The 576,716-nt window shown below is 45.0% G+C and overlaps 1 protein-coding gene and 1 pseudogene across 7 annotated transcripts; both read left to right on the top strand.

Annotated features, from left to right (window-relative positions):
* The first annotated feature begins 180,523 nt into the window (after positions 1–180,523).
* Positions 180,524–183,284, top strand: LOC116879905 (annotated as a pseudogene).
* Positions 183,285–214,630: 31,346 nt separating this feature from the next.
* On the top strand, positions 214,631–502,436 carry FOXN3 (forkhead box N3). Of its 7 annotated transcripts, XM_032878602.1 has the most exons (8): positions 214,631–214,645; positions 226,488–226,602; positions 287,233–287,789; positions 336,628–336,764; positions 392,782–392,846; positions 478,115–478,180; positions 487,066–487,171; positions 501,795–502,436. In XM_032878602.1, the coding sequence occupies exons 3-8, from the start codon at positions 287,247–287,249 to the stop codon at positions 502,333–502,335; spliced, it is 1,458 nt and encodes a 485-aa protein (XP_032734493.1). In that variant the 5' UTR covers positions 214,631–214,645; positions 226,488–226,602; positions 287,233–287,246; the 3' UTR covers positions 502,336–502,436. The 7 variants fall into 7 exon arrangements, with proteins under 7 accessions (XP_032734493.1, XP_032734499.1, XP_032734500.1 ...); XM_032878608.1 differs by lacking the exon at positions 214,631–214,645 and having other exon boundaries at positions 478,115–478,177; XM_032878605.1 differs by lacking the exons at positions 214,631–214,645; positions 226,488–226,602 and adding an exon at positions 268,753–268,934.
* The last annotated feature ends 74,280 nt before the right edge of the window (positions 502,437–576,716 follow it).

Below are 576,716 nucleotides of genomic sequence, written 5' to 3'. Positions count from 1 at the left end.
TGCACGAACAAAGTCCTCGGACGCCCAGATGAAAGCACCTTCTATTTCCCGCCCAAATTTACCACCAGACTTGAAAAGGACAACAAATGTCAGCTCGGATGGGTGATTCTCTTTGTTGTGATTCCTAAATGGTCCATTTGGGCGGGGGGGGCCTTCCCAGATCCCACAAACTGACTTATTTTCCTTGGAATAGAAATTTTCCAGGAAATCTCTTCTTCTTTGCCCAACCGTCAAGCGATTCAGTGATAATCTGCAGAAGGTAACGGCTTTTCTGAAGAGTGCTCTGTATCTGTTTTGAGATCATTCGGGAGGAAAAGAAATCTTGCCCCCACCATTTTATTTAAAAAAATCTCCATTTCAGAGGTGCCACGTGGCTCGGGACACTGTTGTTCCTCATTTTTATTGACTTTCTCTCTTGGTGCGTATTGAGCCTCACAGCTTTAATTATCACTTATATACAGATGATATTCAAATTTACACTTCATTTCCAGCCCTTTCAGATGATGTCACCCTTCGCCTCGCCCCAGACTTGGCTCACATCTTGTCTTGGATGAGCCACAATTTTCTCTGATTGAATATGGATGAGACAGAGTCTTTGCAGTTTAGTTGTAAATAAACTCTACATGCATTGAAGTTAATTTACCTCATTGATACCCCGGTCTTCATGTTAAGAGCAAGGGTATTCAGTGCCTGACTCTGATTATCCGCCTGCACTGATCGGAGAACTGGCCGGCCAAGGGATAATCTCCACCAGATATCCCAAAGACTTGTGACAATTTCCATCGCTCCTCAGTTTGGCCAGAATTCTGGTTATCTCAGAGCTGAAATCCTGCCATGATCTTTGGAAAGGCCTCCAATAAACCTCCTGTTTATGGTCTACTTGGAATATGGGTGCCCTTTGGCCTTGCTCTGTGTACACAATCCCAGGATACATTTTCCTTCAGGCAGCTGCTCTGGTTTCTTGTGCACTGAATAAAATGTAGTTTGTCAAGATCTTGGCCAGATTGTCTGCCTTCACATAAACTAGCTTTTGAAATGTCTTAAAATTACGGGCCCGTTTTCTCAAGAGTTGCTTGCTGTTGTGTTTCATCGTGTGGTTGGAGGTATACTGTGCATCACTCCTCAACATTCTATAGAGCATGTGTCTTGAACAAAAATGTGTATTTGAAAACACCAGGAGTGAGCACTAGCCTGTGGGAGCCCGACACATAATAAGCGATAAGCACTCAGTTCATACTTGGTAGAATAAAGCCTGGGTAGATGAATTTGTAATCCCTTGCCCCATTTATGGTATTTGGTGCCATAGTTATTTATAATATACTTTTATCTACCTCTTAGATTATTATGTAACTGCGACTGTGTAATTATTATTTCAACTAGAATGTATTAGAAATCTCCATTAACGTAACTGAAGGGTATAAAATAGAATGTTTGGAGTTGTCAATTAGCTGATTTGTCTTGTGTTGCTTTTCTTCGTTTTTTCAGTGCAGCTAATGGTTCGTTCAGCACATTTTAATTAAAAACAAGCATATGTGGGTCTGCTAAGAACTTGAGGGTCTAGTAGTGCAGTTAGACAGGGATGGCAAATATTTCTAGCAGTGACCATATGATACCTTCCATTCATCTCGGCAGTAATCCTCCAAATCTAATTATTGGGAGGATGGCAGCTGTACTCGGTTAGGCTTTTCTTTATTTTTACAGAGATGTGTTTTTTTCAGCCCGTTGTGTTGTAGAAAATCAGCTGCTGCGTGAGTCCCTTCCAAGGCTGAAATCCCCACATCCACGAGACTTTCTTCCAGTTCCTTCCATTGAGATGCTACCCATTTGTTCCTGTCCATGTGCCTCTGGCCTGAAGGTGTTCCAAGGAAGCTTACAGCCTTCTGACAAGATCGGTTTCTCCATTTGTACAAATACATTGGGTGTGTTGTTGTGACCTGCAGGTATAACTGTGGAGCATGTGTCCCCGGGGGAGCCTCAGTAACAGACGGGGCATCACCCACATGAAGGTGCCATGTTCCATGGTCCGGTCTTGAGCTTTGCAGACTCAAGCAGGGTTCTATTGCCTTTGTCTCTTACAGAGGATGCAGAGGAGAATGTGCTCATTTAAAAGGAGAATTAAAACAATCTAAAAAATACACACTCATACGGAGCGTCCCTCTGGTGTCATCGCTGAGAATGGGGACTCCGGAGTCTGACTGCGTGGGGTCCAGTCCTTTCGGTGCTGCTCACTAGCTGTGTGACCGGGAGCACGTTGCTTACGTCCAGTGCATGTGGCAGACAGACTGTAGGGTGGCCCCCGCGATCTCTGCTCCTCGGAGTCACAGCCCTGTGTCACTCCCCACACCACACGTTTGGGTAGGACCTATGATAGCCTTCTAACCAGTGGAAGCTGGCAAAGGTAATGGGATGTACATGATTCTGAATGCACGATTATGTAAGAGCACAGCACCCATCCTGCTAGAGTTTCTCTCTCTCTCTCTCTCTCTCTCTCTCTGTCCTTGGCCTTGGGCTATTAGAGTGCTGAGCTGCCTTGTAAAGAGTCCAGCTACACTGAATCCATCGTACTGTAATGACCATATAGAGAGACCAAACAGAAATAGAGAGATGCCCAGGAGCTCTCTGTCTTCCAGCCCTAGCTTCCAGCTGTTTGGGTGTTTCTAGGCCCTAAATGAGTATGTGAAGAGGACTTCTGTTAGTTCAGAGGAGAAAGACCAAGAACTTGAGATCTCTTGTAGGATAAACTCCAAAGTCCTTGGCCTGGACTTCGAGGCCTTCCATAATCTCACTCCAAACTTATCTCCAAACTTCTCTCTTAATATCCACCATATAAAATAGCCCGTCCAGTCAACTTGGTGGATTCATTAAGAAATACACCTGCCTCTGATTTACACCCTCCTAATTTAAAGCATTTGAAATAAAATGAAAGAGAAATGAGCAGCACACACATACACATAAAATAATTTCAGAATAGCACGACTTATGTTGCTTGTCAGTTTTTTTTTTTTTTAAAAACAGAAAACTCCTTAGCAATAGTGAGTGAGAAACCACTCATGCATGACCTACCATGCCCCATCCCCTTCTGGCTGGCTGGCTGGAGCCGAGGCAGCCCCAAGGTCACCTTGGAAGCTACACGTTGAAGATGGCAGAGTCCCTAGCAGCTGGGTCCTGAATGAGTGTGTGGAGGAAGGTCACCTAGCACCCAGCAAGGCCCCTGTCAACTCACACTAAGTAACAAGTGCGTCTGTTGTGGTTGGCCTTCAAAATGTTGGGTTTGTTTGTTACAGCAGCTAGCTTCTTGGTCAGTTTGCATCATCTTTACTAATACAGTCAGGTAATACGAAGAAGTGGGAAAAAGCTATCACTACTAGCAACAAAATAGAGGTTATCCACCGTGCTGATAAAGGCTCACAGGACAGTTCCCATCAAGAGGGTGGATTCTGGCACTAGACTGCAGGACGGAAAGCTATTTCTACCATTTACTGGGTATATAACCTTAGGCAAGTGCATTAGGTGGGGACATGGGGTTCTCCAGAGAAACACAACCAATAGGATGTGATAGAGAGAGAGAATGAGATTTATTCTAAGCAATTGGCTTATGTGATTGTGGAGGTTTGGTAAGTCCAAAATCTAATGGGGGAGGCTGGCAGGCTGCAGACACAGGCAAGAATTGCAGTTCAAGTTCAAAGGGAGTGTGGTTAGTGAATTAGGACGAGCTGATGCTGCAGATGGAGTCCAAAGGCAGGCCTGCTGGCAGAATTTTTTCTTGCTCATGGACAGGTCAGCCTTTGTTCTCTTCAGCCTTTCAACTGATTGGATGAGGCCTCCCCAACATTATGGAGGCAGTCTGCTTTACTCAAAGTCCACTGATCTAAATATGAATCTCATCCAGAAGCACCCTCACAGAAACATCCAGAATAATGTTTGACCGAATATCTGGGCCCTGTGGCCCAGGCAAGGTGACACACCAAGGTAACCATCATAGGAAGCTACTCTGTCTCTCAGTGCCTCAGTTAACCTCATCTGTGAAATGGATATAATGAAAGAACCTATCGTATTGAGGAATCTGAAGACTGAAAGAATAAGTGCATGTGTTTAGAATAGCGCCTGCCCATAGAACTCTTGACTACTACTACTACGAATAATGATGATGATGATTAATTACTATTTTCACGGGCTTCAGCTGTATGCTTCACTCTGATGAAAGAGCTAAAAAAAAAATGGTCCATTAGTAAGGGGCTATCTTTTTTTCTTGTTGTTATTCCATGAATAAATTTTAATATATTCAATTTTCCCTGTAAACTGTTTATTTACTATTCATATTAATGCAATCTGGTGAAAATATTTACATGACTAGAATCTTTTGCAATCTACTGGAGCATCTTTCCTGCTTTGCTTTTCCTTCCTTTCTGGTGAGAAACTTCATTTTTGCTTTCCATGTTTTTGAATTAACTCTCACTTCTCAGGAATGCGGCATCAGCATAAATCACAAGGCTGATACAGAGTAGAATGATTAAGAATCTGACTCGAGGTTAGCCAGAATTGGGTGTAAAGAAGCCCCAGCTTCTTCACAGAGAATTATTGGGGGGAGCAAATGGGGAGTCCCAACACTGTGCCTGGCACATGATACACTCCGCGAATGGGAACTTGGAGGATTCCTTCCATTAGTAATTCTTTACATTGTTACTGTGTTCCTCCTTGTGCTGGGAGACCTAGCATCCTGGGGCCCTGCATGACTGTGGAAGAAGTCACCTAGCAACCAGGATTAGCTCTATCAATCTATTACATATGCAAAGTAAACTCCTGTTTTCGTGAATCTTTAAATGTGGGGTTTCCTTATCATTGCACCTAGCTTGTTAGGTGCTCAGCATCAACCTAACCACTAGGCTCAGTTAATATTGCTAGAAGGCTACCAACCATTCATGATGTTCTCTTCACCTCTGCAGGCTGCAGAGGCCTTGAACTTCTGTAGAAAATGTCTGCTCTATAACACTTTATTTACTCCCCGTAGCTACCACCCAGGGACGATACCTCTCTTTTCATGGAAATGTCCTGTTCCCCAGTTGGACAATATCGTAGATATTGATTTCAAGGTGCAAGAAATGTGACTTTTAAAATTTAATATTGGAGCACCTGGATGGTTCAGTTGGTTAAGTGTCTGGCTCTTGATTTCAGCTCAGGTCATGGTCTCAGGTTCAGGGAATTGAGCCCCAAGTCAGGCTCCCTGCTGGGCGTGGAACCTGCTTGAGATTTCCTCTCTGTCTGTCTCTGTCCTTCCCCCAGTTCATGCTCTCTCTCTCTCTGTCAAGTAAATAAATATATCTTTAAAAAAGCAAGATAAAATAAAATTTCTTTCTTTCTACTGGCACAGCCCAATCTAGTTAATTTGAGGTTTTCCTGATTTCTTTTGGAAATGCATCTAAGTTCTGGGCTGTGGAGCTGGGCCTCTGGTCTTCAATGTCATCATCTGGTATAGCCATCCTCCTTTCTGCTGGGTATTTCATTGTCAGTGTGTAGTTTTCTCTCATTCTTGACTGTAAGGCTGCCCACCATTAGTCCTAGTCTCAGCATTTTTATGTTGCTTATACGTATGTGAGAGTAAAGAGGCTTATGTGAGTGTCCAAGGCATATAGAAGTCTCTCTGTGGGACAGTAGGCAGAAGAAGGGACTATGGACCAAAAGAAATCAGTTAATATTTTAAAAATGTATTTATTTATTTGAGAGAAATAGAGAGAGAGTGTGTGTGTGCACAGAGGGGGAGTGGCAGAGGGAATAGGTGAGAGAGAATCTCAAGCAGACTCCCCCTTGAGCACAGAGCCCATCAAAGGGCTAGATCTCATGACCCTGAGATCATGACCTGAGCCAAAACTACAAGTCAGATGTTTAACTGACTCAGCCCCCCAGGCGTCCCAGTTAATATTTTAATATCAAGAATATAATTCCACCACAAAAAGAAAAGACCTTGAGGTTAGGAACTGTATCTTGACCATATCCTGGTACACTATCCAGTAAATCAAATTTACCTCATTACATTTTTTGCTGCTGCCATTCTGTGATAAAGAATAGCCAATGGCCCATAAAAACAGAGGGAGAAAAAATTCCCAACCTTTTTTGAAACAGTAACTTCAGCAGGGAAAAGCACTGTTATGAGCTGAATTCTGTGTCCCTATCCACTCCCCATGTCTAGTCATGGTGGAATAACCAACACTACTTGTTTTCTTCCTGCCATAAACAACTAGACAACCTCATGAAATATCTGATACAATTATTTCAGACATTGGACAGCAGGACTATAATCCCTGAGAGAAGGGGAACAAAGCAAGGTAAAAGAACTACTAGGGACTATAAACTGAAAGTTTCTCAGCATCCACAGTTCTCTGGGAGACAACTGAGTTCCAGCTAGTCAATGTGGAAAAATCCCACTGACCACTGTATTTGTTTTCTATGGCTACTGTAACAAATTGTTATAGATTTAGGGACTTAAAACAATGTGTTTATTAATCTTACAATTCTATGAGTCAGAAGTCTGATATAGATCTCACTGGCATAAAATCAATGTGTTGGTATGGTGTATTCCTCTCTGGAAGACCTAGGAAAGAACTCGCATCTTTATGTCTTTCACCTTCATGAGACCACCCACTTTCCTTGATTTATGGCCCCTTTTTTCCATCTCCAAAGTCAGCAACACTGAGCTGAATCCTCATACTCTATCTCTCTTGTTTCTTCTTCTAACAGTTTTTTAAAAACTGGTGGAAATGCCAATATAATCTTCCTATGTTAAAGGCAGCTATTAGTAAATTTAATTCAACTGCTACTTTCATTTCCCTTTATCATGTATCCTAACATATTCCCAGGTTCCAGGGATTAAGATCTAGGCATTTCAGGAGACCTTTATTCTGCATACTACAACCACTGAGGCATTTATTAGAAACCTCAGAAGTTGTGTCATAGTAGATAAACTAGCTCTACGGTAATAGATACTCTAGATCCAATTGAACAAAGGTATAAAATAAGCTCAAAAGAATCCACAAGTCCATTAATACTTGCCAAAACAAATTTCAAAACTCTTTAAAGAAAGACAACACAATTCAGACACAAAACAATGTGATGTTTACAATTGCAACCAAAAGTTACTAGACATTCACCTCTGCAGGCTGCAGAGGCCTTGAACTTCTGTAGAAGAAGAAAAATTAATCAATAGGAACAGACCCAGAAATGACAGCAATAATAGAATTACTAAACAAGGACTTTTTAAAAATAGTTCTTATAAATAAATAAATAAATATGCTCAAGAAGAAATGACATGAGGCAAGAAATGCAAACTATAGAAAAGAAATGAATAGAATTTCAATGGAACCAAATGAAATGTAAGAGTAAATGGATAGGTGTAACAACAGATTGGACACTGCTGAAGAAAAGATCAGTGAACTTGAAGAAATTACAAAAGAAACACACAGAGAGAAAGCAGTTAAAAAAAAAAAAATGAAAAGAACTTTAGTGACATGCAGGACAAGACCAAGGAGTCAAATAGATTTGAAAGAGGAGTCCTAGAAAAGGGGGAATAGAAGATCTATTAGAAGAAATAATGGCCAAAATGTTCCCAAATTTAATAACTAAAAACATAGGTCCAAGACGCTCAATGAATATCAAGCAGAAAAACTACAAATAAAAGCACATCACAGGGTGCCTGGGTGGCTCAGTGGGTTAAGCCTCTGCCTTCAACTCAGTCATGATCTCAGGGTCCTGGGATCAAGCCCCATGTGGGGCTCTTTGCTCAGCAAGGAGTCTGCTTCTCCCTCTCTCTCTGCTGCTCTGCCTACTTGTGATCTCTCTCTGTCTGTCAAATAAATAAATAAAATCTTAAAAAAAAAAAAGCACATCACAATACATATAATCAAAATTGCTGAAAACCAGTGATGAAAAGTCCTTAGGAGAAGCCAGAGAAAGAAAGACACATTATAAACAGGGGACACAGACAAGGATATTCACAGATTTCTTCTCAGAGACAATGCAAGCCAGAAGACAAGGCGAATGCATTGTCACAGTGCTGGAAGGAAAAAAAAAATGTCAACGTAGAATTCTATATCTAGAAAAAATATCCTTCGAAAATGAAAGCAAAGTAAGGCTTTTCATCTAGGAGACCCATACCATAAGAAATGTCTAAGTAAGCTTTTTAGGTGGAGGCAAATGATACCAGTTGGAAATCTGGATCTACATAAAGGGAAGAAGAACACTGATGTGGTGAACGTGTGTGTAAAGATAAAATATATGTTTCCCTAGCTTAAAATTTTCTTTTAAAGAAAATGAAATGCTTAAGGCAAAAATAATAACAATGTATTATAGGGTTTATTATGCATGTAGAAGTAAGATGTATGGCAGCAAGTGCATTAAGGACCCAAAGGGAGAAGTGGATGCATACTATTGTAAGATTCTTAGGTTATACATTACAAGGTATATCATAATTTGAAAGTAGACTGTGATATTAGAGATGCATATTATGAACTCTATACCCAACTCAGCCCAAAAATAAAGCAGGTAGCTATGGATAATAAGCAATAATAAGCCAATAGAGAGAAAATAGAATGAAAAAAAAAATACTCAATCCAAAAGAAAGCCATGGGGGGGCAGGTAACCAAGTAAAAAACAAAATAGTTAAGATAGTAGACTTAAATCCAACCATATCAGTAACTACATTAAATAAAAACATTTTAATTAAAAGTCAGAGATTGTCAGACAGGATAAGAAAGCAAGACCCAGTTAACCATTGCCTCCAAGAGATCTAATTTAAATATAAAAAAGGAAAAAATAAAAGAATGGACAAAGATATACTATGTAAATATTAATAATAAGAATTCTGAAGGGCAGGGCTCAGTGGTTAAAGCCTCTGCCTTCGGCTCAGGTCATGATCTCATGGTCCTGGGATCGAGTCCCGCATCGGGCTCTCTGCTCAGCAGGGAGCCTGCCTCCTCCTCCTGTCTCTCTGCCTGCCTCTCTGCCTACTTGTGATTTGTCTGTCAAATAAATTTAAAAAAAAAAAATCTTAAAAAAAAAAAAGAATTCTGAAGGGCTATATTAATATCAGACAAGGGGAACTTCAGGATAAAGAATATAACCAAAGAAAAAGTGGGACAGTTCACAGCAATACAAAGATCAATTCATTAAGACAACATAACAGTTGGGTATTCAACTAAATGCGTATTCACAGAGCTTCAAAATACACAGTGTTTGCTGAGAACTGAGAAAGATTTCGAAGTCTACAGTTATGTGTGATTTTGAAACTAAACATGGTGGGTTTTTTTTTTTTTTCAACAAGTGGTGATGGAAAAACTGGATAATCACATGCAAAAGAATGGAGTTGGACCTGACATGACATACAGAAATTAACTCAGAATGGATCAAAGACCTAAATATGAGTTAAAGCTATAGAGTTTTGAAGGACAGAGAAAAAACTTCATGACACTGAATTTTCATTGGTTTTATGGCTATGACATAAAGTGCATCAGGTGACCAAAGAAAATTAGATAAAGTGGTCTACATCAAAATTTTAAATTTCTCTGCTTGAAAGGATACTCTCAACAGAGCAAGAGGCAACCTATAAAATGGGAGAAAATACTTGTACATTATATTTCTGATTAGGGACTGATACCAGAATATGTAAAGAAGTCTTACAACTCAACAGTAAAAAAACCAGATTAAAAATGAGCCAAGAACTTAAATAAACATTCCTCCAAAGAACATATACAAATGGTCAATAATCCAGGAAAAGGTGCTTAACATCACTAATGATCAGGGAAACCCAAGTCAAAACCACGAGGAGATACCACTTCACACCCGTTAACATGGCCACTTACGCAACAATAACAACAACGAAACCCAGAGAATAACAAATATTGGTGAAGATGTGAAGAAACTGAAATCCCTCTGCACTGTTGGAGGGAACATAAAATGGTATATCTGGTGTGGAAAACATATGATGGCTCCTCCAGTAATTAAACACAGAATTACCCTGTGATCCAGCAATTCCACCAGATAATGGAAAGCAGGGACTTGCACAGATATTTATACAGCCGTGTTCATACAAGCGTTATTCATGAAAGCCGAAAGGTGGAAGCAACCTCAGCGTCCATCGCTTGATAGGAGTAAACAAAATGTGGTCCATGTGGTACATACAGCAGAACAGTACAGACTCTTTTTTTAAAAAGGGAAATTCTAACATAGGCTCCAATGTAAACAAACCTTGAAAATATGCTGAGCGACATAAGCCAGTGAGAAAGAAACATATCCTCTGATTCCTCTAATGGGAGGTCCCTAGACTAACCATGTTCATGGAAACAGGAAGTGGAATGGTGGTTTTCAGAGGAGACAGGGAGGAACGGCAGGGTGTGGGGAGTTAGTGTTTCATGGGGGCGGAGTTTCAGCTGCGGAAGATGAAAAAGTTCTGGAGACGGACGGTGCTGCTGGTTGCACAACTGCGTGACTCTACAGTGCCCCCTAATGGGTATATGGGTATGCTCTCAAATGTTTAAGATGGGAAATTCTATGGTATGTGTGTGTGTGTGTGTGTGTGTGTGTTACTGCAATAAACAGAAAAGGGGGAGGAGAAGGGGAGAGCATTTGAGAAGAAAGCCTCCATATGTTTTTGACTGAGATGATTAAATTTCTTCCCCCCCCCCCCCTGTTTTTCCACATCAGAGGGAAATTCTTATATCGCAGTCTGGCCCAGTTCCCCCGCTCTGCTCTAGGAGAACTCCTGTGTGCTAGAAAGCTCTGGCCAAGTGGGCCTGTGGGTCTGTATGCTGGCATGGGAACGCGTTTTTTCTTACTTCCCAGTTTAATTTAGGGGATGGCACTTCACAAAGTGCTTAAACAGGAAGGAGAAATTACCGACACTGTTATTTTCTTTTACAACAGCTTCAAGATTCAAGCTAAAGGTCCCATTATCCTTTTCCCTCTGTTCCTCTAAAAATACTAATTTCCCTATTGGATTCCACAGAAAAGGGAACTTGGGCTGGTCCTGCAGGTGCAGAGGGAGCCGGACCTCCTCGTCCTCATGGGCTTGTGAAGTGATAAGTCACCCTGTCCTCCAGGGACCTCTTGTTGAGCCATGGGTGCTCCTAGTGGATTCAAGTGTTAGGCAAACCCCAGACATGAATATGGTCCCTTTCTGAATGATAGGATAAAGGGTTATTTTATTCAGTAGTCAATAGACCCTGTGGATAGTTAACTCAGCTTGGTAACAGTTCAAATCTGATGTCAAAGGGGTGTGTTTACATAGAGCAACAGAACATGGGCACTGGGATATTAATTTTTAAAATGAAAATAACATGGAGCACCTGGGTGGCTCAGTCGGTTAAGTGTCTGACTTCAGCTCAGCTCATGATCTCAGAGTCCTGGGATCCAGCCCCCTGTGGGGCTCCCTCAACAGGGAGTCTGCTTCTCCCTCTCCCTTTACCCCTCCCCCACATGCACATATGCTCTCTCTCAAATAAATAAAATCTTTTTAAAAAATAGGAATAACATTTAAATATAAATAAAAATTAAAAAATTTAACAATGGGAATAATACTAATAACAATATTGGCTAACATTTGGGGTACTTTTCATACACTGATTTACTTAATCCTCAAAATAAGGCAGGTTTTATGACTTGTCCTCATTTCACAGATGAGGAAATTCAGCCAGCGAGCAGCGAGGTAACTTTCCCCATCCCCAAATTTGAATTCCTATCTCTTGATGTCTCACTGAAAGGCAGACTTGTTTAAACCTTGCTCTGTGTTGCTTATTATTCAAGTTATTTTGCTAGCAAGCCATGGGAAACCAGCTCAAATTTGCTGGAGTAAGTATGAGAATTTGTTGGTGACATAACCAAGACCATTGGATAGATCCAGTTTCAGGCACAGCTGTATCCAAGTGACTGAATGGTGGTTATCTGTCTGTCTCTCACACACACACATGCACACACATACTTTTTCTATCTCTAGAGTCTGCTTACCCCTCTACTAACAAAATTAAAATGACTAGCATCAAGCCTACACCCAAAAGTTTAAATCCTAGTAGAAAGACAGAGCTTTTTCCCCCCTCAGGAGTCCCAGCATGAATTCTGGGATTGCATCTTAGATACCTGTCTGGAGTCACCTAATATCCCTAAACCAATCACTCTGAACAAGTGGAAGGAAACCTTGCGCTGGCCTGACCTGATCCAACTGCCCATCTTCATGTCTAGGGGTTAGAGAGGGGTTTGGCTCCGCCTAAACTGTGTGAACCAAGACAAGAAAGGCCAGTTGAGATACTATTATCCAAAGAAAGAGGGTGTGCACGCAGGCAGCCAAAAGGAACATTCATGATTGCCGCCAGGAGGGCAGTCAACAGTAGACCCTGGCTCATATCTGATTTCAGGCTGGAGTGTAGGGAGTCCCATTTCATTGGTTTAGATGTCCAGTAGCCTTTTTTTTCCCTACAAAGCTTGCCGACCCAAGTTCTTTTAAAGATCCTAACGGGGCGCCTGGGTGGCTCAGTGGGTTAAAGCCTCTGTCTTTGGCTCAGGTCATGATCCCAGGGTCCTGGGATAGAGCTCCTCATCAGGCTCTCTGCTCAGCCCCCCTCTATCTCTGCCTGCCTCTATGCCTACTTGTGATCTCTCTCTCTGTCAAGTAAATAAGTAAAATCTAAAAAAAAAAAAAAAAAAAAAAAAATCCTAACAGCTTTGAATGCATGACTCATGGATCACTTAAGAAATGGAGCCACTGCTGTATTTCTGCTTCCATTTTCACATTCATTCAACAGATATTGATGTAGCCATCAAAAAAAAAAAAAAGTGAAATCTTGCCATTTGCAACGAAGTGGATGGAACTAGAGGGTATTATGCTAAGCGCCATAAGTCAATCAGAGAAAAACAATTATCATATGATCTCACTGATAAGAGGAATTTGAGAAACAAAACAGAGGATCGTAGGGGTAGGGAAGGAAAAGTGAAACAAGACGAAACCAGAGAGGAAGATAAACTATATAAGAGACCCTTAATCTCGAAACAAACTGAGGGCTGCTGGAGGAGAGGGGGTTCGGAGGGATGGGGCGGCTGGGTGATGGACACTGGGAAGGGTGTGTGCTATGGTGAGTGCTGTGAATCGTGTAAGACTGATGAATCACAGACCTGTACCCCTGAAACAAATCATACATTATATGTTAATTTTTTTAAAAAGTTATTGATGAGCTCTAGCTGTATATAAGGATCAGGGCCCTCCCTTCCATCCCAGCCAGAGCTTATGTCCATGGCCATTTGCTGTGGGTTTGCTTGACTTTGTAAATCACATGAAGCTTTTTGCATTTACTGTTGGGTTTTCCTATAACACCATGGATAGAATTTCAAGTAGGAGCAGGTAGTCAATACATGTTTACTGATTGATTATATGACAGTGAAGATCCATCCTTCTGTATTTATTTTTTCTCTATTGTTTATCTGCTCTTAGACCGATCGGATCACTAGTGTTGGAAACCTCCCGCCATTTTTTCCAAGAACAGCGATGTAATGCCATTCCGTACAGGTGGTAGAAATGGAAATTATTTGCAGTGGGAACCCCATGTTTATTAATCATTTGCTGGTGATCAGAGTGTTTGGGAATGGGAAGTCTTACAACTGCGTTTCTTCCCTTTCTGTATTTTTGCTAACGTTGATCTGGAATTTTAATCTTATAGGGTTAAGTTATTTCTGGTGAGGTGTTCAGAGGCTTTCGGGTATCTCTGTGTTTTTGAGTATTAACTTCTTTCTGGTGTGTTTTTTCCTAATTATTCCACATATAGGACAATGACCATGAGAGCAGAAAAAAAAAAAACAAAACATTTTCTGTTCTTGAATTTGATTGAATATTCACAGCTGCCACTTAGTACCTCTCTAGTTATTAGGTTCATTTCAATGTCATTTTCAAGGTGCCTGCCAAAATTATAGTCATTTCAGTCCAAGTTAATATACATTTAGGGAACAAATTCGTTCATTTGATTTAAACACAGGACTTCAATATCTATGTTTACACATGGCTCAAAGCTCCTAGTATAGTTATCGTAGAGCTAGGCTACTGCATATTATTTAACATATTTATTAATTCATTCATCAAATATTTGCTGAACACCTACCCTATGTGAAGGTGGTCAAAGGCACAGACCTCCAGGTATAAAAGAAACAAGTCCTGGGGATGTAATGTACTACATGATGACTATAACTAATAATGTGTACCATCTATTTGAAAGTTTCTAAGACAGTAGGTCTTCAAGGTTCTCGCCACAAGGAAAAAAAATTGTTATGATGTGTGGTATGGATGTTTTTTGTTTTTTTTTAAGATTTTATTTATTTATTTGACAGACAGGAATCACAAGCAGGCAGAGGCAGGCAGAGAGAGGAGGAAGCAGGCTCCCCGCCGAGCAGAGAGCCCGATGCGGGGCTCGATCCCAGGACCCTGGGATCATGACTTGAGCCGAAGGCAGAGGCCTTAACCCACTGAGCCACCCAGGTGCCCCGTGTGGTACAGATGTTAACTAGACTTCTCATGGTGCTTATTTCACAATACACACACATATCAAATCATTATGTTGTACACCTGAAACTAGCATCACGTTAGATGGCAATTATATCTCAATTTTAAAATAGATACAAATAAATAGGTTCATACTTCACATGCCAGGAAGAGATACAAAGTAGGCTGTGGGGGAGAGCCAGGGGAGGGCTTTAGATGGGGGTATGTATTAGTCAGGTTGGGCCGCCATAGCAAAATATCACCGCCTGGGAGACATCGACCTCAGAAATGTGCTTTCTCATAGCTCTGGAGGCTAGAAGTCCAAGATCAAGGTGTGGGCAGGTTTGGTTCCTCTTGAAGTCTCTCTTTAGCTGACGGGTGGCCATCTTCTCACTGTGCACATGCATGCCTGGTGTCTTTCTCTGTGCTCAGTCTCCTGTTCTTATAAAGACATCAGTCCCATTGGATGAGTGTTACCCTTACAAACCCACGTTAACTTAAGCACATTTTTAAAGGCCTTGTCATCAGATGAAGTCACGATCTGAGATATAGGGCTTCCACATATGAATTGAGGAGGACACCACTCAGCCCATAGCAGGGGGGGTTCAGGAAGACTTCTCCAAGAAGATGAGACATCTGAACAGAGACCTGAAGAAGGAGGAAGTCATGGCTGTAGGGGGATTCAACCAGAAGTGGGGCGCCTTGGGCAAGGGGAGACAATGAGTGCACAGGTTCAAGTCTGGAACATCAAGGGGGGACAGTGACCAGAGCCAGTGAGGGAGGCCAAGTTCGTCACAGGTTCAGGGGGAGACCGGCTCATGAGGAACCTTGGAGGCAGGGTGGGGACTTAATGTTTTTTCTTCTGAATGTCATCGGAAGTCATAGGATTGTTTTGAGCAAGTCAGAGACATAATCTCACATATGTTTTTAAAGGATTATTTTAAAATTTACAACAGATTTTCTGCAGGCTCCCAAGAATTCAGTGGGAAAGATCATACTGATCATGAAGCTTGGAAGAGTTTCTTAGAATAGTTAAGACGCAGACCCCAGGAGTTACTCTCCACAGATTTTTTAGCAATGTCTTCCCTCAAGGATTAAGGTATCAGCTATGATGTATTTGGAATACTGGACTCCTGCCAAAGCTTCTCCTACCACATTCACTGACGCTGAGTTTATAACAAGGGAGATATCTGGCTCCATGTGTATGTATCCTTTTCTTGAAGGAAACCTTGGGTTACAGTGATCTGGTCTGCATAATTTATAAGGAGCGATGTTAAATGGGCATCACTTGGAACAACTCAAGTCAGGACAAGCTCTGAGGTGTCTTTTCCCTCCTTGACAGATGTCATCTCTAGACATACATGGAGGAACAAGAGAGTGAATAACAGTTACTTTGGAAGTTTTGAGGAACTTGTTGCCAAAAAAGAAGGGATCTCCACAAATCATTCCCACACATCACACCTAGATCCTATCCTGAGTTAACCAGATTGGGCACACGGAAGCCCCATATACAGGAAGCCTGACACTGGGTTACGTATACCACAAACCATCAAGGTATTACTTAAGGTGCTTTAAATGGCCATAACCATTTTTATAGCATGTTTATGTCGTACTCCACAAGCACAACACTCAATAGAAAATATATTCATTGAATACATTAGGAGTCATTTTCATGGGAACTTATAAACACCAACCATCAATTTTCCCTCTTATGCCTCCATTAAACTTTGTTACTGAGGGCTGACTTCTAGGATCTGTAGAAAGTTTCTTCACATAAGAGTATAAAGATATTAGACACACACACACACACACACACACACACACAGAAACTTCCTACCAAACAATCCCGATTAGAGTTAGTAAAATTTTAGCTGAGATCAGTTTCATGTCAAAAATAACACTTTCCTTCTTCTTCTTTTTTTTTTAAGGATTTTTCTTCATTTATTCGACAGACAGAGATCACAAGTAGGCAGAGAGGCAGGCAGAGAGAGAGGGGGAAGTAGGCTCCCTGCTGTGCAGAGAGACTGATGCAGGGCTCGATCCCAGGACCCTGAGACCATGACCTGAGCCGAAGGCAGATGCTTTAACCCACTGAGCCACCCAGGCACACCCCTTCTTCTTTTTAAGATTTACTTGTTTATTTTGAGAGAAAGAGAGGCAGGGGCAGAGGGAGAAAGAATCCTAAGTGACGCTACACTAGGCCCGATGCGAGGCTTGATCTCATGACCCTGAGAACATGACCTGAACCAAAACCAAGAGTCCGACACTCAACTGTGCCACCTCCTCTTTCTTCTTTTTGAAACACAGTGTCTGTTTTATGAAGGAGGACATGGTGAGTAGAAACCAATTTAACCTGCCTATGCCCTGAAAATCATTCAGACCTCATTGGAAACAACGTTAATATGACTATGAAAGCTTCCCTCACCCCCACGGAGAGGGAAGATGGACTAACCTGTTCTGGCCAAATAATTAGAATTATATATGTGTGAATAAAGTCCTTAGTAAAACAAATCATCTGTTTTGGAGTTTGGATTTCCCTATCAAAAGCGTGTTTGAACATTCCCCTAAGGACTGTCTTTGGACACTCGAAGAAACCTCAGGCACAACTCAAACCAGAGCTCAACAGCACATTTTCCAGTCTTGGTACCTAAGGATACGAAGCAGAGCAGAAACCAGCACTCCCCAACCAGGTTCTCAGTAAAGTATCAGGAGGCGCTCCTCGACAGCTGAATTAAAAGACCAGTGCAGCAATAAAGTAATATTGTTTCATTGGCTTTAATAAGCCAAGTTAGAGATAGTTAGAGGTTATTTATGATAACCCCACCATCAGCGGCATGCGCTCTGCGCATTCCGAAAACAGGAAGCTTCTCTTGGAGTCTTACTATTAAGTCCTGGCTGTGCAGGGGTGGCAAGTGTTATTAAGTTGTTAGATTAGCAAGGTTCTACTGCATTTTCGCTTTAAGCCCGAGTGCTTTCACAGCTGAGCTGTAATGCTCTGAAAATGCCTGCATAACAAGATCCAGACGTGGAGCTGAATCCCAAACGGTAAGCGGCTAACGGCACTTATACACTATTACCTTGCTGCAGCCATAAAAATTGAGCACATCTGAAAAGACACTATGCCTAAATCCAAAAACACAGAGGAAGCCAACACAGAAAATGGGCGGCTCTGTCCATAATAACATGCCTTTACAGGGTGGGAAGGTAGTTCCGTTTTCTTAGAGAATACCAGCGTGAACTCCAATCCCTTCTTAAGAAGGCAAGTAGAAAGAATGAACCTAAATTACCCTTTCGATGACTAAATGTTACAGTTAGCCCCCGGGAGTCCACGGAACAGAATTTCAAGGAATCACATTTAGCCTCCTGGCCAAGTGGGGCTTGTCGCATACTTGAGTAAACACAAGGTTTCCTAATAAACTGCCTTTCTCAGAAATCTGAAGTACCGAATGCCTAAGTTCACGCAAACCTGAATTGCTCAGGCAGGAAAAGGAATCAAATTGCAGAACGGCAGAGCTGGAAAGAAAACTCAGGTGCATCTGACGGCAGATAGCCAACAGGGGTTGAGAAATCACATTTCAGAAAAGTACATTTCAGTTGCCAGTTGAGGCATTAGCTGGCTGAGGTTCCTGGATCCACGAATCGGTTGAATCTTGTACAAACTCGAATTGCCTTGGCTTGATTCAAAGTAGCCTGTGACTTTTGTTCCTCGAGGGAGCGATGCGGTTGACAGATATGCCCCTGGCCCCACACTGGGGAACAAAGAACAAGACTTGGCTTTCTGCTTGGGAGGTTGGACGTGAACACACACACACCAGCAGCAAAGCTGGGAAATGGTGGTGGGATTTTAGGGTTGTGTTTAAATAAAGTTAGGAAGAGTTCAGTGACTTGTGACCTGGGACAAAAAGGTAATTTGTTTCTTTGCTTCATTGCTTGAGGCATCTTCTCAGAAGAGTTTAAGGCACGGCCAGCGAGGCAGAAGCATTCCTGAGTCAGGATATCAAGAGGGTAGGATCCTGGGGCGCCTGGGTGGCTCAGTGGGTTAAGCCTCTGCCTTCAGCTCAGGTCACGATTCTGGGATCGAGCCCCACATTGGGCTCTCTGCTCAGCAGGGAGCCTGCTTCCCCCTCTCTCTGCCTGCCTCTCTGCCTACTTGTGATTTCTGTCAAATAAATAAATAAAATCTTAAAAAAAAAAAAAAGAAGAAGAAGAATGTAGGATCCAAAAAGATGCGTGGAATCTATCAGTGACTACCTTGGTGGCATCCAAAGTTATTTGGGGGAGAGCTACTACTGTTTCCTAGGAGGAAGAATGATGACATTTCACTGGCTAGCTTTGCAAACTTTGGGATTTTAAAATGAAATGAAACCTTTGCGCATGACCCGAAGTCACAGTCATTGTTTTAATAATACAGACAAGCTCCGAGAATCCTTTTTGGTGCTAATGGTTCCACTATCTCACAAACCAACATTTTAGTACATTGATGTCCTTAAATGTATTACATAAAAATTTTTTTAAATGAGGAAATTCTGGAAAAATAAGATAAATGTTATCTTCTAAAGGGAATAAGTAAATATAAGTTTCTGACTGTGTATCTGTTATCCCATTACCAGGGACTGACTGGGTAGATTTTCACTATATTAGAGGACATGTGTGGAATGATCTGACTTGAAATATGGGTTCCCCTGACTTGTACAAAATTTACTTGGAGTTAGGTCCTGGAGGGCTACCTCAAAAAGCATGTAAGTGTCACTTTTAAAAAAGTGGAAACTGGAAAAGTGTGTGGTTGGAGTGGGGCGGGGGAGGTGACTGCCAATGACCAATGAAGAGATGCGCCGTATGTATTATCTTAGGTTCTCCCAGAAATGAACTTGGAAATGAATATTCATGGACAAAGATTTTCTAAGGAACTATTCCCCAGGGCAAATCAGTGGGAGAGGGGAGGGGAAGACAGGCAGGACAGAGAACCAACAGAAGCCAACCCAGGAGCCATTTTGGGCCAAGTCCCAGCCTTGACCTGCCCCTGGGAGAGCTGTGGGATAGCAGTTATGCCTCAAACTCTGCCCCAACTCTGAGCAAAGAACTGGGCTTTCATACTGGGCACCAGCCAGTCATCAATCAAGGGCCCCCCAAGAAGCACAGAAATTTCTAGGTACTTCTGATTTGAATCTTCTAAAGAAGACTTCTGAAGAAGTCTGAAGACGACCACTGTTGGAAGCAAACCTACAAACCTACAAGCTGACTATCTAAGAATGGAAAAAGGATTTTGAGGGGTTTAGGTAGAGCCCCAACCGTGATCACTGCATGTATTAAAACCTGTGGACAGGACAAGAAATAGATATTTCAGATATGAGCCCAAGATTTCAAAGACCCAAGACACCAAGTTGGAGAAGCTGTTTGCAACTGAGCTGCTTCTCACACCGGCAACTCTGTGGAGCTTGTCCCTCTTCTCATGCTGCCTTTGGGTGGCCCAGGGTGTGGCAGTGCTCGGAAGGCCAAGACTCACAGCTGACCCAAAGCAGCTAACAAGCCTCTTTCTTACTCCACCTGTATCTGGCTGAATCTCTTTTCTCTCTGATGACCGGACATGCTGAGACAATGCTCATCAAGAAGACCACATCATCACGGGGGAGACCCAGATGCAAACAGAGTAAGGGTGACATGAAAATGGCAGTTAATTAGGACCAGAGGAGCCATGGAAGGCTTTAGGTTTAGGGGTTGAGGGTGGAGATCAACTTTCCTTTTGGCCTGGAAAGTCAGATAGGCAGAAGAGAGCAGGAAGGACATCCAGGAGGAGGGAGACAAATTGGGCAAAGGCGCAGAGGTGAGACCCAGCGTGCACTGTGATGGCACAAGGGGAAGACAGGCTGAGCTGCAGGGAGGACTCACAGCCCAGAAGGCTGCCCGTCCACCGCCCTGGGTCTGAAAATTGGGTCATGGTCTTAAGCCGTCTCCCTGACTCCCGCTCACTTCAGCTTCTTTCTGATTCTCTGCCCAATTCCCCACTCAGACTGGCTTTCCATCAAGCTGTGTCGTGCACTAGACCATCCTCCTAATTAATACGTGCCAGGTTCCAGGAGCTGACAAGCTTCCAATACAAAGAAACAAATGATACAAGCTAGGACAAAAAGCAGAACAAAATAAAGACAGCAGGGGGGTATATTGGGTGAGCGGCATCACAGAACAGGCAAATTTCAGAGACTTTTTGGAACAGGGGAAACCTGATGTGTTAATTAGGAGTCTGTTTCAGTCATAAGACCGCTCAGAGGAAGGGCGATGAAAGAACTAGAAAGGGGCAGCAGAAGGAACCGCTCAGGCAGAATGGGGCCACCGTGTACGAGGGGGGATGTTGATTCTTCTCTGTTGTCTTCTGTACGTCTGTGGTCTGTGGGCTCCTAAGACGGAGGACTTAGCCTTTCGTGTTTTGTAAAGCGCCAGGAATAAAGAGCTTCGGATATAAATAACAATGCGGTTTCTGCCCCCAGGACCCAATTCAACAGGAAGTATTGCAGCCCAACCGGCTCCAGCTGGTGGTAGATTTGGGCTTTTCAGAGCAGTGTCTACTCAGGGGAACTGTTTGCCGCTGGGATGGGCCAGTATAAGGGTTCAGAACAACAGGAAGTGCAGCAAAGGAGGGAGGCGCCAAGACAGCCACGATGGGGAGAGGGGGCTTGCAGAGCTCAAAGTCTTCATCCAGTTTGGGGGGGGGAGGCGGTGAGGGGGCGCGGCAGGATTGGAGCCCCAGCCGGAGAGTCAGCCTGGAGCGGCTATGCCCTGCCACCTCTATGGTCCAATCTTCCAGAAGAGGCAGTCTATCTTCAGTGCTGCCGGATTGACTTTCCAAAAGCACAGCTTTGAACATACCTTTCCACTCCTCAGAACTGGCGGTCGCTCCCAACTGCTAGCAGATTCCGTACCCTGGAGGTTTTCTGGACTGAGTGAGTGAAACTTCTGATGCCTCACCCTCTTCTTCGGGGAAGAAAGCATGATAATAGTCACTGGATTGTTGGGCTGCTGTAAAAATGAGAGATAATTCACAAACAGCACTAGGGACATAATAAGTGCTCAGTTAACATTAATTTTCGTTGGCACTCAAGGGATTGCCTGAGTGCACAGCCCAGTTCTCCAATCCCTAGATAGAAGATCTGGAGCCAGTTTTCTAATTTCTCTATGCCTCTGTTCTTTTTTTTTTTTTTTTTTTTTTTTATTTTTTTTTTTTTTTTTATTTATTTGAGAGAGAGAGAGAAAGAGAGAGAAAGAGAACACCAGTGAGCAGGGGGGAGGAGCAGAGGGAGAGGGACAAGCAGACCCAGGGCTGAGCCCTGAGTGTGAGGCAGGACTCAGTCTCAGGACCCTGAGATCATGACCCCAACTGAAATCAAGAGTCAGACACTCAACCTGTAAGGGCCTGGTTGGCCAGAGGGAGCCATTCCGTGTGGGCTTGGGTGACCCTGCCCCTCCTGGAGGAACTTGCTTGCAGGCCCTGGATATAGGGGTGGGCCAGGTGGGATGGAGACATCCAATCAGTGGGGCATGCATATATTTGCTGTGGTGAGTTGGAATTCAATTGGCCACCCGTATTGTTGACCGAGCATGACTGTGCAAAAAGTTTTCCCTGTGTGTTGCAATTTCATTGGCCACCTGTGTGTGGGCCGGGCTCAACCACCTCTATAAAGGTTAGTCTGTGAGGCAGGGGAATAGTAGTGATGGTAGCGTCGTGGGAATGTCATGAGCGTTGCTGGGGAATGGCCCTGCCGGGAGCATTGTCATTGGGAAGCAGCCTCGCGGGGGAGTAGTGCCGCCCTTGGGTAGGGGAGTCAACGGGTAAGGGGAAGTCGTCAGGGTCGGTGTCCTAGTCATCGTTGCCTCTTTGTAAGAGACGGCCCCGACTGGTCGGTTTGATTTTTGATGCTTGGCGAGAAATAAAGCTTTGCTTGACTTTCACTTTGTGTCGGTCTCGTTCCTTTGATCACGGACCCTAACAAACCCACTGAGCCACCCAGACGCCCCTTTGTGGCTCAGTTCTAATCTTAAGAAGTTTGGACGAATTCATGCATCTGAAGCATCTTGACTAATACTTTGTGCTCAATAAATTTTAGTTTTATATTATTAAGATATGACTATCACAATAGCATCATCATCCATCATCATTAAGACCTGGGAGGGAAAAAAAGTACATTGGGAATATGTTTATTGAAAAGAATCCCCAGAGTTGCTCTGGGGGTCAAAGTGGGGAAAGGGGGACTGGGCTCTCTCCACCCTTCTCTCCACAGAGACTTTTGACAAACCCCTGGGTGCCTGGGACATTTATGACCAGGGAAGGAGAGAGAGAGAGATTGATTTTAAGGCATTGGCTCACACGAATACAAAGGCTGGAGAGTCCAAAATCTGCAGAGTAGGCCAACAGGCTGGAGACCCAGAGAAGAGTTGCTGTTCAAGCCCAAAGACCAGATCTACTACTGGCCTCATTCCCTCCTCCTCTGGAGAGGTCAGTCTTTTTTTCTATTAAGGCCTTTAACTGAATGGGTGAGGCCCACTCACAACGTTGAGGGTAATTGCCTTTCTTCAAAGTCTACCCATGTGTTAATCTTATCTTTAAAATGTCTTCAAATATGTTTGACAGAGTACCTGGGTACTAAGACCTAGGCAAATTGACACATAAAATTGAAGATCACACTTCCTGAAAAAATGGTTTTAGACCATCGACTCCCCAAGTGGGCCTGAGGGGGAACATGAGCAGAGCTGCTGCTGAGTGACTGTGAGACCCCACCCAGCAAAAACCACACTCTCAGGTCCTGTTGCATTGAAATTTCCTAAAATAACCAGCATGAGGACATGGAAATCTCAGGATAGCAGCTGGGAACTGCCATCATGGAGAGTTGGGCCTTTATAGTAAAATGACCCCATCTGCAGGCCTGGGTAGGCCTGGGGACATTTAGATTACAGTTTCTTCTTAACTGAGTAAATCCTAAAGACCTGTCCATCCATTTCTGTTCCCAGTGGCCAGTATATGCTAGGACAGGGTGCCAGTATTCAGTAATTGTTCAATGAATAAGTCTTCACAAATGCCGATTAGAGGCATAGATAAGTGGCTTATTTATTCATTAGAAGTTGAACTGAAAATAGACAGTATGACTCATGTTAGTCCAGTGGTCCATCCACAAGACCTTGACAGCAGCTGGAGCCCCATGTGGTCTCAGCTCCACCTCTGACCGTGGGACCTTGGGAGAACCTGCCACCCTCTCTGGGCTCTCTTTCATCATTTGTAAAATTAGGATGTTAGACCAGATGGTCTTTAAGGTTTTTCCAGCTCTCACATCTACAGTTCAGTAAGATCATACACATGGGGACCAAACACCAGGATATTGTATGTGGAATTCGTAGTAATAAAAAGAGAATTGGGGAAAGATACCAATGGACTCTGTTCCACCAGCTCTACTCAATTTCAGAACAATGGTGTCTTGGAAAAACCAGGGCAGGTGGATGATTCTTTGCCATCCTGAGATCTCATTATCTTTTAATAAACCATTAGTTCTAATGTATAAAGAGGTATTTTTAAAATTCCGTAAGTTTTTAAAATGTAAATACACACAAAGAAGAAATTTAAGGTCCCATAATCCCTGAGCCCTCACATAACCTCCTCTGCTATGGTATACATCCTTTCAGAAGTTTTCTATGAACATATATGCAATTTGCTTCATGCAAAAAAATAAAAAGTGGGACCATGTTATATGTTGGTTGTTCTCTATTTTGATCTTTTAGGATTTTTAGGACCAGCCTTCCTTCCTGGTTTGTTTCTTGGTGATTTTTCTCTTTATCCGGGTCTAAAATCTCTTCACCACAGTCTCTCAGATTCTGGTCTTAACTGTAAACAGTATGAATAAGAAGCAGAGGTTTGCCTCAGTGGCTGGAGGAGGAAGTCCAGAGGTTAAATACGGAGAGCTCTTGGGAGGGTCAAAGCAGGAAGGAGTTTTCACAGGTGAAATCTCCCTCAGTTCTGGGTTAAATCATGTCCCCCCCTCAAAATATCTCAAGCCCAAGTTTTGAATGGACTCGATGGAGGATGGAGGATGGAGCCTGAGGTCCATGGAACGTGACTTTATTTGGAAGTAGGGACCTTGAAGATAGAACTGTGTTAAGGATCTAAAGGTCACCTGGATAAGACATTTGCATGTTGGCAGAAAGATGGACCTTAACTCCAATGACTGATATTCTTCTAAGAGAAAGGAGAGGGAGTCTGAGACCTAGACGTAGGAGCACACACAGGGAAAGGCCACGTCTTCAGATGGCACAAAGATTGCAGTGATGGGTCTGTACACGAAAAAGCACCAAGGATTGCTGACCACCAGCAGAAGCAAGGAAACAGGTATGGAACGATTCTCCCTCAGAAACATGGGAAGGAACCAATCCTGCTGACACCTTGATGTAGAACTTCTGGCCTCCAGAATGTTGAGAGAATAGGTTTCTGTTGTTGGAAGCCACCAAGCCCATGGTAATGTTGATGACAGCCATCGGAAGCCAATACGCCCTCGGTATCTCATACCCTTCCCTCGCGTTTTGTTCTTGTTTCCCTTCTTGCCTGGTAAGCCATTGAATGCCTTTCCAGCAGACCTATGTAGTCAGTCCTGGTAAGAGGGGTCAGGCTGACGTCAATTTCCTGAACAAGAATATCACTGGAGTTTGCCCCACAATAAGAACTACTTGATAGGGCGCCTGGGTGGCTCAGTTGGTTAAGCGACTGCTTCGGCTCAGGTCATGATCCTGGAGTCCCGGGATGGAGTCCCGCTTCAGGCTCCCTGCTCAGTAGGGAGTCTGCTTCTCCCTCTGTCCTTCCCTTCTCATGCTTTCTCTCTCTCTCTTTCTATCTATCTCTCTCTTATTCCCTCCCTCTCAAATAAGTAAAAATCTTAAAAAACAAACAAACAAAAAAAAACTACGTGATAGACCAATTGGGCCCTGGCTCTAAACATTGACACAGATAAAAGACATTGTAAGACGGTAAGCAAAACTCCAATAGTGATTTAAAGTTTACAAAGTATTTAGATCAAAGCCCATCAAAATCCTCAAAATAAAAACAAAGTCGCAACTTCATCAACTCGCAGTGCCAATTTTAAATTCACCTCCATCCAGGAGAGCATTGGGGGCTGATTAGGAACACACCGAAATGATTAAACCTCATCTTTTTGGTCAGACTGTTATTATTGCTGATAACAGCTGAGGAGGGACACTGTGCCATGTGCACTGCAGAGAGAGAATTCTGTGCTGAATAAAAATCATTTGGCTCATAAATACTGTACATTAGGAGAGTTCTCTAGATCTTCTTAGCTATTTGTCTGTCCTGTACTAGCACGACAAGAAGCCAGTCTCAATCTATTTATCCTGCCTTTTATTATTACACCAGCAGAAAAAAAATGCACATCACACTTTCCAAGCAAAGTTGCAAGAGAGAGTGAGAGACAACATCGTTGGGTAGGTCATTCCCATATAATGACAAGGGTCTGTAAGAACTGAAAATCAATTGACTTGGAATGAGTACTAACAGTCTAAAATCTGAGAAACTGGTTTTCAGATTTTTGCTTTGAATCATGAGGTTCATGTGGTATCCATTTCAAAAGTTAATTTATTTTGAGGAAATTTTCTTTTGTGCCAACAGCTTTTATTTTACTTAAACTGTCATTCATCTTGAATGAAATTTACAAACTGTACTAATTGCAATTTAGATCCACCCAAAGTGGAGAAATGGTTAATAGGAGAGTAATGAGCACATTCACTCAATGGATTTTTTTATTTTATGTGTTTCTCATTTGTTCTGTGAACCAGGCCCCTGTGCTGGGTGCTGAGATGCCAGATAGGACCTGGGGAGGCCCCGCCCTCTCGGAGCTGAGCGTCCAGCAGGCGTGGCCAATGTTCCTCCAGTGGGACCACCTTAAGGTGTGCACGGGGAGCAGAGCAGCCCCAAGTAGGGCACCAACCTTAGCTCAGAGAATGCTTGAGATGCAGCCAACAACTTCTTAGTGGTTCAGGCTTGAAGAGCTGGGTCAGGGCTTGGAGGTGGGAAAGGAAGGCAAACAATATAATTGAAACGACATGTGCAAAAGCCAATGGCTTTGGGGATCAGAGAAAATTTGAGAAAGAGAAAAGTGCAGGAGAGTAGGAATATGGAGGCTGGGGGCTGGGAGCAGGTAGGGAAAACCACAGAGTTGAAGTCGTTCAGAGGAGTAGAAACTGGATGAGAGAGGCTATCCTGGCTATCAGGGGAAGAAGTGTGTCCTTTTTCTTGACGGGCCTGAAAAAAACAATGAAAAGTTGTAAGCAGGTCTGAAGCAACCAGATTTATGTGGCGCAGCAGGGATCACAGCAAAACAGAGGGGAAAGGCTCCGGAAATACAGCTCAGTCATACCAGTCTTTTCAGGAAATGAAACACACCATCTAAAATGGCGGAGTCCACTTTTCTGGAGTAAAGGATGGCCATGTAGTTAATGGAACTCCCCCACCCGCATTTTGTCTGTAGTATAAGAAACCAAAGGAACTTAATCATAGAAATTGTTATTAAACTATTACTCTGACTCTCGTACCTGAAAACAATGAAAAAACGAGACAAGACTTTAGCTGTTTTCCCTACTCTGAAGTCACTGTGTCACTAAGGAACTTGGCGTTGAAAGAAGCCATCTTTCATTTCCCATGCTTATAGCAGGCAGGCCCAACGACGATGTCTGAACATTTCAAACCAAATTCCCTCAGTTGAGGGTGTTATGCAACTTGTTATTTTAAGCAGTTTAGCCATATTTGCATATACAAGTAAGCAGAGTCTTCAGACCAACCCATTCTATAGCCTCACTTATCCCTACAGGTAATAAACTGCTACAGGTGTGGAATGAGATATAACCCAAAGTTCTCTGTGCACGCATGAGTAGTCAGACCAGTAAGAAACAGTCGCACTTATTAGGGACAATAGCTGCCTCCCTCTCCACTTACGTCTTGGGAATTATTTCTTCTCTCAATTCCAAGGCAAGAAAAACACATATTTCCTAACTCGTGCTAGCAAATAAGCACCAGAAGAGCTAATATTGACAGCAACTGTACAGAAATGTGTTGGTGGGAGACACGTAAGTCTGCCGGTATGATATCTAGAAATAGAGCATTCTATATCTTTTCCTTTTTTTTTTTTTTTTTTTGGTCTCCACATGCTATTCAAAGGCAGCTCATCCATTCATTCATTCACTTACTCATTCAACCAAAATTTTTAAGGCCCCTATTGTAGTTATGTGTTAAGGGTGGGATTTCATGTCAAATGAGATACATGCCTGCCCTCCACCAGTTGACAAGTGGCTGAGGAGGTAGACTGCTTTATGGTACTTCAGAAAAGGGCCATGTTTGCGGGACACCGAGCTCCATCTCTTCTTGGTTCTAAGAGGCAGCGTGGGCTCTGGAGCTGGACCATCCAGGGCATAAATCCCAACTCTGCCACTCACACGTGTCACTGCCTTGGCAAATTATTTGTCCTGTATGAGGACAGGACATTTTTCTCATCTGCAATGGAAATCCTATTAGAACCTAACCGATATGATTGTTGTGAGGATTAAATAAATTAAGGTTTGTAAAATACCTCGAACAAGGCCTGGCACACACTAAGAACCCAGTCAGTTTTTGTTATTATCATAAATGCCTGGAGCTCCTGCCTAAGAATCATTGACTGTGAGCCTACTATGTGCAGGGCAAAGCTTAGCTGCTGGAGGTGGCCCCAAAAGTGGGCCTCACACTCCAGCAGGTAGATAAAACCTGTACACAGATAACCATCCTCAGGGCAGATGTGCTACAGCCTACAGGCCAGCTGCAAAGTGTTAACATCACTCACCTATTGCTGTGTAACAAATTGCCACAAACTTAGTGGCATAAACCAACATACATTTATCTCACAGCTCCCATGGGTCAAGGATCTATATGTGGCTGAGCTGGGTCCTCTCTCTAGGCTTTCATCCCAGCTGCACTCAAGGTATCAGCCAGGGCTGTGTTCTCATGTGAAGGCTCAAGTGGGAAACAATCCTCTTCCAAATGCATGCTGGCAAAATTCAGTTCCTTGAGGGTTATTGGACTAAGGACCACAGTTCCTTGCTGGCTGTTGGCTGGAGACTCCCTCAGTTCTTTGCCATGAAAGCATGCAGTCCAAAGACACGATAGAGAGTCTGCTGGCAAGATGGAAGTCACAATCTTTTTTTTTTTTTTTTTTAAGATTTTATTTATTTATTTGACAGGGATCACAAGTAGGCCGAGAGGTAGGCAGAGAGAGAGAGGAGGAAGCAGGCTCCCTGTGGAGCAGAGAGCCTGATGTGGGGCTCGTTTCCAAGACCCTGGGATCATGACCTGAGCCGAAGGCAGAGGCCTTAACCCACTGAACCACCCAGGCGCCCCCGGAAGTCACCATCTTAACCTGATCACAGACATACACAGACACAATCACAAACATAACTTGATTACGGAGGTAATGGTCTGCTCAGGGCAGTGAGGGAATTAAAACTCTCCACAGCACCCATCTCTCTGATGCTCTGAGTCATGCACTAAGCCCTCCATCAATACGCAAATGGAAATCTAACCTCTCTATATCTCTCCAGTGGCTTCTTCAGAGTTTGTGTCTGGGAGGAGGCAGAAAGAAGCTTGGTTCACTTTCTCATCTTGTGAGCAACCAGAAGCCTTAAGTCAGTCGTTGATATATTAATCTTGTTTCTTTAGCAGTTTTGGGACTCTGTCTAGTTCTTCTCAAATCCTCCCTGTTGGTTCAGTGTTGCCATTCCCCAGTTTCTACAAGCCTTGCTCCAAAATTTCCTATCCGTAACTTTCCTTGGAGAGCTAAGCTATGGTCCCTTGGAACCACTTCACTCAGATGCCCCTAGAACCAAAAGTACCTGGGAAGTTAAAATACCCATGGTGGCCTGACTGACTGGTACAGAAGCATAAAAACCTGGATCCCTTACTTTTAGGTAGGATGAACTCCACTGGGTAATTTATTCTTAAAAGCTCCTCAAGGGTTCAGACTGAATCTGGAACTTTACTTGAAATCACAACCTTGCCTAGCTAATTTTTATTCCCTGTTCTGGTTTTCCTACTCCCTTACTATTTCTCTGGGGGTAAATTGCTTAATCACTTGCACACAAATTCTCTCCTCAGGGTCTGCATCTGGGGGACCTGCTAAAGACAACTATTACCTCAAGTAGTCCCAGGAAGCTGACTTTAAGAATAAGATTCTGGATGCAGCTCATTCACCAGCAAGATGAAAATGGGGATTACCATCCCTCATGGGAGGAGGCATTCTGTACTTTTAAAAATTCATTAGGGGGCGCCTGGGTGGCTCAGTAGGTTAAGCCTCTGTCTTCAGCTCGGGTCATGATCTCAGGGTCTTGGGATCGAGCCCCGCATAGGGCTCTCTGCTCAGCGGGGAGCCTGCTTCCCATTCTCTCTGCCTGCCTCTCTGCCTACTTGTGATCTTTCTCTCTGTCAAGTAAATAAATAATATCTTTTTAAAAATTCATTAGAAACGCAATATATTTTTATTTTATATTAGATTGCGTACAGTATCTCATTTTGCTGAATTAAGGACATATATACAAACAAAAATTTGATTAGTACTAGATGATAAACCATCAAGAAAGCAAAAAAACAAAACCAAACCAAACCTCTTTTCATACCTAATATTAATTGTGGCCTCCTGTATCTTTGTGCTGTTGGAGTTATTAAGACTTTCACTCTTGGTGAATTGTAATGGGAGACAGATGGAAGAGGATGCACTGGCTAGCTTTTGAGAAGGACATAGGAAATAATTATAAGGACTATGAAATTGGGTGGGACTGGGCTTGGACAGGTCCGGAACATATGAGTAAACCACACAAAATGGAGACCTACACCTCCATGTTAGTTACTGACGAATGTGTCTCTATTGGCTCACACCTCTGGGTATCCCCCACGGCCAGCTGCTAGAAGAAGGATCCCCAGTTTGGTTCACAGATAATCTGACTCAGTACATTGGCACAAACTGCAGCTGGACAGTTGCTGATCTATCCCTCCAACCGGAGAGGGGGTTCTGAAGAGACCAATGAAGACAAACTGTAACAGGCAGAGCTTAGGGCATCACACCTGGTGATCCAATGTGTATGATGGGAGAGGTAGCCCCAGATAAGGAGATACACAGAATGAAAATGGTGTGGCGACTGAGTGTCCCCCCCACCCCCAGAGAGCTTTCCTTGCAGAAGAGGCTTTAAGAAACCAGGTGGGCAGGATGACTCGTCCTGTAAATGTCAGCCAGCAATTGTCTGTCATTCCTGTGGTTCCTGTGCAACAGGCACAGGCCCATGAATGTGCTAGCTTCGTACAGAGATGGAGGCTGTGCATGAGCCTGAAAGCACACGTTCCTTCTCACCAAAACCGATCAAGTGCTGCTACTGCAAATGTCTGACCTGTGAGCAACAGAGACTGAATTTATGTCTCCAGGACGGTGCCCTTCCTTCAGAACACCAATCAGAGACTTGGTGGCAAGTTAATTATATAGGATGCCTCTCACCCTGGAAGTGAAGCATTTTGTTCTGACTGGCATTGATTAGTGTATGAATTAGTGTATGAATTAGTGTATGAATTCATCTTTCTAGCCTGCAGTGCCTTCCTCTACCTGAAGACTCAGAATGTCTGATATTACTGATACAGGATCCCACAAAACATTTTCTTCCATTTTTTGGCAAAGGATGTATGAAAACAGGCATATGACTATGAAATCTACTGATCACACTAAATGTCATTCAGAAGCTTCTAGCATGATATGTCGTAACCACATTCTGAAGGCAGAGGTGGGTACTAACTTAGAAATGCTACTCTGTGAGGTTGGGTACCAGCCTTCGGAATGCAGTATGTGCCTTAAACCGATAGTCATTACTTTGCATTGCGTCTCCAGTGAGTTGAATACGTGGGTCTGGAAACCCAGGGTGGAAGGAGTAGTCTGGTTCACTGTCGCTGTCAGTGACTTTTTGGGTCATGCCTCCTTCCTATCCTCATAACTCTAAGACATTGGGTCTAGGGGTTCTAGCTCCTGGAGGAAAATACCTCAGCTGATCCACTGGCGTCTCTCCGGCAGCTCCCGTGCCCAGTGTTGACTGAAAGCAGGCAACTGCAACAGCTACTACCTGATAAAGACAGAGCTGTAAGGAGCTCAGACCCCCTCGAGGATGAAGATGTGGGTCACCCTACCAAGTAAGCCCCCTAGTCTGGCAAAGGGATTGTTGAGGATGAGGAGAATCTAGAATGGACAGTAGAGAAATGGGATGATGGATATTGATTATAATCTTGGCACCAACTACAGGGGCACAGTCTGTGATTTATCCTATTAGATACATGATCAGTTAGAATCTTGAATAAGCTGTGACAAAATGAACTGGAATTAATGTGACAAGCACAAGGATCTGAGTGGTGCAAAGGGTGAACTTCGGTGAATGCCTTTGATATACTGCCCAGGTCCCCTTCACTGGGTCACTGGATCTATGCCCAGTGATTCTTCTTTGGGATGTATAGGCAAAAAAGCCTTTAGGTACTTCTCTCCTGATGGCTCACACCTCCACCGTCCTTCAGAAAACTACCTTCCCTTAATTTACAGAAACCATTTCACCCAGAGTCATTCAGAACAGGAAGCCCTGGGTGTCAGGTCCCCCATCCCTCCAGGAAGGCCTGTAGCCAGGGACTGACTGGTGTGTGGATTTAAAAAAAACCCAGTTCCCTTCCAGAGGAGCTTGATCAAGCTGAGGCTGGTTCTTGACTTGACTGCTCCCTTGCTTGCCTTCTTCTCCTGCCCTATTCTGCTTCCCTTTCTCCCTTACTAGTTTCTCCTGGAAACACTTCCCTAATAGCCTTGCCCACAATCCTTGGCAACCCAAGACACTTCCGTAACAGAATATACACTCTTTGTGGACAGACACGGTCTAGGGGGGGAAAAAATCTTCTAATCTCCCTCATACCTAGCCCAGCATGGGATACCTGCTGGGAGTCAATACTCATTTTGGCAAATCTCCCTCTTCAACCTTCCCCCTTGAAGAAGGATCTGAATTCCTAAGTGGTGATCGCGGTTGTAGGTTACAGACCAGGACACCTGCAAATTATCAATGATATATGAAGGCATACCGTATGTCCCAGATTTGGGGGGCAATCTTGATTTTATTCTTTCAATCCTCTTGTCAGACCACTTCCGGACACTGGTCCCGGTCGGTGTGGTGTGTGTGGGGCTAGCAAAGGGGGTGACGTGCTAGCCAAGAAGCAGCCGAGGGAGGACACTTGAGCGTTGTCACAACCCAGAGAACTTGAAGCAAGACTGGGCTTCAAATCCTGGCTGTACCCCCAACCAGCCGTATGACCTTGGCCACATTTTCTTCATTTCGTTGAAAGGAGGTTACTGGCCCCTACTTCACAGGATTGAAAATGAGTCCGTGTAGGTAAGGAGCTCGGCACTGCTCCTCGACACAGCAAAGCTCCAGAAATGGTTCCTTTTGGAGCGGGGAGAAGAGCGGGTCAACAGGCCTCAGGGCGGCCTGGGAACGTTACTGTCTCACAGAGCCAGTGCGGGGAGAGGCCATGCCCAAGTGTTTTCGCTCATTTTTCCTCCCAGGGCGCAGGACACAGTACTTGTAAGCCAACGGGAAAGGGGACGTCATGGCGGCTGGACGGGCCTGCGGCGGGATAGAGAGGCCCTCGTCCCCCCGCCAGCACGTGGCGCCCATCCCGCCGCCCCCCGGCCCTCCCCCTCCTCCACCTCCTCGGCGCTGGAGTCCGTGAAGGATGGAAGCCTGGCGAGCGCGCCGCGGAGGCGGACTTCCACAGCCCGTTTCCTAGCAACGCCCGCCCCGCCCCATCTCGCCCAGCGCGGCGCGCCGGCGCCCGGAAGCCGGGACGGGCCGCCGTTGCCATGGCAGCGCGGCCGCCGCGCCCGATTCCGGCGGACCCTGCGGGAAGCGCGGGCTCCGGGCCCCGCGTGGGCGGCGGGGAGGCGTCCCCGCTTTGCTCGCCTTCCTTCCCGGCGCGAATGTCGGGCTCGCCGGGAGCCGCGGGGGCCCCGAGCCGCCTCCGAGAGTGGCGGGGCCGCAAGGTCGGTTGGCTCTGTCTCGCGTCCGGGCCGATTGGGCCGTTTGGGCCCAGAGACTTTCCAGCTTGTCTCCTGGGGACGGAGTTGGTCACCCCGGTCGGGTCTAGGCTGAGTGAACTGTTTTGGGTTTGGAATCTTCTACCTTATTTCTTACCTACGCAAGAGAAGCGCGCGCGCACACACACACACACACACACACACACCCTAAAGTCCCCATCTTTCTTGTACTTTCACACACACACCCCCACCAAAGTCCCAACCTTTTCCCTCTAGTCTTTCACCTGAAGGATCTTTAATCTTGGAAACAAGATGCACAAAAAGGAGCAGCCTCGAAAATCAGCCTTTGAAAACACTGGAAAGAAGTATCCTAGTTCTCAAGGGCCATTTTAAACTCTAAACGTCCATGCATGGAAGGGTATTCTGGATTCTGGACTTGAATTTGCATTCTTCTAAATCCCTCTCTGCTATGAGCTGCGTTTGGACAGTTCAGTTGTGGGGTATTGAATTTAAACATACATACCCCTCTAGCTAGTGTTACGATTGCTCAGCTAAAGGACCCACTCACAAAGACAAAGCCACACGCCTCTCAGTCATTCTCCGGCTTGAGAGTATTTTTAACAGAGGCGGAGTCAGTCACGTGTCCGTGTTAATCAAATTGACAAGGGCTCTGAGCGAGAAACGCTTCCTATCTAATGGGAAGACAGCATTAGGAACATGGAGATGCATTCATTCTCTTTGGACTTAACTTGAATCAGAGCTTTTCAAATGGAATCTTCCCATGCATATATTTTTCTGGATCTGCTGCAACTGGAAAATTTAAATCAAAATCCTGTTTCTTATCTTCATTTCAATGGTAAATGTGTCTAGGTTGAGATTATGCATTTTCTTGATCAACAAGGAAATGCGCAGCAATCACTATGAATTGAGCACCTTGCTGATTGAGCAACACTTGAACCTGGAGGCAAGAACGACCATAATCTTAAAATGAGAATCCTCCACAGTATATTTCACAAGCATTTTCACAGCTAACCTTTTTCCACTCCAAAGGATCATTCACTTGGAACTTATTCTTTGTCAGAGTACTAAATCTCTTAGAAAATCACTTTCACATACTTTTAAGTTTGAAAATGTGATTGTGGTTAAGCAAAGTGCTCCTATAATTTATCTTTCTCTCTAGTCTCTTATCCGTAGATCATTTTTTTCCCAGTGTCAAAACAGAACCTTTAATTTGCATGTTGGAGAGTAGAGGATAAATTCTGAAAGATAAATGAAGGATCTGTAAAATAATAGTTTCATGGTTAGCACTCTTGGGGGAAAAGAAAGAACCCATAAAGCTGTGTGTATCTAATGACTTTCTTGTGCATCAGGCAAATCACTAAGATTATCTGCTTCCGATTTGATAGTTTCGATGTTACAATAGCAGAAATAATAACCATGAATTTTATAAGGAAACCGTAGCATTTGCAAAACTTGGTGGTTTTCATAGCATCTGATTATTCATTCATTATCCTAAAGTTTTTTACACAGAAGTTATTCATCTCTATGAGCCCAACCCAGCTTGATTACAAGAGACTGGTAAGGGTCCACATCAGTGTGGCAAATGGAACTGACCAGATTAGCCATTTAACTGGCTGGTTGTTCTCTAGATCGAGATTTAGTTATACACGAGTTGGCCCAGCCTTCAGTCTTTAGACTTCATGAACCACTTTGGAGGGTTAAATAGACAGCAGAGGAACCCGTGGGATTTATTGCTACCCTACTCTGTTAATAACATTGGAATTTAAGAACCTCACTAAATTTTTCCCATTATTTGTTAATGTGGAAATGATCGCCATACAACCATTCCAGTTAGTTTCCAGTTCCCCTAGTTTCCCTTCTCTTTTATGGTTATTATTTCCTCAACAACCAAATACAGGTTTCCCCCAAGTAGGGTTTTTGTATGAAATGTTTTGTAAGCTGAAATGGCATACCCAAGAAGCAATTAGTGCCTATTTATATGGAGAAATTTTTGAGTGTTCCCAGACCCCAAAAATAACCTCTCATAGGCTTTTCTGATGCCTTAGGACACATCTTGCTAGTGGATGCATAAAATAAATGGAGATAAAGCACAAATGCTCAGACACAGGTCCAGACTATGAGGGCTCGATGCCCGGATGCTGAATGTGATCTCCGGGGAAAGAGCTTGCTTGCCGGGGCCCCTCTCACTGGCGGGGGTGCCCACTACCCGTGTAACAGTTTGCAGCAAAACACTGAAAGGTATTTTCATTTTTTTTCCTGCCTTTGGTAAAAGTGAAAATCCTCTTCTGATTTCTTTCGGTTAGCAAAAACAGGTACTAATGTAGATCTTTTGCAAAAAAGAAATGGCATGATGCAAACTTTTGAAAAGCAGGGGTACCCATATTTATCAAACACCAGCTCCATTCTGCATGTCCACCTTTTCCTCTTTTCCAAACAATCAGTGACCTTATGCGTTGCACATCTCATCGTTATTACCGACTACCAGCCTCTTATCTAACCCTGCGTTAAACTCGATTTACTGTTTTATCTATACTACCTTAATCTTTTAGAAGGTTATCATAATATGGACTCCTTAATGAAATATTTTATCATACGAATAAACTAACCTTACTCCATTTTCCAGATTCCTCTACTTTTGCTCATTTACCTATATACCTTTATCCTTCTTTAAATATTCATGTTTTCCAGTTTCATTTCTTATGCAATGAAATAAACCAAAATGCTTATCTTGTTACTACAGAAATGACTGTGTTACCACAAAATGTGGAATGTTCTTATTTAGTGCCTAATGTCTTATGTTTAGCTCTCCTGATCTCAGTAAAATATTCATGTTTCTGTTGCTAGAAGATTCCTCCATCCTGACATCTTAAAATATTTCCTCCCATCTGGGGCGCCTGGGTGGCTCAGTGGTTAAAGCCTCTGCCTTCGGCTCAGGTCATGATCTCAGGGTCCTGGGATCGAGTCCTGCATCGGGCTCTCTGCTCAGCAGGGAGCCTCCTTCCTCCTCTCTCTCTGCCTGCCTCTCTGCCTACTTGTGATCTGTCAAATAAATTTAAAAAAAAATCTTTAAAAAAAAAAAAAGAAAAAAGAAAAAATATTTCCTCCCATCAAGCTGCAAGGCCACCTAATATTTTCAAAGTGTTCCTTTGGATTTAAACAGACCATACAGCGTAGGAGTTAGTAGACAATACCCGGAACTCAGGCCGGAACTAATGTTCAGAAGCTGTGTGACTTTAATCAAGTGGTTTTTTTTTTAACCTCTCTGGGCTCAGTTTCCTCATCTGTAAAATTGAGATAACAGCAGTTAGCTCCTTAAGTTTGGGAATTTTGAAGGATTAAAGGCATAATTCTCGTAACATCCTTGGCATGTAGTCAATGCTCATGCATGTCTGCAGTGGGCACCGCCATCATTCTTATTATCGATATTAAAATATTAAAATATTGTTTGAAATATTTATTCATATTTTATATTGTTTAATATCAAATATTATTTTATATTATAAATATAATATATACTATAATATAAATTATTTAATATTTAATATTATAAATACAATGCAAATATTGTATTTAATATTAAAATATTATTTCCACTGTTGTCAATTAACGTAGCCTAAATTTGTTTATTAAACTATCCATAGATAGTATTCTGACAGGACATAAAACAGACATTTCGATGAAGGAGGGGAAAGGTACAGGAGAAGGGAAAAGTCCAGAGCATGAGCTAGTGGCTGGTGGGGGGCACACATCAGTAGCTGGAAAGCTAAGGCACAGCATTGGCTCACTGGGCTCCTAAGGTGATAAAGGAGAATGAAAAATAGAGCTGGGCAGCTGGATGGCTCAGTTGTTGTCTGCCTTTGGCTCAGGTTATGATCTCAGAGTCCTGGGATCAAGCCCTACATCAGGCTCCCTGCTCAGCGGGAAACCTGCTTCTCCCTCTCCTACTCCCTGTGCTTGTGTTCCCTCTCTTGCTGTCTCTCTCTCTCTCAGTCATATAAATAAATAAAATCTTAAAAAAAAAAAAAAGAATAATAGAGCTAACAGTAGAATGATATTCATAAAATTAGTCATAACAAAGACAACACCATGAGAGAGGTGATTTTTAAATACCTGTAAGATTGTGAGACCTACCCTATTGAAAAAATATGAAAAAGTGGGGAATTTTAACACATGCTAAAGACTTAAGACCTAGATGGGAAGGTGTTTTTTTTGTTGTTATTTGTTTTTAAATCACTCATGTTTCCCTGGCAGACATCGGAATCCACTCTAGAGAGTCTAGGCAGAAACAAATTTATTCTAGGGTGATAAGTGGCTTTCAGACTTGGTTTTAGGGTTGAGGAAAACACTTGAGGCTGAGTTTCAGGAACGAATCTGCCCACAGAACTGGGCCACGGCAGAAGTTGCTGTCTTTTGTGCCACAGGAAACCCCTGCCCAGTTGGGAAACTGCCCCTGTGGCCACCAGTTTGGGAGACACCTGCCTTGGCCACCATCAGGAAACCTGCCTTCCTGATGTCTTCCTGATGAGACTCCTAGGAAGTCTCAGTGGCCGCTGCCAGCCCTAGAGCCATGGTGCCCTCATGGAACGTGCACCAGCAAGACAGGTGCCCTCCTTTGACACCTACAAGGCTAGTGACCACCCACTGACACCTGTGTAATCCTGGGAAAGAAGCCCTCAATGGCTCCTGGGCCATGCTTGCCAGTAGGAATAGCAGAACCCAGAGGCGAACCTGGAATCATGAAAGCGCATTGTGAGAAGCTAAGTGAAATCCTGAATTTTGCTTCAAGGAAGTCTGAAAAATGAGTCTGTGGCATTCCCACATCCACAGTAGAGGAAGGCATACAAAAAGTAGGATGGAATGGCTACGGAGCTCTAATCCATCTTGTCCACAATGGGCCACCCGCTTGGGGGTTACATGTCTGTATGGTCTTTTCTTCCCAAATGTAAGTTACCAAATGAGAGCAGTAACACCAGGCCTTCCCTAACATTAAGATGCACTTGCCCTCTCCCCAAAGGGAGAGCTGTACTTCTCCGCATCCATCTCTGGGCAACGTTCATTTTCCCTTCAGCTCAGTCACCATCTGGTCTTGATGTTCCACTACCTATGAGACGACTTGTAAAATTAATCATGGCCCACAAAACCCTTCATTAAACATGGAAGGCAATGGGGAGGGAATACAAAGGAAAGTGGTTAATACATATAAATGATACATAAACAGCAAGGGGAAAAATCACAAGCTACTACAGTCCTCACTTTGGCTATTGTCACAAGTCCATAGTTGGTATTTATTTATTTATTTATTTATTTATTTATTTTTAATTTTATTTTTTATAAACATATATTTTTGTCCCCAGGGGTACAGGTCTGTGAATCGCCAGGTTTACACACTTCACAGCACTCACCATAGTACATACCCTCCCCAATGTCCATAACCCCACCCCCCCTCCCAACCCCCCTCCCCGCATCAACCCTCAGTTTGTTTTGTGAGATTAAGAGTCACTTATGGTTTGTCTCCCTCCCAATCCCATCTTGTTTCCTTTACTCTTCTCCTACCCCCTTAACCTCCCATGTTGCATCTCCTCTCCCTCATATCAGGGAGATCATATGATAGTTGTCTTTCTCCGATTGACTGACTTTGCTAAGCATGATACCCTCTAGTTCCATCCACGTCGTCGCAAATGGCAAGATTTCATTTCTTTTGATGGCTGCATAGTATTCCATTGTGTATATATACCACATCTTCTTTATCCATTCGTCTGTTGATGGACATTTAGGTTCTTTCTATAGTTGGTATTTATAACGTCTTCCTCAACAACTCATTTAAGGCAGTTGTTGCTCCCAGCAAGTTTCCTAATTGGCCCAACTTCTTTGCATGGTGACAGGACCTAAACCTTCATGCTTGAGCCATCTGAGGGTCTAGATTTGCTGAAGTCATCTCTAACTTTTGCCAACGGTTATGGCGGTACTAGGAGGTACCCCAGAGAATCTCCAGGTCCTCACGAAGCAGCAGTAACCTGAATTTTCTGATTGTCAGAAATCCAGTGATCATGAAGAACCCAGGGACCAAGAGAAAGTCTTGACTTATAGTCCAGTGGAACTGTATGTTCCCCACGTGGAAGAGTCCATAAATCTCTAAACAACAGCTCAAAGACATAGAGATGCAAATAAAAATATTTACATTATGATCAGGCTTAATAAAGAGAGCTCCCTTTTCCATTTCTATCGCCTGGTTTCCAGATCTATAAGATCAGCTGAGGGGAGAAGCAAGACCATACAAGCAGCTGGCTTGGAGCATACACCCCACCCTGAAGGAAAGTGCCTTGCAAGATGTAGCTTGGCTGTCTTCAGCAGGCCATTTCTCTCAATGGCAGCCTTCTGAGAGATGGGTGCAGAGTAAGATCACTGAGTCTCCTGGAAGTCAGCCACCTGCTTTTTTAAAAATCTGGCTATGAAATTAGTTTCTTGGCCAGAAATAACATTGTGCAGGACGTTGTGAGAATGAAGAACACGTTTGGTGGATTCATTCATGGTATTGCTGGTCAACACATGGCAGGCAGAGAAGGTAAACCCAGATCCAAATACGACAGTGAGGACAAATGGTTGTCCCTCCTATGATGGAAGAGTTCAGTTACACGAAGCCTGTTCGTGGATGCGTGATGTGTCGCCAGCGGCTCAGTGTTAGTGCGCCATTAGTAAGATGGCGCTCGGCAACACAAAGTACCTGAGCTATCTAACCATGGCTGCTTTAGCACAGTGTGGGATGATCGAGAAAAACCTCCGGCTCACATCCATTGAACAAAGTGTCTTGTCCCCCTTGTTATTTTGATTCCCCAGTGCAGTGCTTCTCTTCTGTGAGCAAACCTACGGGATGCATTACACCCCGGGCCACTGCAGGAGGTCTAGACACACAACCGTTCCTCAGGCCACGGTGAAACCGATCACCTGTTCCTTTTTCCAAGTCCCTAGGTGTCTGGATAGACCCTTACTTTTTGATCTCTCTCTTTTTCTGTACAAACTGAACAACCGGAGGAACCGTTTCAAGTTCTAACCGTTGGGAGAATTGCTGTTCCCCGACCTCTTAGTGAATCTGTAATGCTGGGGAAACTCACTATTGATGGAGCTTGCGTATCCTGCAGAACCATCCATGAACCAGGCTCAATTGCTTTTTTTAGTCTCTTTACCTTTAAAAAAAAAAAAAAAAAAAAACCAACCCTGAGGGTATACGTGTGTTTGAAGGAGACTCACGGGACTAGGTGCTTTGGGAGTGTGAATCACCTACTCATGCATCTTGGGCTGTCACAATCTGCTCAGGCTCAATTAGCTATATGGTCTACTACTTCCGCTTAGGCCAGCTTGGTGGATGAGTGGATCCATACAACACCCAGTTCCTGATGGGAAGACTGGTCACAGGGTCACTTGGTTTTCCATTACAAAAAAAAAAAAAAAAAGCCAAAGGATGTGACTTTATCTCAAAATATTAAAATCCTCTGCTATGAATTTCCTACCACAGGCTCCGTAAGTGCCCTTACCCAAGTCACAAATGCTTTGCATGCCGTTAGATATTCTGGATCATAAGGGCCAAATTGCAGAACTGCTTGCATTGGGTCAGCTCAGGAGCTTTCTCTTGCTTTCGTTTCCACTCAAACCTGATAACCCTACAGCTTACTTGGTAAATGGATCAGACACCCAAACACAGTGCAGGTTGCTTCCTTCAGAACCATCTGCTACGACCAGAGTCTGGAAGGCTACACAGTCAGAGAGCTACCACGTCAAGAATCCTCCACTGGAACCACCAGCCCCAAACCATAGCAGTCCTCTGAAAATCCTCATAGAAAAATGAAATCACCATGACCCTGCTTACCAGAAAAACAGCAAAAGGGCCTCCAATTCATTTTTACCTTCCAAATTCTACCTGAATGCTGGACCTACATTATATACATCATCCCAACTTCAAGAGAGTTCAAGAAAGATAGTCTTAAACTTTCCAGTCTCTGCTATGGGTTGAACTGGGTCCCCCACCCCCAGTTCATATGTTGAAGTCCTAACCCCTCGTACCTCAGAATATGACCTTACTTGGAAATAGGGTCATTGCCGATGCAATTAGTTAACTTTAGATGAAGCCATTAGAATGGCCACTAATCCAATATGACCATTATCCTTATAAAAAGGGTAAATTTGGACCCAGACATGTGAGACAATTCATTTCTGGAATTTGAGTTTTCCAGCTTGTGGAATTTTGGTATGGCAGCCCTAGGAAGTAATATAGACTGTGTGGCCACCCCCCCTGTAATTTATGGTGTCCTTCCCGTGGCTTCTAAATGGGGCTCAGCAAGTCTCATCACTGCTCTCGAGAAAAGTCCAGTCAGTGTTTGCAGTGTGATTATGGATCATTCTGCAGCATCCATCACTGGGGAGTGAGCCCCCAGAAATATTTGGGGTGCTGTAAGTATTTCATGAATATTGTATTTTTTTTTTAAGATTTTTAGTTTTATTTATTTGACAGACAGAGATCACAAGTAGGCAGAGAGGCAGGCAGAGAGAGAGGGGGAAGCAGGCTCCCCGCTGAGCAGAGAGCCCGATGTGGGGCTCGATCCTAGCACCCTGGGATCATGTCCTGAGCCGAACATAGATGCTTAATCGACTGAGCCACCCAAGTGCCCCACGAGTAGCCATATTTTAAATCTGAGATGATTTAGCATACGTTTAAGAGAATTCAGCCTGCAACATTTCTATTTTATGTCAAGAAGGAATCTGTTCCAGTTTGTTCATTTTTGTTTAAGAGAATTTAGCCTTGTGGTTAAACAAGTCAGTCTTGTTACCCTAAATAAAAATTCTAATTGCTTTAAGTTTCAGATTTCTAATTGAAATCTTTCTACATGTATACGATGTTTTAGGACATTTAACAGTGTTAAGACTCAACATAGTTATAAGGTTATAGTAATAGTTGCAAGTTATCAAAATATAACTAGAGTTATAAGGTTCTACATAGTTTATTAGGTTTCCAAGAATTGTACAAACACTTGGGAAGTTTTTTGTTTGTTAAGATAAACACCTGAGTGACATTAAAAGGAAATCTAATACAAATACATACATGCAGTTAAAAATGCTTATAGTTGTTTTAACTGAATTCATTAAAGCCTCCTGAAGAGTGTTAAATATAGAATAATAAGATTTGTAAGTTAGATCCAAAAGGGGGATTGTCAAACTTTCTGTAAAGGGTCAGGGGTAAATATCTCAGGCTTTGTGGGCCCTGTGGTCTCCGCTGCAGATCTGTGACTCTGCCAAGCGTCCTAGCATGGAAACAACCAAAGACAATATGTAAATGAATAGATATGGCCGTGTTCCCATAAAACTTGACTTACCAAAACAGGCAGTCAGCCAGACTTGGCTCACAGGCTGCAGTTTGCCAGCCTCTGATTTAAAAGATTAAGGATTTTTAAATTTATAAGTTTTTAAATTTATGACTTCAGTAAGTCAAAGATTAATTATAAAAACAATATAAACACTGACTAATCTTCACTGTGCATAAAAGCCACCTTCAAATTATTGTAAAAAGTCACATTGAAATGAGCTAGGTGGCATTGGGAACTGTCATGTAGCAGAAAAAAGATGAATTTTGGAGTTTGATACGTAGTTTCCAATCCTAGCTGTTACTTCAGTAGCTACACTATTTGGAGAAAATCGTTTAGCATCGTCGGATCTTTGTAAAGAGAGTAAAATCATCATTGGACCTATACTCATTAAGTTGTGATACTCAAAAAAAACCTTACATCAAAGTATACATTGAAACTAGAAAGTGTCTTTCAAAAATAGAGTATCATCACAACCAAAGGATAAATGCATCGTACACATTGTTTGTCCACAAAGTATTATCAAGAATTTTGAGTAATTTCTTACCCACATTTACTACTTGAAAAATTTTCATCTCAGTTGTAACTAATCTATGCTGTTCTGCTCATCAGAATTTGAATTAATATAATACTCAGAAATTTGTTTCTTTAACATGAAAAATATTAACATAGGCATTTTATAATTTCAACAGATTCACCAGGGCTTCTTTCTAAGGCCAACTTCTTTCCCAGGAAAAGCCCAGTTTTTAAATTTAGTTCATGCTTATGTGCATAGTTTGGTGTGTAATTTTAGAGCTAGCAGGAATCTTCGAAATCATTCCATTCAATCCTACAACTGTTTACAGATGAGGATACTGCAAATTTGATGGGCTTGCCAAAAAGCACACTGAGAACATTTATAACTTAATTATGTTGTAAATGAAAGCTCTGAACCAGTCATGATGGACCCTTTGTATTTGTAGGACTTGTTTGGTGCGTATGTTCCAAACCTTACACAAATAATGGATGACTAGAAGGGATGGCCTAAGTGATTTACAGCTAAGGGTGCATAGTAACAGTCCTTTCAACATCTATTAAAGTGATCTATTTGGAATCAGTTGAGCAGGAAAAATGATCACTCATTCCTCTGGGTTCTTTTTTTTTTTTTTCTCATTTATACTGTAATTCCTCAGTAGGTTTCTTCGGATGTATTGATAGAAGAAACTAGTAAACAAATCAACTCTAACCTTCCTTTTCAGTGTTTGTCCACAGATTAGTTTACTACTTTATTTTATTTAGTCTAATAGCTCCCTGTAAGAAATACCACTGAGGAAGATTGTCTAAGGTAGATGTTTTCATGCTGGCACTGAAAAGCATTAATAGAAGTTAAATGTAGAAATCCCAGCACGCTGAGATAAGTTTACAACTATAAAGTATAATTTCCTTCCAAGTCTTTTCAGATCTGGAAGGTTGAGGATGGTTCGTTAAACTCAAATATTTATGTAGTTTTGATAGTCTCAGAAAAAGGAACTTACTTTCATCTTTCTTTTATCATAATCTTGTTACAGAGTTTACAACACAATCTGCTAAACGAGGTTGTCCTCAATGCAGGGAACAGAGGTCTCACACAGACATGTGCTAGCAGGATAAGCCTGGATGTATGGTGGGAGTGAATTCTTTCCCACCAAGGCTCCATCCAGTATTTTCTATTTGTATAGATACATATATGTAACCCTGGTTTGTGGTAAAATTGGCATTATGGTTATATATTGTTGTGTAATCTGTTTTTGTCACTTAATATGGATGTTTTCTCTGATGATTAAGTGTTCTTTTTCAGCATGATATTTAATGGCCACATGGTATTCCATCAACCAGATGAACCATCATTAATTTACCCACTCTTGTTGGACATTTGTGTTTCCAATTTTTCACTGTTATAAATAACGTGGTGATGAATATCCATGTACATAAATCTTTGTGCCCCGTTCTGATAATTTTTGTAAGGTAAATTCTTTGACATGAAATTGCTGGTCCAAGGAAAATGAATATTTGTAAAACTCTTTGTACATAGAGATTTTGGTATGGCAAATACCATTTATTAGACTTTCTATATGCCGGGCACTGTGCTGTAATGAGCATAATCTCATTTAATCCTCACAGTAAATTTATGAGATAAGTAGTATTAATATCCACATTTTTCTCAGGGAGACTGAGGCTCGTGCCCAGAAAATGGTTAATACCTGACAGCAGTTGGCAGACCCAACATCTGAGTCCAGGTCTGTCTGTCCAACTTCATAGCTCATGGTCTTAATCCCTGTGTTATATTGCCACTTCCTTATTGCCAAGACATCTTCCAAAAAAGATGATTACAATTTAGATCTCTACCAGCAATACATGAGTGTTCCTATTTCCCTGTGCTACTGAGGAGTCTTCGATTATGAGGGAAGCTGAACAAATTTCTTCATGTTTGTTGGCCATTTGTGGATTGTCTGTTCACATCCTTTGCATAGACTCTATGTCTGAAATCTTTCCTTTTGAGAGTCAGATGATCTGAATTCTAATCACAGCTCTACCCCTAATTAGCTATGCCATGTCAGGAAAAAATCGCTGCAGAGTTCTGAGTCTCCATTTCCTCTTGTGAAAATGAGGTGGTTAAATTAAATAATCTCATGGGCCATCTCTCAAGTTTTGTGATTCCATCTGTTGGTCCCCCCATCACCTGTCCTTGTCACTGGGCCATGTGGGAGGAGATGGGTGATCACCTATAACAGATGTCTTCATTTATGTATTTAAGGAAACCTCTACTCCAAGACATCTCTCCCAGCCCTCGGGATTATGTGCCTGAAATCCCACCCTTCATTCCCTGGGGTTCCCGCGGTCTTCATTCGGCCGAGTCTCTCCTTCCTGGTTCAAGCTGTCATATTCTTTGGCTTCACTGGCATTCCTCTCTGATGGCTTGTTTTTGCTCAGATTCCTTCTCAGGTCCTAGAACATGCCATGACTCTCTTGCATCCAAACCTCTGAACATGTTATTCTCTCCCCCCTCTCTTTCTTCCTTTCTTTACAAAACTGAGTCCAAGTGCTGGAAAGCAGCCTAGCTAAAACTTGATACATGCGGGGCGCCTGGGTGGCTCAGTGGGTTAAAGCCTCTGCCTTCAGCTCAGGTCATGATCGTCCTGGGATCGAGCCCCACGTCGGGCTCTCTGCTCAGCGGGGAGCCTGCTTCCTCCTCTCTCTCTCTACCTGCCTCTCTGACTACTTGTGACCTCGGTCTGTCAAATAAATAAATAAAAATATTAAAAAAAAAAACAACAATTTGATACGTGGGCTTGGAGTCAGTCATGGCCAGGTTCTACCATGTATTGACCACGTGACCTTGGATAATTTATGTATTCTTCTTAACCTTCATTTCCTCATCTGTATAATGGGGGGAATGATAGCATCTCCCACTTAGGCTGCTGTGAGAAGGACTTGAGAGAACACACGCCAAACTTGGCCCATGATGCTAGATATTTTGAGCTCTCAGGCACTTAATGTGTATGTCTATCATAGCATTTAACATACTGCATTCTGAATATTCATTGTTTTATCTCCATTCGTTAGCACCGTGTCTAGCACACTGTAGGCACTTAGCAGCTGTTTGTTGGGGGAATAAGTGAAACACATTGCAAATACCTTTAGGAAACTGATTTAGTGGTGGTTGTTTCATTTCCTATTGTTTTGCTGGTTTATTTATTTGTTTGTTGTACTAACACCATATCATAAATTGCTTTCCAACCTGACATGTAAGGAAACAAGATTAATGCCCTGAAATAATTAGAAGGTTAGGAACAAGGATGCCCAACCTAGACAGAGAGAAGGGCTCCAGATAGGGAGGTAAGAACATGTTGAAGACAAACTTTACATCTTTTGAGCTTTTGCTGTCGTTACTCTGTGAAGATCCCCCCTGCTTTTCTCCCTCACTCTGGCAAAACCTTCAGTCATGTGAGTTTTTCATGGACAGGTTCAAATCCATCCATACCTAGAGATATTTCGTGTTACCTGCTTACCCCTGAATGTCTCAACCCAGCTTCACAGAGGAAATGAGCAATAAAATATCTCAAACCAGAGACTGTCATTAAAATAAAAAAAGCAATAAAAAAAAGAAAAAGAAAACATGTTTGGGAAATGTACTGGCTGGGAAGGTGGCCAGGGGCTAGCGATAGCAGAGAAACCAAGGAGAAGTATATATGAGAAGAGAGAGGTCTACAGGCTTATTGAAAATTGAGACGTCTTTGGGGGAAGAAAAATCGATATGGGCTATGAATCTTTTAGCATGGACTTGTGGTGAAAAAGCATTGCAGCAGTGTGTGTGTGTGTGTGTGTGTGTGTGTGTGTGTGTTTAAGGATTTAAAAATAATTATCTATGCACATTAGCTGGTGTTTCTTTAAAGGGGGGGGGGTGGAAAAACCCTCACAAGTACAGCATTTCAAGAAGATTTGAAAATAGCAAAATTGCCTTCCATGTGTAAATGGATGCCTGATCCTTCCCTAAAGTGCCCCACAGGTTTATCATCAGTTCTGAGAGCCTCAGACATGGGGTCCTCATTAATCAGTTCTGGGACTCACGCTAAATGCCTAGTCAGTTTTAGGAAAACAGCATCTACCTTCCCTCACACCCCTCCAATTCCCCAAACCCAACCAATCTTTCTAATGCCTTTGGAGAGTGGTGTGTATTTTGTTGAGTTCTGCCCTAGAAACATAATGCCCTTTACTTATCTGTTGCCTCCCCATCTCCCTTGTGGTTTTCATTAGGTCTTCACTGTCCATGACCTTTCAATACTGCACATTACCAATACCTCGAGTGCAAACTCGAGGCATTCAGGCAAGATGAAGAACAAAGAGAGTATGCTGGTGGAGGCAGGTCATCTACTGAACACACCGGACTAGATTTCTGACTTGAGAAATCAAACCTCATGGCCAGTCAAAGAATTACTCACGATATGGAAAGATACAGCCCAGGCTTCTGGATGTTTCCATTCTTTCTGAGTGTACATGGAGTGACATATTCTTTTGACATTTGATACAAACATTTTCAAAAATATTTTTCTTTTACTAGTTTCTAGTGTTTCCCCCTCCATCTTGATCCACTTTGGATGATCACTCTTTAAAATGTTAAAGAAAATAGATGTCAGGATAAGAGTTTGAAAGGGACTAGAGGAAACACACCCCTTTGACTCTGTCTAGAATTCCCTCTTCTTCTTGATGTCACTAGCATCTACTCATCTTGAAGACCCAGCTCAAGTACCAGTTCCTGGGAGAATTGCTCCCTGACTCTGAAGTCTCTGTTAGACATGGCTCTTCTGAGCTGCTAGAACCTTCTCCAGCCTCTCTGGTATCATCTTCCCTTGTAGACCTCACAGTTCTAGATGGCAAGTACCGGACTTTTCCTATCTTCATCCCCAGTGCAGTACCTCACCCGCTATTTATTAAATGAACAATTAAAGGAGTGAATGGATGGGCGGGTGGATGACTATTCAGAAAAGGAAAGATTAAAAAAAAAAAGTGACAGGTGGTAAGCAGGTTTCAGAAAGTGAGAAATAAGAGAGCCAACACTCATTCAAACAATTTATACACGACGTCCTGAAGTGAAATCCATTTTTCAGACTCCACTGAGAGATCTGTTATACAGATTTTTGCCCAAAGTATATGTCAGTTCTGAGTAAACCACAGTCCCAGTTAAAACTGTGAAAGGAGGAAGAGCTGTGAGCTACATCCAAGCATATAGTTATAGCAGCTTGCTTTAAATACAGTGATAGCTGCGTTTTTTCAGAAATTTATCCTGGAAAAAAAGTCTAAGAAAAAATCTATTTCTGTTATTTTTAAGTGTAAATATTCAAATGCGTGCATTATCCTACAGCGAAGCAGAAGCATCTGAAGATCTGTGGCCGTGAAAAAAGCTTGCGTGGCAGGAGCAAAGACTGACTTGCTTGATGGTGGTTTGAGCACCAAATGTTGCCCCCCCCACAACAGTTTCCTCTACTTTCCCTTCTCCTAGAACTTGTAAATTCCCTTCAAAAGAACGCCATTGTTATTACGTTCCTCGCAACTATTCAATTTCAGTTGAAGATCAATTAAATGAACTTTAATTAGCTACTGAGGAACAGGGCACTAAAAGACCCACTATCACACATATCCCCTTTGTACTGGTCCAAGGGGAACAGGTAAGTGTTGACAAGACGGTGCTTGAAAGGCCTTGTGCACGCCTTGCCTCACTGTTGGGATAGTCCTCCTCCAACACAGAGCTGGTTATCTCCCTCCCTACCCCTTCAAATGCTTCCCATGACTCTGTCTCCTACAGAATAAATACCACATTCCATAATGTAAAAATCTAGCTTACCCAAACAAGAATGCCCACTGCCCCACCCCCACCTCCTCACCCCCATCACCCCCACTCAGGGAGTAAATTCTCTCAAGCATTTTTACCAGGGTGAGAGCATAGAGACCATACTGGTCGATTAGAGATAGCTCTTCTTTAAAAATCTGAAAGAGTTTATAAAATCAGAGTGACAGTCAGAAGGGATTATTGCACCATTTCCCAAGAAACTATGGCTGATCTCTATACACAATTACCGAACAACATGTTAACAAGCTCCACTGAAACAAAGCATGTAACTGACACAATCCACAGTGTTCTGTAGCGCAACCGTGGTGTTGACCGTTCTATCCTCAGTCAGCATCCTCTGTTTCTGTGGTCATTGTTCTTGGCTCCCACCACTGCTGTTCACTTCTGGAAATCTAAGCATGTCCACCTGATACCTGTCACCGTCTTGTGTTGTCAAACTATCTCACCTGTAGTGCCTCAGACCTTAAAGCTCAGTCTTCCTGCCTCATCTCCAGAGGGTTCATCAACTACCATGAATACATCTTGATCATTCACTCCTATTTTTTATTGTTCTTGGTTCTGAACAAATCCTACAAGGCACTGAAACAGCAGGTCTAGCCTTACGGGATCTGGGGACAATGGATTTGGCCAGAGTCCGGTGTTTGGCCATTTCGTGCCTGCTGCTCCTGGGCCACGTTACCAGGCCTTCAGAACCTCTCAATACTGGATTCTTCCTGCCATTCCCTCCCATCTGCTGTTACATCCCTCTTCGTGTACCTGCCCTTGGGGCCATCAGCGTGATCATTTCTGTTGTTCCACATATATATCTGTAATGAGAGCCCCTTCCTGAGGGCTTGTTATGTGTCATGTGCTTTTAGGAAGGACACAGGGGTAGATTTAGACTGGGGGTTAAATTTGGGTTCTGTCACCCAATACCCCGGTGACCTTGGGCAAGTCTTTCAAAGCTTTTAATTCCAAAAGTAGAAATTAATAGCTACTCATGGTACTGGGATATATATGTGTATATGTGTACGTTTTAATAAAATTGTGTGTGTGTGTATATATGTGTGTATATGTGTGTGTGTGTATATATGTATAATTGCTCACCTCTTGCCTTCATGTTTAGTGTCTTTCCTTTTACTGTTTCTTCCTTACTCTGGAATGCTATTTGCCTCCATCCTCCACCAGTCAAAACCCTACTCATATTTCAAAGTGTAGTTAAAATGCCCCATTTTCTAAGAAGCTTTCTGAAACCTTGCATATTGATTTCCCATGGTTCCCACCTCTCCCTATTTATATACTTTGTAAGCTGGGTTTTCCAGGGTCCATAGACCTGGTCTAATAACAGAGCCACAACAGTTTTTCTCCAGCCACAACCAGGTTTTCTCCAGTCCCGTCCCGTCCCTGAAGCTGCAGGAACATCTCCACCCAATTTCTTTTGCCCAACTACTTCTTGCCTCAAGGAAACATTTTATAACCTCTCAGACAACCTTGACCCTAACCTCTTTGTATTTTCCCAATTCTGTACTTTTCCTTTGCAGCACTTACTCAATGAAATAATCACTTATACAAGTGTAAGTTAGCATCTGTTTGCCCCAAGCAGATCAGAAGCCATGTGGGGCAGGAGCCAGTATCTGACTAGTTGGTCTAGTTCAGTGCCTGGCACGTAGGGGATGCCCTGCCAAGATTGGGTTATAAACTGAACACAGCCTCCGTGTGTGCCTTAGGCTCATTCATCCACAGTTAGCCCTGCTCTCCAGGCTCTTTCATTTCCCTCCTATCCTGTTCTGCCAGCCATGATGCGGCCAGCTGCTGTGAGGGCAAAATTGCCGACATCCGCCAAAACCTCTCAAAGGGCCTTTGGCCTTTGCAACCTGAGGCCACCAGGATGCCACTGAGGATCACAATGGCAGACGCGCATGGTCCTCTCCTATGTCTTCTTTGATCCAACTCTGGCTGGACTGTCCAGTTGCTCGAAATTGTGGGTCTATGCTGTGTCCATAGGCGTTCCAACCACAACCCAAGTGGGAGACGAAATTGTTGCCCCAGCAAGGAAATAACTTGAACTTGAGCACTGGACATGAGACTGATGGAAAGATTGTGTCCCCTCGGGCCTCACTCCTTTTTTTTTTTTTTTTGAAAGATTTTATTTATTTGTTAGAGAGAGAGGGAGAGAGAGTGAGTGCAGGCAGACAGAAGGGCAGGCAGAAGCAGAGGGAGAAGCAGGCTCCCCGCCGAGCAAGGAGCCCGATGTGGGACTCGATCCCAGGACGCTGGGATCATGACCTGAGCCGAAGTCAGCTGCTCAACCAACTGAGCCACCCAGGCGTCCCCGGGCCTCACTCCTTAAGACTCAGGATGTGACTAAAGGCCATGTTGTGCTTAGCCTGTCTCTTCTTCTCTGACCTGGAAGCACTGAATTTGCAGCCATGTTATACATCACCCTTCCCTCTCCTCTTAGAGCGACTCCTTCCCCAAAAGCCTCTCGGTTCACTGAGCATATAGCCTTCTGCACGTGGCACTCGCAGGCACACTGAGATTGTCTGGTTTCCTACCACACATTCACAGCACTTGATATGCTCACTGTTTAATTCTAGTCTCCGTATCTATCTCCCCTAGACTTTAAATTCCTTTAAGAAAGCGAGTGGGTCTTCTTTGTCTTTGCATCTCTCTCTCTCTCTCTGTTCCTCCCCATCATCTCCTGCTCAGCATCTAGCCCAGGTTTTGCACCTACTAGTTGCTTAATAAATATCTGTTGCATGGATGACAGAATCGGCAGATGAGTAGTTATCAAGGGAGGGCTGGCTGTGCAGAGATCCGTAGAGTCTGCATGAAACCTCAGGAGGGCACACGGGGAAAGGGAAGGGCCGCAAGCAAAGGTGATGCCTCTTCTGTCTGACAGCTGAGTCTGTGTCTGAACGTTCTCCTCATTCCTCTTGTTCCCAGTGATGAAAAGGAAGGAAGGAAGCAGTAGATCTCTGCCTTACGAGGCTTCTGCAAAAATCGATAACTTCTGTTTACAAATTTTTTCCTTTCCACTTATGTAGAGGTCTTTCAAAGAGAAAAAGAAGTAGAGAGAAGAGGGAGAACCTGAAACTTACGGTGGGGGAGAGGTCAACACAGACTGCCCAGATTGGTTGGCCATATGTTTTAGACTAGCTACCGTCACTCCACTGTCCCCAAGATTAGGTCTCAAGGCTTTTTACTCCCATGATGGAGGCACACATTTTTTTCCTGAGGCTGAAGCTTTTCGAAAATACATTTGTCTAGGATGGTAGCTATTTTTTGAGTCCCGTGTTTGCATGCACAGTCGTTCCATTCTACTAGACACAGTTTACCGCCATTATGTAATAAGTCTTTCACTTCTTCAGAAACATATCGTCTATTTTTACAGTTCCCACTCTCTGTGGCGAATGTTAAAGCCCCAGAAAGAGCGTGCTTAGAAAGTAAGGATTTATGTACCAGCCACGCTAGTGTTCAGGCCTCCAGAGTGTGTCTCCTTCATGGTTTTGCGGGTGATGGTGGGAACTTATTTAACTTATACTTGACCTGAGTTTCCTAATTGGAACATGATCTTTGTCTCATTATAAGTGGGCATTCTTTATAGCTGAAGGCTTGAAGGTTTGGATTTCTATACAGCAGAAAAAATAAATGTCTTCTCCCTATCATTCCTTTTTTTTTTTTCAACATTGAAATTAAACTCTGTTTTCCACTGGCTGCCGCACTAACCCCCAGTGAGAGGCCCTGATTCAGAAGCTAAGCCTCCTTCTGAAAAATGGACACAAAAATAATATCTTCAACATCGAGTGTATTTGAATTAATGTGTTGTGTTTCTTAAACCTTTAGAGAAATGGAAGTTCTGAAATTAAAATAGTGAAATATGAGTCCTATCTGGCCTCAGCCATCCTCCTGATTTACTGGGGGTGCTTACACCTTAGTCTATGCCTTATGGTTCCCCATCTGAGAAAAGAGGTGCCAGATTTCAAGGTAGGTAACAATCTGACATAAATTCTCAAGCACAATAATGTTCTTTCTCTGTTGGGGTAAAAATAGGACATATATATGGGAAGCAGGACAGAAAATGTGACCCTAATTTCTCATAGAATTCCACAGAACCTTCTCAAACAGTGTCATAATCCTATCCACTGAAGGAAGAAGGTTTAGGGGAAGTACAAATTATCCTTGACTTTCAGATTTACTGCTCATGGTTTTGAATATTTGAGTGTGTCACTTTCTCCAACTATGCCATGTGCTTTGTGATCCCCTGACATTTCTAACGCTCTAACACTCAGTTTGGAAGAGGAGTTTGCATTACAAAATTTGCCTCATGAGGTAAGCAAAATTTAGCTGTCTGTAAATCATTGCCCTTCCCTGTTGGTTCCCTCCACTCTCTTCCTTCTCTAGGATGGATTCAGAACTTCCTGATCCAGCCTCGATGTGTCTAATAAAAATGTGTGTGCAATGCTGGGGTGAAAGGCACAGCATAGGGGACATAGTCAATGGCATTATAATAATGTCGTATGGTGACATATGGAGGCTATGGTGAGCATAGCATCGTGCTATTGTCAAATCACTGTGTCATACCCTGGAAATTCATGTGAACGCTGTGTGTCAACTATACTCACATAAAAAGGTTTTTTAAAAATTTGTGTGACACAGAGGTAATTAAAAATTTCATAGTAGCCACATTGAAAAACAGTAAAAAGAGGAGCGCCTGGGTGGCTCAGTCGGCTAAGCCTCTACCTTTGGCTCAGGTCATGATCTCAGGGTCCTGGGATCGAGCCCTGCATCTGGCTTTCCGTTCATTGGGTAGTCTGCTTCTCCCTCTCCCTCTGCCTCTCTCCCCATGTTCCTGCTCTCTCTAAAATAAATAAAATATTTAAAAAGAAAAAAACAGTAAAAAGAAAGAGGTGGAATTCATTTTAATACTATATATAATGTTTAATACTATATGCAAACAAAGATCATTTCAACATGTAATCAATATAAACATTTTAATGTGATTTATACGTTCCTCTTTTTAATACCGCGCCTCGGAAATCCAGCGTGCATTTTTTACCCTTATGATGCATCACAGCTCAGATGAGCCTCGATTTCAAACGCGGAACAGCAGCCCGTGGCTCGTGGCTGTCTTACTGGGCAGCACAGATGTGGCTCGTGACTGCAGGAAGTTCTGTTGGACAGCACGTACCAAGTCCATTCATGAAGACTTTTATTTGGAAATGTGTCTTTCTGCAGAAGGCATCACCTGTCATCTTTACTTTCCAAAGAGCCTCAGGCGGTGTCTTTCTAGTCAGCTTAACAAGAAAGCCCATTTCTGACTATTTGGACCTGTTTTTCCTCGACTCCAATTACACTGAGGGTCCCTGAAAGTGAAGAAAACCCAGTCAGATGCTCTCCCAGAAAACACCTGTGCTGCCCGCCTCTAAAAACTTCTCAGCTGGAATGAATTAGCGTCTCATTCCTTTAAGCTCCCAAGTCTTGTTCTAAAAGGGCCTGCCTTCCACCCACCGCCAAAACCGCTCCCCCAAGGTCTCTGGAGGCAGAGGCCCTGCTTGCAGCATTTGCCAGCTCGTGGGGCGTGAAGACCCCTGCTCTGGACAGCCATCGCAAGCCACCAGCGTGACCCATCTGATCATTGAGGTGGGGAGAGATGCTCGCTACCAGCAGGAAAGGATGACCCTCCCTGTCACCGGAGCGCAGTGGAGTGTTTCAGGAATTCCCCTCATTTTCAGGAATCTCTAGCATGTATCACAGAATATGCTTTCCAAGCAAAGCGAAAAATGCCCCAAGTCTTCCGTGTGTTGGGTAAAAGTGAGATCATAAGCATAGTTGAGTTTACTAAGAAGGCTCACGGCTTAACACAGTATCTAGAAGATTATCAATGTGTCATTCTTCTATGTCACATCTGTACTCATAATTAACAATACAGATCTCATCACACCTAGATCTGTTGAAATGTAGCTGAAAGTGACAAGCGAAGTAGGTCAGACCTAGAAAGGCAGGACTGTTCACCATTGTTCCCATGCACGATCTAAAACAGAGGACACGGTAGTGGTTACCGGGGGAGGGGAGTGGGGGGGCCTGGGGGGTTGGACAAGGTTCAGAGGGATGGCTTTTACGGGAACAGACTTGAAATCAGTAGTATAGAAGCCGCAGGGCTCTCAGGCACAGAATAGTAACTATAGACAATAAAGTTGTACTATAATTATGTGCTGTGATAAATATCACTGCTTGGGCAGTCATGTAACAATATATAAATGGATGGACAAACCTTGCTGTAGACCTTAAACTTCCACAATGTTACATGTCAAATGTATCCAATAATTAAAAAAAAAAAAAAAGTGCTGCAGGTGAAATCAGCTTTCATTAGCACCTTTTCCTTCTGGTCAGGCGACAAGAGGACTATCCATTGTTCCATAGAAAGAAACAATATCAAATACATAAAGAGCTTGAGGATTTATCTGAATTTCTCTTTGACCCATTCTTCCAGAAAAAAAAAAAAAATGAGTGTCCTTTGCAAGGCTGAAATAAATGGTATTAAGGCAACATAGTCCATCTTAAATGGGACTCGTAGAGTGTGGGACGCTAAGTTACAGTCTGAAGTACCTATGAGAAGCCATAGGGTCTGGGGCAAACCCTTTGAAACTAGGAAGGGCCTCATCTTCCTCAACTGTAAAACTAGGGGCTGAACTAGCTCAGTCTTTCCCAGATCTTACTCATTCTCATATACGACCATCACTATTTTCGTCATTTCTGTATGTCACCTGCACTCTTATTTTCTCTGTATTTTTCTTAAAACAGCTGACACATTTTACCTAACTACCAAGCCTTTTCCTAAGTAGTAACATCTATAAAATCATAGCCTCGATTCGCCAGTTATTTTTTCTCTAATACACATTGATACACAAACATAAGTCTCAACTTAACCATGGCGTGTGTAGCTCCTAAAATTGTCCTATGTGCCGCATGTGGTTAGCGTCCTGTGGATAACGGGATCTCTGTGGGGCCCACAGCCTTGTTGGTTTGCAAGCCAAATCATAATTTCAGTGCCACCAGCGCTCACTGTGGAAATTTCAGGATTGAATCATACTGCGGTGACACTTGTCAATCAAGATGAATGAAACTAATGGTACCGTTGTCCAGGCCTCTCAGAGATAAAAGGTGGTTTGAGACTTCTATTCTGAAATGCGTTTGCTGCTACACCAATATAACTTTCTCGTTCCATCAAACAGCAGAAAGATCTGATCAAAAATTTAAATGAATGCATTTTTGCATATAATATTTTGTCTCTCACTATTAAGCTCAGTAAATAGGTTGAAATCTGCATATAAATCACTTATATTTGCCTGCTTGTCTCTATGGGGGTTGAGGCGATGGTGTTTTAAATATCATGTGAAATCTTTAAGAGCTTGCTGGGCATGGGAGAGACTATAGAATTATTTTTATTTAAAAAATTAGTAACTAGAAAGCAGAACTTTCTTTAGAGTTGATGTGGCTTCAATAATTTCAGCCAGATGAACCGTTGTCAACAATTTGCATTTAAAATATAATTAATTATGTTAGTCTGCATGTTATTATACTAGGAAATTGAGATACCATACATGTTTATAATAGGAAATTTCTCAATTGTCTTTTTTAATCCACTATGAAGCTACACATTTATTTCCACAGGAAGAGAGAGAAACAAATCATGCGGCTAAAGTAATACCAGTCTTTTCTAGGATTATGAATCAGTGGATGCTTTGTGGGATTAGTGATTTCTCTCCTCAAATGAAAACCAGATGGGCAAAGCCAAAAACGTAAACAGTTAAGGGAAAAAATTGGCAGAAAAAGTCACATTTGATAATTACATTTGTTGTCCTACCTTCTCTTATGTAACGAGATAGTCAGGAACTTGATTTATAAGATAATGTAACTCCGGAGCTCTGATTTGACCCCATAAAAGTTCAGACTCTATTTTGTTTGGGAATGATTAGGTAACAATATGATAATTGGGTAACTGTTTTTATTAGAAACAGAAAACTCTTGTCCACAAAAAACTTTCAGGACATGCTCGTCCTGTTGTTCATTTAAATGTATAATAATAAATTTATGTTTATGGTTCTATATAAAATATAAGCAAATTTAGCATCTGCCCTATATGATGAAGTATTTGGAACATCTACATAATTACTGAACTGTACATTTTAGTAATATTCAATATTTTACCCCCAATGCAAGGATCTAATTTATATCTACTTTTGAACTAGAGAGTAGAAGTTTATGTTAATCACTCAGTGTTTTAGAGAACGTGAAACTGAAGAAATAAGACACAGTTTGCTATTAATCTAGGCAATTTGTCTGGAATCCCAGATGCATTGGCTCACCCGTTCACCTACATTCCGTGACAATTTTCATGAGTCGAGGTCTGTGCTGAGCTCTTTGCAAGCATTAGCCCATCGTCCTCCCCACTTTTCAAAGGAGGGGACTGAGGCTCTGTGGGGCTAAGGCGATTGTCTGACTGTCCGGCCAGGTTGTGCACAAGCTGGGTTTGAACAGAGACACAGCCACAGGGCTGTGTTCTTGACTTCTTCCTCCCATCCGAGCTCTGGGCTGGGTGCTGGGAACTCAGTAAGGCTGTGGATGCTGGGTTTCTGGAGATAACGCAGCCCTTCACTTAGAACTTGGGAAATCTAGAATTGGAAGATGCCATGGAAATCTTCTGTCCAAACTCCATTTTATCCCAGATAAGAAAACAGTGGTTTAGAAGGGTGTGTTACTCTCAGTGTATATGGTAGATAAGTGTATAGATATACATGTAAAGATAAAAATTATGAATCAGTTACTTAAAATGCTGGTACTGTCCTTTACTAAATACTGCAGTATCTTTGTAACTTGAATATGTATAAGCTAGTACTTTGGTCTATTCTTTGCTCAAACATATGGTAAGAATACGGGTGTCAGTGAGTATTATAACTACGGCTAAAATAGAGATTAAAAAATGAAATAACAACTCTGGTTTATTTAGTTCAACAAATATAAAGTGAGTGTCTCTGCTGACTACAGACATAAGGCTGGGTTTATAATGATGGACTCGACATACTGGGCGCTTGTCCTCATGGCCGTTACCATGCAGTAGGAGGAACAAGATAATTAATGTGGTTACTGTGCAGTGATAAGGGAAGGTTCAGGGTGTCATTGGCACATAGCAGGGACACCTACCCTGGTGAAGGGGCACCAGGGTTGGAGGGAGCGTTGGGGAGAGGGCAGGAAAGAGAAAGGCGATCCAGATGGAAGGATGTTCGTATGCCAAGATCTCTTGAGAGATATCCGGAACTGTTTTGGATAATCGTGGCAGATCCATTCCATTTGCTTCTCTACTTTCCACTTTTGCCCCTGACTCTCTAACAAGAGACTCATCTGCAGAGCCCACATTCGTGAGCACCAGTGTGCTCTCTAGCTGTTGGCTGGATTCAGCCAACGGGGAGCCCCAGGAGATCTGGGTAGAGGAAGGTGACTGTGTTCAGGTCCTTGTAGGGTGGTTTCTGGCTCACGGGTGGTGTTCTAGAACACTTCTCCACCTAACCCCCTCCTCCAGCATCCTGGAACTGCTCCCTTCTAGAGGTGATAACAGCCCTCTGGCACTGTGCTCTCCCCAAGTTTCTCTATCCCCCCACCCATCACTTTGTACAGTCCCTTTGTTAAGTCTTCCTTGAAGTTCCCAATTCTATGTACAAGGACTCCTGAAGGGAAGAAGCAAGAGTGAGGAATGGTGTTGATTGGTGAGGTAGGTGGGGGTAGAGTCATGAGTTAGTTTATAATCCAGATTAACAAAGTTGGGAATGTAGCCCAAGGGTAGCTTGGGCCCAGATCAGGGAGATCGTCATAGGCCCAAGGTAAGATTTTGGATTTTATTCTTAGAAGGCTGGCAGGGCATTGGAGAATCTTCCCTAGAAAAGTCACAAGATCAAACTGATCTTTTCCAAAGATCTCTTTGGCTGCTGAGCGAAGAACAGGCTGTTGTGGCAAAGGGTGGGGACCACAAGACCATGTGGGAGGGGAGTGTCCCCGCCCCAGTGAGATACTGGCTGATAGCTGGCAAGGACATCAGAAATGGTTAGATTCTGTGTCTGTTTCGAAGCTTCTGCTGACAAGGCATACTTTTAGTATGTGGTAATAGGTTCTGGGAATATAATGAACTAAATAAAGTAAACATGATTGGGGACGCCTTGGTAACTCAGTCAGGTAAGCATTTGACTCCCTGTCTCAGCTCAGATCTTGATCTCCAGGTTGTGAGTTCAAGCCCTGTGCGGGCTCCACTCTGGGGATGGAGCCTACATTAAAAAAAATAATAATAAAATAAAATAAGGGGCGCCTGCGTGGCTCAGTCAGTTAAGCATCAGCCTTCAGCTCATGTCATGATCCCAGGGTACTGGGATCAGGCCCCACATTGGGCTCCTAGCTTGGCAGGGAGACTGCTTCTCCCTCTCCCCTGGCCCTTCCCCACTACTTATGCTCTCTTTCATGTGCTCTCTCAAATAAATAAATAAAATCTTTTATAAATAAATAAATAAATAAAAATAACAAATAAATAAAGTTTGAAAAATAAAATAAACATGAGTGTTGCCCTTCTGGAACTTCTATTGTAGTTGAGGTGTCAGACATTAATCAAACAATCACTCAAATAAATGTAAAGTTCTAACTGTTTAAGTGCTCTGGAGAAAAACAAACCCAGGACTCTCTGTGTATATAGGGAAGCTGACTGGGTCAGGGGATGGGATGTTATCAAGGAAAACTTCCCCTTGGATCCAAAAGATCCATATGCTCTGACAAGGTGGGCATGGGATGGGCAGAGCCTCTAGAGGCAGCATGTGCAAATGTCCTGGGGATGGGAGAGACTGTCTTCAAGGATGAAATAGAGGCCCGGGGGAGGACAATTAGAGGGAATCTGTGGAGATAAGTCTGTGGGAGAGAAATAGAGGTTAAACCTCAGATAGCATGCCTAAGAAATAATTGAAATATGGAAATCAAAAGGGAAGTTGAGATAATGTATTGACATCATCTTTAATTCAGGGACCAAAAGTGGGAGATGGGTGTGCTTTTCCCATTGATAAGCCATTGGTATTATTTTATCAACTCTGTATTGATATTTCCTTCACTGAGCACACTTTTCCTCGGGTAAAAAACATTTAAAGAAAAAAAAAATGATGTAAAAATGAAGATGTTTTGAAAAGGGATTTGGTTTCTTTGTTACTTTATGGAGTCATCCCAAGTAGAGGCAGCCCAGAGGGAGGGGTCACACGGGGTTCACGTTTAGATCCATTTCCTGCCTTGGGTTTATACTGTGGACTGGCTTGATTTCTTGATCTGGGGCTGTCTCTGCCTTTGAGCTCTGTTTTTCTTTGATTAAAAAAAAACTGAAGTTTTTTTCACATAACATAAAATTAACCATTTAAAACTGGACAACTCAGCGGCACTGGTACATTCACAGTGTTGTGCAACCACCACCTTGATCTTAGGTTCCAGATCATTTCCATCACTGCAGAATAAAACCCTAGACCTGTTAACCAGCTCCTCTCCATCCCCCACCTCCTCCCAGTCCCACTAGCCATTTACCTCTTCTGGATGCTTCTTATAAATGAAATCATACAGTTTGTGACTTTTGCATCTGACTTCTTTCACATAATGTTGTTGACGTTCATCCATATCGTGGCCCATATCATGGCAGGATCAATACTTCCTTCCCTGCTGTGATTGAATACCATCATGTGAATGTTTCAACTTTGGTTTATCCATTCATCTGCTGATGGCCCCTTGGGCTGTTTCCACCTTGTGACCATTGGGAATGATGCTGCAGTGAAGTGTGAACACGGGGTACAAGTATATTTGAGTCCCACCTTCTAGTTCTTTTGGGGAGATACCCAGGAGTACCGTTCCTGGGTCCTATGGTGATTCTACATGGAACATTTTGAGGAACCTGTCTTTGGGCTTTTTTGATTATTTCTTTGTTTGGGTCAGGTTGAGGTTCTGTGGGCCTCACCCAGCAGACCACTGACCCTGCAACTGCATCTGATTGATTGGAACCCCAACCATGTTCCTGAAGGTTCACACCAGCTGTCCAACAGTTGGTTGAGCTGTTGCTGTCATCTTTGTTCCCACATGATTTATATCCAAAATTACATATTGAAAATGAAACTTCACCTCCCAAGGGTCCTACTGTATGTACATCAGAGTATGGAAGGTGGGAAGAGGCCTTGACACTAGGGAGATGTTGAAGTCCCTCCGCATGAAGAGGTCACTGAGTACAGTGTACATTGTTGGTGTCCAGTCATGTCTTCCAGGCCCATCCCCAGCTCCAGGTGCTATACTCCCTTGTCCAAAGGCTTTCTTTGGCCAACAGAGCCAACGCTTCCTCAGGAGGTAGGCTGGAAACACAGGAAGAATCCATGCTCTCCCCTCTCCTCCATGGCTCCCCTCCACGGCTCCCCTCCCTCAATGACTGGTGGCAATTTAGAGGCCTCCAGAGTTCCCCAGCTTGGCAATGCACCTTTCATTGGCTTCCTTCCCTTCCCTGTGCCTCTTCCCCACATCCTTGCACACACCTGCTCTGCCATGTAAACTGCTTGTCCCAGAATCTTTGTCTCAACTTCTGCTTTGGGGGGGTCCACACTAAGACAGTTAAGATGGTTAATTTTATGTGTCAACTTGGCTGTGTCACAATGCCCAGTTATTTGGTCAAATACTCAGTGTTTCTGTGAAGGTGTTTTTTTGGATGAGATTAACATTTAAATAGTGGACTTTGAATTAAGCTGATCACCTTGGTGATAATGTGGGGGGGTCTCATCCATTCAGATGAAGCTCTTAATAGAACAAAGACTCACCAGGCCTGAGAAGGAATTCTGCCAATAGTCTGCCTTTAAACTTGAGCGGCAACCTAAACTCTTTCCTGGGTCTTTAGCCTGCTGGCCTTATCCTGTAGATGTGGATTTACCAAGCTTCCATAATCACGTAAGCCAAGTCCTTAAGATCTCTCTCTCTCCATGTCCATCTCTCTAACTCACTCTATATATACTAGCACTATTCACAATACAGATACATATTCTGTGTCTCTGGAGAACACTGGCCAATAGAGTCAATGCATGACCTTGTTTTGCAAGCAGTGATTTGCATATGACCTTTGCTGCCCTGATCAGTGTCCGATGAGCTAGTGGCAGGGGGGTGGGTGGAGCACAGGTCCTGGAATCACTAGAGGGGCGGCTCCATTAGCAGATCCCAAATCAGGCAACCCCAGCAGGTCTTTGAGGTCCCTTTGGGGCTCAACTTCATGTTTAAAATAGGAAAAGTAATAGCTTCCTTGTCCAACTCACATGGCTGCTGTGCAAATCAAAGAAGACAGTGTATTCAAGCACCCTGAAAATGACAAGGGGCAAACACAAAGTATTAGGTATTATTTTTGATTGGCTTGTAATTCTGCCACACACATTCTTGAAAGAGCGTATTGACAGCAGTTTTGAAAGCCAGATAAACAGGGGACATCCATTCACCCATTTAGCACCTGTGCAAGCTGTCCTTTCTGTCTGGAATGGCTTTTCTCCTGCTACCTCAATTCTTTTTTTTTTTTTTTTTTTTTTTAAGATTTTATTTATTTAGTCGACAGAGAGAGAGAGCTAGAGAACACAAACAGGGGGAGTGGCAGAGGGAGAGGAAGAAGCAGGCTCCCCTCTGTGCAGGGAGCCTGATACAGGGCTGGATCCCAGGACCCTGAGATCATGACCTGAGCTGAAGGTGGAGGCTTTACCCACTGAGCCACCCAGGCATCCTAGTACCTTAATTCTTAATTTTGAGGCAGGGGAGGATGCTGGGGGCAGAGGGAGAAAGAGGGGTCAAGAATCATGCTGTGGTCTCTGACTTGAACACGTGTGTGGATAGTGTTGGCATTAAACAAAAGAACAGAGTAACTTAGCGAAATTAAGTATTGAAGATGACTTCTCCATTTCAAGGATGCTATCTGACATTAGAGTACATTACCAAAGGAAGCATATACTTAGGTGTATGTGTGTATGGGGTGGGCAAGTGGGATGGTGAGTTTTAAATGGGGCCAGTTCCGTTTGCAGTGTTTATGGGAAATCTAAATGATGATTCACAAGATCACCACTCCAAATTGAGAAATAGGCTGGACATAGAGATGCTAAGATGAGCAGCTGACAGTTTGTGTGCTACCCCATGTGTCAGACACTTTACTAGGCGTGTGATATGCATGATCTCAGTTAACCATGAAACAGTCCTGTGAGATCAGTCCTTTTATCGCAACCATTTCCAAGATTCCCTAGCTAGAATGTGGCTAATTTGGGGTTTAAAGCAAACCATGTGCCTACGTCCATAGGGAGATGTGAGTTTCTTGGGCAGAGGACAGACAGCAGAACTCTAGGGAATGGGGACATTTCCTGGTAGATCATGAGCAGAGGGTTTCCTAGAAAAGATGGAAGGGCAGAGCTTGGTGAAAAGAAGAAAGCTGTGTAGAAGCTGGCTTAATGATTTTGAGAGAAGAGCACGTTTCCAAAAATTGTTCACCTTTTGTAGGGAGACCAAGCTAAGCAGGAATGATACCCAGATGTCGGATTTAGCAACTGGGAATGGTGTTGGTGTTGGTATCAGTGTTGAGGGCACAGGGACCTTCAGTGGGTGGGTAGCTTCGGGCTCTATCATGGGCTTTCAAGCCAGGCAGGGACACCTGGACTTTCCCAGGCTGAGAGCCCCATCACTGACTTCTCTGATAAAGGAGGGCCACTGATATTGTCATATCATTGATCTCTCTGATAAGGTAGTGTTGCCACAGGCATGTTCTCCGCCCCCCTCCCTCAGCAATTTGTCATTTGCTTTATTTGGTCTTACCAGATTCCCAGCTTCTTTGTAATAGTGTGACTTAGATCTGTCTTTGCTACAAGTGTGCAGCTTTGAATGATGACTCTGTCTTTTCTTTTTCTTACCTTTAGTAAGTTTCATCTGACACTGGAGAGAAGACGAGATAAAGATAAATGGAAGCATGGAGATTGGGAAGTTAGGGCAGCTCTCGGTTTGTTTATCTTGGGAAACAGTTATGCAGAGGGGACGTTTTTCATTCAGTTCCTGGTTGCTGCATAGACCCAGACCCAGATATAAATCAAGGTCTCCTCTCTCCCCAGTATACTCCCTCGGAGAGGAAGTTGTTGCCTTAAATTAGAATCTTTACCAAGTCACTCATGTTCCGTGGTGTCCTCTGAGTTGCTTCATCTCGAATCATAAATGCCATGGGGTGAAGATGTTGGAGGTTTCATATCCCAAGAGTGGTGAAGTTATGGCATCAGTGAAAAAGAAAAGGAACGCTTTAACCCAGATCTAGTAATTACGAATAGTCAGATGACCTCCCGACTACCTGTGTTGGAAACCGTTGAGAATAAGCCTTTTAAAAACCACTTCAGGAAGTGCAGTCAGTCAGATAAGAATAAATACTATATGCCATCACTTACATGTGGAATTTTTAAAAGCCAGACTCATAAAAACAGAGGAGAATGGTGGTCACCAGGGGCTGAGAGGTGGGAGAATTGGGGAGATGTTGCCTAAGGATACAAACTTGCAACTAGGAGATAACTAAGTTCTGGAGACCTAATGCACAGCAGAGTGATTATCGTCAATAGTACTGTATTATAGGCTTCAAAATCACGAAGGGACTAGATCTTAATTGTTCTCACCATAAAAAAACAATGATAATTATGTGACATGATAGAGGTGTTAGCTAATGGCTCAGAGGTAATCATACTGGGATGTATAAATGTATCAAATTGACATGTTGTACACCTTCAACACACACAATGTTATGTGTCACTTATATCTCAGAAAAGGAAAAAAAACAAACAACTTTAAGAAGCAATTAATTAAAAGATTGCATTGTGGAGGTCCCAAGTAGTAAATGGCTACTTGTGGCTTAGGATACAATTTCCAAGGTCATTATTACACAGAGATTCCCAAACTGTTGTATCTTAAACAATTTAGATGGAAACAAAGGTGATGGGTTCTGGGAAACTCTAAAAAACTCCAAAGTGACTCCCATGAGGATGGAAATAGTTAAGTATAGGAAGATAAGACAATTTTAGAGAAGATTGTTGCGTGAGAGTTTATAATGAGATTTTAAATATACATAATGAAAGTACATATTGTAAGTAGGAAGCCATTTCATCTACATTTCCTAAAAGTTTATATTATATTTCAATTGCCAAAAGGCTTCTGTTTTATATTTTTCTCATGGAATATTGCCTTATACACACTTGCCTTATATTGGGGCATATAAATTATTCCATAAGCCATGAACTCAACTGGGCTAAGTATTTGGGGCTCGAGATTCAAAGATCAGCACCTCTAAGTACAGCAAAGAAAGAGTTGGGCTACCCGAGTAAAAGACACTGCCTCTAAAGGCCAGCCCAAGCTTTGTGACTCCAGAGAGTGTAATGGATGGTCCATAACATGCCTCCTGAATTGATTTGGTGTTGGCCCTCGTTGCTGGGCCGCATTGCCCTGATTGTACAGCAGAGGCTGAAGAGAACTGTCTCATCCAAGGTCATGCTCCTTTTCCAGGGCAGTCTGCAACCAACGGCTGGGCATCCTGATACAAAGGTCCAACCCCAGTACCCCAACTTAGAACAACTCTGAAGGGCCATCCCAGCTCCAGAGCTCCCAGATCTGACTGATACCTGGTAGTGGCTACACTGTAGCTCCGCTATGCCTCTTCCCAGCCTTCTAGCCTTTCCTTCTCCCACAGGTGTTATCTCAAGAGCACTCCCCAAGTCAGTCTCCTGCATGCCAACTTCTGCCTCAAAGGAAGAGGGGAGCCCAACTGTGGAAGGGTTGAAGAACGTAGTGAAAATTATGAATATGATTCACTTGAGCCCACTGAATATAGACTTCTTTTTTGTCAGGCTACAAGAAAAATAGACAGGGAGTAAGCATCTTGCTTTTCCACACTAAAGTATGTTGGCCATTGGGGGTGCGGGGGAAGTGCCCGTAATATTTTTAAATGAGGGATGAGATGAAATTATCTCTTTATGAATCTAATAGTGCCAGTGAAGACATTTTTATGTTAGCAAGTGACTTGCTTAACTGGTTTTCCTCCCTCATCATTTCAGGTCCCAATACCACAGTTGTTTTTGTTTTTGTTTTGTTTTTAATTGAAGTAGAGTTGACATAAATATTATATTACTTTCAGGTTTACAGCATAGTGATTCAGCAATTACCTGCTCTATGAAATGCCTACCGTGGTAAGTGTAGTTAGCATCTATCATCACACGAAGTTATTATTATTGACTGTATTCCCTATGCTGTACTTTTCATCCTTGTGACTTCCTTATTTTATAACTAGAAGTCTGTACCTCTTCATCCCCCTTCACCTTCCCACCCAGCCCTCCACCTCACTTCAGCTCCCCTCTGGCAACCACCATTTTCTCTCTATCTTTATGAGTCTGTTCCTGTTTTGTTAGTCTGTTCATTTGTCTTGCTTTCTAGATTCCACATATAAGTGACTTATCTCACTTAGCATAGTACCCTCTAGTCCATCCATGCTGTTGCAAATGGCAAGATCTCGTTCTTTTTATGGCTGAATAATATTCCATTGTATATATACATACCACATCTTCTTCTTCTTTTTTTTTTTAAGATTTTATTTATTTATTTGTCAGAGAGAGAGCACAAGCAGGCAGAGAGGCAGGCAGAGCCAGAGGGAGAAGCAGGCTCCCCGCTGGGACAAGGAGCCCAATGTGGGACTCGATCCTAGGACTCCGGGATCATGACCTGAGCCAAAGGCGGCGGCCCAACCAACTGAGCCACCCAGGTGTCCCATACCATATCTTCTTTATACATACGTCTACTGGTGGACACAGGATGCTATTGAAAATGAAGCTGCAATAAACATATGGGTGCATATATTTTTTTCAAATTAGTGTGTTCATTTTCTTCTGGTAAATACCCAGAAGTGGAATTACTAGATGGTACAGTACTTCTATTTTTCTTTTTTCTTTCTTTTTTTTTTTTTTTTTTTTTTTTGAGGAAATGCCATACTCCAACACCACTGCTCTTAAAGTGAAGGACTAGGTTTTCCTAGGAACACAAACGCAAGTCTAAAGGATTTCATCAAAGTGTTTGAAGATTCCTCAGTTTGGCAATTGATTTTTTTAAATTTTGTTGAAGAAAGAAGAAAAAGGTGTATGATTGGATGTATTTAAAAGTCTCATCTAAACGCTGAAGTAGAACATGAACAAATATTTCCTGGAGAACAAAACAAAAACTAATGCATGGGTTACAGATCTGTTCATGCTCTCTGCTAAGTTGGAAAATCCAACCTCTGGCTTTGGTTATGCCTGCTGATTAACCTAGACTCTGCCACTGTGAAGAGTGTCTAGTGAGAACGTCTCCCTATCTTCTTCCTGTTCTTCTCCTTCTTTCTTTTTTCTTTTTTTTTTTTTTTAAGTAATTTCTAGTAAACTCAGGACCCCCAGTTCAAGAGTTGCATGGTCTACCAACTGAGCCAGCCAGGCTGCCCCACCCACCCACATTCTTCTTTTTTGTTTAACCCAAATACCCAGAACTACCCGACAAAACCATAAAATACTTGGTAACTTATGAGATGAACTATAATGGTGATTTATGCTTTTCTAATTTTGTAGAAAGAAAAGAATAATAATAATAATAATAAAGGAAATTGAATGTGAACAGTAACAGGGACACTAGCATGACTTTGACTCAGGTTTTGGGTCTCAGGTTTTATGTATGTTTAAATTTAGTAGGGCGCCTGGGTAGCTCTGTTGGTTAAGTGTCTGGCTTTGGCTCAGGTCGTGATCCCAGGGTCCTGGGATGGAGCCCTGCATCAGATTCCTTGCTGGGTGGGGAATCTGCTTCTCCCTCTGCCCGTCCCCTTGCCCCTGCTCTTATTCTCTCTCTCTCAAATGAATAAATAAAAAATCTTAAAAAAAAATAAATTTAGTAAATGATGCCAAACTGTTTTCCTAAGTAGTTATACCAATTCATACCCTCTATCTGTATTTTGCTCAGAGGATCCATTGGGCTAAATCATTACCAACACTTGGTATAATCTTTTTTTTTTTTTTAATTTAAGGCGTTTTGAGGACAATTCTGCTAATAAACATATACACAAAAATACTAGTAATCTGACTCCAGGGATGTGTAAAAATGTGATACATGTAATGAATAAGATGAATTCATTTAGAAATGCAATCTGGTTCAGCGTTTGAAAACCATTTGTGTAATTTCCACATTAACAGAATAAGGATTTTTTTTTTTAAAGATTTTATTTATTCATTTGACAGACAGAGATCACAAGTAGGCAGAGAGAGGCAGGCAGAGAGAGAGAGGAGGAAGCAGGCTTCCCGCGGAGCAGAGAGCCCGATGTGGGGCTCGATCCCAGGACACTGGGATCATGACCTGAGCCAAAGGCAGAGGCTTTAACCCACTGAGCCACCCAGGCGCCCCAACACATTAACAGAACAAGGATTAAAGTCACAGAATAGTTTCAATTGATAGAGCAAAAGCATTTCACAAAATTCAGTATCCATTTATTCTGATATATAAAACCTCTCATTGAGGTTTTAGTTTATTTTTATTATTGTATAAGTATAATTAACATACAGTGTTATATTGGCTTCAGGTATACAATATAATGAGTCAACAATTCTATACATTTCTCAGTGTTCATCAGGGTTAGTGTACTCTTAATCCCCTTTATCTATCTGTGGTTTTAATTTTAATTTCTTTAACGGGTTATATAATTGATCTCATTTTTACATGCTTATTTACAACTTGAATGTCTTCTTGTGCTCTGTTACTTCAAGTCTTTACTCATTTTTATTGCTTTGCCTGACTTTTGCCTATTGATTTGGATACAAGTACTGCATCTGTTACATATATTGGAAATATCTTTGCTCATTTTATTACTTGATCATTTAGTCTTTTCCTGGTATTTCTCTCTTTCTCTCTTTCTTCTTTTGTGTCTCTAGATTGTAATTTTTTATGTGATGCAATTTATCAATGTTTTTAAATACATCTCTCCTCACCTAAGGTCATGAAGATATTTTTCTATGTTGTATTTTAGAAGCTTTGTTATTATTATAAATTATTATTATTATTATTATTTAGTTTTTATATTTAGGTCTATAAACCACCTCAAATTATTTTGATCATATGAGGTCAAGTTGTGTTCATACAAAGTCAGGTGCCTTTTTTTTTTTTTTTTAACCATCAATTTCTAATTCTTATTGTTGTTATATACAAATATAAATGATTTTTGAATATTAAACTTACATCCAGAGATTTTGCTAAAATTGCTTATTAATTATAATTAACAATGAAGAATTCTTTTGAAGTTTATACATATAAAATCATGTTTTCTGGGAATAATGACACATTCTTATCTTCCTTTCCAATCTTTATACCATTTATCTCTTTTTCCAGTATTTTTGAACTAGCTAAGCCTTTCAGTATAATGTTGACTGGAAATGGGGATAATATGCAATATCATCATGTTCCCAATCTCAAATGAAAATTTGGAGCATGCCGTTATTGAATATGTCTGCCATAGGGCTATTTATTTATTTGTTTTTAATAAATACATAAGACTGAAGGAAGTTTCTTTTTATTCCTAGTTTGCTAAATATTTCAAGAAGTGTAAATGGATATTGAATTTTGTGAAATGCATTTGCTTTATCTATTAAAACTATCCTATCAAGGGGAGGGTGCCTGGGTGGCTCCATTGGTTAAGTATCTGCCTTAGGCTCAGGTAATGAACCCAGGTCCTGGGATCGAGCCCCTCATCAGGCTCCCTGATCCTCAGTGGGGAGCTTGCTTCTCCCTCTCCCTCTGCCGCTCCCCCTGCTTGTATTCTTTCTCTTTCTGTCAAATAAATTAATTAAACAAAAATAAAATCTAAAAAAAACCACAAAACTATCCTATGGGGATGCCTGGGTGGCTCAGTTGGTTAAATGTCTGCCTCTTGATTTCAGCTCAAGTCATGCTCTCAGGGTCATGAGATGGAGCCCCATCTCACCAAGTTTGTGCTTGGTGAAGAGGCTGCTTGAGATTTTCTCTCTCCCTCTGCGCTCCCCCGCGGCTTGAACTCTGCCCCCCCGACTCCCAGCAAAAAAGAGAAAAAGAAAAGAAGCTATCCTATGACTTTAATCTTTTATTCTGTTAATGCAAAGAGTTATATTAATCGATTTTCCAATGCTATAATACTCTTGATTCCTAAATAACTTGTTCATTACATGTATCCATTTTTCCATATCACTGAGTCCGTTTATTAATATATTGCTTAGTATTTTTCTTTCAATGTTCATGAGATTTTGTTTTCTCATAATGTACTTTTTAGGTTGTGGTATTAAGGTTATATTGCCTTTTTAAAGTATTGTTAGGAAGTATTTTTTCTGTTTTCTGGAAGCTGAGTTGAGTAAGAATTGAGTAAGAGTGACATTAACACATCCTTAAATATTTGGTAGATGTCACCATGGAAACCAGCTGCATCTGGAATTTTCTTTGTGAGAAAATATAAATAACAAATTCTATTTCTATAGCAGATAAAGGACTGTTCAGATTTTCTATTTTTTCTTGTGTTAGTTTTGGTTAAGTTTTATTTTTTGACAAATCTATATATTTCATTCTAAGTTTTAAATCTATTGGTATAATCTCTTTTTATTATCTCCTTAATGTTTGTAAGGCTTGTAGAGATGTTACCTCTTCATAACTAGTATTTGCCATTTGTGCCTTCTGTTTTTGTTTCTTGCTCATTATTTCTAGGGCATTATCAAAATTTTTGGACTTTTCAAAGATCCATGTTGGTTCTTTTTTTAAACTGTGTGTGTTCTCTTATATGCTTGTTTTCTATTTCATTGATTTCTGCTTCTGTTGATGTTTTTTCCCCTCCTTCTCCTTTTTGGGGGTTTATTATGATATGGTTCCCTAACTACTACTACTACTACTACTACTACTACTACTACTACTACTACTTCTTTTTAGAGAGAAAGCAAGAGTGCGTACATGTAAAGTGGGGAAGGGCAAGTGGAAGAGAATCCTAAGCATCCGTGCCCAGTGCAGAGCCTAGCATGGAGCCCCACAGGGGGTTATAAATCTCACATTGGTCGGGCTCCATCTCATCACCCTGAGATCATAACCTGAACCAAAATCAAGAGTTGGATGCTTAACTAATAAGCACCCAGTTAGGTGATTCTCCCTAACGTCTTGAGATAATTGCTTAGTTAATTGATTTCTAGTTTTTTTATTTTTTTCAAATCTATGCATTTAAGGATGAAATTTCCCTCTAAACACTGCTTTAGACATGTCCTACAAGTTCTGATAGGTTATGTTTTCATTATTGTTAATTTCAAAATACTTTCTCTTTTGCACTGTGCTTTCTTTTTAACCTTTATAGTCAGAAGCTATGCTGTTTAATTTCTAAATATTTTAGGTGTTTCTAGTTTTTTTATTATTAACTTCTATTTAATATGAATCTATTTAATGGCAGCCTAAGAATGTGGTATGATTTTAATTATTTTAAATTTGTGATACAACATATAAACAATTTTGGTAAATTCTCTGTATGTGTTTGATAAGAATGTGTATTCTGTAATTGTTAGGTAAAATATTCTTTATATATTCTTTAGGTTTCTTAACCCATACCATTCAATTACTTTGTAGTTTTACCTTTTTTTTTTTCTATTGCTCTCTCAGTTATTGAGTGGAGTACATTAAAATTTTCCATTATCTTTATGGATTTGTCTGTTTCTCATTTTAATTCTGTCATATAGAGATCTATAACTAACTATCCCTCCTCTCCAGTAATGCTTTTTGCTTTAAAGTCTACAGAGAAGGAGGCAAACCAGAAGAGACTCTTAACTATAAGAAATAAACTGAGGATTGCTAGGGGTGCCTGGGTGGCTCAGTCATTAAGCATCTGCCTTTGGCTTAGGTCATGATCTCAGGGTCCTGTGATCGAGCCCCACATCAGGCTCCCTGCTCAGCAGGAAGCCTGCTTCTCCCTCTCCCACTGCCCGTGCTCGTGTTCCCTCTCTCGCTGTCTCTCTCTCTCTGTCAAATAAATAAAATCTTTAAACAAACAAACAAACTGAGGATTGCTGGAGGGGAGGTGGGTGGGGGGATGGGGTAGCTAGGTGGTGGGCATCAAGGAGGGCACTTGTAATGAGCACTGGGTGTTGTATGCAACTGATGAATCACTAAATTCTATTTAGTGAAAATACTGAAACTAGTAATATACTATATGTTAACTGAATTGAATTTAAATAAGATATTTTTAGGGGCACCTGGGTGGCTCAGTTGTTTAAGAGTCTGCCTTTGGCTCAGGTTATGATCCTGGAGTCCCAAAATCGAGTCCTGCATTGCGCTCTGCACTCAGCAGGGAGTCTGTTCTCTCTCTGAGCCCTCCCATGCTTTCTCTCTTACTCTCGCTATCAAATAAATAAGTAAAATCTTTTAAAAAAAGTTTAATGAAAAAAATAATAAAGTCCAGTATGACTGCTTTAATATAGTTATAGCAACTTTCTTTTCATTGTGTTTGCAGGGTGTGTATTTTTCCATCTTTTTGCTTTTTTTTTTTTTTAAGATTTTATTTATTTATTTGTCAGAGAGATAGGGAGAGTACAGGCAGGCAGAGTGACAGGCAGAGGCAGAGGGAGAAGCAGGCTCCCGTGGAGCAAGGAACCCGATGTGGTACTCAATCCCAGGATGCTGGGATCATGACCTGAGTTGAAGGCAGCTGCTTAACTGGCTGAGCCACCCAGGCATCCCTTCCATCTTTTTACTTTCAACCTTTCTATACCTTTATACTTCAGATGTGACTAGTGTAAGCCATGTGTTGTTCTAATTTAGTATGAAATTTTTTGTCTCTTAATTAGAAAATGTAATCAATTTATTTTTTTTTAAAGATTTTGTTTATTTATTTGACAGAGAGCACAAGTAGGCAGAGCAGCAGGCAGAGAGAGAGGGAGAAGCAGGTTCCCCGCTAAGCACAGAGCCTAATGAGGGGCTCAATCTTAGGACTCTGGGATTAGGACTGAAGCTAAAGGCAGAGGCTTAGCCAACTGAGCCACCCAGGCACCTCCAATCAATTTACTTTTAATGTCATTACTGACCAATGTAGATTTAAATCTATCATCTTACCACCTATTTTCTATTTATCCTACATGTTCTTTGTTTTATTTTCTCTCCTCTTTTGTCATATTTTTAATTAATTCCATTTTATTATTACATTTTTACATTTTCTTTTTTTTTTTTTTTAAGATTTTATTTATTTATTTGACAGAGATGAGAAGCAGGCAGAGAGAGAGAGAGGAGGAAGCAGGCTCCCTGCTGAGGAGAGAGCCCAGTGCAGGGCTTAGTCCCAGGACCCTGAGATCATGACTTGAGCCAAAGGTAAAGGCTTTAACCCATGGAGCCACTCAGGTGCCCCAACATTTTTACATTTTCCAGCTCTCTTTGTTTATTATTTATGCATATTTAATGTATAAATAATCACTTCTTTTTAGTGGCTGTCCTGTATTTTGCAATGTGCATTTTTAATTTATTCAAAGTACGATATAAATGACTGTTTTTACTTCTTCTCTGATAGTGCTTTAAATTTAAAACACATTAACTCCATTTATTCCTCACATTTTGAACTGTTTTTGCCAGGTATATGTATATATTTACATTGTATATATATTCATATATATATATATAGTATATAATGAATTATATATATAATGATTATAAAATATATATTATATATAATGATTATAAAATATAATATATATTATATATATATTATCTATAATGATTATAAAATATAATACATATTATATATATATTATCTATATATATATATGTATATGGGGCTCTCAAGCCGCAAAGACATTGTTATTATTACTCCATACAGTAAATATATATTTAAATTTATCCATGTGTTTATTTTTCATTCTTTCTTGCAGATACCATTTAGGGTCTTATTCCTTCTTAAAAAATTTTCCTTTCATATTTGCATTAGAGTAGATCCACTGCTAAAAAAAAATGGTATCTGTTTTTGGTTGTCTGAAATGTATTTATTTTAGTCTCATTTTTGAGGAATATTTTTGCTGGGCATAGAATTCTAGGTTGGCATTTCTTTTATTTCAGCGCTTGGAATGTATGATTCCACTGCCTTCTGGATTCCATTGCTTTGATGAAAAGTCAGCTGTAAGTCTTATAGTATTGCCTCTGAAGCTAATATATTATTTTTCTTTGGATGCTTTTAAGAATGTCTCTATGTCTTCAGTTTTTAGCATCTTTATTATATCTGTATATAGTAATATATAACTATATGTATGTTATACATATATATTTCTTGGGTGTTCGTAACACTTCTTGAATCTATGAAACTACTAATATCTCTGCTTATCTTATCATTTTTTCAGCCATACTCCACTTCAGTACCAGGTTTACCTCTCATAGGTTTTCCCTTATTCAAATTTTGATCCTAAAAATTATCTCTGCTTTTTATATTTCTATGATATCTTCACATGTTAGGGGTGTGTGTGTGTGTGTGTGTGTGTGTGTTTTAATATGCTATCTAGCTCTTCTAATTTGTCTCAGAAGCAGCATTGGTATAAGACATCTCCTTGGTCACTGTTAGAAGTTTTGATTAATGTTTTTAAGAACAACTTAACTACAATTGATTATCTATCTGTGTCCTGCATGGCCGTAAAGTTGTTTGCAGATATAAAAATTGAGAGAAACACTGAAGTAAATGGTTTCGTAGGGAGCAAAGTAAAGACAGCCAGGGACTGATTGAGAATGAACTCAAAGACTTTTTGATAAAGTTGATATCGTGCTCTAGATGATAATAAACATGACACACTCGTGAATGTGGGAATAAAAGTCACTGGAGGTGAGGTGTAAATGAAAAGTGAGGGAAAGATTCAAAAAGAGAAACCACTTGGAAATTGAGGATCCCTGAAATGACTCTGCAACCTATGACAGAGGAAGGCTGAACTGTCTTTATGAATATGGGGATCAAAGAAGAATTGGGCTGATTATTACATGAATCCTTTCTCTCTGTTATGCCTCCAAACATGGTAGCCTCTGTACCGGTAGATGACAGACATGAAGAATGGTAAGAAGCTATACAATTAGATGGCATGAGGTTCAAAAAGAAAGAGAAGTCCACGTGCAGATATAAGAATGATGATTTGGGGGCACCTGGGTGGCTCAGTGGGTTAAAGCCTCTGCCTTCGGCTCAGGTCATGATCCCAGGATCCTGGGATCGAGCCCTGCATCAGGCTCTCTGCTCTGCAGGGAGCCTGCTTCCTCCTCTCTCTCTCTCTGCCTGCCTCTCTGCTTACTTGTGATCTCTGTCTGTCAAAAAAAAAAAAAAAAAATCTTAAAAAAAAAAAAAAAAAGGAATGATGATTTGGCTGCCACAATGGGAAGCTAAAAAATTCAAGCATACCTCATTTTATTACAGTTCACTTTATTGCAGATATACTGTTCACAGATACTACATTTTTTTTTACAAACTGAAGGTTTGTGAAAATCCTGCACCAATCAATTCTGTCACCACCATTTTCCAATAGCATGTGCTTACTTCATTTCTCTGTGTTACATTTTTGGCAGTTCTTGTAATATTTTACACTTTTAAATTATTATATTTGTTATGGTGATTTGCGATTAGTGATTACCACTGAAAGCTCGGATGATGGTAAGTATTTTTTAACAAAAAAGTACTTTTAATTAAGGCATGTACATTGCTTTTTCAGACATAATGCTATTGTGCATTTAATAGACTATAGTATAGCATAAACATAACTTTTATATGCACCAGGAAGCTAAAAAATCGATTTGACTTGCTTTATTGCAATATTCGCTTTATTGCCATGGTCTGGAACCAAACCTGCAATGTCTTCGGGGTATGCCTGTACCAAGCCCTCTTGCCTTCATCTACTTCCAGCTTCCTTCTCTGTCACATTTCAGTCCTGTGAGAACGGACAAGTTCTCTTGAGGATCCTATGAAAAGCATCTGTATCCTTAAGAAAGAGCAGGTTTCAGATATAATTAGGAAGTGGAGGGAATATTTTGTGCAGTAATGGAATATGTTAGGAAATCTGCTTGACACTTAACAGGGGTTCCAGAGGATGAAATGGAGGGTTTGGAAAAGAGAAGAGTACCCATAAAAACACTTCCATTGGAACCATTGGAAGAGTGTGATGATGAAGTTAGGGTTGAGCTATTCTAGCAATCAATATTGAGACCACTAATGTTTATTCATGACAGTGTGAGAGTAAATTCAAAAATGGTTGCTTGACAACACAGCATCCTTCAGATAACTTAGAGCCAAAGAGATCTACAGATGGCTTTAACCGAATTAGGAAATGAGTAACACAATAACAGGCATAGTTTTTATAAATTATGTACATGGATAGGAATAACTTAGAGTACAATGATTTACTTATTCAACTTAAATTGCTATAAGAAAAACCCCTTAAAGACCAAGATGGCATTATAGCATCTGCTGTGCGCAACGCTATGGTGTTACGTGGCATAGATATTGACAGCAAGTAACAGACCAAGTTCAAAAGAAAGGCCACAGTATTACAATCATCCTGAATTCCATTAGACAAATAGATAACATTTCCATCTCCAGGAAGTAACAAATAGGAGAAACAAGAAAAGACAAGACAACAAAGAAACAATGGTGGCATTAGTAGAGGAAAGTTCTTGAAACACTACTGTAAGAAGAAAATGTAGCCTAGAAGCAGAGGCATGTTTGGAAAGAGTAACCGCTTCTCAGAAAGTTGTTAGTGGATGGGATCCTGTTTAAGCAGACATTCTCAAATTCGAGACCATCACTTTGCCTTTGAGATGCCAAGGGCTAAAATGGCATTTCTGGAACAAATGTGATACATGTAGAATCAGTGCAGATACAATTCAGAAAATTATAAAGTGGAAGGTATTGTTACATTTCCCCCCACCATCTTTGTATTCTGTCAAATTGGTCATTTTCATGATAATACATTCATAGTTGAGAGTGGGCACAGAGAGGTCATATAAGGGTTTTTGCAATAACATTTTACAACCAGCATATTCTTTGATTTTTTTTCCTTTTAGACAATGCTTTAACTTTTCTTCCCAGGATTTTTTTCCCCCTGTGTAAGTTATCTTCAAATAATAAAATCCTTTTTCTTGCTCGTGTGCGTCTCTTGTAATGACTTCAATGAAACATATAGGTCATTTGGAGCACAGAACTGTTTTGTGATTCACATCATTACAAAATATGTCCCATTAAGTTGATGCACAAGCTGAACCAGAGTTAATGAACCTGCCTTCTTGGAAGATAATTCAAACTTTAAGAGTGATATTAACTTAAATAAAATAAGAAAGGGAAGAAAAATCGGGTTCATTGTACACCAGAGATCATGATCTTTATCCTCTCAGTTCGTAAAAGCATATGTGTTGCTCAGTAACCCTCAGACCATTATTAGCGTGGTTGTAGAGAACATATACATATGTAATTAAGTACCCCTCTGTGGCCATAAAAGGATGGCATGTGTTTCCACTGGGAGTGCGCAAGGAACTTGATTCCTAAGCCTTTAAGAGAGTGTGGGTACCATTAGCCTTTCTGGAATGCTGCATGGAAATGCATGGTAGAGCTCCACTTCCTATTCAAAACAAGGGTGGGAATGCTATAGCTCCTGGCCCTGTTAGGCCCACTACTTGTTTTGTAAATAAAGTTTTAGTGAAACACACCCACACCTATTCATTTGCATATTGTCTGTGGAAGCTTTAGGCCTGTAAGAGCAGCATTCAGTAGTTGCAACAGAGACTGTATTGCCTAGAAAGCCAACAATATTTACTCTTTGGCTCTTTAAAGGAAAACTTTGCCAATTCTTGATCTAAAGAAAAACCTTTGTTCCATAATTGAGGACCATATCCTGTATTCATTAATGAAATATCATTTCAGAGCACAATATTTACAATATATACAGTGTCAAAGTTCTAGGATCCACTTGACCTATTTAAGAGTCGATGTCTTTTTTCTTTTTTAGGATTTTGTTTATTTTTTGACAGAGAGACAGCGAGAGAGGGAACATAAGCAGGGAGAATGGGAGACAGAGAAGCAGGCTTCCTGCTGAGCAGCAGCCCAATGTGGGGCTCGATCCCACAACCCTGGGACCATGACTTGAGCTTAAGGCAGACACTTAACGACTGAGCCACCCAGGTGCCCCAGGAATCAATGTCTTTTTAAAAAGCCAACACTCGGTATTTGAAACCCTTCCTCCGTTGTCAAGGAATTAAATAAATAAATAAATAAAAACAATAGCCACTAGTTTTGTAAACCCTCCTGAAACACAATGTCTCGTGTTCCCCTTCTGGCTCTGTGGCAGCTGTTAACCATCAAATACTATTTCTAGAACTGTGCTGACATCAGTCGACGATCATACACAAAGCTGTTTGGCAAGGCATGCACTGTGCGAGTCTGTTAAAATGAAACGGCTCTGTTAAAATTAACTCTATTCACATCACAGGGAAAATCTCTACATTGGCCAAATCAAACCCTTCCTCTATCAGTGGGAAGAGCCATTTTCCAACCTCTAAAAAAGGTAATTCAGACACAGGAGAGCGAGGGGGGGGGGAACCCTCCAAAATTAAAATGATAAAACAAAAATTTGCTTGACAGCAAAAGTACTTCCAAATGTATGAAATTGAATCCAAAACTGAGCCTGCAACAAATTTAACTGACAAGAAAGTCTGCATAATGGACTTGGTTTTATTATTAATGCTAATATGGGTACATTTTTGTCCTATTGTGCTGATGGCAAGAAGATAAATGCCCACCGAAGGCATTAAAATATCTCCACTCCGTTGAAACCCTGATTATAGTTAGAATGCAAACACTTATTCTTCACTTGTAAGGAAAAAAGAAAAAAAAAATTTAAAGGAAGTGCTACTATGCAGGCCATTGTAGAATAAGGTAGAGCTTTGAAATAGAATTGCTTAAAAATAACAAAATGCAACCCTTAAAAACAAGTCCTTTGTGAAATTTAAAATTATATAGATACCACTCTGTCGAATGATAAATACATTCCTCATAATTTTTCATTAGCACTTAAAAAATGAGGAATTAGCCTTACAGAGTCCTTATAAGTAGTGATGGAAATTTACGTTCAGGGCAAACAAGTCAAAAGGAGGTGGTGTTTTTTCTGTCCCCTCCCCCTTCTCTGCTCCCTGAGAATTGATCAATCCTCACCTCCCACCGCCCCCCTCCACATCACCCAGGGGGACAGGCAGCAGCCAGACAGAGATTGTGAGCGGTGGGGACTGTGCCCAAGAATATCTGGCCGTTTTCAGGTCTGCGAGCCAGGGATGGAAGCTCCGTGGTTGTTGCTAGTCGGTTGGGCCAGGCGTCTGGAAGCCTGGGAGCTCAGGCCAAGCCAGGCTGTGTCAAGCCAGTAAATGAGTTCATCCGAGAAGCAGCCATCGGGTTTTGCAGACCAAAACTCTCAGAACGTCAGAAATTCTGGGCGGTTAGTAACCACAGGAAAATAGAGGAGTGTCAGTGGTTAAGGTGAGTGGACTCATGTTTGCTTTTAGGGGGCATGTGTGTACTCTCCCCTAGATGCCGCAGCCGAGTAGTTACAGACGCTCCGTGTGAAACTGCTCAGGCTAAACCCTGATCCCAGCTGCTGCCAGCCGCTAATTACAAGCAGACTGTTACAGACCTCCACCATGTAGAAATTATTTAAATAGCTATTACACCTGTGCTCTAAGCCTGTGCTAATGGGTCCAAATGCTCCCCCCGCACCATTTGTCTTCTCTATTCATTTATTCAACCGTGTTCTACTTTCTAGATTGCTTCTATTGGTGGTGGACAGAAATTTAAGATGGCCCCCAAGAGACTACACCTCGGCAGTGGGCACACCCTATAGAACCTCCTCTTCTTGAGTGTGAATGGACCAGCGGGTATAATGGGCTATCACCCCTTTGATTAGTTACTCATCAATTGACTTGGATTTTCTCAAAAGGGAAAATATCCTGGGTGGGCCTGGCCCAATCAGGATACTCTTTGGAAGAAGGTGAAGGGCCAAAGAGATAAGATCTTACTGGCCTAAGGAAAAAAACAAACTGCCATGTCCTGAGAAGAGGGAACGGCATGGTAAGCACTGGGGGGAGCCTCTAGGAGCTCCAAGGACTAGGACTACCAAGCAGTCCCTGGATGGTACAGATACAACAAGATGAATTCTGCTGACAACCGGTGAATGGGAAAGAAGATCCCCAAACCTCAGGGGAGACCCCAGCCCACACCTTGATTTCAGCCTGGTGAGACCCTGAGCAGAGACCCCAGCGAAGTGCACATGGACCTCTGACCTATGGAAACTGTGAGAGAATAAATGTCTTGTTTTAAGCCCCTAAGTTTGTGGTACTTAGTTACACAGTAATAAATGAATACACTATCCGATATAACGTCCCCCCAATGGAAATGTCTTCTGTTTGTGCTGTTAATATGGTAGCCCTAGCCTATCAAGCATTTGAAAGGAGGCTAGTGCAACTGAGGAACTGCATTTTCAAAATTTTCTATTATTTTAATAAAACTCGAGTAGCCTTATGTGACGGGTGGCTGCCCTATGGGGCAGTGCGGTTCTGGAGCAATAATAATGAAGACAACGATCCTTCGATTTTAATGTTCTTGATTACAAATAGCTCTCCTCTGAATTCAATTTTCAAAAACTGAATCTCAAACAAACTCTCTAGGAAGACCATCTCATATGGTTTCTCATAAGCCCTGGCCAGGCATGACTGGCCTCTGTCTTCAGCCCATTCCCCTTGCCCAACCATAAGGCTTCCTCCACTCACCTGAGGGCAGCCAGCTTGTTCTCAGCTGAAGTCTTCAGGACCCTTTTCCCTTCATTCCACCTTTGTCTATACCTACTTAATACCTCAGCCCAAATGTCACTTCCTTGGAGAATTCCCGGATGCCCTGCATTAGTTAGCTATCACTGTGTAACAGACAATGCCAAAACCCAGTGGCTGAAAAAAATAATAATTTTTTAACTGCCTTCATGCACCTGTGGGTCCGCTGAGTCATCTGATAAAACTGGGCTCACACATGTGCCTGTGGGATGGTGGAAGGCTCTGCTTTAAACTGGAAGTGACTGGAACACATGAGCAGGGTCTGGTCCCTCTGGGTATCTCTCCTCCTGCTGTGACCAGCGGGCTAGCCTGGGCATGCTCTTCTCTGGGTAAGGGGAGAAGTACAACAGGCAAGTATAAACACTTGGGTGCTCAGGCTTAGGCTCAAGATTGACCCAACATTTGGCTCCTCTTGGTCAAATCAAGTCAGAGAGCCGAAGCCAGACGTGAAGGGTGAGAAGTAGAGTAACCCCTTTAGTGAGAGGGACAGCAACAGTCATATGACAGAGGGCTTGAAGACAGAGAGGTGTGAAGAATTGGGGCCCTGATGGAATCTTCCATATTTCCTTCATTTAAATTAGACCCCTTGTTCTTAATATCCCATAGGAGAGACTTTTCCTTCAAGACAGTAGTATGTGGTAATTCTGTATTTATTTGTGATGTTATTTGTTCATTGGCGGTCTCCCTACAACACTGGGAGCTCAGGGGGCCAGGAATCATATTTATTTTATCTACTTCTGGGTCACCAGAACCTATGACACTCTGTTATTTATGGAATAAATGAGTCTGAGGACCCTTTTGAAAGCTGAGTGCGTTCTGATGGGCAGGGTCTGGTAACAGCTAGTTAAAGGTTGAGCCGGATTTGGCAGCTGTTCCCAGAGCATGAGAAGATATTTAACAAATTAATTTATGAAAATAAAGAGAAGTAATTAAAAAAATGAGAATGTGTGTGTGTATAAAATTCGTATGTGTATGTATGAATATATACAGGCAAGAGAGTTGGAAGGAAGGAAGGACAGAGGGAAGGAAGAAAGGAAAAATGAATTGACAAGTTGTAACAATCACAGACCAGGTGTATCTGTCTGAGGAACTATAATACAGAATCCTCTAATAACCAATGAGTAATCAACCAGACTCTACTTCATGTAGGAGCCAATAATAGAATGATAGACTCTGTGTATATAATATGGTTTATGTTTGAAGAAGCGCCTTTTCAGTTGGGCAGGTGTGTCTAATAATACAATAATCCTAAGACCCAGCACACATAAAGTCCACTTCTGATTTGCAGCCGTATCAGATGTTTTCAGAGACTCTCTCTCTCTCTTTTTTTCTCATCACCTCATGGCCAGTCAGAATCTCAAAAATTTAAAAAGCTCCTCTGTCTCCTATTGCTATGCTCCCAATTGTTCTGTCATTTGAGAAATCTCTGCGATGTTTCTCAGCTTTGTTATTGGGGAATTCATAAAAAGCATATGGAAAGGATCACTGAAATACAGTTGCCCTGGCTTAGCTGCTGTGTTGCTGGGATGAATGTGGAGGTATCTTTGATGGTCACTGAACCATACAGAATTTCAGAGGCAAGCACCAGTTTTTGGTTTGGTGTTGGTCTAATTAATCTTAGATTCCAGGAAAGGCTTCACATGTTTTTTCATTTTATTTGCATGCGCGATATACATATGCGTATATATGTCCCTTTTAATCAGGGTCCCAAAGAGCTGCAGGGTGTTTACGATGTATTTCTTTCCTACAAGCAGCGTCTTGAACTCTGAGTCACTGACAACAGTCTAATCATAGCAATGTGAGCCAGCAGGGTGCAGGGTTTCTAACTGCCGGAGATATAATGTCTCCTAAAATGTGTGCATTTGCTGTATATACTGATGTAAAAGCATGCAGAAATATTTATTGAGCACCTACTACCTTCTAGGACAGTAAACACCAGTTCGTTGTCTTCACGGGGCACACCATCTCCTGGGGGAGGTGGACAAGCAAAAGCAATTGATTCCAGAGAAGTGTGATGCAGAGATATGTACACAGTCAGGGAGGACTTGAAAGATGAATTGATTAATTTTGCCCAGAGGATGCTCTGAGAGGAAGGTGGTACTTAAGCTTTGGATGAGTAGGAATTTGACAAGTGGATAAGGAGGAAGGGCAGACCAGGCAGGAGGTGAATTTGAGAGATATCAGGTTCCAGATCGTGAAGAACCTACTTTTTATTCTAGGAAGTCTGGGTCTTACTTACCCTCTAGGGCAGTGTTTCTCCAAGTGTTGTGCTCAGACCAGCACCATCACCAACACTGGGAAACTTGTCAGAAATGCAAATTGTTAGTCCCCACCTCACACTAACTGAGTCAGAAACTCTGGGAATGGAGCCCCACGATCTGTGTTTTAACAAGTTCTGCAAACGAGTCTGACAAGAACTCAAGTTTGAGAACCACTGCTCTTGGTCACGAGGAGCCATGAATATGTTTGAGTGGGGAAGTGGCTGGACCAGATCTAGATTTTGAGAAAGATGTCTCTGGCCACGATGTGGAGCATGGATTTGAATTGGGAGAGAGGATGGGTGTGAGTCGAGGCAGAGAGACCTCTGGGAAGCTGTAGAGAGTGTCAGTGGGAGCCAGGATAGCAACTAGGATCCACCGTGAGGAGCTCGTCTATGCTTGGAGTCAGATACAGAGACCTTAAAGGTGCAAGAGTTATTGAGAGGTTTCACACCTCATTCCCTAATTAGCGGCGGAGGAGTCCTGAGGCTGTTGAAGAATTACTACAAAGAGCTTATGAATCCATGTACTCGCCTAGACTCAGTAAATCATGGCACTCACACACGTGGGAACTACTGCTCCCACTGTATGCAGATGTTTATTTGGTAATAATATACATAATCATTTAAAATAACTTCCAAATTCTTAGCAACCTTTTGTCATTCTGTGTTTGTATCAGAAACTGAAATATGGCTACCATTCTCTAGGGGATCCTGGAAATTCTGGAAATATTATAGGGAGTCTTCATGCTTGAAAAAGCTCCCAATCCTAGATAGAGTGTCTGGAGTGCCACTGGGTTATAATGGAGACCCAGTGCAGCATCTGAAGTTCACAGACACGGAAACTTTGTTATGCTTTCAGTGCTCTGCTATTTCTTTCTCTTTATAGGGTTGAGTTTGTTAGTACTCAAAAGATTATTTAGTTTCTATTAGTACTTTGCATGTGATTAGGGTACTGGCCGCCATGTAAGTGACGATTCTTACATTAGCGCTTTACAGTCTAAAAACCCCAGATCTCCCGGAGGTATGATTAGCCAAAAGATTAATTTATTTTACAACCTAATTATAACTTCTTTTTACAATGAAGAGATCTCTTTATTAAAACAGATAGCAAACATTAAAAAGCAAAGAAGATACCCCCACAGGGCAAATTACAAAAGAAAATATATACCTAAGTACATTTGCTACATTTTTCACCCATCCTTGAGCCTTATCAATCATTGCTCATCTTTGTTTTAGCTTTAGCTTTTAGCTTTGTTAAAGCTTTGTAGACAATTTATTTTCGGTTGGTGGAGTCTATTTTATTTATTTATTTATTTTTTTGACAGAGATCACAAGTAGGCAGAGAGGCAGGCAGAAAAAGAGGGAGGAGGAAGCAGGCTCCCTGCTGAGCAGAGAGCCTGATTGCAGGGTTCCATCCCAGGACCCTGGGATCATGACCTGAGTCGAAAGCAGAGGCTTTAACCCACTGAGCCACCCAGGTGCCCCTGGTGGAGTCTTTATACCTCCAATCAAAGCTTCTGGCTCCCCTTGACTAGTACCAGAGCTTTCCCCAGTCTCCTGATTCTCACAGTCGCTAGTGTGGGGGTCTGTGCGTGTGTCTGGTGGGACTAATGAAAGAGATGGGCTTTCTAATGCATGGGGCTCCTCTGCTCTCAGCTATCTGCTGCAAGGTTGAGAATGGTAGGTTCATCCTTCATTTTATTAAAAATCTAAGACTTGGGGGCTCCTGGGTGGCTCAGTTGTTAAGCGTCTGACTTCGGCTCAGGTTGTGATCTCGGAATCCTGGGATCGAGCCCCACATTGGGCTCCCTGCTTGGCAGGAAGCCTGCTTATCCTTCTGCCACTCCCCCTGCTTGTGTTCCCTCTCTCACTGTGTCTCTCTCTGTCAAATAAATCAATAAATAATTCTTAAAAAAAATCTAAGACTCATCCTGAACTTTGGTCAGTGGGAGCTGGGATGCCTCTTAGCAAGAGAGCCTTACCTCTGACCACTTGCTGTTACACCTGGTTTCTCCTCAGCTTTCCATTGCCCGGTTTTCCTCTCCATGTAACAGCAACCATGAAAGGAAGCACTTATAGGCATGTAGAATGTAGTTATATCAGCATGATAGGATTTTATATCCTGTTTGTATCAGGCAGGGTTCTCCAGAGAAACAGAAGTGGTTGGATGTGTATAGACATGTGTGTGTTGACCCATAAAATGAACCATCCCATGTCCACCTCTCATGCACTTGGCACCCATACACATCCCTTAAATCATACTTCATCTCCAAATAAAAACAATGACAAGGTCATAGCCACACCTGACACGACACAACTACCTGCATACAACCGTAATCACATTAACCCTTACCCCAGAAAAGGATGCAAAGTCCTTAGGTGGTATTTACTCTTCTCTTTGATAGCCTGTCATTTAAATACTATGGTGTAAAATTAATAATATTTAAATATTGTGATATAGGGACACCTGGGTGGCTCAGTCATTAAGCTTCTGCCATCAGCTCAGGTAATGATCCCTGGGTCCTGAGATGGAGCCCCGTATCAGGCTCTCTGCTCAGTGGGAAGCCTGCTTCTCTCCCACTCCCCCTGCTTGTGTTCCTGTTCTTACTGTATCTCTCTCTGTCAAATAAATAAAATCTTAAATAAGTAAGTAAATAAATAAATACTATGATATAAAGTCAATATAGTTTATGTTACCTTATAAGGTGAGAAGGGAGAAGAAAACAAAGATATTTGATATTTATATATCTCTCTATAACTGTATACATATAAACACAACAATGACTCTTTTGTGTGTCCATAGCTGATCATGCAGTCATAGCTGGTATTTATAAATACCTTTTCCCAGGTTTTACCTACCAGGAAATACCTATTTCCGTTCTGTATTCCTTTTATCTTCAGCAAACACGGGTTGTGGTTCTTCACATGGTGGGTGACTCAAACCTTCATTCCTGAAGGGTCTGGGCCATTAATAGTTCTGCCTTAGTTGGCTTGCTGTTGTTTCCACCCACCTTTATCACAGCACATGGTAGGACTACAGAGACCTGTGGGATCTTCTATCCTCCAGACATAGACTTCTTTACCTATATTGTGGGGCAGCAGTCCAATTTCCCCTTTGTAACCAGGAGTAATTACCCCATTCAGCACAGAACTTCCTTCTTTGTGCATTGATCCAAAACTGTGAGGAGCCCCCGGCACCTGGGGGGCTGTCTTAAATTCCAGGTTAGTGGCGTCATTGTTGCAGACAGAACATTGCCCTTCCATGATGGAAGCTGGCTAATGTCATCAACCGGGTAGCTAGTAGATCACCCTGGGGAAGGATGCTGTATCAAGGATTTGGTGTTGGTCTCAGCAGCAGTGGTGGTCACCAGGCTAACCTTGACAAGTGAAAGTCCTTGTTGCTGAACCCATGCGTAACGTCCATCCCTGCCATCCTGCCCATTTTGTTCATGAACCCATTGGTCCATGACAAGACTGGCTGCAGGGGAAGAGACAGACTGGTATCCGTAGAACCACTCATCCTATCACTTATTCACTAAAATCCTTCTTTGTTGGGGTCACATTTTTTTACCAATTCAGAGTGGTCTGCCCACATAGCTCTTCTCTAGACCAATTTTCACCAAATTTCCAATTATAACCCTTCCACATCAAACCTCACATAGCCATAGACCATGAATCTGTATCTAATTGTATGTCTGGACATTTCTCCTTCCAAGCCAAATGGGCAACCAAGTGCACTGCTCCAAGGTCTGCCCCCTGAGGGTATTTCACCTCCCACTGCCCTCGACAGATGTCCCAGAAAGGGGCTGAAGTGCTGCAGCTGTCCACTTTTGGGGAGTGGCTACATATCACACAGAACTATTGTGAACAAGGCCCATGTGTTCTCTTCTTCCAAGTGATCACATGGAACTCTCCATGAGACCATTAGTTCAGGCTGGGAAGAGAAGGCCATACAGCAGGAGTGGGGACCCAGGGAAGAGTTGATGCTGCAGTTTGGTTCCAAAGGCAGTCTTCGGACAGAATTCTCTCTTCCTAGATAGTGGTTGGTCCTTTTCAATTAAGATCTTCAACTGATTTGATAAGGCCCACCCACATTGTGGCAGGTAATCTGCTTGACTTATTCACAGTCTACTGATTTAAATATTAATCCTATCTTTTAAAATGCCTTCATAGAAATATCTAGAGTAATGTTTGACCAAACATCTGAATACCAAGGCCTAATCGAGTTGACGTGAAATTAACCATCATAATGTTCTTTTCTAATAGAAAAAATCTCATTTTCCCACCCTCCACCGTTCCTCCCTCTTTTTTTCCCTTCATTCCTTCTCTCTTTCTTTTTCTCTCTATAAGCATTTCCTGAGAGCCCACTAGATTCCTGATCCTATAGGCTTACTGATGATGCTGAGCTGTCTCCTTGGTAACCATCTCTAACCCAGAATGGAATACAGACTGCCTCCTGAAGCAGACGATCTTCTTTAAAGAGATCATATATCCCTTTCCAAATTTAAACCCTAACTTACGAAAAACACAATTTTACTATTTCTTTTAAACAGAAAAATAGCCATTTTACAAAGAGATTAATGACTGATGCTGGCATGAGCACTAATTTAGATGCTGCTGATTTAAAATTTGCTGGGATTCAGTCAGAGATCAGTTCAGAAATTACTTTTGTATTACAGGGTTTGTCATGGAAATGAATGGCTTAAAAATATTTCAGAGGAAAATATTAAACCCACTTTAGAAAACAAACTGTGTTCAAACCATTTAGGTAGTAGACTATATAATTAATGGAACATGTAAGTTACACCACATTTTAAAATACATTTATTAAAGCAGGTCCAAAGATGTCCTATATGTCAAAACAAACTGGAAAAGCTTTGTAAATCTACTTTCAATGATCATATTACTCACAGACTTATTTATCATAGAGGCTGCTTTTCTAGACATGGTACTGCTACCCAGCCAGTATGGAAAGAGACTGAAGCCCAGTTCCTATGGAGCCGTGTGCCCAGCATCACACATAACCATGCTGCCAACCTCACGTCTGTTCTTTCCAAATCCCCAGAATGAGCACAAACCACCCACCATGATTTGTCTCCATCCCGGGCTGCAGCAATGTTTATGACGCCATTTGCAGCGTCAGACGTCTTCCGTCAGTCCCAATGGTCTGCTGATCTGCACTCAGTTTCCTCGACTGTTTCCATGACGGTGCCTCCAAATCTTGTCAAACTGACATTTAAAATCCCTAGTGATACTCTTCCCTTGAAATTGGGTCCAGCCTTACCACACATACACTTTGGCTAGTCATTAATGGTTCCAAGCGTTTAACCAGAACACAAAGTAAGTATGGAAAAGAGTCCATCACCTGTGAAACGGCGCATTACGAAACCCATTTAAGTGGCACAGCAGAGAGTGAGGGTTTACTTTGCTTTCTTAGAGTTACATAGTTCTTTTGAACTTTTCTGGGTATCAAAAAATGCAATGATGGTGGTCGCTAAGAAAAATCTTAGACTTTTCGGGAAGAAACTTCCACTTACTAGAGCATGACAAGATCATGAACAAGGCTATCAAAGAAGAAGATAGGATATTTCTGTCTTGAAATATCTGTATACACTTCTTTTTTTTTTTTTTTTTAAGAGAGAGGGAACACAAGCAGGGGGAGTGGGAGAGGGAGAAGCAGGCTTCCTGCTGAGCAGGGAGCCCGATGTGGGGCTCCATCCCAGGATTCTGGGATCATGACCTGAGCTGAAGGCAGACGCTTAACGACTGAGCCACCCAGGCGCCCCAGTATGTCCATATTTTATATAACATGGTCACCAAGTGATCAAGAAACACTTCAACACTTCATCCTATTCAAATGCAAGGGGCGCCTCTGCATTCAGCTCAGGTCATGATCCCAAGGTCCTGGGATGGAGCCCCCACATCAGGCTCCCTGCTCAGCAGGAAGCCTGCATCTCCCTCTCCCACTCCCCCTGCTTGTGTTCCCTCTCGCTGCATCTCTCTTTGTCAAAGAAATAAATACAATCCTAAAAAACAAAGAAAGACAAAAAATGCAGAAAGAAAGTGCTGGCTTATTCCATGAGCAAGTATTGGATAGAGGTAGTTGATCTGTCTACGTAACAGAGAGTTCAGTGCCAAAGAGAGAAGGTTAGCATGAACCAGGCCTCTCTTGGTTCCCTGTAGGTAGGACTCAGGAGCCGGGTGTTGAGTTTTGGGCAGGCATATTTCCATCATCTCTTCTTGCCCATGGCACACATCATTAATCAACCATGGGATTCCTTCCTGCCGAGCACAAGCATGAGCTCAGAAGCTTTCCAAATGTAACTGCTCTCAGGAAGGCACTCTCAAGTGATAGGAGTTGGCATACAAGATAAGACCTACTTAACATCTCTGGTATGCAAAGTGGGGTTTAGAATCCAAGAGGGTGGTTAAAAGATAAGAGGCTGCCTATAATCTAAAATGAGATATCCTTATGGTCACCTGAAGATCTTCATAAGAAATCCTGAAGGATGGAGGTAAAGGAGATCTAATTGTCACAGGTCAGGTGAAGAATGAGCGGCAGTAAGAGCACAAAAAGGCCAGTAAGTCTTTATTGAACAATAAATTACCAATAAATAATAAATAATAAATACCAACAAATCATATGTTGATACTATGTTGATAATATAATAAATAATAATTTACCAAAAATAAATAATAAATTACCAACAAATAATAAATTACGAAGAGTATAAATATCTGAGCTTTTAGGAGTTTTCTTCCCATTTTGGTGTTCTACATATTTTATCGTAAGTTTCTGTTTTCTGAATTCCTTTACTGTACTTTAAATGACAGAATTCTAAAATAATGGAACTGCCCCTGAATAAAGGAACCTCTTCTTCATCTTCTCCATTAATGAACTATTGATGTCTCGTGAATAAGTTTTACAGATCTGTTTGTACACCAATTTGTTCCCCAGCCTATGTAACCCTTCTAGGCATCCTGCTTACCATTAGTGCTTTGTTTCGTTTGGGTGTTGTTTTTTAATTACAAAGGACGTCTTAATGAATATTGGCGCTCCTGCTGAAGTTCATTTACTGCTTATTGACTTTTCAGTGTTATGAGCAAAACAACATTTATTTTCCTATCAACTTAGCTGTTCACATAATGTGACTCACTGTAGGTCTTCTTTCCTATAGTATATTGTTCCACCTTTGTTTATGGTTGGGTTTTTTCGTTCACTTATTTTTAAACAAAGAATCCATTCTACGAAGAAAATAAGATATAGTATTAGCTGCTATTCTTATCCATTTTAAAGGAGCAGTGCCTTTTTTGCAGCAATAACTCACCTGCCCAGAGGTCATTTTTTCAATCATGTCAGTCATAGAGAACACGGCTCAAAGAAAAAGGCCTCTGAGAAATTAAAATGAACACTGTAGATCTCAGTCTCTAAGCTCATGCATTTTATTTCCAACTTCCTTCTCTGTCATTCAGCAACTGTCTTTTTCCATTTTAGACATAATCTTAATAAACCTGGTTACCTATTTTCTTAGCCCACAGAAAGCAGAACCAACTAATTTGAAGGAGATCGAGAGGCTTTTGGAAATCGACATGATGGCTGGTGACAAAAGACAGAAAAAGTACCAGGCTCAAGGATGCAAAAATTGTAGCAAATAGAGGCCATTTGAAATTCGGTCAGATAGTCCTACATATAGCAGTAATCTCCATTACCCTGGAAATCGTGTTCCTAACTATGTCTCTGAATTACCGAGTTTATTTCATGTTCAATATTTTCCATTTTAGAAGAAGTGAATGTATAACATATTTTGGGAGACTCCTGGATAATGGAAATAATACAGTAAAATGAGACTAGGACAGGCTTTGGAGTAAAACAGATATTTTTGCTTCCTGCAGTTTAATTAAGGTCTATAGACTCAGATATAGACCTTAAGCGGGGACACTGGGTGGCTGCATTGGGCTCTGCATTTAATTTGGGGAAAAAGGAATATAGGAAGCATGTCACCTCATTCCCTTTTCTGGGTATTATTTAAAATTCTTTTTAAAATTTCTAAAATAGACTTTTTTAGAGCAGTTTAAGGTTTATAGCGAAATTGAGGAAAAGAGGGGCTCCTAGGTGGCTCCGTTGGTTAAGTGTCTGTTTTCAGCTGAGGTCATGATCCCAGGGTCCTGGAATCGAGTCTGGCCATCGGACTCCTTATCCAGCAGGGAGGCTGCTTCTCCCTCTGCCTGCTGCTCCCCCTGCTTGTGCTCACTCTCTGTTTCTCTCTGGCAAATAAGTAAATAAATAAATTCTTTTTTTAAAAAAAATGGAGGAAAAGGTGCAGAGATCTCCCACATACTCCCCGCCCCCACACATGCGAAGCCTCCCCCATGGTCAACATCCCCTAGTAGAACAGGCCATTTGTTACAGTTGATAAACGTCCACTGACGGACACATCGTTATCACCCAAGATCCGTATTTTACATTAGCGTTCATTCTATGGATTTGGACAAATGTATGATGACATGTGCCCATCACTATGGCATCAAACAGAGAAGCTTCGCTGCCCTAAAAATTCCTCTGTGCTCTGCCTATTCTTCCCTCCTCTGGCCTTCCACCCCTGGCAACCACTGATCCTTTGACTGTCTCCACCGTTTTGCCTTTTCCAGAATGTCGCACATCTGTAGCCTTTTCAGACTGGCTTCTTTCACTTCAGCGTTTGCACTTAAGCCTCCTCCACGTCTTTTCCTGGCTTGATATTGCATTTCTTTTTCGTGCTGAGTATCGTCTGTTGTCTGGATGCACCACAGTTTCTGTATCCATCCACCTACTGGAGGATATCTGGGTTACTCCCGAGATTTGGCAGTTACGGACAGTGGCTATAAACGTGTGTGTGCAGGGTGCTGTGTACATATAAGTTCTCAGCCCCTTTGGATAAATATCGAGGAGCACAATTGTTGGATCCTATGGTAAGAACATATTAAGTTTTGTGAGAAACTGCCAAACTGTCTTCCAAGGTGGCTGTACCATTTTGCATTCCCCGCAGCGGTGAACGAGAGAGCATTCCTGTTCTTGCACAACATCACCGGCATGTGGTGTGTCAGTGTTCCAGGTTCTGTCCATTCTATGAGGCCTGTGGTGGTTGTCCACTGCTGTCCTTACCTGCACGTCCCAGATGATGTATGATGTGGAGCCGGTTTGGGGGATTTTTGAGTGAACTATAAATGCAGTCTGGCTCTCCGCTTCAGATCACAGAAAGTTCCTCACCAGACTCTAAGGATTTCTACTCAGTCACTCATTCATTCATTCATTCATTCACTCACTCACTTACTCTCTCAGCCGTCCACAAATGTGTGTGCTTACTACATGCCAGGCACAGCGTTAGCTGTTGGGGATAAAATAATGACGTAATTGTGGTTGTTCAAAAAATAGTATCACGAATGTTTCCTGTTCAATCACCACCCAAATCCTGGAAAATATGGAAGCTCCCCACTCTAACACTTGACATGCGATTTCAGCACTTGATATCCGATTTGAGTTGACATTAAATTGGGTCAGCATTCACTGGTGACAAAGGGAATTGGGATTAATGTTTTGTTTTCTGTTTTGTCAAGATTTATTTATTTAGGGTTCCTGGGGGCCTCAGTGGGTTAAGCCTGTCTTTGGCTCAAGTTATGATCTCAGGGTCCTGGGATCAAGCCCTGCATCAGGCTGTCTGCTTAGCAGGGAGCCTGCTTCCCCCCTGCTCCGCCGCCTGCCTCTCTGCCTACTTGTGATCTCTGTCTGTCAAATAAATAAATAAATAAAATCTTTTTAAAAAAATATTTATTTATTTTAGAAAGAGGGAGAGAGAGAGTGGGTGTGTACACATGTGTGTGATTGCTCACATGCATGAATGGAGGGGAGGGACAGAGGGAGAGGAAGAGAGAGAAACAGACTCCCCAGTGAGCATGGAGCCCCATGTAGGGCTTGATCCCATGACCTTGAGACCATGAGAGCCTAAATCAAGAGCTGGATGCTCCACCAACTGAGCCACCCAGGCACTTCTCAAATTCATGTTGAGTTTAATTTCCTCCCAGATACAGAGAATTAGCTGAACTAAGGAAGATATGGGATGAGAGGCCTTGGTCTTGAGTTGGCAATCAACACACAGAAGACTTCTGTCCTACTCTACTGTCAGGCATTAGCATGACTCAGTCCCTGCAAAGACCAACAAGATTGGTTTTTGGTCAACAAGAGAGAAGGTCCTTCTTACTAAAAGGGTACAACCCCTGGCTTTGACAAGTGGTATTTTGTTTAACAACAAGAGCAGGTCTTCTACCATATCTTAATAACACCTTAATAACACCTTGAAAAAATACTCATTATTTATATTTATATTTGCATTGAAGAGTTTATCTGAGATCAGTTTTGAAAGATGGATTTGTATGTTGTAGTTACATAAAACAGTGTTTACTACTTTAAGGACTCAATAAAATACCAAAGAAAAGTTACTTTAATTTGAGGCATAGAGAAAAGGGTCAAAGTTATATGACATTCCAAAGGGCTTGTCACAGCTTTGCACAAGCATAGAAGAAGGGAAAAAAAAGTTAGTCTCACATTATCTTGGGCTTTATTTTCTTCTCTTTATTGATTTTGGCCTTGGCAAGTCTTGGAATTATGGTCTCAGAGACCCTGGGGATTCTCAAGCGATCACCTGCTTCATTTTACTGATCAGGAAATTGAAGTTCAAAAAGGTTAAGTGATGCTTATGGTTGTCTATTGTATTGGTAACAGAGAATTTACTGGACACAGACACAGGGGGAAAGGCACAGCTGTTGTTTTTTCCTTAGAAAAGGCTCTCAGGCAGCACAACATCTGGAACACGCTATTTGGAATATCTTCTATGGCTGTCGAGAGTTTCATAAACAAGTCAGAGGTACTTTCATAAAAGGAATTATTGATTAGTTGTTGCCACATTGTTTTATCTGCAGTGCCTAGGTTAGCTCTTTTCTGCTCGATTTGATAGCAGTTAACATCACTTTCAACTTTTGCCTCTTTTACTTTGCTCTAAGTGTGCCAACACAAAATGTCCAGGATTGTTCTTTTGAATTTCACAGCTTCCTTCTGTACCACTTCGCTTTAGCAGTGGGACACACACTCACTGTTTATCTAATAAAATTGCAAATGTGTGTGTGCATGCATGTGTGTGTGTAAAACCTAGCGGTCCAGGGAATTTTACTACCCAGCTTAACAACTCAGTAAATGGGATTTTACATTACAAGCTTTTTTTCCTTCTCTATGATGAAGAAACGATTGGTCTTTTAATTTAAAGTCTTCTCCTTAAAAAGAAGGTTGCATCAACTACAATAAATTCTGGATAAAAATGTTTCTGCTAATTAATTTTTCACCGAGCCAACCAGTCTGCCAACCAAGCTGCTTCTTTACTTGAATTCCAATTGATAGGGAAATATTTTAAAGCAATAGATTTGTAGTTTCTTTTCTTCTTTAACTTTTTTTTTGATTATTTAAAACCCAATACTGCAAGGCATAATTATCTTTTTCAACGAATATTTGCCATGACTTTGGAATTAAGTTGTACTATTTTAGGAGCACAAGGTAAATAGAAATGCACTCAACCAGGTATGGAAATCCTAGATTCCAATCAACTATATGGCCATGAAGAAAGCTCTTAACCTCACTGGGCCTCATTGTTCATGTTTATAAAGTAATAGAGTTAGGCTAGAGGATCTTTAATGTGTCTTCCAGTCTGAGATGTCATGTCTCTAATGTCTTTTTATACTTTACTTGTCCAAGCAGGATAGGAGACTTATCCAGTCCCAAGACTTCAAATGGCATCTAGATGTGAATGATTTCCCAACCTCTTATCTGTAGTCTAATTTGTCTCTGGAATGCTAGATGCATGTACCAACGTAGTTATTTGCTATCTCCATTTGCATGATGAGTAGGCATCTCTAATTTAACAGGGCCATAGCGGAATTCCCAATCCACCCCACTGACCTCCAGATGAGCTTTCCCTTCGTTTCCCCAAATCTGGGGGATGGCTTTACCATCCACAGGTTGCTTAGGATGGAAATCTAGGAGTTATCTTTAGTTCTCTCTCCCTCTCCACCAACGTCCAGCTATTGGCAAAGCCCACTGACTCTGCCTTCAACAGCTATCCTGAGTCTTTCCGTTCATGTTCCTCTCCACTTCCCTTACCCTCAGCCAAGCCCTCAGCATCCCTCTCGTAGACCATTGCAAACACAGCCCAGTTTTTGGTCTTCCTCTCTGTAGACTACTTTCTGCACAAAAGGTAAAGTGAGCTTTTAAAAATATAAATCAGACACTGTTCCTCTCCTGCTTAACACTGTTCTGTGGCTTCTTATCACAGCTAGGATAAACTGGAACTACTTACTCTGACTTACAAAGCTCCAAATGATATGGCTCCAGTCTCTGTCTACTGCTGCATCTTTCCTTTTCAACTTCCCCCATTTCCCTCCAGTAACTGACCTTTCCTTTCCTTTCCCATGCCTCTCTGAGTCAAGGTTCTCCAGAGAAGACCATCAGTGCATTGATATTTGTGTTTATATTTACATTTGCATTTATATTTATAAAGAGATTGGTTATAAGGAATTGGCCCATAGGATTACAGAGGCTGAGAATTCCCATGATCTGCCTGCCATCTGCAAAGTGGAGACCCGGGAGGGCCAGTGGTGGGTTCTATCCTAAATCCAAAAACCTAAGAACCAAGAATGCTGGTCTAAATCTCAGTCTGAAAGCAAGAGAAGACCAGTGGTTCACCTTGTGGTGAACTTGAAGTAGTCAAGCAGAGAGAGCAGATCTTCCTTTCTCTGCCCTTTTGTTCTCTTCAAGCCCTCAGTAGACTGATTAAATGTCCACCCAAATTGGGGAGGGCAATTTCCTTTAGTGAGTTTACCAGGTCAAATGTTAACCTTACCTAGAAACACCCTCACAGACACACCTGGAAATAATGCTTGACCAAATATCTGGGCAACCAAATGTACTGTGACCCAGTCAAGTTGACCCAGAAAATTAACCATCACACATTCCAACCCCACTCCTCTCTTAGGGTCCTTACGATAATTCTCTCATCCACCTCAAGTTCTTTTCCCATTATCTCATAGCTGGTTCCTTCTTGTTGTTCAGTTATCACCTTGAGAGTCGCTGTCTCCAAAAGAATCCTTCCCTAACCATCCAACATAAAGTAGCCACCCAAGTTACTATTTATCATGCCCTTCTGATTATCAGCAGAACATTTATGACTATTTGATAGCTTTCTTGCTATTTGTTTATTTCTTCTTTGCTCTCTTTCTCCATAAAATGTAAGTTCCATAAGGACAGATACATTATCTTGACCACCAAAATATCCCTAGCACCAGAATAGTACTGGCATCTGATAGGATCTCAAATACTTGTCGAATAAAGGAAATCTCTCAGAAGCTTAAGAAACCTAGATAGTGTTAACCAGATAATATTGTTTGTACCCTTAAATATTTGCTCACAAATGAATAATGATTATGGAAGGAAGTTTCTGCATTATGGACACATTAAAATATCTTGAGATCTCTTAAGGATTTATCTAATAGAGGTGGTTGCATAAGGTAATACAGTTGTTATAAGCCCCATATGAAGCACCATATGATTGAAAATCAAGAGGAAAAATAGTCAATAGAAATAGGCCCATAGGTAATCCAGACACTGGAAATAGCAGACAAGGCCTTTAAAATAACTATGATTACTGTGTTCAAGAAAATAGAAAAGATGACTTAGAATAAAGAATAACATGAGAATTCTAGAATTGAAAAACCTGCTGTCTAATATTAAGAACCTATTGAATGGGTTTAATAGTAGATTAGACACAGAAGAACACAAGAAAGACAAATTAATAGAAAACATTTAACTGAAGCACAGAAAAAAGAATGGAAAGAAAACAGAAGAGAAGATAAAAGAGATATGAGACATGGTGAAAAGTTCTAACATGTAGGTAATCAGAGACTTGGAAAGAAGAGAGAGAAAGTACAGGACAGAAACTATATTTGAAGTGTACTAGCTGGGCATTTTCCAAAACTGATAAACAACATCAATTTACAGATTCAAGAAGTTTAATGAATGTCAAGTAGGATAAATACAAAGAAATCACACCTTGGAGCATCGTATTAAACTGCTGAAAACTGAAAAACAAAAACAAAGGAAAAAAATATTAAAATCAGTCAGAGTTGTGAAGCTAGGTGAAGCTGTAAAGGACCTAGACAACCCAGAAACTGGGAGGTTTGTCCTTGAATAATCTAGAGCACAATGTGAATTCATTTTAGTTATAGCTATAGTTTTATTTGTAACAATCGGTTTGAAAAAAATAAATTACATATTGTCACATATTGGATTCATCATTGTTACTTACTAATCAACATAGTTTTCATTCATTGATTCACTCACTCATTCACTCATCCATTCAACCATTCTCGCAGATATTCATCCAAGCACCTTGTACGTGTCAATCCAGGGTTATCCTCTTGGGATATGGGATAGAGATACAGTTTTTGCCTTCTTGGCACTGCCCCACATACTTAAAAAAAAAAAGTCTTCCTTATTACTCCTATCCATTCTACAAAAATACACATTTTACAGATGAAGAAACTTAAATGAGGAGATATTAAGTAAATTTAGCATGGTTACAGAGCCTGTAAATAGCAAAGTGGTGATTCAAACCCAGATGTGTCAGATGTCAAAGTTCATATTCCCTCTCTTGGACCACCTTGTCTCTATGGAAAGTCATCACATTTCCCTTTTGTTTATCCCAACCCTGCAGATCCTTCCAAATGCAATGGAAATCCTTCATTCTCTCTGAGCTCTTCTTTGACCAAACCATGGTGTCTCTTCTCCTGAAGGCCTATAGCATTTCCCACCTGTACCACATGAGTTAGCACCACTCTTTATTCTGTCTTGTTGAAAGATATGCCAAGGAATTTCTGTGGTCTTCCTCAAAGCCCTGAAGGATGAGGTCTGGACATTCTTCTGCATTCTCTTGTACTTAGCACAATGCTGAGTGTCATTATATATTTGCAGCTTAATTAGAATCTAAGCATCATCCCTTTATCCTAACTTCTGGATTAAGATTGAACCAGAAGGAGCCCATAATTCCCCTGAAATGGTTGCCATATTTTATATGTCTTTAGAGATGTATGTGATTGTCTCAAATTCTCAAGGAAGTGTGAGATCCACAAAAGGTTAAGAAACATTCAAAGTCATGCTGGTGGCCAACTTATGCCCCATCTCACTTTTCTCTGCATCTTCCTTTTTTAACCTAGAAAATTAGAAATTGTATTTTATGAGGCATCACAGGTCATTTCCCCCTTGACACTCATCCTTGTGGCCTGGCACAGAAAAAGTGCCAGTTTTCACTCTGGCCATACAAAAACATACAAAAACAAAAACAACAAAGTTCAATCCTAATCATTCTGGGGTAATTATGAGAAGTAAGACACACATCACTACATTTCTGATAGACTCGCACAATCTGGTTTTACTATTCAGTTCTTACTAAAATGCTACTCCCCTGGGGCGGGGGGCGGAATCTCTGTATGAGTTTTTTAGTGCAAACAAACATCTTAAAGGAAATAGAAAGTAAAAATCACGTTGACATAATTTCAAAGATACAGTAAGGAGAAGGAATGACCAGAAACCCTCTATCGGCACTGAGAAGGAGAAGGATGGTGGAATAAGTAGATTATATAAAGCAGGGTGAGCTGAATTGGGAAGTGGGGAGGTAAGGAGGAACAATTTCCTAAATCCATGAACTGTAAGAATAAGTCACTGAAGAGAGTTGAGGCTGAGACTTTGTGGTGACATACACCCTAGTATGATGACCTAGGAATAATTTTTAGGCAATGCGAGAACACATCCACCCAAATAAACTAGCCTTTCTATTTTGACATCACCAAAAGCAAATTCCACCATGTGACCTAGCCTACACAGTCTCCTGCTAATAACAAATTTAAGCACATCATGGTGTTTCACATTCACAACTACCAAGAAGGGATGAACTTTTCATTTAAAAATTTTCCTGGCCCGCACCTGTGGATCTGCCCTTGGAAGTCCATTCTAGAAATTAAGACAACAGACTATATGGAGCCCTAGCTTACATAGTGGGAAGGACTAAATCGGTACCTCTACAGGTTCTCACTTCTGCCAAATTCCTATGAAAAGGAAACACTGCCCAAGGGAATGAGTTTACGGCTCTTGTTTGTGTTACTCACTTTGTCTCTAATCCAAGTTCCCATTTTACTTGGCAGATATTCTGAAGAGACACACATAGTGGTCCATCCCACTTTTCAGATAGCATGAACCGGGGCACACGAGGATAAGGAGGGTGCCATTTTCACAGCAAGGGAAAGCTTACATGTTTGAGACAGTGGCTGGTCTTTGAACACAGCCAAGTATTCAAAGCTTCTTGGTTTTCCCTCTCTGTGTTCTACCTTAGCCCTCTGATGGGGCATTCCTTCCCTGCTCTGAATCCTTTAAAAAGGATCGTAGACTGGGATGATCTCTGAAGCCAATCTCCAAACCTCAGCCCTTTGCATATGTCTCTCTTCCTCTGAATTTTGTTCAAATATCAAAACTAGCTTTGCTTCAAAACCATGGTATGTGCCTTGACCAGCACCCCCCTCCCGGAAATTGATAACTGGACTCTTGTGTTGCTTTCCTGTCCTGCTAAATTATCTAATAGCATAGGCTGTCTAAAGAAAGCCCCTCAATCTCAGCCTGGAAGCTAGGGAGTCTTTATTCACCAATGAAGTACCTTAAATCAGACTGTTGGTCTAATCTCTGGGTCCCTGTTGCTTTGCCAATTCCATACCTGAGTATGCAAGCGTGCCCTGTGATGGTGGCCGCAGCAGAGTTGGGTGCCAGCTGCAGTGGATATCATCACAGCTCCTGTGAATGACTTGGTGCCAGCCTAGTTCACTTCTGGGTCCAATGTTGAGTCTTGCTCTGGGTCCTGATGCCTCCCGGTCTATCCATCCTGTTATAGCCACGAGGTTGCATCCAGCTGGGTTCTGAAGTACAAAATAGGTCTTGCTCAAGAATATATCCTTAAAACTCCCCTGCCCAAGATCTGGAATTGTTCTAGTCTCTAGAATTTTCTAGACCCTAAATGGGTGTAGGGCTAAGGCTGCACAGGTAGGGCTAATGGTTTCAGTTGTAAGGGGAGGAGAGCTGGAAGCTGGGGAAGCGGGGGCTGTCAGAGAGTAGTAACTAGGCTTCTCTGGAGAACAAGAAGAGAATGGAAGGAAAAAACAATGAAGAGGATATTAATCCCAGCTTCATCTTCCTCTTTTATCTCTCTTCTGGTGGTTCCCAGGCCCACGTGGGGCTCAGACGCACAACATGAGATGAGTGATGTGGGTGGTCCAGGGACCACATCCCAAGAAACACTGTGGAGGTAACACAACCACAACCAGTGGCCCAGCGCATGTGGCTTCATGGGGGAAGTCATGTTCACATCTAGAAAAGGACCCATTTGGACCCTAGAGAGGACTCAGTCAGATCCAGTGGTCGGGACAGGTCTCCGCACAGCATCCCAGGGTGTTCTGTGGTCCTGCAGGAACGGTCCAGCACAGTGCCCTGAGGGGGGCTGCAAGCGAAGGAAGGCAGACTTCTCCAGCTGGGCCAGGGAATCGTGGACTTCTTGGCTCTCCCTCCACATTCCCATGAGAGGCCACTGAAAAACCTGTTTGAAAGAATGGTTTGTTATTTGTGCTAGAGGAGATGGGATTCAGCTCTGAAGAACAGCCTCCTCCAAGACCCAACAGCATCTTCTGGAAACATTTACTTCACACCATGCTCGTGCAGCATTGGTTGGCCCCGAGTGGCATATGCAGCAGGCGCCCTGCCTTCAGTGCCCCCACGTGAGCAGCTTGAACCTCAGGGATATGGCTGCAACCCCCATCCCCACACTACCTCATCACTAATAACCCTGAGCCCCTCAGCAGCAACGCATCCTCAGATCAATCTTCTTAAAATTTTTTTTCTTAGTTTATGAAAGCAATATATAGTTATTATGAAAATTCAAACACAAATAAAGGACTTTACTGAAATTGTTAAGGATTTATGAAAGTGCAAAGATAGGCAGTTACTCATGCTCTGCTCTTGGACTATGGAGGAATATAAAGATGTAAGGAAAGGACCCTATTTTTTTTCTTAAAGATTTTATTTATTTATTTGGAAAAATGGAGAGAGAGAGAGCCGAGTCAGGGGTGGGGGGGAAGGGCAGAGGGACAAGCAGACTCCCTGCTAGGCAGGGTGCCTGACACAGGGCTTGATCCCAAGACCCTGAGGTCATGACCTGAGCCCAAGGCAGACCTTTGACCGACTAAGCCACCCAGGTGCCCCAGGACCCTGCTTTTAAAGAGCAATCGCTTAGCGAACAACATAAGCCATACACGTAAGCATATGGATCCCAGGACAGTATCTGGTAGCTTTTGTGAATTGCAAAAACAATAAACACGTTTGCAATGTTTTCCCGAGTATGACCCGTGCTGTCATCTGTATTAGAATCACTGAGAGTTTATTAAACACGCTCATTTCCAAACCCAAACGCAGTCCTATTGAAACAGAAGCTCTGGAAGGGAGACTTTGGAAATTGTGTTACTGAAAAGCACACCAGATGAATCCTTGCACCACAAAGCTAAGAACCAGCGCCTCAGAGCTCAGAAGAAGAAGATGTTTCCTCCTTCAGGTGACCAAACGCCAATGTGACAGTGACATAGGGGCGTCCCGGAAGGATGCTCCCAGGGAATACCATTGCAGAATTCATCACATTGTGATGCGACTTCCGTTTCCTTGTCTGCCTGTCTTCCCAGTGGATTAGGAGCTCCCCGAGGGGAGAGATTTGTCTTCTTCTCTGGAATCGAGTCAGCCCACAGCCAGCTCTCAATAAATGTGGGCTGAACAAATGAGTAACTGTGTGTGATCTAAACAGGTTTGAGGAGGTCTAAGATTGGGTTCCGGGAGGAGAAGGGACACAGGCAAAATTTTAGTGATGGGAAAATCAAGGTCAATAGTCAAGTGTGTTGGAGAGAAAGGATAATTTAGGCAAGTAAGTAGGGTCCTCAAGGGCTCAGAGAGGGCTATAAACTGTATGCTGTGTATTCTGTGATTGGTGGGGAGTCACCAAAGACGGGAGGCCAGAAAGTGATGGAACCAGAATGGATTTTAGGACAACCCATTATTTGGCCATGGGCAGCTTTCCTGGGAGGAGGAAGTGAGTGGACACAGGCAACCGTGCCGAACCCTGGGAAGAGTTAGGGACTGGCTTGGTCAGTCGGGGCAGGACTTGGGGAGATTTTCCACTCAAGCATCAGAATCATCCAGAGTCCCGCCCTCCTCCGCCAAGAAAGGTTTATTCTTTTTCTGGCACCCATCTGTTTGGTCTCCCAAGTCTGATGGGCTTTTCTCCTTTGGCTGCCCAAGGAGCACATTTCATCTGATGCAAGGATAACTGGGAAGCTTTGCTCAAGATGTTAGGGACAGAAGCAGTGGTCAAGAGATGAAGGGGGCTGAACCAAGGCAGAGGCTGTGGGGACGGTCAGGAAAGGCCAGGTGTAAGAACAACTTATGAGGCAGAACCTATAGAATTTGGTGAATGAAAGTGGAGCAGAAAAAAGAGCATGTTAAGGATAGTTTTGAGGTTTCTGGATGCTAATTATAGAGCTATAGAAAAAGGGTGCTTTGGGCTGCCTGGATGGCTCAGTCAGTTAAGCGTCTGCCTTTGGCTCAGGTCATGACCCTGGGGTCCCGGTATCGATCTGCATCAGGCTCCCTGCTCAGCAGGAAGCCTGTTTCTTCCTCTCCCACTCTCCCTGCCTGTGTTCCCACTCTTGCTGTCTGTCTCTCTCTCTCTCTGTCAAATAAATAAATAAAATCTTAAAAAAAAAATAGGGTGCTTAGAGAAGAAGGACAAATAATTCAGTTTGGGGCATAATGAGTTTGAGTTTGCGGTCATAGCAAAATTTCCATCCATCCAGGTGGAGGGGTCTTGGAACTTACTGGAGACAGAGATTTGAAGTTCAGGAGGAAGGTGGGTGCTGGTTATTGAATATTTGTGATCATTCGAAGGCATGGCAATGGATGAGATCAACCAGAAAGAGCAGGTGGAAGGAAAAGAGAAAAGGGTCAATGACAAACACCAGGATTAAGAGGAGGAGGAGCCAGCAAGAGAAACCAAGAAGGACTGGCTGGAAAGTTAGATGGAAAACCAGGAGAAAGTTGAGTTCAAGAAAGGCAAGAGTTTCCAGAAATGGCAGTAACAGCGTCACACAGCTCAAGTAGGTAGAGTAAGCCATTGGGTACTCATTAATGCATTGGTGGAAGCCATCAGTGGGAGCCAGGCTGGGGAAGGGATGGGTGGAAGGCAGGTGGTTGGAAACTATGGCCCCCACTCTTTGCAGTAGTGTCCACAGATGATCACTTTCCTCGCCAAGTAACAGTCTCGGGACTACTGAACGCAAAGGAATTTAACACGATGGAGGGTGATGCCTTTCATTGAGATGTCTACTCCAATTCTCCTCAATCCACCCTGCTTTCCTTTAAGACCCTGACCATTTGTTCCTGTGATTGTCCAGGGCTGCTGATGGTAGTGTAAGTGAAAGCCTTTTTGATATCTTTGCCCTCTTGTTTTGTAAGAAATTATACCACTTCCACATCTAACTTGTTTGGAGAATATTCTGAAAAACTTGCCATCCTGGTTCATGTCGATGGAAGTTCGTATTTTCTCACTTTTTTAAGGAATCCGTTCTTAGCTCTTTGAAGTAAAATGATCCATCTCACGTTGGAAGTTTCTTATTGTCAAGTTCATTGTCATCAAGAAGAGTCAATGGATGAATTACAAGTATTTACCGCACTGTGATTTCTACAAGACAAAAAGGCTGAATAAAGAGGATGAACTGAATATTGAAACACTTTCTTCTCTATTCAAAAAAAATAAACAGCAAAAATGATGTGTTTCCTGTCACTGTGGAGGTTTTGTTTTGCTTTGTTTTATTTTATTTTTATTTTGGCCCAACCTCGAATGTATTACATTCTTTGGAGTCAAAGACTCTACCCTGACTGTGTTACCAGAAACATGTGTATAAAACCCACCCTATTTTACCCACGCAGAAAGGTATCATGTATTACCAACAGCCAAGGTAGTTAAATTCACCATAGGAGAAACTGGCTTATTTCATGGACATAGGTGGCCCCACACCCAAGTGTTAGGGCAAGAGGAATCTGGTAGTAGAGAGAGAGAGAGTGGAGGATCAGCACAATCCCAGTGCTACTGCTTGAAAAACAATGCCTAGGTTGGTACAACTGGGAACCAAGAGAGACCATGGGACAAGGCCCTGGTGTCAGTTGATAGAAGCAACTCTGGATGATCTAAGCAGAAAATGCACTCACGTATAGCATGGTGGGTGGCCCACAGGCAACTTCAGGATGGTTGGAAACTAGCTCTAAGCTGATACAGCTTGGATCAAGGCTCAAAGTCATGCTGTAGAAATGGTCTGTTGATGGCCCTGCCATAGACCCCACTGTTTAGTAGCTCCCACTTCTTCCTATCACCAGCTGCAGGGGGCACCTAGATTACGACCCTCCCCTCCACCATAAGGAAGGCTACAGAGGTGGTTTCTGGCATTTCCAGTTTCTGGTGGGGAGGCGGCTCTGCCTCCCGATGTTGGGGGTTCCCCAGACACAGGAAGGGGGTCTCATCCTGGGCAACCAGAAAGACAGATGTCATTCTTGCACTTGAGACCATGGACTATGTCTTCACCTTCATCATGGGCCTAGACCCGTGCCCTAAACGGCGTAGGTGTCAACAAAATTCTGGTTATGAATGCTCTGCCAACATCCATTCAGGAGTGAGTTACACCTCGCAGGTTACTGTTCACCTACAGTGCTGAGCAACTTGACAGTACAGACAGTCTTTGCTTTTTAAAGCTATGGCTCCATTGTTGAACCCATGGTAATGTGGCCATATTATATTTACATTTTTTTGAGGATGGGGGAAGGGGCAGAGGGAGAGGGAGAGAGAATCTTAAGCAGGCTCTATGCCCAGTATGGAGCCAGTGTGAGGCTCCATCTCACTAACCTGAGATCATGACCTGAGGCGAAATCAAGAGTCAGATGCTTAACCAACTGAGCCACCCAGGCACCCATAGATCTACATTTTTTTTTTTTGATGGGATCTATATCAAAGTCATTAACAAAACTCACCATCCACTCGATGAAAATCTCCTTCTGACCCCCATGAGTACAGTACAGTTTACATGGTATAAAAACTAAGGGAGGGGCACCTGGGTGGCTCAGTGGGTTAAGCCTCTGCCTTCAGCTCAGGTCATGATCCCGGGGTCCTGGGATTGAGCCCCGCATCGGGCTCTCTGCTCAGCGGGGAGCCTGCTTCCTCTTCTCTGTCTCTCTGCCTGCCTCTCTGCCTACTTGTGATCTCTGTCAAATAAATAAATAAAATCTTAAAAAAAAAAAAAACTAAGGGAATAAAAGTGTTTAAACCCTCTGGTCTCTGTTAAGTTAGAGAGAGAAAAGATATCCTCAGCATTTTAAGATGAACATCTCCAAACTGTATTCAGGGTGGCAAGCGATATAATCTGTAGTGTTATTTGACAAGATTGTTCTTCCTCATCACTGTCCACCGAAAGAGAAAGCATGGAGCTGATTGACTGGCAAGCCATCCATTTTCTGTGAAATAAGGAAAGCACTGGGGACTGAAATGGTAAAGTTATCAAATATCTTACATCCAAACAGCTACCTTAAAATGACTTCCACAGAGGCAACGTTTTCTTCCTGACAGTAATGTTTGCCATTTTAACGTACAATATGGTGCCTTGCAGACACTGGAAACTCAATGAGTTTCTTGCTGGTGATAACTGCTAGAGATAACATAAATTGCCTCTTATTTTGGTAACAAAAAACTTGGTGGGGTTTTTTTGGGGGGGGGGCATCCCTAAGGAGGAATTTTCATGTCATATGCCAGAATTATAAGTGAAGCATTAGACCTACTGTGTAGGCATTATTGATTTAGATGTATTTTGAAAAGATTATTATTACTGAGAGATGAGCCTTTGTTGCAGAGAAAGAAGGGTTCCCATATACCACTCACCCAACTTCCTGTAATATTAATATCACAAATAACCAGGACCTGTGTATCAAAACTAAGAAATTGACATTGATACAAGCTGTCAATCAAACTACACACTTCTTTGGAATTCCCTACCATTTCTTGTCAACTCAAAACTTTAGTACTTATTTGAACTTGAGGGTCCCACCCAGCTATGCAACTACATTAATTCAGATGGACTGGAGTTAGATACAGAAGGGGCTCAGAAAGACTATAAACTCTACCATTTTTTGTGCCAAATGTAAATGTATTTTAAATTTTGGCTCCAAATATCTTGCATGCCTGCTCTGATTTCATCCTCCCCAGAAAACCGAGAGGGTGGAAACTACCATACCCACTTTGTAGCTAAGACAGTGGGATTTGGGATTCCAAGCAATGTCTGCCAGATAGCTTAGCTGGGAAATGTCACAGTCAGGATGTGGACTAAGGCCTCTCAGATTCCAAAGCCCTTGGCCTTGACCATCACTGCTACAGTACCGATTGAAGGGTATTTGTCACAGGTGTGAGACACTACTGCTACCTTTCCATCTGCAGTCTTGCTCAGGACCCACCTCTCAAAGGTCATCTGGATCAGCTGTGGCAGGTGATCCCAATGCGGGGGGGGGGGGGGGGGTCGTCCTGTAATGAGGACATGTGACTCTAAGGGAAGGGGGCGTTGCCTGTGATGTGTGGAATCCTTCCAATCTTGCACGCGCACGCAAGACACTCTCCCCAGCAGCAGCATGGGGCTTCCCAGAGCCGCTGGGGGGAGCACAGTGCAAACATCCCCACGTGCCTTTTGCTTGTGTTTCAGGGCTCCATTAACGCGTGTAAAGTGATCTGAAACGCAGGAATAAAAAGAGCTGGGGAGCTGCAGAGTGTTGGTCATTACCTGAGGTGAGACAGCTGAAAGAGGGAGGCCCAGGGAGACAAAGGGGGTCTGGGGAGAGGCGAGGCCTTCAGCTCGGCAGCCAGCTGGTTGGCATAGAGCCAGATGGGGCTGTTTCTGGCAGTGCTCTGCCCCAAGCTCTGTCTCAAGGCCTCCATTGCAGTCCTGCTCAGAATTCCTACAGGACGGAGCCAAAGCTGGGGAAAACGGGTCGGAGGACCCAAAGTGCAGCCAGTTCTGTGACCTGTCCTACAGGATTGTCCTGCAGACAATGAGATGCCCCCGTCCTGCGTTGCCAACGCAGGACCGTCTGCAGATTCCTGGGTTTGGTCAGTGACGGAGTGAATGTGATCAGTATCGAAGCTACGAATGACGCAAAGTGAGTTTTGTTCATTCCTTTTCGATGAGCGTGGATTCATAGTAGTGATTTAGTATTGTCACTTGTGCGAAGCAATAAATCCTTACAAAGGGATAGGTAAAAATAATGAGATCTAAGTCATGTGCTACTTCACCATCACCTGAGTGGGTGTTAGTGACAGGGTGAGGCTACTGGTTTTACAGAGAATGTTCAGCCTTGTAACATCATAGGGTGAAGGCTGGTGGCATTTTATTACAATGTAAAGCATACAAAGAAGCAAGTGAAACATCTTTCTTTCACTATAACTTGGTACCACCTGTATCTACAAAGTCAGAGAGCATTACGTGGTTCTCTCCAACAGGGCGAAGAAGTCTGCATCTGTGTGTATATCAACGGTGGCTATGTATACAGCCTATTCTAAACTGTTTACGGTGATGGAGGAGGAAAAGATTTGTTTGGATAACTCAAAGTTTATATTAGGCTTTCATCATGTTTTTATGTCCTGCTTAGGCTAATAGTTGGGTTGTTCTCCATCTCTTGAGCCCACAAAGCGAGGTCGTGGCTGCTGGCAGTCCCGTACAGCTTGGCAACCAGAACAGGAGGCCTGCTGCCCCTGACTTCCGTTTGAGAATTCCAGAGGACTCCAGGAGGTCTGGCATGGGGTCAAGGGTCCACTCTAGGGCCAATCCTATGGTCACAGAGGGAGGGTCACACTCGAAGCTGCCTTCTCCCACTCAACACCAGGACCGTTGAGTGAAATGGAAAACGCCCAAAGGAGAGCCGGGTAGCCGTCCCATCTCCGTCTCTTCCAGCTGAGCAGGGAGAGGCCTGAAAATGTTGTTGTCCCCAGCCCGCAGCAGGGGACTTCTCCATGGCCAGGATTCATGATGGCCATCAAGTTTGTTCTCTTCTGGGCGTTGCATTTGTGATGGATTTCCCCGGAGTTGTGTCTGCGCAAGGCTTCATCACACGTAACATCCCGTGTTGCCCATGGATCACTGAGGGGTCATTTGAAGCCACCAATGAGGGTGTCCTTCAGGTGTGCATTGTTTCTTGCCTGATACAGCATAATAATGACCTCCTAAGTCTCTCCGTCGCCACCTTGATCCCTTCTAAATCATTCTCCCTACAGGTCCTAGAATGATTCTTACAAAACATAGTCCCTTTTAATACTGCGATGGTACATTTTATGTCAACTGGATTGGGGCATGGGGTGCCTAGAGAGTTGGTCAGATACTAGTTATGTCTGTGATGGTGTTTTGGATGAGATTAACGTTTGAGTTAGTAGACTGAATAAAGGGGATTGTGCTCCTTAGTGTGGGTGAGCCTCATCTAATCAGTTGATGGCCTGAATAGGACAAATGAGTTGATTAAGAAGAGACTCCTCCTGCCCAAATGCCTTGAGCTGGGACATGAGTTATTTTCTGCCTTTGGAGTGGAAACATCGGCTCTTCCTAGATCTCGAGCCAGCCAGCTTTCAAGCTGGAACCTCACCATTGGCCTTCTGGGGTCTCCAACGTGCTGGCTGCAGATCTCAGGACTTGGCAGCCTCCATATTCCTGTGATCCTATACCTTATAATAAATCTCTTTCTCTCTATATTATATCCTACTAGCTCTGTTCGTGTGGAGAATCCCGACCTATACAAATACCTTCCTATTTACTAACTTCATTCATCCATTCATTTAAAAAAATTTATTGAGCACCTACTATTGACTGGACACCATTTCATGTTCTTGGAAATTAGCACTGAACACAACAAGGAATCCTGGCCCATGGAATTTTTCTTCGTGTGTGGAGGGTGGAGGCACCCGTGATGGAGGGAGACAGATAATGAGTAATAGGAATAAGAGGATTAGGAATGTGTTGGAAGGTGGTCAGTGTAAGGGGCAGAAGAAAAAGCAGACAGGACATGGAGGACCAAGACGCATCAAAACGGGGACATTTGAACAAAGGCTTATGGGAAATAAAGCGACTTGTCATGTGGACATTATGATAAAGTTCATAGTGGAGGACACTGGCCCCTGCTACATCTCCAGTGGGATCTGCGGGACCTTCCTCCTTAGAAACCTTTGTTTTAGCCATACATATCCCAGGCAGCCCTCTGACCTACCTACCTTGACCTTTGCCCAGGCCTACAAAGTCTCCTTCTTCTCCCTACTCATGTACATCTTAACCCCTTCTTGTCTGGGAAGATCCGTTTCATAGCTTCTACCAAGGATACCTACCCCAGTGATTTCTTGACTCTTTCTTGGTGTCCCACAGACTTGGATTTGAGCTGCAATTGTCCCCCTAGGTATCATGCAACTTGGGGCAAGTTTGTCCATCTCTAAAATGAGAATAAAACCATTCTCTGCTTAGAAGGTTAAGAGACTAGAAATGAGGAAAAAAAGCACCTAACAGGACTCCGTGACTCTTCGCAGCTGTAATTATTGTTCCCATGTCCCTCCTCCCCCGTTCCTCTTCTCCCTGTGCTCCCAGACACCCCAGGGCCTGTCCCTCATGGCCGGTCTCATTCAAGAGCGATGTCCAACCAGCCTGCCGTCCCAGCCCCCTCCCCACCCTGGCTGGATGTCCTGGTTCTCACTCACAGCTCCCACTTTCCTCTCATCAACTTCACCCCAGACCACATTTTTGCTTAAGACTTAGGTGTTCTCCTGGCTTCCCAGAGCCTCTCATCCCTTGCTGGGTGGGGTATTTCTTGATGTTTGGACTATTCAGCTCTGTGCTTTAGCTCCCTGTAAGCAAGCCCCAGACCTGCTGGACCAGACATATGGCTCCTCTTGGGAAGGGAGGCAATGGGGTTTCTGTAGTGGGGAAACAAAGCCACTTCTGTGCTGACCACGGAAGGATGTGTGAAGACCTTATTTTTTATAATTGTTTTAAATGTGCAAATTGAGAGAACAGTATAGGGAGCTCCCACATACCTCATCCCCCGTTTACCTTGTTATTAGCATCTTACATGTTAGTGTGTTTTTAAAATTTTTATTTTATTTATTATTATTTTTTTTTTAGAGAGAGGGAGAGAGAGAGAGCATGAATGCAGGTGGGGGTTGGGGGGGTGGGGTGTGGTGTGAGGGAGAGACAGAATCCCAAGCAGGCTCCATGCTCAGAGTGGAGCCCGACACAGGGCTTGATCTCACGATTTTGAGATCATGACCTGAGCCAAAATCAAGAGGTAGATGCTTAACTGACTGAGCCACCTAGGCATCCCCTTACATGTTAATGTGCGGTACATTTGTTACATTAATGCACCAACACTGATAAATTATTGCCACCTAAAGTTCATACTTTACGCAGATTTCTTTAGTTTTTTGGCCCCAGGAGCCATCCAGCAAACGAAAATACACTTAAGATTTTGTTTTTTGGTTCCAGCGTCCTGGGATGGAGCCCTGCTTCTCGTTCTCCCTCTGCCTCTCCCCACCTTGTGCTCTTTCTTTATCTCTCCCTCATTCTCTCTCAAATAAAGAAAATCTTTAAAAAAAAAGATTTCTAGGAGAGCTTGGGTTGCTCATTCGTTGGGTTTCTGCCTTCAGCTCAGGTCATGTGGGATTGGGTCCCACATCGGGCTCCCTACTTGGTGGGGAGCCTGCCTCTCCCTCCCCCTCTGCTCCTGCTTGTGTTCCTCTCTGGCTGAGTCTCTCTCTGTCAAATAAATGAAAAAAATCTTAAAAAATTTTTTTTTTTAAATTTTCAAGTCATCTCTATACCCAGTGCGGGGCTTGAACTCATGACCCCAAGATCAAGGGTCATATGCTCTGCCGACTGAGCCCGCCAGGCGCCCCTTACCACAAAACGTTTAACTGTCATGTCTCCTTAAGCTCCTCTTTGCTGTGATATTTCTCAGTTTCTCAGCATATCCTGGTTTTGCTGACTTTGATTGCCTTGAGGAAGTGCTGCTCAGGTATTTGGTGAGATGCTTTCTCATTGGCATTTGCTGAAATGCACAGAAGGACTTTAATGCAGGGGGTTGCCCACAGGTGGTAGAGGAGGGAGACAGGGGAAGGTGGATTTACCCAAAGACTCTTTGCCGCTGAAAGCCATTAACAGTCCTAAGCTGGGGCGTTAACAGAATGTGACAGAGTCACCCAAGCCAGGAGTTGGGGTCCCCTGGCAGAAACCTTAGCCAGTTGCCACCACTGTGGCAGATGTCATCAGAGGCAAGAAGGAGGTGAAGAAACTCTTTGTCGTCTTCTTCTTCTTCTTCTTTTTTTTTTTTAAGATTTTGATTGAGAGAGAGAGTGAGCACGAGCGGGGGAGGGGAAGCAGCGGCGGGAGTGGGAGAAGCAGATTCTCCACGGCCCTGAGATCATGACCTGGGCCGAAACCAAGAATCAGATGCTTAACTGACCCAGCCACACAGGCACCCCGGTTCTTTATCTTCTTTCTTCCCACCCTCCACTCTTTTCATTGATCAAACCTCGTCTTAACTATCCAGCCCAGGGGTGTGTGGACTCAGCCTGCAAATCTTCTGCTAGCAGCGCGGAGCAGAGGGTGCCACTGAGAATTGGCTCTAAACACAAAGTGGCCGGTGATGGGGACAGTTGGCCTTTGAACCCATAGCACCCATGACACTAGCACCATGGTTGTGTACCTGTTCGCCTGAGCTTGGGCTCCGTATGAGAAGGGCTTTGAGGGTATTGTTTGGTTTGTATACTCAGAGCCTAGAACAGTACCTTGATCATTTTAGGTTTTCAATGTTTGTGGTATACACATTTGAATGAATGAATGAATGAATGAATGCATGCATGACAGTTTCTTTGGACCAGCACCTCTTCTGGTATACTCCAGCTTTGAGGACTTGCTCCCCACCAGCACGTCTTTCCAGCTTCTCATAACCTCCTATTGCTGTGAGATTACTCTGAGCCTCCCATGTGCAGCCTTTTGAGGCCATGCACTGTGTGACTACAGCCTATTACACCAGTTTTCAACAAAGGGATCCAATTCATTCATCAAGGAAGTAAGTAGGCAAGTTTTACATTCATCCTTCTGAGTTGTTGCTCAGGAAGGTCATCATATCTTCCCACGATGCTACCATGCCCAGCCTCTTCCTTGTGAGCTGCCCAAGGAAAGGAAGGAATAATTTTCAAGAATAAAATGTCTCTGTCTTTTCAGCTAAATGTCACCCAGCCCTCACCTGCTAGTATTCAAGTGGGTGGGACACATCATCAGAGAAGTTGCATTTCCTTGCAGCGGAGGGGAGGAGGCAGTGGACCGCCACAAACGGAACTGACTGTTGCTTTCCCATGGGTGCAGGAGGGCAGGGGAGTCACACCCGGCTGTCACCAGGTCTGGGCCAGGACGCCCTAGAGGTCACTAATAGGACACCTGGTCTCTGAGACACCTGAGGTTGTAGGATTTTTCGAGGACTGTCAGTGCCAAGACTGCACGTAGAAAACCAAGTTCCACTTGCGAGAGCCTCGTGTCTCCGTGTGCCCAGCAGATCTCAGTCTCTGATAAGAAACAAAGGTGCTTAGGTCGCAGGGGCATTCCTCAGCCCCAAAGTTTTCCTGTTTTATGCCTGCCCTGGACAGGGTACCCTGGACAGCCACAGGACAGAAATCTGACCAGCCAGCATTCTCATCTAGCAGAGACTACAGTATGCTCAACTTTCCTCTGGTTCCCATTCTGGTTAGTTGCTCTTCTAATGCAGGTAAGAAATGGTGGCTGCAGAAACCTCCTTGCATTTTGGTTTCCAACACTTCCTTTTCCACTTGCTTGATGGGGGAATCATTGGGAGGGCAGGTGGCGCACTTGAGAAAGCAGAGGTTGTTGTAAGTGTTGGGGACTGAGGTTGAGACCCCCCAGCTCCTCCGTATATCAGCTGTGTGTTTTCGGACAAGTCGCTTTATCCTTCCGGACTTCCACTCTCTCATTTGAAAATTGGGGATTCAAATGTCTATTTTATCACAGAGGTGTGGTAAAGATCACCTGAGATGTACGTGCGAGTACTTTGAAGATCGACAAGTGTAACGTATTACAACTAGTTTTTTTGTGTGGACGTAAGGAAGCAGAAAAGGTGTCTTTGATGTTTAATTAATACTAAAAATCTTCCATTACATTTATTTAGCTATAATCGGGAAGGAGGTGGGCACGAGTAATTTTCAAAGGGACTTTTTCCGCTCCCGAAATAGAACTCAGAAAACACACATTTGATTTTCCTTTTGGTGTCAAACCACAGCACCATTGTTATTAGCAGTTTTACAGAACTGTGACCTTCAAACTTGGTGATATCAAAGACTGAAAGCGAGCTCCCAGTCCTGAAGCCTTTCAAACAGGGCCTGCAAACGGAAGCACTTTTATTTTGAATTATGGGCTAATAGAATTGTCCTCTTAAATGAGCACTTGCAAGTTTAAATGTTGCCTTCCAGGTGGGCTGCAGTAAATGAATGTGCTGAGAGGTGGCTGAAAGCCCTTTTGGGGACAGTGAGGGGAATCTGTTGTAGGGGTTCATGTAACATCCTTCCTGCAGTTAAAAGAGAAACCTAGAACTTAGATTTTCCTAATTGTTCATAAGCTGATTTGTGTATACATCTAGGACGATAATTTACATTCAGTTTACTGAATTTGTGTATTTTCACATTTGTTTTAATTTGTAATTAAGTTTTCTCTATGAGGCACACCATATGCCACCATTAATTCATTCTCATTGATTTCTTAGGAGATACATGAGTGCATATTTTGATGCAATTTTTGAGGTCTTTTGGAAATCAAACGACTACGTGTTGAGCCATATGGGCCTTTGTTATTTAAAATAGCATGCGATAAAGTAACAGAAAGCAAAATGCAAGGGGGACCTGTTAGAACACAAAAAATTAGAAGACTGTAAAATACTGTTATAAACACGCCCATTTTCAATTTTTTTTTTTTCTTTTGCCTTATATTTTTGAAATCTGTCTCTGTGGATCCCCACACTGTCTCTTAACCATCTGTGAAGGTACCGAATCCCAAGTGCACCAGGCAAACGTGCGGAAACCAGTCATTGCCCTGGGCTGCAGATAGACACCAACATCCGCCTCCCCTCACTTGCAGCCAGCGTGTTTCTTTTAACATCTTATGCTAGGATTTGACACCGAGCGCCCGTTCATCCGCGCACACGGTGTCCGGTTTTGAAAGGGACCGACGGGTTGTTGTGTTTCGCCGGGGACTGCCGGCGCTCCCCGTGCTGCCTGCCGGACGTGCGGGCTGCAGACCGGGCCGCGGGCCGGCGTGCGCGCGGCGCGCACTAGGACCCAGCGGGGCTCCGGGCCCGGGTGGGAGCCGCGCCGCCGACCCCGGGCGGGCGCCGGGGCTGGAGCCGGGGTTCCGGCCGCGATCGGCTGCAGTTCGGCCGGGAGACGGCGCGACCCGGCGGCGGGGCCACCGGCGAGTCCAGCGCCGCCGCAGCCCCCCAATGCGGCCGCGAGAAGCAGCGGTGGGGGGGCCGGCGATCGAAGGTAACGAAAATGGGGCTCATTTCCTGCCTCCTGAGCTTCTGCTCTGGCTCAGCATTGTCACGAGAAGCCCTCACTGTTCTGGCTGCTGCATTTTGGGGCACCCTTTGATTTTTTTAAGGTGTCCGCCCCCGTATTTTCACCTGGTTTCAGATTGATTTATAGCCTGCAGCCCGAATGGGAAAGATCCAGGGATAGCAAGTTGAATATTTTCATTAGTTTTGGCTCAAAAGTAAGTTCATTTAAAAAAAAAAAAGTTTCTCAGGAATTTGTGAATAGCCGTTTAAAAAATGTTTCTTTTAAAATAGCAGACAAATGAATAATTTCAAAAATTGTCAAATAATGGATGTAATTCTGTTAATTACTTCCTAGGGCTTTACTCTTGTAGGCTCCCCAGGCATTACTTTTATTTTCAAGGAACTAACGTGTTAAATGTGGAGTTTGGCTCGGGCAGAGTTTACAGCATTGCTGTCGCAACTGTTTTGCTATCAATTATAAGCAGTGTCAGATCTGTGGGCAGTTTTCAGCCTCTTTTCCAACACTGTAGCCGGTTATCCTAATATGACATCTACAGATGAGAGAGTTTCCTTTGAGGGCAGCGAGAATATTTCTCTTTTTGGAGAAGCGTTGTTTTGAGGAGAAAAACCATGATTACTGGCTGGGAGGCTGAGGAGACTATTTTTCATGCTTTGTTTATACTCCTGGGATGACATTTGGGGAAGGGAAAGGCAGGCTTTCTGGGCAGCTTTTAATTGTGGATTATTAATTTACTTAATTTATTAGTTTCAGTCGGTGGGGCTCGGGGAGCCCTCTGTCACATGATGTGCTTAAGGTGACACATTTGGTAGCAGTTGGGACACACTGCAAATGTAAAAATGTGCGTCCTGTGGATTGGTCGGTTGGGAGTTCCCATGTGGTGCTGGTGTAGGTAGGGTGCTCCTGGCTCATTGAGGAAAAAGGAAATCATTTTCCTTAGCTAAGGAAGACGTCCTGTTATATTCCTTTTGTTTCCTGTTTTTCATTGATCGCCAGCTCTGCCTTAGAGAGGGGAGAGCAGCTCCGAGTGCAGAGCCGAGGACTGCACAGATGCCTACAAACCACTTAAACTCTCACACTGATTGGTCAGCTAGATTGAGACTTAGGAAAACAGCCACCCCAAACCTTCTTTCAAAATCCTGCTGTAATTTTCAGATTTGCCCTCTCGTGCGCAGATTCCTGCAAGACTGCCTTTTAGTTTCGGGTGCAGTTTGCTCGCGAGAATCTTTATGTTTAATTTTTCGTTGTTGTTTCTATCTGGAAAAAGTAGGCCATTTTGGTGACAAATTTCTTTGCAGACGTCAGCTACTAGCTTACATTTATAGACATATCACTTTACAATACATTCTCCATGATTTCTCCTTGGGAGCTGTACGATGCAAAGTTGTTCAACTTAGAATAATTTTTCATAGGCGTTTTTTGACCTGAATATTTAAACAGCCCCATCAGCAGACGGGCGTCTTGCTGGATCTTTACTTTGATCATTTAAGTGCCCTATGCATTAATATGTTCCACACACTGAATTTAAGTCTGCAACAGTGAAAGAGAAAGGCACTGAAGAGCCAACAATCACAATCAGCTTGCACACTGTGATAGGAAGTTGTGGCATCTGTTTGGGGAGAATGCATTTCGCATCCAAGAATAGGGCCATTCTTCACCTCTTAAGAACAGAAATTAAATATTGTGGAATTCTGTGTCTGTAAGACCAAAAAATATATAAGACCCGTGGACTTCTTCATGTGAGCCTTAAAGCACTTCAGTTAATGAAGAAGTATCTCAGAAGTTGTTAAATGTATAAACACTTTTCTGATTGGCTTAAAAATTTAGACACAGGAAGTGGATGGTATCTAATAACCGATGAGTGGAGACATGGTTGTCATGGAAACCGAGAATAGTAAACCCCCCCCCACACATACGCTACCATAACCACCACTTAAAAAAAAAAAAAAACCTGCATGTCATCACAGATGCCTGGAGAACATGTTGGCTTCTGTAAGCTTTCCCACAGCATCTGCTGAAACCCGAGACTGTGCCTGTCAAATCAAGGTCATTTTACAACAACAACCAAAAATGCAGTGTCCTGGATTTCATAACTGTATTTTATTAAAAATATGTGAGGGGGAAAAAATGTTAAAGCAAGGATGAGCACACGTGCTTACTTAGCAGTTGGCTACCTCTGAGTTGTATAAGGAAGGGCGAAGAAGGTTTTTGAGCCCTTATTTGAGCCCTTAATTGTGGAATCAAACTTAATTTGTAGGTCCTACGGTTAGGACGAAGCTCTTTTTAGGGCAGTAAAGACTGGAGTGTTGCCCATAGATGAAGGGTCATTTGGGGAAGGTATAGTGAAGAGACTCTGCAAGAGGGTTCAAAATTGAACTGTAGCAATTGAATTCAAAGACTGGCATTTTGGAGTCCTGGACTAAGGCTGCGTGAATGGGGATAAATCCACTGACTGAGGCTTTGCAAAGTACAGGGGACGGTGTTCTCAACAGCCCAGTGGGGAGAGAAAAACTCCCACTAAACAGAGCTAAACTGTTAGAAAACTGCGGTTAGTATCTGATTCACTTAGAGTAAGTTTCCTCTCTGTTTGTGGATGAGGAGTGTGCGTGTAGTTTTAAGTTTTCAAATTCAGAGTTGCGACTATTTTCAATATCTTGGTAATGGTTTCAGTGAGGAGGGGGGAAAAAGGGAGAAAAGCCTGGAGACCCTCCTCCTTTTCACTTTGCTGAGTGAAAAATAACCAAGGAGGCCTTCTCCTTGATTTTGACTTGGACGGTCAACAGGGACGCTTGGAAATATCATGGCCAATGTGTTTCTTAACGTTTCTCTAATCTGGGCAGTGGTAGTCTTTAAATTCTAAATTCTTGATATTCATTTAGTGATATCTTCCTTCCAATCATGATTCATAGCATTGTCTTGCTTTATCTTAATTGAAACTGGTCAGTTTTAAATCTTACTTAATTAACATTTTGATCTTTTTAAAAAGGAGCAAATTTTCTTTGTTTTTATGAACTGATTGCATGGGGTAAGAGAGAAAGTGGAAAGAATCCTGACTGTATTTTAATGTTTATGTAACATCCTTCCCCATGCCATAGGAGTATGGGCTTTAGAAGACATACAGCGATACAACAATCACCTGTTGGGTTGATTCAGCATATACATTTCATGATCCCATGTTGTCAGATATTTAACTGATTGGATTTGGTGAAAAAGATTGTGTTTAATGACACAACGGTTCTCTTTTAGCAAAGAATTTCCTGCAGGGAGCTTTCTTATCTGTAAGTATGGTCATCGGCAGGAAGCAAGTCAGTTGCTTGTTTTTACAAACCAAAGGAAATGAATGGGATTTGTTGGTTTCTAGAATCTGCCTGCCTTCTCCATTGTCTGTCAAATAGTTTGCTCAAAATTTCTAAAGCTACTCCAAATCTTTGGCATTTCTGTTTATTTATTTTTGACTCTGGGATTAGAAAAATTGGTCATTATTCTACTGTGTACAACTTATTTTACCGATACAAATGAACAAGATGTTCAATAATATTCTAATTCGTTTTTAGTTGTCAGATACACACATACTCCCTGAAGCTGGCATTTTTGGATAGCTATGCCAAATTTCTAATAATCCCGAATACCAACTAAATGCCAGTTTCATGGAGAGGTAAAGGGAGAGAGGTAGCTTCCTTCTTTTCTTTGTTTATCAGAAGAAAATTCAAAAAGACAATGTCAGGTCTGTGCCTCCTCTGCTAATGGCAAAAGATTGGTGTAGGGGGAGAGTCAGAAATGGATGTGTGTGTGCTAAATCCAGTGTACAATCCATGTGAGAAAAACAGATCTTAACGTTGAAGAGATTTTTTGTGCAAAACTCTGGATTACTTTTTGGATATTGTAAATAAACGCATTTGGTTGTTTTAATTTGTGCATGTTTCGAATTCTGGAAGAGAAACCAAGGGTGCTTTAAAGGAAAATAAGTACGGAAACCTACATTTGACGGAAACAGCCCTGGGAGGATGCGTACGAGTGTCGGAAGGAGGGAATGGTTCGTTGCAATGGTTTTCACACATTTTTGAAGACATCATTTTTGTTTTATATTTAGCACCGAATGGAATCTTATGCAAGACCCTAATACATGAGCTGAATAGGAACAGAGCTGCTTGGGGGGAACCAAGAGCCGGGAGCCCAGAGCCTGATGTCTTCCCCTGGGCTGTGCCTGGGGCTCACCCTAGAACCCTACTGCTTCTGTGAAACAGTTTGAAAATCACTGCTTTTAAAATGTCCAAAATATTCTCCAAAGAAGGCCCAAGGGAATGGCTTGCAGAGCCGTGGAACCTCTTAGCTGGCGAGAGAACTTTTGCCTTGACAATTTAAGAGGCGCTCGTGTTCAGAGTGAGGAGGAAAAAGGCACGTACTACAAGGTACTTCAATAAGCCAGCCTGTGTCTAGCAAATGATTCAGCTGGCCATAAATATGGCAAAGCCCTGGACCAGTCTCTGATAAGGGGAGGGAAAGGATGTCTTTAAGGGTTATTTACAAACCAGGACCCCCTTTCCCTGTAAGTTACGGCAACATCGCACAGAGGTATTTGAGAGACCTTGGCTATGATTATTCCAGAATACGTGGGTTTCTTCTTTTGTCACCTCGGGATCTATCACTGGTATTCTATTTGTCAGTGAAAATTATTTCATATTAAGTGTCGCTCATGAAATGAAGGTTTGCCAAGCTATATAATCCACTTGGCAGACTCAGTCGTGTTTTGAGTGTTGAGTAAAATGATAACACACAGATGATATTTGAATATCATCAAATATATTTGCGTTATCTCCTTTCTTGTACAATTGACTGAGATGGCAATGTTGGGTTGGGCTCAGCTCTCGCTTACATCCCAGAGCTACGCATATGAAGATTTCTAGGGGTGGTGGACAGAGAGAGCCCCCTTCAGTTCCGCTCTGGATTTTCATGACCCCTTGATACACATGCACATGGTTATGGAAGTGCGGAGAAATCAGGGCACCCTTCAGGCAGACAGTAGTGCATCCTGCTTCTTGTGGCCACAGCCATCCTCCCTGCATCGTTTCCTGGGGGATGCGCAGTGTGGGTGTTTGTAGAAGTAGAAAGGACAGACTCCTCCTCTCTACATTCTCCCATTACTGCCGCCAGGCTGTTCCTGTTACCTGCATGGGGTTGGAAACGACAATTAGAATAATGGGTGTTCTGATTAGAGAAGTTGCAGGTTTTCTAGCAACTTGGGCCAGAATTCTTTCTTTATCTTTCTTTCTTTCTTTTTTTTTTTTTAAGTAGGCTCCATAGTCATGGTGGGGTTTGAACTCACGCCCCTGAGGTCAAGCGTCCCAGGCTCTACCCACTGAACCAGCCAGGCACACCAGGAAACCTTTTTTTTTTTTTTTTTTTTTTTTTTTAAAGAAAATATTTCTGCTACAAAGATGAAACTAGTACAAGCACAAAATAGTTGGCTGTGGTAGTGGATGGAGAGAAAATGATTGTGGGTAACTTTTATTTGTTGAATTGTGTAGAAGAAAGCTTTTCATGCGTAGGCTGTTTAAAGCTATCTTATTCCTCCTCCCACTGCATTTCAAAGAAGAATGAGTGTGTACGCAGAAAACCAGTGGAACTGTCCCAAGGCATATTCATGAAAATAGACCAGTGATTTCTCTTGAGTGAGCATTTAAACTTTTATGTTCTTGGGGACTTCTGGTTTTGAGCTCAAGGATGCGGTCCAGTTACTGGGACCTGGCAGAAATGCTAACGTAGGACATCAGAGGTTACGCGGAGTGTGGGCTAGGTACCTTTCTTAGGATTCGGATCATAGCAAGTTCTCCTTGAAGAGGGGACGTTAGTATATTATAGAAGGTTAGATTTCAGACAATCTCAGGTATCTCTTCACACCCTGACACTTTCTGATTTGGCAAACTGAACATTTTCGGAGCCTTTAAAACAATTGCCGTTTAATGACGAGTTAATACAGATCTCTAAATTAAGGTAGTCATTTTGTTTCGTGGGACTCGATTTAGCATTTATAGTGGTCTCTTGCAAAAGAAATAACTTGCTCTTGGGTAAATTTGGCTATATTGGGTAATAGAAAAAATAAAACCACACTAGTAAGGAGGTGTCCTTTAAAAGGTGCCTCCCCAGGGCGCCTGGGTGGCTCAGTGGGGTGGGTGTCTGACTTCTGCACAGGTCTTCATGTCAGCGTCGTGGGATGGGCCCTGACCCTTTCCTTCTCCCTCTGCCCCTCCCCCTGCTCATGCACAGGCTATGTCCTCTCTCTCTCTCTCTCTCCCTTTCTCAAATAAATAAATAACTTTTTTTAAAAGGTGCCTCCCCTATATGACTTTAATTGATTCTTGTAATAACCTAGTATTCATATACCACTACCACTGTTACTACTAAGTAATGATAAATATGCATTAATGTCCAATTTTACAGATGAAGAAACTGAGCCCTGTGTTCCTAGGGCCACATACTCATTGGTAGCCAGCCAGTTCTCCTGACTCCCAAATTCCAGGCGTTTTTCCCACCCCAGTGGGTACCTCTGAACTGTTCACCTGTTTCTGTTCCAGGGTTGATGACTTCCTCTTCCATGCTCAAAATGGAATCTCCTCCTAGGAAATATCACAGGGCGGGGTAGGGGATATTTGATGGAACTTTGGCAAGAAATAGGGTTTTGCTTCTTGACATTCTGTGTTCCCACATCTGACCAGTAGGGATGCAAGGAACTTTTTAGTTCCCTTGTCAGAGACTATCTTTCTTAATTCCTCTTCATCTTTTGAATTTTCCTTCATCTACCTCTGAGCGCATTCACCTACTTGGTAAAAGAAAGGGATATGACTTTCCTGAATTACCCCTATATTACACTGCATCTTTCCATTGTGACCTCTGCAGAAATGGATTTCCTCTTCAGTGTTCGCTTTTGTAATTCACAGGGCTGCCCAACAGACTCAAAGGTGCAAATACAATGACATCTCCTTTATTTTTGGAATAAAAAATGGGGCTTAACTTGTCCCATCAGCGGGCTGTCTGGTATCTCCTTCTTGGGACTCCACTACCCCCAAGTCATGCAAACGCCGCATGGGTTGATACAGACCGAGTGGAGTGGAATCACTTTGACTTCCTCACCTAAGCCCAGAGCTCTGCTCCTTGCAGGCTGGCCGGATAGTCTCCAGCCACAGAAAGTTCGTGGGCACTTGCTCGTGCAGGTAGCAGCCGTGGAAGGTTGGGCTGGCGGGCACTAGGGCGTCAGGCCCAAAAGGGAAGTGGCCAGAGCATCAGCAGCTCCTGTGACCACTCTACGCTCTAGATCTTTCCACAGGGTCAGAAATGTAGACGTTTTAGGAGAAGAATCATTTTTAATAATCCTCTGAACTTGAAAATGAATGAAGACCTTGGGAGAGTGGTTTTTCGTCCAGACAAATGGGAACAAGAGAAGGCAAGCCAGTTCGGACAGAGTCTCAGCATTCAGGCAGAAATGTTCAACCAGGGCATTCGTTTTGTTGTTGTTTTTCTCTCTTGCCACCGTTATCCTGTTTCCCAGGTTGGAAAACTTGGACACCTCCTTGTTTTCCATCCATGTAGCTCATTTATCACCAGAGCTGCTTGCTGCTTTCTTGGAAATCTACCTTTTATTCATCTCCTTGTCCTGAGGGCCAGTGCCTAATGCCAGGGAGACTGTGGGTCACCTCGAAGGGCCTCTGTCCCCCTCCTGGTCCCTTTTCTTCCTCTGTAGTCCTGAAGACTTATCTCCCCGCAAAACACTCTGGAAGGGCCTCTCCCACTGAGAGCTGTGTGCGACCTTGACCTAAGACCCAGTGATATGCAAAGAAGACTCAGTAATGTGGAAATCCTGAATGGATTATTGTGAAGGTTAATCATAGAATACCCGAGAAGCGCTTGGCCCAGAGCCTGGCCCGTAGCTGCAGCTTACAATAGCGATTTGTATTGTGTTGTTATTGTGTTGTGTCCCTCCGCGCCTGAGAACCTGTGGTGACTTGCTGTGGCTCACCTTACCCAGCCTGTCTTCCTCTGTCCGGCAAGAGCTTCTATGATCTGGCCTTACCCATTAGGGCTCAGGCATTGTTCCTAGAACTGGTCTCCAGACTTGGCCTGCTCCTTCCAGCTCCACTGCCTTTGTTTACATCGTTCCTAGTCCTTATGATGCCCTGACCACAGCCGCCTTCTTCCTCTGCTCACATGTTGGGAAGACGGCAGTTTCAGCCATCCTGCAATTCCAGTGTATAGAGAAAGTGCAATTTACTCATTTTTTTCCTACAGCGAACCCTCTTCCCTGGTGCGCACCTGCTGATGAGCAGGAAAAAGAACAAGAACTTCTGATCCCATGTATTTTAAAACTTAGTGTGGTCAGATAATCCAAACAGTCCCTTACAGTAATTCTTAGTCTTCCTAGAAGAATAATGCCCATTTGCTCATGCTGTCCCCGATCCTTTGCCTGTGAGGGGGTGTGTGTGTGTGGGAAGAAGTGTCAAGCATGCTTCTTCCTTGTATTTCTTCCCGAGGATGAGCAGATTCAGGCTCCTTAGGTGGGGTGACCTCTGTTCCTGGGCACTGGGCCTCTTGCCCATTGGTGCTGCTTATTTTATACTAGCAGTTGAAGCCTGACTCTGACTACATGTAATCCAATCCAACGGTTTTCAAAGACCCACAGTAAGATATAGAGACATTGTCAGAGGGCCTGGGTGGCTCATCTGTTAAGCATCCAACTCTTGGTTTGGGCTCAGGTCATGATCTCAGGGTTGTAGGATCAAGCCCCACATCAGGCTCTACACTCAATAGGGAGTCTGCTTGAGGTTCTCTCTTTCCCTGTCTTCTGCCCGTCCCTCACCTCCCTCCCTGTCAAATAAATAAATCTTTTTTTAAAAAAAGATACAGATACATTGTCAGGAGACCCTAGTAAGCACATATGGACATTGTATACATGGATGGACCATACAAAAGATAGTATTTTTCTTGCTACACCCCAAGCACTCTGACCTCCTCCATTCTCTTTTATTTTATTCTTTAAAAAAAAAAAAAATTTATTTATTTTTAAAGATTTTATTTATTCATTTGACAGAGAGAGATCACAAATAGGCAGAGAGAGAGAGAGAGGGAAGCAGGCTCCCCACCGAGCAGAGAGCCCGACACGGGGCTTCATCCCAGGACCCCAAGATCACGACCCGAGCCGAAGGCAGTGGCTCAATCCACTGAGCCACCCAGGAGCCCCTCTTTTATTTTATTCTTTTATTTAATTTAAAAATCCTGACTGTGATACTCCCTGCTGACCCAGTCCCACCTCAGCTCCCAAGAGCAGCAAACTGAGTTTTAGCCATATCCTCCATCAGCCTACTGGTCTGATGGTCTTGGCAAGGGGTCCCTTCTGTGGCTACAGCCAGCTCAAGGCGAGTGTGTGGTTCTTAGTTCAACCTCCTCCTCCTCCCACCCCAACTCCTCACCTCCCTGCTCCCTCTGCCTGAGCACACGGTGGCACTGGGCTGATGAAGCTGTGTCCCACACTGGTGCAGGCCGTCTCTTCTCAGGGCTCCATATGATGCAGGAAGATGGGCACAAGGACATCCCTCTCCACCCAGTGGACTTTCTCCAGTCAGGAGGCCGAGTCACCCAGGAGTAGGCCACTCTGCTATCCTCTTTTCTTCTCTCCTATTTCTTTCCCATAATTATTGGGACCCAGAAAGGGGTGGATTTTTCTTGAGCTTCCCCTTCACCGCCTCGTCTCAGATTAGAGACTTCCAGGTCCCTGCTGGGTGAAAGTAGCATCTTCCACTGTCCTCCAGTAGATTCTTTGAGTTGGGTCCTCCAGATTCCTGGTAAATGGTGGAAAGTCCTGTCCCAGGACAAAGCGTGACTTTCAAGGCTGTGGAATTTCTGCCTGTGGCAGAGTCTACCAATTTCCCACCTGTGTACCCTGCTCCTGCTTGTAGCTAAGAACGGTGAAATTCTAGCTTCTGGGATGTGAGTAGGTGTGTGAGGTTTCTGTCTGGTTTGTGTCCTTGTTTTTCTTTATAGTTTTGTTACATACTTTTTTTTTTTTTTTAGCCCCAAACTACATATAGTTTCGTTTTGTCTCCTTTCATATAAATGGAAACATCATAGATGTGTGTGTGTGTGTGTGTGTGTGTGTGTGTGTTTACTATCTCATGGTTTAAAGTATGTTTCTTATAAATGGGAACCAAAAAATGGAAAGCCTCTGCATTATGGTAACTGTCTAGATAAGGAATTTCTGGTCATAGGGTATCACCATCTGAATGCAAATTGGTTTCAAAAGTGCCTGTGCCAATTTACATTCCCACTAGTAATGAATGTGTTTTTCTGTTGTTTCATGTTCTCAAGACATTTGTTATTGTTAGACTTTAAAAGCTTTGCCAGTATAATAAGTGTGAAATAATCTCATTATTATTTAAATTGTTTGGTTATGGATAAGTTTGAGTACCTTTTCATAAGTTTATCGGTCATGTATGTTTCTTTGTTTGTGAAGTTCCTATTTGCCTTTCATCTATGTTTTCCTAAAAACATTTAGTTTCTTAGGTCTTCTCTGTAGTATCTCTTTCTCTTTACTTTCTGCTTATATCTTTATTGCTTTTATACTTTTGTGTTTATTATTTTATTTTTTTAACTTCCTGAGATGGCAGCTTTTGAAGTTTTCTGTTTTTTAATTTTAAAGATTTTATTTTAAGGTAATCTCTACACCAAACGTGGGGCTCGAACTCATGACCCTGAGATCAAGAGATACAACCTCTTCCAACTGAGCCCGTCAGGTACTCCTGAAGTTTTCTTTTCTAATACAAAAATATACTATAAATGACCTTCTAAGTATTGAGTTAGTACTATCTCAGGAGTGATAGTTTGTAAAATTTTCACTGTTCAGTTCTAATTAACTTCTAAATTTATTATGACTTTTTCTTTGTTCTATGGGTTATTTAAAAGTGTTTTATATCTTTCAAGTTATTTTTTAATTATTGATTTCTAACAATTGCATTTTTGTCATAGAACACAGTCTTATGATGTCAATTATGGAACATTAAGTCAAGCTTGTTAACCTAGTTTTTAAATCTTTACTATTTTTATCAGTACTTTGCTGATCTATTTTTAATTGAGAGAAGTGTATTAATTTCTCACTGTTATCACTTTTCTTGATATATTTTCAAGTTACATTATTTGGTGTATATATTTAGACTTCTTCTGTCATCTAGGAGAATTGAATCTTTTATTATCATGAAGGAATGCACTTTAATGCTTATGCTGTTTTTTGTCTTCAAGCATATTTTGTCTGCTGTTCATGCGGCAACACTAGACAACCTTGGGACATAGCAGCTTCTTCTTTATTAATTTTTGCTACTTGGTTTTCTATCCTTTGTTTTTTCAAACTCTTTGTATCGTAGTATTTTGGATGTATCTTTCATATGTGACATATAGGTAGATATTGGTTTTAGGCAGTCTGTAAATATCTTTAAACTGAAATATGTTATGTTTATATTTATTGTAATTATGGATATATTTCAACTTATTTTTTCATGTTATTTTATCCACTCCATTCGTCCTGCCTCTTCTATGTTTCTTTCTCTTTCGTTCCTTGCTGCCTTTTGAATTGATGAGCATTCCTTTCTTATTTTATATATTTTTCTATAGTAGTTTAGAAGTTTTACATTATTATTATTCTTTTAGTGGTTCTCTGGAAGTTTTGGCATGTAAACTCATCAAGGTCTAAAACTAATTCATATCTTTTCTTTCCTCCCAAGCAGTGAAAGGATCTTAGGCAACCTATGCTCCAGTCACTGCTCCTCACTTCCCCAAATTAGGTCCCATTTTTGCTCAGTGTTTCAGGTGTGTCTTATGTTTTTTTTAACTTCACATGTTAGACATTGCTGTTATCATTTTAAAAATAGTAATTTTTGTTCAGATTTACGCACATATTTACTACTTGCTTTGCTTATAATTTCTTCCTCTGCCCCCAGTCATACCTTACTAGAGTACTTCTCTTCTTAGATTTCATTTAGTCAGAATCAATTAAGGGAAAACTATTCAGTTATTGTTTGTTGCAAAGTTGTATTTTTTTCCTGCTTTCTAAAAATATAGTTTTGCTAGGTATAAAACCTATGTTTGCTATGTGTAGAATTCTAGTTATTTTTCTGTCAACACATTAGAGATATTCTGTTGTTTTCTGGTTTCTTCCACTGAGAAGTCAATACTAAATCTAATTGTCACTTGTCATTGAAGGGTATTCTTTATTCAATAGTACTTTATGGTTGCTCTTAGATATTTTTTTGTCTTTGGTATTCTGCAATTTTATTATAAAGTATCTATATGTGCATTTCTCTTTTATGTATTTATTTTGTATGGGTTTTTGGGGGTTTTGTGAATTTATGGGTTAGATTTTTTCATCAGTTCTGGAAGATTCTCAGAATATTGTCCCTGCTCTGTACTCTTCTTTTCTACTTCTGGATTTCAGATTAAGTATATATTAGACTTTTGTTCTTTGTCTTCTCTGTGTTTTAACTTCTTTTTCACGTTTTCAGTCTCTATATTATCTTTATTTACTACAGTCTAGGTATTTTCAGTGTTCTCTAGTCAATCTTTCTGATCTTGCTTGTAGCTTATATACTTGTTTTTTTCTATTATTTAAACATTTATTTTATATTGTGTGTCTCATGATTTTAAAATTTGAAATCTTTGTGGGCTCAATTCTACTATCCCTTGTTTCTGCTAGTTGTTCATGATCTTTGTTTCCTTATGCATGTTTGTGGGTTTTGTTTATTTTGCTGTGACCTAATTATTTTTGAGACTTTATCAATGGTAATTCTTTAAGGTTTGTATTGAGGTAAATTCTCCAGCTTTTGCCAGGTGCATATTATCATAAACAATCTGCAAAGCAAGGACTTAAAATTTTCAACTTGAGTTTTGGGGTATCAATCACATAATCAGTTCATATTCAAAACTCATATGAGGGCTCTCTTGTGATTACAGATTTTCAGTAAGGACTTTCTCTCCTCTATGCAACACTAATTTTGGAGACAGAAAATTCTGGTAGCCTTTTGGAGTCCTGTCTATAGCAAAGCACCTCCTAGTATACTTTCTTTGTACCTTGGTGAGTCCTGGCTCTTATTAGTGCTACCAAATTTATTTGGTGTCCCCTGTCCTCCACTATATTGTAAAAACAGAAGCTCAAGTTCTCCCAGTTTGTTAAATGCCTCAAGATGAAAGCTGATGTAAGTGTTATGCTCTGAGTATGCCTCATTTTCTTGTTGGCTCATACATATATTTCAAACTATTTTGAGGAAGTATTTTGTGCAGAATCTCTAGTTGTTTCAAGGATTGGGCAGGTATCTTATTTGCCATAGTGCTAGAAAAGGAACTTCCATCCTTCTTTCTCTTGGTATTCCTTCTTCGGTAGTCCCTGAACATATGACTGCCTCTGGGTAATTTGGGTGAAGATCATGTGTGCATAAGGCAGTAGAAAAAAGCACAGTCATTTTCAAAATATGACCTCTTTCTACACCTATTTTAAGCTCTAACTTGTATTTGTTGAGATAATACTAGCTGCTTCAATAAAACCAATAGTGAAATGAAGCAAAAAAATAAAAGTTTATTCCTTACATATCCAAAGTGGATGTCCTGACAGGAGGCTGGCACTGATTCAGGTGGTGATTGAGGAAGCCAGAGAGTTTTCATTCTGCGGCTCTGCCATTTTCAGCCAATGGCTCCTAAGGTCATTGTGCTTATTTGGATCACACCAGCAAAAAAGGGAAAGAACGTGGAAACTCAGGAGTGACAGATTTTTTTTTTTTTCTGGCCGTCCTAGATGTGGCACATTCCACTTCCTTTCCCAGTTATTAGCTAATACTTGGTTGGGTTGCCGTATCTGCCTGCAAGGAGTGTTGCTGGGAAAGGTATTCTGGATGTGAGCCTCAGAGGAAGAAGAACAGGTGTAATAAACAGCCAGCCTGTCTCTGCCATGCATTTCCTCTCTGAAACTGTGGACCCACCTGTTTCTCACTTCTCTGAGCTCCCTTTTCACTTAGAATCCATGCCACCAACGTTTAGGATTTAATTATCCTGAATTATTTCATGTTCATCCAGTGTAAACCCCCAACTATATCATAACTTCGTTGAGGGTGTGAATTTTGTGCTGAACGTTTGAAAATGTCCCCTATCACGCAATTTTGAACACACAGTGTGCTATACAGAAATTAAACCTCTGAATGAAAGGAGAATGTTCTTGTTCTAAGGAAATGACTGTTAGCATATTTAGGGATGTGGTGTTGTGATCTGAGACTTACTCATTACGTTATTCCTTCATGTTTTCTCCTTAGACTTGAAATTTATCAAAATAAAAATTTGGAGGGAAAAAACCCCAAAGCCCCTGAAGTTTGGAGGGCACTACACACAATTGTGGCCTTGCCATGGGGTGACCATTCTAATCTATCTCAGTTGTTTCTTCTGAAATGTCTTGATATCAGCCTTCTTGGCACCTTCTGGGTTCTGATAATTCATTCCTTCATTCTGGAAATATCTTTGAGGTCTGCAGGGTGCTAGAGACTGGGGAGTAGCTGGGTATAGGGGTGTGAGATAAGACCCTGCCCCAGGGCCGGTCAGGTGAAGGGGTGTAAACTGCTTTGAGTGGAGAAAGACTTCTGCAATTGATTTTGTGATTGATACAGCGGTGGTTCTAGTTTATTTGTAGGATGGGAAGGATAAAGTCTTGGCGTAATCTCAAGTCCTTTAACATGGATTTTTCACTTCTTTTTCCTTTGCTTTTAGGTCTTGCCTAAGGAGGCCAGCCTTTTTCCAGGCAAGTAGTTAGCAAATCAACAAACAGAGTGTAGCTCTTATTCTCTAGGGTCACAGATAATCTCAACTGAACTGGACCCTGGTTTATTGGTCTCGGTGTCACTCTCTGCTTGAGTTGAACTCATTACTTTGTTGCTAGGCTCAATGTTTTCAATTCTCTATTTTTATTTTCTGTTGCTATTGGTCTTAGTAAATGAGAATGACATATGGACTTGAGTTAAACTGTTGGAATCATCGTTTGTTTTCTTTTCATTGCATAGTTTTCTTTCTCTACTGCACCGCACTGTGGATGGGAAAATACACTGACATCTTAGTAACTCTAACTAATCTATTATCCACCTGCTCAGATGCAAGCACAATGCATGTGGCAAATTACTTTATATGCCAATAAAGCCTGTGTTTTGGAAAAATGTTGAGCTGTTTATATTCAAAACATTGTTTTGAATCAAGCCATCTAAAATATGCAGATGAGGAATAGGAAATGGTATCCTGAATAGCATCCTCAAAATTCCAGGAAGGGTCAGGCTACAAAATACAAGATGTGGCGAGTCTATAATTAGGTGTCGACCATGTTTAATTTGCCTGAGCACCTCCTTGGGCTTAGCTCTGGCCCTGGGCAGAGAATAGCTCAAACCCAGAGGAGTTCACTTTAGAAGATGACCCAGCAGGTAAATGTGGTTCCACCAATAGCCAAGACAGCATGGCCTTCATGTCTTACGTTGTTTCATTTGTGGAACAGGGCACAGAATTTCTGGCAGGTAAGAGCAGAGTATAGCATTTTTAATAAAATTGATGAAGTATAGATGGGTGGGTGCACAGGGCTCTTAAAATTGTGCCCATTTTCTTCCCAATTCTAAACCTTCTCCAGTAAATGAGAATTTCAGAATTTTTTTTTTTCCTGTGTTTGGAAAGGTTTCTAAAACTCCTCTTTTGGAGATGCTGAGTCTCAGCCAAAGACATTAATGAGATATACAGCCCAGGACCTAGCAGACTGGGTAGGATAGCTAACCCCCTCTGTTGATGCAGTGAGCTACTCAGGGGTCTCTTCCCACTTCGAGCAAGGGCTCCTTTTTATCCTTAATACTAAGTATTCAGTCACAAAGGGAAAAGGCAAGACTTCTATATTTTTGATATAGCTGATGTGATTTTAAAATTAATTTACTTATATATATTTAAAGATTTATTTATCTTTAGAGAGAGAGAGCACATGAGCAGGGGAGGGAGAGAGGGAGAAGGAGAGAGGGAGAGGGAGAGAGAATCCTCAAGCAGACACCCCACTGAGCTCAGAGCTCAGTGTGGGACTCGATCTCATGACCTTGAGATGATGACCTGACCAGAAATCAAGAGTCAAATCGCTTAACTGACTGAGCCATCCAGGCACCCCATTAAATTAAATTAATTTATATATATATATATATATATATATATATATACACACACACACACACACACATATATATTTATATAGCTTTTATTTATATGTTAGACAGAGATCACAAGTAGGCAGAGAGAGAGGAAGGAAAGCAGACTCCCTGCCGAGCAGAGAGCCCGATGTGAGGCTCAATCCCAGGAGCCTTGGATCATGACCCGAGCCGAAGGCAGAGGCTTTTTTTTTTTTTTAAGATTTTATTTATTTATTTGACAGAAATCGCAAGTGGGCAGAACAGACAAGCAGAGAGAGAGAGAGAGAGAGAGAGAGAGTGGGAAGCAGGCTCCCTGCTGAGCAGAGAGCCCAATGCGGGGCTTGATCCCAGCCAGGATCCTGAGATCATGACCTGAGCCAAAGACAGAGGCTTTAACCCACTGAGCCACCCAAGTGCCCCTAAATTAATTTGTATTTTTAAAGCAGAGTACTTCATGCAGTATTATTGAGGATGACCATATATCCCGATTTGTTTGTAATAGTTTTGGTTTATGCGTACTGCCTCAGTATAATGACTCCTTTTATTTTCAAAGGCATCCTGGTTTATGCGATAAATTATAGTCACTTTACTTACAGTGATAGTGTAGGTAGCAATAGTAGGTCAGATTTGTTCGTACCAGCTTATCTGCTGAGAAAACCTGCTTAAAATTAAAAAGAAAAAAAAAGTCAGTTTGGAAGCATTGGAGAGGCATCAAGGCAATGTGGAATGATAAAATCAAGATTCAGGGAAAGGAAAGCCCTAAGAGATGAGCACAGCTTTGGATCTTTTTCTTGAGACATTTGTCACTTCCAAAATTAGTGGCCAAGAGACTAAAAATCTTGGCAGAGCTTTCAACAGACTCATGGGATTGGGGGCATTATAACTGTATTTAAGTCCTGCCAAGGAGCAGAAGCCCTAGTAAACAACCTGGGCTTTCATTTGGAACCCTGAGTCAAGATCAACCAGAAATAGAAAAACTCACACAGGGACTGAAGCCAAAAATCAAATATTTTCGGATTAGTGTCCCTAGCTTAGTTGCTTGCCAGAAACAAAAGTTAAAATCCTCTCTGGAGGAAGGTACATCTTTCAGAGCCTCATGTTGTTACTAGAGTTTTTCATATACTGTATCTGTCACCTGGTAAAAAATAACTAGACATATGAGCAGATAAGACATGATTTAGAAAATCAACAAATAAGAGCTACCTGAAGGGTATTTGTCTTTCTCTGGCTGACTTATTTCATTTAACACCATACCCTGTAGGTCCACCCACGTTGCCACAACTGGCAAGATCTTGTTCTTTTTTGTGGCCATTTAATATTCCATTTATCTATATTACCTCTTCTTTATCATTCCCATGTGGAATTTAAGAAGCAAAGCAAATGAACAAACACAAAGAGACCAAAAAACCCAGGCTTGAATACAGAGAACAAACTGGTGGTTGCCAGAGGGGAGGTTGGTGGGGAGATTGGTGAAATACATAAAGGGGATCAAGACCACATTTATATTGATGAGCACAGAGAAATGTACAGAATTGTTGAATCAGTATGTTGTACACCTGAAACTAATATAACAATGTATGTTAATTATTCTTGAATACATTTATATATATGTATTTAAAAAGAAAATACAAAGGAGATGGAAAAAATTTATAGATGTATTATTCTAGATGACTGAAGTTCTTTAAAGCAAGTAATAAAGATGAAGAAGAAGAAGAAAAAAAGATATAGCTAAAAGAAATCCAGATAGTAGATTAATCAGAGATGGTCTCTAAGACAACTGATGAAAATATTCAGAAAATTAGAAGATAAGATGTAAAAATTTGCCAGACAACTGAAAATTATAAATAAGAACCTGGTACTGAAAAGTATAGTTACTGAAGTTTAATAGATAACTTATGAATCAATGAACTTTTTGAGGCGATTTAAGTCCTCTAAGACTGCATTGTAGTGTTGGTGATGGTTGCACAACTGAATTAATATGCTGAAACCACTAAGTATACATTTACAATACGTATATTTCATGGTATGTAAATTGTACTTTAATACATGTGTTGAAAATGGATGGGTTCAATGGAGTAGATGCAGTTGAAGAGAGAGTTAGTGAACTGAAATATCAAGAAGAAGAAAATACTCAAAATAAAGCATGGAGAGACAAAATGATAGAAAGTAAATACAGGATTTTGAAAGACATATGAAATATGGGAGAAAGGTCTAATATACACGTAATTGGAGTTTCAGTAGGAGAGGAGAGAGAAAATGGTACAGAAGAAATAATTGGAAAAAATGGCAAAAAATTTTCCAAACCTAACAAATGACACAAAGCTGCAGAATTAAGAAGACCTAAGATAGCAACAGGTTCAGTACAAAAAATAAAGAAAGAAAGAAATCAAATAAAAAAAGCTGAAAAGCAGTCAAGACTGGAGGAATAGTTAACTCTCGTTTTCAAAGGAGCAACAATAATATTGTCAACCACCTGTTCAATGAAACAACACAAGTTAAAAAGAAAGGCATGAGATCTTTAAACTGCTGAAAGAAAACTATTGTTTACTGTGTATTCTATATCTACCTAAAGGATTCCTCAAAAATGAAGACAAACTAAAAGTATTTCGAAAAAATTGTCATGAGCCTATCTGTACTAAAGGAGATCCTAAAAGGCATCCCCCCTGCCTTTTTTTTTTTTTTTTTTTTTAAAGTATCCATTCCCAGAGTGGAGCCCAGTGTGGGGCTTGAACGCACAGTCCTGAGATCAGCACCTGAGTTGAGATCAAGAGTTAGATGTCCAACTAACTGAGGGCTATCTAGGTGCCCCTAAAAGGCATCCTTTGGACAGAAGGAAAATTATTTCAGATCAAAGCTCAGAGATGTAGGAAAGAATGAAGAGCAGTAGAAATAATAAGTTACTAAGTATAAATAAATATTCACTCTAAATATAATTATTATTCCTGTTGTAAATATTTGGTGAATAAAATATATGATCAAAGGAGAACTTAAGTCTGAAGAGATTAAGGAAGTTACATTATATGATCCATCTATTATGTAGGACATGATAAAACTAATTTGTATTAGCCATTAATAAGTCAAGGGTGCATGTTTTAAACTCTGGATAATCTTTAAAAGAATGGTAAAGGAATATAGAAATAATAAAAGAAGGGAGCTAGAATAATAAAATATACTCAGATAATTTAAAAAAAGGTAGAAAGTGGAGAAAAAGTCTCCTATGGTAGATAAAACTAAATGAATAAAAAATAGGTTTAAGCCCAAATATATCAGCAATTATATGAAATATAAATGGAGTATATTTTATATGTAAATATAAGTTTTTTTAAAAAAAGATTTTATTTATTTGCTTGACAGAGATCACAAGTAGGTAAAGAGGCAAGCAGAGAGAGGGGAAAGCAGACTCCCTGCTGAGCAGAGAGTCCGATGTGGGGCTCAATCCCAAGATCCTGAGATCATGACCTGAGCCAAAGGCAGAGGCTTAACCCACTGAGCCACCCATGCACCCCTAAATATAAGTTTATATATAAACTTTGTATTATATTAATACTATATTATATATTATAATAAACTATATATTATATTGACTATTTAAAAGTTAAAGATAATAAGGTTGAATTTTTAAAAACCTATATGCTACTTTAAAGAGATATGCACTTTTAAAAAAAATACAGAAAGGCCAAACACAAAGGGATGTAAAAAGATACAACATGCAAATACTAGCCAAAAGAAAGATTGCGTAGCCATGTGTGTATGTATATGTATGTGTGTGTGTGTGTGTGTGTATGTATATAAAATTTCTTTTAAGATTTATTTCTTTGAGAGAGAGAGAAAGAGAGAGACACAACACATGCATGCATAAGCAGAGGGAGGGGCAGAGAGTGAGGGAGAGAATCTCAAGCAGACTCCATGCTGAGCATGGAGCCCAAAGGGGGGCCCAATCCCACAACCCCAAGATTATGCCTTGAGCTGAAATTCAGAGTTGGGTGCTCAACTCACTGAGCCACCCAGTTGCCCTGCATAGCTATATTAATATCAGATAAAGTATACCCTTTATAAACAAGAAGGACTGTTAGAGTTGAAAAGATATTTCATAATAAAAAAAAGATTCAATTCACCAGAAAAGTATATTTCTAAGTGTATATGTACTTATTAAACACACACACACACACACACACACACACACACACACACGTGCATAATAAGACCTGCAAAGCTGAAAATAGAGCTACCCTATAACCCAGCAATTGCACTATTGGATATTTACCCCAAGATACAAATGAAGTGATCCAAAAGGGCATCTGCACCCCAATGTTTATAGCAGCAATGTCCACAATAGCCAAGCTATGGAAAGAGCCCAGATGTCCATTGACAGATGAATGGATAAAGAAGATGTGGTCTATATATACAATGGAAAATTACTTAGCCATCAAAAATGAAATCTTCCCATTTACAACAACGTGAATGGAACTAGAGGGTATTATGCTAAGTGAAATAAGTCAGTCAGAGAAAGACAGTTATCATGTTTTCACTCAATGTGGAATCCAAGAAACAAAATAGAGAATCATAGAGGAAGAGAAGAAAAAAATAAAACAAGATGAAACCAGAGGGATACAAACCATAAGAGACTCTTAATCATAGGAAACGAACTGAGGATTGCTGGAGGGGAGAAAGGTTGGGGTATTGGATAACTGGGTGATAGGTATGAAGAAAGGCATATGATGTGATGAACACTGGGTACTGTATATGACTGATGAATTACTGACCTTCACCTCTGAAATAAATGATAACATTATGTGTTAATTAATTTTATTTAAATTAAAAAATATAATTTTAACTATTTGCATTTAGCCATCCTAGTATTTTTGAAATAATAAAAAAATTCTAATGTTAAAAAAAAAAAAAAAAGACCTGCAAGGAGAAATAGAGATATTGATATAATTAGAAATTTTAATGTATCCTAGTAACTGATATACCCAGTAGCCAATAAAAATCAGGACGGGGTGCTTGGCAGACTCAGTCAGTAGAGCATGCAACTCTTGATCTCAGAGTTATAATTTTGAGCCCAACATTGGCTATAGAATTTGCTTAAAAATAAAGTCTTAAAAAATCCATTAAAATACAGACAATTTGAACAAAGTTAATTAACAAGCCTGATCTAACTATGAAACAGTGCACTCAACAGATATAGAATATACACTCCTTTCAAGTGTACATAGAGTATTTACCAGCATTGCCCATGTTCAGTCATGAAGCAGTCCAGCAAATTTTAAAGGACTGAAATCTTGTAGAGTATATTTTCAGATCCCAGTGACATTAATCTAGAATTCAGTGTCAGAAAAAGACAACTGAAAAATCCCCATCTGTTTAAATATTAAGCAATTATGATGAGTCAAAAAAGAAATAACAAAATTAGCTAGTATTTATTTACTTATTTTTAAAGATTTACTTAGTTATTTTAAAGATTTATTTATGGGGCACCTGGGTGGCTCAGTGGGTTGAAGCCTCTGCCTTTGGCTTGAGTCATGATCTCGGGGTCCTGGGATTGAGCCCTGTGTCAGGTTCTCTGCTCAGTGGGGAACCTGCTTCCCTTCCTCTCTCTCTGCCTACTTGTGATCTCTGTCTGTCAAATAAATAAATAAAATCTTAAAAAAACACAAAGATTTATTTATTTTTGATAGTGTGTACGTGAGCAGGGGGGAGGGGCGGAGAATCCTCAGGCAGACTCTCTGCTGAACATAGAGCCCGTCGTGGGGCTTAATCCCAGGATCCTGAGATCATGACCTGAGCTGAAACTGAGTCAGATGCTTAACCTACTGAGTCACCCAGTGAAAATATGACAAGCCAAATGTGGAATGCAGCTAATGCCATGCTTAAAGGGACATTTGTAGCTTCAAAAGTATGTATTAGAAAAAAAGGCTTGAAAACAAGCAACTTAAATATTAATTTTGAGACTTAAAAAAGGACAATTAATTTTTTCTAAAAATGGAAGGAGGAAGAAAATAACAAAAATAAGAGAGGAGAGTAATGACATAGAAAACAGACATCCCATAGAATCATTACTGCCAAAAGACTATAAAAATCAATAAATCCTGGTGAAAGTATTAAAGAAAAAAAAGTACAAATAACCAGTATCAGGAATGACACAAGGGATGTCACTACATTTAAATGATAATAAAGGAAGGACTCTGCGGTGGCTCAGTAGATTAAGCTGCTGTCTTCGGCTCATTCTGTGGCTCAGGTCATGATTGCAGGGTCTTGGGATTGAGCCCCACATCAGGCTCCTTTCTCAGTGGGGAGCCTGCTTCTCCCTCTGCCTGCTGCTCCCTCTGCTTGTGCTCTCTCTCTTACTATCTCTCTTTGTGTCAAATAAATAAGTAAAATCTTGTAAAAAAAATTGAAAGATAATAAAGGAATGTGTTGAATAACCCAGTGGCAATCTTACTGAGTGAAATTTTAGAAGAAATGAACAGATTTTCTAAAAATGCTACTTACCCAAACTGACATAAGAAAAATAAGAATCTGAGTAGCCCTGTATCTTCTCATATGAATATGTAATTAAAAACCTTACCACAAGGACAACTTCAGACTCAAATGATTTTTCTGTTGAATTCATTAAATATTTAACGAAGAAATAACACATATTTTCTACAAACTCTTCAAGATAATAGAAAAAGAAGGCACATTCCCAACTTGTTCTAAGAAGTCAGCAGAATTCTGATGCTAAAACCTGACGTGATAAGAAAGAAAAAATTCAGGCCAATTTTATTCATGAATATAGATTGAAAACTCCTAAACAAAACATTAACAAAGTGAATCCAGCAATAAATTACTACATCATGATCAAGTTGATTAGTTCCACATATGCCAGGTTAGGGTCATGTATTTAAAAATCAGGCAGTGTATCTCAGTATATAAAGAACGAAGAATAAAATAAAGAATAATTTCAGAATAAAGACAAAAACCGTATTATTATCTCAAAAATGCAGAAAATGTATGTCATGCAATCCAACATTTATTCATGATTTAAAAAAAAAAAGACTCACCCTAATAAACAAGAAAGAAATTTTCTTACTCTAAGAAGGTATCAACAGAGAATACTCTATTATTAAAAAGTAGGAAACACCATGCATAATGGGGGATATATTAAAACTTTCCCTTTGCTGGTAGGAAAGGACAAATAGACCAGTTATCGTCACCTCTGTTCATCATTGCATAGTGGATCCCTGCTATTGCAGGGAGCCACAAAAGAAATAAAAATATTAGGATTAAAAAGGAATAGGTAAGGCAGTAATTATTGGGAGTGTCAATTACTGTACATCTAGAAAATTCAAAATAAACTTCAGATAAATTGTTGCCACTAGAAAGTGAATTTAGCAAGTTTGCTGAGCACAGGTAAATATAAAAAATGTATTTCTATTTATCACTAATAAACAAATTGAATTAATGTTAGAATAAAATGATCAAATACCTCAGGATAAATCTAACAAAAGTGATGAAGGCCTCTATATGGAAAAGCATTTAACCTTACAGAGAAATTAAAGAAGATCTAAATAAATGGAGGCATAGAGCATGTATGTGGAATATGAAATTTTCTAAAGATGTCAATTAATGTCAAGCTAAGGTACAGCATGTACCTGTACATGTACAACTGTACATGTACAGCATGAGAATGCATAACTGTGCATTCTCAGTCAAAATCCCAAGGGGGCTTTGGTGAAATTTGATAAGCTTGTCCTAAAATTTGCATGAAAACACAGAGGACCGAAAATAGCTAAGATACTCTTGAGGAAGGTAAGAGAGGCGGCATTGCTCCACCAGATACGAAAGTTTATTATTAGGCTAGAAGAATTGACGCAGTTGGCATGGGTGCAGCAGACCAGTGGAAAGAACAGAGTCCAAAAAATAGACTGGCATATATATAGACATATTATCAGTGACAAAAATGACATTGTAGGATATTAGGGATAGAATCTTTTTTTTATTAACAAAAAATTTTTTATGACTAAGTTTTACATGGGGCTTGAACTCCTGACCCCGAGATCAAGTGTTGCGTGCTCTATCAATTGAGCCAGCCAGGTGGCCCAGAATTGTCTTTTTTAAATAAATGGCTGTGGGATGTTAATATTAAAAAGTAATAGAACTTGACCCTAAACTTACACCATATGCCAAGACCCCTTCCAAGTGAATTTGAGGTCCAATGTGAAAGACAAAATAATAAAATATGCAAAAGATAATGTAGGAGAGTGTAGTCATGATTTTGACGAGGCAAAGAATTCCTGCTAAGACCTAAAAGAACCAGTCATAAAGAAGAAGGCAGATAAAACTGGACGATATTAAAATGAAGAACTTATGTTCATCAACAGAACCTAGTCAGAGATGCAGTTAAAGAGAATGAGAGGCAAGTTAGAGATATTTGCAACATCATGAGAATATACAAAGAATTCTTACAAATCAATAAAAGAAAGACAAAATTGAAAAATGGGTAATAGGGTTAAACAGGGATTTCCCAAAAGGTGGTATCCAATGTACAAGAAACACATGAAAAGTGCTCAACTTCGTACGTCTTAAGGGAAGTATAAATGAAAAACTACCTAAAATGTGACCACATTTCCACCACAGTGCCTAGAATTAAAAATGACTTTGGATACCAAGAGGTGGAGAGTATTGGGAGAAATGGGAATTCTCCTATACTGGTGATAAGGATGCAGATTGGTCCAACCATTTGGAAGACTTTCTGGAAGCGTTAGCTGATGAAATTGAACCCAAGCATATTCCTTGAACCTGAAGTTCCACCCTGATGCACAGATTCAATGAGAAGTAAATAGGTGTATACCAAAAATCATGACCAGGAATGTTCTCACAGCAGTATTCAGAGTGGCCTCAAACTGGGAACCACTCAGCGTCCATCAAGAGTGTAATATAATGTGTGCACCTGCACATGCGCGTGCGCGCATGCACACACACACACACACATTTTATGATCTATTTATACAAACGAACAGTATACTAGTAAAAAAGGAGCTGTACAAGTTGGGTTGAGTCTCATCCACATTCGTGTGTGAAGGAAGCCACACACACACACACACACCCCTGTATTTCATTTCTATAAGTTTAACAAACAAGCATAATGAAACTATAGGCTTTAGGGATGGACGCTTAGATGCAAAACGATAAAATGGCATACGAGTTAAGGTAGGAGCCGTAGGGTAGGGCTGGGGCGCTCATTAGGAGGGAGAATGATGAGAGTCTCAGGGATGCTGGTAAAGCTGTTTTTTGTGACTTGGGTGATGATTACATGGATATCTGCTTTGGGATAAATCGTTGAGCTGTAGATTTTGTTTTGTGCACTTTTCTCTGTATATTTCACGATGTAACATTTTAAAAATCAATAAAGAATGTACCTTTATCACTGTTTTCTTGATTTTCAATCAATTTAAAGTATCACCCATTGACTTACTATTGTAATTTAGACCTCCTTCCCTTCTTTTGAATTGACACTGTTTATATTACGTAAACACCATTCATCAATGAGACCAATGATGTACTATAAGACAAATCCTTTCTTGTGCAACTTTTAGGTGTTTTTTCCTGTTGAAAAACATCACCTCTTTTTGATTCATGTATATATTTGTATATTTACAAATATACGCTTTCCTCCATCGGTCCTTCTTTCCTTCTTTCTAATTCTTAGCATGCCTTCCACCAGCATCTCTCAATCTAATTTTGTTCTTGGCCAAACATATCAGATAATGTACTACTTCCATTTTGTTTCTCCTGCTCTAATTTTGCCCTCATTGCTCTATGAGCCTGTTTCTGGAATGGGGTTTTATGTGAGGATTTCTTTTTTGCCTGACTCCTGCATTGTTTGTTTCTTGGATCCCACATTTTCTTTTCTTTTCTTGCTTTCTTTCTTTCTTTCTTTCTTTTTTTTTTTTTTTTGGTTTGCTGCTCTAGGTGGAGCACATCTGCTAACAATTTACTAAGCTAGCATAGGAGATAAATTTTCCAAGAACTTAATCTCTGAAAATATCTTTAATGTACCCTCCTCCCCTTAGTCAGTAGTTCGGCTAGGCATATAATTCTAGATTGAAAATCATCTTTCTTCCATATTTTGAAGCAATATGCGATTGACTTTAGTTCTTGTTGTTGCTGTTGAGAAGTCCTGGGCCATTTTGATGTTCCTCTTTTCTATGTGAATAGATTTTTTTTCTTCATGGATGCTTCTGGAATTTTAATTTTATCCCTGGAGTAGAATTTCATGATACTATACTTTTATTGTGTCTTTATAGATCACTTCACTGGGGGTTTAATCAGACTTCTCCATTGGAAGAATTCTCCTGTTCTGTGAAGTGGTTCTTAAAGATTTTGTGTTTGTTTATGTGTTTCCTTATTTTATTTTTAAAAAAGACTTATTTATTTTATTTTAGAGAGAGGGAGAGGGATAAAGCACAAGTGGGGGGAGGGGCAGAGGGAGAACTCTCAAGCAGACTTTCCACTGAGTATGGAGTCCTATGTGAGGCCCCATCCAATGACCCTGAGATCATGACCTGAGCAGAAACCGAGAGTCAGATGCTTAACTGACTGCGCTACCAATGTAACCCTGTGTTTGCTTGTTTTAAATCATTTTTTCTTCCCAATTTCTCTGAACACTTAGAAACTCTGGCAGTCAAACTTTGGACTGATCCTTTTCTTGTTTTTTTTTTTTTTTTTTTTTTTTTTTTTTCTCTTTCCTTGATAATCTCTTTGTCTTTTTGCCTTACCTTCTGGAAGGTTTGCCGTTATTTCCAAATCATTGGTTGAATTTTGAATTTTGACCATTGTATTTTTAACATCCAAGAACTTAAAATTTTTCCCTGAGTGTTTCTTTTCACAGCATCCTGTCCTTCTCTCATGGAATATATCAGTTATGGTTTTTGATATTTTCTTCTGTTTCCTGCATTATCTCTGTTCTCTCACACCTTCTTATTTTGCTTGATTGTTTAGGTGACTGACTTTCAGTCTAAGTGTAAGGATTGGAAGAGCTTATTGGAAGGTTTGTGCTTAAACTGGGCTCATTGAACTGGGCAGCTGAGGGGCTGCCCTGTGGAGTGGCTGGGTAGTGAGCCAGTTTCTTCAAATTTCAGTATGTGTCAGGACTTTTCCTTTAGGACTGTTCCATTTTTTCAGAGAGGGATCTTCTAGTCCCATGTGGTGTTCTGATAGCCGGACTATCAGACTCAGTCTCCCATTCACCTTCTGTGTTCGGCCTAGTCTCCACTCCTGCTCCCTTCTCTTCCATCTCCCCAGCATTAAGCCTGACTCATATTGGGAAAGGGAGAAGGGAATTGTGTGCTTAATGCCCATGAGGGGTGAGAACTTGAGGGTCTGATTTCTTACTGTAGAGTCTAACTAACTTCCACATCTCATCTCATTCCCACCTTCCGCTGTGTCTATGGCCTCCAGTTCCTGAGCCTTTCTGGGATTCTGTGAGGCCAGTCCACTCACATCGATCAATTTTCCTCTCCACTGGAATTCTAGTTTCTTTATTATGCCTAAAATCAGCTAGCACTCCTCCATATACCCATAGTATTCAAGACATTGGTTGACCACTCTCATCTGCTGTTGTCCCTTCTCTCATTCTGTTTGTCCTCATGGATTTATATTAACTCTCTGAGGGCAGAAACCATGACTTGCCCATCTTTAGTTTGCTTGCAGAGCCAAATGCAAAAGCTTAGGAAACACTCATTGATTGACTGATTGATTGATTGACTGATGCCCCCCTCATGAATCACTGAAGTACTCTGCCCTTCTTGCCTTCTTGAACCTTCCCTCCATTGCCTTCTTACTTGCAGGTGGGTAGATCCAGATGATAGCGTCTCCTTTGCTGCTACCTCCAACAGTTGGTGGGTTCCTTCTCCTTTCTGTTGCCTGGGTGCCAGTAATTCTGGACCCTGCCAGGCATCAGCCCATCACCTATGCCAAACACTTCTGCCAAGCCACCTTGTTTCCAAAGCATCTGGAAAGGAGGAGTAGGGAGGCGAAGAAGGGACAGCTCTCAGATGCCTGAAGGGCCATTTCCCTTCCCCTCCTAAGCACAAACGGGGTCTCTTAAAATAGCTTTTGGAGCTTTGTGATATGAATGTAGCCCCACAGCCCTTCTCAGGATTGGCTTATTGTTGAAAAGAAAAATCTCTGGGAACATTACACGCTCGTGGCCAATTTTGAGAAGGGATATCTTGACTGCTGTTTGCTGAGTGGTTTCACGGTAGAGAGCAGGCAGCTTCCAGGCCTGGGCTGGTGTTCACAGTGTCTCTAATTTATGCTGCCTGGCGCTGTGGCATCTGTAGGCCTCAGCTGGGTGGGCTTTTTCTCCCTCTGCCCCTCATGCATTTGAGGAAGCTGGGAATATGAACTATTTCCAAGGCTGCGTGGACCCTGGGATCCTAGAATCTTGCGGAGCGCTGAGACTATGCTCAGTGATCAGCAGGGCCCTTCTCCCTCTCTTTTCCTTCTTAGTGACTGGGAAAGTTTAAGTGTGGTTGGTTTCTTTGGCTTTCTTGAGTTTTGTTGTTGTTGTTGTTGTTGTTGTTATTTTTTAAATGAGGCTCACTTGATTTTTCACCAGTAAATTTGATTTGGTAGAAATTATTAAAGGTTCTGACAAGAGTTGTGTTTTGCTGTTCCCATAATATCTCATGCCATCAGGGTAGTCTTTATTTGCTTTCCAAAGACTAGGACCTGGAACGTTAAAAAGAAAAAAAAAGTATTGTGTTTTAAATGGCCCACACCTAGAGGTAAACTTGAAATGCTTCAGTAAGCCTGGTTTCCCGGTGATCTGGACGGAAGAGTGTCCCTTATCTAGAGATTAGAAGAACACATTGTTTTACACAAAGACAATATGGTTTTAAGTCACCTAGTCTGGAAGGGCACGTGGTAAACACTGAGCTCTACTGTTTAGTTCTTGCCAGGAAAAAAGATGGCTGCAGTTCAAATATTCTTAAACAATTAATTTTTTTTTTTTAACTTTTGGTAGGTATTTCCCAACCTTAAATTGGTTTTTATTTAATGATACCATCTAGCAGGTCACTTAATTTGTGGCATATGTTTTGCAACTAGTACATCTTTGAGGGAACTCCAAAAAGCGGCATGGTTAGAAGGCAGACACAGTACACCCTTTAAAAGATGTGTGTTTGATTATGTCTCACAAAATTTCAGGCTGGCTGTATTTCAGTCATGGAAACTTGATTGCCCATTTATCTTTATATTAAAGTGGCTTGAAATCATTTTTGCAAGGGGATTGTTGGGCTCTGCCCATGGGTATGGAGGGCCTTTTATTTAGGTTTGTGTCTTTGCCAAGTCCTTCTTGAGGAAGACGGCAGCTCTACCCCACAGGCCTGCGATGTCTTAAATCACACATCCCCATTCTTAGCTAACAACACAGGAGAGCTGCATTCCGGGTGCTGGCTAGAAGTTTCGCTCAAAAATACTGCTACTCAGCCCTGATCGGACTTTTGGTGGAACAAGGTGATGTCTATGAATGACTGCAGGTCGTCTGACCTGTTCCTGAACTTGGCTTGACCCCTAGAAAGCTCCATAAGTGACACGATACGAACCTTGAGTTTTCATTGAATTGTGCTTTGTCGTGATACTGTTGTGCAGTGTTGATGTGCAGCTAAAACAGAAAAACCCCAGGTACCCCTCCATGTGTTTGTTGCTGTATCCAAACCATGGTTCCTGGGCTTTATTTAACTTGTAGGTAATTGTTGCTTGTCCCACATAGTGGGGTCAAAGATTTTGAATTTGATCGCCTGTGGATGAGGCACATACCTTCCAGATGTCTTCAGTCCCCACCGTTCCCTATCACTTGACACTTTTATCATTTGGTTACTTTATCTGTCTGGCTCTTGTGGCCATTTGACTTTGCAAATCCTGTTTTCCACAGTGTGGTGGTTAATTTTATGTGCCAACTCAGTGAGGCCGTGGTACCCAGATATTTGGTCAAACGCCAGTTTAGATGTCTCTGTGGAAGTATTTTTAGATGAGATGAAAATTGATCGACTTCGAGTAAAGCATATTTCCCTCCATTATGTGGGTGGGCCTCATCCAATCAGTTGAAGACCTTAAGAGAAAAAGACTGAGGTTCCTTGAGGAAGAGGGAATTCTGCCTCTAGACTGACTTAGGACTTGATCTGCAGCATCAATTCTTCCCTGGGTCTCCAGACTTCTGAACTACACTGTAGACTTTGGACTCCCCAGTCCCCATACTCTACTGAGCCAATTCTTTCAACTAAATCTCTCTATGCATCTACACATTCATTGGTTTTGTTTCTTTAGAGATGCTTAATGCACAGAATGAGCTCTTTCTGGAGACCTGTAGGAGGAAACAGTAGGTTTCCTTGTATCTTATGAATACTGAGTCATGTTATTAAAAATATTTCCTTCTTTGGGTTGACTTTAAAAGCTTACAACCAAATCTGTGTCTTCTTTGTTGCAGCTTTAGCAAATACATACTGATAGATACAGACTACACAGGATGGGCAGCAGAGACTCACCAAGAGAATGATGGTAGGCACACCAGATTCAGGTTATATTGGGAGGGCATTTGGTTAGTACATTTCATTTGCATCCACCTCCTCTACCTCCTCCTGTGTTTGTTAAGTGTCTCAGTCCTTTTGGAATGCTAAAGCAAAACACCCATAGGCTGGGTGGTTTAGAAAACATCAGAAATGTATTGCTCACAATTCTGGAGGCTTGGAAATCCATGATCATGGCACGGGCAGATTTGGTGTCTGATGAAGGCCCACTTCCTGGTTCTCAGATGACTGACTTGGCTCCGTGTCCTCACATGGCAGATGGGACTAGGGACTGCTTTGGGGTCTCATTTATAAGGATGCTGATCATAGGGGGTCTTTTTCATAAGAGCCCCACCTTCAGAACCAAATCCCTTCCAAAGACCCCACCTCCTAATATTATCACATTGAGATTCAACAGATGAATCTGGAGGGGACGCACACATTGCATCTATCACAATAAACCATCTTAAATATTTTCTAGAACAAGATAGAGGCGTAAAGAACCAAAAAGATAGTGTACATTTTCATCCATTTATTTCAAGAGAGCATGCACTTTGGAGTCATGATCACAGAGAGCAGTTTCAATTTTGAGCAGTTTACTAGCTTTGTTCTCGAGGCAGGATAAAGACTTTGCTAATGCATTACAAACAAGGTAGACCAGGTCACTTTTGGACATGGGTTTTGTGAGTCCATAGTAAGTTTCCCACTGTGCAGGGCTCTTTGGTAACATTTTCTTTATTTTTGTTGTTTAGCTCAGCTCTTTGCATGCCCTTTCTCCTACTGACCTTTCTCATCTCTTCTCTCACGTCCTGCTTTTGCCTTGTTTGTCATGTTTGGGTATATTCCCAGCTGATTTGAAGCCCGGCCATTCATTTTTTTCATCTGTACACCATAAAATACTCTTAACTCCCTTCCCTATGCTGGGTGATTTGAGGGTAGAAATAAAAAACAGAATAATAAAGATTATGGAAAGATTATAGACATGAGAAACAGATAGCCTTGTGGCTACTCTCTCATTTCACTCAAGCTTTCCTACAAGGGTCCTTCTCATTGAAAGCTGCCTTGACCAGACAATTTAAAATTGCAACCGGCCCCAACCCTGCCATCCCTGGCATTCCCAATCCCTTTTGCCCTGCTCTACTTTTTTTTTATGCCAAGCACTCTTCATCTTTTAGCATAATATATAGTATATTTATTTGTTGCTTATATATTTACTTCTTGCCATTATCTGTCTCCTTCTGCTAGAATGTAAACCCTACAAACACAGTCTTTTTTTTGTTGTTTTTAATTGTTTTTGCTCATTGATGTATATACCAAGGGTCTCCAGTAGTACCTGACCCATAGTAGATGTTCAGTAAGTATTTGTTTATTGAATGAATTTCAGTACAGTAAACTTCAAAGATTTAGGGGAATAAATTTCTCTAATATATCTATCATGAGAGAAACATTACTTTAAAACACATATTTTCTTATGTAAATATAACAACAGCAACAAAATAAGTAGAATTCAAAGTAGAAAGTTAGAAATGACAAAAGAAAGAGGATTTTGTGGAAGTTCAGATGAAGAAGCCATGGCTGTCAAACTAGGCCCAAGGAAGTCTTAAGGAAGGACCAGAATACTTCATCTGGGTGAACAGGAGTTGGTGGGCAGAAATGTAGATGAAGAAGGTATTGAATCACTTAAAGCAAAGGCAACAATAGAAGCAAAAATATATGGTTGCTCAGTTGGGAGATCATGTGATTTATAGGCTCAGGCTCATGAGCTCAAACCCCACATTGAGTATAAAAATTACTTAAAAACAAAGAAACATTTAAAGGGAAGTGTGAAGTGTGAGCATAGGGGCTTATGAATTGAGATTGACTGGAGCAAATGGTACGCAAAGAATACTAGAAAAATAAGGAGAAAAATTGAGATTGGCCAATCAAAAAATGGACAGAATGTTTGAACAGACACTTCACCAAAGAAATATGTGGATGGCAGATAAGTATATGAAAATCTGATAACCATCATTAGTTATTAGGGAAATGCAAAATAAATCCACAATACAGCACCATCTATTGGAATGGATAAAATTTAAAAAACTGACCATACTAAGTGTTGACAAGAAAGCAAAGAAATGGTAACTCTCATACCTTGCTGGTGGGAATGAAAATTGTGTAACTCCTTTGAAAATAGTTTGGTAGTTTCTTAAAAAGTTAAAAATAAGCTTACCATAGGATCTGGCCATTCCAATCCCAAGTATTTACATAAGAGAAATAAAAGCATACATTCATACAAAGATCTGTATATAAATCTTCATAGCAGCTTTATTTAGAATAATCCCAAACTAGATTAGAATTACCGCAACCCAGGGGCGCCTGAGTGGCACAGTCAGTTAAGCATCTGACTCTTGGTTTCAGCTCAGGTCATGATCTCAGGGTTGTGAGTTTGAGCCCCACATCAGGGTCCCTGCTGAGCATGGAGTCTGCTTTAGATTCCCTCTCCCTTTGCTCCCCTCTTTTAAACAGAGAGTGTTCTCTGTTTAAAATAAATAAATTTTTAAAAAAAAGGGGGGCACCTGGGTGGCTCAGTGGGTTAAAGCCTCTGCCTTCAGCTCAGGTCATGATCCCAGTGTCTTGGGATCAAGCCCCGAGTCGGGCTCTCTGCTCAGTGGGGAGCCTGCTTCCTCCTCTCTCTCTCTGTGCCTGGCTCTCTGCCTACTCGTGATCTCTGTCCAAAAAAAAAAAAAAGAGAGAGAGAGAGAGAGAGAAAATACCCCAACCCAAATGTTTATCAGCAGGTGAATGGAAAACAAATTATGGTATACCCATCTAACGGAAACACTTTTGAGCACTAAAAATAAATGAACTCCTGATATGCAGAACAATGTGAATGAATCTTAACGTAATTTTGTTGAGTGAAAGAAAAAGAGTGTATATTGTCTAGTTCCATATATATACATATATATTTCTAGAAAATGCAAACTACTCTCTAAGGACAGAAAGCAGATGAGTGATTGCCTGGAGATGGAGGAAGGAGGGGTTTTGGAGGGACATGAGGAAACTTTTGGAAGCAATGAGTATGATCGTTGGCGTGACTATCATGATGGTATCACAGGTGTAGACATATGTTAAAACGCATCAAACTGTATTTTCTAAATATATCTTGTATCCCAGTAAAGCTTTTGAAAAAGGTGAAGCTGTGAGTCCATATACCTAAGGTCTTCATAGTTAAGCCAAGGTGTTAACATCCTCTCTGGGCTGTTCATTTATTCAGATGAATTTTAAAAAAGTTTATTGCATGCTGATTGTATGGCAGACACTAGATGTGGCCATTAATAGAACAAGGGAGAAGGAAGTGGGAAGTAAATGAGGAGTTTCATTTTGGAAACGCCAAGTTCAGGGTGTCTGAGGAATGGTCTAGGCGAGCTGTGAAGCAGGCAGTGAGAAACGCTGAGTCCTGCTTGGGAGGAGAGCGGGGCTGAAATAATGATTCAGATACGTTCCACAGGGAGAAGACTGCTGCAGCCTGGAGGGTTAAGGTTTATTAAAGTAGACCGTGTAGAACATGTGGCATGAAACCTGATGGACGTATTAGTGTGTATCTTATTTTCCCTGAAGCAGAAGACCTGAAAGAATTCTTTTTCTTCTGCCCTTCCCAAGAAAGCAGTGAAATGTTTGTATTCTGCGTCTAGACTCCCTTACCTCAGAGGGCTATGGCAATGTCTTTGTGTCCTGGGGCTGAATGTTGGGTTTCCAGATACTTGAAAGTAACCTGCTCTCAGACTTCGTGAGGAAACTGGATGTGAGCCACAGATGTGAGGAAGGCAGGTGCTGGCAACTGAAGATACAGTATTAAAGATGGGGGTTCTGCAGGGTTGATGGATTTCTGGGACTTTAGTAGAGGGTCAGGAGGTGAGGGGGAATGCCTGGAATGAGAGGCCCATGCCTGCTGTCCTTGAGCATACGAGAATGTGCCAAGTTCTGTGATGGGATGGCATCTGGATGCTGGAGGGACTTAACACCAAGCACCCTGACCCTGGGAGCCACAACCAAGGTCCCACTTGGTTTGAGGGAAAGAGCAGGTACTGGGAGAGGGTGGCTGATGGGCATCATGGAGGTGGTTCTGGGAACTGACTCCCACAGAGCCATTTCCCTATTCTTTGGGCCCCATGTAATCCCCTAAGATGTTTCTCTAACCCTGGGGAAGGAGTAGGGTCCCTAAAAACATTTTTGAAATAAATTCCATTGAGAGATTCTTGAGATCCAGATTTAACTGGATTTGGAAGAAGTAGAAGTAACTTCATATCCCTTCTACTCAGCATGCACTGATTATGGAGCATGGGTATGCCTATTGCAAGTAAAACCAGGTCAAGATCTTCAGGGAACACACACTGGGGGGAGAGCAGCCTCTCTTCTGGAGGGTTGATTAGGCAATCAGGTGTCGGCAGAAGGAATCCTACAGATGAGGACCGGGCAGGGGTAGGACCCTCTAGAAATCACTTCTTCCCTTTCCTTGCCTAAATCTTGCAGTAGGACAAAATCACATCATCTTTAAAAGGTTTGGGGGAAGTGGGTCCACGTCTGACAGTATTCTGTGGTTCTTTCGTGCCTGTATGATCACTTTGAGAACCCCACGCGGTGGTGTCTGGGCACAAAACAGATTTTAGTTAAAACTGCACAGCATGGCAGTCCTGACAGACAATCCTCTGAGAGTTTATAAAACTCTTTATAATCTGGAAGGAAAAGATTTCTCCATGAGAAACTCATGTTGGTCACCCATTTTACAGACAAAGTGATGGAAGAATAAATTCTGATCCTCCTACAAGTTCCCAGGTGATGTGTTTCTGGAAAGTCTTAGGAGCAGGTGTCTTCTCTTGGCTGATTTTCTAGATTCTGCTAGAAATACTAATCTGGTTTCAGGAAAGATGGGCCATGGAGCTTCTGGCTTTGCCTCCAGTTACTTGGATGGCCTTGGCCATATCCCTGGAAACCTCAATTTTCTCTTCAAAGTAGGAATAATCTATCTCATAGACATAGGAAAATATAGGGAATACCTTTACTTATTTCCGTACTTATTGAGCAAATGTTACTGGATATTTCCTCAGTGTGCCTGGAGGTTGGTGAGTTGAGTGAAAAGGGAATGAAATGACAGGACTCCATCATGTTAGGTCTTACAGGAGAGAGAAGCAATGGTTTTATAGCAGGTGTAATGGGAAACTGCTAGAGAATTTGAAAGGAGTCACAGAGTCTGCCGCATTTTCCTAAGAGAACATTCTGGCTACCGTGTGGGGGATGGAAGCAGAGAGACCAGTTTAAGAGGTATGACAGTATCTGGGAGAGGAAAGGAGCTTCAGCTGGAGTGGCAGGTGGACTGGCGAGAAGGTGGAAGCGTCAGGATGTATTTTGGAAGTACAGTTAATGGATTGGAAGTGGAGAGGGAGGGAAAAGGGGATCAACAGAGGATTATGTTAGGATTTCTTAAGTGGTGTCATTTCCTGAGATTGGAAAGACTTAGGGCAGGGAAGGGTTCTGTTTTGGACAGCCTACATCCGAGATGCCTGGTTGGGGACATCAGGAAGGCAGCTGGGTACTGACACGTAGACTCCAGGGGGAGTCGTGGGCACATGCGTGGTGTCTACAGCTCTAAGACCTGGTGAGATCACCCAGAGAGAAAAGGGCCCAAGACAGAACCTGAGGACTACAATGTTTGGACCAAGAAAAGATGAGCTAGCCAAAATCATCGAGAAGGCGCTCTCGTCAGAGTTGAAGGAGAATTGGATGTGTAGAGCCACGGAAGCCAAGAGAGAAGGATCCCTTTGGCCAGCCAGCCCTGGTCACACGGTAGACACTCCAGGAGAGTTCGTTTCCCCTTTCACAGAAATGGTATTCTTCATTTATTTTAGGTCTCTTAAAAGATAGAACATTACCTTTCATCCCAGCATAATTCAATTTGCAATGGCATTTTTTTCCTCTTTCATACGTCTTTCAAGGTTGAAATAGAGAGCCCCGAAGAGTCATGGGTTGGTCACCCCTCTTCAAAAGCATACATTTACCAGCCTGCAAATCTACCAAGTGAAGATTTCTCTTTTTCTGCCTTAAGTTCACATGATTTAATTTGCCCGAGTAACCTGCTGTCATAGGTTTTCATGGAGTCCTGATATCTAACAGAGTAATTAATGCTTTAGGCTTTTAGGAACTGTTTCAGGTTTTTATTAATCACTGTTGTGATTGCATATATGAATTATGAAGGAGTTATTTTGGTAGTTGGATTTCCCCTTCAGAAAAATTTCCATATTTGTTCATTATGAACCGATAGCCTGGAGAAGAATGAAAATGGAGACTGTTCCTTGGGTCCTCTGCAGACATTTCAAATTAGCCAGAGTAAGGATTACTTTATAGTAAACAGAAAGAGTGTGAGCTGTTTGAAGTTGGTAGTTAAACGTTTTCTTCCCTCCCCACGTAAATTAATTGGTGATTCTTTGGGACTGCCCCGAATATATGGATTTTGTTTTAAAGATGTATGAACATCGGAAGGAATTTGTGGGTTTTGTGTGCTTTGTCTACGATTCCCATGTTTGGAGGAATCACTCCTAGGACCTTGATGCTTCGTGTGCTGTTCTTGTGGGTATTTTCCAGGAGACAGAGGTGTCCAGGTAACAGGAAAGAAATAGCAACCTATCCCTCTTTTTCCTTCTAATTTAATTTAGGGGAAACATCGTGGATTTTCAAAATTCGATGATGGGATTTGAGATCAGTGTATGAAAAAGGAATGCGATGGTTGGTATCAAGTGCTTAGAATTCAGTTCTAAAGTGTAAAAAAACAAGACACAATAACGGTTTTCTTGGAGGCTCCTTCCCGTAAGGCATTCACCCCAGACATTTGCAGGCACTGTGCATAAATGCTAGTGTGCCTGTTTGGGAGTCCTGCTTGCCACTTTCCTTGGCATGGGGGAAATGTAGATTTCCCCTGTGTTTACAGGAAATTTTACTCCCTGCCTTTTACTCTGACAAGAGAAGACTAGCTGCTTTACTGGGAACAGGGCTCTTTTCAGTGATTAGAGTGATTTTCCATGATTCTACCATACTTGGAGCAGATTTTTGAGACTACAAATAAAAGACAAAGTAGTTCTATCACTCTATCGACGGAGGCAGCCACTCTGCTGGAATCCAGTGCCTTGACTATTAAGTGAAAATACCTGTTATTGCTCTAACTGCCATTTTTACTCTTCCGAAGTGGCCAGTTGGGATGAGGAGTGGGGGAAGGAGCTGGGTTGGGCAGGAGGAAATCCATTTGCAAAGTCAACAGCGGAAGTGTTCAGGCAGAGCCTGGGACATCCGATCTGAATTCTGTGTAGATATGTGGAGGGTTCTCTGCGGCACAGATGGGCCACTCTGCTAATTCTGCACTAACTCGCTGTGACAGACTATGCACTTCTAATCTGATGGTATTTTCATCTTAATTTACTCGCAACCTGCTTTTTGTAGGTAACAGCATTTCTGACAAAGGTGATAAATTTGCTAAAGCTTCACATTCAGATTCTTTCCGCATATGAATGTTATATAATTATATATACATTTGGGCTCAAAGGTCCCAGTCTGACAAATTCCCTGCACGGGAATACCATTTGAGTGCCCATTCTCTCATTAATTTTATTTGACATTTATGTCAACATTACATTCCTAGCCTAAAAGGAGAAATCACATGCATGCGCAGGGGTGTATTTTAAAGTGGAGTATTTAGTTTGGCAGTGAAAAGCAGCCAGCCAAGTCTGCTAAAGCAAAATTTTCTAAATCAGTTAATACGAAGTGGTCTAAGTGCACTAAGTTTAAATTGTTCTAACAAAGCCCCAAATGCCAGCGCATGTGGCTGTTTTGATATTTCTAACATTTTTTTCCTCCGGGCCTTCCAGCGTTGACTAAGATGGTGTTTCTGGAAAATCAACTTGGGAGACGTCAGAGGTGAAAGAAGGGGACTGAAAATAAGTCGCTCTGGTGTCAGGAGTGGAATTTGCTTGTGTGGGACCCGGCGCCAAAGTCAGAGCCCCGATGCTTCTCCTACCTACGCTAACTCGGGAGCGAGGAAGTTTCTTGGTTAAACACGTCAGTGTCTAGTTCCTGGTTCTGCTGAATGAAGAGTTTCACAAACACTGCTGCTGGGGCAGGTATTGGGAGCCCCATCTGAGCAGCGCGAGCGCCACTGTGTCTCTGACCTGTTGATCACATGGCCACGGCGTTGCTGAGCGCTAACAAAAGTAGACAAAAGTGTGAGTTGGGGTCATTAGCCCTAAACCAGGAATGACTGTTGGTTATCATGGATATCCTCCGACTTGGGGTCTAGCCTGGATTTTGAATCGGTGGCTGCCCCCAGAGAGGAAAGGAGCTTATCCCTAAGCAGCATCCAAGGGACCAAACGTGGCAGTTTCTTTTGGTTCCAAAATGCTGACTTTTACATACTTTGTGGTTTGTGTGTTCTTGAGCTGTGCTTTGTGCTTGGCCATAACCATGCATTGCAGACTGGGCTTTTGTTTTGCAGAGAATTCACCCCATTGGAGAAGACCGGGCTTTGGAGTCTGTAAGTGGGGAGTGGGCAGCTTGTCAAGCGTCCCTCCCCCACTTGTCTTCATTCCAGCATTCACCTCTACTCCCCACGGGCCCCCCAGCCCTGCCAGGGTTTACTGATGCCCCGAACACTTCTGCCCCCTCCAGGCTGTCTCCAGCATGATTCTGAAGTGTCAAGTGGTTGGTGCCCGGCAGACCTGTGAACCTGTTCAGAGGGCAAGGTCCCTCACGGTCATTACTAGAGTGATTTCAGCTGTAATCTTCTGGAGTCCTTTTCTCTTGGGGGTCCCTTTGGTGGGCTGGCCCTTTAATGTCATCTCTGAAAGGTAGGAATTTATCAGGGATGAGGAGGAGGAGGACGGTTGCAGTTGATGAAGGAGAAACTTGGGAGTCTCTATTGGCCTTCGTCCTTGTGGGCTCAGATGGCTTTGTTCTCAGCACTTTTCTTTGACTCGGAGGATTTTGTGTTCTTACCTGATCTCATCTGCTTTAGCTTGTGATTAGCCTTGGTAGGGATATTTGCGTTCAGGGGTATGCTCTGGTGGTGATGACATGGGGTTTTGTTTGAGTTCTGGTACATCCTTCCAACCCCCTTAAGGGTACTACATGCAAAACTAAGAGATTCAGAGTTTCCTGGCTGTCAGGGCAATTCTGGATCTGCTAGGACGTTGGATGGGCCCCACACATCTGGGTCACCTTTGCACGTGTAGATATAAGCCCAGAGAAGTGAGGAACCCGGTCCCCAGACACTGGCTCAATCTTCCTTTCGCCTTCTAACCATTGTCTGTAGGATGATCAGAGAAGCTTCTCACTGTGTCACCTGTGTAGTGGGAGGCAAGGTGGTTGACATCCCTCAGCCGAGGGCTGGTAACAGCTATGTTCTAACACCCTGCAATGGAAGGGCGCTTCGAGACTGTGGAGTTGAACCCCAAGGCTGTAGGCTCCGAGTTGAGGGGGCTGGGACTGGCACCCCAGATCCCTCAAGCCCTCAATTCAGTGATTCCCGTCCACGTGTTCTGGGTGAAAGATGATGAGAAGCACCCATTGGCACGTTCTCTCTCTGCTCTCTTCCTGCCAGCTACCAAGTGTATCCCTGCCAAGCCTTTATCACCCCCAAAGAAGACCTAAAATCTTATTAAGGAAGTATTTACCACAGAACTAATCTGTCCTTATTGAGGCCATGCGGCGTTTTTAACTCAGTTAAATGAACTACTGTTCCCTTAGAAAATATCCATTTCTCTGGAACTCTTGCTACTGGCACCAGCGGCCCATGGGTGTCTTCGTCTCTAACAAAATACCACAGACCCGTGCCTTGTAAATAACAAGCATTTGTTTCTCACAGCCTGGAAGTGGAAGTCTAAGATCAGGGTGCGAGCACGATTGGGGGAAGTCACAGGCTTCTTGTTGAATTCTTCCCTGGTGGAAGGGGCCTGGGGGTTCTCTGGGGTCTCTTGTGTTTATAAGAGTGCTAATGACGTAATCACCTCCCAAAAGGCCCTGCCACTCCTCACACTCTCACGTTGGGCATTAGGATTCTGACATGTGAATTTTGAGGGGACACAAACATTCAGACCACAGCCAGTGGTAACACTTTTCAGCAAGGAAGTGGTGAGGCTGCTAGAGAGCAGACGGAAGGATTGACCTTGACCTAATTCCCTCTGCCTCCAATCCCCTTAAAAATGACTCCTCTTTGCTGCTGAAGACCTTGCTCTATACAGAAGCCCCCTCCACCTTTAACCTTCGGGCCTGGGATGGAGAACTGTGTTTGAGGGGCTGCTCGCTCTTGCCCCCCAGCACTTAATGGTACCCTGCTCATTGCTTGGCCTGGTTGGGGGTGCTCGGGCAAGATCGTACTGTGTGAAGGGGAGCTCATGCCAAGCTTTCTTCTGTTGCATGATTTAGAATTTGCTAGCAAACTAGCTCTGCGGGTGGAGGGCCCAGTCCCTTCTTTAGCAAAATATCCAGAAAGCAACAAGTGCGACTGGTCTTCTCCAAGTGCAGCTTTATTGGCATCTGGCTTCTTGTAATATATTTTTAATATACTATGTATGCTGTATCTGAGTAAATCAGTAGGTATGTTTCGAAATTAAATATTTGCTAAGGGCTAGGTTCTTCTGGTGTTAAATTATTGATAACAAACTTCACAGACCCTGTATGAGACTTGATGATATATGCTTTTTGAGTGACCTGCCATTTATTAGACTTTATCTGCCCATGAAATCCATTTCCAATTCAGACCATATCTACTTTGGGATTGCTTGCCAGAAATCTATTCCCAGGTTTCTCCTTATTTCAGTGAAATATCTCTGTCTCAGCACCTTTCCCAAGGTGGCTGATCTAATCGGGGGCCAATCAGTTATGGCTTCTCATTTCCTTTGGCAGGTCTGTCAAATTGGGAAATGCATCTCTGGGGCGCTCAGAAGTGCCAAGTGACCCACCCCCTTCTCCCTTTTCCTCTACAGCAGAAGGTTGGAAGGAGTGAATGCTCCCAACCAGAGTCCCGCTCAGGGTCTATGAACAGAAACAGGACCACCTTCATGGCTGGCTGGGAAAGGGAACCGTCTCCCTGTTTTCCCCTCGGTCAGGAGCTTTTGGGAACTTCTCTGTGCTAAATGGTGCTCGCTGACTCTCAAGCAATGAGAACTCATTTGCGGGGCCCTTAAATCTTTTTCAGCTCCCCTTTCTTACCTGACTTCTCTGCAGACCAGCGTGCAGGTGCACGCTTCTGGCCACTGCAGGGTCCAGCTGGCAGGAGGACTCTTAACTTGTCATCACAGAAATAAAATTGTCACCTCTGTGTTCCCAACCTCTGTTCTTTCATGTTTAACCAGCACTTTGAATCTTTATAAACATGTCAGGGTTTCTATTTTTATTTCCTAATTAATTCAGAAAAGGAGCAGAAGATGTTGCTAATGATGGAAAAGAGAAAGGGACAGGTAGAGCCGAGGGTGGCTTTTGTTTTTCAGTTTGATAAGACAATTGAATGAATATGGGCACCCAGCAATTTGAACAATTACCTGCCAGTGCTTTGGTGATTCTTGGGCATTCCTGGAACTGGCCAAATTTATGAACAGGTCTAAACTGATGGAATACCTTGGCAAGCTTTTCTTCCAAAACTAATGGACAATGAGACTTCATTTTCCCGTGCACTAGGGAGAACAAGAATTTTCACATATATTAATCTTCAAATTATTTGAAATGTGTTCTTTTTAGTGCTACTTCTGAAAGTACATTCTCTGAGTACATTAAACCCAATTTACACTTTGTTTTGATGATTCGAAATCATCTTTCTAAATATCTAGAACTGTGTACTTTAGTAATTCCAGAATCTTAATAGTCTCAAGGGTGTAATGTTTTAATTAAATGAGCATTTCCTCTATTCCATTGTTACCAAAAAGGCTAAAATAGCAGACATGAAATAATGGAAAGAGTTCTAAACTTAGAGCCCAAACTCTGGTTCCAATTTAAGTTTAATCATTAATTGGCTGTTTGACCTTTAGCAAGTCTCTTAACCTCCCTGCGAATTGATTTCTTCATCTATAAAAATGGGGAATTGGACTACAGTATTCTCAAGGTTGTTTAGATTTCTGAGATTTTATAATTTTATGGTGAAGGACCATATTATGCTGTAATGCAGTTGTCCTAAGGGCTTTTGAGGTTAGGTTTTTTTGTTTCTTTATGCTGTGGTCCCACATTGCTAAGATTTTTTAGATATTGTGTTGGCTTTGAAGCTTTTCTCCATTCCCTGGGTTGTAAACTACGGCCTCCAGGCCAAATTCGACCCACCACCTGTTTTTGTAAATAAAATTTATTGGGAGAGAGCCACACTCATTCCCTTACATCTACAGCTTCTTTGGAGCTACAGTGGTAGAAGTGAGTGATCACAGCCAAGAAAGTACCAATGCCTAAAATATTTGTTATCTGATCTTTATAGGAAAAGCTTGCCAACCTGCTTTCTTCTTTGAAAAAATTACCCCCCCCCAAAAAAAAATCCCCCCCCTCCCGACAGTCTATTACTTTTCATTGCAATCACTGTCTCCCTCCAGGATTTAGTTTTCATTTACCGTTCAGCCTGGCTAGAGGCTAAGAAAGCAGTCGACACAACTAATCGGAATTAAGTTCAAAGAAAGAGTCATCAGGTTCTGAGCAAAACTTCAAGGGGACAGACAGGGCAGGTGCTGAGTGCTCAGGCTTAGAGGTCCTGTCCTTTCTCATTTCCATTTCTGGATCAGTCTAGCTATTCTATGTACATGAAGTCTTGCCACCACTGGCAGTTTCTCGAAATGGTTGCTTTTATTGTGCTGAGGCTTCTGGGTTTGTGAATGAAGTCAGCTGAACCCGAGACCCACTCAGCTGGGTGTCCATCCTGCTCAGCTGCTCCCTGGCTCCACAACCAACCAACCAACCGGAGGCAGCAGCCCCTCCACGGCCCCAGGCCCATTGGGTCATCTGGGAAATGGGAAGGAGACTGGAGACCACTTAGGCTGTGCTGCAGGGGATAGCGTAGGCTTGAGCTCAGCCCAACCGGTTGTAAAACTGATGCACCAAAGCATAGAAAATGAGATGAGCCCCAGGCAATCGTGGAAGGGACACTGTGCCTTAAGGTTTACCTGCAGCCAGGTGAGGCAGCCCTGCTAGAGCACCGTGTGGGCTCAGCTTGGGATGGAGGGACTCTCATTCCCGTTAGGCTCTTGTTCCTGTCCGTAGCTCCCGGCTGGTGAGGGGAGGGAGTTCGGTGAGAGGCGGGATTGCAGACATTTCTGTGTCCCTGGCCATAACAGCAGCAACCTCAGTTCCTATCAGTTTACCAATGAGCGCGCTATTTTGTGGGCATGGATATGAGACCATGTACGTAGAGACAACTGCCCCCTCTGTGGCTTGTCAATTCCTTAAATGCCAGAACTGTTTTTTTTGTTTTTTTTTTTTTAAACTTAGCTCTAGATCTGTGTTGAAGAGAACAGTGTCCAGCTTCAACAAATCCGTGTTGAGTTGATTTGTAACCACCAAGGTTTTCTGGCGGCACGTCTACGTTGATCTTGTGTCTAGATAGACCTCTGTAGTAGCCATACCTCTAACGCTGGCTCCCTGTACAGTGCTCAGTGTCAGAACACAGCCTCCTCTTGGAGGAACTAGCCCCTCCTTTGGGAGATAGCACTAGAAGGCGGGCAACAGCTGCAGGGGTGACTGAGCCGGGCTGAGGTCTGGGTCGGAAGCCTTGTCCTGGCCTGGTCACTGTAGCCTTCTGCCACTTCTATCCTGTCGGGCCACTGAGACTGACGTCCATTCCTTTCCTCCATCCCTTTGCCCCTCTGCTATCAAGGGGTGATCAGGCTGTAGGAAATGGGAAAAAAAAAAAAAAAGACTAATATATGACTTAACTTGAAGGTTATCTAAGAAAGGGCTAAAAACATGTGTTGCACATTTGAAAGTTGCTAATCGGGGTGCATGGGTGGCTAAGTCATTAGGCATCTGCCTAGGGTCATGATCCCCGCGTCCTGGGATCAAGCCCTACATCGGGTTCCCTGTTAAGCGGAAAGCCTGCTTCTCCCTCTCCCACTTCCCTTGCTTGTGTTCTCTCTCTCACTGTGTCCTCTCTCTCTTTCTCTGTCAAATAAATAAATAAATAAAATCTTTAAAAAAAAAAAGTTGCTAAGAGAGAGGTGCCTGGGTAGCTCAGTCAGTTGAGCGTAGGACCCCATTGGGCTCAGGTCATGATCTCGTGGGTCTTGAGATTGAGTCCTGCATGGGACTCTGTGCTCAGTGGGGAGTCTACTTGGGGATTCTTTCCCTCTGCTCCCACCTCCATGGATAAATAAATCTTTTTTGAAGAAAAAGTTGCTAAAAGAGTAGATCTTAAAAGTTCTCATCAGAAGAAAAAAATGTGTAACTGTGTGAGGATGGATTTTTTTTTTTTTTCAAGATTTTATTTATTTGATCGCTTCTTGGCCTTTTGGCTAAGATCAAGTGTAAAGATTTTATTTATTTGACACACAGAGAAAGAAATCACAGGTAGGCAGAGAGGCAGGCGGGGGGGGGGGGCAGGCTCTCCGCTGAGCAGAAAGCCCGATATGGGGCTTAATCCCAGGACCCTGAGATCATGACCTGAGCCGAAGGCAGAGGCTTAACCCACTGAACCACCCAGGTGCCCCATGTGTGATGATAGATGTTAACTAGACTTCTTGTGGTGATCATTTCACAATATATACAAATATCAAAAAATCATTTTGTTGTACACTGAAAGTAATATGTTAAAAACAATGTGAATTTTTACTTCAATTTGAAAAAAAAATTGGGAGCCAGCCCATCCTTGGTCTGTATGTAACTACATAGGAGTTTCTGGGGCACCTGGCAGGCTCAGTTGGTAGAGCATGTGACTCTTGAGCTTGGAGTTGTGAATTCTAGCCCCACTTTGGGTGTAGAGCTTACTTAAAAAAAGATATATTAGAGTTTTTTTCTGTTACATATACTGTATTGGGAAATGAATAGGAAATACTTGATGCATTCATTAAAAAAAAATACTGGATCTCTGATTTGTGCCAGGCTAATGCTAGTTGTTGGTGTTACAGCAGTAACAAGGACAGGAGGCCTGGCCAGAAAGGAATTCATTTGTAATTAACAAGTAAGCAAGTGAAGCGGTTGCAAATTATGATAAGAAACAATGAGGGATACAAATGTTAGAGGCCAGCTCTGAGGAGGTGACCTTTGCAAAGAGTCTTAAAAATCCAGAAGGAGCGGGCGCCTGGGTGGCTCAGTGTGTTAAGCCTCTGCCTTCGGCTCAGGTCATGATCTCAGGGTCCTGGGATCGAGGCCCATATCGGGCTCTCTGCTCAGCGGGGAGCCTGCCTCTCTGCCTACTTGTGATCTCTCTCTCTCTGTTTCAAATAAATAAAAATAAAATCTTTAAAATAAAATAAAAAAAAATCCAGAAGGAGCTTCATTATGCAGAGGAGGGAAGAAAGAGCTTCTAGGATGTGGACACAGCATATGCAAAGACCCTGAGGCTGATGGAGGGAGCCTTGGCTCCTCTGTGGGATCTGAACAGAATGTGTGGGAATGTGTGGCCTGGGTGGAGGTCCAGGAGGTGGTCAGGGGCAGGCTGCTCTCGGAGGAGGCTGGGCTTACCGTCGCTTGCCATGGTTTCACGCATTCAGGTTTCTGTTGAGAATGTCACTTTTGCTGTTGTGTGCCATGCAGTCATCGACACCAGGCAATTGATGTCCCTGGACCAGAACAAGGTAAAGCTCTGAAGTAGAGAAGATGAAGAGAACTTTCTGGTGGGTTGGAATAGAAGTCAGGAGGGACAGAGAGGTGCTGGGATGCTGACATCTAGGAGGTGGCATTTATTTAGATGAGGGGAATTGAGGGGAGTAGAAAGACAGATCTGGGGGCAAAGTCTCAAGTTCTGCTTTGCAATCAGTGGTGTTGGTGGCACAAGACACGTTGTAGAGCTGGTAAATGGAATCAGTGTAACCTTTCTTATCCCTGCCACTCGTGAGTTCTTCTATGCTCTGATGAATGACTAATCTTCTTCCTGCACATGACTCTGCCTCAGGGACCCCTCTGAACCCAGATTTATACCATATTGCACCTTATTGCGCAATTGCTTGCTTGCAGTAGATGCCCAGGAAATCGTTGATGCCCCAAGCACCCCCAGCTCTTTGAGAGAACCCATTTCCAAAGCAAGTAAAAGAAACTGGTTAAAGGGGAAGTGATGCCCGTGAAGAGGGGCTTTTGTGGTGTGTGTGACGAAATGGTTATTTTTCTAAGAAGGGACTTGAGACAAACATGATGTGGAAGAAATGAGGACCCACCCAGATGTCTGCCCTTGCAGCACCTGACTTGGCTTTTGTACCTGTAGCCTTGGGTCAGCTGTGTTGGGAGCCGGATCTCACACGCACACCTGTCTTCTCTCTCCCTTCCATTTCTCCTCCTTTCCTCCTCTTTGCTCTCCTGTTGCTCCCTTAGAGGAGGAAAAAGGCACAGTGACAAGGAGGAGGGGGAAGAAGGGGGAAGACAAAGCCACGGGCTTCACTCAGGTATCATGGGGCAGGGGATGCCATTTGGAATGCATAGCTGCTGTCTCTCTCTCTCTCTCTCTCTCACACACACACACACACACACACACACACACACACACACACGTCACGAGTAGTTTCGTCTCCCAAAACCAGTACGGTGGACATTATTTTCCCTCCATGGTTTCAGTGTTCTGGAAGACTGAAGCTAGTGATAGGGGTGCCACTTACTAACTTAAAAGTGCATTTCTGTGATAGGTCCAAAGTCCTGAACTAGTAATTTTTGACAATGCAAAATAATGAGGGCAGTGTCTTGCGATTTTAGAAGCTAAGCATTTGTTGCATTTTAAAAAAATTTAAGTTATTTCTTCCCTGTAGGAAAGTAAAGAAATCCACGATAAAATAATAATTAAATGCTGACAGTGCTAAATTTCTACCCAGCATGAGCTGGCAGCAGTTTCATACCAAAACATTAGGTCATTTGAAGAAAAAAATCTGATTAAATACCTCTGTAGGCTTCTCTGATTAGCCGTTCTTAAAAAGAGCCTGTGACAGTAATGAAAGGGTGCAATTTGGCCCCCATAATTTCCTCTTGAAAGAAAGGTAACACAGCATAGAGGGTACGCGTGAGGTTTTTACGGGAATTTCTTGTTGGTCTTTACTAGCGGGTTTGTTTTACTAATCATTAGTTTCTCGCCGTTCTGAAGAGCCCGCCAAGCAGGAATTATGTGAGATGAAAAGTATGTTGTCTTCCGGGGGTGAAGCTTGGGGGACAATTTCAATGCCAGCCTTTCTTTTCTTTCTTCTCCACGCAGTGGGTTTCGCATTTCTGGGGTGAAATGACCTTGACACGGGCAGGTTTGGGAAATGAAGTGTAGGTTGCAGAGATCCTCCGTGCGTCCCATGTATTAATTTTCTGCGTCTGGCAGCTCCCAGCGTCTCTTTGTATTAACTCGCTATGGCATGAGAGCTGGAGGCCAGATTTGATGGAAGATGGAATGATTATGTGGCATATGGTAAATGCAGCCACCACCACTAATTATTCTTTCTTTTCATTTTCTCCTTGGCTTCCACGGGTGATCAGGGGTTTCTTGAATTTGGAAGTGTTTACCTTGTGTCAGCCCCATGATACCCTCTCACTCTCAGTGGATATTGGAGTAGCTGATTTTCTGGGCAATAAATGTAATAGGATTGGCATTTCAAACCTAAGAGCAGACCAACGGCTCATCCAGCCCCAATACTGCCTTTGAAAGATGAAGGTCTTTGAAGGGGAGGTTCGCCTGGGAGGCTTTTGCAGAATGGAGCCTAGAAGTCAAGTCTCCCAAGCCCCGGATACAACTGGTTTTCCCTTGGCTGTCCTACCTCTCAAGGACTGAAGAAGAACCAGTGTTTTAGTGTCCTACAGCTGTGTGGCTCAAAGCAACAGAAATGTATTCTCTTACATGTTCAGGAGGTTAGAAATCCCAAATCCAGGTGTTAGCAGGGCCATGCAGACTGAAGGCTCTGGGGCAGATTATTATTATTTTTTAAAGATTTTATTTTATTTTATTTTTTTGGACAGAGACAGAGATCACAAGTAGGCAGAGAGGCAGGCAGAGAGAGAGGAGAAAGCAGGCTCCCCGCTGAGCAGAGAGCCCGATGCGGGCCTCGATCCCAGGACGCTGGGATCATGACCTGAGCCGAAGACAGAGGCTTTAACCTGCTGAGGCACCCAGGCGCCCCATTTGGGGCAGATTCTGTTCTGTGCTTTTCTCCTCGTTCTGGTGTGGCCAGCAGTCCTTGGCAACCCTCTGCCATGCCAGCAGAGCCCCAGTGTCTGCCTCCAACACCATGTGCTTTCCCCCATGTGTGTCCCTATCTGTGTCTCTAGGTGCGTCTCTCGTCTTCTTATAAGGACCCTAGTCATACTGGATTTAGGACCTACCTTATCCCGGGATAACCTCATCTTAACTAATTGCTTCTGCGAGATCCTTCTTTTCTGAATCAGGTCACATTGTGAGGGTCCAGGAGTTAGGACTTGGGGGGGACACAGTTCAGTGCACAATAGGCGGGGTTGAGGAAGGTTTTCCAGGGAGGGATTTTGGGGACATTTAACAGCGATGAATCATTATCACCTTCAACTGTACTTCCAGAGCTTGTTCTGTCTTTATGCCTTTCCTGTCAAGTGCAGGAACCTGAGTCCTTTCCATTTATTATTAATGATGATGATATGTAGCTTTCACTTTTTAGCAAGGAGTGAGAGCATGTGAGTCAACCCAAGGATTAGCCATAAAAAAGGGATGAAGTTAAAAACGATCCAGAGACAAGATTTGAATTGTAGATATTTTTGTAGAGATCCTCTGGGTTCTTTTTCAGTCTGCATTAAAGCCCTTCAATTTGGAGAGTCGAGTCTATTTATTTTTATATTTGTCCTATATTTATTTGTAATTTAGAATAATTATAATTTAGAATATACAATAATTTGTTCTATAATACATGCAATCACAATCATCCTGCCTTTCTCCTTAATGGTTATTTTTTTCCACTGTCCCTCACTCTAAATTTACCTTCTGGAAAGACTGACCATTTTTAATTTCTTCAGTCCTGTCATACTGAATCCATGGTGGTACTCCATTTCCTGCCGTTGTTACCAACCTGCAGTGGCCATCGTGCCAAGCAGGTCTGCGTCCTGATCTCCAAATCCTCCTTCTCCCTCCCCACTCTCCATACTCTGCTCTGGCTCCTCTTGCCCTCTGACATGGTGTTCTCCTTCCCCTGCCGCCCCTCAGAACACAGCCTGCCTACCCTCCCTGGCTTCTTGGATGCTACTCAGGCAGGAAGTGATCCCCTCCTAAGTGAAGTCAGTAAAATTCCTTGTCAGCTCCTCATTTGGGTCCCACATGACTGTCCTTTAGTGTCTTCTCTTTATAAAAGTAGCAGATTAGTAGCCACAAAAGCCACCTTCTACTCATGCTGCCATTCCCACTTTCTGTGGCTGTGGGATGCTTAAGATACTGCCTGCCTCTCTGTGGTTCTGAGAATCCAATGAGATAGACCATTAACATAATTTGAAACTCGTCTATGAGAAGTACTATTCATATATTTATCACTTAATGTGCCTCAATATACTTACCTGTAAAATGGACCAATTAATAATAGTACCTGGGGAAGATTAATTTAGTAAGGCATGTAGGATAGTAAATGGTGTATAGTAATTCACCCGTGACAGCTGTCCTCCTCCTCCTCATTGTCGGTGTCTTTGCAGATAAGATGTATGCCCCTGTAGGACAGAGGTTGTGCTTTGGAATCTCCTCCATGCATGGGATGGAACCTTACCCTGGATGATCAGTAAACACTTGCCAGCTATGTGCATTCTCTTATGTCTCCGTTTTCCTATGACATTAAAATTCTCCCGATCACTCTTAGCCTGGAAGTTTTTAAATGAATAGAAATCAGCTCTCTGACAGCAGTGTTGATTTTGGCTCTAAACCTAAATTAGTTTGATAGGTGAATCTCTGTGGTAATGCAGATGTCATCATTGAAAAGTGGTCCAAATTCATTTTCTTTTGATACCGCCTCGCCAGGATGTAACATGGGCATGTTTGAAATGGAACATCCTCTATTAGTTTAATTGAATGTGGTTTTGACAGCATCAAGGTTTGTGTAATGTCCTCGTGGTAACCCTTTGAAGGCATATGTGAGGGCAGAAGTGTTCTATAAAATGGTAAGGCAGAAAATTTCTGGGACAGCATGGTGTTCCTTGTGTGTATAGGGTAGCTGGGTAAATGATAGTGGGTCAGTGAGAAGAGACAGAAAAACCTTGCAGACGACTACTTGGAGGTAAACTTTCGTATGTTGCCTAAAAATACATGGCATGTTTTGCTTGCACCCTTACAAAATTTGCCAGTTATATACTTTTTGGTATTAGTGTACTTTCTGAATTCCCCTTGACCCTCCTCCTTTGGGGTAAATCTTACCAAAACACTTTTGCACCATGTCCAAGTCTGTCCATGCCTATTTTCTGTATGGATCCAAGAATAGACGTGCCTTTGGGGGCAAATATTAGCAAATCTGTTTTCTTTCTGTGTACCAACAGGATGCCCTGAATGGTGCTGATGCTCAAAGTTTGTTGATAACTGACTCTTTCTAGGAATATGACTTGGGTAATTTTATCAAGAATTGATGGTGTGGCAGCAAGATTAGTGATCTTTATTTAAGAGGAGTTTTCCTGAAATAGCTGATTGGGAAAATGTTCAATTCCTACTCATAGATACAGGTGAAGGAAGGCAAGTGGAGTCTCTACAGAGAGGGGTCCAGGAGACAAAAGAAATCTTGTCCTTTAGATGTGATTGTGAATGAATATCACAATCACACGGGAACCTCTACACACACTTATACACACACACACACACACACACACGCACATACACACACATTCCTCCCTTCCAAGCCTTGTGACAGGATCACATCAAACCAACCAGAGCCTTAGTAATAGTAATCACCAGCCTTTCTTGCAAATGACACTGTCCACAATCTCAGACAGCTCTCCTGCAAGTATTTTGGGACGATCCCCTCCTCTGCTGTTTGCTTCTAAATTCATGTTCTGGAAAGCCTGACTATTTTAATTTCCTCCATCTGTAACAGTATCCCATTTTCTGCCCTTGCTGCCCCTTGCACTTGCCCCTCTGAGCCTCCTGGCCACCGGATGGCTCCACTTCCTGATCTCAGAATATAACTCGTACCTGCACACCGCCATACTCTGGCCCCTCTTGCCCTCTGATGTGGTGTTGTTCTTCCCCTGCTGACCGTCTGAACACAGCTTACCCTCAGGGGTTTGCATCCACCACCCCTCCTTCCTGGATGCTCCCCCAAACAGGAAGTGATCTCCTCCAGAGGGAAGTCCGTTGGAATTCCTTGTCAGTACCTCATGTTGGTCTCACCGGACTGCCTCAGGGATACCTCATGCATCCCTGAGAGCTGTGAAAGTCACCATGACCCCTGAAGGAGCTCCAAAGCTGTCAAGGTTACTTGAAGCCTCTGGGAAGCGTCACCCCCTCATTGTGGAAGCCAGTTCTCAGTGACGCCTACCAGCCACAACATCTCACCTTCCTTCTTCTCCCAAGCCTCCACAGATCCCCACCTTCCGCTTAAACCACTCTGCATTTCCACCATCTCCGCTGGGGCCCTACATACCTCCTGTCCCGCTGGCTGGTCCACCAAGTGCTGGTTTTCGGTCAGAAAACTAGAAAACTAGACCCCTTCTCTGTCATTCACCTCCAGCATCTTCTTTGGTTGGTCTGGGCGTTGGGCATGGCGGCTGTTACAGGTTTTACGTGACCTGGAGCACCTCTTTTGGAAATTTCTGAACTGCAGCTCTGTGTGGAGGCCACAGAGCAGAGCTGGGAGGGCGAGACCTGTTTTCAGAGGGTGGCCTGTCTACTGATGGCTGTGTGATCTTGAGAAGGTTGGTGGTGTCCTCTCAGAGCCAAGCCGGTGTGTGTGAAGCATTTGTCTCAGTCACTGGCTCCCAGCACACATTTAGTGAGTGACGTAGCTAGTTTTATTTTTCTTTTGAATATCCTCAGAGATAGCAAAAAGTAAATCACTTGAAAGCAGGTAATACTTGCTGGGTAATGTAATTTTGGGTCCATAGCTATAGGTCATTCTAAAGCAATGAGACTCAGACTTGTAAACTGGCTCTGGTGTCACTTTTAAACCTAGGGACAGCCTATGCCACCATTCACAAAGCAAGTAATCCAGGGCTGGATTTCTGCTGTCCAGAAAGTCTATACCAGGATTGAGTTGTATAGGTAACTTGGGGCTCGCCTTCTTGTCTCTAGTCAAGACTGGCTATGGGAGGGGGTCCCCATCTCTTCCCCAGTGGTCCAGGGGCTGTGTGAGGCCACCACCTCCCAGCTCCAGGCCTACACTCATTATTGGTTAGTGCAAGGAGGACCAGCCTGGCAGACCTCCCTGTTTTTGGAAGACTCCCTCCTTCCCCAAAGTACATGTTTGAGCCCATACAACTTCCTCTGTGTCCCCAGCTGTTGCCGCCCCATCCCAGAGCTAAAGAGAGTAACTTTTTCCAGTCCTGGCACCCTCCCCTCGGCGTTCAGAGGGCCTTTGTGCCCAGATGCCGTGTTCGCAGACCTTCTGATACATTGCATCACAAAACACAGTCCTGTGAGCTTGTAGTTGCATTTTTCTTACTCCTTTTGGTAGCACTGTGCCTTCCAGAGAAGGCAAGAGAGAATATGAAGCATTAAATAGGGAGAAGCTCTATGTTATGAGAGGCCTCAGTCTGCTCCAGTGGGGATAGGAGGTACCAGATGCATTAAGCATCTCAGTCAGGTCATGAAATCAGGCAGCGGCCCGTCTTGCCCCCTTGACACCCCAACTTCCCATCATAAGGGTGCCACCTCTCCTGCTTCTTCCCTCACCCCTGACCTGTCTGGCTCTGCTGTAGCCCTGGGCTCCAGAGGTAACCATCCCTCCTCACTGCACCCCCTCGGGCCAGCTCATCCTTCCCCGAGGGATGGGGCTTGCTGCAGGATCTGGGATGAATCTTGACCAGAAGCAGTGTTTGAGGAGCTCGAGCCCCGAATCCTTATTGCCTTGTCTAACCTGGACCTTGACTCCTGTTTTTTTTGTTTGTGTGTGTGTGTGTGTTTAAATTGATTCTCCAAATTGGTCCCCAGATCCCTACCCTGCATCTGAGCCCAAGCCTCCTGCCTTATTTGCCTGCCTAAGAATCCAGGAACTGGGGATTGTGCTGACCCTTGACCTGTCTGCAGAGCAGAGCCCGACTGTCCCCAGCCACCCAGCAGATGGGCTCTCTTCTCCCTATTTAATCCACCTGTTGGCTTTGAGTGAGCACTGCTCCTGCCCTGCGTCCCTTGCTGGGTCAGGGTATCCTGTTTGCGGATGTCACACTACATTTTTCCTGCAAAATCACTCGTTTGCTTGTCCTGCCCTTGGTATACAGTGGAGAGACTTCGTGCAGCTTTTAACCATATGCTCCTGGCCTAGATGGGTTGTTGATAGATATTACCTGGAAAAGCAGAAGCAAGTCTTCATGTCCATCTTCACTGTCCCATCAGTAACTATGTGCTGTGAATTTTTGCATCCATGAGGTTACTCTATTTTAAAGCAGTTCTTAATTTTTAAAGCAATTTTGTCTATACTTGTGTTTTGCCTTGTTTTGGCTTTAGTGCCCGACTCCGGCACAACGTGGGGCCACATTTTGCGTGATGTCAGAGACATTCTTCTGGGGCTTGTGGTGGCGGGATCTCTGCCTTCTGCACCTGCCCCACCCCAGTGTGGGGAGCCCTGTCTCAGCGAAGCAGGCAAAGTGGGGCTGTTGCCCAGCAGAGGAGCTGGTAGAAGCCAGTAGCTGTGCCCTCCAAAGCTAGGGTAGAGTCCTTTGGAATGGGCCATCTTTCGGGTGTCTTGCTGAGTCACACCATCACTCCCTTATGTCTGGGGCAGGAGCTCCATGAGACTGCCGTGGAGTTTCCAGACCCTTCACATACGTTACTCTCTCAGGAGCTTTCAACGGGGTGAATACTAGCCCCCCAGGAGGAATAGGAATGGAGAGACGAGTTTTTTCATCTTCTTATGGAAAGGACTACTCTTGAAGGAAAGGAACAGGTTGAGGTAACGAAATTACAAGATGAAATCGATGCCTTTTGCGCCTGGTGTAAGCTCAGGTTTATGAACACCACTCATCCTCTGCTCTGGCCCTTTGGACAGTCAAAACCTTCGGTGACAGTGGCAAGGTTCTGGATCTAAGCCCCAGCCGGTGCAGGTTGGCCAACGATTGCCAGACTACAGCTTCAATGACTGAACCCTTGTCCACCGAGTCCTTTCCTGCTCTCCAGGTTCCGGTGGCTGCCTGCCAGGCCCTCAGAGGCAGCTCTAATTGGGTTGGCATCTTTCTCCTTTTGCCCCATCGCCCACAGCTCTGGATCCTCTGCCTGGTTGCTCCCCAACATAGCCCAGAATGCAGGTCTTCTGGTATTCTAGCTCCTTTCTGTCTCTTTTTCCAAATCAATGGATACTTTTCACCCCACACCCCTTTCTGGCAAACTAGAGACCGCATCCCCAGGATGGACCAGAGACCACTTGCGAATCAAAATCCTAGGTTGAACCCAGAAGCATTCCTTGTCAGTAGCTGAAAATTGACCTGCCCTTGTGGTTTGCAACTCTCTTCTTCTCTTCCTCCCCAACTCCCAGGGGGATTCCTCCCCTGCCCTGTCCTGGGAGTTGGTGCATTCATTCTACCTCTGCATGTTTCAGTAGGGAGCCCTGTGCAGGGGCGCCAGGCTTCTTGGGGAAGGGAGCCATGTCCATCCTCCTCTAACCCCCTCCACCCAAACATCCTGCCCACCCGAACATCCATGCCAGGCTCATACCGGTTGATGTCCGCAGAGAGCCAAAGCTTCTCTAGGCTTTGCCCCAAACAGCAGCGGAGAATAATACAGTTGCAGCATTCCTTATTTGCTTGTTATACAGTGAAAACCAGCCAGGTCAAGAGAAAATGAAAAATTCATCACTAAAAAAAGAGGATATTTCTAGTCTTTTCTACAATCTAAGAAGGCATTTTGATGCAGTAAACATGTGCACATGGAAATCGTTAGACTAGAATTATTAAATTAGGCAAAATTCTATAAAGAGGCTTAAGGCACTATAAAATACTAAGAGACCAGTCTGGCTATTATTTACTAGGGAGATTGCCTTTAATAAAGATAAAGAAAATGGTAGAATATCACCCAAGAGAGGAAGGTGCAGTTGACAGAAAAGGAAATGAATGGCTCTTAAACATATCGAAAGATGCTTATATCCTCAGGGCTAGTAAGAGAAATATAAACTAAAACTTTTTTTTTTAATTTTATTTTATTTATCTGACAGACAGAGATCACAGGTAAGCAGAGAGGCAGGCAGAGAGAGGAAGGGAAGCAGGCTCCCTGCTGAGGAGAAAGTCCGATGTGGGGCTCGATCCCAGGACCCTGGGATCACGACCTGAGTGAAAGGCAGAGGCTTTAACCACTGAGCCACCCGGCACCCCTAAACTAAAACTTTTAAAGATCATTTTTAACTGTTGGATTGGTGACGTTCAAAATATAGTTGGCCCTTGACAGACGTGGGTTTGAACAGTGTGGGTCGATGTACATGTGATGTATGGTGATGAATATAGTACTGAAAACGTATTTTCTCTTATGATTTGGTTCATACAATTTTCTTTTCTCTAGCTTCCTTTGTTGTAAGAGTATAGTCCAAGGTATGTAGAACATACAAAGTTTATGTTAACTGACTTACCACTAAGGCTTCTGGACAACAGTAGGAGAGTAGTAGTTAAGGTTTAGGGAGTCCGAAGTTCTGTGTGGATTTTCAGTGGTGTGGGGTGAGGCAAGTCATGTCGGCACCCCTAGCCCCCTCCTTGTTCAAGTGCCAGCTGTGGTCGGTGGTCCTCTGTTCGCCGGGGTGAGGAGAAGCAGAGCTACATTGCCAGTAGGAGTATAAATTGATACAGCCTCTAGGAAAAGCACACTGGTCATATTAATTGAAGCAGAAAATGCATATATTAGCGGACAAGCAAATCCATTTCTTAAAATTTATCCTACAGATGTACTTTCACTTGTACAGATTAAGGCAGCTCTGAATGTACTACCGATAGAGAATGTCAATAGGGAAAGGAAGTAGGTTGAGTGAAAAACGCCAAGTGGGGAGTTTACAAAAAACATTTGATTATCTCCCCCCTCCCCTGCTTTGGTAGTATTTGCTGTTTTTCATTTGTTCTGTTTTTGTTTTCATTTTGCTGCTGAGGGGTGGAATTGGGTGGCTGGTGACAGGGGTGATAAGATTATGTTTTGATGTTTTTTGAACATTTTGAATTTTATACTGTATGCAGAAATGACCCAAGTTTTTTTTTGTTTTTTTTTTTAAGGATTTTTTTAAAAAAAGATTTTATTTATTTATTTGACAGAGAGAGATCACAAGTAGGCAGAGAGGCAGGCAGAGAGAGAGGGGGAACCAGGCTCCCTGTTGAGCAGAGAGCCCGATGTGGGGCTGGATCCCAGACCCCGAGATCATGACCTGAGCCAAAGGCAGAGGCCCAACCCACTGAGCCACCCAGGCGCCCCTGACCCAAGTTTGTTGTTGTTGTTTTTTTTTTTTTAAGTCAAAATAAGGTAAAAGTAAACAAAGAAAATGAACAACAACAAAAATATGGACAAAGCCCCAGCTTTTTTTTTTTTTTTTTTAACTTTCCTCTTGCTACATTAAAATTTTAAATTAAAGGAAAGGAAGAAAGTCACTTAAGGGGAATTACTGGGATTTTTTTGGTTTGTATTTTGTTTGTCTTTATTATGCTTGACTTTCATATGCCTTTTTGTTGGTTAAAGTGAAGAGTATTTTCCTTTTACTTTTTGGGCGCTGGAAAACTGATTTGAGTTGATTCCTTACAACTGCAAAAAGTGACTTTATTTGCATGATTCTGATGAACCAAACCGTCATGTCTGTGCTTTTCCCTTGATCTGCCAATCTTTATTTCTGAGATTTGAGTAACCCTTGAAAAGTTGTAAGCAGCAAACCTAACCTAGACAGCCATTTTCCTTGACTTCCCAGTGAGTGGTGGAGCTTGCTAGAGCTTGGGGCCTGCTGCCCAGAGATTTAATCCCCTGGGCAATCAGAGAGAGCTGTTCAGGGCGGCGGATCCTAATTGGGTATTGAACATTTTGTTAAATGACTCAAGTTCGGCCTTCCTGCTTTATTAGAAATTACAAGTTGTGTATTTGGGGATTACACTTCCAGAGTTTTGATTTCTTTCTTTATTCTTTTCTCACTTGCAAATTGTTTAGGCAAAGGGCTCCTTTCATTGGGCTGGTCTTTTAACTCGATTAACCCACAAGGACTACTTCACAGTTCTTCCTTAGCAAATTGTCCCCTCTGTGTAAAATGGGGAACTGTGTGGCCTCTTTGCTGTGAGGGCCAGCCACATGGAGCCCCCCAGACCAGGCGCGGTCTTTTGGAAATTTTCAGATGAAGAGGCTGTCTGTGAATGCGTGCCAAGTGGGGTGTTTGAGAGAGCCCCTTCATGTTGACTTACGTCTGTCGCCTTCAGTTAGGAGAATTCACCACAGCCCACATCGAGACGCCCTCCAGGATCCCATAAAGAGCTTGTTTTATTGTGTACATAGACAACTTGGCATTAAAGGCTAACTTCCACCAGGACTGTGTTTACTTTCCTATTGTGAACTAAAGTCACTTGTTTGTGTGAATGGGGTTCAGCTTGTCTATCCCTTATACATACCTGTGAGTCAGACACGATCTGAGTGGTTGTGACCTATGTGTGAACTGTGTGCTTGTATTTGGTGGTAGGGACTGGAGTTTGGCTAATATTTTTCCAGAACGTTTCCAGCAGTCCTTACAGCCTACTTAAGCAAACAAATAGTGATATCCGTCACGGAACAACTAGACACACAGTTCTGAGTGCTTTTTCAGATGCTCTTTACAATGATTGGCCCAAGGCCTATCCTAACATCGTGTTCTATAGACGCAACTCTCAGTTCTTTGAAGAAGAAAGATAAATCTCAGGGCAACAGATTTCCTTCTGTTTTCCTTCAAGTGTTTGGCTCTAATTCAGTAATTAGTTATACAGAGATCATCAAATCATGAAAATGATGGCATTTAGGAGTATTACCTTTTCTTAAGTGGGGATTACGAGACTCTCTGAATCTCTAGGCTCCCGGCTTTTGGGGGTCTTGTGTAAGAACTTTTGCCATAGTATGATATTAAAACAAAAACAAATAAACCAAACAGCTCCAGCAAGAGAAGGTTTTGATGTCTGAGACTGAGTCACAGGTGAGGCCCTAAAAATAGCATATACCTCAAGACAGGCAGCTGTCTTGCAGAAAGGAAAGAAAGAATGCTGGGGGTGGCAGTAGGCAGATTCTTGTTCTATGAGCACGTCACAAGAGTTTACTATATGCTCAATGCCGTGCTGGCTGGGAACACAGTCTTTAGGGATAAAGTGGTTGACCAGATAGACTTGACCCACCATAAGGAATAAACTTGAGTCTAGGTGCACTGGAGAGCTGTGTGGGGGAAGCAGTGGATACAAGGGTCCCCCTCATGCCTCTGTGGAGGCTGATAGTACACTTTGGATTCCCACTTGAATGGGACATTGGTGACATTGGAGAGAGCTGGGGGCACCCATTTTTGTCAGGGGTGAAAAGGGTTGCAGAGACACAGTGGTGTCGGTAGGAAGGGCTGGTTGGACCCGGGATGGGTTCGAGGGAGGGAAGAAGCATCAGATCCTATTTCTGCTTCTATGACTTTAACTGGAATCCCACAAAACTGATCTGAATAGCACAGAAAACTAAAAATAGAGGGGATGAACCCCTGAAAGTTAGACTTACAGCCCGTGGAGCCCTTAGCACAATGGGGTTCCTCATGGAAAGGATGTTTTCCCCTACCTCACCATCCTGTCATTTGCTGTTTTAAAAAAATGGGCTGTTTTGCCTTGTGCTTTGGTAAAAATATTGCTTTAATTCTTGGTAAGTAAATGGAGTCTTAAAGCTTAAACCTCTGCCCTGGGCAAGGAACCAGAGGATGTCATTGTGCATAACTTCAAAGGCTGATAAGATGTTTAAGGTCGCTACTCTCTGAAAGAGTTCCTTTCTGTTAAGGCCAGCCAGAAACATCCGTGTGCTCCAGGTCCCACCGTGATTCTGATAAGAAGTAGAAGACCGTTTTCTTCACTGCGTGTCTGTTGAGATTCTCGCTTGCATTCCTCTACCCCACAGAATATATTTTCTTTCTCTGTGCCCTACAATGATCGCAGTGTGCTTGGGATGATGGATGTCCAGTAAGCATGATATTAAAAGCAGCACCTTTTCCATCTGGAGGAGTCAAAGGAGCAGTGGTCTGCGTTGTACCATTTCCATGTTTCCGTGTTGGTGTGAAGCAGTCACCCAAGGACTTGGGGGCTCTTGATGTTTGAGGGATTAGGACCGGTGTGATATATAAGCTGGTGAAAAATTAAGCAAGCCACTTTCTCACTGTCTCTAGTCATCCGCCATTTAAAGCCAGTTGCTGACAGGTTAGATGGGTTTAGCTCAGTGTCTACCGTTTGTCAAGGACATTTCCCTCTCTTTTTTCTCATTTTATCCCTGGGCCAGGCAGAATATGCTGATTTCTCTCTCTCAGCAGCAGACAGTTTGGCACAGCAGATGCCCACAACCTGTGAAAGCAGGGGTGGAAGATTTTCAGTAAATTGTCCAGGAAATAAGGAAATACTGGCTCTGCTGCTGGAAACGTTTGCCGTTCACTGGGCATTCTCTCGCGCAGAATATCTTGCAGCCATAGTACGTTTTTTTCCCCTACAGTTTGACTTTGCAAACGGAGGCCTGCACGGTCAAGTTTAGGAGGATAAGGCCTCGGAATAGAAGGGATGGAGTCCTGAAAATGATTCATTCATTTCATTTCATCATTCATTTCATCCACCCCCCCGGGGGCTGGATGGCAGAACATGGATGCCTTGATGGCCAAAGGTGGTGGCCATTCTTCTGCGTCCCTGTCGCACAGCCCTTGGAGCTTCTCGGTGCTTCTCAGTGCCTGTGGGTTGCTTCATGCAGGTGTGATTGAGGTTTCTGGTGGCTGCTTGTAGTTCCCTCGTCCTTCATATGACTTCTTGGCCCTCAGGGTAGAGACAGAATTCTCTAGTCCTGCCTGGTGTGAAGCCCTTGTGCGTTACTTGGTGGAGGGGCATCACGCTGTTGTCGCCTTCCATAGAAGGAGCCCCAGCCAGCCTGCCAGAAAAAAATGTGACGTAAACGAAGACTTGGGAACCTCACAGTTTGAAGCTCCCATTTTCGCATTCCAGACTGATGCCCTCAGGCAGACTGGAGATAGCTTAATACAAGCATATTTGTAACACTCCCGTTCCAACCAGATCAAAGGGCAGAGAGCCCTCCTGGCTTGCAGCCTCCAAGATGAAAACTGGACTCTGGAACGGAGTGTGTGTGACTTGGCCGTGCCTTGAATCCGGGAAGAAATACCAATTCTGTTATGGATATTTGAGCCATCAGATGGAGACTTTGAAGTCTCTTTGCCTATAATAAATTGGATTCGGTGGCTTCCTCGTCCTGCCCCCACCTTGGACTCGTTGAAGATTGGGGGTTTCTTCTAAAGTGGTGCTTCTAGTTGGGGCTGTTGGGGAAAAAGATGAGGTGAGCGCACATGAGCCTGGGTAGGTGCTGGAGTGCTGGTAGCCGGGGCGGGCTCCGCTCGGAGGCCAGATCTCCAGGGATGTTCCAGATGCTGCCGTGACTGGGGTGATGCGAGGAACTGAAGGTAGCGTTCGCTCCTCACACAGAATATGGAAATGTCATCAGCTTTTTTCAGACTCTTAGATTCCATGAACTAGTAACATTTCAAAAGAAAATTTCTATTTTTTTTTGTAAAGAAAGACTTTAAAAATTACCATTCTTTATCACTATAATTTCATCAAACAACTGACCTTTGAACCAACCCAAAAAAAAAAAAAAAAAAGAATCAGTGAGAATTTGATTTGGGGACAAAATCTTTCTTTAAATATTATGCATTTAGCATGATTTAAAAAAAAAATCCTAATACATTGTTAAGATTTTCTTCATTTTGCCTCTGGCCAGTGAAAACTTTCTCACTAACCACTACTGGTCTGTGAACAGATATTTGGAAACTGAGTTAGTTATTTGAAAATTGTGTCAGGTTACGTAGATTACTTAATATATAGATATATATAAATACGTACTTATGTAGATATAACCTAAAAGAAAAATCATAATTATTACGGTAATAACATGTTTACATTATTAGGCTTTGAATTATAGAGTATTTTTACATATATTATCCCATATGATCAGTTAGTTTATGCCCTTAAAACATAAGTTAGTCTTAATAGCCTGAGCTAAATAGAATTAATACTAGAAGGGAAATCTAGTGTTTAAATTGTTAGTGTCCTAGAGTCAAATATGAATAATTTTAAAAATTATCTACTGCTTTGATTTTTCTGTATCTCTTTTAGCCTGCTATGTTAGCAAGAGTAAATAAGCAGCTAATACTATGATGGTGTGAACACATCTTTATAACCGTATGTTTAGCCCACCCGGTACAGGTATGTATTTGTGATATTCGTTTGTTTGTTTGTTTTAAAGACTTTATTTATTTATTTGTCATAGAGAGAGTGAGAGAGCACAAGAGGGGCAGAGAGGCAGAAGGAAAAGGGAGAAGCAGGCTCCCTACTGAGAGGGAGCCCAACATGGGGCTTAACCCTAGGACCCTGGGATCACAACCTGAGCCAAATGCTTAACTGACTGAGCCACCTTTATGATTTCTTTTTTTCTTTTCTTTTCTTTTTTTTTTTTTTTAAAGATTCTTTTTTTTATTTATTTACTTCACAGAGAGAGACACTGTGAGAGAGGGAACACAAGCAGGGGGAGTGGGAGAGGGAGAAGCAGGCTCCCTGCCTAGCAGGGACCCCTTTGTAGGGCTCTATCCCAGGACCCTGGAATCATAACCCCAGCCGAAGGCAGATGCTTAACCACTGAGCCACCCAGGTGCCCCTATGATGTTTTCTTCTAATAAAAAATCAGAATATATATTCTGAGAAACAGAAATATACATGTGGGGAATAATAAAATTGTCAAAAATACAGTATGAGAAGATCTGAGAGCTGCATGGGGGAGGCATTAAGGGGGAAGTGAGAGGAGGAGGAGGGAGGAAGAGAAGGCAGGCGAGTGAAAGAGAGAATTTTTATTCAGAGTAGGGGTGTTTCTAGTCTCAAACGTGTGTTTATTTTTTATTTTTTAAAAAGATTTTAAGAGACAGTGTGTGCACATGGGGATGGGGTGACGCGCCCAAGCAGGACTCGATCACAGGACTCTGAGATCATGACCTGAGCTGAAACCAAGAGTCAGATGCTTAGACTGAGCCCCCCAGGTGCCCCTCAAACTTGTAGTTAATAACAAATATATATTTTGACTTCTACTCAGGTGTCTCTGTCTTGAACATCTGAATATAGGTGTTTCTGATTTTGAATGTTCTCTTTGAACAAGATAACACAGCATTTTCCCTTTGCCAGCTTCTCCTTCTTGCTCTCCTAGGATTACAGGCTCCCTCGGGTTCCCTAAAGGAGGATGCTAGCTTTAGTGTTCTGCTTTGCAGGTGTTTCTCTGAAGCAAAACCTAGTGCAAGTCCTGTAGCCTAGTTGTTAAGCCAGCAGTCTTTCTTTTGAAGACCTTCTACCAAGCTAGCACTTCAATTAGGCATTAATTAGTCAGCCAAAGGCTTCAGACAAGAGATCCTTCCACAAACATCTACTGGGCGCTTTCGCCATGTCAGCCTTGGTGTCAGGCAGGGGAGACACTAACAGAGCTCAAGATAAAATAGCATCTGCCTTTGGAGAGCTCATAGTCTACTGGGGAGAAAGACTAGGATACAACAAATAATTAGTTACAAATAGTGATTAATTCTGAATAGGAAACAAATGGGATGCTATTATTGATAAACTTGAAAGAAGCAATGTTGCAAACTAATCAGATCAAGAAAAAATTCAACAATAACTGACAATATTGTGTGTGTGTATATATGTATATACATGAAAAAGACAAAGATTTTGTGGTATATGGATATGATGTATTTATAACACAAAACATTATTTTAAGAAAGGAAACCATTAGGGGGGAAAATCATTAACTCTTAATTTTCTCATGGCGTCTATTTATTGAGTAATTCCTATGCAAAGCTGCAATTTGCTAGAGACTTACAGGGAGCAAAAGGCGCTCCAGTTGGAAGGGTAGATCCCGCTGGTCAACTTAACCAATCCCGTGGACGCTGCATGACCTAGCAGGAGTGCTTTGACCAGATATCCCAGCATATCCATAAACTAAAAAAAAAAATTTTTTAAAAATCTTTTGGGGTTATAGTTACATGTCATTTTGCTCTCAGTAAAAAACAAAGTGGGTTAAAGCTTCTGCCTTCGGCTCAGGTCGTGATCCCAGGATGCTGGGATTGAGCCCTGACTCGGGCTTTCTGCTTAGCCGGGGAGGGGAGGGGGACTACTTCCACCGCACTCTGGTTAGCAGGGGGGACTACTCCCCCCCCCACTCTGCCTGCCTCTCTGCCTACTTGTGATTGCTGTCATATAAATAAAAATCTTAAAAACAAAACAAACAAACAAAAACAAAAAAACAAACAACAAAAAACCCCCCAAATCATCTAACATTTCATGAACTTCTATTCTGAATCAGTCCCCGAGCTTGCACTCAGAGAACATACACCGATGGGAGAGTGGATAATTATACGCAAAAGTTGAATATAAAGTAGGAAGGGTTTGGTACAGGGGCAAAGCTGCAGGCAACAGAGGGAGAGCTTGGTTGGGGAGGGGGAGCCTGGCAAAAGATTTCTGGGATGGCATTTCCCACCACACCTTAGAGAGTGGGCAAGCATTAGACTTGTAGAGAGTGGCCTGCCATGCACTTGTTCAGCCACCTTTATAAGCTCTTGGGAATACCCATTAAGCCTCCTTTTCATATTAAAACTAACAACTCTTTGTTTCCGGAGGGCATATGTCTTGTTAGGGAGCAATAATAATATATCAGTTTCCATCAAGTTGCGTTTTATCATCATAATGGTTACGGAGGAGGCTGCTTTTAGCTCCTGCAGTGCATTTTAATGTGTTGCAAGAAACATGGAAACTGACTAAAGGCATAATGGATCCATAATGGATGGGGAGCTGACGAGGCCACAAATGGGACACGCCATGGCTGGAACATGAAAGTGCTTCACTTGAAGTCAGAGGCAGCTTCTGCATTAGAAGGAGCTGATGAGCGCCGTCTGGTTTCACCCAGCACTCCGAGGTGACGTGTGGGCAGACTCGCTGGTCTGCGTCTTCTGGTTGCTTTTGCCCTCAGAGTCTGTGATGGCGGCCCCGGCCTGCGAACCACCAGAGGCTGGGAACGTGGGAGAAGAGGAAGCCCTGGGTCAGTGCGCTTGCGTGCAGCTTTCTGAAGAGCCTGTTAGCAGCGGAGGTGATCGGTTATGAGTGCTGTAAAGGGTACTTTTCTAAGAAAGAAAGAAAAGTTTGGGATTAAGGGTGAGCGTATTTTGGGAGCCAGGCAGGAAGGCCTGCTTTGCACCCGACCCTGGGAGAGGACAGGCATGGCCTTTGAGCTGTCAGCCCTGACCATTTCTGGAGCCTAGTCAGCTAAGTTGGTGTATCTTGGAGGTGGTTTTCATAACTGAACACAATAAATGCCAAAGTAACCTTTTGCAGAACTTCTTTGGTGAGAAGAACCATTTTTACTTTATGTCCTCACAGTGAATGTGTTCTAAGTAAGGCCTGGCCCAATGTCTTACATTTTTTGGTCACCCCTGCAGCCCTGGGAGGTTGGGGGGGCCCTCAGAACCCTTAGTGAGTCCTTGTTGATCATGGACTAATGTGCTCAGGTATTTGCCAGAGAAAGTATTGCTAGAGAACTGCAGGCAGAAAGAGGCACTTGAATCCTCGAATCCAGAACTCCTCATTATATCAAGGCTCTGTCTTTAGAACACTAGTATTTCCCCCAAATACTGTTCAGTGCTATTTTTTTCCCATTGCATTTGGAAATGGTTGGTCTACTAGAACTGATCACCCAGTAGAATGAACTTTAGCCAATCCTGGTGTTTCTGATAAATTAGTCTTTTGTTGGGTGTTGGGATTTTTTTTTTTTTTTTTTTTTTTTTGGTCTTTCCCTGATTCTTGAGTTTGGGAGCGAGTGAGTTACAGTACATTTTGATTCGGTTTTAATCCATCAAAATCAAGTTAGTTATAAGTGATGGAAGAGCTCACTTTGTGGAGTCCAGGCTGCCTGGAGACATCAGCCACATGCCAAAAGCTTGCTTGTTGCCCGGCAACCTTGCCGGAGGAATAGATTTTCTGCCACCGGCTCCCTTTTTAGTCGAGGTGCAATCTATTAGCATTACTGTTCGAGTCCAGAGAACTGGAGCTGGAGTTTAACTGGAAAGAATGGTCAGAGTTTTTTGTTTTTGTTTTCGAATAACCAGGCATCGTGTTTCTGGCTTCTAAGCACCACTGCTAATTTCACTGACTTCTGAATAAAGACTCAGAGTTTATTAATATCACTGAATGTGGCTGAAGCTGAAGAGGTCAGCCTGCTTGGCCCATGAGGAAGCTCAGTGCTTCATTTCGGAAGAAACTGTCATGCAAGGAGTGGGTGGGCACCCTGAGCACCCAAGTGGAATGTGGACCGGATAAGACGACTGCGTGGGCCCCCAAGCTTTTTTCTCATGACGTGGTCTGGGGGTTCCCGCTTTCTGAAACTTACTGTCCGCCTGCAGAAGCTGTATTTTCTTCAGGTATTTGCCATCCTGTTCTGATTGAAAAGTGGCTGTGCATTCCTTCCTTTTATCCTTCAATCAGAGAGTGTCTTTTCTCCTTTTGTAGCTAAATACTTCACCCACAGGATTGACGGTTTCCATCTACCAGGGGAGTGTGCCTTACTGTCAGCTCTATTGTTTTGCTTACCCTCTTAATGTAATAGCTTTGGGTTGTAGCAAGGGAAGATGATGGCGAAGCCCAGCGTCTGGTGGCTGGAGTTATTTGCCTCTGCTGAAATGCAATTTTAATAATGGACTGTATCAGCTCAATGTGTTTTCTTGCCCCTTTGTAAAAGAAAGGAAGCTCTCAGAGCATTAACCCATTGGAGGCTGGAAAAATCAAAGTCGCCAGGAACCACTTAATTAAATGACACTTGCATCTCAAATGAGAAAGCTTGCAAACAGGCTGCAGAAATTCTCTGGACAGGAGAGGAGGGGGTTGTTCCTTTTTCAGGGAGTGGGCACTAGCCACCTTATCGATCCCACTCTTTTTAAGGGCCAAATGTAGGAAAGTACAGTTCGTGATTTGCCAGAGAAATGAGAGAACCTGATAAAACCATGACTGACTCAATAAAACAGTCTCGGAATGCATTGCTTTATTTGTTCCAGTCAAACTTTATTCATTATGATAACTCAGGTATTTGGGTTTATATTTTCCAAGTAATCCTAGAATATGCCTGACATAAGGGACCTTCGAACCTTCGAAAGCATAAACTGAGTGGCCAGTTTTACAAAGGGAACCAGTGAGTCTCTTTCCTGAAACTGCCTGTGAAGGTGGCAGCCATCTCTTACTCCGCATCACGACAGTCTTCAGACCTCTAGTGAAGTCCAAGATCGGTAAAAAGAGGACCACAAAGTTCATCCGGGACCAGTCAGAGTGGTATGTCAAAATTAAGCACAACTGACAGAAACCCAGAGGCACTGACAATCGGGTGCGTAGAAGATTCAAGGACCAGATCTTGACGCCCAGCGTTAGTTTCGGGAGCAACAAGGAAATAAAGCACATGCTTCCCAGTGGCTTCTGGAAGTTCCTTGACCACAGTGTCAAGGAGCTTGAGGTGTGGCTGATGTGCAACAAATCTCACCATGCAGAGATTGCTCACGGCGTCTCCTCCAAGAACCCCATAGCCGTTGTGGAGAGCGCAGCCCAGCTGGCCATTGGAGTCACCAATCCCAGTGCTGGTTTGTGCGGTGAGGAAGATGAATAGACAGCTTATGTGCAGGTTGTATGTGTTAATAAAACCTTAAAACAATGAGAAGAAAAAACCCACCCAGAACAAAACAAAGGAAACCGGCATGGTATAGAAGTTTGCTCTGGGATGCAGAGCTTTGTTGAGAATGAAGAACAGGGACCAAAACCCTGACCATTGGACTCCTAACAGCAACACCACCCAAACAATGTATTTGTAATGATATGCAGGAGAAGCACCTACTTCTCTAGTTCGCATTTCATTACTATATCCAAAAATATCAAGACACACTGACTGTGTGTGTGCATGCATTAGGCTAGGTGCTGGGGAAAGACAAGATCTTTACCTTCTCGCAGTTACACGTAGAGGTGGAGGAACCCCCTCGTTGACACTGAAATAGGTAAGGAAAGTACAGGTTGAGGTAAGTACCTAGCTGAGACCCAAGGGGAACACAGGAATGCTGGTGACAGATAACAAAGTCTCGAGTACTTGACTTTTAACTGTATCTGTTACAGTACTTAACTCTTTGGGGACCCCTGTATTCTTACCACTAACAAACTAGGTTGGATAAAACTTGAAACCTCTGGAAGTGTTCATTGTCATCATTAACATTGTATCATAATGGAGAGATCTGTCTGGCTTAGGTGGTGAGCTTCCCATGACACAGTGGGCGTACAAAATCTACACTGAGGGGCGCTTGGGTGGCTCAGTGGGTTAAAGCCTCTGCCTTTGGCTCAGGTCATGATCCCAGGGTCCTGGGATCGAGCCCCGAGTTGGGCTCTCTGCTCAGTGGGAAGCTTGCTTCCTCTCTCTCTGCCTGCCTCTCTGCCTACTTGTGATCTCTGTCTGTCAAATAAATAAAATCTTAAAAAAAAAAAAAAAAAAACTACACTGATAGCCATCTTAGAGCTCTTCCAATCGTAGATACTGTGACTCTGCCGCGTCATCCATGCATCCATCCATCCATCCATCCAGTTCCTTCATGTTGCAAATACTTGTTAGACATTTCCAAACTAACTGTTGAAAATTTATGCCCAGCAAAAATATTTTCAAGACCCAGGTGGACATACTTCTCTAGAGAACTATGCCATACAAAATTCTGTTAGCATCTGTCTTGGGACACTTTATCCTAACAAATTTGATTTTTAAAGTCCTAAAGCTCATTCTTTTTCTTTCTAACTGGTTGTATTAGTGTCCCAGGCAACTTTATGTGCAAGATTTTTGTTTGTTTGTTTTTGCATGTAGTACTATGAAAGTCCAATGTGAGGCTTTGCCTTGGGTTTGGGTATGTATTAAGCGGGTCTCTTAGAGGGCAGTGGTAAAAACTAATTGACTTGGCCAAGGGCGGCATCTGTTTTTAGGGTCTTGATCTTACCACATACCACACGGTTATTTGTTGCTGGCTTTGCCACTCTCTCTCTGTTTCCTTAGAAATATCCCAGATCCCGAAATCTGCTATAAATTTACTGTGGATGGATTTTGCATTTCCCTCCACTCCCATGCTGCACACACCACTTGGAAGAAATGAAGTGAGAACACAACTAAAAGTGTTTATCCTGCTGTTCTTTGCATTTTCTTTGTTCTCCAGATACATTGTGATATCTGGAGATCAGATTTCATAGACAAGTAGAAACAGCTGGGGGCACTTGTTTTTGTAATTTCATGTTAAATTCATTTCCTTAAAAATCTGTCTTGAGAGGAGTTTTCTTTAGACTTTCCTCCCATTTTGGTGTGTTTCTCTTTTTTTTTTTTTCCCATAGGGTTTATTTTGTTTTTAGCCTAAGAAGACACAGCCATGGTGGACTGTCCCTAATGTGCCTCTCTCTGTCACCCCTTGAGTGTCCCCTGGGATGCTTTCTGAACATGGAAGGTTTGCTCTGTGCTAACCACTCTGGGAATGATTTAACTTAGTAAATACCTCCACTCACTCCCAGGGGCAAGTAATGCCATTATTCCCATTTGGCTGGAAACAGGCTCAGAAAGTTTAATCCATTTTTTAAAAAGATTTTATTTATTCATTTGAGGGAGAGAGAGAGAGAGCAAGTGCACTTGTGAGTAGAGGGAGGGGCCGAGGGGGAAGGAGAGGGAGAGAATCTTAAGTAGACACCTGCCCACTGTGGAGCCCAACACAGGGCTTGGTCTCATGACCCTGAGATCATGACCTGAGCTGAAACCAAGAGTTGGATGCTTAACTGACTGAGCCACCTAGGCACCTCAAAAGTTTAATCAGTGTTTAAGCCAAAGTCACACAATGTAGGTGGAGAGCAAGACCGAAGTTGTATTTATATAATTCAAAAATCTTTCTCTTGCTGTTGTTCCTAGCTGTAATTCCCCCTTTATTTCTCCATTCTAGGAACCCCCCCTTTTTCTTTTAATCTGTGACAGACTTCTTAAAATAAAAAGGGGGAAGTGATTTGTGTATTATTTTCATTAGACCAAGTATTTTCTATGTACGGTTTGCAGAATACTAGCCTGCAAGATGTTTAAGAAGAGTCTTGCATCAAATTAATTTGGTTAAAACTGCACATTACATCCCCTTCTGGGAAATTCTGAATTCAGCTTTGCATATTAAGAAGTCTGAAATGTACTTCAGCAAAAAAGTATTTTTATTTTAAAATTTTAAAATTTTATTGTTATTTAATTTTCCTAAATTTCTAGTTGCACCCTCTTCTTCTTTTTTATTTTTCTCCTAATGCCTTTAAAAGCACAGTTTGGAAAAGTCTTCAGCGAAAGACAAATAATGAACTTGGTGCATTCCACTATGCAACTGAAGTTTTTGAGAAAAAGAAGGGGAAGAAAACAGAATGCTCTCAGGCCCCGTAAAGATCACAACCTTGTGCTTCACCCTGTTCCACTTTAAAACTGTTTTATTTTTACCCAGATTCCTCCAAGGCAAGAAATGTGTTTCCTGCTCTTTATCTCCTACCCTGAGACTTGGGTTTTTTTTTGGTTTTGTTTTGTTTTTTGGGGTTTTTTTTGCCTGAGACATGACTAGGGTTTTTTTTGCCATCTGTCCCCCTCTGCACCCACTAATGTGTGGTAAGCTCTTTGAGGAGAGGAGCTGGGCTGTGGCATCTTTATGGTCTGACAGTGGCTTAGTAATTACACAGAAAGTAGAGAAATGACCTGCATTTGGAATAAAGGAACAAATGCAGTCTGTAGATCTGTTTTTCTGAGTTGACTCTAGCGAAGTGAATAACCCCCTCTTTGAGTGACAGAGTGAAATTTGAGAAGCTGCAGTAACTCATTTATATCACTAGGGTTCCATTTGGAAAATGATACCTCCTGTTGTCTAATTTAATTAGTAATTGTGTTTTCAGTTCCAATTGAAAGCCTCAGAAGAAAGGATGGTAATAAACTGTTTTTGGTATTATTATTATTATCTAATTATATTTACTATTGTGACGGTTTTAGATTAAGACACTTTTCAAGAAGGTACTTGTCAGTGTTATCTAATTGGTTTTTCTCTTGTTCTTTCCCCACCTCCTGGGTGTTCTGATGTCCGGTATTAAGAATGAGCCCTCTTTCACAGATCTGTAAATTGATGCACAGTTTTGTTGTTATTGATTGTTTGCTTTTGAACACAGTGGTCTGAGGTTTTATGGCAAGTCCATTCTGAATACAGAGATTGAGCCTCAAGTCTTCTCTGAGATGTCACCTGCGCATTAACAAAGGCAATGTGGACCCGGGGATGATGGCCCAAGAGGAAGTTGGAAGATGGGGGCAGTCTGCTTTGGCTCTGCCATTACTGGTTGGATGGCTTTGGACAGTTCACTCATTTAAGCATTTTACGGACCACCTACTAGGTGTCGGTGCTCGGCTAAGTGCTGGGACAACACAGATGAGTAGGACAGTGCCTTGTTCTTAACAAACTTCCTGTTTGGCCTGCGGACTCAGACCTAGAAAGCAACGAGCTCAGGAAAATGCTGTGGTGCTTTGTGGGAAGTCTGTGCGGGGAAAGCGGGAGCCCAGAGCAGGGAGGGACAACATGGTCTTTGATGCCACTGGAAGGCTTCACGGCAGGAGTGATTTGAGGTTGAGTTTTGGGGAAAAAAAGTAATATTATCGAGGGATTACGGCATGATAAAGAGTTTGGACTTTATGCCCCTATTAATTTTCTGGTCATGGGAGCCAGTGAAGGGTTTTAAATAGGATACAACACAGTCATTTTTGCATTTTAGATAAGTGTGGAGGTCGAGTTGACTTCATCTCTGGGAGCCTCACTCTTATCTGTAAGATGGACCCACTTCTCTTGCCTCATAAGTTCGTTTGGGTCACGTTTCTGTCTTTGAAATACGTTGAGAATAGATGATATGCAGTCATGGCTTTCTGAGCCCTTACTCCTCAGAGCAGCCATGTGATGGTCAGTATTGCTATTACATGCATTTTATAGGGGGACTGACCCAGGGACACAGCTAGCACTCGTGGTGCAGTCAGAATCGGAACTCAAGTCTGACAGATTCTGGAGCTACCCCCCAGTGTTGGCGAGTCTTTCGTCCTCATCTCCTGCCCGAAACATCTTATCTGGTGGCTGTATGTTGCCTCCAGTGACCTTAGCAAAGCATTGATGTAGCGGAAAGATTAAAGATCAGCACCAAACAAATGTGCCATTATTTACAGCTGTTTAATCTTTGTCTCTGATAATGTGGTCTTTTATCATTAAATAGATCCAAATTTATGGAGTGGGGTATGTGACTTTAATTCTTCTGTACTAACTGGGTGTTATAAACAGTATATGATTCTGTGGGCACAGACATAAATCTTCCTTCCAGTGGTAACAGAAAATCAATCATAACTCCGACCCCATCCTTTTGGGGAGTTCTTTAGAAGATCCATATTATGAATAGGTAAAAATAAAATTGAAGAGGATATAATGAGACAGTTTAAAGCAAGGGAAAGACCTTGGACAGGGTAGGCTTGTCAAGAGGAGTTGCCAAAGAACGGAAGAGACAAAGGTAAGGAAGTAGGCTTGGCGAAGTCAGCACACTCTGCTTCTTGAAAAGACAGTCTGGAAAATACCCTACAAGTTCACACACAGGCAGTTGCAATCCAAGGACACGTGAACAGCACCCATTAGGTAAAAAGTTGATTCATTATATTTTCTCTGTAGTAGGTCATTGCAGGGTGGAAAAAGGCCACATTATCTGCTGACTGTGAATGAATGCCTTCAGGTGTTGCCGCTTGAAGATTCAGGAGGTTCAAGAAGAATAATTAAAATAAAACACCGTTCCATGTTTCAACCTGTGTTCAGTGTGCCAAAAAATAGCCCTGAAAAATGCCAGGGTTACACATTTCATGGTCTGGGGGGAATGTTGTGATCAGCCTTCAGCTGCTCATAAAAAATAAATACTGCTCTGTTCTTATTTGAACCATTTCTTGAAGATCTCTTAGAATAGATTTGTAGCTGAAATTTCACCTCATCTTGAAGAATAAGAATAAGAATAAGAAGAAGAAGAAGAAGAAGAAAAGGAAGGAAGGAGGAAAGGAAGGAAGGAAAGAAAGAAAGAAAAGCCTGTGCCTTACTTAAAACATGAGGCATGTCATGCCAGAGTAAAATAATGGAATCAGAAGGAGAAAATGTTCCATTGAGATAAAACAGCTGTCTTTTATACTCACCACTTAAGTATAATTCACCTGCTGTTTGTAGGTTATGCTTTAATGGGAAGGAATATTAAGGGAATGAGAAAGAATTTCTTATTAAATGAAAGCTCATTGCAAAAAATATATATACCCCCAGTCGAAGCAGCTGTTTGAGAAGAGCAGGTTCCGGAATGTGAGTGAGAGTATATCCCCCAAGATCCTGCCACCTGGCGTGTGGGAAGAATGGAGTAAATACAAGATGTGCCGAGCCATCAACGGAACAGGCCTCGGGCCTTCCGTGTGCAGTTTTGTGGGTGTCACCGCCCAGCTCATTGGTTCTCAAACGTGGATGTATCTTGGAATCACCTGGGGAGTTTGGCGCGGGGTAGGGGGGGGCGTAGGAAAAGTGGGCTGCCGGGTTCCACACCCAAAGATTCTGATTTAATTGCTCTGGGCTGTGCCCTGGGCATGGGGATTTTTAAAAGGTCCCCCAAAGTCTCATGTGAGCAAAATTTGAGGACCACTGGCCTAAATGATGACTAATTTCTTTCTCTCCTTGTGTTCTTTGCAGCTAGGGCCATTTACTATGGGAACTTGTTTAGAAGCCTCAGTCCTTCAAAGCCAGACTCATAGAGTATGTAACTAGGTCTTTAGGTTAATAAATTCTTCTCTTTAAGGGCTAAAGAGTAACATTCCAATGTTCTTTTGAAAAATGAGCCTCGTTGAAAAATGAGATTTTTTTTTTTTCCATCACAGAGAAAGTGTAAGTATCTTCTCTCTGAACTTCATAGTAGGAAAAAAGCAAAAAGAAAATGAGTGCATCCAGATGCAGGCAGAGTTCCCAGTTCTGTAGGTGGGGAGATGGGTGAGCTTTTGTTGACCAAGTTGTTTTGGGGGATTGAGTCCTGACCCTAATTTCATGCTGTTAAGAAAAGAAGAAAGGAAGGAAGAAAAAGAAAAGAAATAGAGCTACATTCTTGATTAGGTCAGGCAATCAGAACCACATATCCCAACTCAAGTGGGAGCTTTTCTTTCCATTTTGGGATTTCCAGGGAAAGCCAGACAGTATGGTACAACATAAATAAGAAATGTGGTTTTCAAAGTTAGTACTTTGCTGATGATAAGTTTGGACCTTCAATAATTCACTTAACTTTTATGCGATGGATTTTCTAAAGTATGAGTAATACTATCCCTCTGTCTTCTACTCCAAAATAAGATACACTTTGTTGAAGGACATTTAATTAACCCTAGAAGCTCTTCCCTCCCAAACCAGTACATTCTCATGGAGTGATTGAGAATGGGAGTCTTGACTTCAACACCAGCCAGAGAGGAAGTTGGCAAGTCACGGGGGTGGGGAGTGGTGTCCAGGTGGAACCGAGACAAAAAGCAGGCTTGGTGCTCCTCAGACGGATTGTGCCCACAAATCTAGAGATGCTATGAAAATAAAGATTCTGATTCAACAGGTCGAGGGAGGGGCCCGAGAGAGTCTGTGTTTCCCACAAATACCTTTCCAGGGATGCCGATGACGCTGATCCCTGGGTCACGCTTTGAGAGGCCTGGCGGTGCAGAGCAGCTCTGTGCTTGGGGGAGTGCTTTTCTTAGGGCAGCTGGAAGAGAGCACACCACGGCCCATGAAGACGGTGTTGTATTGCTATTGTATAAGCAGCGGATGAATGAAGCACAGACATGAGGATCATCTTGTGTCTTTGAGTTCATGTGGCTCCCAGCCCCTTGCTGTGACCAATGCCTATTTATGTTCTGGACTACCCTTTTTATAGATACTAATTTTTATATACTTTCCATTTTCTGTATGACCTTCAGGGGAGCCCGAGTATAAAAATTTAGTTTTTTTCCATTAAATTTTCCCCCCATTTTTATTGAGTTGGTGTGTCGGCCTCTCATCTTTCTCTGTGGTTCATCCTAACATATCTCTTGAATTTTTGTTACCGACATATATAACAAGGTCTCTTTTATCTGGTGCCTGTGACAGTGATGTTTTTAAAAAATTCAGTAGATAAGTGCTAGAATTATTCAAAATAATCATCTAGTTGACCGCATCCTCATTGGGTTATAAGTGGAAGTGGTGGGATAAAAAATCAGCCAGCCAACATTGTTATAAATAAGATGCTCTAATTATATATTTTTTTGCCCAACTGATAGACCTTTGTTTTGCTGCTGTAAATCAGTGGCTGTGTTGTGTTTCCCTGATCACTTCATAATGTTCTTACACATTATTTAGGTTTGTAAAGTTTAAGAATAGATGTAATCTCATGTGTTCTAATTTGAACATGGAGTTTGGAGAGGGAAGAGAGTTTTAAAAAAATATGACTGTGACATGTTTTTTATAAACATGTGACAATGGAACCAGTAATTATGCTGGTGGTGTGTGTATATTGTACCTTGTCAACAGAGAGCTTTTATGTTTGGGTATTTCCGTGGTATTTTCTTTCTTTAAAAAAATTAGAACTGATGACGTCTCTGGGAAGACTTTAAACACATTCTGGTTTAAAATAGACCACTATAGGGGCACCTGCATGGCTCAGTTGGTTAAGCATCTGGCTTCGGCTCAGGTCATGATCCCAGCGTCCTGGGATTGAGTCCTGCATTGGGCTCATTGCTCAGTGGGGATCCTGCTTCTCCCTCTGCCTCTCCCCCACCTCCCCCTGCCGTGTGCGCCCTTTCTCGAATAAATAGATAACATCTTAAACAGGCATAACGTAAAATAGTCTTCTATAACTAGGCTTCTTCTTGAAGTTTCTATGGTTTTCTCTCAGAACTGCAGACCTTTTGAAGTATCAGCTGATTTTCACCTGCCACAGTCCATTGCTTCTTCATTCTCTGAGCCAGTGATTCCTGAACATCAGAGTCGCCTGAAAGTCGAATGACTACAGAACGGCTGGGCTCCATTACCAGGGTTTCTGATTCAGGAGGTGTGCGGTGATGCCCGAGATCCTGGATTTCTCCTGTATGGCCAGGGAATGCTCAAACTGCTGGTCCGCCCACCCCACTTGGAGAACCCTGCAGGTGAATTGCGAAGTGTGGTCTGGAACCAGCAGTGTGTATCATTGTTCCTGGGGGTCTTGTCAGAAATTCAGGAGCTTAGGCTCCAGCCCGGACTGACTGACTGAATCAGAGTCTGTGTTCTTACCAAGGTCCTATGTGATTTGCGCGCACATTGGAGTTTGAGAAGCCCTGCACTGAGTTACAGAGTTACGCCGTAAACACTCTGATGATAGCATTAAGATTTTACGGGCACAGAGGCAACAGGAAAGAGGAAGTCCTAAAGAAATTGGAACTCCTTGGTACTTAGTAAATCTCTCTCACAGTATCTTCTCTGGCAAGCTGAGGTCAACCCGACTGTGGTTGAACTAACTGAGAGGAGTGCAATTCTATAGCATTCCGGAAAGTAATTTCTAATTATTCCTTTAATTCTAAAGAAAAATGACTCGTACCTGGGCGCCTGGGTGGCTCCTTTGGTTGAGCGACTGCCTTTGTCTGGGGTCAGGATACTGGAGTCCCGGGATCAGGTCCTGCTTCAGGCACCCTGCTCAGCGGGGGCTCTGCTTCTCCCTCTGACCTTCCCCCTCTCATGCTTGCTTGCTCTCATTCTCTCTTGCTCTCAAATAAATAAATGGAATCTTAAAATAAATAAATAAATAAAACCACTTACCTAAAAAGCATCATAGTATTTACAAATTGCTTCTCATAACAAAGCTTGCACAAATAATCAGATTCATTCATTGTGTGTTCTGCCAACAAATTTTGGAAATACTCGAGAGAGCTTAGTGGGCAGATGGGCCTAGAGATCTGGGAGTTGTTAGGGGCCAGACCACTGCAGGTTCTTATCCAACCATCTATCTCTCTTTCTTTCTTTCTTTTTTTTTTTTTTAATTTTTAAATTTTTGAGTAATTTCTACACCCAACGTGGGGCTCAAACTTATAACCCTGAGATCAAGGGTTGCATGTTGTACCAACTGAGCCAGCCAGGTGTTTCTCTTCTCCACCTTTCTCCACAGCCACCAGACTATGTAGTAAAACCTAAATGTTTGTAATTATAATCCAGAGACATTGTCTAATCTAGCAGAAAGTAAACAATAACAAGAAAAGATTTTCTGGAATAGTCTGTTACTCAGAACCAAAAGAGCTCCCTTCCTGAACAAATGAAGAGTCTAATGTATTTTTTCTTTCAATTTGATTACATCACCAACCTTTGGAACTCTGAGGTGTTACTTCCTTAAAAGAGGAAAGTAGTATCTGACATTGGCAAATATATTTTTTTTGCCCCAGGTTTCCAGGAGTTATAAGTGGAAAAAAGAGGAGTAGAGGAAGAGAGAAGCAGTATGGAAAGACAATAAAAGGATGGAGATTTTGCAAAAATTTTTTGTATTCTTTAGTTGCAAACAATGCCCCAAAGAAAGCAGGCTACATCTTCCTGAGGTTATCTATTTAACATGAAGCCTTGTGGCAGGAATTGTTATATAATCTAACTAGTAATTAATATTAAACATCATATTTATATTAAACACAGACCATTTATGAACTAGGAAGTAACAGGAGTACAAGATACAATGTAAGAGGGGCTTCTGGGTGGCTTGGTCTGTTAAGGGTCGGACTCTTGGTTTTGGCTCAGGTCATGATCTCAAGGTAGTGAGATAGAGCCCCTTGTCAGGCTCTACGCTAGGCTTGGAGCCTGCTTAAGATTCTCTCTCTCCCTCTATCTTTGCGCATTCCTGCCTCCTTCTTATAAAGGAAATTTGGTCTTGGTGACTGGCTGCTTTGGGGGTTGTATCCTTAGACCCCTGGAGTTTTATTCATTTTCTCCTATACAGACTCATGGGTGGGAAACTTTAAGAAGCATGTCTTAAGATACCAGGTCATCTTTTTAAAAAATACCTCTATTGAGCTATACTTGGTTCGTAATACGCTGCACATATTTACAGTGTGCATTGGTAAGTTTTGACGTACACCTGTGAATCCATCCTAACAATCAAGATAATGAAGAGACCTGTCACCTGCAAAAGCGTCTTCCTTCTCCTTTGTAATCTCCCCTTTCATCCCTCCCCACCCTGCATCAAGTAGGCAAGCGACCTCTAATCTGCCATCTGTCACTACAGATTACTTTGCACTGTCTGGAATTTTTATATAAGTGCAATCATACAGTATGTACTTTTGGAGGGAGCTTGTCTGGCTTCTTTCATTCAGTAAAATGATTTTAAGATTCATCCATGTATGCAAGACGTAGACGTGCATAGAGTTGTATTAACCCTTCAGTCCCCTTTATTGCTGGGTGGTATTCTATTAAAGGGATATATTGCACTTTGTTTTCCCATTCACCTTTTGATGGACATTTGGTTTTGTTTCTCTTTTTAAAGATTTACTTATTTAAGACAGAGAGTGCACACAAGCAGAGGGAGGAGCAGAGGGAGAGGAAGATTCCCCACTGAGCAAGGATCCCGATGTGGGGCTCAATCCCAGGACCCTGGGATCATGAGCTGAGCTGAAGGCAGAGGCTTAACCTATTGAGCCACCCAAGTGCCCCTTGATGGACAATTGAGTTGTTTCCAGTCTATGGCTGTCAGAAACGAAGCTGCTTTGAACATTTGTGTACAAATGTACTTATGGTCCTATGCTTTCATTTCTCTTGGGTCAGTGCCTAAGATTGTGATGTTTAATTTTTAAGAAGCTGCCAAAAATGTTTCCCAAATTATTCGTACTGTTTTACATTTTCACCAGCAACATGGGAGCTCCAGGGGCTTCACCTCTTTGCTAAAAGTTGGTATGATCTTCATAAATTTTAGCCACGCTACTAGGTGTGTACTGGCAGTATCTCTTCAGAGATTTCATTTCCCTACTGACTCACGTTTTTGAGTGTCTTCTTGTGTTCTTCTTCGCCATTAATACATCTTCTTTAGTGAAATGTCTGTTGAAGTCTTTGCCCAATTTATTGTTGGTTTGGTTATATACTCATTACTGAGTTTGGAGGGTTTCTAAAAAATATGTTTAAGATATAAGCTCATTGTCAAGTATGTGATATGCAAATATTTTATCACAGTCTCTGACTTGTATTTTCCATTTTTTGACCAGGTCTTTGGAAGACAGATATTTTTTCATTTTAGAATACGCTTTATCCATTATTCCTTTTATGGATTGCACTCTTGGTGTTATATCTAAGAGGTACTGGCCTGATAAGATTGTCTCATTGGTTTTTCTCGAAAAGCTGTAGTTTTACATTTAGAGCTGTGGTGTCTTTTGAATTAATTTTTGTATATGAGGCAAGGTATGTATAGGGGTTCATTTTTTAAATATATGGATTTCAATTTATTCCAGAACCATTTATTTATTTATTCAATTTATTCCAGAACCATTTGTTGAAACAAACTTCTTTCTCTACCAAATTACTTTTATACCTTTATTTAAAATTAGTTGACCAAATATGTGTGAGTCTGTTTCTGGACTGTGTATTTTGTTGTATTGATCTGTCTTTTTTAAAACATATTTATTTATTTAATTAATCTGTACACCAACATGGGGCTTGAACTCATGACCCTGAGATCAAGAGTTGCATGCTCTTCTGACTGAGCCAGGCAGGCGTCCCTATTTGTCTGTCTTTATGCTAATACCCTCTGTATTGATTATTGTAGTTTGAGAATAAGTCCTCGGGTCATGTAGTGAAATTCCTCCAGATTTGTTCTGCCTATTGTTTTGGGCATTCTGGGTCCTTTGTGCTTTCACAGGAATTGGTAATCAGCTTGGCAACTGCTACAGAAAAGCCTGATGTTGAATCTAGATCAGTTTAAAGAGAATTAACATCTTAATGGTACTGAGTCTTCAATCCATGAACATGTTCTATGTGTCCATTTATTTAGGTCTTGAATTTCTTTCAGCAATGTTTTGTAGTTCTTAGAATACAGGTTTTGCAATTTTTTGGTCAGATTTATCCCTCAGTATTTCAATGTGTTTATGATATTGTAAATTGTGTCTTTTAAATTTTAATTTCTGATTGTTTGCCAAGATAAAGAAATGAAACTGATTTTTATTTATTCATGTTGTATCATGCTGTCTTGCTGAATTCACTTATTCTAGAGGTGTTTTTTTATTTTTGTAGATGGGCATTTTTTATGAAGATAGTCATATTGTGCAAATACAGTTTTACTTCTTCCTTTCCAATCTGATTACATTTTACTTCTTCTTGTTTTCCTTTCTGACTAGACCTCCAATACAGTGTTAAATAGGAGTAGTGAGATGGGGCACCTGGGTGGCTCAGTTGGTTAAGTATCTGACTCTTGATTTCCGCTCAGGTCATGATCTCAGTGTTGAGATCGAGCCTCATGTTGGGATCCGTGTCGGGTATAGAGCCTGCTTAAGATTCTCTCTTGCCCCCTCCCCACCCCGTTCTTAAAAAAAAAAAAAAAAGTGGTGAGAGAACAATCTTGCCTTGTTCCTGATCTTAGAAGAAAAGCATTCAGTCTTTTAGGTATGATAGTAACTATGGAGTTAGGGTTTATTTTTTCCTCTTTTTTATAGATATTCTTTATTAAGCTGAGGCGGTTCCTTTCTATTCCTAGTTTGCTGATAGATTTTACCAAGAAGTGATACTAGATTTTGTCAAATGCTTTTTCTGTGTTTACTGAGATGATCATATGACTTTTTTTAGTTGTAACAAGTTACTATGGTAAATTATATTGATTTTGCTAATGTAAAATCAACGCTGCACTCCTAGAATAAACTCCACTTAGGCCTGTCTTATCTTTTACATTTATTATTAGATTTGATTGGTTCAACTTTTTTTTGTTAAGAATTTTTGCATGTATAGTCCTGAAAGATACTGGTCTTTAGTTTTCTTTCCTAGTATATCTTTTTCTAGTTTTGATACTGGAGTGATCCTGGTCTCATAAACTAAATTGGAAAACATTCTCCCTTCTTCAATTTCCTAGAAGTTTTGTGTATAATATTATTTTTATTTTAATTGTTTGCTAAAATTCACCACTGAAATTATCTAGGCTTGGAGTCTTTGAAGGGTAATTTTTACTTACAAGTTCAGGTTTACTAATAAATGTAAGATTATTCAGATTATTTTTTCTTTTTCATTGGTCTTTGTTAATTTGTGTCTTTCAGGGAATTTGCAACTAAATTATTGAATTTATTGGCATAAAATTATTTCTTCTGTCCATTTATTATACTTCTAATATTTATAGACTGTAGTAACATCACCTTTCTTATTCCTGATATTGGTAATATGTTTTCTTCCCTCCTTTTTTCCTGATAATGCTGATTAGAGATTTAGCAGTTCTGTTGACCTTCTGAAAGAACTAGCTTTTGGTTTAATTGAAATTTCTCTATTTTTTTTTCCTATTTAATTGATATTTTTCTCGATTATTTCCTTTCTTCTAATTGCTTTGGGTTTCATGTGCTGTTCTTTTTCTAGTTTCTTAAGGTGGAAGACACTGAAGTTATTAATTTGGGACCTTTCTTTTTGTTTAATATAAGCACTTAGTATTATAAATATTCCTCTTTCTTAGCTTTAGCAGTGCCCTACAAATTGTAATATGTTATTTTCATTTTCATTCAGTTCAAAATACCTTCTCATTTTCCTTTTGATCTCTTTGACTCATGGTTTATTTATAGGTGTTTTATTTATTTTTCAGTTATTTGGGAATTTCTCAAATATCATTCTGTTATTGATTTCTAATTTAATTCCATTATGGTCAGAGAACACATTTGTATAACTTGAATCCTTTTACATTTATTGATATGTTTTATGGCCCCGAATGCGATCTAGCTTGGTAAATGTTTCCTGTGCACTTGAATGGGTAGTGCTCTGTTGTTGGGTGTAGTGTTCTTGACATTATGTCAATTTTGTTGACAGTGTTGTTCAAGGGTCCTATCTTTACTAATTTTTTAAAGATTTTTTTTTTTTTTTATTCATTTGAGAGAGATACAGAGACAAAGACAGAGAGATCACAAGCATGGGGAGAAGCAGAGGGAGAGGGAGAAGCAGACTCCCTGCTGAGCTGGGAGCCTGATTGTGGGGCTCTATCCCAGGACCTGGAGATCACGACCTGAGGCGAAGGCAGATGCTTGACCATCTGAGCCACCCAGTCGCCCCTCTTTACTGATTTTTCTGTCTACTTATTTTATCAGTTATTGAGAGGAGGTTGCTAAGATCTCTAATTGTGGATTTGTCTATTTTTCCTTACAATTCTATCACTTTTCTTCATGTATTTTTTAAAAAAGATTTATTTATTTATTTATTTATTTGACAGAGTTGGGGGGAGAGAGAGAGAGAGAGATCACAAGTAGGCGGAGAGGCAGACAGAGGGAGACGGGGAAGCAGGCTTCCTGCTGAGCAGAAAGCCCGATGCAGGGCTCGATCCCAGGACCCTAAGATCATGACCTGAGCTGAAGACAGAGGCTTAACCCACTGAGCCACCCAGGCGCCCCTTCTTCATGTATTTTAAAGTTCTTTAGATGTCTAAATAGGGTTGTTACATTCTCTGATTAATTAACCCCTTTATATGAAATTATTCCCTTTACCTTGGTAATATTCCGTAATTTAAAATCTACTTTGTTTGCTATTAATACAACCTTTAAATGTCTTTAGATTAATGCTTATATAGTATATTCCCTTATATTTGTGATTTCATAGTTAAAGTGGTTTACTTATAAGAAACATGTGGTTTTCATCTTATGTGTTTTCACATTTAGTAACCTCTTTTAATTGGGATATTTAGACTATTTACATATAATATAATTATTGATTTGGTTGCATTTAAACCAATCACTCAACTATTTGTTTTATGTTTCTCTAACCTGTTCCTCATTATTCTTTTCCTCTTTTCTGCCTCCCTTTGAGTGATTGTTCTTTTTTGATTCTGTTAGTAGTTACTTTAGCATTTGTAGTATACATCATTGTGATGGTCAACCTTCACATTATATTATACTATTTACTGTATTGTGTAAGAATCTTTAAATGAGTACGTTGCTATTTCTTTACTCCTGGTCTTTGTGCTATTGTTTCATATGCTTTATTACTTCTATATTTGTTATAAGCCCCACCATTCATTGGCAGTGTTTTTGTTTTAAACAATCAGTTGCCTTTTGAAAAGATTTAAATAATAAGAAAAAGGTCATATATATTCATCTACAGAGTTATTGTATAACTCTGTAGTGCTTTTTATTCTTTTTATTCTTTAGTATATATCCAGAGTTTCTTCTTGTTTCACTTTCCCCCTGCCTAAATGGCTTCGTTTAACATTTCTTACAGTACTGGTCTGCTGGCAGTGAATTCTTTTAGTTTTTGTATGTCAGAAAAAGAATTTCACTTAGTTTATAAAAGTTATTTTCACTGGATATAAAATTCTAATTTGACAGGGTTTTTTTTTTTTTTTTTCCTTTTAGCACTTTGAAGGTGTGGCTCCACTGTCTTGCCACTTGCATTGTTTCTGATGAGAAATCTACTGTCATCCTTATCTTTGGTCTTCTGTCCCTAATGGGATTTCCACCCCTTCTGGGTGCATCCACAGTGTTTTGTTTCTGTTTTTTTGTTTTGTTTTGTCTTTTAATCGCTTTTCCCCCAAAAAGTTTCACTCTGATGTGCCCAGGCATGGCTTTCTTTTTATGTCCCTTGCTTGATGTTTAAAGATCTTCTTAAATATGACAATGTTTGTCTTTTTTAATTGAGTTTTTTTATTTTAACTCCAGCATTGTTAACATACAGTGTTATGTTAGTTTCATGTGTACAATATAGTGATACAACAGTTCTGTACATTACTCAGTGCTCATTGTGATGAACATGCTCTTTAATCCCCTTCACCTATTTCACCCATTCCCCCCCCCCCCAAAATTTATGTCTCTAACCAAATTTGGGAAATTGTATCTTCAGATAATCTCTGTGCCTTGTTCTTTATCTCTCCTGTTCTCTCTTCTCCTTCTTAGACTTTAATTGCTAAGCATGGATAGACAGTCTCTTTCATAGGTCTCCAAGATTCTCATTTTTTCCAGTCTTTATTTTTCTCTGTTTTATAGAATGAATAAGTCTATTTTGTCTTTGAGTTTATAGATTATCTTCTGTTCTTTTTGTTCTGCTCTTAAACCCATTCAGGAGAGGTTTACATTTCAGATTTTAATTTTTCATTTGGTTCTTGTCATTAGGAGTGTATTTTGTTTGTCATGTGTATTGATTTTTGTGCTAAGATATCATGTGCATAGTTTTAACAGGCTTTTAAAATCCTTGTTGGTTAATTCTAATGTGTGTCATCTTGGGGTCAGTCTTTTTTATTGCTTTTGAGTTTTCTCTTGAGTACTGGCTGTATTTTCTTGTTTCTCCACATGTGTAAACATTTTAGATTATTACCCAGATGTTGTGAATGATATAGTGTAGAGACTCTGGACTGTTATTCTTTTTTAAAGATTTATTTATTTATTTGAGAGAGAACCACACACACACTTGCCTGAGTTGTAGAGAAGGGGAGAGAGAGAGAGAAAGAAAATCTCAAGCAGACTCCATGCTGAGTATGGAGCCTGATGCGGGGCTCTATCATGACCCTGAGATCGTGATCTGAGCCAAAACCTAGAGTCAAGCTCTTAACTGACTGAGCCACCCAGGAGCCCCTGGATTCTGTTATTCTTGAAAAATATTGATTTGTCTTGTTGTATGTCATCAGGCAGTTTTCTTGAGTTCATTGTAATTCCAGCCCTTGTCGTTTTTGTGGTGGGCAGTAACTAAATCTCTTTACACTTTGTTTAGCCTTAGCTTATCTTGTAATCTTCCCCACACACAGTTAGTTACAGATTGAGGCAGAGTTTTTACACAAAACTTGGGGCTTCCTTCTCCCAGACTCTCTCCTCCCTGGGATGTCACCCCTCACTTTATAGCTGCTCTGTTTGCCCTGGACTCCGCCTTCTGGTTCTTCAAGCGCATAATACCTTGGGTTTCTAGTTATGTTTTTAAGAATCCCACATAGCACTGATCAGTTTTTTTTTTTAAGATTTATTTATTTATTTGTTTGACAGACAGAGATCACAAGTAGGCAGAGAGGCAGGCAGAGAGAGAGGGGGAAGCAGGCTCCCCGCTGAGCAGAGAGGCCGATGCGGGGCTCGATCCCAGGACCCTGGAATCATGACCTGAGCTGAAGTCAGAGGCTTTAACCCACTGAGCCACCCAGGCACCCCAGTTGGGTTTTTTTAAAATAAGAGAAAGTCCACCCATCATCTTCCCCTTCTTTCAAGTATAGACTCCCCTATAGTTTTTGCTTTTGACGGCCTTCAGGTAGCATTTTTGTTTGTTTCTTTGCTCATTTGTTTGGTTTATAAATGTAAGGTCAGTAGTTGTTATTTTCAAGAGGATTAGTCTGTTAGAAACTACTTTATTATTACAAAAAGCAAACCCCTCCTCTTTCCTGAATTTTTAAAGTTGTCTCCCTGGCTCTAGGTTCTTAAATCTCCCTTGGCTTCACCCCTTCAGTGAGGACATTGCTGCCTTGCTCCTACCCGGGCAGTACCAGTCTTGACTCCTGTTCTTCCTGGAGGGATTTTGTGCTCTAGCGTCTCCATTCCTATTGGTCTCATCATCTCAGGGCAGCCTTCATCCCTTTACACCTGACTTTCTGGCTCCAGGCTCTCCCCCTCCAAACCGTCTTCAGCACCTTTAGCCAAAACTTCCTAAATACTACCTTCACAGTTTCCGCCTCGCTCAGCCCACTTTAGCCGATCTTCAATGCCCAAGATGGCGGTCTCTTCCCTCATAGATGGTGATAAGTCAGTACGTCGGGAAGCTGGTTGCCCTTGCATTCTTTTCCACACCCCTTTCTCCATAGTTTTCTAGCTTTCCTGAAGGCCAGGGATGCAGAGTGAGTTACATCACCTCAGCTGCACATCTAGGACTGCACTCTCAGCATTAGCACAAACACCTCTGAACTTGAGGGAACAGAAGAATGTGGTTTTCCTTCAGGTGTATAGGCATCCTGTGGCTTGCACTTGAGCACCCGCAGGCATCCGCAGTTGGGCTCGGTCTGCCTGTCTGGCCTCGGTTACCTCCTCCCTCTTCACCATCTCCTCTAACTTGGCCCAGCTTCCCTTTGAGCAGGCCGGCCATGCTTGCTCACATCTCTGTGGATGACTGCTTGTGATGAACTCCTTCCAGTTCTTGTTTCTTTTTGCATGCAAGCTATTCCCCAATTGCCAGAGACTAAAAGTCATCTCTCCCCATGCTGAGCCTTTACGTTTATGTTTTTGAATTATTTAACAAGGTTTTATTACAAGTAACAGAGACTCCTTCGAACAAACTTAGTTTTTCTTGGATTGGGGAAACATGTATTATAAGGAGACCTGTGTGTCCACCTTGTCATTTTCCATTTTCTGAATCCAATTGTCTCATTCTGAGAAGATAATCTGATTGGCTGGGTTTGGGTCTGGTCTGTGCCCCTTCTCCAATCAGTCTGGGCCAGGGAGCAAGGGGACGTGGTTATAAACATGGCAGCCTGGTGTAGAGCCTTTGAGGCATCTGAGTGGTGATCAGGGGAAAATGTACACCCACAAGGGGGCAGTAGTGTACACAAGCTTTGTTGGGCAATACTTGGGCAGGTTTGCCAGGGGTTACATGGGGGGAATGCCCTTGAGAGCAAGAATCTCTGTCCAGAGACTTTAGCAGGGGGATTGAGGAGGGGAGGGTCATTCCAGGGAGAAGATAATCGGGGAGGGTCTCACCTGTGTCATGGTGATGTTCACCAGCTTGTTGGGGAGGGTCTAGGTCAGGAAGCTCCGAAGGGCAGTAGTGCCCTAGGGGGCTTATAACTACAAGGTTCTATCTTATCAATGGCTAGCAGACACTGGGTGTGGCTTCGTAAGGAATGTGAAACACGTAAGCTTTAAATAGCTAAAAATCTGCCTGTCTGGGCTATTAAAAAATTAATTGGATGTGCAAAAATTTGACTTTGGCACCAGCAGCCTTTCGAGCTGACAGGTCTCAGAGTTCGGTGAAGAAATACACAACCTAGGGGCCAGTGCATGGGGGTCGTCTTTGGCTCATTTGTATAACACCCAGACTTATCTCGGTTGATCCTGATATTTGAGAGGATAGAAAGGAGAAGGGAAAAAAAAAAAAAAAGAAAAGAAAGGAGAAGGAGACAGTTTCCATAGAAAGTAGAGGCTCCTACAATGGTTCCAATTGTTCTTTTGGCTGTTGTCACAGTTTTCTCTTCCTTATGGATGCTGGGGTACGTACCAGCTCCTGTAAGCTCCTTGATGTATTCCCAGATATTAGTTAAAATGCCTGCACCTTATTATACATGGTAAATGTGAAATTCTGTTTGTTGCATGAATGAATGAATGAATGATTTTCTTCTTTCTGAAATACCCCCAGTTTGGCTGAAATCTACCTGTATGAGATCATATTCCTTGTGGCGCTTTCCCTGACTGGTCTTTGTTTTTTCTTTTTTTCTCTTCTAGGCTCCTCTGTATCTATCACTCCTTTGATACATGCCATCTTACGTGGTTGTGTTTGCACTCCTGCTGAGATCATAAACGTCTCAAAGGCGTGAAACTGACATGCATGTCTTTAATCTTTCATCTTGTTACAGTAGTGCCCTGCCCAGGGAGCATGGAACACTAACCCATTTGGTTGGGGTGTGTGCTAGGTAGAGGACCTAGTTCTCATGTGAGTGGGAAGAGCAGAGTCTGGAACTATAGTCCTGTTTCAGGAAAGCCTTGGTGGTGACCAGACGTGACTCATCCTGGAGAACCAGACCAAACCAGAGGTCAAGTGATACAATCATTGCTGGGGAGAGTGTAGAGAGTCGGTCAGGGTCTGTGGATGGGTGAGCAGTTCAGGGCGGAGACTAGGAACAGGAAATGCTGGCCAGAGTGCCTTTTCTGCAGAGTGTCTGCTTTGCAGAGCTACTGGAAACCTGATACTTGGTGCCTAGCGCCGAGCTTTGCATGCATGAGACCACTAAATATTGGCTTGCATTCCAGAACCCTCAGTGGTGTTTTAATCACGGAAGTCAGAGCGTATGTCACAGCACAAAGACGAGTTATTGCACGTAGAATACTAAGCGTGTGTTCATCCTTGAAATTTCATTTCCTTATTTACTTCACCTTAGAAGAGTGGAAGCTTGCCTTTCCATCCCCCTGTAAGGATATAAAAGATGAAAGCAACAGAGAGAGCAGGGAGAGAAGAAACTGTAGCCAGATTCCATTTTCCTAAAGCTCGGAGTCCCTGAAGCATTGATCTGCACAGATAGCCATCACTGTACGCACAGTATCTGCACACAAGTAAAATGCCCTTCTGGGTGTGTAGGTGCTCCCCAGACAGTAATGCTGTGTACCCGGCTTCCCCCAAGATGCACAGTGTGTGGACAAGAGAAACTATTAATCTGTAACAAGTGGTTGCTTCATTTGGACCATTTGGATGCTGTGTGTATGTTCACACCCAGTGGCATTTTGAAAACCCTGCAGCCGTGGCCAGTGGTGTAGGCTTGTGACCGGTGCCCCGGCAGAGATGAGCACACCTGCTCCTGGGTCCTGGAGGCATGGGGAATGGCCCCTTACGTGCTCCTTGGGTACCGCGGGCTGCGGCCTGGTTTCTGGGGCGCTTGGGCACCCTTGGCATTCGTGACCGGGCCGTCTCAAAACCGAACCTTTAACCTGTCGCTACACGTGCTCTTGGAACAGTGAGGTCTGACTGGTTGGTTTCAACCTAAACGGTCTGCAGTGTATTTGAAGCACTTCGGGAAAGTAAAACCTAATTCCTCTCTAAATGACAGCGTGTGCTGCCATACGTTGACAATGGTGACCTTCTTCTTAGTGGCTGTACCTCCTGGAAGAACTCTTTTTCTGCCCCTGTCCAAAGTGGATTGTCAATCTGGAACTGGCCTTTTCAGAATAACACGGAGTAATGCTCAGCTGGGAATGTCCTGGCATCTCCGTGCTGTCGGCACAACAAACAGATGACGACTGATTCCAGTCGTGGACCTCTCTTCTTTTACGGAGAGCGCAACAGATAGATACACGGGAAGCATGGAGTAAAGGGAAGCTACTAGAATGGCAAAATGCACAGATGGAGTGGGGACTATAAAATTCCTCGAAAGCGCAAGCTGAATGTGTGATGAACTAAAATTAAATGTAGTTGTTCTAGACAGTGTGAGTAGTGGAAAGAGGGCTGTCCTGACACTCAGCGCAAACTCTGTTCCTAGCAACTTACATGACCTTGACCAACCCCTCTGGGCGCCAGTTTCGTATCCGTAAAGTCTAGTCACGGCAGATGCCGTCTGTGTCCAAGGCTTAAGGGTCTTGCTCTAAGACTGTGGTAAGGAGCATTCTTTGGCTGTTTAATTGCACTTAACTGAGGTAACACTGCTATTGTCCCAGAATGTGATTTACACAGAGGTTCGCCTCAGGAAGGAGGTGAGGACAGCCATGAGCTTATACTGGCAGATGTTAAGGTCTCCAGTCTGATTGATGCTGAGGCCAAGGGCAAATCCATTTACAATAGCCAGCTCCCTTTGAGACCTGCAGCAGAAAAGCACAGCGAGGTGCAGAATGTTACCGCATTGTTCCCCAAGCTGAGGCTCCAGCCCCGTGGGATGGGAGCACAGTGCTTGGTCACCCGGCTGGTCGGACAGCTTCTCTCCATTTGTCACTCTCTTCTTCCCTCCCTTGCTGCTTTCCTCTTTTTCACATCTTCTCCTCTGTTCTGGCTTGGCTCGTTATTATCTTGTCTCCCGTGATCAGCGTCCTCACCTGGTTTTCCTGGCTGGAGGAAACAAGGACAAAGCCATGTCCCCTCCCTTCTGGTTCATCTGGAAATGCTAGCGACTTTTCTCTAAGTGGAGGGGAGGGTGTGTGTGTGAGTGTATGTGTGTGTGTGTGTGTGTGTGTGTGTGTGAGAGAGAGAGAGAGAGAGAGAGAGAAGGAGGATGGGAGGGAGGGAGGGAGAGAGAGGAGGGAATGAAAGAGTAGGAGATTGTTTTAGTTGTGATAATAGTGGATAGGGTTTTGAGATAAAAAAATCAAACTCAAAATGCTAGTATTGGAGCCCACATTAGACAGCATGGAAGCTGCATTTGGGAAGCAGGGTTTGGGGAAGCTGTTAGTTTCTTTCTTATACTTCCCTTGTACTACTTTTGACATGTGAGGGTCTATCCTTATGCCACCCAACAGCCCTTGCTTCACAGCCCTGAAGGGGATCCCCAAACCTGCCCCTTTGGCGTGTTGATTCTTCTGAGCTGAAGGCACGTGAGAAATAGCCGAGACAGGATGGGCTCTCCCCCCGCCCCCTCGCTACCTAAAAGAAGGGCCTACATTTCCTGTGAGGAAGGTGGCCTCCCTGGACCAGGAAGAGGAGAACGCGGTACCGCTGGTGGCAGGAACTGAAGCTCAGATGAGTCTGTACCAAGAAACCTCACTGCAATAGCACTTTTCTACCCCCCGACGTTTCCTAGTCCCTTCCCACAAATCCCTCATTCCTTTGCTTTGTCACATCTCCACAATGTAGCCCTCTTGGTTAAAATGGCATATATACCCCTGGGGTTTAGACTTCTTTCTGTGAAGCCCCCTGTGATACGTAAAAATGTTAGTATCACATAAAATTTGTTTGCTTCCCCCCTTTTAATCTATCTTTTGTCAGTTTAATGTACAGGTCCCAGACACAGAACCTAAGAGGGTAGAGGAAAAGTCTTCCCTCTCCTAGAGTTCTGAGCAGCTGATCCTACTACCCTCAGTGTGGCTTTCTGGCTTGCTCTGGAGGGAGACACATAATTTTTGGTTCTACGCTGTGGGCAGATGATTCTAGGCAAACAGGGGTGTGCTATTCTGAGAAGGCAATAGACTCTCCCTTTTGCCTCTGGAGAGTCTGCACTATTGGGACAGACCTTGAGCCTCGGTTAGTTTAGGTCTAGCATCTTCAGGTGGTGACCTCTAGGCTTCTGGGCAAACCGGGCGGTGAGTGAATGTGAGTTATAATGTGAACTGTAAACCAAACGGGTCTTCTGAGAACCCCAACCCCTGGGACGATCTGAATGTGTCAAGTCAAGTGAGTCTGGACACTCAGGAATGCCCCCAGGCCCGCTCTGGCCGGGTGTGCACATCTGGAATGGAACAGGGGTGCATGTGGCCTTTGGGAAAAGACAAGTGCTGGTGAGCTTGGTCACTTGGTTCAATCTCTGACTTCAAAATCATAACCTCTGAGCTCCAACAACGTCTTGTGATTCTGAATATGACCATGAATGACCATGACCAGGGATCCTCTGGGCATTTAGGGGGAGCTGCCCACCCTAGCCCCAACACTGATTGGAGATGTGCTGGTGAGGTGCACAGCCACGAGGGTCTGGGTTACACTGGACACACAGCCCTCTCTGCGTGGTTAGAGCCCTCGGGGGATCTGCAGGATGGGTCCCGGGGAGAAGCTGACTTTCACTGGTTCTCTGGATGTCACGAGACTTCTCCAGGACCCCTGTGCTGGGTCTGGGAACTAAAGCCATTCTCAGACCAGATCCCAGATTCTGTGTATAACGAGGAGTGAAGGGCAGAGAGTATTGGGGGGTGAGGCGGCCTGAGTTCTCTCTCATCCCAGCTCCACCACTGAATGGCAGTGAGACCCTGCACAAGTCACTTACCTTCCTGAGCCTCGCCATTACCTTGTGTGCAAGGAGGAATCCCCACCCTGCTTTCTGGCTTTTCTCAAAGCCTCTGCGTGTGCGTGTCGGAGTGGGAGGCCCCTCTCGTGGGGAGGTCTGCTTGCCAATTTTGATCTGCCTCTTGTCTGTGTGGGTCCCATGAGGAAGAAGGAGGAGGAATCCGGGCTGAATGGTGAATGAGAGCTGGAAAACCTGGGGGATGCCTCTCTCCACAAAGCCCATACTTGTGTGACAAGATAAAAATATCTCCCACAGTCTAACAATGGATCTTTTTGAAATACTAAAGAAGTAGTTTTCCAGATTGGAAAAGAGCATATTAGATGTAAGCATTGGATCACTGAAGTCTGGGAGGGTGAGGGTTGGTACTTTTAACATTTTTACTAAAAAACTAAACTTTTTCTTCATTCTACAAATATTTAAGTGCCTATTAAGTGTCATGCACTGGAATAGATATGGTACTGAACAAAGCAGACAAAATCCCCGCCTTCTTGGGGCCGATTGGCTAGTGGAGAGATGGACAAGGGACAATATAAATGGGCCATGTGATCTGCACAGAGTACGACATGCAATGAGAAGGATGAAGCAGGGGTGGGGTTGGGACGCTAAGCTTGATGGCCGGAGCATGCTGCCCTCCCGGAAAGGGGTGAGGGATAAGGGCAGGTACATAGGGAGAGCACAGGACAAGTTCCTCAGGTGGAGGGCGCAGCAACTGGGACACCCTGAAGGGGGCCTGGCTTGATCTAGGAATAGTGAGGAGGCCTGGGTGGGTGGAACAGAGCAAGGGGAGGGAAGGAGACGTAGTAGAGGATCTCAGAGTCCATGTTGTTATTGGTGGGAGTGGATGTCCCATGACATAAAGACGAGTTGGAGGGTTTTCAGGGACGTGGTATGACCTAATCTTTAAAAGCGCCACTTGAGGGCCAGCTGGGAGGCTCTGTTGGTTAAGCGCCTGACTTGATTTTGGCTCAGGTCATGATCTCAAGGTCCTGGGATCGAGCCCAGTGTCAGGCTCCTAGCTCAGTGGGGAGTCTGCTTGTCTCTCTCCCTCTTCCTCTGCCCCCTGCCCCACTTGTGCGTGTGCTCTCTCTCTCTGACAAATAAATAAATCTTTAAAAAAAAATAATAAAAGGGCCAGTTGAGGGGCACCTGGATGGGTCAGTTGGTTGAGCGTCAGGCTCTTGGTTTCTCCTCAGGTCGTGATTGAGGGTTGTGGGATAGAATCACGTGTTGGGGCCTGCCCTGGGCATGCAGTCCGCTTGTCCCCCTTCCTCTGCTCCTCCCCCTGCTCTCTCCCTTCTCTCTCTCGCTCTATTTCAAATAAATACATAAATAAATAAATAAAAATCTAAAAAAAAAAAGTAAGGGCCAGTTGATAGTGATTATTTGGTTTATTATTATTATTTTTTTTTTGCCATGTGCAGAGCCTATCATGTGGAGTGGGAGAAAGACCTAGAATCATAAGGTCCCAGAGTATGTGATGTTCTAGATCCTGCTACTCAGCGTGTGGTCCATAGGCGGGCAGTACGGGCGACCCCTGAGAACCGGTTAGACACGGAGGGTCTCAGGCCCCGTCCTCCTCCACATCCCCAGATCACTGCCCGCCCTCTTCCGCAGGCTGCTCCGCAGACCCAGTTGCCATCATCTTCTCCCAGGTCTCTTCTGGGTCCAGTGGCTGCAAGTGCAGGCAGGCTGGTCACCCTAGAGGGTCCGTGAAGGTATGGCTTCTCACGGGGGGCAGCGGTTTGTCACTACTCCGGCCGGTCGGTCCTCTGTGGCCTGGGTACCACGCCTGGAGTCTCAGCCGTCTCATTTTGGCTCTGCTAGTATTAACTTCTGAGGAACTTGGGGCGCACCGCTTCCCGTGCCTGGATATCAGGCTGCTTATTGATAAAATGGGGTTCTAATCATTTCTCTTCACAGGCAGGTTATTGAGGCTTCATTATATAAACGCTTTTGAGAGCTATTCTTAAATGTGTGATTTCTGGGCTTCAGTCACTAGGTACACTAGCGTATTTTTTTTTTATTTTAATGAGTGTGAAATCCTCTCCCTACTTCTATTCATTTAATGACTGCAGCATTGACGAGCATATAGTGGCAAATGCCTATTAATATTACTCACGGATTAGTGTGGGTTAAAAAACAAACCAGACATTGACCTTTCTTGTCTGTTTCTGAATTAGTCACACACTTCCCATTATTTGTGTATGTCAGCAGAATGACCTAAATAAAGTTAGGGTTGATCTCTCTGAGAATATGTTTTGGGTTTCTCCTTACAATAAAGTTAAAGGCAAGCTGATGTATGACTCGCGATCAAATAGAAAGACCTTTTCAACATAGCGCTTGCTCAGCTGGGGAGTTATTATTGAACGTTGGTTTCTGGATGTGGTCAAATTCTCAGGTTTCTCAAGTGTTTCCTGGCCCGCTAAGGGCTGTCATAGAAAGCAGTCTACATTTGTCCCTGCCATTTTCCATTGGTGGGGCAACTCGATCGCTTCAGTGGCCCTGTGTCTTACCTTACCACCTTAGAATTCCAGATGAGCCCAGGGCTTACTGGGGTTGGGTGTTTTCAAATCTTCACCATTGTGCTGTGAGATGGCCTTCTGGGCTCGCCTCACTGATGATTTAATCAGCTGCTGTCCATGCTGCATAAAGCAGGTGGGTTCAGGGGCTCTGTTTCATGGGCTGTGTAATTTTAGGCAACCTACAGATTAAAGCAAGTGAGCGAACAACACAGCATTCACAGCAACCACCAAATTCCCTTGGTCACACTGGGTCTCTGATCAAGTTTAGGCTGCAGAGATAAAATCAGACCACCACAAATTAGCTGGCAGAACCCACAGAGGGAGCTAAGTCCTGGATCATGCCTTTTTCCAGACCTTCACTCTTCCGCCGTAGATTCTGTTTCACTGCCCAGGATGGAGATCATCCTTGCCTTCTAGGATACATGAAGGCCTATTGAAGAAGAAAGTGCTTCATGACAAGTTCATATCTGTTTGGAAGCTCCTGGGCTGAGTGGGGGGGGGATTGGATCTAAGAGCTCAGGGTGCCAGGTCTCTAAATGGGCTCATTGGGATTGTGGAAATGGTAACTATTGGTCCCATGGGCCATGATGGCTGCGTGAGGGAATTTGGGCTGGTAATATTGTAAAGTGTCATGTTACAAAAAGTTCATACCAAGAAGAGAATGTCTCTCAAGCATTATGAAGCCACTCCTCAGAGATTTCCCCCAGACCTGGGGTTTTGAATTGGGGTGGGGAGTGGGGAGCATGGGTGGAGTGGAGACATGGCAGCTGGACCAAGTTGTCATGGACACTGCCAACACTGGCCTCACACTGAACTGTGGGTCTTTGCCCTGCTCTCTAATGTCCCTGAGAAGAGCACCAGTCTTCATCAACTGGGCCAGATCGAAGGACCAGTCCCTTGTGAATTATTGCCCGGACAGATCTTGGCAATAAATGCTGTTGTTTTGTTCTCCCAACTTCTCACCAAGTTGGTGAAAGATGGCTCACTTCTGTCCCAAGTCTTGCCATTTCTTCCCATCTTCAGGTGCACAGGAATCGTAGTGTTTGGTGTTTGCACCTCTCCGTGGCATTGTAGCCACCCTGCAGACACCTGGGATCAGTTCTTGACATGTGGCTTGGGAAGTAAGGGAGCATAATGCCATAGATTTTAGTCTCCTGGGAGTTCGTGTCTCCTAAATGCACGTGAGTGGATTAGCAATAAACATGACCACTCGGCTGGTGCACTCCCTAATGGAGTGACTCAGAGGCTTAGCCCGGGCGCAGGAGGGGCAAGGCTAGTTGGGGACTGTCAGGGAAGCTTCCCAGCTGGGGCTGGGGGCTCCTGCTGTTCTAGTCAAGGGTACAAACAAGTGTCAGAGCCAGGGGGAAGGTCCCTGCTATGGCTTTAACCCCTGGGTCATTTCCTTTCTGGCCATGTAAATAAATGGAGTGGAGTAAGATGAAAATCCGATGGGCCTCGTATTAGAGCTTGTTCCCTCCATGGTGTCGCCCGTGTCTTTGGGAAGCAGCCACTCTAAGTGGTCTTCCGGGTTTTCATCCAATTGTTCACCAAACTTGAGAAGTGTCCAAACTCCGTAATGTGTTAATACACCCAGCGTGACAGGACTCATTACAGCACCCTCAGCAATGACCACGCAGACTTTCAGAGTGGTCATGACCTAGTGAAAGTCACACGCTTGTAACTAGCCAGGCTGGGACAGACGCCCAGCCCCGACTCCGTCTGTCCCACTATTGTCTCTCAGATGGTGAAGTGGCTCCATCTATAAAACGTGTGGTTGCTATGAATTACTGTTGTTGGTAAGGAGAATTGGAAACATTCTCATTTCTAGATTACCTTTCAAATATTCAAATTCATGCACCAGTAGCATATGGCCAGAACTTTTATTTTTTCACTCAGATGTCTTCCAATGTGCTTCATTGAATTCCAAATCCACATCAGGTTTGAATTTTGAAAATGCCAACTGTATACTAACTGAATGTGAGAAATGAAGAAAACTTTCATAAATGTTTTTTTTTTAAATAAATGGTGATTTATTTTTCTGCATTCAGATAAACCAGCTGTATGGATTTTTTTCCCATTTTGTTTCATTTGCATCTTGATAGTATCGAGGGGACAATATTGCTGATGTATTCTTAGCTAATTTTCTACAAGACCATTCCACAACGGCACATATCAAACATCCCAGGAAAATGGACCATGGCGTTCTTTCCCTGTCACCTCCGCTGGCCGGGAATGCGGACTTAGCTTTGGGTGGATGGAGAAGGCTTGGTTGTCCTCAGACAGCTGTGTCTGCTGTGTCTTCTGGGTCTGTCCAAAATTTGGTCCAGTAATTATCTGACTCTGTTTTCTTCCCATTTGGAGTTGAGTTTCATTCGCAGGAGCTGTTCATGTTTGTGTCACTTACCAGATAAGAGATTCTCAAGCACTTTAGAACTAATAAAGGAGGGCTTTTAGCTGCTATCTTTTCCTCAGTTGCAGAGAAAATTAGTCTGAATGTGTGTGTTTTGCATGACCTCAGTCAGAGGCCCCTCACTGGAGAGAACATTAGCGTGGAAGCCAGAAAACCGCCCGACAGAATCCAGGGATGGGGTCTTTCTTTCTTTCTTTCTTTCTTTCTTTTTTTCTTTTAAAGATTTTATTTATTTATTTGAGGAGAGAGAGGGAATGACTGGAGGGGGGCACAGGGAGAGGGAGAAGCAGGTTCCCTACTGAACAGAGAGCCCAATGAGGGGGGCTTGATCCCAGGACCCCGGGATCATGATCTGAGCTGAAGGCAGACACTTAACCGACTGAGCTACCCGGGGGCCCCAGGGATGGGGTTCTGATAGTTTCATAAGATTTGAGATGCCCACTTGTGGAAACTTCCCCCAGCCCTACCATCAAACATAGGAAGATGTACCACAAAGTGTGATTTAGGCATTGTACGTCTTCAAATCTAAGTCAACATTTACTTTAAAGGAAAACCGTATTTCGCGTACCGCTAAGAAAGAATGCTGCCTAATATAATTAGATGTGCTCATTTCAGAGAGTTCAAATGTAGAAAAATGTGCATTTTAGAATTGGTGAAATGTAATTTAATTATGAGTTGAGCTGCAGTTGGGTTGTTGAGATAATGCTAAATTTTATAATTTTGTAGATGTAGATTTATTTCTAACATACAAAAAATCTAAAACACCCATGTGTCCATTATCCAACTTTGGCAGATCTGAACATTTCATCACATTTGCTTTAAATATTAAAAAAATAAAGAAAGCATCGGGATGCCGGGGTGGCTCAGTGGATTAAGCCTCTGACTCTTGGTTTTGGCTCAGGTCACAATCTCAGGGTCATGAGATCGAGTCCTGCCTTGGGCTTTGTGACAAGGGTGGAGGAGAGTCTCTCCCCCCTGCCCCTCCTCCTGCTCATGCAAGCTCTCTTTCTCAAATAAATAAATAAAATCTTGGGGTGCTTGTGTTCTCTCTCAGATAAATAAAATCTTTTAAAAAATAAATAAAATCTCTTAAAAAATAAGCAAATAAAACATTGACAGTACTGTCGCAGGCCCCCGTGTGCCTCATGCTCCCATCTCAGGATACCTCTCTGCCTTGTGACCCATATAATCCCCATCTTGATTTGGGGCTTATCATTCCCATGCATGTTTGTAAACATGTTTGTATCCACAAATACATTTAACATTTTAAAAACACAGTTTGGGATACCTGGGTGGCCCAGTCAGTTCAGCGTCTGTCTGCCCTTGGCTCAGGTCATGATCCCAGGGTCCTGGGATCAAGCCCTGCATCAGGCTCCCTGCTCAGCGGGGAGTCTGCTTCTCCCTCTGCCCCTCCTACTGCTTGTGCTGTCTCTCTCTCTCCCTGTCTCTCAAATAAATAAATAAATCTTTTTTTTTTTAAAGTTTTAAAAACTTCATTTTTCTTAAGTAGGGAGGATTAGGATAAAGCACATTGATGTAATTCATTGCATCCTTAGATTAAAAAAGGAAAACAATGTATTTTATAGCTTCCCCAGTGACTCCCTATGTATTAGTGGCCCATCCTGGCATGGGCATAACCCTGTTGAGGGCACATGAGTTAGGCTCTGTGATTATCTTCCATACAGAGATAGAGCAAGTTCGTGCCCACTGAGGACGGCTAGCTGCTCTGTCCCCCACTGGAGAGGCCTCCCTGGTCAGTTTCTTCAGGAGCTGACCCCTGAAATTCCCCAGCACCCGCACGAGGAATACAACAGTCTGGCTGGCGTTCCCGCAGCTCCATGGCAGGGTTCCATGCTGCTTGGAATGCTTGCTTTCTGCAGAGTGGTGAAGTGGCTTAGGGGATCCACCCGGAGAAGCAATGTCTGTTTCAGAGCCACAGATAGATATTAGGGGGGCACAGGGACCATTCCTTCTCGTGCCGCTTTGCAGCCCTGCTTATGCCTGATGGGTGCACAGCCACGAGCTTGTCCCTGATCTCTCAGGTCACTGTGAATTCCAGCCTTAATTTAAGGCAAGTCTCGTCTTTGGTTTCCTCCCCAAAGGCCCTTGCAACAGAGTACTGCAAAGCAGCCGGCCTCTCCTTTTGAATGGTGGTGATCCTGTCATTGCCGGTCATACTGGATGCACCTTGACCCTGGGCCTTTTGAGCGCTTGCATTAAGAACTGGGTTGTCAGGTGAGTGATTCTCGGACACCTGCAGTCCACGTGTGGATTTGATGCAAATATCACGGGTGTCTCTTATGCCCTTGTGCCGAATGCTTCCAAACATACATCAGAGTCCCCCAGAGTGAGCGGAAAGGTGAGCCCTGCTCTTCGTGAGATTCAGGCCATAAGTTAAATTCATAGTGGTAAAAGCAAAGCTAAATGATATAAAATTCCTTCCTTCCACAAGAGGCTGGAAACTCGGCTGCGCGGAGCCCGGTGCAATAAGGAAAAAAGGCCAAGGTAGCCCGCAAAAGTCTGTTTATGCGTTCTGCCTGGTTGAACCGCACATTTCCTCGGACGGGTTTTGCATTCTAAAAAAATAAATAAAATTTAGAAGTAAAAATTCCCCTAAAACAAGTTCTCGTATCGATTTGCCTAATAATCAGTTCACCAGAAATTCAATTCCATTTTGGGTGTTTTTGTATTTATCGCTAGTATCTCAAAAAAAAATTATTGAATTTAAAAATGAAAATTAAACATAAACCAAAATTAAAAACAAGCTGGGTGTGCCCCCGAAAAGGCTCTATTTATAAACCTCATCATGCCAAAGAAGGAAAGGACATTCCCATGTCAAAGCACTCAAAAAGGTTTCAAATTATAGGCAAATTGCTCATTAGGTGACTGGCTTTAGGCTAATTGACCTGGAGTCAGTGGCATCCAAAAGTTGACACTTTTGTGCTCAGGGACACTCTCTCAGGCCTGTATTCATCTTATTTCAGACCAAATTCTAATCAGCTCTCTTATTTGGTTTCCCAGCCCCTGGCATATTAGATGTGAATCAAACAGGGAGAGAATGGCGAGAGCCAGGCCACTTCGCATGGTGAGAAGGCCGGCTGATACCCTGACAGCCAGGAGCAGTGGAGCAGAGGCCAAAGAGAATTAAAATGTAAATATAGGGATTAGCAAGTCACAGGAGTGTGGGGCCTTTTCCTGTGCGGGTGACATCCTTCTCCCCCTCCTGCCCCGGCATCTCTGGCTTCTGTGAGTACCCCTGTATCGTGTGTGACGCCCGTCACGTCATGACAGATATTCGTAACAGGCTAAACCACATGCTGTGTACTTTGCCCAATTCATTGTTTTGTTGTACAGTCCAATTTAGAAATGGTTTCATGCAGAGGAACCAAGTCGTACCCTTGAATCGGAGCATCTGCTGGAAGGTACCTGGTTTCCACCTCCCGTCCACGAGAGGACTCCCCAAAAACTGCCCATAGGATGCTTTCTGCTTCAAGGATACCCCCTCCCTCCCTTACCCCCCACCCGCCTCACCCCCAGCCAAACTAGAACAATTCAGTGGTCTGGAAGAATTTCACTTCTAAGAAGTCCTCTTTCCCCAAAATACGTAGCATAACCGAATCCAGTTAATTCTTGATCGCCGGGGTAATGTGGTTGTAATGAGGTTGTGATAGCCCAAATCCTGATGAAATCCACCTTCAGTCACCACGTGCCTCTAAGTCTGGAACAGCTTATTTCCTTAGGGTGGTGTGTTCGTCTGGAGAAAGAGAACCAGTGGTTCGTTTCTGTCTGTCTGTCCGTCTGTCCTTCTGTTTGTGAGTATTGTTACTCCAGTTACTTTAAGTCATTTCCAACCAACTGTATTCATGAGTACACCCAGAGGCAGTGTGGCATGTGGAGAAACCATTAGATCAAGTAATAGAAGATGGGATTCCGCCATTTTATGTGGGACCTTGGGCCAGTCACTGACTTTGGGAACCTCTGTGCTCTCTAATGAGAGGTGAGGTGGGTGACACTTGCCCCACTAATTCATTGTGTAATCTCGTCGTAGTCAAATGGGGTGACCTATGTGAAAATGCTTGCCCATTCCCAACAAATGTAGATACAGAAGTCCGAAGTATATGTAAGGAACACCTGTTTTCTTGCTGTGGCTCTGCTCCTTAAGTTTGTAAGCACTGCTCATGGTAAGGTCCAAAGTAATTTCTATCTACCCTGCTAATACTCAAAAGTTAGCTAGCCTTGACCCTACCATCATCTTGGGATGCTTTTTTTTTTTTTTTTTTAAGATTTTATTTATTTGACAGACAGATCGCAAGTAGGCAGAGAGCGGTGGGGGAAGCAGGCTCCCTGCTGAGCAGAGATCCCGATGTGTGGCTCGATCTCAGGACCCTGGGATCATGACCTGAACCGAAGGCAGAGGCTTTAACCCTCTGAGCCACCCAGGCGCCCCTTGAGATGCCTTTAAGAAGTGACATCGCTGTCACTACTAAGGTGTATCTGTTTTCTGTTTTGCTTTGTCCTGGGGATGAGTTGATTATTATTATCATAGTATGTAGCCAAGAATGATTCAGTTTGGAAAAATGATAGGAAAATTTTGCTTATGTTTTGTAGGGTGATTTTTCCATAATCCCCACGAATAAAATAGTGGTTTCTTTAAAACATGCCAGTTCAGAGTTACGGATCTGCCCTTTTAAAGCCTACAATTGATTGTTTAGTGCGAAAATTGTATTCAAGTGAAGCGCGTCAGCATGCAAATCTAAAGTGTGGCCATTTTCATCTAGATTGAATATTATTAACTAGCCCAAGGGATGGGATGTAATTAAGATTTTGAACAGCTTACTTTTGTCTACTGCCATGAGTAACCTCAACATTTCGAGTGGCGTCCTGGATTGAATAATGGGGAATGTGGCCCGATGTGCCAACATCTATACATTTTGCCTCTTAGGTATAATAAAAGAATATTTGACTTTTCGCCACGGGTCTAAACATTTGATGAAGGCAATGATTTCAACTTGAAGCAAAGAAGTTCAGAATGTTCAGATTCCAGGAAAATCGCATTTCTTTCTGAATGATGGCAGATTTCCATCTTGTTAGTCATTCCCTCGTTCTAATACCTTCTTCCATGGGCTTAGGAACAAAGACCAAGTGGGGACAGATGAAGCCCTTGTTGAGGGTTTATGCTTTTGCCTAATTAAAGCTGTTGGATTTACAACCTGCTAATGCAGCCTAGTTAGAAGGAAGGACAACTCTTAGCTTGGATCCACTTCAGAAACTTTGCAAGACCTCCCTCTGCACATTTCTGGTAGCATCTTTATTCTGGTGCCATTCCGCTGTAACTTCTTGGGTGAGATAAGATGTTCACCTTTTTTTTTTTTTTTTTTTTTTTTTTTTTAATTGCCCTACCCACAGCATTTGTAAAGAAAGAAACAAAGTTGTCTATTTCTCCCAGGAGAAGTTAGTGAGAGGATCCATTGCATGCCTGTGCTACCTTAAGCAGCTACCCAGCAGGCTAGGTTGGCACACAGCTCGTTTCAGCCATCCGTATTTTCAGGTGTACCATATGTATTAGTACATCATTTGATAATGCTAAAAAATATTAAAGCAGTGTGAGACGAAAGGAGAAAGAAGATGAATGTTAGCATTCCCCTGGGGTTCATGGGTGAAGGAATTAACACAGCGTGGCACTCTACCCTAGCTGTGTTTGTTTCCATGGCAACAGCTACGTACATGTTTCAGACTATCTACAGTGACACAGTTGCAGAAATAGTAGCTTGCAGGTTTCTGATATCGCATCAGTGGACAGGCAGCACGCACTATATTAAGTAAGTGTAAAAGAATTTAAAATATAGCTCTGATTCAGATGTATATTAGCTCGGCTGAGCCATGTGTCGGGGTTTTTGACATTCCCCTGCCTCACGACAACAAAATCTGGGCAAAGTTGAAAGTTGCAAGATTCCAGTCAAACAATTGTCCTTGCTTGGGTAAATATCAAATGAAACAAATGTGAGTGAGTTACAAAGGTAAGAAAATGGCCTTGGCAGATGACATATTTAAGGTTATTGTCAGTGAAGCTAATTTTTTGGAGGGGGGGTAGTGGTGGGTGAGGAATGAAAGCTTTGGTTGAAAATAGCTGAGTCTTAAAGCAGATCTGATGTGCAACAGAATCTGTAACTGATGGTGAGTTTATGGTAACTGAGGTCTTTGAATGTATCGTTGTAGAAATTGTTTTTATATAAAAATGATCAGGTGAGGAGCATAGAGGTTGATTAGGTGTGCAGTTAAAGGGAATTTGGGGCTCCATTGTCTTTGCCGTATGCTTATGTAAATATCTCTCTTCTCGCGGGGATGACCCTGGTTTGTCTTTGACATTTGCTGCTACTTTTTGGTACCATTTCCCGGTCTCTGTGTTTATATCCTGCCCTCACCTTGTAGCCTGATAAGACTCGAGTGTTGGTTAGAGAGCAACCCAGTAAAGATGATAGACTTTGTAAGTGTGTGACTTTGCAATCGGATCGTACAGTAATTTAGGAGAAGTGTTCAAATATGTATTTATTTACGTGTTAGACCTCTGCTTTTGAATACAGCCTAAGTATTAGGTTAATGGATTTCAATGTGCACGTTATGATTGCGGGAGCTTTCAAGTATGTTGTAGTTCAATTTATACTGAGTTTTTAATGTCAAAATATTTTTATTTATGCCCATTATTCAGTTTAAGCCACATTTACCTTATAGTTTTATTATTCATGTATCAGTGAAGAGACTGTAAAATGGCATGGTAATTTAAGCTAATCTATTCATTTGAGGAGGATTCATTTTCCGACCATAGGTGGACTTTTACAAAGAGTGGCATGAGATATGCAACTCTTTTGGTATGTACGAGACTGTGTTTTACGTGCACAGGAAACTACGGCGCCTACTGCATGTTGCTCTTCGCAGTAATTATTTGATTAGATGTTAAGAGAATACCTATCGGAGGGGGGAGGGGCTCGGGCACTCTGCAGCTTCCGGAACACCTGGGTGTGTGAAGGGCTGGGACAGATTCTGAATTATAAATCAGGGACTTGAACCCTGGAATATTCAGCAGCCTGGTGGATAGATACTATTTGCCTTTCTAAATAGGGTGATCCAAAATGAAACTGATGTTGAAGCCTCCCGTTTATTGCCTGTCTGTACTCTGAGCCACCCAGGGGTGGGAAGGGACGTTTGTGTTTTCTCTGGAGAATTAACGTTTTGGTGGCTCATGCCCAGGGCAGCTCCCTTCTCAGAGGATGAGCCCCTCTTCCTAATGCCACACTCGTTTCTGTTTTCCTTGTGAGACACTGGCCTGTTTTAGGGGCCGAGGGGAGAGCAGGTATGCAGACCCCCTCCCCATGCCCCGTGAATCCTGGTGGGCAGCTTCTCGGGTGACAGCTGCAGAAAGCCACCTGCGCCTGTGCCCCTCCCCCCCACCCCCAGGCGGGGAACCAGATATAGTTGGTGTGAGGGTTTACATGATTTTCTGCTCTTACACTGGAGGGGCCCTGGAAACTTTGGGTTTATTACCCTTGGGCTCTGAAACCAGAAATCAAAAAAGTGTCTATGCACTCCTCAGGACGACTAACTGAACTTTTGTCTCTTTGGGAGCACTAGAGCAAGGCCTTCCAGCAGTTGAGATGTTTGGGTTTTCTCCTTTTTTATCATCCAGAAATATTATCCAGTGTAAAGCAAAAAAAAAAAAAAAAAAAATCCCCCGCAAAACCTACACACACACACACACATACACGCACACACACATAAAACAAAAAAATTAAGGAAAAAAAAAAACCCACCAGTCTATACCATATTGTTTTAACTTTTTTTTTTTTTTTTTTAAGATTTTACTTATTTATTTGACAGACAGAGATCACAAGTAAGCAAGGAGGCAGGCCGGGGGTAGGGGAGCAGGCTCCCTGCTGAGCAGAGAGCCTGAAGCTGGGCTCAATCCCAGGACCCTGGGATCATGACCTGAGCCAAAGTAAGAGGCTTAACCCACTGAGCCACCCAGGTGCCCCTTAACTCGTTTTTAAGACTAGAAGAACACATGAACCTAGATGTAGAGCTCTAGGCGGAACCAGTCATTTGAATGTAAAATCCTGGCAGGGCTTGTAGGAAACTCAATTCCTTCCATTTGAAGGGCCAGGAAATTGAGTTGGAAAAAAGAAATGTGAGGGATTCCCAAATAGTGGCAGCCCGGAACGAATAAGAGAAAGATGAAGGTACAGACTGATCTTATTACCAATCTTCAATGTCACAGAATTGCTAGGATATACTTTCTGCAGCGTAGCCCATTTGGAGTGTCTGTGGCCCAGAACTTCTGAAGGTCCTTGGTGATCACGGGGTAAGAGCCAGTCCGTGGGCTGGTGTCCCGGGCTTTCCCCATCAGTCCCTCTTCAGCTGCCTCGCTGTCCAGATCTTCTCTTCCTGAAGCATCTTACGGTGCTACCGTAGGGTGCTAAATACCATGTGTCAGCCATGTCAGGACGTTTCTGGGCTTTTGCTCTGGCCACTGCCTCTGCCTGGATGCCTTTACTCCCATTTTTCCAGGTTTGATTCCAGTTCTTCCATAAAACCTTAAAGAACTCTCCCTCTCACCCTCAGTGGGATGACTTCTCAGTCCTTCACCTTCCCGTAACAGTTTCTTTGTCTGCAATTATAGCACTTATTCCACAATATTAAGATGAGTCGTGTCTGTCCTTAACTGAGCTGTAAGCGTTTTAACGACAAGACCGTGACTCACAGACTTTTGTTGCTTTTACACAGTACTTCAGACTGCAGCATCTTGAAAATCTCATAAAAGGTATATGTTGTTGAATTCTCTCCGGGGCTTGTGTTCTCTGCTCAGAGACAGTCTGTGGGATACTGAGGCTTCTAGGGCTGTGTCTGTCACCACACTAGGCATCTGGACCAGTGCAGTCTCTTTTGCATGCTTCCAAACTTCTGGCTGTTTGGCATCATCTAAATACAGAAACCCACTGAATGGCTGATTTCTTTTTCTTTTCTTTTCTTCTTTTTTTTTTTTTTTCTTCATGTTTAGAGAATCATAAGATTTTATAGCAGAAGGAATCTTAGGGAGATGAACTATTACAGAGGAGAGAATTGTGAATCTGAACTGTAAGGGACTTTTCCAAAGCCATATGGTTAGTTAGTGACCCAAGCATGTGGATCCAGCCGATGATCTCTCTACATGGCCCTGTCTACTGGACCTTTCTGGCTATGGCCTTGCGTTTCACTTAAGACATCACCCGGCAGCTCGTACTTTCTGCCCTGAGTTGGGATTGGCCAGCTTTCTCTATTTAAACACCATCATCGGACTACAATCCTGTTACCCAGCCTTTGCAAAAGGCTGATATCATTGGGATAGAATTAAAAACAAAAGTGGACTCGAGTTTAGCTCTGGGGCCCTGGGAACAGTGCTAACAATTCATGAGCCATTGCCTTGCTGAGGACACAACAGCTGCTGAACTCCGTCAAGTTCAGACCCTTAAAAAGAGTGGAAAAAAGAAAGCACATACTTTCCAGTGTCTGGGCACCACAGAGCCGGGCCAGCTGGGCACAGCACCGTGGCAAAAAGATCTCTTCAGTTTCAGAAATACGAGCCCCCAAGCTTGCACACGGGATGCGGGGCGGGGCGGGGGGCGGGGTTGGGAGGCGGGCAGGGAACGTGGCTGCAACTAGAGCTGATTGGCATTACACTCTGAGCTCCCTTCCACCTGCAGTCCTGTCAGACCCCACCCCTCCGGGAAGCCCAGGAGCAGCTAGAGAAAGAGCCAGCCCTCCAAGTTGACAGAAGGAGCAAGCTCTGTGTGTGTGTGTGTGTGTGTGTGTGTGTGTGTGTGTGTGTTTAAAGATCTGTGTCTGATGTTGACAGGCTTTTTCAGAGGAAACCTAGGCTTTCTATGTAAACGTGTACTTTCTCTTGTCCAGAGTTAGCCTGTTAAGGGAGTAAAGTGCAATTCAGTTTTCCAAGTTGGAAGCCTGATTAATCTCTCTGCCAGTTACATATGGAAATAAATTAGTAAATGGTCCATCTGGGATTAAAGTCCTGCAGAGATGATAAATTATCGCCATCGTATATGTCCGTGTTGCTGAAGACTGAGTTGTGCTTCCCAGGAGCTGCTGAAAGATAACAGGATGGTCTATCGTGGTCAGAGGAATAAAATTAAAAAAAAAAAAACAAACATTACGAGTGAAAAATTTACCTTGAAGTGTTTCTGGGGAGAATGGTTTGGTGGATGCCAAGTTTGCTGCTCTGGATGATTGTTATCTGCAGAGATTTAAAAGGTGAGCCTCAAGGGCATAGGAAACATTCTGCTTTTATACTTTCAAAGGCCAATACAATAAGTATTAATTAGTACCCACATGTCTCGATGGGCAGGATAATTCTGTACCTTACAGTAACATTGCGCTTTGTAATTGTCATAGCAACTTCTGGTCTTTTCTTTAAATTTCACTGAAGGTGGGGGGCAAGGCAGTGCCTCTAATTCTCCATCACGAAAGCACTGGGGTCTCGAGGGTTGAGTCTCTTCCCTGCAATGACTTCGATGGCGAAATGGCAGAGCTGGGGTGAGCAACTAGATACTGCGGATTCTGAACCCTCCTTCGTTTCTGCCAGCGTCTCATATGACGTCAGAACATTTCAGTATCTCGGCGTTCACACAGCAGCATGGGGAACTAAAGCGTTCTATTTATGCCGGTTTTCTAGAGGCAAAAGCCATACCTTCTTGATCATGAAAAGTTTTTCTTTTCCTCTAATTAGAGATGTTGAGTGATGGTTTAACTTTTTTTTAATATGCCTTAATTTGTTTAAATAAATTGAGGTGTCATTGACATGTAACATGATGCTAGTTTCAGATGTACAACAGAGTGTTTGTGTTCGGTGTTTGTGTACATTTTACAGTGATCCCCACGATATGAGTCTACTTAGTATCTGTCGCCTTCCATAGTTACAAAATTTTTTTTCTTCTGATGAGAACTTTTAAGGTCGGTTCTCTTAGCAACTTTCAAATAGGCAATAGGGTATTATAAACTATAATCACCATGCTGCGTACTACCTCCCCATGACTTGTTTATTTTATAACTGGAAGTCTGTACCTTTTGACCCTTTCTTTACCCTTTTCTTTACACCTTTCTTCTCTCTCCCCACACCTGGCTTAACTTTTTCCCTGTGTTTAGGACATATACCACTATCCACATGAATTATTTTATAAAAGTTAAACCACAAACGTCTTCAGGGGCTTCTGAGGTATGGTAACATTTTGGCCCTTTGCAGAATGGCCTAAGGCTACTGTGACATCTAGATTCTCATGCCTGCTTTAAAATTTTCTTTTGTTTCCTCCTCCTGGGCAGAACTTGAGTGGTTAATTCTTGAAGCAGCAGAGGCGCACCCCTCTAGTTAAAAAAAAAAAAAAAAAAGTGCAGTGAAGCAAACTGGCTTTAGAAATCTTTGAGTCACCTGGTTTATCAAACATCAATTTCTAAACGTAAGCGGCGGATGCTGCGGGGCAGTCTGCACATGAGCAAGAGAAGCCACAGGCCCCTACTGTCTACCTGTCTGAACTTGGAAGTCACCTTGTCTCACCCAGACCGCCTTCACGTTTCTCACGTCTCAGCCAGACCTGGTTGCTCCACGCATCTGAACGGCCCCTCATGCTTCCTCGCCTCGGGGCCTTTCCTTCCGTTTTTGGCCTGTTTCCACCTGTCAAAATCCTGTCGGGATCTCAAGGCCCATTATTGCTGTGGTGGTCTTGATGCTTTCCCTTCCCTGCTCTCGCCGCCCCAGCCAGAAACAGATGTCTCCTCAGAAACCCTCTAGCTGTTGATTAAAGGAAATCACACTGTCTGTATTTGACTTGCCTGCATATGTGTCTTGTCTCCCATAGTGGATGATACGCTTCTTTTTCTTTGTTTAAAAGGTTTGTTCGTTTATTTATTTATTTATGTTAACATCTTAATTTTATTTTTTATTCCAAGATTCATTGTTTATGCACCACCCAGTGCTCCATGCAATACATGCCCTCCATAATACCCACCACCAGGTTCACCCATCCCCCACCCCATTCCCTCCCAAACCCTCAGTTTGTTTCTCAGAGTCCACAGTCTCTTCATGCTTTGTCTCCCCCTCCGATTTCCCCCAACTTACTTTTCCTTTCCTTCTCCTAATGTCCTCCATCTTATTCCTTATGCTCCACAAGTAAGTGAAATCGTATGATAATTGCCTCTCTACTGCTTGACTTATTTCATTCAGCATAATCTCTTCCAGTCCCGTCCATGTTGCTATAAAAGTTGGGTATTCATCCTTTCTGATGGAGGCATAATACTCCATAGTGTATATGGACCACATCTTCCTTATTCATTCGTCTTTTCAAGGGCATCTTGTCTCTTTCCATAGTTTGGCGATTGTGGCCATTGCTGCTATGAACATTGGGGTACAGATGACCCTTCTTTTCACTACATCTGTATCTTTGGGGTAAATACCCAGTAGTGCAATTGCAGGGTCATAGGGAAGCTCTATTTTTGATTTCTTAAGGAATCTCCACACTGCTTTCCAAAGTGGCTACACCAATTTGCATTCCCACCAACAGTGTAAGAGGGTTCCCGTTTCTCTACATCCTCTCCAATACTCGTTGTTTACTGTCTTATTGATTTTGGCCAGTCTAACTGGTGTAAGGTGGTATCTCAATGTGGTTTTGATTTGAATCTCCCTGATGGTTAGTGATGATGAACATTTTTTCATGTGTCTATTATCCATTTGTATGTCTTCTTTAAAGGTTTATTTATTTGAGAGCGCAGGCACACGCAGGCACAAGAGCAGGGGGAGGGGCGAAGGAAGAGGGAGAAGCAGACCCTCTACTGAGAGCAGAGCCCTGTGTGGGGCTCAATTTCATGACTCTGAGATCATGACCTGAGCAAATATCAAGAGTCTTAATCTACCAGACCACCCAGGTGCCCCAAGGACAATCCATTTCTTAAAGGCATGGATTTTTGTCATCCATTGTCTCTCTCTGACTCCTTCTCCCTCCCCAGTCCTTAGTTGAATGCTTTGCCTGTATTTAAGGCTTAACACACAGTAGAATAGGGTAGTTTTATTTGACAACGACAGAATAAATGTCTTTGAGTGGGTGGATAAATTAATAATCAAAGGCATATCAGAATTACTTGGAGGGCTTGTTAAAACAAATTGCGGGGCCCCACCTCCAAACATTCAGATTCAGTAGATCTTGGGTGTAAGCCAAGAATTTGTATTTCGAACAAACTCTCAGTACATGTCTGCTGCTCTTTCAAGGACCATAGTTGGAGAATCACCGATCTAAGGAATTTATTTCCTGATGTTCTCTACACTGAAGTTCATAAGATAACATCATTCTTTTCATGAGAAAGTCTATTAATTTGGCTTCCTTGAGGCGTAGGCTAAGAAAAAAATAATCTTCTATCAGAAATTATTATGCAATCTATCTCCTGTACCAACTTTTCTATTTTGTAAGATGATTGGTTAACTGTGGGCTAGTAATCTGTAGCTTAAGCATTTAATGAGCTTGAGTTTGATGGGATCTTTCCCCTCAGGAGCAGAGCCAGAGTAATTTTATTTGGTAGGAACAGAAGAGAGCATCATTGACTTTGGAGCCCGTGAACCTCGTCAACCCAGCGGATCAAGCCTGGTCCATGTGCTGGGTCGCTGGCCTTGAATGTGGCTGGTGCTCGATGGTTTTCCTTTGTGTAGACAAGTGTCTCAGTGGCAGCTGGAGAGAACTGAAAAGATCTCACCAGTGTCACAATGACCATTGTAGTAAAGTAAGCCAATCTCATGATATCTGTGGCGTGTATTTTCAAATTTCTGGGTCCTTTTATGCCCCGTGAGGCGGTTTCAAGAACGCTCTATCTGGAAAGACCCAGTGGTTCAATAACTTCCCAAGAAATAAGAGATAACTGTTGCAATTGATTTTTTTTTTTCCCCTGAAGTGTTGCATCTTTTAGAGTCAGGCCAGAGATGACATCCATTATATTTGAGAGGGTCCTTTCTCCTCCTCTGCTCTAATCCTGACCTCCTTCTGCTCCTTTCCACCAGTCTCTAGAAAGCATCATCTCCTAAGACTGGCGTTCGTGTGGTGATGGAGTCCTGTCTGTCCTTTCTGTGACTGGAGCAATGCTGACCTCGGTTTCCTGGACCCATTCCGACTCAGGTAATCAGGCTCTGCCTTCCCCTGCTCACCTACACCTCAGGGAGATTGCACTGAATAAATGAAATACCAAAGCTATATTTAAATGCAAATGCCAAATTGATTGTTTCTTCATCAATTGGTATCCTCTCCCTCTTCCTCTCCCAATCTTCCTAATGATTAATTTATGCAGCTGATCAGACTGACAATGTGGTCAATCCAATTTAGGCATTAAGAAAATGAAAACATTCAATCACATCTTTATTTAAAATTTTGGTGTGCGTCCTAGACACACAAAGCAACAGGAACACTGCTGGGAATTTTCACCTAGAGACTGCCTTCTACCTGTAGTTCCTCTAAATCAGTTTCTTTCCCATAATATCATGTTTTACTTGAATTCTATTAATCTTTCTAATCTTTACCTTTTAGTGGAATTCGTAAGTATTACTGAGTATCTGTTATGTGTTCTTGGGGCAGATGGGAGTAAAAAGAATATAAGACGTGGCTCTGTCCTTATAGAGTCACGGCTTAGCCAAAGATCTATGACTCAAGGAAATGACAGATGGTGGTGTTCAGTGTAGGGCCAGGGCTGCGTACTAATTAATGGTAGTTCTCTGGTTCAGGGAATTGAGAGACTTTGAGGACTGGGATTGAAATAATTAGGGAAGAACTCATGGAAGCGGGGGGGGGGGGGGCCCCGGGGGGGGTTTTTTTTTTTTTTTTTTTTTAAACCTGTGGATCTTTTGGCCAGGCCAAGGGAAGAGGAGCAACATGGTGCCTGGATAGGTAGGTGGGAATGAACCCACCATGAGCCTGGACAGTCAGGGCCCTGGGTGGGTGGAGCAGACACGGGTCAGACACGGCCTCTGTTCTGGCCAGAGCCAGCTTCCCCCTCAGAGCCGGGGTCCCTGAGGGTTCCCTTGGGGAGACTCTACCTGCCCTGTTACAGAGGGCCTTGGCTAGAAGCTTCCTTCAGGGACAGTAGTCATCGTTGCCACGCCCCTGGCTTGGCTGCTACCAGACTGGCCTTTTCTGTTTCTTCGGTCCTGTCCACATCTGGCCTCTGCCTGTCCACCTGATTATTTACTCTTCTCTTACACACCTGCCCACTGCCTGCCACGCTCGCCCTGGCAGGTGTGGCTTGACAAGGCCTCAGGGATAAACCAGAGGCTGTGTGAGGTCAGTACCCTGGTGATTCACAAAGCACCATTCAGAGTCGGGAGGTTGAAGGGGAGGAAGCAGAAGCCAAAGACATGAGTCTGTGAGTCGATGCTGAGAGTTCTGAAAGCCAGATTCAGTGAGGGTCTCAAGGCTGAAATGGGCGCCACAGTTAGGGATGGGGAGCCAAGTGCCCTGCTTAATTCTGGGAGAGCCCTGCAAATCCTGCCCGCACCTAACTCTCTTCGAGTGCTGCTTTTGGATAAAGCGGTGGTGGCTTTCGCTGCCCTGGGTCTTAAAGGTGCTGCTGAGACTGGCCTGCCAAGATTCCTGCCCATCCTGTCAGGCCTGTCCTGACTCTGGTCCGCCTGCCTCAGCCTGCCCCGGTGCTAACCTTGCCGACCCAGGACCAAGGTCTCCTTGGAATCGGAGCCCTGGATGGCCAGCCACCAGGAAGCAGAGCTAGACTAAGTCTTTGTGTTCTCTTCCCCCTAAAGCGATTGCCTAAGTGATTGTGGGCATTTGTCTTCAGAGCCTAGTGCAGGGACTGATCACTGCCCATTGGCTGGGTGGGGCCTGCTGGGTGTTCATGGGCAGCAGACTGGCTGCGAAGGGTTTCTACATTGTCCAATGGTTGGGCAAGATTCAAAGAAGTGTAATATTTTGTGTCGTGTGAAAATGAAATGGAATTCAGATTTCAGTGTCCCTAAATAAAGTTGTACTGGAACACGGCCCTGTTCATTTGCGGATTGTCTAGGGAGTCTTGGCACCCTGGCAGAGGCGAATAAGTGCAGCAGAAATAAAAAAATATTTACTTCTCGACCCTCTGCAGCAAAAAAATGGTCATCCTAGCAGATTGCCTAGACAATTGTGTGGCATGAGTGTTTGCAAAATTTGAGGTGTGGAATATTTTGGCCCACAAAGAAAATGAGATTGAATGAAGGACAAGTAGGATTTGCGTAGGAGAGGAGAGAATCCTGGAGAATCCTCAGGCAGACTCTCCTTTGGGCAGAGGAGCCCAACAGAGGTCCATCTCAAGACCCATGAGATCCTGACCTGGGCTGAAACCACAGAGTTGGATGCTTTGAACTAACTGAGCTGCCCAGGCGCCCCTGAGCTATCTTATTTTAACCAAATAAATATTTTGTTTTAAATCAAGTAAGCATTGAAGACTTAGCACGAGTAAGTCATGCCATTTGACCTTGGCAGTATTTTCCCAGTCTGGTGGGACTTTATGATATTGTTGAGTGGAAACTATGGTCAGAGTTGGAGATACGGGTTCCTACTCCTACTAGCTAGCTGAGCCGGGGCAGGCTGTGGTATGCCAGCATAAAGAGGACTCCCCAAATCTCAGGGTTAGTACAACAGAAGTTTATTTCTCACTCACCCAGAATTGGATTGTCAGTGTGGCTGTCCTGCAGCCGGTTTCCAGGTTCCAAGCCTTGTCCCATCTGCGACACCTATGTCTCAACATGGGACTTCCTGGTTACCCTAAGATGTGTAAAGAAGAATTGAAAACACCCACCCTTTCCGAAGTGCCTTAGACCAGAAGTGACTCAGATCAATTTCACGTCTGTAGCCCATTGGCCAGAATTAGTCTCATGACCCTCTAGTTGCCAGGAGACTGGGAAGTAGGGAGGAGCATGAGGGATGCTTGGGGTATCCCCTGCTCTGACAACATTGGGTCATTGTGGGAAAGCCCATATTTTTTCTGTGCTGTTCTTCATTCATCATTAAAAGGTAATTAACCCAGCTATACCTTTTTTCACATCGTTTATGAAAGGTCAAATACAATGTATGGAAGAGCCTTACCTGGTAGAATGAGTTGTAAAATAGGTAAGAGATGACCGGTACCTGATTTCTTTTCTTCTTCTTTTTTTTTTTTTTAACCTGATTTCTTTATAAGCTGTTGAATGGCGATGAACTGGGGTCAGGGTAGTGGCACACGCCCCAGTATGCCTGGGACCATCCTAGCATTTGCCAGTTGACCTAACATAATTATCAGACAGTCCTCCCTTTCACACCCAGAAAACAACAAATTATGATCACCCCAGCTTGACCCCCTCGGTCATCCTTCAGGATTAATGTTAGCTACTGCTTAGGAGCCTCTTCTGAGTCACACTGTTCTAAGATTTTGCCTGCATTGTTTCATTTAATCTTCAAAGCCAGCTTGTGAAGTAGGTACACGTAATCTCATTTAAGCTAAGGTAGCAGAAGCAGAAAGGTTTGCCTTGAATCCAGGTCTATCCTGCTCTTAAGCACTCCATGGGACTGCCTCATTTATCCTTCTCGAGGATTGTCCCCTTGACTGCATGGGGCCCCACTCCCCTGATACCGGCTTGGGAATGGTGCCCAGACCACATGCTGGTAGAGGGCTAAAGCCCTGAGTGGTGAGACTCACCCTTTAGGACTTCGATGAGAAGATGAGACATGGACTCTCTCTGTGATTCTCCAGAGCCAGCAAGTAGCAGAACCCGTAAGTCCCTTCCCCCCCACTCCCCTGGCATCGACCAATGCAGCTTTTGTTAACACTGGGCGCTACATCTGACGCAGGGAGAAAGATTTTATTTTGAAATCTAGGGTGGAGGAGAACTCTAGCCAGTGAAGACTTGCCATGTGCAATGCAGTTGACTCCAGCAGGCTCCTTCCCAGCACAAATAGCTAGGAGGAACTGAGCTCTGTTTTCAGGGAGCTTATTTACAAATTTGTTTATTTAAAAAAAAAAAAAAAAAAAAAAGCTGAACCACAAGCAAGGACCAGTTTGCTTGCAGAATAATATCAAACAAAAACCCATTATTCACGAGATGGTATTAATTTCCCTGGTTTCTGGCCTTCCTAATCAGGGTTCAGAACTGAACCCGTGGAATCAAAGGGAAGAGTTTCTGAAAAATGAGCCAAATGTGCATTGCTTGCTTCAAGAAACCCCCCAGAAAATGATACATGTGGTTTCAAAACGTACAAAGAAAACTAAAGGAATTCCATTATGAAAGAAAAATTAGATGGAAATTTCTAATCCTGTCTCATAAACAATATAGGAATAACTTTAAAATATTCTGCTTTAAGCATGCATTTAATTTGTGCTCTGGGAACCAAATAATGTTGCTAAGATAAAACATTCTAATAATGATTTATGTAAATTTATTTGTACAAAGTAATGGTGTACTTGCCTATAGCAAATTGCTTGGAATATGAAATGACATTTATGAGGTCTTTCTTTCCTCTGAATGAAGACAATGGAGAAAATGAGAGACTCCAGAAAGGGAGGAAGAAAGTCGAGTTCAAAATGGAGTCTGATGCCTTGGCCTCAGAGCTGTCCAGAGACAGCTGGATGGGTTGGAGGGTGTGTGACTAGTCAGCAGACACAGTTAGTTCAACATGTTTTCCTGTGATGCTCCCATTATTTAAGCCATTTTTAAAGTCACACCAAGAGTGCGTGTGCGTTAGATTCTTAGAAGGCTAGAACCCTTTATTTTGGTGATCGTACACTCTGCAGATACCGGAGCTCTTTCAGAATACACGATGATAGATCGCTTGTTTTGATGGTGCCCTCGTAAGGCAGGGCGCTTACAACATGGGGTACAGAGAGGCCAAATGTAATTAAAAATTGGGCAATTAATCTCCACTCCCAGTTACTTTAATACCAAGGAGAGTTATGCTTATGTCATCAATGGGGCCCAAGTGTTAATAAACAAGACACAAACCCTCCCAAGGACTGATTCACAGACCTACTGGGAGTCTTCCCATTGGCTGCCCAGTTGGCAACTTTGATAATGGCTCTAGGTGTTTCCTGGAAAACTTTAATTAAATTCAAATCCCCATATATGTAACAGAGTGAGAAAGTTTCTGGAGCTATGGTTTGGCCTTCTAAGTAACCAGTATAATTTGTTGTAACCTGTACGGTTTGGAAAAGGTATGATATTAACACCTTTGGTTTTAGAAGGCATTTATTTATTTTTTTTCCCCTCAAAGTGTTTTTATGATCTCCCTTGGTTATTGCAATCATTTTGGTGAGATAGGTAATTACAGTTTGTTATCTTCCCATAGGGAAGCTTAGAGCCACAGAAGTCACAAAGCAGGCGCGCCTGGGTGGCTCAGTGGGTTAAAGCCTCTGCCTTTGGCTCAGGTTATGATCTCAGGGTCCTGGGATTGAGCCCTGTGTCGGGCTCTCTGCTCAGTGGGGAGCCTGCTTTCCCCTCTCTCTGCCTGCCTCTCTGCCTACTTGTGATCTCTCTCTGTCAAATAAATAAAAAAATTTTTAAAAATCTTAAAAAAAAAAAAAAAAGAAGAAGTCACAAAGCAAGGTCCCAAAGCAAGACACCATGGGTTGGGGGGTGAGGGCATCTTCCTCACTAACTTTGCTGGTCCCGTTGTCATCACAAACTAAAGCAATTGAAAGAGATTTGTGGAATCTGGAGAGCTTGATTGATTTAAACCCAGTTCTGAGCCTTGGTCCCTTATAGGCTGCTGTTGAATTGCACCAGCTGTCCTGAGAGAGCTGGGTTTGTCTGAATGGACAGACTGATTGTGCAATCCAGCCATTAGCTGTAGTGTGGCCCAGGCCTGGGGGCTGACGGTAGAGCTCCTGGGAGAGGAGGCATAAAGCCTACACAAGACTTTCAAACAGTAAAAATCACCTCTGGTTTCAGAAAAAAGGGGAAGGCCATGGTTTTTTAGTAGCACCAGTTCAAGTGCATGTACCAGAAAAGCGGTGGCTCATGGCAGGATTGGCATTAGTTTTGTGGCCCAAGCTTCCCAGAGCTTGCCAGTGGGTGTCAGGGTCACGGTTCCAGATTCCAGTCTATCCTCTTTCTAGCTGAAGGACTTTGAGTGTGATTTCTGAGCTGTGGATTCCTGGGAAATCATGTAAGTTACCTGAGTCTTCATTTCCCCATCCGTAAAATGGGAACACTGATCTTTACTTGGTAGAGAGGGCATGAGAATGAAATAAAATTATTCTCATAAAATACGGGGCACAGTGCTCGGCAGCTAGCAAATACTCCTTTTATGGAAGCTCTTAAAATGATGATGCGGTGCCTGTGTGGCTCAGTGGGTTAAAGCCTCTGCCTTCGGCTCAGGTCATGATCCCAGAGTCCTGGGATCAGGCCCCGCATCAGGCTCTCTGCTTGGCAGGGAGCCTGCTTCCCTTACTCTCTCTCTCTCTCTGCCTGCCTCTCTGCCTACTTGTGATCTCTGTCAAATAAATAAATAAAATCTTTAAAAAAAAAAAAGATGATAATTGTTTATGCTTGAGAATGTATGCTCCTGACTGGTCACTGGAAATGTGATTAAATTCCATTTTTGGGGGCATGTGGGTGGCACAGTCGTTAAGTGTCTGCCTTCAGCTTGGGTCATGATCCCAGAATCCTGGGATCCAGCCCTGCATCCGGCTCCCTGCTCGGCGGGAAGCCTGCTTCTCCCTCTCCCATTCCCCCTGCTTGTATTCCTTCTCTCGATGTCTCTCCCTCTCCCTCTCTCTCTCTCTGTCAAATAAATAAATAAATAAATAAATAAATAAATAAATCATTTTTTTAAAAAGCCATAGTCTTTTAAAAAATAAGTAAATAAAAAAATAAAATCCATATTTTATTTCAATGAGAACTAATCTAAAAGATTTGGGGGCACCTGGGTGGCTCAGTGGGTTAAAGCCTCTGCCTTCAGCTCAGGTCATGATCCCAGGGTCCTGGGATCGAGCCCCACATCGGGCTCTCTGCTCAGCCGGGAAGCCTGTTTCCCCCTCTTTCTCTCTGCCTGCCTCTCTGCGTACTTATGATCTCTGTCAAATAAATAAATAAAATCTTTTTAAAAATAAATAAATAAAAGATTTCTAAGTCAGTTATTTCTGGGTACGGGAAGGTAACAAGGTAAATACAGGAGTCCATTGGTTTGCTCATTCAACAAACAGCTCTCGAAGTCAAAGGCCGTTTGCAAACTGTTTTTGTGGAATGGAGAGGCCAGAGACAGAGACGGAGTTCTGGTCTTGAGGGAGAAGGGAGATTTCTTTCTCTCTTTTTTTTTTTTTTTTAAAACGTAGACACTGTGCAGGCCACGTTAGTATAGATGGTCTTTGTCTTCCAAGAATTCAGAAATTAAGCTGATCTAAGTCCTTAGCTGTTGCTCTAAGCCCTGATTCTGGTCCAGACTCTGCAAGTTGGTTCTCTTCAGAGCGGTCCTCCTGGCTGGCTGTGGAAGTAGGTTTGTGTCAAGATAAATGGATGGAAAGTCTTGGTCATCTGCTCCCCTGGCAGCTTCTGCCTTCAAAGGAAGCGATTCACATTCTTTGCACATGTGTTCTTGGCCATGGTAGGTCAGGCCCCTAGGCTGAAAGTGTGAATACACCCTTTTGTTAGAATTCATTTCCATTAGAAGCATATAGACTACTTTCTTATCGAGGGTTGAAATGGATCCAATGTAAAATGTGTTGACTTTTTTTTTTCAGATGGCTACGTAGTTCTATCACCTTAGAAAAGGTGTTTCACAGAAATTCTCTGAAGGAAGATAAGGAAATGTGAAACATTCTCAGGCGAAATGAGAAAAGAAATAATAATTCCCAGATTCTGCATCCAGTCTGGTCTGTTTCAGGGGCTCCTGGAGACTGGGGGGCCTCCCGCGTGGAAGGTGGAGGGAGTGCTGAGGTACTCTGCTGGAACGTGTAGTCTAATGGGGGCCCGGGGTGGGGGGTGTGTGTGCAGAGGGCAGACAAACATGCATAAATAAGCATTCAAAGATGAACTTTTCCCCGGTCCAAGGCAAAGAGAAAAATAAGCTCAACATAGTGAGTTCAGTATCCTTACTTGGCAAAATAAAAAGTTGGCAACCTACGCTCGTCCCCAAAACTATTTTTGAAATCTTATTGTGGTGCAAAATCACGATCTGGGAACCTCCCTGCCTTGAGCTCTCTTGCTTCTCTTGCGTTGGTGCTATTCTCACCTCCCTCTGTACCTTCCTTGCTGGCTCCCAACGCTGTTTACTGGGAGGTCCCAGCCTGTGGCTTATCCTTCTTATTAGAAAGGAGATTAGCAAGTGTTAGAGACATACCAGCAATTAAGACTTTCTTCCTGGTTTAAGGAGGAGAAAAAAAGCATTTGCAAAGATGAGTAGGCATCTGCCCATAGCTAGATTAAGAATGCGCAGTCACACATGAATCTCTTGGTGGAGGTCTGGTTGACCCCATCTCAGCAAAGGCAGAGGGAGCGGTGACTCCCCAGGGCACATGCTATATCGTGTTAGCTGTTTCCCTACACTGGTTATATGTATGTGTCCACACTTATTTACTCTCACTCTGGTATGTGCATAGGAACCCCCGAAGTGGATATTTGGGTGCTAACAGGGGATTGAGTCGTTTGGGCCCAAACTCGTAACAATGCTTAAAGCTTGGAGCTCCATCAGTGGTGCTAACCATGGAGCACAAGACGGAGAATTTAATAAGATAGAATGAGCCTCAAGGGAACAATCACAACTCAGAGCAGGGGCATCTCCCATGGAGTCAGAAGAGCTGTTTTGAAGTTGATACCTCTTGAAAGAGGATGGCATCCAAATTGGCCTTGGTAATGTAACAGCTTAAAGGAAGGAGGGGAGGACACTCTTGTAAATAGTCATTCCAGTGCAAGCAAATGGCCTCTGAGGAGGTAGACTTTTAACAGCTGACACTCTAAGCCTTGGAGAAGGCGTGCTGGTGGGTTGAACGTACCTGATGGCAGGTGGGGAAGCCTGCTGTCCAGCATGACTGCATTCCTGCTGGAAGCTGGGGAGACGGCACTGCCACTAATACCAGAGGATAGCATTCCCTCACATCTAATACATATTCTCCAGGGGAACAAAAAGAAGCAGGGGCTCAGTCGTGGTACTTATTGGAAGGTCTCCATTACTCCCGACTTAGAGTTTCATAGACTTTAGCTGTGATTACTTTGATCTGGTCAGTGGACTCCCTCTCTCCTGAATCAGCCTTCGGTGCACTGGCAGACAGCTGGGTGATGCTAAGCTGTGTTCGAGGCCTTGATGATTTCTAGAATGTTCCATCAGGGGCCACTAAGGTAAATAAGGGAATGACCTGCTCTTTAACAGGTGTGTGACTGTGTGCTAGGTCGTCACGTGCTTGATAAATGCTTCGAAATAGTGATGGACCCATTTTTATCATGGCTTTTCACTTGATGCCTCTCGTGAATATAACTGAAATGTTAGCATTACAAGAATCTATCGTTGTGCATATCGTGTATCCGTGTACTGCATATGTACATGGAAATATATGTGTCTGTGTGTGTGTGAATAAGTACATAAATTTTGTCATGGGACACTTTATAGGATTCATTGTTTTCTGAAGACGTTGGAATATCTAAATTACCACCCGTTGTAACTGGTTTCACTTCTCTATCATTCAGTCTCTACTTCTTTCTTAGCTCTTCTATCTGGGACACATAAGTAGCCTCTGGATATATGTGCGCTTAACTGAACAAAAATGTCAACAAGCTGCTATTTATTTTCTTAAACAGCTTGAGCAGAGATGTTTGGTTTGATTGCCGAAAATTGTTAGCTTATCACCGAGCTGTCCTGATGATTCTTATTATTCAATTTGCATTGCTTACAATAGTAATTATTACTACATAAGAGAGCATGATGCTTTTATTTGTATAGTTCTTTCATTAATAATTTAATTGACTATTACATCCAAGTGGTTCTGGGACACGTACATCAGTATGCTTAGAGACTAGCCCTGGGCACCTGGGGAAATCAGGATTTAAGTGTTGTAAGGCTTGGGCTGGGGAGAGAGGTGGTAGGCAGGTCCTTTGGCCCTGACATCCAATTGGTTGGCTGTAGGTTTCCCTCATATTTATTTCCAAGCATTTTACTGATTTACCAGCAGTGACTCTCATCTGATCATTTTAACAACCCAAGAAATAAGATCATGGTATAGTTATTTGGCTCTTGAAAATGACTGGATTGCTACTGATTTATGAGTGGAAAGATAATCGATGGCTAAAACACGGTATTGACCAAAATGATTGAATTGGTGGCTTCAGTTAAATACAATCTAGAAATGGTAAGATTTTATGGTCACAGCTTAGCTGGAGTTTCTAGACTGTACTGCAGCTGTGTGAGACATATGTTTCGATATATCTTGCTATAGAAAAACTTAGTTTGTGGAATTTTTTAGTGTAGGAGAGTACTATAAATTTTGTCCAAATTCATATTTTATATAAAAATAATAATTTGAAATATGCCTTTGGAGGCATGAGAACCTGACTTGGGTGGGTGTCAACCCGTAGTGATGTTCAAGGAATCGCATTTTAAAACTCTGAATTCAACAGGGAAAAGAAAGTCAACAAAGGAATTCCCATTTGGCCAGCCTAGCCTGACATCTGGGAAGATCATGGAGGAAATTTTTCATGTCAGAAACTGGAGTTTGTTAAAATGATTCTCAGGGCGCCTGGCTGGCCCAGTCGGTTGAGCATCCAGCTCTGGGTTTTGGCTCAGGTTGTGATCTCAGTGTCATGAGATCGAGCCCCACACTGGGCTCTGTGCTCAGTGGGGAGTCTGCTTGAGATACTCTCTCTGTCTTCCTCTGCTCCTACCCCTCCTCCCTGCACTCTGTCTTTCTCTAATAAATAAATAAATCTTATTAAAAATAAAATAAAATGATTGTCTTCTCCTTCACCAGCCTTGAACAACATTCTTTACGTCCTTCAGAAGAATGGACTAGTCCCCGGAAGTAGGATTGGCTTCTTTCTTCAGTATGGTCCTTTCCAGGGACTGAACCAAGGGGTGGCTTGGAGCTCTAGTCCCCCCACACTCTGTCTCACACAGATACAAGCCACTCGGACAGACCTTCACCGTGTTCATTGTAATACAGGTGCAGCACCCCAAAAAGCTCCCCAGCCATCCCCTTCCTGGCCACCCCATGCTACCTTGAAGCCTCTCCTACACAGACATTCCAGAATGGCCACAATTCCTTAGTTTTCCCTTCTTGGCTCTTCCTTGTGGGCTGTCCTGGTGTTGACACCACCCTATAGATTTCATTTTCCTCGGTGGGCCTCTGAAGGTTTCTTCTTGCAAAGACAGAGCCCAGTGGGTGGGGGCCTCCGTCTGTCTGTTCGGCTGTCTAGAGGAAAGTTGTTCCTCATTCACCTGGCCCGGGGGCTCTGTTGTCCGTGTCTCTGTGCTCTCTGCGTTTCTGTTAGTCTCCACCAGGCTGCCGCAGGGCCCTTGCTGAAAGCCTCCCAGCCTGGGACAGAGCGCTGGGGTCTGGGCTTGTGTTGTCGATGTAATGAGTTCCTTCACGGCCTTGGTGATATTGCCAAGGCCCCACAAGGAATTTACATGCACTCAAGAGAGACTCCTTTAGCCATCAGAATTCGGCTCTCTGGAATATAACCAGGAGTTGGGAAGAACGAAGAAAAGTCTCAGAGGACAAAATAGCTCTCTCCAAAGCCAAGCATTAAACTTTAAGTAGACCTTTGCTATGTTTGTGTTTTGAGTGTGACCACACTCCCAATTAACTTGTCTTTATGATTCTCTTTGCTTTTATAGATGAGAAAAACTGAAGCCCAAAGAGGCTAAATAATTTGCCTAAACTCTCCAAGCTATGAGTGGTAGTACAGGTTCTTAGGATTCTAGACTTAGGAGGGTAATCAGGTGTTCTGGATGGTGGCAGCAAGATAAGGAAAAGGGTTGAACTATCTTTAACTCTTCTATTTAGAAAGTAGTAGTAATTGCAGGATGGTTTCCTTCAGAATGGCCACTCTTATTTTTTAATTCTAGTGTGTGACAAGTATCAGTTGGCTGAGAAATCCCAGCTCGTGGAACTGTGCTTCCTGATTCTGCCAGACGAATGTGAAGTTACTAGAGTTCCCTTTGCTGAACAGCCAGTTCATAGACGCTTATAAACTATTTTTTGTATCATCAAGAGGAAGGAAGCCTCGGCTTGTTCTGGGTCATGGTGATCAGCCTGGCTCTGGTGTGCACGGGCAGGAGATGGACAGCTTCTGGAATGTCCCAGTGTCGGGATAGACCCTTCCCCCATGACTGAGGAGGCTGCTTCCTGCAAGAACGTCCCTGCACGGAAGTGAATGGCCACCAGCTCGTTGACATTCACGGGCATCCTTTGTTGGTGTCAAGCTTCACCGTTTTCAAAGTACTGTCCTGCACGTGATCTCCTTGGCTTACAACAGTCCTGTGTGTTAGGCAAAGCAGGCAGTGGTATCCTTCCCTTCGTCCGGGTGAGGACAGCCAGGCTTGGAGGGAGGTGCACGTGGCCGCGCTGCTGGGGAGAAGCAGGAGCCGAGCCCTGTCTAGATCACAGATTCAGATCCTCCCGCCACTCGGAGCACGGGTGCCGTTCGTGCCCGGCTAGGGAGGGCACCAGGCAGTAATGGAAGGAGATTCTTGCCCTCCTCCAAGGAGTTTGCTTTCCTGGTTGGAAAAGGCCAGTTTCACAGAGGAGAAAAAGGAATGCAAACGTCCCGTCACGGCATAAACCACTTTGCTCTGAGATGGAAGAAACACTTGGGATGACATAAACTAGAGAAAAAATACCCCTGAAGCTCGGGCTGTTTGTGAACAAGGCTTTCTTTATCTGCTAGCCTCAGTCAGCGATGGTGCAGCTGGAAGGGCCCCACAGCCCTGCTTCATGGGCTGTGGACCAGGCTGGGACGTCTCTGTCTGGCCGGGGAAACATATGCCTTGGGATTGCTGCTCCCTAGGAGTGCTCTGACCCTAATCCTGGCCGCAGAGAGCCCGACTGGCCTGCCCCACCTAGCTGCGCCCTGCACGGGGAAGAGGAAGGAGGGTGGCTGTAGGTCATTAGATGTTCTTCTGATGGGGGTGGGTGGTCAGGGCAGCCTCGGGTGGACCGTCCTGAGATTGGGTCCAGCTTGTCTCTGCAACTAACTCAAGTTTGACTTTAAGCCAGTTAGTGGACCACTAGGTCTCTGCTCTTCTCATCTGTAAATTAAAGAGTTCTTAACTTCACTCATTATTCAAAGAGGCTCAAATCAAAACAACAAGGAGACACCATTGGTCATTTGTCTGATGGGCAAATACTTAAACATTTCAGAATATCCAGTTCTGGAGAGGGGTCGGGAAACAGGCATGCTCCCTCAGTTTTCATGGCAGGAAACCTAGGGGGTGCATTTGGCAGCATCTGTCAAAAGTTACACGCACACACCCTGCAGGTTCGTCCTAACCTGTGGATTTCCTCGTGGAAATACCAAAAACTGGTGAATGAGGGGGGTTGTAATGTTGTTCATACTAGCAATAGCCCCAAATCAGATAAACCCTCAGTACCCATCCCCAGAGGATTGGAAGAGCTCAATTCCTTGGCATAATGGTCAGCATCCCACTTATGAAATAAGTAGGTCATGGGGTTGTAATGTACAACATGGGGAAGATAGTCAGTACTACTATAGTAACTTCATGTGGCGACAGGTGGAAACTGGACCTAACTGTGGGAATTTACTTAATAATGTAGAAATATTTCGAATCATTAGGATGTGTACCTGAACCCAGTTGGACTCTGTATATCAATTAGACTGAGATAAGAAAACAGGATGAGTTGGTGAGGACACAGAGATATAATGGGAAAAAGTAAATAGTGATACCAGTACACAGTTCTTGAGTGTCATCCACATTCTAAGAAGTTTACACATATTGACTCACCTGTTCCCCATGTTCCAGGTGGCAAAGCTAAGGCACAGTGGAGTTAAAGAAACTCAAGATTATAATCTCGTTAGAAAGTAGCATGGAGGTAAGAGCACAAGGCAAGCATCCTGGGGTCAAAACTGTGTTCATTGCCTTCTTTCTCAATGTGTTGGGCAGAACACAGTTCAACATGGTGTCCTGGCATGCTCCCATTATTGAAGCAGAAATACCAGAGCCTGGAAGGCCGATAAACAACAGAAGCTTCTTTCTCACAGTTCTGGAAGGTAGAGGTCTGGAATCAGGATCCAGCCTGGTCTGTGAAGGCTTGGACTTGGACTTTGCCCTCATAGTAGAAGGGGGCAGGGAGCTCTGTTCAGTCTCTTTTTTATTCGTGAGGATGGAGCCCTCCCCAAAGGCCCTGCCTTCTAACACTGTCACACTGGGGATTAGGATTTCAACAAAGGAATTCTGTTGGGGGCGGGGGAGTCACAAACATTCAGACCATAGCACCTTCTTAAGTGAGGAAGAGCAAGTTGCAGAAAAGCGGGGTCCTATTTATGGCAAAAAAATCAAGTCATATATATGTGTGTATATATGTGCATGTATATATATACTCATATTTTTTTTTTTTTATTTTTTAAAGATTTTATCTATCTGTTTGAGAGAGAGAGAGAGAGAGTGAGCACGGGTAGGCAGAGTAGAAGGCAGAGCCAGAGGGAGAAGCAGGCTTCCTGCTGAGCAGGGAGCCCTAGGTGGGATTCTATCCCAGGACCCTGGGATCAAGACCTGAGCCGCAGACAGATGCTTGACAGTCCTAGCCACCTAAGTTCCCCCAAAGCAGGATACACAGGAAACAAGAGGGAAATTGAGGATTCAGGTAGAAGAGAAGGCAACTTTTTATACATTCCTCTACTATTTTGTCTTAAAAAAAAAAAGTATATTTGTGATTTTTACTTTTTTTCAAATTTTAAATTTTTTAAATTAACATATAATGTATTATTAGCCCCACGGGTACAGGTCTGTGAAGCGCCAGGTTCACACTTCACAGCACTCACCATAGCACACCCCCCCCGCCCAACATCCATAACCCAACCACCCTCTCCCTCCTTCCTACCCCTGGCAACCCTCAGCCTGTTCTCTGTGTGATTTTTGCTTTTTAATGTTTACATAAGGTTAATCAGTTCTGGTGCTAGGACTAGGGGTTACTTACATTTTCTTTAAATTTTTCTATATTTAAAAATTATAAATAATTTTTTTTTAAAGAATTTATTTATTTGACAGAGGGAGAGAGAGTACAAGCAGGGGGAGCAGCTGTGGGATGGGGAGAAGCAGGATCCCCGCTGAGCAGAGAGCCTGATGTGGGCTCAATCCCAGGACCCTGGGATCACGACCCAAGTGGAAGGCAGACGCCCAACCAACTGAGCCACCAAGTGCCCCAGTACTTCTACTTTTAAATGAAAAGATTGGACATAACCTCTAAGAGTCCCTTCCAGATTAGAAATTTCCTGATTGTATTCATTGAGCATGAACCCAGCCCCGTTTCTTGTGTAGCGTGTAATGAAACCGTGTTCCCTCCCCACAGGTCCAAGCTGAATCAGTAATGGGGGACAGGGATAAACACACCTGGGACCCATAAACCACCAGGAGCCCACCATTCTCTGCTGGGGACTGGTTGGTCTTGCTGGGCCGACACTCATTTTCTTCCTCAGCAAAGAGTTGTGTCAGATTCCAGGTTGAGGAGAGCTAGTGAGAGGTAGGGACCAGTGAAAGGTAGCTGTCTGTGCTTAGGGGCTCTGGCAGGTTCCAGAAGGACTGGATCCTTCTGACTTCATGACTCTCACCACCACGGACAACAAACGCTGACACTCATTTTGTGCAGGCACTGTGATGGTCTCGTTATACGCAAGCACTAGAGTTACCATTATTCTCTCCATTCTGTCCATGAAGACACAGATGTGCCCCCTGGCCGCTGCCTTAATTTTTTGAGTAGTGGAAGGGGTGTACCTCCCCCCCACTCCACGATCTATGTGCCCCAGGGGATCAGCGCAGTGACTAGAACAAGAATGGAACTGAGAAAACTCCCAAGGGCAAGGAAGAGCTCAAAGAGGGTGGTCAGATTCTTGTGCAGTTGTCCCAAGCCCCCCATCATTTTCCATCTCATGGTAAAGAGTCTGCTTTAATTGGGAGCGGGGGACACTTTTGTCTCTTCATACCTGTTCATATCTGCCTTACAGCACTTACCATAGTGTTAGTAACTGCTGGTGTGGGTTGTGCCCCTCCCTACAATGTGGGTTCCTGGGGGACAAGGTCCTGATTCGTCTCGCTGATCCACATGCCTAGAACCGAGCCTTACTTAGGACTCCAGGAACGTTTCCAGTGGGGTTAAAGGTTGTGTGTTTGGGCAAAACAGTTGTCTGAGCTGTCAAGGGGCATAGAAACCAGGTGGCACAAAAACATATCCCCTACAGTTGCTTTCATTTGGAAGAGAGATAAGAAAGAGAAGAAATACGTGGAGTGCCCTTAGTTTGTCCAAGTTGTACTTGGTAGCAAAATGGCTGCTCCTGAGGGCGCTGAATGCATTGGTTGCTCCCATGTCCATTTGCTTTCAGCAGAGGCACTCGTATGCCTCAGTGAGCTGAGTCATGATTTAGGAGGGACAGGCACGGAAGGAAAAGAGATGAAAAGGAGGGGAAAAAAATGAATGGAAGCGATGGGAGCAGAGACACTGGTTGCTGGTGGAGGTTGGAGCACCAGGGAGTCTGCTTGGGGGATGGGCCCTGCCTTTGCTTGCTGACTTCTCCCTGCCCACACCCTTGGTGGTGCTCAACGTTGTACTCATTTGGAGGCAGCTGGTAGAAACTTTCTTGTATGTGTGTGCGTAATTTACAGAAATGAATGAAGCTAATGAGATGCAGACTACCCCGATATTCTACCTCAAGAATCAGTCTGTAAAAAACAAACCAAAAAAACCCAGTGTTCATCAAAACCTAAAAATGGGAATGAGCATTGCAAATTAATTTTTTAAAAAATTTTTATTTATTTATTTGACAGAGAGAGATCACAAGTAGGCAGAGAGGCAGGCAGAAAGAGAGGAAGGGAAGCAGGCTCCCCGCTGAGCAGAGAGCCCGATGCGGGGCTCGATTCTAGGACCCTGAGATCATGACCTGAGCCGAAGGCAGAGGCTTTAACCCACTGAGCCACCCAGGCGCCCAGCAAATTAATTTTAAGATACAATCCGGAATGATGTCCCAAGCATACCACATGTAGACAGCTCTAGAGTTGAGATTTAAATGGAGAATTCCAAGAATGTCTTCTACTTCTGTCAATGGTGCCAAAAATCTTCATCTACTGGAGAGAATGGAACATGACCTCTTGGGACCTAGAATGATAAACAGCTCAGGTTGGAAGTGTCCAATCGCTGTTTCCCTTCTTTCCAATATTTAAATCTGTGAGTTTCAGGGAGACCCTTCTGCATGCGGCCAATGGCACAAAACACACCATGTTGTGTGGCCACCTTGAAAAGTTCCTGCCGGGTATTACTGAAGAGTTAAGCAGACACGTGGATCCCACTTCGTTAGCTCAGTCAAGAAGGATTCTCAGCCAAGGTGTCTGGGAAGGGGAAATCATGCAGAAGTTTTCCAGGTGTTGCTGGAATGCTGGAATGGTGGTAGATGCCATGGCCATGGGTATGTGACACCAGGATTGCTTTGTAGTGTGCGGAAGGATGAGGGCTCTTGGCTGTGATTTGGGGGAGGGCTGTGTGCAAGAAGAGCTGGGACCCGAGCTGCCTCTAAACTCCCAATTTGGCATAGGCTCTCCCCTGCTCTGGGAAAGGGGGCAGGCCTGGGAAACAGGAGTAAGCTCAAGAGGCATCTCCCAGCTTCTCCTGTACACGATACTTCCTTGTTCTTTGGTGACCCATACCCATCAGCTGATGTGATCTAGAGAAGACAGGCGTCTGTTCCGTCTGCATTACACAAAGTGGGGGACCATGGACTGATAGACCTCCCCAGGGGCATTGGTCCACAGTCAGGCTATCGGGATCTCAGCTTCTTAGGGCCCCGGAGCTGGGCTGCCACCTAGGCCCCAGTGGCTGAGGCTGGAATGAAGGGACCCTAGCAGCCAGATGCCTTAACATCCTAGCCCAATGCCTTTGACCTTGAATGATTTATTTTCAATATCAGGGGTTTCCCTAAGGAAGAAGAGTTAGGATCTTGATTTCTGTCTCATGATTGGGAGAGCTCACCAGAGTTGCCCTTGGATTCCCGCTTCTCCCTGCTCAATTTCAAATAGCCTTCTGGCCTTTTCTCCTGCCAGCAAGAACTCAGGATACTGACATAGAGCCTCCGTGCTCCCTGCTGTACTATCAGGAAATATTCATTAATGAAAAAAAAATCAAGTGTTTCTAAATCTTATTTTATTAGACCGAAAGCTGATTACCTAGAGTGGATGATGCTCCCGGGGGTAGGGCCTGTCTCTCTTATTCACTGTCATGACCCCAGCCCTGTTCCTGGCAGGTCACCAGCTTCCAGGGAGGACAGATGTGGGCCCGGATGCCACTAAGGGTTTCTTTGCATGCTGGCCTCCAGGTTCTAAACACCCTTTTCTTCCCCTGTCCTAGCCTGACCTCTCTTTAAATCCTGTCCATCTTCCCATGTCTGTGCAGATAGTTGTCCACTGAACACCTTCTTTTTCTGATCACCCCAGTTCTACCAGCATCTGCTTCTTTCTGGCACCCGCCCCACACATCACATTGTGTGTTTCAAGGAATTTCCTGCAATCCTAGTTTAAGTGCTGTATGTGTCAAGGACTTGCTTTTTATTATTGTCTTTTTAGATTAGAAATCCTTAAAGGCTAATAACATCCCTCTCAGCTTCGGTTCCTGAGATAGACTTTCTTCATTAATTCATCAACGTATTCATTATTCATTCAAGCAAATATTCCTTACGAGTTGTGGGCCAGGATCTGCCCTGGTTCAGGGGAAACGGTGAGAAATACACGGCTGAGGCCCTTGTTCCTGGGGCGCCTACCTTCTGGGGAAGGAAGACAGACACCAAACAGACAAGAGATTGCCGATCACGGTCTGTGCTCTGAAGGAAGTCAAATGAAGTGTGAGAAGGTGCCATGGTGCTGCTGGCTTGGGAAGACTTCTCAGAAGGGAGGACTTTCCAGCCGAGGCCCAAGGAGAAGGGAGGGGGAAAGCGAGGGTGGGGAATCACTCCTGTCCTGGGAGCCGTCTGTGTGTGATCACGGAAAGCCTCTTGCTGTGCCTGCTTTCTTGGTGCCCGGAACATCCTGCCTTTTTTGGTTTGGTATGTTTTTTGCATTGTTATTTAAAAATAATCATAGACTTAGAAGTTGCATAAAAAAAAGAAAAAAGTATAGAGAGGACCCGTGTATCCTTTCTCCAGCTTCCCTCATGATAACATCTTCCAAAACTGTACTGTCTCATTAAAACCAGGAAATTGATGTTGGTACCTTACCCTTAGGTGGACCACAGACCTTATTTGGAGGACTTCACCAGTTTTTATATGTATTTGTTGCTTACAAAGGATTTGCCTCTGTGCGTGCATATGTGTGTGTGTGTGTGTGTGTGTGTGCATGTGTGTTACGTTTTAAAAGTCTACATTTTGGGGAGCGCTTGGGTGGCTCAGTCGTTAAGCATCTGCCTTCGGCTCAGGTCATGATCCCAGGGTTCTGGGATGGAGCCCTGCATCAGGCTCTCTGCTTGGTGGGAAGCCTGCTTCTCCCTCTCCTTCTCCCCCTGCTTGTGTTCGCTCTCTTGCTGTGTCTCTCCCTGTCAGAGAAATAAATACATAAGTCTTAAAAAGAAAAAGTAAAGTCCACATTTCTTCATCTCTCTTTTTTTATAGATTTATTTCTTTATTTGAGAGAGGGAGAGAGAGAGAGACCAAGCACGAGCTGGGGGAAGAGGGAACCCCAAGCAAGCTCAACACCGAGCATGGAGATGGACTCCTGACGTGAGGCTTGATCTCACGACCCTGAGGTCATGGCCCAAGCAGAAACCACGAGTTGGATGCTCAACTGACTGAGCCACCCAGGCATCCCCTCTTCATTTCTTTTAAACCTACTTTGCTAAGTTTGTTTCAGGAATGTCTGACTTTTTTATCCAATAAGCATTACTCGAACACCTACTACACGTCAGTCCTGTGTTGGGTATTGGAGATACGGGGATGATTGCTACCGTGGCAAGCAGGGGTATGGAGGCAGCAGCTCGGTGATGGTCAAGGAAAGCTGTCCAGAAAAAGGGCTGGAGTTAGCTCGGTGAGAAGGTCTGGATGTGAGAAAGGATGGCCCATCCTGGAAATGCCAGAAGCAAGAAGGGAGTGAGGTCCGCCCGGATCGAGCAGCAGGTTTAGTGTACGAGGAGCCCAGAGTGCCAGGCTGGGGGTTTGGGGGCTTGGAGCCTCTTTGAGGATTGCCCGGTGGCTCACCAGGGAGGGGCTCAGAGAATGATTGGGATTGACTGACAACCCAACATAGGTGACTTTCTCTCCACTCCATCCTTTTGAGCAATAAAGACAGTGTCTACTCTGTGCAGAACTGACCTGGGAGCCGCTCCCGGCCACATCCCCAGACAGAGCCCAGAGCAACGAGGCATCCCCTTCTCCAGCCACTCTGACCGGGCAGCATTTGCCTGGGAAGCGCACGTGTTTGCATATCATTGACATTTGTTGCACATGAAGAAACTAGGTGTTGGATGCTCTTTAGCTGTTTCCTGTAAGTTTTCTGAAGAGGGAGATGCCTGTTGACTACTGGGTCCACGCGGATTAAACAGCACCCATCCGCCGAAGAAGGGATGTTCGCATCTAATCAGGGCACTTAGTATTTGGCTCTGACCTTTCGAACATGTCCTTTCGGAGCAGCAGCCCGCACAGCTCCGCCGGAACACTCTAGAAAGGTGTAACTAGGATGTCCTTGTCGTTTAGAACAAAATGCAAGAAAAAGAAGCCCGCCCCCATCTCCCCGTCAAGAAGGAGTTTGGCTCTCTAGAGGACGGAAAGAAGGAAAGTGAACGGAGGATTCCAGATAACTGTGCTGTGGGATTCCAGGAGAATTCCAACCCTGGCTGGGCTGCTAGGGTCTCCTCCGTGTTCCTCAGCAGCTGCCTGGGGGGGTTTTTGGTACCCCTGCTTCCTGCTACAGGGCTGATGGTCCTGAGCCTGACGTCTGGCCGTGCAGATGGGCGCCTTGCTCGCTTGCTCAGCACTTTGAGCTGCTGCTCTGGTCTCAGGTACGGGACAGGGAATGTGACCGCAGTGGGGACTCCTGATACTGTCCAGGCAGTTATCCTCCTAGCAGAGATTCTGGGTTTTGTAAGGTGTGTGATGAACCTGTCCTCTAAATCTAGTGGGCTCTTGCCCAGACAGGAGAAGTAGGCAAAGCTCTGGTGGGAGAGACGGGGCGCACATCTCTCTGCCTGCAGCTGTCTCATGTAGGGGCCTTCCTTGGCCCTGCGAGGGTACAGGAGCCAGAAGTGGGTCTTACTCTGGGTAGCTGCCTGGACAGCACTGTGTGACCCACTGAGTGTGTAGCCCGTGCCAGAGGCATATGGAGGGAGAGCCCAACCAGGCAGCAGGAGTCCCCTCTCGGGGCTCCCCCAGCCCTGCGGATCCTGGAGCAAGTCTCTGCATCTCCCTGGACCTCGTTTTCCTGCCTATAAAGTAACAGGTGTAAACTCGATAATCCAAAGGTTTCTCCTGAAACCAACATATTGTCACTGTACGCTAAAGGCTAATGGTTCGGGTGCAGGCTGAAACTCACTCAGATGACAAGGGCATTTTGGGGGGGGGCGGGCAGCTCCTCAGTGAGTTGTCAGGGAATGGTATTACCTTTTAGGAATTCCTGTTCTAGGCTTTCCCAAGCTTTTACTGGTCTACGGGAGCAACAGTGTCATGGTCACCTTGTCACTGTAAAGTTATTCAAAACGGCCCTGTTGCTTTTTTGAAGGATGTGTCCTGCATGCACAACTCTTTCCTGAAACCCCTATTCAGAGGCCCAATTGATGGTTTGTGATTCAGAAACCAAGATGTTGAGATTTCCTCAAAGTCCAGCCAGATTAGCTTTGCCTTCACGGTTGGGGCGAGTGGTGGAGAATTACCCTTTCTGGCCTCTTTGGAGTGCTTGCAAATGAAATTTGTTTCCTTTTGTCCTTTTCCACTCAGCAAATACAGACTTTGAGTCTTGGCTGTGAGTGGGGCTGGAATGAGCGTGGCTAATCTCTGTTTAAGGGCTTTATCTTCTCTGGGCCAGATCAGCCAAAATTCTTTGCCGCCGTCCTTCACTGGGACCTAGAGGTGCCTTGATGGTTCTGTTCGCTGAGGCTCATAGCGAGCCGAGAGCTCCACACCCCAGACACAGTAGCTGGCAGATTGGGAGGGCAGCTGGATAACTTTTTGGTAATTATTTGTTTTCAGGCATGCCAAGGCTGCACTTGAAACTCAAATTATTCACAAGCATAATAGCCAAGCTCCCAGTTCACGTTCTATCTCCCTGCTGAGTACAGAAGGAACGGGGCAATTTTCTGAGAAGTGCCTTATAAAACACTTGTTAAAAGTGCATCAAAGAGGAAATTGGTGTCCACGGTGGACCCACATGCTGAGTTTGGGGAGAGAACAATGTGCTCATCCCAGGAGGGAAGGAAGCCCCTCACTAGAGAGAGAGCCTGAGGGGCCGCCTCCACAGAGGGATTTTGTACATCTCTAACATGGGGACAAGCAGAGCGGAGCTTTCGTGGCCCAGAGAGCCAGCCCAGAGGAAGGCAAAGAGAAGAGCTGCAGACGGCAGGAGATGGAGGAAAACAATGGATAGTTCTAGAAAGGGAAAGCCTTGAGAGCCCGAGGTGTGGAAGCAGTGGGGGCTATAGTTGTCTGATCTGGTGTTTCACAGCTCCCCACCCTTCCTCCAGATGTCCTGGTCACTCTGACTTGGAGAATATTGCCCGTGCAGGCAAGACAGATGTCCTGACTGAGCCTCCCATCCCCGTGTAAACTCACCCACATCCGTTCCTCATTTTTCCCAGATCTCCCTCGCCCCTGTTTCTCTTCATCTGCATCTCCCACCTCTGCTAAAGGCTGTTTGGAGAAGTTGCCAAGGCTATAGAACAGGGCTTAGCTCTGGCTGAGACTCTCAGTAATTGTCTGCCCCTTTTGATCATTCTTTCTGTGTCTTCTTTCGTTGGTCTGTTCAGGTCATCTTTTTGCCCCGTGTGCATTTATTGAGCAGTTACTGTCTGCTACATGCTGTAGGTCCTCCAGATCTGGCAGTGGACATGACAGATGAGGGCTAGCTCTGGGGGAGCTCACATGGACTTGTTCATTATTATGGCACAAATTCTTATGCCTGAGGGGCCATCACGGTGTGGGTGCTGGCTGGATAAACGTCTCAGACCTTCTCTGGTTCACCTGTCCACAGTTAAATGCCAATATTCTTCAGTTGGGGCATGTCCCCCTTGAAAACAAACGAAAAAAAGGTAACCATAACAAAGATTTCGGTTACTACAGATTCCAGGCTTCGGTTCCAAAAATGCCAAGATAGTCACTCACCTTAGTCTGTACGTAGTTTTTTGGGTCAAACAGGTGCAATGGACTGTCAGTCTTTCAACTTCTAAACCAGCCATTTGGTTAGTTGTTCCACATGTATTTATTGAAGACCTACTGTGTGTCACATGCTCTGCTTATGTTCTGCATCACCAGCAAATCCTTTCCTCCGTGCCTTAGCAAGAATTCAAGCTGATCGTATGAGTAATAAAAAGGAATGAATATAGGACACGTAGTCTCTGTGCGAAGGACGTTTCCTCATAGGGTTTCTGCTAATGGGCTGGTTGATTTCCATGATTTTCCACAAAGCCAATAGAAGTACAGTCTTCGGCTTCCCCTTTCCTTTCCCCAGTAATAGGTACTATTATTTGTCCCCATGTCCCCATTTCCAGATGACAACACTGAGGTTTCAAGTGGTTAAGTAACTTCCCCAAGGTCATATAGTTAAGGGCGTGGAAGCAGGATTCGAACCTCAGCCTCCGGCTCCAGGTTCCATCCTTGCACCCGCTGTGTGGTGTTAGACATGCCTCTCTGAGCAGACTCAGGTGTCAGGAGGCGAACTCAGAATTAAATGTTGACTCTCGGGGCTAGGGCTGAACCGGAATTGCCCTCAGACTTACTTGCTGGTTGTCTGGGGCTGGTCTTCCTGTTTTTCCAGGGCACATATCTTTACAGGGGTTTTGTGGGTGTCTGGAAACAGTGGGCTAGCTGATAATGTGCTGAGTAGCGTTGCTTTGAAGGAGAAAGGAGAAACATTGTGTTTAAAGAAGAAGCTATTGCTGATGTCCGTTATTAACTAGTGGCTCCGGAAAGGCCAAGATGAACTGAATTGTGTAACTTTCCTGATAATTATGATTGTAACAGATGCATGGGTCGTGGTGTGAGTTGGAGTTATTAATAATGGTGATACAATTCGTTCCCATTTTCTGAGAACATACTGGGAACCAGACATGCTGGATGTCTGCCATACATTATTCCCATCTTCCCCAAAGCCCTGGGAGGTGGTGGTTGCTATTCTGCCTCGCAGAAGAAGAACCAAAGGCTCACAAAGGTTAAGTGACTTGCCCAGGACCACACAGCTTATAAATCACTAACCCAGCCCTCACTGACTCCTAAAACTGAGGTTTTCCACTACCTCATTTATTCAATTATTCATTTAAAATTTTTTTTTTTGCTGAGCACTTACTATGTGCCAGCCACTGTTCTTGGGGCTGGGGATGCCATGGGAAATATGGTAGATGAGGTTTTGTTTCTTGGAGCTTAAACCACACAGTGGTGGCCTTCTAGAGCCTGGGACCCCGCTTAAACTAGGCAAGGGGGAGAATGGGATCCAAGTCATAATATGAAGGCCTTGAACCTACAAGGCCCAAAGCCTCTTTGTGGGTAGGATTTAATCAGGGAAAGAGAAAACTACAATTTAAAGGGAAAGTACAATTATAGTAGAAGACCCAGAATGGGCACTTTGGGGTTGGCAAACTTGTAGTTTTTAGACTCAGGCGACTTGAGAATAACCTGCAGAGGGTGGGCCATCTGTCTGCCATCTTGGTAGATGCCACCTTGGTAGTCTTGCCACCTTGCTTTCCCATCCCCGCTGCCCCCAACCCAGCCCTTAGCACTGGCCCCAGCCCTTTGGACAGATGAGGAAGCTGATGGTTACTCGTCCAGCAGGCACCCCTCAGCGTTACTCCATGGGCTGCATAGCTGGAGCTGGTTTGGAGCTGTCCTGGTTCTTGTGGCAGGTTTAGCATCTCTGGCCCATCAGTTAAATGCTGGAAGCACCTACCTTCTCCCCATTGTTTTGACAAACCATCCCTACGAATTTCCAAATATTCAGTTCTCCAGTTGAGAACTTCAAAAATGTGCTTATTTTTCCCACTACACTGAAACCCTTTTGCTTTCTTCTGTTGGTTGACTCTACTCTAACTCCAAATGGTGCCAGTAGGACTTTTCTCAATTTTTCCTTTTCCCACGGTGTCCTGATTTCAGGCTCTGGCTCTGTCCGGTATTTCAACAAATGCCCATTGAGTACTCCTTTCACGGAGGCTTTGGTCGGGGAGGGGTCAAGATCTTTATATGAGAGAATATCGGAGAGGATTCCCTTCAAACCCTTAATCTCATTGATGACAAAATTGGAACATGGGAAAAAATTTGTGCGAGTTGACACTCCCAACTCACAGTCCCACATTCAGTCCATCACACTGACCACATCTCAAGCACAAAGTAGCTTTGGAAGTTTTGTTGGAATTTTGAACTATTTATTCTGGAATTGCAGAGATGAAATACCATAGCCCATAGCCACTATTCTCTAGAACCTATAAGAAACACAGTCCTTAGTCCCACTCTAGTACAAGATGAGGGACAAAGATAGTGTCGTAGATCATTAAATAATGTGAAGATGGAGGTATTCACTGTTAAAATTCTGATTACATGTTATTGTTTAATGTTAAAAAAATAAAAACATTAAAATCCTAGCAAATTTAGACATGCTTGTCGTGGGAAGTTTAAAGTCCCTAATGATCAAAGATTTTCTTGGTGCATATATTAACATATCGAATACTATCATACAAAAAATAGGCTGGCTTTTCAGTTTGCAGTGTGCTATTCTCTCTGAGCATCTGTTCCCATAAACACCTCAGTTTACCTGTTTCTTTTACAAGCTGCAAGTGTCTGTTCTATGAATGAGCCAGGATTTACTCACTGATCCGCTTTTGATGGGCATGGAGTTCTTTCCAGTTTTCCTCTATTGCAGACGATGCTGAAATAACTCTTGCACATGCATATTTTTGCAGGATTGTGCATTTCTGGACCACACATCCTTACAAGGAGAACTGCTAAGTCAGAGCCAACGTGCATTTTAATTTTAATAAATATTGCTAAACAACCCTCCCCAAATGACAGGATTTAACTGATGTTCCCATCAACATTGAATAGGCGTGCCTCTTTCTTTACATCATCATTCATACTGGGTTTTCATGGAGTTTTTAAATTTTGGACCTAAGATTTTTAAAGAGACAGTGTTCTCGTTTGGTACACCTTAAATTCATTTTTCATGTTTGTTATTTCTTTCATCTGGGTACAAAGAGTTGAAAGGTATGGTGGTTAGTTACATTTTAAATAGGCATTTCTTCAAAGGGCTTCATTTTTGCTTTATACCTTTAGGTTTTTGGACACCTGAAGCCAAAATCTAGTTTCTTCCCAATCTTTTCCCCTGTTTCTGCTGGAGCTGGCTTGTTCATTGGCCTCTGGCCCAGAGGCTGTTGAATGTGGAGGCACTGGTCTTCCCAGGACTATGCATAAGGGGAAATAGCCCATTTCCAAGGCCCCACTCCTTGATGGGGGCCAAGGCTGAAGAGACTTCGTGAAACTGGCTGATTTTTTAAGCTAAGCTCCCCCTCAAAATGGGCTTCCCCCAGCAGGCTTTAGAGCACACATTTCCTAACCCAGATGGCCTCGCCAGCCTGGACACCTGGCTGGTGAGAATGAGCTGGCACCTCCTGTGTCCATATTAGTGCTGCTTCCGTGATGGCGCTGATGGTGTCAGCTGTGCTCATTCCGCCCTCCCCCAGGAATGCTGGGGAGATGGAGATGGGCTTGGCCAAGGAGCCTTTCCACAGTGGCTCTGCTCAAGCACCAGTTAAACCAATAGATAAGTTGCCCTTCCTTGGAAGGTCACTGTTACGGGATGTCCTTCTTTTTTAAAGTCAAATTAAGAAGAAACAAGATCATGGCGCCTGGGTGGCTCAGTGGGTTAAGCCTCTGCCTTCTGCTCAGGTCATGATGTCAGGGTCTTGGGATTGAGCCCCATGTTGGGCTCTCAGCTCAGCGGGGAGCCTGCTTCCCTCTTCTCTGCCTGCCTCTCTGCCTATTTGTGATCTCTCTCTGTCAAATAAATAAATAAAATCTTTAAAAAAAAGAGAGAGAGACAAGATCATCTCTAGAAAAAATAGTGCAGTGGCCCTCCTGTTCTGGGTATTCTCAGTCTGTTCTTTCTGCCTTTCCCCCTCCCTTAGGACACACCCTGATAACACACCTATATACCTATTTGGGGGGCACACAGATCCAGGCTTCTCTCCAGCCTGTTCTAGGGAGTGACTCTGGTATCAGTCATTTACATGCTAGTATGAATGTAGGGCACCTGATTTTAGATGTGAGGCAACAACAGGTAAGGAATGAGCTCAGGTAGGGGCTTTTAAGGTGTGGCTCCTTACTCTCTGAAATCACTCCATCAGAACAATCCTCTCTCTTTTATCAAGTGGATTTAGAGTGCTGAGATTAAAGTTAGACAAGGCCAGAGGTGGAGTCATAGTGTCCTGGAATCCAAATGATTCTGGAAACCCTGCAGTTCCCAAGCACCCATACCTGAGTGACAACTTCTGAAAATGTATTTTCTGCTTCTTAAAAGGTCTTTTAATTTAAAATGTGTATAGTATACACACACAAGCCTTTATGATTTTTCAAATGCGTAGTGAAAATAAAATAAAGTGAATCTGAAGTGTTAAGGCAGGCAGGGTTGATAAACATTTTACTTGTGGGACTGTCACCCTCAAGCTACAGTAATTCTCCTGGATGAACAAAAGACAGGCAGCATCCCATACATCCTGGCCTGTTCTCAGGCTGACATCTGCATGGTGACACATTACTGACAGGTAACACAATGAACTGAAAACATATCAATCCAAAGGCCAGCTCAAGGAAAGCCTTGTTAAATTATAACATGGTCCAGAAGCTCCATTTCCAGAATTGTCCGCTGAAGGACAGGACGCAGGTGGCCAGTGGTCATTTTTAGGGTTAGGGTCCTGATTCGAGGAGCTACATTTCCTGACAACAGACGGGATATTCAGAACATCACATTACCAGATGTGGTCTGGTCACCGTAGGATACCTCCTGGGATTGGGTTGATGGGAGAGAACTGGCTGACTCACCGTGCACTTCTGTGGATGACATCAACATCCTGGCATTGGCGGCCACGTGAGAGCCACCCATTGTAAAGTTTGTATATACAGTGGTTTTTCTTTCCTGCTGTCTTGGCCTTTGCTGGTCAGCCTGAGCTTTCTACTTGCAAAAGCATGGCCTTTTTATTCTGAATGAGACCTTAGGACTCATCCAGTCTACCGGATTGCAAATTGGAAAACTGAGACATCCCTCCTTAAATCAGTGTTGCCTCCAGGCCATGCAACGTCCCATAGATACGAAGGAAGGAAAGGCTAGCCCTGAGGGACTTTTCTGGCATGCTGCATGTTTCAAATTCCTTTAACAGGCAAGCCTGGGAAGTTATTTCTGTCAAAGACATAGGGCACAAAGTTTTAAGCAGATAAAATATAGAATATTCGTTTATTTTTAGCTGGAAAGAACTTTGAAGAAGAGCTCTTCCTGCCCCTCACTGTCAAAAAAAAAAAAAAAAGATACTGAATCAAGAGTTGTTCCAAGGTTCATCCAAGGGGTTGGGATTTTAAGGTAGAGTTACGGTGGGTTGCATTGGGCTCCAGGGTATTGATGAAGTTTCAGCCCGGAATGTTAATCAAGGAGAAGGAGGAGGAAAGAGGATGAGAGAAGGGAATCCTGCCAGTGGGAACATGGACTCGAGGCTCCTGGGAGAGAAGGTGTAAATGGCAGCTTCGGGTCACAGGAGACCTTTACAGATCTGCATCTCAGTGGGTAGATGCTAAAGGCATCATTACTCATAATGCTTTCAGCCTGGGCTGTTCCTCCATGAAGCTGTGATATCAGGAGCTCAGTAAGATAATGCTTCCCACAGAATGCATTTCATTAAGTCCTGGTCTAAAACATTTCTGTGGAGGTTGGGGGACTGTGAGGATGCCATGAAATGGGCTAGAGCTGGGTCTATCCAGGAGTTCTCAGATGTGGGAGTGGTCACTCCTCTCCTGCCAGCCCCTGGCTCAGTAATTCACCAGTGGGAGAGTGTCAGGAGCTGCAGAAGGGCTCCTGTGCTCAGCTTGAGTCCAGAGCAATTGTCTCTACAGGGCAGAAAATGGAGCAGACCCAGCCTGTGGATCTGCCGCCAGGCAACAAGCAGATCCTGCCGTCAAGGTGGCACTATCAGTGGGCTGAAAAACAAGGGACATGGCCACTGTGCCTCTAGTGGCAAGGGCACCCCTATTTTAGTCCTCTGCTCTGTCCTCTTGCTGGACTGCCCACCCCTAGCCCCTTCTCCCAGAAGGCGTCCCCCTTAACGCAAGAAACCTGACTTTGAGGCCAACTGGATTTCTTCAGAGGGCTGGCTTTCTGGCTCTCCCCATGATCCCATCTCCCCAAGAGGCCTCCTGATGGCAGATGCCCTTATAGTTGCTGAAGAAGGCAGAAGTCCATGGACAAAGCTATCAGATCCCCATGGTGAATTGGCGGAACCTCGTATGCATATGGGGTTGTAGATCTGGCAAAGCCACAGCTCCAAAAGAGAATGCAAAAGGTCCTATAAGTTGGCCTCCTGCCCCCACAAACATGGTAATTCCAAATGTCACCTTGGCATTTTCTTCTCAAATAAATTCTGTCTTGTTCATATCACAAGGAAACTGGAAACATGGACTTGAGAACTTCTCTGTTTATTTCTCAGTCCCTCTGATTGACTTGCTGTGTGACATGTTGAACTATTACATTTCTTTCATGGATAAATGTGAACATGAGCTTTGAGATTTTAATCCGTTGAGTACTGGAGGCATGTGGTTTATTCTGAGTCAAGGAAAACTATTTGGACTTCTGTATTCTGTGTGTGTGTGTGTGTTTGTGTATGTTTATAAAAAAGGGTACAAGGCAAAGAGTAGCTTAATATTAATGGATGGTGAAGAGCCATATGGATTTTTTAGAAAATCACAGATGATTCAAAAGCTTAGGAGCTATCCTGATAACATTGCCATCAGGTGTGGGGAAGATTTGGATAGAAGTGCTATGTCAGATTGTTGAGAAAACAGAAGTCATGGCATAGGAGGAGTACACTGAATTTGGAGAGGTGCTTTGTCTCTCAGAACACATGAAAGATTTTTATGCTTCAGTTCTTTGTAATCTTCTTGTGAAACACAGGAGAAATGCAGGAAAAAACCTCATTTTGAAGATGGAGAAACAAAGGCACAGAAGGTGGGGTTGATACAGTAATTCTGAGACAGAGGTGGGATTTGGATCCAGAGTTTCTTTTTCTTTTCTTTTTTTTTTTTTAAGATTTTTTTTTTTTTTTAATTAGGGAGAGAGAGAGAGTGCACATGTGCACACACACAAGTGGTGGAGGGGCAGAAGGAGAAGGACAAGCAGACTTCCCACTGAGTGCAGAACCTAACTCAGGGCTTGATCCGAGGACCCTGAGATCATGACCTGAGCCGAAGGCAGACACTTAGCTGACTGAGCCACCTGGGCGCCCCGATTCCAGAGTTTCTTATGTGTCCTGGGATACAGCACAGAGGGCTGCAAGGAGGGAGAGTGCACCGAGATGCTCACTTCTGCTAATTCCAAGTGAATGCTGGCCACGTGAGGTTGGAGCTTGGGGCTTCCTGGATCAGGATCTACACAGCTGTTTTCATTTTCACAAATGGCCTCCTTGACTTACGGGGTGGGAAGGGAATAATGAATTAAAATACTCTGATAGACATACTCATTTGCAATGTATCTTGTTGATTTATTTACATTAGGAAGAACAAACCGTTTTTCTAATAATGCATGAGTGTATGAAAAAAAGACATTTAGGAAACTGCTATGATGTTTGCTTTTAACTGCAGATATTTATAGACAGGTCAAGGAAAACAGACTTGGTGCCAGAGACACAGATTTGGTGTGGGTCACTATATGGAAAGATTGGGTTTTATGCTGTGTTCTGGGGGGTGGGAGATGTTTCCTAGTTTGGGGGATAGAAATGGTAGGGTTGATAGTTCTCTAGTATTTGGTACCATGCTGTATTTTTCTTTCTTTTTTTTTAAAAGATTTTATTTATTTATTTGACAGACAGAGATTACAAATAGGCAGAGAGGCAGGCAGAGAGAGAGGAGGAAGCAGGCTCCCCGCTGAGCAGAGAGCCTGATGTGGGGCTCAATCCCAGGACTCTGAGATCGTGACCTGAGCCGAAGGCAGAGGCTTTAACCCACTGAGCCACCCAGGCGCCCCAACACACTGTACTTTTCAACAGAGAAGAGGTCAGAGGGATACTGATCAAAGTTCGGGAACATACTTCATACTGTGTGGGGTTGCTAGATAATCAAATGAGCTTAAGTCCAGCCCTTAATTCCTCATTAAAAAACCTACTGAGAGATTCTGCAATTTCCCCCTCAACTCACGTACTCACCCCATGGAGAACACTCATGCTTCTCCATCTCCTAGATCACTGGTGGAGGACATAAATTAGCATTACTTTTCTGGAGAGCCATTTGGCAGTAGGGATCCAAGACTTTTTACAATGTGAGTACTCTGACCTCGTGATCACACGTTTAGGAATTTACCTTAGGGACAGAGAGCTGTGTACACCACACAGGAACGAGGCTGTGCATCCGACATTTTCACGGTAGCAGAACCCTGGAGGTGACCTGAGTTTCCAGCAGAATGAGGGTGGCTATGTCACTGGTTATTCCATATAAGGCCATGCCGACATCCATGCACTCCCCACTGTTTATTAAGTTCCTACTGTGTGCCAGGGAACAGAAGGGGCGATGTCAAGGCTGATATGGTTTCTGCCCACCTGCAGCTCAGAATTTTGGTGCAGAAACAGAGTTTATAACTGTAAAGTGGAAAAAGAAAAGCAGCAACAACAATAACAACAACAGGGCACAAAGTGTATTTACAGTGTGTCCTCACTTTCATCGTATGACTAGAAAGACCTGGAAGGCAGCCTTAATTAACAGAGGCTAGAAGCTTTGGACAATGGGCTTATATCCATATATTTTTTTCCCTTTTAATTCCTCTCTAGTTTCCAAGTTTTCCACAGTGACCATTATTATTTTTATAATTTTTTTTTTTTATGTGACTTTGAGGTTGGACAAGAAGTGAGCAGACCTGGGATGTAGATCCAACTCTTCCTTCAATTCATGGTGAGCCCTTGAGTGAGTCAGAGACGCTCGTGAACGGCCTGGGGGGAGAAGCCTTGGAAGCCTCCCCACCAGGGTTCTCAGATCCCAAGTCCTTGTCTCTTCCGAGTACACGAGGACACGGGGGGATTGTGCTGTGGGGCTGGGAGCCTTCCTGGGAGGTGGGACTGCAGCCTGGCTGCTGAGGCCCCATTCCCCGGGCAGTTTCCATCTCTGGGGCTCTGGTCCTCTAGGCCTCTGGTGATGTACTCCACGGGGGAAAAGAGTTTGTGTATTGGGCATATGGTAATTAAATTAAGGAAATGCCTCTCACCTAGCAAATAAAAATTGACTTGGGTTATCCCAGCCAAATGTCACAGCACCCCAAGAAAACAGATGACAGCAGCTCCATTGATTGAGCCCTCTCTGGTGCCAGGTATGGGGTGCAAAGCATTTTGCAGACATTTTCCTAGCCGAGGCTCCTGGCACTCCCTGAAGTGGGTTACTCATATCCCCCATCTTATAGGTGGGGACCTTCAACAGAAAGCAGCTAACCTGAGCAGGTCACTCAGGTAGAAAAGCCTGGGACTCCAGCCCCCACTCTACCTTTTCTGAAGCAGTGTCTCTAACTTCTCTGTTCCGCCTCCCCCCCTCCAAGAAGCTGACTCTCCTGTCACCATCCACACAGGTGTCTGAAGCCAGGGCCATGTGGGAGGGCAAGTGACAGAAGGCTGGCAGCCTGAGGAAGGCAGAGGCCTAGAACAGGCACAATCTTATTTCTGATGAAACCGGACGCAGAGCTGGCTATTCTTAGCTGCCTTTTCTGGGGGACCGTGAATGAGGAAATTGGGTTTTCACACACACACATACACACACACACAGAGCAAATATAACTTCCCTCATGATAACTATAATGAACTTTCCTCCTGCTTGTGATTTGAAATCAAAGGCCGACTATTATTCCTCATACACCTACATCTCACAAAAGAGTGAGTGAGACCCTTGTATCAGGACCTGACCTTTGTTGTCTTGACTGTTCTTCCTGAACTCTTTTCCTTGCCTGTTCCAGTTTTGCTTATTTAGTAGGTATTTAAAAATATTTTTGAGACATACAGGAGATTATCAGGGACACACCGATGGGAAACTAAATTAAAATGAGGATAAAGAATTGTTTCTCTTCCCCATTGAAACAATGTTTCCATCAGTATGATAGAACTATTTCCTGTGTTTCAATTTCAGTTCCTCTGTAGTTCAGTCTTCTGATTCGTTTTATATACCATGGCCAGATGAATGTTTCTAAAATACTGCTTTCATGTTACTGTCTCCTGTGTTACCTAGAACGCTCAGTTGCTCCCCGTCATCTAGCGTAAAATACAAACTTGTGGGTTTTGAACTCACCTTCCTTCTTAATGTGTCTTCAACTTTACCTTTCCAGCCATCTTCCCAGTTGTTCCCGTGGGTGATCTTCTTGCTCATGTGAATCTGTCTCTTGCATGGTTCTCTGAATATGCCCTTGACCTTTCTCGCTTTGAGTATGCACTTTACTGCTCAGTGGGGGAAAGAACCAAGAAGGAAGTTCTCCCTTCCCTTTTCCTTTTTCTGAAGTCCTACCCTTTCTTTTGGGCACTACTCAAATTTTCCTTTTTTAAGAAAACGAGTAAACCTTCCTTGACTCTCCCAGCCCGGGACTGACCTGGGCTACCCTATCACTTACTATCTGCCGTTTGAGCCACATGCCCCATGGCACTAGACCAGCTCCGTGCATTGCATATCATGGGGTTCCAGAAGCACCCAGCTGAACTGCTAACCACAGAATACTGCTGCACCAAGACATGACCTCTCACCCTTCAGAAAACAAACAGTAATTCTTCTTGTCGTGTGTTCAAAATGCATATGTTGGGGGTATTAGCTAATTATTTGTCATGCACTTGCCACCCATGACTAATCCTATTATATGAATGAAATGGAAGCCAGAGGTGAAAATACTTGTATGACCTCACAAAGCTGAGCCTGTTGGTAGAACCGATACTTGAACCCACATTTCCTTCTGCTAACTTATTAGGGCCACTGTTCCATTTAAACCATGAGTCATAGGCCATCAGGAACTTCTGTAAATATTCTGGTGGCTTTTGTCATCCTCTCTTTTTTTCTCTAAAGGGCCGGATAGTAAATATTTTAGACTCTGCAGGCTATGTGGTTTCTGTTGCAACTGCTCAGCTCTGGTCTTGGGATGGGAAAGCAGCCACGAGAACTGTGTAACCTAAGGGGTGTGGCTGTGTGCCAATAATATTTTATTTACAAAAACGACAGTGGCCTGGATTTGGCCTGCAGGTGCTAGTTTGCTGACCCCCTACTGTAGAAGGTTCTCCTCTCTCTGTTCCTCATATCAAGCTGGAAAGTCAAGTTTAGGCATAAGAACTTTTCGGTTTGAATTCTGAGCAGGCCCCGCCATTGTGTAGAGGCTAATGTGTGACTTATGGCCATGGCTGGGAAGGCTGGCTGCTTAGGATAATTTGGGAAGTTGTGGATGTTCAAGCAATAGACTATGTGCCTAATGAGCAGTAGACAACTGGCCATTCCTTGAACACGGGTGTTGGTCTCAAGGAGAATGTACTAGGGACACTCTCAGCATTTGGGGTACATAACCCCCTTAACTAACCAGCCAAGGGGGATCTCCCCATCCAAGTATTCCCTTATGCCCAAAATTTACACCTGTAATCCACAGGCTGTCCCATTTCTCACATCTGAATGTGGACCCCAAGAAAAGTCATAGTTACGACAAATGTGTTACAGTGAGCTACCCGGTCCTATTATCATCCACAGTTTTTAATTGGTGGCAGGGTGGAGCGCTTCATCTGCGTGGAGGGAAAGAGCGTTGTAGGGAATTGTTCCTAGGAATGACTGATAACCTTTCTCCTGAAAGGAACAGGTAGGTTTTGGGGGGAAAAAGCCTAAAAAATAACTGTGTGTTCAGCTTACCCCTGTGACTCCATCCTAAGAACACGCACATACTCCCAAGGCAGCCCCCCCACCCCGACAAACAGTACTTATTTTGGTTCTGCCGTTCTGAGGGGGAGGACTCTTTGCCCTTTTTTTCAACAGAGACAGCATGAGATCCAGAACCAAGAACACACACACACACACACACACACGTTTTTCCACAGTCTTCAAGGCATTGTGGAAAATAGCAGAAAATCCTAATTAATTCCAGGAAAGAATTTCAATAGTTTCTTTAAAGAATTTTTTTTCTGAAGTATAGTTAGCACACCCCGTTACACGAGTTTCAAGTGCAGGGCATAGTGAGTCCGCACTTTGCCTTCCTCGCCCCAAGTATAGAAGAATTTCAGTGGCCACTTGATCCTTAAACTACAAAGAAAAAAAAGGAGGAAATGTTTAAATCTTTATGCTTGGGAGAAAACACCCCGGTTTTAGGCAGTTAATGTAAATCGTGAGGAAATCTTTCTTTAAGTTGGCCCTCACCTCTCCTTCTATTATAATTCTCTTTATTTTCTGCATAATAATAGTAAACCTTGCAGGGATTTAGCCAGTGCCCTGCGTGTCTGTGGGGTGCTTTACATATGCCAATTATTTCATCCTCGGTCAGCCCTGGGAGGTCGGCAGTGTTCTATCCCCATTTCACAGGTGAGGACAGGAAGGCACTCCGAGGTGAGATGACTCGCCCACATCCTCCCTGGTACTCCGCCTGCCTCTGTCTTTTATTTACTTAGTTGGTTTGTTTTTATTTTAATTCCAGTTAGTTAACATACAAATATGGAATACTTCATCCTTGAACCGGGGGCCATGCTAATCTTTTCTGTATTCTCTGTATTGTTCTAATGTCAGTGTCTGTGCTACCAAATCTTTGAAGTGGACGTTGCCACAGTCAGAAGTACTTGTAATGGATCTGTCCCTTCCCAGAGCGGACTGACAAGTCTGTCATGCCGTCCTTACTCCACAAAGATTTCTCACACTTGCTCTCTGTTGGGTAGGACTCTGCCGGTGTGGCTTGTACAGAAGATAGTGGTGTTCCAGGAGGGCCTGGTGGCTGCCAGGAGTATGGGGCCAAATGAAGGAGAGCCCCTGTGTGATGTCACTTTCGTGAACTGTCTTCAGCCCTGGGGAGCACACCTGTTTTCCTAGAGTGTACGGGTTAACTGAGCTCGCGGGACAGGTGGAGCAAATCAGAAGGCTCTTGGATTATTTTTTAAGAAATATTTTATTTATGGGTTCCTGGGTGACTCAGATGGTTAAGCGTCTGCCTTTGCTCAGGTCGTGGTCCCGGGGTCCTGGGATTGAGTCGTTCTCTGGGCTCCCTGCTCATGGGGGGAGCCTGCTTCTCCCTCTGCCTCTCTCTCTCTCTGTCTCTTGTGAATAAATAAATAAAATCTTTTAAAAAATAAAATAAAACATTTTATTGATTTATTTGAGAGCGAGTGAGAGAGCTAGCACAAGCAGGGGGAAGGCTGATGGAGAGGGAGAAGCAGACTACCCATTGAGCTGGGAGCCGGTTGCCAGGCTTGATCCCAGGACCCTGGGATCATGACCTGAGCCGAAGGCATCACTTAGATCAACTGAGCCACCCAGGCACCCCAGGCTTGTGTATTAATCGACAGTGAGAGATACTACTGAAGGGGTTTGGTGAGCTTGGGAATCAGAAGGGAAGATGGGGTGATTTCATTGAGTGCCGTTGGGAAAGTCAGCTGGCCACATCGGGGGACCTACCCCCACCAAGTAACTAGCTCCCATTGTTACTGAGACTCCAGGGTTCATGCTGCCAGGGTGCAGAGTGGGTCTTGGAAGAGGCCTCACCTTTGAGGAATGTGCAGGCTCCTCCAGTGGTCTGCCCCTCTGCCCACTTTGACTGCTCCCTCCCTTTCAGGAGGGCACTTTAGTTCTTTCCATTCATTAGCACAATTCACTCTGAGGCTGGGAAGTGGGTTTCTCTCTCTCTCTGGGATTTTGTGTACGTCTACCCCAATCTTACAGAAGGATGGCCCTTTCTATTCTAGCTGTTGGGGGGAATAGGGCAGAGTGGAGACCCTGAGAGTTAAGCACCGATGATGATAATGACCAGTAACACTATTTTAAAGGTGAAGTCCAAGGTCTTGTGTTCCACTGGTCCCCTGGGCTCCTCATTGCCCCAAGAAGTTAAAGCACACACTGCCTTATAGTTTCATCTTTTTTTTTTAAGTAATCTCTACACCCAACGCGGGGCTCGGATGCCTGACCCCAGGATCAAGAGTTGCACACTCCACCGACTGAGCAAGCCGGGGCCCCCCAGGGTCATCATTTTGAACAGAGAATGAGTGGGAAAGAAACATAGCGGGTCCTTCCTGTACTGAGTCCAGGGAGGACTGACACAAGGGGTTCAGGTAGTTGGGGAGCAGGGCCTCACAGGAGGGATCAGGTTCTACAGAAGGAAAACTGAGTCAGTGAGGACTTTGTCCCCCAGGAAGCATTATGCAAATGACGAGTTCCTTCTAAATTGATGGGGAGAGGAGATTGGAGGCTGGGATGGGACCCTGAGGATTAATGCCCTGGGGTTGGGGAGGAAGGGGAGCTGAGGCTGCAGATGTGCCTTTGTACTCAGGTCTGGGCTTCCTTTTCTGTGGTCAGACGGCTCCCTCTCCTCCCCTTGGGTCCCCCCCTCCGGCCCGCAGCTTTCAGCTCTCACTGAGGTATAGACGCGGACCCAGTGTCACCATACCAGTCTTGCTACAGCCTAATGAGCATCCCCTGAACCATAAATGCCATCAAAGGAGACGACTGGTCACTGACCAAGAGGTTGTGTCCCCAAGGTGACCCATTGTAGAGTTCCACTGTGGTCCACTGACAAAGATTAAAACCTCTGCTCTGCCAGGAACTGAAATAGGGCTCCATCTGCTCCATGGGCGTGAGGTAGCCCCTCCTTCCCCAGCCCTGCCGGGGAGCTGTGCAGCAGCCAGAGACCAGGAAGGCACTCCTGGGTCACAGAAGGATAGCCCTTTCCTTTCTTAGTGGGGGTGGGCAGGCCAAGAAGCAGGAGTAGCAAGGTAGTTTGGCACCTGGCTAGATGCCCTGTGGATCAGACAACTGGGTTCAGTTTGCCGCTTCTCAGCGGTGGGTCATTTGGTAGGTCATTCTCACCTGCTTGAGGCCCAGATCCCTCATCTGTAAAATGGGATAACAGCACCTGCCTCACAGAGCCCCTAGCCGACTTTGAGGAGGCATTGAGTGCCGTTGGGAAAGTCAGCTGGCCACAGTGACCTGACTCATAGCAGGCTCACGGGGAGTGGATGCAGGCCCGTCTCGCCAGAGGCCTATTCAATTTGGTAGCCATCTCCAAGAAAAAATGTAAAATAATGTAAAATTGCAAACATAAAACCAGGTTTATGAATGAACATTTATTTCACATGATGAAAGAAAATAACATATATGTATTTAAAAGCAGACATCCCAAACACCACAAAATCCAGAAAATAACACAAATATTATTATTAATTAGCTATTTCACATATGTCTGCGTTACTTTCTTTTCCTACATTTTTTTGGGCTGTGTGCTCTTTGACCACTTCTTCCTATGACAGTGATTTTAGAATGCCATTTTCCCTCAAGAGAACAGCAAGATAATTCATTCATTCCTCTAGCATGGTTGGTTGGGGCTTGTTTTCCATTCTTGATGGCTTAGGAGAAAAAGCTTGTTTGCTACACAAGCAGTTATTGGTAATGTCATGTAAATCTTTCGGATTATTGTCAGATGTCGGGGAACCTTTCTCAGGGTTTTTTTCATATATGAGCCATAGGGCTTCAGGACATTTAAGTGTTTCTGTGTGATGACTAAGCTTAAATACTGAAGGTGCTCATTCCACACGTGGCTGGGGTCCTTCCCAGGCCCACGGAAGGGGCCACGTGAGTGAGGGGTGTGGATGTTTTAAGCCCCAGGATCTGGTAGCAAATTCTCCTTCTCTATGAATGTTAACTGGATCCTGTCTGATTATTATGTCTATTGATACTCATCTTTTTAATTTTATAGTTTTAAGATTACTAAAGAATGTGTTCTCATTGACGATAAATTTAATCTTACAAGAGTTACGTGTGCCTGATGGTCACTCCTTCCGTATCATTAACAAATGTTAATTGTCTACTCTGATCAGTCTACCTCACGTGGATCGCTGGGGAGCATTCAGTGACATAAAGCAGATAAGACACAGTACGGTGTCTTCATCTAGTAACTACTCAGTAGACTTAGCTGTCGAGACCTGCATCACCCCTCCATTGGCACCTGATTTGGAGCTGGGCACTTGGAAATATAAAGTTGGGACATTGTCTCTCCGGGAGGTAGGGATGAGCCCAGCTTTAGGTCCAACTCTGAGACTGCAGTGGGAGTTAGGTTTTGTCTCAAGTTATAAATAGAACAGTCCTCAGGGTGCCTGTGTCGCTCAGTTGGTTAATTGACTCATAATTTCAGCTCAGGTCATGATCTTGGGGTCCTGGGATCAAGCCCCATGTCGGGCTCTGCACGGGACATGGAGCCTGCTTGAGATTCTTTCTCTCTCCGTCTTTGCCCACCCACCTTCCAGGGCTTGTTCTCGCTCAAAAATACATACATACATACATACATACATACATACATACTATATTTAAAAAAAGAATGGTCTTCCCTCATTAACCATGAATTCTCTACAGTTAATCTCCATTCATGGATTCTTCAGTCATCAGTAATATTTTATTAATATAGCCACAGTTACACATGAAGCCATATGTTTAAAGAGCACAATGACGGTCTTTAGTTTCCTGTATTTCCTCCAAATCTTTTGATTCTTACCAGGTTCAGCCCCTGAATTTGTCAAAATATGGTTTTCTATTCTGCTATGTTAAAGACTCTCCTGTGGCAGAAATATCTGTGTATGGGGAGTCAAGAAATTGGCATTGCCACTGACTCTGCACGGTTATCTGTTGGGAAGCTTTTAGTTGCAAATGACAGAAGAGCCATTTCGAGTGTCTGCATGACAGAGGTTGTGTAGTGGCCTGTGCAGTGGCCCCTAGCTGGACCTGCCCATTCTTTCTTTAATGCCCATCCTTCGCTGTGGAAGCCTACCACGGGGTCAGTCCCACTCACACCACAGGGCTGGAATTTTGGGGTGCCGTTAAACAGTGGCAAGGAAGCTACCCATGTGCCCTAAATCCCTTTGCTTCTTCGGGCTTCATTTGCCTCATTTAATTAGGGGCTCATACGACACCATTAGTAAAGTCCTTCCCAAGAGTAACCTTTAAGATTTTATTTTCTGTTTACATTAATTGGTTTTGGTAATGAATAAACAAATCTTTTCTGGCCAGTGCTGTCAGGCCCAGAATGTAATTAGTAAATAAATAGCTGTGTGTAGATTAAATGATAAGTCAGGGCAGTCAGCCTTAAGTGACTTACTTCCTACTCATGAGTTGCAGATTTTGATCTAGAAAAATGAGCCATGGAGGATGTGAGGGAGGAGCCCTGGAACATGGCTGATGAAACCTGCTCTGACTTAGGAAGCCTCTGACTTAGGAAGCGTATCTGCGTACCAAATGCAAGTTGATGGTTCATTCGCAGGAGATCCGGGAAGGTCTGGGCAGGGCTTAGCATAAGCATTGGAGGCTTTGCTATGATGCTGGCATCACAAGGAAGCTGAGAGGTTGAATTCGGATCCAGAGGGAGCTGCTATTGGCAGAAGCCAGAGGGACTTTAAATGGCAGTGGAATCAGATCCTTGTGGATAGCTGAAACCACAGACCTCAACTTTCTCTTTCATCCACTTCTTCCAAAGCCTTTGGCTATAGCCTTGAGACGGGAGTCCAGTTGTGGCACCAGCTGAGCTTTCAAGGAAGCATATGGAGGTGGTTCATGACAGAATGAACCCCTCTGCCTTGGTACCCAAACGTGAAGATGCTGCAGGTGCTGGAGACGGGAGTGAGCTGCGGGAGCCCGTTTCCTCCACTTTGCCAGTGCCCAGGACTGTGTGAAGATTCCAAGCACCTGTAGGGCACAGGGGTGCCTCCGAAGGGTGTCTCACCTTGCTGTCCAGGATCTGTGGGAAAAGGTTAATGTGATTGGTAGTACAGTCAGTAGATTTTCATGGCGACTTGCTGATTTTGGAATGTATTTATAGAGTTGGCAAAGGTTGGTCTGTGCCTCGATATACTTCTCTGTACTTTAGCTTTTGGAAGATAGTTTTGGTGTGGTGGTCAGTCGTGTTTCTAAACTGGCAGGCAATAACTAGCTAACTCAGTGTGCAAAGGGCAAAAGACACAGTTCAAAAATGGTTTCTGGTGAAATGGAGGCGTTAGCTGGAAGTGAAACTACCAGAGCTCCATCCCAGGGGTTGTAGCAATTGGAGAAAGTTTCATTTGTTGGCCTGGGGGAGGGTAGATTGTTCTTTGAGTTGTGTAACGGGCCCCTTCGTAGCAGCTTGTTCCTTCTGAGGGTCCACCCAAATGGGAGGTGGGGACAGACTTGGAGTTTCAGTCCTGGCCCCTGGAGCTGTCACTGTTGTGGGTTATTTGTTGTTGTTGTTGTTTTCATAATCGTTGTGCTTTCCGATTCAGATAGGAGCGCAGTGCTGGTGTACGACGATTGCCCTGGGTATTTTGGAATTCGTAGATATGCTTGTCTGTTCCATGAATGGTGTCCATGTTCTCTGCAAGCGTCAGGAGCTGCACCTGGGCGTGGAGAGGAGGGGGCGTCATGGTTAGTGGCCCATTATGCAAAATGCTATGCAAAACCCAGATCAAACAATCCCCAAAAAGTCTCTGACGGAGAAGCCCAGGAGGTAGATTGCAAACAGCAAGGTACATTTCTGTGATCTTGGAAATTAGGCATGGAGAGGATGAAGAGGTTAGAGAACGCAGCGGTGCGGGGAGTGTGCTCTATGGGCCCCAAAGGCGTGGGGACTCGCCTTTCCAGCTCACCTCAACAAGCACCGCTGGCAAATGCCTTAATTTCTTTCAGCTCAGTGTCCTCATCTGTAAGAGGATGACCGCGCCTCCGTCCCTCGTAACGGTGAGTGGAAGGAAGAAATAAATAATGCTGGCAAAGCTCCAAGCGAGTAGGACGCACGGGGGAGCTTTGGGCACTATGTATGTTTTATCATTCTTAGGGTTGCCGTAATTGGTAGTTGGTGTTCATTGTTTTGGCTGTCGCTGGGCAGGTGCCTTGAACATCCGCAGGCAGAATTAACATTACCTTTGGTCCTCCCTCCGGGGAAGATAGAGACTACGGCCATCCCGTCCCTCCGTGTGTGTGTGTGTGTGTGTGTGTGTGTGTGTGTGTGTGTGGCAGCTGGGAACCAGCCACGTTTCCCACCCATGAAGGAGAGGCAAGCTCCGTCTGGCAGACATGTTACCAACATGTGGCTAGATTTCCAAGCAATATTTTGTCCACACCTTTGCACAGAGAGCTGACAGGAATTGAGTTCATGGAGGGATATAGAACAGCCGAGCCTCCCCTAGGATGCCATTTTAGGTTTTTCCATTTCTTTGGTTGGAATTGGAGTTTTGCACGTGTTTGATTAAAACAACAACAACAAAACAACCCCAGAGCAACACTGCAGGAACTCTTGCACCGAGGACCTGGCTTCTGAGTAGATACAGAAACGTGGATTAAAAAATCATGCCAAACATGTGAAGACCAACCAGATTGCGTCGGTAGGTGGCAAAGTACTTTGCTATAAATATTGCAGGACTCCTCTTTTTCTACTTAAAAGAAAAATTGCTTTGCATTTCAGACGACAGAAATGGCTGGACAAGCCTTTAGTTCATGTGCAAGAAACTGTGAAAACAGTGTGAAAGATTTTCCTAAAATGGAGACGGAGCTTGGCCCAGTCTGGGGTTGAAGTTAAAGCCCTTGTCTCAATTTGCCTTCTGTGCATTATTTCTCATACGTTATGCAAGATTCCCCAAGCCCCGGACCATTCATTTTTTTTTTTTTCCCCTGTAATCTCGAGGTGTGCACAGGGTACAACTCGGCCTCAGACCTCTGTGCTTTCACTTTTGGTTAGTCAGAACCTCCATCTGGAGGGATTTGAATATGAGCGTTTTCTGTGGCTTTTCTGTGGCTCCTTTTCAAAGTATTCAAAGCAGTTTAAAAATACAGAATGTTCCGCGATCTGACCAAGAGCTAATGTAAGTACTTATTTGGGGACTATTTTTAAAAGATCTACTAGGGCAGGTCTGAAACTCTTCACTCTGCCTCTGTCTTGGAAATAGCCACTGAGATGAAAAAAAGGTTTGAAAAACAGGAGACTCCTTCTCTGCAGTCATAATGCTTTCCAGAGTGACAGGAGTAGCAAAGAGTGCGGTCTAGAAAAACAGAAGAGTTGCAATTCTTTCTTTAATATTAAACAGGAAACTGAGCAGAGGGGAGCCCTCAGCAACATGGTGGGTTTTCGGCATATCTGTCGCCGGGTTTGTCCATTACGACAAGGCTCCATGAGAACTTTGATTTTTTAAATTTTTAAATTTTTTATTATTTTTATTTATTATATTATATACATATATATATATTTTTTTGAGAACTTTGATTTTGTTAAGATGGTGAGTGTTCATGAAACTCTTCGCCAAAACGTGAACCCTGGAAGCAGGTTCTCTGTTGTAGGGTTTTGAAGCAACCAACCCTTTTCCACCAGAGCCAAAGGAAATTTGGAAGCAAATTGAAAAACCTCTCAAAGAGTGGAAAATGCTCTGCACTTGTGTTTCGCCTTTGTGCGGGGCTGTCACTCACCCAAATGTGCGTATGAATATTCTTTCCGAAGACCTGGGCTTCATTTTAAGGTCAGCCTTCAATTTCTAGAGAATATAATTTGCTGCTATTTTTAGAACATCATGATTGCTCATAATAACTAATGGAAAAAAAAAAAGACTCAACAGAGAAATAAATGTGTACCAGCTGTGTCTGCTTAAACTTGATTAAAGGCAGTAAAAAAAAGTAAACAGAAGAATGAATGTGACAATAGACACGGGAGAGATGAGTAGCCCTGTCACTGGGAAAAGTTTTGCAGACCTAACTCGTTCGACTTCAGAGGCTGGCAATGTTTAAAGTTTACTTTAGTGTTTGTCTTGAGTGGAATCCGTGTTGTAGTGAATAATTTATAGCCAGCATGAATGAGCTCATTAGTCACCTTTTCAGACTTTAAATGAGTTTTGTGGTTGTCATTACTCGAGCCTTCTGTTCAGCCGCTGAGCAGAATGACAGTTTGGCAGTTGGCTGCCTTGTCGTCGGGCAGCTTGCTCCCCTTCAGGTCTGCGTTGCTTTTGTATTTCATTGAAACCTTTCCTTTCTATCCCCAGGCTGGTCTGGGGACTCTCACATTTCAGATGCCTTTTGCACCCCCAGCTTAAATGAGAAGTTTTTCATGGATTTAAAAAAAAAAATCTTTCAGTTGCGTCTGCCACAGAGAATGAAGTAGATGGAGAGAGCTTTTTCCAGCAACTGCTGTGTATTATTCTCTTTGTGCTCGGTTTGATATTCAAGTTATTCAGGGGCAGTAAGCTGGGGAGTCCTTGTGCAGGGGCTGAGCCAGCGCTCACATGGTGGCAGGCATTTCGGGCCAGGGGACTGTGGCTGGAGTGTAGAGCATGAAGGATGGTTCCACGTCTGCCCTCCAGGGTTTACATTTTGACAGTCCTGAACGTCAATATGATGGGGATGGGTGTAGATGAAGAGACTTACTTCAGAAAATCTGCCAGGCCAGATTTCCAGGGCCAAGGAAAACCATGTTTTTCCTGCAGAGGGGTAGATAAGATGACCTTTCAGGATCACAGCCAACTGGGGGGTCCAGATCATGGGGGTTGACCGTGCCTTCTTCCTCAGCTCCGCGTCTTCCTGGTCCAAAGCATTGAGAGAAAGCAAACTGTTGCAGCTGCCTGCGTACCGTGCTTTTGGAGACTTGCCTGGGAGGCTGGTATGTGAGGAAGACGAGCCTGGGCATGCCAGTGGCAGGTGGGATTTCTTTGGAACGGATGTGATGAGGTTCATCCCTCCCTTTGAACCTGGCCTGGGCAGCCTCCGGAGAGCTCTGACGTCCACTCCCTGGGACTGGACTCCGTCCGGAAGTCCAGGACGGTATGGCATGCCCACCTTGGTCCTCGGGTAGCCTCTGCTGGCACTCAAGGGGCATGGAAGCCTGCCCGGGTGGCTCAGCCAATGGCCTGGACCTCTGTACTGCGGGCTCTTTGACGTTTGCTATGAGCAACAGGCACTAATGGCTGCCATCACCAACGTGGGCGGTAGCACCCCCTTCCGGGATCCATATTGTTAGACAGCTGGCCTAGCACGGTGTGAGGCATGTAGGAAAGATGCTCAGTATTCCTCTCTGGAAGAAACGCCAACTTAAAAAGGATGCCTGGTTGTTTGGGGGGCCAGATCTTTGAAGCCAGTGACAGTCACGTGCCTTTGGGCTTGGGGGAATTAGGTGTTACTGGTGCACCTCTAGAAAGACAGCGGTCCACGTGGCCTCCTTCTCAGCCCCCACCCCTCATGAAGCTGAGCGCTCAGCACGCACTCGTGCCTCACAATTTACGGGCACGTTTTGCTTGCCCCTGAATCAAAAATATTAAAGGCACATGAGAGGTTATTTGGGGAAGGAGTGGGGGTTTCAAAGCAGAGAGTGTCAGTGAACTGCACTGTCTGATAGAGGACTTCAGCTTTGGCAATCGTAGTAAATTGAAAAGTTGCTAATCCCCCAAAAGGAATTTTGTACAGCAGGGAAATAATATTGGCAATATCTTAATCTATGTAATGTTTCCCAGAGACACCGTTGAATTTGCAATTTTTACTTTTGTTTCAAAAAGACACTCTTCAAGAGAAGAATTGATTGTCCTCTTTCACATCCTTCTGCAAAAGTAAAACGAGAGAAGTTCCTTCTTGGCATGGTTCACACTTTGGCAGACTTAGCAACTGAAACCCACGAGACCGTGGTACTTGGTGTACTCGGTGAACAGAGGAAAACAATAAGAGCTCTTCAGAACTTTGGAGGAGGAGAAGGTTGATGATGCTACTTTTCTTTGACTAATCTGTGTAGTTATTAGATACCAGCTTGAGAGAGCAATAAAAAGAAGCATTTTTTTTTCACTTAAGCGATCGATATTTTTGATTACCGCTGAGCCACATGCTATGAGCAGAAGAGAAGTAGAAGGCAGGGTCCTTGCCTCTCAAGGCACTTACAATTTGTTTGATGCTCAGTATCTAGTTGATTTATTTTTTATTACAAAGGTACACCATGCCATATTGATTATGACATAGAAGCTGAACTTTGGCTCTTTGTAAGTGGTGCCTTTTCATTCAGGTTAAAAGTCCCTTTTTTCTTCCTTCTCCCTTATTTGCTGCTCATGGTTTTTCCTCTCTTGAACTCCACCACTCCTGTCCTTCGTGTCCTTGACCTCCAGGGGTTCTCCAAGAAGAATTCAGATACTCTGGGTTGATCTGAAGCTCCTCTTGGTTCCTACCTGGAACACGGCTCCAAACTCTGGAGCCAAGGCGTAGGGGTTCAAATCCCAGCCCCATCACTTATGAGCTGTGTGTCCTTAGGCAGGTGGCTAAACCTCTCTGTGCCTCAGGTTCCTCATATATAATGGGGCATAATAATAGTACCCTCCTCCCATGGTCACTGTGAGGCCGAAATGAGTGAATATTTGCCAAGCCTAAGGATGTGGTCTGGCACCGAGTAAGTACAGTGTAAGTGTTAAATCCGGTCAGCCATTATTCTTGTATTCCATAGTTGCAGATTCATGTACTTACTAAAAATTATTTGTAACCCCCCAATTAATAAATACTCGTGGAGCTTTTAGGGCCATTTGTCGACATGTGCAGAGTGGCCAAAAATTTGAATTGCCTAATGCACCCATTCCCAGCTTACATCTAACAGAGCGACGTTCTGGTACAAACAAGTTTCAGTTCTCATACCATAAACAAGTGTCCGTCCTGTGGTCTGTTCTGTACTCTGCTTTTTGTGCTTTTTTGTTGGTGATTTTCCTGTTTAAAATGGCACCCATGGGGCACCTGGGTGGCTCTGTTGGTTAAGCATCTGCCTTCAGCTCAGGTCGTGATCCCAGGGTCCTGAGATCAAGCCCCGAGTCAGGCTCCCTGCTTAGCGGAGAGTCTGCTTCTCCCTCCTCCTGCTGAGTATGCACTCTCTCTCTGTCTCTCTCGTCCTCTCCTTTTCAAATAAACAAAATCTTTAAAGCTTTTTTTTTAAAGATTTTATTCATTGATTTGATAGGGAGAGATCACAAGTAGGCACAGAGGCAGGCAGAGAGAGGGGGAAGCAGGCTCCCCGCTGAGCAGAGAGCCCGATGCAGGGCTTGATCCCAGGACCCTGAGATCACGACCTGAGCCCAAGGCAAAGGCTAACCCACTGAGCTACCCAGGCGCCCCTCAAATAAACAAAATCTTAAAAAGTAAATAAAGGAGCACCTGGGTGGCTCAGCCGTTAAGCGTCTGCCTTCGGCTCAAGTCATGATCCCAGTGTCCTGAGATCGAGCCCCGCATCAGGCTCCTTGATCAGCGGGAAGCCTGCTTCTCCCTCTTCCACTCCCCCTGCTTGTGTTCCCTTTCTTTCTGTGTCTCTCTCTGTCAAATAAATAAATAAATAAATAAAATCTTAATAAAATAAAATAAAATAAATGGCACCCAGTCCTAGTGTGAAGTGTTCTGTGTTGCTGAGCGCACGAAGGCTGACTGCCTTGTGGAGAATATACAGAAGCCTTGTTAGAGAATCTTCGTTCAGACATGAGTTACAGAACTGCTGGCCGTGAGTTCAGTGTCAAGGAATCAATGGTATATATTAAATAAGGTATCTTTAGGTGGAAATACAGTAAAACTTGGTTATATATTCATCAGTTAACAAAAATGCTGTCACCAGCAGCCTCGAAGGAACCTGACTCGGTGTTTCCCCTGGGAGCAGTAGTTCAATGTTTGCTAATTCCTTGTTTGTGGAGACTTCATAGAACATAACTTCCCCAAGGAATGACAATCCACTATAGATAAATGGGGTCCGGGAGCTCAGAACTCTGCCTTTTCTAGAGCAGGCTTCTGACTGCCCAGAGTACCCCTCGGAAGGCGGGAGAAGCAGAAGTAATTCTGGCCACATGGAGTGCCTCAGCTGGGCACAGATTTTTCTATCAGATTTGAAAAAAAATATATACTAAGATATAACCACATCTGGTCTTTTATAAGAGCAAATTGTTATAGATCAATCTGGAAAGAGAGAGTAAATCTTCACCCTCCCCCACAAATTCTTAATTCAAGAGTATTTTACCTTGTCTTTGGACCTGTGTAGGAGTTTGTAGAAGAGTTTGATACTAAAAACCTATCAATTGAAAGCCTTCTTACAACCAGTCAGTAGACACCATAACACAAGGTACAATGTGTGTTATACTATGCGATTCTCCTGTTTGCTCAGAGCACCAGCCTTTTCAGAAAGGAATCATTTTGTTCCTTCTGATTGAAAAGATCACAAGATTCTTAAACTTGCTTCTCCAATGCGTTTATTTTCCCCCCACACTCTTTCTTTATGAAATGTTTGCAAATCGATTCACATATCTAGGATAGGAGAACGTGAAAATGATTCTGAATAAGGAGGGCTTCACTGAAAATGACCAGAAAATCCAAATGGGAGGGAACAAAGGGAGCATGGGGCCAGGGTGGGCCACAGCACATAATATGCCTGCAGCCTCTCATTGAAGCAATTTCCGAGTTTTTGTGATTTTATTATTATTTCTTTAAAGATTTTATTTATTTATACAGAGAGAGACACAGTGAGAGAGGGAATACAAGCAGGGGGAGTGGGAGAGGGAGAAGTAGGCTTCCCGCTGAGCAGGGAGCCCAATGCGGGACTTGATCCCAGGACCCTGGGATCGTGACCTGAGCTGAAGGCAGACGGTTAACAACTGAGCCACCCAGGCACCCCCTGAGTTTTCGTGATTTGAAACAGTGTCCCAGCAAACCCTCCTAGATACAATGTTGCATATTCTGGTGCACGTTTCCAGTAAGTACTGACTGAGTATCCTGTGTGTGTGTCAGGCACTGGGTAACTGTGGGGAGCTCAGCGGGTCACTGGATCATGGGGGTAGTCAGTCTGCTGGGCAAGTTAATGGTCTTGTGAGAGAACCTCCCTAGGATAAATTCCTAGAAGTTGGAAAATTAGGGTGTGTGGCTGGGTTCACTGAAGTTGTCCTTGAACAGCTGTACCAAGTCAACTTCTTCCCGAATCCCGGACAACAGTGACATGGTTTGTCCTTTTCAGCCTGTGTCAATCTGGTAGATGAAATGAGGTATCATAATTGTTTGAATTGTTTGAATTTACATTACTTGTTTTTTAACCAGGTGGGTATATGAGGTGGGTATAGTCATTTTTCTTTCTCTTGGTGAATTTCCCCCTTTTCTCATTAGGGAGATACTTTTTTTTTGTTTTCCCCTTTCATTGAGTTGTTAGTGTTCTAAATTTAAAATATTAACCCCTTTACCTACGTATGGCAAATACTTCATTTTTTAAAAAAGATTTTATTTATTTGACAGAGAGAGAAAGATCACAAGTAGGGAGAGAGGCAGGCGGTGGGGGGGGGACACAGGCTCCCCGCTGAGCAGAAAGCCCGATGTGGGGCCCGATCCCAGGACCCTGAGATCATGACCTGAGCCAAAGGTAAAGGCTTAACCCACTGAGCCACCCAGGTGCCCCACTTCCTCATTTTTAAATCTATCTTTCTGCTTGATTTATAGGACCTTGGCCCTACACACAAATTTTAAATTGGTATGCAGTCAACTATGTCCATATTTTCCTTTTAATTTATTTACTTAACAAAAGTGGTGCTAAGTGCCAGGGCAGTATTATATGAGTTTTAATACTAATTCATTTGATCTTCATCAGAACCCTATGAGAGGGCCTTGCTAGCATTCTACCTCCTTACCCACGTTTTCTCAAGATGAGGAAACTAGGTGGAGAGAAAGAAGTTAAGCACATTGATTAAGGTTACCCAGCTAGTAAGTGTTTAAGGGACACCAGGAACCTGGTCCCAGATGTTCTGCTAGCCATCAGGCTACACCTCCTCCGGCTAAGGTATTTTGCTCTCTGTGTGTGTGTGTGTGTGTGTGTGTGTGTGTGTGTTTTATCTGTAGTCACTTCGTAAATTCTCCCCAAGTCTCCTGGGTCCTTGAGGGCAAGAGCTGCCCCTTCTGTTTCTCCAGGTTCCTTCCTGGTCCCCTCCACACAGTCCTGGGCATGGAGCAACTAGATGCTTCATAAATACTTGTCAACTGAAGGCATTGACTAAATCTGGATTCTGGATGATTCCCTCACACTTGTGTTTCTTCTCAAAGAGGAGCTGACAGGTTCTGGGTCTCCATGTTGCCTCCAGCAGGAGACTTGAGAAGCTGGGGTTTGGTGAGAGCACCTGAGGGAGTGAGCTTCACTTCACCCATTTGACTGTCTTTTCCCTTATCACACATGCCTCCTTCCCTCTTCAAAGAAGCCTCCTGGCTCTGTTCCCTACTGGAGAAATATGAAGAAGCCTTTTCCCAGGCTACACCCTTCAGAACCTGTCATGTAAACACCAAGAATGCACAAGGGGAAAACCAAGAGAGGATGGCAGGCAAGGGCCAAGATGCCGGAGCAAACCTTAAAAGTCTCCAAGAGTGAAGGCCCTTCCAGACGTGATGCTGGGTCTTTCCTCCTTCTGCACTCAAGGGAAGGGAGCAGCTTTTCTACCTTTACCAACAGCATTCTTATATATTATCTCAAAGACACTTAGTCCAACTGGTGATTCAGGGGTTTTCTTTGATCATAATCATCCCTTCTTTTCTCATACTTGACAATCTCTCTTGGTTTTTCCTTTGAAGGCTTTCAGACATTCATTTTTTCCAGTCTCGCTGACTGTTCTGTAGTCCTTGGGTCTCAAAGTGTGGTCCCTCACCCAGCAGCAGCAGAGTCCCTGGGAGCTTGTTAGAGATGTAAATTATCAGGCCACAGCCCCAATCTTTTGAATCACAAACTCTGGGGGTGGGGGCCAGCAATTTTAATACAGGTCATTTTGGTGCACAGTCAGGGCTGAGAACCACTGCTGTAATGCAGTGTAATGGTGCTTATGGTCAAAAATTTGGAATATATTGGGGCGCCTGGGTGGCTCAGTGGGTTAAAGCCTCTGCCTTCGGCTCAGGTCATGATCCCAGGGTCCTGGGATTGAGTCCCGCATTGGGCTCTCTGCTCAGCAGGGAGTCTGCTTCCTCCTCTCTCTCTGCCTGCCTCTCTGCCTACTTGTGATCTCTGTCTGCCAAATAAATAAATAAAATCTTTAAAAAAGAAAAAAAATTGGAATATAATAGACACATGTGAAAGAAGCAGGCCAAAAAATTTACCCCATAACTCTGCTGCTCAGAGGGCATCACTATTTTGATATCTTAGCATATTTTATAATTTTTTTAAATGCCATTCAAAAAAAGTCCTTGTTCCCTTTTATATGGATAATGGCCTTGCTTTCTTAGTAGTTCTACTAACTTTGGGTTTTTTCATTTTTTTTCTTTCTTCCCCCAAAACTCATCTTGAAACCACAATACCATTCTTCTATTTTTTTTTATTTTTAATTATTTATTTATTAGACAGAGACAGAGAGAGAGAGAATGAGTGTGGGGGGGGCAGGGAGGGGCAGAAGGAGGGACTCTGAAGTGGACTCTGTGTTCTTCAAAGAGCCCCACGTAGGGCTCGATCTCACCACCCTGTCCTGACCTGAGCCAAAACCAGGAGTCAGATGCTTAACCAACTGAGTCCCCCATGCACCTCCACAATCCTTCTTTTTTAAAAAACTGAGATACATTTGACATACAATATTGTGTGTGAGTGCAAGGTGTACACAATATATATTTGATAGTAGACCACGATTGCCCCTGTTGTGTTCACTAACATCTCTCTGGTGTCACTTTATTATCATTTCTTCCAGTGTTGAGAACAATTAAAATCTAGTCACTCCATTTAGATGTTTATAATACAGTTTTCTCGCTAATAATCACTGAACTGTGTATGAGGTTTCCGGGACTTATCTACTAGTTCCAAGCCAGGCTTTTAAAGCCTATTTCTGATAGTATAACTTCCGCACTCAGAAATACTCAATGAGTTCCTCTTGCCCTTTGCGTTAGTGCCTATAAACTGCTCACCTTAGCATTAAAGAGTTTGGTCATATTATGTTTCCATTCTTACCCACTAACACGCATGCTCCGTAAGGAACAAAACCCATTTCTCTCTGGCACCTAACAAAATGCTATATGTACTTGGTAGGTAGTCAATATTTGTTTGAGGAACCAGTGCATCTTCTAATATGATCAAGCCACATTTGATAAATTCTCTTGTGCCATTCATTTCTCCTACCTGGAACATGAGCTCTTCCTGTAGTGCCTTCTCAAAATGTGCATGCCTGGGACCCATTCTAGAAGAATCTGATCCATTAGGTATGGCTTCCCTGGTGTCCCTAATAGAAAAGCTCAGGTCTATATCATGACTTCCCCATTTCTACAGGTCATACACCAACCCGTTGTCATTAGATATCCTTCTTCTAAAGTCATCCCCAGTCCTGGTGTGCCTGATGGTTCCTTCATGCGCCTAGCCTCAGCGGACAGGAGGGAACTGGCAGAAAGGAAAAGGCATCTAAGTCAGGTTAGGCCAATCGGTTTATTTCCCTGAGAATGTAGACCATGGCACGGAAGGCAGAGGCAGTCTGAAGGTGGTGGGTATGGAGAGTCAGAAATTGTGGCCTTGGTGTTGGCAGCCACAGGTGGTCCTAAGTGAGCAGAGAGTGCCAACCTGTAGGGAGGAGATGTGTAGATGGAAGCGGGAAAGACAGGGTGGTCTCAGAGGGAAGGGGAGGGAGAGACTGCCACATGACTCCCCAGTTCTGAGAAGCCCAGCTGTGCTGCCTGCCCCGGGCTGACCTGGGTTCCCACTCACGTGTCCTCTTCACGGGAGTCAGCCTGAAGGATCCAGGAGACCATGCTTGCAGGCCGGCCTCAGGTTGCTTCTCATACACGAAGGTCCCCAGCCCTCCCACCTGCAGTGGCCTCTCATTGCTCATCTCTTCAGCTGTTACTGCATCATGGGGGCTGGGAGGCTCTACACTGAACTATTCTGTAAGTAATCATGTTAGCCAAAGAACCAGATATGGGGAGAGGGGCTTCCATGGTGCAGGGCAGAGAAGCATGTTGGAGAAGATGGCAGAAATCATCAAGGGGAGAGGCACTCCTCTGCACACGGGAGGAACCCAAGGTTCCACACTGACTGGGGACTGGCTAGGTGGGAGGCCAGGTCTTCCCACTGCAGACACACATGTGCCTCTGGCCCAGGCCTGGAAGGGGCTGTGGAATCATCCCAGCCGCTCCCCAGCCAGGATGTAAGTGTTGCCCAAAGTGAGTTCCAGGGCACACGCAGGATTCTGCTGTTGAACATGTTTGTAAAAAATGGCTTTTTGGAGACTTCTCAGGGGCAAGGGAACTTCTGAATGTTCAGGAAGGGTATTGAACATGGAGTTGTCCCAAAGACTTTGGCCCCTGCGCTCTTTGATCAGGGAGCATCTGTTGCAGAGCTGTGGTTCTGTGGAATTTAAAGGTGGTAAGGAGCTGCACCAAACCTTGCTCTGGCTTTCAACAAATGTGCGAATGGATTCCCCTAGTTCAGACTGACAGGTAGGTAGATGCGTGTAGGTCGCTCTCCGTGTCAGGCAGTGCTGGCCCCCCACTGCCTCGTCAGGCTGATGCCTCCTGCCGCCTCTCCCAGGGTAAGTGGGAGAGAGGGATTAAGGAATCCGGATGGTCCCTGACGTATGATAGTTCGACATACGATTTTTTGACTTTATGACGGTGTGAAAAGCGATACATATTTGGTAGACACCAGACTTCAAGTTTGGAATTCAGATCTTTCCGTGAGTTAGTGATATCCTGTCCGATCCCCTCTCCGGAGGCCAGGCAGCTTCAGCAAGCCTCAGCTCCCAGGCAGCCATGGGATCACCAGGCCAACACCCGGCACGGCTGCAGCCATTCTGTACCCATACAACTTCTGTTTTCCACTTGCAGGACAGTAGTCGGTAAGTTAACATCCAACATGTATGTTCGGTGATTTTGCAATTTGCAATTGCAGGTTAATGTACGTGTTCTATGCACGTTAAAGGTGGGCTAGGCTGAGTTGTGATGGTCGGTGGGTTAGGCGTATGAAATGTATGAAATGCATTTTTGACTCCTGGATATTTTCAGTTTAGGATGATGGGCTTCCTGGGATGTAACCCCGTCATAATTAGAGAAGGTCTGTATGTTTGAGAAGAGAAGAAACTGAAAACACGCAGAAGGAAAGAGAGGCAGGCTCATAAAAGACAGCTTACCTCACCATACTCCACCCTCTACTCAGGGCTTCTCCTGGCCCAAGGCGTGCCTGTTTTAAAGGTGTTGTTCACCTACATGGCTGGTTTGGACACTGGAAGCTAAACAGCTCACACGGAGAATTTCAAGAATGACCTATTCTGTGTGCTTGAACTCCGAGGACAAAGAAAGGACTGGAGTGAAAATCAACACGCCATTTGTCTCACTGTAAAGAAATTTCTAGGTACCGTGTGTGAGTGTCCTTGGCCATGGGGAGAGTTGGGAGATGGTGATGGGTGGGGAGGAGGGCAGGGGAGTATTTCTTCCTCTCTGGGTGGCTTGGACAAAGGTCTCTGGCCTTGGTTGCTTTGATGAGAGATTCAGTCCCTCAACAGATATGTGGAAGGAGGGTGCCACCTACACTTGACTGATGTCTAATCGCTGATGTCACCAGTACCTCTGTGAGGCTTCAGAGCTATCTGTTTCTCTCACCTTACACCTTTCGCTTAGTAAGTTTGGGTAGGTCGTGTCAAGTGCTCAGTAATTAAGAAGGGTGGGGCTGGATGAACGCCAGCCACCCCTGGGCCTCCACCTTAGAGTCATCTCCTGGGTGGGATTTGCCAGACCACGGGTAAGTAATAACGCTTGGGGTGAGTGTTTTTGAAGACCTGCCACCCCCCCTCTTGGAAGCTTTGTTAAAAGGAATGACTCCCAAATCAATTGGGGTTTATTTTTTGGGGGGAAAAAAATTCAGGAGCCCTGTGGGGTTTTTCTCCCCTTTTGGCTCCATTACGAGGTGCTGCAAACTAGAGGGCTTTCTGAGGGGGACCACTGGTGTTTCTGCAGTTATCAGCTCAAAATGGCCGGTCCACAGGCCCAGGTGGGTTCAGGTAGGGGGTGTTGGGCTTCTCTTCTGTGGAGGAACCTACAGATTTGGCTCCGTGCAAGCGGGGTGCAATCCTATTTTTATTTGTGTCACCACCAGGGTGTCCTGTTGGACTCTCCTCTCATCCTCTCCCAAGGCAGCTTTAGCAGTGGGTGGCCCTTCCTTGGAGGAGCCTAAAGACTAGGAGTGGTGGCTGCGCCGCCGGTCGCTGGGTGGCCCTGCTAATTGTCTGTCGGGTTCCCGAGAACTCAAAATGTGAAGGCGATAAGGCCGGGTTTCTCTCGAGGTTTCTAAGTCGGTCGCGGCGCTGAGCCTCCCCCACCCACCCAGAGGCCCTACCTACCCGCGTGGCCTCTAGGACGGGCCTCTTGCTCGGTTGTCTGTAATGGCCACCCTCCCTCCCTCCGCAGACACGCGCCGGCAGACGACAGGAGGAGCGGCCAGCGGGGCGGGGGGCTGCGGTGCCTTTGTGCCTTTCCTCCCGGGGCTCAAGGTGGGCGCTGGAGGAGGGCTGGGGACCGGCCTGGGAGCCCCGCCAGGACGCCGTAGTTGGGGAGAAGTGGAATCTCTTCTCCCCCTCGCAAGCCTCCCCCGCATCGTAATTCTTTTTATTTTTACTTTCGAGCCTTGTAAGGCATGCGGATGGGGTAGGAGCGTTCCGGCGACACGTTGCCAGCGGCACAGCTCTGGCCCGCCCGCGTGGCCGGAGCCTGGGGAAGGGGCAGGCCGCGCGCCGCCCGCCAGCCCCGCCGCCCACGGTCGCGGCCGCCCCGGGTCGCTGAGGCCCGCGCCGGTCACCCCCGCCCCGCGGCGCGGCGGGAGGCGAGTCCGCGCGGCCCAGGCCGGCCCGGGCCCTGGCTGCGTCCCACGGAAAGCGCTCGGGCACCGCGCGCGGGGTAGATCGCGGCGAGGGGCGCGCGGACAGGGGCCGCCCCGGCGGGTCCGCACCCCGGGCTGCCGGCGGCCCGGCCCACGTTTTCCCTCTCTCCGGCTCCCTCCGCCCCCTCCGCTCTGTCCCTCCCCTCCGCGCCCCTCCCTCCCCGCGCTTCCCCTCCTCCTGCCTGGTCATGTGTCGCCTTTTTTTGTTTGCAGTGGAAACAATTTCTCGCCGCTCGGCGCGCCCCGGCCCGACGCGCCGCGGCGGAGGCGAGCGGGAGGCGGGACGGGGCGGGGAGAGCGGCGGGGCCGGCGGGAGGACGCGCGGCGCGCCCGGCGGACGCCGCAGGTCCCATGCCGCGCCGCGACCCCCGCGCCCCTGCCGCCCGCGCCCGCGGCCGCCCCCCGCCGCCCGCCGCCCCGGGCTCGCCGCGCCGCGCCCGCGCGTCCTTAGCCGGGCCACCAAGCGATGCCCGCTGGGCGCCCGCGAAACTTTGTGGGCTCGCGCTGAAGGGCTGCGGCGTCCCCGCGCCCCCGCTCCCCGCTCCGGCCAGGTGAGTTTGCTCCCGGCTCCCGCTGGCGCCCCGGTGGGGTTGGGGTGACTCGGGGCGGGGGCGCTCGTCCGAGGCCGTCTTGGAGGCGACCTCGCCGCTCACGGCAGACGAGGGACTCCGCAGTTCCTGGGGGGAGGGCTCAGGCTAGGGGGCCCGGCCGGGCGGAGAGATGGCAGCCCTCGAGCGGGGAAGTTGCCCGGTCCGAAGAGTTTCCTGCCCCGACGTGCGGGCTGTTTCCCGGTGCCTCGGTTTCCAAAAGACGCCCGAAAGGAGCAGAGTTGGTATTGTCCGCGGAGGACGGGATCCCCGCCGTTCCGGGCCGGGGGAGGGGGTGCCGCTCTAGGGGAGACCCCAAGATGAGAAACAGGCTCCTAACAAAGATGCCCCCTCCCCCCAAACTGTGCGGTGTTGGCACCGGCAGTGAGCGTCTCCCGAGACCCCCGAGGCCCGACCCCTCCTTACCCAGGCTCTCTAGGAAACCCTCCTTGGGCCCTGGAGAAGTTGGGGGGACGGCGGGCTTTTATTGATGTGTTTTTAAGGCTCGCCGCGGTGCGGCCAATAAAAGGTTTATGACATCTGACCGGCAGTGAAGGTATGCGAGCTCCCAATTGCCCAGTATACGGGGAGCAGAGCGGTTTCCTCGTTGCCTGGCAACGTCGCTGATTGACGCGGGACGCAGCCAATCGCCGCTCCCGCAGGTCCCCTTGAAATGTTTTTGACAAGTACAGTAGACGGGAGTGGAGCGCGTGCGTGCGCGCGCGCGCGCGGAGGCGGGGGGGCGGTTACCCGGCCCCTCCAAACTCTCGACTGCCCTGCTCGGCTTGGAGAGGATCTCTTAACTTTTCAAAGTTCACTTCGAACATCTGTTCAAAGCTGGGCCAGTAATGTGTGTGTCAGTTATTTGGAAACCTGATAGTGGGCAAGAAATGCAGCTTTCCTGCTGCATTTTCTCCCTTGGAAAGCAAATAAGATAACAAAACACAGCAAATCATATAAAAACAGAAAGAGGGTGTGTGGTTGTGTGTGTGTGGAATGTAACCAATAGCAAACCGAAAAGTTGTAAGGAGGTCACTAGTGAGTAACTATTTGCGTATCTGGTGGAGCAACCCTATTGTGGTAGCAGATTAAAAATGTTTGCCTAACTGCACACTCACATGATCGGATTCTCGCTCGCTCGCTCTCCCCCCCCCCCCAAAAATAGGAGGAAAAAAAGATTTGGCAAAGTATGTAGTTAGAGTATAATAATGGAAAACTCCTCAGCGGTGGTTTCTGGGATCTGTTTTTTAAAATGGAACTGTAGTGATCAGCAGCTCTTGATACTGTTGCTGCGAAAATGCTGGATTTATAGGGTTGCAGTTTACAGTTGGACAGCACGAGGGGACAGAAACACAAAGCAGACAGATGATTCCTAGGTAGCGGACCCCCGTCACCCTCTTTTCTCCACAGTGCCATTTTTCTAATAAGACCATACTGCTGGCAATGTTTGTTTAAAACAAAAGAAAACATGGAGTATCGTGTGTTAGTTCCTTTGGGAAGCTTCTGACAAATAAGCAAATTGAAAAGAAAGAGCAGCATGTTGTCATAGCAACAGTGCAATTAAATTACTGTCAGCCATGATATAATTTTCCTGTTTGGAAGCTCGGGAGACATAAAACTTTCATCTGGAGCTGAAGTTGACTTCGGTGCCTGGAGTATTTCATTCCGCTTTGTACTCTACTGTGTGGATATTCCTGGTTTTCAGAAACTTAGGGTTTCGTGATGGGATCTGGGGAAACTGGGAGGGAGACAAGCCTAGCTTTGATTTGTTCATAAAAATGGTAAAAACGTTACCGGGTGGGGCTTCTGCCATACCCCCAAACCTAAAGATACAAGCTTATTCTTTAAATTGTGTCCTGTGCTACTCAGGTTACAACGTTCCTTCTTTGCGGAAAGAAGTCCCTGTGGCTCAAAGTGGAAGTTTTCTGTCCTTGGAGCTGGGCATCTTTCAGTAGCTCCAGAAAGCTTCCTCCCGCCTTCTGCCTGAAGGTTCTGTGTGGGGACCTTGTGATGGAAGGAGGGTGCTGGAGTTTTCAGGCACCCTTGGCTGGCCATTGGGTGTCTCACATTAAGCTTTCTAGAATCCCATTCCAGAGCTTCCCCAGCTGAAGCAGTTACTTTCAGCACACTGTCAATGCGCATTTGGAGCCTTAGAATGATCGTGTCTGCTTTTGTGTTCATTCTGTTTTTCTAGAGAGATGGCTTGATCTTCTTACTCAGGGGGAGAAAATAAAACAGACATGCTTCTTAAACCAAGCCCATCGTGTGAGCGCTGCGAGCGGACAGTGGGAGACCTCTTTCATTATCTTTATACTGTTCTTTCTGTCTTACATTGAGTACTCGAGGGTTGAATATGCTTTGTATCTGTCGGGGTCATTCTGTTTGTGGACTTGCCACGTCCTCATTTTCTTTGCTCATCAGAAGTTGTACTCCCTGTTCTAGGTCATTGATAAAAATGGGGGTGGCATGGGGGGTGCAGAATAGAATTCTGTAGCGATTTTTGTTGCATTTACCTTCCAGTTTAAGCTGCAGGTTGCTCCTCTAACTTTTTTCACCAATTCTAATTTCAGTTAATGGCTTGTCTTCACAGTCCCATTGATTGGTGCGGTGCCCAAAGTTACTCAGTTTTTCATCTGGGGTGTAGTGTCCCAATAATTGAATGCACTTTTTTCTCTAGTTCCAACCCACAGACTTCCTTGTTTACCACTTTCTAGACTTGCCAGCTGTGATTAAAGTTGCGGAGTTTGGGGCCATTGCTTGTGGAGGAAAGATACAGTCAGATATAAAACACTACCAGTCAGCGCATGCTGTGGTCAGAATGTTAATTCTGGGACGGTTGTCATGGTTTTCATGTGGAGACAGCTGAACTTAATCTGAAACACCTGGTCTTAAACTTGCAGGTATTTTGCAGTGGGGACGGGAGGGAAGGATAAACCCTGAGGCCTAGAACCCCAAGTGACCAGAGTGTGGGGCATGGCCTTTACTTTGTAGTGTTTATCGTGAGGCTTGAAAGAATTCTTACCTGTATATACATTCGTATTCTTTTTTTTTTTTTTTTTAAGATTTTATTTATTTGACAGAGATCACAAGTAGGCAGAGAGGCAGGCAGAGAGACAGGGGGAAGCAGTGTCCCTGTTGAGCAGAGAGCCTGATGGGGGGCTCGATCCCAGGACCCTGAGATCATGACCCGAGCTGAAGGCAGAGGCTTAACCCACTGAGCCACCCAGGCGCCCCTGTGCATTCATATTCTGAGGAGAAACTGAGGCACCAAGAAATAACTGATTATTCCCAGTGGGGCACAGTGATAATATAATGATGATGTGAATCTGGGAAGAAAGCTTTGTAGAGTTCCCCATTCTTTTTGTGGTGCATTTGCATATTAAAGATACTGTAAATAGTTCCAGTCTCCTTGTATTTTAAGAGGTGGACTGCTTTTACTTTATTAGTGGTGGAGTGGTGGGTCTGTGGTCCTCAGCTTGACGGCAGGAGATGCTGTTCCCAGGGGCATGGGGTCCATAGAAGTGGTGGGGGTTGGAGGGGTGGGCACAAAAGAATTAGGAGGGCACAGCTGCCTCTCTGTTTTGGGTTTCCCCAACTCATCTTTTCTTTGTACTCTGTTCACCAGGAGCCTTCACATAAATGGGTCCCGTCATGCCTCCCAGTAAGAAGCCAGAAAGCTCAGGAATTCGCGTCTCCAGTGGGCTGAGTCCGTGTTACCGGGGCGGTGGTTTCTCCAAGGCCCTGCAGGAGGACGATGACCTCGACTTCTCTCTGCCTGACATCCGATTAGAAGAGGGGGCCATGGAAGATGAGGAGCTGACCAATTTGAACTGGCTTCACGAGAGCAAGAACTTGCTGAAGAGCTTCGGGGAGTCGGTCCTCAGGAGTGTCAGCCCTGTCCAGGACCTGGACGATGACACCCCTCCATCCCCTGCCCACTCTGACATGCCCTACGATGCCAGGCAGAACCCCAACTGCAAACCCCCCTACTCCTTCAGCTGCCTCATATTTATGGCCATCGAGGACTCTCCAACCAAGCGCCTGCCAGTAAAGGATATCTACAACTGGATCTTGGAACATTTTCCATATTTTGCAAACGCACCTACCGGGTGGAAAAACTCAGTGAGACATAATTTGTCTTTGAATAAGTGTTTTAAGAAAGTGGACAAGGAGAGGAGTCAGGTAAGTTCTTTGGGTCTGGAACTCATGTTTCTCTTTTTTTAAAATGTGCCCTTCCTCCCCATGAAAAAACAATGTCGAGGGATGTAAATTCACCACACCGAAGGGCGCAGTTATAATTGAGTAATTTTATTTCATTCATTTGGTGGCAGAGAACTTCCTTTGCCTTCAACATGGTCATTGGACAGTGTTTCTGGTGTTCATGCTGGATTGAGGGTTTCCCACTGTGGTATCTGAACATAATCACAAAACGGTGGTTCACACACTTGATTGGTTCTTGGGATCATCGCTCAGCATGGATGGGTCCCTCTGGATTTGCAGTACAGACACAGGTCCATGTTCCAAGGACAGCCATTAACCGTGGGGTATGTATGTATACATTGGAGGAAAACTGCCACCTGGGACAAGAGAAAAATGGCATTTTTTTTTAAATTTTATTTATTTATTTGACAGACAGAAATCACAAGGAGGCAGAGAGGCAGGCAGAGAGAGAGGAGGAAGCAGACTCCCCGCTGAGCAGAGAGTCCGATGGGGGGCTCAATCCCAGGACCCTGGGATCATGACCCGAGCCGAAAGGCAGAGGCTTAACCCACTGAGCCACCCAGGCGCCCTGAAAAATGGCATTTCTTTTCTAAGTGTTAACTTGGAGAGGGGCAGCCTCTCCAGGATTCTAGAATAAATGGACAGTAATGGGCATTGGGAGGTGGCCAGACAGTACACTCCCATACCGGACAAAGACGTGGATTGCCGAGGTGACTCCGATAAAATCAGGAATACACGTAAGTGGTAACTTCAAAACAACGGGTATGAAAAATCGGGGTAAAGTTCCCTTTCGAGATGGGCTTCCAAGAGATTGACTTTTGACTGTACGGTCTTAGTCCAGGTTTCCTGGTCTGCTGAAGTGAGAGAGTTTCTGTAATATCATGGTAGGAACAGTAGAGAGAGGGTTGACTGGCAGGGCTGGAACGCAGAGCTGCGGTCTGACTTTGGAGTTCTGAAAAGTTAACAGCTGCATTTGGGACTTAAGCTGGGAAGTGTTCTCACCCCAGAGCTGTCGCGTTATTCCTGTCTGTTTCAGCCTGGGTTTTCATGGTAGTGACATTTCAGCGTACAGCTGGAGATCTGCTTTTGCCCCTTCTTGAAGTTCGGCTGTGGGACCACTGGCTGTACAGTGTTGGGGCCTTTCCTTCTCCAGAAACATGGTCCTGTTTGCAGTAAAATCCTGAGCTGGAGAAAACTCTGCTCGTCTTGGGCGTGGAAGAGTATGAATCCGGAAGGGGTGACGCCGGATTTCCCCTTGCCGCAGATGGACACGTTTTTCTGCAAATGCTGTTCCCCTGGAGTTTATGTTCAAGATGGGGAGTGGGCGTGCAGGGTTTGAGGAGGGGGCTTGCTTGGGAACACCAGCAAAGATGTGGACACTCAGGAGCTTTGCCTTTGACTGCTGGGACACGCGATGCCTGGGTCTGGTGTGCACATGCAGATAGACCACACGTCCGTATTTTTCCTAAGTGTGACATTTGTGGGGCGCTGCCGCTGTCCCTAGGTGTCCACTGCTCTCTTTCCTCCCCTCCACCTCGCCGAAGGAGCACGAGGAGACCGACCTGGTACTTGGCTCTGTTGACTGCTTTACCATTCTTCTTTGAACTTAAAGAGAGTTCACCGCAACCCCGTCAAGATCCAAGTCCGTGCTATTAAACATTTCTGTATAGCTGGGTCTTTATGGTTAGGAGGGGAAAATCTTAGAAAGCAACTCCAGGATGAAAAGACAGTGAAGAAAATGCTGTCCAGGTCCCCCAGAGCCGCATGTCCCCGAGAAGGCGGCGAACGACACGTTCAGTTTGGCATGAACCTGTCCTGCGTGTCACCGCCCGCCTGGCTCCGTGTTTGCCACGAGGCCAGCACACAGAAGAGTAATGGAGCAAACGCTCACTCGGAACCATTCAACAAAGCAGCTCCGCAGTGTGCAGTGAGACCCAGGCGGATCCCCCCCTTCCCCGAGTGACAGGTGTGTTGGGCGGGGTGTGCGTGTGAGTGAAGGCACACAGGTCAGAGTGCCATCTCCCCTTTGTGTGCCCCCAGCCCCCACTCTGGGAGTCCACTTTTCCAGGGGTGACGGTTGTCCTGTGGAAGGGGAATGGCTTTAAGGATTTGAGATTGTTAATCTTAGGAAATGTGGGTTTCTGGCTTCCTAGCTGTGCCGACCTGTATTGACGCGTTTCTGATCGGATGCCAGTCAGTGTTGTCGTTGGGAGTTTGTTCCCATTGTTTGTGATTTTACGAGAACACAGCCCAGAGTGTGAGTTTTCCCCCTTTTCTCCTCCTTTCTTGGGTTACTCCCACCTCTTTCCAGGGTGCCCGTGCTGGCCCCTCCATTTGGGGTTTCTCCTCTGGCTAGCTCAGTAAAGGGGAAGGCATTCTCCCTGACACTTTGCTCAGTGAAAGCCTCTTTGGCTGTACAGGTAAGCTTGTTTTGTTTATTTTACTTGCTGGTAGCTTCCACATTGAGGTTGGGCCACTGTGCAGTGACCAAGTGCCCCGAATGTTGGTGAGAAATATGTGTTCGTTGAAGGGGGAGAACGGAAGGCTTGCACGTTGTAGTCACATTTTTTTTCTCTTCTAAAAGTGTGGAACACAGTTTTAAGCTCAGTATAACTGAGATTGCAGGATCCGGTGTGGTCCTTATCCTTGCGGGCTTGGAACACGTCCCTTACTGGATACCTGCCTGCCTGGGACGTGGGAGAGGGATCTTCCAAGACTGCACCAGCAACCCCCGGGGCACCGCCATGAGCATTTCTGGCTCCCGCCCTGGAGATGCTCGTTCAGTCGGTTTGCGGTGGGTTGGGGACGATTGGTTGTTCTGATAAGCTCTATGGGTGTTTCTGACTTGTAGCCAGATTTGAGACTCCCTGAACTACATGCCCTCTTGGGTTCTTTCCAAAGCTGAGATTTCATCGGGAACATCTCATGAATGAGTAAGTCTGGGAGAATAGGCAGTTTTGCTTCCGTTTCTCTTTCTCTCTCTCTCTCTTTTTTTAAAAGATTTTATTTATTTGATAGAGACACACAGGAAGAGAAGGAACACAAGCAGGGGGAGTGGGAGAGGGAGAAGCAGGCTTCCCGCCGAGCAGAGAGCCCAGTGTGGGGCTTGATCCCAGAACCGTGGGATCATGACCTGAGCTGATGGCAGATGCTTAACAGCTGAGCCACCCAGGTGCCCTTACATTTTATCTCTTATAAGACTTAGATACATAAAGACTTAAAAGTGATTGTGAAAGATAGAATTTTTTTATTTTGTAATCTTAGAGAAATTCAGACACACATCGAGAGAGAGTAGCATGATGACTCCCTCTCACCCCCGTTGCCCACAACCAGCTCCAGAGTTTGCAAGCTTTGAAGCAGATCCAGATCTCGTGTCCTTTTTTTTTTTTTTGACTTTTTAATTTTAATTTTTATTATTTTTTTCCCCATGTTCTTTTGCCTCCCGTGCGCAGAAGAAAAATCGCCAGGTTTTACATCAGCTCAATTCCGCCATCCCCCTGAACAAAGCAAACACTTCCTTGGTCTCACCTAATGTCAGATCCATATTTGGAGATCTCTGAGGATTTATAGAATGTTTGATTGAATTGGGATCCAAACGTGGTTTATGCTGTGCAGTTGGCTGTTCGGTGCCTGGCGTCTGTTTTCCTGGACAGCAGCCTCGTCCGCTCCCCTTTCCAGTGCCCTTCCTCGTTAGAGACCCATCCGTTGTGCTCAGGAATAGCCCATGTTCCGGCGGCTTCATGGTGATTTCATTTAGCATGTTCTTCTATCCCCTTGTGTTTCTGTGAAATGGAAGTAAGGCTGGATCAAGTTTGGTCCCCCCACCCCTCCAAAATGCTTTATAGACCGTTCTCCCGTGTTCTCACGTGAGGAAGGCTGGTGGCCCCTCCTGGGGATGCCGAGTGTCAGCTGTGGGCTCACTCAGGGTTGGCTGTTTCCACCTGTGCAGAGTTCCCCACCAGCAGTGGCTGGACCTTTGCCTGAATCAATCACAGGAGAGTTTCAAAGTCTGAGAATAAGTTTTATATCCCATAAATACAGATCTTGGTTAAGACTGTAAGATGAGCCTGTGCTAACCTCTCTAAGTACTTGTAAAGGAGAAGTAAAGTGCCATTCCCTTTTACAGACTGGATTATAACCGCTTGGGTATGTGTGTTTCTATTTCTATGCCTTCTCTTTACTTCTCACTGGTTTAATGAAAAATGTTGTTGCAAGAGGGTTTATCAAGGAAACACTGTACAAAAATATATTTATTGGGGTGCCTGAGTGGGTAAGTCCTTAAGCGTCTGCCTTCTGCTAGGGTCATGATCCCAGGATGCTGGGATTAAGCCCAGCATCTGGCTCCTGCTCAGCGGAAAGCCTGCTTCTCCCTCCCACTCCCCGCTACTTGTGTTCCCTCTCTTGCTGTGTCTCTCTCTGTTAAATAAATAAATAAATCTTAAAAAAAAAAAAAAAAGTATGTTGGTGCGCCTGGGTGGTTCAGTGGGTTAAAGCCTCTGCCTTCAGCTCAGGTCATGATCTCAGGGTCCTGGGATCGTGCCCCGCATCGGGCGCTCTGCTCAGCGGGGAGCCTGCTTCCCCCTGTCTCTCTGCCTGCCTCTCTGCCTGCTTCTGATCTCTGTCTGTCAAATAAATAAATTTTAAAAAAGTATGTTTATTATATCCAGAGCTGGTTTTTTTTTTAAAATTTTATTTATTTTTATTTTATTTTATTTTATTTTTTTTAGTATTCTCTGTTTGCAGCAGGGGGCTCGAACCCACAACCCCGAGAGTCAGAGTCGCATGCTTTTCTGACTTCGCCAGCCAGGTGCCCCCTGGGCTGAGTGCTTTAAATACAATTTTAGCTTGTTGTCTTGGTTGAAAGAGGATTAGAAGCCAGGCTACCTGGTTCTAGCTTCGATGCTGGTGCTAAGCTGTCTCAGCTCTCACGTAGAAGCAGGAATTTGTAATGGCCGGGCTTCTTCACTGGGGTCTTTGGATATCAGAGGCTCTGCAGACAGCCTGAAATTATTGACTGCGTGCCCCGTGACTCTGTGTTGTGTGTTCCTGGAGGATCCCAAGATTTTGTTCATTTGATAAAAAGCGGATGAAGAAATGGAACCTCTGACTCAGGAGAAGGGAAAAGCCACCTGTGTTTTGTAATGACAGTAACAGACATAATATGGAAACCCCTTCTTTGAACCCTCCATATGCAGTATCCCACTTCCTCACTACAGTCCTGTGAGGTAGGTCCTATTTTCCTTCTTCAAATAGGAGTTAAGCTTAGAGCGGTTAAGGAACTCGCCAGAGGTCACAAAGCTCGTAAGTAGGAGAATAGGAATTCACCTTCGCTCCCTCCAGTTTTGAAGGGCCTTCCGCTTAAATTAACCCGGGTGCTCGATTACAGCTCAGTAGACAGGCTGTTGCAGGTGATCTCTACACTCTTCCTCAAAATATTCTATGAACATGACCTATAGGGAACTAAAATAACACCAGTAAACCCAGAATTTACTCTGGGGGTGCAGGGTAGAGAAAGAAATACAGAGAATATTTTTGTGCTGTTGAGATGGGGCCAGATTCTATCTTTGTCAGCAAATGGGAAGAGAGATGTGGCATCTGTGCGAAGCCTACCACTGCCCTCTCAACTTCCTGCTTCCATGATCCGTTCCAGGCCCCCTCCACTCATCTGGCCCAAGTCCAGAGTCCCTTCTCTGTTGCATAGACACTGTTCACACAAGCTCTCCCTTCCAATTGCCAGGTCCCTTGATGTTTCGCTTCTCCATCCAGGTAGATGAGATTCTTTCTCAAAGGCAGATTGGAGAGTGATCTCTTACATGGCAGGACACCCCCATGTGCACTGTTGCCTCTAATCCGCTCCCCACTTTGGTAGTGTCAGCGCCGTATCAGGAGCCTTTCCCTTTCCTGTGATGCTAGTCAGTGTACCCATTCCAATGATGGTCATTTTAGGAAGAAGAGATGACTTCTTTCATTTTGGGTAAGGGATGCCCTTTGAAGGACTGTGTAGACTGGTTTTGGTGGGGAAGGTCCTAAAAATCAGGGTAATGTGGGATCGGGGGGCATGCGGAAAATGTGTAAGTTTCTTCGTATGGGCTGCCTCTTGCTCACCAGTGCATACTGCCTAGCACTTGGCTTTCTCTTGTCTGTGCTAAACATAGACTTTGTTGCCTTAGAAGGTTGAAACTTTTTCATGGTGTCCCAGTGCATGAAGTAAATACAACCCCATGTCGCCGGCTCTGGAATAGGGAGCATTTCATACCAGCATCCGGTCATTCCAAGAAGCCTGTACCACCCTTGGCCACCTCTCCCACCAATCCCAGCACTCTGCTTCTTTCCGATTCTTCCAGATACTAGATGTGTTGGCGGGGTGGGGGAAGTGCATTTCTGTTGTCCCAGTCTTGCCGGCTGTTCATTGTCTGCTCATCCACTCATTCAAAAGACTTCTTAAAATATCCATTATTGTCCGTTCCTACTCTACTCAGTACACCAAGTGCTGGAAGGATGCAGAGTTGAATGTGCGCTGGTGGTCCAGTGAGCCACCCCCCCACCCCCTTTCCTTCTGGCTCCTGGAACTTACCAGCAGAAGTCCTTCCTTCCTCCCTGTCCCCTCCTTTTGCTTATGTTTCCTATTTCTCACATCATTCCTTTCTGGCCCTTCTGTTTCAAAAATACACTGCTTTTTCAGGTCCTCCCATAGTGATTGCTGTTACTGACCTCGCTAAGGAGCCCTACGAGTCTTCTGGAAAGCTTGGTTCTTCTGGACTCGAGGGCCCCACTGGTGGCCAGTAGCTCTCCCCATGAACGGTTCAAAAAATGTCATGTTTTCTTTGGTAGGGCTACCTGGTACCTGGTAGGTGTATGGGGTGCTTCTTCATTGAAGTACTGCCTGGATATCCAAGCAACAAGAAATTGCTCTCAGAACCTCCCCCCCCGTTGAGCTGAAGAGGCTTTGGGATTTCCCTTTGAAATCACTTTCGCTGCAGGATAATTCTCTGCAGTAAATAATATGGGAAGTTGGCACACTGACCTCCTATTTGAAAGTCATAGGTTTTGCTTCTTTCATAAATAATGATGGGTTGTTTGGATTAATCCATACTCTCTCTTTCAGAGCCCTTGGTCATCTTAATGCTGTTAAGTTTTGGCAAGATGATGGCAGGTCTTAGATTTTATAGAAAATTCCCCATCTTCCCAGTGGACATTTTTGCACTTGAAACAGATGACTGTGTATTTTTAAAAGGCTAATGTAGTGTTTTGATGATACTGTGGTTTATTAGGTCTTTTGTTTATGAATTTTGGTTTTATGATCACCTTAAAATACTTTATTCCCATTCCCCACTCTTGTCACTTTTAATACTTGCTGCTTGTCTCAGTGAATACATCTGCGTAGCCCTGTGAGGGTTGATCTTTTGGCTGCATTTGGTTTAACATGGGCCTGAAGTTACTGTCAGAACTTCCCAGATGGTTCTGTGGAGTGCCTCTGTGTTAGTAGGTCGTCAGTGTCTCTTTACCTGTGATTTCAGGGAAACCAGGGTCCTCTCCTTATTAGTTTGTTCAGTAGAATTATTTGGTAACATGAAAGGTTAAGTTAAAAAGCGAGATTTGGTTCTTGCCTTTTGGGAGCTTGATTGCAGGGAAACGGGAGCCATAATAAAAAATGAAGAAGAAGAAACCAGCACAGGTATGGGAAGCGTGCCAGGTCAGTGAGGTGACAGGTGTCGTTTGAGGTCAGAAAGCTTCTCTTCCCCAAAATGGGTCATGTGGGTACTCTTCATGGGGGGGAAGCACTCAACTAAATTCAGAAAGCATTCTTCTGTTGTGGGAATGAGCACGGGACCTCCAAGGATGGATAAGGTAGGATGAGGTTTGACTATTTATTCTAGAAAATCCAAGCAACGGTGAATTAAACACACTACAAGGGGATTAGTCTGCCACATAGAATAAGTCTTGAGGAGTTGGGCAGAGACGCACATCCCATCTTTCTTCCTGCTCTGCTATTCCTGGTCAGTGCTGGTTTCCATTCTCAGAGGCTTCTCGTGGTTGGAGGTGGCATCAGCTAGCATGTTCTCCATGTAGGAAGTAGGAAGGGGTGTGCAGGGAAGGACCCAAGGTGGGGGTCCCACTGATGTAGCAGTTTTTTTTTTTTTAATTTTTATTTATTTATTTGACAGAAAGAACACAAGCAGGCGGAGTAGCAGGCTCCCCACTGAGCAGGGAGCCAGATGTGGGGCTTGATCCCAGGACCCTGGGGTCATGACCTGAGCCAAAGGTACTCACTTAACCAACTAGCCATCCAGGCACCTTTGAGTTAGCAGTTTTAAGGAGCTTTTTTGGAAACCCCATGGTCTGCTTTCATCTCATTGGCTGTCCTCTGTCCACATGACTGCAAAGCAGGCTAAGAAAGGTAGTCTTGTGGCGGGGCCCACTGCAGTCCCAAATAAAACGTTGCTTGTGTTGCTAAGCAAGCGTGGAATTTTCTGTCACTGAGGTCTAGAGGAGATGAATGTTGCTGAACCCAAGGGATGTGTTGGAACAGTGTCAGGGAAGAGGAAGGAGAGAGACGGGTGGTCAGAGAGGTTATGTAAATAAGAGTAAGGAGTTGGTGGGGAAGCTAGGACAGCAAGGGGGAAACTTTAAATTGCTTTGGTAACTTAGCTAAAGCAGAGACGCTGACCCATTTTTTTTTTTTTTTTTTAAACATGGCAGTTAACCAAGGTTTTGCTTCAAGATATTCTGGTTAAATTGCATTTAATATTTTCAAAAGCAATAGCTTGATAGAGGTGAAGATGTAGTCTGTGCCAAGTATGATAAGAAAAGCAAGGAAATGTATGGTTGAAGATAGCACTGTAAAGTTGTTTTTTCAATAATAACCTGCCAGTTTGCCATGTGAGGTTACAGAGCGTTCCAAGAACGGGATGAAGTCTTTGATGTGTGTGCATGCACGCGCGCACAGGCGTGTGAACTCAGCAGGAGACCAGTCAATACAGGCAGAGAGAGTGTGCTGCTTCCCAGGGGAGAGGCTCTCCGGTGACCCCTTGGTCTCATCCTCTTGTCCCCACAGGATAGGTGGGGTTCCGCTTTGCACCCGGTGGGTTCAAGTTCAGGCTTGCCTTCCATTTGCTGGGGCTCCGTGAAATGCCTCTCAGAGGCTGTGTCTGTGCTCCTCTAGGGACAGGACCGAGAAGTGATTTAACTAATGTCACTAGACAGAAAACAGTCAGCTAGCAGGACGTTTGTACACTTTGTTTTTAGGAGGAAAAAAAAAAAAAAGGCCAAGTCACATGAGCGCTACTCTCACTGTGGCTCTGGTGCCGGGGCGGGGGCGGGGGGAGAATCCTGGGGGCTCCTGAAATCAGAGTACAGCAGTGCGGCCCAGAGCTGCGCCCCACGCAGTATTCTGAGAATACCACATGGGATGCCCAGTTCTTTCCAGTGTCTTCCACAGACGCCATCATGAAAAGTGAGAACCTGTGTTGGTAGCCTTGATTCCGAGACCCTGCAGAAGCCTTAGTTTGCAAAGTAAAAATTAGACTCCGCGTTTGCCAAAAAAGTAGCTTAGTCCTTTTAGAAGCATTTTTAGCCGTGATCGTTCATGCCACACATACGTGGGGAGTGCCAAGCACAGTTTGGGTGCCTAGGCTATAGTGGTAACCTGTTACAGGTTATTACCCATCTGTTCTAGACTGTCCATAGGGCAGGAAGAAGGGGAGAAGGATGTCCATGTTAAATAGTAGGTCCATACATGGACACCTGGGTAAGAGATCAGATAGTGATACACACAATGGAGATTCAACAGGGTAATGTGCTGGAGAGGGGTGGGGAGGAGAGCAGGAGGCTCCCTGGAGGTGCTCTCGGGCCATGCTTTAAATGGCAAGAGGGGTGCTGCAAAGATTGGAACAGAGAGCACAGCAGGTGCAGAGGCCCTGAGGTAGCAACAGCTTGAAATGTCCAAGGAAAAGAAAGAAGGCTAGTAGAAAGCACATTAAAGAGGGAGAATGAGACGTTTTAAAGAGACATCAGGGAGAGAAGCATGTATATGGGCTGGTTCCAGTGGTGGAGGTTAGAGATGACAAGAAATGATGCTGGCTTAGATCAGAGTTGGGGTTTGCAGACGAGGGGTTGTAGGCAGATGAGTGTTGGGAAGTCAGATGGGGGACAGAGCAAAAATTCTGTTTTGACCATGTTAAATTTGAGGTGGCTTTTGAACACCTGAGTGGAGCCATCAGGTTGGAGGTTTGATATGTGAGTTTCAAGCTCAGCAGAGAAGTCAGAGCAGAGGTATAAATCTGGGACACATTAGCACTTAGTTGGTGGAAACTAAAGAGGATTTCTGGATTATCTCTCTATCAGAAAGGAAAAATCAAACCTCTGTTTCAGTTCTTACTAAAAATTACATTTCCATTACCGTTTGACTAGAGAATTCATTTTAGGGTATCTTAAGCATGGGGAATAAAAACAAAAGAGGTTCATATTTGGAGGGAGAAATTCAGAATTATTTCAAAAACAATTTACCTGTAGTTATTGTAGTTCCTGCCTATAGTTTTGCAGGCAGAAAACAAACCTTTGCTTTTTGTAACGAGATGGTAATTTCTAATTGTGCTCCGGGCCGGTGGTGCCTTGGAGATGGGGAGAGAAATGCACTCTAGTAAACACCCCATTTAGCAAAGCCCCCTAACCCATGACTTCCCTGAGTTCCCTGCCATCTGGTCCCTGGCTGGAGAGAGGAATTTTTCTTGTATATGTGTTTCCATAGCAACGAGTTTGCAGTTGATATGGAAAGTAAGCAGTTGCCTTAGCAACGGAGTTGCTGATGTGGTGGCTCCCCAGCTTCCAGGGAATGGAGAAGCTGACCAAACTAGTTTAGATGCATCGAGTAGGGCACTGTAGTGTAGGGCTGCACACGCCGGCCCTGCCAGTGTAGGATCTCTTCTGCTTTAAAAGAGATCGCAGCCCCTCCCCTCCACCAGAAGGAAGGCTTACTGAGGTAATAAATCAGACAGAAGTAGCTGCTGTCAGTTGAAATAGATTATAAGAGGGATTTCCTGGTGGAATTCATTTAGTTTCTCTTAAAGGAGAATGTTGTACTTTGGTTGCAAGGAAAGGAAAGCCACCCAGGCTGGCATCTATAAAAGAGTGTTTGTCCCAAAAATAGAATAATCAATCCCACCGGGCAGGTGGTGAGGCACAAAAAACCACGTCCTGGGTCCTCAGTCAGTGGAACCGCTCCCTGCGTCGTCCCTCAGTGGTCCCTCGGGGATGCTCATCCCCGCCTTTCTGTGGGTTCCAGTTTCTTCTTTGCAGTCTGGCTTCCTCTGTGTGACTGTTGATTTCTGCTGCATAACACCATTGGCTTACTGCGATGGAAACTTGGGAGCCAGCCCCCTCGATGTGATGGTCGCCGAGCCCAGAGACATCAGCCCCGTCATTTCTGTGCAGTGTCTCTCTCATAGTTCCAGACACATGGACTTGGTCATCATGGGCTGGATGCTCAGGTCTGGTCGAAACAAGGGCAGGGTTTTCTGGATCCTGGCATTTGCTGGGACGCTCCTTCATGTGGGCTGGGGCCGGGGTCAGGGCTGGAAACCTGCCTGCCACAAAAAAATTTTCTGGGAAGCCTTTGGTCTTTCAAAAACATTTCAGTAATGAAAATAAAAATAAGAGGAGCTTTTGAGTGTTTTATATTCTCTTTCCCTTTGTGTCTCCTCAGGGCACCTGTCCCAGGTGTTGGAGACTAATATACCAGTGAATACTGGGACCGTCCAAGGCTCCCTTCTGATTCTTTATCATTGCTGTGATGACTTCATTTTCCTTGCGTTTTGTTTCCATAGATTTGGGGCTGGCATTTCCCAAACTAGCAAAGTTTTTCTTTGGTGGCCACTTCTTCCTGCCAGCTGCCCTCAAATTGCCTATAATCACAGGGTTGAGTGATTACCCAAAATTATGAACTCTAGCCCCCTGTTCTAGACAGTAGTAAATGTCAGCTATCCAACACAAGTTGTCCAGATTTTTAAGATCAAGAGATTGGGTAATGGTTCTTGCTAACTGGCCCATGTCATCCCAACATGGGGGAAAAATGTAATTACTCTGTGCAGGGACTGGCAGAGACAATACAGAGAGATTACCAAACTTTGGTGTAGTGGACTGGGCAAAGATAAAAAGAGACCAGAAAGATTAAAAGTGGCATTTGCCATTTGCCAAGGGATTGACCAAATGGCCAAGATTACATGGTTTGGAAATCCAAAGGAGAAAAATGATGCCTAATGGGTAGTAGAACCATGGTGGGACTCCTGGGGACGGCACAGAATTTCATTAGCTGGACCCTTCAGGAAGACGAGGACAACAGGGGTAGTTGGCAAGGAGAGAGGAGGTCATGAGTCACCAGGGTTAGCTCGCCATGGTCAGGGGGGAGCGGGCAGCATGGGGAATAGAATGGGAAGTCATATGCGGGAAGCCAAGTGTGCAAAATGGGAACTGATATTTTCACAGAGCTTATGGGGGGCTGTTTGGAATTGCATGAGACATTTGTATCTATGAACTTATAGCTTTCCAGCAACTGCAGAGTCGATATTAGGTTCTTTTTACAGGTGAGGAAACTGAGGCTCAGATTCCATGGCTTGCTGAGATGACATGACCAGATGTTGAAACCAAGATTTTTCTTTGCTTTTCCTTTCCCTCTGTTGGCTGAAGCAGAGGGCTTCTGTAGGACAGAGAGGAACATAGACTTGGGAAGGTAGTTTGGGCTGGACCGTGGCGTTCTTGGGAGCCATGGCCGGGATTCGAGCCTCTGCTCTGAAGGCAGTAGGGAGCCCTCAGACATTTCTGAGCATGGGCACCACAGAAACACAGGTACGAAGCAGGAGCCCAGAGGTTTGCACAACAGCCCTGTTCTCCATGCAGGAGGCCACAGCAGTCCCAGATGATTTTCTATAGACTTAACTAACGTGGATCAGACTTTTATACAAACCATAAATAAATGAATATATATATATATATATATATATATATATATCCCAATCTGCAACTTACTTTAGAATAATCTAGAATGTTTATTAGAAATGCAGATTTCTGGGCCTTAGCCCCACTGAGAATCTGTGGTACTGCCACCTGGGAATCTGCATTTACACAAGCTCCCCAGATGATTCTATTTTACCCTGAAATTTGAAAGCAAGGTTTAGAGGACCTAGTTCAAACGCTTCAGCAGGGTTTATGAGGTCTGCCTTTCTAATATTTTTTTTTATTATGGGTGATTTCAGGACTGTATCATAATGGACTTCAAGGTCCAGTGTGGCTCTCATGGGAGTTGACACAACATATGTATTATTCACGGGGGGCCCATCTTGTTCCATCCTTTCTCCCCTTGGCCCTTCCCACCCTCTCTGCTCTAGCAGTTTATTTTAATTTAATTTAATTTAATTTTTTAAAGATTTATTTATTTGAGAGGGAGAGAGCACACACGTGAGTAGGGTAAGGGGCACAGGGAAAGAATCCTGAAGCAGACTGAGTCGCCCAGGCACCCCCTTGCTGGCTGGATTATTTTAAAGCAAATCCCAGGTACCAAATTATATTGTGATAGCTTCAAATATTTCTGAATGCATCTCTAATACATGAGAACTCACACACACACACACACACACACACACCCTACAAAACCATTATCATTCCTAAAAACAAGTTACTGTGATTCTTTACTGTCCCCTAAAATCCAGTCCATTTTAGAATTTACCTGATTGTTTAAAAAAAAAAATTCAGCAGAGGTTTACTCAAATTAGAATCCAAAGCAGGTCCACATGTGGCATTTCATTGATGTGTCTCTTAAATCTCTTTTTGATCTGTGCTCCTTCCTCTTCTTTCCCCCTCACCATTTAAAGGAAGCTGTTTTCCCTTTCATCCTCTTCTCCATCATTATTCTGATGTTCCAGTCTTTTTACCATATCCCAGGACTCCCCGTTCCTCCAAAGGCCATGTGCTCTAATGCTGACCATCACTTGTGTATTCTGTTCTCTCTGCCCAAAATACTCTTCCTCCTTTTTTCTCCTCTGGATGCCACGTTCTCCACTTGGATGACCCTGGTGAGCTCCATCTCTGGAAAACCTTACTGACCACCCCTTCCCGTTGTGGTTTTTGTTCTTCACGTTGCCTCCTACTTGGTGGTATGATTATCTCCTGAGTATCTGTCCCTGCCAGATACCGTTCCCCTCTCCCTTCCCTCCCCACCCTGAGATGCAGAGCAGGGATCACGTGTTACCCATTTTGGCATCCCTGGGAGCCAGCATGTTGCCTGCCATGTGCTAAGTACCCTTGAAATATCTTATGAGAATGGATGAACCATCAGCCCCCAGTTCAAGTGCTTATGATAAACGTAGGGTCAGCTTTTTGGAAATACTTGAGTATTTACTGTTATAATAAGGTTTGTGTCCCCTGCATGAGTAGCTTTCTCTAATTAGGAAGAGTACCGCTTTCTAATGTTTTCTCCATCCACTGTAAGACTGGGTTTGCCCAATGAACTGCCTCCAGCTGCCTTCAGTGGCCAGCGTTGTGGACATCACTACCACCCTCTTGTCAAGAATTAATGAAAGGAAGAGAGTCTTTGCGTCGAGTGTACGGACGGAGGCATGTTCTCTAGGTGGGAGAGAAAGAGGTGGTTCAAGCCATGCAACGGAATTGACCCTCGCCCTAGGAAGTTCACTTAGTTGTACATAACATCCGATAGTCTGTCGCTTCCGTGAGAGTGAATGCGAGCACGACAGATTTTCTTACCTGTCGGTATTCCTTGAACCTTAGAGATCTCTTCCCTGGGATCCTAGAAGGCCATGTTGGTTTACAGTAGAGTCTGAGGTCCAGACAGTGCAAGTGACGCGCCGAAAACCCGTCTCTCTGGGTGAAGAGCCCAGGGCCAAGCCTTTTCTTGTCCGATGCTCCCCTCTGCATTATCTCACTGCGTCCCTGAGGCCTTGAGATGCCCATTAATTGGAAATGGACGTGAACTTGTGCCCTTTACACGGGGTTTATTTTCCTTCATGTGTCTCACTTTGAGTCACTGAGTGTACTGAGTTTTTAAAATAAATGATGTATCATTTCTGTTCATGACCTTTGAAAATAATGCTCAAAGCTATCACATATTTTGTTTCATTAACTACTCGGACTATCCTTGAATTTTAGTTTTTGAATGAGTCTGTGGACACTGTTTTGCGTTACCTGCTAATTCACATCCTGACCATCGATGAAATCCACACAGATCCTTCCTGGTGAGCAAAGGCCCTGGTCCTGTTCTTTGGTCTGGGTGTTATGTGTAGGGAATGCAGATTGCCAAGAAGCGCTGACCAGTGTAGTCAGAGGACTGTTGCAACATTTTTTACTTGAGGATATGTCCTGATTAACTCTATATTCATTATCTCTGGGTTGTTTGGTTTGGTTTTGTTTTGTTTTCGACTTACTCTTTTTTAAAGATTCATTTATCTTAGCATGCCACCTGCACGAGTCGGGAAAGGGGCAGAGGGAAGGACTCTTAAAGCAGACTCCCCACTGAGCGGGGATCCCGATGTAAGGCTGGATCCCATGACCCTGAGATCATGAACTGAGCCAAAACCGAGAGGTGGACACTTCAACCACTGAGCCACCCAGGCGCCCCTTGACTTAATGTCAAAGGCTTTCCCCCCTCCTTACAGATCAGTTTATATCTAGGGGTGTTGTTTCTCTTAAATAATATTAATAAGGAATGGGGTAATGATACCACTTCTGTATGGTGCCTGTAACTTCCTTACAAGTCATTCACTTAACGCATGTTGATTTCACACTTGTCGACAGGCGTTGTGCTAGGCCGCAGGAAAACGGGGATGATTTCAGTTTAGTGGGAGAGAGGAGCGTATAAGAGATGCTCCAGCACGGCCTCTGATGTCTGTACAAGGTGCTGTGGGAGGAAAGTAGAGGCTGCGACTGCCTCTTGGTTTTTGTAGGACTCGATGAGCAGGGTTTCGGTCGTGCAGAGAGGCTTTATAGAGAGCTTGGCAAGTGCACGGAGCACTGAAGTAGAGGCTCAGGGTCCCTCGGTTCTAGAGCAGACTTGGTCATTGGCCTGGACTGGGATGAGTACCTGCATCTCTCTGAATCTTCAATTTCCCCACCCTGTTCAGTAGACCTTGTCACGTGGACCCACGATGCTTACGCAGTGCGTTTCTCCAGTAATTCACGTGGGAGCTGAGTTGGCTTTGATCCCTGGCTCCCCAGCTCAACTCATGGCCAAGGAGGACTCGCCAGGGTCCCTGCAGTGAGCTGCGGAAGAACATTCCCGCCTGAAGCGCAGGGGCTGGGAGCGGCAGCTCACCCGGCGGTGCCGAGCAAGTGTACATGTGGGATTTCCCAAGTGTGGGGAGAGGTGTCCACCTGGAGCCCCACCCTCACACCGCTCATTCTGCAGGCGGCCTCTTCCGTGTGGGACAGTGGCGCTGGCACGTGTGTGAAAACGTGCCACAGTTAAGGTGTATGCAGTCAGTGCGGACAGGGCTCAGTAGCTGGGCTTAAGTCGGATCTCGTGCCTCCCCGGGGCCCCACTGTGTCTCTTGCCCTCCCTGCATGTCCCAGTCAGCGGTTGGCCCCAAGCTCTTGTGACCGTTCTCCCAGCGCTCCTGACACCCCAGGATGGGGGGACAGTAGCTCCACGTATCCTATTCCTGTGGAAGTGGGATTCTAGACCGTGCATGGCCACCAGGCACCCTTGGCACACGCAGGCATCTGGCCAGATCTTTTCAGCCACCGTGTCCACAGTGGGCTCTTGGTTTCTTTCTTTCTCTGTGTACATTCCCCCCCCCCCTCTCTCTGGTGTGTCTGTACATTTCTTTTGATGATGATGTCCCCTTTATCAGAATGCATTTAGTGAAGTCAGAGGCTGCGAAGGGCACCTGTGACCAGGGTCATCTCTCCTCCTCACGTCCCAGCTCCAGATGAGTGGTACCTCTGAAACCCCCCACCACCCACCACCCATTGTAGTAACTGAGTCACTCCTGCCTCTCTCTGGGCAGGCCTGCTGTCTGTGCAGGCGTCATTCATTGCCAGGTGGTTATTTTCTGAACAGTGATTGACTCTCATGAAACGCAATCCTAGTTGGTCTTTCTTTTCCCTCCTGTGTAAAATGTCGGGTTTTCTCACTTTGAGCCATTTGTATAGCCTGGTGCTGAGGTTTACCCCAGGTTGCGGGGGGAGGGCTGTGTTCGTGGCTGTCACCTGGCTGCGTCTGGTGGAGGGCCACGCTCACCCTCCGGACTTGGGAGACGGCTCAAAGCTTTGCAGATCATCTGTTCAGAAACGGCAGCTCATGCACATGGTGTCGTTGTTGGATTTCTCATGGTATCCAGCATTGGCTGGTCTAAGCAAGCACTGGAGGCTGAGTAGTTTCTCAAAAAAGGCGGGTTGGAGCTCCAATCCGTGGTACCTGTGGATGTGGCCTTTTTGGAAAATAAGGTCTTGTACTCAAGTCAAGATGAGGGCATTACTGGGTTAGGATGGGCCTTAATTCAGTATAACTGATGTCCTTGTAAGATAAGGAGAAGAGGCACAGACCTGCATTCAGAGGAGAGGGAAGCGGAGGTTAGAGGGACGTGTCTACAAGGCAAGAAACTCAGGGATTGCTGGCACCTGGCAGAAGCTTGGAGAGAGAGATGGAACAATCCTCTTTCAGAACTTCCAGAAGGAACTGGCTCTGCTGACCCCTGGATGGTGGTCTTCAGGCCAGAACAGGGAGAGAATAAATTTCTGTTGTTCCAAGCCACCAGTTAGTGGCGCTTTTTTCTAGCGGCTGTGGACACGAACACAGCAACGAAAAGGAGTGATGAATTTCCACCTGTGCTGGGGACGAAGGGTAGCAGCCAGCGACAGTGCTTAGAAATTACACAGCAGGGCTGAGTCCTCCTACAGAGGAGGCCAACGAGCTCTGGGAGGTGTGTGGCCACCTGCCGGGGGCTCCAGAAGCCGTGTCTCCAGGGCTTAGAACTTCTCTCAGCGATAACTGCCTTTTCAAGTACATTTGAAACCTTAACCTTGTTCACATTAAGGACGCAGCCACGTTTTCTTCTTCAGTTTTAGGTGGCCAGTGTGGAGAGCACAGATCTTGACAGAGTGAGGAGGCTCTGTAGGGTGTCGGTTGTGTTTGCTGCACACACCGCAGGCGAAGAGCGCAGGGGCAGAAACCACAGGTCCCAAATGGGACCCATTATTCTGGGGCAGGAGCTTATTGGTTGTGCCCTTGAACTTGCTTTTCTTTATCAGAAGTGATTTGTAGTAAGGGCCAGCATACTCCTTTTCTTCTAAGTGAAAGCATTTTATTTAAAAAAAATAAAAACAACAACAAAAAAACACCGTTCTCACTGTCTCTCTCAGGTAGAGGTTGGTGTGGGGTGATGGAGCAGGAGGAAGATTTAGCTTTTCTAGCTTTTTTAAAAATTTAAGATTTTATGTGGGGGAGAGCTCAGAAGGAGAGTGAGAGGGAGAAGCAGACTCCCCGCCGAGCCAAGAGCCCGATGTGGGGCTTGATCCCAGAACCTGAGCGAGCGTGAGGCAGGTGTTTAACCGACTGAGCCACCCAGGTGCCTGTTAGCTTTTCTAGGTTTATTTGAAAATCTTAAAGCACACCCTCCTATTTTATCTTATTTTTAAAGTTTTTATTTGTTTACCTAAATAATTACTACACCCAGCGTGGGGCTCGAACTCGTGGCCCTCGAGATCAAGAGTCGCATGCTCCTCCCACCGAGCCAGCCGGGTGCCCCCATGTCCTCCTATTTTAAACTCATGACACTCATCCCATCTTCTCGAAACCTGACGTGTTGTTCAGAAGGCATTCTTCCTTATGGCATTGACTTTCTTGACTCCCTCCTCCCTACTCTGAGTTTGAGGTGTTTACAGGCCTGTTCGGTCCTGTCCTGGTTCTCAGGTGCTAAGCCCCCCACTCTGGGCTATGTCGTGCACCAGGCCTGTGTCTCAGGGACCCACCCCCTTGGCTTCCATTCCGTAGCAGGGTCTTGGATGTGCTGATCCTGTAGGGTAATAAACTCGCTCTCGCTGCCTGGTGCTCAGTGTGAATTGGTACAACCAGGTACCATTCCTGCGCAGCCGTTGTTACTCAGGGCCTCTGTAAACCTTGAACTTGGAAGTTCAAGGCGATTCTTTTCTGGATGGAGTAACAAGTTCTTCAGCAGCAAACCCTTTGCTTGAAACACGAAGTCACGCGACTCAGTTTGCACAACTGTGAATGCTCACATCAGTTGAGTTCTTGGTTCAGAGGCGGAGGGCCTGGCTGAATAATTCTGCATCAGAATCCCTTTAGAATTATTAGTGTATTGGCTACTTTGTTCTGGATGACTCAGTGTTTGTGTGCCCTCAGCTCTACCAAGCATCTGAAGGCGCTTTTGTCAAGTGTCTTCAATTTGCCCAGTGTCACAACATTTTAATTTCTGAGCCACAGTCATGCCCTTTAAACCTGGCTGCTTTTCAAGGAGGGGGACCTGCTCGCTGCCCTTGAGAGGTGGGGTCAGTCCAGGGCTGCCAATGGGCGGTCAGGCTGCTTCTCAGGGTCAAGGTGATTCCCTCCTCCAGAGTTCTCACCCTTCGTAATTGGCCCCGGGAGACCAAATACAAATAAGTACATGCCGTTCCCTCACACCAGTCCACTTCATCTCTGGCGCGTGGCGGGCTGGACCGTGCCATCTAGCAGCTGGCAAGGGAACTTTCTGGAGATGCCGCCTCCTCAGAGCTTCATCAGCTCCTCCGTGCTGAAGCTTTGAGCTTTTCTTTTGTCAGTGACCTTCTTTCTTCAGTGACAAGGGCAGGGCCTCTTGAGGAACAGGACTAAGTATAAATATGGGCTCTGCCTCAGAGAACGTCCCCATCACATAGGTGTGGCGTCTCCCACAGCATTGCCGGGGGTTGGCAGGGACTTCTGAAGGGTTTCCTGAGATTTGGGTCATAGAGTGAATTCAATTACTTTGGAGCTTCCTTGCACCATTTTTATTTTCTGTAATACTTTGTATTTTATTTTCTGGGCTCCCCCCACAATCGACACCCAGAGTAAAGGCACATTCAATAATAAGAATTCTCTAGTATCTAATACAAAAATGATACTGCTTGTCAGTTTGAAGAAAAAGCAAATTGTCTGCTCTGTGGGTTGGGATTTCCTCTTTAAAAAAAAAAAAAAAGCAGCTTAGAGAAAATCCCTGAACATAGTCTCCTGATTGAAAAATATATTAGTGGATTTCACAGCTTTATCATTTTCTTAAAGTAACAGTTTTCCTTACTTTTTAAAACATATATATTGATGTTGAGACATATGGCTGAAAACATTCCCAGTGCAGAATTTATGATGGTTTACAAAACTGAAAAAAAGCCTTTGTTTCATAAGATTGTGTCGAGAAGAAGCTTATTATTCCTTAAGTCCAGTCCTCTGCCTTGGGACAAAGGACAGGTGTCCTTTCTATAGCCATGACCAGCCTGGGTCATTCGGTGATACCTTCGGTGGGGGGGGGTGCTTGCTATACTGACAGCTTCAGCCCACCTTTGGGGTGCTAAATTTGGCTTTCTCCACATTATCATCAACAAGTGAATGCTTTTAACCATCCCACCGATCCTGCCAGCTAATACATCAGTTTCTCCAGGTTTTCCGTTTTTGTCTTTATGGCATGGCTTTTCCTGCGATCCTTTGGATTGTTTCAGTACTTTGCCCTTGTTTTATAAAAATGAAAAGTAAAAGTTAGGAAGGTTAATAATAAGAATTATGAAGAGCATAATTCTCAACACACCCCCTGAAAAAGAGCAGGAAATCATGTGGCGGGAACCTCTGGGTGTGCAGTGGGGGTGCGCGGGTAAGGGAAAGAAAGAAGACACATGCCCGGGGCTGCCAACAGACCAGTGCGTTGTGATGCTTAAAGTCCGAAAGGCGAGGTCTCCAGGAGCTTCTCTGCTCCCATGTGGTCTAAGCGCTCTGAGGAGGAACGCTGCCATATGCTAGTGAGGTGAACGTTGTAACATGAGTTTTTAACTTTCCTACATGTTATACTTGCAAAGCCCATTTTTCCGGAAAGCCTCACAGGTGGGGGAGAAAGGATTGCTGTGAAAGCCCAGACAGATCTGGTGAGGCCCCTGTTGGGCTGCGGTTCTGCTCCCGCCGGAGCCTTTCCAAACGCACGTTGCTCTGCGGGTTAGCTCTCCTGGTGTTGCCTGGGTCCCCTCCCCTGAGCCTCAGGTAGCCGGTGTCCCAGGATTTTCTGTTTCAGGATCACCCGACTTTGGACTCCCCTACTTCCCCAGGTTCCCTCAGAGGATGCTGCCTGGCATGGCCAAGCAGTGCTGGGCCAGTGCTCGGCTGGTACTGGTGGGCGGCCCTTAGAGCCGTGTCCCTCCTGTCTGGAAGGCATCCTGCTTTATCCTGTCTTGCTCCTCATCCTCACCGCCCCGGAGCCTTTGCTGTCACCTTCTGAGGCATCTCATTTTTTATTTTTCTGCTTCTCATTCACCTGGCACCTTCTTATCCACCCACTTCCAGCTCCTTCTTCCAAGAGGTCTTCCGTAAGCTCTCCTGCCAAGCTCCCTCAGAACTTTCCCCCAGGAGCACTTAGCCCCAGGTGTGTTAATATATTCACCTGTTGCTTGTTTACTGTCTGTCTCATCTTCAAAATGTCAGACAGTGCCTCGTTCGGGGGCTCCTGAAGACCAGCTGAATGTGAGCGTGGCCCCCTCATTCTCCTGGTCCCCGAGGTGCTGAACCTGGCACTTGCCTTTGATTCCTCATCTCCTTGGCCCCCAAGTTTACCGAGAGCAGGCTGAGCAGCTGGCCTTCTGGACCCTCCCCCCAGCACCTTGCTTGGGGCCCCGCCCCTTCCATCCCTGAGTTGCAGGTGCACCACCTTTTCCAGTCTCCAGGCTCTGTCCCCTGTACCCCAAGCACTGTTCCTCTGTATCCTCTTCTCCGGTGGCCTTACTGGTGGCTGCCCTCCATGGAAGTAAGTTCCCATCTCCTCCCTGAATTCTAGACTTTTCGGAAGACTCAGAGGACTTCATCCTCTGGTAGCTTTCTCACGTTGTTCCCTGTGCATGCCCACCCCTGGAGGCAGGCAGGTCCCTGCCCTGCTCTACAGAGCCTGCCAGCCACGCTCTACTGCTCATGCTGTCCTTACCTGGACCCCTCCCCGCCTCCCTCCTGTCTACCCTGACCCAGCTCTTTGCTGGGCACTCTGCTTAAATCCCGTCTCCTTAATGGCATCTCCTCATGACCTTATTCATCTCTCTTTGGCCCTTGGCATTTATAGTCTGTCCATGCAGTTTATAATAAACTTTATAACAGAGTCTGTCATCTAACGAAGTCAGGAGCAGTGCTGATGATTTTTAGGAGCATGGAGGTTGGAATCCAGAGCTTGGGAATGAATCTTTGACCGTATGTTAGCTGCGTGTCCTTCAGCAAGTTCATTACTGTCAGTGAGCTTCATGTCCTCCTAAGTGATGGGAAAATAATAAGGCCTTGCTCGCATGGTTGTTTAAAGATGAAATGGGGGCGCCTGGGTGGCTCAGTGGGTTAAAGCCTCTGCCTTCGGCTCAGGTCATGATCCCAGGGTCCTGGGATTGAGTCCCCCATCGGGCTCTCTGCTCGGCAGGGAGCCTGCTTCCCTCTCTCTCTGCCTGCCTCTAAAGATGAAATGATAGAACGATGGCACAACTCTCAGGATATAGTAGACGTTCAGTGACTGTTACACTGGTGGTCATTTCCCCTGTATTGGTGCTGTAGAATTGTGTCCCCCTAAGTTCAGATGTGGAAGCCTTAACCTGAGTGTGTATGTGGTTGATAGAGCTTTTAGAAAGTACTGAAGGTTAAGTGAGGTCATAAGGGCGTGATCCTAGTCCTGGAGGATTGATGGCTTTGTAAGAAGAGGAAGAGAGAGAGTGAGATCTCCTGACAGGGACACACCAGAGAAAGGCCACGTGAGGACACAGCCGGAAGCCGGCTGTCTGTCTGTAAGCCAGGAGGAGAGGTGTCGCTCGGAGCTCAGTCAGGCAGCACTTCGCTCTTGGGCTGAAGGCCGGTTGCTTCAGCCGTCCGTACTGTGGTGGTTTGTGCGAGCCGCTGGAGCTAACACAGTTGGTTTTCGCTCTAATCAGATCATGATTTGTCGGGCTGTCGTGAATTGAGCACTTACTATGCGTCAGGCACTTTCTCATTTAACCTTACAGGTCTGGTCTCTCGCTTCTCATAATGCCCTCGGGAGACGGGTTCAGGCACTTGCTCAGGCTGCCGTGGCCCAGTGGTACCAACATTAGAACGGTGGCCCGGAGCCGTGGCTTTCGTGATGCTGCACCTCCTGGAGTTGTGCGGTGTGCACCGCTGTGCCCCTCTGTGGGACCCTGGTGGCAGGCCATGTGTCTTCTCTCCAGATGATGCATTCCTTCATGTCCGAGGCGGCGCCTTGCATTTTATCTCCAGTGGCCCTTAGCCGGGGCTCCGTGCACAGGAAGCAATTACAAAATAATTTCTGGTGGGCTCATTTCCCCCAGACAGTTGTATCGCCTGCATCTGGGCAAAGAGAGAAAATTTCCACCCCCACCCCAGTTCTCCAGTGGGAGTCCCCTGAGTGTTCGCTGTCAATGGGGGCATTGGTGTGTGGGGGTGGGGAGCCTGCCCAGCAAGCTCTGCTGAGTGAGGGGAAATGACAGAGGATCAGGTCTTCTGTTGTTGGGTTAAACCTTTGAAAGTCAGAACCTTCAGTTCTTTTCTTCTCTCAGTGAGGGAAGTGAGTGGTGGTCCTTCGGGATGTGTCTATACATATCAATTGTACAAGAACTTCTTGTCTTGTTGTCTTTCTCCTTTGCTATCTTCTCACCATGTATGAGCTCAGTTTAAGAGACCAGAGAGGAGAACACCAACCAGTCTTTGTGTTCTTGTTGTTGTTGTGTTTTCACTTCACTCTCCTTTAGGACCGGAACGGCTTTGTTAGTAATTAATTAATCCCTTTTTCTAGGAAGTCGATGGGTTTGGGTTTCTGAAAAAGATTAGCCATGTGGAGTCTTGGAGTCTTACTTAAGGTTTGGGGATGATGGAGCTACAGCTTTTGGACTTCCAGGACCATATACGTCCACAATGGCGTATATTCCTTATCAGCATGCTCATGATTCATATTCTACTTCCTTTTAATAAGGATTAACATAAGATACATAAGAGATATTACAATAAGGCTATTTAAGTAAAAGTAGAAAATAGACATACCCTGTGAAGAGAGGGGAAAGTGAATACTCCAAATTCTTAAGCTGATGTATTTGTTGCATTTGAGTGCCCTGGCAGCCAAGGCAAAAATGGAAACTCAGCTGGTTTTAGCATTCTGCTTCTAGTAAAATCCAAGTCCAGGTGAGTCATCGTCCTTGGGTGCCAGGTTCAAAAAAGACTGCATGGTGGGGCCCTTTCTCCAATGGACATAAAACCACAAAACTTACAACATCTACGGCAACACTAGCTACAGTTTAAGAAGGTTAATCGCGTTTGATCAAGGCTTTTTGCTCATGCTCTTAGTTATGGCCTTATCCTTCTCTATCCCTGGATAACTCCTGTCCATCCTTTAGCCTTTGACTGGGGTCTCCTTCTCCAAGAAGTCTCCTGTGATGCTCTCTGCCCAGCCTGGGTTGAGACTCCTCACTAATTTTTTGGACCTCCATATTGCTTTATGTTGGCCTTACAACCAGAGTAGGTATTCTTGGGACCCATTTCTGCTATTGTGATGGTTGCATGCTGATGTTTGTTGAAGGAAGGAAGTTTATTGATCTAAGTTAGAGAAACACTTTTCCAAGTAGATGAAACCAGTTTCTGCCAATGAAGGTCATCAGCTGATTTTTAGTGTCTGCCCATAACACATGGCTTGTCTGTAACGCAGGAAGGTTGTGCATCTCACTCTCGTTACTGCTTCTCATCCTGGTTCTTCCACCAAGTAGAGATGCAGCTCGTACATGCCATGGGCTTGGTTTCCACATCTGCAAAGTGGGGGTGTTGAACCAGGTCAGGGAGCACAGAGATGTGGAATTCGTCTTCAGTCCCATGTTCCACTCCCATGGTGGGTCCTCCCGGGCCACAGCACCCCCCAGCCCCAGCAGGTGCAGAAGTGGGGGCTCCTTCTCTGAGTGTCTGTTCTAGAAACCACCACCAGAGCACCAGTCCTTTGGAGTTGGTATCTGAGAAGAAGCCTCTTTACCATCTGTGATTATCTTTGATGTTCTTTTTAACTCTAATGAGTCTAGAAAATTCCCCGATTTTCCTCTGTCATCACAGTAGTGGGATGAATAGTATTCCCCCAGAGTTCATATGGGCCTCGAACTTCAGAATGAGACCTTCTTTGGAAACAAGTTCTTTGCAGATGTAAGTAGTTAAGATGATGTTATTCTGAGTTCGGGTGGGCCCTAAATGTAATGACTCGTGTCCCTCTGAGAAGAGAGGACCGGGCATACGAGGAGGAGTGCTGTGTGACAGTGGGGCAGGAATGGGAGTGGTGCAGCTCCAGGCCCAGAGCACCCCACCTCGGGCCAGCCACCAAACCTGGGAGGAGCCAAGGCTGTTCCCTGGAGCCTTCAAAGGGAACACGGCCCCGACTGCCCCTTAATTTCAGAATTCTGGCCTGGGAAAATTAGTGTCCACCAAGTTTGTGATATTCGTCACACCAGCTCTAAAAAAACCAATACACGCACCTCTTTTTTACATATTGTATTTATTTAGAGTTAGAGAGTGAGCGGGGGGCGGGGGGTGGGGAGCAGAGAGAAAGAGGGACAAGCAGCCTCCCTGCTGAAGGCTGGGCTCAGTCCCACGATCCTGAGCTCATGACCTGAGCTGAAATCAAGAGTCAGACGCTTAACCCACTGAGCCACCCAGGTGCCCCACCTCTTATTTTTATTTAAAAACCATCCACTGTATTTACTCTCTCTGATGCTAGCATGGCCCTTTCTCACGTCTATGTGAATAGACATCTTTTTGCCAGGTTGTGTGTGGTGGAAAGAACCAGACATTTCTCTGCCTGTTCATAAAAATTGAGACATTGATAAAAAGCCCCTTTTCCCAATTAATAGATGAAAGCGTATGAATTACTTTATATTTTTGTGGGACATATGTTTAGTTCAGACTCCCTGAGGTCTTATTCAAATTATCGAAAACCTGGCCTCTGCAGTATAATTCACAGATGGTACTGATTCTAGCCAAAAAAGAAAAAGACAGCAAAAAAAAAAAAAAAAGAACTGGGGATTGAGAACACACAAAACTACTCCAGTGTTCTGAGCGACAGGAAACAGTGTTGGATTGGGCCTGCCCCCCACTTCTCCACTCTGGACTCGGTAGGAACCTGTCCCCTCTTGACAGGGGAGCCTGGCACTGTCCCTTTTGCGTGTCTTGCTCAGTGCAGCCTCCAAGCTGGCATCTGTGTTTTTCTTGCTTCAAACACTGGCTCCTCTTTGTCAAGTGCTTTCCTCTGTTCCTGAGTGATCTCAGCACTCTACAAAGTGGGTGATTGTCGTCCCATTGTACAGACAAGGAAACAGAGACTCCGAAGCCCACGTCCTCCCAGAGCACCTCAGAGGGCGTGTGTGGGCAGGGTGGGAACCGTGGCCTGAGCAAACTTGGGGTGGACAGAGTCGGAATGGGAGAATCTGAGGGAACAGGGAAGGGGGAGGTTGGGGTGAGGCCGGGGAGCTGGGAAGTCCATACTGTGCAGGGCTTGTTTGTCCCAGCCTGGAAGGGAGAGTGCTTTCTGTCTCCTCTGGGAGCCCTCAGAGCTGGGGGCGTAGAGAGAGCAGAGCGTGACAGGAGGGGATGTGGGGTTGCAGAGGCCTGGCAGCAGGAAGCAGGGTCTCTGGTCAGAGTCCAGGAGGGGCTGGGGACTGGGACAAGGTGAGCACTTATAGGAAAGGCGTTGGTGATGGCAGACCTGCCCTCCCAGAGGTGGAATCCATAGGCGGTGAGGACAGCTTGGGGCTGTGAGGGAGGCAGGCAAGGAGGAGGAGTAAGTCAAGGATTAAGGCTGCTTAGAGGAGAGAGGGGGCATTGTGCACTTTGATAAGCACCAAGGAAGAAAGGGTGGGTTTGGGCGGTGGAAGATGATGAGGGGATCTGGTCTGGCCTTTGTGCACTGCAGGCACTGTAGGTCATCGGGAGAGGATGATCAGTAGACAGCCCAATAGGTTGACTGTGTACAGGCCAGATGAAGTGTTGGAGGTAGGTGAGAGGACTGAGCAAAGGGCCTGGGGCCAGCTTTACCTTCGTTTAAGCAGACATGGCCACGCCCTTCCTGGGCTGGGGGTTCTGGAGCCCGCTAGCTTTGGGAGCACGCTCTGCATGGCTGGGATGTCCAGGGGGAGAGTTAGCTAGGGAGGGCTGTTAGGGTCACACTACCAGATGTTGTGGGAAGGCTTTACAAAAATGAAGAGCAAACCTGTAATCTGTGTGGTTTTGGAGGCCTGAGACATAATCCCTCCCTGAGTCTCTTCAGGGATACAGCGAGTCTGTTAGCCACAGTAGAGAATTACTGTGCTGTTTATCAGTAATATTTGCAGATGCACTCGCATTCCCTCACTGGTGTCTTTGTGATGATTCTCCGAGAAGAGGGCCTTTCTCCCGTGGTCTCGGAACTTGATTTCGGAGTTATGTACGTTGTGGTTTAGGCCTCTCGGGGCTGGTTTGCCCTTAGTCCCCACAGGCGAGCATCTTCACAAGTAGTTCTGAAGCCGATGCCCAGGACTGTCCCTGCTCTCACTGTCACCGATCTTTGTAGGAGGGGGCACCAGGGCGCCTGGTGTGTGGCCTCAGCACTGTGTGAGGAGCCCAGGAGTGCCCTGCTCACAGGCAGGGCTTTTAAGGCATGTGGTTGAAGCCCCGTGCAGGGCGACATCAGAGATGTGGGAGGGAGCGCGCTTCTGCATGCACATTGAACTTGGATTGAGAGCGTCCTCTGTCTGCCAGACTTTGTGGTTTATCATGCCCTCGAGCAGCAGTTCGTAACTGGGGGTGATTTTGTTGCCCCCCCCCCCCCAGGGGACACTTGGCTGTGTTTGGAGATTTGGTTGTCACAACATGGGTGTGGGGTCCTACTGGTCACCTAGCGGGTAGAGTTTAGGGGATGGTGCTCATACTCTGCCACACCCAGGATGGCCCCCACCCCGCAGAGTCCCCCTGCCCGGGATGCCAGTAGGGCCAAGGTTGAGAAACTGGATAATTTCCAGCCACATCTTTCCAGGATGTCTCCTGTGGGGAAGACTCAGGGTTCCAACCACGGCTTGGGTTTCAGCATAGCTAGGAAAGCCCCTGAGTGAAGGTCGGGGTGGAGAGAGGCCCGTGTGGCTATGGCAGGGAGCCTGGGGTCAGGCCACCAGCTGTGTGCTCGCAGCATGCGCTGCCCTTTTGAGCATAGGTCCCTTACATGCCAAATGGGGATAGCCAGCTGGGGGATCCAAGACCCTTCCCGGCTCCCACACCCTGAGATTCCAGCGCTGGCCCTCTCTCCTCCTAACCCGGGCATGATTCAAGCAATGTAGGCAGAAAGATTTGATGAGAGCTCCTTCTCTTTGCCTTTTCTTCCAGTTTTTATTTGCATTTGGGGGGAGTTCTGAAAAGGTAAAAATGGCACCCTATTAATTTCATGGTTAAAATGCCCCCTCTTTTTATTTTTTTCTTTTCTTTTAAGATTTTATTTATTTGACAGATCACAAGTAAGCAGAGAGGCAGGCAGAGAGAGAGGGTGAAGCAGGCTCCCTGCTGAACAGAGCCTGTGCGGGGCTCAATCCCAGGACCCTGAGACCATGACCTGAGTCGAAGGCAGAGGGTTAACCCTCTGAGCCACCCAGGCGCCCCAAAATGCCTCCTCTTTTTAGTAAATAAGGACCCTGATGATAAACATGAGAAGGCTTCTTCTGTTTCAAGGAGAAATGACTTTAATATCTTTGAAACATTTCATGATCAAAATTTGAGATCTGATCACTTGCAGCAGACAGACGGGGTGCATTTAAGTGTCTCTGCTGAAGTGAAGCCAGGCTGCGGGGTGTCCCCAGACAGCACTGGCTCTGAGCGAAGTCCTGGGAGTGTACAAGAACCTGAGAGTCAGGATGTCTGGGTATTCCCCAGCTGATGGAACAGACGTTAAGTCATCCTGAATAGCTGTCTTCACTCCCACCCCCCAAGACATGCAAGCGCGCACACACGCACACAGGCACACACACGTGCACACACACATACAGGCGCGGTATCCTGGGAGCTCTTGATTTTCTCCATCAGTTAATGGGTAATGTGCACAGGAAACCAAAGCTGTTCTCTGTCTGGATTAGAGGAACAGTCTTTCTCCTGGAATCTTCCCTATCATATGAGTTTGTTAGGGCTGCCGTAACAAGCACCACAGACTACGGGGGGGCAGGGGGTTGAAGGGAGGTTTAAAAAACAAATGCATTTTCTCACGGTTCTGGAGCTTGGGAGTGTGAGATAAAGGTGTCACCTGGGCTGGCTTCTTCAGAGGCAGCTCTCCCCGGCTGGTAGGTGGCCACCTTGTATCTTCACGTGATCTTCCGTCTGTGTGAACCTGTGTCCTAATCTCCTCTCCTGTTAAGGACATCAGAGCCCACTGGAAATGGCCTCGTTTTAGCTTAATTACCTCTTTAAAGCCCCTGTCTACAAATAGAGTCACATTCTGAGGGTCCCGAGGCGCGGGCACGGTTCAGCTCAGCACAGCTGTGGGGGTGTGTGGGGAACAGGCTCTGTCCAGGCTAAGACTCTGCAGATGGCAGGAATGTCGCCATGGCTGCTCCCCTGCCCGCCCCCCCCCCACCATGTTTTCCTGACGAAAGATCTCAAACATACAGAAAAAAGCAGAAGAATAGTACAGCGGCTACCTGCACACCCTACTGCGGGGAACCCGTCTTTGTTAACATGTTACGTTTGCTTCATCTTTACATAAAAATGATATGAACTAATTGAAAGACAGTTGTAGGCATCCTGACACTTTACCCTTTAAAACATCAGCATGAATCTCTTAGGAATAAAGATGTTCTCCTGCATAGCCATAACACTATTACCGCACCCAAGAAAATGTAAAATAATTCCGTATAGCATCTCATATGTGGTCCATATTCAGATTTCTCTAATTGTACCTCTAAGTTGTTCTTATTGTTGCTTAAATAACTGTGGTTTTTTAAAACCAGGTTCTCGTGAAGGTACAGGCATTGCCTCTGGATTTTTATCTCTCTAGTCTCTCCAGTCTGGAAGGATCCCACCATCCCCCACCCCACCCCTCCTTTTTTGAGAAGTTCAAGGCCTGTTGTTTTAAGGGATCCTCAATCCTGAATTTGGCCGAGTATTTCCTTGTGATGTTGTTCAGCTTGGCCCGGTATCCCTGGACGTCAGATCCAAAAGCTTGTTTAGGTTCAGGCGTGTTGGAACAGTTGCCAGGTGAGGCTGGGTGCTTCTGAAACCGTCAGATCCCACCAGGTTGTCCCGTTGTTAGTGATGCTCCGTTTGAACACTGGCCTGAGGTGGTGGCACCAGATCTTTCCACACCGCATGGTATGTTTCCCCTTTGCAATTAACCTGTAATCCAGGGGGAGATAATTTGGCTCCATGTGCATATCTGTTGATGATTCTCGCCTGAATTATTGCGCTGGGGGTGGGGGTTGCAAAATGGTGATTTTTCTAATTCTATCATTAGTGGGCATTACGGTTCTTAAAAAGGAACTGTAATGGCCGATTTGTAGAGAAGAGGCTTGGTGTATAATCGCCTCTGATGGTGGCAAATAAATCTCTGAATATCATTGTGGACTCAGGTTTTTATTTAGCATGTTTTGTAATCAATTACAGTCATTGTTTTGATGCTCCAGTTATCCCAAATTTGGCCAGTATGGTCCCCTTTCAGGCTGCCTTTCACGTCCTTTGAACATGTCCCTTTTAGTCTCTGAGTACTTGCTTTCTTGCACAGAAACGTCCTAGGTTTAGCTTATATTTTCCATTTCCAGACACGAATTCATCCATTTCCCCAAAAAACTCGGATTCCTTTTAGAAGCAAATGGTATTTGGAAACTGAATCTGGGTGCTGGTCTGTTCATTGTGGCTGGGGTGTTGTTATTTTCAAGGCTTTCAGTGGACAGAACTAAGAAAGAATAGAATAACAAGCTTATTGATATTTCCAGATCACATCTAACAATATTGGAGTTCTCTTAAAATCTTTGATTTTGTATTCATAGCTTTTTGCTTGGCTTCTAATGCTGTGAATGCTGTTAATACATTCATGTTTTGCGCTATTCTACAAGATACATAAAATGGTTTCACAATTATATTGTTACTGTTAATTTAAGTCCATTTGAAACATGGTATTTCTTCCTGTTTCATTTTGTCTTTCCCATACATTCCACTAGAATGGACAGTATTGAGTTCAAAAGCCCTGTGAAATAATCCTTTTCCCTGTAAAGTTAATATTGCCAACTTGATCCTCTATAGTTATTTTGCTTCCTTTTAAATTTTTTAAAAATTTTTTCTGTTTTAAAAGATTTTATTCATTTGAGAGAGAGAGAGAGAGAGAGAGAGGGAGTGAGCAGGAATGGGGGGAGAGGCAGAAGGAGAAGTAGACTCCACGCTGGGCAGGGAGCCCAACTCCAGCCAGCGATCATGACCTGAGCCCACTTAATCACGCAGGAGATCCCCCTTTTTTTTTGCTTTAAAAAAAAAATTATACTTACAGTTTGCTCTTCTCTAAGAAATCAATTTTATTGAGACGCAATTTAATTTATATTATACTGCACCCATCAAAAGTGTATGCTACTCCATATACATCTGTGTGACCAGCTGCTGGAGTGACCCCAGGACATTGTCATCACTGCAGTTTCCTTGTGCCCCTTTGAGTCAGTCTTCTCTCCTCTCCACCTGAGTCCTCAGGCAACCACTGATGTACTTTCTCAGTTTCACCTTTTCCAGAATCTCTTAGTAATGAAATCATAGAAGAGTATACTTTTATTTCTGACTTATTTGGCTCAGCATAATGTTTTTGAGAATCCTAAATGTTGTCTGTATCAATAATTCACTCCTTTTTATTGCTGAGTACTGTCCCTTTTTATGGAGATACGATTTGTTTATCCAGTCAGTGGCTGGGTAGAGTTTGGATACTTGGGCAGTTTTTAGGTATTATGAATAAAGCCGCTTTGAACATTCTTGTACAGGTCTTTGCGTGGATATGTGAATTCATTTCTCTTGGGTAAATATCTAGGCGTGGGGTTGTAGGCTCCTGTGATAAGTGTATACGTGATTTTATACAAAAATAGCGGACTGTTTTCTGAAGTAGTGGTACGAGGTTACACCGGTCCCCACACTTACTATTGTCACTGTTTTTCCTTCTAGCCATTCCAGTGGGCATATTGTCGTACCTTGTGATTTTCAGTTGTATTGTTCTCCTTTTGATTGAATAGTAAAACACATCTTAGTTCCAAAGCCATCTTCCTATGAAAAAATACATTTAGTGAAGCCTCAGACTTCTTAGTCTCCATTGTACCATCGCAGGTATGGTGTAAACGGGGAGACGATTTGTTGAATACCTGTGTCTGTTAGCGTGGGCTCCTGAGCAAAGGAGGGCATAGCCCCTGCCTCAAGTTTACATATTAGCGAGGAGAAGTAGATATAAATCAGACAACCTCACAAATAAATGTAAACTTGTACCTTTGCTCTGTGCTGCGTAGGAAAGTACAAGGAGAAGCCCGAGGCTGTTGTACCTGGACCTCCTCCTGGTTTCTCAAGAAAAAGACATTGTTTACATGCTCCCTCCCTTCATACCTGTTGCAAAATTTCTAAAGTGCTGTAACTCTGGGACCTGTAGTGACAGGCTGAGCCCTGGGAAAGTAAGCTCACACCCTGCTGTTGGAACCCAGATCTGTGGCAAAGCCATGATGAGCTTTCACATGATTATTTGGCTTGAGATGAAGTCATATAGACTGGTTCCCTGCAGAGCCCAGGGTGAAACACACTTCAGTGTTTTTAAAAATATATATTGGTAACACATGGTTTACATTTAATTTGTTAAAATCCTTTTCCTATTTTGTTTTTAACATTGTGGATAATGATGATTCCTCAGCGATGAAAGAATGTCAGTGCTTGTTATGTTATCAGTGTTTTTTTTTTCTTTCCTTGCATTTTGTAGGTTTGTTGGCAATCCCTGCCCCCCAGTGAGACCACTCATAGTTTTGTTGTTTTTTAAAGATTTTATTTATTTATTTGACAGACATAGATCACAAGTAGGCAGAGAGGCAGGCAGAGGGTCGGGGCAGGGGTGGGAAGCAGGCTCCCTGCTGAGCAGAGAGCCCAATGTGGGACTGGATCCCAGGACCCTCAGATCATGACCCGAGCCGAAGGCAGAGGCTTTAACCCACTGAGCCACCCAGGTGCCCCCGCTCATAGTTTATTAGATTTGAAACTTCAGTTTATGTTTTAATTTCCTGTAGGTCAACTTGACCTGGTGTAAAAAACTGATAGTCTTCAGGATGTTAGGTCTTAAATTCTTAGAAATTTTGATTCTGTGTTACTGCTCTAATAATTGAATTCATTCCATGTAGTTACTGTGTACTATTCTGAAGTGTCTTAGATAAGATGTAGTTTCACTCGACTGTTCTAAAACTGGAAACTTTACTGACGCTGTTGTCCTATTTGCAGTTTTGATGCATGGTTAAAGTGACTGAAACATAATAGTCATCACTGACGGTGCGCTTTTAAAGGAAATCTACAGAGAATATTTTTAGTAACAATGTACTTTTTGAATGTCGTGATCGACTTCTCATGTTTGAAAGCTTACTCTACTTTTTAGGCAGAGGAATTCTGGTCTCTCAAGGTAAGCAGTATAGTAAACGATTTAGGGAAGTGTTGGTTGTTTAACCCCCTTTGATCCTCTATATGATTTGGCGAAATTACAGGGGAATTGCTATGCACATATTGTGGCATGTAGAGTCCAAGAGTGAAATTGTAGGGTGATCGATTTGGTTTTCATTTTGCCAGTCTTCGCCCTGGCAGGAGACGTTTGGCACACTCTGACCAAAGTAACGGAGGAGCATTTAATAAAGGGCTGGTTTGGTGGCACTGGACAGGGATGTAGGAAGAACCAGTGAGGAGGGCACATGCCCACCCCTCCCCCACTGGCTCCACTGGGGAGCTTTCTTCCCCCTGGTTCTGAAGGCGGGAAAGAGAGGGACCAGTGCCTGGACCTGGAGGAGAAAGGACCTGGGGTTTGGGCCCTCCATAGGGCCATGGCCTTGGGTGGCAGGATGCAGTGATCTCCCTGGAGTCAGGGGAGTATGTCCTGCCCTCATCCTTCCACCCTTCACTTCTCTTACCGGTGCCCCCTCTTGGTGGAACCAGACCGGAGGTCAGTTGCGGGGAGCCTGTTCATGTTTCCGTCTACTCGGACCACTCCGACCGGGAGCGGTGTGAGTGGCTCTGGGGCGGATGGAATACATCCACCACATTGAGGGACAGAATGTAGGATGGGGAGGAACAGCAGCCATGGCAGTGGTTCCCACGTGCCCTGAATACCTGGCACCTGCATGTGCTTAGTCCTGGCCAGTGCTGGATCTGGTGGATCACTAGGGAAGGTATTCTAACATCTGAGGCATCTCTAAGTTAAAACACCCAAACAGACAAAGAAACAAAAAATAGTTAAATGGAGTCCCAGACCTGTTTCAGCTAGGTTCTGATAGTCTTCATTTCCCAGCATTTGATAAACTGGAAGACGGTACAGAATCGGGGGAAATCTCTTTCAGAGAAGAGTCTGCCTTCCTCGAGGGGCCACCTCTGAGTACGGAAAGCAGAGCTGGCCATCCTGAGCCCTCCGCGTCCCCGCACACTCTCCTTGCCTGCTCTCCCAGCCTGCATGAAGCGTCTCTCCGGGCGGGTTGGGGGAAGGGAGGTTTCTAGGGGCTCCCGCAAGGGTGCAGCACGGTCCCAGTAAGCTTGCCATCCAGGAGTGCCCCGAAGCGGTAAGCTGTCTTCGGGGCTGCTCCACGGGGGAAGAAAGTGCCCCCGACCGGATGCACTCTTTTTGTCGTTGTTTTGGGGGACCGCTGCTCAGTTGAAACACCCCAAGCACAACATTTCTTTCTGTTGTCTTAGGAGAATGATGACAGGGGCGCCTGGCCGGCTCAGTCGGAGGAGCATCCGGGTGACTTTTGATATCAGGGTCGTGAGTTCGAGCCCCCTGGGGAAAGGGCTATAGAGATTACTTAAATAAATACGTTAAAGAAATAAATAAAAGGTTGAAGACCGTGTCTTCTCTATGCACTTCTAAGTATATATTATGTACTTAACAAGGATAGAACTCACCAGAAATGTAAACTGCGTCCTCAGTGCGGTGTGCAGATCCCACAGACCATGTGAACCCAACCCCAGAAGTTGAGTGTGATCTGGGGCTCTGTTTGTTCTGCCAACGAACACGCTATTGCATGTGTGTATGGATGATTCCAGGGACATGACATTGGGAAGCTTAGTTTCTCTCACCCATTTTGGAATATATCTGCCAAAGCAAAAGCCCTTTCTCTCCTTACTCCCTCCAAAAATTTATCTGAAGTAGCACATGATTTTAAGAATCTCCTTCCTGCCGGGTGAATTCAGAGACCCTGGGTCCCACCTGGGGGAGGGAATGTTAAATATCTGCACAAACATACATAGGTGGTCCCACTTTGTGGGATTCTGTGGGTTTTGGTGCAGGTGTTGGACCTCTGAACCACACACATAGACTTGAAGACATGGCCAGCAAACTGGATTTTCTCCTGGGAGTGTCGTGGTTTGGTGGAAAGACAGAGGCAGCTCCAGAGACTGGGGTGTGGATCCTGGCTCTGCTTCTTGCTGATTATGATCTGGGGCAATCCCCTGTCTTTTTAGAGCCCATTTTCTTGGCTGTAAATGGATGTAATCTCTGATTTCTTCATGGAGTTGTTTAGGGCCATCTGAGTAAATGATTGTTTTTGAAATTTCCTATACAGATGGAAAGGTGATGTTTTGTCCCCTGATGGTCATGTGCCAACAACACAAATACAAAGTCGTCATAGTAGCAGTGGTAACTTTTGGCTCTGTTTCTCATCTGATGTGATGAAGGATTAAAGTGTGTGTGTATCAGAAAGCATTTGCGTTAAAGGATGTAGATTACCTGCTGCAGTAGATGACCCCAGATCATTTGGTTTCACTTAGGAATGTGTGATTGGGTTGTTGGAGCTGCCTGCCTTCGTGGTGATATTTGTAGTAGATTTGCCTTTTGCTGGGGGAGGCTGGTAGGTTCCTGAGTCAGACTGCGTGGCATTTGGCCCAAGGCAAGTTAGTTAACCTGTCTGAACCTTAACTTCCTTATCTGTACCCCTCCCTCTGTTCTAGAGTTGTTGAGAGGATGAAATATGCATGAAAAATGCTTGGGATAGAGCTTGGCACCTGGTCAGTCGGCAGTTAACGTAAAAAGTTATTTCTCTTGGGGCGCCTGGGTGGCTCAGTGGGTTAAAGCCTCTGCCTTTGGCTCAGGTCATGATCTCAGGCTCCTGGGATCGATGCCCACATTGGGCTCTCTGCTCAGCAGGGAGCCTGCTCCCCCGCTCCCCTCTGCCTGCCTCTCTGCCTACCTGTGATCTGTCAAATAAATAAATAAAATCTTAAAAAAAAAAAAAGTTATTTCTCTTGCTCTTACTACTACCGTCACCACCACTACTCTGATGTTTGGGGGTACCCTGATTCCAGGTTGGGCTGGTATTTAGGCCAAGTGACTCAGCATTGTACCGAGTGAATTAAATTTTTGTGTGTGTAAAATTTCCATAGATAATCAAGGGCTGGCTGTTTGGGGGCACCTTAACGGACCACTGTGGCAAGGTCTGAGACTGGCGTCAAGGCACCAGCTTTCAGCACCCCCCACCTCCCACCTGTGGGAGGTCCCGAATACCAGCTGCAGGTGGCCTTACTGAGATAGATCCCTTTCAGGACTCATGAAACGGCGGTCAGAGAGTAGTTTCACACTCTCCCATGAAACGTGCCGTGCAAAGTGTTTGTTAAACCGGAGATTTCCCCCTTATGCCGCATAATCTGGTAACTCCTAACCCTTGGCCCACTTTCTCGTTGGCTGTCATGTCGCCTCGTGTAGTTGTCAGTGATTAACCTGATGAGCTTCCGGTTCCATGTGTCCCCAGCCTCAGGTGGCAGTGAATTCTCAGGCGAGCTGAGGAGTGTGTGGACGCAGGTGCCCTTATCGCTCTGTGCCAGTTGGGGGCTGGTAGCCCAGATGAATCCCCAGAGGGGGCAGGGCTCAGTCTGGGCACTGGCCCCTCTGGGTGACACACATTGAGTATCACCGAAACTGCACAGCTCTGTGGCTACGGAGGCTGGCGACTCCCACCTTCTGTAGAACCTCACGGGAACACAGTTTGTCAGGCAGATACGGTGACGACGTGGAGTGGGACAAGACCAGTGGGACTTGCCCTGGCGGGACTCTGAAACTGGCCTCGAGGACACTCCGTGTGTGGCCACGGAGGGGAGAGTTTAGACACCCTCGTGTCCTGGCTGCAGGCAGCTGTGGGTCGGGTGGCCCAGCCTTGGCCACGGTTCTCCTGTGGTTTCACACGGTTCCCAGGGTCCAGGTGAGCTTATCTTTTTGGGTAGATTCTGTTCCCTTAAATGTTTCCCTTAGTGTTAATCACATGGTTAGCTCGTTCTGCCCCTCCGTCCTCTCTACCTCTCCGGCATCTCCCTGCCCTTTGCGAAGGGTGCCGGGGAGGCCTCAGTTCTTTGGGAATTCTGGATTTACCTCTTTTTACCGGTGGGTTTCTTGACACCCTTCCCCACCCCAAACCAGTCTGGCCCATGCCCTCTACTCCCGCTGGGCTCTGCCCACCCCAACCCCATCTTGATTAGCACCTACAAGATCAGAAAAGGAATCCATAACACTTACAGCATCGTTTGCTCCTTGTCATTTCTCCCGCCTGGGTTGGGGCTGGTTTCAGGTTTGTCCTTGCAGCCGATGTCACCCCCTCAGCCTCTTCTCAAACGCCATTTGTTGAAAAGATCGCCTTTGCCACTGGTATACTTGTGCCAAAATTGAAAGGTGCTGGAAAGGCAGTTTCTCCCTCCAAGTAGGCTGAGTCAGTTATAGCAAGATGCTGCGGCCAAAAGCTGGGTTCCCATCCCTGGAACCCCAGCAAAGGCTGCCTGTGTGGAACATGAGGGAAACTGGTGACCTATTGGTCCTGTGGCCAGCGACCACCCCTTTGCAAAGCAAACATATCAAGAATCCAATAACCCAGTGTGCCTGTTTTCTAGGGTCGGAGGGGTGGGGTTATGATTTTTTTTTTTTTTTAAATAAAAGGTCATCACTGTCAGGTTGAAACCCAGTACACACACACCCCATAACTGTAACTTTTACCTCGCCAGGTACATTTGACAACATTTAGTTATGGAACTAAGGTGATCAAATTATATGTGCCAGTTAGATAAGATCATATTGGAACATTTAAAAATAGATGAGTGACTACTGACAACGAGCAGATAAAATGGCACTAGCTGGGCCGGGTGTAATCCAGCCGAGGGTATCTCTGTTTGTCAGACCCACATGTGCCTTTATTACCCTCCATAAAACATTACTGTGATAATTATCCTTTGCAGCATCCGAGTCACCTTAAAGAAAGTAGAGGTGCTGGAAAGAGTGCGAGCGCAGAGCTAGAGCCGGCTGTCCTCTTTTCCCTCTCCACGTCATACTGTCTGTTGATAAAAGTCCTTTACTGAGTCTTGAACTGTTTTTTTGTTAAGGTTTTATTTATTTATTAGAGAGAGAAGAGCATGAGCGCACATGAGCTGGGGAGGGAGCAGTACAGGGAGAGGGACCGAGTGCAGAGCTTGAAGCCCAGTGCGGGGCTCCATCCCACAACCTTGAGATGATGACCTGAGACCTGAGGCAAAATCAAGAGTCAGACACTCAACCCACTGAGCCACCCAGGTATCCCTGGGTCTTGAACTTTTAAAATAACTGAGTTTCTATTTCTGTCAGTGCAATGAATGGTAAATTTATCTCCCTTTGTATCTATTGGCTTGAAGTGAGTTTGCCTTTTAAACTTAAAAAAAAAAAAAGAAAGCATGAAAAGGCAATCTAATATATGTCTTTTATTCTATCACGTGTCCTCTTTGTAATTTGCTTACGCAGTTTTTATTTTAAGATCGCGTCTCCAGTACAAACAACTGTTATTAAAAAATGATAAAAAGGAATATATCCACATTTTGGGCCATTTTATCACACCACTGCACATTCTTGGTTCATACGAGATGACAAATAAAACCTACATTTGCATATCTTTGTTTCTGTAATAAAGTTGTTAGCGGTCATGAAGAATTTACTTATCCATCTATTGTGGGGGGGCACATGATATCTGGAATTCATCTGAATTCACCTCTTTGAAGTGGTGGAGCCTGGCTGTCATTAAAGCATATCCAGCAACCAGCTTCTCATACTTCCTGTGTGTTTTGCAAGTGCTTGAAAGTTTTCTAAACCTCTCTGTGCCCATACTCCTTTTCAGCCTGCCCAGGTAACACTGTGAGCCTGTAGATCCAGGAAAAGAGTTAAGCCTTAGCTGCTAACCGTCCCCAGAGGACAGATGGGTGAAACGAATTTGGAAGATTTAGTTGGATAAAGCAGTGATTCTGCAGATGCTAATTGTTAGGCCTTCTGACTTAGAGCACGAGGTGGTGGCGGTGTTGTGGGGGTGTGCGTTCCCCTTTCTTTATTAGAGATCGCCGGTGTAGAGTTTGACAGTATTCATAACTATATTTCAGGTGTTTGCTGCTCATTTTATTATGGATTGATTTCAGTGCACTAGCTCCCGCCTGCCTTTGGCAGTTGGGAAACGGCAGTCTGGAGAATAGGAGAAATAACTCATTTCAACCCAGACACGTGGGAGCTCTGCCTGCCTTCGTGCATGGACCTGTGCCAGGTTTGCCCCCAGCCCTGCCCCAGGAAAGCCAGCCTGATGGCTGGTGGAGGTTATTGAATAGTAATGCCCAGCTCGTGAGTGAACCAAAGATGGATTCTTGCAAAGTGGACCCCTGGGAAACTGACGAACGGGGTTCCTTTCTCAGTGTCCACCCCCTTCACCGCACCTGGTTTTAAGGCAAATGTTGGGTTGATTTTGGTTTTATTTCGGTGTGAATGCAAGGACAGGAGTGAGCTTCCTGCAGTGACTAACACACAGAGCCTGCCCAGCATCGCTACTGCAGCTGAGGCATTGAACCTGTGCCCTCTGTCCTTGCCCACCTGTCCCTGCTGCATTCCCTCACCCCCAGATCTGCAGATGCTCATGAAAGAACTGGGGGGGGGGGGTGGGTTATGAGATAGCCGAGGTCTGCCCCTGACAGAGGCGTGGGGCGCCAGAACTGCCACACAGCTCACCTCTCCGAATATTGTGCAGGTGACGTCTTGATCATGCTTTCCATCTTTTGGAACATGTCTATAGAATTATAGCAAGACGGTTGCAGAATTGAGGGTGACTTCCGTATCTGATATTCAGAGGACGCCTTGTCCAGTGGCTGTGATCAGCAGGGGCTCCGTTTCCAGCTCTTGATGCCAGCGGGCTGGCCTGGTCCTCCCTGCCTGCAGGGGCTCCACCCCAGGATGGAGAGAAACTGAGGCACACAGGCTGGGGTCTTGAGTGAAATGTCTGTCTGGACCAGGAGTATCATTTCTTTTTTTTTCATTCCCCCTCCTTTTGGGGGAAAAAAAAGAGAGCCAGAGGGACATTAAAAACAGGGCCGCACTGCAAAGTTGTTAGGGAAATTCAAGTGTCTGACGTGACTTCTTTTTTTAAAATCTTTCTTCTGGAGTAATTGTCTGTTTTGTTGTGGGAAATGAACAATGATCTGTCTAGATAAAAATTCGTTGTGATCAGTTTTGTTCTCACTCCTCCTCTCTCTCTTTCATGTACTTGGCTAGTTCCTCAGATCATTTTCTTAATATTTAAAATTCAAAAATCCCCCTTGATGTCTTTACATTATAAATGACAGAACTTTAGAACAAAAAGGGCCTTTAGGAATCACTCGTTTGCCAAGCATTTTGGTGGGGTATGAGGTCATGGTCATTTGTTAGCATAACTTTTCTCTGTTCCCTCTCTCTCTCTCATTTTTCTTTTTTCTAGCATGTCCCAGCTTCTCCTGTGACTTCCTTTGACAGAGAGGAGCATTGAATTGATTAACTGCCTTTTACGTGCTCGGTACCGCGTTAGGGCCATTCTGTGCGTGACCACATGTAAGCCCGACATGACTCAGAAAAGATAGTATGACGTCTAATACAGAGGTGAAGAAGCGGCAGGCTGGGAGGAGAAGTGCTTTATTTCTGGTAACAGCAGGGTAGCAGTGTAGACCAGAACCACGTCACAGCAGGGTAGCAGTGTAGACCAGAACTACATAGCTCGATCCCTTTGTTGCTTGGGAGCCATGTGTGGGATGCATTCTGGAACGCTCCCCAAGAAAGCCCCGGCATTGCTTCTGGCCCCTCTCATGGGCACCTGGGCGTAGTTGCCTTTCACCATCTTGACAGCCCCAGGAAGCATGAACGCAAGGGAGCGAGACTATGTGGTGGAGCTTGGTGGGAAGGGGAGAGGGGGCAGTGAGACCTGTCTTTAAGAGCTTCCCCGTTCCAGCTGGGGGTTGCCTTGCATAGGGGGTGTGGGCATTGAGTCGGTCCACAGGATGGGCTGGCGAGTACCGTGTGTGTGTGTGTGTGTGTGTGTGTGTGTGTGTGTGTGTGAGTGAGAGAGAGAGAGAGAGAGAGAGAGAACAGTGTTCACACCTTCCTCCCCTGTATGGCTCATCTCTGTCCTCCTCTGCTGTTCCATAGCCCTTTGGTCAGCTTACAGAGTCTTTCGGAGTCATTTATTGTTTGCCTTCCTCTGGAGGTCCTGTGCCCAAAAAGGTGGACCCCGTCTCTCTGTCATGGTGTGTCACGGCAACAAGTGTTAAGTGACTTGTTTCAGAGTGAGACCCAAGGGGCATTCTTGGTTCGGCACAGGTTTGTGAACAAATGGGTTTGTGAACTGTTGAAGTCCCAATTCAGCCTGGTCTGGGGGCGCCGAGGATGGGTTTTCTGGCGAAGGATGGAACCTGCCACTGTTGGGGTATCAGCACCTGCCAGCCCCTCCCCCAGCCCCCAGCCCTCCCTGCCACCTTCCCTCTCTTCTTCCTGTAGGTCAGCTTGGCCCTGGGGAACCTGAGTGGGAACCAGCGCCGCAGTAGGGGAGGAGCTGGCAGGGTGGGGGGTGGAAAGCGTTCTTGCACCCTGGGACCAGCTGATGGGAGGCTATAGCAGGAGCTCTTTCCGGAAGATTGTAAGCCCGCCCTCCAGATCCCGGGAAGACTTTCTCTGTATTGGGTGAGAGTGGCAACTTGATGAAAAATGTCATCCCATCCCATCTTCTGATGCACAGTGAGTGGGACACTGGGAAGGAGATGGAGTGATGAAGGCCCACGTGCATTGACAAATCTAGAGCAACACGTTCTCAAAGCATATAGTTTGATTTAGTCTGTGGGATGATTTCATCTGACCACCTCATGGATAGAGGAGAAAATTGAGACCCAGAGACCCACCTAGTGAGGTGCAGCTCAGAGGTGTGTGTTCTTAATACTGATGGGCTCCCTCATCCCATCTGTACCTCCTCCTCTTTATGCTCGACTCCTCCCCCTTTTGTGCCTTGAAGCACTTGACTTAGGTCATCATTCCCCCCACCCCCCCGCGCCCACCCCCCTAGTCCCACACGACCAGCCCAGCTCTCTTAGCTCCTGGAGACCCTGTGCGTGGTGTTGGATTCCCAGAACTACAGGAGGTTTGAGTCCAAACGCCGGGTTCAGGTATGGAGCTGTGGGGCAGGGGAGTGGTGAACGACGGGCTCTGTTTTTGTAAATCACATACTCTGGAAGCACAGCATGTCTGTCCTTCATGCCTGTGGCTGCTTTTCAGCAGAGACCGGATGATCTCCAATGACTAAAATATTTACTCTGACCCTTTAAGAAGAGGTTTACCAACAATCAGTTGATGGTGAACCTCTAAAGCCAGCCCACCTCACATCCACCTTTCTGCATTCCCGAGCTTCTGCTAGAAAAGGTGGGGGTCAGCAAGCCTACAGCGGAGGGAAGAGGGGGCGTATGTCCCAAGGTCGTTCAAGTCCCTTGATCAGCAGATCTTAATTCAGAGACATCTCGAGGGTTGTATGTTCAGATGAGCACTGGACCCCCCCTCCCCCAAGTCTTTGACCGAGTTAGTTGCTCAAACCAAGCCATCCTCCATCTTCCTTCTTTACTTGTTACTTCCAGTCCATTGGCAGGTCCATTTGGTTCAAAATACATCTGGAAGCTGCCCTTCTCCTCCTCCTCCTCCCTGCTGCCACCGGTCACCTCAGGCCTGGACTGTGGCATCAGTCACGATGACCTCTGCAGTTCTCTTGCCTCTTCCAACACGTTTATTCCTATGGCGGCAGGTCCCTGCCTTCTAACTCGTTGCTTATTATTTCCTTCACGGCAGGCACTCCAGTCTGTACGATCTTGCTTATTTATTTCTTCACTTACTTCCTTGCTGTCTTCTCCCCCTGTAGAATCCAAGCTTCAAGAGAGCAGTGTCTTTTTGTGTTGTTCTGTATTCACTAGCGTCGCCCCCATGGTGCCTGGCATGTTGCGGGGACCATATGGAGGAGGGAAGGAACAAGGGTAGGTGGTGTTGGAAGCGCCCTCCCGAGATGGCAGATCAGAACCATCGAGAAGAATCATTTCCAGTGACGCACCGAGAACACGTACCCAGCTCCCCACTCCATTTTGACCTGGGTCCTGCCTCATCCCTCTTCCCCCGCGGGGCTCCTCCCCTGCCAGGGGTATCCTGGTGACTCTTCTGTCACTGCTGGAAGTGGGCTTTACCCCTCAGAAGGGGTGAGAACGGGGGGAAGAAAAGGAAACCATTGTCCTAGAGCAGCATGTACCACACGTCTTGGACCCAGAATCCACAGACAAAGTGTATGTTTCCTTGTGATCCAGCGTGAGCCTGTGTACGTGTGTCCACGCATGCACGTTTCACGGAATGCCACTCTGCCCCAGATGTGTGTCCTAGTCTGTGGGATTCTGTTCTGTGCCGTGAAAACTGTGCACGTTGTGCCCATGATGCTGACTCCGTGACCCATGAACGTGAGAGCGCACAGTTTGAAAATCATCTTAGAATTTGGTACTCATCCTCAGAAATTCACAACCTAATGTAGAGGCCCCCTGCCCCGCCCCCGAAGACCCCTATGGATGGCTGGCTGACAGACGACATACTCTACATGAGGGGATGAGAGAGAGTCACGGGTCGCTAGAACCATCTCAGGAAAAAATGTTATCATTACAGGTTAGATGTAAGACTTCGTTTAGTTGTTGTTTTATCTCCGTTTTTTTTTTTTTTTAACCTTTCCAACTAATCAGTTCTTTCTACAACATAGGCTTCCTCTTGTGTCCTGATGTTTTTTATTGCTAACGAGGAGCTGACTGCTATTCCCCAGGTGCTTTTTTTTTTTTTTAAAGATTTTATTTATTTATTTGACAGAGAGAGATCACAAGTAGGCAGAGAGGCAGGCAGAGAGAGAGGAGGAAGCAGGCTTCCTGCCGAGCAGAGAGCCCGATGTGGGGCTCGATCCCAGGACCCTGGGATCATGACCCGAGCTGAAGGCAGAGGCTTTAATCCACTGAGCCACCCAGGCGCCCCTCCCCAGGTGCTTTTTAATTAAAACACAAAACTTGGCCTCATCCTTATCTTCTTACTCAACTTATTTCAGCCCTCTCCTTTTCACATTGGTTTTTTCCAAGCTGTGTGTGTGTGTGTGTGTGTGTGTGTGTGTGTGTGTGAAAGATTTTCATTCAGAGACACATTTTCATCTTTATATACACGTATATGTATAAATGTCATCTTAAAGAATATCTATACACAAAAATGTGTCTCTGAATGAAGATCTTTCTTTCCTTATTATTTTGAATTCCTTAGCATTTAATGATGCGTCGCCCCCCACAATTGTCACAGAAGAAAAAAAAAAAACCTTTTCTTCAGATGAGATGCAGAAATTTCTATAAAAGCTCTGACTCTAAACTTATTACACAACTATAATCAAATTACAGCTGCCTTTCCCCAGCTAGGGGCATTAAATGTAATTTTTCCTGTCCTAAGAAACTTGAGTATTCTTTCTGTGCATATTTCCATTAAAAATTTTTTCAAGTCGACCTTTTTACTCTTCTGTGGTGTTCCATGAGACCAAGGAGGACACTTGGAGGTGAGATGCTGTGGCCAGCCTCTTCCTGTTCCTTTCAAGCTCTATATATATCGTCATTGGAGGGGGTAGGCAGGTGACAGTGTCCCTGGGGGTGTGTCCTGAAGATGCTTTTTGTGTTTTTTTTTCTCTCTTTGGAAATTTTAAGTATGAGATTTATTTTTTATTTTTATTTTTTAAGATTTTATTTGCAAGAGAATGCAAGCGGGGTGACAGGCAGAGGGAGAGGGAGATGTAGATTCCCCACTGAGCAGGGAGCCCAATGCAGGACTTGATCCCAGGACCCCAGGATCATGACCTGAGCCGAAGGCAGACACTTAACTGATGGAGCTACCCAGGCGTCCCTAAGTGTGAGATTTTGGAGTTCATGTCTGGTCTGCAAAAACCTATCAGCAGTGCCAGGTTCTCTCCCGGTGAAATGCAAAACTGATCAAGGTGGGAATCGTTATGACCCAAAGCCTGGGCACATGTCTGCAGCAAATGACCATTGTACACATGTGCAGAGCAGTTTGAAATTAAACCTCAGCTTGATGATCACCGTGTGAAGACCTGGGTGAAAGAAAAGTTGGAGGAGTGAGAGTTAAGGCTGCTGTGAATTGGAAGTGGCTTCCTGAGCACAGGAGAAGTTAAGGGATCGAGAACATGGAGTGAGCCGTGTGCAGAGGGCAGACAGGGACACTCACGGAAATAAAGCAGAAAGGCTCTCCACGCTGGATTTGCCAAGCCAGGACCGACAGTACCTGTGGGTTTGCCGGAGACTCCTCCCACGGCCACGCTCGGAACTTGATGCTGCTTTTATGATGGACAGCTTTGGGAAAATCAGTTTTGATTGATTGATTTCTTGAAGATTTTGTTTTATTTACTTATTTATTTTTGAAAGCGAGGCAGGGAGAGGGAGAGAGAATTCCAAGCAGATCCCAGCCCCAGCACGTGAGCCCTATGCTCAGCTCCGTCCCACAGCCCCAAGATCATGACCTGAGCCGAAATCAAGAGTCTCAGACAACCGACTGGGCCACCCAGGCACCCCTCAGATCTGATTTAGTGAAAGGCATTGGATGGCCCGCTTTGCTCCCTTTCTTCTGTCAGAAAGATGTTCATGACGTCATCCAGCATCACTAGAGTACTTGTAGGCATGGTGCCTGTTACAAGTGTGTGACTTTATGCTCTTGCTGGGGCCCCACACCCATCCCTGAGGGGGTCTGTATTTTGCCAATGAGGAAGCCAAGACTTTCTGAGGACCATGATTTGCCCAGGGCCACACAGGAAAGGTCTCCCTGGCTCCAGAATTCCTGGTCCTTCCTGTAACCCCCACCCCTGCCTCTTGCACCTGTATCAGTTACGTTGCAACCCTTCCCTCCCCCCCCCACCCCCAGTTGTGGTTTTTTCCCACTTAGTTCATAAATAGTAATGCAGTATAATAAAAAAAAGATACTTAGGCTGGGATTAAGAGAAACCACATTCCCTGCTTACTGTTATTTGCCTAAGAGGGTCAATTATCCTTCATGTCTTTGTCATATTTTTATTCCCTGTAAGATTAAACGGCCCCACCCTGAAGGCCGCCTTGAAAACAAAGCTCTTAGGTTCCCAGAACTGAGATGATCTCCTTGCAGAAATGTCTGGGTGGCTTGTGGGCCCTGGCCCTCCAGGTAGCTGGGTAGAGGCCTTGTGTTCAAGTAGATCCAAAAGACTCCACAGGGAACCCTTGGTGGAGTCAGGCCAGGGATAACCGTGCCCACCACCACCCCCGCCCCGCCCTGAGTTACCACCTTTTGTGGTTTGTTTTACATTGTCTGGATTTGGTCATTGCTGGTCTGCCCCATCCTCACTCACACCTCTTCTAGAAAGTGCGCTTTGTGTCTATTTCCCAAAGGAAAGAAGAGGTGGGTCCCCGCAGCTCCTTCAGTGGCCCTCCTGCTTTACTGGGGGAGCGTCATCAGTGCCCCTCAACTATTCTGGGCTTGAAAATGTATGCATGAAAGGAAAGGCCACATAAGGACGTTGGATTTTTCAACCAGCCGGTTAAACTGGAACGTTGGTGTTCTGCTTAGGTCGGCCTGACTGGTACCAGTATTTGGGCTCAGGCCTTTGCGCCTGCCCCCCCCCCCGCCACCCCCCTTGGGGGCGGGCAGTTGGGGGGTGGAGGCTGGGGTGCCTCAGAGGTCCCAGCCACTGATCTTGGCTTTTGGAGCAGTTCTCTCCTCTCAGTGCACCAGAAAGAGTTAATTCTGCACCCCACCCCCCCACCCCCGCATCTGATGTGATAGTGAAGAATTTTAATGGGTTCTGTGAATCAGTTTGTAAGTCAACTGCTGGGTGAACTCATGACTGAAATACAAATTTTTAAAATCCTCTTTAAAGATTTTAGGAATAACACTTTTTTTCCCCCTTCTAAGGGATTTTCTTGGGACATTTTCCCCCCTCTAAGAGTTAAGCAGTACTATTGTTTCTGTCCTACAGTAGTTCTGAAAAGGAGTCAGTCCCTTGGCTGCCAGCATGGGGTGGGTGTGGGTTTATGTAATTTGACTTCTTTTCTCTCTAAATCAGTAAATATTTACAAACGACCTTATCAAACAGCTTGGGTACATTCGGTCACTTGAAAGCGTGCACTCAGAATAGTGACTGCCCATGGGCCTGCTGCCAGGTCAGTGGGCCTCACAGAAGGACTGACCTTTTTTTTTTTTTTTTTTTTTTTTTTTTTAATAAAAATGTGGTCCACAGACCAAAAGTGGGCCTCAGAAGCAAGTCTTTCCACAGAACTAGTTTCAGAAAATTTGCTTTTTTAAGTTTGACTTATAAAGATCCAACTCCTTTAGGCTGGGGGCAGAATATGTGAACTTAGACATTCAGAAAATAAATATTGGCTTCTGGCTTCTGGCTTCTGGCTTCTGGCTTCGGGCTCCCTGTGCACCCCCCCCCACCCCCCTGCTGCTGCCCAAGTTCTTTTGTTTCTTGGGGAAGGTAATTACAGAAATCCATTTGAAGCTTAAATGTCATTCTTTTGTGAGTAAGTAGGAAAAAACAAGCAGATTACTTTTCCATTTCTTGCAAAGTGGTATGGAAAAAAGATGGTTTAAAAACACAACTCTCAAATTTTTTACAGCGGTGATGGGAGTTTGGGGTACCCTGCCCTCTTTTTCTTTCCCCATTTGAAATCTGACAAATTTAGAACACGTTTTTTAGAAGGGGGGATACATACGTCCTTCAGAGTTGACACTGAAAAATAATACAGGGATCTGAGTTTGGGGGCCACCGGGATGTGAAAATTACACTATTATTGTACCAGCGTGCCCTGGGAAAAGCATGCTCATTTCGTGTGCCGCACTTAATCCAGGTAGGACCAAAGTGCATTTTATGGTGCCATCCGGTCAGTGTCCAATATTACGTATTTCTGGCTGGCAGACAAGGACACATAAGTGAGAGGCTTTTCAAAATAAGTAACTGTGGTAATTGCTATTCATCTGCATACTGCGGAACACTGAATGTTGCTTTGTTAATCATTTTTATGTTTTCCTTTTCTTTGCAGAGCATTGGGAAAGGGTCATTGTGGTGCATAGACCCAGAGTATAGACAAAATCTAATTCAGGCTTTGAAAAAGACACCCTACCACCCATACTCACACGTGTTCAATACACCTCCTGCCTCTCCTCAGGCATATCAAAGGTAAGCAATTCAGACTTTCTTTTTTTTCTTTTGGTCTACTGAAGTTGCATTATTTTGGCAGAGATGGGCACTGAAACTAATTTAAGAGGCTGTATGATACGAAAAATAGCTGCAGGTAAATGAGAAAGAAGTCAGGCACTATGGGCGGCGTACACAGTGTCGTGTTTCCCGCAAAGCTTACCGCTTCTTGCTGCTGCAGAGGAACGTGCTCAGAAGGCTTCCCAGTGGGCGAAATACTGTCTTCCTGGGTAGAAACATTTACCCAGAAAAGGTGACAGCTTTAACATCTCCGTGTGTCACGGTTTGTTGGGACAGAAGTACAGGGATGAGTCAGGTAAGCGCTTCCGTCGTCCCAGCCTCTGACTGAGGGCGTCTTACAGGTGTTCGCCCAAAGACTCACTTGACTGTTGTCATTCCTGGTCTCCATGTGGACGCTGCTCCACAGCGATCATTTTGTTGTGGTTACGTGGTGTTTGCCTCCTCAAGGAGAACAGCAGAGGACAATGGAGGCTTTCATTCCCCCCCACATGCCCATTTGTGTCGACCCAGTGAGGTCACGGGTGCCATTTTTACAAAGATGTAATTGGAGGAGAGAGTGGGAAGCTTGTCCCTTAAAAAAAAAATAAAAATAAAAATAAATAAATAAATAAATAAATAAATAAAATGGAGGTGTTAATGTTAGCGTCGACAAAAAGTAGCCACAGTATTAAGACAGATACAAATCTTAAAATTGATTTTATCTCCCATAGCGCTAGGGTTGGAAATATATTCCTCCCTCCTGGAAAACAATATATATATATATTTTTTAATGTAAGAACGTGTTTCTATCGTAAGCACCCAGTTGAGAGACCTTATCCTTGGGCTACGTGTTTCTGTGAGTGAGGGATGGCATGGGTTCGTAGGTTTCAGTAGTTTTATGGTCCACTTCTTTGCAGATTCTTTCCCTTGTCTGGCATTTGCTGTGCAGAGGGGAGCACAAAGTGATCTTCTGCAAGCACATTAATGAAGTTCTTGTGCGTCTTGGTTGAGAAGCATTCCGTCACAGGCCCTAGACAATCAGTCTTCTGCAGGAGACGCGCAAGAACAGCTGGGCTCTCGGAGAAGACTGCTGTATGTCTGCCTTTGCTAGGCGATTAGCGTGATGGTAGCCATAGCAACTGGAGCATCTCCATAGCAACGCGTAGCCGAGACAGGTGCAGTTGCATCACAAGGCTGTTTGTTGCCTGGCAAAAGGACAGGCCATTAGTACTTAGATATACGCTGTTGCCTTAGAAACAAATAACCCTACATAGCAACTACAGTTGGTTTGAAAGATTTGGGGGAGGAAAAAAAAAGGTTGTAGCAGCTTTTGTCTGTGTTCATAAAAATCAGCGCAAGCATACTCTATTGGAAATGACAACTTGAGGTCATATAGCTGTAGGAGATGAAATGGGATTTTCCAGAGCAAGCCAGCCAACATTGTAGAAATGTCCAGAAGGACAGAGCCATATGCTTGGTTTTCTTCTTGTGGCTATAGCTCCTCCTGAGATGGAAGGGAACTGGGGTGGGAGAATTACTGATCTCTGACATTGGTGGGGAAGGCGACACTCATTATTGAGATTTTCCCCAGATTCTCCGGTTCCTTAGTCATTCTCCATTCCCCCACCCTCCAGACCCCACAGAAAACCCTCACTCTCCTCCCCAGTTTGTATCTTGGAAGTATTTCTTAGCCTTTTGTTCCTAGGAAGTTAAGAACATAAGTGTTATTCACTGGGTCCTATCATTGGTTCATTTAGACAGTACTTTGTTGCCAAATGTGACCCCAAGGGAAACACAGTAATTATTTAATAATTTGAAGGATTATGGCAGAGCTCTGGGGGTTGCATACTCAGGCAGAGGCTTTCCGAGCTGGCCTAAGCTTAATGACTTCATTTGATTTTTTAACATTGGCATAAAAATGCAAACCAGAGCTTTTGCGATGAAAGTAATTTCCAGCGGACGACTTCAGATCCTGCTCTGTCACCTCCAATTCCTCCTCTCCCAGGTGACAGAAGAAAAAAAAAAGTTTTTGCATCTACCCCTGGGGGCGCTCAGATTTCACCTCCGTAAAGGTCACTGGATGTGGGGTGAGACGACGGATCAGATTCTAGCTAGCCTGCTGCTTCCGTGTTGTCAGTCTGAGGACAAGTCACTTTCTATGTCCTGGGGACAGCTATCCCTTCATCTCGGAGCTCAGGTTTTGCTCCAGGGTCGTCTGGTGTGTGTGTTTAGGGTCCTAATGACTGGATGACCATACAGTATTTGGATAGCTTACAGTGACGTGGTATCTGGTTCAAGTCCAAGCCCCCGGGCCACTTGTTGATGGGACTTGGGGAGGATGGACGTGGGACAAAGCACGTCATTAAACAGGGACCAGAAATGCCGACTCGACAGTATCTGGCAGGTCCTCTGTGAGGTGGGGAATCACTCGTCATCCGAGTGGGACACCTGGGAAGTGCTTGGCATTGGCGGGGCTGGTGCTTACTTAGCATGATGTTGATTGTACCGGGTGGGTGGTTATTGCTCATGCTTGCAGGTGTGCCTGGCGAGTAGCTCCACACTGATCCTCGGGTGCCTGAGCACTGCAGGGACAACGAGGCATCGGACAGCACTGCCCCAGACGTTGTTCGGGGCCAGATACAGTGCTTAAACATTGTAGCTCGTGGACTCAGGCTTCCGTGTTCCAGTGTACCCTTCTGGATGTGTGTTAGGCTGTTCCTCTGTACCTGCCTCTTTTGACACCCCAACTGTGAATTGTTTTTGATGCAAATGCAGAGCTCAGTGACATTAGCTATAACAGAGTAAGAACTGAGTGACTTTTTTTTATAATTAAAAAAGTTACTTTTTAAGTTTTTTTTCTTTTTTTATTAGAGAGAGAGAGCAGGAGCAGGGGGAGGAGCAGAGGGAGAGGGAGAAGCAGACTTCCCACTGAGCAGGGAGCCTCGTGTGGGGGCTCGATCCCAGGACCCCAAGATCATGACCTGTGCTGAAGGCAGATGCTTTGCTGACTGAGCCACCCCGGCACCCCAGAACTGAGTGGCTTAGCAGAAGTTTATTTTCTCACAGATCTGGACGTCTGGAAGTCAGAGATCCAGGTGTCAGCAGCGTTGATTTCTCAGGCTGAGGGAAAATCAGTACCAGGCCTAGCGTCTGGCGGACGCTGGCATTCTTTGGCATTCCTTGGGTTCTAGAACCTCAGTCCCTGCCTTCATCTTCACCTGGTGCTCTCCTGGTGCCAGATTTCCCCTTTGTATAAGGACACTGGTCTTATCGGCAGAGGGGCCTGCCCTCCTCCAGTGGGATCTCATTTTAACGAATTACACTGCCAGTGACTTCACATTCTGAGATACTGGTGGCCAGGAGTTTTGGTGGGAGGGGACACAAAGAATTGCACCCATGACGGACGGCCCTTTTCTTAGTAAGGCATTTTGGTGGTAAAAATGTGGAGAAGTGGAAGGTAAGGAGATACTCAAAAAACAAAACACTAGGGTATGACAGAGAGACACAAGAGCTGAGCTGAAATTGTTCCCAGTGGCCAAAACTGGGACAGTTTGAGGAGCAAAATAAATAACAGTGTTGAGTTATAACCCAAAACGTAAAGTATGATTCTGTGAGTCCACACTGGTGTAAATAAATGATGGAATTAGTAAATGGGCATAGAGACAAATCTCCCATTGAAAAGAATTCCGGACAATTTAGGGGAGATACTCATCCCCTCCAGGATTTGGAGCTTAACTCCCCACCCGGAGTGGCTGCATTGCTTCCACAGAGTGAGTATGGAAGGGAGCAGAAGAGGAGGTTCATAGTGGGAAAACCTGGCACCCCTCACCTTGGCCAGGTGCTCAAAGCTAACTTCCATGATTAGAGGTTGCCAGCAAGCACCTTTGATAGGATGTCATGAACCTGACAGTTCACCTCTGTGGTTCCCGCCCCCCACCAGCCCCCAAGTCCATAAGCCCTGCCGGATTGCAGGAAAAACATCAGACAATAGTTCTGTCCCCAAGGCAGGGGTGGGGTGGGCACTCTCCAAAATCCCTGATTGGTGCTCTTCAAAGCTGTCAAGGTCATCGGGGGGCAAGGAAAGTCTGGAAAACTGCCATAGACCTGAAGAGGCTAGGGAGATGCCAGGGACTGAATGGTAACACAATATCCTGGATGCGTTCCTGGAACCCAAAGGACACGAGGGAAAAACTAGTGGAATGTGAATAAACCGCGCACGTTGGTTGATGGTCACATACCAGAGTTGGTTCCTTAGTTGTGATGAATGTCCCCAGATCATGTAAGCTCTTACATCGGGGAAACTGAGTGAGGGGTGTCCGGGAACTCTGTGCTGTCTTTGTAATTTCGCCGTTGAAGAAAAAGCAGCCCCCAGCACACAGGCTAGTTGAGTTTATCAGTTTTAAATATCCAGGTTCATTTTTGGTCTAATGAAACGTCAGCTCACCGCGGTGCTGAGCGCTTGCCTGACCTACTTTAGGTCTCTGTCTTCATGATGCTACATCTGGAGGGCTGCTCATTGGGAGTTCTAGTTTTTACCTCAGTTTTCTATAGGGTCAGAGGAGCCACGCAAGTGGACATGCCTCTTAATCAGATGTTATGGTTCTCAGAACTTTACTGTTACAAAATGGCACCCAACTTTGCTTTGTAAGGTCCCTAGGGCCAAGCCCAGGGAACTCCGCTGATCCTGCAAAATTGACCTCCTTGAAGACTCCCCCACATCAGTCGGTGTGGCCTTCAGACTCCGGGCCTGGGAGGAGGAGGGAGGGATGGTAGTTTTGGGTTTCTTCCCCACAGGCTTTCAGAAAAGTCCTATTGTCTATTTTAATGGTTAGCTTGCATATGCCCCTCCTTCCTGCACATGGAATTTCTCGTTAAAGGATATGCATATTTCATGCATATTTTAATGCTTTTGCTATAAGATATTGCCAGATTGTCTTCCAATTTTACACTCTGTTCCAATCTATACTCCCACCAACTTTTTAGGAAATTCTCATTTTCTAACCTTTCTCCATGTCTGGTGGTTAAATAAACAGTTCCCCAGTGGGAGACCCCAGCTTTTATGATTTTGATATTTTATAGTGGGGACATTTAAACTTTGCAGCTAGATTAGTGCCCTTGTAAACAGCGGCTGTCAAATAACAGTGTTTGTGACAACAGATTCTTTTATAAAAGTATGTATGTGGCTGGGTCTTATGTAATATCTTCTCTTGTATAGGAACCAATCCAAAATCAGTTTATAGAAGAAACATTTTAATCGTCTCTCACTGTAGGTGGGTACAGGTTTTATAATTAATAAGTATGGTTTATAGAGAGTTTCCTGGATGATCAGTTTTCAGAGAATGGAATTTATTTTTTAAGATTTATTTATTTATTTTAGAGAATGAGGGCACACTGTGGGGAGGGGCCCTAAAGGGAGAGAGTCCCAAGCAGATGCCACGCTGAGCGTGGAGTCTGATGCAGGGCTCAGTCTCACGACGCTGAAATCATGACCTGAGCTGAAACCAAGAGTTGGAGGCTTAGCTGACTGTGCCACCCCGAGAAGGGAAATTTAATAAAGTGAAGTGCCTTTAGGAGCCAGAGCCAGTGTAGTTTCTTGATTCCGTGGTATGTGCAAGGATATCTCAGCATCTTGTATGCCTCTGGTCTATGTGATAGGCTGGCCCATGGTGGGGAGCTAGCTAAACATGAGTCCTGAGCGAGGGGACTTTTGTTCCGTACCCTGCCTTCCATTTGTCTGTTAAATATCTCCACTCTAGGCTGCCTAGGTAGCTCAGTGGGTTAAGCCTCTGCCTTTGACTCAGGTCATGATCCCAGGGTCCTGGGATCGAGCCCCACATCATCGGGCTCTCTGCTCAGTGGGGAGCCTGCTTCCTCCTCTCTCTCTCTCTGCCTGCCTCTCTGCCTACTTGTGATCTCTTTCTCTCTGTTAAATAAATAAAGAAAAAATTAAAAAAAAAATCTCCACTCTAAGAATAATCACAGTGTATTTCATATTTTGTATATTGTGGCCAAACATGTATAAAGTTAGAAAAATCCACAAGATTTTGATGTTCTAAGTTTAAAGAATTATTTTTTGGATGACTTTAATCTAAAGTTTGCAGATTCAAAACATTATAGTGTCTATTGTTCTCATTTTTTTTTTTTCTTAAAAAAAAAAAAAAAGTCCTGGGCGGGGGGGGGGGGCAGAAGGCAGAAGGTGGGGGGACTGATTGACTCAGTCCATTAAGCATCGGACTCTTGATTTCAGCTCTGGTCTTGATTTCAGGGTTGTGAGTTCAAGCCCCATGCTGGGCTCCACTCTCGGCCTAAATAAAAATAAAACCCTGGACATTCAGACTTGTCATTTAGCTCTTTATGTTTCTTTTAGCCTCTTCAGAGCCATTTAATGAGCCACAAAAAAATACATTAATGGCCTCTCCAAAGATTTTGGCCTTTTGATGTTGAGGGCCTTAATGAAAATGGCTGATTTTCATGCTGACTCAGCAGTCCTGCCCTCTTCATGTGCTTTAAGCTTGTTCTTTATGATTTTTTTTAAGTGCCTACATGGAAGAGAAATTGTACAGAGTGGTCAGTATATATTCAGATTAATGAAATTATCACTGATTCCTCACCAGGTGGGAGCGCTTTGGCTATAGGAGTGAACTGGTAATGGCTGATGGGGGATTGCGTTGGGAGGAGGTGGGAAGGGGAGGTGTTTGGGGAGCTCATCCTTTTAGACAATTAGAAGATTAGAAAATCCTTAGAATCTTAAGCTTGTTAACATAACTGTGTTAATTCCCCCACCAAAATGCTGAATTTGCACACAGCAAGGAAGAGCTTATTCATTGCTTGGATAGCATCCAGTAATTTTTTGACTTATAAGACATCTTTCTTTCCAGTCATTCAGAGTGGCGTGCATTTAATCGTTGCCAGAAGAACTGTAAAACCACAATAAGATCAGTTTTAACTTGCACTAAAGGAGTTTAATTGTTAGATTGTCGTGTCATTGCAAGTTTTAATTCGGCCAAGCATGAAAAATGAATGTGAGGATTTAGATGAGTTGCATCATAATTGCACTTCTAATATTTACTTGTAAGCAGCATAGTTGACGGAAACTGTAAATAGTTTTTTGAATTCTCATATTCGGTACACTTATCTGTGTATGTTTAATTTAAAAGGGTGAGTGGGGTGTGATGTATTTTGAGAGAATATGCCTAAATTTCAACTTTCTGCTTAGAGTAATCTCTTAAAAAATACTCAGTTACAAAAAATCTATATGAAGCTTTGTTGTGCTTCATATGTAGAAAGATATGCTGAATTAATGTGGTAGCATAGCTATTGGATTGAATGACAAGGTTTTCTAGTGGTGGTACTTCCAAATATAAAGTTTATTTTGTTAAAAAATTGGCAAGACAGGGAGTAGAAAAGGCTTAAGATTGTAGGGTTTCACTCCTGCATGTTAAAAATAAAAGTGCTCATTTACAATGTGAACTTTAAAAATCCATTAGTTGGTTGTAATTTTATTTGCCTATCAAATCATGCTATCTTTTGACTTCCATTATATTTTCTGAGTTGGTCACAGGGTATTTTTAATCTCAGCCTTTTGCCTTCATTATGCTGTTGTTTGTACACTTCTCGTTCAGTCTTACATTATTTTATTTCGATGGAAAACAGCCCCTGGTATCTTTGAGCACTTAGGGACTAGGCGTATCATGTGAGTATTGGGCCCAGTCACCCAACGTTAGTCTGTTTTCAACGTACTTTGAAAGTTGAATGTTGAGTCATCAAGACCGATGACCTCCAGGTGCTGAGTAAAGCTCACGGCCCGGAGAGCCACATAGACTCACTGTTTGGTCCTCAGATCTCTTGGGTGCCCTCAGTCCCTGGTTTGCATTCCAGTAGCAGAAATGTTAGGAGCTCTTAAGATCTGCCGATACATTTCTGTCCGCCTGACCCCTGAGATGATGGAAAACGAAGAGGTTCTCTGTCCCTCATTCCCCTTTAGAAGGTCAAGGTGTCATTGGACCCACCAGGAGTCTGGGGTCTTTGCTCGATTCTCTTCCTGTTCCTTTGCCGTTCCAAAGAGCCAGCGGAGGACCGGCGGAGCAGAGGTGAGGCGGATTCCTGATCAGACCATCTTCGCCGTCGCCAGGCCGTGTCCGTAAAGTGGGCCTGACCTGCTTTCTGCATGTTTGTCAAACTCCTCACCTTCCCAGAGGGGGAGAAATTGATCTCTGTGTTCGAAATATGAAAGAACTGTCAAAAATGCCTGAAATCAATGATGAACAGTGTGGAACAACAGGCAGCTACATTCTTTGTCCTGCAGCCGTGTAAAATTGGCAAATTCCTCATCACAATAGAAAAGGAAAATCCGCCAGTGCTCTGTGTGTAAACTTCTTCGTCTTCCCATTACAGCTAGAAACTTCTAGATTTTATAGATTTAAAAAGGAGGGGGGTTAAACATAGAGGTGTAATATAATTAGGCTTCGCAATAGTGGAACCCATCGCTCGTAAAAGATTTGAGGAAGCTAGAATGGGGGAAGGAGTAGTTTACTGTTGGTATGTCAGCAGTGAGTCATGTTGGTCACAAGGGTTCTGTAGGTAGTCTTAGGTAGTGTTAATAAAAGATGAGTGTTTGAACAAATGATGTGATGGCCAGTAATTCCCACCTGCAGTGTGGATCAGACCTCACTGGAGAGTTTCTGTCCAGTTGGGAGGGCGCTTTGAGATGAGGTGGGAAGCAGTGAGGCTGGCTGGGGGGCAGGAAGAGCTGGGGGTGTAAAATCTGGAGGAGAGCACCTGCAGAAGTTAAGTGTGCCTGCCATCTTCAGCTTCCCCTAGGGGGGATTGGATCTGCCGGGTCGAAGCTGTAGAAGGAAAGATTTGGACTCAGGCAAAGAAGCTCTCCCTAATAGAACAGCCTTTAACACCGTGCTGGGCACAGAGCAGGAGCCGGATGAATGTTCTGGTTGGTGAGCTGATGTTTGGATGGATGGGTGAACGAGCTGCTTGGGGGAAACTAGTGTAGACTAGAGGACTGGTTGCTAGACTAGAGATCCTTTGGAAAGATTGGGTTACTGCTTAGAGAGTTGTAAGGTTCTCCCTTCTAGCTCCTGAGATGTTCCGTCTCTTGAGTCTGTCGAGCTGCTCCAGCAGTGCGAGGATGGAGCCCCACTCTGTGGCATGGGGTTTGTTATGTTGGAAACAAGACGTTAGGGGAAACGTGCCTGGCCTTCTTACTCAGAAAGGAGAGGTCAGATTCTTTGCCTGAAATTGTTAAGTCCAGATTTCAAGCCCGTGATGGGACTAATTTAGTTATTCTTTATTCTGTGTCATCCAGCTTTTTGATTCGTGCCCTGTAATTACCTCCCTTGTTTTAGTGACACTTCTTTGCATTTCCTTCCGTGTGAATAAAATTATCACTGCAGTGTTTTGCCAAGCAGAAGATCATTTCCAAAAGCTGTCCATCAAATCGTCCGGACCTTCCCCCTATTGTTTATCCACTGAATTAATGAGAGCGACACCCACCCTTTGTATAAACCTCCACGTGGGAGCCAAAGTGCTGTCTTTGTTCTGTAGGATCACATGTTTGTGGCCAGAGCCTCGGATCACATTCTTAACATTTGTCTTTCTTTCGTAAGGCCCATGTCACATTGTTTGTCGGTCCATCGTTGAGACCCTGCCGTGTTACGTGAAAGGTGCGGAAAGAGTGTGAGAAGCATCAGAAATTTCGTTAATTGCCAACTCCTGCTGATTTTTAAGTCATGTGGAAAAAACATCCATAAACCATTTAGACACATTTCTTCATCCTTATCTTTCTAGATTGAGTTGCTTAATCACAGTAGTCCCAAGTTGAGACACGCTCGCTGTGCATTTATCTGCTTTTGAATGGAAAGTTTTGGTCAGAGTCTGCTAAGCAGCTGCTCATTCCGCCCATAGGTCTATGACAAACTTGCGTTCTCCCCCAGCACACATTCCCCATCCAGTCTGGCAGGAATAAAAGTGAATGGGGGGGGGGGGAAGCCCATTCAGAAGAAAAACAACAAGAAGACTTGTAGCAGTTTCCTCTCCCTCCTTCCTTCTCCTCCTCCTCCTCTCCTTCCTTCTGCCGTTGTGGAGCCTGGGGTGACAGGCTTCTTTTGCAACTATACAGAAAACAGAGTGTTTTTGAATCAGGATTCTTTTGGGCTAGAAATTGACACGTACACCCCTTTTTCAGCTTCTAGAGAAACCAAGGCACATTAAAAGACTTACCCTGTTTAAACTTTCCATCAGAGTCACTCACTGGAAGGAAGGGTGTTCCGGCCGGCTTGGTGAGTTCCTCAGGCCCACAGCCTCCTGGCGAGCCCTCTGCCTCCCTGCACCTGCAGAGGACTGGACCTCTGCTGGTCCTCAGGCAGACTGTCGGATGCAGCAGCTGTGACATCCTCAGGAGGAAAAGAGAAGTCTGAGAAGCAGAAAAGCGAGAAAGATCTTAAGATCCCAGGCTTCTCAAGTGTGGTGCTGGCTTCCCCAGCTCTCCCCCACCTCCCCGCACCCCTTTGGTAGACGAGAAGTCAGGCAGGGTGCTGTCTTCTGGGCCTGTGCCTGATGAGCCTTGGTGCCTCGGGCAGGTCCTTCTGCCACGCACGAGGGGGCACGTGATGGAGCCAGACTCGAGAGCCCCACGTGTGCTGACACAGACCAGGACTGGAACCTACCCCCCGCCCACCACCAGCTCTTGACCATCCACCATGGAAGCGGGCTCCAAAAGCAAATCCCAGCAAGTCTCAGAAACACATGCAGCTTCGAGCCTCGCCTGGGCTCCCCACCAGCTGTGCCACCTTGGACAAGTTACCTGGCCTTTCTGAAGATGTACCTTGTCATTCCTTTTGTGGCATCAAAGTACCTACCTTAAAGGAGTGCTTGCTGGGGGCATTAAATGAAGTAAAAGGATGTATCCATTGCCTGTCACTTGTGTCTGGTCCCCAGAAAATCAGTGCATTGTAGTTTCTCCTTCCTCACCATCACCAGACTTTCCTTTTGATAATTGTATAGTCTTGTTTTTGCCCAGCGGCATACCAGTGCAGCCCTTATATAGATGGGTTTACAATGTAAAATACCTTTTTATATTTTGTATTCTGTAGTTTTACAAGATTGAGGATCTGTGAAAACCAGGTCTCTCTTTGAGTTCTCCCTTCCAGTGCTCTAAACAGAACTTTGCGTACAGGTGTTACTCAAAAGATATTTATTAATGATTTCTCTGAGAGAGCGGAGCGCAAATAAAATAGTGCAAAATATTTCTTCCGACTGCTCAGGGATGCCAGGATAATTGGCCACCTTCCTCGTTTTACCGGCACAAGGTAAGGGACCTACTAAGGATGGGGAAGGAGAAGCTCCGTTTCGTAGCCCTTCCCTCCTAAGATACCTCAGGGATTTTGTAGTGTTGGTGCTCCTGCCTTTCCGTTTTCTTCCCCGTCTGTCTGCTGAGGCCCTGGTGTACCCCTGGGCATCACAAAGCCTGCAGATTTGGACCAGGTCATTCCTGAAGCCTAAGAGAGCCATCACACTAGTCTGGGATGGAAAGGTGGTAAATTCCAGGCTGTTGACTCTAAGGCACCAAATATTGTCAGAGGACTAAATATTTTGCAGCTGCCATAGAAAATGCAAATGCGCTTAAGGTGGGTGCTGGCCAGGACCTGCTCCAGCTTTGTCCCATTCATGATCCCTGCCCCCCCCCCCGAAAAGACACCTCCCCTGTACGCTTCCTGTGGACCGGAGCCCTTGAAAGGGGAGGCGCTTGGGCTCGGCCTTCCCCCATCCTAATGGGAAAAGTTTTCACCACAGGCGGGCCCCAACAGTCCCTTGTGCTCATTCTCTCCCACATACATAATCTGTGTTTAAATCCCTTGGCAGTAACTCATTAGTTCCCCCCCCCGCTACATTCTTTTCCTCTTTGATGAGAACAAAGCCCGGGTCTTCCCTGAGACAGATCTTCCCCTCGCCTCACGCCCAGGACACCTCACTGTTCTATGTACACCCCTCACCCAAATAGTAGCCTTGCCCACCTGCGAAAAGATGAAGATCTTGTTCTTTGTACTTGCAGATCTGTTCAGAACTCACAAATCCGTGGCACCGCAGACCCTTGCTTCTGCGGGGGCTGTGCCGGCGACGCACCCCGTGGCCGGACCAGCTCAGGACCCCTCGCTCGAGCAGGTCCTCCTTCCGGCTCTTTAATGGACCGTTCTAGAGAAAGAAAGGCTTGGACCTGCGGTAACTCCAGTGGAATTTTATTCTTATTGAATCACTTTGAAGTTGCCTCCTTCCAACGCTGCCTCCTCTTGCCCTCCCCTCTTAGATGTGGCTGTTCTGTCATCAGAGTTGTTGAAGTCAGAGTTAGAGGAAAACCAGCCTGAATTTCTATAAAACAGCTCTTTGATGCAGAGTAAAGCAAAAAAAAAAAAAAAAAAAAAAAAATCTATTTCCATCGAATAGTCTAGACTTACAAGAAACAGGCCAGAGATGTCAGCTTTTTAGCGGTATGGGATTATAAAGAATTTTCAATTCAGTTAGTCCCTCCTGTTTTGAACCCTGAGCTGTGGTTTGATTTCGGACTGGAGGTGAGAGGCAGAACACCAAGCATTCATTAAACACCTACCCTGTGCCAGCCAGGCCTGGTCTCACAGTCACCATGTTTGCAGTCTATCTAAATCCTTGCAGGGTCCAGTGAGATTGATTTTTCACTGTCCTACATTCAAGAGAACTAGTGCTAAGCGAGGTGTCCTGTGCCTGATGCTGGCTGAGCGGGGACCCAAGCCAGCCTCTTGTCCTTATTCCGACAGCAGACTGAGCTCTTCCTGCCATAATTCAGCATCTTGTGGTCACTGTCTTCTATGGAGATACTGTCTGGTGTCTAATTTTTGAAGAGGCGTGCCTGGGAAAGGAGAAATGGCATATCACCTTCTGAACGGCATTTTAGGTTTTTATAAAGAGGGCAGGAAAGATGGAGGCGAGAACAGGAGGGGGCCAGTGCAGTAGGTCAAGCCAGTGGAAATGAAGGTCTGAAACTGAGGCCAGAGAGGAGGGAGCAGAGGCATGTGGAAGGAGGTCCGTGGGCTGGGTGGGCGAATGGTGGGGAGGACACCGAGAGGGTTCTGACCTGCGTGGATGGAGGAAGGCAGTGTTGAGGGAGATGGGGAGAGAGGTGCCCAAGAGGGCCATGGGACATCATGTGCACATGCATGTGTGTGAGGATTGCTTCTGTTTTAGACAAAAATAGGTAAATGTGGGATAGGGAGAATCACCCAGCATTTCTCCAACTTGGGATTTAGAGATCACTTCATGATTTTAGAGATTATTTATGCTGTTTAATAAGAAAAAAGACATTCCAAGTTCACGTTATTAGCACTTGCCTTGTCCAGGAGGTCTGCTCTTAGAGGTAATTGGGATTTTGTTTTGCTTTTTCCTCCAGGCCTGCGTAAACAGTCATCCTTGGGAATAAATGGCCAAACAACTATCTTTTTTTTTTTAACTTTTTAATTTTAATTCCAGTATAATTAGCATACAGTGTTAGAGCAGTTTCGGGTGTCTAATATGGAAACTGAGCATTAACCTATGTCACTCAGGGCCCCTCACAGCAAGTGTGCGCCTTAGGCCGTGTTACCTGTTTCCCCATCCCTCATCCACTCCCCTCTGGGAACCATCAGTTTGTTCTCTAGAGTTAGAATCTATTTCTTGGTCATACAACTATCTTTCTAATCATTTTTTTATGTGTAATTTAAAAAAAAAATAGGAGTGTGGGGAGATCTGACAGGAGCTCACCACCTTTTGGGTTTGACGGTTTTGTGTTTTTTGTTTGTTTTTGGGGTTTTTTTTTGGTCATTATGTTGAAAGCAGTATATTTTGTTAATGTTCTTTAAAAAAAAAAAAAAAAAAAGAACAACCACTGGCCTGAACCTTAATATGTAATGGGCTTCGTAAATATTTGTCAAATAAGATGAATGCATGGAATTATCATCCTTTATTTGACATTGAAGTCATCAGATGGGTTAAGGACATGGGATTAATTTTATTTTGTTAAGGAATAAGCAATGAAGATTCTTCCCGAAAGACCTGACTAATTTGGGTGTACTCAAGTACATCAAACTGAGCTGCAAATAGCATCTGAATAGGGCTCTGAAAGTGCGTATTTGCTAAGGCGAGACTTCGGTTAGGGAACGGTGACACTGCTGGTCATTTTGGCGTGTGTGTGCCAGGTCGGAGGGACTACTTGGTGGCAAAATGCCACAGGGGAGGATGTTTTCAATAATCTAAAAAGGTGTAGGAATGATGCTCAATTTGAGAGAATCAGCTGAAATTAAAGTGCTATGCCACTGAGCTGTTTTGCAATTAATCTTGGAAAATTTGCTTTTAACAACATCTCCAGATCAGCATTAAGGGAATAAGGGGTAGGGTATCAGCATTCAGAATGGCTAGAGGAGCTTTTAAAAAATTATACAGGATGTTGATGGTGGAGGGAGGCTGGATGTGTTGGGGGCATTTTCCACGCAACTTGCTGTGCACATTAAAGTTCTCCAAAAAATTAAGTTGATTATTTTCTTTTAAATTTGTGGAGCGTCAGGCGTAGTATTTAAAATCACTGCCTTGGGAGCTGTAGTTGGCGTGGGGGATATTTGCCTCCCGCAGTAGCGTGAATAAGAAAATCATGTTGAGAAGTACTGTCCTATATCATAAAATGTTGGAGCAGAAAATAACCAAAAATCCCCAGGTTAGTGTCCCCCAGTTGGGTACTACAGCAGACGGTTTCCAGAGTGCTAGGAGTTCACTTTTGAGTTATACGTGAAGTTTTCCATGGTCATTAAGTCTGGGAAATGGAACTTTGGGAAATTGTAACTTCTGGTGAGCTAATTCAGATGTTTCCCATGCTTTATTAAACAGATGCTTTGGGGGGTGGGGCAATCCAAGGAACACCAATTTGGGAACAAGTAACTCAAATTGAGGGTGTTAGAAGAGTAGGTGGGTCACCACTCAGAAATGGGTTGTGAAATCAGTTGAGGGGTTGTAACCGCCCTTTTTTTTCTTTTTTCAACAAAAAATAATAGAATAGCATAGAAAATACCAGAGGGCTTTGCACATAGGAGGGTAAATGTCATTTTGTGAACCTTTGTTTCAGTGATATACGTGGGTTTGTGTGTTCTCAGTCATATCGAGAACTCTATTTCTTACTGTAGATGATGACTAAAAATTTTTTTGGAAAACACCAGTGTAACAGTTCCTCAGTTTTATAAGTGAAAGCACTGAAATGGGTGTCAGGATCATAGGGGAAGTCAGGGACAGAATCTAAGTCTACTCTTATCCTCTCCCACTGATGCCGGGGCACCGCCAAATCCACGCATCATCCCTTTTAAAAGAAGCATTGATGGAAACAGTGCAAATTTCATGAGCAGATGAAGTGATAAACCAAATCTAGTTTGTATGTACCATGGGGTACTATTCAGCTTTAATAAGAAATGGAATTCTGAAACCTGCTACAACATGGCTGGACCTCGATGCGCTCAGCGGCGTAAGTCAGACACAAAAGGACAGGTGTTGTGTGTGTCCACTTGGATGAGGTCCTTTGAGTAGGCAAACTCATAGAAACGGAAGGTAGATTAGAGGTTGCCAGGGGTGGAGGAGAAAGGAGAACCAGGAGTCAGAGTTTCATGGGGGACAGAGTTTTGTTTTGGATTGATGAAAAATTTGGGAGCCGGACCATGCCGATGCCTTCACAACACTGTGAACCTACTCAAGGCCGCTGAATTGCACACTCCAAAAATGGTTAAAATGGCAACTTTTATGTTATGGCTGTTTTCTCACAGCAATGTTTAAAAGAACCGAGCCTCAAAAGAATAATTGATGATAAAAGCAACAGTGTTTCTTTCAGACAGACCTTGTTTTATGTTCTAACCACTGTTGGTTCCTCCAAACCTTCCTGTGTGCGGGTCTGGGTTCAGGTGCCGAGGATTCTGGGGCAAACAGTGAGGGCTCCCCGCTCTTAGGAATCCCTGGCACAGAGTATGGCCGCATGGGACCCCGATTCTAGAATGCCTGGCCGGTGACAGACGGCTCGTATTTCCATAGGTGATGCGTTCTACAGCAGTGAGTCACGCTTAGCATGTGACCTTTCCTGTGCTAAAAGCTCTGATGTTCCAACTGCAACATTTGGGTCAACCAATAATTTACTTTTTGTAAGGTCAAGCAGAAGCATATTTCATGGTTTTCCTCATGGTTTCACCCTTTCATCGGTTGGTCATTAGCCCTGACCCAGAGTCAAATAGTCTTATTCTTGCTTTGCTTTTACCTCTTTCTTCACAGACCTCCAGGCTCACTGCAGATAGCTATCTAAGTGCCGTGCTACTGCCCACAAGTCGGTTGTAGTGATTCCTGCTGTCTCTGTTCTCTGCTCATGATTCACGTGTTTGGGTGTGAGACTCTCAAGGGTCCGGGTGAACCAGAAATGCGGGCGGCAGCTGGATGGTGGAGAATGGTTGGTTGTGTGTGTTTCTTCCTTGGAGCCGACAGGTTTTTGAATCTCTTTTTTTTTCTTTCTTTTTTTTTTAAAGATTTTATTTATTTATTTGACAGAGATCACAAGTAGGCAGAGAGGCAGGCAAAGAGAGAGAGCGGAGGAAGCAGGCTCCCTGCAGAGCAGAGAGCCTGACATGGGGCTCGATCCCAGGACCCCGGGATCATGACCCGAGCTGAAGGCAGAGGCCCCAACCCACTGAGCCACCCAGGCGCCCCAGGTTTTTGAAACTCTTAACGCAAGGCAGTTACTGCCCATAAAATTGGCAACAGATGGGAGTCTCCCCTCGGCTCTGTTCAAGGACCTTGGAGGCTTCTTACCTGTCAGGCAGGCCCCGTTTTGCGTCCGGTCCCCACACAGGTAGTGACAAACAACCGGTCTGTGTGGGCCTCAAGCTGGCATCCACAATAAAGGAAACCGGGAGAAAATGCATCTCACTTGACCAGTGAAGATGTCTAACTTAGTTTACTGGAAGCTAAGAGAGAGCTTCAGAAACGGGGCTAGTGGAATCTCTGTGAACTGGGGCAACACATCATGATAATGACCTCAAAACTCTTACCGTGATCTTGTGAGTTGGACGTATAACTCAGGTGTGTCTACCTCGGCACTCTTGGCGTTTGGGGCTGGGTAATTCTTTGTTGTGGGGGCTGCCCTGTGTGTTGGAGGATGTTTAGCAACGTCCCTGGCCTCTACCCACCAGATGCCAGTCACAGCCCCCAACTTGTGATGATCAAAAATGTCCCCTCGGTTTGCAGAATCACCCCGGCTGAGAGCTAGCGGCAGGCTCCAAGCGCCTTCCACTGCATTCTGAGTTTTAGCTGTTGAGGACTTTGTCAGGTGTTACTCTGGAAATAATGGAAAAGGGCTTGGAGTTGTTTGTTCGTTTGAGTCCTGCTCTGTTAGTACAGAAATCCCATCTCTGAAGTATGTGTAAGGAATCATCACCTGGAAGAAAGTAATCCCTGGCACTGGTGTCAGAACCAATCTGTTACCTGTGTAATGGGGTTGTTCTGTGATGGGTGTTGGAATTTCATGTGTAGCGTCTACTGGAGATTTGCGTTACGGGGAGAGTCTGGGACCTCTCTTGTAGTGGGGTCCTGCTTGGTTATGGACTGAACAGGAACCAGCAAGCTGGAACTGATGAACTCGGCATCAGGAGCACCTGGGTGTGCCTGTTCTCTTTTGCTGCCTCTGCCTGTGGCCGGATGATGTAAGCAGTTAATTTCATTGCTGTGTCTCTCTCTCTCTCCCACATCTAAGTGGAGGGTGATAACCTGCTCTTCATCTCGTTAAGTGGCCATGATATGGTCACTTCATCTGTGGAGCTCCCCTCCTACAGTAGAAAGAGTTGTTTGAGAGAGACCATGGGTTCTTTGGGTTTCCTTACTTGTCACAAAGCCCTAAATGGATTCCCAAATTCCATCTTCCAGAATGCAAAGTGTCCATTTTCTTCCCCCAGTCTGGAGTAGCTGGATGTTTCTTTATTCATTCACCCAGTGTTGCTGGAGCTCCTGTGGGCCATGCTTTGTGCAAGTCACTTGGGACACTTGGGTGACGAGGCCAGGTTTCCTGTCACACTCTAGTTAGAAAGACTGACAAATAAATCTAATGTAACATGAGGGTTGTTTTCTGTCACCTGTACAAAGTGCAGTGGTTTAACCTTCCTGCATATTTTGAAGCTCTTCCTATGTCTATATAGAAACAAGCACCGTTAATGTCTACTTAGGGAGGTATGAGCATGCAGTCTGGGGGAACACTGCTCTGGGAATCTGAAAACTTGGGGTTTTTTTGTTTTTTGTTTTTGTTTTTTTTTAATGTTGATCCTGGCCCTGAGTAGCTGTGTGGACTTACCCATGTCCCTTCATCTTTCTGGTTTGTAAAGTGATGTATGGGTTACATCATGTCTGAGGTCCCTTCTGACTCCAGCAGTCTATGCTTATTATCATAACAATCGTAATTATTAAATACCATTATGATATATTTTAGTGCTAGGAACCTCATGATTAGCCAGTCTTTGAAGAAGGATTTATTGTAAGTTTTTAAATGGGTTCCTGCTCACTTGTGCTTGGTAGGGAGACTTGGACAACTCTGGTAAGGTCAGAAGCCTTGCAACACTTCAAGGCCCCATTTAAGGGGTAGACCAGCAGTCTGAAAGATGGAACCAGATGTTTTCCCTGAAGCTTCATAAGAAAGATACTATTTCCAAACAGACCCATTATCTTTGGAGGGCTTCTTTCCCCAGAGTTTTTTTGGGAAGTAAGGTGCCTTTTACCTGTATGTTTCTGTTTACCTCCACAGTTACATAAACTCGTTAGGTAGTGTTTGTTCATTCCTTCTGCGCCTGAAGCTATAGGTAACTTTGCTGTCCGGTTTAAGCCTTGTCTTCACACCTGTCACTTCTGGACCTTGCAAGCTCCATCCCTAGGTTACCAGGATTTATAACCTCAGGGATGGCCGTAGGCAAGCTCGTGGCAAGGAATGCCCAGTCGGGGATAAGGTCTGTAGTCCTACGCGTGTTATGTGATAATGGGAGAGAAATACGGAGCATTCCTCTTTCTTCAAGACACTTAGCATACTTATTAACATTTTGGTGATGGTCTTGCCGATAAATCTCACCTTCATCAAAAAACCATCACGTGATCTCTCACTGCCCATCCGAAAAAATGTCCTCAATCACCTGGATGATACTTGGCAGTTACTGTCTTATACTGTGGTCCTGTGTGTTTGTGCACCATTTCTGTTACAAGATTGTAATCATCTCCTAGAGCTGTGATTGTATTTAACCACCTGGAAAGACCCCGTGACCTGGTCTGGCGGTGTGTGCACACATGTGTATTGGATATCTGGTTAACGTCAAGGGAATGAGTTTATGGATCACAGTGTCAGGCGCTGGGAAGCACTCAATAAATGGTTGTAGAATTGGACTGAATTGTATGTGGTTAAATATTTCACAGTTCTCTAGTCTTCTTACTTTATGCCACTTACTGCGGGTTAGGAAAAAAATGAAGCTGTGTGTAGGCACATCAAGAGTGAGAAGTGGTCGCTGGTTATCTGAAGAGCTTATGGAGCTTTTAGCTGTTGTATAGTTCTGAGTCTTTTTTTTTTTTTTTTTAAGCAGTGTTTACTGTTTCTGGCTATTATGCACACTAATATAAAAATTTAGTTACACCCTTTCTTTTCAATTAATTGTTATGGCCCTGTGTGTTTGCTCTCTTGACAGAGCCTGTGTCGTGGGAACTAGAGAGATCAGTCTGCTTTCACAAAATTCCTGACTTTTGACTAAAGTCTAGTGTGATGTGAGGGTCTGCCCCACCCGTGGTGACTTCTCAGGCAGTTGGAGGCTTGTAGATTGTGAAATGGGCAAGTGTTCATGTAACTTAAGAGAAAGGATCTTTTTGAGCCAAAAGAAGTTGTGATTTGGTCATTGGCCTTCTCAGAGCAGTGCAGGAAGCAAAATGAAAATTCTGGACAGCTCATGGGATTGAAAATATACATGCCCCTTATTCATGTCTCATTGTCGAATGTTTAAGTATTTAAAGAGCTGAAATTAGGTGTAGAATACCTACAGGGTTCTGGCTTAGGAAAGGTGTTTGCTTCGGTTGTCTGTAAGTGAAGGTGTATGACGGGAAGGCAGGGGACTCTTGTTCTTTCTTTACCTCCAGGGCCCACACAGTGCCTGACACAGGTGTTCAGTAAATACTTGTTGAATGAAAATCCATGAGATAAATAGCTTGTTTCGCTTTTGATCATTGATTCAAGTGTTTTCTGGATTAAAGCTTCTCTGGCTGTCCATGAATAGTGTCTTGGATGGGGCTCTTTGTCAGTCTCGGGCGATGCTTCCGCACCTGTCTTCAGGAGCTGTAGCTACCGTATCTCACTTGGCAGGGCAGGGACGAGGCCTGGGCCTCGAGAATCATAAGTGATGCCCAGCATGGTCTCCATAACCCCCAAGGACAGAGCATGAGCTTGGCACTCACACATACCTAGCCCAAAGCAGTCTGCCACCATTGCCAGCTCCACGACACTGGGGGACATAGCAAAGCTTCCACTGTCATCTGGTCACTCATCAGTGAAGCTGAGCCAGAAGATCTGCTGTCTGGAATGGTTGGCGGGTCTTCAGGAGCGTGGTAGGTAATGTCCTTCCTGGAAAGATACTCAATAACTGGGTCCATTCACGGTTCCTTTACCTTCCAGCAGCACGTTCCTTCTATGGATATAGTGACTTTCCACTCAGCTCTGTGTGGAATGGTTTACCTCGTACTCTTGTGCAAAATGAGGAATATGAGAGAAAGGACCCAGCAGCCTGAGTTCCTTGGTGCCTCAGGGAACCTTTGATATGGTGCAGAGTTGGGAGTCAAAGCCTGTGTGCAGAAAGGACTCATCCTATGTGGTGTGGTGCTCGCATGTGGGTGTGCGTAGGTGTGGTGTGGTGCCTGTGTGTGTGTGCACGTGTGTGGTGTGGCGCTCGTGTGTGTGCGCATGTGTGCGTGGGTGTGCAGTGTGCTCTTGTTTGGGAGTGTGTGCGTGTGTGGTGTGGTGCTTGTGTGTGTTCGTGTGTGTGTGTGTGTGCAGTGTGCTCTTGTTTAGGAGTGTGTGCGTGTGTGGTGTGGTGCTTGTGTGTGTCCATGTGCGTGTGTGTGTGTGTTGGGGTGAATGAGGGAACAGCTCAGGGAGCAGCACCGTCCGGTAGAACGTCTTGTGATGGTGGAAAACATTTTCTGCTCTGTCTGACACAGAGCCACCGGCCACATGTGGCCACCAAGCACTTGAGATGTGGCCAGTTTGACGGAGGAGCTGAATTCTGAATTTATTTAATTTTCATTTGAACGAACTGATCACATTGGCCAAATCACAAGTGTACCGAATAGCAGGGCTCCAGGGCCAGCCTGTGGCTCAACAGCTAGTGGTCTGCTCTGCCCAGGAGCTTGTGAGAAATGCAAAATCTCAGACATTGCCTCACATCCACTGGGTCAGAACCTGCTTTTTTGGGGCACCTGGCTGGCTGCATCAGAGCACATGATTCTTGATCGTGGGATTGTGAGGTTGAGTCCCATGTTGGGTGTAGAGATTACATAAAAATAAAATCTTTTTTAAAAAAAGAACCTACTTTAAAAAAAAAGATTTTGAGAGAGAGAGAGAGCATCAGTGGAGAGAGGGGTGTCGGGGAGAGGGAGAGACTCTGAAGCAGACTCCCCGCTGAGCACGTGGCGTGATGTGGGCTCCATCTCACGACCCCAGGATCACAACCTGAGCTGAAATCAAGAGCTGGACGCTTAAGAGACTGAGCCACCCTGGCGCTCCCAAAAGAACCTGCTTCTTTGCCAGATCCCCAGGTGGTTCGTATGCACGGTTGGGTTTAGGAAGTGGGGTTGGCATTTGAACTGCTCCGTTTTCTCCATAAACATGTGTGGTGCACACTCAGAGCTGTGGGTTCTTAACTGTCCTCTGTGGTTTTCACGGGACCCATGCTTGTGGGTCTCGGTGCCTTCCTGGGGTTCAGGGTTCAGACATGAACCAAGAAAGTTATGTAAGCTTTTAGCTCGGGGATTAAAGGCTGTTTTCCTAAGTCCTCCTCCTGAACATTGTTAATTTCTGTATTCCCATGTTTTCTCCCCAAGAGATCGCTCCCCTTTTCCCTTCCCACTCACTACTCTGTAACTTTCTTTTTTCCTACTACCGTGCCTTAAACTGGTAAAGGTGTGGGTATGAGTACACACACAAACACGCAACATACACACCACACACACACACACCTTTTAGATGTTTCAGACCAAATTGGTACGTTCAGATTGTGGTTATCGTAACAATTCCAGCACCTGGCTCGTGAGAAGTATTTCAAAAGGATAAGTAGCATTTTCTCTTGTAGCGAAGTTAGAGATATGCCCCCACCTGTCTGGAAGTATTAATAATTTTTATTCTGTAATGACTGATTGACTAAAACAATTTAACCAATGACTGATAGGCTAAAACAATTGAAACCATAACAAAACTTCAAGAATTTCTCTGCCATCATCAGTCAGATCGCTTTGGCTAATGAGGGTTTTGCTTGGGTACTGAAGCCAGCCAAAGCTGAAAATCTGTGTGTTCGTTTTGGTGAAGACTTTTCATTTTGCCCCTTTAAAGTCTCGAGTGGCTCGCAGACGCCCGCACGTCTACACCCGTGTTGATAGCAGGTTGGAAAACATTGAGAGTCTCCGTCTGGGGAGCTGTCGGGCAGCATGAGGAAACTGAGGCATAAAGGCAGCATGCTAAAAGGGGCCCACACGCGGTTCTGGTGTCCCTATGATGTGTCTCTTAAACAGACCCAAGGTCACAGTGCTAGTAATTGGCAGAGCCAGAGTCGGACCCCTTCCAGTTCGGTTCCCAAGTGCACATGCGTCACCATCCCCCAGGCCAGCATTGCTCGCTGCCAGGGACGGTTTCCCTCCAGTTTCCATTGTGCTTGCCCCTTCTGGTCCTTGCTGTCACTGTCACTGCTTCTGCTCCTCTCCTTCACGCCTTTTCTCAGATGTCCCCTTCTCGAGGACGCCTTCCCTAGCTGCTCCATCAAAAACAGCGTGCGCACGCGCACACAGACCCACACACCCGCCATCGTTCTCTATTCTCACTGCCCTCTTTATTTCCCTGCTCAGTCCTCATTATTGCCTGCGAATTACATACTTATTTGTATGTGTGTCCCTTGAGAGCAGGGACTTGGTTTTGTTCATTGCTGTATCCTCCAGTTCTAGAACAGTGCCCAGTCTGTAATAGCACTAGATTAGTATTTTTGAACAAACCAACGAATGCATGAATCAGTGAATGAATCAGTGACTCTCTAACCTGAGAAGCTGCTGTCGTCTCGCACATGGTCTCTTTCTTGGCGTGCGCCCTTCACTGGCCTGTGATCCTTCTTGAACTCTGTAGACTCTAGGTTTTATGAGGGCAGGAACCCTCTCCGTCTTGTTCCCATTCACTCACCCCACCTTCAGGCTGAGCAGCCTCTCTAAGGAAGCACCTAATAACTGTACGGGAGGGTGAGCAAGGCCATTTAATTCTACGGGTAGATCTGCGCAGAATGTGTTGGAACCAAGTCTTACTTCTCTAGATTTAAGTGTTTCTTTGGCACTACGTGGTCTTACTGTTCAAGCTGTGAGATTTAAAGACAAAATGCTTCCTGCTAATTATTAACAGTTGCCGTTTAAGAACAGAGCCATTACGGGGCCCTGAACCCTGGCACGCTGCCCCCCTTCCAGCAGCGAACAGCGTTGTGGAACAGGGCGGCTACACCCTGGCACCCTTTAGCCCTCAGATTACCCAAAGAGGATTGTGGTCTTGGGGCCAAAAGAGTAGGGAGTGGGTAAAAGGATTTGAAATGAGATTATAGATCCTAAAAGCTCCTTGCTTTCTTGTTCAGGAAGTAATTTACTAGTTTTCTTCAAGGCAGCGAGACAATCCAGTTTAGGGGCTGGAGTGGTAGATCAGTGTCCTGGGCTCTTGAGATGCTTAAACAGAAGTTGCTATCTGTAGTTGTGCTATTGGGCTTCTTGTTAAAAATAAAGGAAGAAGAAAAAAACAGGAATAGAAAGAGGAAAGCTTATCAAAGTACTGTGAACAAGCAAGATTGAACACCTAAGAGCATATACAAAGACAGCCTCTGCTTAAAGAGCATCTTACCTTGGTCAACGTGTCTGCGAGCCACAGTCACGCCGATGGGTAATGTGAGCGGAAGGCTGCCACTTTATTTGGAACTCCAAGAAGGCAGGTCGTTTCCCTTGACCCCAGCTCCCTACCTCGAAGATCCTTCATTGAAACCCTGCAGGTCTGGCTGGAGCGGAGTGAGAATCAAGCCTGCGTTGTTGCCCTGTGCTGTCTGGTTGAGTATTGCAGCCGTCGTAACCCTTGTCTTCATGCTTTCCCGTCTTTTTCACGCCGATGCTTCCTGGAGGTGTATCGTGTTTGGCTCTTGGCGCAGGTGTCTGTTGTCTGTAAATCTTTGTTCGCATCCTTCCTCTTCCTCACGCTGTTGGCCTCCCTGCCTTCTCTTCTGTTGACGTGAAGTGGCTTTTGGCCAATGAGAGCAGGCTTTCCTGTTCTTCCGAGTTTGAGGGAGACCCACAAGGGATTTGTCTCCTTGATGCTGATGCCTGGGTCCCATTCGGGCGAGACAGCAGGGATTAACTCCCTTTCTGAGGTATGCAGGAGGATGCCGGGTCGTTCGAGACCCCACTCATACAGGGTGCTAGATTTAGTCCATCTTCGCCAAGGGGCATAGTCTGTGCGTGGGTGATCCTGCAGAAAACATCCTAGAGATCCTTCGTACTACGGAACCCTGCACTCCCATGGAGTTTGGAAACCCCAGTTACAAAACTTATCACCAAACCTGGTGTTTGGCGTCCTTTTGTTAAACGTTGATTCTGAACCCACCGAGGGGTTGGCTGCCCAAAGGAAGAATGTGCTGAGCGAACGCTTGCGTGTCGGGGACGTTGCATTTTGCTCTTCACGGTCTTCCGTTTGTCTTTCTGTCCATGTAAAGTATGGGCCCGCTCTTGAGGGCTCACAGGAAGTGTTTGTTTTGACTAAATCCTTGATAGAAGCTTCTTGCCCCTTTCTCTTAAAAGTGACATCGTCAGGGCACCTTGGTGGCTCAGTGGGTTAAAGCTCTCTGCCTTCAGCTCAGGACATGATCCCAGGGTGCTGGGATCATGTCCCGCGTTGGGCTCTCTGCTCAGTGGGGAGCCTGCTTCCTCCTCTCTCTCTGCCTGCCTCTCTGCCTACTTGTGATCTCTCTCTGTCAAATAAATAAATAAAATCTTAAAAAAAAAAAAGTGACATCATCTCTAGCCTCCCCTTCCCCGCCCCCTGCAGATGTTTTTTATTTGAAGATGGGGGCTTTAATTCAGTGAATTAAAGTTTTAATTGTGTTTGATTCTACAGCAGACCTAATGTTTACCTAACTTAGTAATGAAATGCAAAGTGTCATCATGTCAGAGTTCACTCTCTTATTGTACAGCGAGGGGAGTAGAAGCAGCCCGGATTCCTGCTAGCCCTACCTGGTAATTTGTGTTTGCTGTTTGCTTTTGGTTTCGTATTCAGATCTGAGAAAAGGGCTGACCGAAGCTTGATAATCTGAACGTTATTCAGGAATTGCTCTGATGTGTACAGTTCGAACATTTGCACGTTGGATAAAAAACATCACCGCTGTACAGAACCGAGGCACTGCAATGTCCTTCTGTGCAGGGAGGAGCTAAGAGCCTGAGACTGCTCTTCTTAGTAGGTCCTGCTTGCAAGGTTGGCCCTGAGCTGGTGTCTGGATATCTGGGTTTGGAGCAGTTTCTCACCATTCCCAGAACTGGTAGTTCATTGCGCCTGAGCTGTGTGAACAATGCAACTGGTGGAAGAATCTGGAATTTTGGAATGTGCCAGGCAGAGGGTGCCTACGGGAGCAGTCCCCACTGGAAATCCTGGGCCCGACTCTCTAATGAGCCTCCCTTGTAGGCAGCGCTGCCCGTGTAATGTCATGACCCATTGCCAGAGGAATGATGCACGTTCCGTGTGACTCTCCTCGGAGAGGACTCTTGGAAACTTGTGCCTGGTGTCCTCTGCACTTCATCCCTTGTGCCTTTTCCCTCTGCTGATTGCACTGGGTGTCCTTTTGCTGAAATCAGTCCTAACTATGAACATCGTGTGCTCTGTGCTGAGTCCAGGGTTCTCGCAGGGGATCATCCGACCTGGGGGTGATCTTGGCAGGGGAGGTCCCGGCACACCTTCTAAACCTGCTCTCCCTCTTGAATTTTTCTGTCTTGGCAGCTTTTTCCCTTCAACCCAGTAACCAAAGTCAGAAACCTCAGAATCATCTTTGATTTTTCTCTTCATCCAGGTACCAAATCTGGTTGATTTTTGCCTTCGAAGCGTCTCTTGAGTCCATCCTTCCTGTAGCCCTTGCCGCTGTCATGGTCTTGGCTCTCCCCGTCTCTCCCTGGACTGTCCCCCAGCTGCTTCCCTGTCTGGTTTTCCTGCCCCTGTTCTCTGTCCACCCTGTCATGTGACCTTCTTCTAAAACCCTGGCAGAGGGAGCTGCCGTTAGACAAATGCCTCAGCTGGGCCATCCAGGACCCTTGTACAGCTTCATGGGGGTGGGGGTGGCCCATGGCTTCGGGCTCAGATTTGGGTTGTCCGCTCCGCCACTCAGTAGCTGCTACCACAGGTGAGTTACAACTTCTCTTTACCTCAGCATCCTTCCCTGCTCATGAGGTATGGAATAGTACCGTCCTCAGCGGTACAAGAATGAGATGAGGACATGCCGAAAATCCTCAGGACAGAGTCTGAGATCTAAAAACTGTCCATTAATGTTAGCGGTGCTTCTTTTTATAATTATCTCTCAGCATTCTCCTCTCTGGGCTGTGTGCTGCTTTCTGGTGTTGTGTGGCTATGGCTCCCTAAGAATGAATGAGTGAATGAATGAATTAGTGGATGAATGGGAAGGAGAGAAAGGGAAGGAGGGAGAGTGAGGGAAGAAGGGTTGGTTAAAACATGGCTGTACTCTTCAGAAATGTACTGGGTGGGGATAGAAGATGCTATAATAGATTAAACTAAGTGTGGGAGAAAAGTACAGGTCAACTTGGGGAGCATTGTGAAGGGATGAAGAGAAGGGAGGGGTCTCTGTGGGGCGGGAAGGAAGCACCTTGAAAAATTTCAACAAAGTTACCAAACTCATGCTTTGCCCTCATTTCAGATCCCACAGAGAGAAGCAGAGAAGTGTCAGGACTTGGTGTGCTTCTAAGAAACAATCATAAAAGTGAAGTCTTCCTGTGGGACCCTTTGACACTACCCCTGCTGAAACTTGTCTTTCTCTGGGGTGACATTTTGAGCTACTTAACAGGGTGTGCGTGCTTCCGAGTGATAGTCACCGTAGGATGACTTCTGAATGGTTCTCCCCAGAGCGTCTACATTTCCTCCTGGCTCTCTGGGGTAGAAGGGACTCTCGGAGAGAGGGAAATTTATGTCAGCTTCAGAACTAACTCCCAGGAGGGACCCCTCCATGCCTCCAAAAGCATGTCTGAGGTCGTGGGCTGGCTGTCACCAAGTCTTGTGTCCCTGAGTTGCTAGGAAGGGTTGACGAGTAAGTTGCTGTTGGTAATGCACCTAGGCCATGTGGAGACAGTTTTGTCCTGTGAGTTTCCTCAGTAATGGCTAGAGGCCAGATTCAGAAAGCTTTTCCAGGTTTGCTAGGGCGCCTGGTGGGCTACGTCAGTGGAGCCTGTGACTCTGGATCTCAGGGTTTTAAGTTTGAGCTCTGCATTGGATGTAGAGATTACTTAAAAATGAAGTCTTTAAAGGGACACCTGGGTGGCTCAGTTGGTTAAGCCTCTGCCTTTGGCTCAGGTTGTGATCTCAGGGTCCTGGGATCAAGCCCCGCACCAGGCTCCCTGCTCTGGGGAGCCTGCTTCTCCCTCTGCCTCTGCCCCTCCCCCTGCTCATGCATGCACGTGTGCACACTGTCTCAGATAAATAAAAACTTTAAATAAATAAATGGGTAAAAATAAAAATTGCGGTTGCTGCTTTACTGTTCTGCATTGGGCAGCCACTGAAGCCACCATCTTGCAGCTACATTGCTGTCCTGGGATCATGGCGCCTTGTGCATGTTCTGTTATATAAACTGTGTATCGTTCATCTTCTGCTACATAATAATCTAAGTGGTTTAGGAGAATGAACGTCTCTTTGCCCATTGTTCCCTGTGTCGGCAGCCTGGGCTGGGCTTAGTCCGGATGGCTCATCTCTGTTCCTGGTGGTGACGCTTGGGCTCACTGGTGTGTTTGGGCCTCAGCTGGGATGGCTGGGAGAGTGGGTGTCTCTCTCTGTGGGGGTCTCAGGTTCTTTTGTAAGCTGTTCCGAGCTTATTCACACGGTGGCAGGAGGAGTCCCAGCAACAAGAGAAAACAAGGCCCGGTACTGCAGCACTTTTCCAGTTTCTGCCCGTGTCCTATTTCCTAATGCTCTGTTGGCCACAGCGAGCCACAAGGCCGAGCCAGAGTCACTGTTGGCAGCGCCCAGCTTGGGGGTCGGGCTATTTCTGCCGTCGTTTATGTCACAGAGTTGAGGGTCCTGCCAGACATGAAAACAGTGGTGTTGTTGCCAGCTGTCTTTGCCTTTCCCCTCCAGACGGTCTTCCAGGCTGGGCACAGTCCGTGGATTAGATCCTCTGCTCGCTGGTCCACGTGGGTCCCCTTGGCACTCCTTCTCTGCATGACCAGTGCCTGCACGGAGGCTTTAAGCCATCTGGCTCACAGATTGATGGTCACTCCTAGTCCCAGAGGGCCCACCAGGAGAACGTGGCTGGATCAGCACAAATCTGACGTTAATGCTAGAAAAGGAACTCCATGCTGACAGAAAACACAACCCACGGATAGTTGTGGCAAAATGACATTGGAAGTCCCGCTGCAGCGTCTTCAGGCAGTGCTGAGCTCGGGCCCCATCTCTGAGGAAATGCCCGAGGCTGTCCTCTGCCTCCACCAGTCCCTGGACACAGTCTGAGGACCGCGGAGCAATGGAGGAGAGTCTGGGGCATGAGAATGAGGGAAATTCCTTCTCCCCAGGTTCCTCAGCAGGGTTGACACCAGGTGACTGACCTCTTTGTGAGGGGAGGAAGGACTTGAGGATCCATCCTAGTTCAAATCGTCTGATTTTAGGTTGTTTGTCTTTAGAGGATTATGCTGTTGAAGATTATGCTTACAAAATATTATGGAAGTGTTGCCTTGTGATGGACCAAGAGACAAGAATTGAGACAAGCATGATTTTGGGATCAGAGAGGTGTTTTGAGGCAGAGTCTGGAATGAAGAGGGAAGGGGTCAAAGGGTGGGTGGTCTTCAGGTCCTATGGACCCCACACATCAAAGGCACCCAGTCCCCTGCTCCTGGTGAGCTGAGCCAGGGGAGGGGCACAGGACTGCTCAGGGTCAGAGAACTTCTACGAAGGCTTCTGAGGCATGGTGCTGGGGGAGAAGTCCCCCCCCCCCCCCCCCGCGCTGCAAGCCAGGACGAATGAAATTTGAGCAAACATGAATTTTCCATTCTTTTAGTCTGAGATTATGACAGTGTCATTGTCATTTTGAGGTTGAGCCAGTTCAGCTGGCACAGTCCTTGGAAGTCACCTGCCTTCACGGGTGGGAACCGTGAAGGTTCTAGGTTGGTTCTGACGTCAGCATTGTTGCGTATGAAAGATGGTGTGAGTGACAGCGCGTGTGTCTGAGAGTGTGTGCGTGTGCATATGTGTACCCTGGGGCAGGAGCCCATGTGGGGCTCCGAACCAGCCTGCCATGTTGTAGTCGATCTTCCCCTCGTGGCCTGGGTGGGAGTCAGGAACTGAGCTCACCCTGGCCTCCATTGTGTCCCCAAGGTTTTGAGTGTTGCCAGACACCTATTAAACACTTAAGAGATATTTACTGAATACACGAATCAAGAAAGGCTGGAAGGGAATTTTTTTCTGAGAGCAGTTAGATGGCAGTTTTTAAAGAATGAACCTGGACATTTTAATCAGTCAGAGAACAATGAATGTTGATATCTCTAAGCTCTTTCGGTGGCAGTGCGATAAGAACTGAAAGGAAGCTGACAAAACAAGGGGCCAAAGTTAAATGTACGGCGCTATTAAATAGAAACACGCACTAACTGCTAAAAACCCAGAAACCTAGATTACCAGCCTAGTGTAGTAGAAATATACTATCATTTTGTAGTGTGCTTGTGTTTTTCCCAGAATTAAAATAGCTTTATTGTATTTTCTAATTAATAAGGACCTGCACATGTAGAGTGGACAAACAGTAACAGTGTAAAGAATTCAATAAAATGCCCTTGTTTTCATGTTGTTAACATTCATGGAAAACATTTTTTTAATTGTGGTGAAATCCATAGAACCTAAAATGTACTATCTTAAGCATGTGAAAGTGTTGAGTTCGGTGGCGGTAAGTGTGCCCACATTGTTGTGTATCCAGTACTTTCTCATTGTGCAAAACTTGACACTCTGTAACCACTCAACAACTTTGTGTTTCACCCTCTGCTCAGCCCCCTGGCAGCACCATTCTACTTTTTGTCTCTGGATTTGAGTATTCTAGGGAGCTCAGAATTACACAGTGTTTGTCCTTTGCGTTTGGCTTATTTCACTTCGCGTAACGTCTTCAGGGTTCGTTCTTGGAGGAGCATGGGTCAGCATTCCCTCCTGTCGGATATCCCATTGTAGGTATATGTACACTTTGTTCATCCCTTCATCTGTCAGTGGACAGTTGAGTTGAATGGTGCTGCCATGAACGTGGGTGTTGAACATGTTTTCACGTGTTCCTTGACTCCCACAGACTACAAATGAGATCATAGGTATGCGTTGCTTCGTAATGCGCAGTTTTACTCTACACTCTGCGGGGTTCATCTTCCCTTGTCAGTTAATAATGATATGCAGCACTGTTGTACGATGGTACATAATGTGTGTGCCCTTGTATGGATTTATCTAGTTGTGGTTGCACCTTTCGGTGGTTTTTAATTTGTTGATATTATAACCGGGCCTCAATAAACCTGCAGAACATGTACCTTTGCCCCTTTGCCTAGTAATAAAAATCGTAATGCTTGGGTGTTGGACTGGATCATACGGAAGCAGAGCCCAAGGATTTGGGTGTGAATGGTTTACTAAAGGGTGAGGGGCTGTTCTCTGGAGAAGAGATGCATGAGGGAGGCTGTGTGGGAAAGGGAATGAGCACAGTAGTCCTAAAGTCTAAGTCTGATTGGAACACAATCACCCAGGCAGGGTTGTCCCCTTTCAGTCAGGGCAACTGTCAACCACTTATTGTGTGACTCAGAGGCCTCTTGGGGCCCTTAGGCAAGAGCAGTTCTGAGGAGGTACTGGGTAAGAGCCGGCGGTGCAGCTCTCACAGCTGCTGGGGGGTGCGTGCGGTCTACGTTGGTGTGGGTGGGTGGGACGGACATCACCACCAGTGCTAATAACATTTCTGTGTCCTGGCAGTGGTGCTAAGTACATCAATGCATATTTCCTAGTCTTGTGGTCTGGGTGCTCATGTTATCTCCAGTTTACAGACGAAGAGCTGATACAGAGAGAAGATAAGTAAGCGAGTGTCCCTCCGCTGGGAAGGGCTGGCCAGCATTGGAGGGCACACTCAGGTCTGTCCTTTATGGGAACCTGAGCTCTTTATCCATAGGCTGTAGAACCTATGGATTCTAATCATTAGCTCCTAGAAGCAGAATTACAGTACCAAAGAGGTAGACCTTTCAGATACACATACGGATCCAACCTTCTCTCCCCACCTACTTCCAAATTGTCTCGATTTCTATTCCTTTCAGCACTTTGTTCTCCAGCCATCCCCGAGGCTTGTCAGTCTTTTAAATATCTACTGGTCCAATTGGTAGAGAGTTTTGCCTTGATTTTTCTTTCTCTTATTATTGCTGAGATTCCCGTGTTTATTAGCTAGCTGGATTTTTTTTTTTTTTTCCCCTCAAGGCCCAGTTTTTGGTTAAGGCTTTTTGCTCATTTTTGATGGTCCTTTACCCGAGTGTTGGAATCTTCCAGATCCCCCGCAGGGATTTGAAATGCTGCATTTATAGTGCACTTGTTTCGAGCCAGTACTTCTTTCTATTTTTAGACTTTCCCTGAGTTCTTGGTCTGTCTTTTGCTAGGATCATACTCTTTTAATTATTGTACAGTTTATTTTAAAAGCTAAAAACTGGTAGGATTTTTGCTGTCAGCTCAATGTGAACCGAAGGTTGCCAAGTCTAGGACATTTATAGGCCCTCCAGTCCCAAATAAGAGTAGATAAAACTCTTGTTAGCAGTTAATAACAGTGTATGCCAGTAGCTACTTTTCTTTATCGAAGGCACCATTTGTCTCTCCAGCTCTGTTTGTAATTCTTCCATTTGCCCTTTTCTTAAAGGGAATGGGAGAAGTGACCTTGAACTTAGTCATCATTTGAATTATCAGTGTAGCAGCTGGTACTGAATTTGCAATTGAGAGAAAATTTGACTCAGAGGGGGCTTGAGTATGAATGAGTATCTGTTAGCTTTATCCAACTAGTAGGTCCAAGAGCAGGTCTAACCTCAGGCTCCATGGTTCAGTCATCGGCGTCTTGCTGTCCATCTGCCGGCATTCCTTCTTTGTTGGCTCCTTCCTCAGGCAAGCTTTTGCTTCATGAAGGCAATATGGCTGCCCAGTCCAACTGAGTCTTTGAAGGTCAAGTCCAGTGGGAAAAGACTGGATCTCTTACCCCCCAAATTTGGGCCTGACTGCCATCAATTGCCCTAACACCAATGGCTGTAACAGAGGACAGTGTGTGCTTTTGGACTTAGGCTTGGTACCCAAGTGAATTTGGGGAGCTATTACTAGAAGAAGAGAGAATGGAAACTGGCTGGCCAGGAACATCAGCAAATGCCCTCTGTACTCACATTAGTAGAACGGGCCCTAATGATGTTTTATTTTCACTATGAGAAAAATTCATAATGTCAAGCTCAGAGAGAATCATTTTTTGAGAATGGGGCTTACCATTAAGGACTTAAGGACAAGGGAATCCTTTCAAGTGCTTCTGTGACCATGGACCATCTGGGGATCCTAGGGATGCTGAGGCCATCAGTGATTCTTGGCAGAGCTTAGTGAGGTTCTCATTTTAATGAGTGACACAAGGCTCAAGCCTGCCATTTCATTATTAAACCAGAAAATGACTCTTCAGCACCACAGGACTCGCTCTTCAGAGACAAGACATCAACCGGCCTCGAAGGAGTTAATAACACTGCACACTCAGGTGGTAGGAAGTCAGGGACTTGCCCTTGGCCAAAGTGCGTCTCCTCCCCAGCCTCTTATCTGGGTTGCTGTTACTTAAATGGTTAGCTGTGCGCAGGTAAAGAAGGTTTGACTTAAATTTCTTTTTCTTTGCTTAAAACCCAGCTTCTTCTTGAAATCCATTCAGCCCCTTTGTAAATAAACTTTAAAGTCTAATACCAGAAGCAGCCAGCCTGCACATTGGAAACCGTGGGGGCTGGTTTCCGGGTCTCTCTGTGCTCCTGATTATGTGTGGCTGTGACTGAGTCCCAGAACCTCTCCCGCTCTCTGTTTTCCAGTTTGTGAAATGAAGTGGTAGCATTAGCTGCCCTCTGGAAGTAGAGCAGTGGAGTTCTAGAGTAGTAGTACGAAGTGGCTGTAGAGAGTGCCAAGTCCGACCCTCACACTTAGCCAGAGGAGAAGGCCTAGGGAGGTTCGAGGGCCTCTAAGGGATGATGCTGCAGAGAGAGCCTCAGAGCTTGTGTTTCAGTTTGGCCTGTTGAATATAAAAAGCAAGGACAACCATTTTTTAAAAAGTAAAAAAGACGTATAATTGATATATGCTAAGAGAAGAAAGGAAATGGCGTCATATGAAATGCTCGGTTAAAGCCTCAAAATGCAGAAAAAGAGTGGAAGACCAAAAAAAAAAAAAAAAAAGAAAAAGGAACAAAGAATAAGAACAATGAATAGAAAACAGTAACACCTATAATAGTTACTAATCCAGCTGTATCAGTCATCACTTTGAATAGCGGTGGCCCAAATGAACCAATTAAAAGGTAGAGGTTGTCAGAGTGGGTCAAGAACCAAGACCCAACTACATATTGTCTACAAGAAATCCATTTAAAATATAAAGACTCATATAAATTAAAAGTGGATGGATGGAGAAAAAAAGAGCATGCTAAAACTAACCAAAAGAAAGCATTAGTAGCTATACTAATTGCAGATAGAGCAGACTTCAGATAAAGAGGGAAGTTACATAATGATCAAGGAGCCAGTTCTTCAAGAAGATATAACAATTCTTTACATGTATGTGCCTAACAATAGAATGTCAAACTACATAAGTCAAAAACTAACAGAATTGCAAATAGAGAAATAGATGAATCTGCTACTGTAGTTGGAGGGTTCATCATGCCTATATCAGGAATGGACAGATCCAGGAGGCAGAAAATTGATAGGGATATCATTGAACTCACAACACCATCAACCAACTGGACATAAGGGACATGTATAGATGACTTCATCCAACAACAGCAGATTACATGTTCTTCTCCCGTTACATGGGGCATTCACCATGGGGCATTCCGTTACATGGGGAATTCACCACATTCCAAGCCATAAAACACCTTGACAAATTTAAAAGAACAAAAATTCCACAATGTCTGCTCTCAGAAAACAGTGGAATTAGATTAGAAATCAATTAATGGAAAGATAATTAGAAAATGCCAGGATACATGGAGATTAAACAGTGCACGAATAACACAGGGGTCAAAAAAGATCCTCAGGAGAAATTTAAAAGTATTTTGAGCTCAATGAAAATGAAAATAAGCCTTATCAAAATGTGCAGGGTGCAGTAAAAGCAATGCTTAGAGGGAAATGTATAGCATTGAATGGATATGTTAGAAAAGGAGAAAGATCTAAAATCAATAATTTAAGTTTCTCTAGGAAGCTAGAAAAAAGGAAGGGCACATTAAATCTAAAGTAAGCAGAAGAAAAGAAATGTAATAATTAGAGCAAAAATCAATGACATTGAAAACAGAAAATCAGTAGAGAAATTCAATGAAACCAAAAGCTGGTTCCTTGAAAAGGTCAATAAAAGCAATAAGCCTCTAGCCTGGCTAATTAAGGTAAAAAGAGAGAGGATACAAATTACTAATATTAGAAATGGAAGAGAGGACATCACTGCACATCCCATGGACATTAAAAGGATCATAAAGGAATACTGTGAACAATTCTGCGCCCACACATTTGATAACTTAGATGAAATAGATCAATTCTTTGAGAGACAGTTTGCCAAAACTCACACAAGAAGAAATAGGCGATCTGAATAGGCCTATATCTCATAACGAAATTGAGTCAATAATTAATAACTTTCCAAAACAGCAAGCACCAAGCCCACATGGGCTCACTGGTAAATTCCACCCAACATTTAAGGAAGAAATTATACCGATCCTCTACAATCTCTCCCTCAAGCAGAGAGAATACTTCCTAATTCATTTTGTGGCCAGTGTTATTTGAATACCAAAACCAGACAAAGACATTACAAGAAACTAAGAGCTGTATCACTCATGAACATAGTTGCAGAAGTCTTGGATAACATATTAGCAAATTGAATCTAATGATGTATAAAAAAGATTAATACACTCTAACAAAGTAGAATTTCTCCCAGGTATCCAAGGCTGGTTCGACATTTTTTTTCTTTATGGTTTTATTTCTTTATTTTAGAGAGCGAGCACGACTGTAGGGGAGGAGCACAGGGAGAGGAACAAGCAGACTCTTCACTGAGTGTGGAGCCCGAGGCAGAGCTCCATCTCACGACCCTGAGATCATGACTTGAGCCAAAATCAAGAGTCACATGCATTACGACTGAGCCACCCAGGCATCCCTGGTTCAGTATTTAAAACTCAGTGTCGGGGCACCTGGGTGGCTCAGTTGGTTAAGCAACTGCCTTCGGCTCAGGTCATGATCCTGGAGTCCTGGGATTGAGCCCCACATCGGGCTCCCTGCTCAGCAGGGAGTCTTCTCCCTCTGATCCTATCCCCTCTCATATTCTCTCATTCTCTCTCTCAAATAAATAAATAACATCTTAAAAAAAAAAATCAATGTCACTGACAAGCTTAAAAATATACATATCTTTTAAACTACTACAAGAGGGGAAAAAAGGGATATTTTAGCGGTCAGGGAAATCCCATACACATGAAAGGCCCACAGTGCATAGGCCTCCAGGGAACACCGCAAGCTCCCATGAGCTCTCTCAGGTTTCAGGTACCCCCTTCTCTGTCCCCTCTGCCGTTCTTCTGTGACCCCACCTGCCTCCCCACAAGCCAGGCTGCTCTGCCCTCCCCACTTTCTTTGCAGCCCCTTCATCAAGCCTGTGCAATCCTGTCTGGCCGCAGCTGCCTGTTAGTCTCTTGGTGGCTTCTGCTTCTGCTTCTATATGTCTTCCTTGAGTTTTTTCGTACGCGTCCAGCCCTGAGGACAGGAATGGCTCAGCTCCTGCTTTCAAGCTAAGCCAAGAAGGTTAAAGGTAGCCTGAAGCTGGTGTCTGTCATGGCTCTGGCCTGGCTCTGTGGTCAGCTGCAGCCATTGCTGTGGGCTTGTGGGCTCCAGAACATGGCCGCGCGCCTCAGCGTGCTGTGGAGGGCCGTTTTCCTGAAGCAGGCATGCGCCAGCAGCACCAGAACCAGCGAGTTCACAGGTACTGAGCTCCCCAGGTAGTCCCCAGTCACCAAAAAGTATTTTCCCACTTCAGCCGGAAAAGACTAGGATTCCTTTTAGAGCAGACAGGGCCTCTGGTGGCCCTTGTGCCTGAGTTCATCTGCAGAGAACCGGACAGGACATCCTGGGGTAATTCCAGAAGATTCAGAGTCACTTTTAGGAGAGCTCATTTCTACGCAGCGGGGGTAAATACAGTTTTGAAATTTTGATGTCCGTTCCTTTTCTGCTCTTCCTCTAGGATCGCCACCGTCTTAGATACTGACTAAACCTGATGATCTGGAGGCCCTTTCTCTTTCTCATGTCAGGTGCAGAGCATCCCAAAGTTACTTATCGCGGACACATCCTGGGGTTTTGGTTAACAAGATTCCTGGAGGATTTATTGTCAGTGATTCTGGAAGGCTTGAAAAATGGCACTTTTTCTCCGCTTTAGCTGGCCGTGGACTTGGGAGTGATGGTCAGATGATGAGAGCCGTGGTTCTGCACGAGCCGTGGACTGTGATACGATGCAAAACGCATGTCTCTAATGTATACGCAGCAGTGCAGCCTGTGCAGGGGCTCTAAGGAGATACTGAGGCTTGGGAAATGGGGAGCCCCCGGGGCAGGGTGGTAAGAGCAAAAACCTGGAGCTGTTTCAGACTTCCGCAAGAGCACATCCAAATTTCAGTTGTCGATCGGTTCTTCTCCGGGAGAGTTTATGGACTTACAGCGTTATCTGGTGGGTGGGCTGATATACACACAAAATGTAATTGATTCCATATTCCTCTCAGACCTAAAAACAGTGCTCACATTTGTTTTTAATAACAAAATGACTCAAGTTTAGAAAATGGTGTAGATTTATATAGAGCATCTGATGAGTTATTCTGATGGTTCTATCAATAGCAAGATAGAGGAGAAACAATCTAAGGAAAATATTTTGAAGATTCTTAGATTTAATATTAATTTAATTAGCATTCCATAGGGACTGTTTTCTGGAAATTTTGATGTAGTGGATTCACTAAGCAGCCCAGACCCAAGGCCTTTTCAGTGGGAAATGGCTTATTTGCATTGTTTTGATCATGTTTAAAGTTAATCCGAAATCAGTTTCTTTTTCAAGAACTAAAATGTCACTATTCTTTATTCCTCTAAAGAGGTCTGCAGCCTTTTGTTGTAAAAGGCCCAAATACTGAATATTTAGCATAGAATCAACATATATATAAATGAAGGGGTGTATTGTATCTCAATAAAATATTATTTATGGACACTGGAATTTGGGTTTCATGTAATTGTCACTTGTCATAAAATACTATTCCTCTTTTAGTTTAGTTTTTTTGTTTTTTTTTTTTAATTTCAACTACTTAAAAATGCAAATGCCATTCTTAGCTCCAGGGTAGTACAATTTGGTCAACCTTTGGTTTCTGTTCTATCTTCGCAGCTGGTTTCTTGTCTTTTGTAGTGAATATTTATGCTTTGTGTGTGACAGGGGCCCACACTGTGTGTGTGTGTGTGTGTGTGTCTGTGTGTGTGTGTCTGTCTGTCTGTCCTTTACTCCTGCAGCCTCCCCTCGAGGGGGTGAAGTAAGTTCTCTAGACCTGAGAACTTTGCTTGCTCAAGGCTTAGCCCCCAGCAGCCCGGCCCTGATGGCAGGGAGGCCAGCTCTGTGGACTCTGATAAAACTCTGGACTTGTTCTCCACGCAGAGAATTCTGAGCGACTCCAGGAATAGAAGAAATTGAGAATGCAGACAAAGGTGGTAACTCTGAGAGTCACAGGCTGTTGAGTTCTTTGTCCAGAGTGCTCTGCAAGAAGACTACAAATGGTGGGGTATCCTCCAAATTTGTTTGCAAGTCTGTCTATTTTAAAAGACTTAGGTGTCTGTGGTGTTTCTGTTCATTCTTATTCTTAGAGAAGTAGGCAAAAGACATGCTTCTCCAAAATGTAAGCATATGGTTTTGCTTTAGTACAATATTTAGGGAAATTAGGAAAGTTGCAAAAACATCCAGCTTCCCTGAAGTGATCTGCAGAGCATGGGACAGTGAAACAAAGGCAAATATGCGTGGTATTTAGCTGAATCTGTTTAATAGGAATCATTCTTATTAGGATGCTCTCCCAAAATCCTTAATAAATATAAAGCTTTTAAATATTTGTCCCATTTGGTAATTAGTCTAGATTTAGCAGTGGCTCTTCCTGATTTGGGAGAAAGCACGCTTGACTGTTGCCGGGCAACAGCTAATCACGGTATTAACTGCCAGCAAGCTGTTGGCCCCAACAGTAAATTCTTTTGTCTTGTTAACAAAAAAATGAGTGTTAAAGATACAGCCATATGTAAAGTCTGTTCTGTTGTTCCAGTATATAACTTAGGTGATAAATTCCTGTGCTAATATAACCTCGATGTGCTGCTAAAATTTATAGTGGATTGAGAAGAGGACCCATTCATTCTTGTGCTTGAGTCATGTGTGGCTTCTCATGGCGTTAAAACTCATAGAAGGGGACAGTGATGTAACAGAGGTATTGTTTTCTTAAGGTCTCCTAAAAAGGACCTGAGGTCTGTGTTAAATTACAGGTTGTGAAATACACGCGGACTTCTCGAATAAACTTCCCAACAGAGTCCGTGAGCAGGTGTCACCAATTCTCCATCACGGACCTCAGTCTCCCTTGACCCCCCACCGTGAGCTCCCGGCACAGGTGGCCAAATCCAATGGCAGCCAGGGCCTGATCCCCTCTCCACCTCAGCTCAGCCAGACTCTGTGCAAGTTTTCTAGGACAGAACCTCATCAAAATAATTCTCACTTCTTGAGCAAACGTGATGTGACTCATCCTTTGGACACACAGCGTTATGTGTGATAAGTGGAAAAAAAAAAAAAAACAACACTGTTTCCTTGGCGCTTCTGTAAAAAGATGAAACTGCATTATTTCCCTGGAGTAGACCCCAGACCAACGTCAGCACTTCTGTCTTCTGGTTACATGTTTCTGGAGGACGTTGTAGAAGGTCTCTCAGGGGTCCCGCATTCCATCAGGCCCCTGGGTGTACATTTTCTCACGTTACCCTCATACCCAGAGTGGCAGGTCGGGGGAGACACGGCAGGTCTGACAGGCCTCGAGGAGAGGAGCTGGAATGAAAATTCATGTTTCCTCTGGTCCCCAAGCCTGCACTCTGCTGTTCCCGCAGCCTGGGTCTAGTATCCGGAACAGCCAAGATGTTGAAAGTAATTCCTTCTTTATTTTCACGATTTCTTAAAAACAACAACAACAACAACAAACAAACAAAAACCCAGCTTAGGTGTTTGTAGCAAGATTTTTAAAAGTACCCACGTTGCTAGGTTCTCTTTTCTACGCCGCCTCCCCTGGCCCCACCCCAAGGAGAGGCAGGAAGTGTCCCTGCCCTGTCTTCACCCTGGTTGTGCTGACTGCGTTTCCCTTAAACCTGGCCACTTTGGATTTTCCCTGCCAACCTCACTGTTCCTCCCAGGCTCCAGCTCCGTGGAAAGAAGGATCATCACCAGAGCTGCAAACCCATTTCTGTCCCTTTTCAGTGTTTTTGTTGTTGGTGTGTGTGTATGCGTGTGTGTGTTTTACTATGCGCTGAACTACTTTGCCATCATGTAAACACGTTAGAGTATGTTAACAGCTGCCTCTCTTTTAAAGTTGAACTGGCTCAGAACTAAAAGGGGAACTGCTTTCAGGTTCTGCTCAAGTTTGCATGTGACAGCATCAAAGCTATTTTTAGTGGAGTGATCACCGGCGAGCCGCGGAAACCGGCTGCTTTCAACTATAAACAGTGCAAAGGCTCGTTTCTGCGCTGAGTCCATTTGTATAGGAGACGAAGCGGTGCGGAAATCTCTTCTTCCAAGTTGTGCCTGTTCAGAGCCCCCTCACCTCTGCAGAGAAAAGTGATGTTAATTTAGCGCTTGGCTGCCGGGGCTCCAAGTTCAACTAGATGCGCCGATAATGGTGAATTATAGGAGTGTCCTAGGTGTCCGTTCTGACAGGCAATGTATAGATGCTCTGAAACATTCAGTAAACTTTTATTTCCTGTAGATCACAGAACTCAAGAAGCAACAGGAAATGAGAGGTGGGTTGTATAAACATCATACTCTAGTGGAGGGAGCATGCGTCACTTACGAGTGGCAGGACCCTTGTGACTTCACCTTTCAGAATGAAGTTTTCTTAGCTGCACAACAAGGATCATGATCCCAGCTCTGTATGTACTTTCTAAGGCTGATTTCTTTGGCAGACATTTGTTGAATACCTACTCCATGCCAGCCACGAGGAGCCTCAGACTAATAGAACCATTGGTATTCTCCAGAGACTTTGCAGTCCAGCCATATAAACAAGTAGATGACTGACTGCGTGATCCGGTGTGCTACGCATCAGAGGAATAGCACGAGAGGGGCTGGATCTGTACTGGGCATAGGGGGAGGTGGAAGGAAGACAAGAAGCAGAATTTTCGAGAATGCCTGAGAGTTTGCAATGAGGATCCTGGAAGGAGGGATGTTTCAAGCAGGAGCAGTTGAGTCGAGCAGAGATGAAAATGAGAAGCTCTCTGGTGTGTCTGGGCACCCGTGAAGAACTTGGTATTGCCAGAGCAATAACACGGAGGGGGGAAAAAAGACAAGGGATGGCAGGGGATGAAGTTGGAACAAGCTGAGCCAGTCGCTCAGAGCTTAGGAACTTGGAAGTGACACCAAGCCATGGCCAGCCAGGGACTGGTTTTGAAAGCACAAGTGTTGGGATTGTGCAAGTGTGAACGAGGCACCCCCCACAAGTGAAGGCTGGTGTTGCCCCCACCAGTGAAAGCTGGGGTATCTGCAGATAGGACGCGGTAACAGGTCCCATTGTAAGTATGCTCTGAGCAGGAATTGTCACCCAGGAGAGGGGAGACCGAGGACTGCCTTCAGAAACTGGATGCCACCTGACTGTTAGGTGTGGCCTTTGAAGAGGAGAGGCAGGTGAAAGGCTAGGAGGACCTTTTAAAGCCTGATTGAGTGCTGAGCTCTGCAGGCAAATTGGGGGGGCTTGCCCATGTCCTTCTGGAGCTCTTGGGCTGACTGGCCGCAGTGAAGAGCGGGTGTGCCCCAGGCATGAAGTGTGTGCTGCCCATGGTCCGTGGACTCTCAAAGGTGAGTGTAAGGACCAGGCACCAGGAAGCATCCTCTGTGCTCGGGAGTTGAGTTCCCAAAGGTTTCAGGAAGCTAAGGTTTTCCTGAATATGCTTAAACCTTCAATGATGTGGAAACTTCTGGATGCCATGGAAATTCATAGAAGAGGGAAGTACAGGCCAAAACAAAGCAAAACAAACCTCATGCAAAGCTACTCGTCATGTTTGTGCGGGGAGGGAATGTTCTGAAAAGTCACCGTATACTGTGAAGGTTTGTAAAACACAGTCTCCCCTATCTATCTATAACCACGGCCAAGATGTAACATTCCTTTTCTGAAACTGTTCTCTTTGAATGTAATACACTGTAAAGGAAACTTAGCAACATTATTTGCTTCATTTTCCTTCAAGGGAAGGAACGAATGTTTCCATAAGTTTTCAACAAGGATCCAGTGGGCATTAATACAAGTCTGTTAAATAGGCTCTAGCCCCCATGATAAGGAAAAAAGACTAGTGCAGTTGGATTTCCAACCACTTACTTGGTTTCCCATAACAAGGCTCAGGGTACACATGGGGACCCCGTGTTGGAGAACAGGAGAAGGTCACAAGTAAGCAGCTGTGGCAGGTGCAGGTGGTAGGTGAGGTGGGCAGGGAGTGCAGGTGAGGAAGGAGTGGTTAGAACATCTTTGAGGGGGCGGCCAGCTCTTCATGCTTGGTTGGAAGTGTCAGGACAAAGCCGCTGTTAGGGGCTGATGCCTCATCACAATATTGTGGCCTTGGCAGACAGAAGAGATTACTCTTTGGAAATGGAGATTCACTTTTTTGTCACTTCAAAGTCAACCACAAATAGATCCAAGAACCTGTAGGGGAAATGTTTCATAAAATATAAACTTCTGCACTGTTACATGTAACTTCAGACTTTACTTGAGTGGCTAGATTTGGTACCCTTGCTGGAACATTCAGACGGAAGTGTCCAGCTCGCTCTCATTAGCTTCCCAAAATCAGCACTCGTGTCTCTCATCTTTGTGGTGGGGCGTGGGATGGGATTGGCTCTCATGGGGAGGAAATGAGTAATCATTAAGGTAAATCACAGTTTTCCCAAAAGTAGGTCATTTTCCCGTCTGCAATGGGAAGCACGGCCGGAAGTACCAGAATCAGACTGTATCAAAACTTGGATTCATCCTTGGATCTATATCTCAGTCTCTACAAGCCTGAATAATGAGTAGATGACAGTGACTTTAGTCTCTGTGAGGGAGGTTTTTCTCTGAAAGTTGTAGTAGTTCAGTGGAGTAATCAGAGAGGACGTTAGCATTATCTGTATTTGGGCAAAGTATGATTGTGTGTCGTGGCCGCAGAATGATGCTGCTGTCCTGGGACAGGAGGTACGCATGTGGGCCACCCTTCCTGCTTCTAGGTTATGGGACACTTGCCACTGAGTTCACGGCAAAATGATGTTTTTCACTTAAGAGGCATTTCCTCTTAAAAGGAGTCAGTTTTTAGATTTTTAGATAAAGGTTTCCCCACTGTCACTCATCCCCAGCTGTACCGATTCGGTCTGAAGTTCCCAGTTGGTTCCATACGTTTCACCGAGTTCCTGATGCTCTGTCAAGACCTTCCCAGAACCAGTGCCAGGGGAGGGAAGAAGAGCCGGAGGTTGTCAGTCATGGAGCCCCTCCATACCCACCCAGCCAGAGGGCAAGGCTAAGAGCTGTCCCTGTGCCACCATCAGCTACTCCATCTTAGAGAACCGCCATCATCAGACAGGCTGCTCCTTAAGGGGGCTGGGTGTCTGTATTTGTGGGGCAGCGATGCTGAGATGGGGAAACTCCACGGGAATGCCTCCAGATTTCAACTCCCTGGAAATGCACCCAGGAGTATATCAAGCGACTGTTTGGGTGCTCTGATGGTAGTTGGTATTTATGGAGCTCTTAGTACTTGGTGGATGACACCTGTGGAGGACCGGCAGTGTCCCCAGGGAGGCAGCTGGAGGAGAACTGGTGAGACAGTTGGTCCTGAAGTCTGTGTGTTGAGGCCAGTACCGTCAGACCTCAAAGAAGAGACAGAGGCGGGTCAAGTCAGAGTAGTCCTTGTGGAAGAGAGAAGATTGTTGATGGTTTCTGTCCACCAAGAAGTCCTGGTGTCCAGTTTCATTCATGGCATGGTAATTGAGGGATCCGAGGGCAGTGGTCTCCCAGCTGTGTGTCCAGAGCTGTGTATCATTCTCTGTAGAGCCCCGAATCCTTGTCTGTTTACCCATCTGTGTCCCTGCCTCTTGGAGGACAGGATGGTTTCTTCACTGCCATGTCCCCATAGCACGTGTAAAGCACGTTCACTCAGTGAGTGGACAAGTGAGTAAAGGTGAGCAAACCCACTCCCATTATCAGAGCTTCGGGACAGAGGAGCAGAGAAGCCCCCACCTGCCTCCCCTGTCTGGCCAGTCTTTAGGGAATGTCTGCTTGTTTTATTATCTATCTATCCACCCATCTTATCTATTTAGTTATCGTTTATTTATTTTGAAGTTGTAGTAAAATGCCTATAACATAAATTTATCATCTTCATCATTTCTAAGTACACAGTTTGCTGCCATTTAGGTACATTCGTTGTATAAGCGGCACCAGTGTCTGCTTCTAGAACTTTTCCATCTTCCCAGACTGAAACTCTGTACCCATACAACAGCACCTCCCCAATCCTCTCCCCACCCCGTGGCCGCCACCGTTCTATTTTCTGTCCTTTATGACTTTGACTACCCTGGGTACCTCACATACCACCTCACATAGGTGGAATCATACAGGGTCTTTGGCTGGTCATGACCGGTGTATTTCACAGGGGCCCGTCCTCCCCGTTCAGCCGTGTTACAGCCTGTGTCAGAATGTCCCTGGCTGAAGACCACTGTGTGCACGTACAGAATCTGGGTCTGTTCATCCATCCGTAGACACTCGGGTTGCTTCCACTGTCTGCCCATTGTGAATAGTGCCGCGATAAAAAACAGTGTACAGTTATCCGAGTTCTTGCTTTCGGTTCTTTTTTGTGTCTATGGTGAAGGGGAACTACCGGATCATATGGTAATTCCACGTGTAATTTTTTGAGGAACCACCATACTGTTTTCCATGGTGACTGTACCACTTGAAGGGGGGGTGGTTTCGGTCATTTAACTCTTCCTCTTGTGGCTTGCCTTTCCTCCATGAGTTTTGCAAATGCAACCCTCCTCCCTTTCTGCTCAGCTTGTGTCCTTTGAATGGGACTGGTTAAAATCTGGTCCTATGGACTGGTGTGGGTTAACACCACCAGTTGCCCAGATGGACCACATCTGCTTAGTCAACCAAGACTGGGGGCTCTTGGTTCCCTCCCATCCACGTTTAGAAAGTTAAGTGTATCCCATTGCACACTCCCTACCCCCCCAACTGGGGCAGATGTCATGTGTCATTACCACCCCCCCAACCCCTCCAGTCCCAGGCAGCTCCAGAGATTAAGCTAGAACCAAACTGGCCCTAGACTTGTAGCTCTTAGAACAGCTGCTCAGCTTCCCTCAACTCCACCATTTTAATTGTGATTAGTAGGTTCATTTGCATCTAAAAGGAGTCGTTTTCTTATCAGCACCATTGAGTTGGGAACCAGTGCTCCATTTATATAGAGTGGCCCATTTTAACCAGGCCCATTAAGCAGTAAAAGTAAATGTGGGTGTTTTACAAATGCAAATATATCATGCAAATAATGCACTTTATGCTGAATGATGCCTTGGTTTTCATATGTAAAATTAGAAACTGTGTAGCACCGAGATAATGATAAACACCTTTGCATCTGTTCATAAAATGTATCATGAGCCGTATGCATCTAAAATCATAGCTGGGGATTCAAGCAGCATTTCTCCAGTGGACCCGAACGTGCATTCCATATTATCAGAAATATACATATACTTATCTAGTTATTTATATATTCCTAAGTAATCAAGAAATCACAGAAAAGAGTAATCTAAATTACCTAACTCTTACTTACCATCAATGATGAGAGTTATCATTTTGTTTCCATTTTTAAGGTTTTATCTGAGATGATGACAGAGAAGAAATGTTACTGTACAGGCTAGTTTCTTGGTAAAAGACTTAAATTATGTCTATAAGAGATTTTTTTTAATCCTTAGTATTTGAGGTAATTCTGTTTATGATACGCAGGTAGCGTTTCTGCTATTTTATAACATCACTTAGTAGAGTTACGACACCCACCTTCTGTGTGTGACAAACTTGAAGGGAAGTCACCCTTAGTCCCTGCCCATGTGGAGTTTCAGTCCTTTGAGAGTCAAGGCACAGACCTACAGAAAGTGAATTGAAGGTGTAAGAAGTCATCAGATCAGAGAACATCGCAGAGTATGATCAATTCCCAACTGGCTGTACAGGTAGAAATTACTAAACCAACTCAGAGCAGGTCCCAGGGTGTGGGAGTGACCAGGAACATTCTACCTGGGGTCTGGGATTTGAGTTGAGCAATAAAGGATGGATGGGACCTGAACAGGCCAGGAGAATGCCGGAAAAGGGCATTTCAGGCAGAGGGGAACAGAATTGGATTGAATGGGCCTCAGAAGTACGTGGGGTCCACATGTATTCTGGACACCTGGCCAGGTGGCATACTGGGGAGCAGGGAGCACACTGGGGAAGAATATAAAGACTTCTGAGGGGCAGAGAACCTATTGGCTTTGACTCTTCCCCATTAGCTACTGGTTTTCCCATACTTTTGTAATCACTAGACTCTTCAAATGAGAAATAATGTGAAAACTCAGTACATAAGATGCAAGAAAAATCACATCCCTTACTGACGTTGGGCCAGGACCTCACCTAGATACTCATCCCCCACTGTCACTGTTGGCAGCCCCATGGTCACCTCCTGGGGTTTCCTGAGGAGCAGTTTGCAAAGCAAGGGCAGAGCAAATGAAGATGCTGTGCTGTGTTCAGAGAAGGCTGCTAAGGTGTTAGGCAGGGCTGCCTGGGGTCATGGGGATGGGATTTGTTAGGGCGCTGGTAGGAACACCTGCATATCAGTTGACCCAGTGGAGTGAAATGCAAGAGACCTTAGAAAGAAAGGCTTGGCAGCGGTGGGTGACCCCAGACAGGAGTATGGGAGAGGAAGGTATTGGACACTTGCGAATTTCGAACTTGAGAATTTTACAGGTGATCACCAAAGGATGAGTGATTTTTTTTCTTCTTTGTTTTTGGGAGGAATGCTGAGTTACAGCGTGAACTTTTATTCCCTCAGCAAACATTTGACAGGTGCTACCAAGTTCCCAGCGGTGTGCTGGGTGATGGAGATTTAGGGAAAGAAAAGACACAGGTGTCTCTGTGTTGTGGAGAGTGAGTGCACCATCTGGAAAAAGACACAGCCACAGACAACGTGATGGGTTGAGTTGTCCCCCCCGCCAACCAGATTCATAGGTTGATGTCCTAGCACCTAGTACCTTAGACTATGACCTGATTTGGAAATAAGGTCATTGTAGGTGTAATTCGGTAAGATTGGGTCATACTGCGGTAGGCTGGACCTCCTAAGCCAATATGAAAAGGGGAAATGTGGACGCAGGCGAGCACACGCTGGGAGAAGGCCAGGTAAATACGAAGGCAGAGATGGCGTGGTGCATACAAAGATTGTCATCACACCCAGAAACTCAGAGCGAGGCACGGAACAGATTCTCCCTTAGAGCCCGTAGAAGAAGCGACATTGACCTTGGCTTCTAGCCTCCAGAACTGGGAGACAAGAGATTTGTGTGAAAGCCACTCATCTGTGACGTTTGTTGTGGCAGCCCTAGAGAGCTCAAGGAGGCAAGGGAAACTGAGGGCAGTGTGGAAGTGCCCATGGGGACCACCAGGGAGGCAGAGGCAGAAAGCCCACCCCTCTCTTTACAGGATGGGTGGGGTGACAGCCCAGGATCATGTCACATCACAGCCAGATGTACGTTCCAGAGTCTCCTGACAACGTCAGCTGGAGATGCAGGATTGGAAAGCTGGATTTTCCGTTGTTCCATAAACTCTTCTAGGAAAGGAATAGGAGGAGAGAAGAAAGAGGACTAACGTTCTAGGAATGCCCATAATTATGGGGCCAAGGCTGGACATAGAGCTCACAGGATATATAGAAAGGAGAGTGGGACAAAGAAAACCAGGCTAGAAGGGTGTTTTGAGGTTAAACATAGAAAGGATTTTAAAGGGTTAATGTCAAAAGTCATGGAGTTTATGTGATTAGGAAAATACAGGCAGGCTTCTCTTGCAAGCACGGGGAGGAGGGGAGGTTAGGCTGTCGTGCCACCATGGGCCCTCTGCCCTGAACGGCCGGTGACTGGCAGGCCTCTGGTGACATCGATGTGAGAGGACTGTGTCCAGTCCTTGGAGACAGTGATGTGATGGGTCAAGGCCCTGCGTGCTGTGCCAGCTTGGGGGCTTGCCAGTACATGGCAGAGCTACGGGATCCAAGGAGGGTCTGAACACTAGTTGGTGTTTGATCATGAATAAGAGAAGAATAGTTATTAGCCCTCAGAAAGGAGGGGCAAGTGGAGACAAAGGTCACAAGAGGTAATGGAGGGAGGGTAGGTTCCAGAAGGAAAGAGGACAGTAGGGTACCATTTTGTGAGGAAAGAGGTACAGTCGCAGGTGGAAGTAACAGAGGGCGAGTGAACTTATGCAGAATGGCTTTGGTTTCAGAAAAGAGGAGGTGACACTGCTGCGTGGAGATGTGGAGAGGGTGGTTTGGGATTTGGCAGTGGGAGGAGATGGGGGCCAGCTTAGTGGGGTAGGTGACCACCAGGCCAGTGGTCCTGGGGACTTCTGTAGTTGTTACAACAGGGGAGGACTGGCATCTAGGGGTCAAAGGCCAGGGAGGCCGCCCACCATCTGACGATGTACAGGATAAGCCTCCGTAACAAGGAATTTTCCAGCCCCAGATGCCAGTAGTGCCAAGGTCAACCTATGACCTTGCCTATGACCTGCCATAGGTCAACAGCGGTTCACATGTGTTCAGGGAAGGAATCCTAACCTTCATCATGTGCTTGGTGGCCCATTTGGAAACATTGACAAACAAAATAACACAGTGGTTCTTAACCCCAGGACAGCCTGCCTCTGTGGGGTTCTCACAGTAGGTTCTCACAGCCCTTTCAGCCCCCAGCACCTCAGGGCCTTGGCAGGGATAGGCACCCAAGAACTGTTTGTAGGGTGATGCATTTGGATGAGTCTCATTTTCATACTTGGCTAAGGTAACAAAGTGACTCCATTTCTTACTGGGGTCCATGTTTTGCCCTCAGGGTGATCTTGCCATGCTCTCTACTGTGGCTTTTGTGGTCCTGGGTCATTTTTGTCTAAATGTTTCAGTAATGCTGTCTCAAGAATTGGCCAGTCCTAGTATGTTTCCACCAGACCCTGGAAGATCACTGTGGGCTGCCATACTTTCCCCTTGGGATCTGTGCAGGATTCTCTGCAGAGTTTTCTCTCTCTCTCTCTCTCTTTCTCTTTCTCTCTCTCTCTCTCTCTTTTTTTAAGATTTGATTTATTAGAGAGAACGCACACAGGCATGCGAGCAAGGCGAGGAGTGAGGGAGAGGGAGCAGGAGAGAATCCCAAGAAGACTCCACACTGAGCACGGAGCCCAACATGGGGCTCCATCCCATGACACCGAGATCATGACCTGAGCGGAAACCAGGAGTCAGACGTTGAACCCACTGAGCCACCCGGGTGCCCTGAGTTCTCTCTGTTTATTTTAGCTCTTTAAAGTGGTTGATATCTGTAAAGCTGCTCCTTGTACCCTGTTGATTTTTATAAACTGTTCATTGCTACTTGGGACTGGGGAATGTTCACTATGAGACCATCTCAGAGCATCTGGAAAGAAAAGAGGAAGAGGAAGAGGAAGGCGCGGCCGCCTCGTCCATTACAGGAACAGCAGCCAAACTGGGGGAGTGCACAGGCTGTTAGGGGAAGTGTTGGCACCAAGCATGTCTCTTCAGTTCCCCGAAATGCAGTGTCCTTGTCTTCAGGCTCACCACCCGGATTCTTGCAGTTCCCGGAGCGCCCTTCTTTTGTGCGTTGTCTTGTGTCATTGTCCCCACTTGACGGCATGGAGTTGAGACTTGGCCAAGTTAAAAGACGTCCAGGCTGTTTTGTTTCGCACAAACTCCCATGTCCAGATCTTGTGCCACCCCCCACCACATGTCAGTGGGGACCAAGTGGCCGCTGAGATCCCTTTGATATGTCGTCATGTTCTGTTTTTTGGTTTTGTTTTGTTTGTTTGTTTGGAAGGTTATAAAGTACCAGGAATGTCCCCAAGAAGCTGAACGCTCAGCTGAGCTCTCTAGTCGTGCTTCTCAAATTGTGAGCAGTATTTTGTGAGACATGATACCTTCCGACTTGGTCTCTGTCCAACCTGCTCTGATTTCTTCTTTCCAAACTTGAGTGACTGGCACCCTTCACCCAAGGGGTCTCTGTTATTGTATGATCTGGGTCACATTTGTTTTTCTGTTACTTCCTGGTGATGAATACACAGAGTTAAAACAATAAAATTTCAGGTATTTTTTTCAGGAATTTCCCCGCTCTTACAAGTGCTTTGAGTGTTTTATTTCTAGGTAAACACAGTCTGGTGGTAGATGTCACACGTCCCAAGTGATTGCCTTCACACTCTCGTTTCAAGGGCTAAGAATACTACAGGAGGCTATTCCATTGCCTACGATGTATTGGGCAAGACCTGTAAATACTAGATTAGGATAGACTGGTCTCATGATACCCCTTTCCTTTTCCTCAGTCGGTTTGGGCTTTCTGCTTTGTAGTGTGTCGTGGACCATTCTAACAGAGATGCTAACTTGTCCCTTCACAGACAGCACGTAGGTTGGTCCTTCACTGCTCAAAACTATTTATTTAGACTTTGATTTATTTCTTCAAACTCGTTCTTATACACGTTCCTTCACTCATTCGCTCTCTCCTGTCTCTCTCATTGTATGTTTAAAAAAATTTAATTGTGGTAAAATAGATAAAACATTATATATTCCCATCTTTTTTTTAAAAGATTTTGTTTATTTGGAAGGGGGAGGAGAGAAGAAGGGGGAAAAGGAGAGAATCTCAAGCAGACTCCGTGCTGAGCGCAGAGCGCAACACGGGGCTCAATCCCTTGACCCTGAAATCATGACCCGAGCCGAAATCAAGATGCTCAACCAACTGAGCCACCCAGGCACCCCTAAATATTACTATCTTAAATAGTTTTCTTAGATGCACAGTCCAGTAGAGTTCACTAAGTGCATTCACACTATTGTGTAAGCAGTCTAGAACTCTCTTCATCTAACCAAACGGCGGTACCCATTAAACAGCTCTTTCCGCTCCCTGCCCCTCAGCCCCTGGCAGCCTCCATTCTTCTTTCTCTCTTTATGAATTTGACCACTCGAGTATAGTCCCATATTTGTCTCTTTGTGTCTGGCTCATTTCACTTAGTATAGTGTCATGAAGGTTGACTTGTGTTGGAGTGCTCTGTACTCTTTTTTTAGGTACACCCGTTCATGTTTGGTAGCTGAGTTCTTAGGAAAAAGTTCTTTTCTTAATTTGCTTTTCATTAGATTCATAGAAAGTCCAGGCCAGTGTATGGGTCTTGGCAGAACCCCCCAGGGTCTTGGTTACAGTCTGCCTGGTTCTCACAATGATGAAAGCTCACGAGTGGAGGAGTGTCCCACAATCAAATGCATCATTGTGCCAAGAGCCACCTTAGGGCTGTACGACCTGTTGGCGCATGGTGTCCCGTCGGGAGTTGGAAGTCATGCAGCTTTGAGGGTACAGCCCAAGAAGTGGCTGAGGGCTGAGACCCAGCAGACGCTGGGGATGCTGTTAAAATGGTATCATTCTTCTCTTGGGATTTTTGCAGGCTTAGCTCTGGTCTTAACAATCAGCCTGGATCAGTGTGCTCAAATGCCAGTTCACAAACTGCTTTTCTGGCAGGCAGAGCCCTCTTAACCTTTGGTTGGCTGCCTTTGTTACAAGTGGGTTTGGCATATAGGGTGAAGGTCATGGCCTTCTGTTAGAGCGTTACTGAAATGAGACATTTGTGGCACCCGCATTGTGTTTCTGCCAACGATAGCCCACCTGTCTGTACTACACCAATGGTGAGCCTCATTGCTTTTTGTAGCCTGGGATTTTGCCTTGAGATTCTTTTTGTTTGTTTATTTCAAGTTTTTATTTAAATTCTAGTTAGTTAACATATAGTATAATACTGGTTTAGTGAGTCTCACGTATAACACCCCGTGCTCATCCCAGCAAGAGCCCTCCTTAATGCCCATCCCCCATCGAGCCCCTCCCCCTGCCCACCTCCCCTCCCGCAACCTTCGGTGTGCTCTCTATAGTTAAGAGTCTGTTTTACAGTTTGCCTCTCACTGTCTTTTCCCCCCTTAACATTCATCTGTTTTGTTTCTTAAATTCCACATAGGAGTGAATTCATTTGATATTTGTCTTTCTCCGACTGACTGATTTCTCTTAGCATAATGCAGTCGTTCCATCCACGTCGTTGCACATGACAAGATTTCATTCTTTTTTATGGCTGAGAAATATTCCTTTGTGTTTATCTATCTATTATCTATACACACACACACACACACACACACACACACACACCCCCTACATCTTCTTCATCTGTTCATCGGTTGATGGACATTTGGGCCGTTTCCATAATTTAGCTGTTGTTGATAATGCTGCTGTAAATATCGGAGTGCATGTGTCCCTTCAAGTCAGTATTTTTGTATCTTTTGGGTAGATACCTGGTAGTGCAATTGCTGGACCATAGTTCTTTTTAACTTTTTGAGGAACCTCCATACTGTTTTTCCAGAGTGCCTGCACCAGCTTGCATTCCCACCAACAGTGCAAGAGGGTTCCCCTTTCTCCACATCCTTGCCAACATCTGTTCTTTCCTGTGTTGTGATTTTAGCCATTGGCCTTGAGATTCTTAGTGACATACCATCCACAGCCTTCTTCCATGGAGGATAGACGTGAGTTTAGTGCCAGAATGCCGTGTGTGTGGCTAGACAGTGGCTGGCGCTGGAAGACCCATTCTGGTCTTGGGCTCTTCACTGACCAGCCTTGTGATGCCTGGGCACGTCCCGGCACCTCTCAGGGCCTCCGGCTCCTTAGCGCCTCTTTCTGCCCTGCCCACCCGCAGCCTGGGGAATCCCATTGGAAAAACACTGATTGCTGTACTTTGTGAATGGTAATTTGCTATCCCAGCATCCTACCCTGTGAGCACCATTGTAAGGTGATTCAAACCCACTCCAGTAGGTGTAAGGGGGCCCTAGTGGCCACTTCTCATGGCAGTGGCCATCTACAAGTCACCAGTGCTCAAGTGACTGAGTGTAGAGAGCCCCTGGCCCCTCTCCCCCTTGCATGTGTCACATCCATACTCCCCTCCTCTTGATTTGCCTCGTAAACTAGTGGTTTCCGGGGTCCTTAAGCAATTCCTATGAAGACCTCAGTTAGCTGCTTCTCTGAATTCCTAGGGTTAATAAACTCTTTCAGGTGATTTCATTAAATTTTTAAAAACCAACTTTGAGCCTTAAAGGCAGTGAGCTTTGAGCATCACCAGATGGAGAGGGGAAAAAAAATCCGTTTGCTGCCTCCCCAGCTTGCAGCCACTAGGGTCGTATCCATTGGTCTTTCCATAGTCATATATGTCACTTAAGACATGGTCACAGGAGGTCGGAGCTAGGTAAGTTCCTAGAGGCCGTAAAAATCATTTTTCCCCTGTGTCCTTCTCCACCCCAAAGACAGTTCCTAATAGGTACTTAATGAATCCTTGAGTCCCCTGACAGTTAGCTGTGTTGAGGGACCATCCAAAAGAGGCATGTAGACTGTCTGGCTAGGGAGCTCCAAAGCTTTGTAATTAGCATGATGGGAACCAGCTTAACTGAGCTAGAAAGAGACCGGAGGTGAATTCATCATTGACGGTGAGGGCCGGGTAAGAGCTTGCGGGTGGGCCCGTCCAAATCTCTCTCCACGACTGGAGTAGCCATTATGTGGGGGCAGTGTGGCAGAACGACTAGAATAGTGATCAGTGACTTAGGTACATTAAAAGGATGTTGTAGAAATCACCGAGTAGATTTCTATCATGCAGAGAATTTTCCTTATCTTAAACCACTGGATTTACCTGACCTCAGTTCCCCACATTTACTCCATGCCTGGCATCGCCTCAGTGTTCAGCCAAATCAAGGTCAGGATAAAGAGGAGATTTGGATGGAAGTAAGCTGGATATTCAGGCTCCTGCAGTAATACTCAATTATTGAATTCTCTCGAAGCACCAACTCCTCTATAATGAAGTCCTCAGTTTTTAAATATCTTTAGAAATCAGGTGACTCGGGATTGGCAACAGCCAGCTTGCTGTTTCCTGCTTTCTTATAAAAATAAGACGGTAAAAATCCCAGGGAGTTGGCTAGAGTTGTTTAATCTTGAGCATTTTGATGCACATTATTTTTCCTGCATCTTTGAGCCTTAAAAGCCTCCATGGAATAGGACTGGAATCAGATAGGAGAGAAATCAGCTTGCTGTCGCCCTGCAGCCCTGAGACCCCAGCCACATCTGGTGTCCCTATGCAGCCTGGCCGCTCAGAGGCCACACCTGCCTGAGCCCGGAGGACTGCAGGAAAAGCTGTGGCTCTGATGCATTCCTCTCGATTAGCCTGAGTATAGTCAGCCCCAAACAGAATAAAACAAAAAGGTTCATTTACGTGAAGGTTCATAGTGTTTTCTAGCACATTCGGCATTTTCGGGGAACAGTATTTCTATGCACTGGAGCTCTTTTTCCACTCCCTCTCCGCTCCTCACCCATCACAGAATGTGTCCCTGTACCTGCTATGTTGTTTGTACCTCTCTGGTAACGAAATTTGGGTCAGCAGAATGTGTCGCTGGTGTTTCTCCTTGTTAACAGTATGGATTGCTGTCCTGTCCAACCAGAAACCCTGGTTGACTGGGGAAGTGTTCATTACGTAGCCCTTCTGATTTCCTGTACTGTGTGTGCGTGCCCACTGGATTTACAACTCTGTCAGACCAGCTTTTTATTTTTCTACTGTGTCTCTTGCCACGGACTATCGTCTTTTTTTTTTTTTTAAACTTTATTGATACCTGGGCATTTAGAGATTTTATTTATTTATTTGTCAGAGAGAGAGCGAGAGAGAGAGAGAGAGAGAGAGAAAGCGAGCATACAAGCAGACAGAGTGGCAGGCAGAGGCAGAGAGAGAAGCAGGCTCCCCGCCGAGCAAGGAGCTCGATGGCAGGACTTGATCCCAGGACCCTGGGATCATGATCCGAGCTGAAGGCAGCGGCTCAACCGACTGAGCCACCCAGGCATCCTGCCACAGACTGTCTTAACGAAGGTAGCTTGTACTGCCTCCTGGGTTGGTTGTAGTAACCTATTTGACTTAGTGCTGTCTAGCATGAATTAAACCAATCCTTGGTTTAGAAGAACCGACTTCCCACTCCCAGGATATTTTCCTGAGACTGGCTTGGTTATAAAGTTCTTCACTGGGCATCTCAAAGCAGTTTGAAATGTTCATCTGTAACTGAAGCAAAGTGTCTGTGTGTGTGGATCCTTCCTTGTGTCCTTGCCTCTGTCTCCTACTACTGGACCATGGGCAGTAGCCACGTCTGTGAAATGTTCTATAGGGTTTGGAGGCAACATTTTAGTAAGCAAAGAAATGGAAAACAGGATACCAAACGAGACAGAGGGGCAGGGAGGGAGTCCATCCAAGCTATTTCTGTATATGGAGGATCTGGTGAGGAGAAAGGCCGAGAAAAGTGGGTTTGCGTTCATCACAGGCAGGTGTCACTAGGAGGGGACGGAAAACGCACTTGGTCCCAGAAGCCGTGGCTAGAAGTTCTCTGCCACATAAGTTTGTAAAACAGGAGTCGATTAGCAGCTGTTCTTAAATGCTACATTGTGATGTGAACCATGTGAACGTCCTCTTTCGTTTACCTGCAAATGATTTCAGCGCCCAGGAGGCAGAAGGCCCAGGACAGTGGGCAGAACACCCACACGGACAGGTTCCACGCTGGGAAACACAAAGCCCATTCAACTGAAAACAAACCTGGTGGTTTTTAAAGATGTGTTTTTGGTGGGGGGGGTAGATAACGTGTCGTTGGGAAAGTGTGTTGAGGCCTTCTGAGAGCTCTGCTGGGGGAGCGAGTGTCCACGAGCCCACGCTTATCCCGGTTTCTCTTCTCTTCCAGCACATCAGGTCCACCCATCTGGCCGGGCAGCACCTTCTTCAAGAGAAATGGAGCCCTTCTGCAAGGTAGGTCTCTAGGCGCGCCCCCTCCCCGTCCCCCCCACCCCCCGGACCTGTGCCCTTGGGCTGCTGGCAGCGGGGGAGCTCTGTCCTCTTTAGCAGCGGACACTGTCTGGAGAAGTGTGACTGCTGTGGGCTGCGGCTCTTTGTCCAGTTCTCTTTATTTCCTCCTACTCACGTCTCCTGGTTGCTCTGAACTGTTAGCCCGAGACCGGGACCGGTTCTCTGGTCTGCCCCCACGGGTCCTGTTTCGGAAGCCTGGCTTGCTTTGGTGAAACTGGAATGACGTGGCAGTTAGGATTTGAGAGTAGCATGAGCTGAGCTGGGCAGCTGGTGAAAACAACCCCCCCCCCAGTTGTGTATTCCCAGTTCTCGGGCAAATGAGGAATTTTGGGGTTGTGCCGGCATTTTGGTGCACGGGGTAGGTCCCCTTACTCCTTGTTGGCCCGTGCGCCTGGACGGTTGGCTGTGGCTTACTCCCAGGCTCAGACTTCAGTCACCCCTCTCCTGTCCCCACCGGCGTCCTTGGCAGGGGGACGTTCTTCCTGTTGTCTGGCCCACCCTTGGCTGCTTCGCTGTCAGTCCTCTCCAGTGTGCTCAAGGAATTCCAACTGCCTTTCATCCCTGCTCTGGCTCTTAAGTTTCTTTTGAAATGACTGAATAAAGTGAAAGAATAAATGGCTAAAAGTAGCCGTAAGATGCGTTCTAGATACTTCTGGATTTTCACTGCTTTGGAGGTCTGTGGTGCAGAGAAGCTGGAATTGGTGGGCTCCTGAGGTTTCCAGTTTCCTGTCCCCGTTAGCCTCGTTGATGGGCTGGGTGTCGGAGTGGCGAAAAAGCAGTTGGGTCTCATGGTACCGAGAGGGTTAGAACTGCACCAGGCTTCGAATCCGGAGTGGTGCCTGCCTTTGGGTTGGTTTAGAGCAGGTAAACCTCTTTTCCTGAAAAGTTCATGCCGAGGGCCAGCCAGGTGTGTGAAGGAATGGAATATAAATGTGGCTGAGAAAAGGGGCATTTATCTTCGGTTTTCCTGAGTAGCTCAAAGAGATGGCATCACATTTCAGTTGTTTTATAGGCCACGTGATCACACATTGTCCTTTTAATAGCCTGTGAAATCAGCAGCTGAAGGATTTCCTTGCCTGTTTGCTTGGTACAGGTGAAATTTAGGCAGGTGGATCTCACTAATCCTCATTTTAATGACCGTTACAGATAGCCTAAATATTTAAGGAAAATAGAGAACTCCCTCCACTCTCAAAGATTAATACATAATTTAAAAAAAATCTGTTCTCCCTTCAGATGGTATAAACGGAAACCAATTACGATGAGCCTTTGGGAGTGTTTTCAAGTGAATTTCAAAGTTATGTGCATATTTATTTTTCATGTACGTCTATAACAATGATATGAATATCATTCGTGTTTGGATTATTTTCAGAAGAGGGATTTTATTTAGCGAGTACATTTTCTTACAGGATTTTTATTCATTAAGTTTCACATTAAGTAAGATTTGCTCTTGGGATTAGTTTCTGGTTGTTTCTGCCAGGTGAAAGAAAGCATGACGAAAACATCAGTAAGGTTCTGAAGTTGAGTGATTTCACTCTGAGATGCTATCTCATGGGTGTGGACCTTTTTTTCTTTCCCTGATAGGGTTTAAAATTCTAATTATTCTGAGCATTGAGGATCTCATTATTACCAATTTCAGATGCTTATTTAATCCACATCCACTTAAGTACAGCTCTCCTATTTTTTTTTTTAATTTTAATTTTTTTGGTGTATGTGAAAATCAGAAGACTCTTGGAGTTTGAGCGGGTGGGCAAGGATTTGTTCATTTTTTCCTGCAATAGTTCTTTGCTGTATATTTGCTATATCTGTATATAGAGTTCTCAAGACACTTTTATGGTGCTGAGATTTTCCAGACTCTGCCTGTTCTCCCTAACCAATATTTTTGTGCCCCTACGGTGGGTGGTACTGGTTTATCAAGAAGTCACTAACGCCCATGAACAAAAGTTTTACAATGAAAACATGGGTGTATAAAGATGGGAGCTGCCCAGTCATGCCAACAGACAATTGAGGTTAGACTCAAGTGGAAGAAAATGTGCCTGATTTATACTTTCTTGTCTTTATACTTTACATTTTAAAAATATGCACACGTTTCTTCTTTTCCCCTGTGGCAAGCAGGAGGGCATTTGTTCTAGGTAATTTAACTAGGAAAGAACTCTGTGAGTAGGTCCTAGCCTCAGGGACTGGGACTGAAGGCAAGCAGGATACCCTGAAGAACCTGCCTCCTAGAATGTGGTAGAAGGTGACATAGAGGCCCGGGGACTGGCCGGCAAAGCCCGGCTAACTGTGGGTCCCCCTCCCATGCAGAACAGGCTATACGGGAGTGATCGGGGAGAACCCCACTGTGTGGAGTGTCCCTGGGAGTTGAAACTAAAAGAAGGCAGGCACGGCCGAGGCAGCAGGTGTGTCGCACCATTTGGAGGAGGGAGGCTGAATATTGCCAGGAGGGTGGGAGTGTAGGGGGAGCGCTGACCTTGAATGAGGCCTTGAAAAATACCTTGTGGATTTGTGGAAAGAGAGCAAAGGGCATTGTGAGAAGGGGAAACAAGAGTCTGTAGGCAATAGGGCGCACAGTGAGGGGGACTTGTATGGTGGGTGTGAAGAAGGAATGCTTCGTGGGCACTCTGGGATGGCGACAGCCCCTGTTCTCGGCAGGATATGCTTCGGAGCACTGTTTTGTCCAGAGAGGATACGGCGGAAGTTAGACCCTGAAATCCATAGAATAGGCATAATGGTAATGTAATGGGAACCCATGTGTGTTGGTGAGGAGTTGTTTGGTTTATTAGCTGTTGAGCAGAAACATAGGAGTTATTATTATTTTTTTTTCCAGCATAAAACCAGTTGCAAGAACTAACGGGAAGGAAGCACTCGGTCCTACTTGAGTGTGGTCTCTGTACTTGGTTCTTGCAGAGTCACTGGCGAGAGGGCCTGCTGACTCATCTAGCAGTTTTGAGGATAATGGGGTAAGATGTGGTTTAGATTACACCAGGCATGGGTACTTAACATAACTGGTCATTTCATCAATTCACAGTACTTATTTTAAATGCCATTTAAGCTGCTGGAGACAATTTCAGGATGTTAGCAGTTCCAAGGACCAGAGAGTACATCGGTTCTTGTACAACGGAAACCTCGCCGTGTGCCAGAAAGGGACAAGCCCTGTGTTTAAAGGGGGCCCAGGTCGGGTCCAAACAGATGAGTGTGGCTTATCCGAGGCCCTGCAGCAGTGGCTAGCTGACAGGTGTCTCCAGCTGTCCACTCCTCGCGTCTGTGTGTCCCTGTTTTGGTCTCTATGTGTTTGAAATACATTTTTTATTTTATTAATGTCACACACACATACACACACACATTCCATTTACCCATCGAACTTCAAATTAGGCTACTTTATTTAAACATCACCCTTGGATGGGTTATTTTAATGAGTCCGTGATTCCTAATTAAAGACGTTGTTCACCCCTGGGCTGACCCTTCATCTGGTCCCCGGAGGTGTCAGCCCACACTCTGGGGGACCTTGCTGTGCTTTTCGCTTCCTGCCTTCGACTCAGAGTTCCTACCGGCTGCAGTCATCTTGGCTTCCACTTCTGCCCTTTCAGCCTTCGTCGGGCCTGTCGGCCTCAGCGCTCCCCGTGCAGTTGCATTCAGAGAGAAGCCTCTGCCTCCGGCGCTCTGTGCCAGCTGCCCATTTGGGCCCCGCGTCTCTTACCTCCAGCCCTTCCTCTGAGCAGGTGCTCCCCGGGCCCACCCCCACTACCCCACCTGCAGGCGCATCTTTCTTACCCATCTCTATGTATTGGCCACCAGATGGGCTGGAGTCACCAGAGGGGTTGGGAGGGATGCCAGGGCCCCTCCCCTCGACCCCTGACAGCCCATTCTGGGGTCAGACCGCACATCCCAGCCTTTGGGGAAGAGATGCTCAAGCACAGATGCCACCACCAGCCAGGCCCCCTTGCTAACACCCCGCTAGCCTTGTGGACCCTCCCTCCGCCTCCCTTCTCTCTCTCACTCCAGGACCGGGCCACTAATTTTTAAGTCTGTTTACTTAGGATGCAGTGGCAGACTTCAAATAAATTTCCATAACACGCATAACAGATTTTTGTTTCCATTCACTTCTGACAACCCACTGGATGAGCTAATGAAATGGAAAGAAGACCTCGGAGGCCCTTTCAGTGCACGGACAGGATCGTGCTGCTGCAGGCCCATAAGCAGGCAGGGAGAAGGGAAACCAGCTCTTTTGCTGTTGGACGCAGGCGGTCCTTAGGAGAGCACAGGTGCACACTTGCCATTGGTCAGACACGTATGAAGTTGACCGTGACCATTGGGTGCCTTGCTTCGAGGAATGCCAGTTTCCCCAGTTCCAGGTTGGCTTTAGGTGCCCCATTTCCTGGGAGTTCATGTCCTGCACGCCCTTGCCACAGCCCTGACCCTCGGCCATGGCTCTGCTGTATATTTTTACTGCTCGGAAGTGTGTAGTACCCTCCCCTAAGCTGTATTTCCTGCTCTAAAAGGCTCAAGAGCAAGTAGTCTGTGTATCAGAAACAAGTGTTAGTGGGAGAAGCCCTGGATGAGGAGCGAGGGAGGCCTGGTTGTGGTCCCGGTGCTGCCACTGGATAAATGTGTTGACCTTGTGCAGGCCACAGGGCATCCCGAGTTTTTCCTGTTCTCATGTATGAAATAAGGAGTGGACCTCAGAGGAGGCAGCGTTTTTGTTGAGTACTAGGTCCACTCCATTCTGGCAACGTGTTTCTGAAAAGCGGGTCAAAATGGATATGAGGCTTAGCTCGAGCTCAGTGGCAAGAGCGGGGCCTCAGTCAGCTGCGGCTGCAGGGGGGTCCAAGGAGAGGAAACAGGGTGGGGGCAGCCTGGCTGAAGATTCCAGTCCTTGAGCAAGACAGCTCTGGAAGGTCCCCATGGATCTTAGGGCGGTGGTGCGTTACCAGTTTGGAGAGCCTGGAAGTGCGCCAGTGAACCCTGTCTTGGCTTCTTGGGGAACTGGCTTAAACCTCTCTGTGGGGATGATGATGGTAACAACAACAACAACAACAACAACAACAAAAATAATAATAATGTTTTCTCATTTGAGGATTCAAGAAATTCTTATCAGTAGACATTTAGAAGATGCTAAATTCCTAGAAAGAGTTAGTTATTGGAACATCTTACAAAACTCTGGGAAAATGGGAAAATAGAGCTGGACTGCTCTGACTGTGTTTGATTTCCTTGTGCTCTTTAGCTTCCCTGGGAAAATTTCCCTTGTCCCTTTGCTGGGGTTAGTGATTTTCAGGACAGGGCCGAAGACGGGAGGCCCCAGATCCTGTCAGATGTATACATAGATGGGAAAGATTTGTTCATCCCTTTATCTCCGATTCCTTACAAATAGGACTGTCTCCTTGCGAGGTCACCCAGGTCACCAACAGGGAGCTATCCCCCTCGCTCTCAAATCGCATGTACACAGCAGGTGCGTAGACAGCCACGCGAGGGAGCCCGGGTTTGAATCCCTCCCTCCCTGGGCACCAGCTGTTGGACGTTGGGCCTCAGTTTTGATCATCTGTACAGTGGGGCTACCAGAGGTGCTCCCCACAATCTCTGTGGAGGGTCAGGAAGAACGAGAACGTTCAAGCGTAAGTCCAGTCCAGTGCCTGGCACCTCACAAATGCTCGATCATTAACTTTCAATGGTTTCATTTCCGGGGCTTCTGATCATCAATCCTGGCAGATAGAGTCAGGGTGAAAAGTTCCGCCAACACCTCAAAGGAGTGGACTCCTGGTAGACTCTCCTTTGCGTGATTTCCCTTCTCGCTGCCAGAGCGCCGTCGTTTCCTTCTCTGTGGAGCCAGGATGGTGGCTCTGGACCCCCTCCCTGCCCCGGCCGCCAGCCCCCGGGCCCTGGCACTTGGGCACTTCTCTCCAGAAGGACTTGTTTGGCTTTGCCTTGCCCCTCCCCCACTCATTTCTTTCCCATTTGATTGCAGCCCCTGGGCTCTTTGGCTCCTTTCATCTAATCTGCTCCACAAGCTGACTCTTTTGTCCATTTTGCAAACGAGGGCATCTACCTAATGCATAAACCTCCGGATTCTTGTCCCCAGGCACACCCATTTCAAAAAAATATAATAATAACAGAAAGTGGAGGGAAGGGGGGAGGGAAACCTCCCTACATTTCCCCCCAAGTCTTAATTGCCTTCTGTCCTCTTTTGGCTTGTGGAGCCCTTTGCATTTTAGGAGGGGCCCTTTTCTCTTGGCATCATTTGTCTTCTTGTCCTGCACTGACTTATCTGTAAAGATATTTACGGAACCACAGTCATAAAGTCAGGAGGCTGTTTTTGTTCCCAGTCAGGTGAACTGAAAGGCATGCCGGTCACCTTTCTAATCACTCATGGTCTATGTGGTCACTGGGAACATCCTCTTAAAGTTAAAAACAAGGAAGTGTAAAAAATACAGGTAGATAGATAGATATGTTTATATGGATGTAGTTTTAAAAGAAGGTTCGGGTCAGTTTTGACTGTCACTATCTCTTGGGAATCCAGATTTACCCCATCTTCAGTTACCCCCACTTTCCCAGTGTTTCCAGCCTATCGTGGAATCTGAGGAAACATCAGTCCTGTAGCCTGGATTGTTCCTCCTGGCTCACACGTCAGCTGGTCTCTCTCCTGCCGTCTCTGGGAACCATCTTCATGAAAATCTGGTGTTGCACCCTGAGAAAATGGTACCTTGTGGACAGAAATAAGGAAGTTGGAAGGAGTTGCCGGTCTGATGGGGGACATGGCATTGAGAGCTTCCTCTGGGTCATGCACCTGCTGGGCAAGGTCCTTGGGTTGTCCCTCCTGTTTCTGGCTAATATCGCTAGGAGGGGAGACAGGCTGGAGTTTAGGAGAAAGGAGGTCAAGGCTGGAAGGGGAGTGTTGGAAGATGTCAATCCAGAAATGGCCACTGCAAATAATGGAGCAGATGAGATTTTCATGGGGGCATAGAATGAAAAAGAGGGGAAAGGTTCATGTTGGAAAAAAACGTAAATTTATGAGAGAAAGTGGTGGGAGCTGACAGCAGCAACAGTAACAGCAGAGAAGAACTTAGAAACGGGAAAATCCCTGAAATGAAGGGCCAAGACTTTCATAAAGAGGGGAGGGGCGGGAGCACCCACTGGTACAGAGAAGCCAGAGAGGACGGAATCAAGGCAATGCCACCTGTGGGCGTTGATGGTCACAGGGGCATGAGGGCCTTCAGCACATAGCCACTAGTCTACTTTCTGTCTTTATGGACCTCCCTGTTCAGGACATTTTTATAGGTAGAATCATGTAATAAACAACCTTTTCTGTATGGTACATGCGTTCTCTCTCTCTCTCTCTCTCTATATATATATATATATATATATTTTAAGATTACTTATTATTTGAGGCGGGGTAGAGGCAGAGGGACAGAGAATCTTAAGGCAACTCCACGGTGAGGGCAGAGCCCCATGCGGGTCTCGATCCCACCACCCCCATGACCTGAGCCGAAACCAAGAGTTGGACACTCAACTGACTGAGCCACCGAGGCACCCCAGTGTTTTACATAATTTCTGTCTCAGCCTTCTACATTAAGTATGATTACTCCCATTTCGTAGATGGGGAAAATAAGGTCCACACAAATGCCCTGCTCAAGGTCACAAACTCAACATCATAAGCCTTAAAAACCTCCCACTACCTGATCTTCGGTTCCGAATGGCCCAAGTATTTTTTTGAGGTGTTCCCCTGGAGAAGTTTGCCTGTTCTGCAGTGTCTTGCAGACTGGGGCTGGGGAGAATCCTATTGTAATGGTCAAAAGCAGTTTATAATGACAAGACAGAAAGACAGAAATGAGTCCTTATGTTGTGTGTTTTCATTCAGGTAATCCAGGTGCTTTATTCCTCTTTTGCTCCCCACACAGCACTATTGTAAACAGCTAAGTATTAAGATACTTCAAAGACTGTGGATAGAGAAAAAGAGAAATTCTCAAATCAGTCATTCAAAGGTGAATGCAATGAGAGGAACCACTCCTGCAGGATGAGTATTTTGAGTGTATCTGGATTTTACAGTCATAGATAGATGGAGCTATTTTTACACCAATTATAATCTTCAATAGTAAGATATCCCTACAGTTTAATTTTTGAACATTAAAAATGTTTGCTTATCTATTAAATTGTATCAGATTATAAAATATATAAAGATGATATAATTTTGGATCACATTGTACTGCAGAGCCTGCTTTTATCAAGGTACTCAGTCTCAAAATACAATTGGAAAAGTCGTTCCCCTTGAAGTTCTGTTTAACTGTGCTCAGATAGAAGTCTAGAAATATTTTTGTGCAATTGCCAAGAGGCTTACAATGAAGAATTTTTTGGAATATGCTCATGGAGCTGTTCACATTACAGTTTCAGAAGTGCACTTACAAGCGTCTGTCTACCTGTAAACTGCAAGAGGTCAAGTTTGTGTTTTTGTTTGGTTCCCGGGACGACCAGAAGGTGTGGCTGAGAACTCCTGGGTCTAGCGCTCACCGCAGAGCACATGATACGTTGGGAGTGTCTGTGTGTGTGTGTGTGTGTGTGTGTACGTGTACCTACACCAGTGAATGTGGCCTAGACACTCAGGCTTGTTCCCACCCCATGTTGTGAGTCTGCAAGAACAAATGTCTCCTGCCCCGTCATCCCCCTGCCCCTCTTTTAACAGGGGATTCTGCCCCACCCAGTTCTCCTGTTGGCCTTGGTAAATGATGATATTCAGATAAAAGACCTCCGTTTTCAAATCAGGTGTACCTGGATCCATCCCCTGCCCAGCGGTCCTATTGCCATCTGACCTTGGAAAAGCTACATGAACCACTTTGGGCTACTGCAAAATGGGAAAACACTAGTCCTACCTAGGAGATTGTATCACTGTGGGGATTAGCCTATGGCTGTGTAGCGTCTCCCCTGTTTTGTGGGAGCTCCGCGTGCAAATCCCATCATTGCTGCTTTCCCTCCAGGGGAGGCAGTGTGCTGGGAGGGGAGAGCAGAGACCTTGAAGGCCAGTCTTCGGTGCAGAGGCCAACCTCTGCAGTCCCCTGGCCATGTGACCCCAAGCAATTCCTCTGATGCCTCTCTGTCTTCCCTTCCCAGCCAGTCAAAGAGATGGCAGTAGTTCATGGGATTTTGTAAGGATTACAAGATTGTGTATGTACAGCAGTTGGCAATTATTGCGGGTTTAATAAATAGAAGTCATTATGCTTATGATAGCATTTCTGCCATTTCCTAAGAGTTTCAGTACCTTCCACCCCCCAAATAACAATAACGTAAAAAAAATCCTTCCCCAGTTAAACGGAAGTTATACCTTCAGGAGTATTTAAGACTGTTTCCAGTCTCTCTGAAGCTCCTGCTACATGAAGGCAAATGCCCACAAGACACTTGATACCCGCCGGAGGAGGAGAACTGGAGTTCTCACCAGCTGTTCTCACTGACACTTTGGAGTGACTAAGATCTTGCAGAAATGTGACACAGAGAAAGAAGGTTCCTAAGGGATGGGTTAGAATGGCTTGTGGTCTGTACTCCTGTTTCTTCGTCTCAGGGTCTGTGCCAGAATATGAATTATTTGCAAAGATGCATTTCAGAGGTGGGAGGGAAAGAAAGAAAGGAGAGAGATACAGTGATAAAGAACTTCAGAAAATCATTTAAGGGATCATATTGAACTTGTACCCCACTTCACGGTCACCCTAAAACACATGGGTAGGACCTTTTTGGGCTGTGATTTCTTTCTTTTTTTTTTTTTTTTTAAATTTTTATGGGGCATATTTAGGGTGATATCATGCTGCTAATTTGATACCGATTGCATTGAGGTCTTAGAACTACATGTCTGTGCATAGAGCTGCTCTAACGCAGTGTCTTGGCTGTGGGCTCGTTTCCCCCACTGCGAGCATGATTGTGAGGACACCGTGACCAAAGATGAGCAGCCCTGTGGCATGCAGAAGGGTTACTTCTGTTTATCATTTGCATGGACTCTATTCCTCAGACTCTAAGAGGCTTCATTCATTGAGTTTTGCCATGGTCGCGAAATGAAACAATTACAAATGAAGTTTTCACTTCTAAACATTGCAGCTGTCATTAGCCTAAAGTGGGGTGCTTTTGTGGGACCCACTGCTTTCGCCTACCCCAGCTTCTAATACATATTGCAAATGGGGAAGTGCCAACTTCTTACAGGAGCTCCCTGGCCTCGGCAGTTGGTTGAGAGATGGGCGTGACTTCTTACCTTGGATCTGGGGGCTCTGAAGGATGTGCTGGATCCAACAGGGGGTACCACGAGGAGTCAACCACTGTTGCCAAGAAATGGCACCAAGGCAAAGAAACGGAGATGAGCGGCCACTCTACCACTGTCCTTCCCATGGTTAGATTACATGAACTCTGAATTCCCCATTTTACTTGACCTAGCTTGATTTGGGGTGTTGGGGGTTATACACCCAAGAGTCCTGACTTCTAAAGAATCTGTACGTGAATAGCCTCAGTTAAACTAAATGTACGTCACTGATGATTTCTGAGCGGCAGTAGACCTCCCACTCGCCATCAGTCTAGGAGGCCCACTTAGTGGTTTGGCTGTCAAATGAAAGAACATCAGATGAGCATAGAGAGCTTTCCCGAGATGGTGACTTAACAAAGTAGGGTTGTGGTAGTAATAATACCTGTTCTCTCTGTTCCCCAACTCAGCTTAGTCTCTGGTGGAAATATGCTTGTGGAAGCTCACACTGAGTTTCCAAGATGGCTGCCACTGCCCCTTGTGCTGTAGACATCACCTTGGAGTCTAGCATTTCTTCGGTGTTCTCAGGCCAAGTTCTGAGCAGCATTGTCATTAGACCAGCCTGGCTCACATGACCCCTGGGAACCATCGCTGTGACCCGAGGAATTGTTGGGGAGGGGCACAGACTGTTTTATGCTGGGGTTGGAAACCTCACTTCTAATCACAGGGATGGATTGGGAAATGAAAGGGTCTCCAGATGCAAGTCTGGATCAATTCCCAAAGAAGAGAAGAACTGTCCATTACAACAGCATAGCCATTTTATTTAAAGAGCAAAGCACTGGAGGGACGCGTGACTGGCTTAGTTGGTAGAGAGTGTGACTTTTGATCTCAGGGTTGTAAGTTTGAACCCCACTTTGGGTGTAGAGATTACTTAAAAATAAAATCTGTTTAAAAAAAAAAAAGCACTGGGCACAAAAATGTGAGGTTACATATGCCGGTACATGTAGCCACTAAGTGGAAGATCTAATGCCAGAATGCAGATCTTCCCATTTGAGACTCGTCCAGCCTTCCTTTCATGATAATGGCCATGATCTTTGGGCGTACAGGATTATCAAGATCTCGGGGCATAAGGTGGTGTCGGTCAAGTTAAAGTAATTTCCCAGAGGCCCAGAATCTTAGTTAATGATGACATTCACTTTTCCTGGCAGAATGGGGATTGCTAAAATGTATTGCCTTAACTAGCCGCCTTGTTGATAAGGGAAAGACGGAAAATGGGAGACACTTGCCCTTTACTGGGGATTAACCTTGAGTAACAAACCTCCGTATCTTCATGAACTTCCCTTCGCAGCCAGAGTTGGTCCCCAGAGCCCTATCTATAGAGAGTACAAGATGCTTGGACAGTTGGTAAATGTATTCATCAGCTAGAGCTGCCGTAACAAAATAACCACACACTGGGTGACTTAAACAACAGAAATGTATTTCCTCACAGTTCAGGAGACTAGAAGAAGTCCAAGATCAAGGGGCCGCAGGCGTGATCTCTGCATGTTGTCCCTTCTTAGCCTGCGGGTGGCTGCCTGTTCGCTGTGTCTTCACGTGGCCTTTTCTGTGTGCATGTGCTTCCTCTGGTCTCTTTCTCTTACAAGGACACCAGCCTTTTAGATGAAGGACCTGTTAGGGTCCTGTTGCATTAGAGCCCCACCCTTATGTCCTCCTTTAACCTTAACCAAATTCAGCCACATTGAGGGTTAAGGTTTCAGCATATGAATTGGGTGTGGAGGGGTGTGGGAGGACATAGTTCAGTCCAATTCAGTTCAGTGAATTACATGCAAATATTTCATAAACATCCCTTCATTTCCCACAGCCTGCTAGGTACCCCCTTGAGGCTGGGGTTGGAGATAAGGAGATCTCCAGTCTTAAGGAATTTATAGTCTAGCTGGGGGACAGAATCACCCAGAAGCCTTGGTGGTTTGTGCCATCTCAGAAGAGCTCAGACTCTGGGGGACGGATGTCAGGAGTTCAGGGAAGTCTTCTCCTACGGGTGTTGCTAGTGCCGTGTGAGGCCGCTGTCCCCACGTCTCCTAAATCTGCTTGACATGGTCAGCCGAGCACTTCTCAGTCAGTGTCGCTCCAGACCCCAATACAAAAGAGGCACCATGATTTGCAGCCGTGGCAAAAACACTCAGACAAGCTCACAAAATAGTGAAGCCCAAACCAAAGGCACGGTTCGTAAGGAAGTGCACAGATAGTACATTGGTGTATGACATATGTATGTTCACAAAGGAGAAATGGGATGAGCCAAGATGGAGGTGGGAAGTCACTCTGCCCTTTTTCCTTACAGGAAAGAGGAGGGGTAGGGGAAAGAAAACTGTTCCGGGCAGAATGGTGGGGAGATGCTCACAAAGGCAGTGGGGAGTGGCTTTGACTTTGAGGACTTGGGGTAGATGGTAGCGTTTCAGTCTTGCACTGAACTTAGACAAGCAAGCAAGGGTAAAGAACTAAGAGCTGGTCTTCACAACATGGGTGTGAAGACAGCTGCCGGGTGGCCAATTTGGCGTCACGTGGCCCATATCACTTGACCACTGTGGACCATGGTCAGCACCATGTGAGTTGTTGTGGGCACAGCTGGACCCGAAGGTGGGAGGTCGTGAGAGCAGCTGTACTGACCCGGCAAGAGGAGAGCCTAGACCAAGACATTTGGGGTAGAGGTGAGAGATGGGGAGTGAGGGGTGGGGCGGCTGGACAGGCCATGGCGTGTCAGAGCCCCCAGATCACCAAAGTCTGGGGTGCCCTTGCATTTCTCTCATTACCCAGGGCACTTAGGAAAAGCAGTAATAATCACATCATAAATCAGTATAATTTGAAGAGCAGTTGAGTAATGAAAATCCAGTTCAGGACCAGAGATGGAGCCTCTTCAGGCTCACTTGCTAGTTCCCAACTTAATTTTTAAAATTAAGTTAGCACTAACACAGAGACTCAAAAATTGTTCACAGTCCAAAATGTAGTGAGGGGGAAAGATAAGACGCTCAGTGAAAAAAAGAGCCTGTTTCAGGAACTGTCACACGGCGTGAGTGTGCAAGGGGTTGGGGGCCGGGGTCAGGGGTGATATAGTTCTTTTCTGCATCAGGCCATTTTCGAACATGTTAGTCAATGAATTGAGAGGAAAATAAGGTTGCCTAAAATAGCAGTTGTGCGACATACAGAACTGAGTTTGGCATTGGAGGGACCTGGCTTTGGATCTCACTCTCAAAATCCCTCATACCACCCATCTCCCACCCACACCCAGAGTGAGATGCTCATTTACACGTACACACATATGCCTCTTGGCTTGGTCAAATACTCGACTTTGACCTTGTGTTTCTTCATCTATAGAATCGGGAGGATACCCACCTACCTTACACAAAGGAAAAGAAATAATGTGCAAGCCCATGAGTGCCTAGTGACTCTAACGGGGATCCCCTTGGTTCAGGATTGCCCCCTGCCAGAGTTTGCAGGAATGTGCAAGGAAAAGTCAAGGTTGTGGTTACCTCTGGGATAGAAGGCAGTGACTGGAGAGGGGAGAAGGGTGGCCCCTGAGGTTGCTGGTTTGTTCATCTGGGTTCTGGTTACATGGGCAAATAAATGGTTTATGAAAATTCATTGAACTGGACATGTATGTGGGCTTTGCTAGGTATGTCACCTTGGTCAAAAGTTGCAAAAATGATTGGGCAACAAAAATTTCATTACACCTACTTGATTTCAGATTTTCATTATGCACTTATGGTGAACTTCAGATTTCTTAGTGATTAAAGTTGAGATTGTCATAGATTTTTATTAAATCAATGCAGTAAATTAAAGCTGGTGAAACACAAAATAACAAGAATTTCTCTCACAATCCAAGCGTGTTTTATTAAGGCCCGCCGAACCTGCTTGTTATTGATATTGTTAATACAATATTTAGATTCCATTTGGAACATGCCAGCTGGCGGAGATTACTGAAATGTCAATCTTTCCCAAGAGTGGGTTTTTTTTTTCTTTTTAAACATTCAGAACCCTAGAGTTAGGTTCTTAAATGTAGGTTAAGATGAATTTATATGACTATAAGTAAAATTAGGGGAAAAAAGGAAAACTCTAGCAAAAACTTTGAGAGAAGTTCTTTGCCAGAACACGTAGGAGACATGTACAAACCTGAAATTTTTATCTAAATAAACGTGTTTTTCCTTTGCATCATGATGAAGTAATTGGTTTAGAAATCATCATTAAAAGCTTGAAACTTGGGACACCTGGGTGGTTCAGTGGGTTAAGCCTCTGCCTTCGGCTCAGGTCATGGTCTCAGGGTCCTGGGATCAAGCCCCACATCAGGCTCTCTGCTCAGTGGGGAGCCTGCTTCCTCCTCTCTGCCTGCCTCTCTGCCTACTTGTGATCTCTCTGTATATATCAAGTAAATAAATAAAATCATTAAAAAAAATTAAAAAAAAAAGCTTGAAACTTTGTAGCAAGCATTTCAGCTAGTGAAGAAAACAATGTATTTGAAAACTTGAGATTTAAAAACAAGCTGGCCAGGATGGGGGAATGGGTGAAATGGGTAAAGGTTGTCAAAAGGTATAAACTTCTAGGTAGAAAATAAATTAAGTCCAAGGATGTAATAGACAGCATGGTGACTAGAATTAACACTACAGTATTGTATATTTGAAAGCTGATAGGAGAGAGATCTTAAAAGTTCTCACCAAAAGAAAAAAACCATCTCTAACTACGTGTTCTGATAGGTGTTAACTAGACTTATTGTGGTGGTCCTTTTGCAGCGCATAAAAATATCAAATCATTATGTTGTACCCCTGGAAGTAATAAAATGTTATGTCAGTTATATCTCAGTAAAAGTAAAAATAAAAAATAAGATGAGAATAAGCAGGCCAGCTACACTGAGATTTGTAACTTCCAGGAGGATGTGGAATAACCGGGATTTTTTTCAGCAGAAAGCACATACAGTCATGCTTGTATCTTGAAGGCTGACCAGAAGGGTATCTATCCTTCCTCTGCAGCTTTTATGGAAGTGATTGAAGTGTGGTTCAGGAAAGCCTGTCACATCTCTGAATCATTTGTTATCTTTAGTTAAACTGTAGGGCCCCACATATCAGTCCCTTGTAAATGCTGTCTGCGTGGCTAATGCTGCCTCTTAAATTTTCAGATCTCTTGAGAATGTGTTGTAATTAAAAAAAAAAAAAAAAGTAACACCATTTTTTTACATTAATACTCAGACATGGATTTTGCCTGTAGAGTGTACCCAAGCCTAAGGCTGTGTGTGACACTGCTATAGTTCAGGGACAGAGAAGGTCTCAGGTATGTCTGTCTTTGCTTTCCCAAAGGAGTTAAGACAATATTACAATACATTTTCTTTTGGTGCCCACCTGTTCTAATTTTGACTAGTTACACTGGTGGATACACATTAGAGTCCACACACTCAACGTTGCTGAAGGCCTTTGTTTACGGTCTGTCCAGATGGGACTGGGGGTGTCAGTAGCATGGCCTGTATTCACCCCCTCCATCCCTTCCAGTATTTTCATCTCCGAGATGGGACAAGAAAGTACATGCCCTGGTTTGGGGAGTCATATCGTGGTACAAAATCAAATTGTGGGAGTTCTTCCTGCATGTGTCTCTTACATGCCTTATCATGATTTCTCATTTGTCCACACCCTCCCTTCCCATCTCATAAAAAAGTATTTGCTCCATGTTTTTCTTAGAACAGGGTGATTTAAATAGTATTTCCTGTATATTCAGGATCACTATTTTGGTGAGAGCAGCAGAGTACCACAAATCCCATCCTGGCCTCCAGTTTGTACATGGTGCGTACAGAGACACAGGGACCAGCTCGAGTCACAGGATGTCAGAGCTGGGAGCTCTTCTAGACACCTACCTGGGCACAGCCACCATGAACGGATAGGCGAACCTGGTCCAGAGAGTCAGGGCTGGCTCTGGGCCACGGGGCAGATTGGTGGCTAAGCCAGCCCCTCTGCAGGCCGGTCCAGCTCTCCCTTTCTGCCATCCTTTCAAGTTAGAGTCAACTCCCCTCCTCTTCTCGGTCCGCCAAAGATACAGAAAGGGAGAAGAGAAACCTGAAACTGTGTATATCATCATCAAAATCAGCAAGGTAGGGGCGCCTGGGTGGCTCAGTGGGTTAAGCCGCTGCCTTCGGCTCAGGTCATGATCTCAGAGTCCTGGGATCGAGCCCCGCATGGGGCTCTCTGCTCAGCGGGGAGCCTGCTTCCTCCTCTCTCTCTGCCTGCCTCTCTGCCTGCTTGTGATCTCTCTCTGTCAAATAAATAAAATAAAATCTTAAAAAAAAAAAAAATCAGCAAGGTAAGACTGGCTCCTTCTTTCTCATCGTGCTGGCATCAGTCCTGGCCTGGAATCCTAGTTTCCTTCTCACTGGCAGCCGTGTGTCTCAGGTCTCAGTTTCTCCATCTGCAGAATAGGAAGGTAGGACCCCCGCTCTGTGCTGGGTCAGGGAAGATTCACATGGGATGGCCTCATACCTGGCATACAGTAAGCGCTCCATAATTAGAAACTACCATGCAGCCACGTGGTAGCTCTGGCTCTTCTTAGGCTCCTTCTGAGAAATTGCACGCCCCGGCCAGGCATGGGTCTGAATGGAGCACACTGCTTATACGAATGGTCCAGGGTCTGACTGGGGCCCACCCCACCCCACGTACATAAGTGAGAGAACGGAAGGGTAATCGCAGTTATTTGGAGCTGTGGAATTAGGCGTCATTTTTCATGGATGGCGTGCTGGCTAAGGTAAGGTGGTATTGGTTAGACAAATCAAAATATATAAAGCAATAAAAAGAATTTTACAGCTACTAGTTTATGTTCATTAGGTTATTGTTCACGGTTAGTTTCGATCTTCAAAGATCAGGCAACGTTTGCAAAAATGTAAAATTGCAGAGTGTTTAAGACGTTCTGCACTACTGAAGTATTAGATGGTAGGGAAACTTTAGATCGCGCCCTTCTTTGTGCCCAACGTGCACACCCAAGAGTTCTTACCTTTTAAATAAATACGATCCGTATCTTTAGATTGTTTTGTGGGAGAAGTAACAACTGACAGCAACAGCTGAAGTGCTTAGCCTTCAGGCCCCATTGGCCACACACCTGAGGCTCGGGTCAAAGGCACATGCTCCCAGGTAGTGCCGGCCCGGCTGCAAGCCCTTTGGCCAGTCCCCACCCTTCTGATGCAGAGCTGTGGCTAACAAGGGAAGGGAGCCCCTCTGTGTGTTACCAGTACACGGCGGTCCCTACAAGCACAAGGGGTCTTCCCGGTGGCCCAGAGCTCCAGTCCAGGCTGTCAAGCCCCTCCCCCACCCCGTCCCCGGATGCCTGGCCTCCTCAGGAGTGTGCCTGGCTCTGTGCCCAAGAAAACAGATCCTCTCACAGATACAGAAAAGCATTTCAGTTGGCAGATAACTATCTTTTTTATCACATTTGGGAACGGGTAGTGTTTGGGTAGTTAGTTTGGTTCAAAGTATAAGGTTATGTAGGGACATAGCATACAGGCTGTTTGGAGCCCCCAGAACTTTAAAAAATGATCACATGTTCTTAAACGACCAGAACAATGTTCCAATATTCTAAATGATCCATTCATTTTGTCTGATGTACGAGGCCACAGACTTCACCATCTACTAACCACCTGTAGTGGTTCGTTAGACCAACCTGCTGCTTTTCCGTAAGGACCAGAATTTTAGTTCCATGTGTGGAGCTGCTGCAGGAAGTTGGGAGACCACAGATTCAGAATTAAATGTCGGAATTCTAGATTTTGAATTTGTGTAGCTGTTTTTATTTTCCTTAAGTTTTTTTATAACTTTAAAACATACTTAATATGGAGTTCAGATATGTTTCCAGATGTCCTCTATGAACCGGAGTCAGTGGGGAGGTTTATGTTCGGGGAGTTGACCCAAAGCCAAAAACTTTGCTCTGAGCCGCCATCTTTACTTTGGTGCTCATTACCATTTGCTTTAGAGCTGCTGGGCTGCAGAGGGCTGCCTGTGAATGTCTATATTTAATTAATTACTCTAACGTACCCCATCTTGTTCTGGAAAGAATTTGCAGCAGATTACAAAAATGCAGCATGACTAGAATTTTTTTTTTAAATGCACATGCAGAAATCAAGACACAGTGAAAATTAAAGTAGGAACCCCAACATTAATATACAAAATTAATATCATAACATCAATGTATTGGTTTAAGGGGTAGAATCGTCCGTCAGGAATTTGGCATTGAGCTTCCTAGTAGCTAAGGCAAAGAGAGAAACATGATCGCTTGTATGGTATATTTTCTTCTTTTGATCACTTGTTTGGCTTAAGTGGTCAGAAGATTAAAACTGACTTTTAACTGATGAAAAATACAGAGATCCCTGGTACAGATTTGTCCTTTAGATCCTCAGAGAGATGGAGAGAGAAATCCCGAGTTATTTGACAAGATACAGGGGAGTTGGTCTATAACATCTCTTCAGGCAGGCTAAGAGCAACAAGACATTTAGAGCCCATTCTCCAGTGAAAGCCTGGGGATGTTGCCTTCTTTGGCCCGAAGGAAGTTCTGGGGTAGGACCCTGGGGTCTGTCGTTTTAAGAGTTCCCAGATGATTCTGATGTACAGGTTTGATAACCTTTGTTTTTAGGTAGTGAGAAATGTGTAATGAACTCAGTGAGTGGGCAGAGCTAGGAACACTCAGTCAGCAAGTTGTTGGTGAGCAAGCGTGTGAGAGGCAAAGCTCACTGAGGGGGTGGTCGGCCTGGAGAGAGACAAAGGTAGGGATTGCGGAGCTGAGCAGACACCTGAAAAGAGACCCTTGGAAGGAAAGGACAGTGAACATACTTTTAAGTTGGATTACTTTAACACTAGTTATATTTGTCATCATTGTGAATTCCTTAAGTTAAAAATATAATGAAGTTTAGAAAATGTTTACCAGTGAACAGGGCTCCGGGGAGGCTGGCTTTATTCCCAGGGCAGCCACTCATTACCCTGGCCTCTTGGGTGCCAGGCACTGAGCTCGGCACACGCCTGCATGCCCTCACTGGAGCCTCACCACCACCCCGGGCGGTTGAGGCGGCACCATCGTCCCTGACACAGGCAGGCCACCGAGGAGGGGAACGAAAGCCCTGGGATTGACTCCACCTCTGCACGCTGCAGGAGAACCCCTAAAGCTGGAGCTCCATTTGTGCTCGCTAAGATTTCCTCTCACTTCCCTCTCTCCTTTTCCTTTTCATTTTGTATGTTTTGACTTTTTTTTTTTTCTTTAACGAAAACCTTCTGTGAAGTGAAAATAAGGCAAAACATGAAATTGGAACGGTTCCAGTTGAACTAAACAGTGTTAGGGGCCAAGAGGCCCCTGGCCCAGCATCCCCCTCGACACCAGTGTCACCCCTGCAGAAAGGCAGTGGAAACACCACTGTGCCAGGATCTTGCTGCCGCCTCACTCAGTGGCCCATAGCGCTTGTGTGATGTGACTCAGAGCCCCGTGTGTCATGGCTCGTGTGTGTATGTGTGTGTGTGTGTGTGTGTGTGTGTTTTCAAAGACTCCAGTCTCCAGTCAGGAGACAGGAGACAGAGGGTTATTTCCTGTTCGATTCTTTATGATGTCTCGTTTACTTTTACACAGTAGGGGAACCGATAGGAAGCCTCTCCTGTGGTATTTAGGAGCTCACGTACAAGGTTTGGTAGAAGTACATATGCCATTATCTTTGCATCCATGTGTCCTGAGGAAGTGTCCTCACCCCTCGGAAAGCGCCCGACAGCCCCCGAACTCCACACTTGGCGTGATGCTGAGGTTAAAATCAGCTGTAGAACTGTGATCAGCCATCGCCTCCCACCAGGACCTCCTCCAGAGATCAGCCAAAGTGTTTCAAACTTTTTATGGTGAAAATTCAACCTAGTGGGAAAGCCCGGAGGGGATTTTGAGAGATTTTTCTCATCTAGCCTCCTCCCCCAGGATCGGATTATGCACAAATTGGTACTTACAGGTGGTAATTAGTTCTGTTCTTACGAGATTTCTCTAGAGGATAATTTTACTACTTTCTCCAATAGTATGTTTTAGCCTGAATTTCTGGAAGGAACTTCTTCCCACTCTTTAATTTGAACCTCTCTTCTTACGGTTTAAATACAACTTCCTTTACTTCTGTGCTCTGTGAAGAAGAAAACAAACAATAAAACAACAAAATGAGTTTGTCCCCCACATCTTACTGCAACACCTTGAAAATGTCAGCCTCCCCATCAAACACACAGGGGCCGCGTGGGAAGATGGGGGGACTCAGCTGCTAGCAGTAGAATGGCTGTGTATCCTTATGTGTCCCTCTGAGTCAGCAGAAGAGCTGGTGATCGTGAGTAATGGGGGCCCCCACCACGTACCTCTAGAGTGGAGGGCTAAGGGTGGGTTCATTTGCCACCTGACGAGATTTTCCCTTTTCAGAGATAACTGGTTTATGAACTAGTCAAATCTGTGGCCTCAGAATCATTAACTCCCATGTTTTTTTCCTCCGGAGCTCACCTGCCACTCACACGGAAAATAATGTTTTGCAGAGTGACCAGGTCTTATGTGAATAACTTAAGAAATCTAAATTACACCCTTCACTGGTTGGGGTTATGATTCTTCGAAAAGAAGGCTCACAGAGGTTCTCCCCCACCCCCCCGCCCGGCTCAGGCTCCTGTTGGCAGGAAATCAGACTGTGGTCTCATAGCCAGATTTTCCCTGAATAATGAATGAGCCAGTGCCGAGCAGGTCAGAAATAGAAATCAATAAAGCCAGACACCAAGAAGAGGCGTCCGGCTGTACAATGATAGAGCACGGAGGCCAGTGGATGCCAGACACAGTAACACGTACGTTTCAACTCTCACGAGTTCGGGGAAGAAGAAAAGAAAACTTGTAACTTAGGACCAGAGTCCTAAGGGGTCAGAACTTGAGGACACAACAGGCTCCCCAGGAAATGGGAAGGATGGACGGTTGGTCGAGCAGCAGCTTGGTGCACAAATCTCTTGGGAGCCAGGCACCAAACATCTTCATAAATCCTATGCGTGCAGCTGTGTGACAGAAATAGATCCACACACAGCCTGTTTGTCTTGGCCTCATGGAACGTGGTAAGATCACGAGGTCCAAGAAGTAGCCGTGACCCCCTGGCCTTGCTCCCCTCCGCGCTGAGCCGTGCACCAGGCATCTGCTCACATCTGACTTCAGCCCCCTCCGCCCCTCCAGGTGGGGGCCACACAGACTGGCTTTGATCACCAGAGACGCAGTCTTACTGATGCATTGATTCTCGTTTGAGGGAAACGGAAACACATTGTGTGGAAGGCCTTTTTTATGCCGGTGGTTCCATGAGCGACCACTCCTTCTCCCCTTTGAAAATGACAACAGTCCCCCCTAGAAGGCTGGCCAGTGTGGGGGTGGGTGGCAGAAGGGGCAGGGCTGTGCCAACACACTAATTCTACCTGCTGGCCAGCAGGCAGCTGGACTTGGGCCTTTTGTTAAGGACATATAGGTGCACGCCTTGGGTGAATGTTCAGACCCCCTCCGACCCCGTCCTCCAGTCTCTTTGTGAACCTCTGTCACTCATGACATGTCACTCATGGCTTGTCCCTTAAGTGCACTGGGACATTAAAACAAACCACCAAAAAGCATGAGAACCACTTGAGAATGGTTCTGGAAGGGCACAGAAAGCACTAATGGATTATCATGGCTGAGTGCCATGCCAAGTGGTCTCCTTGGGCAGGGGTTGGGGGGAGGTCACAGCTGGGGGACGTCTGAGTCTGGGTGCTGGCCCTCATTAGCGGTCCAATTAGAATCCTGTTAAGAATGTTTTATACACAAAAAAGAACATTGGACAACTGGTTCAATCTCTGCACCACTCCCCAGTAGTCAGACTGGCAAGTGCCGCCGGTGTTCACCTCTCAGCTCCAGCTCTGTCAGGATGGGATCCTTTGTTGCCGTCCCACCCAGCCCCTGGCATGCTTTGCCTGTTGGAACAGACTTTCCTCATAGGACTTTCTGCACATCACTTTTCTCTCCCATTTCCCGCACATAGTTCCATATCTGACACCAGTGCTTGGTGAACGAATGAAGGAGCCGCAAGAGTGAATGAATGAATGCAGACCCACGGTGACTTACCTTCCTCAGCCTGTATGTGCTGGAAACGTGGACGGCCTGGTCTCCCTTGGGTCGGACTTGAGTCTACACAGGGGGGAATTTGGGCTCCACTTGATGGGTCCACAAAGTGGCAGCACAGGCTCATGGCTAGTGGAACCAGAAGTGTTGGCAGGACTGTGAATTTCTCCGAAAAGACCTGTAACAGTGCCCTGTGCCCTCAGCGGTCTGTGCCTTCGTCAGCAGAGGGGTTTTGCTGCTGTCGAGTCACACCCTCCCAGTGTGCCAGGGAGAACTCCGTGGAGCGGGCCCTGGCCTCTGGGAACTTAGCCTCTGAGACATTTGCACTGCCACGGATGCCCCGTGTTCGGGAAATCCAAGCTGAGGAATAGAAAAGCTCTAAGTCAATACAGGAGTGTCATTAAAGCACTTAGCTCTCCTTCAGATGCCTGCTAAGTGCCTCTAATGCATTGTTGGGGGGAGTGGACCAGCAGAAGGTCTGTGTTGGGCTGAACAGGGAAGGGGGTGGTCCGAGAAGGTGGCCTTGAGAGCTCTGGGCCTGAGGAGAGGAGAGGAGAAGGACACGCCGCTCTTCTGGGGCCATCAGGGAAGGCCTCGTGGAGGAAAGGAGGATTCAGAAGCATAGTTTATAATGACCCCACTCCGCTGAGCTAATGGAGCACAGACTGGTGACCCCTTCCCCGGGGTGGGGCGGGGGAGGCGAATCTGGCACACAGGTTTATTCCCCGGACACAGTGATTTTGAACATTTGAATTCATTGCCAGTGCTTAAAAATCAGGAAATTTCATGTAATATCTAGATTGCTGGCTTGGGAGATGGGGCAGTATTGGGACTGCCTTGCTGGGGGCAGCAGTGGGCTGCGCCTGCACAGCCGCCCTCTCTGCTGGCCCAGTGCCAGTTCCCACTGCTCCCCCGTTGACGTCTTCTCACCCCTGTATCCCATCACCGAGTGCTGATACAGCCCCATGCTCTGTGGGGCCCATCGCTTCTTGCACGGCACCCCCCTGGAGAAGTACAGACGAGGACGTGGAGAGGTGGAGGGATTTCCTGAGGGACTCAGCTGGAGTTCTGGATGATGGCAGCAGAATCAGGAAATCCTGGGAAGTTTCAAGGAGGAAACTTGGGGGCTCAAGAGACAGGATAATGCTGGCCAGTGAGAGGGGCCCAGAGAGACTGAAAGTGAGGGGAGGCCAGAGACTGAAGGAACCCAGATGAACGTGTCTGTATGTTCCTTTCTTTGCGAAGCAGTGTTGTGTTCTGGTTCTCTTGAGGTAACTTGACATATGTTTCTTGGCGCTCCAGCCCAAAAGGAATTAGCTCCTACTGGCCAGGCTTTTACCTGAGAAATGACTCTGGGAATGAAACAAGATCTGGTCTCTTCTGTGCCCTCCACTGAGATTCCTGCAACCCAGTCTGTTTTGTGGGAGGGAGCCATTTGATCTCCCGCGTGGACGGCATTTCAGGGCAAACAGGAGGGACCAGGCCTCATCGAGTGATGAAAACTTGAAGTGAATCTCTGCCTTGAAGCAGCGTAGAGACACACCGGCCCTGAGCAGCTCTCCCTGGGGAGCCCCTTGGGTTCGCTCTTCTCGAACCTTCATGCCCTAAAGCAAATGCCAGGTTCCTGCTGGAGGCCCTTATCCACAATGCCCGTGAACCATTCTGTGAATAAGGCAAGAGGACGCCTCCAAACGCACGCTCGCTCGCTCCATTTTTGGTTCCCCCAGGCCTAGACAGTCTCACATGATGCCTTGATGAGCCCTGACAACCTGGGGCAGCAGGGGAGCCATTTATAGCTGAACCGTGGTAGCCACAGGCTGAGCAGCGCAAGGCAGTGCCCTCTTCCCTGGCCCAGTCCTCCAGGATCAGCACGGAGACAAAACACCAGACACTCAGTGCCCTTGACAACCCCCTCCAAAGCTCTGTCTGACCTTGTCGCCTGTCCCTGCAAGGTGACTGCCCTCTCCAGGTAAATGGGGCAGTTTCCGCAGCCCTAAACTTGCCCACACTGCGGCAGTGCCTTCGTTGCTGTGTTTTCCATACTTAGTGGAAACCCTCTTGTTAGTTTTAGATTCCGATTTCATACCATATCTGTGTATCTGTTCATCTGTTTTCCCTTTTAACTATCCCTGCTTGTTCTTGTAAAATTGAGACTCAGATCAAACATCTGACATTCGGCCTGGCAGCCTGACCCTCACACACCGTGGGTGGGGCAGCATATGGCCCCCTTGGAGAAGCTCACGTAGTAAATGTAACCCTAAATTCTATGGCCTGCCTGTGGCTTGTGGGTCGCCAAGTTATTAGCTGAGTAACCTTTGTCAGATTACTTAACCTGTTTTCTCGTCTGTTAAACCTGGATAAGAACCACTGCGATGTAGGTTGTTACAAGGATTAAAGGTGATCATTTAAATGACTAAGTGTGTTAAATGGCACCCAGTAGACACTCAATAAATGGTTGTTTTTCGAGACGCAGTTTTTCCAAAGAACTTTGCCCGACTGTTTCAGCCAAGCCTTACTGTCTGAATTTTTAGCTAGTCTCTCGCAGATCTACTTTGCATCTTTGGATCATTTAACTTCAGAGTTAAGACTTTTGTCCTATTGTTTCTTAATGCTTCGAGGTCAGGGACGTGTATTAGGACTGCTTTGCATTTTTCATCATATATCTTTGGTATTGTGTAGGCACATTATTTGTGTATAGAAATGATTTTATTGACCTAAAACAGCATGTTCTAGTAGAGTACAAATAACTTAAATATGAAGAAAGACTGGCACACCTGGGTGGTTCAGTCGGTTAAGTGTCTGACTTCTGCTCTGGGGTCAGGCTCCGAGTCTGGCTTCCCAGTTGGTGGGGGTCTGCTTCTCCCTCTGCTCCTGCCCCCACTCGTTAGCTCTCTCTCTCTTTCACATAAATAATCTTGAAGAAATACTTCATAAAAGACTTGGCAGTTGAGGGGCACCTGGGTAGCTCAGTCAGTTAAGTGTCCGCCTTTGGCTCAGGTCACGATCCTGGAGTCCCGGGATTGAGCCCCGCACCGGGCTCCCTGGTCAGAATGGGAGTCTGCTTCTCCCAATGCCCTTCATCCTGCTTGTGCTCTCTCTCAAATAAATAAATAAAATCTTAAAAAGAAAGTTCTTGTCAGCTCCAAGCACTCAGTATCTGGAGGCCCCATTCCCCATATCATAATAAAGTAACCAAAGTACAACCACGTCCCACTTGCAATATCATTATATGTAAGGGTCGAGCTGATTTGCTCTTGACTAGTTAATGTTATTATAAACATTTAAGCGAGGCTTTATGCCAAATTTCCATATGCTTTTGGCATGAATTTCGGTTTTCAAGTGTCATGTTCTCTCATAGGTCTTGGAAGGCTTGGAGGCCAGAGGCGCTTGAGTGAGGGACCTGGGATCAGACTCCAGAGAGGGTCACAGGTGGAGGGATGGTTTTGTGAGTGAGAGCTGGTAGCCAGGGATGCACTCCATGGTGTGGGCTCCCCCCGGGGGCTGCGGGGCTCTACGAGGCCTCTGGGAAGTGCATGGTGTGGTGGGAAAAGGACTGGAAGCCTTATGGGGAGGGAGCAGCGAGTTCTCTGGTGAGGCTGTTTTGGTGAAGCATCTTTCTAGCACTGGCAAATCCTAATCCTTTTTCCCTTCAGATACTCCTCAGTAAAGATCTTTGGTTTTTGTCCTGGTCAGCAGGGTGGAACCTGTATTGGTCTGGGGACTTTTATTCTCGACTGTGCCATTCCATGTGGCGCTGGCCGAGTCACGTGGTTTCGTAGGGTCCAGTCCTCCTCTGGAAAATGTGGGAGTTGGTCTGGGAGGTACCCAAAGGGCTGTTTTCTGGGATGACTGAGAGAGGTTTTTGTGGCTGCTCTCAAAATTGTTCCATCACTGTCACTTGGCAAACTAGAGTGAGAGCTTTTTTGTTTATGGACACTGAAATTTGAATTTCATGTAATACGCATGGGTCACAAGACATTAAATTTTTTTTCCAATAATTAAAAAAAAAGTACACAAACCACTGTTGGCTTCTAGGCCTCCCCAGCGGAAACAAATTTAGCCCCTGGGCTCTTGTTCGCTGCCTTCTGAGTTTGTTCCTTCTCCAAGGCCAGGGGATTTTATCCAAGTTCCCGTGGCGGTCCCGGATGCCACAGGGTCGCGTGTAGCGTCACTTCCATCACTGCGTTTGTGTCTGTCTCTCCCAGACATCTGACGAGCGGGGCAGCCACCGTCCCTGGTGGATAGTAGGTACTTGCTGTGAATGCTTTCCGATGAATGGTGTAGCAATTATCCCCCTCGCAGACGACTATATCTGCATGAAACACTGGGACATTATTGTTTCAACATCTGTTTGGATAGTTCCACAGTGCAGGGGAATTGGGAGGATGGCAGCGTCGGCCTGCCTTGTTGAGTCATCCTCCCAGCATTTCCAAGGCTGTGATGCTTGTAAATAAGTTGCCCTTACCTGGCAGCCACTCTTCCAGGAGCCACTCAGCTGAGGAGCTCCGTGGCGGCGATCGGAAGTGAACAAGATGAAAGGGGAAAGGGGCTTGGCAGAGGAGGGCGAAGAAGAGCTAGGACAGCCACAGGGCCTTGGCCGCTCCAGGTGTCCTATTAAACAGACCATGTGGGTCCACAGGAATGTTTAGAACATTCCTCTCCATTGTTGGCAGGCTTTTGAGAGTACAGCCCTATCTGTGGAGTCCAGGCTCTCGAGAGGCTCGTTTGAATGAGCCCCTGAAATATTTATTTTATCCCTTGTTTGTAATTTTAAGGCAAGAGCTTTATAATTCCCACTGAGGAATGATGTTCGGGATTCAAGTACGGCAGTGTTTGTACTCGCTCCCGCTTTCCCGTGAGAGCGATCCAGGCCACTCCCGGAAGGTAACTGTGCCCAGAGCCTCAGAGCGGGAGCGTATGATGCCAGGATGCACAAAGAAGAAATTATGACCATTTACTTGTGTATTATTTTCTCAATTTGAAGCACTTGAATTCCAGAGCTCTTAAATCAAGAGGTTGAATTCCTGGCATTTTAAAGTAGACCACTTGAATAAGCTGTTAAACCATTAGAATGGCTTTTTAAAAAATTCACCCGTTTCCTGGATCATTGGCTCTTGAGATTTACTTAATTGAAGTTTTTGCCTTTTCATTTGACTTCAAAGTGATTTCTATAGTTAAGGAAGTTTTAATTTTATTCCTAGGGGTAGAGTAGATTTCATATTTCAGCCTGTTCCTCAACAGGTGAAAGCAGGCGGTTTTCCAGGAGCCTCGCATGGCGCTCCGGGAGCATCTTGTGGGCTTCCAGCCAGCGGGGTGTGTGGGGTCGGGCAGGTGGGGTTCTGGGACCCTCCTGCTTGCAGTATGTCTTGTGGGGCCCACCATTCCCTGCTGGTGTCCTCAGGAGTTTGTTATTTGACAAGAACATGCACAGGGAAAAGCTCCAGTGTTTTGGAGAGATAAAGAGAGATGGAAATTTTGAAGCATGCTTTTATGTCTCTTTTATCTGGAAATGTCGTCTTTCACACTGAACCATTTTTGGAACGGAGGGCCCTGGTGAATGGTCTAGCCTTCTCCTTTATTGCACAGGTGGGGCAGGGATTATAGCAAGAAATGTCCAGTTAGGGGCGCCTGGGTGGTTCAGTGGGTTAAGCCTCTGCCTTCAGCCCAGGTCATGATCTCAGGGTCCTGGGATCAAGTCCCACATTGGGCTCTCTGCTCAGCAGGGAGCCTGCTTCCCCTCTCTCTCTCTCTGCCTGCCTCTCTACCTACTTGTGATCTCTCCATCAAATAAATAAATAAAATCTTTAAAAAAAAAAAGTCCAGTTAAAGAGAAAGAGACAGGAGAAACCAAGCACCTGTTTCTTTCCATCTATTCCTTCCAGTGCCTTTTTGAAGGACTAAAAGACCAAGAAATTTTGAAATGAGAAACCAACAGTAAATGTTTTCTGCTGGTCAAACAAAGAAAACATTTCTTGCCCTTGGGTATTTTTGTGCCCAGACACACTTTCTGGATATTTCAAGTTTTGGGGTGAGAGAGGATGGTCAGCTCTTGGTCAGGAGGGTCAGCGTGGCTTCATAAGGATGGAAAGCAGGAGGAGCTCTGCTCGGTGCCCACCGATATGTCTTCTGCAGATGCTTCTGGAAAATTGGTTGTGTTCGTTACACTTGATTTTTTTTTCCTTTGCCTTTATTAGTGTTTTTTAGTATTCCTTTACTGCACGAAAACAGAGAAGGCCCAAAACTTAGGTGATCCATCTCTGCTCTACCCTTGAAGCTAGCTTGTGACATGAGCTTCTGTTCGCTCTTCTGTAAGAACCATTTCAGTGATGCCTGCTGTGGATTCCATAGCACGTCCACTACCTGATACTATACGTTTTTGTTATTTCCTGTCTTTTTATCACACCCCCGGAGTGTCAGCCGCTAAAGGCAGGGCCTTTCCCTTTCCCATTCTTTGCTATAAGCCCAGCATTTAAAACAATCCATGGCATGTGCAGTAGGCACTTGGTTTATAGGAGATGAAGGAAATGAACACACAAGGTACCAGATGAAGTGAGGAAGTCGGACGTAGATGATTCTGCTTCCAGCCTTTGACCATCTATGCTGAAAGCCTTCTCCAGGAACCATTCGGGTACATTTTTGTATATGTATGAAGGATAACGGAGATACCGTATACCCTGATCTCTGCTCCTAGTGTGCTTCCCCGCTCTCTGATCGTAAGAAGAAAGCAGAGGCTGGGGAATCTTCATTCTTGCTGCCATAAGAAGACGAGGTAAGTGGGTTTTCTTTACAGTCTGCTTTGAAGTAAAATTCTTATACATGTCTTATCCTGAAGGGCAAATTTCCTTTTGTCTGTGTATGTCAGCTTATGTATTAGCACATGCCCAGAGCCTGTGGGAAATCAGACAGCAGACCTAAAAAAAGAGTCTGATAGCTTTGCCTTCTTATACCCTTCACACTTTGTAAGGTTTGCATGACAGTTGGCAGGTGACCTCTGAACATACTTGGCCATAGGCAGATTCCTGTGTTGTCTCTCCGCCTACCTGTAGATGACATCTCTAGGTACGGGTTAGAAAAGGGGAAATATCTGAGGACTCCTGGATTATCGGGGGTACTCACCTTGGGTTGCATTTGTATCGTAATGTCAAGTTTAAGGTCTGGAAAGGACACTAGTAGTGTAATATATTTATGTCTAAGAAAACATCTCATCTTTTGCAGAAGCTCGATTTCATCTCGCTTGGATTCTCAGGCTGATTTTTGCCTCGATTCCGTATAAAAAGCATTTCTGGATACCTCGCGTTAAGATTAACTGCATGTCTCTACTAGTTGACTCCGAGCTGGGTTTGGGAGGAGGAGTAGTTGTAACTCTTTCTTCTGAGCATCTCCGTTAGCATCCGTGCAGAGATTTTCTTGTGCAGCCAGGACCAAATATAGCTTTTTATTGTTTTCATTCTCCTGCGAGCTGGAGCTTTGGGAGCCCTTATGTGAACTGGTGCGTCCCGGAGAGAGTGCTCACGTGACGCCGCTGGCGCAGGCCACGCGGGCTGGGCTATGTTTAGATCCTTCCCTCCCAGTTGCCAGGTGCCCATTCGTGGCGCTCCCTCACCTCCGCGGGTCACGAAAAATGGCAAAAATAGGGCTGTTGAGGTAATTTTTTGAAGCACTGTTATTGTGGTTGACATTGATCATTTGCTCGTTCAGTTGTATTTCGTGATGTCAGACTTGCTGTATTTACCCGGCGAAGAAGGAAAATAAACCTTCCCTTAGAAAAGAAAAGGGCAGCATTACCGTGTGTTCATGAAGTCCTAACGTGGCCCCGTCGTCTCCGGTTGCAGCCATCGAGGAGGTGTTCTCATAACACGGCAAGGCTGGTGCGGAGAGGTTGTGGAAGAACATACACGGGTTGTCAGAAGTGTATCTGGGTTAAAAAATGTTGCTGTACTCCCAGCCCTCCTTAAAGGAGGGTATTTATAATACAGTGTGGGTATTTGTGCTGCTGGCATTGTATGTGTCCTGAATGAAGAATCAGCGCTTTAAAAAGAACATTCAGAAGAAAACCCGCATTGTAGGAATCTGACCTAGACCTTCGGGAGATCACGGGCATTGTCAATGGCCACTCATCTCCCAGGGCTACTCAGATGCTTCCTCTTGGGCGTGACATATTTTGACCTGGCATTTCCGCTTTGCTTTTTTCTTGAAAGTTCTAGATAAGAAAGTGCATACACACCCCCTCACGGTCACTTAGCAGCCTCCTCGGCAATGTGAGCCCCTAACGAGCCAAGAGGGAGGATTCGTCTCCTTCGTGGAGCTGACCTCACCCAGCCCTGTGGCCCCACCAGGTCCTTCCCGCTGGGGCCCCTTCACTTCCTTCTTCCAGCCGGGGGCAAGACTGGTTAAAGAAACCCTTCAGGTACAGAAAGTGTAAATTCCACCTTTACACAAGCACCCTGATTAACGGACTGGGCCACCGTTGTGTGGAGACTTGAGATGGTTTTTTAAAATAGCTCCTTTGCTAGAATGTTTTGGTGTAGGGTATGCATTCTTGGATTGTTTTTGTTCTTTTTTATGCATAGCGTTGATGGGAAAATGTAGAACTCGTAAAATAACCCGTGCAGTACTTAGGCTGGATACAGTCTTCTCTCCCCTGGCGTTGATTTCTAGACTTTCTCCTTTGCTTTTTCCTGGCCCTTAAGCGCCCGTTCGTGGGCATTTCCCCAGGGTAATTGTTGATTAAGTGCTACACGTCCCGAGATGATTACAAGAAGATTGTTGTATTCAGCTTTTAATCTTGTGAGTGTCAAATATTTTACTGTAATGGTGTCTTTATTATTACTATTATTATTCATAGCTCTTTCTGTTTGAGTAATGCAATCAGGCAAAATAAAGGTGATACCACAAATTTGGCATTTTTTAAATAGGTCTTTGTCTCAGAATGGAAAGTGCCACCTGCAGGCCATCTACCAGTGCTGATTGGAATTTAGGAAGTTGGGATTAGGAATATTTTAGGCTTCTTTTGGTTGCAGCTAACAGGAAGCTACAAGTTTAAGAAAAAATTCGCGATCAGGAGAAACCTCCTAGAGGCAGAACTGAGGGTCTCCAAGGACCCCGAGGCCGGGCATGTTGGCGGGAGTCAGCAGGACTGGGAGGCAGAAGGCTGCCCAAGAGCATGGGCGGCACCCGGGCCTTCTCTCTGCTTCTTGCTCTGTCCTGTCTCCCGGTGTCCACTCTGAGGGCAAGAGCGTGGCATTCTGAAGAAAGTGACTTACAGCCAGTGGCCTGTTGCTTAACTGAATGAAAGGAGTCCATGATATGAATGACCAACTCCAGTTGCTGTATCCACAGAACCAGCAGACTTTCTGGTTCTTTCCTTCGGTACTGATGTCTCCGCTTTACAGATAAGGAAGCCAAGGTTGGAAGGTGGAGCGTATCACCTGACGTCCTACAGCGGGAAAGCAGGAAGCTGGGTTGCTTGTTCCGTCTGACTCCACAATGCAGAGCCCAGGGCTGTCTGCTCCAGCCACTGTGGTGGGCTGGGCTTGCATTTCCGTGAGCTCACAGTGGCCGCTTCATGGGAGAGAGGGAGGTAGTGAACAGGGAGCTGGCTAGGGAGATGTTGGCCCCGGGTGGAACATGTCCTGGGAATAATCCACATAGTGCTATTTGTGCACGTGATGAGGACTTCATCTTGACGAGAACTTTCTCCACAGAAACCTAGAATCCGTCTAAACGTTTGGGTTGGACGTCAAGCCATAAGGCACCGAAGAGTTATGTGATGGTTTCACATAATCACCTATGGTTTCACCATAGGCAGATTGTCATAGGGAAAGTTCTGTTTGACCTAGCCACATGTCATCCCCTCCTTGTTACTTCAAAAATGCCAGTGTCCAGGATAGGGGGGATGACACTAATCGGAACACTGGGGTTCAGTCCGAGGTAGTGCTAAGTAACAAAATCACGGAGCCAGGGAGATGGGTGCAGTTCCTCTGAGAGTGATCGTTGGTGGCAAATCCTGAGTGAGGCGCAGAAAGTCCAACGGTCCATGGTCCGTAAGATGCTGGCTCAACGGAAAGAGGTCAGGGCTAAGAGTCAGGACCCAGGGAGCCAGGCCCAGCTCAAGCAAGGGCCTGACCACCACACCACTCAGGCTCCTTTTTCCTTTTCTTTTCAGTATGTTGTTTTTAAAAAAAAAAAAAATATCATAAAGTACATAAAGATCTACAGTAGTCCCCTCTTATCTCCTGAGGGTCTGTTCTAAGACCCCCAGGAGATAACCTGAAACTACAGATGACACCACACCCTGTAGACACTGTTTTTTTCTTCTGCGTACATCCCCATGATAAAGTCTAACTTACAGATTAGGCACAGTAAGATTAACCACAACAATAATAAAGTGGAACAATTATAACACTATACTGTCACAAAAGTTATGTGACTGTGGTCTCCCATTCTTGAAATATCTTATGCGCTCACCCTTGTGAAGTGAGGTGTGAGGGTAAAATGCTCACATGATGAGAGGAACTGACACAGCATTAGGCTTCTCTTGACCTTCGGGTTGTCCGTCAGAGAGATCACCTGCTCTGGGACCACACTTGACTCGTGAGGAACTGAAACCATAGATAAATCAGAGGGAGGGACTACTATGTAATGAAAAGTAAGTAAATCATTCTCCTGTTGAAGAAATACAGCTCCCCAGCAACCCGTCCTCAAGGGTACCCAACAGGAGTGGGGTCTTGAGTGTTTGATGACTGGTGCCTTTACACACTGCGTGTGTGCGCACACCTCTGTAGATGGGGGTGTGCCATCACTGTTATTCTGTAAAAAGGACAGAGGTGTCCTTCCTATGGGCTCCAGAGTATTTCACTGTCTGGATGCACCCTTGGAAGTATACATTCTGCAGTGTTGCAAAGTGACTTTTTTGTTGTTACTCATTTCCTCTGTTGGGTGAGGTCGAAAGCCACTTGCATTTCTTTTTGTGTATATCTCCTGCTTGCGCCCTCAGCTCATTTGTTTTCCTGTTGAGTTTTTTTCTTATTTCACCCCATTTTTCCGGACAGATAATGGTCCAGGGGCCAGCCAGTCAGTTCTGTGAATAGGACTATTTTAGTTTGGGGAGAGATGGATGTTTGTCAAGAATCCAGGGTACCCAGGAAAAGGCTTGGCACCCATTGTGGGGGCCAGCGTGGTTTACCTGGTCCCTCTTTCCTCCCCAGTGTTACTGAGGTGGGTTCATGCCAAGTTCCTCAGGAAGCCTCAGACTTGGCCTTGACTTAGGAAAGCGTCATGTCTGCACCACGCAGAGTCCAGCCTGACCAGATGTTCCTAGATGAACAGAAGAGAGAACAGTTTCATGGACAGGATTATTTTGGAGGTCAGCTGGTCCTCTAGACATGGGTTCAGATTGTCTTGGCTCCAGAATTTATGAGCCACGTGAACCTCTCTGGACCTGTTTCCTCCTCTGTAAAATGGGAATAGTAATACCAATGTTGAAGGCTATTGAGCAACAGAAATAACATATATAAAGTACTTAGGACATGATGGGTTTTCAGTAATTGACAGTTTCTAGTATTAGTATCATCGTCATGATCATCACTGTTGTCATGACCATAAATCAAATGAATGACAACCGGGGGCATGAGGCAACCATGTTACATTGGACTTGGACTTCATGAACCTGTTCCAGAGGATGCAGTGTGGTCTGCAAGCCATCCACATCTTTGCAGTAAGCACTTACTTGTACCTCTGTCCATTTCACGTATGACTCCAGCATTTTCCCCGCAGGTCTTAATACCTATGTTGTAGGCATGGTACAAAATGGCCACCCGGTTTTCTGGCCTGGAAAAGAGGAGTGTGACTTGAAAGTATTCTTCTTGAATTCTAAGTGAGAAAGATGTAAAAACTCTCCTCCCCATCCTTCCTCTATCCCCAAGAAGTCTGAGGGACAAAGGAAGATGGATGGACTGAAATAATCCCAGAGAAGAGATGGGAGCCTCCTGAGTGATTCCCACAAAGCTGCTGGTTATTTTCAACTAGGAAGCTTGCCTGCTCAGAGATACCAATTGAGCTTTCTGGTTCGGCTGGCTTGACAGGAAACATTCACAGGGCCCGGCTGGAAACGCTCTCGGGGAGGGGGAAACCGGAGGGAGTTACGTCTGATGGTTTAACACCATCTCATTCATAGATTTCTGCCTCTTCCCCCAGCTGATCATTCGCAGTCTCTTTTTTAGTATATAATTGTTCATTTTAAATTTTCGTGTTTGCTATAGCTGAGTGTATATTAATTACGGACAGTCTGTAATTATGTTGTCTGTTTGTCAATCCCGTGGCAGCAAGGGTAGTAAGCTAGAATTCTTCCAATAGCAAGAATTTTAATTTATAACTGCCCCTTCAAACCATTTAAGAAATTGATACATTTCCTGCACACTCTGAAGACAGTTGGGTGAATGCTGTGGTCCTGATCTCCATTATCAGATTTTAAGCTCAGACATGCCTCTGTAATCTAACCTAAAAGACCCAAAATTTTGGTTTATTCACTCAATCCACAGCCACTTACTGGAACATCCACTGTGCGTGAGGTCATGGGGCTGTATCTCTGAATAAAACAAACAGAAATAAAATGGGCTGCGGTTCTGCGTGTAACTGAGGGGGCTGCCCAGCTGACCACTAAAGCCACTGTAGGGCTGGTGACGATGAGTGTGTGTCCCCTAGGCTGCTGAACACTTGACCTTTCCCAGCACTGTAATAATGAGGACTATGGTAAGAAGTTAGAAGCCACTGGCAATCAAAGTTATTATTTCACATTAAAGTCCCCCCCCATATGATATTGGCAGCTGAGACATACTTGGAAAACATAATAATTTAAAGATTATCAGATTAGTTCCAGACATCCCCAGGGTCTGCGGGCAAATTAAATTAGAGATATATCAAATTGATCCAATCAAGAAACAGGGCTGGGATTAAGGGACATGGTCTCGCTGTAAGGACCAGGTAAACAAAGTGACTGTTGACACTGCCTGAAGCCACATTCCTCAAAGGGAGGTTCTGGCCCCCTACCTTGAAAGTGACCCCTGGGAATGATTGCCAAGGTTGAGTTCTCTGATGCTAGGAAGGTGCAAGGATAGGGCTTGGTTGTAAAGGGTCTGTAGAACAGAGCTGAAGACTAGAGGTTCATCAACACTGGAGTCAGAATCCCTACTGTTGGGTACTGCTGAAGGGCACCTCCTTAGAGGGGAAAGGATTTGGGGGAAGGCACGCAGGTGAAAATACTCTTAAGAAGGCACATGATTGAGTTCCGCCATATTAATTCAGCATTTCTTTCTAGAGCTTCTAATGTGCTAGGGTGAGACCAAGATGGAAGCCCTGCTTGTGTGGAACTTCCATTTCAGTGGAAGAAGCAAGGCGGACTGACAGGACAGATAGACAGCCGGATGTGATGTGATGTAAAGCAATGTCATACAGTTACAAGTGCTACAAAGAGTTACAAAGCAGGGTAAAGGAATCGAGTCATCAAGGTCCTGCTTTACTAACCCTTTCTAGTGCTTTGGCAGTTCTGCCCAATATGAGAAGAAAACACTGCTTGGAGGAGGGGTCAGGATTGGGGTTTTATTTGTTTTGGGGGAGAATATTCCCGAATCAATACCGGGCTTTTGCTGCCCCCCTTTTTTTTTTTTTCCTTTTCTTTTCTTTTCTTTTTTTTTTTTTTTTTTCTTTCTTTTTCTTTTAAGGGTAAGGGGTGGGAAGAGGCAGAGGGAGGAGAGAAAGAACCTTAAGCAGGCTCCATGCTCAGTGCAGAGCCCAGCTCCGGCCTCCACCTCAGGACCCTGAGATCACCACCTGAGCCGAAATCAAGAGTCGGATGCTTAACCGACTGGGCCGCCCAGGCGCCCCTTATCACATCTTTAAAATATCACAAAGAGGCCTGAAGAATCATCTGGCATCTTACTCTTCAGTGGTACAACTGGGGTCTTACTCATTAGCCGGCTAAACTGTTCATCTTTCTGAGACTTAGATACCATTCCCAAATTTTCTGAAAACCTTGTTTTAACTGGTCTGGCTTGCTGAATCCAAGCAGGCAAATTTCATGCAAGTTCAGTGTCATTTCCTTCAAGAATTGACTCATCTTTCCAGGCTTGAGATATTGAACAAGCAGCACCTGGCCTCATCCAAATCCTAGTTACGCATGTATTTTTCACCCAAGCAATTTTGGATTTCAACAAGGGACCCATTCTCCTGAGTAATGACATTGCTGGGGAAGGGAGCATACTGAGACATCATCTTGTAACAGAGGCACAGTGAAATGCCCTTGATCGTGGTCTGTACACAACACAGGGAATGCGCATGGTAGCCAGTTTCTTTCCATTTCCCCATTTGTCAATGGGAGCCTCTTCTTTTTCTTCGCAAGGAGACTGAGTTCTACACTGGTATGACTTCTCTGCAGGGTTCCTCTGGGGGCCTTCAAAATAATTGTGTGTCGCTTGGAGTGATGTCAACATTTTTCTGGAATGTCAACAGTCTGATTGCTGAGAATGATGCCACAAAGAACACTTTTTGTTTTTTAATTAACCTTTCGAGATAATTGTAGATTAACATGCAGCTGTAAGAAATAATACAGGGATCCTGTTGTACCTTTACTCAGTTTCTCCCAGTGGTAACATCTTGCAAAACTGTAGTGCTGTATATGTATACTCTCATTTGTAGCCACAAAAAAATCTTGCTGGGATTTTGATAGAAATTGCATTTGATTTGTGCATTAATCTGGGGACAAATGATATCTTTTGTTTAGTCTTCTAATCTGTGAATATGATAAGCATCTCCATTTATTACTTAGCTCTCCTTTGATTTCTTTCTTTGGGGTGCTGTCGTTTTCAGCATACAAGTCCTATACGTGTATGCATTTTTCTTGAGCAATTGTAAATGGCATTTAAAATTTTTTTTATTTACTCGTTCATTGTTAGCATATAGTAATAAAGTAGATTTTGTATTACATTGTACCCTGAGCCCTTGCTGAATGCACTTATTAATTCTAGGAGGGTTTGGAGTTTTTTGGGTAGTTTTCTTGGGGTTTTCTATGTAGACAGTCTACAAATAGAGCGAGCTTTATTTCTTCCCTTTGATCTATTTGCCTTTTATTTCATTTTCTTGCCTTATTGCACCAGCTAGAATTTCCAGCACTGTTAAATTGTGGTGAGAGGAGACATCCTTAATTGTTCCCAGTCCTAGGGAGAAAGCAATCAGTCTTTTCTCCATGAAGCATAATGTTCGCTGTAGGGTTTTTTGTTGATGCTCTGATAAGTTGAGTAATTCTTTTCCTAGTTTGGCGAGCATTTTTGTCATTAAGATTAGATGTTGGCTTTTTCGTAGGCTTTTTCTGCATCAGTCGATACCGTCTTCCGTAGCCTGTTGATAATGGTGGATTACGCTGATTTTCAAATATTGAACCAGCCTTGCATCCCTGAAATAAACCCCAGTTACCCATGGTATATAATTCCATTTATATATTCCTGAATTATATTTGCTAATATTTTATTAAAGATTTTTATGCCTGTATTCATAAAGGGATATTGGTCTATAGTTTGCCCTTTCTGTACTGCCCTTAGCGAGTCAGTTTTCTTCTCTCCACCTTTCAGAATCCTCTTGTGTTTGCCTTGTATTTAATGTTAAGTGTTTTTACCTGCATCGGCGGGAAGAATAGGTGAAAGTACGTATAACCATTTTCCCGGAAGTAGAACTCCCTTCAGGTGTTCAGGTTTTAGGTATACTGCTTAAGCAGATGCATAATTTGCTACCAGCGGAACAGAAAATCCTGAGATCAGATCCTGATGAATTAAAAAAAAATGCTACCAAGCGACCATGGTTTGACTTGCCCGATTCTAAAAGAAGCGGAGTAAAGAGATTTGGGCTGCGCAGAAAGGCACAACCACATCACCTCCTCGCCATCACTTCCTGAACTTCCCAGCAGAGGAGAGACTCTGCCAAGGTCATCAGAGCCTTAGGGACCGATAGACATCGGAGCCGTGAGCATACCCTGCACAGACCTTTGGGCGGAACTTCTGTCTCCTGCTGCGCCCACAGCATTAATTTCACTTGTGTCACCTGAAAGCTCTTGATAAAACTGGGTATTTACAGAAAGGTGCTCTGGGCACGGCTGCAGGCTCTCTGGTGCCTTTGGAGGTTTTGTGTCAGAAGAGGTCTGAAACTTAGGCCAGGGGCAGTCTGTCTTCTGCTGTAGACAGATAATGATGACTGCTAGAGGAGAGGGTTTCTCAGTGTCAGGGAGAATTTCTGTCTGCACTAAGAGAGCTGATGAATGCTGTGGTCTTCCTGGCGAGAACAGCCCTAGGCCAGCTCCAGGAGCCAGGGCGCGGTGTCTGGCAGGCAAAAGGTGTAATTTTTCAGAAAGCAGAACTTTGCAAAGGCTTGGAACTCAGGCTTGCCTGGTAAGCCCAGCAGACCAGAAGACCGGTGGCTGCAGGTGTCCCCAGGGCCAGAGCACTTTCAGTCTTAGGGAGTAGGGGCAGTAGCCAACCCATCAGTATAACTGATGGCTCAGCTTCTAACCAGCACGTGCAAACTGAGGGCAGATTCCTAGGAGACCCCGCTTCTTAAGCTTTCTGTTACCTCATGTGACCCCTTGGAAAGACGCTGGCACTCTCCAAGGCACCAGAACCCTTACTTGGAAAGGAATCAGCCCCTATACTGTCAAAGGCTCCTTCTAGCCCACAAGTGCGGTCGGCCTGTGACTGGGGCCAGCCTTGAAGTAAGGACAGTTCACAGATGAGCCTCTGGGGATGTGTCTTCCCCCTCCGCCGAGAGCCAGGGGCCTCGTGTCTACACCCAAGAAGGGGATGTGTTGTAGGGCAAAGCCTGCTCACCCCACAGCCATGTCTCCAGCCATGGGTTAATTCTGTTGCTCCTCAGCTGTGTACCCTTAGACAAATGACTTCACAGCCTACCTGAGCTTCAGGTAGGGGGGCCAGGGCAGCTTTAGCTGCCCCCCTAGCTGAAAGAGTAACTGATCCCTGTAGGGCTTTCCCATGGCTAGTACAATGAAGTTTTGCAAACTTAGTGGCCTAAAACAATGCAGATTTATTATCTTGTAGTTGTGAGGGTCAGAAGTCCAAAATGGGCCTAATGGGGCTAAAATCAAGGGATTTTAGGGTATGCCTTGTGGAGGCTCCAGGGAGAATCCATTTTCTTACCTTTTCCAGCTTCTAGAGACCACCGACATTCCTTGGTTCAGAGCCGCTTCTTCCAACTTCAAAGGCAAAAGAATAGATCATGGAAAACACTCTTTCACTCATAAGGACCTTTGTGACTGCACTGGGCCCACCCAGATAATCCAGAAGTTCTCCACCTCCATCTGGGACCTGGGTTCTCCCATGCCCTATAACTTAACATCTTCACACATTCTAGAGACTGGGATGTCAACATCTTTGGGGAGGGAGGTATTTTTCTGCCTTCCGTGATCTCTAAGACCCCTTCCAGCCAAACATGCTGCAGTTCCAGATGCTCGAGTGCTGAGGCTCGAGGGTCAGCCCTTGATGGAAAGCACCAAGGTCATGGCGGCTGATGGGGCCCATGAGTGGCTGATGCCGGTGGTGTCAGCCCAGGCCTCTCACGTGGGTGTACTCCTGTTCTTTACTTGGAGTGTTAGCTATCTTTTGGCCTTTCTTATGATTTCCAAGAAATAGGGCCCAAGAGTAGAGATTACAGAAATTCAATGAGGGAATCAATAGGCCACAGGTTCTAAGGGCCCCTTGGTTCCAAAGGTCTCTTCTCCATGGTGAAGTTTTCAAAACAGGAGATAGTTATTTCCAATCTCCTCTTATCTTCTTGCTGGTTTACTTTAGCAAATATTTGCAAGTACCTGCTGTGGGTACAGTGATTGAGTAAGAAATAACCCCTGCTCTCCAGGAGTGGTAGGCAGAGAGGATAGAAAGGACCATAGTCCATGTGTCACCAAGAAACAGACAAAACAGCATTATAGGCTGGAGGCAGGTGACTTGGCTTCTCCTTGGTGAAACTGGAGCTTGAGCTTTAAGAGTTCAAAGGATTGGATGCCTGGGTGGCTCTGTCAGTTAAGCCGCTGCCTTCAGCTCAGGTCATGATCTTCTGGGATTGAGTCCCACATCCGGCTCCTTGCTCAGCGGGGAGCCTGCTTCCCTCTTTGCATCTGCCTGCTTGTGTGTTCTCTCTCTTTCTCTCTGACAAATAAATAAATAAACCTTTAAAAAAAAAAAAAAAGTTCGGAGGATTTCAGCAGTGAGGGTAGTCGTGGTGCTGCTGGCAGTGGGTACTCTGTGGGCCCAGAGGGGAAACATGGGCATGTTCTGGGAGCGTGGTGTGTAGGGCACCATTGGGCCGAGAACGCTGCTTTCCTCACCTGCTCTCACCTGTCCAGACATTGAAAAGCAATATCTTTTCCCTGTGTGACCACTAGAACTATAATGCCTTTCTAATTATATTTTCCTTCCACTGTACCTGAAGTGGACTTTGGCCATCCCCTTACACATTTGTGCTCATTGGTTAATTTGCAATACGTGATTAGCCGGTACTGTGGGTTGAATTGTGCCCCCTCTGAGAAAAAGATATGCTGAAGTCCTCTCCCAGCCCACTCCTCCCCACTCCTAGTACTGGGGAATGTGACCTAAGTTTAGAAATAGGGTCTTTGCAGTCATAATCAGTTTGCGTCTTACAACCAAGATGCAGCCATCCCTGGGCCCTGATCCAATGGGACTGGTGTCCTTATTAGAAGTGGGACATTGGGACACAGACAAACATGGGAAGAGCTCCATGGGATGATGGGAGCAGTGCAGCTGCAAGCCGAGAGTGGCCCGGGATTGATGACTGCCACCGGAGGAGGTGAGGAAGGATCCCAAGTACAGGTTTCAGAGGGAAGAATATGGTCCTGCCAACACCTTGCTTTTAGACCTCTAGCCTCCAGAACCCTAAGATAGCAGTCCCTGCTGTTGGAAGTCCCCTGGTTCGAGCTTCCTTGTTCTGGCAGCCCCAGAAACTAACCGTTTGTACTCGAGCCCTGTACCACACTAATTGGGCTGGGGTTCTACTAGGAGACCAGGGCGTGTCGGGGAAGTTCAGTTGTGCCTGTTGAAGTCACATCGGTGGCTAATAGGTGGTCTTTGCGGGGGAATCTGGTGATCAGAGGGGCATCTCGGTTGACCAGCTGGTAGTCTCAGGTCTCTGGGATCTGTGGGGGAGGAGGGCGAGCAGTTCGGACTCCATTCCTCCCGGACTTTCCAGGCCCGGCTGACGGTGACGTGGCTCCTCCCAGAGAACTAGAGCTGGCCTGGAATCACAGGCTGTACAGACAAGGGACTTCAGGGTTCGTTTATTCCAGCTCCTCGTGACAGGTGATGAGCTGTCCTGGGAAGCATCCTGTGACCCATCCAAGGTCACTCTGCTAGAAGCCAAGTCAGGACTGGAGTTTGCGTCTTAAACCTCACAGTCCCTTTAAGATTTAGAGGGACTCCACAGCCTGTGATGCTGGCTTCGCAAAGTTTTCTCTGGGGCACAGAATTTTAACTTAGGTCTTCAGACTATTCTGTATTTACTGAGAGAGAGGAAAAAAAGAAGACGAAGAAAAAGAAAAACAGGGGAACATGTTGACCTTCAGGAAGGGGATTTGGAAGAGTAAGTTTATGTGACTTTTTAAAAAGTCCCACGGATATTTAGTTTCATGGCCTATCATGGAAAGGGAAATCCACTCCGCACCCTCAGGTGAATGGGGGATTGTGTCTGGCTCCCGGCCTCTTTGGTTGACCACCCCCACCCCAACCCCGGGTGTTGCAGAGTATTGAATTTATTAAATCAGCAGCTATTACAGGACCTCAGACACTGCCAGATAGCACTTTTAGCCTCACTGTGACTTTCCTGTCCTTCTGCAGGGGGAAGTAGAGCCACTAATGTCTCCATAGACTGCAGCTTTCTGGAGTTGCTTTAAATCACAAGCGGGAATGCCTGGTAGATTCATTACGGCAGCGGCAGTGCCTGCCCCGCATCTCAGTGGCTGCAGATCAATCTCTCTCCTGAAGGTTCGGAGGAATGTCACACGCGAGGCACATTGCTGCGCGAGCATCCTTTGTGTTGGGTGCCCTGGAATGTGATTTCTATCAGTAAGACAGACAGGAGACATGAAGAGAGATCATTTTGCTTGGCAGCACACAGTGAAAGGAATGGGGGGTGCGGGGGTTAGCGGTGTTGTTTTGCTGTTACTATTATTGTTTCTTGGCTTCCTCCAACAAAGCAATGCTGTGGGGCTGTGAGGAGTCTCTCCGTGCAAAATGCATCCCGTCACGAGTGATCAGTGTCCTGCCATTTTGAAATAGCACAAGTGGCTTTTGCAGCCCTTACGAAATGACCGTGGTCGTGCCAGGCGTCGGAGACCAGCTTCTCAGAGACATTGACATTGGTCTCTTTCCTCCTGTCCCTTGTGCAGCTGCCAGTGCTCTGTCACGTTAACAAACCATCGTCCTGCAGTGGGATTGCTTCACGCAGGGCTGTAGGAAAACAAGGTTAGAAGAGCAGAGACTTTTGTCAATGGTGAGTAGGTGGGATTAGTTTAAACCAATATTGAAGAATGGTTTGCACAACTCTCAGCAGCTCGGATTACTTCCGAAAGGACGTGCTCTTCCAGTCGGTGCTGGCATGGATACGGTTAAAGTGGCATCAGGACCTCTGTTATATAATGCTTCCCGGTTATATAACGAAGGGTCCTGTTTTTTCTTGTCCTGGTTTATATCAATTGGAACGAGGCTAGAAGATCGCAACAGTTCATAGGCCCCTGGAATGGCCGAGGCAGTCATTTTCTTGATGAAAGCACGTGGGGTCTCTTGGTTGCCCAGAACACGGTATGCGGGATGAGGTGTGCATAAGTGACCGGTTTGAGTTTGAAGAGTAGACAGTGAGTTTCAGGCACATGTGCCATCCTGCGGATAAGCCCTTTGAAAGAACTGACCTTCAGATTCCAGCTTCTGGGAACCTTCTGGTTTTGGCCCAGGTCTCTAGCCGGTCAGAAACCTCCAACAGGCCTCTGTGTGGAAAAGTCCAACCTCATAGTGACCCTCAAAGCTGCCGTGAGGCGGCTCCCGTGGCTTATGCCCAACCTGGCGCAGGTACAGTTAGGAAACAGGACCAGCTAAGGGCAGGTAGGATTCTTGAGGGTTTGGTCCGCGCTTTACCCTTGAACAGCCGCAGGCCCTGATCCCATCTGTGGCCGAGCCCAGCTCTTTCGAAGGTAAACTCAGGAGCCATACGTGGCTGCCCCTCCAGCCAGTCGACCTGAGTAGACCTAGACTCGGTTTCCGCCATCCCGCCAACTGCCCTCCAGCCTGTCCTGGAAGGATTGCGTCAGGGGCGTGTCCACCCCATGCCCCAGCAGGAAAAGTAGTATCCCGTAGGGCAGCTGTTCTGTTCCTGGACCGCCTCTGTCCCCAGATATGAGGATCCTGGGGCCCTGGTGTCCCCAGCCATGTGGCTGGGACCTTATGAAGAGCTGCTAGTCCTCAGGGATGGGGGGATCCCTGCTTTGTCCCTTCCTGATCGACTTGAACCTGGACCCACCGCACTCGTCTTCATCCTCAGCTGCCCTCCCTCAGAAGCCCCTGGCTCCTTATTAGCTCCCACCAGTGCCTTCCTCTCCTCAGGCCTGGGATGCTCTTTTTTTTTTTTTTTTTTAAAGATTTTATTTGTTTGTTTGTTTGTGAGAGGGCTCGCACACAGCTGGAGAAGGAGAAGCAGACTCCCCGCTGAGCACAGAACCTGCTGCAGGGCTCCGTCCTGGGACCCTGAGGTCATGGCCTGAGCCAAAGGCAGATGCTTAACTGACTGAGCCCCCAGAGACTCCTGGACTGTGGGCCGCTCTTGACTCCCAGAATTCAGTGTGGCCAGTGTACCCAAGAAATCATGCTAACTAACACTTCTTTCTGCAAAACAGTAATACCGTGCTGTCCGTGCTTCCTAAAAAGCCAAGTACCAGGACCAGATGGACTTGTGGATAATTTTGATTTTTCTTCTTTATATTCTTGTTTTTTATCAAAAAAAATTTTTTTTAATTTTTTTTAAAGATTTTATTTATTTATTTGACAGACAGAGATCACAAGTAGGCAGAGAAGCAGGAAGAGAGAGAGGAGGAAGCAGGCTCCCTGCTGAGCAGAGAGCCCAATGCAGGGCTCGATCCCAGAACCCTGGGATCATGACCCGAGCCAAAGGCAGAGGCTTAACCACTAAGCCACCCAGGCGCCCCTTTTATCAAAATTTTTAATCAAGTTTTCTACACATACTGCTTTTCTAACTGGAAAGAAAAAAAAATATTTTAAAACAGTCATTTGGGAGACCAAAAATAAGAAACAAGTAACTTTTTTTTTTTTCCCAGTAGAATAACAGCAACAGCATAACCACCCAAGGTAAATCAATGCAAAAATATTAGGCAGGCTTGCTTCTCTTCATCAAGTAATAAATGGCCTTGCACAGGTGAGATGGTGTGGGACATCACCATCATTATCATCGACCTCAAGTCCTGTTACTTTGCAGAGCTGCTGGGTATGTGCTACTCCAGTAGACACTGTGGGGATTTATTACAAGGTTGTTAGGACGCTCAAATGAGAAAATAGATGTGAAAATACTTTATAAATGGAAGCCATTATTTCCAACAAAAAGTAAAAAACTTTATTCTACATTGAGACAAGGCAGAATGTTGTAAGGATGTGTCTACAGTTTAACATAGGAAAAGGCATGGCCTCTGCCATCTAAGAACTTAAGTTCATCTGTTCATTAGAGAAATATTTTGGGGGGTCAACCATGTGCCTAGAATAGGTTATGGTGCTTGGGATTTATCAATTAAAAAACAGATACAAATCCTTTCCCATGTGGAGCTTTGCAGGAGAGACAGAGGGGAAATAATACATCTACTAACAAATTAAAAAGTGGTCTTAAAAATAATAACAACTTGAGACTAACACTTCATGGAGTGCTTGCTGTATGCCAAGTTTAGTTTGAGCCCTTCCCCTGTAGTCCCAAACGCACCCAGTGAGGTAGGTGCTATTATAAATGATCCACTCAGATGTGTATTGACTTGCCCAAGGTCACACAGCTAGTAATGCCAGAGCTTGAATTCAGTCTCAGCCAGCCTGACCTTCATCATAGAAGGTGTTGGCGGATGTGAGACCATGGAAGAAGTAGGGGAATCTCCCATTCAGCAGACATCCTCTGAGTGCTCTGTGCCTGGCATCATGTTGGCTCCCTGGGGTCTAGAATGCAGGAGGCAGTATCCCTGGATGGAGGAGGTCACTGGTCTCCTCAGGAGGGTGGAGGGGTATGCAGACATATTCACAAACCACGCGATAACCTTGGTTTACTAGGACAGCAGAGACCCAATATTGGAAAAGCATTGATTTCCTTGACCCTTTTTTCTTGGGCAGGCGCTAGTGAATTCCTGGCATGAGCATCCTTCCCTTTTTCCAAAGGCCACTGCTCGGTGCTATTGTACGCGCTCTTGCTACAGAGGCAGATGAAGCCAGTAGCTGCTTTGGTTAGACTCCAGGCCACAAAGACAAGGTCCTGGGCCATCCTGAGCTCCTCTTCTCCTGTCTACACCTGTAGGGCATGTTCAGTTCCCCAGGATGCCCTTCTGTTCGGCTGGTGCCTGTGCTACCATCACTGTTTGCTGTTTTGGATGTCATTCCTGCTGCCTCTGTCCATCCTCCCGTCACATGCAGAGACGTACCAGCCCTGCCCATGGCCTACTGTCCCAAGACTGGCAGGGGATCAGCCAGGGAGAACACAAGCCCATAGGCAGTTTATTTCCTGCTGTTGAGGGTTCAATTTCATGTTGTTCCTGCCCATTTTGTTCCCACAACGCATCTTCCTTCTGTAACAATGGTGTCCCGACATGGTGTCCTTTTTTTTCCTCCCACGGATGTGATCCCCCAGCCACCAGGACAGAAGGATGTTCTGTCTGGCCAGCTACTGTAACCGCCTGGTCAGCGCTGGGAGTCACAACACAGAACGAATACTCTTGTGCTCGAAGGGGGTTTTGTACGTTGGCTTAGGGGTTATGTTGGCTGCCCTATTCCTTTTGTCTAACAAAGCCCATGACTAAGTATGCATTGTCTTTGCTGTTGCTCAGGGTTCGGAAGATGAGCCCTGTCCCCAGGGAAGCTCCACCTTACCTGCTTTTGTCACAAGCTGGGACAGCCCTGCTTACCTCTTTTCCCAGAGACCTGCGGGCAGGAGAGTGACTGTCCTCATGAACCTGTTGCCGGCCAGGACCCCTGCCCTTCTTTGGGGCAGTTGAATCAATTCCCCTCATGAGGCCCGTGGGGGGATGTTTTTGTTGCTTATTAAAGCCTGGCACTAGGCAAGGTTCTTTCATGACTGTTTTTTCAGTTCTCAAAACAACTCATTTTATGGTTGGGAAAACCCAAGCTCAGAGAAATGCAGTAGCCTCTCCCCAGGCACACAGCTAGCAGGTACTAGAACAGGACTTCAGTCCCGGTTTTGAAAATTTCACTTTGGTTTCCTTTCTAGTGTACCTCCCCAAAAGGTGTTTGGATTAGAAAGTCAATTTCTTTTCAGGGTTATTGTATTAGTTCTGAATAAATTCTCTTGTGTGGGGAAATGAACTGAGCTTGTCTTCTTACAGTGTCCTCTTCAAACACTTCCAGGCTTGTACGAGCTGTGCCTTTTTAAAAAAAAAAAAAAAAAAGACTTGTTTATTTTTACTTACTTTTTCGGTTCCTATGATAGCTAGAAGAGGCAGATTGAAGACTTTCTCCTAAAAAAATAAGAAATTGCATTTTCTTCAAAGCTGTGCTTTTCTGTCTCTAAGCAAGTTGAAGATGATACGATATTAAAACGACGGTTCTATCTTACAGGTTAAGCATGAAGCGACAATTATTTAGAGTCACATTTTAAACTGCAGAAACGGGCCGGCAAGCGATGCTTACGTACTGTGACCTTGTGAGATTCCCACGCATTAGCAAGTTTTGCAGTGAGTTTTACTGAGTAGACAAAAAGAAAGGTTCATAACGCTGTATCCAAGAACATCTTGAGGGTTCATTGATGAGTTTTAAGGGTTTAGGCAAATCCCAGAAATTATATTCAAAACATGTGCCTTACTGAGCTTTTCTAATTAGAGATTCCTTCTTTCTAGTCAGTCCCTCAAAGGACATCTTCCCTGTCTCCTTGTTCACTGTTGCGTAACAAATTACCATGAAAAGTGGCTTAAAACAGCTCGCCTTGGTATCTCCCTGTCACCTTGGGTCAGGAGTCTGGGCACAGCTTAGCTGGCTCCCCTGCCCAGGGTCTCTCCAGGTAGTACACGGTGTCGGCAGGTGGCAGCTCTTTCTGGAGCTCGGGTTCTCTCGCCAGCCCTCAGACAGGGTCCACTCGCAGCCGCAAACTCCCGTGGTCCCAACCATGGGGGACCCTCAGTCACGGGAGCTGATTCCTTCAGGGCCAGCAAGAGCCCCTCGTTTTGGTCTACTGTGACACAGTCTTATCGAATGAAGGTACAGGTATCTCCCACATGTCGAAAGTTTGCATGACATCACTTGGCATTGTGCAAAAAACGGGCATGAATACCTGTGTTTTCTCAGCAAAAGATCCCAGGAGAATTTCCAATTTTGCACATTCTCGTTCTATCTCTCTCTCTAAAGAGTGTTTTGCCTTTTTTGAGGCAGCAGGCACCCCAGGCGGCGAGAGCCATCCCACCCAGCCCCTGCCCGTGACCTCCACACTGCCCCTCCTGCATCTCGGCCTCAAGCCTCCAGGGCTCTGACCCACGGGAGCACCTGTGTTCACCTCCGTTTATTTTGTGAGTCCCTTAGCAAGATGTGTCCTGAGGTGTCAGGAAACCTAAACAGGCTATTTTTTTCGGTGTGGGAATGCTCAGATATTTTCTCATGTAAATTAAGAGTAATTGCTTCTGCACTAATAAAAAGTTTCGTACGTTCAGATGCTGGGGAAACACGCAACCCCAGGAGCGACTACTCCTTGCCTTTGCCATACGTTGTTATTAGAAGCACGTAACAGATTCCATCTTCCCTGAAAGGGGGCTGGGGGCGATTACATAAGGCCGTGACCCACTGGGGAGCGGGATCACCTTGGTGTTTGTCTGCCAGTCACCTCCTGAAAGCTCAGAAGAATCACGGTTCTGGAACCTTTGAAAAACTACATGACTGACATCTTAAGAACATTTCATTAGTTCACTGAGTAGTTACATTACATCCATAGGAAGAAAAACAACATAACTGAGTGGGAAAAGATTTGTCAGCCTTATTTTATATAGGTGGAGTAGGCACCACGGAGGGAGTCCAACGGTGAAATATTGAGAGAAAAGAGCTTATTCTAGGCTGTGTGGAAGATGATCCACAGTAAACAGCATATTACAGTTTATGTCATATGATAGTATGATATAGTAAATATATATAGTAAATATAGTAAACAGCATATTACAGTTTATGTCATTGTTGTGGCTGTAATTGCTCTAATTTTTGAGGTTAAAAAAAAGAGAGTCATGGTTTGGACCAATGGGAAGCAGCCAGACCCCAGAGCAGCTTAAAACTCTTCATTGGTGGGTGCCGAGGGTAGCAGCCTGTTCACTGGCATCCTTCTTGAGGTTTTTTGTTGTTTTCATTTATTTATTTACTTGTCAAGATAAAGAGAGGGCTCAGGCAGAGGGAATAGCAGGCAGAGGGAGAAGCAGGCTCCCTGCTGAGCAGGGAGCCCGATGTTTGACTCGATTCCAGGACCCTGAGATCATGACCTGAGCTGAAGGCAGCCACTTAACCAACTGAGCCACCCAGGCGCCCCATTCTTGTTTTACTTGGAGTCTAATTCCAGGTTAATAAAAAAGTTGGAAATGAAACGTGAGTTGGTCTATGGTAGAATTTGATGGGATATTCCCAACCTTGCTTTTTCTCCTGCTTTCTTGACTGAACGTGTTAGTTTGGTGGGGCTGTGGTAACGAAGTAATGCGATCAGGTAGGCCTCGCAACTGAAATTCACTCACTCGCAGCTCAGGAGGCTGGAAGAGGGAGATGAAGGCATTGGCAGGCCCACACTCCCCACCAAGGCTCTAGGCAAGGATCTGTTCCAGTGCTCTCCTAACTTTTGGTGGTTCCTTGGCTTGTGGCAACATCACACCCATCTTCACGTGGCATTTTCCTCTGTGTCTGTCCCCATTTTCCCTTTTAATAAAAACACCAGTCCTGTTGTTGGATGAGGGGCCTACCCTGCTCTAGTGTGAATTCATCTTAACTAATTATATCTGCAACAGCCCTCTTTCCAAATAAAGTCAAGAGGTACTGGGTAGGACTTTAGTGTAAGAATTTGGGAGGCAGGAGATAGACACAATTCAACCCATAAAACATAACAATAATTTAATATATTTTCTCATGAGAATGGCAACCTTGCCATTTGGACTTAATTGTAGAAATGAAGCTCCTTTCCGAAATAAGTCAATCAGAGAAAGACAATTACCATATGATCTCCCTGATATGAGGAAGTTGAGAGGCAACGTGGGGGGTTAGGGGGATAGGGAAGGAAAAAAATGAAACAAGATGGGATCGGGAGGGAGACAAACTGTAACAGGCCCTTAATCTCACAAAACAAACTGAGGGTTGCTAGGGGGAGGGGGGGAGGGAGAGAGTGGTTGGGTTATGGACATTGGGGAGGGTATGTGCTATGGTGAGTGCTATGAAGTGTGTAAACCTGGCGATTCACAGACCTGTACCCCTGGGGCTAATAATACATTATATGTTAATAAAAAATTTTTAAAAAAAGAAAGAAATGAAGCTCCTTTCATTCTGCATTGAAATTGGTCAGTCATAAACCTATTTCTGGTAGTAGGACGCTTGTCCAGAGGTCAGTTATCTGGTAACCTCACCTGTAATGGGGTAGGGAGTGGAGAACCCAGCTCACAAAGAAAACAGAATTCTGAGCAGCAAAGATACCACAGCATTCATAGAATAAATCCTTTTAAGAGGGCTCTGTGGCGACACCAGGCTGGCTCAGTCAGTAGAGCATGAGACTCTTGATCTGAGGGTCATGAGTTCAAGCCCCCCCCGTTGGGCATAGAGCTTACTTTAAAAGGGGGGGGGCACCAGGGTGGCTCAGTCAGTTAAGCATCTGCCTTTGGCTCAGGTCGTGATCCCAAGGATAGAGCGCCATGATCAGGGGGAGCCTGCTTCTCCCTCTCCCTCTGCCTGCCACTTGCCCTGCTTGTGCGCTCTCTCTGGGTCAAATAAATAAAAACCTTAAAAATAAATAAATAAAAAAGATTTTTTTTTTAAATGCAAGCCCTGCATTTCACATGAGTGAATGCAAGTTCACTCATATCTTAGTAGCTTCTACTTTACACATGATTCTAACAGATTTTTAAAGTTGAGTTTCCGGTTCACAGCATTGTAGAAGCACGAATATGTGTGTAGGGCAAACTCGGGTGATGCCAGGAGGGGAATCTCACAAAGCTTGAAGAGCAGATTCCAAATTAGATCTAGTTCAAATAGTACTTCTGTTACAATACCTTCCTGTGAATTTCAGTATCACCTTATACCTTCATCAGTCAGCTGTCACCTGTTTTCTTATTTGTCGGTGTATTTTTCTCTCCTCGACCAGATGACCATAAGAGCCAGAATGTACCACTTGTACCTAGTACAATACCTGACACATGGAGCATCAGTAAATTCTTACTGAAGACTTAATTAAAAAAAAAAAAAAGATAATGTGTTATAGGCAGAATGGATTTCAAAGCATTTTGAGCAGAAAGGGTTATTTACTTTTTAAAGTATTAAAGATACAAAATCTATAACCTTTCCTTCGACTTCTAAGAGCTGTTCAGAGAGCCCACTATTTTATTTCTAAGCCTAGCCATTTTTAACAATCACTTTTAAGGGGGCCTTTTATTAATGTTTGGTCTGATTTGCAAACTTAGTTAATTAAACTCCTTTAAACATTTTAAACTGCATTTGTAAAGGAAATCGAACGTATAAGGACTCAATTGCCTGACTCAACAAACAAGCCTCCCAAAGCACTTAAGCAATTCTTATAAATCTAATTAAGCTGAAAGTATGTTACACCTTATGGTCTTTTAACTTTTCTTATACTATATATGACTTTAGTGAGATTTCGACTTAAAATTAAAATGTAAATTGGTTATTTAAGTCCACATTTTAGTTGATGTTTCATGGTTTGTCCTCTATTCTTATGGGCCAATTTTCTTAATTACAACAAATATTTAAAATACTAGACCTGCATTGATTCATTTTAAAAAATGAATTCTACTGATCTAATTTTCTTATACATTTCTGTGCATTATTCTAAATCTTCCTTGGATTGAAAGGTACTCACTCATGTTGTCCAGGGGTAAAAAGGACACTTCTCCCCTCTGCCCTCTAGAACCTTAGAAGTATCGGGGATCTTTGGACACTCCCGATTCACCAGCACCCACTGATGGCCCCCTTCTGCCCTTGACTGTCCATTGGGAGAATTGGCACAAATCCCATCAGGTGCTCCTTGAAGGGAGCTAGCAGTTGCTTTTGGCAGCCTTGAGAGAGAAAGTCTGAGGAATTTGAGGTGTCCAGAGGCTGCCTGGGGGCTCAAGTCAGCCCTCAAACTCTCTAAATCTTCCTTACCCCAAAGAAGTTCACAAAGGTGGACAGATAAGCCCTACATAAAGTGCTGGGGAGCCATCAGCTACTTGTGCCTAGACACTCTTGGTCTTTGTGACTGCCTTCCCAGTGGACTCCAGTAGACAGAAGACAGTGGGGGTTCAGTCCTGACGTCACCTTCGAAGGTCTGTATGCCGCCTCCACCCAGTGCTTTCTCCACTGGAGACCTCACGTCAGGACCACCCACCACAGGTTCACCAGCTTCTTGGTGATCAGAGTCCCCCATCTTTCTCCCTCTCAGAGAAAATCTAGTATGCAGTGGGCAGAGGTTAAATTCAGAATGCCGACCTGGGTCAGAGCCATTATAGTCACTCGAATTACTGGAAAAGTCAGACCAAATCTGGCTCTCTGGTTCACATTTTTAAAAATTTGAACCTAAGTATTTTCTTACCCTGCAGAAACACGAAGGGTGCATCACATTGTTTGAATATTTTCATCAGAACTTCTGCCCCCAAATAACAAGTTAAAAAAATAAACAGTTGCCTACATTTTCTTTTTTTTTTTTTTTTTTTAAGTTTTTATTTTTTTATTTAAAGAGAAGAGAGATCAAAAATACGCAGAGGGCAGGCGGGGGTGGGGGGGAAGCAGGCTCCCTGCCAAGCAGAGAGCCTGATGTGGGGCTTGATCTCAGGACCCTGAGATCATGACCTGAGCTGAAGGCAGAGGCTTACCCCACTGAGCCACCCAGGAGCCCCAACATTTTCTTAAAAAGAAAAAAGGAAGGAAGGGATGCTTATTTTTGACTGAACAACAATTAATTGTCTTTTGAGGCCACCTCAGATACTTTGGGGCATTGCCTTCCTAAGTGAGTTTTGGGGGGTGGAGGAGAGGTGGCCTTCTCAGCTTGCTAGGATTTCTTCGTGACCAGTGGGTATTGGCCTGCAGTCCATTGAGTCTCTGTGCCCTCGACTGCCAGGCCGAGCCTGCCACCTTTGAGTCACTTTGTAAATGTGGCCGCAACCCAGAGAAGTGGGTGTCACTTGGCCCACGTGGCCTGGATTCATAGCAAACATAACCAGATTCTTCTGTCCAGTCACAGAGGTCTGTATTCACTAACCTCTGGCTGTCGCTAGAATGGATTTTACACTTTCTCAATCTTCTATGCTGGAGATGTCTGTCCATGAGAGCCAGAAGACCTTGTAAATCTATGGGATTCTACGTGATCTTCATATGATGCCGCATCTTAACATCGGACTGTAGATCCCCACCTTTGACTAGCTGGAGCCCCCATCCCCGCAGCCGGCCATTCCATAAGGGACATTAGCCCAGGCAACCATCATATGTTACAGCAAGCCTGGTGATGGGTTTCCATGGTGACCACTAAGTCCTAAAGCAAGGATTATATAGACAGGGAAGTATATGATACGATTTTTAAACGTTGCAAAAATACTTAAAATGGAAAGAAAATAAGTATTTCAAGAGGCACTGCTTCACGGACTGGAAGATGGTCTAAAAGGGAATGCTGTATTTCCCGACAACGTGGCTAAGAGAGTTCTCTCGCTACATGAGACAAACATTTGTAAAAGGCTGACAGAGGCTCTTGATCCAATGAAGAAGTTGGTAAAAGCAAGTTCTTTATAACTGCAGTGAAGAAAAGCCAAAATAATGCAATTCTGTTATCATTTATTTGTTCGAAGATGCTAAGGGATTTGCAAGGCTTCCTGGCTTTCGCTACATATATCACGAGTCTGACTGTAACCAAAGGTTATATATAATATGGTGTGGTAAATAATGCATGGGTAGTGATAACAGACTTTAAAAGAGAGCGAGAGAGAAAAGAAGGTGGCTTGTAAGTACAGTATGGCATTTCCTTTCCTGCCTTGGTGATACATGATACAGTGCTCTGTGCTGTGCAAAATGTTACCAGTTGTCATAGCAATAGAACACCATCCCTGAGAAAGGAAGAAAGCCGGCGGAAGACACTTCGCTAGACTAGAACTATGGTTGCAACAAAATGATCGTTGTTAGCACCGTATTTGTTGTCAAATAGTAAAATGCGTGCTCCGGTTTTTTGTTTGTTTTCTTGGCGATAATTCTGAGCGGCCCTGATGGCCATCCCAGGGCTTGTATTACACACAGAAGCTTCTGCCTTCATTGAGAGTTTTGTACCTTTTGCATGTGCTCCTCATTGGTGAAAAATCAAGGTTATGTTTTTAATGCCTCCCTGAGCTCACTTTCAGCCACCAGCACAGCTCAGTGTTTAAACACTTCCATAGAGCCCATGATTAATTTCCCTGTGGATCTTTGCCCTCAGGGTTACCTCCCCTTGGTTGTTTTTCGGTCCTTGTCCTGGTTAGATTGTGAGTGAACAGCTCTTCCAGAGAACCATCGACCCTGAAGCTAAGCTTTGCTTGCCAGCGGTTCTCGAGGCTGTCCTCGTGTGGCGGAGCTTCTGGTGGGTCAGGTCCTGTCTTTCAGAGCATGCGCTCTGATACAGCTGATGAAGTTCTTCTTGTGTTCATTTGCCCGGGCACGTTAGCTCAGAGGGTTCTTAGAGGGCCAGCCAAGGTCAGGGGTACCATTTGAATCCAGATTGGCCATCTTTGGCACGGCCACAGCTGCATCCCTCCTGATCGTCCAGCCCCTGAACACACATTCGTGGTCCGGCGAAGCATGGGGTAGGTCGTGTGGCCAGGGCCGGGTGTGGACACAGCCCAGAGGAATCTATCGGACCCCCTGAAAACAGGGCTTGAATTGCAGGTCCTTAAGGTCATGGGCTGTGGTGGCATCGTTTTGGTCTGATGACGATGATACAGCACTTAGTGACCGCCAGGCTCCCTCCCCCTTACTTGACACGCGTCAGCTCATTTAATCCTGAAGTTGACGCAAGGAGGGGTGAAGCACCTAGACAGAGAGCGCGCTGATGGCAGGTGCAAGAGGGGCCCAGAGCTTCTTGCACCCCTCTCAGCTGCTCCCCAGAATCTGAGTTGGAACCAAGGAGACCCCAAATGCACGCAGGGCATTTGAGTCCTCCGGGGAGAACCTCTGGGATCGGGGCGCACCAAGGAGGAGAAAAATGGGCTGATGGCAAAAGGAGGAAGATGGGACTTTGAAACTCCAGGAGAAAGCATGACTTGCACAAACACAGGTGAGGGGCTGGAACAAACAGAAATTCGCTCAGAGCTGGTTTTCCGTAAATAATAAGATATGAGTGCAAGAAAGAGGATAGTTGGCTACAAGCCGATTGTTAGTACGTGAATGGAGAGGACCCCGCCTCGGACTGCCTACAGTTGCTGACGTACCCATCTCCGGGATAGCTCAGCGCTGCACCCCAGCAGTGTCGGGCACCCCTGCGTACACCACTGCGTTGAGTCAGTGGGATAGCGCACATACACGGGTTATAAAGATGACTGTCGGAGCAGCTAACGTTAAGGGACCGTTTGGAGGCATCAGTTATTACTCCGAGGGCTTTGCGTGTATCAGCTTGTTTGATCTGCGTGGCAACCCCTTAAGGGAGGGAGGTGCCCTGTCACGTTTTCCATTTGAGGAAACTGAGGCACAGAGCGATCAAGGCCACTCACCCAGACTACGCTCCTAGTCTGGCTAGGCTGCCTAGTTGTCTGTTCCCTGGGTGTGTGAGGAGAGCCCATTGTGTATGCCGCACTGCCCTCTGCTCCTGGGGTCTGCTGATGAGCAAACAGACCAGGCCTTTCCCTCCTGGGGCTGCCAGTCGCACCTGTGCACACACATTCACGAGCTACAAGCTCTGAGCATCTCTGAGGATTCCTGGCAAGTATTAGGGGTGCGGGGGTGCAGGAATTTCTTAGGAGGAGAAAGGAGTTCACAAAAATGTAGGATCGGGGATAACTAGATGTCTTAGACAAAAACGGGAGGTGGGAATAAATGAGCTCAGATCCTGGAAGGCCTTGGAAGAGTCTGTGTGTAGAGACAGAACCATCTCACCATGGCCCCTGATGACACAAACGTTGAATGGAGCTGCAGTCCCAGGGGGTTGTTCAGAACCCCTTGTTTTGCAGATAAGGAAAGCAAGGTCCAGAGAGTTTCTCTGAGATGCATTCCTGGGAGAGCAGTCCCACGCATGCTTGCTCCCTTGCTGACGCTTTCTTTGTAAAAGCCCCACAGTGAAAACGACGTAAATAAATGTCCAGGGATGAGCCCCATGCATCTCTGCCCCAAATGAACAGAGGCGAAGATTTAATGCTGAATGAACAAAACAAGTTGCAAAGTAATGTATACATCTGTCTCTATTTATGTAAGGCAGCAACACTATAAATAGTTTTCAAAGATACAGGTTCTTGTCTGCACCTCTGAGAGAAAAAGCTCTGGGCAGATACCACTCTTCTTGTAGGGAAGTTTACCTCTGGAGAAGGGCTAATTTTTAAAATAAGCAACTGTATTCTTATATTGGTCCTGTGATTAAAAATTAAGGTTTTGTTTTTTAGGTTTTATTTACTTGACAGAGAGAAAGAGAGAGCAGAAGTAGTGGGAGGGGGAGAGGGAGAAACGGGCTCCCCACTGAGCAAGGAGCCCAGTGCAGGGCTCCATCCCAGGACCCTGGGATCACAACCTGAGCCAAAGGCAGATGCTTAACCACCTGAGCCACCCAGGCACCCCCCACACACCCCAAATTAAGCTTTTAAGGAAAGGGAAACAATTGTCTGATGATCCACACTGAGGTAGTAGAAAAGGCAAGGCAAGCCTGGCCCCCCAGTCCCGACTCAAGCACCTAAAGATACCCCCATGGAGGGGTGGGCTGGAGAGGACTCCAGCACTTCTCAACCAGCCATGTATTGTCAAGGGATCCCGGGAGCCATACAAATGCCAATGAGTTAAACAGGGTTTTGCTAAATGAATGTGTGTTTTTCAAAAAGGACTCCAGTTTCTAATGGCATTAGTATTCCAAGCAGCTGAATCCCAGGCTGGAGAAAGGTACAAATGATGATTGCTCATTAGCAAATAGAATACAGATGTTAGGTTCATTTTGCCTGAGTGCCTCGGCACCTTGGGGAGCCACCAGCAGAGTGAGCCAGGCCCAGCGGCAGTGCTGCAGGCTCAGCACACAGGAGGGTTCTGCAAAGGCGGGTGGTGGGAGGTACAGGCCACTTCAAAGTTTATTGGGCTGGCCTTGGTACACTTCCATTGGTAGTTTTTTGGGACTGATTGGTCAGAGCGGGAAGCTAACGTTTCTAAAGCAACTAACAAAGAAAAAATTTTTAAATATGTTTTTATTTTACTCTTCATTTGTTAATAACCATCTTATGAACTAGATTGCCAGGCTTTGGAAAGGAAACTGAGGCTCAGAAAGGTGAAGCAACTTACCCAAAGTCACACAGCCCCTGAATGGTGAATTAGAACCCAGATGCATCTGGCTCCAGAACTTTTGACTTTTCTGTGCCCTTCTCACCAGCCACTGAGGGTACAGGAGGCAGACTGCACAAAAATATTGTGAGATCTCACACTCCTGCCCTTTTCCTAAGACACCCACTCCTCTCTTGAGCAGTTTCCAGGAAATGGATCCCATTTCTTGGGAGCCTTTTAAAGCTAAATTTAGGTATTCTTTTAAAATCAGGGCACTGCAGGTCCAAGCTGGAGAAGGGTAGATACAAAGAACACCAAGATGTGAGTGCAACATTCCTTGCCTGCAGGAAGTATCTGGCCTGGTTGTTGGGTAAAGATTAAAAAGCAAATTGTCACGTAAGCTGTAGTGACAGTGGGGAAGTTGGGTTTTCATTAACGGGTGGGGAATGGTTTCCTTAGGAAGAAAGGGTGGGGAAGGGACTCCAGGTTGGTAATGATGAATTAAAATGCCCACAAGGGGAGCCAGAGCTGGCTGGAGGGGCAGGGCTGCTGCAAAGGGAGTGACCAACCACTTAGATTTGAATTCCAGATGGGAAGGTTGGATCAGGGCTTCTAGGATGGAAAAGAGGTGGTAGAGGCTTAGGAGGCACAGGGTCCTTGAGGCTGGTGCCTTGTGGACAAGGATTTAGCAGGGGAAGAGCTCATCCCAGAGGTCAAGGGTGTGAGTTAGTGGCCTGGGTACGCTCCGAAGGTGTTTACAGTCTGATTGTGTTGGAAACTCCTTGCTGCCAACATGTTTCCCACCTTGACCTGTCTTTTGCAGGTTATTCTGTTTGGGGTAAAATTTGCATTTTAGAAAAAATATTTTTTTAACCACACTCACAATTTTATTTTCGGTTTTTATCCAGCAGGGATGATGGAAACTTTATACCTAATCCAGGCATAATGTCTTATTACTCTATATTAATGCCCCCTACCCTATCACACACACACACAGCCACACCCTGCTTACAAACTCTGCTTGTTGTCTGTCCACAAGGAATCTTCCGCACAAACTTGTTAACCAACTTTCTTGTCATGGGAGGCTCCCCAGTGATCTGAGCCACACCTGCCAGTCGTCTGGCCCAGTAAGGGATGTGAGCTGCTCCCCTGACCTCTGCTCACTGGCAAAAATGTCCTATTTCTGACTTTTGATCAGAACAAGTGAGCACGCCTCTAGCGATTCTCAGCAAGTTCATAAACTTATCCTGAGGAACTGAGGTTACCATATTAAGTACCTGGTCCATGTTCAAGGTGAAATAAAGAGTTTTAGAGACGAGGAACCATTTTATGATTCTATCCGCATCTGTCCAGCTGTTAAAATTTTAATACAGCCAGTCATCAGATTTTTCAGCCGTCTCGCCACCAACCATCAGACACACGTATCGAATGTCACTCGCTGTAGGTCTCTCTGTCTAGCAAATTCTCTCGACTCCCTTACAACAGCAAATGCACAGAGAAGCCACTTTCCTTCTGTGTTTGGGCAGGCAGGGATAAACCAGCCACATGCCCTAGAAGAAAACAAAACCACGCTTCCAGGGACAACTGACCTTCCCTTATAGACTGATAGTTTTTAATGTCTTTTTCCACTAAGTTCCCGTCCTCGAACTGTTCTCACCTTATTGAATGGCTAGAATTCAGTCTGGTCAGATGCATTCTGCCTTGGGGGTATAAAATTAATTTAGAAATGACATTTTAAATAGTGGAAGCCTTTTATATAATGATGTGAAAATTGTTCTGCTTTTGAAAATCAAAATCAAACATGAAACAGTATGTGTCTCTGTAAAGAAGTCAGATATCTTGCTGGGATATTACTTTGGCTTTCTGCCCAAAAAAAAAAAAGACACCCTTCTATTTATTCTCCTAACTCTGAAGAAATGAAGCAAAAAGGTATTTGAGGAAGGAGGAGGGGTTGTGATTGTTTTATCCTCAAGACTAGAAGCCAGATTTGCAAAGCAGCACTTTTTTTTTTTTTTTTGAACTCTAATCCAGACAAGAAAAATTGGGCACCTTCCCCAAATAGAATATCTAAACTGTACCCAGTGAAAGCTCGAATAACTAGTTTGGATTTTGAAAGAAGGAAGACCCTTCCCGTTTCTGACTGCAGTTTAATTACATAATTAACCGACCAATCCTGTTTTTATCTGGTTTAGACGCCTTGCAAAATAATTTTCCATAGAATTACACTGCTGTTCTCATATACGTCCCTTGTTAACCATCTGAAGGCAAATTCTTCTAATTCTCTTGCTTTTTTAAAGGGCTCGGCTTTGCCTCACCTTACCTGATAAACAATTTACAGTCAGAAGTGAGTCTGGCCCTCTGATACGGATCAGAAAATGGAATTGTGTTACTCCAAGGAGCCTGTGTGTTTTCTTTAAAGAAAATACTCTGCTTAGATAGAAGGCGTTCACATTACCTGGTCCCCACTAGGCTGGAGGAGAAAAATCTAACAAAATATAGAAAATAGATTTTGTTCCCATCAAAGTTGAAGAACCTTCCGGGGGGCAGACGCAGTGAAAGGGAACTTCTGAGAGGCGGGTCAGCGTGAAGTGTTTGCTCTGGGAAGGGTCCTTTGCATCCCTCCATCTTTTCAGGGCCCTAATTGAGTGAAGAATATAACCAACTTGACTTACAAAAGCTGCTGTTTGCTCCCTCCTTCTGCCCCAGAGCAAACAAAGTAGGCAGGTTCCCAATTTGGAGCCGCTGGCATGGGCGGCGGGAGGCCCAGGCCTTTGTTTGCTGTGGAGTTGTCCGGGCAGCAGAGCAAACAGATGTGAGGAGATTAAACCAAACACAAGGCCCAGCATGGGCGGGGGAGCCCTTTCTCTCCTGCCAGGAGGGTGTAGCCTGGGGGGGGGGCAGCTGCTGGGTGGACAAGGGCCCAGGGCCTGGGTCTCTCCGGTAGAGCCTTGCGCTGTCACCTTCCTCGCTCCACGCTGCTTGAAGCAAGTGGAACCTGAGCGACTAGAACCCAATCGTGCTTCATGCTTCGTGCTTCGTGGGTGATGGAATCGGTTTTAGAGTTTCAGTCCGACCTCCTTATTTTACAGATAAGGAAACTCCCTCATTTGACAGATGAGGACACACAAGCCATTTGTGCTAAGTAACCTGCCGGAGACTGGTTGGTAGAGAGTGAAAAGGAGATACATCATCAAAGTTGAGAGCACACACTGATTTATTTATTAGTCTGTGGGGGGTTTCTGACTTCTTTGAGAACATTGGGATACTTTTTTCCTTGCGTGTTGCCCCAGGAGACAGCGTTTTCAATCTTTAAGGACCCGTGAGAAAGCTCATAGAGGAGAGACCCATAATTAACAAGGCACAGTGATCGTCTCATCACTCTTGATACCGTCAAAGCAAGTGTAACATTTGGAAGAAGCGGTAACTTACTAAATTACTACATGCCTATGAGCAATTATACCACAGTTTTTAGAATTGCATGCTTTTTTTCCCCTAGAAACACAGTTGTCAAATTTCCTCTGGGTGGCAGTCTTCCTGTCTCATCTATAACAAAAAGAAAGGGCCTTCCTCCTTCTCCTCCTCCTCTTTCTTTTCCCTCCTCCCTCCTCCTCTTCCTCTTCCCCACCTCCCGTATCCTAGTCCTCCTCCTCTGGTGAGCTGGAATTGTCAGACCAGTGGCTTGCCCAAAACGTAGGTTTTATTTTATTTATCTGTATATCCCTCACCTATCTCCAAAAAAAGAAGTGCTCCAAAATGATAAAGGCCCAAGAAACACCAATGCTATCAGTGCTTAATACAGGATTTTTTTTTTTTTAAATGCCTCTGTGGGAAGAAAAGGGAGAGAAGGTCGCTCTGCAGGGACTATCCTTCAGGGGTCCAGGCTGTGAGAATAACAGCAATGGATTCAAAACCCACCTCCGAGTTTCCTAGTGGCGAAGGCAAAGAGAGAAATGTGGTGCACAGCCCGTGTCTAGTATAAGTGTACATACCATTGAGGTGCCTGGCTCTGAGAACAAGGGCAATCTCAAGGCTTAATTTGAGGGAAGTAAGAAATAGTGCCTTTAACAGAATTTAACAACAGATGTGAAAGTGTCACGCATACCCTTCTCTTGTAAAGCCCTTGGCGAAAAGGAAGGACTCAGTGCTGACTAAAGCTGCTGTGTGGAAGGGACACTCCCAGAGCTCAGAGAGGAGAGCTGGACAAAAAGAATTATCTGGTGCCTTCTGATCTCGCAGTTGGTCAGTTCTTCTTCTTGATCCGGAAGCAGTTTGTCTCCGAGCTGAGGTTGCCGTGTTTTTCTTTGTCAACAATGTCCTTCCACCGCCCAGTGCCATAGTGGGTCAGCTACTCCGTGAAGAACACTTCCTCTGGCTCATCTACAGGGATGAAAGTATCTTCTGTCTGTGGAGCTGCTGCCGCTGAGGCTGGGGGGTGGGGGTGGGTCCTATTCTACAAAGAGAGGTGGCCCCCGCCTTCCTTGACCTGTGCTTCCTAACGTTTGAGTCTCTCCTCCAGCCCCTCTTAGCAGGAGGGTTAATGGGGGAGGTGGCCCTAGTACCTCTCCTTTCTCCTCTTTCCCTTACCACCTTTCCCACTCTGCTTTAGACTTTTTTTTTTTTTTAAGTTGGGGAGAGGCAGAAGGAGAGAGAGAATCCCAACCAGGCTCCACGCCCAACATGGGGCTCAATCTCATGACCCTGAGGTCATACCGAGCCAAAATCAAGAGTCGGACACTTACCCAACTGAGCCACCTGTGCGACCCTCTGCTTTAGACTTTGTTGTCAGTCTGTGTCTCATCCTGTGGTTGTTTTCTTTCTGTTCCCTTTCTCATTGCCCCGAGAGCTCAGAACCCCAACATTCCTTCTTTTGGGGGAAGTAGATGGAAGGGACTGAAATTGTGGGGGGAAGGTAAGAGGCACATCAGTACAGAGGAAACCACCAAAAAAGGAAGAAGGGAGAAAAGAGAAAAAGAAAGCAAAAAGGTTGTCGCTAGGCCATGCTGTGTGGAAGAAGGGGGAGCGATGGAGTCGCGTGCGGCTGGTCACGTCCCCTGGACCTGCCCTGACCCGTCCTGACTCTTCCTGGGCACAGCTGCACCTCAAAGATCCTGCAGGTTCCGGCTCCATCTGAATTTAAAAATACTTGGTTGCTAAAAATGCTAACCATCCTCTGAGCTTTTAGCGAGTCATCATCACTGATCAAAGCTAAGAGAATAACGGTGAAAAAGTTTGAAGTATTGACAGAATTACCAAAAAGTCTCACACACACACACACACACACACACACACACACACACACATATGAAGTGACTGAACGCTGTTGGGAAAATGGCTCTGATAAATTGCTTAACTCATGGTTGCCACAGACCTTCAATTTGTTTAAACAACAACAATAACAACAACAAGCTGTGTCTGCAAAACGCCTTAAAAGGAGACAGGCCTTGCTGTGGGAGATGCTGAGCCGCCTAGCTGGGTACAGGCCATCGTGGCCCAGGACACACTTGTATGCTCAGGCAGAAAAGGGAATGAAGAGATTCCCCCTCCTCCCGCCAGCCTAGTGAGACACAGAAGCCTGGTCCCTCTTTGTATATCTTTCTGAAACTGTGTCAGTTAAAGATGTTATTTTTTGAAGTAATCTCCACACCCACCGTGGGACTCGAACTCTCAACCCTGAGATCAGTAGTCACACGCTCTACCAACTGAGCCAGCCAGGTGCCCAGAGAGATGCCATCAGTTAAATGGATCTGCGCTCCCTGGTTTCTGTCCCTAAAAACGGAGAGCTGCAGAATGTAACAGCTTCAGGCTGTTTCTCATTTAACCAACTGTCCCCTCCTTGCCCCCACGGGAGGCAGGCAGGCTCCCTTGGTCCTCTTCAGTGATGTCCTGGTTCTGTGGTCTGGGATATAGGGCAGGAGCTGGCAAGTGTTCTAAGTGGTTAAAGCGGAAAGGGAGGCCATACAGGGAATTAAGGACTTAAAAAATTGTTGGAAGAGCCGAAACCAGGCTGGCCTGTCAGAAATGATTTCCAGAATCCTGTAGAAACTAACCACAAGAGAGAGTGCTGTCACAACAACTCTGCCATCCAGTGGGGTGTTTTTAGATTTTATTTATTTATTTGATAGAGGGCAGCATGGGTGAGCACAAGTAGGCAGAGTGGCAGGCGGAGGGAGAGGAGAAGCAGACTCCCCGCTGAGCAGGGAGCCCCCATGTGGGACTCGATCTCATTACCCTGGGACACAAAGGCCCTATCTGCAAATACACTTACATGAGGATTTAGGGCTTCAACATAGACATTTTGGGGGGATACATACATTAAGTCCTTAACAAAATGCATTTTTCTTAGCATTGCAAAAACTTCAAAATTATTTCAAACCAAAGAATCATAATTCTTCCTTTAAGCAAGGGGACGGCTTTTAGTCCTGTCCTAATGATGCACTCTGGCTTGAGACTTCGTCTCTGATGAGGGGAGTGCAAAGCCAGTGATTCTTACCCTGTTCTGTATAATCCACCCAAGAGGGAGCTGGATAAAAGCTGCGGACCTTTCTAGAAATGTCACAAAATACCAGTGTTTGCATGCACTTTATGCATTCAGTCTTCCTAGGGACTGCCCACGTACCCCTGCACCTCCTTCTGGGTGGTTCTTGCTCAGGGTTCAGTGTGAGCTGCTCTTTCCTTCCTAACAAACTGCGGGTGTCCGGGTGGTTATCAAGAAGCCAGGGTATTGCTGATCCCGTCCCAGGATGGCTCAGTGAGACTCGGTGGCTGGAGCTCAGAACCGTCTATCGGCATTCACCGAGAGAGAATTGATTTGTGTGGTTCTATACACCAAAGCTCTGATTGGGATCTTTCCCATTACCTTTAGTTAATAAACATGACCAAGATGACTTGGCCACTTGGGAACATTGAAGATGGTGATAAAAATGAATTTACTCCGGAAGCTTTATCTCCAGACTTGCTTTGAGTTTGGGTTCTTGTCCTTCCAGCACGGACAACTGCAGAGAGAGAAACATGCAGAATGATACGAGCTGACTGGGTGGGACAAGGGCTATTCCAGATGAAAGGTAATGAAATAAAGGAAAGAATCAGATGAATTAACAATTTCATGTGAAATGGAATCAATAAAATGAAGTCCGCTTTGGATTCATTAGCTGTTCTGTGTGGGGTTTCGGCTTTTTGCAAAGTACTTAGATGGAGAAAGTAGGCAGCTAAGACAGTGTGAAGATACATAAAACTTAATTGTGTTCTGGGGTCCAAACTGTATGGCTTCTTTGGAGAATATAGTGCAACCCAGCAAAGTAAGCCAAATTGGCCACTCAGCAGATGCCCAGGGTTTTGTGATGGGGAAGGAATGTTTTGCTTTTAAACAAGCTCAGTCTGATGAACCACCCCAGGGAGGGGCTGACCTCACAGCACCCCTCTTTTTAACCCTTTCCATCAGCAGGTGCTGGGGCCATGGCCGATGCCACCGCTAAGTGAAGTGTGCGGTTCAAAACCAAAATCTAGGAACTGATGGGATTTCATGTGTGGCTTGTTATATAAATTACTGTAGCAAATAACACTTGGGGATAATAGGGTAGAGGCTGATTTACTGAGGGGGAGAGCAGAGCTCTAGGGACCCGAGCCTTTTCATGTGAACAGGATGTTTGAGTGACAACGCTGTGCTGGGTGCTGGGTCAAGCCACAGTTCTGGAACTGTGACATATGGGCAGGTATTTTGCAAAATCCCTGTGAAGCATGGAATTGGAGTTTCTGGGTCGAGTAGCTGCATGCAGTGTTTCAAGAAATAATGGAAACTTGAAGAAATTTACCCCTGAAACAGGAACTTTTATCAATGCTTTCTCACTGGTATCTCACGCTGTGACTTTACATTGAGATGCAAATGAACTGGTCGCAATTAAATACCTTTGTTGTGATGTATTTAGACTCCTTCCTTTGACTTCTCTTACGGAACCAAAAGAAAATAAAGTAGTAAAGTAGTATTTCTTCCTACTGACATGCCTATAAAAGCAGTAAGGCAATTATTCTTTTATTTAAACTCTAGTTTTGGACATCTCTGAATAGTCGTTAAGTTTTTCTTTTCTGAATAGAGGAGCTTTTACAAATATAGAGAACCATAATTCACTCCCAGGCTGTTCAATTCAAGAAAACTACATTGGTTTAAAAAAACAAAAAACAAAACAAAACAAAAAAACCCACAACCCTGTTTCTCAGGGCCGTTTTGTGAAGCTCCTGCCTCCAGCAAGGATTGTCACTCGACTGTGTAAATGTTGTGACTTGACACTGTCTTACCCATTTGAAACTACTTGTGTCAAACTTCGGAATTTTCGATCCTTTTTTTACGGCCAGGAAAAGATGAGCTGGTGCCATACCATCCCTCTTTCCAGTTTTTCCAAGCGTTGACTGGGGATTTAAAATATTGTTGGAAGGAACTTGGCTGCTGTTTGTCAGGGTTATTTAATGAATCCTGGTGAAAAGTGAAGAGGCTGTGCTCCTTAGGGGCAGGAGGGACACAGAGGAGCTGCCGGGGCTTTCTGTTGGAAGCGGGAACTGGAATTAACGTGGCCACCGAGTGAGGCACAAACCACCAGTGGGTCCTTAAGTGTTTCCAGGAGTTCCTCACCCCATGATTTTCTGCCCTGGCTCTGGCTTCCCCTCTCTCTGGGCCTGCCTCGGGCATTTCATCTGTAGGATGGCTTCTGAGGGTCTCCTGTAGCTCAGGAATGCTATTACTCGGTGCTGCGAACAGAAGGCAGTCCGGCAGGGTTTTATTTGCCCACAAAATGATTTGTTCTGTATAATGATTTGGGCCTCATAAGCTAGAAATATTGCTAGGTGAGGCCAGTTATGAGGGGGTCATAAAATAACAATAAATCCAAATTTTTAAAGTAAAGTTGAGTCTCTGCGGCAACTTCACAAAACACCCAAGTGAGAAAATGGGTTGGGGGCTGATCTTTGCAACATTGGCATTATTGCATGGCGGATTAGACAGCCGATACGCAGTCATTCCTAGCCTATTAATTTGAGTGGTTCCTTTTGCCTCTCTGCCATGGTCAAAGAGACCACGCTGAAGCTCTGGCTAGTCCATGTCTGTTTAAAGCAATGAAGTGTTTCTCCGTGAAAAATGATAATTAGTAAACCCCCAAACAGACCGGAGTTCCACGGGGAGTAAGCATGGATGCCTGACCTCGCAAACTGCCTGGGGACTCGGGCTGCCCATCACTGTGACGCTGGGTAGGGCCTGTGCCCGCCTTTTATGTACTCCCAGCGTGTAGGCAGCGCTGCCGCAAGAGGTCAAATTGGATACTATGGTCACATTTTAAAAAGAGAGCCATAATTACGACCTCTAATTATGTACAGTTCTGCCTGCTGAGTTAAAGAGAATGGTACCTCCTGCTTGGAAGTATAAGTTAATTGCCTTCAGGGGTCAGGAGGGTGCTGACCCCGTTCCCCACCCCGCGCACACTCCCCCAACTTCAACCAGGCACGCACCGTAAGACAAAGTAAATTGGGCCTGCTGTGCTTTATCACGCTGGTTAAGCATCACGTTTAAGCACTGTTTAACTCTTATTCCAGCGGAAGGTCAAATTCAACCTCGTGTTCCAGAGGGAAGTGAAACTTCAGTGAGTCTAGACCTAGCCAGGATTCCCCCGTGGCCTTCTGGGAGCCCAGAGTCACCACAGCTCCGTGTCGTGGGCCGTATTTTTGTTCATAAAGAGTGCATTCCACACCTACTGCGGTTGGACTGGTATTATTTTGCCTTCATTTTGCTTTTTTTTTTCTGTTAAAATTTTTTATTTGGAACATTTCAATATATGTTGCAGAAAATAGAACAGACCTCTGTCACCTGTCGCCTGATGATCAGTAAATCCCGGCCAGGTGTGTTGCTGCATCTGTACCTCTCCCACCTCCCACCACCTTCCACCCCTAAGGAACAGGGATTCAGGATATCCCTAGTACTGTGGAATTTCTTCTGTATATATTTCAGTATGTAGCTCAAAAAGACAGGAAATAAACATAAAAAAAAAGTCGCGGGGTGCCTGGGTGGCTCATTTGGTTAACCATCTGCCTTCTGCTCAGGTTGTAATCCTAGGGTGTTGGGATCAAGCCCCGAGTTGGTCTCTGCCTCTCCTGCTCCCTTGCCCCTCCATAATACCCCCCTCACCCCGCTCGTGCGCGCTCTCTCTCAAATAAATAAATAAAATCTTTTTTTAAAAAAGCACAGTCACATCGCTTCTTGGCCTTTTGGCTAAGATCAAGTGTAAAAAAGCACAGTCACAGTATCAATAACGCACCTTAAGGTTTTTAATAAATTGCTTAGATCTTAAAAGTTCTCATCACAAGGGAAAAACGTTGTAACTGTGTGAGGTGATGGATGTTAACTTACTGTGGGAAGTTTATTTTTCATTATTATTTTGCAGTATATATCAAATTATGTTGTTTACTTTAAACTTATGTAATATTACATGTCAGTTATATCTCAGAAATAATTCCTTAGTAATTCATCAATGTTTACTTTTCCCCAATTGCTTGGAGGGTTTTTTGTTTTGTTTTGTTTTGGGTGTTTTTTGTTGTTGTTGTTGTTTGTTTTGGGGGTTTGTTTTTAAGATTGATTTATTTATTTGAGAGAAAGTGCGGTCACCCGCGGTCACCCGCTTCCACAAGTGAAAGGGGCAGAGGAATAGGGAGGAAAAATCTCAAGCAGACTCCATTCTGAGCGCAGATCCCAACATGGGGCTCAGTCCCATGCCCCTGAGATCAGGCCCTGAGCCAAAATCAAGAACGGTCAAATACTTAACCTCCTGCACAACCCAGCCCCCGTTGCTTGTAGTTTTTCTAACCACTGGTTTTTCAAATCCGGAACCAAATAAGGTTCATACATTGTAATCAATTGGTCTGTCCCTTACATCTCTTTCAGTCTCTTGGCTCCCTTCCATAATATCTGTCCAGTCTCTCATTTTTTCTTGCTGCTGCTGCTGGTTAAGAATTTGAGTTGTTCTATAGAGTTTGCTACAGTCTGAATTCTGCTGATTCAACTTGTGTTGCCATTTAATTTGTTCCTTTGTCCCCTGGATTTTCTATAAATTGGGTATTAAATCCAGAACAGGGTTTTTTCAACCTTGGCAACTGATGTTTAGGGCCAGATAATTCTTGGCTGTGGGGGGCTGACCTCTACAGTGTAGAATGGTCTGCAGCATTTCTGGGCTCTACACACTAGATGCCAGCAGTGTACGAACACACACATACCAGTCATAACAACTGAAATATCTCCAAACAGTGCCAAGTGTCTCCAGATGAACCCTTTTTTGGGGCTAAGATTACTTAGTTCTAAGTGGGGTCATACCTCTATTGGGTAATACATTGTATCTGTTTGTTTCTTTTTTGTGTGATGTTAACAGCTATTGGTTATCACTGGTTAGATAAATTAATTCATTAGGGGCTTGCAAAATTTTACAAATGCAAAATTTTATCATTCCTTTTTCATGTATTATCTAGGATACTTTTTTTAAAAAAAGATTTATCTATCTGTTTATTTTAGAGAGGGGGGAGAGAGAGAGAGCATTCTCTGAGCCTGACTTAAGGCTTGGTCTTATGACCCTGAGAACATGATCTGAGCCAAAACCAAGAGTCAGACGCTCAACCATCTGAGCCCCCCAGGCTATGTAGAGAAACATCTCAATCACTTAGCTAGGTCAGATATATTTCATATACAAAAGGCAGAGCCATTGCCTGCTTCTTGCTTTCATCAGTTTTCAAAGCATGAGTCAGTTCCCTAGCACTTCCCACAGATGGCCAATGAGCTCCAATATTTTTTTTAAATATCATTACAAACTATTGGGTGTAAGCATTTTTGGTGTATTTCCATTTAATGCAGTTATCATCCTCATAGGAATTCAAACTGTTTCATCTTTGTCCAATGGGAGGGCCCTCAAGTAGGTTCCTAAGTCCTTTAGACTTGAAATGAAGTCCATAGACTTCGATAGTGTCCTCATTTTCTAGTGCAACAAGGTACTCTGGTCTTATTATGTATGTTTCCTGCTCTAGACCAGTTGCCTTTAAGTGGGAAGTGTTAGAGACTCCACTCTGTCGCCACTAGTGATGTTAACTGTGCGGTTCTTCCATTTGCTGTGGATCTCAGACTCCACCCAAATGTTTTAGCACCTTGATAGTATGTATAGCTTCTTTGATGAGTTTACAGACTACTCAGAAGCACATCCTGTTTGCCTATAACCCTGAGCCCCTCTGGAGACTAAGTTTAATGTTTCTTTGGCTTTTGAAGTCAGCATTGCAGGCTATACCACAGAATATGGAAATATTAAGCCTAAGCTAAGCACAAGGAGGCTTTTGTGGTTGATCATGTGGTAGGTTCTAGAAGTAGCAGAGCCTGGAAACTCACCAGTTACCTAGGAATGAATGAGACATCCTTAGAAGTCCATTTCTTGAGGAACAGAACACCCTTGATGGAGGCAAGCTCTTGGTCGGGTTTTGACAACCTGGTAGAGTCACTGTCTTTATACTTTGCCAACCATCTGTGGCAGTTCAGCAAGTGAGAAGAGGTTCTACTCAGGTACCTAAAGTTGTGACTCAGTCTGTAGAATGTGTGGCCACCTGCGGCCCTCAGTGTATCTTCTGCTCTTGAAGCCAGCATCCTTCCTAAATGAAGAATTCAATGACAAGAATTCCTCCTTTTTGCCAGAGTGCAAAAAAGGCAGGCTTGTGAAAAGAGAGGTATTGTTCCAGAAGGTGAATGATCACTAGCCTCCCACAGGGACTACTGAGAGGGGGAAGAGTGTCCCCTACTGACAAGGGAGGTCATCTCTTTGAGAAGATGCTACATATGCCCAAAAAGTGATTAGGAGCTACCCTGAGGCAGGTTACTGGTCACGTTGAGAAGAGCCCTGGGTGTCTGGCAGGGAGAGAACCACTGTGGAGGTTTGCAGAGGAGGCTTCGTGGTGGGGCTGCATGTGGCAGGACCATATACGGCTTGTCCCCACACACTCAGGCACAGCCAGCCATCCCTCTGCTCCAGGACCCCATGAACCCCCACCGGGTGACTCCGGCACCAGATGCTAGTTCTAAAAGGGATTTGGAACCTTCTTTGGCAGGTGGTGCCAGGTAGGGGCTCCTGGGGGAGGTTGCTTAGAAGAGGGGTACACCAGGTTTTAGTTCATTCATCCCATTTTGCCGTAATCCTGTCATCCACGTGCAAAATACAGCAGACCGCTTGAAAAATAACTTTCAAAGAAGACTGTTGAGTATGTGGATTCAGTCTCAGGTGAGATTGGCTCTGTCAAGAGCATTTCTGTTTAAAAAGCAAAAACCTTTTAAAAATTGGCTCTTTTTTCTTTCTTTCTTTTTCTTTTCTTTTAAGATTTTATTTATTTATTTGACAGAGCAAGACACAGCGAGAGAGGGAGCGCAAGCTGGGGGAATGGGAAAGGAAGAAGCAGGCTTCCCACTGAGCAGGGAGTTGGATGTGGGGCTCAATCCCAGGACCCCGGGATCATAACCTGAGCTGCAGGCAGACGCTTAGTGACTAGGCCACCCAGGTACCCCCAAAACCAGTTCTTTTTCTTACCCAGGAGAAGCAGAGTGAGAAATAAATACGGGGGAAGGGAAGAGGTAAAGGCCGCCCAGATTTCTGACGTGTCTCTTGTCCTTAAGTCTGTCTCCTGCACCCTGGCTTGCCTCAATACACACGCACATTGTCTAGGGCGGGAATCATCTCAGGGGACAGCAGACTGGTGGCATGGTCTCAGCTGGGCCTGTCCAGCCTCCAAGGGTGGGCCGAGTTCCCATCGCCAGGCGTCTCCCTTGGTGGGAAAACCTGGATATGCTTAAAAACAGATCGTCAGTTTCATTTCCCCTCTTCCACTCCTCAGCCCTCCCCAAAGCCCTTATTTTAAAAGGACAGTGGCTACTCTGCTCTCCCACTCAGCTGGAGCCTGAAGACTCCCAGGTGGGACTTGGGCTTGGTGAGAACCGCTGAACCCCTCCTAGAAGAGTCTTGCAAGGGTGAGAGAGCCACAGCGGCTGGCTCAGTGGCAGTTGACAGACCTTCCCTTCCCCTTTTCTGTCTTGCGGTAGTCTTTGTGCAGTTTTGCCCACATCATCCTTACTGGAACTTTTTTCCTATTGAAAGATGAAATACGTGTCTCATGGTAAGGGAATGAACTCAGTTGTTCTCACGAAGTAAATGATCACCAGCTTGCTGGGTTGGCCTGCAGAGCTGTCTCCGGATGGTTTTGTCCCTGCGGTAGCCCCAGTGGGAGCAGACCGTCCCCGACCACACCGTCGCATTTTGTCAGTTTCACCTTCAGAGCCTGCCCAGGTCTGTTCATTATAGTGTCTGGTGATGGTCATCTCTCTTGATTATTTTTCAAAAACAGGTATGCCCCAGACACAAATTGAAAACCTTTATTTGGCTTAGCATTGATTGTTCTGGAATAAGTAAGAGGACATCAGGTTTGGCCTGAACTCACCTCTTCTAGAAGCATGCTCCCCTGACGGAGCTCTTGCCCTCAGCACTTGGGTTTACTTTATTCCACATTACACTCCCTTAATATTTTTATGTACAAGGTATTTTAACCACTTATGCTGTGGGTCTGGCAAGTAAGGAGCTCAGGTTTTGTTTTGTTTTGTTTTGTTGTTTTTTTTATGGAACACATCCCCTCCCCAACCCCGCAGAAAGGGGGATCCTTCAAAGTAGACTCCTTACAACCACAATCCTTGTTTCAGGATTGCATCCATTCCCAAAAACAAAACAGTTCTGGAGACTTCTGTGAGGATTGTCTTCAGAACAGATTTCCCATTCACCCACCAGAAGATCAGCTTTCTGCTTTATGGTCAGACTAAATTTTAAGCCCAGGCCAGTCATTCCCAACCTCCTTGCTTCTGGACTCTTGGAGTTCTGGGCTCTTCCTTAGAGAAGGTTGGAATCTCCTTCAGGATTGGGGCGGGCTCGACTCCCCCTCATTTCTCTCCCAGTAGCACCATGTTGGGCTTCGATTTTGTTGAGTGGGAAGCTTAATCCTTTTATGCTCATGATACGAACAGCCTTCATCTTGAGTCTCTATGTCGGTTTTGCACTGGATCTGAAAGGAATTGCTGATTATCGGTGTAATGGTATTTTTCATTCTCAGCAGTGGATGGATGGTGCCCCTGTGTCTTTGTGTGCAACTGAGGACACACTCTTCAGAGTGTGCAAACAGAGTCAATACCCGTTATATTTATTACAGGTTCCTCAGTGTCCCCACTGACTGTGCACTCCTAATAGGTTCAGGACATCCCAGGAGCCAGTTTGAGACAGACATCAGGGGAAGACCCTGTACGATGAAGGAAAAGAAGTGCTTTGTTGGTACTTTTATTTTTATTTCTCAACTGATGTATTTCATAATGTAGGTTGTTTCTGAACAAATGTGTTTCAGAGAACTACACAAAGGTTAAAAATAATACCAAGCAAATAAACATTTGCTTTAGTCTTTTTTTTTTGTTTGTTTTCCTAATGCATTGGGGGGCAGGGTGGAGAGGATTAGACCAGAAAGCGTTAAAGACCAGGCATTAAAACTGAGGCCCAGACAGGCTCAATGACCAGTAGTCCTAAGACTCAGCAACCACAGTTCGCGACTGGCAGCTTTGAGCATCATTGCCAGGCAAGGAATGCCAGGCTCCCGCTGCCCAAAAGCAGCGCTGGGGTCCTCCGTGAGGGACGTACAGACTGAAGCAGGAGTTCGGACCTCCAAATCTGTTGTGGGAAACGTGCTTCCACCTCGTTTCCTCTCTCTATCTGAAGCTTGGGTCTCTAAGGGATGAAGAGATGACTTTCAAGGACCCATTTGCCAGCAGGTGTCAGTGGGTGATTGGGGTGTGTGTGTGTGTGTGTGTGTGTGTGTGTCTGTCTGTTTATCTGTAAGGAAGGGGGCCTGCTTCTATCTGTATTTCCTTCTGCTCTCTTGATAAGATGCCCCAGGCAGGATTTAAGTAACTGTGTTTTAGTAGTAAATTCTTCTGACTTTCATTTGGGAAGCCGGTGGCCAGAGAGCCATTTGCTTTCTGAGGGCTAAAGGCATGCAGAAGTCCCCTCCCTCCATGGTCCATTCTTTTTTTTTCTTTTTTTTTTTTTAAAGATTTTATTTATTTATTTGACAGAGATCACAAGTAGGCAGAGAGGCAGGCAGAGAGAGAGGAGAGAGAGGAGGAAGTAGGCTTCCTGCTGAGCAAAGAGCCAGGGCTCTGGGATCATGACTTGAGCCGAAGGCAGAGGCTTTAACCCACTGAGCCACCCAGGCGCCCCTTCCTGGTCCATTCTTGATCGCCTTCCTGCCCTGGGGCCCTTAACTAGAGAAAAACCTGAAGACAGTGATGTGAGCTTTCGGCCATCCTGTCCTGCCCTTCACCTCCCTGTCACACTTGGCCTCCGCAGAGGGTGACTTCCTGTGGGCTGACCTCATTGTCCATCTTCTCACACAACACTGTGGGCTAGGCTCTGGTTTTGCTGCCTTTCGTCTCCCTCCACGTACGACCTGGGGGTCTGGTCTTCCTCTTTTGCCACAGGCACATGGCGTGGTGGTGGGGAGAGCCACTCTGGGGCGTGGGTAGACTGGCCTCTCCCCAGAGAACATACTAAACTTTCATTTGAAAAATCAATTATAGCAAAGTGGGAGAATTCTGCCATACGTCCTTGAACTCACATCCCCGCGATACAGGTGTACAGAGGGTCAAGGTGGGGAATGACACATTCCTCTGAACTCCCTTCCCCTCCATGCTGCATCCAGTTGTGAACCTCCCCTTCCTGCATGATTCTCCGGTTCCAGCCTCTTGAGGCGTCCTCTCTGGGGATACCGTAATTGGTTACTCAATGGGTTGTAAACAGATGAATTATTTTCTTATTTGTTCTCCCCACACCCATCCATGTCCTCGACTGCAAATGGGTTCCTAGAAGACCCTGGGACTGGTCTGGGATTAGTAAAGGGAAGTACTGGGCATCACTCCCAGATGGAGAGCCTAACCATTACCCACGCCATGGCATCTCAGTGCCGTGGGGTCAACTGTGGTGTCACAGTGGTCTCCCCTAACAGGTGTTTGAGAAGGAGCTCTCAAGGAAGGAAGTTGATTTCAGCATAGGAAAACTTGCCACAAAGATCATTTCAGCTGCGTAACTATGTGTGGCATGGGCACCTACAGATGCTGGGCATTACATGGGACAGTGTGTCTGATTCAATATGGTAGACGTTTGTGCAGAAGGCACGGGGTAAGCTTCAGGTTGCTAATGCGTCTGTCTGATGGCAGTCTACTGTCAGAGCTGGGAGAAATCAATGCTTCCCTGGTCCCTTTTGAAATTCTTGTGAGTCAGCATAATACACATGTTCCCGGACAAAGTGAGCCTGGTGTTCAGAGTTCCCCCTACGGTCCCTTGTTGCTTTCATCTTAGGGAGGAAAGCAATGCAAATGGGGCAAGCAGCTGATTTGTGCCTTGGAATTCTAATGTCAGGGTTGTGAGTGATGGTTCCTCTTGCTCACACACCTGCCAGTGTCACTCCAAGACGAGATCTCTGCTTCTGGAAAAAGAGGCTTTGCACATCTCCCCAGTTGAAGACAGACCTCATGGACGCTGCAAATGGAAATATTCAGTTGTCAGCAGCAGCAAGGCCGCGCTGCCGGGTGGGGGCCTGGCTGCCAGGAGAGCAGCTGGAGCTGCGGGAGAGCGCGCGCCGGCCTTGCCTGCAGCCCCGTGACCTTCACTAGCAGAGGAAGCGGCTTTCTGGCTGGGCACTGGGCAGGAATGGATCTTCTGTTGGTGGGGAGAAGCGGCAGTTGAGAAGGAAGAGCTAACAGTGGAGAGGGAGAAGAGGACTCGAGATGCACGCCCCGGTGCTCCCCAGGACTTCTTGCCGGTGGCGTGCCCTGTCTGTCCTCGGGTGCTCTCCCTGCGCCGCTGGCTTTTGGTTCCTATGCTGGGGATCTCTGGGCCTGGTTCTATCACTGGGTTCGCCTCTGACAGCCGACAGCCTTCTTAACTGAGACACAAGTGTGGTCAGGACCTTTGGTTCTCAGGGCTCTCGGGAAAACCCCCCATTCCAGGTCCCAGCTCAGAGGTGGACTTTGGCTCCATCCCTGGTTGAAGAAGCCAGGACCAAGCAAGAGGTTTTCGAAACAAATACAGTTGCAGAGTCTGGAGGCCTTCAGCATTAATTCCCTGTATTCCCCCCTCCCGGTGTCGGAATCCCCTTCTCCAAAATCCCTGATGTCTGCTCTGCCCCTGGCTAGGGGTTACCACATCTCCAGGGAGGCAAATGTCAGAGAACCCATTAAGTGGATTTACAGCTGAATGAGGTGCAAAGGGAAAGGCACCTGCAAGGAATATACAGTTTCTCATTCACCTGCAAGAAGTTTAAAAAAAAAAATGTTTTTACCCCATTACAGACAAGCAGCTGCAGCACAGATGAATGAGCCAAACAGAATCAAACCAGAACTCCCTCCTTGCCTCCTACAAAATGGTTACGACTCCTAGGACGGAGGTCATACCCTGTTCTGGTTCTCCTGTCACCTTACCCTGGTCTTCAGGTTCTAGAATTTTAGACCTTTGTCCTGTCACCCTGGATCCATGTGGCTCCTCTATTTGCTCCCAGGTAGCTGCTAGAAAAACTTGCACAACTGGTCAGAGACATTAAAGAGGTAAACATGCATCAGTAGGGAAGTTCTCCTACACCTCAAAAGAGGCGTGGGAGTGGCAGTGCCAGAGAGACGGGGTGGGCCCTCCCGTGCCCCCAGGAAAGGGCTTGGAAGCACAGATTTGGAAAGACAGAAAATGAGACGCAGACCTCTCAGAAGTGCGGAAGCAAGGGGGACATTTGAATGAAGAGACCCAGCAGATGTCCAAGTAAAGGGTTTCTCGTTGCCTGGAGAAAACAAGCTGGAAGCATCTGCTGTGGGGCGTGTCCGTGACTTTTTTTTTTTTTTAAACTTTTCAAGCAGAGAAGCAGCAGTGACAGTTACCCAGTGAAAGTGATTGACTCAGGGAGAACCCCAGTCATCTGTCTCCCAGCCCAGGGTGCCCCCTGAGCTCTGTACTTTTCATCCAGAACCTTTTCCTCAAATCCCCTTGTGCATGAAATGGAATTTGGGCCAATAAATGGGCAATTTACACAAGTTCGAAAGGGATCTGACTTGGATAAATGTGTTCCTAGTTTGCAGAGGGGATGGTGACGTTGCTTCTCAGAGCTGAGTTCACCAGGCACTGCTTTTAAGCTGAGAAAAAAAATCAGAAGATGTGTGAATGGGAGCCTAATAATGCTTAAAATGCATTTGCTGATCATTCATCCCCTACCCTCTCAGCTTAATTTAGGTTCTCTTTTGTTGCAAAAACAACTCTTAGGTTCAGCTTGCTTAGGAATTTCAACTTGCCCATTTCTTCAGAGTAGCAAGAGTTAGGGGTTTTTTCTTGGACTCTGTGTTTTGGAGAAGGGACACTTGGTGTTCTCTAGCTCAAAGTTCCATCATAAAGATGATTTTTAAATCACCACTTGGAGTCAATCTTTGCTTAAGGTTTTTATTCCCTAAACTCCCATACATTGTGAAGATTGTCCACTGGACTTTGTGGTGACAGCTCCCTCCACCCCCTGATCTGGCTGTGCGAACCCCTCAGATGTTTGCATCTCCTACCCATAGTGAATACCGCATCTTAAGAACCTTCAGCCAACAGGGAAGTGAAAGAAATATTCGCGGTAAATGATCTCAGTACATCTGACAGCACTCCCCTGTGCTGCTGCCTTTGAGATCAGAGGCTGCCGTTAGAGATTTCTTGATTGATTGCTGCAGTGGCCAAAGAGTGCCACTCCCTACTTCAGTGGTTTCAAAGCCACAAACATAGATATCCTTTCTCATAACCCAGGCCTAGGGATTTTGCAAAAAGGAAAAGGTTAAAAAAAAAAAGACAGCAACAACAAAGTAAATTTCATATCAATGTATATTTGATGTATACTATTTGCAATCATTTGATTCAAAAAAAACCTGCTTTTTTGACCACAGCACATGTACACATAAGCTTAGTACAGGGCTTGTCAGGCTCAGCACCACTCACATTCTGTGGATCGTTCTTCATGGGGAGGGGGGGCTGTCCTGTAAACTGTTCAGGACGTTGAGCAACAGCCTGCCTGGGTTCTACCCACGAGATGCCAGGGTACCCTCCCCTCCTGCCCAGTCATGACGATCACAAATGTCTCCAGGCACTGACGTGTGCCCTTGGAGGAAAGAGGGAAGGGGTCCAAAATTGTCCCTGATGGAGAGCCACTTACTTGGTATATGGAGTGTGCATGAATGAAATCAGGCAGATCCAGAATCCCCGCTGGAAATGTATACCTTATTGGGATTTTTTTTTTCCTTGCTTGCTTGTTTATTTTCATCTAATCTCCTTGGCCCTAAAAGTTATCCCAGGTACTTTTTTTCTCCATTTGCATGGATTAACCACATATTTTCAGATGTGTCACTCATGTAGAGTTGCAGCAAGTGGATAAAAATATTTCAAAGCAGGGGCGCCTGGGTGGCCCAGTGGGTTAAAGCCTCTGCCTTTGGCTCAGGTCATGATCTCAAGATCCTGGGATCGAGCCCCGCATCGGGCTCTCTGCTCAGCGAGGAGCCTGCTTCCTCGTCTCTCTGCCTGCCTCTCTGCCTACTTGTGATCTCTGTCAAATAAATAAATAAAATCTTTAAAAAAAAAAGATATTTCAAAGCAAAAAGATCTGGTGATGTTACAGATGATAACAGTTTCTGGGGAGCACTTGTCTTCCTCAGTGGACTTCTTTGGATGGCATCCATATGCCCTTGATTTGCTCCTACTAAGGGTGGTTCTTCACCTTTCCTACACAGCAGCCTCCTCTGGTGAATTTTTGCAAAGCTCAGTGTTGTCTGGGCTGGGGCCTTACATTTGCTTTTCTGGAGTTTCCAGGGGATTCCACCACATATCATGAGGTTTATGCCCTGGGGCACCTGGCTGGCTCAGTTGGTAGAACATGTGACTCTGGATCTCAGTCAGGGTCAGGAGTTCAAGCCCCACATTGGGCCTAGAGCTCACTTAAAAATAAACAGATTGTTACGAAAGTGTTAACTTTCTTTTAAAAAGAGAGAGAGAGGCTTATCCCCTGGAATCATCATCCTCAGCCTCAGACAGCTGTTGGATAAGCCATGCTTTGGTCTGTTCAACAGCTGTTTATGTTCCAGGCGCTGTTGCAGGTGCTGGGAACACAGGCCGCAGAGGGCGAGCCCTGCAGCAGGGCTCACTTTCTGGTGGAGAATTTGAGAGAATATGAGCACTTTGGTGTGTGCACTTGACTGAATGAGTATGGGGTCCTTCTGTCTCATAATTTCTGTCCATGTGTGTGTCCTCTGTTGTTTGGTGGTTTCTTTATGCTTCTTGAATCCTTTTTACTCAGTTTTATAAAGATTTTTTACCTTCCTATAAAACATTTCAGGTATGACGGGGAGTAGACGGAAATAAACACATGAGATCTATGCACAATTAAACCATTACTAAGAGAATCATTGCTTATAATTCTCAGGCTTCCCATATGGGAATTTGATATCATTTTGTTAGATCGGTCAGCTCAGCGATGCAAAGGATGGTACTCACACTTTGTAGTAGTCTGGGGCCATGAGGATTGAACCAAGGGCTTCCAGCTGTCCCTTGTGTTCTTAGTTTGTCAGAGTAAGGTGGTCTCCCCTATGATCCCACATCCCAGAGGAAGGAGAATGAGTGCAGACAGCAGCCACGCTAGGAATCACAAGATGCACAGGATGTCAGGCTGGATAGATGCTCAAAGCAGACCCCGCAGATGCCCAGAATGACAGGTCATGGCTGTCCAGAAACGGTAGGGTACTCCTCTAGCTTTACTAAGAGTGTTCGCTCTCTCCAAAGATGTTGGAACAAATACACCATTTGGTAGGCGCCCCATGGGGTCCCATAGTGGCAACCACTAGCTGGAAAGGGAAGAGGAAGTTGGAGGACTTTCGAGAAAGAGCGAGGAACTATGTGGAATGCAGTTAAAAAAAAAAAAACAAAACAAAACCACAATCTGTCCCCTGCCAAGTCTGCAGCCACCCCCCACCATTTTGAAAGAAATGAATTCCATCCCAGTAAAATTGAAGTCACACGTTAATTAGCCACGGGTACCCAAGATTCTTGACGCCAAGGATCTTCGTGCCTTGACCAGTTCTTTTCCCATCACACCCACAGACGAAAGGCCTCTTCCCACCTCACCCCAGCCTCATCTCTGTGCCCCAAAGAAACCCATCTCTACATTTTGGGGAAATGAAGTGCAATCTATATTTTTTTCATCTAAAAAGCTGAGCCATTGGTTCTAGAAACTTTGCTACTTATTTATCTCACTGTAGCGTAATGTAATTGTGTATGTACCTTCACGAGAAGAGGATTTGAAAGCATTTTTGAGATGTGTGGCCGTTTTTCAGTCTCGTACTGCAGAGAGGAGGCAATGTGATAAGACAACCACATTAAAGAGGAAAATTGAAATGGGATGCTGCAAGCTGGTCCAGAGGAGAAGTAACATTTGTTACTGAAGCATGAGCAGAGGAAGACATTTTTTAAATCCCGGTTTGAGATAGGCTCCATTTTAAGGATGGTCATAACTTTACTAGGTGTCCATGATGGCACACTTGATGTTCTACTGAATTAAGCAGTGGTAAATGACTTGAGGTTTCTGTATGAGGATGCTGAATTAGGTAGTTTGGGAAGACTCTCCTCTCCAAAAATAAAGAGGGCAATGCTTCTTTAATGCTCCTGTACCCCTCACCCCGGTTCCCCGGGGAGGCAACACGTGAAGGCTTTTCCTGCTGAGTGGATCTTCATTCCTAGAAAGTGTTCCTAACCAAAATATCTTCCTCTTCTGCTCATAAGCTGGATTGAACCATTTGGGGGAAGAAAACCTCTTCTTTTTAGCCCCGGGAGAATCCCATTCAGTCATCCCACTGCTCACCTTCCCCTGCATCGGGTTCAGGACCTTTTATCCTTCAGAATCAGCCATGCCCTTGGAGCAGAAGCATGCCCCAGCCCCAAACCAATTGCCTCATCACCCCAAATCTCTCCAGTCAAAAAACTCGAGACCAGCATCCTTGATCAAAAGCATCCTATTCCAAAGCTTCCATCAGAAAGCCTCTCCTGTCTAAAGAAGTGAGCCACCTCTGGCCTCTCTTGACCACGGAGAATGGAATCTTCCAGGGAAACCCAGAGTGGGCTCACAAAAGTGCCACGTCATGCAAGGTAGCAAGTGGGCCAGAGAGACGTTGAGGAAGTAAGAGCTGTGAGCAGGCAGAGAAGGAGGGAATGGGCCATGCCACATCCTCTGAGGAATGGGGACTCGGGGAAGGAGAAGAGGTTGCTGTGCTGAGGCCGTGTCTTCAGGGGCTCAGGATTTGTCGGCAGAGGCAGAGTGCTGGGCACTGGTTCCAGGTGTTTTGTGTTTGCCCTCCCAGTAATCTGCAGCCTAAAGAAAAGAGAACGTCAGCCCAAACAGTGTGGCTTGTTTTTATGCTTGAAAAAATCACCATAGAAGAACTTCAGATAATGTATATGAATACGAAAGGTGGCGGAGATGTATTACCTAGTGAAAACTTGAAGGAAAAAAATGGCAGAAAAGTATTTCCCGTATAAACCCCTTTTTAAAGAGTCAGTATATGTGCATGAGTATAAATGCCTCCCATCAGTGAGCTCACCCAAGTGTCTGTATCTGTGTAGCCCACTTCTGGACATCTGTAGGAGAAAACGTGAATCTGGGAATGGGTCTACGGGGAAGACATTTATTTCTCACATTATATCCACCTCGTGTTTATTTTTTCTTAACATGCTACCTTCGTATTTTCTTAAAAAGGGAAGAAAACTGAGAAATAGTAGGTAGATGATTAAGCATCGTGGCATCTCTTTGGGGAGGAGGGATGGCAGGGTGTGAGCTCTGAGGCACACACAGGATGTCGGGGTGTGACGAACATCAGGGCATGGCGATGTCTAGCCACAGGTCCGAGAGACCTTTTTCCACAGAAACGTGGTGGACCAAATCGTCTCTCAGGCTGCCTGGTATTCTCCCAACCCACCTGGAGCCCAAGCGGGTCTTTCTGGTGTTGATCTGTCCCGTTCTCAGTCTGCGGATGAAGAGAGTTCTGGTTGACGACATCCATGTTCATTTCCCTGTAAATCTGAGTATGGAGCCCAGATAATGTTACACTGACACCTGAGACTCAAAAAGAAGCTGCTCAGGAGGGAAATCTTTGCCACGTTGGGGTAGGCAAAGAGTTCTTAGTTGGAGCAAAGAAACCATTGAGTTGTAAAAGAAGTTCATAAATTTTGCTTCTTAAAAGACACTATTAAGAAACTGGATAGGGAAGCCATGGACTGAGGAAAAAATATATGTAACAAAGGATTCTATCCAGAATGTTTAAGGAACTTTACAACTTTACAGTTGGGTTAAGCAACCCAATTAAGCGGGGGGCACAAACTTGAACAGAATGTTCGTCAAAGAAGATGCCCCAGTGGCCATTAAGCACATAAAGAGACGCTCAACCTCATTTGTCATGAAAGAAATAAAGATCAGAACCACCGTGAATGACACTACACAGCTATGAGGATGGGGAGAAAATGTGAAAGATTGACAGTTTCAAGTATTGACAAAAGTGTGGGACAACTGGAATTCTCATACATGGTCCAGCTTCCTTGGAAGAGAGCTTGTCAGTCCCCTGTAAAGTTAAACATGCTCTTCCCAGCAGGGAAGGGGACACATGTTCACCAAAGACAGATGCAGAAGCTCATGGGGGCTTCTATAAGATCCCGAGCTGGAAATGGCCAAAATGTCCTCCTCTAGGTGCACTGGTAACCAGAGCGTAGTTCTGCCCACACAGCAGAATACTGCTCAGTGATGGAGTAAGGAGTAAGCTGCTGGCGCGCCATCGGGAAGAGAGAGAAAACCAACCAGGAGTTGCCCGGGGCAAGGGTGGGTAGGCAAGGGGCACAAGGAAACTTTGGTGTGATGGAAATCTGTATCTTGGTTGTGCCCTCTGTCTTCCTTCTGGTGATGGTTACCCTGGTATAAAATTCACCAAACTGTACACCCGGGAGGGCACTCCCTGTGTCTTCCTTGGGCCTGTGTAGCCCCCCGCCCCCGTGATGCCAGTGTGCATTTGCGTGTTTGCTAATTCCAAGGGCAAGACGTCAAGAGGAGGGTGTCCCATGCCTACTCTCCCTTCCCATTCTACCCGCGGGGCTGCGTGTCTGGGCTTAATACCGCATAGGAACTGGTCCATTCAGAATGCAGAGTGAGGCCATAGGGATTGATCATGAATGAGATCTCGGCAAGACTGGGTGTGGCACCTTCTGTGAATGCCAAGGTGCCAGGGGAATCTTTGTCTGTGGAGGCCTCGGGCATGCACAGCTCTTTGGGCGGAAGGAAGAATTGGGGGACTCGTCCTAAAATGTCCTATTTTCAGTTGGTTGATGTGTCAATTTGGCTCAGCTGGGATGGGGTTGGTGGTCGTGGTGATGTTTTGTGGGTCTGAAGCACTTTCCACATTGCCCCTTAGGTTCTGCGAAGTTCATGTGGGCGTTGATGATACTCTTTTCCTTCAAAGGTTCTCTTTCTCTTCCTTCTTGTTTCTTTCCTTATGTCTGTGTGTGGCCCTTTACACCTTCCTCCTGTGGTTCCATGTGTCTTTGAAGAATAAAGAACCACTTTCTTTAATTTTTCTGGGGAAACAAATAGGAAAAGTCTCCTGAATTTTTTTTTTTTAACCTGTATTTTTTCTTGTTCTGTCCCCATCGAACCTCCTGGTTGTTGAGGAAAAGTCTGGGTAAGAGTTACCTGGGGAGGGGCGCCTGGGTGGCTCAGTGGCTTAAGCCTCTGCCTTCAACTCAAGTCATGATCTCTGGGTTCTGGGATTGAGTCCCGCATCGGGCTCTCTGCTCAGCAGGGAGCCTGCTTCCTCCTCTCTCTCTCTCTGCTTGCCTCTCTGCCTACTTGTGATCTCTCTCTGTCAAATAAATAAAATCTTAAAAAAAAAAAAAAAAAAAAAGAGTTACCTGGGGAGGCAGGCACCATGCAGCCTGGCCAACCCTGGTTGCCGGCAACATTTCTATTCTCGAATGGTAAGGAACCTTTGCTCTGCTCTGCTGAGAAACAGGTGTGTGTTTTCTCAGCCCTGAGAGAGGAAGGGGCCCTTTCCAAAATGTGGGGTGGGAAAAGGCCTCAGCAGTGTCTTACAGAAGCTATGAGCCTTGCCTCTTGGCAACAGGCCGTGTGGGGAGGCAAGGGCATAGGGACAGCAAGAACCCTGAGAGCCGTGATTGGGACCTTAAGTCTTGCAATTCAACTAAAATATATATATAGTTATATATATATATATATATATATATCTCTTAATATCAGTGGGGAATGATGACTGTTTTAGGAATTTCATCCCAGGAGTTGCCAAATAAGTTAATTTACCTGTTTCTCATACACCATACTATTAAAATAAACCTTCACTCCATTATTGAGTTTAAGTAACAGGCCTCCTGCAGGCAAAATCGAAAAAGGCCTGCAGAGTAAAGTTTCTTTCCTCCGTACCACCACCCCCCTAGCCATCACCCTTTTTGGAGACATTGTTTTCTAGAACCAGCGTCATCCTCATTATTAATCGCTTGTGGGACTTTATGCTGCATCACATTACTCCCTCGGAATTAAACTGCACATAGAGAGTATGAAAAATGCACTTTTTTAAACAGTAAAAAAGTCATTTCCTAGCATAATACCCCAAATAAAGTGCTGCGGAGCCATTAGTAGTAAATTGAATTTTTTGGTATGTAATTTGTACAAAAACTGACAAGTGAGAGCCCCCTTGTCCCCCCATCATTAGTCACTGGGTTTAGCGGACACCGAGGTAGTAATCTGCAGAGGCAGGCATTTTTGATGTCGACTTCAATTGCACACTTCATTTATTTGGACAGGGCACAGGCGGGGCGCGGCCACGCAGCGGCACCGCACCATTAGCGAGTCTCGCCCCAGGGCAGCTGGGACGCTGCGCTGGGGCAGATGTTCTTTTCAGCCTATTCAGTGACCATTCTTGGGGGTTGTTTACTGTTGCCATGGCAACTTTCATTTCCATAGCAGCGGCGCCGCTGTTTCTCAGAGGAAAATGAATTTAGTTATAAAAGGATAATATTTTTCTCTGTCTCTATATAACCTGCCATCTGTCAACTGGGGGATCAGGAAGGATTCAGAAACCTATTAAGAATTAGAGCAACAGAGTGAGGAGGGTTTTTTTTTTTTGTCCCGTATTAAAAGCAATAATAGATGTGGAAGCCAACATTGTGCCCTCAACATCATAACTTTAATTTTTTTCTTTATATTTTAAGAAGTGCAGTTTTTTTTCCTGTCTTTGTTGTTGTTGTTGTTGTTGTTGTTGTTGTTTAAATGCCTCCACCACCAACACCACCACTGTACACATACACACAGTCTCGGAAAACACAATTTGCATTCTGCTGACAGACGGAAATGCCCGGACGTCTTGTGTGTAGCTTTCTAGATGCAGGTATATTTAGGGCTTTCTCTTCTTGGTGCTGTGAGCTTCCCCAGTTCCTCAAAGATTCCTAGAGCTAAACCTGTTGTCACCCCACTCCCTTCCTCCCCTGTGCCAGGGGAGCAAGCTCCGGGGGTGCACAGGTCAGCAGCCTATCAATTATGAAATCAGCAAAATGAGGGGGGACCATGCTTTGTCTGAAAAACTTATCAACCTTCCCTTTAAATCTCATTCTAGAATCCCTTTCTTCCTCTCAAATCCACGTGGGAAGAAAGTCACCTTGGGGATAGCTCATCTAGTTCCTGGATTTTTTTTTTCCTCTGTTGCTTTCATGAACTGTAGCTTGCAGGGGGAAGAACACGTGCACACACCGGCCCCGTTGTAAATAATGTTATTTATTGGTTGATTTTTCCAGATCCTGACATTGATGCTGCCAGTGCCATGATGCTTTTGAATACTCCCCCTGAGATACAAGCAGGTTGTGAGTAGATATTTCTATAGCCTACAGCGCCATAGTTTGTGAACTTAACCTTCTCCTCTATATCCCAGGCCATAGGAAGAACTAATGCTCAAGCAGAACTTCCCTTGTAGAATCACTCCAAAACTACCTTAGTGCACGATCACATACGCATGCGCGTGCGAGCCTGCTGCCGTGCATACGTGTGAACGAGTGGATCGGTGTGTTTCTGAGATGACAGAGTTTTTATATAATCTCAGGGCTTGAGCCTTGGGGGAAGGGAAGTGGACCCAGTAATGAGTCCCAGTGGAGAGAACTTCCGTTCTCCGGCAGGAGTAGTTCCCATGATTTGGTAGGTTCTGCTAGACAAGGCTATGTGGGGCCCGCTTAAGAGTTAAGGAACTGAGCAGTGCATATTTCTAGAAATTTCTTTCCCTTCGGGGACCTCATTGATAGCAGGCTACCATTTTACAGCTAGAGAAGAGAGGTGGCAGGTGGGTTTGCAGGAGCTCGGGGTGGCCTTGAAATGGACCGTGGGTGCCCCTGTGTGTCAAGCCCACCAGCCCTCCAGGCTGTCGTGGAGAGGGGCAGGCCTCACTCAACTAAGGAGGCCTCTTGTCTTCACCGTCTGTTGGCCGTTGAGCAATGTCAAGCTTGAGACCATTCTTTTCCTCCCTTGAACTTCTCTCCTATCCTCCGCCTCCTGTTTTTTCCCACCTCTAGAGCCTAGAGTAGTGTGGTTTTAGAAAGGTCTTCTTCCCAAGTGATGACTTTAAATGGAGAGGATTGTCTCCTCCTCCTGCTGACGGGAATCTGGTTCCTCTGCCCGCACTTTCCCCCCAGCTGGAAGCCCGCTGAGCAGATGGCCAGCTCACTTGCCAGGGTCTGCTCAGGACTTTGCTGCATTGCAGACTCCCGCTGACAGAACACACAGGTCGGAGTTGGTAACAAGACATAGCAGACCCCTACCATAGCACCCTCCAGGGGCCGGGGCCTTCAGCTAATTGGACCTTCTGGCTTCCTGAAGGGTGCCTGGCCTCCTGAGTCAGGGAATCCCCCCTACATCAGAGAACATCCATTCTTGGGGGCTTCTTTGAGTAGGGGACTGATGTGGAATTCTAGGACATTCTTCATAGCCCTCCCTGGGCCACAGCCTTCCCCAGAGCTTGAGGGAATTTGGCTCTATCCTTTCTCCTTCCTTCTTTTAAAAGACCGGAGGGATGCGGCCACCCATTCTCAAGAGAGACTTGTTCCTCTGGCAGGGGCTACTGTTACGTGCTCTGAAAGGTGCAGAGTTCCCATTCTTTCTTTGCTAAACTCGGATCGCCAGCAACGGAAGGGTCAGGCGGCCCACCTCGCCAAAAAGCAGGCACCACTGCCAAGCACTGGTAGAACTAGTACAGTCCAGTAACTAGCAGTTCCCCTGTGATGTGGTTTTTCAATGATGTTTGACGTGACAGAGAAATTGAAAAACAAAACAAAACAAAAAACTCCGTTCTCAGAGGACATGGCAGGAAGCGTCCAGACCAGATTGTGACCAAGTTACCGTCTGAAAGGGTTTCCAAAACCAGGTTGCATAACTTGTCATGAGGAAAATACAATTTTCTTGTCCGAGCTGTGCAAGTTCTGCAGCATCTTCCTTAGCTCCCGGCCACGGCGCACAGTGATCACGGGCTTCGAGAGATGCTTTTGATGAGCCAGAACAATGGAGTTAAGAGGGAAAGAGGCAGGGGATTGGGCACAGCTTCCATGAAAGCCCATTGTTACTGAATTCTTGAGCCCAGGTAGAAGAGGAACAGGACTGATTTTGATTAGTTGACAAATTAATGGTTTGTATAATGCTCTCGTGGCTAAATGAACTTCTCCCCACTCCCTCACTAGAACACTCAAACTCTAAATAATTACTTTTTCAAGGTATCCATAGTCTGTCTTATGTGAAAATACTGAAGTTGAGCTTTGAATGCTCAGTGTTAATGTGTTGAAGCTGTAGGGTCCTTTTTGGAAGGCTTTTTTCCCATGTTGGTCTTCACCACTGTGAGAAGTCCAGCCTCAGCCATCATGAAGGCCCTACGCCAAGAAGGGGTCTCCAGGGTCCTTCCAGAAAGGAAGGAATCAGGAGGCCCCCAGAAGTCATGGAAGGAGAGCCCATTGGCAGGAGCAGCCAAGAAATCAGTGTGAAGTTAGGGGAGAGGATGGAAGACTATCTTTGTATTCACCTTTCCATCTGGCCCCAGTCTCTAGTAAAATCCCCTAGTGGTCCAGCTAGACACTGATCAACAGGCCAGAATCAGGCCCCTGAAGATGAGAGTAGGACTGGAGGGGAAGGAAGTAAACTGGCTGGCAGTGAGTGTCTGCTGTGTGCACTTGGGTGCACTTGGGAAGCCAGATAGCCGCTGGTCAGCCTCCTGGTAAACCGGTCCAAGGTGTGTGTTTCTATCCTGGGACCTTGGTCTTCTTTTAGTATGTCGTGGCTCGCTCTTCCCCCTCCCTCCCCCTTGTTTTCATTTTACTTGTGTCACGTTGCTTTTCCTGAGATTCTGTGAATGCCTTGTGCCGTGCCGTCCTCCTGCCTTGCCAGCATGCCCGAGGCCTGGAATAAGTGGGAGGTGATTCCTCACCAAAAAGTTTCCAAGGCAGCACCCACCCCCACCCCCAGCCACCGTGCTGGAGGATGGGCAGCCCGCCTGGTGGTGTTTGTGTGCGCAAGACCCGGTGGGGACGTGTGCATGGCAGCCGGGCTCCCGCAGCCCCTCTGCCCACACGTGGTGAGCACGGACTGGCATCTGCATGGAGCACGCTGTGTTCAGCTCCCAGCCTGGGCTGTGGCCAAGCTCTGCTTACAGAGCCTCCTCGTGTGCTGCTATTTATAGCCCCTTGTTTTCCCCTCCTGGGCTGTGCGATGCCCTGGTTGAACAGAGGCCTCCAGCCTGGTCTGTCTGCTGCCGTCACTTCAGCCGTAAAAGGGTGCCCCGGGTGGCTTGAAAGGCTCTTCCTTTGCCATCGACCTCCATAGCCACTCCACTTAAGGTCACCAGATGGCAGCCACTTGGATGGGTTCCTCTCATCGTCCCGGGGCCCAGCCTCTGCAAAGCTAGCTCGGGGCTGGCAGACCAGCTACCATCCAGTCTGAGCTGAGTAGGTCATACAAAGGAGGCTTCTCAAGAAGCTGGTGAGAATTCCAGTCAGCCAAGCCCCTTTATCTTTGAGGTGTGCTATTCTGTCTTGCATGGGCTCTAGAACACTACTTCCAGAAAATTCAGCACAGGGCACTGCTGCCTCGTTAGCTCTGAATTTTAGATTATGCTGCTCATCAGGTCCGTCCACCTACCCCCCGCCCCCGAAACCACTGATAAAAGTGGCTAAAAGAGACTAATTCCAGCTTCTAGAGTCCACAGAAGTACCTGCTTTGCAGTTTCAAAGCCCTGGGGGTCATCTGTAACCTCCATGGAGGGATTGTTATGAAGTCAGATCACCATTACTCATCTTCAAAGGCTTATATAAGCCCTAGTTGGAATGTTCCCAGAGAGGAACTCTGGATCATAAACAGAACAACAAAACGGGACAGCAGAGGGGAGGGATGGAGGCGGCGTTCCGCTCCCTGCCTCGAAGTAGGGTATGTATCCAACACGCCAGGCACTGGAGAAGAAAGGCGACCAGCACGTAGGCTCCCCCATTCCAACCCCTTTCCCAGCATCCTTCCAAGTAAGCAGGTGGAAAGACCGACTTCGGGAAGGGGAAGGATTATCGGTATCACTCGCTGCTCAACTTATGGCCTCTGGTAGCATTAGCCAGGGCTGCCCTCCAAAGGCAGCAGTAGGAGCTCCGAGGTTAATTTTAGAAGCTGTGAAAATCAAGGAAGCGGAGCGTCAGGAGGGAAGCTGAGGAAGCCGGGATGGGCTGCTGAGAGGAGGCGCTGGCGGAGCCTGGGGGGAAGTCTGTCTTGTGCCATCGACGTTTTTTTAGGTTCCAAGGTGATCACGGTTAGATCACGGTGAGCAGTGCTGCTGGGCTCAGCTCTCTGTGTGTGGGTTCCCATCTTCTGGTTAAAAATAAAGAAATTTCAAGTCACTCTGTAGCATGGGAGAAAGTGGTCAGTTGGCAAGAACTGGGAGCTCTGGGGGTCCTGTCCTTGGCGCCTCCTCTCAGCAGCTCGAGCATCTCTGGCTCATGTCTTCTTGCAAGTAAAAGCTGAATACTAAGTTGCTCTAACAGCACAGGATGGTGCTGGAGGCCTGCACCGGACATGTCCAGTTTCTCACCACATCCCTTCTCAGCCAGAGCTGAGGGACCCATTTCAGGGCATTGGGTGGGCTGGGCTGGTTGTAAAGGGCTTGGTCTTGAGGTGTCCTGGTTTACCCTGAGGGCAATACAGAGGAGCAGGAAGGGAGGCTTGCCCACGGGAAAAGGGCTGAGGAATGCATTTGCGCTCCTTCCGAGTCCCCCAGACCTAAGACTAGTTAAATATGGACCTCAGAATGCCTTTCTCAGACGTTTCAGACTGGCTGTGATTCGTTTTTCAGAAGCCTCCTTCCTGAGGCTTAGGGATGGAGACTGGAAGGAGGGAAGATGGGAGAATAGTCAAGTGCCACAGCTGGCTTCTGGCAGCCCGTGAGCAAATACGAACACATCGTCATCCCAACATGGAGAGCGTTGCCAGTGATAAGGACTGAGAAGTGCCAGGGCTGGCAGAAGCCGCATTCGGTTGCAGCTCATTTGAGACCAAACTCCAGGAGTCAGGAGAAGAGCCTAGTTTATGTGCCAGAAGTCTTGCGAGGCTCAGGAAATAGCTCGGGGAAAGCCTTTTAATGCGGCGGGATAGCTTTGTCCATGAGATTCTCTCTGAAGTGAACACACTTCATTAATCAGGAGGATGTTTTAGTGGGTGCGTGCAGATTTGGGGATAACAAAAAGCATAAAAGGCTAGAAGAATGTCCCCCTGTCTTGACACACCCTTCCTTAGCTTCTGTTCCTTCTAGATCGTTGGTAAGAAGATGCTAGAGGGATGGGTGGGATGGTGGAGGGATGGACAAGATGGCGATAATGAGCTTACAGAATAGACCAGTTTACATCAGTCTTCCTATTTAATACTCAGAACCACCCTAGGAGCTGTGTTTATGCCAAGTTTAGAGGTGAGGAAACGGCGGCACAAGAAGGTTAGGGCACTTGTCCAAAACTGCGGAGCTAGTGGTAGGACAAGACTTCAGTGGAGACGAAGCCATGTTGCCCCGAGCTTGTACTCTTATCCACTGCACAGCACTTCCTCCATGGAGGCTTAAATGAGGTGAGACGCATCAGTGGACCCTGGGCTTCAGTCTGTGTGCACTGAGGACTGGCTTCCTTTCTTTGTTCCCCTCCCTGTTGGGCATGGCCTTGGGGCTTAAAGGTTCTAGGCACTTGGGCAGAGGACTCTGGGCTTGGGGCAGTGTTCTTGGGGTTGCTTTTCTTCTTTGACTGGCGAATGACTCACTGGCCATGTCGGAGTCCGGAGAGCCTGTGCTCTGTGACTCCCATCTGCTGTCTTCACTTCCCAGGGCACCCCAGTCGTTGTCCCAGGATTTTGGGTGTCTCGGGCATTTTTCCCCCAGGGGTGACCCTGACATGATTTCCACAATGGGAGCAGAAGCACTGGTGAGAGCAGTCATTGCCACTCCAGCTGCGCTCCGTGACCAGGAAGATGGCTAAGTTCTGGCACCTTCTGGTTTGCCTCCCTCTGTTCTTACGGACTTCGGCTCACGGGGAGTAGAGACAGCACAGGCTGCCTCGGGGTGCTCTGAGGACCGTGGTGGTGGTGATGATGGTGCTGATATTGACGGCCGAGATGTATTTTCTTAACATTAGTGCCTTTATTAACTCCGTGAAATCTCCGCTCTGTGGGATAAATCCCATTTCTGTCCCCATCCTCTTACTGAAGCAACTCACTCAGCAGACACAGGCAGTGAATGACAGAGATGGGACATAGACCCAGGGCCTTCAACACCAGAGTCTGGCTCTTAGCCACTACACTCTGTACCACGTCTCTGCTCAGAACCCTTTAATGGTTTCTTCAGTCCCCATGGGGCAAAGCCCAAAGGACCTCATTCCTGCAGACGATCACACACTTTAACAAAATTACTTTTTGTTCTTGTGCACGTTGCCATTGTTACTTCCAGGCCTTGTGTGTGCCATTCCTCTGCCTTGGAATGCCACCTTTGATGGCCCTTTCTACAGGAAGTCTTCCCAGGGACCCTTTACTACAGGTCAGGTGTCTCCATCCTTCTGTGCCTACAGGCCCCCGGCCCCAGCACCTACCATGGTGTGTTTCCCTTGCCTCTTTAATTCTCTGTCTGTCCCGCTTAACTGTAGCGACCCTGTGTCCCCTTCACCAAATACCTAAGCAGGCACTTGGTATGCTAGTCCATTAATCAATACAGTCCATATATGGGACTGTCATGGTTTGCTGGCGAGAATTATAACTGTGGTTATCAATTTTAAATTTTTAAATTATTTTAACAAGTAGTCCTTTCTGTCAGATTGTCTTGCTGTTCTGAATCAGATCATTAGTAACTGTTGTCTTCAATAGTATTATCAAAATTGAACTCAGCCTGTGGCTGTCGGGCCATTTTGAAGAGACTGTCATACAGAAAAATAACCGAAAAAACCCTTTGCCAAGGTCTCCAGAACAGACAAACCAAAAGCCTCTCTTTTCAAACTACCCGCAGCACATGTCTGCAAACCCCAGAGCTCTCCTGATTTTTGTGTGTCTGTCCTTGGGAATTATGGGTATTTTTCCTCCTGGGTTTTCTTTTAAAAGCCTTAATAATCTTAGTTCCTGTTTTTATATCTATGATCCATTTCTAAGTAACTTTCATGTATAGCCTGAAGTAAGGACTAAGGTTCATTTTTTCCCAAATGGATCTCCAGTTGTTCTGTCTTCCCCCATTGTGTTGTCTTGATAACTCCACCAAAAATCAAGTTGCCTGTGTATGTGTGGATTTATTTCTGACTTCTGTGTTCTTCCTTGATCGATAGATCTCTACTGACACTAATCCTACTCTGTCTCATAGCTCTATAGGATGTCTTGAAATCAGTAATGTTAAGTCAGTTAATATAAATTGTAGAGCCTCTTCCTTAGGACTTACCAGCTAAGCAAAATAGGATACTTACTAAGAGTATCACATTATACAGGTTTCATGCTTCTAAGATAATTGGTAAGTCTCCCGTCTCAGATGATCTGCTGTCTGAAATCAGGGTAAGGGACACGGGTAAGAGTTTCTGATCTAGTTCAACCTACTGTCACAGTTAAATAGGGTAGGAGAATGGGAAGATTCTGGACCACTGGACTGCACTGGGACTATTGACTTTGGGCACTAGTTTTAATTCTGTCTCCCATCTACCTTTTAGAAAACCCAGTGGCAAGGGCTTTGCACAGACCTATTAAAAAAAAAGGTAGCAAAAATATTAGTAAGAGCCACAGAATTCTCGAGGAATCAGTCTATATACTCCATATTCAGGAGTAGACATTCATCCTATATGAGGGACCTCTTGTTGAAGGTGTGGCATATTAATGTGAACATTCCCTTAGAAGCCTAAAATTTATAGGAGTAGAAAGTAGTGTTTGCGTTTTGTAAGGAGTATTCTACTCTATGGGCATTAAGAACTTAATATCCAGAAGGGTTTTCATTTTTGAATGTATAATTTTCTAGATCCTTTTTGGTGTGGCCTCTGTTTGGGAAAGCCTGGTTTATCAACCTTGCCTGTGCATGACTAGTGCCAGTGGCTGTATGAGCCCAGCCAGAGCTCGGGGGACTCAGGACACTGTTCAGAGAAGGAAGAAGAGATTTCGGTCACTTGCACAAAGTCACACAAGAGGAACTAAGATGAAAGCTAAGACTCCAAGCCCTGCACCAGGGCTCTCATTTCCTGAGGCACGCCTGGCCCCGTGGACACAGGGAGGAGAATTGGTAGTACAGTGAGAATATTAGCTTGAACCAAATGAAACTGCTGTTTGGGAGCTTGAAAAAGATGGACTGTCAGGGACTTCCTGTGGTTTCCCTGTTGCATGACTTCTCAGACAGGTGTGAGGCCGCTGTAGGATTGTATGGAAACAGACGGGATCCGATGGTCACTGGCAAAAAGTTTCACTTAGGGTTACCAGGGACGAGGGTATTTAGGAGAAGATGGGATGATGAGAGAACTCTTGGGAGATTTGCTCAGGAGAAGCTTCGAGAAAGGAGGAAGTGGGCCGTCCCAAGTGGGCTCTGCATGATTCTGAGGTAGGAGCCAGAGCTTCCCTTAACAACCCTCTGAGGAGGGGTCTTTCCTCAGCGGCAGAAATCATTGAGCATGAACTGTGTGGTGAGCATGCCAAGTAGCTTTTGTAAAATCAGCTTTGCCGTTATTTTGGCTCTTTTTTCCCTTGCTGGATTAAGGACAAATAGAAAGGTGTTCTCAGCTTCTGACCATGAGCGGGGAAGCATGAGGAAATGCTTTTGTTTGGTCATTGCTATCAGACTTCTGTCAGTGTTCTTGAGATCCTGTTAGGGTCTGACTGGAGATGAAAGCTTGTATTTAAATGCAAGAAAATAATGTTTGAAGCACATTTTTTAATACTCACCCTTTTCTAAACCAGTGCATCAGTAATTTGATTGTAAGGTATTGGTCTGACACGGCTGACTGAATTTCTTTCTTGAGGCATGGTATCTTTCTTTCCCTGTGTGCATGTGTGTGTATGTGTGTGCGTGCACGTGGAAGCACGCACATGTATTCTCTCTGTCTCTGCTCACTCTCTATGCCAATAATAATCACTTTCTCTCTCTTTCAGTTTCCCTTTCCCTCTCTTTCTCTCTGGTGTGTCCAAAGTTTCTGACTCAAAACACAAATCTTCACAGCTGAACTCATGTGCGGTGCCTTTTTCCTTTTTGTTTTTCCAGTTCCTCCAGGAGTGATACAAAATGGAGCACGGGTTCTGAGCCGTGGGCTGTTTCCTGGAGTTCGGCCTTTGCCAATCACTCCCATTGGAATGACGGCAGCTGTGAGGTAAGGGAGACACTCGCTAGGCAAAGCCTGCCTAAGGAGTGGGTAGGGCATCATCTTGTTTCCCCCGGGGTCACTTGGGATGAAGAGGCTGGGCCTCTAAACAGTGAAGACGGGTAACCTGGTTTGGGTGTTCAGAAAAGTCAGAGTAACTACCAGGGACCCCAGTCCAGGTGCCAGCTTCTCTTCCTGGGCTCAGATTATCTTGGTGTCTTGGCAGATAAGGAGATGAAGACAAATTAAGTGTGTTTGTTCTAAGAAGGTGGGGCAAGGTGGGGAAAAGGAAGTGGTGAGCAAGTTGTTCATTAGATTCTAGGCCAACTGGTCTACCTCTAGAATGCAACGCAAAATCCTGTGTGAAAAGTGCTTTGGTAAGTGGGATATAATATAAATAACAGGAGGCATCACTCCCCTTCTTCCAAGAATCAGGTCAGTTGCCAAGCCACATGGACTCTTCCTTGGGAAGTTGCTTTGCTCCATGCTTCCTACTCCATTGCCAGCCCTGGGTTAGGGTCTTTCGCTAGCTTTGACCCCTCACAGGTGCCACTGTGGATGCCACCTTCTGTTTTCCTGCTGCTTCTCTGCCTACTGCCGCCCACCCATCAGCCACTGCCAGACTGATTTCCTAAAATGTGCCTCTCTGGCTGTCTGCAGAAGCACCTTCCATGACTCCCACACATCAGTCTGACATCACCCTGGTCCTTCCATCTCCTTGAGTCAGATTTGTTCCCCAAAGGTGTCCAGTGTTGGCCCATCTTATCCACACAGAGGAAACTGGATAAGGCAACTGAGTCTGCCTCAGATACCTCATGCAAAGCAGCACCTCCTTCAAGGTCCATCACAAAAACGATTGCTTCACAAAGCTTTTCTGAACGTGGCCTCTGAGCCACCCTCGTTGGATTTCTCTTTACTTTAAAAGCCCCATACTTTGGTTGTGGCCCTTTGATGGGTGACCCTGTGGTAAAATTCCTCTCTGTGTCATCCTCTCCTCTCAGTGGTTCTCTTGCCATAGACAGAGGCTGGCTTTCACTCACTTGGCTGATGGCTGATGACTCCTCACATTTGCACAGTATCGGGCCCAGGCTCTCGCTCGGAAGGCCTGTCGCCCTGAGCTGTGCCCCCCACAGCTTCCTCTCCTTGCTCACTCTCTGCACTTTTGGATCAAGTTTGCATCTGGAAGCCATTTCCCTTTCATAGTGTCTCATGTCCCAAAGGAAACCAGCCCAGAAAGTCTGTTAGGGGGCCTGAGGGAGATGCAAAGTCGAGCTCCCTCATGTGAAGCAACCACGTGAAGTTTTCCCGCTCTTGTGGCAAACCAGCCTACTCTTGCCAGGATGGAGGTCCTCCGATCTTCAGGGCAGACACTGGTGTCTAGGACCTGATGAAGAGGGAATCTGGCTGGAATTAAAATAGTCATAAAGTTAGAAAACCACATACCATTTCTGCTAATCCAACATGGTAATACTTTACAAAAATAGATGGGAAGGGTCTCTCTCTTGTACTTTTCCAGTATCTTCCATGGCTATCTGTAGATCAGTAATTCCTGAGTTCACAAATGAAAAGCCTCTTCCATGAAGCCAAAGTACCAATGCCTTTGCCTCCCATTATTAAGAGAGACATATTCCATTTTCTGTTCTTGCTTAAAATCTTTTCGGCCTCACCTCCCGCTTTACGTTTTGGCCGACAGAACTTTGAGACTGTAGACTGGTTTCTCATGGAACAGCAGCCCCGGTTAGCAGATTCCAGGCATAGATATCAGTTTGTCGTCCTGAGCGTTCTTTCAGCCCCCTCCAGGATGGAGCTGGAGGTGGCTTTGGCCATTTCTTGGAGCAGAGCATGGGAGAGCCAGGCACACGGGGACACCGGCGTAAGACCAGGTTGGCCTTAAGCAGGAGCCAGCCCCTAATTTTTGTTATTACCCTCGTAACATATGTATTAGCATACACTATACTGATTAGTACTCCCAGAGGACTATTTAAAATATTGATCCCCCCCCCCCCCGGTTATGTTTCGGGTAGGCGATAACAAAGCACCACCGTAGAACAGTGACATCCTGTCTCTCATTAGAGTCGCCGCTTCTCCAGTCCAGGAAGCACCTCACTTTGGCTCTGCCGCAGTGAGAGACCACAGAACAGGTTTCCGGTGCATTCAGGAGACAAAAACCACACTAAGTGTTCGAGCAGGGAGACTTTCATGTAAAGAACCATTAGCCAGGTAGGAAGTTATTAACCAAGTAACTGGAAGGGTAAAAAGAGAACTCCAGGTATCCTGGGGAGAGCAGTTGCTGGACGCAGCCATATCCCCTGGGGCTAAGAGAAGAAAGGGAAGAGGTTATGATGGTTGCCTGGCGGAGGTGGGGCTCGGACCTCAGCAGAGGAGCTGGTGGCAGGGATCTAGACCTCTGGCCTGTAGCCCTTACTGGGGTTGCTAGAGTCTCTGAGCTGGGAGGAGGGACCTGTGGAAGGACCAGAAGGATATCAGGAGATCCCAAGATCTCCTGCTGGTGCAAGCCCTATAAGGGAACGTGAAGAAGCGTGTTCTGTAAGCATCAGAGGGAGCAGGAGCTGGATTCAGCAGCTTCTACAGGAATGAGCTGCTGCCTCCAGTGAAGAGGAGACACGCGGGAAGTGGCGTGTCCTTTCTTCCTCCACCCCCTTCCCAGTCTTTCCGGGACACCTCCTGTGGTCTGAGCCTAATGTTGAGCCTGATGGTGCGGCAGCCCCAGCCCCAGCCTGCAAAGCACTGTGGAAGGGTGGGTTCGGGGATGAGTGACAGTAGCCTCAGAACGGCACCATTTGCTTGATGTCTGTCCACTGGGAAAGCATGCGTAGCCCAAGAGTGACCTTCCTGAGCATGCTGAGAAGTTTTCAGTGAAATGCGCAACTGCTGGTTTGCAAAACTAGACAGGTTACTGTCTGCATAAAGAGAGAATCGGTCAAGAAAACCGTGGTGCTTTTGCAGTGCATTATCCAAATACGAGTTCCACACCTTCCAGCTCAGTTTTAAGAGGAATTAGGGACAGGAGTGTTGCAAGCTCTGTAAGATCAAGTGCCCTTGCTCAGAATACTTGGCCTTCTTCGTGCCCCACATGCCTGGCAAATAATGGGCCCTGAGATGCTTTCAGAAAGAGTACATATAAACATAGCCACGGGGGCTATTTGCAAAACCAATGTCTTTGTAAAACCCATTAATAAGTCTTTGGGCAGGGGCATTTGTTTTGTTCTTTCACATCCAGTGTAATTTAAAAATTTTTAAAAATGTGACCATGTGTCTGAGGTTAAAAGGAAAATAGTCCACAGGAGAAGAGAACAACAGCAGATGGCAGCCAGACCCCGTGGCGGTGACCAAGGGTTCCTGGGGATGTTCATCATTTCCGCCACTGCCCCATCAGTGCAGGGGTGGGGGGAGTGTGGAGGGAGGGCTGGAGAGTCATTAGTACCCACTAAAGACTGATTTCCTACTCTGCTTCATGTGACAGGTTTTCTGTGTGAGTCTAAGCGACTTCTCCTTAAGTGAAAATATTTGTCTTTCAGGGATTTTTTTTTCCACCATGGAGTGGCAAAGGCCATGTTTGTTTGTCTTAACTCTGAAACTGTTATTGACATAGATGAAGTGTTACTTTTATTAGCTGATCATTACACAGCTTGTATTTGCTGGGTTCCTTTGCATATAATTATGATGTGAAATCTCCTTGTAAGAGTATCTGTCAATAGTGTAATTGACTTTACAGTGTTGACTTTTTACTCAATAACCTCAGAGATTGGCCCATCCTTAGTCATTGGAAACCTGCATATTTTTACATTTGCCTGGGCATGGAGTCCTCAAAACATATTATCCTCAAAATGACTCTCACACATCTTAAAGTTTTATGCCTGTGTCTTCGGTTTTCCCAGAGACGTTTCTTGCAGAGAATACATTGGATGGAACAAACAATTAGATCCGTAGGAGAACTGTTTCTGGCCCTCTTGGGAAACAGGAGCCCAAATTTCTTAAATTTATAGCATTATGGGCTGCCTCCCAGGTATAGAAACTCTGGGATCTGGGCCCCCTTGTTTTCAACTCTGAGGGCTCTTTTTGACCCCAAACGATCATTCAGGTGGTAGAGAGGAATTAAATGTCCCAAGTTTTGCCGAAGAAGACTGGGAGGAAATTGCTGGGGGTGGAGGTCCTTTATAAGGCAGCAGAGCCAGAAATTACACACAAGAACTCAGGAACCAAGTTTCCCCAGTCCTTACCCTGTGGTTGTGTGTGTGTGTGTGTTCCTGGGCTTCTTATGAGAAAAGCAGTCTCACGGAATATTAGGGTAATGCAGAGTTCCGTGCCTGGCGCATGGTATGCGTTAAGTAGGTGTTTGATAAAATAGATAACGTGGAAAAACACACAACCCAGGGCAAAGGACTTGGATAGACATTTCTCCCAAGAAGAAAATACAGATGGCCAAAGCACATGAAAAGATGCTTGGCATCGCTAATCATTAGGGAAATGCAAATGAGAACTATGAGATACCACCTCACACCTATTAGGATGACCCGTAGCGACAGCAGAAACTAACAAGTGTTGACGAGGATGTGGAAGACTTGAACCCCTTGTACGCTGTTGGTAGGGATGTAACATAGTGGAGCTGTTGTAGAAAACAGTATGGCGGTTCCTTAAAATATAAAAAGTCAAATTACCATATGATCCAGCAAGTCCGCTTCTGGGTTTGTACCCAAAAGAACCAAAAGTAGAGTCTTGAAGGGATATTTGTTCATCCCCGTTCATAGCAGCGCTATTCACAATACCTAAAATGTTTAAGCAACCCAAGGGCCCATCAACAGATGAATGAATAAGCAGTATGTGGTGTATACACAGAATGGAGTCTCATTCAGCCTTGAAAAGGAAAGACATTCTGATACATGCTATGGTGTGGATAAGCCTTGAGGACATTAAGTGAAATAATCCAGTCACAAAAAGACAAACGCTATGTTCCACTTAAGTACGGTATTTAGAATAGTCAGAATCCTACAGACAGGAAGTAGAAGGGTGGTTGCCAATGGCTGAGGGGAGGAAGGAGTGGAGAGTTAGTGTTTATTGGGGACAGGTTTGCAGTTCTATAAAATGAAGAGTTCTAGAGTTGGCTAGTGGTGGTGGCTGCACAGTGTTCTGAATACATTCGATACCCCGACCTGTAGAATTGGGAAAATGGTTAAGACGGTACGTTTTTTGTGTTTGTGTGTTTTACCACAGTAAAACCAATTGGGGAAAAAAATAAAGTTAATAATATGGGGAGCCTTGGATTCATCCAGCCTGCCCTCCACACACCTTCCCAGGTCCCCTTTCTGAGCACCTGAAGCGTAGCCGCAAACCCCAGGAAAAGGCTTAGATTGAGCGTCTTACGCCCCCTTCAGGACAGTGTACATCTGTGCCCAAGCCATTGTCTTTAAGGAGTGGGAGCCGTCATCTGAACCACAGCAGTTTATAAAATTACAAGAAAGTTCCATCCAGTCACCTTCTAAAGCTTCTCAACATTATTTGGACCTCAGATGGAAACTACAGTTCCCATGGAACAGGAAGCGAGTCAGGAATTAATGGTCTTGCTCTAATACAAAGCATCAGTGCCTGAGGCTCTGTCAGAATGGAACATCAGGAAAACTCCTCTCAGCCTAAGATCTGTTCCTGTGTCTTTCTCCTTGAGAAGGTGTTTGTCACAGGAGTACGGTAAGCTGACAACATTCAGTTTTAAGATAGGGTATAGTCTAACAACAGAACTTGAAGGAAGATTTGCCCCTGGTCTGTCTTTTCCTTTTTTCCCTTTTTTTTTTTTTTTTTTTAAAGGAGACAAAGCTTTGCCCTTCTCTGTTTTTTAAGTAATCCCTACACCAACCTGGGGCTCGGATTTACAACCCCAGGATCAAGAGGAGCATCCTCTGCTGACTGAGCCAGCCAGGTGCCCCTGGGCTTGCTTTTTTATTAATTAAAGTATCGTTGACACACAATTTTCCATTAGTTTCAGGTATACACCGTAGTGATTGGACAAGTCTGTACATTGTCCTGTGCTCACAACAGGCAAAGTTAACCATCTGCCACTGTTCAACGCTGTCACAATATCATTGACTATTCCCGATGCTGTACCTGCTACTGGTCTTTTTGTATTGTATTTTGGTTTGTTTTAAAAACCGAGCACCTGTCGCTTCTATCTTCTGAAATCATGGTCTTTGAAGGCAGTTCTGAAACTCAGAACTGAAACTCAGGAACTCAGTATTAGGTTATACTTTATGGTAGGAAGGAGAGGAGGAAATACATCAGGAAGAGTATGGCTTATTTTTAATTTCTTTCTAAATTCATTATGAAACTGTAGGAATTTGTTCATTTCACCAAAGTTTTAAGATTTATTGGCATAAAGCTATCATCTTTTAAAATACCTTTGTAATTATGTTCCTTTTTCAGTCCTTATTTCATTTTAACATCACCTTTTTTGCTTAATCTTGCCCTAGTTTTTTGGTTTTCCTCTCAAAGTCAATTTTCAGGTTGGTTTTTGGTGTTGTTGGTTTTTTTTTGGGGGGGGTGTTTTTTGTTTTGTTTTGTTTTGTTTTTTTCATTTATAATTTGCTTTCTCTTTATAGGTTTACTCTTTTTCTCTTTGCCTGGATTGGTTACTTTCATTTTAAACTTTTCTTCTTTTTCTATAAAAATGTAAGGTTATAATATCCTTGAAACTACTGCCTAGTGCTGTCCCATAAGTTTTGATACCTGTTATTTTCATCATTAACAGTGCAAAGTATTTTCTAATTTCTATTTTGATTTCTTTTACTCAGAGGTATTTTTAGGAGCGTGTCTTTAAATTTCCAAACTGAGGAGAAGGTGATTGTTTCTTATTTTTGTTTTTAGTTACCTCTTCAACACTGATTTCTTAACTACCAGACATTTGTGGTCAGGGAGTTGTTCTGTAAGATACTGCTTCTTTGCAATTTGGGAAATTTGCCATATGGTCTAGTATGTGTTGGTTTTTATGAATATTCTATGTGTTCTTGAAAATAATACACCTTCATCACTAACACATGTTTTGTCTATGTCCATTAGATCAAGTCTGCATACTAACCTTGTGTGTGTGAGAGAGAGGAGGGGGCTCACACTTGATTAATTGGATACTGAGAATGATGTATTAAAATCTCCCATTACAATGTGGATTTGACCGTTTCTCCTTGTAGCTCTTTCAGTTTGGTCTGTATATATTCTGAAGCTATCTTAGTGGAGGTATCCATGTTTAGAACTGTTTTATCTTCCTGGTAGATTGAAACTTTATGAATGTTTAATGACTCTTTTTATCTGTAGTAATGATTTTTTGCCTTAAAAATCTATCTTCTCTGATTTTAATATAGCTACACCGGCATGGCATGAGACAACATTTTCCATCCTTTTACTTTTAACCTTTTTTTGTCTTTGTGTTTTAGGTTTTTTTCCTTAGAAACAAATGGCTTTTTAAATTTTTTCTGTGTTAATGATCTTTACCGTTTACTGAAGATTTTTAGCCTCTTTTAAAATAACATATTTGGATTTATTTCTACCATTTTATTTTGCATTTGTTTGCCCCGCTATTTCCAGATTATTTTTTAAAACCTTTCTTGCATTATTTTAAATGGATCAAGAGTCTCCCATCCCTCATTTTCTTCCTTCTGATGGTTTAGAAGTGAGTACATTTTGTTTCTCTTCTTTTAGTGTTGATCCCAGAACTTATAACATGAATATTTTAAAATGTTTAAAGTTAATCAATACTTTTAACCTTTTGATCGATACAAGGCCCTTAAAATGCTTAAACTGCTATTCTCTCTGCCTCCCAAATGATGTGTTACATTTGTCCAGTACTTTGGTTCTATTTCAGGTTTTTTTTTTTTCTTAAAGTCATTCAGTTATTATCATCATTGTGCTGTTTAGTCAATACTTGATTACAGGAGCACTGGGTGTGGTACATAAAAAATGAATTTTGGAACACTGAAAAAAATTAAATTTAAAAAATACTTGATTACATTTTCTTTGCTTATCCTTTCTTCTCACATCTCAGACCTTTCTTTTTGGATCATTTTCCTTTTTTCCTGAAACATATTCTTAAGAAGTTCCTTATAGTGAGTATCTGCTTTTAGTTAAAGCCCTAATGACTTCTTGCCTGAAAACATACTTATTTTGCCTTCATTCTTAGAAGATAATGTTACTGTGCATATAGTTCTAGTTTGACCGTTCTTTCCTCCCTCTCTAACTTCAAGAATGTTTTTCCACTTTCATCTATTTTGCTTGTTTTATCTCAACTGATACTCCTCTTTATTTTTTTTTAAAGATTTATTTATTTTTATTATCTTAGAGTGCACGTGTGGGGGGAGGGGCCAAGGGAGAGAGAAAATCCTGAGCAGACTCCCCGCCGAGCACAAAGCCCACCTCCAGGGCCCAGTCCCACCTCAGCGCTCTGTCCCAGGACCCTGCTGTCACAGCCTGAGCCGAAATCAAAAGTCAGATACTTAACCAACTGAGCCTCCCAGGCTCCCTGCTGATACTCTTTAGATGAAATGTTTTCTTTCTGCTACTTTTATATCTTGTCTCTCTTTTCTTTTAAATGTCTACAGTTGGAGGAGCGCCTGGGTGGCTCAGTCGATGGGCGTCTGCCTTCGGCTCAGGTCATGATCCCAGTGTTCTGGGATCAAGCTCCGCAACGGGCTTGCTGCTCAGCAGAGAGCCTGCTTCTTTCTCTCCCACTCCTCCTCTCACTGTGTCTCTCTGTCAAATAAATAAACAAAAATCTTTTTTTTAAAATGTCTACAGTTCAACTATTATGTGTCCAGATACACATTTCTTCTCATTTATCTTATAGGGTATTTGTCGGTTAAGTCTGAAGATTGGTACCTTTCAACAAAAGGAGAAAATTCTCTGCCCGTTTTCTCTTCAGGCATTGGGTCCTCGCCCACGTTCTGTTTCATTCTGGAACTCCAGTTGGATTTACATTGGCTCTTACTGTGTTCCATGTTGCCCGGTCTTCCTCTGTATTCCTCTTTGTCTCTGCTGTGCAGTATATAGTCTCTTCAGATTCATCTTCCAGTTCACTGCTTTGCTTTCCTTTTTATTTATTTTTTTGTCCTTTTTCTTTTTTCTTTCTTTCTTTTTTTTTTTTTTTTTTTTTACTAATTTTTCTCCTTTGGTTTCATGGAGATTAATTTCAGGAATTGTAGTTTTTTCATTTCAAGCAACTCTGATGCTTTCCAAACTCTGTCTAGGTTTCATGATCTAATCTTCCTTTCTGTTGCTTTTCAATTCCCTCTTATTTCTGTGCACATGCTTGACATCGTGTATCTACTTCACTGTCTGCCGGCTTGACAGTTCAGATTCTATAGTTGGTTTTTCTGTTGCCTCTGCCTTATGGTGGCCTATTTCTTTTGTGGTTTTTTTTTTTTTTTTTTTTACTTGTTTGTTTGTTTTTATAAACCCATGTTCCTTAAGGTCTTATCTGTGGGACTTCTTTATGGCCTGAGATTAAAGAATGTTCTTCCAGAAAGTGTTTGTATTTTCTTCTAGTAGGCACCATTGGGCGCTTTAAATTAAATTCAGTTTGAGGTCTTTGGGTCCCCATAGTGGAATTCTGGCCTCAACCCCACAAGACTCAAGGCTTGTGGTTAAAAAAATCTCAGGGGAGGCCTTTCTTACTTTGCATCCCATCTGGAGTGGAGGTTAAGACTGGCTTTTATCCCCATTGTCTGCTTGTGGTGGGCAAGTGACTTTTCCCTGGGACCTCACTGAGAGTATCATCTTTCAGATGCCTTAGCTTTTTCATTTATATGACATTTTTACATTTATTCATTCCTAGTGGCCTGTTTGCTGATATGTTTGGTGATTTTTAGGTTATGAGCTTTCTACTTAAATATTTGATTAACCTCAGTATGGGGGAATCCTGATGGCTGAAATTCAGGTTGTGTGCTTCAAGAGAGGATTTGCTTTCAAAACTTATGTTGGATGCCCAGGGACCACCTCGATCCCCTTCGAGGAGCCATAGGAGCTACCAGAATCAGTCTTCTGCCACTCTGTTCCCATCACCATAAGTTTCGGCTCTTGTTCTACTCTTGTTCTAGAGTAGGCTCATCTGCTCTGGGGGAAACCCTGGCTTTCTTGGTTGTCTGCTGCTCCCGTTTCAGATTTTGTCCCTTTATTTTTAAGTTGTGTGTGTATGTGACATTCTCTTGGTACACATGTGTTTGCATGGGTTCCTGAGTCCCCTTATTTTCAGTGAAACCAGCAGTGAATTAAAACTGTGTTGGTGTATTTTGCCCAAGATCTTTTGTGTGATAGTCGGAAGAGTGCCTTCCAGATGTTTTTTCTGCCTTCTGGCTAGAAGCGAAAGCTTCCAGCCATCTCTTATCTTCCATGTCTTTCTACCTGTGTTTGGTTTTAGACAGAAACACTGAACTAGCTCCAGAGCTGGCCCTGATTTCATGATCCCGTTAATTGCATGCCAGAGTCCAGAGCTCTCAAGTCAGTCCCTTACTTAAGAGGACAACTTCACCCTAAATGATGTTGTCTAGGTCTAAAACTATTGGTTCCAGAGAAGACCCTTGGGCCCAGGTGCAAAGTGGAGGTGATAATGTATGGTTAGACAAATAATGAACCAACAGAGAAGACTGCAGAATGGCCATGTCTCATTAGAAGCCGTACTTTGACTTGTTGGTTGCAAGCATTGCTCATTTTCAGCCTGAACTAATGTGATTTCTCACCTTTTATGTTTGCTATTGCCCATCAGTTTGATGAGAAAATGCGTACCAGCTTTTTGAAATTAACATGAATGCTTTGAGTGGTATACATGTAAGCTCAGCTACGTCTGAAAAATGGCAGGCAGTTCTCATGTATCACATGTGCATTTCAGAAAATGATTTTTGAAGAGGTGCTTAGATTCTTACCTTCCAATGTGTTCGGGATGACCGGTTCCTGCTTCTAAGTATGTGGCGTCCCATAGTGACGACCCCTAGCAGCCGGAGGTGTTTGACACCAAGTCAGTGGAGCTGGCTCGTGCCGCCACCAACAACATCACATCAAGTTATTCATAATTGAAGGAGCTTGTCACTCCCTGCCGAGTATGTGTGTAATTTATGGATTATGCACCCATGCTGCAATCTCAGGGGAAGTTAATTTTATCCACGGAGAGAGATACATTTATATTTTAATTCCTGCTCCCTGAACTTAACATCTGCCTACCTGTTTTATCCAGAAATACGGTCAGTGGGTGTGTTGGTCTCCTTACCCGAGAGAGACAGAAAGATATTTCAAATTCCTGCTTGAGCTGTCTTTGAGAACTAGCTGGGGCACCGTGCACCAGTCACAGGAGTTCCTGAGTTTCTGTTTGTTTCATCTGCAAAGCGGTTGGTTGAGTTAGGCCACTGTCCCAGCGTGTGGATTTTGGAATCACTGTTGGTGTGATTCCAAGGGGGACCAGAGACCTTGCCCTACGTGTTCATGGGCTATCCAAGTGACTTTCTCGTCTATTCTCCATTTGACTATAGTGTGTCTTTAGTACTTCTCTCAGGCTTGTTTATCTCCTTTAAGAAAAAGAAGTTCTAGAAGTTTCTTTCATTGCTGTCATTCTAGCATATATCTCCCACCCCCTACTCCAAACTTTTTACTCAAAAAAAATGTCTTAACCAGTGGGAAAGAAGAAAGAAAAGGACAATGAACACCGTATGCCTTTCACCTAGATTCCCTAGGAATTAACTTTTGGCAGTGCCTGCCTTACTCCATACTCTCGCTTCCATGATTCTCTCTCCCTCTCTCTTTCTGTGTTCCGAAGTATCCTATTCTGCTCAACTGTTGTAGTGAAGTGAATTATAAGCCCCATGTTGTTAACAAATGAGGATTCAGAACTAAATTGCTTTTCTAAAAGCCAGCCGTAGCCCGATTTACTCATCCAAGTGTCGTGGGTTTCACTCTGAGACTCTTTTATGCTAGTTCAGTAGACCAATTCTTCTGGATTTTACAGCAGTTACCTGAAACAACAAAGATCAAGAGACCCATTCTCTGAGACTTGCAATTTCATTTGTTTAATAACTATTAATAGCTACCAGTGCAATTAGTTACATTTATTGAGTTTCATATTTGGAAACACCTCAAAGTTATCTTTTCCTAGCCACTTCTGTGCACCCGAGACGGAGCCAAGAAACAGGAAGTCTGCAGAAAACAGATATCGCAGGGGCCATTCCCCAAAGCTCAGGGGCTGTTTACCCTCCAAGCCTGTGAGGAATTCCTCTCTTGGGTCCTCTTTCCTCTTCCTTTATGCCATGTCCCCATAAGCCGCCCTACCCAGAGTAGAGAAAAAAAACAAGAGTGCTCAGATAAGCCCGTCACAGCGCAGGAAGCCCCGGTGAGCCGTCCGATGACAACAGAGGAAACCAAGGCAGAATTCTCAAGCAGCACTGAAGAGCCATCCTCTGCGCTCGGAACTTTCCATTTCATCATCGCTCTGCCCTGTAAGGGAGTTGAGCCCACTAATAAGCAAGGCTGTGCTGTGAACAGAAGCCTGTCTGTCTGGAGAGCCAGGCTCTTTCTAGAAGGGCCGGGCAGAGGTGCCGCGGATCCTGGGATCGCACAGTGCAGGACACAGTCCGGGACCTCTCTGGAGACTGCTAGGACTCCATTGTGCAAATGAATTGTCATTGTGCAGCCTTGACATTGCTGGGGTTGAGCTTGATCTCTAGGCATGTAGCACAGGTTGACTTTGGATAATGGCCCTCCTGCCTTTTGCTGGTGCATATTATGGTGGGATTTCTCACCACCCGCTTCCATTTTGCTGACCACTCATCACAGGCCCTCGGTCACCAGGAGGGCGACTCCTTGCCTTCACTCCCTGCTGTACCATGTACATCAAGGATTCTCCTCCCGTTTCACTTTCTCTCTGGGTTGCAACCAAGGTCTCATTGAGCCTCAGGGCCCACAGGGATGGCAGGAAAGAGAGGGTAACAGCTCGTGACCAAATCTTCTTGTTGGGCCCAACCCCGTAGGCTTTCCACAGGTGCCTTATGTTCAGGAACTGTCCAGTGAGGCATGTTGGGGGAGACCCACAGTATCTTCCCAAACTTCATGCTCTCTGCCACACAATCCCATCTTCTCTTACACTTGCTCGGTATATCTTCTGTGTCCACTCTGCACCTGACTCTGGGGGACATACCATGACTGGGCCCTGTCTTCTGGAGCTAACACTCCAATGGGAAGCACACAGCTCGCAAAGATGGTGGGACGTGCCCTCTGCGGAGGGAACATAGTAGGAGTGCGTGTAGCTGGGAGTTTGTAGGAAGGAAGGAAGGAAAAGTGCGCTCATGTACCCGAGGTCTCCTAGAAGGACATCATTGGGTGAATAGGCTTACAGGACACAGGGCCGGCACCGGGCAGTAGCACCCCTCTCCTTCCTGCCCCAGACCTTCAGCCCTCATGTCCGAGGTCAGATGACATGTCTTCCACGGGCCTTTCCCTTGCCCTGCATCTGTCCCCTCCAGCTGGAAGTAACCCTTTTCACTCTTGTGTATTCATCTCTCATCACCACCTCTTCTGAGCACCTACTGTGTCCTGTCAGTGGCCAGGCCCTGGTCCCCATGGACAGGCGTTCCCTCCCATCCTCAGCCCCACAACGAAGTGGGTGCAGTTCCCCGTCCCTTTGCCAGTACGGAAGCACGGGGGGTTCAGTTCATCGCTCAGATGTAGAGACACGAGACGGTGATCTGTGGTGTGGTAAGTGGTGTGGGGTCCTGATGGGAGTGTGTGGAGGGGACCTGGTCATAGCGAAATCAGAAAAACAGCCTAGGTCCGTCGGATTGTACCAAGAGCCCATCTTGAGACTCAGACCTTGGTCTTAATCCCATCTCTGCTACATACTAGCTGTGTGGCTTTCCAGGAGTCAGTGGAGTAGGGATGCTCATGCACACGTCACAGAGCCAGATGCAGCCTTCTTTGTGGACGGCACGTGGCGTCTGGCAGACGGTCAGAGTAGCAGGTAGTAACTTACCGCTCTCTAATCTGTGAGTAACTGCGACTTGCTTCTCTGTTCCACTGGAAGCATCTTCGCAACAGCATCTATCTCATCCCACCGCAGATGGCTCCTCGGGACCGCCCCTGAGGCCATGCAGTTGCATGAGGTCTTCTGTGAATGTTTGCAGGATGAACAAGGGAGGGAGGGAAGGCGCAAGTGAATAGTTGTCACCGCACAGCAGGCAGCCCTTTCGGCTGAGCCCTGGGTTTGGTGTCCTGACAAAAGGCTCCTGATGTCGCAGCTCTGGGAGAGAGTGGGCTTGTCCCCCTGAAGAACCCAGCCAGCGTCGCCTGGCGATGCCCGCTGCACAGTATTGGCGGGCGTGCGAAACCAAGCACGGCTTGATCTTTCTGGGTTCACGTAAGGTGGCCTTCCACGGCTGTCGCTACACAAGAGTGAGGTTTGCTCGTCTCTGCGGCCGAGGGGGGACGAGCAGGGAGGCCGCTGGTCCGGATTTGGGACGCCGTCTGCAGAGTAGGGCCGCCTGCAGGTCCCAGGCGGACAAAGCACCAGGCTGCAGGTCGGGGGGGCCACAGGCGTGAACGCGGGGGGCTAACCGGTGTGCTCTCTGTGTCATCCTCCCCACTCCCACCGCCCCGTCCACAGGAACGGCCTCGGAGGCTGCCGGCTGCGGACTGAGAGCGAGCCATCGTGCGGCTCCCCGGTGGTCAGCGGCGACCCCAAGGAGGATCACAACTACAGCAGTGCCAAGTCGTCCAATGCCCGGAGCACCTCGCCGGCCAGCGACTCAGTCTCCTCCTCCTCGGCCGACGACCACTACGAGTTCGCCACCAAGGGGAGCCAGGAGGGCAGTGAGGGCAGCGAGGGCAGCTTCCAGAGCCACAGCGAGACGGAGGAGGACGACCGCAAACACAGCCCCAAGGAGGCCAAGGACGCCCTGGGGGACAGCGGCTACGCGGCCCAGCACAAGAAGCGCCAGCACTTGGCCAAAGCCCGGAAGGTGCCCAGCGACACGCTGCCCCTCAAAAAGAGACGCACGGAGAAGCCCCCCGAGAGCGACGACGAGGAGATGAAAGAGGCAGCGGGCTCACTCCTGCACTTGGCAGGGGTGCGGTCCTGTTTGAACAACATCACCAATCGGACGGCAAAGGGGCAGAAAGAGCAAAAGGAAACCACAAAAAATTAAAAACAAGTCACTGATTTGTTTTGAACTTTCGGCCATTTGGTTTTAGCATGTCAGGAGATTTCTAATGATTTGTGGCAATATCAGCAATTTATTGTTTTTTTCTTTTTTTGGGTTTTTTTTTTCCCTTTTTTTTTTATTTTTTTTTTTTGTTTTTGTTTTCTTTCTTTCCTTTTCTTTCCTTTTTTTTTCTTCTTTTTTTTTAATTTGCCCCTCCTTTGTTCTGAACCCTTAAGAATTTTATTTTTAAAGGAGATTGAAGCCATAGAACTCATATTGACACTCAGCTGTTTTACAAAAGCTTCTCATTATCTGAAGACAAAACCGAAAAAGCCAAAATTACCATTGCTTCCTCCAGCTTTGTCAGAAACACGTGGCTGACTCCACAGGGATGCCAGCGATCGTGCCACAGGGACACACATTCGGCACCTAGAAGGCACGTGTGCAAAGTCATCGTCGATCAGGCCCAACCCTTAGGTTTAAAAGGTCAGCATGGCCACCCAGTTGGGGTTGCTCAGTGAATGCGTATAAAGGGACTGGGGACAAGGAAGGACCTGGTCCCCTGGGAGCAGACCCAGGCTCTTAGCGTGGGGCACCCAGCTGTGCTAGGAGAACCCTTGTCCTTGCTGTGGGTTTCATTGCCATGAAGGGGTGGGTGGGCAGGGTCGGGGTGGGGGGTCTCCAGTCCTTTGTGCTTCTTTGCTGTGAAGCCTAGTAGCATCCAAGGAGGTAGGCACACTGGACCACTCCTTTTATACCAGTTGTCAATGACTAAGGAGAGGAAACTGGGTCAGTTTTTAGTGATGTTACTCATCATCGAATTTTGTTCTGTATTAAATTATGAAAATGTTCCACAAGCCATAAGCCTGAAGGTTGGCCCTGCGCGTGTGCATGCGCAGACACACACACACATACACACACGAGAAAGAACTGATGCAGAGAACAAGCTATGTCTTCTTAACTGCCCAAGTGAAAATCAAGTCTAGGAAAGTACAATAGCTGTTAAGGAAGAAAATAATGGTACAGATCTTTTCCTGTCTGTCAAAACTATTTGATCCGAGTGAAAAAACAAAAAGCTACAGAACCTGCCATTAGTATTGTGGTGTATTTTTAAAAGATTAAAGGCACATTGATGGACAAACAGAAGTAAAAACATGGCAAAAAAAAAAAACCAACAAAAATCAGAAAACTCCTATACTGCCCTCAAAATGGAGTTTGCAATTAATGTCAGTCAGGATTCATCTTTGCAAAAATCAGTGATTTCCACATTCAGCCAGTGTAGCCAGCAGAAATTTCTGATCCACAATGCATGGATTCCTTTGAAAAAAGAAAAAAAAGAAAAAAAAAAGAAAAAAAAAATCACAAAACACAAACTTTTTTTTATTCAAAAATAACAAAGTTCTTGTAAGGTAAATAATGTATTTAGCATGAAGCATGAATTATTTTCATATAAATATAGAAAATAGAGAAAAGGCTATGCCTCTAATTTTTAAGCCCTTAGGCTTAGAGTTTCTTTTGGTTTTTCTCTTTTTTTTTTTTCTTTCTTTCTTTAATTTTTTTTTCTGTTTTTTTTGTTTTGTTTTGTTTTGTTTTTCCCAATTATTTTGTTTTGGTTTTTTGGAGCAGGTGTTTAAGGTTTAACCTTCTTCAGGGACAAATTCTGACTGTTGGGGAATCTTACTCTGCAATATAAAATATCTTCATGTTCTGGTAGGGCCTGGATGGTGGAGCTCTGGACTACCTTGTCTGCACTTCAGCCCCTGACCCCCTGATTCTCTGTTGAAAAGTGTGTCCTTTCTCTTTGTCTGTACATGTTTACCATGACGCAATAATTTGAGGGCAAACTTAGTAGTGAGCGTGTATGATAGAATTAAGAGAATTATGGGACGCTGACTTGAGAAAACCATTACCGTGATTTGGTTCTAGCAAAAAGGCAGTGAATTATTATGCAAATTAGCCAGAAGAAGGGGAAAAACGCTAATGGGCCTTATTGGATGAGGGTGTGAGTTAGGGTACGCGTGAAGGAGGAAGTGACACGGGTGTCAGAAGGACCAGCCCCAGACAGTTTTCCTGTATCGCCGTCTCACAGTGGGAAGGAGGGACTGGCCGCCTCTGTCACCTGAGCCCATGAACCAACCTGGAATTAAGCCCACCTAGATTGTGAGAGCTGAATTTAGACAACGGGATGATGTCACGCAGACCAGGAACGCCTGTTATCTTTGCCTAAAAGAAATTATCTTGGGAGATCCAGAGAGAGAGACCTCTCAAAGAATATGATCTTCCACCCACATGGAGGGGAATTGTAAAACAAACGGGAAAACCCACTACCGGGGCTCAGGGCGTGGTGGTGAGGGAGAGCGAGGGCGCAGGGGAGAAAGAGTCGTGGCCCGTCGTGGAGCCCAGAGGCCAGCTGCAGCCAGCACAGAGGGAACGAGCTGGTGCAGACCCCGTACTTTTGCTTCCTCCGGGTTGCTGGCGAGAGAACCTGAAAAAAGTCTACGCCCATATGACAGGTCAAGTTCAGGACCTAAACCTGAATGCTTCCAGCCTATTTGTTCCAGGTGTAGATGGGGAAAGGATGTATTACCGAAGTGCTCTGTTCCCTCCATCTCCCCAAATAGCTGACACCCCAGAATCTGTATCTGGGGTGTCTGGCGACACTCTGATATGTGTTGTCGCCTGATGAAGCCCGGGAGATACCCCCTTCGGCCCCCACCCACACCCCTCCCTTCCCAGGGGTCAAGTTCAAACTTCCCTCCCGAAAGGCAGAGGTGGACATCCAGGACTGTTTCTGGCGGGGACTTCTTCCAATCAAAACCCCCACAGTGGGCTGTCTCCCCTCATTTCATTTTTCTAAAGGAGCCAAGGCCTCTTTTAGAAAATAATAAAATGCAATGTGTGTGATTTACTTTTCTGATCTCTTTGAGAAATAGATAAATATCTTATAAAAGTGTGTTCTTAACTCCAGAACCACTCTTTTTGCATAAATACCTCATCGGGCAGCTTTCTAAGTGTTATTTTCCTGGGTCTCCCTCAGCACCTGTATAGGAGCCGCAGGGTGACTTCTAGGGGAAACTTTAGTGAGGGTACTTTTTTCTATTTTTCTTCTGTTTTTGGAGGCATACACATTATGCATAACCAAAACAATGGCTCAATTGTGTTTAACTTTGTATTTTGATTGTTGAGAAAAAAAAAGTATTGATGTGTATGTGGCCATTTGTAGTGAATTCATTGCAGAATGAGGTTGTCCATGTCCTTGCCAAGCCAAGGGGCAGGAGGCACCCTCTCTCACTCCCTCCTCCAAGAGCAGTAGAGGATTTAAGCACAAGCCTATTTGTGAAAGAATATTTTGCTCAAATGTAATTCACTTTAGTCTTGGAATTCCTTCCCAAACGTCAGGTGTTCTTTTAGCTTCCAAACTACCATATGTATTCATGAGTCTGACAGACCGCCTCAGCACCCTCCAAGGGGTGTGGTGTTTTTGCTTTCATTTCTCCTGCTGGGAGAAGTGGTGTTTTTGTGTGTCATTCCAGTATCACATACTCACATGGGGCAGGGGGGAGGGGGAGACGGGGAACTATAGCAATATTTAAAGATGCTTTGGAAAACAACCATTAACACATCAGCACCGTGACATCTACAATTACTTCCTGTTGGCCCTCGGACACATTTAAGAGAAAGAGACTACCTCTTTTCTCTTAAATGATATACACATAGACAGTTATTTTTATGCTACTCTAATTGTCTTTATCTTTAGTACTACGTGGAAAGGGTCTGCATCATAGATTTTTCCCAGCCTTATTATATGCCATAAGCTCCTACTTTCCTTCCCTCTCTAATCCATATACTTTTAAGAGTTCTTTGGTAAATAAAGCTGTCTATTTGAAACTCAAATGAACCAAACCCACATTTAGGTGGTGGCTTGAGATGGCCAAGACGACTGCGGCAGGTTTCAGTCTTGGGACTGAGCCTTTAAGAAGGGATGTGTCGGAGGCTTTTCCCAAGAGCTGATCTTTCTTGGAGAGGCATTTCAGCGTGTCTGGTCCTTGCTGGGTGCGGCCGTAGCTACCACAGGGCATTCTAGAAGCTGCCGTTGCACTGAAGGACGTTGTTGCCCCGGGGACAACTGTAGGCTGCGGGCTCTGTAGAGTACAAACCGTCCAGATGGCTTTCGTGCCCAGCTCAGTCCTGGGACACACTGGGCCTGCCCAGCCCCAAGTGCTACCAACTCACGTTTCAGTGACCCCCGCACTATGCAGGGGGGCTCTTAGCCTCTCGTTCAAAGGGCTTTTGGAGAAGGAATCAGAGTTCTGTACAAGTGACCTACATGGGAGGGTTTTCCATATGGGATTGGGTTAAATTCAATGTGACTTCTCTTTTCCCTTTAAACTTGATTCAGGTTGGGACTCGGTTTCTTTCTGGTGGATCACAGCTGCCCAGATGTTGCAATTTACTTTTATGTTTCTGTGGAGAAGTATTTTTCTTTCATCTTCAGGATTTTTGCCACCAAAAGAACACATTTGAACTCTGTGTCCCCTCTTGATTGTGACTTACCAGTGTTGACAGTTAAATCCTTAGTGTCGTAGGTCCCAGCCCTCCAATACTATATCAAACACTGTTATGCACATATGCAGCACTGTGATCTAATTTAAATAATACTTTTTTATTATTTATACTACTATATATAATATACATCAACACTTTTGCTATATAACCTAAGTGATGACCCTCTTTTAGTTACCTGCCAAACTCGGGACTTTGGTTTATATCGCAGTTAACACAGTTACAAAGTTGTAATGGTGTCTTTTCTTTGTAACAGAATGTGTAAATCAAAGTATATACATTGTGTGGTGTTCCCGTTTCTGGAGTTTCATGAGGATTTACACATGGCATTCAGTGTTCTGTATAGACCTGCCTACCTTCGTGAATTCATCCGTTAACCCCTCTACCTTTGAGAGAGCACCAGAGGTGGTTAACTCCTTGTTTTCTCTCTCTTCTACTGGTTATTCTTGAATTAAGCACAGACTCGTCAGCTCGGTTGCTTTTATCATGAATAATGCGTGTGTGACCTTGACATTCTTCCACAGTTCAGCAAACAAGTGCTAGCTTCACTGACCAAAAATTAAGGAAGGAAAATACGATTTTCAAAACGATCCATCTTTTAACGGCCGAAACCGATGTGTCTATGGTGCTGCGTTTTGCTGTCTGTCCTACTTTTGAAATCAGACCTAGGTGAAAGATCACTTCTGACTTTACTGTGATACGCTCACAAGTACCCTTCCTGTTCGTTTCCTTAGCGTTGAAATCAAGACTATTTATTTGGAATACGTTCAACAGTGTTTTTCCACTGTTACTTCATTGCAAAAGTTGAGAACAGCCTTCCCTACCTTTTGCAAATAACTGATACTCCATATTGGATTCGCACCGACTTCGATATGGTGAGCCTGTCAGACCTACAAATTGTATTTCATCCTTTCATTACTGTGGCCTGAGTTCCCCCACCCCCACCCCCTTTTTTTTTAGATGAAACTTAGCACAATTTCAGTTATTTAAACATGAAGCATTTCTTGAGTCTGTATGTTGAGGCCATTACAGCTCCTAGCTGATTCAGTAGCCAATTTCATGCTGTGTTACTCACACTCACTACTTATTACTGCCATGGTGAAAATGTGGGGTGGGGGGGAGTATCCGGGTGTGTCTGGGAAGCATTACACACTTGTACCTTTTTTTATACTCTGATTCTGTAACATTTCTGAGTTGCGTTTTTGTTTTACAGAAGAAAAAATAATAATAATGGTGATAAAGCAATCAGAAGACCAAGAGGTTACTATCAATGCTTAGGGTCGTCTGACCTTTGCTGGCCAATAGTCCTACATGGCCAAATGATAATTTACTAGAGTAATAATTTTTCAAAAGCCAATTTTTTTTTCTGTATTTTCTGTATGAAACTGCCAATATCATGAATAGAAAGGGAGAACCATAAAGGAGAAAGGAAGTGACGTTCAGCTGTGTTTGTGTTATTAAAGGAGCGACGTGGAGGCAGGCACGATCAGCCCAGCTTTAGGGACCTGATGGTGTTGCTTTGGAGGGCTCCATATTTGCATTTCGCATTCTTCATATGTAATCATATTGCCAAAGACAAACTATTTCATCATTTATTGTAAATAACACTTTTCCCCAGACCTACCATAAAGTTTCTGTGATGTATTGTCTTCCAGTTGCAATAAAAATTACTGAGTTGCATCGATTGAAGAACAACGCCATGTCGTCTGTGTGCACTGCGGTCCGTATGCAAATGCCGAGCAGTAAAGTCATTTCTGTGTCTCACCAGCACTAGGGTGTGTGTGCCGTTCTTTACAGTTCAATTTATTTATTTATTTATTCATTTATTTATGGTCTCAGCCACACTTTCTGGACCCACCCATCCCTGTGCATGCTTCCCTTGTGGGGGAAACACACAAACACACACACACACACACACACACACACACACACACACACACACACCCCTTTTGCAAATACACAAACTCCCCGCCAGAGGCTGTTCTCACTTGTGGCTCTCAGCTCTGGTCCAGACAGTCATTAGACAGCAAGCCTCCCAACACAGAACTTAGAGCTTGTTGTTAAGACATTCTGCCTTTCATCTGGAAGCTGGCAAGCAATACACTAAAATTCTGCTTTGGGGCTAGAGCCTGCCAGCCTCTCCCGGGTCTTGAGGGTTTCTTGTGATAACTTTTCTAACCCTTAGACTTTCTTCTCCTGTAGATTTAAGCTATCACCAACCATGACCCTCACAGTACACCCCAGAGCTGGCAAGGAGATGGACGGCCGGAAGGAGTGGTCAGACAATAAATAGATCTTGGGGCTCCCCGTCACCATGCTGGAGTAGCAGAAAGGGTGTTCTCTCTTGTGCTGGTTTCGTCTCTCTGTAGCTGGTAGGTCTGTGGATTCCCACAGAAGCAGCAGGAACTCCAGGGAGCTGACCTGCACACTGTCTGCTGGGCCCCCACATCCGCTGCTGGTGTCTTAGCCCATAACTCCTGTGGTTGAGGGGTTATTGTGAGGTGGGGGAGGGGTGCATCTATTCCATCGAGCCCACTAGAAGCCCCCTCCCCCCAAGACTTCTCAACGTGGTCACCCAGGACCCCACATATTGGCATTGCTGCCATTTCCGTTCCCACTGCTAAAATCATCTAAGAAGTTGTGCTGTCTCCTCCCAGATGACAGACCTTCAGTATTTAAGGAAGGAAGAGTGGTTGGGAAGAAAAGCAGAAAGTCCTTTGGGTCAAATCTGATGAATCAGGTAGTTGACCAAGTTGAATATGCTCAAGGTCAAGTGTAACGGGTGGGCGGCCTCAATAAAAAGCCCATATTGAATGTGTTTCCTAAGTGAACCTCAAGGTGGCTAAAAAAGAGACTCCCAGTTAGACTGAATGTCCAAATACCTGAGGGAACTCTGTCCAAATGAGAACACCTCCAAATGCTCATAGGACCTCCAGAGGCCAACAGACCATCCCACGGAAGAGAGGAAGGGTGGAAATCTGGTACTCAGTTGTGACCTGCAGTGAAGACCAAAATGCAAGTCCTCTGGGGTACACTCCGGTGTAAGGGAAAAAGGAGACAAGTAGCAAAGACTTGAAATAAGACCACGGCAGTACGAAAAAAACCGCACCAAAGTCAAACTCATCGAATTAGGTATTGCATATTATTTCTGGTAATGATGCTTATGCTATCCTCACAAGGCACTTTTCTTTTTTAATTCAAGAAGCATCATTTAGCGCCAATCCTATCCCAGTGACAGGTGGGTGACAGTGACAGGTGGAGCCAGCCTTGAAGGGACTTGCAAGCTAGTGGAGTCCTGAGCTGACGTGGAAGGCAGATGCTCAGGCTTAAATGGCCCCCAAAGGGGTTGAGGCCATTCTTTCTGGAGCAGAGCTTCCTGAGGGTTAAGCAGGGGCAAATCTTATTGGAACAAGTTCAAAGTATTGCCAGGTGACTGGTTTGAAAGGACAGCACTCGGGTGTGTCTCTAAGCTGCTTCTATGTGTGTTCACTTCCTTACTCTCTATTCACGTGCCTCCCCATCTGGGGTCTCTGCCCTCAAGATGGCACCCGGCCACCGCCTCCTCCCTCTTCAATTCACACCCCAATTCCCGAAAAGAGGTCAACAAAGGATGACCAGTGTCTTTATTTTATTAAAAGCAGCTTGGTATAAATGCAGAGAAAGAAGAAATCAGGGTACTAATAAAAGTCACACTTGTAAGGGACTTTCTGTCCTTCCTGCCCTGGTTTTAACTGCAGCGTTCGCCAGGCTGTGCTGTGCATTTGGTTGGAGAGCTCTATGTCAAAGTGTTCTTGGAGCCAAACTAGACTCTGCCTTGAAAATGTAACGATTTGCTAGATAGATGCGTTATTTGATATCTAAATAATACATAAGCTCTCCTTCTAATTTTTAGGTAATCTAGTTGCGGGCTGTCCCTGCAGTTAAAAATTCATCCTGGACAATTAAAAATGGGTTCTTTTCCGAAAAGATCAAACAGTGTCTGTAAAGTTTACTCCTCAGAGCAGTGAAATTCTCCCCATACTTCAGGGACCCCGAGAACCCTTTTGTGTGTTGATCCTGTGCTAGTGGTGTTTCTTCTCTATTCCCTCCTCCCCTCTTGACTACTCTGCCTGATGAAAAGGAAGTGTCTGAACTCAGAAATCATCACCCTTCCAGAAAGTTCTGAACAGATGAAGGCAATTTCAGAGGAAGTCTGGGCATGATGAGGAGGCTTTTGTTTATGTGTTGAAAGCTCATGTCTGCTACCTTGCTTCTCGAACCCCTAAGAATGAAAAGGGCCTGAGTTATGCACAAACATAGTGACCATTTTTGCACTGATTGGAGAACAAAACTAAGGAACTGGGGAAAGACAATTTAAAAAAAAAAAAGACTGAAATTCAAGTGAATAAACCGGTTTACTAAATGTCCATCCCTTCCCTTTGTTTTGTGCGAATAAACCTCCCCAGGACAGCGCATTTCAGTAATGTCTTAGCAGCAGCATCTGGATTTGAAATCATTCTTGGGCATTTTTGAATAAAGTATCCTAATGACTCGAGAACTGTGTTATGCTTCTTCATACTAAAGTATTTGGGGGGGCATGTGGCTAAATTTCCTTCAAAATGTGGCAATTTATTTGAGAAAGATCAAGGAATTCTATTTTTTCTCATCTGCTCTTCATTTCAAAACTGATTTCTAAAAATATGGAATATGGAAGAAGTGGAGTGTGATGGGGTAAGTCCGAAAGCAAGACCGTGGCTGATTTCTTAAACCCTCTGGGATACAGTTTCTTCACGAACTAGGTCCCTTCTATTCACATCTTAAAACTAGAAAGGACCTTAGACACCAGTGAGTCCCAACTCCCTGTCTTACCAACTTGGCAGCTGTGGCACAGAAAAAGACAGGGATTTGCCCGAGATGCCACAACTCGCTAGTAGCAAAGCTGGACCCAAAGGAGGAAATTGTCCTTCTTATCTTTTGTCATACCCATCTGTCTGGCATGCAATTAGAATCATCACATCTGTAGGATTTTAGGTGGCATTCCCCCACAGGTGCACACACCGTGTTCTGTCCTAGGCATTTTCCCCACAGGTACCATGAGCATGACTTTTTCAATGAGACTTAACATTCCAGTGAGAGAATGCCTGTCATCTTCAACTGTTCCCTCTTCGTTGTTTACAGAGCTTGGACTTTTCTCTCCCTGATAAGTAATACCACAGTGATTATCTCCAGGCATGTGGCCATTTGCATGTTTTCAGCTTGTCTTTTGTTAGCTAGCCTGCTGGACTGTTGGAACAGAAGTTTTAGCAATGTCGCAGGGCTTTCTCTACAGGCTTTCCAAAAGGAGTCAGTGTGGATAGCAGCGAATGAAAACACCAAAGTCACCGCACCCTCATCAGTATTGGAATTTACTTTTCTCCTTGCTTCTTGCTAACAGGTAAAATCTCCGTTATTACTGTTTGAATTGTCATTTTGTTACTACCAAAGTAATTTTTAAAACTGTTTCTCGTAATTTTCTCGCCCTTTATTTTCTCTTTTCTCAATCATCTGGAAGCAACTCCCGAAGAGTTTGAAAGAAAGGGAAATGAGATACACGGACTCTTTTGTGCCATGTTCCTGATTAGCCATTAGGTGGTGCCAAGATGACCAAACCCATCACCTGAACTCAGGGGACCCTTTCATCTTCAGACCCTGTAACTGTCCTCTTATTGAAACAAAAATTTCACTCCATAAAACTTTCATGGGAAGGTTCTTGGACTAGCCTGGAAGTCCACAAAAATGCAAGCTAACTCTTCTTGCACACAGCAACCATTTCTCCATGTGGAAATGATAATTTCCTAAGTCTTTTCCAGAACAGACATTTCAAGTTCCATCTACTCTTTCTCTCTTTCTCTCTTCTGGACATTTTCCCATCTGTGATCAAAACTGAGAGCTGAGAACAGAACTCCAGGTAAGTTTGAGGAGGGGAACTGCCACCTCCTCCCTTCTAGATCTTCAATTTCTTTTTTTTTTTTTTTTAAGATTTTATTTATTTATTTGACAGAGAGAGATCACAAGGAGGCAGAGAAGCAGGCAGAGAGAGAGGAAGGGAAGCAGGCTCCCTGCTGAGCAGAGAGCCCGATGCGGGGCTCGATCCCAGGACCCTGGGATCATGACCTGAGCTGAAGGCAGAGGCTTTAACCCACTGAGCCACCCAGGTGCCCCTAGATCTTCCATTTCTATTCCTGAAACCAAAAACTGAATTTTATTGTCAGAAGATTCATCATGCCACTGATTCAGACTGAACTTGCAATTAACTAAAACAAGTAAGTCCCAGCCATTGGTGTCCTTCTCCAGATACTAATTTGGGATCAGAGTGCAGGGCTTTGGGGCGCCTCAGTCGGTTGGGCGTCTGCCTTCGGCTCCGGTCATGATCGAGTCCGTTCTGGGATCAAGTCCTGCGTCAGTCTCCTTGCTCGGCAGGGAGCCTGCCTCTCCCTCTGCTTGTTTCTCTCTCTTAAATGCCACCTCCTTAGATTTGGTCCACTGTTCAAGGCTAGTTGAGATTACCACTGGGGGATGGTGTGAGGGTCCTGATTTTGCTTTCCCTCCCGATGTTATTGGATCACAGATGTCTTTTGTATATTGACTTGGACAAAGCTGACGCCCTGTGGCATGGTTCTGGAGAACTCCTGGTAGGTCAGTTTCCTTCTGATCAGCACGCTCTGAAGGCAGATGCACTTGGCTTTATGAAAATAAAACCTATATTTCTCCATCCAATCAAAACTGTCAGTACATCCTTGATCTCCAGGTACAAGTCCAGAGTCTTCCTTTATAAAAGAGGAAATAGAGTCATACTCTATGCTAATAAGAATTATGCAAATCTGAAAAAAGGCAATGGGAAAGAATAAAGTTTCACTGAATGTACAAAACTTGAAATGATGGAAATCCTACTTTATTCCTATGGGGGAATTCGTCGTGATTTATGCTTGTATTAAATTATACGAGGTCTTAGGGAACATACCCCTCATAAAAGCAACCACGCTTCATTCATCCATTCCTTCCTCCCTTCATTCACATATTGTATTTTAGTGAGCCCAAACTGGCTTCCTTGCCAAGAGCTTACGAACCATACTCACAATAATCCGTCCAAGAATATTGCCTATAGATCTACGGTTTGCAGACAGGCTTTTCCTGTTTACAATCAGGACATTCCAGTATAATGTTTAGTGGTATTTCTTCAGTCGATGGGAAGCCCTTTTTGAGGACTGCCGTATCTAGCATGTAGTTAGCCTCTAAATATAGTCAAATGCATTTAAAATAATTGGGCTTCCTTTAAAACAACAACAACAATAACAACAACAACTCAGACGATGAGTTTGGGTACTTCTGGCACTTACTTATTTTTAAATACATGACTCCTTTTCCAGTGTGGCATATACAGTTAAGCCTGTCCAAAAACATGAAAAGATTAGGAAGAAATAGATTCAGAAAGTTTTAAAATAGATTTTTCTCCTTCTCACTCACAGTCAACCCACACTTGTTTTTCAGCGACTGCTATGTGCCAATCCGGATAGGTGCCGGGATGCCGATGAGAAATGTGATTCCTACCTTCCGGCGTGCTCACCTCCCCAAATCTAGCTGTGGCGATTCATGGGTGTCTCGCTGGCAGCTGATGTATCGTTCCCCAAACTCCTCAGTGGTGGGTGGTCTTTTTCAGGCCTAAAAATACTGGTTGCAAAGAACAGTCCGGCCTTTGTCTCCCCCTCCCTCCCATCTCTCCACCCCTCACCGCTGTTGGCTGGTGTGAAAGCAGGGAATGGAGCCCGGGGTTCACTCCAGCTACAGCAGGCTGAGCTCAGCCGGGGAAGGTCAAGGAATGAAACTGGACGCCACAGGCCCAAGGCCAGCACTCCGGTCCTGCGTCCCGTCCACTGCACACAGGGTGTCTGTCCCGCACAGCCATCTGAGACTTCACTCTGTCTAAAATGTCACAGATTGAAGGACAAACAGGACCAGAGAAGAGACACCCCCTACCCCAGGCTCCCCCCCCATCCCCCAATCTCCCACCTCTCAGGCCAGCCCGGACTCAACTCCTGCTGCTTGTGGCTGGTAGGGGTGGAGGTGGAGGTGGGGCATGGGGTGGCATGGGGTGGCATGGGCATGACCTAGGCAGCCCCTGCCTCTGGCCGGGCCTCGGTCTCCAGCTTCTGTCACCCTGACTGGCCACGCTGGAGCCTGTTTCTGTGCAGGAAATCACATCACAGTGTGTCTGCCCCAACACGCTCAGCATGGATAAGTCAGAATCTTCAAATCATCACTGGGGGGCGGGGGGAACAATCGATGCTCTTGTCCAGCTTTTAATGACAATCAATTCTCTCCCTGGCTCTTTGCTAAGTAAGTGTCATTGAGAACAATTGCATTTTGTTAACCTGGTCACTGGCCTTGAATTTGCAGCTTCCTCAAGGTGATGGGAGTCCGAGCGTCTTGTTACCGCCCTGTTCTCAATCAGTCACACAGGATGCTCAGCTGTACAATTAATGTTCTTTCCGGGCTGTTTTTTAAGTCAACATGACAGCTCCACTAATCAGGAAAGAAAGTCCCTCCTTGGCACCTGAACTCCCAGGACGGGGCTGGGGAGAGCCGGGGCGGTGGCCGGCCTCTTTGCTGCCCCGGAGGAAATGAAGCCAAATGGTCGTGTTGGGTGAAATGTTTCCAGTCCCAACTCTGCCCTTTACCAGCTGTGTGACCTTGGGCAAATCACTCACCCTCTCTGATGCTGTTTCAGCATGAAACAGAATGAGATAATAATAGTACCTACCATGTAAGGTTAAGAGGATTAAGTGTAATGGTGCATGAAAAAGAGAGTTAATGTGACATGTGTCACATCTAAGAGGCTCCATAAATGACCATTATTATTAATTACTACTACTACTATTATTATCACTTTATCCTTAAGCATCCCCAAACTACCTTGTCCAGCCACTATCTGTGTTGACACACAGATATGGCCACTGCAGTTGAAACTGAGAAGTGCTCTAAATATACTGGATTTTACAGACTCAATATGGAAATGACAATGTAAAACATTTCACTAATACCTTTGAAAATATTGATTACATATTGCAATATTTGGATAATATTGGGTTAAACAAAATATATTATTAAAATTAATTGCACCTGTTCCTTTTTATTTTTCTAAAGTGGCTACTACTTTAGCCACTTTTTTTTTCTTTAGCCACTTTTTGATTTGAAACAACATATGCAGCCCAGATACTGTCTCTCTTGAGCAGCACTGCTGTTTCTACATAGCGTTGCTTTCAAAGAAGTCCCATCAAATAGCCAAAATAATCAACAGCGACAACAAGAAAAAGCAGACGACAAACAAAACACCCAGGAATTTTCCATCTTTAGTTTTTGTCTCTTTGAAAAACAACATATAAGCACCATTCATGCTTCTTGCAGTTCCTTTCCTCTTGTCCCAATTTCCTTGCACTCAATGCTATTTTGAGGCCTTTCCTTTGCCACTTCCCCGCCCCCACTGCCAAGCACTCCTAAACCATCTCCCCACTTCAGCCCACAGGACATTTGTCTGCTCTCCACTGTTCCTCCAGCTCCTCAAGTACACCCTTTCTCTAGGATCTTTCCTTTCCTCCTCCCACCTCTCACGCCGGGCCTTTTCTTATCTACTTCCTGAATTAGCATCTCAGAGGAACTGCTCTCTGGTTTTGACAACTGCTCCCAAAGAACTTGGTTGGAGCAGAGCAGACTACCATTAACCAAGATCACAAAAGACTGATGAATAAACCAGAGTGCCCCTGGGTTAACTGACAAGGGAGAAAGCGTCTTTTTCAGAGACTGTACACTCCCTCCACAGTGGAGGAGCGTTGACCCCAGGTTTATACTATACGAGGGTGGGGTATCCTTTGCACAAAGCAGGGTGATGACATTTACACAGAGTGTCCTATGATGTTAATCACCTGGTGATTCCCAGTATCAGGGCTCCTGAGAAGATGAATTGGTGTTGGTGAGTTCGGTATTAGAACCAAGAAAATCTGAAGAGAAGAGATTTTTATCAAAACCATGGAAAAACCTGGTGGAGGCTTCCAGCATGGCCGCCCAGTGTATCTACATGGAGGCCAGAGTGCCCAGATCCCCAGATTTGCTGCTTCTCCCTCTTGGCCAGGGCCAGGTAAACACGGACAAATTCTTACTCGTCTGCTCTTCTCCCAGGCTCCTGGAAGAACCGTGCTGTTGTGATTATAAGGTTCTCCTCCAGCCTGGACAGGAGGCATTTGATTGGGTTTCTGCTCAGTGACTTGTCAGTTTTCCCTCCCACAAGTGCACACGCTGGTCCCCAAGACTTATCTCAGGCTTCATTCCTGTCCTTGGCCCTGTTCTGGGTTGAATTGTGCCTCCCCTCTTTCCACAATCATCTATTGAGGTATTGACCCCCTCCCCAGTCCTTCAGAATGTGACCTTATTTAGAAATAGGGTCGTTGCAAATCAGATTGGTTAAGGTGAGGGTCATACTGGAATAGGGTAGACCTTTATTCTAAGAGGACTGGTGTCTTTATCAAAAGAGGACATTCAGACGCAGACACAGAGGGAGAAGACCATGTGAGGACTGGAGGTAGGCTACCACTGGGAAAGAAAGTACTTGGAACAGATACTTCTCTGGCTTTCAGAGGGAGGCTGGCCCTGCGGACCCCTTGATCTGGGACTTGAGCCTCCAGACCTGTGAGACCAGACATTTCTGTTGTTCCAGCCCCCCAGTTTGCTGTGGTTGGTTAGGGCAGCCCTGGAAAACTAATTCCTCCACCAACAAATAGAGCTGCCTTTACGGGTGGCGAATCACTCTGCCATTGCGGGTAAACTCCTCCTGATCTCACTCTGGGAAGGACCCTGAATCTTCAGGTTTTGGTTTTTTTTTTTTTAAGATTTTATGTATTTATTTGACAGACAGAGATCACAAGTAGGCAGAGAGGCAGGCAGAGAGAGAGGGGGAAGCAGGCTCCCTGCCAAGCAGGGATGTGGGACTCGATCCCAGGACCCTGAGATCATGACCTGAGCCGAAGGCAGAGGCTTAACCCACTGAGCCACCCGGGTGCCCCTAAATCTTCAGGTTTTAAAGATAATCTGCCATCACTCATAAATGCTAATCACATTATTAGTATTGTGAACAAAATCTTTTAAAATGAAACATTTAAATTCTTGGCTTGCTTTATTATAAGGTATCCTGGTGCACCCTTCGAAGGAAACACGCTCCATTATGCACTCATCTTGTTTTGAGAATGGATGGACGAAACAGTCAATGCGAGGAAGTCTTCTGCGTTTATGACCACATTTGGAGATACTGTTCATTAAGTTACTCAAGGACCCAGGGCCAGATATCTGATGACCCATGACAAAATCCTCTCAAAGCTCAGAGCCAAGAACCAGTGGGTTTCTGCTTATTTATTTTCCCCCATGATGAACTTGTATACAGTGAACTTGTATACAGGCTGAGTTCACTGTATACAGGCTGTGTCTGCTTCCCTGTTTCTTCCTTCCTGCAACTGCCCTCGGCCAAGGGCTCTTGGTAAGTTGTCTTCTCCTTCCCCTTTTCTGCATGTTGTTCTTCTGTTGTCCCTCACGAATGCTGGTTTTACTGTTCCTTTACTGTGACAGTAGCCACCTCAGATCTCTTTGAAGAAAGCAGGATATGAATCAACAAATTGAAAAGAAGCTAAAAACCACGAAGTGATGAAGTTCTGGGTGATGGGAAGGAGGGTGGGATGATTTTACCAGAAGCTTAGCCTTAAAAACAAAAACAAACAAATCAAAACCAAGCACAGTCGTCTTCCAGCTGACGGTAGGGCCGGCAGGCGTGTGGTGGAGGCTGGAGATGGATCGAGGGAGGAAGGAGGGCCAGGGGTGTTCGTGTGCACTGAGGAAGGGCTGCGAGCTGACTCAGGAGCGTGGGGACCCTGCATCTTCCCTCTGCTAGATGTGGACCCTGGCTGTTCTGCAGGGACCCAAATTCATTAACTTCGTATTCTTTTCTGCATCTAGAGTAAACAGCAGGTCTGCTCCAGAAGCTTTACAAAAGGCCAGGCTGGGCTCCCAGCATCCCGATGAACACTGCTGCTCTGCCCATCCGGGGCGAGGCATGGGCCCCTCTGTGCAGTGCAGTCCCCAGGGTCCCGGCATCTCCCTCCCTCTTCTGTAGGACTCCACAGTGGGGCGAAGGGGGGGCAGTGGTCACTGAAGGACCTTACTCCATCCACGGGACCCTCCCTTGTCCCTGCCATTGGAGGGGCCCTCAGTGAACAAACATGGGCACAAGGGCCGTGCCCCGCCCCAGCAATCCACACGCAGGTCTTGGGGTGAAGGGTGCAAAGCAATGACACTTCTTGTTTTCTGGACTCTCCCTCACCTGGGGGTACGGGGCCCTTTTTAGCAGACAAAGTATTCGAGACAGAAGAGCTAGCGGGGCGCCTGGGTGACTCCACGGGTGAAGCCACCAACTCCTGGTCTTGGCTCAGGTCGTGATCTTGGGGTCCTGGGATGGAGCCCCATGTGGGCTCTCTGCTCAGCAGGGAGTCGGCTTCCCCTCACTCTGCCCCTTCTCCAGCTCCCGTACTCTGTGTCTCTCAAATAAATAACTGAATCTTTAAAAGAAGAAGAAGAGCTACTGACACGGGGTGTTGAAGCCTGTCAGCCTGAGCAGAGCGACCATTTGAGTGCTGACTGTATACCAGGGCCCGTGGCTGGCACTTTGTGTGCACAAGTGTACGAGGCAGCGTCTTCTACTCTCCACACTTCATAGATGAGGAAACAGAGTCAGAACATGCCCCCAAGATGTTCTGCCAGCCTCCTCAGGAGCCCCCACCCGTGGGGGGAGCCACTGTGTCCCCCTGGCCAGGCTAAAGACAGAGGTAGGACCCAGCAAGACCTTGACCATGACCTTGCTAGACCCCTGCCCATCAGTGAAGGGTCTTTTGAAGCTACTCCCCAATTTTGGAGTTCAAGAGTGGCTGAGGAAATAAGGAGGAAGCCCCATTCAGGGATCTGGGGTCTGGATTGGATTTAGGATCAGCTCAGGGGTGTTCTCTGGACATCGCTTGGGGCACCTGCGGGGGGTAGGGGGCTCTCTCTGGCTCGCTCAGATGCTCTTAGCACCTAACGTGGGGGGAACACAGGCTTCCCTCCCACCGATGGAGCCCTGGGCGGGGAGGACAGTGGGATCAGGACAACCCTGTGCATAGTGAAGCTGTCGGAGCCCTACCAGGCCCCCTTAGCATGCATGTTCCAGCCCCTGCCAACAGGACTGTAGGGGGCGCCACTCCCTGCGGGAGGATCTTCTCCAGGCCAGGGCAGCCCAGCGAGCTGGGGCTGTGGTGCCCCACCCCAGCAGGCCTCAGCCAATGCCGGACGGCTGCTGGAGTTTAATATCCCAGCTTTCTCAGCCTTCTGCTCCGGTAATTGTAAGGTGTGTGCTCTACACACTCTTGCTGCTCGAAGCGTGGTCCCAGGGTCCGCAGTGTGGACACTGATGGCGGCTGGTTAGTGATACAGAATCTTGGGCCCCACCCTGACCTAGTGCATCAGAATCAGTATTTTAAGAGTGTCCCAGGAGTGAGTTAAAGTTTGAGAAGCACTGTCCTGTGCTGCTTCCCAGAGGTCCCCAGAGGGATAAAGTTCTGGTGGCCCATAGTGGTGACCTGCCCTACACCATACTTTTAAAGATTTCCTACACTTTGGTGTCTTACTCCCCCTGCCCTCTGCCACTGGTTTCTGGCCGTGCCAAATACACTATGCTGTCTCTAGATCTTCTTCCTGGGGGTACCAACCTAGGACCCATGGCCTCTTTGGGACGAAATAATGGATCTGCTACAAAGCCCAGCCCAGCCCTTCTCAACTGTGTAATGCCAGGCAAGTGACATTCGAGAAAAGCAGTATTTAGTTCTTAGAATTAGTCCGAGGATTAAAATGATTGGCTTCTGTGAAGAGTTTGCACAGTGCCTGGCACACGGTTGCCCTTCCAGAAACATTGGCTAGGGCTACTCTTCTGCTGCTGCTTCTGAAACCCTCCCAGACTCCTGTGCCCAGTGAGCATACCAACATCCAGACCACGCAGGAACAGGGACGTGGAGTTCTAGAAAGGGCCCTGGACTCGAGGTGGGAGCAAATGGCTTGGATTCAGCTGTGCTGCCAACTAACTGAACCTCAGTTTCCTTATCTGTGAAATGGGCATGTCAATACCAACTGGTAGTCCCACCAGGCTGCTGGGAAGAAGAAACGAAGCAGTGTGTAGAAACCATTTGGCAGTGAATCTGGTCTGCGGTGGGTGCTCGGAAAATGTCTGTGGGAACAAAAGTAGGAGGGAGAGCAACTCGGAATAAATCTGCTGGGGTTGGGCACCTCTCCCAGCCCAGGGCATGACCCCAGGATGACTCATCATTCTTAAACCGCAAACTGGTGCCTGGCCTTCTGCCCACTGGTGCAGCCTCCCTGCCTGGGTCACCCCAGGGCCACCTTCCCTTGAGCAAACAGGAAGAGTCAACAGTCAGAGAGGCTGGGCCTCTTGCCACTCCGAATGAGGCTCAAGTCCTTGTTTCATGCCCAGACAGGAGATGGTATTGTTCCACGAACCTAACTCCTTCCCCGGGGAAAGCCAGCCAGAGCCACTGCGGCCCCGTTGTTCCTGGGAGTTGGATAGGCAGGCCTGCTGGGGGGGCTTGACCAGAATGAGGGAGTGTATTGCAAGAGAAGGTATGTTCTCAAGTGATCGCAGCTAGACCAAAGGACGGAAGAGGGGTCTCCACTCCAGGAGAGAGGAGACGTGGGCCTGCTGCTCCAGGTACAGCCATCAGCCTTGGCATCTGCAATAGACTCGCCACGAGTAGCTGCTTTCTTGGAAGGGGCTACGAAACTGAAATGAGACCAGGCATGTTGATAGGTTGCTTTGATTATACAAAAGGTTAGTTGTTTACCAGCTTATTTATCTTTACAACCACCCCGTGAAACAGGCTGGACACAGGATCTTATTTGACAAATGAGGGGAACTGAGGCCCGGAGAGGCAAATAATCAGCCTCAGTCACATGCTAGAGGCCAAAGTAGCAGGAGTCCCAGTCACATGAATTCTCCACCCCAGAAAATGGACAATTTAAATGGCAGGAAAAGGAGAGCCTCTGTTTTATTATTATTTTTTTTTTTTACAATTGTATTTATGTATTTAAAAAGAGAGCTTGTGAGCTGGGGTGGGCAGAGGCAGAGGGAAAATCTCAAGCAGACTCCCCACTGAGTGCGGAGCCTGACTTGGGGCTCGATCCCAGGACCCTGAGATCATGACCTGAGCTGAAATCCAGAGTCAGAAGCTTAACCGATCGAGCCACCCAGCGCTCTCTCTGCTTTAGTTTTTAAAGTTATTTTAAAAGTAAGAAGAAAGCCTTTTGTAGTCACTCTTACAGATACCATTTTCAGTGCTTGTCATTCTTTTCTATAAATGCATATTTCCATCTAATATCATTAGATATTAGAAGGACTTCCTTCAATGTTTCTTATTGTACTGGTCTGCTGGGGATGAATTCTTTCTGCTTTAGCATGTCAGCTTTCATTTACTGAAAGATATTTCTGCTGGGTATAGAATACTAGGTATGTTTTTTTTTTCTTTCACTACTTTAAAGATGTGTCTCTACTGTCTCCCGGCTTACATTCTTTCTGGTAAGGAATCCACTGCCACTCTTCTTTTTGCTGTTTGGTATACACTGTATCCTTTTTATCTCTGGCTACCTTCAGATGTTCTTTTTAACACACTAGCTTTAAGTAACTCAATTGTCCTTTGCCTTGGTGTTGTTTTCTTCATGTTTCTTGGGCTTGGGCTTCACTGAGCTTCTTGGATCCATGAGTTTACAGTTTTCTTCAAATTTGCAAAAATCTCAGGCATCATCTCTCCACCTTTTTTCTGTTCCTCCCCACGCTCCTGAAGAGACTCCAGTTACACATATGTTAGGCTGCTTGAAGGCGTTTTACAGCTCACTGGTGCTTTATTTTAATTTTTCCCAGTTATTTTTCTGTTTCATTTCAGATGGCTCCTCCTGCCATGCCTTCAAGTTCATTGATATTTCACTCTGCAATGTTTAATCTGTTGTTGCCATCACACAGTATATTTTTATTGTAGATGTTGTATTTTCTTTTAAAAAAGATTTATTTATTTTATTTTAGAGAGAGAGAGAGAGAGAGAGAGCACAGAGGGTAGGGGCAGAGGGAGAGGGAGAGAAACTTCAGCAGACTTTGCCCTGAACATGGAGTCTGATGTGGTGGTCAGTCTCATGACCCTTAGATCACTAACTGTGCCAAAACCAAGAACCGGACAGTTAACCAACTGCACCACCCAGGTACCCCCAGACGTTGTATTTTTTTTTAATCTCTAGTAGTTCAGTTCTTTTTGGGTCTGTTTTTAGAGCTTCTGTGTCTCTCCTTAACATGTTCATGTTTTTCCCTGTCTTGCACATACAGAATACAGTTTTAAAAAGTCTTAATGTCCGTGTCTACTAATTACATCTTCAATGTCACATTGGGGTCTGTTTCTATTGACTGATTTTTCACCTCATTTTGGGTTATATTTTCCGTGTCTACTAATTACATCTTCAATGTCACATTGGGGTCTGTTTCTATTGACTGATTTTTCACCTCATTTTGGGTTATATTTTCCTGCTTCTTTGCATGCCTGGTAATTCTTAAGTTGGATGCCAGATGCTGTGATGGGTACTCTAGATGGGTGCTGGTATTTTTGTTTCCCTTTACATATTCTTGGACTTTGTGCTGGGATGTAGTTAAATTACTTTAATCTTTTTGAGGCTTGCTTTTAGGCTTTGTTAGGTGGTTCTAGAGCCTCTTTTAGCCTAGCCCTAATTTTTCCCCATTGCTGAAACAACACTTTCCAAGGACTTTTTTGATGCCCTGTGTATTATGACATTGCCTGCATCTTGGCTGGTGAGAACATGAACCGCTCCCAGACCTGGGTGAGCCCTCTGGGTTGGTCAGCCTGCTCATTTTGTTGGCTGTTTTTCCAGGTAACTTCTTTACATGCACACACTCATCAGTGGTCAGCCAAGGTCAGATCTTCAGTGCAGTCTCCCTTCGTAACTTCCTCCTTGCTCTACAACTCTCTTCTCGTAGGTACTCTGCCCCGTGATTTCTAGCTACCATGGCCTGCTTGAATTCTTGACTCTCTCTTCACAACTCAGGAAGACTATCAGGCTCTGTGAGGGTTTCCCTCCCTGTGCTCTACCTGGAAATTCTTTCCCCTTGTTTATTTCTCTTCCCTTGGGGATCACATCGTGCACTACTGGCTGACATCTGAAAAGTGTTGTTTCATATGTTTTATTCAGGGTTTTAGTTAGGACAGGAGGGTAAGTTCAATCACTGTTTCATAGCTGAAAGCATAAACGCCCACAAGTTTTTTAATTAAAAATTTTTTTTATAATGGTAACATGTATCTAACATTAAAATTTAGCACTGAAACCATTTTTAAGTATGTAGTTCAGTGGCCTTAAGTCTCTGTCTCAATTTTAACTGGAAAAAAGAAAAAGCTTGTTTCTTCTAATAATTACTCAACACTTACTCAGTGCCAGCTATTGAAGTAGACATTATGGTTACACCCATTTTAAAGACACAGAATGTGAAGTTTAGAATAATAACTTGCCAAGGTATCAGGGTAGTTGGTGGTGTGGTTTGGGTTTAGTCCCACAAAGCCAAGAGATGAGCTTCACTGAGAAACCGTTCCCCCATCTGAAGGCTGAAGCCTGTCTGGAAGGACTTCCCCTGGAAAGCTATTTCTCGGCTGGGAGCAGGCATTCCAGAAATTAGCCTCTAGTCCATGGTGACAGGGGCCTGTTCACCTGAATAACAGAAATCCTCTGGGCTCGAGGCCAGACCAATGTCTGAACGGTGGAGTTTCTGTCACCTGTGACCCAGGACAGGGCCAGGCTTGGCACACACATCTGAGAGAGGCTCTGTCCTTGAGGCACTGTGCAGGGCAGGGGTGCACCAGGAGTCAGCTGGCGTGTGGTGCTCGTGGAACCCCAAGACCACAATACACAGTCAGCCACTTGGAGTTAAATGTCAGCTTCATTTGCATCCCTGGCTTATCTTAAATTATAATTACAAATCTTCTGAAATCCCTGTTTAACTTCCTACCAGCTCCAAACGGGCACGTTAGTGGCCATTGATCCAGCCCATCAGGGATTCTTGGCTTCAGGGAGTCGATCCCTTTATGTACATGAATGAAAACAAGACTCTTGTCTCAGAAATACTCTGGCGGCCTCTTTGCAAAGGCTGTGGGGCATTTACTCCCGCCTTTCACAAGAAAACCCTAGAAGCACAATTCCTTTGTACGGTTTCAGTTCATGTCAAATGCACTTTAAGAATCACAAGTGGGTTCTTCTTAGTTATTTCCCACTAGCGACCCATGAAGCTCGGAGTGTTTTATAGGTACTCCTCTTACCAACAGGGGTATGAAGGCCAAGGGACAGTCACCCTCACAGGCTCTCCATCCAGTGGGGGCAGCGCAGAGGCCACACACCCCCACCCACCCTGTTCATCTGTTCTCCCGTGAGTCTCTCTTTGCCTGGAGGTGCGCTGCCCCTCATACTGGGTAAGCTGCCCTCTGAGCCCTGGAGGGCTGGACGGTGCTTTTTTCCTCTGTTTCCCACCATGGGACATGGAGCCCAAAATGCTCTTGGTTAAAAATTCCAGCCTTCACCACTATCACTTTATCTTCAATCAGTCATAAGTTCTGTGGTATCCAACCATCCCTGGTGCGTTCCTGTGGTGGTGCACTGGGAAACGAGTAGCCCACATTTGACCTCTCTTCACCCAGCACAGATTTGGTGTAAATCTCAGCCCCAAAGAGACTGCAGGTAAGGACACAACTACCCAACATCAGATTTTCCAGAGCTCCAACAGAGTAAGACCTATTCATTTGGTAAAGCAATGATTTGTTTCAAAAAGATCTGGGGGTGTGCAGTTCTGGGGAATCGACTTTTCTGGTGAACTGAGGTGTATGGTTGTCTCAGCACTTGGGTTGCAGCTGGGCATGGGAGGTTGAAGCTGATGTCTTCTGTGGGGGATGATGGAGAATCTGAAGGGCATTGGAGCAGCTCTTCTCTGAAGGTTAGGGGAGAGGGTGAGCACATCTGGCAACCTCACCTGTAATCAAGGAAGGGAACCAACCTGGAGAGGATGCTGTTCCCAGCATACTGGATACTCAGAACCAGGGCCAGCTTCATGCGTGTGCGACCTGTGCAGCCGCACGGGCCGTATGTTTAGAACTCCAAACTTGGTTTATTGCGCTACTGTCGCCATCTTGAAATTCTCTATTACTTTTGAACAAGGGAGCCTGTGCTAGGCCCTTGATGGCCAGTAGCTGGGCCCACGTGGTCATACTTCAACCCTTCTCTTCCTCTACTGGACAAAATTATTTTCAGAAATAATCATGGAATAGAACAAATACTAACAATGGCCAGAAGAGAAATGCAAACGTTGAAAGTTTTCTTTTATTGAACATTATATACATAATATGTATAATAAATGCATTCATTATTTTATTTTTAAATTTAAATTCAATTAATTAACATTTAATGTATTATTGGTTTCAGAGGTAGAGATCAGCGATTCATCAGTCTTATGTAATACCCAGTGCTCATTACATCACGTGCCCTCCTGAATGCCTGTCACCCAGTTTCCCCAAACCCCATCTCCCTCCCCTCCACCTAATTACATTCATTTTTAATAAAATAAAAAATAAAATAACTGTTACAGCACAAAAAAGTAAATAAATTTTACTATTTATCCAACAGTTTTTGTATATTAACACTTTGAACTTGGTCCTTTGGTTGCAGTCAGTTATCATATTTTATGAAAATAATTGTCCAGTAATGAACAATTTTTCAGTCCCGTTTCATTCTCCTGACTTGTTCTTTAGTTTCTAAACAATCCACAGTTTAACAAGAAGAACAAATTTTGATTTTACAGGTAGTATTTAAATTCAGTAAACTATCTCAGGCATGAACTAAAAATCTGTACTTTCAAAGCGAAACCACCACACCTCACAGTTTATACTTGGTTTTCTTTCGCATTTAGACACAAAATCAAAATTGCGAGTGCCCACATGGAATGAGCTCACTCAAGGTCTGTGCAGTCATTATGTCCAATTTCTGTTCAAAGGCAAGCATCTGGGAAACATGGTGTTGGAAACAAAGCTGTGCCCCAAGAAAACTTGGATTACTTCAAGCCATCAGGAAGTGAACCTCAAAAGGAACCTGCCAGCCCCTCCACCTGTCCCTGAAGGTGACCCCAGAACTGGGGGTTCTTTAAATGAACTCCATGTAGAAAACTATTTTTTTACATTTTATTTTTTTAATAATTTTTTAAATTTTTATATAAACATATAATTTATTATTAGCCCCAGGGGTACAGGTCTGTGAATCACCAGGTTTACACACTTCACAGCACTCACCATAGCACATACCCTTCCCAATGTCCATAACCCCATCACCCTCTCCCTACCCCCCTCCCCCTGGCTACCCTCAGTTTGTTTTGTGACATTAAGAGTCTCTTATGGTTTGTCTCCCTCCCGATTCCATCTTGTTTCATTTATTCTGTTCCTACTCCCCAACCTCCCCATGTTGCATCTCCACTTCCTCATATCAGGGAGATCATATGATAGTTGTCTTTCTCCGATTGACTTATTTCACTAAGCATAATACCCTCTAGTTCCAACCACGTCGTCGCCAATGGCAAGATTTCATTTCTTTTGATAGCTGCATAGTATTCCATTGTATATATGTACCACCTCTTCTTTATCCATTCTTCTGTTGATGGACATCTAGGTTCTTTCCATAGTTTGGCTATAGTGGACATTGCTGCTATAAACATTCGGGTGCACGTGCCCCTTCGGATCACTACATTTGTATCTTTAGGGTAAATACCCAGTAGTGCCATTGCTGGGTCGTAGGGTAGCTCTATTTTCAACTTTTTGAGGAACCTCCATGCTGTTTTCCAGAGTGGTTGCACCAGCTTGTATTCCCACCAACAGTGTAGGAGGGTTCTCCTTTCTCCACATCATCGCCAGCATCTGTCATTTCCTGTCTGGTTAATTTTAGCCATTCTGACTGGTGTGAGGTGGTATCTCATTGTGGTTTTGATTTGTATTTCCCTGATGCCAGGTGATGTGGAGCACTTTTTCATGTGTTTGTTGGCCATCTAGATGTCTTCTTTGCAGAAATGTCTGTTCATGTCCTCTGCCCATTTCTTGATTGGATTATTTGTTCTTTGGGTGTTGAGTTTGCTGAGCCCTTTATAGATTTTGGATACTAGTCCTTTATCTGATATGTCGTTTGCAAATATCTTCTCCCATTCTGTCAGTTGTCTTTTGGTTTTGTTAACTGTTTCCTTTGCTGTGTAAAAGCTTTTGATCTTGATGAAATCCCAATAGTTCATTTTTGCCCTTGCTTCTGTTGCCTTTGGCAATGTTTCTAGGAAGAATTTGCTGCAGCTGAGGTCGAAGAGGTTGCTGCCTGTGTTCTCCTCAAGGATTTTGATGGATTCCTTTCTCACATTGAGGTCCTTCATCCATTTTGAGTCTATTTTCGTGTGTGGTGTAAGGAAATGGTTCAGTTACATTTTTCTGCATGTGGCTGTCCAATTTTCCCAACCCCATTTGTTGAAGAGACTGTCTTTTTAGAAAACTATTTATATTAAAGGATACGTAATAAGAATGCACTAATTTTAAGATAACATCTATCTTATTAAAACTTGACCAGAACTGCAGTAGTTGTGTAGAATTAGACCAAAAAACTGTCTCTGAGGGGAACTTACCATCAATAATGGTTAGTATTGTAGACTCACAGTGCCAATAAAAAGCAGATCAACTTTAGTACATATCACTATTGTTTTAAAACTTGCCACTGATGAAATGCCACCTGATTGTGGACACCTGAGTAGGGGTGCACCACCCCCAAGAGATGCCCTTTTAATTTTGCCATCTAAACTCACAAATTTTTTTGGTTTGAAGGGCGGTGGTAGCCAGTATTGCTAAGGATTCAGGGCTGCGAGTGGAAATACAACCATTGGGCAGGAAGACGTGGCAAAATGTCAAAAGGCCATATCCCTTAATCTAGAAATTTTGCTTCAAGGATGTTAGTCTAAAAAGATAGTGTATCTGGAGATTGAGCAGGAAAGATGCTCGACACAGTATTGCTGAGAATAAAGACGCTGGAAGCAAATTGGTTGAATAAATCTCAGTACATCCATGCATTTCCAGTATGTGGCAGCCAGGTTTAAAGCATTGTGTAAGATATTTAATGGTATGGGAAACTTGTCATAACATATTCTTAAGTGAAGCAATCAGATGATAAAACACAATGCATTATATTTCCCTTTTTAAAAGAAATCAGAATATGCATATTATTAGTACATGCCACCCACTTCCCAGCTGGAACACAAAATAAGTTTACGTTTTCTTTTCTATCCAAATTAGGGTTCCAAATCTCTGCCCCAAAGATCATGGGAAATCCATTCTTCCAGCTCCCATCCAAGGGCATTCTGGGAAGTGCGGGCCATGCTTGACGGTTTCACAAATCTGACCTGCTTGTTCTTCCCTTAGCATCCTTGCTTTGCGGCCGTGCTGCTCAAAAGCCCTGCGGGTCACCTTCAGCAGCTGTTTTGGGAAGTAGCTCTCTTTCCTGGCCACTGGCTCCAAGCAGGCTCCCTTCCTTACCTGTCCCAGCTGCCTAAACCCAAGCTCAGGTGTTTAGCAAACTTCTGCAGAATGCTTGGGGTGATATTCCAGGGTCAAATGCAGTGAATGCCTTGGTAGCTGAGGGCTCTACCTCCCTTCAAGGAAATCCCCGCCCCCCAATCACCCAACCACAGACGCACACCCCATGTACATTCAGGCACACAGGGCTTGCCCTGACCTCTCTAACCAAAAAAAAAAAAAAAAAGCAAAAACAGTAGGTGTCAGTACAATTCCCAAACCCAGTCAGTGACATAACTAAATAAGGCAACGTAAGGAAAACCAATGGTCCCGCCCAAATTGTCTTTCAGATAAAAATCGTTTCTCCAACTCGTCAAAGGCACAGTCAGGCTGCATAATATCCCTGTCTCCATTAGAAACCATGCCATACCAGACAGCCACCGTCCTGCCTCCTGCCATTTCTCTTTCAGTTTGCCCATTAAGTCCTTTACATGTGAGTCACTAAAGGCCCCAGTCTGGCACTTTTTTGAAAAACATTAGAAATCTGCTCTAAGGGAGAAATGATATCTCCACTTCCAGAAATGAAAAATTGTCAACACGTTTCAAATGTTGTTCCTCCAGTTACAGGCTTCCACAAGGAAGGGGGCCACCCCAGCAGCCACCCTATTACCAGTGTGTGTGCACAAGTGTGTGTGTGTCCCTGTGTGTGCATGGGTTTTGTGTTGCATGGAAAACTGGTAGCATGTACAAAATCACAAATCATCGCCAAATTGAAGTGAAGAAGTTATGGGCAATGTTAATTCCCTCTTAATTGTCTTTTAGGTCTCTTTTGCTCGAATTTTAAGATTAGTTTGAAAAGGGGAGAAAGCACAAACTGCACATTCAAAGCAGGGCTTTTTGTTGGTTTTAAGCCCTTAATATTTTATTTTCTCTTCCCTCCATCTTTCTTCTAAAAACCAAAGCCCTGCATGTCTGATTAATTAAGGTTTTCAGCTAATCAGGTTTTATTAGGTGTTTTACAAGTTTTCTAGACAATGTCCTATAAGCTGGTCTGATGCAAAAAGGGCACATGGGTCCTGTCTAATCACAGAGAGGAGCCCAATGAACAGAGCAGACTGAACAGGGAATGTGTTTGTGTGAATCAGTGTGATCTGGAATCGGGAGAGTTTGTTTTAAAAAACGTCCATTTTAGCAAACAGTGAACTGAAATTAGTGATATTTATTTAAAACCCTACAGTGAGTTTTGAAACCACAGGGGCACCTTGATTATCTTGTCTGTAGCTCACTTTTTGGACTCAAATATGATTTTTAAAAAGTATTCATTTTAATTTTAAAACTTTAAAGCAATTGTTTTTCTCAGTGCTTGAGCAGTTTCCCATCTGTCAGGTGGCAAATGGGCTGGTGCTTTTTAAAACAGTCTTTTATTTCAAATTACCAAAGTAATACATATTCATTGATGAAAATATGATAAATACAGAAGAGCTCAAAGAAAAACAATCATCCATAATCTCACCATGTTCATGAAAAAGCTGCTCATTTGAGGCATTTACTTCTAGCCTAATACACACACACAAACACACACGTACCCAATATACGTACAGACTTAGCCCCAGGAAAGCACACACTTCCAGGTGTACACGATAACCAGGTTGTCCCGACACACGGCTTTGTGGAATGTCATACATGTATCTTTAGAGATTCTTTTTTGTTTTTTTGGGGTTTTTTTTTTTTTTGGCTGCATTTTTCTCTGTCGTATTATTGGATATTTACGTGATATCTAATTCCTTGTGAGCATAATGACTACATCAGCATACATTTTTGTTGTCTATTCCCTATGAATAATCTCCTTAAAGTAGAATTGCTAAAGCAAAGAAAGGTGCATTTTCGAGGTTTTTGAGCAGTCTCGATAAATATCCATCTGGACAAGTCGCACTCATGGGTGCTTCTTCAAGCCCAAGGGGAGAGCATTCGTTTCCCCCCCCCTCCCCCGGTGGGTATACCAGTATTTTATTTTATTTTATTTTATTTTATTTTTTTTTTTTTTCAGAATAAAAATTTTTTTTTAATTTTATTTTTTATGGTATACCAGTATTTTAAAGACATCTTAATATCTTGGGCTAGTGGGCTAAACTTTTCCTTTTTAAAGATTTTATTTATTTGAAAGAGAGACTGGGGTGCAGCTTAAAAATGTGGACTTCTTTATAAGTGTGCCTGTGATAAAGACAATACAATAAAATAATGAAAACATAACAAAAATGTAAAATACATTAGTGTATTTATTTATATAATTTATTATACCTGATACAATATACGTTTATTTATTGTATTCTCTAAAATAGAATGTAACAAAAAGGGCTGCCCCACTGTAATCTTCCCACAGAACAATTTATATTCATAAACATCATTCTCACTGTAAGTGGAAACTTTGTAAGAGACGTGGGTAATAGAAGGGGGTATCTGAGAGTTGAGGGTCAGCCCGGAGCTCCTCCCCATCATCTCTGAATCAGGAGTTGATGAAACCATTCCTAACCCCTGGGGCAAAGAGCACTCAACTTCTGTTGCCCATGGGGTCACCTGGGGAGTTTTATTTATTTATTTTTTAAAGATTTTCTTTATTTATTTAACAGATAGAGATAGGCAGAGAGGCAGGCAGAGAGGCAGGCAGAGAGAGGAGGAAGCAGGCTCCCCGCTGAGCAGAAAGCCCGATGTAGGGCTTGATCTTAAGACCCTGGGATCATGACCCAGAGGCTTTAACCCTCTGAGCCACCCAGGTGCCCCACATGGGACTTTTAAAAAATGCTCATGTCCCAGGTGATTTGAATGTGCTGTCAAGGTTGAGAAGCGCTGGTCCAGGACAGGTGTTTGTCCTGGTAAGAGAGGTGATGGTAAGAGAGGGAGGGGCCCCTCGTTGAAAGGGGCCAGTGGAGGCCTATCTGTGTATGTTGTATGGGTTCTTTGGGTCCTTCGCAGAGAGGGCCTGGTCACAAGATCTCGATCTGTTAGGCACACGGTGGCCACGTCCCCTGCTTATAGGTTCTTCTACAGATGATGCAAAAGGGATGGAAGAAATGGAAACAGTTATTCTCTTAAATGACTGAGAATATAGGGAGAGTTTTAAAACACGGAAGTGCTTCAAAGTCGATGCGAGTCAATCAACATTTAAAAATCCAGTTGCCTTTCTTTTTAGAGCGTTCTTGGAGAAACTCCAAAATTTTGATTCTGTGCTGTGATCTGGCTGGCCCTCCTCAGGGAGCTACTTTTCTGAAATCACTGCTGTGGAGGAGCCTAGACAGGAGTCTGGACTCTCCGAGCCAGTGCAGGGCACAGGGGATCTGTGTGGGAGGCCAGGGTCTTCAGACCATCTGTTTTGGTCATCAAGGACACCTGCTGAGGGAAGAAGGAGGGAAAGATAAACTCTGCTGACAGTCACTTATTGGGAGCCTGAAAAACAACAGGAGGCACGGAGATCACGGGTCCTGATGACAGCGTGGCGCAGGCCAGGAAGCGTGTGCTGGTGGTGGCTGTCCAGGGACAAGATGTCGGAAGACCTTGGGACATCATGGGACGTGCCCAGCTTTCATATCCTCCTCGGAAAACTGGGGAAGGGGTCCGAAATAGCTGGCACCCAAGGCCTCCTCTAGCTCAGACATTCCAGGAGCTGGTAAGTTGGAAACGTAGGTTACCGACCGGCTCCGAGAGGGAGAAGAAAGAAGACCTCTCTTGGGGGAATTGTGTTCAGGAGGGTTGGGAGAAGAACAGCAAAAGAAGAGTTGAGTGACTCTTCAGGAAACAAGGGGGTCTCAGGACAGAAGCGAGCCTGGGCCCTCAGTTTGTCCTCTGACCTGGATGCTGCCATTCCGATTATGAGGCAGAAAATGGCTGTGGTGCCAGCTTCTTCCCAGTTTCGTGGGGACTTGCCGTTACCATGGCGATGGCTAGGTGGTGTGATGTGTGGCTTTGTGCTGAGACCACCGCCTTCTTTGTTCTCATCCCAACTATAGGTACTACCTCCCAGGCTATAAGAAAGAGTCCAAGTAGGGGATTTCCGAATTTGTTTGACTCACCTCAGGAGCAAATCTCTTTTCCCTCCTGCTATTGCTTCTATCCTCCAGGAATTAAGTTTCCTGATTAGAAGTTCTGAGGCACTTGGGCCCTATTTTCTTGAAGGCAGCAGAGAACAAAATCTGAAATATAAAACCCACTAGATGAGAAGAGAATAAAATTTGGTCGGTCCCTTTGTTCTGTCTCACTAGCAAGAGATACTTTACGGGAAAGACACAGCAGCTGCCTTTAGTGATGTCTGTCTCTAAAGGTTAGGGATATGAGCCTCTTTGACTTGCCCCTTCACAACTCTTTCTGGCTCCATCATTCATGTGAGCTCCTCTAAGTCCTTCTGGAACTTATTTACCCTTTCAGCCTTTCTTGGATTCCAAATGATAGAGGCAACCCCTGAGACGAACCCTCATCCATCAGCTGTAGACTCCAATTGTGAAGTAATGTTCCCTGTACAAAGTTCTCTGCTGGGGTTCTTTCCTTGGATCTGCCTCTAAAAAGCTATGACCCTGAGCAAAGTCCTTCAATCTCTCTGAGTCTAAGGTTTCCTATTCTAGAAAACAAAAGGAGGAGCATCGGACAACCCCTACTTCATGGGGTGGTTGTATTTTGAGGGAAGATGGTGTTCTATTCATCGTTGCGTCCTTGGAGCCCAGCACAGTCCCTGACACATCACAAGAATTCAGTGACTGTCTGTCAAATGGAAAAGGTAAAAGGAAACGACGCTAGTGGTGATATTTCTGTCCCACTTGGAACTCTTGGTGGTAAATGACAGAAACCAACTTAAACTAGCTGAAGGAGACACAGGACGTTTCTATCTCACATGCCTGGGAAGTCCAGGGGTAAAATTTGTTTCAGTCATGACCAGATTCCAAAGACTCTAGGAAGCTAGGAGAGCACAGACCGTTGGAGCAAAAACTAATCTTGCTTCTTGGGGCTCATACCTCTGCAGGGAAGGAAAGTGTCAAAAGATGTCTGGATTTCTCATCCTGCCCTGCCCTTTCTGTGTTAACTGACCTTGGGTGAGTCACTTTTTTCGAAGTCCTGGCTGTCAACTCTCGAAGATGGGGATAAGAATATTTGCTCTCCGTAAGGTGGTTGAAAAAGCTCCAAAAAAGGTAAGAATGTGAATTTTTCTACTAGCCTTAAAATGTAATTTAAATGTAAGTTAGGGGGCATGAAGCTTAATTTGCTTTGCAAGAAATCATTTTAGGAAGGATGTCCAGAGCCCTTCTTTATGTAAGCCTGCATCTGAGCTGACTTAGACCCGCTAGTGAGTGCTTTACATGGATTATCTCACTTATTCCTTACCTCATTCTATGCGGTTAGTTCCATTTTAAAGATGAGGACACCGAGGCTCTATGCACGCAGGGAACTCGCCAAGGAACACAGAAGTAGGTGGTAGAGACAGGACACGGATCCTGAGGTCTGACTGAGGATGCTGCGTGTACCACACCTGGGGATGTCCTATCCCTGTTCTCAAGGTTCTCTGTGCCCATCATAGCACGTTGGTGCTGGAAGTGACTCAGAGAGGGCAGAAGCCCTTTCCTCCTCTTACTGAGGCCCAACAGAGCCAGGACCTCGGCCCAGCTTTCTGACCTCTGTTCTGCATCTGTCAGAGCTTCCAAGAGGAAGTCCCAGAAGTGCCAACCAAAGGCATTAATTGCAAGAGAGTCCCAGAACTGCTGCAGAAGCTGGAGAACCAGGCTGGGGTCCCTCCTCTGCTGCCCAGCACCAGACACGACAGTTGGTAGCACCTGACACAACCCCAAACCCACCCCCCACCTCGCCCACCCAGACCCTGTCACTCTGTCTTCCTGTACAGAGTACTGTTCCCACCTCCCGATCTGGCCTGCCCTGGATTCAGCATCTCGCTAGGGACAAGGGACAAGTGGAATATATGTCACATGCCCATGTCCTGGCGGCAAGGAAGCTGCAAAGGCAAGCGTCTGGCAATTTTAGCTTTTGGAGTAAGAAGCAGCATTCCTTCCTCCCAGTACTCAAAAAAGGGTGGGGGAGGTTCCCAGACCATGAAAGGGGAGATAGATATCTGATGGGAAAAACTAGCATTCTTGGGATTCTGGATAAGAGTAAAGAGGGTCTCAGGACAGGCCAGTTGGCTCCCCAACTCCCACCCGAGGAGCTGAAGAGCAAATGGCATCTGCCCCTTTCCTGCCTCCCTGGGGTGCAGAACGCACGCTCTTCACAAACTGCTCTGAAGCTTGTTCTCAGCTCTCCGCTTCTCCACCAAGGTGGTCTGCAGCCTCTGTCCTGGGTTGCATTCTCTGTGTCCTATTGTACCATACATAAAAGTAGGTGACGTGGACATTTAGGGAGCGGAGCCCCACACTCTGTCAGGTGCCCCAAGTCGTGAAGGGGAGAATGAGTTTGGTGTCTGGACCCTCTGTCTGTGGGCAGCTGGCGGGGAGGCGGACTGCCTGTCTGCATCTTTCTTCTCAAGCCCTCCTCCGCTGCCCCCAGCCCTGACCCCCAAGGCAGCCAGGCATGGCTTGGAAAGGAAAAGGCAGAGGCTCCCTGGGCTTGAGCAGTGACTTTTCCAGGGACCTTCGAGGATGGAGCAAACAGCAGCTGTTGCTGGGTCGAGAACTCTTCCCGCCGGACAAACCAGTCTTTTGACTGTCCGGGCACAGGTCCTGGGTGACAACCTGGGACAGCAAGAGAGTTTCCCGCTCCTTTAAAAGAGATGGGCTTTGGGTTTCTTTGATTTAAATATTTTAAATAGATTTGTTTGTGGGGTATTTATGACATGTTAGAGGGCGTCTCCTTTGCTGCTATCACAATGTGACTACCCATGCTGTAAATGGGCAAACTCAGCAGAGCGGACAAACGAACACCCCATCCCTCCCTGCCCTGGGTCATGAGGCTGGTTCCCAGTGGTGCAAGGATGGGGACCCAGGTTGTCGGACTCCTGGGTCAGAGTTACTCTAGACCAAAGACTTTGAGTCAGAGGACCCTTAAGTTCTCTCTCTCTCTCTTTTTTTAAAGATTTTATTTATTTGACAGACCAAGATCAAAAGTAGGCAGAGAGGCAGGCAGGAGAGGGGGTGGCGGGGGGAGCAGGCTCCCTGTTGAGCAGAGAGCCTGATGCGGGACTTGATTCCAGGACCCTGGGATCAAGACCTGAGCCGAAGGCAGAGGCTTTAACCCACTGAGCCACCCAGGCACCCTAAGTTCTCATTTTTTAAGCAAGGAAACTACGGCCTAGATTGGTGAAATGACTTGGCAATATTCGCACAGGTAGTTCGTGGCTGAATGGGGTTCCAGAACAGGCACAGAGCATGACTTTGAGAATCGAATGAAATCAGGTTAAAGTTCTACCTTTGCCTCTGTCCCAGCCAGCCCACCCCTGAAAATGGGCACAGTCAGTTCCATTTCATAACATTGCTTACACAATTGAATGAAATAAAAACATTAAGCCACTAAAGCGGCAGCTAGCACAGAATAGGGATGTAATCCATGCTGTGTCCTCTTTTCCCATCCCGGCTGGACTCCTAGTCCAGTGCTCCCGCTGCTGCCTTGGCGTGACTGCCCCTGATAGAGATTCTGCTGGTCTTCTGTCCCATGGGGCTCAGGCTGGCCAACCCCCTCATTAACCACAATGACTTTGATTAAGTGCCAGCCTGTAATCCTAAAAGGGTCACATTATTAGGACCTCATAGAATTCCCCACGGCAATCTAGGACACCATCCTCTGGACGGCCAGATTATAGAGATTTCCCTCTTGCGTCTCATGCACCACGATTTTATAAGCAGTGATTGTCATCTCGTTTTTTTCCAACTTCTCATTTCCAAGGATTATTTATGCAGACATCCTATAAATCTGTGTCCCCCTGCATTCCCAGGGTGGTGCCTGGAATGACTGTCCCTTCTCTCTCCCTCCCATCCCCGAGTTTTGGCTCTGTGATATCTCATTATATTCTAAAGAGCTATTCACGAGGCAGGACACCACGGATGAATTAAATCGGCTTCTGTGGCAACACTGCTCTTAAGCAAAATATATTGATCGCTGAAGCTTTGGACCCACTTTAATCAAGTAATCTAAACAGGGCTTAAGCTTCAAAAGCCGAGCGATGTGCCCGGCTTCAAAGTGCTTACTTACACTGAATTAATTTATCCGGGTTGTACTAATGCTCCCCACAGCCCTGTGGATTAGAATGTTAGAGGTTGTAGTCAGGGCTCTGATCGTCTCCCCGAGGCCCAGCCTCTATTGATTGTCATGAAAAAGACACAAAGAGAAGTGGGGTACAGGGGAGGAGGGAACAGAGGGATTGGATCTGATTAAGACTAAGCCCTCCCTGTCCACCGGTGGCCCGGGGTCCTGATGGCTCGCCCCGGGGGCTCCCAGGGCTGGTTTTGGGGATGGGATGGGGAGGAAGTAGGGTCTGTGTGTGAATGGGGTTACATTAGTGGGGAAATTGCTGCAGAACGTTCTAGCTGTGACTCTGAGTGGCAGCCAGAGGGATGGCTTGTGTGTGTGTGTGTGTGTGTGTGTGTGTGTGCACATGTGGTGGAGAGGGAAGGAAACTAGACATCTGCTCTTCTGGAGACCAACCTGCCAATTCCCACCCTGCTGGTAGTTACTTCTCCCCACCGATCCCATCAAGGAACTAACTCTCCTTGACCTCAATACTGGCTTTTGAGTGAGGCCCCAACCACATCCCCGATCTGGAGCCTGTGACCTTGTTACTCATTCATTCAACAGTTTTTTGAGAGCTTGCTAAGTGCCAGGCATTATTTTAGGTCCTAAGGTTACAATAGTGACCAGGATAGACAAGACTCCTTCTCCTCATAGAATTCATTTTCCAATGGGGTGGATGGGACCAGACTAACATCCTGTCTTTTTCCTTGTGATGGCTTAATGGTGACATGTACTCTAAAGGAAGGGAGAAGGGACAGGGAGTGTGTCAGCAAGTATATGTGTAGGTGGTGGTTTTGGTGTGAATTCAATTTTAAGTCCAGTGATCCTCATCGGGAAGGGCACCTTTGAGTAAATACCTGAAGGAGATGTGGGAAGGAGGCACCATAGACTTCTGTGGGAAAAGTGCTCAAGGCAAAAGAAAAAGCACGTACAAAGGCCCTGAGGTAGAGCTTGGCTGCCATGTTCGAGGGGCAACGAGGAGGCCAATATGGCTGGGACAGCATAGGCAGAAGCAAGAGTAGGATGACATGAAGTCAGAGACGATGGATACAAGGGCCAGATAGAGGCCAAGGTCAGCCAGTGTATTTAGTTCCCTGGTTCAGTGATGGACCAGTGACAAGAACCATGAAGAGTATGTCCTGAGGAGACAGCAGTATCTTGTCACCATGTGGAGAACGAGGACAAAGCCAGAATGGAGGACAGTGGAGCCCAGAGATGGGTGACGTTGTCTGAGTCTCTCCTCCTACTGAGCCTGAAAACTTCACAACACTTGGATTTTTTCAATTTATGGCAGGCGAGAATTCTACCACTGAACCACCAATGCAAGTGGATTTTTTCAATTTATGGGAGCCAATAGATCTTCCTTTTTGCCTAAACCATTTTGAATTGTTTTTTGCTTCTAAACTTTAAGGCCATGAGAGTCCTACTTCTTGACACTATAACATCAATTTTCTTTCTGTATCATGCTGGGGGGCCCAGTCTGGCTCACCTTTCTCTTTAGAAGTAGGAAGGACCTTAGGGCTCCTGTGTGGCTCAGTAGGTTAAGCCTCTGCCTTTGGCTCAGGTCATGATCTCAGGGTCCTGGAATCGAGCCCTGCATTGGGCCCTCTGCTCAGCAGGAAGCCTGCTTTTCCCCCTCTCTCTGCCTGCCTCTGTGCCTACTTGTAATCTCTGTTGGTCAAGTAAATAAATAAAATCCTAAAAAAATAAATAAAATTTTATTTATTTATTTATTTATTTATTTATTATTAAAATAAATGAAATTTATTTTAAAAAAATAAATAAAATATTAAAAAAAAAAAGAAGTAGGACAGACCTTTGTGTCTCACTGCAGGGGACTATGAGAGGTTACCTCCTCCCCCCAGGGACTTGCCCTGCTCTCTTCCTTTTACTCTCTCTGCGGCTAGAGGGCCGCTGGGCTAGCAGGGGTGGGGGATGGCACACTCAGAACCCCTCACCAAATTCCACTTTCCTCCCTTCCACTCAACAGCACCCTCAGTTTGTGCTGTTGGCCTTCTCCTACCTGTATTAGCACTAACAAAGGACCTAATATGTGCCAGATTTTACATACGTTGAGTTTCTACATATGCGATTACATTTTTGCAATTTTTGCACCTTTAGGAGCTCACTCTGATATTCACCCAATGTGACTGTGATGGTGGACAGTCCAGCCTCCAGTTCTCACAGTTGGTGCGCAAGCCACACAGGCAGCTAAAGCTTTCAGATATGACTCTTGGAGGTTATTGTCTCCTTGTATCTCTGGGGTCGGTGGGGGCCTCCCTGTCCTTAGATATCCAGATTAAATGGATCCAAATGCTGCTCTGTGGGTGGTCACAGACAGCCAGGCTTTCTCCAGTCTCTTGGGGGTTTTGTGGAGCGTAGAGGTGATGGCTTACATTTTCCTATTCTCCCCTGGCTCCAAGATCCTCTGAATTACCAATCACATTGCCCAGGTGTGGATCCCCCATCCCCCATAATTAACACAAGGCATTGGTGTGTAGAAGACTTTACTGAAAGGGTAGAGCAGTGGAGTAGGGCTACATCACAGTAGCAGGTAAAAAGAAATCAAATATTACACCTCCCTCTGTATTTATTTATTTGGCCCTTTCCAACAAGAAGACCCTGCCTTTTGCCCTTTGCCATCCCAGCCATGTTGCTACGCCGTCTCTCTTCTTCTAAACTGCTCACTTACTCCTCGATTTTCAGGTTCACTCCCCTTTCTCATCCCCCTTTCCTCTCATTCTTTCCCTCCCCACCATCCAACCTGATTCCCAGCCTCTTCTGCAAAGAAAAGAAATTCGTTCTCTACTTCTCAGCTCTGGCCTTAATGTGCTCACTTATCAAGGGGATCAGCCCCATGGGTCCCTCTTCTGAGCAACACAGAGGAAACAGCTTGACTGCATGGTCCTCCCTTCCTCCCAGCTACCTCAATCTCTGCTGGGGGTGGGGTGGATCTGTGGTCAGTTCCCCAGGGTTGTTTCTGAATAATTCTATCATCTGCTAGAGGCAGAAGAAGCCACCATGCCCAGCCTCGGTTTCAAGACGAAAACTTATCTTTATTAAATCACCCATTTTACTGGTGACAAAAACAAATGCTCCATAAGGTGAGGTGAATCAGTCAGTTGTCCAGTCCAGCACCACTAGTCCCCAGGAGACAGCGGATTTGGATCCAGGTGTGATGATGACAAAGTTATGCCATTTTTACAACAGCATGATGAATTCCATCAAAATCGTGTTGTTACATCTACCGAGACCCATCCCTTCACATTCTCTGAGCGCTTCCTATGCTGGGAAGGTGGTGGCGGGGGGTCCGAGGATGGACAATAAAGGGTCCCTTCCCAGAATGAATTCTTCATCTCACAGGGAGACAGGCTAGAGGGCCCATGAATTAAGAGTGAAAATTCAGGAAGTTCAAGGAAAACGAAGAAAATGACTCCAAAAACTCTACCAATCTATTAAGGAATCAGGATAACAGTGGTTACCCACAGCAGGTTACTTACCTCCTCTGTACTTCGCATTTTTAACAGCTGCAATATGAAGATAATAACCGTACCTCTCTTACAGGCTTCCCGGGGGCTAAAGGAATTCACTTCATGTAATACAGTGCTGGGCACATAGCAGACACTCTGTGAATGCTAGTATTGTTATTAAATAATGAATGCCATGCTTGGCCAACAATTATTTTACTTGATAAATATCACTAGCCCTGGCTGGCCATGGAGGAAGTTGAAGCTCAGGGATGAGGGGACGTCCTTCACATCGTGGAGCCATTTTTGGCAGAGGAGGTCAGAAAACGCAGGTCTTGGGATGTGGGGTTGTTCTCTTCCCAGTGTGTCCAACTGACAGTTGGGCATGCAGGACAGACAGCTAGGCAGGCTTATAGAAAAGGTGGGACTGATGGGGGATGGAGCAGATTGGATCTAGGAATGGATGATAAAGAAGGTTCATGTGACAAAAACCACTAGTTTTCCACCAAAATCTGTTCTCATCTTCCATCGTGACAGTGTTGAAGATGGATGCATGCTGCCCACTTAGGGACTACATTTCCCATCTTGCCTTGTGGTGAGGGGTGGTGGCCATGTTGAAATGTTCTCCTTGGAGGAATGTGAGTGGAAGAAAGTAATCCCCTCCCAGGCTGGTGCTGTAGGACCTGGGGTGTACCTCTTCCATGCTCTTTCCCCCTTTTGTGCTTCTCAGACTACTTGTGTTGAAGAACTGGATTTCTACACCACCACACCCTCAATCTACAGCCAACCAAAATTTTGTTCTACAATCTGCTCAGTGAGAGGTTTACTAGTTGTGCATATACTAAGATGTCATGGAAATGTCAAACTGCAGTAAAGTTTCCGAAAGCTTATTCTCGATGTCATGACTCAATTCGTGGTTTGGCTACCAAGAAGTTTGCATGCTTGAACTTTCTGCAGACCACACTTTAAGAAGCACTGCTCTTGGGAAGGCAGAGACAGATCCTGGTACTTTCCACGATGGCTGCATGGAAAAGAGTGGCCTATTGGCCTGGAACATTCAAATGGGACAGTTAGATAAAAGAAGATATTTACAAATCCATGTTCTTAAGCCACTGCACCTTAGGATTGCTTTCTTAGGGAGGTGTGTTTTACCCTAATATAGACGGGTCATGCCATCTATTAAAAGGAAGAGTGGGCTTTCACACCAGGAGAAGTGATCCTTTGATGCCCATGCTGTGGATAGACTGGGTCCAGCTGTGGAGACAGTACCATACCTCTGTGTGACATTCCTGAGCAAAACTGTGCCTGTATACCAAAGGATGATCCAAGAACCCCTGGTCCCCTGCCAGCAGCCCCCTTGCTGGATGTCTTACAAATTATAGGCTCTTAGTATGCCTTGGAATGATTTGGATCCAAGTAAATCCATGTTCTAAGGCTCAAACGGAATCATAGGTATTGAAGTGCTTTGAAAGAAGCATGGTAAGCAAAGTTTAGCTCATAAAGAAGCTGGAGACCAGAAAGGATTGAGGTAAGTAAGGATTTAGGGACCCACAGGCGGATCTCCAAGAGCTCTGAGAGACCCTAAGGGGCACTGAGCAGGATCTAAACCTGGAAGTGAAGCCAAAATGCTTTTGATGCCGGGAGTCACACTGTCTCCTGATGAGTGGCCTCTGGCAGGTCACCTAGCATCCTCTCTGTGAAGGAAAGATTGTTATGACATTGCAGGATTGGCGTGAAGGTCTGGGAGAAGGTAGGTGTGAGAAGACCCGAGGGCACCTGTGTGCCAGCCAGGCATGGTAGGGGACAGATGCCGCATTCAAGCTGAGTGATTTGAGAGAGTGTTATGAAGAGCAGCTTTCGAAGGTGTGGCAGAGAGGGGGGCCTCACAAGGGGCCGTGAGTACCTGGCTAGCAATGGTGTGTACAGGTTGGGGAAGGAGGTGTTACCTCCCCAGGCCTGAAGGGGAGTGGAGGAGGCAGTTATGAGAATCTAGAAGCCTTGTTACATCTGGGTGGCGTGACAGAGACAACCATCCAATGGAAATGGCCACCAGCGCCAAGACGGATGCCGCCCCCCAGGGGGTTCTATAGGGAGTGAGCTGGGGAATCTATTCCCTGACCTTCCTCTTCCCACCCTCCTAAATCCTGCTGCTGCCTCCCACTGGCCAGGCTCTGATGGAAGGCAGGGGAAAGGGGGTCCCTGATGCCCATCGGCCTGCAGGACTCAGAGGAAGATGGAGAAGCAGGAGAAAAGACCCGCGGGTCCAGGGACTCTATCCCCCACTCCCCCATATGACGCTGCCCCACTTACAATGCCACTTTAAAAGGTGGGGTTATCCTCTGCGGCTGTAACCATTAATGAGAAGGCCACAGGCATCTTCCAAGGCCCCACTTAACTGAAGATCGGACCTCCTGGATGCCAGGCCCGTGGGTCTGTTCTCACCTCAAGCAGAGTGTGAGCAAATGGTTCTTTCTGTGTTGGCTTCTTGCCAGATCTTTTTCTACCCCTTTATTCGCGCTTCTCTGTTGTCCTTGCCTAAGAAGCCACCATCTGGCCACAACCTGCCCGAGGAAGGGATTGGTGAGTCGAGGACCTGCGGTTGCGCCCCTGCTGCCTCATAAGGTGATTAGGGGCTGCTTGTCAGCAGATGCAGCTCAGTGGCGTTTTAATATCCAAATGTCCCCCCCCCACGCCGCGAGGAAGTCTGCGGCCTATTGAAGGCATTTCACACAGAGAGCCGTGATTGCCGCGGCAATAATTTCCTTCAACAGCCATTAAAACACTTCTGAATGTGTTTTAAAAAAGAAAAAGGAGAGGAAAAGAGGGCGGACAGGGGGCGGGGTGGCAGGAGTCCTTCCCATTTCCTGGCAAATATCAATGTTCCCAGAGCCAACTTTAATTGGATGGGATGTTAATATCAGCACGTTTGTGGTTATTAACGCCTGCTCAGGGCCCGACGTTCGTCCTGGCCTCCGCCTGGGGGTCACGCCTGCCCCTGAGACCTCAAGCTGAAGTGTACATGGAGCCCAGCCCTCCTTGGGGTGCTTCATGCCTGGGCCGCCCAGCGGCACCCTCCCGTCCAAAGGGGTGTTGTCTCAAGTCTTCACGGGTCAATGAAATTTCTCAGTTCAGCTCCCTCCTTTGGCAGAGCCACCAGCTCTTGGGCAGGGCCCGGGCTTTGCCTCCTGGTCCAGTTACCAAAAGGTAAGCAAAAGTGAGTTGTGGCTTCATTCATTCACTCAGCAATTATCTACGGAGCGTCTACTAGGTGCCAGGAGCTCCAGATGGGGAGGTTACCGCCGGGAGGGTTTGCAGAACTCGGGCACAGCACTGAAAACGCCCAGCCTGAGCCAGGATGTGGGTCAGGGGGCTGAGAGAGGGTCCTGGAGACTGGGCGGGCCTGACCCTCACCCTTTAGCTGCTGGATTACAGAGAGCGGGGCAAGCCTGAGGAGAGGTAGGGCAGCCTGGGAAGCGGGGAGGGGGGGCTGGTCCACAGGATAGTGAGTGTTCATCAGTCTGGAAGTATTTCAACATCTTGCCAATTGTCCTCGTCCTATCGATATTTGGCAGTTGGGGAAAAATAAATAAAGAAAGAAAACCCAGCAATGTCTCCCATGTGGAGTTTGTCTCCTTCCAAGCACCAAGAAGCAGTCAGCTTGTCTTTTCTGTGCTTACAGGAGGGATATTGTTATAAAATCTTGCCCCAAGTGAAACCAGTAAGCAAACGGTTAAGGGGCTAATTCCCAGCAGCAGACTAGTAAGAGCAGCTGCAACTTTTTACCCAGGCCTTTTTTGTTTGTGGTTAGATTTCCCTGACTCTCCTTGGGTGAGGTGGATGGCAGGCCCGCTCTCCTGCCTCCCCGTGCGCTGCCCTTGGAGTAAACCCCTTTCCTGGCCGCACGCTGGACGTCTCAGTGACTGGCTTTGTGGGTGCCGGGCAGATGGACTTGGGTTTGTTTGCAAAACTAGCCGCAGCCCCATTTTCTGTGCTAGGCCTGTGTGGACTCAGGGACAAATCAGGAGACAAGTTTCAGGCCACCAAGGCACAGGGGTTGTTCAGCAGAAGCCTTTGGTCTTCGTTTACTGCAAGACAGAGTGACATTCTGGCGTGTCTGGATGGTTGGGATTGGTGATGTGTCTGGACAGCCATCCCCAGACCCAGTCACCCCATCCTCAAGGAGGTAAGTGAAGAGTTTGCCTACATTTCTGGGGTCATGAGACACTGCTTCAGAAGAAAGGCAAGTTCTGTCCCCTTTTGTTGCCTCTCTTGGTCCCAAATGATGGGCTGTGCGGACATCCAACCGCCTCACTTGCTGACACCATCTGCTACCCCAAAGGGCTACCTTTCTCTGCTGGGTCTTTCTCTAGGCGAAAAGCTCTCATCAGGGGACAGGAAACTCATTCTCAGAGCTACACACAGTGGCATGGCTCCTCAAGTCAGAATGAGGGTCACAGAGGATGAGTCTAGTTTTGTCCCCGGAAACTAAGAACCGTAACATGGTTACTACAGACAGTCCATGTCCAGGAGAGATGTTTTGCCAGCATTTGGTGGAACCATCCCTGATTATTCAACCCTGGATTTCTGGGCACCCTATGTTCTGAGGATTACTAATGCTACCAAGGAGGCAGAAATGCCTAGAAACAATGGGCGGTTGGGGGATGAAGTCCGTGGTGTACAAAGCTAGAGACTATGGCATTATTTTTCTTACAAATTACCGAAGGGGAGAATAAATGCCATCTCTCCTCTTCTGGGTTTCTCTGAGATCGAGTCTGCCAAAAGTTTCCTTAAAATCTGTCTGTTGATGTGCTTGTAAAAACCAAGTTACAGAACAGTGAATCTAGTAGGACTCCATTTGCATAAAAAGGAGATATATACAAGGAATGTGGGCACTTCTACGGCTGTATAGAAAATGTTGGAAGAATAGACATGTTAGTGAATTCCTTCGGACTTCAAAGGCAGAAAAAGCTTATCTGTGAGACAATGTGTATTATGAAATGCGTCAGTTTCCCTTTTTGTGTCAGCTGCTGGGAAGCTTAGATTTAAATTTGTATTCTTGGTATAGTACTGGTGGGTTCCCCTGGAGAACAGTGGTTCTTCAACCTTGACCGCAAGTTAGAATCACTTGGGCAACTTTAATGAGGCCCAGTGCCCAGGCCACACCCCAGAACAATTAAGTCAGGATTTCTGGGGAATGGGACTCATAAACCTCCTTTATAAATAATATTTTGTTTATTTATTTGAGAGAAAGAGGACACAAGCAGAGGGAGCAGCAGAAGGGGAAGAAGCTTTCTCGCTGAGCAGGGAGCCCAATGTGGGGGCTAGGTTCCAGGACCCCGGGATCATGACCTGAGCTGAAGGCAGATACTTAACTGACCGAGCCACCCAGGCACCCCTAGAATCTTACTTTTAAAATCCCTGAGTGATTCCATTGAGTGGCTCTCAGTAAGCACCAACCAGTCTATTTAAACTCTTGCTTTCTCAAGTCAACAAGAAAGGAAAACTGCTCACCTGTATTTACATTTTCCTTGGATTTGATTTTTATTTACGTGTAATTTCTCAATTTGATTTTGTGCATTCTTGTAAATTGCCTCAAGTTCTCTATAGAACAAGATATAATATAGACAAAAATGATAAACTTGTGTTGAAGCCATATGACAAGTCCAGAGCTGTGTGATTTCAGTGAGGAGAATATTTTCTGCATGAGTGCGTGTACTGGTAAGAGGGAGGGGGCACTAACATCCCATCAGGCTCCTGGGTGTGGAGTGAGTCTGCCCTAAGGAAAAGCCCACATCTCTAATTCCAAGAAGGACGCCCTTGGGACTAGAAGCTGTCCTGACAGACACCTTGTTTGTGGGTGGAAGCAAGGGATATGGAGAATTCTACTGGGGAGGGGGGGCAGCAAAGCAAGATTTATTTATTTATTTTTTAAAATTTATTTGACAGAGAGAGACATCACAGGTAGGCAGAGAGGCAGGCAGTGGCGGGGGGTGGGGGGAAGCAGGCTCCCCACTGAGCAGAGAGCCTGGTGCGGAGCTTGATCCTAGGACCCTGAGATCATGACCCGAGCTGAAGGCAGAGGCTTAAACCACTGAGCCACCCAGGTACCCCCAAAGCAAGATTTATTAAGTGAGAATAAAATGATAGTACAAAGAGGGAGGAGATCCAAGAGGGTTGCCAAGACTTCAAATTTTTTAAGAAATAAGTTCCAGGAATGTTGCAACATATTTTCTTCCTGATTATCTGAGGAAACGTTGACCTGCTAAATAAGGTTTGTGTGTAGGTCCAGAGAGATCTGACTCCCTCCTGAGGGGAATCTCCCCATCATAATTAGCTAAGACGGGGCTGATTGGGTTAATTGCCTCCCACTGGAATCATGGCCACTGTTCTGGGGTGGGAGCCTGGTGGGGCTGGTTCTAGCATAGGGGAGGAGGGGGTACCATTTTCTCCTCTGACCCAGATTGTTCCCTTTTGAATGTTCCCCTGTGAGCCAGCCCTTGGTACTCCTTAGCAAGCCCATTGTCTGTGTTTAAGTGGAACTGGAACAGAGTGGCCGGAAGGCTGGCTGTTGCCTTGAACGCGAGTGGTAAATTTAATGTCCACAGGGCCAGAGAAGCAGAAAAATGTAAGGAAAGCCTAAGGGTGTGAGAGGAACGGGGAGGCAGGAGGGGACTGTCATGGAGTGTCTCAGAGAGCATTTGAGGGACATGAAACCTCAGATTGAAGTGGGGGTTAGGCAGAGTTGCTTGGAGAGCAACAAGAAGGGTAGGGTGCTGGGGACACAAGGGCCAGAGGAGAAAAGATCTCCAGAAGAGAGGTGATGCCACCAACTAATGGTATCCACATCAAAATGTTGTCCAAGGGCATTGGCGGCCACGTGGCTCAGGTGGAACCTTAAAGCTCAGAACCTCACACACAAGTAGCTTTGGTCACAGGCAAGGGAAGGGAGTGTTAGTAAATTGCCCAACAGCTACTTGGGAAAGTGAAGGACCTTGTTAGCCTTGAGACTCCCTCCACACTGTCACAGATCCCCTGAGAGTCCCACCTGGGGTGAGGGGTGCTCCCGTGCCCAATTGGCATCCAGGTCTCGCCTAAGTCCTGGACGGAAGTGACAGGAGATACCTGAAGGAAGTCAGAGCTCATGCTGGTGAAAGCAGAAGCTTCTAGAACCCGTGGGACTGATGTTAGCCGGCTTATTGCCCAGGAGATGATACAAGAGGACTTAAAATAGCATTTTCTATAATTGCTTGAGTCTCTGGGTGTTTAGTAACCATGTCTGGCAGTCTATACCCAAGACAGGCTGGCTGTGGGGAAAGCCATTGTTAAAATAAAATCATTAGCTTAATAGGCTTGATGAAAAGGTTGGCAAGATGGGAATTTCCTCTTGCAATATGTTCTCCACTCGAAACAGTCCCTGAAACCAGTAAGCCATGTTAATTATTGACTAAAATGCCCTGATATCTCCCAAGTTGTTGTTTTTTTTTTTAAGAACCTCATAAACATTACCTCCGAAAAGTTTGAAGTCCCCAGAATTTGCAGCCTCATACAGGGCTCTATGTTATTTAACTGCTTTCCCTTCCTTATTATCATGCGTTTTGTTCCCTAGTGATATGTGCACACACTCCACACACACATGTGTGCACACGCACACATGCGTGCACACGCACACATGCGTGCACACGCACACATGCCCGTGTTATGCACATTTTCCAAGGGAAAGGGATGTCTGCTAATGAAGTGAAAGCACATGGTAATGAAGATGGTTAGCAAGGCCAAGGGCCCAGTGATGTCAACATACTAAAGAAGACCAAGCCAAGAATAAGAAGGCAACCTGAGAGAATGATGCCCAGCCAAGAAGGACTGGCACCGGGTGAACAGCTACAGACAGTGTATTAAAAAACAAGTCCTTCCACAGCCTTGCTGTGGTGGGTGAAGATGGCCACAAATTCTTGGTCAGTATCCTGCTCCCTGCACCCCGACTGAGAGATGGAGGTTATCTCCCTTCCCCTGACCATGGGATCGCTGAGACCAAGTGAAAGCACTACACTGGTCCAGAGCCCGAGAATGGGGTTGGTCCAGCAGCTTTCCCTTTGTGCTTTTTGGGAGCCCTGAACTGCCAGGTGACCAGTCTGACTACCTGGCTGGAGACACTGGGTGGGAAGAAGAGGTCCTGAGACTCCACGGAGAGAAAGCGAGGCCGGGTTTTCCAGGGCTGAGCATCCCAATGTCTCTAGCTTCAGCTGCCATCTGGCTGCAAACACATGAGAGGGCGTACGCACCAGCCGCAGAAGAGCCACCTGGTCAACCCAGAACTGAGAAGGAGAAAAATGGTTGTTATTGTTTTAAGCTGCTAATTTGGAGGGTGGTTCATTAAGTAGGAAGAGATCATCAAAACACTGCTCAAGCAGAGACAGAGGGCACGTTTCCTGAGAGATGATTTCCCGCCACTGTCAACACATCTGATATTGACTCTGCCCTTCCCCGGCTGGCACTGGCAGCCACCCAATGAGGGGGTAGGCAGGCAGGGCAGAACCCATGGGTCCTGGTAAAGAAGGCAAGGGGCGGGGGGGTCTTCGTCAAGCAGGAGACAGAAAAGTGCCAGATTCTAACCAAGCAGGCCCAGAGTATCTAGGAAGACAGGGAATTGTTTTCCTGTCTTTATAACACCAGTTTGCTGGCCAATGTCTCAAAATAGAATTCTGTGACCCCAATCCAGTTCCTCCTTGGAGAAAAGGAGAATGGTTCGAACTCATAGTTAAGGGGCCAGGACTTACCCATTGGGCACTGGGCCAGGCACTGTCCTGCACACTATCTCCTACGCTTCTCTGGAAAGACTGGGTCACTCAGGCTGGCTTTTGGTTGCTTGAAATCCGAAACTTCTAATTAGAGTTAACTCGAACCTTGAGTCTTGTGTTATATTTATTTTAATTTAGCCCCCTTTCAACTCAAGATAGAAAGAATGTGACTTAAAATAAAACAAAGGAAACAGGGTAAAAGAATCCATGTGTACTATTTGTTAGCTTTGATAGAAGTGGAAATGTAGCAACATCAATGTTTGAAAAAGTACATTCCCACCACTCCACCCCCTCCCCCGCAAATATAAACGTGCCAAGAGGCATTTAAGATGGCCTTTGTCCTTGATTTTCTGTTTCACTTTTCACCTGACATCTGAGCAGCTTCAACGTTAAGATCACAGTAAACCATTTCCTTCTTATTTAATAAGTCAGGATTTAAGGCCTCGGTTTTATTTGAATACACCAAAAGCTTAGAAAGAGAGAGAGAGACTTTTAAGTACTTGGTTATTGTCGATCCATAGAAGAAATCAGCTCCTGTCACTTGCAAGGCATTTAAAGGGGATGTGAAGGAAGGGTTCATGGTAGGGATGACCTGTGGTTTTCTGTGTCTACTGCTGAGAGATCAAAGGACTTCTCATCACCGAGAACTGTTAAGCACCAGAACCAGCTTGAGTGGTGACGAAATGTTTGTGTGTGTGAGTTTCTTTCTAGAATGGTTCTGGGATGGCAGCATTTGAAGGCAGGAAGTCGCAGCTTTGTTATTCTTGCTACACTTATTAATGAGTCACAATTCATTTATTTTTAGAAGTAGCTATAAATAAAGCCAGGGCATGGTTTTAGCACTGTTTAGACTGAAAGATTATTTTGCAATTTTTTTTTGGTGAATCACTAGAACAATTAATAAAATACTCCATATCTATTGGAGCCCGTTTTTGGCAATGCCCCTCCCCTCAGGATCTCTCTAGTATTAAATATTATACCTTTACAACAAGGCACTATGAAATATTGAAATATTTATGTACACACACATAATATTTAAACATCTGTGGAGAAAAAAGTCAGCACACAAACGGGGTAAATTGCCATATTTTTTTTTTTAATAAGTCTCCCATTTCCCCCTATCCTTGCCAGGTTCACTGAGCTGAATCTTTCCCTGTCTCACATGACCATATTGCTTTGCCCAGTAGAATGTGGACGGTCAAAATGTACACCACTCCCAAGTAGAGGTTTTATTTTATTATTTCTTAAAAGATTTTATTTATTTGACAGAGAGAGATCACAAGTAGGCAGAGAGGCAGGCAGAGAGAGAGAGAGAGAGGAGGAACAGGCTCTGTGCTGAGCAGAGAGCCCAATGTGGGACTCGATCCCAGGACCCTGAGATCATGACCTGAGCCAAAGGCAGAGGCTTAACCCACTGAGCCACCCAGGTGCCCCTGAGTAGAGGTTTTAAATGTGCTTATGTGGCTTGGCTTGACCACCTGCCCAGCTGTCTGGCACTTCGAGAGGAACCCACCCCAGGCAGGAGCTAATCTTTAAGCTTCGGTCTTGAGCAAAGACCTATGAGAAGTAGACTTGGATTAACCCAAAGTCTGAAGCCAAGCCATGACAGCCAACTCACAAAACTCAGAAGGAAGTGTCTATTGTCGCAAGGCCCCGAGATTTTTGGACTTGGGACACGACATTGACTCAGCAATTGCTGACTGATAGAGGAGCTTTCAGATGAGTTTTAAAATTCATTTTCTTTTTCTCTATCTGCATTTCCCATTTTTTGACAATGAACAAACGTTATTAAATCGATTCAGCCCTGTCGTTCGATAGTGAGCACCAACTGTATGCCTGCTCCTGGGCTAGAGACTGGGAATGAGGTGGTGGGAAAACAGTTGGAAAGACCTGCCCTCGTAGAACTTAGAGTCCGATGGTGGAGGCAGGCCTCCATCAACAACTACGCACGCGAACGTGAGCTGCAACAAGGCTGTGCTGCAGACGCAAAGCGTGTGGGGGCTAGAAGCCCCCAGAGAACAGAGCTGTGACTCAGGCAGACCCGCAAGGGACGGCTTCACAGCAGATGTGACAAGAGAGCTGACATCTGGAGACTGACTAGGAGCTAACCAGGTGGAGTGATGTCCTAAAACCCAGCTTTTAGGAAAATAAGCGTGCTTTTATTTACCAGGTTCTGCCCGAGGGCCACAACATTATAGGGAACATTTAGCTCGAGGACTAAATGACCATTGATCTTGACATAAATCTGCCAGAGGCTTGACAGCAGGAGCACCTGGTTGTCCATCAAAACCCTCACTCTCCCTCCCATAGTCCAGGGCTGTTCTTGGAAAGTGGCTGCCCAGCCACGATCTCCTCTCCTGGATGCCTTTGTGTCTAGGTGTCGTGGTTTGAACCAGGAGGACTGAGCCCCAGTGATGAGTACCATTTTGGGGCCAGGATGGTTCAGAATGAAGTAGGCCTTCTCCACACCAGAGCTTTTCCCCCTCCTCCAGCAGATGACCCTGACCACGATGGGACTCCGAAGGACCATGTGGAAGAAAGCTGACCGTCAGCCAGAAACACCTGCCTGGGAAAGGTCTCCCCTTCCCCCCTCCTTCCCCCCACAACGTGAGCAAGAAACAAACTATTCTGTCAGACTCCTGGAATCCAAAGGCGCATTTATTACAGCCTCTGTGTGACACAGATTCGTACAAGACCTATTTTAAAGATTTTATTTATTTATTTATTTGACAGGCAGAGATCACAAGTAGGCAGAGAGGCAGGCAGAGAGAGAGAGAGGAAAGGAAGCAGGCTCCCTGCTGAGCAGAGAGCCCGATGCGGGGCTCGATCCCAGGACCCTGAGATCATGACCTGAGCCGAAGGCAGCGGCTTAACCCACTGAGCCACCCAGGCGCCCCCGTACAAGACCTATTTTAAACACTGATTCAGTATTTTCCTGAGTCACACATGTACATGCACAGCCAACCTTCTAACCAGGTGGAGTATTTCCTTTGTGTGAATTGAACTTTATGCCCAATTTTCCTTTTTTCCCACCTGGGAGGACCGTCGTGGTGTGGGTCCTGCGTGTCACACCTGATTGGTGAGTTGGGTGGAAGTGCTTGCTTTTATAGACTATTAATTTTGTTTGCGTCTCTACTTTCATGAATTCTTACAGGCGATGCTGACATTTCCAGCATGAGGGATGTTTTACACAAATCAGAGGTGCTCTGCTGGAACCTGAAACACATTACCTTGAAAGAAATACCATATTTGCTCACATAAATCTAAAAGGCTACATTCGCGAGGGTGGATGTCAGACCGAGGAGCCTGATTTGGGAGGTGGTGGGGAGCCATTGTAAGTTCTCTAGTGAGGGAATGATATGAGGGAAGAGGTGGTTTAGGAAGATGAATCTGATAGCAGTGCACAGAAGAAACGAGAAAGAAAATAGCTCAGAGGCATAGGGACCCACTGTTGCAACAGTCCAGTTGTGAAATAAAGAGGTCCCGTCTGGGATGGTGCCAGTGGGGATGAAGAGAAGCAGGTGACAAGGCGGGCCTGCAGAAGGAAAGAAAACCACTCTCGCCCACTGTTCCCAGCTCACCCCTGCTCCTACCAAACCCCGGAGTTTCCGTAGACCAGTTCACCCATAGGACTCCCTTAACACTAGCTTCCCCACGAAAATAACACTGCAGACAGGATTATGAAAATTATGCTATTGTTTTTTAAAGAATGCTCATAAGAGAAAAAAGAGTAATTGTTCCACTAATTAGGAATGAGACAAATGAGCTATTTCCTAAAATCGTTTCTCATAGCTGACTAATCTCTAGAGAAGAAGAAAAGACTGTATGTCTTAGTTGTGGGGGGGAAATTACTTACATATTTCTGCTGGAAGGAGAAAGTCAGCTAAAAGCTAGGAGACTAGAGTGAGAGAAAAGCGAATGCCTGACCATGTTTTTTTGAAAGCACTGGCAAGTCGCTTCTATGACGTGTGCTGTGCTGGAGCAAAAGTCAGATGGTCAGTCTTGAATCTGGCTCTGCCTTCTTCCCTGACCTCACTGTCCCCAACTACCCTCTGCCCACAGGACTGCAGAGACAGGCCTGCTTTCTGTTCCTCAAAGGCACACACTCGTCGGTACCTTGGGGGCCTTTAGTCAGCTCTTCGTTGGGCCTGGATTCATCTTCCCATCGGGTTCTTCTTGTCTCTTAAGTAGCCCCTTGGAGAGTCTTTCCCAACATCCCAATCTAACGCAGCCACCCCCTCCCTAACCCCATTATCCCCTACCGTGTCTTCTGGTTTTAATTCTCTCCAAGCATTTATTTCATTCTAATATCCCCCATATATCTGCATGTTTGCTTGTTGTCAGTTTCGCTTGCTAGAATGGAAGCCCCATGAGAAAGTACCTAGCCAGCCTGATTCCCCACAGTATCTGTACCTTCTAGAATAGTCCCCACAAAGAGTGGGAGCTCAATATTTGCACTTCATCGAATGACCAAATCAGGGACTAATGATGAGAGTGCCTGATGAATTAACCCCCCAGGAAATAGTCTCTTCTCAGAAAAGCTTATTCAATGAAAGTTTTTTTTCCCCCTGTGGTTACATTTGATTAAGAAATATATTTTTGCAATTATGACTGAATTTTTCCAACCTGTATTTTATATCAGACAACTAGACTCTAGGAAAACATAAGGTTCCTAATCAAGGGGAGAAAAAAAAAAAAACATTTAAAAAATCATCTCTGGGGGAAGTACAACCTTAAACACATGTCATGAATTTTATGCATGGTTTCTGTGGCTAATCAGCATCTTCCCTGTTCTTAAAGTTACAGTATCTTCTTGGTAGCACCTATCATAGTGTTATGCACACATTCAAAATTCAAAAACTATCGAGTCAAGGATGAGGAGATAGTGTTTGTGATCTGTGGGTTTGGGTATGGCTGAGAAGTCCAAAATATACTGTTTATCACCACCTCCAGGAAGTCTTTCCTGATTCCCCCAGGCAGGATTGAATTTTTCCTTCTCTGCTCTCCTAACACTATTTCTTTGACCCTACAACCACCCTGATGTCTAACACCAATGAGGTATTTAATAGGCACTCAGTTAAATGGATGCATAAATGAATAAAATTATATAAGAAAAAGCTGTATGAATTGGGACAAGCTTTAGAAATCACCTAGCCAGTGTTTCCCAAAATTTAGTGATTTTCATCTCCCATGACAATTTTGGACATACTATTAATTCTTACATGTTTCTTTAAGTCCATCTTTCTACTTAAATGCATTTATATTTTAAGAAAACTATGCATCATAATCAGTAGAAAACTGGCATGGTTGCCATAAGTAGAAAGTGATCCCCACCCTTCCAAAAACCAGTGAAAACTAAATAAAAATCTAGCTTGGTCTTATTGGCTGAATTGTGCCCCCCGCCCCCAATTCCTGTTGAAGTCTTAAACCATTGTACCTCAGGCTGTGATTTTGGGATAGGACCTGAGAGGTATTTAAGTTCAAGTCAGGTTGTTAAGGTGGCCCTGATCCAATATGACTAATGTCCTTATAAGAAGTGATTAGGAGGTCCTAAAAGTTAATTTTCGCTTTTGTTTCCTTTGCCTTTGGAGACATATCTTGAAGTTGCTGTGGCTGATATCGAAGAGGTTACTGCCTATGTTCTCCTCTAGGATTCTGATGGATTCCTGTCTCACATTGAGGTCTTTTATCCATTTCGAGTTTATCTTTGTGTACAGTGTAAGAGAATAGTCGAGTTTCATTCTTCTACATATAGCTGTCCGGTTTTCCCAGCGCCATTTATTGAAGAGACTGTCTTTTTTCCACTGTATATTTTTTCCTGTTTTGTCGAAGATTATTTGACCGTAGAGTTGAGGGTCCGTATCTGGGCTCTCTACTCTGTTCCACTGGTCTATGTGTCTGTTTTTATGCCAGTACCATGCTGTCTTGGTGATCACAGCTTTGTAGTAAAGCTTGAAATCAGGAAACGTGATGCGCCCAGTTTTATTTTTGTTTTTCAACATTTCCTTAGCGATTCAGGGTCTCTTCTGATTCCATACAAATTTTAGGATTATTTGCTCCAGCTCTTTGAAAAATACCAGTGGAATTTTGATCGGAATGGCATTAAAAGTATAGATTGCGCTAGGCAGTATAGACATTTTAACAATGTTTATTCTTCCGATCCAAGAGCATGGAATGGTCTTCCATCTTTTTGTGTCTTATTCAATTTCTTTCATGAGTGTTCTGTAGTTCCTCGAGTACAGATCCTTTACCTCTTTGGTTAGGTTTATTCCCAGGTATCTTATGGTTCTTGGTGCTATAGTAAATGGAATCGATTCTCTAATTTCCCTTCCTGTATTTTCATTGTTAGTGTATAAGAAAGCCACTGATTTCTGTACATTGACTTTGTATCCTGCCACGTTACTGAATTGCTGTATGAGTTCTAGTAGTTTGGGGGTGGAGTCTTTTGGGTTTTCCATATAAAGAATCATGTCATCTGAGAAGAGAGAGAGTTTGACTTCTTCCTTGCCAATTTGGATACCTTTTATTTCTCTTTGTTGTCTGATTGCTGTTGCTAGGATTTCTAATACTATGTTGAACAAGAATGGTGAGAGTGGGCATCCTTGTCGTGTTCCTGATCTCAACGGGAAGGCTGCAAGCTTTTTCCCATTAAGGATGATATTTGCTGTGGGTCTTTCATAGATAGATTTTATGAAGTTCAGGAATGTTCCCTCTATCCCTATACTTTGAAGCATTTTAATCAGGAACAGATGCTGGATTTTGTCAAATGCTTTTGCACAGCAAAGGAAACAGTCAACTAAACAAAGAGGCAACCCACGGAATGGGAGAAGATATTTACAATGACAGTACAGACAAAAGGTTGATATCCAGGATCTATAAAGAACTCCTCAAGCTCAACACACACAAAACAGATAATCATATCAAAAAATGGGCAGAAGATATGAACAGACACTTCTCCAATGAAGACCTACAAATGGCTATCAGACACATAAAAAAAATGTTCATCATCACTAGCCATCAGGGAGATTCAAATTAAAACCACATTGAGATACCACCTTACACCAGTTAGAATGGCCAAAATTAGCAAGACGGGAAACAACATGTGTTGGAGAGGATGCAGAGAAAGGGGAACCCTCTTAACACTGTTGGTGGGAATGCAAGTTGGTGCAGCCACTTTGGAGAACAGTGTGGAGATTCCTCAAGAAATTAAAAATAGAGTTTCTCTAGGACCCTGCCATTGCACCACTGGGTATTTACCCCAAAGATACAGATGTAGTGAAAAGAAGGGCCATCTGTACCCCAATGTTTATAGCAGCAATGGCCACGGTCGCCAAACTGTGGAAAGAACCAAGATGCCCTTCAACGGACGAATGGATAAGGAAGATGTGGTCCATATACTATGGAGAATTATGCCTTCATCAGAAAGGATGAATACCCAACTTTTGTAGCAACATGGACGGGACTGGAAGAGATTATGCTGAGTGAAATAAGTCAAGCAGAGAGAGTCAATTATCATATGGTTTCACTTATTTGTGGAGCATAACAAATAGCATGGAGGACATGGGGGGTTAGGAGAAGGGAGTTGGGGGAAATTGGGAGGGGAGGTGAACCATGAGAGACTATGGACTCTGAAAAACAATCTGAAGGGTTTGAAGAGGTGGGGGGGGTTGGGGGAACCAGGTGGTGGGTATTAGAGAGGGCACGGATTGCATGGAGCACTGGGTGTGGTACGAAAACAATGAATACTGTTATGCTGAGAAGAAATAAATAATTAAAAAAAAAAAAGAAGTGATTAGGAGGGTTGCCTGGTTGGCTCAGTGGGTTGGGCCTCTGCCTTCGGCTAGGGTCATGGTCTTGGGGTCCTGGGATTGAGCCCCTTGTCGGGCTCTCTGCTTGGCAGGGAGCCTGATTCTCCCTCTTACTCTGCCTGCCTCTCTGTCTACTTGTGATCTCTCTCTCTGTCAAATAAATAAATAAATAAAATCTTAAAAAAAAAAAAAAAGTGATTAGGATACAGAGACACCAGACATGTGTACCATAGAGAGGTGAGCAATGAACACAAAATAAGAAGACGAGCCAAGGAGTGAGGCCTTAGAAGAAATCAAGCCCACCCACACCTTGATCTTGGACTTCCAGCCTCCAGAACCTGGAGAAAATAAACATCTGCTGTCTAAGCATGTGTACCTTATCTCGGCAGCCAGAGCCGACTAACACAATGCCTATTACTGCCTGTGAGGGACACTGAGCCCAAAATCTGAGCTCATTTGGTGGAAAAATGAGATTATAAAAGGAAGAGAAGTGTTTTAAGACCTACTACCACCAACGGAGACTTTCTCCTTGACAAAGAATTAAGTAGAAATTAAAAGGAAATGATTTTTATCCCTATAAGATGTGTATGGGTCAAGCTGGAATACGATGTATTAGAAATAATCTCAGTGTCTTAACACATCAACGGTTTCTGTCTTACACCTGCTCTGTGCCCTGCACAGGTTGGTAGGAGGGCCTCCCTCACCAGGTCCCTTGGGGCCCCAGGCTGATGATGGCTCTGCCATCTGGAATACGTGGCACCTTCTGTCACCAGTGTGAGGAGGAAAGTCTGGAGAATTGTGTATGGATTTCCCACCCTCTCAGACCGTAAGTGACGCCCATCATGGCTGCTCGTGAGTCACTGGCCGGGACTTAGCATGTGACTCCTACTAGCAAGAGGACCAGGAAATGTAAGCAAACAAATGGATTCTTCCAGGTGTGTTTCTGTCTCTTCCACAAGATGCTACTTAATATCATATTCTCGTCCTTAAAAATCATTTCAAGGATGCATCCATGTTTTGGAAAAAAAAAAAAAAAAGATCTGGGATGGTCTTTTAATTGCAGAGCTGAAATTCACAGGATACCTGCTTATTTGGTGTTATACACCCTCTTTGTGGTGGGTTTGCAGCCAGAGCTGTCTGATCTCTTCAGGTCTACACTTAAACTCTTTCCGCTCAGCCCTGGGAGCACAACACTGTAGCAACTAGAACAATTTGGATGTCTATTTTTGGTACAAGAACTTTGCCATTGAAAGAACGTAAAGGCAGCTTGTCCCATTTAACATTTCATCCGGAACACGCAGAGACCTTTCCCACTCATGTCTGAGGCGACTACATCTGCAGAATCAATGAGAACGTATGATTGCTCAGTGTTGTCTGGTTAGCATCCAATTATGTACAGTGTATTTATTTTAAATTTAGAAGACGCACACAAGAGATTTCCAGGAAGAAAATGAGAAGAAATTGGCAGTGCACTGAATGGAAAAAAATTAATGACTTGAATTATACAGCCTGTGCATCAAAGCCGACAAGACGGGGAGTGAAGGGGAGACAGGAGGGTGCACTCGTTCACGCTCTAGTCTGCCGATGGTCCAGAGTGATACCTGAGAAGTGTCACCCTCCACGCAGCAGTCACATCCTTTATCTTCATGGTGAGGCTGGACTTTTTGGATCATGAATGTGCCACAGTTTCAGGGGCACCAACGTGCTGCCCCTAAACAGACTTCCATGGCAAACTTCCTTTTAGAGAATAGATTAAGTGAAATCACGTTGTTGGCTCCATGTAGCAAGAGGGAGGTGGCGAGCGAGGAAAGCCTGAAAAGAAACACAGAGTGGGGCTTGGGATATTTATGCTGATGGAAGGGATCAGTATGTGTTGAGCTCCTACTCTGTACTGTGCCTGTTATATGTCAGGGACCTTCACACACGTCCCACTTATCCCTCGGGATTATCGCTGATTTTATGCTATGGATTGAACTGTAACCCTTCAAAATTCATACATTGAATTCCTGGCCCATAATACCTCAGAATATGACCTTTCTTGGGCATGGGGTCATTGCAGAAGTCATTAGTTGAGATGAGGTCCTACTCGAGTCAGGTGGGCCCCCTATACAATACGACTGATGTTCTGATAAAAAGAAATTTGGAGATAGACACACACACAAAGAGGATGCCATTAGAATGAAGGCAGGTATGGGAGTGATGCTTCTAGAAGCCAAGCATGCCAGAGATTGCCAGGAAACCCCGCAGAAGTTAGGGGACACACATGGAACAGATTCTCTCTCACAACCCACTGAGGAGGAACCTACCCAGTCAACACCTTGATCTCAGATTTCTGGTTCTCCAAAGCTGAAAGATAATAAAGGCTGTTGATTAAGCTCTCTGACTATGGTCTGTTGTTCTGGAAGCCCCGGCAAATTACTACAACATGCTGACAAGGCAGAGGGCCGTTGGGTCCATCCAAGTCTAAATGTTGTCTGCGAGGCCATGTCTCAGAGTTTCCCCCTCCTTTTCTAAAGGAGGAAACTGAGGCCCCAAGGTTAGACTGGCTTGTCCAAGGCTTCAAGGCAGAGAGCTTTGGGCAGAGGCAGATTTTTCTGGGCTTTTTTCCTATCTTGGATCATGATTCCTTTCTTCGTTGTTCAGATTTCAGAAGGTTGAAGCCCACCTCTTGGATTTGTGGTAAACCAGGAGTTGAAAACAAAAAAGGAATGTCCCTGATCTCGAAGTGCCTGAAAGCTGTTCATGGGGCAAGGAGTTGGGAGGCTGGCAGGCTGTCATCTCAGAGCCCCCTGAGCCGTACAGACAGAGGAGACAATGTAGGGTGAAGCCGAACCCCCAGGCGGGGGGCCCCCACTCTCATGGAGGGCTGGCTGCTGGCTTTGCACCACGTTACCTTCATGGATCAATCAGACTCACCGTGTCTTTTGTCATTTGTCTTGTGAGTTAGGTCTTACAATTCCCGTATTATACATGAGAAAAGAGACTCAGACACTGTGCAGTCAGTTGCTGGGGAGCGGCGACCTGAACCTTACAGATTCCGAGGCTGAGCTGCACACACAGACTGTGCTCCCCCACCCAGAGCCCTCGGGTACACTCTCCGGCCAGGCCTCCTCCCCATCCCTGAGCCTCATTCTGGGGCTTCCTGGCCTTCTTACCTCTTATCCCTCCTTTCTGCAGTTCCCTCTGGACAGGTGTACGTGTGAATTGTGTCAGAGATGGTCACGTTCTAGCCATCGAGGACTTGTAAAAGGCAGATGGAAAAATCAGTCTGTGACCCTTTGATGACCGTCACCTCCAAACGAGGGCTGGGTTTGGGGAAAGGGTTTTAGAAAGCACTACTCCATGGAAGTGATGGGGGCGGGGATTTCTATTCTTATCTCAGATCTGGTGAAAGAGACGGCCGGTGTCCACCGGGAGGGCTGGGGATGCGCCTCTGAGCTGGGGGGCATGGTGGACTACTGGTGTATGCTATGCGCAAGAGAGCCGCGCTATCGAAAGGGGCTGTGTTCTCACCTGACCAAGATGCCGGTGTCCCACGGACCACACGCAGGCCGAGTGAGCACGTCATGCTCTCTCCCCTCACTTCCGTCCGTTCTGTGTTCCGTTGGCTAGAGCCAGTCACAGTTCGCTAAGTGTTTTGGGCTCTCTCTGACCTCGGGCTGCCGCACGTGCTGTTCCCTCCTCCTGCATATCCTGCCTCAGCCTTCCTCCTGGCCAACTCCGAAATTGAGAGAGTACTTGCCCCAGGACCCCAAAAGCCAGGTCAGCTTCCCTTCCCAGGCTCACTGGGATTCAAGCCTTCCCACTTCCAAAGGTTCCTGCACCAGACTGAGAACTCCTTAGGTGAGAAGAGTCTGGTTCACACCTTCCTCCCAGAGCCCACTGCAAGGTCTCTCTCAATGTACACTTTTCACTCAGTGAGTGAATAAATGAATGAATGAATGGGAGCCCCAAGGTACTCTTGGACAGGGTCATTTGGGGGTAGTGGCACCCTAAGTGGCCTGTGGGCTGGTGGTCCCTTCTCAGCCCAGTTGACCCCCAGCCACGTGATGCGTGAGCTTCTCCCAACAGCAGGGAGGGAGGAGGGCAGAGGGATGTCTTCCCCTGCTAAGCCTTGCCACAGACTGGGGGGCAGTCATTTCATGAGTGTTTCAGTGATTGGCAAGTAACTTAGAAGTGTGATGTGGCCAGCAGAACAAAAACAATTGTTCTGTTTGCCCCCACTTACTAATGGTGTGTCTGGAAGAAGTTCCATCCCTTTCCTGAACCTTCATTTCCTCAGTGAGAAATGGGCATCACCACACACCTGGTCTATGACCAGGCACAGTTACACACACAGAAATATCGTGGCACTGTCAAGTCACAAGAGGGAGCCAGGGCTAGCTGGTTCTTTCTGGGCCACTGTTGTGACAAGGTGATACCTGCTTGAAGGTATGTTCGAAGTGCGTAAAGTATTGTGTGTCAACCTGTCCTTCTCAGAGACTTCAGGAAATGGATTTATTCCTGAGCACGCTCTGGGGTTCATGGGAGATGTCGAGATAAACTATTTCTGCCTTCAAGGGACTTATAATGAAGTAAGGGAGTTAAGACCTTTAATAGCTACTTAAATGTACTAATACATGACCTTGATGTCCACTGTGATCTCCTAGCCCTTCAAAATCTAAATAAGATTGGATGAAAGCTCTTAATCAGTCTTCCATGCAAGACCAAAACTGTCCCCAGGATTTGTGAGGAGTCCTGGGAGAATCACAGCCCTTCAGTCACAGGTCAGCTTTGAGTTCTGGCCACGATTTCAGGACTGGTGCCCTGTCATTCCTTGTTGGCTACCTCAGTGAACCTGACACGGGGCATCCTGGATTCCCTTCCTAAATCCCAACTCAGACAACGCTCTGTGTGTGTGTGTGTGTAGCTGACTTTATTGGAGCTTCAGGAGGAAGGGGACAACAGAGGAGTTTCCGTTGCAAAATTGCACTACTTAAAGTTGAGTGTTGCAGGGCGCCTGGGGGGGCTCAGTGGGTTAAAACCTCTGCCTCTGGCTCTGGTCGTGATCCCAGGATCCTGGGATTGAGCCCCACATCAGGCTCTCTGCTCAGCGGGGAGTCTGCCTCTCTGCCTACTTGTGATCTCTGTCAAATAAATAAATAAAATCTTAAAAAAAAAAAAAAAAGTTGAGTGTTGCATCAAAAACTCCCAGCCACCCTTGACCCTAAGGATGTTATCACATGGTGTCCAGGCCCCGTCCCATCTCACTCACTCTTGCTTCCCTTCTGCTTCTCACCACCCTTCCCCACCCCCTCCTCCAGATTCTCTCCTGTGTCCAAAGCCTTCACCTGCCTCTCTGCAGAGCAACTCCTATCTCTCATACGCCTTCCAGGCTCACTTCCAGAGCCCCCCCACCCCCCTGCAGATCCAAACTCTTCTGGCAGGGGGCGATCCCGGGAGGGGGCGGGTCTTCAGTTAGCCAGCTCTTTACAGCAACCACGTCTCTCCATTCCCCAGAGTCTGGGCCTTTGGAGGCAGGACAGAGAGAGATTGCTGTCTGAGGGATCTGGGCAGGAGGGATATGAGCCTGGGGCCAAGACACCAGGGACCAAACCCTCTGGCCACCAGTATGCAGCCCGCAAAGGGACAGACCCAAGGTGGTTGTACAGGAAGGACAGAGGGACAGAGAACCTGGTTTCTCCCCAGCAACAGACTGGCCCTTAGTTTGTTTGTTTACCTTTTATTCAACTAGTTTGTATACACACACACACACACACACACACACACACACATTTATATGTATAATGTTTATATATATAATTTTATACATTTGTATTTTCTAATATATATTATATATTTGCAAACATATGTTATTTAATACTTATCACTGTATAATATGTATAAAATCTATTCACTGAGATATGTAACTATATATTTGTATTTTCATTCACATGCTGCACGCACCTATGTACATTACCAGGAACCCAGGCCTTGAAGCCGAGAGCATGCCAGCCCCCGCGGGAAGCACTCTTCTGACTACTATATGCACAGATTTGTTTTACCTGTTTGGGGACTTTATATAAATAGAAGACTAAGGTGCATCCTCCTTCATGTCTGGCATCTTCCAGCATTTTATTTGGGCAAGGCATCCCCATTTTTGGATGCGGTCACATATAGCACATCATCTTTACTGTGTGACTATCCCATAATTTATTTCTATATTCTATTGTGGAGGGACATAGGTTGTTTCTAATCTGGAGTGGCAATGTGGCCTCTGCTTTTGAACCAGATACTTGCAAAGGGCCAGTTACCTGGAAGGAGATGCTGGACACCAGAGGGAGTCATTCGTTCACTCAGCAAACATCTGTGGAGTACCTCCCATGGGCCAGGTAGGTGGACAGACTAGAACCCAACAGACACTAAGGTCAACGTGACCCAGCCCTCCAGGAGTTGACCATCTGTAAGGGAGGTGGATGGATGTGGAGACAGACAGTTAGAACACAAAGACTTAGAGCTTAGACAGGGGTGGAGAGGAACCAGTAAAGGGAAGGCTTAAAGGGAATCAAGCAAAGGGGACTGAAGGGAGTGTGTTCAAGGAGGAAAGAACAGTGTGTGCAAAGGACACATTTGTAGAACTTGAACCTTCCCGTTACTGAAGCCTCAAGAATGGGGTGGGGAGCGGGGTGAGGCCAGGTGGTATTGGTAGGCTGGGGCTGGATCTCGAAGGAAAAAGAGAGCCATTTTAAGGAGCGAGGGTTTTTCTTGAGAACAAAGAGACTCCATCTAATTAGGTAAGTAGCATCAGCTGCTTTGCCTTGTAGAAGCCCCTCGTGGCTGTGGCAAAGGGTGGATGGAACAAGGCATGCAGGGAGACAGACGGACAGACAGGACAGACGTGGCCAGAGAAGAGGTAGCAGACCTGAGCCCCTTTCCCCCAACCCTGGCCCCTCACAGTGTAGCCTACGAGGTGATTGATTTGCCAGAGACCAAGAACAGTGTCCTTCACAGGGCACATTTGCTGGGCGGGGGGCGGGTGCGTCCCACATGCTTCTACAACATCCCTCTGCTGCTTAGTCTGGAAGCCTCCAAATTAAACTCCCATCTGACCTTTCCGTGTTTCTGGAGCCCTCTCTTCCCATTTGGCATTCTGATCCTTGATGGCTGTTTCCTCCAGAGCTGCCCGGCTGGGCTCTTCCAAGGCACGGAGACTGGGAAAGAGAAGGCTGGGTCTTGCGTCGTGGGGAAAGAGGCAGCTGCTGGGCCACGTTGCCCCCGCCTTGCTTACGCTGCATTTTTGGGTGAGCTGTTCTTGTTTAATGTAAGCAGAGCAAATCCATCCATAGCAAAATCAGAGAAAATAACTTGTTGATGTGTAAACCAGGATGTCACAAATAACCCAGTTTGTTTAATTATAGCAGACTGAGTGCTGTGAGCAGGGAAGGGGGTGGTGTCGGCGGTGGTGCTGAGAGAAGGGGAATTCAGGATACCACCGCCAGCGGCCCGCAGGCCTGCCGAGGAGACCTGGAGGAACACGTGAGCGCCGGGAGCCACGTGGATAAAGTGGGGCACATATGGAGCATGAGTCAAGCTCATCGGAGTGGGTAGACGGCTTTCGGTGCTAATGGGCGTTTGCTGTAGAGTCGCTAGACAGAAAAATTAAATCATAGGTAAAAGGATAAAAAAGACATATGGAAATAATAAGGCTGTGAGCGTAGGAAATTTCGGCTTTATGACTAATTGTTTTATGAAGAAGTTTGTTCTTCCCTGTGAAATGCACCAATGTGGTAGAAGGCTGGGGACACTGGGCACGGGAAGAAGGGTCTCCCCACCCCATCTACCATTAGCTCCTTTTTCCATTTCAGGAAGAACATGGAAACCAGGACTTTAGGAAAGTCAGAAGAAGTGTATTATAGCATTTAAGATCCTGGCTTTGGGTTTAGGTAGGCCTGTGTTCAAGTTTCTCTTCTCTTCTCTTCTACGTGACCCTCGGAGTTAGCTCCCCTTACGTCCCTTGGCTGGTCATCGAGTGTTAGAGCAATCCAACTCGAGAGGCATAGACACACTCAGCCCTGTGCCTGGCACAGAGGTAAATATCAATGAATAAAATATACAGGTCTACCCCGCTTTCCTAAAGTTCACATTATGTCATTTTGCTTTTACAAAAGATTGCCATCAGTACCCATTTTCACTAACTGGAAGGAATCCAAAGAGGAGAACTACTTTTATGAAAAAAGGCAAAAAGCAAAAATCGTTCAATACTTGTTTTGCCTCTCAGCTCCTTCCCCTCGAAGTGCACTTAGCAGCCCAGCATCAAACCAGCAGAGTTTTGAACTGTGTCTGTGAGCATCTGAGTTTTATCTCAGTTTATTTTGTGCATCCTTATGAAGATGTGTGCTAAGGTATCAGGAAAGTTTTCGTAGCATTATTTTCATAGCAATGCTCTACTTTACGGTAGCAGGGGAAATTACAGATATTTGAATGGGAGATGAATGCAGTGAACAAGGGTGTTAGGTGATTCCCTTCCGCACACCAAGCCTCCCTCCCACCCGCATCACCTCCCAGGAGCTGCCCCCACCCCCCCCCCATGGCTCCATCAAGTCTTTTAAGGAAGCAATCATTCCAAGTGGCTTAAGAATCTCTTTCCTAGAAGAAGGTAACACATTGGCTAGTGAATGCGACTGCAGAGCTGACATTTTTGGGAGATGACAGAACATGACACTTACCTTCAGAAATTTGGGGAAGGGCTTTTGGGAAATTAGAACTTTCCTGGGCTCATGGCACATTTGTGTTCATGGGCCTTTTTCCTCCATAAAAGAATTAAAATAAAATAAAATAAAAAATTATATTGTATGAGTGCATTGGCATAAAGAGGAATGTGGCATAGCTTGTCTTCATTATTGTGTATTCATAATAATAATCATTTTTATTCTGATTTTAAAAGAAATTGAAACATTTTTGTGGCCCCTAGGCACAACGCCTATTGGAGGGTGGGAGTTAGAAGCATGGAAAGTAAACGCATTATCTAAGTGAAATTTTTATAAAAACAGGAAAATGGATTGAGTTTTGCTTAAAGCTACCTTTATTTAAAAAAAAGAGAGCTTTTTACTTGGATACTTTCTTTGCTGTTATGTTTTCTTTCATGGTTAAAATAGGTTTTCCCTTAGGAAATGATCTTGAAATTACATAGTAATTTTATTTTATTTATCTTGTTTTTTAATGCATTGTTAATCTGACAAGATAAAAACAGTCCTGGGTTCACATATTGCTTTTGCCTGCTCGCTCCTTCCGGGCTTGCTTCTTTCTGTAGGTACCAAGGTTCCTTTGTTGAGCCGCCCCTCCCCCAGTCTCAGTATTCTGCTTTGGGTGGGGCTGGCCACACCCCCTTGAACTGGCCAATCAGAGTAGTCCTCCTGGACCCTGACTGGTTCAATGACAAAAAGCACCTGATTGCAGATAGGCCAATGGGAGCTGAACCTGGAATTCTTGGGGGTGATGTGGAGGAGCTCTTTTCCTGGGTGGATTCCTGGCTATAAAGGCAAGTTTAAGTTGCCTGCGAAGCCCTCACAGAGAAGAGCAGAGCAAACAGAGAAGTGGAGCTCTGATAGCATCAGTTGAACCCCTGGATTTAGTTATGCCTGAAGCTAGTTAATCCTTGGAATTTGAATTACAGGAACCAATGACTTGTTGTTGTTGTTAAATCCATTTAAATTTAGTTTTTCAAAAAATCAAAACAAAGAATTCTAATACAATTGAGGACCTCAATTTTTTTTTTTTAATGCCTTATGAAATATACATATGAATGTCAGAGAATGTTTGTTTTATGCCTACCTAGAGTAAGAGAAGGATGTTCCCAGGCATGTTCAACCAGTGTTTCCACTTGGGTCACCTGGCTTTGGCGGCAGCCTCCTCTTCCTTTTATCTGACTTTTAAAAAGTTACTTTAAGGGGCACCTGAGTGGCTCAGTGAGTTAAGTTTCTGCCTTCAGCTCAGGTCATGATCTCAGGGTCCTGGGATCAAGCCCTGCATCAGGCTTTCTGCTCAGCGGAAGCCTGCTTCCCCCCCACCCCCGCCTCTCTGCCTACTTGTGATCGCTCTCTCTGTCAAATAAATAAATAATTACTTTAAGACTTCCTTCATCAGCAACAGGCTGCCTTGATATTCTTCTGAATAAAAATATGACCTCTTTTTGTTTATCAGGAGTAGATGGAACAGGCCTTCCCTCCACTGTGTCCCAGAAATGTGCTATTTGAGAACTTCCTCCTTAGGAGGAAAATCAGCAAGCAATGACAATCAATGTATGTGATTCATTCACTACAGGCAGGACACCTTGACCATGGTGTGGTCCATAGACCATAGCATGGGCATCATCCAGAAACTTCTTAGAAATGCAAATTCTTGGGTCCCACCCTTGATTTACTGAGTCAGAAACTCTGAGGGTGGGGCCCAGTGATCTCTATTTTTGCGACCCTGAGAACCACTGGCTTGGGGGTTTCCTCTTTCAGTTACTATAGACACAGCTGCTGGGTGATTAAAATCAAGCCTGAGTAACTGTTGTAGAATCACTCTGGATTTGAGCGTTTGCTTCTCACTTTGAGGATAAGAAGGGTCAAACTATAATAAATTGGCTATTTTCTCTTTTTTTTTTTTCCTTTTTATTCATTAGAATATTGCTAAATATACATTCTGTTTGTATTCTTTCTTCTCTTCAAGCATTTTTTTTACACTCTACTTAGCATATTTGACTGTATATATTCCCACCAGTGTTGAGAGCCAATCAGTATCTATGACCTACTGCCATTTAGAAGATTAGACCTTGTGGGACACCTGGGTGGTTCAGTTGCGTAAGCACCTGGCTTGTGATTTTGGCTCAGGTCATGATCTCACAGTTGTGATGATGCAGCCCTGTGTCAGGCTCTAAGCTCAGTGGGAAGTCGGCTTGGGATTCTCTCTACTCCTCCCTGTATGCTCTCTCTCTGTCTCTCAAAAAAAGGTTAGACCTTGATAACTTCATCGAGTCTTTCCTCCCCCACCCCTCACCTCCATTTAGTCTCCTTTCACCCATTCCCAAGTTTTGTTGAAATCTTTTGGCATTTAACAGAGAGAGTTTTTTCTTAACAGTTCATTAAACTTTGTGGCCATGTTTTTGATGGGTATTTGGACTTTACTGCTTTTACACATTTAAAAGCACACTTCTTGGCTTGTAACCTATCTTCCTCTTTCTTGGATTCATTTTTCCTATTGGTGGAGTACATCCCCTAGAGAATCCTTCAGAAAGCACTCATGGAAAGAAACTTTGAGTCCTTGCTCTTCTAAAATTGTTTCTATTTTGCACTTAAATAATTTTTTGCCTGCGTATAGAATTCTAGATTCAACATTTTTTTTCTACAGAAATTTATGGCACTACATCTTGTGGAATTTTATACTTATTACCCTTGAGAAGTTTGATATCCCTCTATTCTTCCTTTGAAGTTAAACTATTGCAATTTTTTTTTCTTCTTTGGGATTGGTTTTCTTTATTCATGGAAATTTTACCAGTATGCCCAGGGCCAAATCCTCTACACTCCTCTCTTGTGTTTCTTTTCAATACTTTGTGGATTCTTTTAGTATGAAGACTTAAGAACCTCTTTAGATTTGAATTTTTTTGTGTATAATTTTTTTTATTATTTTCTCTATACATTTTCTTTCTGGATATTTTTTGAGACAGAGATTGGAACTCCTGGTTCTGTTTCTTTGTTGCTCTTGTTTTTGTTGTTGTTTTAAGATTTTTGATTTTCAAGTAACCTCTACACAAAATGTGGGGCCTGAACTTACAACCCCAAGATCAAGACTAGCACACTCCACTGACAGAGCTAGCCAGGTGCACTATGGTTCTGGGTTTTTTGTTTTTGTTTCTGTTTTGTTTTGTTTTGTTTTGTTTTTCTTAATATTCACTTTTCTATCTCCCACATTTCAATGGCTGGAATTTTGCACTATGTATTGGGTAGTTTGCTTGTTTCAACATTCCAGTTTGTCAACGCACTCTTCACTTGTATGCATTTTATTTATTAGTCCATCATTGGTGGGGATTTTTTCATTTGAAAATGTTGTAAGCCATAGAAAATTACAGAAGATAACATAACAAACACCCAGGGACCCATCACTCAGAAACAATAAACATTAATGTCTTGTCATATTTGCTCTGGTTCCTTTCTAATAAAATATTACTGATAAAATTTCAGTTTATTCCTCTCCCTACCAATTTATTCTTCTCTCCACTCTTTCATCTTTCCCAGACCAATTATTACCATAGCATTATGTGTTTACATATATATTCCACCATCACCCCTCAGTCTTTCCTAGCTTCCTGGTTTTGGTTTTGCTTTGTTTTATTTAGTTTTAACATTTTAAGATAGTGTCACACTGGATTTACCTTTCTGTAGCTAGTTTTTTTCACTCAACAATAAGTTTTGGAAAATTTATTTAAGTTGTTAGGTATCTAGTGCATTCATTTTAACCACCATGTAATAGACCTTTGTAGGAATATGTGCAGTGCATTTATTCATTCCTCTAGTGATAGATATTTCTGAGTTTTTTTGCTTTTAGAAACAACACTTCAGAAAACACATATGTTCATCTACTTGTACATGTGTGAGAGCTCCTCTAAGGTTTATACTCAGAGAAGGAACTGCTGCATCAAATGATATACACATTTTTTTATTTATTAGAAAAACTGTTAAATTCTTCTCCAAAGATGATCTACAAGATGGCATGCTTGTTATGTATTCCTGTAGCACCCTTTGAGAATTTGTGGCTCCCCACATCTTCACCAACCCTAGAAATTTTCAGACTTTTTCATTTAAGAAACCCATTTAGGATGGGTGAATTAAAAAAAAGAGAGAGGGGTGCCTGTGTGGCTCAGTGGGTTAAAGCCTCTGCCTTCGGTTCAGGTCTTGATCCCAGGGTCCTGGGATTGAGCCCTGCCTTGGGCTCTCTGCTCAGGGGGGAGCCTGCTTCGTCCTCTCTCTCTGCCTACTTGTGATCTCTCTCTGTCAAATAAATAAATAAAATCTTTTTTTTTTTAAGAGAGAAAGAAAGAAAGCTAATGGGTGGAAATTATATCTTCTATCGGGCTTTAGTTTTTGTTAATCAAGATTTTAGTCTCCAAGAATCCTTTTAGTTTCTAAGAACTAGAAGTTTTGTCTGTCTGTCTGTCTGTCTGTTTATCTATCTATATATCTGTCTGTATAGGCAGCTGTCTCAACTATTCCTGAAGATATTAATTCTATTTATTAAAAAGCCTGCCTTCCTTCCTTCCTTCCTTCCTTCCTTCCTTCCTTTCTTCCTTCTTCCTCTTCTCCATTGTATGAATTCTGTTTCTTCAGGTATAAATTCTGGAGGTGAGTTGGTGCTTCTATTTCATTCTGTTAGTTTTTCTGAAAGTATTGGCAATTTTTAGCATCTACTCATCCATATTGCTCTGGCTAGAGTGGATTTCTCAGCCTACCTGAGAATCCCTCTTTACTTGGCCATGCCTAGAGATGCTTAGGTGAGAAACCTGGCCCTCCCATGTGCAAAGCAAGGGAGAAGCAGATGCAAGGGTTTGTGTGTAAGCATGAGGTCTCCTGTCCACTGCCATGGCCATGGATGGCTGGGGCATTGCTCAGCCTCTGAGAGTCTTCTCCTTTTGTCAGAAGCCCCAAACTAGTCTGGTCACCCTCCCATGGGTGACCCTTCCATCTGCTGCTTCTAGTCTTGGTGTTTGTATTGGTTTGCTAGAGTGTGGAACAAATACCACATATTGGGTGTGTTCCCACACAACAGAAATTCATTTTCTCACAGTTCTAGAGGCTAGATATATGTCCAAGATGATGGTGTCAGCAAGGTTGTTTCTTCTGTGGCTTTTTTTCCAGGACTTGCAGATGACCTCCTTCTCCTATGTCTTTGCTTGATCTTCCCTCTGCCTGTTTGTGTCCTAGTCTCTTCTTACAAGGACACCAGTCCTATTGAGTTAGGCCATCCTAACAGCTTCATTTTAACTTAATCACCTCTTTAAACACATCATCTCTAAATAGTGTCACATTCTGAGATACTGGGGTTAGGACTCTGACATATTAACTGGGGTTGTGGGGGACACAACTCAGTCTGTAACTGTCATATTCTAGGGTTCTGCTGGGAAAAACAAACCCTTTTGTGGAAGGCCCCTCTTTATTCTATCTTACTGATGCTATAGCATACAAACTGGTCAGTCTCATATGGAGGTTAGCTAATTTGTTTAATTGAATCCTGTGATCAGATATTTACTTGTATGTTTCCACATGGCCCTTTCTATTATAAACAGTCTGGGCAATAAACTTCTTATGGCTAAATACTTGTTCATAACTATTTCCTCTTATATAGTTTTCATAATTCAAATTAGATAGAATGTGATAGATGAATTAAGGAAATTTCTTTGCATCATAGGGATCTATAGTGATTATAACTCAAATGCCTAGAGAGAAGTAGTATCAAACACATAAGAGAAAAAGCTGCGGGACAATCTAGAATGAACAAGGGAGCTTCTAGAGTGCTGGTAATATTCTGTTTCTTGGTCTGGGTGCTGGTGACGTGGATATGTCCAGCTGGTAAAAATGCATCGCGGGACACCTGGGTGGCTCAGTCAGCTGGACGTCTGACTCTTGATTTCGGCTCAGGTCATGATCTTGGGGTCTTGAGATGGAGCCCCGTGTTGGGCTCTGCATTGGGCATGAAGCCTCCTTGAGATTCCTTGAGATTCTCTCTCTCCCTCTTCCTTTTGCCCCTCCCCACCCCACTCACTCTTTCTCTCTCTAGGAAAAAAAATACATTGAGCTATCTGCTTATGATACATGCATATTTCTGTACAGATAGTATATTCTGATAAAAATAAGAAGAGAGAGAATCTGGCGAGTGGGCAGCATAGGAACACAGTAACTCTGAGCGCTGCTTGCTTGGTTGGCATTGCATTTTTTTGAAGACGGTTATGAATGATATGCTTTGTGGCAATTTATTTTAATGGTCTGGCGGTTCTCAACTCTGGCTGCACATTAAAATTGCCTGGGGATGTGTTTTAAAAATACTGCAGTCCGGCCCCCCTCCAGATCAGCTCAGTACGAACCCCTTGGAGGTGGGGCTCTGACTTCAGTATTTTTACAAAGCTCCCCAGTGATTCCAGCATGCAACGGGGTTTGAGCAAAAGTGGTCTAGAAACAGAATTATTTTGATCATCTGTGTTCTGTTTAGATTTGCTCCGTGATTTCAGAATTTTTGTCAGTTTATATCAACCACTCCTTTTGCAATAATAAAAAACACACATAGAGTTAAAATACACTTTATTACCAAACTTCCTACAGGAAAAAAAAAAAAAGCTTTTTTACTGTGAATGTGAATTGAGTCATTATTCACCTCCTTTTTCCTTGAAATCATTGAAACAACTTCTTTAATAAAACAATTTTTGTAAACTCAGGAATGTGACTATTGTATTATAGTAGGATGGAGAGTGTTTCCTCCGATGCATTCTTAGAAGGAAAATTGTTGGTTCAATGGGTGTTTTATCTTCCAGCTTCTTGTGTTGCTCTATTGCCCTGCCAGGATTCCCACAGATAGATAAGCAAGCTTGCTGCTCCCCAGCCTTGCTGCCTCCACACCTCCCTTACTTTTTTTTTTTCTTTTTAAAAAATTAACATATAACGTATTATTTGTTTCGGGTGTACAGGCCTGTGAATCATCAGTCTTACACATTTCACAGCACTCACCATAGCACATACCCTCCCCAATATCCATCACCCAGCCACCCCATCCCTCCCAACCCCTCCCCTCCAGCAACTCTCAGTTTGTTTCCTGAGATTGAGAGTCTCTTATGGTTTGTCTCCCTTTCTGGTTTCATCTTGTTTCATTTTTCCCTCCCTTCCCCTATGATCCACTATCTTGATTCTCAAATTCCTCATATCAGTGAGAACATATGATCATTGTCTCTCTGATTGACTTATTTCGCTTAGCATAATACCCTCTAGTCCCATCCATATCACTGCAAATGGCAAGATTTCATTATTGATGGCTGCATAGTATTCGTGTGTGTGTGTGTGTGTGTGTGTGTGTGTGTGTGTGTATCACATCTTCTTTATCCATTCATCTGTGGATGGACATCTAGTCTCTTTCCATGGTTTGGCTACTGTGGACATTGCTGCTATAAACACTGGGGTGCATGTGCCCCTTCAGATCACTACATTTGTATCTTTAGGGTAAATACCCAGTAGTGCAATTGCTGGGTCGTAGGGTAGCTCTATTTTCAACTTTTTGAAGAACCTTCATGCTGTTTTCCAGAGTGGCTGCACCAGCTTGTATTCCCACCAACAGTGTAGGAGGGTTCCCCTTTCTCCGCATCCTTGCCAACACCTGTCATTTCTTGACTGGTTAATTTTAGCCATTCTGACTGGTGTGAGGTGATATCTCACTGTGGTTTTGATTTGTATTTCCCTGATGCTAGGTGATGTTGAGCACTTTTTCATGTGTCTGTTGGCCGTTTGGATGTCTTCTTTGCAGAAATGTCTGTTCATGCCTTCTGCCCATTTCTTGACTGGATTATTTGTTCTTTGGGTGTTGAGTTTAGCAAGTGCTTTATAGATTTTGGAAACTAGCCCTTTATCTGATATGTCATTTGCAAATATCTTCTCCCATTCTGTCCTTGTCTTTTGGTTTAGTTGACTGTTTTTTTGTTGTGCAAAAGCTTTTGATCTTGATGAACTTCCAATAGTTCATTTTTGCCCTTGCTTCCCTTGCCTTTGGCGATATTTCTAGAAAGAAGTTGCTGAGGCTGAAGTCGAGGTTACTGCCTATGTCTCCTCAAGGATTTTGATGCATTGAGGTCTCGCATTGAGGTCTTTCATCCATTTTGAGTCTATTTTTGTGTGTGGTGTAAGGAAATGGTTCAGTTTCATTCTTCTGCATGGCTGTCCAATTTTCCCAACACAGTTTGTTGAAGAGACTGTCTTTTTTCCATTGGACATTCTTTCCTGCTTTGTCAAAGATTAGTTGACGATAGAGCTGAGGGTACATTTCTATTCTGTTCTATTGATGTATGTGTCTGTTTTTGTGCCAGTACCATACTGTCTTGATGATGACAGCTTTGTAATAAAGCTGGAGGTCTGGAATTGTGATGCCGCCAGCTTTCGTTTTCTTTCTCAACAGTCCTCTGCTATTTAGGATCTTTTCTTGTGTTATATAAATTTTGGGATTATTTGTTCAATTTCTTTGAAAAAGGTTGATGGTATTTTGATAGGGATTGCTTTAAATGTGCAGATTGCTCTAGGTAGCATAGACATTTTTGCAATATTTTTTCTTCCAATCCATGAGCATGGAACGTTTTTCCATTTCTCTGTGTCTTCCTCAGTTTCTTTCATAAGTATTCTATAGTTTTCTGAGTACAGATTCTTTAGTTAGATTTATTCCTAGGTATCTTATGGTTTGGGGTGCAATTGCAAATGGGATCGATGCCTAAATTTCTCTTTCTTCTATCTTATTGTTGGTGTTTAGAAGTGCAACTGATTTCTGTGCATTGATTTTACATCCTGATACTTTATTGATTCCTGTACAAGTTCTAGCAGTTTTGGAGTGGAGTCTTTGGGTTTTCCACATAAGGTATCATGTCATCTGCAAAGAGTGAGAGTTTGATTTCCTCTTTGCCAATTCAGATGTTTTTTCTTTCTTTTTTTTTTTTTTTAAGAAAAATATATTCATTAGAAAAGTCCTAATTGTATATAAAATATCAAGGAGCAAGTTAAAGCCACCTGATGTCCTACCTCAGGTCACCATTCTTAACATGCTCTTGTCTCACCATCTGGGTATGTACAGATATATGTCATGTGCAGGTGGTGAGACAAATAGCATCCTCTCTTCCTTCCTGCCCACCATCTCTTCCTGAAGTTCATGGTCAGGACAGGGGGCTTAAGTGTGGCACCAAGATGATTATTATTTTTAAAGAACTAAAAATATAATCATTTCAGAAGAAATATATATACATATATATTTATAGTCAATACACAACACATTTTTCTTCTAGATTCAACTAAGTGGTCTTTGAAAATAAATTTTGGGTTTGTTTTAAACACTTTAGGAGAGAAACAGTCCCAGGCTGTTTCTCTCTTCTCCCCTTAACCATGTCCAGTCGACACTTACCCCCAGCCAGGACTAAGTGAAGAAGGAAATGATTGTCCTTCCACCAGCCCCTGAGGCTGCAGAATCTCAAGAAACAAGAAGGGACTAGGGCACTGGGAATCTCCTCCATGGATGCTCTCTGCAGGTAACTCGCACTGGACAGAGACATCTAAAATATCTATAGTTGAACTCATTGTCTATCCCATCCTGATTTCTTAGTCCAGGTCACGGTCAATGGTGTTTCTCAGCCTCCTAAATGGGAGCTCAAGGTCACATTGGACCCTTCCTCATCCCTAAGCAGAGTCTGGCCATAGAGCCCTGACCTATCCCACCTTCTTATCTGGCTGCTTCTCTCCAGGGTCAGGCCTCATCTCTTGTCCATCAGCCTCCAGCCTTCTCTCAGAGTCACCTTCTACAACAGATCTGATCCTGCCCCTTCCCTGCTTTCAAGCCTCTCTGATCTTTCTTTGGTCCCCAGGACCAAGTCCAAGTCCCTAGCTCAATAGTCAAGGCCCTTTACCATCAAGAGGCTTTACCCCTTCATTCTGGCCCCAGCTTCCCTCCACAGCACCGCCACTGTGCCAGCCGTTCTTCAAACACCCAAGCTTCTGTGTCTTTGCATCACTGACCTTCATCTCTGAACACCCTTCCTCGCTGATAGAGTCATCCTAATCTCTCAAGACCCAGTTTAGAGATCTACAGTCTAGG

Source organism: Lontra canadensis, unplaced genomic scaffold, assembly GCF_010015895.1.
Source record: "Lontra canadensis isolate GAN:19392208 unplaced genomic scaffold, GSC_riverotter_1.0 scaffold64, whole genome shotgun sequence".
In the NCBI taxonomy this organism is placed as follows: Eukaryota; Metazoa; Chordata; class Mammalia; order Carnivora; family Mustelidae; genus Lontra; species Lontra canadensis.
The sequence above is the reverse complement of the archived record's forward strand: the minus strand, read 5'-3'. Positions and strand labels throughout refer to the sequence as shown.

Excerpts from the sequence above, each read along its gene's own strand:
- FOXN3 (XM_032878602.1), top strand. The coding sequence starts at position 287,247 with ATGGGTCCCGTCATGCCTCCCAGTAAGAAGCCAGAAAGCTCAGGAATT. Across the intron at positions 287,790-336,627 it reads TGGACAAGGAGAGGAGTCAG|AGCATTGGGAAAGGGTCATT; the intron begins GTAAGTTCTTTG and ends TTTTCTTTGCAG. Across the intron at positions 478,181-487,065 it reads CCCTGAGATACAAGCAGGTT|TTCCTCCAGGAGTGATACAA; the intron begins GTGAGTAGATAT and ends TTGTTTTTCCAG.